The 576,716-nt window shown below is 35.1% G+C and overlaps 1 protein-coding gene and 1 long non-coding RNA gene across 5 annotated transcripts; one reads left to right on the top strand and one right to left on the bottom strand.

Moving 5' to 3' along the window:
- Positions 1 to 215,411: 215,411 nt before the first annotated feature.
- On the top strand, positions 215,412 to 263,272 carry LOC116667153. Of its 3 annotated transcripts, XR_004323934.1 has the most exons (5): positions 215,412 to 215,522; positions 215,626 to 215,714; positions 240,932 to 240,999; positions 244,108 to 244,265; positions 261,498 to 263,272. It is a non-coding gene; the product is annotated as an uncharacterized LOC116667153 (long non-coding RNA). The 3 variants fall into 3 exon arrangements; XR_004323933.1 differs by lacking the exon at positions 244,108 to 244,265; XR_004323935.1 differs by lacking the exons at positions 244,108 to 244,265; positions 261,498 to 263,272 and adding an exon at positions 258,255 to 258,663.
- A 42,238-nt stretch (positions 263,273 to 305,510) lies between these two features.
- Positions 305,511 to 576,318, bottom strand: LOC116667152 (chromo domain-containing protein cec-1-like). Of its 2 annotated transcripts, XM_032491437.1 has the most exons (4): positions 576,272 to 576,318; positions 506,057 to 506,084; positions 498,102 to 498,250; positions 305,511 to 305,699 (listed from the first exon to the last, which is right to left on the bottom strand). In XM_032491437.1, the coding sequence occupies exons 1-4, from the start codon at positions 576,284 to 576,286 to the stop codon at positions 305,637 to 305,639; spliced, it is 255 nt and encodes an 84-aa protein (XP_032347328.1). In that variant the 5' UTR covers positions 576,287 to 576,318; the 3' UTR covers positions 305,511 to 305,636. The 2 variants fall into 2 exon arrangements, with proteins under 2 accessions (XP_032347328.1, XP_032347327.1); XM_032491436.1 differs by lacking the exon at positions 305,511 to 305,699 and having other exon boundaries at positions 497,973 to 498,250.
- Positions 576,319 to 576,716: the final 398 nt, after the last annotated feature.

The raw sequence follows: 576,716 nt of genomic DNA, 5'->3' as shown, positions 1-576,716 counted from the left end.
GCCTCAGTGTACTAACGTATGCTTGTTGGCCATTTAGACGTATTCTTCCATTATTTATTTATAACATTTTAAAAATTGAGTTATAGTCAGATTACAATGTTGTGTCAAATTCCAGTGTAGAGCACAATTTTTCAGTTATACGTGAACATACATATATTCATTGTCACATTCCTTTTTACTGTGAGCTACCACAAGATCTTGTATATATTTCCCTGTGCTATACAGTATAATCTTGTATATCTATTCTACATATGCCTGTCAGTATCTACAAATTTCAAACTCCCAGTCTGTCCCTTCCTACCTCTCTCCCCCTTGGCAACCACAAGTCTGTATTCTATGTCTATGAGTCTGTTTCTGTTTTGTATTTATGTTCTTTTTTTTTTTTTTTTTAGATTCCACATATGAGAGATCTCATATGGTGTTTTTTCTTTCTCTTCCTGGCTTACTTTACTAAGAATGACATTTTCCAGGGACATCCATGTTGTTGCAAATGGCGTTATGTTGTCGGTTTTTATGGCTAAATAGTATTCCATTGTATAAGTATACCACTTCTTCTTTATCCAGTCATCTGTTGATGGACATTTAGGCTGTTTCCATGTCTGGGCTATTGTAAATAGTGCTTCTATGAACATTGGGGTGAAGGTGTCATCCTGAAGTAGGGTTCCTTCTGGATATATGCCCAGGAGCGGGATGACTGGGTCATATGGTAAGTCTTTTCCTAGTCTTTTGAGGAATCTCCATACTGTTTTCCTCAGTAGCTGTACCAACCTGCATTCCCACCAGCAGTGTAGGAGGGTTCCTTTTCCTCCACAGCCTCTCCAGCATTTGTCATTTGTGGACTTTTGAATGATAGCCATTCTGACTGGTGTGATGTGATACCTCATTGTAGTTTTGATTTGCATTTCTCTGATAATTAGTGATATTGAGCATTTTTTCATGTGCCTATTGATCATTTGTATGTCTTCCTTGGACAATTGCTTGTTTAGGTCTTTTGCCCTTTCTTGGATAGGGTTGTTTGTTTCTTTCTTGTTAAGTTGTATGAGCTGCTTATATATTCTGGAGATCAAGCCTTTGTTGGTTTCATTTGCAAAAATTTTCTCCCATTCCGTAGGTTGTTGTTTTGTTTTACTTATGATTTCCTTTGCTGTGCAGAAGCTTTAAGTTTCATTAGGTCCCATTTGTTTATTCTTGGTTTTTTTTCTATTGCTTGAGTAGACTGCCCTAGGAGAACATTTTTGAGATGTATGTCAGATAGTGTGTTACCTATATTTTCTTCTAGGAGGTTTATTGTATCTTGTCTTATGCTTAAGTCTTTGATCCATTTTGAGTTTATTTTTGTGTATGGTGTATGGATCGTTTTGAATATCAAATGCACTCATGGATATAAAAAAAATCATTTGCAAATGCTAATTTCCATTCAGTGTTATGATTCTTGTGATTAGTAGAATAAGTAGGTGACATCTAGGAATATCCCCAAAGATAATTAAATTAAATACTAGTGATTATATAAGCAAAAAAATTTATCAGTTCTAGGTAAGAATGGCTTATAACAGGCTACCTATTTGCAGATATGTAAAGCTTAGAAGTATAAAAATATCGGATTTGATGTCAGGAAATCAAAGTTATTATATCAGTAAACTTGTCAAAATTAATATGACATACAAAAAACCCCAACAGAATTTATGAGACATTTTGCATATGCTGATACTTCTGCTTTGGTGATAAAAGGAACACAACTGCAACAAAATATCAGAACACCTGGAGCAATCAGCTTAATAGTATATCTTCAAAATAGCATCCATCATAATATTTATATCAAAAAACAAAGATGAAAAAACTGTCCAAGAAACCTGTCTAGTATAATTTCTTCCTAATTGTAATACATCTGTCTTATCAGACAAAATAAAAGTTAGATTTACTATCAGTTGGTTTTTCATCTAATTTTTAATATATACTAGGCAGGTTGATGATACAATATTCAAAGGTGGTTTTAACTATTTGTTTTGAGTTGTGTTAATAATAAAACACCCTTTTCTTGCCTCTAGCAAACCCAGAAACAGAATTTACTTCTAACACTCACATAATGTATTTTTAACATTCATTGAAAGCAAGAATTAACATGCTGTGATTGCCTACCTGTCAGGCCTATATAAGTATATTTGTAGTCCATGTGAAAATGCTTATGTATTGAAGTGGTAATTTGTATTGTAGTCATACAAATATAGCTTTTATAGGATAGTGAGGCAGTCTGATGTATAAGAAAGAAGTCTAAACTGAAAAAAAAACAGGACACTGGGTTCTGGTTCTGACTCTTCCTCATTATGTGGGTCAATCCGTGCAAGTCTCTTACCCTCACCAGACTTTTGCTTCTTTATTGGCTAGATGACATGGTTGGAGTTTGGAGTAGACAACTGTTAAAGTTCCTTTTAGTCCAAAAATGTTTTAATTTTATAAGTCATATACCCAGGTGTGCATAAAAAGTAAAAATTTTTTCCCTATGATTCAACTTAAATTCTGTAAAGCGCCTCTTTTGCCTAATACCAGACACAGTAATTTCGGTTTATGTTCACTAGATTTTATCTAGTGGCATTTAAACCCAAGTAGTTAATGATTGTCCCGTCTTTCTCATTCATTGTAGTTTGGGTGGCATCTGAATTGCTATAGTGTCAGTGGGATTACCTGAGCATCTGTTGCTGTCCAGCCATAGTGGCATCTGTTAAAGTGTACATAGTCTCCCATCTGGTTCACAGGCATTATAGCCTTCCACAGTGGTGTCCTCCATGGTATCTGAGTTGGGTGCTTTTTAGTCCAGGTCACTCCCCCATGTAGCTACTATTGTTACAAAGATACTTCCAGATATTTTCTTTCTCTTTGTTTCACTCTCTCCATCTCTCTCTTTGTCCCTTTCTCCTTTTCTCTCTCTCAGCTAACATCTGCAACTTTCTTGGAGGCATAAAAAATAGAAGCTGCTCTCTTACGAAGCCAGATGGGAACATTTGTATGCTGCTTGGACCAGTCTGAGCTTACACATACCTCATGTTCCTATCTTCACCATGGAGAGCCAGTGAAAATTACTGAACCTGGGTTTGGGAAACAGGGTAAAGTCCTCTCCACTCTCAGATCCTCAAACTTGTCTAGTGTTGTATTGCACCCCTGCCCATGGTATAGCTAGATGGATGGGCAGGATGGAGCTCTACTCAGTTTTCATGGTCTGATTTTCTTGCTCGCTCTCTAGCTCTCCTTTTCCTTCTCTTTCTCTTAAGGATGTCCGTCTAATCTCAGAAACGGAGGAGAGTGACTAAACCAAGATCTCATATTCTACAGTATCTATTATTAAACCAGGATCTTGGACCCACAATGTGGAAATGTTTATAACTCAGAAATCCTTCTGTTCTCAAACATGTTACAATGGACATCAGTATTCTATCTTAAAACTCAGTACTGAGCTTTGACTCAGATATTACTCAGTATATTTTTGCAGTAAAAACGTTTTCCTGAGGGCAGATACAGAGGTATAGGCTTTTTACTTCTTAGGACCAGGGATGGCTTTGAATACATCTTTTCACATACTAGTTCGTACTTGAAAATGTTATTCCTTGACATAATTTTTAACATTTTATACCATTGTCTCAATTTTTATAGTAAGGTACTTTTGATAAATGATTCTTTTTTTTAATGCTTACATAATACATAAGGGTAATAGAAACATATTTTGATTTTTTAAGGTATATCAGTATTGCAAAATTCTGAGGTTACTTGGGCATTCTCAAAAAATATTTTCTTTTATTTTTATAGCCCTGAACAGGGGTGGAAATTGTGAAGTTATTTCATTTTCTGTCTGGAAATAGACTACTTTACAGATTCTTTACCATACAAAATTAAATTATTTGGGCCTAAAATTTTACTTTTCAGAAAAAAGTGTTAGTGTTATTAGAAAAATGACAGACTAGGTAGCTCTAAGTTCTTGTAAACCAGCACAGAAATATTGGAAAGCATGCAGAAACTGTCAGAACCAACTTTGTCAGAACTCTGGAAAACAAATTTATTGTAACCAAGCTAATACTGAATTAAGAAAAAGACAACTTAAAAATGGTAAGAAAGTTTTGTCATATTTCTGCTTGCCTTGTTCTGCCCTCTCTCCAGCTTAGTGTTAGTCTTGAAGGTGGCAGCCCCCAAATCTAGTGTGGGACCCTAGTCCCTGATTCTGGAAGGAGCAGAGCAGACCTTGGTTGGAAATTACTGTGTATGTCTGTTCTAACCTATCTGGGCACTACCTGAAGTTCTCTCATAAGACATTTTTCTCTGTTTTACTTAACTTGGAACTCATCCAGGCTGGAAAAGCTGTGGGTATTGCTGGAAAGCATTGTAAGGTGGACAAGTGGCAAGTATCTGCCTGTGGCAGAAGATTATAATTGAGGTATACAATAGACCATTCTAAAGCCAAAGAAGAAAACACTGAGATAGAGTTTCTTAGGGAAATTAGGGTATCTCAAAGCACATGTGTTTACAGAGGAATTTAGAGACATACATGTATGCACAGGAAAAAAATGCATGATCAGAAAACATTTGAGAAGACCTTAAGCTTTCAGACACTACACAGGCTGATCACTATGCAAAGTGTAGGCCTGATTAAGTGTTGAAAGGGCCCAAGCATGGAGGCGGTCTTCAAAGATTTGTTGAGTTTTCTCTATTATTTTCTTTTTCTCTCTTTCCTCCCTCCCTCCCTCACTCCTGCCTCCTGCCTCCCCTCCCATCCTCCCTTTTTTGGCTCTTGTCTTTCAAGGAACTATCTGAAAACATAGCTCACTAGCTGAACACAAGCTAATGCACAGAATCTTCTGTGACCATACAGAGCAAGGGATAAAGTCTCTGCAAAAATAGGGTAACTGTAGCCCTCAATAATCAATAGAACAGAAAACCATGGACAAGAGGGAGAATATGATTTTCAGAATTACGTTATAATACATGTCCAGTTTTCAGGAAAAAAAAAAATCACAAGGCATAAAAAGAGAAAGGGAAGTGTGGCCCATTCAAGGAACAAAATAAATTGACAAACTATCGCTGAGGAAGCCTAGACATTGGATTTACTGGACCAAAACTTTAAAACTTTCTTCTTATAAAAAACTTTTAAAAACTGTGGTGTAATATATATAATATCAAATTTGCTATCTTAACCATTTAAAGTGTACAATTCTGTCGAATTGATTACATTAACATTGTTGTGCAACCATCACCATCATCTTCAAAAGTTTTTCATCACACCAAACAGAAACTCTGTATTTGCTGAACAATAACTCCCCATTCCCACCACACTCTAGCCCTTGGTAGCTGATAGTCTAGTTTTGGTAGCTGTGAACTTGCCTATTCTAGATATTTTCTGTATGTGGAATCACGTATTTGTTGTTTTGTTTTGGCTTATTTGACTTAGCATAACATTTTCAAAGTTTATCTTTATTGTAGCATGCGTTAGAAATTCAGTCCTTTTTGTGGCTGAATATTTCATTGTATGTATATATCTCATTTTTTGTTGTTCATCTCTTGATGGAAACTTGGATTGTTTTCACCTATTGGCTATTGTGAATAATACCGCACTGAACACTGACATACAAGTATTTGAATTCATGTTTTCAGTTCTTTGAGTATATACCTGTGAGTGGAACTGCTGGATGACATTGTAATTCTATGTTTAGCTTTTTGAGGAGCTGCCAGATTGTTCTCCACAGCAGTTATACCGCCTAACATCCTTACCAGCAATGTGTGAGGGTTCCACTTTCTCTACATTAAAAAAAAATTTTTTTTAAAATTTGTGGTCATCTTAGTAGCTGTGAAGTTGTTTGCCATTATGGTTTTGATTTGTATTTTCCTAATGATAAATGATTTTGAGCATCTGTCCATGTGCTAATTGGCTATTTGTATATCATCTTTGGTATAGTGTTTATCTCAGTCCTTTGCCCATTTTAACTGGACATTTTTGACTATTGTTGAATTTAAAACAGTTGTCTTAAATATGCTCCAAGAGCTAAAGAACATGGACAAAGAATTAAATGAAATCAAGAAAATGATCTGTGGACAAAATGATAATAAATAGATCAAAATTATAAAAATGAACTGAACAGTAATTCTGGAAATGAAAAGTAGAATAACAAACAAAAATTCCCTGGAGTGTTTCAGCAGAAGATTTGAGGAGGCAAAAATCAGAATCAGCAAGCCAAATATAGGATGATTGAGATTATCCAGTCAGAGAAGGAAAAAAATAAAAAATGAAAAAAGTTAACAGAGTATAATGGACTTGTGGAATACCATCAAATTGACTGACACACTCATTTGGGAGTCCCAGAGGGAGAAGAGAAGAAGAATTGAGCAAGAAGAATATTTGAAGAAACATGGCCAAAATTTTCCCAAATCTGATGAAGGGCACGAATCAACAAACTGAAAAAATCTGTGACCTCTAAGTAGGATAGCTTCAAAGAGAACCACATCAAGGAACATAATAGTTAAGCTTTTGAATGCCAAAAACAAAGAATCTTGAAAGCAGCAAGAGCAAAGTGATTTACTACGTTCAAAGGATCTTCAATAAGATTAACAGGTGATTTCTCAAAGGAGAGCACGGGGCCAGAAGGCAGTAGGTTGACATAGTAAACATGTATGAAGAAACGAAGATGTCCATTAAAGGTAACAACATAGGAAGATACAGAAAAGCTAGTATTATTGTCTTTTGGTTTGTAATTGTTCTTTTTATTTTCTATTATTTGAAAGAAAAATGCATAAAAATAATTATATATCTATTGTTTGGCACACAATGTATAAAGATGTACATAAATGGTTAAAATGGAAAATTTTATGTTATATGTATTTTTACCACAATAAAAAAATGCAAAACCATGCCACAAACTATGAGAATATACTTTTAGTACATAAATCTAACAAAAACTCATACTTAGAATATATTAAAAACTACTCCTCCATAGTAGGAAGCAAAACAACCTAATTTTTAGAAAATGAGTAGACTTGAATAAATACTTCACAACAGAAGAAAGGTCAGTAAGCACAGGAAAGGTACTCAACATCATTAGTCTTTAGAGAAATTCAAATTAAAACTATAGCTACATACCACTTAATATCCAGTACAACAAATAAAATGAAAAGAATTGAAAATCAAATTTGGTAATGGAGTTTCATTCATTGCTGTTGGGTGTGGAAAAATGAAAAAAAAAAAAAAAACGGCTATGGAGAACATTTTTGGCATTTTCTTATAAAACATATGATTTAGCAACCATAATCTTAAATTTTTAGCCAAGGAAAATAAAAACATACACCACCCACAGAAAAATGAACAAAAATATTCATAGTGGCTATTTATAATACTACAAACTGCAAGTAACACAAATTTTCATCAACATGAGAATGGCTAAGCAAACTGTGATACATTTATATCATAGAATACAATTCAGCCATGAGAAGGAACATGCTGTTGGCATGTACAAGAACACCGATAAACTTCAAAAATATGTTGAACAACAAAGCCAAATGCAAGAGTTCATTAATTATAAGTCAATTTACATGAAATTTAAGCACAAGCATAACTAATCTATGATGAGATTGGAGAGAACATGCCTTGGGTGGAGGCAGATTGAAAAAGAACACAAAGAAAATTTGAGTGATAGAAATGGTTTCTATCTTGATTGTGGTAGTGTACAAAGGTTTTATATGTATATACATACACCCTTGTATATACGATGTTGGATGAATAAATAAGTATCCCCAATCAGTGATGAAATGTGCACAAAATATGCAGTATCTAGGAATTTTAAGTTAAAAATAGGGATAGAAGATTGCTGAAGTGTGTACAATATCTTCGACAGTCCAATGATTTATCTTATTACATATAGGATAATTCATTAATGAGTTAATGTACTACATGAATCCTAGACAAGCATGGTGAAAAATGTGTTAATACCTTGTAAAAGTTAAAACATCAGGCTTTCAAAATTTGTCATCATTAAGTGTAAGTAAATTCCTAATAAATCAAAAGTAGTGAAATGCTGTGTTTCAGACATCCAACTTTGAAAATCACAGGAGAGTGTATACGATGAACTGTGACCATTTTGGGAAAATTGGCCATGGCAGGGATCATAGGTAGTGATTTATTAAAGCCATTACTTTGCTTTAGAAGATCTGTCTTTTAGTCTGATGCTCATAAGAGTAAGACAACTTCATTTTTCTGATAAATCTAGGAACCTGGCTACTGGTAATTTCCTCTTCAGTTTTTCACAGTAAGTGACAGAAACTCTAATTCTGAAAATACAGAGCAAATTAAGCTACATGATTCCAAATAATGGAAATGATACTTGTTTGGAAAGTTAAGTTGATATCAAAATATACATGGGTTAAATAAATATTTGAACACCTGTAAGGTAAGAAGATGCAGAAGAACAGAGACTAGGACAGAAAGAGAAACAAGCAGAGAGAGTAAGTTCAAGGGCATTTTTGCATCTGCTTCTTTAAATTTCCTTTGGAGCAGGAAATACTTAGAAGTGAATGTAACTGTACTAACCATGCCCTGTGTGTGTCCTTTTAGAGCAAGAGTCCTGTCCCCAATGATCCCAAAATGAAAAGAATTAGGTGTTGAGCACCTAAACTGTGATTAGTATTCCAGTGGGATCTCTTTACAGCATACATCAGTACATTTTTATGAAGTGATTTGAGAAATAGACTTTGAAGACAGAGTCTATTTTTGGATTGCCAGAAAATGATGTAGTTTTTCCAGTGCAGAGCCAGTGATGGTGGTGACCTGGGTCCCTCAAGTAAGAACACTGTAAATGTAGCAAGAACTGTCAGCAAACTTACTGTGTGTGTATAGGGAATAAAGATTTTTGTTCTCATGGCTAAAGAGACTTGACCAACCTGGTAGTTCAGTGATTACAGAGCTTGAAAATCATCCTAACAAAAGATACCTAGTCGAAATATGCCCTTTGATGGACATTCTCAGACATCTTGAAAACTCTGTGGGATATAAAGAATCTTATTTAAAAATTACTTAAAATAAGAGCTTCTTAATATAATAATGTTGTCTACAGATTTAGTTTACAGTAAACATTTTGATCTAGAACAATTCCATGTTTCCCAGAAGTGTGTTTCAACTCCAGTATTTTAACTTACTGTATATTTTGTAAAGTTACTTACCTCTAAGCCAAAATTCCTGAATTGCTAAATAGGAAAGAAATAACATCTCATATAGCTATTGTGAGTATTTGGCATAAAATATATACAATCCTCAACACTGTGTCCAGTAGTATGTCAGTTGGTTATTCCTCCTTAACAAATGAAAAATTAAGTAGCTGCAAACAGCAGTCATTTTACTGTAGCTTATGAATCATCAGGTAAGGGTGATCTCAGCTGGATTCACTCATTAATTTGTAGTCTTTGACTGGGGTCTGTTGATTGAGACAGTCTTTACTAAAGTGAGTGGGGACAATTATATTCTACAGTTCCTCATCTTCCAGAAGATATGTTCACATGACAATTGCAAAGGGACAAGAGAGCAAATAGAAACACACAAAGATGACATTCACAGAATGTGCTCTTCATTCAAACTATACCTTTCATATTTTGATCACAATTGGAGTGTTTGCAAAAGCTTGTGGATGTGACAAATGAAACTAAATATTTATGCCTGGTCTCTTTGCTCCCTTATCCCTTCCCAAACAAGCAACAAGTCCACTCTCTTTACCTATGGGCACCAAATTCACATGAACTTACCCATTACCCCTTGTATTTTGGCTATTTTGAATGGTTCAGTTTTGTTCAGTTGTGATAGTTCTGTAGCAATATAGAATATTTCTGAACCTTTTAATTCAAATGAGAACATCATCCAAGTAATTATTGTTTTTGACAGTCTTGGGAGTCATGAATATATGTGCCTTTCTTTATATCCTAAAAGATAATGAAGATGTAAGGCAAAGACCTAAGCCTGAATTTATGTGTCAGGAATTGGTAATGGCTCCATTTTATTCTCTGTGTTCTTCAGTGGTATTTGATTTGAATCTTTTACTATTTGGTAAAAACTTCAGAAAGCAGACTTTATGAAAATAGAATTGGAAGGAGAAAGAGACAAGTTACTTGGCAATAAGGCAAATGATAGAGATCTGAAGTAATTCATTGACCTGACGCATTTTTTTCTATGGAAAGGAAACTTATTTCTGGCAGATTACATAACCCTGCAGAAAATGCAGACCGTGTGTTTGAAATACAAATGAGTTTTCCAAAAATTCATCACTGAGGTTGGGTGAAGACATGCCTCATCAGTATTCAGTGCCTTTATCTTAAGAAGAAAGAGAAGCTCCTCAGGTGGAGAGAAAATAGAAGTTACTTTATCTGACAGTAAAAGCTGCCATCATTTACTTATATCCAGCTCGCATTGACTTCAGTCAACTTCAGCGTCTCACCAGGAAGAACTTGGCTGCAGGATAGAAATGTGAACTTCACCAATAGTATTACAAGGGGATGAAGGCTTTCATAATGAGTTTAATAACTTGGATGCATAAAAATCATTGGATACATCAGAAAGTCTCATAAAATTTCGTTGGCTTGGTGAATTTTATCGCAATTCAAAATGGTGAATTTCTGGAGACATAAAATTTTAATCTAAGCATATTTTCATATAGATGTATGGTTGTTGGAAATCAAAAGTAAATATGAGACCATCACAATACTACATACATGGTTTCCATTTATGGGAAGAGTTGGGGTGTTTTGATCTCCAAATGAAGAATGTGAATTATAATGGATTTGATTATGGAAGTAGCAATACTCTTAAATTTGACTCCCATAGCATCCTTGCTTCTTTTCCTCTCTCTTCTTCCCCGCCCAATTTGTTTAAAAAAAAAAAAAGTGAGTAATAATTGCGATTTTTGAGTGTTTCCTATGAGTCAGGTAATGAGCTATTCAGTTTTACATGCACTGTCATTATTTCTTACTATAGCCACTTCGCAGGGAAAATGCAAGGCAAGAAAGGTTAAGCAACTTTTCAATTCACGTACTTGGAGTGATGGAATATAGGAAATTAAACTCATGTCTGCTTGAAGTGAATAATTTTGATGAATCATTTGGTTGAGACCACTTAAGCCCTTCTCCCTCTTGTATGTGGTATACATATAAAAGCCAATTCTTTTTTACCTGGTACCCAAGTTTACCTAAAAGAGGAGCATCAGCATTACTAGGCATAGCTCCGTAGCTGGACCATCTGTAAGAGTACTAGGTGACTTGAAAAGAACTAGTCCAGCAGCTGGTATGGTGAGAAGCAGACCATGGCCCTTGTCCACTGGGCACCCTCTGATCCCAGGCAGCCTTGACTCCACGTGAGGAGCTGTGCTGCACTGTGGTGTACAGTGAAGCTACAGTATACTATACTGGTCATATTTAGAAGACATTTTCATATTATTACTATTGTGTGTATTTTATTCCTCACTACTAAACATATAGTTGACAATGTTAGGTGCTTTTAAAAGAAATATATAGTCTTTCTAGATATTCTAAAGTGCCTGCTATGCGTTAAAAGTAGAGGTAGTAACATAGCACATTGTGTAAATATCTTTTTATTCAAATTAATATGAAATATTGTCTTTTGGAATTGCAGTGGCTAAACCACCTCTTCATGCAGTCCTTGTGTTTGTGCACTGGTTCTAGGAAGGAGGGAAAAGAAAGACATACAAAGGACTCTATGCCAGTGTAGTTATAGTGAGGCATTGTTAACTGTCATCTTATATATTCTGTGCATTTTATTTTACTTTGTGTAAATAGTGTATTTAATGGATGAATGAGTCCTAGTTTTTTATCTAGTCTTTCTAGATGTCAAAGAGATTGCCAATGAAGAGAAGTAGTAAACTAATGCATTTTGTAAGTTTTGTGTTAAAGTTCATAGGAAAGAGTATCTTCTGAAGAAGACTTGTGGAAGTGAAACTGTTAAAATTATCTCTTATCAAATCAATTATGAAGACCCATGAGTTCTCGTAGGATTTGTCCTGGTTTTCTTAAAGAACTTGGACTCTGGAATTAACCTACTTGAGCTAGAGCCTTGGTTGAACAACTTACTTAAAACTGTCCCAAGTCTCCTGTTTATGCACACATAGACAATATACAGCTGGAAGTAAAGGGCTGGACCTTGGAAGTTTGGGCTGAAAGTACAGGTGGGGATTCCTCAGAAATACAATGGTAGTTAAAGAGTGAATGAGCCCACTGAACTAACGAGAGAAACAAAACAAAACAAAACAAAACCAAAACAGGTCAAGGGTGGAATCGCAAGGAATTCTGCAGACAGGAAGTAAGATAGTAACTGAAAGACCAACTGGACTAGGTAACAAAGATGTCACAGATTTTCTAGATGTGTGCCTGGCCAGTAGAATGAAATGAGCAGAAAGCAGATGGTAGCATTTGGGGAGGAGCAAGGGGGAGGAATTGGAAATATAAATGAAGACCAATATTTTTTAAGAAGTTTAACAAATGGGAGGGAGAAAGGGGCCATTAGCTAAAGAAATCTCACAGTTGAGGGATGCACTTACTTTGTTTTATGCATTTGCGATGAAGAAAGTATGTTTATAGGATAAGGGAGGGAGACTGTGGGGAAGACGAATTTACAGAAGGGACTTGTTTTATCATATAGCTACTATTTAAGGAACTCTTTCTTTTCATTCAGATAGTTCCCCATTCTCCTTTAATACTTTTTTCTTTCTTTCTTCCTGCATTTATGCTTACTCCAATACTTACATTCTATACCTGTCTGTCGATGTGTCCATCTATTTGGACCTTTCCTATTCCCTCTCCTGCTATTTTAGGGATTTTGCAAGATTACTGTGACTATTTTAATTAATCATTTCTGCTGATGTGACATTCTTGACAGGACTGGTGGTTATGGGTAATACTGGTATTTTATGCAGTTTATATTTGTGTAGTTTATTAGGTATAGTCAATGCTTGAACTCAACCCCATGACCTAAGGAGAAAGCTGGGTCCAAGATAGGTGAAGTAAGAGTAGATATGTTTGTATAGTGTTGTGACACTTTAAATAAGTTTTTAAAAGAAAAGTCACAATGCAAGGTATATGCCATTTTCTGCTTCAATTGCATAGGTCAGACAAAGACGAAACTTCACTCATAAACAACCTGAAACAGAGACCTTAAGGTCTGAAATTGTGTGAAAACTCAGTGCTTACTGACTCTCCTTACACTTTCAGATTATCTGTTTGGGAGGAATATGACCCTCTCTAAGGTAGGAAACCTTAAACAATCAGCTGGAACCGAAAGCTCTAAGTGGAAGCCCGTTTTATGAGCGTTACAGAAAGTGATCAGAAAATAATGTTTTTAACATTCTCTTGTCTCTGCAATCGCTGGCTCCTGATGTAGATGAAAGTCAAAATCTGCTTTTTCTCTGGGCCATTGTGCTCCATATTGAGTCCACTAAGTACCTTTTACTGCTCTGCAGCAACAAAGGAATTGAGGGACATTTTCTTAGTGTCAGAAGAGCCAACCCATAACCATCAGAGCCATCAATACACAACCATCAGAGCTTTGGGTGATTACATAGGATCCCTAAGAAAACTTGTTGTTTGGATGCAATTCAGTTTCAACTACAGGATGTGTCTCTTGGTAGCAGGCTTGTGTTAGTCTATAGTAGTGGAATATTTTGTGTTAGCTGCAGGGGCATGCCTGTAACACAAGCAGACAGGCTATTTCTGACAGTAAAAGATTGTTGGAAAACTGTCTTAAATATATTTATTTTTAGTGTTAAGGAAGATGATAAAGACCTGGAATCATGGTCTTGAGAGATGATAAAAACCAAGGTTAGACCACATGCTTTGCATACAAATATACCTAATTTCCAACATGGCTTTTGACTTTTACTTGCTGTGTGACCCAGGGAAAGTTACCTAATCTTCCTATGCTGTAGTTTCCTTACCTACAAATAAGACTATAATACCTATCTCATAGGGCTGTAATGAGGATTATTATCTAATACGCATTAAACTCCTATTACTATTCTTGACTTTTTTGTTACTTCTCCCAAGTTATTCAGGGAAATAAGTGTGTGGGGAAAGGAAAGTGTGGTTTGGTTCAGAGAGCAGGAGATTTAACCCACATGAATTGCTAAGTAAGATAACAAACTTACATGCAAACCAAAAAGATCTTTGATAGTTTTTGCATCTGCTCTTACTTTAGCCTAATTTTACATGGTAACTCGTGGGTGCGCATACCATTATTTTGTATAGGGCTCACTTTAATCATTTAGTTTTGGTTGGGCTAAAGATACCCTGGCCATGACGTCTCTAGGAAGTATTATCACATTAATTTCGTGGACTTGGTACTAAGACATATTTGTCTGAGGAGTAGGAGGAGTATCGCTGTCCTCCCCGAGCTAAATGCTGGAACCAATCAAATTAAATCCTGTAAGCAGCTGAGCTCTTATACCAGAGACCTATTTATTGGTCTTAAAAGTTAATTGCTTCTTGTAAATATGTCAATAACCATGTCCTCCAAAGTGCCAAAAATGAATGGATGAATAAAGCATAGGGATTCACTATAGAGTAGTGCTAAAGGCAATAGAAGGCCACTGGTTGGTGAGATCTGTAGTTGCAATAGATATGTAGTCCACACATACCAATCTGGAGGTGTAATGAACTAGGATTTAGATACCAGAGAAGTGAAAGGAAAGTCAGGAGAGAGCCAGGAAGGGAAAAAAAAATTTGAGCATGAGAAATAGTTAAGATCAACCACAGAGAGCAGGCTATAGGAACTAAGTTAATGGCTGTGAGGGGGCTTCCACCTGGCTTTGCTTGAACTTAAAGGAATCTTGTCCCAAGGGCTGAGCCAGTTGTATAGATCATGCACTAGGAAAGCTGGGTGAGCAATAAATATTTGATTAATATTCTAATTCAACTCAGTCTTCTCGCTGCAGGGAAAAGGGTTTGTTTGTTCCCCAAAGTACAGAGAAGAGGCAAGTACCCTGTTCATACCTTATACCTCCTCCCTTCTGTACTTAGGGGAAAGGAGAGGCTCTGCTTTTGGCACCAGGAATAGTGTATAAACGTATTCTGGATAAAAAACCCCATAAACTTGTCTCCATTTTGACTTCTGATATATTGGCTATGACTTCGTTGATACACAGTGATAACCCCTAAATCCTTAGCTCTTCCAACCCCAATACCTTGGAACTTCAAATATAAATCTTGTTTGCCTAAATTCAACTCACCAAAATCTAGTTTATCAATTGAGTAATTTCTGAATGACGTATTAGCCAGATTTATTTGCTTCTTTCTTTAAACACTTATAAAATCTCTAGAAATTCATGTTGTTTGGTTCTTGAAGCTTTTGAAGATCTCTATATAGGTTAGTTATCTGGCTCTCATTTTATCTTGCTAATAGCCTTTTAAGGTTTGTTGCATTTGTTTTTCTACCATATACCTCATTCCAACTTGGTGAGAGCTGGGGAAGACAAAGGGGATCCCTCATCTGGGGAAAATGATCAAGAGGGGAGTTATTCTGGAAATGGGGCATTTGATAAAGTAGGTATTGGGTGAATTGGGTCTGGAAAATTAGCTTTCAGTGAACTGGCTTGCTCTCTGCAACTTTAGGAACTAAATCTAAAAGGTTGCCTATTGTCTGTCATGGAAGTATTCTTTTTGCTCAAATAAGAATTTCCCGGCAAGAAGAACAAAATCATGCTAGAGGAAAAAACTCAAAAGAACAGGGGGAGTTTTACACTCCTGTGTACAGTCTCCAATTTACAATTAGAGAAGGCTACATTTGCACGAAAAAAGAAATTTCCTGTTAGATTAAAAGAATACAGAACCACATGTGTAAGGAGCCAGCATTATGGAAATCTTGAAGATGACTTAAAGTGACTTATGCTTGGGATTAACAAAGGATTCTGTAAGAGTAACCATGCAAATTCTAGCAAAGATGCTTTCAAAGCTTACTGAAAAACAGGATCTTTTCCATGAAAAGAGATTGTTTTTCTTCTGGTTGCAAAAGACAATCCTGTTGGAGAAATGACAGTGCTGTTATCCAGCAGTACTGAGACTGTCAGAAAGCAGCAGCTGCTTCCAGCAAGAGAGCAATACAGACAAAGTTGATTAGAATTTGGACTGTGAGGACAGCTATAAATGGGCATCCTACTTCCGGAAGGGTGCACTAGCTTTTGTGAATAGTGAACATTCCAAGATGAAGGAGGCATAGAATAGCCTTTTTAATTTTAATTTTTTTTCCACAAGTAAGTTATTAGCACACAAATTAACACTCATTGTTTGCTAATGTAGGCTAATTTCCTTCCTGCTATGTTTATATATATATATATATGTATTTCCCATGACAGTTTGTAAGTGGATATATAAGAATATTTAAATACCACCAAAAATTAGTTCATAAGCTATTGATATTGCTGATATGATTAAGAGACAGCTATGCTCTTAAATTATTGAATAATTTATTGTTGAATGTGACTTAAGAGAAACTGAGTTTGTTGTATAACAAATAATCATTTAATACTTCACGTTTGTCTGTTGTGTCCATCTGAAAGTAAAAAAATATAATTAGACACAAACAATATAAACTAAAACTAACAAGGAGAAAAATTCAATAAGGTAAAGGAGTTTAAAAAATTCCAGGTAGAAATTCTTCATCTTGCCTGACTTAGTAAAGCCTAAGTAGACAGCACAGTCTCATATGAGCATAAGAAAATCTGGCATGGTTATGCAAAACATACTTCAAAGTGAAGGGCTTCGAGAGAACTTTCAGAAAGCAAGGGATTTCTGCTCATATGAAAACCTTCATGAGGGTCTTCAGAAATTCAGCAACCAACTCATTATATCAGCATGAAAGGACAATTTTATTTTATTGTTTTTACTTCAGTAATAAGGCAAATCTAAGACTAAAACCACATGTTTTCTTTCTACTTGGAAAACAGTATTCCACTTTAGATTATCAGGATGAGAATGGCATTGAGTTTTTCCTAAGTCTGGGACCTTGGCTCTTTTACAAGGAGTAGAAACTTTCAGTTCCATTGTTTTTGATGTGGCTTACACACTTAGCTATGCTGACTACATATACTCCTACCAGTTCTTTGAATATCCTTCTCCATTGGTCTTGAGTCTGAGAATATAAGAAGCTTTTTGCTTATTTCATTTAATTTAAACTTGGCATCTTGAAAGAGTATTTCTTCCTAAATATGTATATCTGTACTCTGTTGTCCTTTTGCTGAATTGTTTTACTGTTATTAGTGGACTCCAAGGACTTTTCTCATCTTTTTCGTTTCCATTACTCTTCTCCACAACTTGTATCCCTTTGATGTTTTATATTTATAACTCAGTATCCAGCATTTTGAATTTTAATGGTATATTTATGCTCTGCTTATTTCTCCTATCTCCTGAAGAGTGTCTCTTGAAGAGTTATGGATATGGTCATAAAATCCAATAAAGACAGATTTGTCAAACGGATTTATTTTCCAAACTCTGTCCCTGTTAAATTCATAAAAGAAACCAGATTTCCACAGATATTTGACTACTGTAGTAGAAATGATAAGAAGTGCAAGAGTCATCCAGGCACAGATATTAAAAAGGGCCACGCGAGAAAAGGCTGTCGCTTACACTAAATTTTTCTTTCTCAAAAAATGAGACAAGTTGCCTAAGTAGAAAAATTAATCATAAAGCATGTTAACTCATCAGGCGTGATAATAGTTGAGTTTCATGATAATTAGTTTGGAGAACTAGAAGATATAACTAAATAGACTTGTGAGAAGAACTTACAACTGGGTAAGTTCATTTTATTTTCAGATTCAGTACACAAGGCAAATGCTTTTCTAAAAAAAAGATCCCTACTAAGATTTATTTGGTCATTATTATAAAACCTACATTTTAAAGTCATGGAGCCTCAGCACCATAGTGAGATTTTATATACCACCTGGTAAGTAAATAAATGACCCTGGGCAAAATCTCAAAATAAAGAGTTTGTCCTTAAGTTTCTGTCCCCTTTCCTTGTCGTCATAGTTCCACAAATTCAATGTCTTTTTTTCCTTGTCCCTTGACTGTTTTATATAATAGGGTCACAGTAATAATAGTCAAATTGTATCACTCTGGTTCAGCTGTTACAAGCAAAATTAGCTGGAAATATTAGGCTCAAATTTTTCCTTACTAGTTTAGGGGGTAAGGCTAATATTCAGGCAAGAATATGTATGCTTGCAATCAACTGTGACTATCAGTTTTTTTCCACTTCATATTTTTTATCTTTTCCTTTGATATCTAAGACATATGCATTCATTCTCTGATCACTGTGTTCACTTCCACTGGAGAGCTTATTCCTGTTGTCTGTTTCACTGCCATGTTGGCCCCAAATTCAAACAGCTGTGAGGATTTTCAGTTTATGAAATTGGCTTAGCCATTTCACCATGCTCTTTCTTTTCCTAACCTGTATTTCCATGTACTTTTCTTCTCCCATTCTGAAGACACTCTGAAGGCACAGCTCATTGACAGAGCCCTTCCTCTCACCCCATTCTCCCTAGGACTCTTGTAAGTCGCTTTGGGCTGGGCCAAAAGGTAATCTGAATGACATGTTGGAGTATAAACAGATTTGATTCTTGTCATCAGTGCTTTTACATTTTTCATACACCAGGCCTTCTGCATCTTTTCTTCCTTTACCCTCTGATAGGCCTATTTGGTCTTCTTGAGAGTCTTAGTGGTGCCTTTATCGTCTTACGAATTAGAGGTGAACAACGTGAGGACTAGCTATTAGCCCTAATGTATCTATTTGTTAGTAACAAGATTAAGTTTTATTTGCTTTCTCGTATTCATTCACATAGTAAGACAAGTCTGTGAGCAAGAATCAGGCCTGGGAACATTTGATTTTGCCAGAGATATAAAGCTTAATTCTGTGGTACCTTCATTTTGTAGACATTGTCAATTTACAAGTAAGAATTATTTGCTTATTACTGAAATCTTTCCAGGAGCCTTATCCATACATACATAGAACTGGTACTCACCCTCCACACTATTATCATCCTGTGAAAAACAGGGCTACTTTTCATGAATGTCTGTATTTTCCCATAATGTCCAATACAAATCATGAAATGTCCTTTGGAATTCATGCTTATCTTTTCTTATGACAAACCAAACATAATTCAAATTAGGATGAAACTATTACATTCAGTCTTCATATTTAAAAAACTACTTGGCCATCATGTCTATCAAAATAATCTCAAATTAGGCAATGTTGTTTATCTTCATTTTGCTAATAAGGAAATGATGGGCAGGAAGAGGTTAAGTCGTCTGGACTACAGAAAGTCAATAGCAAAACTTGTACAGAAAATATTACTGACTCCCTGGAAAACTGCTATTTGATTTGTTTTCTTATCTTTTGAGCAGCAAAATCTCCTAATATAAAGAAAAAAATCATTGTATTTTTAGCCTCCTGTTACTTAGTTATATTCTAAAAAATACAGAGGGAAAGAAAAACAATCTTTGTAAAAATACTATGATATGAAGATGATTGAGACATTGTTTAAATAGTTTGTAGGCATTGTGAAGTGGTGCTTCTTTGAGTTTACATAGCAAACCGATCACATTTATTCAGATTCTTGCAGCATCAGCAGAGTCGAATCAGGAACCTATCTCAGGCAGTTGCTGTTTGAATATGTGTAAAATATAATTAATCATCTAAATTCATTATTTAATCAAATAGCACCTACTATGTGCTAAGGTGTTTGGTACTGGGAAAATGTATGCCTAAAAATGCAGTACCAGGAAAAATGTGTACTTAATCCTTTCAAAATTGGGGAAATTAAGAGAGTTTTGAGTGCATCTTGAAAACCAGTTTTGCATAAATATTATTTGCCCCTTTTTGGGTTCCTTTTGATCTTGCTGTTCTCATTTATAAGCTCATCTTCAAATGATTGATTAAAATACTGCCTTCTTCTTTTCTGAACATTGCCCTTTGTACCATGTCAGAAAATATAAGAACCTAGTTTGCTTTTCCAGTGTTTTATATCTCAATTGTCAATTTCCAACTCTTTGATGACTGTTGCTCTGACTTACGATTTCAATTTTCCTCCTTTTATTAGCTTTGTTTCAGATCATCTATTCTATCTCTACTTTTGTTCTTTTTTTTGATGAATATTTCTTTGAAACATCCCTGAGATCAAGGCAATGACACTTGATAGCACAGAGATTGGTAATAAGTCTCTTATTAAAAAATAGGCATTTTTAGAGAATGTTGTTCATAAAACCAATTTTTGTTCCTTAACTGGGATTTTTTTTCAGCTTTTGCGTTAAGTATATTTTAGGAGCCCATGGTACTTCACAGTAAATTATAAGCACTTATATTTATGTATTTTCTTTTTCTGGGGAAAAATACCTTTTAAATGGTTTCTGAAACCCAGGATAAAGAGTGATTATCCTGTGCTCAGATGGGAAAAAAATCTGAATTCCCTTTAACTTATTGAGAGAAAAAATTTAAGATTTCTTAAAAATTAATCAGAGTATGTTGACATTTGACTTCACTAAAATGAGTATCTCTTGTCAGTGTTGCAAGTTTTAAAGGAATAGGCATAATTGATATTACAGTGGGATATATTTTAAAAGGGGCCTAAAAAAAGAATGATTCATGGCAAGATATACTACTTTTCTCATAAATCTCCCAGTAATAATATTTATTGGTAAGATACTTTCTTTGAAAATATGTTAAAATTTATTTGGTGACTTGTTCAAAAGCAAATAGCTAATTTTTACATTCATTGTTAACTAACATTTCTACTTTATGTATATCAACTAAAATTCTTACAATTGTGAATTATATTACAGTTATATTTACAAAAAGAAAATATATTAAATGATTTTTAATGCCATATAAAAATAGCATATAAAAACGTATCTGTATTCCTTTTGTTTAGGGAGTGTTTCTCCTTAAGAATGTGTATCTTTAAGTGTATCTGTGTATTTTTTCAAGGAACCACTATGGTCAAAATATTGAACACTATCAGCATAAATGTGTTATTTACCTTTTATTTGAGTTCTTGTAAGATGAATAAGGTCAGTGTTCCAAATTTATTATGTTCACATTTTTTTTTACTGTCATTGTTCTCCTGATAACTACCAAAAATGGAATTATAATATAAATATTAATATTCAAAGCATGTTCATGAAAGTGGTTTCCTAACTCTTTGGAAGGCTGGAAATCAAACACTCTCTTTCTTAAATTCTTCCTTTCTACATCCCCATCATGAGTTATAACTTGCATTTGAATGAACTGTCACTTCCCTCAAACATCCCTCCCTCTGTTTTCTTGGTGCTTCCCTCATTAGCAGCATGTCTGGTTTCAAAGCTGATGCTGGACTTGTGGGTAAATACTCAGGATTTGGGGAGGGGAGGATTTAGTCCAGGGAGACCAGATATTTGTGCTTTCTCTTGTCAGTTTTAACATTTTTTGACAAGAAACTGACTCTTACTGTTAATTAATTACAACTTTTTCCTTCAAAGTGGAAAGATTCTAAGTTGCTATTTCTTTATGAGGCAATTTTAAGATGTTAATTTTGACAAGTGTTATAAAACTATCGCTTCATAAGAGTCTTTAACATTTCTGGTATCTATTTTGGTAACTTTAAATTGTTACTTAAACTGTATCTTTGGCATATGGAATAGTGAATAATCAGTATAAATACCTACCAGTTTTTGGAAGTAAGAACATGATTTTTCTCAAATAAATGAATCATGTTAGGGTGAATCATACTACAGGTAAAAGGAGTAACTTGGGAAATTACTGATGCTCAAGTAAGTTGCTTTTATCTGGAACTAATTTGGGATTGCTGCCTCAATTACAGAAGATATTAATTGTGCCATATGTGAGCTAGAATGAAGGCATGTGTTAAACTTTATACATGCACATAAATTTGGAGTAAATAAGTATGATTTTAAATGCTTTTCTCTATCAAAATTTTCATCTTCAATTGGCAGAACATTCCTTGAGCAGCTGTTAAGCCACATTTAAAAGCATTGTAAGATATTTAAAGGATTATTATTTTATAATTTATAAACCTTCAAGTGATTCCAGAAATAAATACTGAGATGAGAAAAAAATGTTAAGTTGTACAGTTTATGAACTTAAAGGTCAAGGGACTCAGATGAGCATGGATATTGTTGATGGCTTTTTATTATTCTTACTTGGCTGGAGATGGTTTTCTGAAATACTGAAAGAAAAGAGAAGCTGGATCATGAAGAGCTCAAGTACAGGACTACAAATTTGTTTTTCAAGTGGGTAGTTTCATTCTGTGCAAACTCTCGTTGTTTGAAGTCAAGAAAAACAGTGTATCTTCTACGTCATGTGTTTTTGCTGCAATTGGAGTGTGGCTCTATTACATTTATGTACACTTTAAAGAACAAACCAATGTGGGTTGTTAGAGGTGAACAAACTTCCTTCTTCTCTGCAGTTATAAAATCAGACCTGGAACAAGGACTTTCTGTTTTCTGCTGGGCAGCTTTTCTAATTAGGAGTTGAGATCCTAAAGCCATTTATTGAATTCCACAAAACGAGTTAGAGACAGATTTCCCAGGGGAGGTGTTTTTGCTTCTATTCTTAAGAGTTACAGTACAGCCTAGTGTTTAAGAGCTTGGGCTTTGAAGTAAAAAACTTGTGTTTGAACCCTGACTTTATCACTATGAGCTGTGTGACACTGAATACTTTCACAACACCATGTTCTTTTCACCTGTAAAGTGAGAAAAAAAGAAATGATAATTATAAGGAAAAGGGAAAGGTTAGAATAAATCCTGTGGCACAGGCTTAGAATTGCAGTTACTGGTTCAAGAAACATACATACATAAATTAAATATATATAAATTTGTTCCCTAGCTCTGAAAGGACCTAGAAGTAGTGAAACCTCAGTACCAATAAGTACATCTAGAGTCTAACTTACATTCTACATTCCATTCTCCAGTAAATTTTATTCCCTTCCTCCCATCAGTACCCAAGGTTGCCTGGAGAAATGGCTCGTTTCAGGACTAGGGCATAGAAAGTATAAGATGAACCTGGGCTATTTTGCACTAAAAATAAATAAAACAAAAGTTCAAAAAATGATGAGAGCAACTGAGAAGAGCATAGGAGATAACTTGAAGGGTCTCTCGGTGTGAAACAATTTAAGCACAGAATAAATACTATTGATGATGCTTTATAAACTGTAGAGTAAAATAATAATCTATGAGTCCATATTAATATAAATACATAAATGGGGTGAAGGAAATGCTTTTTCAGAATGTAGAAGGCATAATAATAATAGAAAAGTAACAAATTACTATTGGACAAACACCACAGTAATAACGGTTTCTTAAAAGAATCCATGATGTTACTAAATGCTGTACATGAAAAGATGTACATGCCACATGAAGTAAATACTGAGAAGGAAAGCGTGTGCAAAGGCATGAGGAGGAATTAGCTTGCCTTGGCATGATTGAAGACAAAAGAAGGTTACCGTGGCTGTAGTATCTGAGTCAAGGGGAGAGTGGTATGAAATGGGACGGGAGAGGTAGGCAGGGCTAAACCATGTAATTGAGGAATTAAGAATTTGCTCTAAAAACGTTCGAAATCAAAAAACCTAGAGGATGAAGGGAAAAACACATGACAGTAACTTTAGAACTGAGAAAACAAGGCAAAAACCCTGTTGAGGGGCTAGGATTTTGGCCACAAAGACTCTCCCACATTACTCAGATATCCTTTCTGTTGAAGTGTTTGTCTCCTCCTAGATGGTGGAGAGATGAGCTTGATAAGCCAGCCGAGTCTTTATGCTGAATGCACTGGACAAATGCTTTTCTTAAGGAAGGAAAGCTCTACTTGGTTTCATAAATTCAAATCTAGGGATCCCTTCTTTCCAGTTAAGTCTATCCATGACTAGCATGAGAAATAGAAGGGAAATGCTTAGGCCATTCTATGTACCCTAATTCTCAAGAGAATATTTGGTTCATGGGGGAATGGACTTAAATGCCTTTCAATCAGTGAAGTAAGAATAAGAGAGCTCTTTATTTAATCAAAGAATGAATAATCATATTTGGATTCTTTTGTCAATGGTTCAAATGACAAAAAATTTCTTTTAAATAAGGGGATATTGAATAATGGGTAAGTGTCACTTGAAAATAGTATTTAATTTGCTTCTGTTTTGTTTTCCTGTGCATTTCTGAGTTCATATTTGGACAACCTTGCAATTGTTAAACCCAGACTAAATTTTCACATAAGAAGTAAAGGGATAACATGCTATTTTAAGAGGAGTCCTCTTTTTATGTAACTCAGAGATAAGTGTATGTTCATGTTTCTCTAATAAATGATATGTGTGAAAAGTGACCAGTAATTCAAACTTGATAATGGAATGTACTTCCCTTATTGTCTTTTAATCTTACTAAAGTTGTTTCCCTTAAAATAAGTTTTCATAGCCTGTCTCAGATATGAAGCTTCTAGAATTTAAGTCCTGTGATCTCTGCTAAGCAAAGTAGCACTGGGGAAATGAAAAGAAGCTACAGATAATTAGACTAATGCAGCCCATTTAAAGTGAATATGCCATTTTTCCAAAGCCTCTCTCACTATGGCCAAACCTGATGAGACATGTTGTCTTACTTGTATCAGGAAAAATTGTGAAAGATGTGGAAATGGGCAAATAGGTAACTGTGAGTCTTTTCAGTGTCTTGTCTAGTGTGTCCTGGATTTTCTGATTCTTCAGGGGTCTGCCTTTCATAGTCTTTCACTGAACTAATTAACAACTCTGTATATTTTGATAGTAATGCAAATAATTCTCATCCATTGAAACACAACTGAATTTTGTCTAGTGGGGATGCCATTTAATCCTTGCCTCAAATGCTGCAGAAAAGACCAGTTGTGTATCCATTAGTAAATCCACTGTTCTTTGATTTCTGTGACAGAGGGTTTTATATTTTATTGTTTCCTTATTGATTATGGTCTAAATAAAATCATTGGCAAATGTTTGTATTTGTATGTGAGTCATGACTTTGCATTTTTAAAAATGTATTTTTATAATTCCCCCTTAAAAATGAAACTCAACAATATAATTCCTGTAAAGCAAATAGCTTTTTAAAAAAATTTGTTTGGTACGTATGTGTCTTCCTGGGCCCTGAATGCAGACATTGTTGACTTCTTTTAAATCTTAAATGTTTCAAAAGGTAGTTGAAATATCCCCTAAGAAAGACATAATGTGATTTTTTAAGGCATTATGTTTACAGGATAAATGTTGTAATACTTTATTGTTATGGCAAAAATGATTTCTTCCATATGCTTGTATTTTAGTGTTTTCAGAGCCCACTTATCTGACTGTATGACTGCTGAAAGGACAAGGACCACATAGATCTCTCGTGTTTTCTTCTGAATTACCTTATCTATAAAAGCAAAATGATACAAATGGCAAAGTTGGGTTATGGTCACTGTTTTCTCTCCCTTTTCAGGAATCTTCTTCCTGGAGGCACCTCCCTCCCACGTGCTAGATACTTCACATGTCTCATTGAGGATTTCCTGGCACTGTTCTTTAGAAATAAATCCTATTTGTCAGAAATTAACTTTGGGGTATGTTTGCCTTTCAAAAATTCCTCTATATTATTGCTTCTCAGCCTGCTGTCATGGTTGTAAATATCTTGTGATACTAGTTTCCTTAAGAAGTATATGACCATGAATGCAGCCTGATGTTATCATTTTGGGAGGCCTATACATTTTAATTGGTATTCCTAGAAACTTAAAAGAATAAAGCTCTAATGTGGAATTTCAGGCTAATTGCCAGGCTGAAATGAGTGAAGCAGTTCTCAGAATAGTTTCCAGATTGTGCTACATTAGTGTCAGTTTATTCCATTTGCTTTTGATATTCTTCCTCCTAAATGGCGCATTCTAGTTGTGCTAATGACTAAATCAAATCATGTAACTGTAGCCTTATCAGATTATGAAGGACCAGGATTAGGCAATTTTCACCCAGGGCCACAAACAGCAGGTGGTTCTCTACTTGGTCCCAGTGACTGCTAGCCATACCTCCCGGATTTAAGGAGCTCTCACAATACGAATGACAAGGGGTAATAAATTGCTCTTGTTCTACAAAGCAGGGCAGGGTTTTCTGAGTAAAGTGCATTGTCCTGGAAAGTCTGGTTCTTCTAGAGGGTCCTCATGGTTGACATCCTCCCAATATCTCCAGCTTCTGCAATTGTCACATAGTGTTATTTTGAGTAAGCTAGATCCTTAATAAGAATTTGTAATCTCATTTTCAGGAAATGTAAACTAGAAAGTATGCCAGTCATTACTTGATAAGATCTTCTCTCAACTCTTCTTTTATGAACTAGTTCTTTTCTCCTTTTAGAACTAAAAAAAAAAGTCATAACTGTGAAAGTATAGCCTTAATATTTTTGGAAAACATGACATGGAATTTGTTACTAGTTTGGACTTAAACCAGTAAAGGCTATTTATTTAAGGTATATAATCATTAATTTTTGCACAAGTGTAGAAAAAAATATTAGAATGGAAGACTGAGAGCTGTAAAATCTAGAGGTGCGATTGAATGAGTTCTAAATTTTCTTTGAGTCCAATTTTTCATTTATGTTTCCGTGGTCTTAAATTGTTTCTCCTTCTTTATATTCTCAGTATCTTACTAATAATTTGTATTTTTAACTGTATGCATACCCTTCCAAAGCAGGTCAAATAAGATGTGCTGTTTCCTCACTCTACTTTTGGAATATTCTTATTGACCAAATAATCTAATTAGGGGAAATAGGAGGCCTTAATTTTTAGCTAAGGTTTTTTTTTCCCCCCTTTTGATTAATGCTGGTCTTTCAAACCTAATCCCAAAGTTGTCCTTGTTTACAATTAAACTTTTTTTCCTTTTTATTTGAACCATCATACTCTTGATTTGACTAATTTATTTAGTTTCTGGGTATATTCTGCCCTGACCTTTTATTTTTAAGGAATAGTTAAATGGTTGAAAACTGGAAGAAAAAGAGTGGAGAGATGGAAAACTTATACCAGTCACTAATACCTCAGTGTTCACCTCTTAGCCTACTACTCCGTTTCTGCATCAAATAGTCAACTTATTCACTTGGCTGGTTCTGCTGGTATTCATGGATTCTGTGGATTTTCTCTAGAGTTCTGATTTACGCTAAACAGTAAGTCATTACCCATTTTCGCTGCTTATTTAAACATTCTTGTTGGTGGCAACCTGAGTACACACACGGTCTATATGTTGAGGCTACAGTAGAAATTTCAGCAGGGAAGATGAATATTAGCACCTGAATCAGAACTATGGGTCTTTCTGGCCACTATTCTCTCTGCCAGGAAAGGGTTTGGAAGAGAAGACCTAATGATTCCCTATGATTTTACCTTAAAAGACCAGGAACAAACCCTAAATATCAACCCTTCAGCAGGTATTTAATAAGCAGTGAATACTTACTCATCTTATTTATTCACTAGCTGCATACACACGAGGGGCTCAGTATGGTTTGGTAACTAAGTATATTAGCTCTGGTGTCAAGTTGCCTGGGTCCAAATCCTTTCTCTGCCACCTAAAATCTGTATAACTTGGGTGATTAACTTAAACAGTCTTTGTTCTTTAGAGGTATTATATGCACCGTAGGACGCATGCTTATATTTATAACATCTAGCTCATGGAAGAAGTAAAAAAATACTCACTATTATGCACTAAAGATCATGCTAGTAAATGTGAGGAATCTAAAGTTCCTTTAGAAACTACCCCTACCTCTAGTAGTTTACAGTTAAAATAGGAAACACCAATAATATGTGCAATCTCAACGTGGCCAACAGACTTGTGGTTTACTTCTTGCCCATCTTAAAGTTTGATTCTGCCTTTTGCTGCATCTGTCCTTCCTCTCACCACAAAATAATTTGAAAGGTATTGATAATGTAAATTGTACTAAAGTTTCTTTTAGGAGGTGGAGAATTTTACATGGCACAGTGTAAATTTGCTGTAAATCTGTCCTCTTTCTCAAGTTTCTGTCTTTAGCCATGTAAATGCCAAGTCCTCACTTTCAATATTCTTTTTTTCCAATGCAGTATCTCCAAATTCCCTTTTTATTCCAGAATGATTAGTTTTTGTCTTGCCTGCATACTCTAGTCAACAAAGCAAAATCTTAGAAATTAGCAAATGCTATCACATTACACAAATATGTTCCACAGGGATGTCAGTTCATTCAGTCCAAATACAGCAAGGTATAAAAATGCTATATCAAAGAAAAGAAGTAAGTGCTGTGTGACTTCATAGATGGAAGAGTTTATTTCTGACTAAGGAGGCTGAAGTCCTTCTGGGAGTAAATGACATTTCAGCTGGACTTTGAATATTGAGTATGATTTGGAGATATGGAAATGGATGGGTGGAAGACGGGAATGATAGAAGATAGGGTATCTAAGATTGAAGGAACTGAAAGTGTGTGGGAGCAGAGTGGACTGCTGTGCTGTGTATATAAGGATCAATGTGCAGTTCAACCAAGCACCATATTATGCACTACAAGCTTGCATCACAATGGAGAAATAATGTCTGTTAACTCATTCTGAGAAATGAACACTGGAATATTTCAGAATTGGGAGATTGCCTCTTCCCTACACTTCAGTAAGGGAAGGGACTATTGGATAGCACATGCTTTGCAGTAACTCAGAAAGACAGACCTGAGAAAAAGTTGGCATGCAGTAATTACAAAACTCCTCCCCCTGAAACTTCTCCGCCATCAATGTCAAGGTGAAGGGAAGGGTTAACTATCAGACATACCTCCTTTCCACTAAATTCTTACAAATATCCCTCAAATGACAAGTCATTATTTTAAAATACCACTGTCTCTTCATTTCTGTTTTCACATACGTATTTTGCTTGTGTAGGTTTTTTTGATAGTTGTTGACACTGGGAATAGTGACTAAAGTTTTATGACCATTTTGACCTGGTGGAGCTTCAGGACACCATATGCATGAACAGAAAGCCAGGAGTGACTGACCAGGAGAACATAAGCTGTTGTCTTGGAGAGGCTCTGAGAAGGTACTGGTCTTCCACATGATAAGAAATTGAGGTCCATCCTATCATTCTTATATCTCAAGGTCAAAGAAATCTCAGCAGACACCTGGATTTCAGAAAATGGGCTAGAGGAGTTTGGACTTGATTGAAAGGACTCTTTCAGAGCAAATATTTTGTAACTTCATTTTTTTTTGGGGTGGGGGTCAGTTTGGAACTAGTTGCAGAATTACGTTTAGAAAATTATTTGGAGTCAGATTGCAATGACTTGTTCAGTTTTCCCAATTTCTGGTAACTATGATCAGAGAATCACCCTAGTAACTACCGTACATGTTTGTCATTTTAAAAGCGCCAGGTTCATTTACCCTTGATTTGTAAGACTAAATGGTTAACTTTGGCTTTTGGCTATCTATAAATAGAAGTGATGATTAATTGAAAATCACCAAGATTTTGAGAGCGTAAGTCATTTGTTAAAATTGGGAATAGCTGGATCCAAACATATTCATCTTCCAAAGCAATTAACCACAAAGACATATTTTTCATGTGACCAGAGAAAAATTCAGTTAAGATAACTGTCTGCCATCATAAATAAAAAATAAATATCTCCCATAGCACTATATTCTAATGAAAATGCCAGGAACAAGGGAAATGTTATAGCTAGGTCCTGATCCCAAGCCTTCTCCGAAGAGAGGACTGGGCAAATAGAAAACTTTGTGGAATTGATTGTTGAAATTTATTGTTAGTAATTAGATCACAAAAATTTGAGAAAAGAGTGGATCTAGGGAGTTGTTTAGCCCAATTCTCAAAATTACTGCAATGAGAGGAAGACTAAAACCCAGAGAGGATAATAAAATCAGTACACATTTATTATATACTTGTCTGTGCCAGGCATTGTGCTAAGTGCCTTTCATATTTCATATTTATAGCAACTATGTAAGGTTGCTACAGCTATCCAGTTTTACACTGGAAAAAATTTAGTTTTTAATTTTCCAAAGATTGTACAGCTAGCCAGATTTAAAGGATGAACCTAAATCCAATTTTTCTTTTTTCAAATCTTCCTCACCTATTTTTAGATGAACTATTTTGCCCAAGTACATCTGTGTCCTGACTTCTAGTCTTTTTTCTTATCTTGCTCCACTATTTGAAGATTATTATGCTAAATCATTGACTCAAAATATCAATCTGCTGAACCATCCACTCCATGGATCCTGGAACTGTATGTAAAGAGAAAGTATATGTATGTAAAACTGTATGTAAATAAAAACACGTGAAAGTATTTGACCAGTAGCATGAAAGGAGAAGTTTTAAAGATGAAGTCCTTAATGCATGTGAGTTGCTGTGTGTTAGAGAGTGCATGCATGAATTGTGCCATGTGATGCTCCAATACTTACCACATGTTGTTTTAAAGTATACTTGATTTCCAGTGTGGCCTAGAAAGGGCAGCTGGATAATGTAAATAAATATCTACTTTCTAAAATTTTTATTTTGGCAGATGCTGACTTAGCCCATTATTATTTCAGTTGGAATATTCATGCTTTTATGTAAAATGCTCAACAGCTGTATGCACAGTTTTACACAAAAGCTTTTACTGTTACTGAGTAAATACTTGATATTTACACCCCGAATTGCAATTGATGGTCCTAATGTACCTACAGGGCTGCAATTCACTTTAGGATTTTCTGCTGACTTTATACATTGCAATACTATTATCTGAGTGCTTTATTACTAGCTTCAAAATCCTGAGGCTAAGCTTAGAGCTCTGGAACATTCACTATATGGACATACTTTGTTTCCCCAAATCAGAGAACAAAAATGGCTTCTAAGATACTTAGAAGTTACCATCCAATTATTTGGATATTTGTAGAATCAGAACAGTGTGATAGTCTTATGTATCAAACTTTTTAGGCTATAGTATGCAGTTGATGAAACACTAAATCTGGAAACATGGTTGACAACTACAATCATTTGACGGATTACCCTCCACAATGTGAATGGGCCTCACCCAAACAGTTGAAGGCCTGAGGAACAAAAACTGAGGTTACCTGGAGAAGGAATTTTGTCTCAAGACTGCAGCATTAAATCCAGAGTTTCTAGCTTGCTTGAATCACTTTCTTAAAATAAATCTCTTTAGTATATACAGATATATGTAGGAGATACTGAGTTTGGTTTCAGACCACCACAATGAAGGAAATACTGCAATAAAGTGAGTCACAAATTTTTGGATTTCAAGTGCTTACAAAAGTTTTTTTCCTTCCAGTTTTATTGAAATATATAGCACCATAGAAGTTTAAGGTGTACAGCATAATGATTTGACTTTACATACATCATGAAATGATTATCACAGTAAGTTTAGTGAATATCCATCATCTCATGTAGATATGAAAGTAAAGAAATAAAAAATTTTTTCCTCGTGATGAGGACTCGTAGGATCTACTCTCTTAACTTTCAGATGTGACATACAGTAGTGTTAATTGTATTTATCATGTACATTGTATCCATAGTACTTACTTACCTTAGAACTGTAAGTTTGTACATTTTGACTGCCTTCATCCATACATAGTTGATTTACTACCTTTACTGTATATTTGCCTTTACCAATGAAATTTTTGCTTTTGTAATTTTCATATTTCTAGGTATGGCCTTTTCTTTTTTGTGTGGAGAAGTTCCTTTAACATTTCTTCCAAAGTTGGTTTGGTGGTGCTGAACTCTTTTATCTTTTGCTTGTGTGTAAAACTTTTGATCATTTAATCAAATCTGGATGAAAGCCTTGCTGGGTAGAGTATTCTGGTTGTATGTTTTCCCCTTTTATCGCTCTAGATATGTCATGCCCCTCCCTTTTGGCCTGAAGAGCTTCTGCTGAAAAGTCAGAAAAAGTCAGTTTTCTGCTGAAAACTCTTTACAGGAGTTTACTTGTACATAATGTGTAGCTTTTCCTTGTTGCTTTTAATATTCTCTCTTTAACTTTCCCATTTAAATTATGATGTGTCCTGGTGTGGTCATCTTTGGGTTGATCTTGTTTGGGACACTCTTTGATTCCTGGACCAGGATGTCTATTTCCTTTCCCAGGTTAGGGAAATTTTCAGCTACTATGTCTTCAAATATGTTCTTTGCCCCTTTCCCTCTCTCTTCTCCTCTGGGACCCTTATAATGCATATAGTAGTACACTTGATGTTGGTCCAGAGGTCTCTTAAATTGTCTTCATTTCTTTTTATTCTTTTTTCTCTTCATTTTCTGTGATTTCCACTTCTGTGTCTTCCAGCTCACTGACCCTTCCTCTGTATCATCTAATCTGCAGTTGATTACTTCTACTGTATTTTATATTGCAGTTATATTTTTATCTCTGGTTATTCTCTATGTTTTCTAACTCTTTGTTAAACATTTCTAGCTTCTAACTCTGTTCATCCAGTCTTCTCCTGAGTTTTTGAACATTTTATGATCATTACCTTAGGTTGTTTTTTGGGAAGATTGCTTATTTCCACTTCACTTAGTTCTTCTTCTGGGGTTTTATCTTGTTCATTTGTCTGGAGCTTATTTTCTCTATCACCCTGCAGGCCAACTTTATCCACATGGTAGGAAATATTATATCAAGAGTTCTTGAGCATAATACTTTGTCGCAGCTTTCATTCTCACTGGGTCCTTTTACTCATTTCTAGTCAGTGAAACCTTGGCAGAAGACTTCACTGACTCAACGTCAATTGGATGCTATTCCCAGGACCCTTCTAATATGAGTAGAGGTGGGGCCATGAAGCTTCTTTCAAGTATTATAGACATACAGATGGGACAAAGGGCAATACTTGGCTGACAACACCGGTGAATTCTTGATCCAGGATAAGAATTGATTGATTTAATCTGGATTTGTATATAATAGTTCAAAGATTGACACTTATTTCTTTTGTGAAGTAGAGAAATGGTGCTAATCAAATGACAGCTAATGTGAATCAAGTATGAAATACTCAATTGAGTGAGTAGTTTTAGTTTAATAAGGAAACAAAGGAATTTGGAGTGTTATGTAGGTAGACTGACAATAAACTTGTACATCAAGTATCTTGACACACAGGGCAGGAGTCTTAACTTAGACCTGTGCAGGCAGGTTGATATGATAGAGTTATCAGTGGATTAGGAATCAAAACACTTGCATCAGATTTCTCCTTAAAGTTAAGTAAGTCGGGACCAAATAATATGGCACTTTGTTTGATTTCTTAAAATAAAATAGTTCTATAAAAATTTCCGTCTAGAATATTGATTTGATTACTCCAAATATAAAGATTATCATCCTTAGTTAGAAAAGTTACAAGTGAGCTCTATACAGTTATTCTAACAACAACAACAACAAAAAATTCTCAGATAACACATTCTCCTCAATTGAAGAAATTATGAGTTGAAATACATATTTCAGTCTCATTTTGTTACACTGCTGATTAGGTGAAGAGAGAAGGTATCTTGTTCCTTTTCAACTCTTTTGACCATTTCCTGATCGATCTCTTTTCTTTGGAAGACCTTCCCTTTTCAGAGGTCACTGTGGCTTAACAATTCTCTTTCTACTTTGCCTCCTAAAACATAACCCCTCTTTTCAGCTATACCAAAAGGTAGCCACAGTTTCAAGAATGAAGTCAAATTGAATTCTTCATAAAGGTCAAGACAAATTGAGGGAAATGCTCATTGACTTTGGACTTGCACATGGTATTTTCTTTGCCAGAAATAGCACCTGCCTTCTTCTATGCCTATCAAATTTGTATTCATCTCCCAGGATTTTGGTGAGGCAGTAACTCCTTTCTATAATTTAATTACTTATGGATGCACTGTCTTCCACCTCTGCACTGGGAACTCCTTGAGAATAGAATTTTGTTCATAATGAAATTCTTATCTCCAGTACTAAACCCAGTGTCCTGAACCTAGAGCGTTTACTTCATGTGTTCAGTATTTGTCTCCATCAGAGTAGATGTAGACAGTAGTAAATGTAGACAGAGTAGATGCCCTGAAAAGGCACAGGTACCAACAAAGAGAGTATGGTGATGGTAGTATCATTCTGAATTCTTGGGCTCCATAGGTAAAACCACTTGTAGGTCATGTTGAAGAGTTTGGGCTTGGACTTCGGAAGGCTCTGGGGTAGGTTTTATGCAGGGTATTCCCTTGGAGAGCCAGTCTGGTGCTAGGATCAAGCTAACACTGGTCAAATAAATCTGGCCCAGATTAATATGGTAGAGTTGCATTTGAAGAATTAACAGAGAAAAGCCTTTTGGCAAATGAAAAATTTCATTTGGATTCTCCCTTCTTCCTCTAATTGTAAAGGATTCTGGCTATGGAAAATAGATCTAGAGATTTTTATGTTTTAATATCCGAATTTATGTAAGTAAAATTACTTGCAGCATCCAGGAGTAGAAAATGTCAGAGTAAAGATATTTTAGGAAACATTATAGATCAGCCTGGGAAAACCAAGATCAGTAGACAAGTCTAAAGAACAGGATCACCACCAAAAACAACCGGAAATAAAAATCAAGCATAAAGGAAGCTTGAACCTGGAAGAAGAATGATTATAAAATGACGGGTTACAGGGCGTGTATTGTTGTCAGCAGTAATCTGTGGGAGTGAGCTGGGCTGGGTTAAAGGAATGGAGTCAAGCCTGGGATATGTGGATTAGAGAAAAATGGGACATGAACTTGCGGAAGTCAGTCATAATTTCAACAGCTGACATACACTCTGAAGTGTAATTGGCAGCTATTAGCAGGTGAGGGTGATATTCTATGATTGTAAAACTAAGGAATTAATATGGCTTATATTCCCTAAAGTCATGATACAGAACAGCAAGATCAAAATACTGTAATTTTCTCACTTATAAGATGATCTTAAGGTACAAGAACAGTGCAGTATCATAACATCAAACCGCAGTCAAAATGTAAATCCGCTTGAGGGTGGAATGTGACAAGCTTCAAATGGGTTAACAGTAATAATAATAACAGCAGCATATTCCTTTTTCAATTTCATTCAGCAGCAAAATGGGGGGAAACTGTGATTGACACTGTACATATCAGCGATGAGACCTGTGGGGCCACATACAGTAATTCAGTGACGCTTTACATCTACGTAGGGCCTTTCACATCAATGGTACAAATGAATGCTCAGTGGCAACATCATTATCTCCAGTTTGCAGCGTGTAGGGGCCTGTGTGTATACCTGGGAGAATAGATAGTTTTTATGACTTGCCCTGGCTAGTGACTGCTGCAGTTTATCTGGAGGATGAATTTGTTTCAGCCCTGTAGCTTGTCCTCATGAAACAGGTTCATTTTCTTGCTCCTGAAATTGTTCTTCTCAGTTAACATCCTGAGAGGTCATTAAAACTGGTTCTGGATCCCTCAGCACCTGCATGTGTATATATGTGTGCATACATTACTGTGTGTCTGCATGTGTATATGTATGAAATGGCTTTATCAAGATTATAATATATATACCATACAATTCATTCATTTAAGATATACAATGCTGTGGTTTTTTGAATGTTCACTTATCTGTGAAACTATCAGAATATGGTTACTTTTGAAATTGCCTTCAATTTTTTCAGATTCTAGAGTATGGGAACTGGATATAAATTTCAAAGTGAAAATCACCACCAATAGCAACAACGGTAATCATAGTCTGAGTCTGTCTGGTACTTATTTAAGTATTCAATAAGTATACAAGGTAGGTAATTCAATTTAAGATGAAAAAGGCTTGGGCAAAAAGGTAAAACACTTTGTCTGAGATTGATCAACATTATTGTCAAAGTCAAGGTTTGATCTAATGTCAGATTCCTTATCCTGCTACATCAAGGAATGTACTTACTTTAGGTGATATGATGACTCACTTTGCAGAACTTACTGGTCTAATATTTTCATCGATGTAATGCTTTCTGACTTCATTTATTACTGTGTGTGTGTTTGGTGTGATGTCCAGCTGATCATTTAGTATTTGTTTTGAAGGATAACTTCTCTGCTTCTACTTCCATACATTATCTAAAATGTTTCATTTTATTTAGACTTTATTTCTAAAAACAGACTACCATCTCAAAGTAACAGGAGAGGTGAGATGAAGAAAGATGAGCAGATGAGGGCCCATCTAGGCCAGAGACCTGAAGTATTGGTAGCAGTCTGTGAGTTACGAGAAGCAAGCTTCATACGTCTTGTGTGCCTGGTGAATTCTGTGAAGAGCAGGGAGGGTGGGTGCTCAAGTCTGCTGTCATCACAAAGTTACCATGATAGTGAGGAGCCACGACCACATCATCATGTAACACTATCACATTATCTCTCACTAAGGCTGGAAAAGAAAATTTGTATGCATGTTCTTTAGCATCCATTCCTCTGTACCTATTTGATAATGTGGTCAATACTTTTGTTTGGCTGTTCTGTCTCTGCCTTGCTTCTTCTACTGCAACTTTCACTCCTACAGTTTCCCAGCCTCTACACAATAAATCTCTCTCTGATTGTTAGGCATAAATGGAAGGGACAGCCGCTTAGAACAGGGCCATGCTCTGCTTAAGGACACTCAGGTCATGATGATGGATAACATATTATTTTTAAATGAAATGATAGCTTGTTCCGTTGTTTTGATTTATATTTATTTATAAATATTTGGTTAATTTTCAATTTAATATAATGTGAAAGATATGTACAAGATCTTATGTAATATATCTAGAAGAAGCCAGAGTTTAAAATGTTGAGAAACGCTGACCTTCTGAATACCCTGATCACAAGAGACTGGAGAGGGTTTTGCTCTGCAGGATTTTGGGATGAAAGGAGATGAGTAACGTTTTAATAACTTCCATATCTTTCGCTAGCACTCTTCTGTTCCCTCTTCTTCTGTTTTCTTTCCTTTAGATCTTTTCATTGTTAGGCCATGGAAATAACATTAGCTACTTTGTGCCAGTGATGGCTGTTCAATGCTAAGACCTCTAAAAACAGGAGCATACACTCTTAAAGCCCATATCGTGAGTAGCACATACATAGGAGACTGTGAGGTCCATGTCCATGAAGGTGAAGGATCCATTTGAGAAGATATTTGTCTTCAGGGAAAATGAGATACACTGGCTTGGTCTAAGAAAGATTAGACAGTGCAATAGGGAACCAATAATTTTAAATACAACTGTGTATGCTAAACAGATTATACTTCAGCTCTGCCAATTCCTTAAAAAAAACACTTCTACCAGAGCCATGAAGAAAGGAAAATGTGAATAAAACAAGTTTACCTCACCAAAATCTCTTTTTGGTATTTGGAGCATACGCCAGTACTGTTGGAGCAAAGTACACTGTGAGGCAGATTTCCCTTATTTCAGGGAGAGGACTGCTGGAACTCATTGAAAGGAAGGACAGATAATGGAGGGAGCCCAGTGTTAGGAGCAGGGGAGCAGCCTACTTACCTTGGCTCTGTTACCCAAGAGCCTGAGGACCCAGAGTCAGCCTCAGGAGCGGAAGTGCATCATGGCTGTAAAGATGGCAGAGCACTGTACACTGAGCACAGAGAAGGAGGGATAGAACGTTAAACACATTAGGAGTGATGGATGACAGCCTCCCTACTCCTAGAGTTAAGGAGGCCATGCAGTAGTGTCGGCAGAAGTGGGAAAGTGGGAGAGGACAATGGGGATAGACACATCATAGTTCTCAATCAGTAAAAGACCACACAAAGTATGCTGTGCAGGGAAGTGGGGGCAGTGGCAATAAAGAAAGTTGATTGATTGATTGATTGTTCATTCATTCATTCAGATGAGGAAAATTACAGTTAGTGATTATACTGATAGGAATAAACCAGTCAGGAAGGAAAATCCGTTGATGCTGGAGAGCAAGGTCAGAGGGAATAGGATCTAAGGCACAAGGGTTCAGATTGGTCTTAGGTAGGAGCATCTCTTCCATTATAACTAGAAGGAAGTCAGAGCAACATGGTCATGTGTGTGAGAGGCCCCCAGGGACTTTAGAGGCCTCTTGGGAGGAGAGTCCAGACATAGAAAGTGTAATTTGGCTACTGTTGTGGGACCCTCACTCACCCATTCACTTATTGAAAGGAATTCTGTGCTAGCATTTTACTAGTTGCTGAATACTTTGTATTGGTGAATGAATTAAAAGACTGGAATAGCTTGGCAAATCAGTTTTCACAGAGCAATCATGTTTAAAAATTCTGTAGGTAAATTATTTTTACAATATACTGTTTATTGGAAAATTTAGTTAAACAGGTTTTATTTTGGCTAACATTGCTAAATGGTAAGCCATGGATGAAAAAGAGTAAAACTTGAGAATTACAGAAAATTCATGGAAAAGGCAAGTAGCTTTATTAGAGAGGGACTTTATTGTTTTCAATTTTATGTTTATAATTTTCACATTAATGTTGTAAATATCACTCCTTGAAAGAGAAACATAATAAAGAAATACCTTTTGAAAACTGTGCAAATACAAATTTAAGTGCTAAATGTAGCAGAATCCTTTAGCTGAGTATGGGGTATAGAGTGATAATCAAGGGTCTGCAATAGAAGAAAGTAGCATATATACATATACATATATATATTTAACATCCTCTCCTACTCCACGTGTCTTAATTTCAGTCAACTGTGCTCTTTTTCTTCCCCAGCTTTATTGAGGTATAATTGACAAATAAAATTGTAAGATATTTAAAGTGTACGTTGTACTGATTTGATATACTTATACATTGTGAAAGGATTTCAACCATCTAGTTAATTAACACATCCATTACTTTGTTTGTTTGTTTGTTTATTTATTTATTTATGTGACAACATTTAAGTTCTACTCTCTTAGCAGATTTCTGTTACGTAGTCCAGTGCTATCAGCTACAGTTACCATGTTTTCCATTAGCCCCTCAGACTGTAGTCATCTTATCGGTCTCCTGGGTTGTTGTTGTTGTTGTTGTTAGCTATGTCAGTTTCACCTCAGATGTCGAATTACAACCAACCAAGTAAATAAAACAAATGAACAAAAATACCAACTACATAAGGTGACAAGTGCAAACTTCTAGTTCCTTTATCCCTTCTTTACTAAGAATACTTTTCAGAAGCAAAATACAGCAGTTATTTGTCAGATTTTTTTTCTAAGTTTTTTCCCTTAAAACCACATATAAAGCCAACAGGTCAGGTAGTAGACACTTTTCCTATCTCAAGTTGGCATGAAAAAGTGTGTGTACATGTATGAGTGAGACTGGGGAGCCTGATTCAGGTTGGACTCTCTCCGGGTAATGGTTTTGGTAACTCTGCATGTTTCCCACCATATGTTAGAACCGGTAAAATTAAAAGTTAAGCTCAGTTAAGCTCCCTCTTCCCTGCTAAGTGAAGAAGGCATGTCATTGAGTATATGATTAATTTTCTTCTAAGCAAGTCCTATTCTGAGGGCAAATTTCAGTTTCCTCCCTGAATATCTCTCTGTTATGGTGGTACTGGTGGTGGCTGTACTGATGGCTTCTTGATTTTACTTGAATTTTGGTTTTAATGGCTTTTTGTAAGATTTGCAACTCACTAGCTCAATGCTCTGAGTGCTTTTAGCATGAAGTTGAGTCTGTACAAGTTGCTTCAGATTGTGATTGAATTTTGACCAAGTAAAGAGCTAAGGTTTTCATTAATAAATGTAGAAGATATATTCAAGTAATTTTGACTCCAACTATGTTTTTAAAATTTATTGGGTGTCTGGACTGAATTGCTTTGGCCCCCACATAACTGTTTCTTTATTGAAATATAATTTGCATACCATAAACTTTGCCTGTTTAAAATGGATAGAAAATTTATTGGGTGATTGCTAAACATCTACTGTTATGTGTTATTATAAATGTACCATCAGTATTTTGCCTTTCCTTATTCCTTACTTATACTAGCTTCATGTCACTATGCGATGCAAAAAAATGCTGTGCTGATTATTGTAAGGCACAGTATGATTGAAAAAAGAGATAAGAAGACTAAAATATATTTTAAGAGCTGAATATGTCACTTAAACATCAAGGTAGTCATTCACATTCACCTTTTATTGACCAGGAATCTGAGCTATAGACAGTTTGAGTGAGTTGCCCGAGTCTCATCGTCAGTCGTCAGTAAGCCTGGGATTTAAACTTGGTCTTTCTGATTCTACCTCTGTTTTCTTTAATATATTATGCTTGCATTTAAAAATTGGTTTGTCTATTTGTCCGTCAGTGAATTGTCTGCCAAGAGATTTATATAGTATCTTTATTATGAGATGGAAGTAGACTTCAGAGATATTACCCTAACTTTAATTCCCATATACCAGGTTAGGGTAGAAATAAGATACTTTTTATTCTAATGATCTGATCAATGACTCCATACTTTTAACTTCACTCTGGGAGAACATCCTTTTCTTATTAGGGCTAGACCATCCAGGGTAATAATCCTCCACACTTTCATGACCCCAGTATTTCACTCCTAAGCGCTCTTTTGGTGTAAGTACTCAGGCCTGCCACCTTACAAATATTTGCTTCTAAAATGACCCCTGGCCAATCCTTTAGCCAGATACTTGTTGCTAACAGGTAATCAATAAGCAGGACCCCTTCTACCCACCCTCAAGCCTGTGTCATAGCTTCTCAGAAATTATCTGTGAGAGATAACATTGATGCCACTTAAGTGTCCTTCATAGGAGCAGACTCGAGGGAGGAGAACTGGAGAACTGTTGTGTTGCTGCCGGGTGAAACTGCTCTTGTAAAGAATTAGCATCATACCACTGGAGGCAGTGTCTGGGGTCTGTGGCTTTTGAGAGGGGTGGGAAAGGAAAGGAAGAGCAAAGGTCTTTTTGACCCTGTTAACTTCTGTCGCCTGAGAGGGGTGGGACTGACGAGGCTGAGGAACTGTTGACTTCCTAAAAATTATATACCACTGTATTGTATGAAATTGAATGGGAATGCGATTTTAATTAAGTAAAATTAAGTTTTAAAACACCTAAAAAAGAGTCACACTCAGCTAAGATTGATCCACAACACTGTAGGCATTACATTCCAGATGTCACAGTTCTGGATTTCATAGTCACAGCAATTCAGAGAGCCCTGGGCCTGCCAGCAGTGCCAGGGTGGAGAAGAGAGCTTTGCAGCCCAGCCACACACTGAGCCTGAAACAGACTCCTGGGTCCTGATGCTTCCTCTCTCACGGGGGTGGATGGAGGAGGCGTCACTGTCCTTTCCTGCATAGTGGTCCCATTCTGGGCTATTTTAATCTCTCAGAGAAGTTCTACAGCACTGAACTCTGAGAGAGGAAGTGGTTTGGATGTTATGATTCCTTCTTTTACAGAAGATTTTTTTTTTTAAAGCCAAGTTTCCACTGTTTCTCAAGTAGCAACCAGGAACAAATAACATGCAATACAGGGAAGAGGAGGTCTATGCCACGTTAAAGCCAGTATTTGCTATAGTTGTATATAATGAATTATGTGGCTGTAACAGTCTCTGTACAAATATTAGCATTTACAAATTATAAGAAATTAAGCTTTGTTCACTCTTAAATATACAATTTTATTTTTAGGAAATTATTTAGAAAACAAGAATTAAAAGCCTCACATTTACTGAATTTTGGATTAAATTTTCCCCTATTCTTGGCAACTGGCAATATACCAATAGTTTAGACCATTTCTAGCAATTTGTTGGCCTATAAATACAATCCAGTATTCCATGTATTCAGTGTTTTAGTACTGACTCAGTAATTAGTGAAGCCTTAAAATATGCTGATACTTCATTTTAAACAAACTATAAATTTTTTTTCTTGAGTAATAACTATTTAGAAAGAAATGAGAAAATATAAAATTTTCAGTTGAGAAAAACAGGTAATATATCTTTGGTCAAACTTCTAGAAACATCAAAAATTTGTTTCTAATTAAATGTATCACCATATTGAACTTGCACACCTTTGACAGTACAGTACTGAGAACAGGTTACACTGTGATTATCTGGCATTACATTTTGAAGAGACATTTTATTTTAATATGTTAGGCCTTGGTAATTGGCAATTAATGCTTTTTAAAATGTACTTTAATTTTGTTGGCGTAATAAGTATGGATGGTAAAGGTCAACTGTCTCATCAAGTAAGATCCTTTGAGAACCCAATGCTTGCTGGTTAATAGCAGTAAATAAAACTCTTTTCTATTAAGAAAGAGAATCTTGATTTTATTGGGCTTTAGAATGTAAAGTGATTTTTCCTCTCCTGAAGCAAGCACCAGCGGGTGGATGTGTGGCTCTTTGTTCAGATCTGAGGCTGCTGTGTTATCGCTGTCAGACAGCTGGGAGAGCAGGTAAGATGTCAGTGTCAGGCCTATCAGCTTTATCCTTTGGGAAGAAGTGGCCGCCAGAGCGTTCAATCATGGCCATGTAAAATATTGTGCAGAATGGAATGAGGGATAAAGGTGACTCTTACTAATTCATTGAATGTTGCTATTGGTACCGTTTTAATAAAATACGGAGGCAGAGAGAGTGAGTGCCAGCTACTGCAGAGTGGGTAAACATAGATTACGTTAACAACTTGATGAAGCTGTAAGAGGGATGGTTCAGAGAAGAGTGTTAGAATTTGAGGGGCTAAAAGGTGAACCACTTGTTTATCCATTCACCCATTAAAGGCATTTGGGTGGTTCAGGCATTGGTTCTTTCCTTAAAGTGGCTTCTTTACAATAACTCTAGGTTTCTAACCGTTCATACCTCCTAGATTCCTTACTGATACACTTAGTCAGATCCAGGTCTCTTGCTCTGTATGGCCATTGAGAATTGGAACAGCACTTCCATTTCAGCTATTCTGTTATGGCTGTTGTGCCAGCACATTGGTGGGGAGTGGCCACGTGGACTTGGGGCTTTTTCAAAAACGTACAGGATCCTTCTAAATCCAGTCAAGTGTGCTATTAGACCCAGTGTTTTGGACTGTCCCATACCTATCTGTAAGGCAGAGAGTAAATCTCTCTGCCTGCCTACATGCCTGGAAGTTTAGCCACAGGTTCAGAAGGGACTCTAGAATCTGACCTCATTTTTCCTCTCTTTTCCCTTTCCTCTCTGTAATAAAGAAGAGACATAAGAGGAGAGCTTTGGATTCTCCACCTCTGTATTTCATATTCTCCTTCTTTAGATTCTGGGGATTTAATACACTGTAATAGAATCCTCTAGTCTGTCTCTGTAAAGAGAGGGTATAGTGGAATTAAATGTCTCTCAAGTCTGTTGCCATGATTAGGATTCAAAAGTTTTATACTGGATGTCAGAAAATGAACATTAATTCTCTGTGCATTCTTTGAATAATTCTGTTACTGACCCTATTCTTCACAGATACATGCCTCTTGATCACTGGGGAAAAGATTAAGTACATGGAAATACAAAAGTAAAGCATATTCACGTTTTAAAATATTATTGTAATGTAAACATGTGTATAAAACTTTTGTGTGTTATAAGGACTTTTAGTAGCAATACATTGAGAACAATTTGAAATTCTAATAAATGGAGAAAGGTTGAGCAGTTTTACTACATCTACATTAAGGATTATCACACATCTGTTAAAAAGAATGCGTAGAACTACATGTACAGAAAATGGGCCTGTTGTAGAAAAACTTGTAAAATATTCCATTTAAAATTTTTAAAAAATCCTGCATTGAGTGTATACATGATTTTATATGTTCTTAAAAACATAGAAACACTGTGGAATGAAAAAACACCTCAGCCTGTAAACTTTAGTTACTTGAGAGGTATGGGATTAAAGGAGATGAGGAACACAATTGGCTTTTTTATACCACTGTGTTGTGTAAAATAGAATGGAAATGTGTGTTGCTAATGAAGTGAAAATTAAGTTTTAAAACAAAAAAGACTGGATGGACACTGCTATGGATTGAATTGTGTCCCCTAAAATTAGTATGTTGAAGTCCTAACCCCAAATGTGATGGTATTTGGAGAGAGGCCCTTGGGAGTTAAGTAGGTTTAGGTGAGGTCACCAGGACATCATGATAGGGGTAGTGTCCTTATAAGAAAGAGACCCCAGAGAGCTCTCTGCCAAGATGAGCAGAACACAAGAAGATGGCCATCAGCAAACTAGAAAGAGAGCCCTCACTGGGAAGCTTAACTGGCCAACATCTTGATCTTGGACTTCCCAGCCTCTAGATCTGTGGGAAATAAATTCCTCTTGTTTAAGCCATCCTGTCTGTGGTATTTTGCAGACCAAGCAGACTGAGAAAGATTTTGATACTGAGAAGTGGGGGTGGTGCTGTAACAAATACTTAAAAATGTGGAAGGGACTTTGGATCTGGATAATGAAGAGTTTTCAGGTGAAAGCTAGAAATAGAGAAATTAAGAGTGATTCTGGTGGTAAGATCTCAGACAGAAATGAGAAACATGCTATTGGAAACTGGAGGAAAGGTGATCTTTGTTATAAATTGGCAAAGAACTTGGGTAAATTATATTCATGTTCTAGTGTTTTGTGGAAGGTAGACGTTGTAAGCATTGAAATTGGTTATTTAGCTGAGGCGATTTCTAAGCAAAGTGTTGAAGAAATGACTTGGCTCCTCCTATCTGCTTATAGTGAAATGTGAGAAGAAAGCAGTGAGTTGAAAAAGGAATTTTTAAGCAAAAAGAAACCAGAGTTAAGATTTTGGAAAATATTCAGTCTGTTTATATTGCAAAAAATCAAAAATGTGTCTGGAAGAAAACACTAAGGGACTATCACTTGATAAATAGATTATGGATTATATGAGCAGAAATGTTAGTTTGAACTGAAGAAGACAGTATGAAATGAAGGAAGGCTGTCAGACATCTTAGATACTACAGGACTGGACCGTAGAACTATTTGGTTGTGAATGTTTGCTGTTGTTCAAGACAAAGGAAAAATGACTCAAAAGGCAATTTAGAGATCCCTAGGGCTACCTCCTTAGTTTCTGTGTGTGTGTGTGTGTATGTGTGTGTGTGTGTGTGTGTGTGTGTGTGTTAGGTACTGCCTCAGTTTCAACAGGCCAGGTGGTGGCCACATGGAATGTTGGTGGTGGGGCCACTTGGAGGCCTAGGAACTTGACCCTTGCTTAGCAGACCCCTGGGGATGCAACCCTAGCTTCAGTGGGTCTGGAAGGCAGAGGATAGAACCAAAGAAAGTTATTCTCAAGCCTGAAGATCTAATGGAATTTGTGTTACTAGTTTTTGGACTTGCTTGGGACCTGTCACTTCTTCCTTCTCCCCTGTTTTTCCCTTTGGGAATAAAATGTCTTGTCTTAATGCCTGTTCGACCAGTGCATTTTGGAAGCATGCAACTTGTCCGATTTCACAGATTCACAGCTGGAGAGGAATTTTGCCTCAGGATGAATCATACCCTGAGTCTCACTCATTTTATGTGATTTAGATTTTATTTAGATGAGACTTTGGACTTGAGAGTTGATACCAGAATGAGTTAAAACTTTTGCAGATGTTTGGATGAAATGAGTGTATTTTGCATGGGAGAAGGACATGAATTTTAGGAGGCCAGAGGCAGAATGCAAGGGACTGAATTGTGTTGACAAAATTCATATATTGAAGTCCCAACCCCCAACGTGATGGTATTTGGAGATGAGGCCTTTGGGAGGTAATTTGGTTTAACTGATGTCATGAGGGTGGGGCTGTCATGATGGGGTTAGTGCCTTTATACAGGAGACACCAGAGAGCTTGCTTCCTTCTCTCTCTCTCTATGCCATGTGAGAATGTAATGAGAAGGTGACCACAAGATAGCCAGGAAAACAGCCCTCACCAGGGGACATAATCAGCCAGCACTTTGATCTTATACCTCTCAGACTCCAAATGTAAGAAATAAATTGCTTTTGTTTAAGCCATTCTTTCTGTGGTCTTTTGTCATGGCAGCCTGAGCAAACTAAGACAGGTATACAAAAATATGCTGTATTTTTCTATTAATTATCTGGGGCTTTTGTTGTATTAAAAAAATTAAATTTTTACTTTTATATGTTTTTTAAATGTCCTGCATTGTTAATGAATCATAACACATACCATATTTTATGAACATTTTAAAATAATACATGTAATATGATATTATTTTATTGTCCAAGTTACTCAGGGAGAAGGGTGATAGAGCCTGTTGGTGGCAGTAATGGGGATAAAGATGTGAGAACTCAATCCTGTTTCAATGACTTTCCATCATTGTATGCTTTTTCATAAAAATTTATGTGCTGTCATTCTTCAGTAGTAGAAAATTTGCAGTGATGGTATTTGAAGGCAGCAAGTTCTAAAATATGTATGTAAGATACACAGGTATGAAGTTTAAACAGTACATTTCCATCTGTAAAATAATAACAAACTCTTAGACAAGACCTAGAAATCCAAATGTTTAGAGAGTCTAAATACATAAGAATTACATTTCAAATCAGTGGGAGTTATTGTGTGGCATGGTACGTTTTTTGTATATAGAGGTTTGTTTGTATGTTTATTAGGGTTATGGGTAGAAAGAAATGCAATGGTGCATAAAGTTTTGTCAGCTAAGTAAAAGCAGGACCTAAATTGTTCACCTGTGCTCTCACGTAAGAATATTATTTTTACCTTCTGATTTCTAGAATACGCTATAAATAACCCTCCCATTCTCCCATTCTAAGCTTAATTATGGGACTGCTCTGTATCACTGTTTCTCTTATTTTCCACATCATAACTAATATGTCTATACTTTCATACATAAAAAACTTTGGGAATCAACATTAGCTATCTATTTACCTAAGTGGAAATGAATTCCAAACTGTTCTTTGAGCTAAAAGATAATCAGAAATCAATTAATACTGTCTTAAATGTGAGTATATCCTAAGTCCCTTTCATGGGTATAGTGGAAAGCAATAGTGTCAATTTCTTGGGTGAAAAATGGGCCACTTAAGGAATATGATAAAGAAGCAACAAGAGAAAATAGAGAAGTTGAAATGGTTAGAGGGAAGGTGTCAGTCAGTCTAGTGCAGAGGTCAAGAATAAGGTCTGTGGAGCCAGACTGCCTGAGTGAAGCCTGTTTCTACTGCCTGTATTATGTGCATGACAAAGGGAATTTACTTAATTTTTCTATGTGGGTTTCTTCTTCTGGAAGAAGGAGATAATAATTATAATGCCTACCTCATAAATAATTGAAGACAGCTGTTTAGTTCTGAAAAGCTCTGTAGTACATTGGTTTCTCATAACTTTGGTTCTGAAATTCAGTGGGCAACAAAATTGGACTGGAACTTACAGTTATATTTCTTTCATTTACTGTTCACAGATACTTTATTGCTTTTTTTTTTTGGTGACCGAATTCGATTGCACTGAGAAAATGTGAACAAGTAAACAAGTGTTAACACTCCTACTTCTGCCCCATCCAGTGTGTTACAATCAGTAATACATAACTACCCAAGTGTGATCATTTTAAGTCTTTTGGAAGATGTTTATAAATGGAATATTTAACTGAAATGTTTAACTAAAGAATATGATGTGGGAAATATGACCTATACCTCTTAAGGAAATAGAAAAACAAGTTGTTGAAGTTTCTCAGTGACAATGGTAACCAAGAACTAGTGAAAATAAATGGAAAACTGTATTCTATGAAAAATCAAAACAATATAAAAACAAATATTAGTAGGATTCCAACTGTGTGTTAAAAGAGTGGACTCAGCAACTAGCAAGTGAACCTGGACTTACTGACTGATGTATGGGTCCCAGAATAAGCTTGAATATGCCATAAAGGACTGAATTTTGAACATGAATGTGAATATTCAAAATACTGGCCAGAGAAATTTCAGAAGCTTCATGGTGTAAAGTATCTGAAAATTTGTTGTTTAAAAGTTGCTGCTGATTATAAAGCTGCAGATTTTATTAGCACACTTGCTACAATAATATCTAATAAAAATCTGAACAAATTTATAGAGCCAGTGCAACAGCTTTTATTGGTGTTAGAGTTCTAGAAAAACAGTGGGAGAGATAGTTGAGAGGCAATCAAGAGGTTTTAAGGACATGAAGCAGAGCTGGACTGTTCATAGATATGCTGGTGCTGTTGGCATATACAAGGTAAAGTCAATAGTGAATGGGAAAAAACCCAACGTCTATATATTTAAAAGGTGCATGCAATCTGTCTGAACTTGAGTAACCAAGACATTTTTGGTGGGTTTGGTTACCACTAAGTATTAGTATAAAATCACTGAAGGCAAGCTTCCTTGAGAAAAAATGTAAAATTTTATATTTTCTAAATAATGTTCAGCACATAACCCTTCTGAAATTTTATGGGAAGTAATGTTTTTAGAAATTACTTTTCCCTCATGTGCCTTGTGAACAAAGAATTCTACACTCCTTGAAAAATAACTGTAAATATTTTGGGGGGAAAACAAAAAAAAGGAGTTGCTTATTCCAGTTACCAGAGAATTAGGAACTAAGACTCCCTGAAAGAGTCCAGTCTTAAGGATGGCATTCATTTAGTTGCTAATGCTTGCGAATCTACATTTGTTGATAATGTTGATGAGTTTATATTAACAAATGGTTGACATATTTTTGGATTAAAATAAAGTTGGGAAAAGAAATGCTGTATTTAAAGACTTTGAAGGAATTTTTTTGGTAACTGATAAGAAAAAATATGTTGAACATTTTAACTAAACCAGCAGTTGATGGGCAGAAAGAGTAGATGAGCCAGAGATAAAAAGTTACTTATCACCATAGTGATTGGTCATGAGTCCAGAGAGTGGTGAATTCCTGTATCAGAAGAGATAGCTATTAGAATTGTTCTTAAATCATCAGAACTCCTTTAAGACAAGAGATACTATTTAGAGAAAATATTGTACTCTTAAAATATTTCTATTTCTTGAGAGATCTAGCTGTGTTTGCTTTTTCTTTTATATCCTCAAAATGCTTACAAATCTCCATTTATAGGAGTATATGTTTGTGTATATCTTTCTTGCAAACTAAGATATTTTGGTTTTACAAAAATAAAAGACAGTGTGATGCAGGAAAAATAAATGTGGAGTGAGAGGATGGCCGGGTCCCAGGCCTCAATTGAGTCCCTGGGACATGCCCTGCCAAATGTGGGTCCTTGGCTTTCCGCAGGAAAGTATTCAAGAGTGAGCCACAGTTGAGTAAAGGTAGATTTATTCAGAGAGATGACATACTCCATAGACTATAGTGTGTAGGCTGTTTTAAAAGGCAAAAGAAAGGTCATGAGGCATGGGGGTTGGGTGCTTAGTAAAAGTAGATATACACTACATAGAGTGCAGTCTGTCTCACTTAGAAGGGAGAGCGGCCACAGGGTGCAGGGGTTGTTAGCATATAAACTACTGAGCCCATAAAATCTTACTAGTGGGAGGATTAGTCCGACTACTTTGAGAAAGGGACTGGGATTCCCAGGAACTGGGCCACTGCCCACTTTTTGACCTTTTATGATCAGCCTTAGAACTGTCATGGTGCCTGTGGGAGTGCCATTTATTGTGTTAATATATTACAATGAGCGTATAATGAAGCTCAAGTTCTACTAGAAGTCAGATTTACCACCATCTTGAGCCTCGAGGCCCACTGGGAGTTGAATCTTCCATTTTGGTGTTAATTGCTGTTACTTCTTCAATGGCTGTGTCCTGCCCCCTTCCTTCCTGTCTTAAGTGTAACATTCATTTGGTAGGAAATAGCAAATTTTTATCTTTTATTTATTTTGGGACTATGTATTATTCTTGATTTGCTATATTGACATATTGTTGCTTGTTCCCAAATGTTGTTCTGTTTCATAATATATGACTCATAAAACTTAACCTGGGTCCATGTCTTTGATTCCATTGTCTATGATTTTGTTTCAAGGCCAGATTATAGAAAAGTTATTATTTTTCAACAGGTATATTTATATAAAGAATTAGAATCAGAATAATTAGATTTATAATAAGGTATTTGTTTTCAAATGTTGTATCTAAAGACAAAATTAGAATTAAGATAGATAAATTTGCATAAATAATAGCCAAAGATGTATTATTTTCTATAGACTATGTAATTCACCGTCTTCTCTGTCTTCTGTGAAATACAACCTTTTCTTACAAACTGTATGATTTTTACTTTTTTCTGTATTGTTGGCACTGAGTTCTCAAACTAATCTGGCTTAGTTTGATAAATCATGAATTAGAGATGATCACTGTCAATTAACATATGAGTATCATTATGCAGAAATATATTGCATTTAAATAAATGTTCCATTTTACGTGGTTGACGTAATCCTGTATCTCTACATTTAAAGCTAGACTAAACCATACTTTTAAAGGCTTGTCTTTTTTTCTGCAAAATGAATTGTATTTAAATGCAAATTTGGTTTTACGAAGCTTAGGAAGTAAAATTTTAGACACGTAGAAATTTGAAGAAGATAGTGAAGTGAACTGCTACAAAGAGCAGGAATAATCCTTCAAGTCTTAATTAAAGATAGGATATGTTAGTTGTTCCAAAAGTGTCATACTTATGACAATTTCAGAAATAAGTTAATTGTAATAAAGAAAAAAGAAAGAAAAGGCATGTCATTGTCAAGTTCATGTGAAAGGAAGAAATTAGCTGGTTCAAAGTGAGGGAAATCTGTTAGTGGAAGTTTAAAAAGGTCTCTTTAGTAACTTTATTCATTATTTTACAGATTTCTTTCTGAAGCCTGGAACTCCTGTAAGATAAGATATATAAGATAACTTACTTTTATTTATAAGGCTAAAATGACTTTTTGTTAATAATGTGGACTAAACATATCAGGCATAATATCTGGATTTTCTAAGGGTTATATCAGCCTGTTTATCACTTGTATGAGAAATGCTAGATGTACTCTTAAAAGCAAGTTCATAGTGCCAGTAATTGTAGCCAGCAGGAGTGTGGGATGCAGAGGAAACTTTTTTGTGCGTTTTGTGTTGAGGCTTTTCAAATAAATTTTGCTGAGATCTTGGGATGCTGGTCTAAGAGCAATACTTGGGAAGTTAGTTTACAGCTGTAGAGATAGTGTGAGAACTCTAGAGAAATTTTCCTAACTCTAGAGGTATATGCTTACCCTTCAAAGGAAGATAAGGCTCAGGACTTTGGCGACATCTCTAGGTGAGAAAAGCCAGGGATACTGGTCTTATCAGGTCCTTGGAGGCACTTATTTACTTCCTGGAAGTTTAGAGTGAGATCTCAGGATCTTTTTCATCCAGTCTCCAAAGAGCAAAGGTTTTTCTCACTTCTTCATGAAGAGAAGAGGAGGTAACTGCCTCTTTCTCCTGTAGATAAGTGGATAAAATCCAGTTTTCTCCATTCCTTACTTGTAATATAGACTGAAATTTGTATATGTAGAATATGTGACCTGGCTTTCATTGCATTATTCTTGGGGTGATAACTGGCGTATGGAGAAATAGTTAGTCATTATTTATTTTTAAGTGAAAAATAATAATCTGTCTTTGATTCAGAGCACCTTGAATGCACATTCAAGATAGCATTAGTAAAGGCAAACATTAAAACCCCAACAAAGACAAAGAGCAGATTACAATAAAGTATGTTATAATTAATATCTAGGTCGGGATAGAGTCAGAAAGATTGACATTAAGCTTTTGAAAAGCCATTTTAAAAAACTTTCATATCATATGACTTTATCAGAACATCAGAATATTTATAAATGATATGCATTGCTAATATTTGGTTTATTTACGTATAATTTAAATGGAATCACATTTATAATCTATTATAATAATTAAAGGTAATAAAGTAGATTCTCACTGAAGTGATTTCTCTTTTAGTTCCTATCGTTGTAGTTCGTATTCTGGAGTTGAAATTACACCTTTATAAAGAAAAATTGCAGTATCATTAATCTGATGATGTTTTCAGTTTGTGAAGATTTTTTACTGTAGCAACTGTATTTAGTTTCTTATGACTGTGGGAAAGTTGTGCTTAGCCACCTTTTACTTTTCTTTTATTATTTATTTTTATATATTGTAGATCCTACCAAAATAAAACACTCAACAAAGTAATATATTTAATACTTAACCTTTATTACTTAGCTTCTTGCTGACTTAATTCTTATTAGCAGCTGAAGAAATTGCAATTTGAAGGTCTGACCACCGTGAACTGGACTTTGAAAAAGTGTGTGCTGTTTTCATGAAGTTAGAGAAATCAATTTAAAATGAAATTTTAGAAAGTTCAAACAAGTATTGGTTTAAATGCTACCCCCAAAAAAGGTTTGAGAATATTTTCTTCATTGAACTAGCTGCTATGTAATGGAATTGAACAGGATATTAAAGATCACACAGTTAGACTCCAGTTTCAATTTTCAGTCCTGTGGTAAGAAATCCTGCTAACAAAATATTTAAAATTCATCTAAAATTTATAACTTCAAAGCATTCACATTGACCACAACATGAAGTTACTTAAGAAACATGTCAGTGTACTTCACTGGAAATGAGTGTTTGCATTGAATGAAAAATATTCAAAAGCGATGCATATATATTCACTGACAGTGCTGTCCTATATCTTGTAGCATTTTATATTGCAGGGATATTAATGTATACTTTTGCACTTATGAGAAATAAAATTAGAGCCAACAGCTGGTGCCTCATAATTTCAATTTTCAAGATAGTGATATTGTATGGCACAGGATTTAATCACTGTTCCTGTAATTGAAGCTTTTCCCTTCTGTGTTAACTCTTTCTGGTATAAAAAGGTCTGCAGACTCTGCATTTACTACGGCTTCTGGGAAACATTACAGATTAACAAACAGATCCAATGAAGAGTGTTTGTGTGGAAGATTTACAGGAGCATCTTTGAAATGATTGTATTTCCTGATGTCCTAACTTGGCAATGTGGGAAATGCATGACTTCAGCCACACCATTTCTCTGAGCTTAAGAACATGAGTATTTTTGCCAATGTGGTTGAGACTCTATTCTCAGAAAAGTCCTGTTGGGACTTGTGGTTTAAAATGGTGATTTGAACAGACACATTAATGCCTTTTCCCTCATGAAACACTACTAAAGTGAGAGAAAAGGATTTTTTAAGATGCTTAATTTGACAGAGTATGAGAAGAGAGAACAATGATAGAAATTTGGAAACTCAGAAGATGATGAGTGTAACTGATTTAGCTTGTCCAAGATGAATGCTGGCAATCAGTGAAGTCAAATTGTGAACTTCATAGAATCCCCCAAAGGCCCAGGCATTGGGAGAACTCAGGACCTCTGTAAGGGATAGATGAAAGTAGGGCTAATAACAGAAGGACTGTTTAAGGTCGATTTACAAAGCACTTGGACCCATATCTTCTCACTACTCTGAAAGTTGAATGACTGCCACCTCGTATCCTAGCACAAGTGTAAACAGAAAGTCTCTAGACTGAAGGACAGAAAGTAAAATGGAAGGTAGAGGTTACATACTGAAAATGGTGATAAAGTGAAAGTTTACATAGTGAATATGGAGACCCTATGTCCTAGCTCATTTGATTTCTAGAAAACTGGAAGCAAAGCTTATATCATTCAGATAGGATAATAAGATAATTTTGCATGGAAGTATTTCATCATCCCAAGGAGAAAAGACTTAACAGTACTCAGTAGTGAAATGGGGGTTCCCCAGTGAATCAGAGTACTTCGGAATAGCTCACAATCAATACACCCCACCCATGGACACAGAAACTCTGATCTATTTTTAACTGACTCACTCCTATTAAAGTAGGGAGCCAAAAATTCCCAGACATTTGAAGAAGCCTCAAATATGGAAGGCCAAGAAAACCCTCCCCAAATCACTTTTGAACATAGAACATTTGGGAGTAGAAAATTGAAAGGTGTTGGGGTGGAGGAGAGGGGGAGGGATCAGGGAAGAGAGAGAGAGCACACAAGAGAGAGATGAGAGGTTGAAAAATTGAAAAAAAGAACGAGAAAGAAGAAAACACCTGGCTTGGGTTGGTCTGTGGTAAGGGACAAGAAAAAGCTATCGATCTGATAAAGGCACATCTAATGTTGGATTTCTTGGGCATTGAAGGGCCTTTCATTGATTTATTGGATGATAAGAAGAGTTACCCTTCCTGTACTCATGTACAAGAGTCTGTCATTGGAGAGACATTGCCTTTCCTTTAGCTTTTGAATCGTGTTAACGGGGGACTCAGGTGGTGAGATGGTGAAACCACAGAGACTGTGACATCTGAGTCATCACTGTAGTATCCTGATCTCATAGGGTAGTTGTATAATTTGGTGATCTCTTCTTGTGCCTGACTTCCAGATAGTCTGATAGGTACAAAGCAGTCAGTTTGACTGTACCCATCTTTCGGTTATTGTTGGATGAACACTTTCTATGCTGGTTGTGTATGTATGTACATATGCACACAGAAACACTTGCATGTACAAGTTTTTCAGAAAGAATTTCCTCAGTAGTTAATCACAGCCAAGGAATTCTATTTCAGGTGATCTTATTGCCATAGGTCTCCTATTTTTATAGAATAAATATGGCTGGTTCTTGCGAGTGTCCACTGACCACGTATCTTGAAGACTGGCTGATATGTTCAATGGACTTTCCCTCCTTTAAGGTTGGACGTTGTCCTCTAGACTCTCAGTCCACTTCTAGAAAGCCATGGTGGATGCCTGACAAGATACACATCTTGCCTTGCTAACTCTCATAAAAATGAAGGAAAATGGTGAGAGAGCACACACACACCGAAAGTTCTGGAACTGTGTTTGTCAGGGAAAACTCATGGAGACAGGAGTAGCAGCAGATGTGTGAATATCCTTTTGCTCATTGTCTTCTAGGTCAGTGCCAAGAATTCAGACTGGGTTGGATATCACGTGGCAGAACTCTCTCATATTTTGTCCATGGGATTTTAAGTTACATGATTAGTGAAGCATCAGCCCCTCCTCTGGTGTGATTAGTGACTAAGAAATAATGATAATATGTCATGGAAGAACCTTGGTTTCACCCCTATTGCAACAGATACCTGGTTGCACTCTGTGCTATGGAGTAGATGAAGATGAAAGGTACTACTACAATCAGAGGCACTTCTGGTGATCCTCTAGATGGAATATACACGTTTGGGATGTACCCATTACCTTTGTCCAGTTTTATATGATATTTTATTTCCAGATCCAAACTTTATGCCATGTAAGCACCATACTGACTTTTCTCACTCTGGTATCAGTACAAATGAGTATATTTGAACCACATTAGGAACATCAGGGTGGGTTAATATGATGGTAATAGGGAAACCCCTGGTCGCCATTGAGATGACTCCTCCCGGATGAGACAGAGCCTATGGATACCAAAGAAGAAGAAAACCCTTGTCTAGTAAGAGGGGAACACTAAATTTACTGAAGGCTGGAAGTAGGTACACACTGTCTTAACACTTGGATTTCTCCAGAATTTCTGCTAAGGCCATCCCAAATTCTGTGCTACAATTTTCATGGGTGGTGACTTTCTCTGTTTATGTGTCTCTCATCTGCCAACAAGGGGGAGAGAGAGAATACTTTCAGTATCTGCTAACATACCTACTCTACTCCTGAAACACCCTAGCAAACTTGATCTATATGCCATGTAGTAGTATTGGCAAATGAAAGTGATCGCCAGCAGTGGATCTTAGATCCCAGGGTTTTGGAGAAAGTTGTTTCAGCTCTTTCTTCTTCCAGACCAATAGAGATCATTGGAAGATACCTGGGAGAAATCTTAAAGGTCTTTAAAAGACTTTTCTCAGCCTTCATGCTGCTTCTGTGGATGGCAGCCTTATTAATACTTATTAATACTTTCTGTACTAGATAGTGTGTACCTTTTAGTCTGTCCATAAAAATCATCTTACCCCATTTTTCTCAGGAGAAATCTGTATACTGAGAGTGGTTGTCAGTCACTGCTAACAAACCTTTGATTTCTCTTTTGGCAAATTCAGTTCAAATTCACAGCTCTTAGAGATTGATAACGGAATGTGGTATTTTGCTTAGAGGACCCATTTTGTGATCATGATTGTGGACTGACAGGTTAGAGTTAAAATGCTTAACAATGATTCCCCTAAAGCCTGGCTTCCTAGAAGAGGAATTGGTTGACAAATCTCCATGGAAACTGGCTAAAGTCTAATAATTAATCCTGGTCAACCATAGAACTATAAGTGCCCTAAAAAGGATGACAGTGGTTCACAGGCCTTCAGTATTTCCATAAGGGCTAATTTTGTGCATAGAATGTAGTAAGGAAAGGGGCTATTAGCTACACAGTAAATGTTTGTAATATGAAGGGAACTTGGTTTAAAATTATTTTCCCATTTTACTCACTCTGTTTCACACTAATAAGCAATAAATATTATGGCATTTTAGTGCACTTTAATGTACTTATTATAAAAGCCACAGATTTTAAAATTATTCATCTCATTTTGGCCATGTATGTTAAGTGATGTTCTCCAAGTCCATTCTGTTATTTTTATATTTCCTCTATAGTTTGCAGATGATGGAAACCAATGAATTACCTCTCTGGGATGATTAGGTGACATAAATAGTACTTAAGTTCCTTAGAGAAGGATTGTCATCAGTGTGTTCTGTAATTATTATTTTAGTAATATCTGTTGATTTAAACTAATATAACTTAATTGCTCCCCAAATCTCAGGCAAGAAAATCATTTGAGGAAATATGCATATAAATGAGCTATTTCATGAGAGCAATAAGCATCAATAAGAGTAAGTAATTATATTTAAAGTTTTAAATAGGGGGAAAAGTACACAAATTTTAATAGCATTGGTAGCAGTATAATCACCCATTATCTACAAGAAAAGTAAATTAAGAGATAAGGGAATAGGAAAATAACATAATAAAAAATTAACAGATTAAAACAAACAACCTCCCCCCCCCCCAAATTAAAATTTCTATGCCAGGTCTTTGTTTTAAGACTTGGAAGAAAGAATTCTCTTTCTTTTCCTACTTTCCTCTCCCACCTTGTCCCACGCCCCTCCCCCCACTATTCCTTTCTCCCTTCCTCCTTCTTGCCTTCCTTTCTCTGTAATATGCAGTGATAAACAGACATGTCATTTATTACACGTCAACATGATGAAATCGATTTGAAGATGTTATGGGAAGAAATAGCAAAGTTACCGTCTTTGTTCTGTTGTAATGGCTGAAGAGAAACAAGAAGTTAAAGTAGAACCTTCATCTAGCTACTATAATGACAACTCCCCTACTAAGCTCAGGGATAGTGGATTACACTTTTTCATTTACTTCTCAGGAATTAATTCAGTACCTTGCTCTTGACAAGCTATCAAAAATCATCTTTAATGAGAAAGTATTTATTTCTTAAAAAAAGCATCACAAAAGGATTTTCATTTCCACAGGATATTAATGATTTTCTAAATATAATAAAAAATGGAAAGAAAGTGTGATATAAAAGTTAATGGTGATAGATCCTAAATTTAGGCAGTCCATTAGTAAATCATATAAACTCTCTTGGCATCAAATTTCTTATGTGTGGCACGAAAGAGTAGAGCTAAAGGACTTTGAAAGTGTTTTAGCTTTATGGATTAAAAAAATATTTTGTAAAAGCTGAAAATTTATTTGCTCATTATTGCAATTCCATTTCACTTCTTATTGTATATTTTATTCCAATTATGGAATGTCAACACCTGAGTATTGTGTGACACTCCAGGATAGAAAAAGAAGTAAGACAAACTTTTCCTCATGAGTTTATAATCTAGTTAAAGATATAACAGAATAAATGTGTTACTGTAATAAGATAATATAAGCTCTATGACTGAAGATGCACAACTGAGTGGTTGTCTTCTCACTGAAAGTTTTAACAAAATGCTGTAGACTAGGTGGCTTTTGAAGAACAGAAATTTATTCTTCATGATTCTGGAGGCTGGGAAGTGCAAGATCAAGGTGCCCATAGATTCCCTGTCTGGTGAAGGCCTGCTTCCTGGTTCATAGACAGTCATAGACTTTTTGCTGTATCTTCCCATGGTGGAAGGGGTGAGGAAGCTCTGTAGGGGCCTTTTAATAAGGGCACTGATCCCATTCATGAGAGCTCTGCCCTCATGGCCTAATCACTTCCCAAAGGCCCCACCTTGAAATACCATCACATTTGGTGTTAGGATTTAATATATGCATTTTGGGGGACACAAACATTTTGCCTTTTACACTGGAGAATAGTGGATGAGAGTTAAGAACTAACTTCTGGAAGAGAGATTGAGTGTGCAGAGTCCTGAAAGATTATAGCCTTTCCTCATGGATATGGTAGTAGAGGAATTTCGAGATTTAAGGGTCAGAACATTAAAGAGCAAGCCTATGTAATGTCATGTTACCCTTGTAATAGGGGAACAAAAAAAATTTTGTTCATCCATTTTTTTTCTTTCACTAAGCTAATAATTTTATTGTTTCTTAAAGAAAACACGGCTCTTCAAAGGTAGGAAGGACATTTTCTGGAGGATTTTGTTTGTCATATTAATAGGCTTATATTTTAAATAATGAGGAGCCTTTTTGGGGGAGGGGTGCTTAGGGCAAGGAATATATGGACTGTTGGAGAAGCGGAACTGACACATTTTTCTCCTTATTCTTAAGGGCTGTTTTTTATACTTTAGGCTTACTTACTTAACTGTTTCCTTTGAGGATCTTTTAAAAAAATTTCTGAGAAAAATTGTGACCTACTTAAAGGACAGTTTTACTGTTGAAATGGGTAAGTCACCCTCTCAGCTCTTATATGGCCCCTAATGGTTATTTCTTCCCTAGGGCCATTGACTTGCTAACATGAAGTGTCTTGGTACTGAATGAGCCATGAAGGTAACTAGTGAGCAGTGAAACAATGGAGTGTTCAGACCAACTCTACTCCTTTTCCTTTACTGAGGTATAGTTGACATACAACATTATATTAATTTTGAGATATAGAATATAATGATTCGATATTTGTAAATATTGTGAAATGATCACCACAATGCATAATTACAATTTTTTTCTTGTGATGAGAACTTTTAAGATTTAATCACTTAGCAACTTTCAGATATACAATACAGTATTATTATCTCTAGTCACCAGGTTGTACATTATGTCCCCAAGACTTACGTATTTTATGGCGGAAAGTTTGTACCTTTTGAGCCCCGTCACCCACTTTGCATGTCTCCCATCTCTGGTAACCACCAGTCTGTTTTCTGAGCTTGGGCAGCTCTCACAGCCTCTCTATTCTTCAGGTGAAGAGAGTCTCTAGTGCGTGACTATGGATAGTTTTGAGTCTCCCACTGATGTGAGTGAACAAGGTTGAGATACCCGTGAACAGGAAGAAATGAGTATATGGGTACTCTGAAAGAAATACCAGAGAAATGAAACTTCCTCTTTTTAATGGGTTAATGGAGCTAAAATATTAATCAATTCAACAGCCATTAGTCTTCTTATTACTATATTTGGATTAACAGGATAGTCTAAAGAAATTTTTTTAAATCACAAAAAATGTGAGGAAAACCATCTTATGGCTGAGCTAAAAGAAAATGTCATCTAAATGCTACGTGGAGCAATAATATTCTTAATGGTCAAAACTATTTGTAAAGCTGAAGCTGAGAAAGTAGCTATGGTCAAATACTCTCCTTTCCTTAGTGATTCTATAAATGATAAGTTCGAGATGGCAGATGGGAAAATGAAGTACATTTTAAAGCTGCAGCAGGTATTAGTTAATATCTGGAAGTTATATGTTGAAAACAATGTGATAGCAGTTCTAATATAAATCAGAAGAGTGAGGATTTCATGTTTTATATCAGCCGATTTGGAAATGATTTTGTGGTATTCCTCTTCTTCAGATGTAGTCACTGAGTAGCTATTTGGGAGCATAATTGAATTTGAGCCTTATCCAAATGTCAAAAAGGCTCTAATGGGGAATCCCAGGAGTGTCATGAGAATACAAGCTTCAAAATGAGGACAATGTTACAGTGACTACAGAATTCTTCTGAGCATCAAGTTCTGTCTTCTCCTGCATCTAACAAGTATAGATCAGTCTTCTCATAACATATAGCTAAAAAATTCTTCTAAGTATCTGAGGAAATCTCTTTGGTGGTCCCCTGTTTACATAAAGTGTCCACATTGATGACTTCTGCATTCATTTTCCATCCTAAACCAATACATGTGATTTGCTAGACTGAATTGTTCATCAGAGAAGCACCACAGGATCCACTGTGGAATGGCACATTTACCCTCCTTTCTGTCATCCAGTGAGGTTATGAGTGAACTGGAAACATCCCTGATATTTCTCTTTAAACCACTGTACATGTCATCAAAAATTTAGCTGCATAATTTTGCTAAAATGTTGAACACTGTCTGGATGCTTTTCATTGGGTTGATGTATTTAGTGTCAAGTCTGAAATAGACCATATGAATTATTTAATTAAGAAATTATTAAATGTCAGGGAATCACACACTTCTCTAGACACCTCTCCTCCACCAGATTACATGGACATAAAGGCCTTCCTTGTATTTTGAGTTAAAATTCCAAAGAAAACTACCTTGACTGATCTATGTAGTGTCTGAGGCTAAACAAAATTAAACAACTTGTTTAGAATACATGACTAATTAATCTCAGCCTTAGGAGCATAACCCTTATAACTTTACTTCAGAATCGATGCTCTTGTATTACCAGGTGGTCTCTGAAAGGTCAGATGCCAGTTGTCTTAATCTCTAATTGTAGGACTTACGAAACCCTGACTGCACTGCTGTGCCTTCATAGACTTGTCATCGAGCTTTTATCAGCATTTGTTGTCTTCTTTAAAATCTCTTGTTAGTTAGTGGTTCCATCAATTACTTGATCAGCTTCTCTGACCACCATTGTTTCATCTTCCTTTGGTCCATGTGAGATTTGGGCTGTGTCCAATAATGCATCATCAGATGGATTTAACTGAAAACTGCTTTCACAATCTGCATGATTTATTTAAACACTGTATAGTTTTAAACATATCTGAGGAAAAGAATTAAATTAACCCAGAAAAATGCATCTTTGGTGGGAGTTAGTTTTCAAAGTTTTAGATCTTGCCTATTTTTTTTATTTGGGTTTCTGCAGTTAGGTTTAAATGGGTAGTACTGCAGATTTGCAGGACTCTTCTCTCCTAAGAGACAGACTGTTCTTTGATCTTCCTCTCTTTTATTTTATTTTAAAAGACTAGCATTTGTCTCTACATTTTTAAACACTACAGGAATTCTTCAGATTTTTGAGTAAGTTGTGATCACTGAGTGTACTCTCTACAGCAAGTTTAACAGAAGAGACAAAAATAATACCAGACTTTCCTTATTAGTTCTTTTTCCTCACCTATTAAAAGAAACCCTGCATGCTTATGAGGAATCACTTATGCCCCGTTCTATGTGACTGAATACAATACTTGGTCCTTTCATTGTTGCGCTGATAAAGTTCTGTGGGCTGTAATAAAAAGGACAGAATTTCCAAATAGCTTGAATTTGGTCCTTGTATTTTTTTTAGCTCTGGGTTTTAATCTATTTTAAGTTATTTGTATTGGACTTTGAATAATTTTCAATAGTAGGACTAAAGATGAAATAGCACAAAATGGCCAGTTTATTAGAAGAGATATTTTTAAGAAACTCCTGATGAAAATATTTCGCCACATAGTTAAAAATTCTTCTCAAAACTAATAGCAACAGCTGCATAGAAAAAGAAGTTTGAACTCTTAAACAACTATTGTTTAAAATACTGTACATGTTAAATATAAAGAAAAATGGTTTCTTGGGTATTCTGGACTGAAAATATACATGACTGATCTGATTTCCATTGCAAATCCGTTCCTCATGGAATTAGGAGACAGGGATTCTTGGAAGCAGGTGGACTTCTCCTTGGACACTTTCTTGGAGTTCAGTTGTTTAATTAGGTTTGCTGCAATTCTAAATAGCTGTCCTGAGGGGTGCAGATCATGGGTCTGCACATCAGCAATTGACAGAGTAGTACATCTTCAAATCAGGCAATGAGGGGAAAAAAAATGAGTTAAAACTCTACTTTGAGGAAGCTGGACTTGTTTAGCCAATGGCCACATACATTTTAAAAGCTAGATTAATTCCACTTGCATTGACTTAGCCTGAATTATCTTAACTGTAGATGGCTATGGCTTGGAGAGACCAAGGAAAGAAGATAATCCACTATCAAGCATGAGTTCCATTAGCCTGGTGCTGTGGCAACCGCATTACATGGAGCATCTCACTTAATCTCCCTAACAACTTCATGAGATAAGTACTATTGTTATTCTCATCTCACAGCTAAGGAAACAAAGGTTTTGAAGGGCAAATACTTTTCTCAAGGTAATTAGTGGCACCAGATGTTGAATTATAATTGGATTACACAGTATATTCTGTTAATAACTCTGATGCAACCTCATTTTTAGGGAAGCCTATTTCAGAGCTTAAGTGAATTCCTTTAAGATTCCACAGTTCATTGGCTGGGGGGCTGGAGCTTGTATCCAAGTCAAATCAAAAGAAGTAAAATGAATTTACTGAGAAGTGTTTTCTTAAGATGATCGCATAATATTTAAATGGATCTGAGTAGGGCCAGAGTTCACACCATTGTGTGGAACTGGGCAGACTGCCAGCTCCTCAGTGATCAATTCCTTTGATGGAAATGCTTACAAAATGCCTTTGTTACAGACTGAGAAGCTGTGCCAGTGTGGCCTAGTACACCTGTTCTTCCCCTAGGTGGTGCTGTCTACCTTTAAGAATCATTGCACCTGCCTTCGGGCAGAAATGTTGAAACTCTAAGCTGAGTGTTTAGAGCCACCCTTGACCACCTTTCATACTTTCATCTTTTCCTGCCTCATTTCATCTCTGAAGTACTCTTTGTCTTTCCTTCTAACAAAATGAGATTATAATAAATAAGAATAAAGCTAATTGACATAAGGCTTTGGGGTTGGTAAGTGCTTATGTATTCTTTATAGTGTTTGATCGCTATGCTAACCATCTGAGATAGTTTTATCTCAATGATTTTAAAATCAGTAAATGAAAGCCCTGAGTGCTCAGGTGCCCACAAACCTGCAGTGATAGGGCAGGATTTGAATTCAAGCCTTCTAACCTAAAAACCAGTCTGCTTGCCACACTTCCCTATAAGATGACCGTATATCCTGTTTTGCCGGGGACAGTCATCGTCTATGTTGCCTTGGAATAATTATTATTAGTGTTTGTTTTCATGTTCAAAATGTCAGAACTTGAATGATTAAGTTACATTGCTGGCTAATGAAATCAGTTATAAATCTCTCTCCCCTAGAGGTATCAAAATATAAGCCTTTATCTCTGATTTGGTGGAACTTTTCTTTCTGTGAAGAAATCTCAGGCGTCACTGAATGCCTGAGACGTGTGCTTGTTTTTCTGAAGGTTTGTGAATGTCTACATGACATTTGAACCTAAAGATGGAGACACTGGCATCTTCTGCACTTCTGAGATCCTGCTGGGCCTGGTACCTGCTTCATACTGCTGTGATCTGAGTGCACTTGTGCTACCACGTTAGTCAGGATTCTAGCTGTTCAAGTCACAAACCTTCCCTCAAAGCTTATTTAAACCAGCAAAGGAATTATTCACGTAACTGCGAGGTTCAGAGGAAATGATCTTGTTGGGACACGGCTGGTAACAGAGCTTCAGTGTCTCTCTTTCTCCATTTGTTTCTCTGTATGGGTCTCTCTGTCTTCCTTTCTCCATCTCTTGCCTATGCTTTTCCCCATGTGACCTTCATTTCTCAGAAACAAACCTTCATTGTTGGGGCAAAGAAGTCACCAGCAACTCCAGCCCTACATTTTACCTTTGGCACCAGCTAAAGGTCTGAGGCTGGTTCTCATTGGGTTGACTTGGATTATATGCTTGTTCCTGAACCAGTCATTGCAGTTAAGGGTATGGAATGTTCCAGTGACATGCATGTGGTAGCATGTGCCCATCCACCCCTGGAGCTAGATAGCAGGGTTTGTCAGAGAGAGCATGGATGGAGGTTGAAGAGGAGTGCTTCCCTAAAAGAAGGTAAGAATGAAGAATGGGCAGTGGATGGTGAACAGAACAACATCACAAAACAAAAGAAACACAAGTTGTTTATTATTCTGCTACTTTGCTTAATTAAAAAAAATGAATGAGGTAGAGCTGGTATAATTAGAGGGGCATTATTTCATTATTTTTTTACAAGTGATAAGAGTGAGCCACCATCATAGTCAGTTCAACTCTGGAAAGAAAAAGCTGAGAGATGACAGTGCTTCCTCAAATTTATGGAATACTACTCAGGCCTTCTGGTCTAAAGATCGAACTGCACATGTGGATTAGTTTCCTATTGCTGCTGAAACAAATGATCAGTAACTTAGTAGCTTCAGACAACACAAACTTATTATCTTACAATTCTGAAGGTCAGATACTCAAAACAAGTTTCACAGGGCTAAAATTAAGTGTCAGCAGGGCTGTGTTCCTTCTGAAGATTCCAGGAGAGAAGCTTCCTTGCTTTTTCCAGCTTCTGGAGGTTGCCTATATTTCTTAGCTCATGGCCCCTTCCTTGATCTTCAGAGTGTATTACTCCAACTTCTGTTTCTGTCCTCACATCTTTTCTGACTTTGATCCACTTGCTTCCCTCTTATTAGGACCCTTGTGATTATATTGGCCCTATCTGAATTGCCTAAATAATCCAGGATAATCTCCATATCTCTAGATCCTTAACATCATCACATCTTCAAAGTCCTTTCTGCCATGTAAGGCTACCTTTTCACAATAGGTTCCAGGAATTAGGATGTGGGTGTCTTTGTGGGAGCCATTAGTCTGTCTGCTAGAGAATGCATCTTTGAATTTGATCAGGCTTGGCCTTCTCACTTAGAAATAGTTAAGTTATCACTCTCTGAATCTATGTCCTGAAGCTTTGGGAAATAAACGCTCTGCCTGCTAACCAGGCCAGGTCAGATCTACCAAGTTTAGACACAAGCAGTGGAGGTAAATGCGTGACTGAAACCACTTTAAAGATCATGCCTTTAAGCTTTCTGCCTCACCCTTCTTCTGCCCCTAGATTTGCCCACCTTGCATCACTCATGGAGAATAAATAGTAAATACAGATTAAAAAGAAAAGTGTATTTTAGAGTTTGATCTATTGATGCAAAAGAGTTTGAAAGAATTCTTTATCCTAGAGGCAGTGTTAGATTTGAAGGAAACACGTGACAGCACGAAGAACTCTGTTGTTTGCTTGTGTGCTGGGGAAATTCACAACATACTGGAATCAGCTTGTGGTGAATGAATGACATACGATGCATTCATTTATTCTTATATAAGAAACATTTATCAAGCACTTGTCATGTGCTAGCCACTAAATTATTTACTGCTTTGTAAAGTACCCTTAGTCCCACAAATAGAGTTGTTTTTTTTTAATCTTTGCTGAGGCACCTGTATAGAGAAGAACCAGTTAATATATGACATGTTCTTAATCAACTGAAGTCCCTCAAGGAGCTTTACCAACTTATATATGCCCACATATAAAGTCTGGAGTGGAACCTGAAGAATATTGACTTAAAAAAAATCCTTTCAGGTGATTTTTGACACATAACCACCCTGATTAAAACTAGACATTTTATTTTAAGGCACTCCATTGGAATGGCTCCGAGGTCCTTTGGTCTTTTTCCAGTCCCACATTCCATCACTGTGAATATAAGAGTAAAACTAAAGAGCTACCCGGTGATAATGCAACCAGGGGTTAGGACGCTTTAGGTTGTTTCAGTTCTCAGGGGCGTGGAGGGAATCTTGGCTTTATTGGTCCAAATGCTCAAGAATGTGCAAATGGAGAATAGTAGTTAACACTTTGTTTTCTTAAGGGAACAAATTCAAGGAGTTTATTTCTGTTGTAGTTTTAAATTTGGATGCAGCTTATTTCTTAGCTGCTTTTATAGTTGTGGGCATTTGTATGTCAGGCAGATAGTTACTATGAAAAATTATGAAAATACCACTCTTGACCAGGGGTGTCACGGTAACCTTTTATTAGAATTGAATTCGTCTCCTTTTCTACCTTCTCCTTTCCCCTTCTTTTTATTTCCCTTTCTAGTAACAGAAACCCAACTGAGTCTTGCTTAGGCAAAAAGGGAATATATTGACTTAAGTAACTTGGAAAGGTGGAAGTGGTGCAGTTTTAAGCATCATCAGATATAGGACTCAGAAATGCTCTCTTCCTCTGTCTCTTTCTCTCATCCCTTATTATACGTAGGCCTCTGTATAGTACGGAATTGGTCTTGCCCAGTGAAAAGGCCTGGCCTTCGCCTTTGGTTTCTGGGAAGTAATATCTGGGCCCTTGGAATATTATGTCTGATAGGAATATCTTTGTCTGGGGGCTTTGGATCATATGGGTCATCTTAAAAATGTGATTTAGGATGCGGACTGGCCATGCTAGGATGATCAACAGTGTGAGTTAGGGTAGTCTGCCGATGAGTTATCAGTCTACTTGGAGAGTGAAGTCAGTCACATGGGCAGCCAAGTATGCTCATATCATACAGCCCCAATAAAAACTCGGAGTGCTGAAGCTCAGGTGAGCTTCCCTGGTTGGCATTACACCATGTGTATTATCAAACATCAATGCCGGGAACATAATGAATGCACCCTGACCCCCTGAGGAGAGAACAACAGAAACTCTACATTTGTAACCTTCCTGGACTATGTCCTGTGTGCTTCTTCCCTAGGCTGATAATCTGCATTCTTTTCCTGTACTAAACTGTAACTGAGAATAATAGCTTTCATTGAGTTCTGTGAGTCCTTACTCATGAGGGCGGTTTTGGGAACCTCTAGAACTTGCAGGTGGTGTCAGAAAGTGAGGATATTCTTGTAGAGGACTGTATGCCCTCTAACTTCGGGCAGTTGGCCAACTCTGTACCCCTAAACTTTTTTGTAGCCTTTAACTCCGCTACAGACAGGTTACTCCTATATGAGGAGAGGAAATGGATGCAGATAGCTCCAGAGTTGCATTATCACAGTTAAGTAGTCTCAGAGAAAAGAGAGATACATTTTTTCAGATTCAGTCTGTAGAAATGTGTGGTAAGGGTTCTGAATGACCTTGTTTGAGACATCAGCTCAAACTCTGGAATAACTACCATGGCTAATGAACATGATAATGTGATTAGAAGCCCTACTAGAGTGACACAGGTCTGGTCAGTGTGGGAGGAGCAGTTTCTCAGAAGAGATGCTTGAGTGTGTGTGTGTGTTTAGTGGTAGAAGCAGGGATGGAGTTTGAATAGTTTTGAAGTTGCCTGGATAGAAAAAGGAGATTGAGTGGAACGAAATACCCTGTGTCATTATCACCTTTCCTGAGCACTAAATCTCAAATAAAGTAAGGGTACTCCCAGTAGCCTCCCCCTGCCCAAGGTTAGGATTAAGCAGAGTTTAGCAAAATTAGGTTTTACTGATCTGTGAGATCTTGTCACTGAGAATCTGGAGGGTTCACAGAAAAATATTTGCTTAATTATGAATACACACACACACTCACACACACTACTAAGTGTCAACAGAATATAGTAGCCTAATGCTTTACATAGTAATATTAAGAGTATATTTATCTCGGGGTTTTATTTTTGTTACTATTTTGAATCTATCACCAAAATAGTCCTCAGATATTGTTACTGTTGTCTCTGTTTCTTTATGATGCTGAACATTTATGGTGTAATTTGAGTATATGCAACAGAAGTGGAAAGCCCCTGGGAACTTGTTCTCTTCTTCCCATCCTCTTCCTCCTCTTTTTCCTCCTCTTCTCCATCTTTTTATTCTGCCCTTTTTAATAAGTACTAAGGAATTAGAAATTTTATGATGAATAAAAATAGCTTAATTCACATGGATAGTAGAGCAACTGTTCCTTTTTTTTTTCACTAAGAAATTTGGAAACAAAAAGTGACTTGTGTCATTTTTTTGTGCACTGTTTCACATTTAAAATTTTCTGAAACCAAGAGTATTTTAAAATTTAAGTCAAAGAAAACTTGCTAGCCATTGAGTCTCATTTAAAATAATTTAAAAAAACGAAGAGTATTTAAGGTATCTTTAAATCTTACTTTTAAGGTTGACTCCCGTTATTAGTCTATCTGCATTTGTGAGAAGCTTTAAAAGAACTCACAAATTAGGTTTTTCAAGAGACCTAAAAATGACGTGATTGTTCATGATTAAGCACAAATGATTTGATAGAAAATGTGGGGATTTCTTACGTAGTTAGAAGTTAGTTGAAATGGGAGTGCATCTGGGAATAAAGTGAAATGATCACAGCATGAGAACGTGATTACTGCACTGAAACTTGATTGAATTTTCCGTTGTAGAGACCTTCTGCTGCAAAAGGTTGAAAAAAAGTACTTAACAACACAACATGTTAGGTGAAGCCGTAGTATACCATGGTGCACATTAGGGAGGGTTATTTTCTGAGAGAGGGTAGTTAAGTTTTCTTCTCCAAGTTATTTGCTTCTTTTAAGGAAAATGAATTATTTAAAATCCCTCTATAGTATACTGGGTCATTTCTCTATGAAATTGATAATAGTTATTTCCAGATTCTTATTGAGGCATTCAGACGTTGAGTGATTTTCTCCCTGCTTTGTTTTTCTCATTGTATTTTTTTCCCCCACTAAGCATGGGTCACAGAGATTAAGTTACTGGTTTTTTCTGTTATATTCAAGGTAGAGTCTTATTCTCTAGAAATTTGTTAGCTCAAGTATGTTTGAGTGCTGGTTGCCATAACTAAAGTAAATAGCGTATGTATAATTGGCAGAAAAACATAGTAGCCAAGTTTTCTAAGTCAAGGTCTGAGAGACACATGATATTCCTCTGTAAGTATATGTGTGTGTTTCCGTAAATGTGTTTCTACACAAAAATAAATATATAGGAAAAGTGAAAATTTTACACCAAACAAGTTTTCTAAATACTTGATTATCTGCCCCTGTTTTAAAAGAAACCAACTACTTTGTGTGGCACCCAGTAGGCTGCACAGTCTTTAACCTTTGTTACACCCAGAGAGAAATAAACCTTTATGTGATGTAACTCCATGAAGAAGTCGGCTTACCTGATTTTGCCACATGTGGGCACTAGACTTGATAGTCTCTACAGTGTTGACACTTACTCATGTTAATATTTAAAAGGTGTCTTGGGGTTTTAAGAATATGTAAAATGAGCTTGTGAAAATAATTATGTCCGTCTTCTTTAATGATAATTATATATTATTTAAAACTCAGATTTGTACGTACTGGCACATCAAGGGTATATAATAGATTTTGTCATGTCTCAGTTATTCCTCACTTAAAATTGGACGATAACCATTGTGATTTAGGAAATAATTCCAGACTGAAGTAGATTCATCTTCTGTCTACTGTGAATTCTACATTGTCATGCTCAGTGCTGCTTCTCTTAGGTGTCCATGTCTATCTGCTATTCCATTATTAGAGGTGAAGACTTTGTTTACCCTTGCATAACTTACCTAAGGACATTTACTACAGCAAATTTTTCTTTCAGTACAACTTTTGAAATGAATTTATAAGAAAGATTTTTTTCTATATTCCAATATAATTTTCAAAATTCTGGATGTTTTTTCAGTCAACTTCAGGCGAAAATGTTAACTCTTTATCTGTCTCTGTGCTCTTGCCCAGCTGAGTTTTCTGCCCTTAGCATCCTCTGCCCACAGGGTTGAGGATAGTCCTACTTAAAAATCTCCTTTTGTGGGAAAAAGTCATTTTCTGTTTGAAGTTAGCACTGAAAAATGTTCCACCATAATACTTCCTCTGTATTATTATTAAGCATTTTAGTAGCTACTGCTCATTATAATCTTAAATATTTCAGGCTCAATATCACATAAGATACAAGTTCTGAGGCCTAGTAATTGAGAGGAGTAATATCATCCTTTAATGAAAAAATAGTACTATGAATTTTTCATTGTCCATTGCTGAGCTTTGGCCATACAAATAATTTTCGTAACTGCATTCATAGTAGGGAGACTTCTGGATGAATTATTAAGTGTATTAATTTTCTTAGTCTGCAGTAATAGGCTGGGTAGCTTAAATCACAGGAATTTATTTTCTCACAATTCTGGAGGCTAGAAATCCAAGATCAAGGTGTCTGTGGGGTTGATTTCTTCCTGGGCTTTTCTCCTTGACCTGTAGATGGCATCTTCTCCATTTTTGTTTCTTCACATTATCTTTTTTCTGAACTAATCTGTGTCCAAATTTCCTCTTCTTATATAAGTGACTTATAACCAGTCATTTTGGATTAGAGTTCACCCTAGTTACCTCATTTTAACTTAATTACATCTGTATCTTCAAATATAATCACATTTTGAGATGAGGAGATCTGGAGATTAGGACTTAACATATGAATTTCGGGGGAGATAACAATTCAGCCCATAATACTAAGGTACTCAGAAAATTGACAGGAATAGAGAAACAACTTGATGCATCTGGCAAGAAGGGTGATGATTTCAGGTACTTATTTTTTTGCCCTCATGACGGTTGTCCATACATCTTACACCTTGTACCAGTGGGCAACAATAACATGATAAGAAATCTTGACCAAGAAGAAAAATACAGTGAAGAATGGATATATATTTTTAATGCAAGTGTTTTTTAGGTAGGGAGAGCATGTAATTTATTGTCCTAAGGTGGACACTACTATAGACATTTGGACTCTGGCAACAGGAGGAAACAGGGACTGTCCTAGAAAAACCAGTTGTATCCTCACCCTAATTTCTGGAGGCCTGTGAATCTCCTGAAACAGTCTGAACACTGAGTTTTTATCTTTGCAGGTGTATTTAGGGATCAGTGGAGAACACCCAGAGCTTTATATAACTTTTAAAAGGCATCTGTTTCCAAAGAAAGATTAAGAACTCCTGGTTTGAGCTGTTCTTTGAGTAAGAAATGGAAGAATATTGCAACACAGGGAAAATCACTCAAAAAATATGACTTGGACAGAGAAGATGTGCAAATGATTGCTTTTTGAACATATACGTGAATATATAAATTTTAGAGATATTCTCAATATTTTATCAGTTATTTTTAGATACCCAATTTATCAGTTACTAAAATTTGACCAATTCAATTATGAATGGATTTTTAAAAAAATCTCAGATAGTAAACAAAGCCTGTACTTTTTTGATCCACTAACACCCTGTATAAATTCTAATGATAACAGTGGTTTAGATAATTGGGTCAAGTATTAAATAGAGATAATTCAAATTCCTTCTGTATTCCTTAACTATTTATATAATGTTGGCCAAGCCATTCATTCATTCTAAGCCTCAGTTATTACATCTGTGAAATGCAGAAGGGGTAATAAAGCCTTTCATATGATTATAGTGAAGATTAAATGAGATGATACATAAAAGCTATGCTGATGCTGGTGATAAGACCTTTGTAAGCTCACTAAAATATTAGATCTTAGCACTGTCACTATGAATGTACAACTATGCTGTTGTTCTCTGTAGGTCTTTTGAAGACAGAGGGGCCGTTTCTGTTAGCTAGGGGCCTTCACTGTCTAGTAACTTCCATTGTATCATTTGTCTGAATCTCTGGATATCCATATAATTTATCACATTTTAGAATAAAAATAAAGTTTTAGAATTTTTAATCAAATGGAGCGTTCTGTTACCAACAACTGAATGATAATGTATACTGCTATTTATTTTATTTTATTTTTTTAACATTTTTTATTGATTTATAATCATTTTACAATGTGTCAAATTCCAGTGTTCAGCACAATTTTTCAGTCATTCAAGGACATATACACACTCATTGTCACATTTTTTTCTCTGTGAGTTATCATAACATTTTGTGTGTATTTCCCTGTGCTATACAGTGTAATCTTGTTTATCTATTCTACAATTTTGAAATCCCAGGCTATCCCTTGCCACCCTCCACCCCCCGGTAACCACAAGTCTGTATTCTCTGTCTGTGAGTCTATTTCTGTCCTGTATTTACGCTTTGTTTTTGTTTGTTTGTTTTTGTTTTTTAGATTCCACATATGAGCGATCTCATAGGTATTTTTCTTTCTCTTTCTGGCTTACTTCACTTAGAATGACATTCTCCAGGAGCATCCATGTTGCTGCAAATGGCATTATGTTGTCGGTTTTTATGGCTGAGTAGTATTCCATTGTATAAATATACCACTTCTTCTTTATCCAGTCACCTGTTGATGGACATTTAGGCTGTTTCCATGTTTTGGCTATTGTAAATAGTGCTGCTATGAACATTGGGGTGCAGGTGTCATCCTGAAGTAGATTTCCTTCTGGATACAAGCCCAGGAGTGGGATTCCTGGGTCATAGGATAAGTCTATTCCTAGTCTTTTGAGGAATCTCCACACTGTTTTCCACAGTGGCTGCACCAAACTGCATTCCCACCAGCAGTGTAGGAGGGTTCCCCTTTCTCCACAGCCTCTCCAGCATTTGTCATTTGTGGATTTTTGAATGACGGCCATTCTGACTGGTGTGAGGTGATACCTCATTGTAGTTTTGATTTGCATTTCTCTGATAATTAGTGATATTGAGCATTTTTTCATGTGCTTTTTGATCATTTGTATGTCTTCCTTGGAGAATTGCTTGTTTAGGTCTTCTGCCCATTTTTGGATTGGGTTGTTTATTTTTTTCTTATTGAGTCGTATGAGCTGCTTATATATTCTGGAGATCAAGCCTTTGTCGGTTTCACTTGCAAAAATTTTCTCCCATTCCGTAGGTTTTCTTCTTGTTTTACTTCTGGTTTCCTTTGCTGTGCAGAAGCTTGTAAGTTTCATTAGGTCCCATTTGTTTATTCTTGCTTTTATTTCTTCTAGGAGAAAATTTTTGAGATGTATGTCAGATAATGTTTTGCCTATGTTTTCCTCTAGGAGGTTTATTGTATCTTGTCTTATGTTTAAGTCTTTAATCCATTTTGAGTTGATTTTTGTATATGGTGTAAGGGAGTGTTCTAGCTTCATTGTTTTACATGCTGCTGTCCAGTTTTCCCAACACCATTTGCTGAAGAGACTGTCTTTATTCCAATGTATATTCTTGCCTCCTTTGTCAAAGATGAGCTGACCAAAAGTTTGTGGGTTCATTTCTGGGCTCTCTGTTCTGTTCCAGTGGTCTATATGTCTGTTTTGGTACCAATACCATGCTGTCTTGATGACTGTAGCTCTATAGTATTGTCTGAAGTCTGGGAGAGTTATTCCTCCAGCCTCTTTCTTTCTCTTCAGTAATGCTTTGGCAATTCTAGGTCTTTGATGGTTCCATATGAATTTTATTATGATTTGTTCTAGCTCTGTGAAATATGTCCTGGGTAATTGGATAGGAATTGCATTAAATCTGTAGATTGCCTTGGGCAGTGTGACCATTTTAACAATATTGATTCTTCCAATCCAAGAGCATGGAATATCTTTCCAATTTTTAAAGTCTTCTTTAATTTCCTTCATCAATGGTTTATAGTTTTCTGTGTATAATTCTTTCACCTCCTTGGTTAGATTTATTCCCAGATATTTTATTACTTTGGGTGCTATTTTAAAGGGGATTGTTTCTTTACTTTCTTCTTCTGTTGACTTATCGTTAGTGTAAAGAAATGCAACTGATTTTTGAACGTTAATCTTGTAACCTGCTACCTTGCTGAATTCTTCAATCAGCTCTAGTAGCTTTTGTGTGGACCTTTTAGGGTTTTCTATATATAGTAACATGTCATCAGCATATAATGACACTTTTACCTCTTCTTTTCCAATTTGGATCCCTTTTATTTGTTTCTCTTGCCTGACTGCTGTGGCTAGGACTTCCAGGACTATGTTGAATGGGAGTGGTGCTAGTGGGCATCCTTGTCTTGTCCCAGATTTTAGCGGGAAGCTTTTGAGTTTTTCACCGTTGAGTACTATGCTGGCTGTAGGTTTGTCATATATAGCTTTTATTATGTTGAGATATGTTCCCTCTGTACCCACTTTGGCGAGAGTTTTTATCATAAATGTGTGTTGAATTTTATCAAATGCTTTTTCTGCATCGATTGAGATGATCATGTGGTTTTTGTCCTTTCTCTTGTTGATGTGATGTATTACACTGATTGATTTGCGTATGTTGAACCAGCCTTGTGTCCCTGGGATGAACCTCAGCTTGGTCATGAATGTATAATCTTTTTTATGTGTTGTTGGATTCTATTTGCTAAAATTTTGGTGAGGATTTTGGCGTCTATGTTCATCAGTGATATTGGCCTATAATTCTCTTTTTTTGTAGTGTCTTTGCCTGGTTTTGGTATCAGGGTGATGGTGGCTTCATAGAATGAGTTTGGGAGTAATCCCTCCTTTTCAAATGTCTGGAAGAGTTTGAGAAGGACTGGTATGAGTTCTTCTTTGTATGTTTGGTAGAATTCCCCAGTGAGGCCGTCCGGTCCTGGACTTTTATTTGTAGGGAGGTTTTTAATTGCTATTTCTATTTCCTTTCTAGTGATCGGATTGTTCAAGTGTTCAGATTCTTCTTGATTCAGTCTTGGTGGACAGTATGTTTCCAGAAACTTGTCCATCTCCTCTAGGTTATCCAGTTTGGTTCCATATAGTTTTTCATAATATTCTCGTATGATATTCTGTATTTCTATTTTGTTTGTTGTAATTTCTCCATTTTCCTTTCTTATTTTGCTAATTTGTGCTCTCTCTTTTTTCTTCTTTGTGAGTTTGGCCAGAGGTTTGTCGATTTTATTTACTTTTTCAAAAAACCAGCTTTTGGTTTGGTTGATTTTTTCTATGGTCTTGTTAATCTCTATTGTATTTAATTCCTCTCTGATCTTTATTATTTCCTTCCTTCTGCTGCTTTTTGGGGCTTTTTGTTCTTCTTTTTCTAATTCATTCAGGTGGTGGGTTAAATTGTTTATTTGAGATTGTTCTTCTTTTTTGAGGAAGGCCTGTATCGCTATAAACTTCCCTCTTAGCACTGCCTTTGCTGTGTCCCATAGGTTTTGAGTGGTTGTGCTTTCATTATCATTTGTCTCAAGGTATTTTTTAATTTCAGCTTTGATTTCCTCATTGATCCATTGTTTTTTCAATAACATATTGTTTAATCTCCATGCTTTCCTTTTTTTCTCCTCTGTTTCTCTGTTGTTGATTTCCAGTTTCATGGCATTGTGGTCAGTAAAGATGCTTGAGATAATTTCTATCTTCTTAAAATTGTTGAGGTTTCTTTTGTGCCCAAGTACATGATCGATCCTGGAAAATGTTCCATGTGCACTTGAAAAGAATGTATATCCTATTTTTTGGGGGTGTAATGCTCTGAAAATATCCACCAAATCTAGTTTTTCTATTGTAGTATTTAATTTCTCTGTTGCCTTGTTTATTTTCTGTCTGGAAGATCTGTCTAGTGATGTTAGTGCAGTGTTAAAATCTCCAACTATGATTGTATTCCCATCAATATCCCCCTTTATCTCTGTTAGTACTTCTTGTATGTACCTAGGTGCTCCTATATTGGGTGCATATATATTAACGAGTGTAATATCCTCATCTTGTATCACTCCTTTAATCATTATAAAATGTCCTTCTTTATCTTTCTTTATGGCCTTTGTTTTAAAGTCTATTTTGTCTGAAATGAGTACTGCAACACCTGCTTTTTTGGCTTTTCCATTTGCATGGAATATCCTTTTCCATCCTTTCACTCTCCATCTGTATGTGTCCTTCTCCCTAAAGTGGGTCTCTTGTATGCAGCATATTGAAGGTTCTTGCTTTATTATCCAGTCTGCCACTCTGTGTCTTTTGACTGGAGCATTTAGTCCATTAACATTTACAGTAATTAATGATAGATGTGTGTTTATTGCCATTTTGAACTTATCTTTGCAGTTGAATTGGTATATCCTCTTTGTTCCTTTCTTCTTCCTTTTGTGGTTTGGTAATTTTCCTTTGTATTATCATGGATTTTATTTAATTTTTGTGACTCCTTTGTAAGTTTTTGGCTTGTGGTTACCCTTTTTTTGTAAATCTATCAACCCATTAGTATAACTGTTTTTATTAAACTGATAGTAACATGATCTCAAACCCATCCTACTGTTAAAAAAATTTAAAAAAGAAAGAAAAAGATATTCTATATTTCCCTGCCTCCCTCTCCCACTCTCAGTGATCTGTATGTCTTCTTTTATAATTTCATGTTTACTTTATTTGTAATTCATGAGTTACCACCTTTCCAGTTGTATGTTTCTCATTTTTGTAGCATCCTGCTGCTTTTCTATTTAGAATAGCCCTTTCAATATTTCTTTTAGCATGGGTTTAGTGTTGCTAAACTCCTGCAGCTTTTTTTTTGTCTGTGAAACTCTTTATTTCTCCTTCTATCCTCAAGGATAGCCTTGCTGGATAAAGGGTCCTAGGCTGCATCTTTTTTTCATTCAGGGCTTTGAATATATCTTGCCACTCCCTTCTGGCCTGTAGTGTTTGTGTAGAGAAATCAGCTGAGAGCCTTATGGGGGTTCCCTGGTAACTTACTCTTTGCTTTTCTCTTGCTGCCTTTAGAATGCTTTCTTTATCCTTGACTCTGGCCATCTTGATTATGATATGTCTTGGTGTGGGTCTATTTGGGTTCTTCCTGTTTGGGACCCTCTGAGCTTCCTGTACTTGGATATCTGATTCCTTCTTTAAGTTTGGGAAGTTTTCAGTGATGATTTCTTCAAAAACCTTTTCAATCCCCTTTGATCTTTCTTCTCCTTCTGGGACCCCTATTATGCGAAGATTGGGACGCTTTATATTATCCCATAGGTCCCTTATGCTATTTTCATTATTTTTTATTTGCTTCTCTTGTAGTTCTTCTGAATGGGTGCTTTCTATTGCCCTGTCTTCTAGATCACTAATTCGTTCCTCTGCATTATCTAGTCGGCTTTGCACAGCTAGTAGATCATTCCTCATCTCTGTCAGATGAGTTTACCCATTCTACTTGGCTCTTCTTTATAGCTTCAGTTTCATTTTTGACATATTTTATATCTCTAAACACTATCTCTTTTAATTCCTTCAGCAATTTGATCACTCCTTTTTTGAAATCTTGATCTAGTAGGCTATCGATGTCTATTTCATTGATCTTTCTTTCAGGGGATTTCTCTTGTTCTTTTAATTGGGAAAGGTTTTTCTGCTTCTTCTTCTTGCTCATACCTCTTTGGCACTGTGGTTTATGGAGTATTAGTTGTTTATTTTGGTCCTTAAGGATTTTATCTATCTGATGCCTATTTAGGAATAGAACTTAGGAGAAAAAGAAAAAAAAATGAGAGAGAGAGAAAGAATTTTAAAAGAAGGGAGAAAGAGGATTTGAAAACAGTGTATAATGAATAATAGAAGAGCGAGTTGAAGCAGAGTATTAATCGGGTTGAGACGTCCTTTTGAAACCTTTACAAAAAAAAGGGGGGGAGATGAATAGATGTATTTGAAACCTGTGTCTAATCAGTAACAGGACATCAAAACCCAAGAGAAATAGAAATGAATTAAGAAGTAAAGATTAAGAGAGTAATAGAAAATAGAACAGGCAAAAACAGATTTAAAAAAAAGGGGGCGGTGGGTTTGTCGGTGTTCTCCTGGAGTCTGTGTGCTTTTAATGTGAAGTCTTTCTGTGTTCGTCCTGTCTTGGAAGCTCAGCTTGCTGTTTTCAGAGGCCCTCCGTTGGCGCCCTCTTCTGTGCTGCTCCCAGCACCTGTCGGCAAGCTGATCGCGCCTCCTCCTAACACTGGGTCAGGTGCAGCTCTCCTGCTGTGGGCGGGCGGGTCGCTGCCCCTCCGGATGCCGCAGTCAGATGTTGCAGACTGGCAGGGTAAGAGGGCGGGTCGTGCCCCCTCCCAGCTCCTCGGTCAGGGGCTGTGTTCCTGCCCGAAAGGCGGGGGCCACTCTCGCTCTACCTGCGCCGCAGCTGGTAGCTCCGCTGTTCTGTGCGGCTGCGCGCCCTACCCTGGTCGGCGCTCCGCCCGGGTCGGCGCTCAGCAGGTGGGCTTGGGGAAGACCAAGGGGGCAGCCCTGTCCCTGCTCGGAGCCAAAACCCAGCTCCTTGTTTGTCTTTGTGGAGCAAGTTCTCTGAGGGACCAGGATGGAAGGAGCCTGTCTGCCCCGGGCTGCAGGCCAGTCTCAGTCTGGCGTTTGAGGCTGCTAAGCCCTTCCGTGTGGATGCAGGTTTCGCCCCCGCACCCGCCTGATTGCTCAGCGCGGAGGATATGGCAGCTGTGCCTGAGTCCCCGCCTCTCTTCCCCCGAAAACTTTCCGCGGGTTTTCACAGATGGGAGTGTGCACCCTTCCCCCGAGAGCACATCAACCTTGCTGTTCATGGAGGGCCCAGGTTGTTCTGCCCTGTGCACCCACAGCCACGGCCTGCAGCCCCTTGCGTTCCCCCCGGGGCTGCCTCCATGCAGCCGTCCCCGTCCTCCGCCCGGCTTGTGCAGCTAGGTCCTGCCCGCGGCTGCTGGCCCGTGTCTCAGGCTGGGTGTTGGGGGACGCTCTGTGCCTGTTTAACTTAGTTCCGTTAGTCAAGGGCTGCTCTGTACAGATCCGAGCCTTGGAGGCTCCCCCTCCGTCCCGCTGGCCTCTCAGTTGGAGAGGGGAGACCCAGCGAGCGAGCGCCAGTCCTCCTTTGCCGCTCCCTCCCCGCGGGACCCGTCCCGTGCTGCTTTGCCTTTTGTTCTTTCTTTTTTTTTTCTCCTACTAGATCTCTGGAGTGTTTATCTTTTGAAGAGGGCGATGTTCTGTTGGAGTTCCGCAGGTGCTCTGGTTGGCTGATTGGGTCTGTAGATGTGGGTCTTGGTGTATTTGTGGGAGAGGGTGACCTGCGAGCGTTCTTCTACTCCGCCATCTTCTCCGTCTCTCCAATACATTTTTATAATGAGAAAATTATACACTGTTTTGGAGAATTAGATCTAGGAGTAACTTGAACATTACTCAGTACATCCTTCTACCCAAAGGAAAATTCCCTGCATAGCCTCCATGACAAAGCACTGCTCTGTTTCTGATTATTTCTGTCAGGGAAGAGAAAAACAGAATGCCTCAATGCATTCAGTTTTATTATTGAATGAATGTATGTGTTCAATATTATTCTTAGTGGTTAGCTGAAATCTTCCTCTTTTTATCTTTTCAACCGTTGCTTCTAGTTCTATCCTTTTAAGAAATAAAAATAAATTTAAGATACATACCGTGGCTTGCCACATACTCAGGTGTTGCTTCTGGAGAATGTCATTCTAAGTGAAGTAAGCCAGGAAGAGAAAGAAAAATACCATATGTGATCGCTCATATGTGGAATCTAAAAAAAAAACAAAACACAAAGCATAAATACAAAACAGAAATAGACTCATAGACATACAATACAAGCTTGTGGTTGCCAAGGGGGCGGACGGTGGGAAGGGATAGACTGGGATTTCAAAATTGTATAATAGATAAACAAGATTATACTGTATAGCACAGGGAAATATATACAAGATGTTATGGTAGCTCACGGAGAAAAAATGTGACAATGAATATATATATGTTCATGTATAACTGAAAAATTGTGCTCTACACTGGAATTTGATACAACATTGTAAAATGATTATAAATCAATAAAAAATGTTAAAAAAAAACTAGAAAAAAAAATAAAGATCCCCTTCATCTTTCTCTCAGGCTTCTTTCTTCAGGCTAACTCTGCTATCATCAGTGCAGATGGCTTCCAAATTCCAGAAATTAGAAGTCTTTGCTTGGGAAATATCCACCTTCTTTTGAGTAGAATCTCTCTTCCACCTTATTTTGTCTCTGAGGAAATCATATAACTGATGGAATTTTTTGCATTCTGGGCTGGGGGAAGAGGAGAGCTGAGGGCAAGTTTTCCATGCAATGCATCTTCATGTTTTTAGCCGTAGGTCTCATCTCATTCTCTCTCCCCCTCTCTTTATTTTTGGGGAGATAATTAAGTGTATTTGTTTGTTTATTTAACAGAGGCACTGGAGATTGAACCTAGGGCTTCATGCATGTTAAGCATGTGCTCTACTACTGAGCTATCCGCTCCCCCTGCCCCACTTTCTTTAGCATCTTGCAGTTCTGATCCTGAGGCTTCTGGATTTCTGCCAGATGGATCTCCTCCTTCTGGATTATATCCTCTGCCTTGCAAACTCAGATAGGTTTTTCTCAGGGTCACTTTGCTGGTTAGTATTCTTTGTGGGCTTTTTGTTTTGCTTTGTTCTTTAGAGAAATGTATTCTCCTTCTGCCATCTACTGACGATTTTTTCTCATGCTCTTCTTAGAGGTCTATGCCTTTATGTGCTTTTTATTACCATTTTAGGGGAATTATAGCACAGTGAAAAACACGTATGTTCAATCTTCCATTTTTCACTAACAGCTCAGAGACTGAGAATCTAATATGCTCTGTAGAAGCAGAAAGTAGACAAATTTCTAGAAATTGGATATGGGAGGGTAGTGAACACCACTTGAAATACATGGAATATGTGTTCCAGGAAGATCAGGTAAATCACCTGAGCTTGGGAAGAGACAACTAACATGAGTTATACTTCAGAATGTAGGTTTGCAAAAGATAGCTTATGGAAGAGTGGAGAGTGACTCTAACTTAATATTTTTTGACTCATCCTCTAGGAGCCTGAAAATGTTTTTGTTTTAATAGGGCGATATGATATGAAATCCTAACCAACTTTTTCTAATGACATACATTGTGGTTTTTTGTAGAATGAGTCCACATGTTTGTGTTACTGTTTTTTATTTTGAATGATGCTGAAGTTATTTTATTAAGAAAATCTATACACCCTATAGACTGTAGATAAGAAAGACCTCTAAACTGTTGGAGCCCTCAGGTCCATGATTTAATGCTGGCTGAAATGAGGACATAAATTATCCATTGTATCATGGTTTCCCCAACAAGAAACAAAAAACAGAATTAAAGCTTTGTACTTTGTCAGCTTGTCGCCTGGGTAATGGAGGAGGAGGCTGAGCCTGAATAAATGTGATGGGAGGGATATATTGATTCAGGTTCTTACTGAGATGTGGTTGTAAGAGAAATTTACACAATTAATATTCAGGAAGGTATGAAAGCCAAAAAAGGGCCTCAGATAAAATTAATGGCTTTGAAAGCTCTGACAGCAGAAAAAGCCATTAACCATTATGCTCAAAAGCAAAATAACCACCTGCTGCAACCTTTCTTATTTTGGCATGGCAGAGCAAATGTGCTGAAAAGGGCAAAACCAAAAGGAACTATTTTATTTTGGATAGACATCAAATATCATTATTTGCCAAAACTTAAGATACTCTTGGAAGGGAAGTTTCCTTTCAGAACTTGGAACTAAATCTCTGTGTATTTATATTGTTGAATATTTAACCAAGGAGGTTCTCCTAAGGTGTCACTTGTATACTGAATTTACAATATCCTAGATCACTTGATTACTGGCTTATGCTATGATCTCACACAGTGATTGAGCGTGTATAGTAACCTGCCTTAAAAATTTATACATAGGTAAATAGATTACAAGAAGTTAATGGATATGTGACATAAAGTACATGAACTTAAAGAAAATTGTGAGTTCAGAGGAGGTGGTATTCACTTCTTCAGAAGAGGTGATTTTATTTTTCAGTAGGTTTAGGAAGGGGAGAATGTTACTAAATGAAATTAGTATTTAAGCAAAAAAATCTAAGGAGACAAATATACAAACCCAGGAGTCTTAAGAAGTTCAAAGGAAGTAGGAGCAGAGTGTGTGAATGAAGAAGAACCTCTTATTAAAATATATGAAGGGTTATGGAAACAGCAAAAGAAAATTATTTCATAGTTGAATGAGCCATACTACCTATATGGAGTTTTGTAAAGAATTTATGCACATTCAAAGATTTATTGAATGTGTACAGTTTGGCTAATTCTCAATTTATTGTTTTGAGAATGGACTATGGAAAGAAGGTAGACACTTAAGGTAAACATGAAGAGAAAAACAGTGAGAGCAGAGAGGGAGGGAGGGAGGGAAGGAAGAAGGGAGAGAGAGTGAGTGTGAGAAGCAGACATGAGAGCTTGCAGCAACCAGAAGAGAAAGTTATCTATGTTCCTAACTTTCTGTTTCACCATTGCCATTAATACTTTCAGCCTTGAGGTCCATGAAATTTTTCTATCTCTTCAGTAGTCTCATTCCTTGATTATATTAATTTTTTTCCCCGCTGAAATGCAGAAGAGCAATATTACCAACTTCAGAAAGTTGTTTTTAGGATTACATGAAGTAGTGAATGTGGAATGGAAGCATATTGAACCAGAAAAGTGTACAGTGTTGAATATATATTAATATAAAGGCAGCCTTTTTTGTTGCTTGAAAGTTTTTAGTCAGTAAATCAAATTGTATTTCTTATTTGCCTAGAAGTAAATTACTGTGAAAATTGGCTGATGTTGAAATTGTGTTCATCTCTTTCTCAACTTCGACACCATCCACAGGGTCTATGACACACGGCAGCATTATTGGGTCAAATGGACCTTGTGGATCAAATTTTAGCCTTTAGAATTATTCATCTTTTTTATAGGCAATTATATCTCCCTTCAAAATCACTTGCATGTCAACGTTGACCTGTGCAAATCATAATCAGCATGATAAATGCTCACACATTGTTCACCAGGGGGAGATAAAGAGGTTCATTGAAAACACTGATACACACTTCTTTTTTACTCTCTCAGTATGTTTTATTTTTTTATGCAGTGCAGATTCAAAGGGGAAGGTAAAAAGCAATCTTATGGAGCTACAGAATGGCTCATTTGAAATCCATTCAGCCATGTGATGAGCAGTTATGCTCTAGTGAGCTAGGTAGAAAAGAACCCTTCTCTCAAGTGCTCATACTTTGTTCAGGGAGATAGACTATAAATAAGGAAATAAACAGTTTTGCTAGTACTGATTTCTAAGAAGAAAATAAATCAGAGTGATGAGTGGCAATGGGGAACTGTCTACTTTGGTTAGGATGGTCTAGAACTCAGGGAAGGACTCTGGTGTGGACGGGGTGGAGTCATTTGAACTGAGGACAGAATGATGCAGAAGATGAAGCCACATAAAGGTCTTGTAGAGAGTGCAAAGAGCCAAAGGCAGACGGATATTGGCATATCTGAGTGAAAAAAAGAAGATAAAAGTTCGTTTTTTTCCTAAAGTGCATGTGTCTAGGTAATGGGTTATAATTCAGAAGAAATTTTTAGACTCTTACCAAAGAGGACAAATTCAGTGGAAAATTTAGTAATATTTACAGGTTTAAGATAATACCACTTTTAATTTTTCTGTAGGGTGTGTTATTTAGGTATGTTTCTTGATATGTTTTGCCTTTGTTTTATAGTCACTGTGTGTATTAACATTCTTGGAGAACTGCTTTAAAGGTTATTATAATAATCCTGATCAACTATAAAAGCTACATTATATTCTTTACTGTTGTGGTCCATATCCATGGATAATATCTTCTGGCTATTTATCATCTCCATTTTGAGTAGTCATGAAATTGTTCTGAAAATTAGAAAGAAAGAGCAAAAACACATCACAAGGATAGTTTCCTGAATGTCTGTGTTAAGTAGGTAATTATGTGTTTATGTGTGTGTATATGTAGACACAAGATTTTTTTCTCAAAGGAAACCATGATCTTTATTTTTTTGACTTAAGTAGTCATCTTTTCTGGCCGTAGATTCTACAGTCCTCTTCTTCCAATAGACTCACAGTACTAATGCATACAAATACAGCCTCAAACCACAAGTAATATGTATATAAATATATTTTCTATTTGTATGAGGCACAAAAAAACAAGGAGAAGCACTGGAAGACATTAACAGGGAAAACTAGATGAATGAACTGTCTTTAAATAGTATTGCTTTCCAAATATTCCCTTCTGGTGTGGTCAGCATTAGCTATTTTTTTTTTAAACTTTGTAGTTGAGAAAGTCTCAATTTCTCTCCCTCTCCCTCTCCCTCTCCCTCTCTCTCTCTCTCACACACACACACACACATGCCCAACCTACCCACGAAGGAATATTGGTATTCAGCATACAAAATCACACATTAAAATAGTAGGTAGTTAAGTCCAAACAGATGGCTGCACAGCATTTATATCTTTGATTAAATTTTATTTTGATTTATTAATGGAACTATAAAATTCCTTAATGAAGCATATTCACAAAAAGCCAAAGCAGGGAAGATTATTAGCTGGGCTTATATTACTGAGACCATAAAATTAACAAGTAAACATAGAAAACATAACTGTCAAATTATTTATGGGCTTCTCTTTAGCATAAATATTTTTAAGGTTGCCTATATATATCCAGGTAGATTTGGTAGCAGATGGAGTGAAGCAATCCAATTAGAAAATATAAAAACAGTTCCCAAGGCTCACATCATTTAACAAATGTGTATTAGGGTGTACAGGGCAATGAGGATCACTGTAGGCTGTCACTCAGAGGGAACTGAACTGGGGAGGAATGTGTGGATTTGAAATTTAGCAACAAGTGAAGATTTGGAATAAGGGTTTATAAGACCAAGGTTAAAGCTTATCTAATTACCACTATCTGTAAGAGATAGAACTCCAGAAGTTTGTGAAAATGTTCAAGGAAAAAAAAAAAACAAACAGGAGTTACTAATTTTAAGTACTTTAAAATCCTGGGGTTAGCATGGTATTTATGGCCTGCCAGGTGAGATGAATCAGCACCTCAGTCAGGTGAAGGAAGGGAATTTTGACCTAGCAGTTCCTCGCATGCTTCCTACAAGCAAGGGCTGGACCTACTGTCAAGAGCATAGACACCTGAGGGCCTGAACTGTGTGAAAAGTGAAGGCAATTTCCAAAAGCAGGTGGGCAGCAGAGTGCTAATTTTGAGGAGAGAAAAGATGAGGAAGAGGAGACCTGATGTTACGTACAGGAGGTCCTGACTATGACTAATAGGCCTGTTTCTCTCAGTTCTACTAAAAGAGTGTCTCTGTCACTTCCCTCTCCATCTCCTGTCTTTTTTTAAGAGCAAGATCAACAACTGCTTTCTCTTCATTAACTATCAGAGAAATTGCATTTAAAACAAACCTTTGGAATCCTTTATTCTGCTCTTAAAAAAAGGTTGCAAGTTGCCCCCTATAAATTCTCTCCTATATGTTAGTTAATGGCTGTGTGTTAAACAGAGTGCTTCGAATTTAGGATGGAGAGAACAATCTTTAACATGGTTTTGAAGAAGGTCAGTAATGAAGGCAAAATATTGTAAACTCCATAGAGTGTTCAGAATTAAATCAGTTGCTCTGCTTTATGATCTTAAAATCTGCTTCCTCTCCTCTCAATTCTACTTTTAAGGGCAAAGATGTGCTCTCAAAATGGACAGAAGAGGAAAACATTCTTACCATATTTGATTTTCTGCTCAGTGCAGGCAGATTCCTCTCTTCACTGGTTTGGGCATGATTTATTATATCTGTTGTCTATGTACATCTTTGATATCTTATTTGAGTAAAAGTTTATTGTTGAGAATGGAGCTCATATTTGACTCACATTTGTATCCCTTGCCAAGCACATACAATGTCTTTTAGGTAATTAGTATTGATACATTTTTAAAAAGAGTTTGATTTCCAAGCTGTACTAGCTTGCTTTAACCGCACTGTGGAGCAGCCTGATGATTTATCCTATTACTATGAAAGCTTCAAATTCCATGATGATAGAACACTAAGGTGAGTATTACCAGTTCAGTTCCACAGCGTTGCTAGCACAATGTTGACCAATACAACATATTAGTAGGTAATATTTAATTTAGAAAACTTCCTCTTGGGAATTGCATTGTATTGCTAAAGAGGTATAAGGCATCCAAAATAGTCCCACATTTATTTGGATTATCTAAAATTACGTATTACTTACATTTTTGGAGAAATTTGTGCCAGACATTGTTCAAAGTGTTTTGTATGATTTATACAATATTTAATCATGGTTTAATTATTTTTCTTGTAGAACTTCATGTGTTTACCATATAGATGAGATAATTTTTTTGTTCTTGTTTTGTGTCTTTGTTTCCATTTTCTAAATCTGATGGAAAAAATGAGTACGTTTTAGCAGAATATGAATATTTCTTCCTCATTTTGAGGAAATAGGTGTCATTTAATTTTATACTTTAGTAAAAGTAAATGGCAGAATCTTTAAGCATCTAAAATTAATATAGTATAATAAATATGTTTGGATACATATATACCTAAATACTAAAACTTAAAAAAAAATTTAAATGTTGCAGTAAATATTCATGTTCTGATAACATCCATCAATATGCTTGTGGATCTAAATGGTAGTATTTACTTTGTTTTGAAATGTAATGCTGAATGAATAAATTTACATTGTGACTGTCATTTTCTAAAATGATGTAAGATGTTTAGGAAATTGGTAAAAAAAAAAAAAAAGGATACATTATGCTTGAGAGAATCTTGTCAAAAATTAACTCCTGTGAGAATTCTAGTGATCTTAGGTTGAAATTGACTTAATAATAATAATGTACTTGTTTATTTTCATATGCATTAAATATGTATATTAGCCTGTGAAAATGTATACTATATTTATAATTTAAAAATTGATATGAATATGAAAATTATTTACAACTAAAATGATTTATTCCAATGTAGGAAAACATTTATCTGTGCAATTGAGAGATTTAAAAGTAGAGTGAATGACACATTTTTCATTAGGTTCTAGTCCCTGATCTCGTGTAGAGATTGTTGATAAGCCATAGAAAACCAAATAGATTACAAGTTTTTACATGGTATAAGTCAGTGAAATTATAACAGATTTTATGTTAATATACAAGTGTTTCCAATGGCATTTATTTAGAATTTTTCTTGTAAACAGCACAAACCCATTTTGAAGTAGTTTAATCAAAATAGGAAATCTGTGAGGACCGTGGCATCTCAGTAAACAACATGGGCTTAAATGTGGCTGGGATTTAGTAACAATTATACTCAATGATTTGTCCACCCTTGGGAACCTATTCATATTTCCTCTCCTCCTCGCCATATTTGCTTTCATTTTATCTTAGAATTAGGCCATTTTCATTTGTCAGTACTATGTGACAAAATACATAGTAGCTGATAGATCCCAAGGTTAATATTTCATGTCAGCCATTAGAAACAGAGTAGCTATCTTTTCATCCTTGGGAATGAATTAATTGCTCCAACTGGGCCAGGTACTCACCTCAGACCAATATGTTATTGTCTGAAGTTTGGATCTTATTGAACCATGGTTGTTCCAGCTGCCATATAGCAATGACATGACTGTGGAGGGGGACAGTCCCCAAAGGAAGTAAGAATGTTGGTCAGATAATCTCAAGATTTCCAAAGAAAAGAATCACTTGAAACCTCAGCATACATTCCTTTCTTTTATGTCTGATATGAAACATCACATAATATATTCCCATGTGTTGCAGATTGGGAAGTAGACAGTGAGATGGTGAATATTGCGTAAAAGTTTTAAATAGGGAGTTCCCTTGAGATAAACACATATGGAAGGAAAGAAAGGGATGGAAGCAAGATTGAGCAGAGAGAGAAGTGGTCTGAGTCTCAGTTTCATCCATGGCTTAGCTGACCCTGTGGGGTGCTCTATATTTGTACTGGCATAAGGAGGGTTTTGAGGCTTGGGCTTTTATACCCCTGTATTAATAACTCAGTGGATGTCAGCTGACCTAGGAAAGGAGCATATCCTTGGTCTGGGCAGCTGGCTTTAACTAAGGCAGTTTCTGAATAGGGTCCACAGCTGAAGGCTGACTGCTGGTAGTACCCCCAATACCTGGGAGAATAAGTTGTTCATCTCTGAAGTGGGACCTGAGCAGGGAGCACAGCATACGTTATCTTCTTCCCCTTGTGTTTCTTGGATACATTTTCTCATACCTCTAATATTCCAGGGTGTCTTTTCTCATGGACAAACATAGTAGAGAGATGACAGTGGGATGAATGGTGCCCTCCCTGATGAATATAGAATAGGGGTTGATGGTCATCTTCCTCCTCTGTTGTCAGTTCAAACGTGCTCTGACTCAGCCAGTATCTCTGCTGGCCTCAGTGGCTCAAGTGGTAGTGTGACTTAGACTACCTTGAGATGCTTGAGCCTCTAGTCAACACTCTCTTCTTAAGCTGTGGCTGCTATGCTTGTTATTTACCAACAAAATTGAATATGGGTACCAAGAGGCACCCAAGTGGGTCATTTGTGTTTAAAAATATTTCTCCCTGCTCCAATTACCTATGCTCATGATCTGTAAAATCAACCAAAATGACAACTCTTTACCTGCTGGGTTAGCACAAAGAGCCCAGGTAGCAACCATTTCTTACAGTTTAATGAAACTCTTGCTGTGTATTCTAGTTCTGTGACAGAACCTCCAACAATACGGAGCCCAAATTCTGAGGATAAGAAGCACACATTCTCAAATAGGGATGATGGAAATGACAAAATGAGACCACTCCTCCTTCCACTTGTTGCTTCTCAGACTGATACATTTTTTTTTTATAGGAGAATAACCATATGTAAAAATCTTCATTGAGTGCAAATCATATCCTGGAAGAAGGGACCGTATCCTTACAAGTAATCACTCTGGACTGGTAGACAAGCTGTATGTAGAACAGTTTGTTCCATCAGGTTGGCAGTTTCTGAGTGGTATGATATGTGATATAACCAGTTGATTCTGTTTTCCATAGTGGCTGTGCCAGTTTACATACCGACCAACAATGTACAAGTGTTCCCTTTTCTCCACATCCTTGCCAAATTTGTTATTTGCATTCTTTTTGATGATAGCCATTTTGATAGATGTCAGGTGATATCTCATTGTGGTTTTGATTTGCATTTCTCTGATGATTAGTGATATTGAACATTTTTTCATCTGCCTATTGGCCACCCGTTTGTCTTCTGTGGAAAAAATGACTATTCGAGTTTTCTTCCCATTTTTTTAATTGGATTTTTTTTTTGATGTTGAGTTGTATAAGCTGTTTATATGTTTTGAATATTAATCACTTATTGGTCATATCATTTGCAAATATTTTCTCCCATCCAGTAGGCTGTCTTCATTTTGTCTATGGTTTTCTTTGTTGTGCAAAAGCTTTTAAATTTAGTTAGGTCACATTGGTTTATTTTTGCTTTTCTTTCCTTTGTCTGAGGAGACAGATCCAAAAAAAATGGCTACAATTTATGTCAAAGGGTATTCTGCCTATGTTTTCTTCTAGGAGTTTTATGGTTTCTAGTCTTACGTTTAGGTCATTAACCCATTTTGAGTTTATTTTTGTATATGGTGTTACAGATTGTTTAACATTCTTTTACATGTAGCTGTCTAGTTTTTCCAACACCACTTTTTGAAGAGGCTGTCATTTCTCCATTGTATATTCTTCCCTCCTTTGTTGTAGATTAATTGACTATACATTCATGGGTTTATTTCTGGGCTCTCTTATTATGCTCCATTGATGTAAGCGTCTGTTTTTGTGCCAGTACTATACTGTTTTGATTACTTTAGCTTTGTAGTATAGTCTGCTTCAGGGAGCATAATATCTCCAGCTCTGTTCTTGGCTACTCAAGGTCTTTTGTGTTTCTATACACATTTTACAATTATGTGTTGTAGTTCTGTAAAAAATGCTATTGGTATTTTGATAGGGATTAGATGGAATATGTGGAATGTCTTCAGTAGTATGGCAATTTTAACAATATCCTTTAAGTCCATGAATATGGTGTGTGTCATCTTCATTGTGTTTCATCAGTGTCTTAGAGTTTTCTATCTATATGTATTTTACCTTATTTCTAGGTATTTTTTATGCAATGGTAAATGGAATTTTTTCTTAATATATCTTTCTGATATTTTTGTTGTTAGGATATAGAAATGCAACATATTTCTGTATATTAATTCTGTATCCTGTAAGTTTACTGAATACACTGATGAGTTCTAGTAGTTTCTTGGTGGCTTCTTTAGGATTTTCCATGTATAGTATCATGTTATCTGCAAACAGTGACAGTTTTACTTTTTTCCTTTCCAATTTGGATCCCTTTTATTTCTCTTTCTTGTCTGATTGCGGAGGCTAAGACTTGTAGTACTATGTTGAATAAAAGTGGTGAGAATGGGTATCCTTGTCTTGTTTCTTACCTTAGAGGAAATAATTTCAGCTTTTCACTGTTAAGTATGATGTTAGCTGTGGCTTGGGCTTGTCATATATGACTTTTATTATGTTGAGGTATGTTCCCTCTATACCCACTTTCTAGAGAGTTTCTATGATCAATGGATGTTAAGTTTTATCAAAAGATTTTCCTGCATCTGTTAAGATGATCAGATTATCTTTATTCTTTAGTTTGTTGATGTGGTGTATCACATTGATTTGTGGATATTGTACCATCCTTGCATCTGTGGTATATGATCCCTTTAATGTGTTGTTGGATTCAATTTGTTGAGGATTTTTCTATCTATCTTCGTCACTGATTTTGGCCTGTAATTTTCTTATTTTGTGATATCTGTGTCTGATTTTAGTATCAGGATGATACTGGCCTCAAAGATAAATTTACCTATTTATCAATCTATGTATTATATACAAATATATATCATATACACAAATATATACTATATACACTATGTATTTTGTGTATATATACAAACACACACACACGGATACACACACTGTTGACCATTGAACAGCACAGTTTTGAACTGTACAGGTCCACTTATATATCGATTTTTTTCAACAGTAAATACTGCAGTACTGTATGATCCAAGGTTGGTTGAATCGTAAGATGTAGACCCATGAATACTGAAGAACTGCATGTTTGGAAGAACTGTGGATACAGGGACCAAATATAATTTATATGTGGCTTATCAACTGTGCATAGGGTCTACCCCTAACTCCTGTGTTGTTCAAGGGTCAACTGTACATACATATACATAGTTCAATTTTCTTCTTTTTGAAAGAATGTGTGTGAGATACATGTTTAGCTTCCTGTTACTGCTCTAAGAAATTACCATGACTTTAGTGGTTTAAACACAACACAAACGAATTTGCTTACAGCTCTGAAAGTCAAATATCTGAAATGCGTTTCAGTGTGCTAAAATCAAATTGTTGGCAGGGCTGTGCTCCTTCTGTAGACTCTAGGGCAGACTGTGTTTTTTCTTTCCCTTTTCCACCTTCTGGAGTTCACCTTCATTCTCTGCCTTGTAGATTCTTCCTCTATGTTTGATGCCCTCAAATGATGGCAGAGTCCCTTTGCCATGTCAGGTAACATTCACAGGTTTTTGTCATTAGGATGTGGATATTTGGGGGGGCAACCGTTGTTTTGCCTACCACAGTATTCTTTCAGTGACGATCTGTGAGTGATGCATACTTTCAGTCATTTTCTAAAACTGCTTTTTCCTTAAGTCTTAGCATGTACTCTAGCCCTCTTTATTGACAGTAGTCTTCTGGCAGCACTTCTGGCATCTACTCTGCAGAAGAGTAGTTGGCTGTCTAATTGTTGTCCTTTATTGGAAATCTGCCTTTTCTTTCTAGTTACTTCTAAGGTTTTCCCTTTTCTTTAATATTCAGCATTTTCCCACAATGTGTCTAGGTATAGATCATTTAAATATGTCCTGTTTGGGTCTTTTTGTCGTTTTTTTAAAACTATGGGTTCATGTTTTCAGTTAAAAAATAGTAGTATCCGTTATTTCTTCAAATATAGACTACCACTAATTTTCTCTCTCTTTTTTTTTTTTCCTGGTGCTAATTTTAAACATACATTGTTGCTTTCAACCCTCTCAGGGCTTTGACTTTCTGAAGTATCTTTGAATTTACTAACTTAATTTCCAATTATATTTAATCAGCCATTTAATTCATTCTTTGAATTTTTAATTTTAATAGCTATAGCTAGTCTTTGTTTTTCAAACCAGCATTTTATATTTTAAAAGTTCTGTTTTCATGGTGTCTGTTCCTTCTCTTACCACTTTAACTAGTTTCTCCTTTCTTGTTTTCTTATATATAATCACCATAAGATGGTTTTAATTTTTCAGGTTCTTACAGGTGTTAATTCTATCATTCACTTACTTGGTTTGTCAGTTAACTCTAGTATTAGGCTGGTTTTATATGTAACTTAGGATTTTGTGTCTTCAACATCTTAATTTTTCTTCACACATTGTGCATTGACTCCTTACCATTTCTGCTCTAGCATTTATAACTTCATAGTTCTTAGAAGCACTATGTTTTATGCAAGGTCCCAAATCTATTCCTTTATCTCCTTCAGGCTTGAGGCCACATCTCTCCAAGTTAGGGCTTTAACATTCATTTTTAGTCCTGTTTCATGTTCTGCTCTCTTGGGACATGTCTTTTTTTTTTTTTTAAACATTTTTTATTGATTTATAATCATTTTACAATGTCGTTTCAAATTCCAGTATACAGCACAATTTTTCAGTTATACATGAACATATATATAGTCATTGTCACATTTTTTTCTCTGTGAGCTACCACAAGATCTTCTATATATTTCCCTGTGCTATATAATATAATCTTGTTTATCTATTCTACATTTTGAAATCCCAGTCTGTCCCTTCCCACCTCTCTCCCCCTTGGGAACCACAAGTTTGTATTCTATGTCTATGAGTCTGTTTCTGTTTTGTATTTATGCTTTGTTTGCATGTTTGTTTTTTAGATTCCACATATGAGCGATCTCATATGGTATTTTTCTTTCTCTTTCTGGCTTACTTCACTTAGAATGACATTCTCTGGTAACATCCATGTTGCTGCAAATGGCGTTATGTTGTTGGTTTTTATGGCTGAATACTATTCCATTGTATAAATATACCACTTCTTCTTTGTCCAGTCATCTGTTGATGGACATTGAGGCTGTTTCCATGTCCTGGCTATTGTAAATAGTGCTGCTATGAACATTGGGGTACAGGTGTCATTTTGAAGTAGGATTCCTTCTGGATATATGCCCAGGAGCTGGATTCCTGGGTCAAATGGTAAGTCTATTCCTAGTCTTTTGAGGAATCTCCATACTGTTTTCCACAGTGGCTGCACCAAACTGCATTCCCACCAGCAGTGTAGGAGGGTTCCTTTTTCTCCACAGCCTCTCCAACATTTGTCATTTGTGGATTTTTGAATGATGGCCATTCTGACTGGTGTGAGGTGATACCTCATTGTAGTTTTGATTTGCATTTCTCTGATAATTAGTGATATTGAGCATTTTTTCATGTGCCTATTGATCATTTGTATGTCTTCCTTGGAGAATTGCTTGTTTAGGTCTTCTGCCCATTTTTGGATTGAGTTGTTTGTTTTTTTCTTATTAAGTCATATGAGCTGCTTACATATCCTGGAGATCAAGCCTTTGTCAGTTTCATTTGCAAAAATTTTCTCCCATTCCATAGGTTGTCGTTTTGTTTTACTTCTGGTTTCCTTTGCTGTGCAGAAGCTTGTAAGTTTCATTAGGTCCCATTTGTTTATTCTTGCTTTTATTTCTATTGCTTGAGTAGACTGTTCTAGGAGAACATTCTTGAGATGTATGTCAGATAATATTTTGCCTGTTTTTTATTCTAGGAGGTTTATTGTATCTTGTCTTATGTTTAAGTCTTTAATCCATTTTGAGTTTATTTTTGTGTATGGTGTAAGGGAGTGTTCTAGCTTCATATCTTGCTTTTGGTTGCTGCTTACCATTCTTTCAGTTTTGTTTTGTTTTTGATTTGGGCATATGGAAATTATTTTTGAGCTTACTTCTTTGAGCAGAGTGATATTTTTATTGTTGATAACATATTTCATTGTGTTTTTATTTGCCTTAGCAACAGAATTTTTAAATTCTAACTTATTCTGGCATATTGGTGGGATTGTGTTTCTTTGAGAACTCTCTAATTTGCCAGTATCTCGTTTAGTTTTTCTTTTAAGTATATGTTTTTCTTGCTAATAATAAAAGGCAGTGTGACATAAGGGTGATAACTGTGAAAATATGGTTACCTTGTGACTACTGACAAGAACTCTTACGTATTTTGGATTTATGTGTTGGGGTCGTCATCATAGTGTACTTAAAAACATGACATGTTTTAGAGATTGAATTTTGACTTCAGAAATTTTAAAGCTGTCATTTAACTTAAAATGTTGAGTTGCTAGCTCTGTGAATATGTTATTGATTATTTAATTTTATAATAATAAGGCAAAAATTATCCTAAGTATAATATATAATTGATAAGGAGGAAGCTAAAGATTAGGAAGGGTCTGTTGAAATATTGTGATGTTGTGTAACTTTTTTGCCCATTAAATTTGATTTTAAAATGTTAATGAAATATCTTTCCAATAACCTAGACCAGCTTCCGATTATTTCACACTGCTCAGAAATTTTGATCAGAGGCTTTTATGTCCTCTGGCCTCTTCTCTCTCCATTTGTCCTCAGTCATTAAAACGCTTCTAACTGGGTATTTGACAATGAAACAAAACTGAGTTACATTTCCTGAGTGTCAATCAAAATAACCTGTAGCTAAATTGGTAACTTAATAGTTTTGTAAAATATTAACTCTTAAAGGGAAAGAAAATATTTTTCTGCTGATGAAATTGAGCATGAATAGGAGCTCAATTTTCTCACATACATACAGACATGTGAATTGATATAACACAAAGCACATACAGTTTTGTGAAAGACAACCTCAGAAGTGCTTTTGTCCTTCTCAGTTTGTCTGTTTTAGTTCATAATATTGATGTTAGTTTTCGCCTTATCTCTTCGGGTAATCAATACATTTGAAAGATGTATTTTAACAGAAGTAGTGCCCTTCTGTACAAGCTTCAGCTTGTTATAATTTCCCTTTGATATTCAAGCTGCATACACTTAGCTGCTGAAAGATGAGAGGTGACTACAAGATTAAAAATAACTTGGTAGACATTTTCATTATGTATTGAAGATAATAGTTATTTGTTGCACATTGTTATAAAGTGCTGCTACATATAATTCCCCTTTTTTATTTGTCAAAGTGAAATGTGATGACACAACATTCTTGATTGTGCAACCCTAAAGTCCAGACAAATGTAAATGAAAAAAATGATCAATTTTATAAATTGTTTTTTTTTAACACAGCTGGAGTGGTAGTTTGGGGGGGTGCATATTAAATGTGGATTTCTGGGTCCTAAACTCAGATTCTGATTGAGTGGTTAGGGAGTAATGCCTCAGAATCTTTTTTTTTTTTTTTTAAAGCTTTCCCAACTACACAGCATCAAATATAATGTTTCTAATTCAAGGTTTCTCAAAATTTTGGATTGCTTCAGAATCACTATAAAAATAAAAGAAATAGAGATGAATGGATCCTATAAAAATCTGTTGATCAGAATCTCTGGGCTTAGAATACAGATAGCACTTTTTATTTACAGTATTTACGGATATTTCTCGATGTCCACTAAAGTTTGAGAACCATTTATTTAATAATAATCAATCTAATTTAGCCTCACCAGAGCCTTGATTTCAGCCTACCTAAGGTGATAAAAACTTTCCATCGATGCTTGTTTAATCTGTGTGCCTTTAGTTGGTAGAAAATATGCCTTTATATTATACCAACTTACATCTACATGTATATATTTGTATGTCTGTAGATGTCTATGTTTGCATGTGACAGATTATTATATATAGATTATTGTATATTATTATAGATTATTATATATATGTATAATCTGTCTTTTTTACCTATTAGGACTACATCTACCCCTTATTTAGTAAATCTGAGACATATGAAGGAATTATCTCAGTTAAAATCTTCTTTTTATCATATAGAAATAAGGGTGTTCTCTTTTCTGTAAAGGAATTATGCAGTAATAAAACCTGCTTGTTTGTCTTTTAACTATCGCACAATGATGAAAGAACCTAATGTACCCAGTTTCAGGTATATAGCTTAGGTGTTTTAAAATTCGTTTATTGTTTTGCAGGAAGATTAAACCATTGAATGGTGAACAATCATTTTTATCACTTCTTCCCTTTCCATAAAAATTGTTTAAAGACAGTCTTTTGGCTTTTGGCTGTTAGGCAACTAACATATTTCTAAATAAGTACTCATTTAAGGATAAAAAAATCAGTTTTTGTTGGTTCCAATTGCTATAATAAGAGTTTCAAATTTGTCTTCCGGAATTAAAAAGAAAAAAAGAATAAGGATTGATATTCTTTACCTGGTATATGTGAGAGTTAATTGTCAACTAAAATGTAAAAACCAGTCTTAATTCAAAGGTCTCATAAAAACAGATACTGCACTGAATTTGTCTCATAGGCTATATAGTTTGCCAACCCCTACTATGGAGACGTGAAAAAACCCTGTGGGCCATAGTTTGTGGCGTCTTGAGGTAACCTAAGAAAGATTTTCCACTTGTAAATATTTATTTGTTTTTAAAAAAGGAGGAGGATGAGGAGAGTATATAACAGATAACCTAAATGACTAGCAAAGCCTTAAAATTGTTATTTTCTGGTTCTTTGTAGAAAAAAATTTGCCAAGCCCTGTTCTACAATATATTTTTCTGTTTTTTTGTATGTCAGGTGGGATTTGTCAGGACATTGTGAATGACATGTAGTGTGTTTTGTTGTAGTCCTTTAGAGAAGTGTTGATTATTGTTGTTTCATTAGGCAGTAACATGGTTGGAGTTCAACTGTAAATTATGTGTTTTGGGCAACACCTCAAATATCAATTCAGTGTAATTTAGCTGGATGCTATCCCATGCTCACAAAATTCTTAGTCAGCGAAGGTTTATAGTATTTATGCACAAAATTTGGGGCTCTCTGATTCATTTCTTTCTGGGACTCTCCCTTTACTTTTCAGCCACTGAAGAGTTAATTTAAACACTGACCTTTGTTTTCTTCATACCTGAAAATAAAAGGTGTTCTATCAGGGTTTTAATGACTCTGTGTAGCTGCTGACCCTGTAGCTCTCAGGCAAAACACTGCAAAAACATGGAACATCTATGGTGGTAATCCTTTTTTAAAGTTTTTATACCTCCAGATTTATTGAGATATAACATTGTTTAAGTTTAGGGTATACAGTGTGTTGATTTGATACATTTATAAATTGCAAAATGATTATCATTATACTATTGGCTACCACCTACATCTCATCACGTAATTACCATTTCCTTTTTGTGGTGAGAAAACTTAAAGCTATATTCTCTTAGCAACATTCAAGTATATTATACATTATTATTAGCTTAATCACTATGCTGTACATTGGATCCCCATACTTATTAATCCTATAACTGGAACTTCATACCTTTTGGCCAGTATCTCCCTACTTTCCTCACCACCAACCCCTGGTAACCACAACTCTTTTTTCAGTTTGTCTTGTTAAGATTCCACATATGTTTCATCATACAGTATTTGTGTTGTTTTCTCTGATTTATTTCACTTAGCATAATGCCCTCAAGTTCTGTTCAAGTTGTTGCAAATGGCAGGATTTCTTTCTTTCACATAGCTGAATAATTATTTACGTATAATTCACATCTTCTTTGTCCTTTCATGTGTTGATGATATTGTTTCCATGTCTTGACTGTTAGGAGTAGTGCTATGAGGAACATGGTAGTGTAAATATCTCTCTTCCAGGTCCTGATTTAACTTTCTTTGGCTACATACCCGGTAGTGGGTTTGCTGGATCTTATAGTAGTTCTATTTTTTTAATTTTTGAGGATCCTTCATATTGTTAACCATAATGGTTATACCAACTTGCATCCCCACCAATGGTCCAGGAGGGTTTCCTTTTCTCAACACCATAGCCAACACTTGTTATCTCTTTTGTTAATAGCTATTCTTATTGGTGTGAGGTGGTATCTCATTATGGCTTTGATTTGCATTTCCCTGATGATTAGTGGTGTTGAACACCTTTTCATGTACCTGTTGGTCAAGTGTATGTCTTTGGAAAACTGTCTATTCAATTCCCCTGCCCAAGTTTGTAATTGGATTATTAGAGGTTTTTTTATTTGTTTTTTTTTTTTTTTTGCTTTTCTGATATATGAGTTCTTTACATAATTTGGATATTAACGCCTTATCATATAAATGATTTGTAAGTATTCTTTACCATTCCATAGTTTGCCTTTTGATTTTGTTGATTGTTTCTTTTGCTGTACAGAAGCTTTTTAATTTGATGTAGGTCTACTTCTTTATTTTTGCTTTTGTTGCTTGTGCTTTTGCTGTCATAACAAGGAAATCTCGAGAATATCAAGGAGCTTTCTCCCTATGTTTTCTTCTAGGAGTTGTACAGTTTCAGTTCTTAAATTTAAGTTTTTAATTCATTCATTTTGTGAGTGGTGTGAGATGGAGGTCCAGTTTGGTTCCTGTGCATGTAGTTACTTAATTTTCCTGACACCATATTGAAGAGGTTATCCTTCCCCTATTTAGGGTTCCTGGCTCCCTTGTCAAATGTTAGTTTACCATATTTGTAGGGATTTATTTCTGGGTTCCATTGGAATATTTGGTCTAGGTGTCTATTTTTATGGCAGTATCATACTCTTTTGATCACTATAGCTTTGTAGTATAGTTTGAAATCAAGAAGTGTGATGCCTGCCTCTGGCTTGTTCTTCTTTCTTAGGAGTGCTTTGATAATTTGTGGTCTTTTATGGATCCATACAAATTTTAGAATTTTTTTTCTATTTTTGTGAAAAATACCCTGGGAATTTTGATAGGGATTGTATTGAATCTATAGATGATTTTGGGTAATATGGACGTTTTAACAATATTATTTCTTCTGATCCATGAGAAGGGGATATCTTTCCATTCATTTGGGTCATCTTTGTTTTCTTTCATCATAGTCTTGTAGTTTTCAGTGCACTGGTCTTCACCTTCTTGGTTAGATTTATTCCTAAGTATTTTTATTGGTTTTGATGCTGTTTGAATGGGATGGTTTTCTTTATTTCTTTTTCAGATATTTTGTTGTTCATCCTTTTTTCAAGTTTTGATTCTTCTCCAGAATCTGTCTTTTGTTAGTCCCAGGGCTTTCAGGTAGTGTTTTTTTTTTTTTTTTTAATTATAATTCACAGTTCTTAATAGTTATTATTTTCAGGGTAATTAATCCAGTAGAAGGACTTTGTGCCATATTAGAAGTGGAAAATATTTTAGTTTTTTGATACCCTTTATTCATTTAAATATTCTTTTATCTTGGTTTCTTCATTTTTTGGTCCAGCTTACATATTATTGCTGATATATTATCTTTTAGCTGTGGTGTCTTCTATGGGTGTAGTGTCTTTACTCAACCCAAGATGCAACAGGTTTCATTCCAAGTTAAGAAAGGGTATAGTTGAAAGAAGGTGTATCAGGAATTCACTCTTTCTTTGAAATTATTTGTTTCTAAATGGTTTAAATATTATTCTTGGGGGAGAGATAATTTTACTACCTCAGATGTACGTTTCCGTACCGTAGAAGTGGATATTTCCATGACTCTGATGCATGCTTCATCATTTATGTTCCACTGGACTTAAGGTTTTCAAAAACAATAATTATTCTTATGTATGTCACTCAATATTTAAATTTTTAAAATATAGATTAATTGTGCTACTTTGAAGTTTTCTGTTTTTATATTTTATTATAAATGGAAATGGAGGCTTTAATATGGTTTATACTTGATGTTAGCTTTCAGGCTGACAAAGTTTTTCCTGTGTGCATACTTTAAACAATTAGACTTTGATATCAGATAGATTGGGTCAAAAATCTCAGCTCTGCCTCTTTGTAGCTAAGTAGCTTTGGGCAGTTGATCCCCCAGAGTTTCACTTTCAGTCTTTCAAAAGGTTATTGTGAAAATTGAATGTGTTAAAATATGTTGTGTCTATCACAGTACTTTTTATACAGTAAATTTTAAGGAATGGAGACTTACTTTTTATCAATGTATATTTTATTGAGAATATAAAAGATGGAATTCCTGGTATGTTTGCTCTTAGCATTATCTTCCCAGAAGTCTCCAATAAATACTCCTTTCTTAAAATAAAATGAAAATATGGATCATTTAAAACAAATTCATAATGGCAGAATATTATTTATTCCAGGGCATGAATAAAAGGAATGAAATAATTTTTAGGTCTTAAACAGTTTAAGTTTTCTTGAGGTGACAGCCCAACATACAGAAAAAGGAACGTTTATGCTTATGCAGTGATATTATGTATTCTAAGAAGATATCAAGGGAAAGGTTTAGTTATTAATAAAGACAGTCTGATTAAATACTTGGTACTGAAATTGCAATAGCATCTACTGCTTATAATGTAAAATTGCATTTTCCAGAAGACTTACTACCAGATTTTAGAAGACATGGAATTTACAAAATGTCCCTTTGGAGAGATAGTAAATTACAAAGAGAATTTGACATTTTCTTAATCCATTCCCCAGTCACTGGCTTCCATCTCAACTAGTCATGGAATGTTACTTGGTCAGATTTGTAGGAAGTTAAGCACAAGCTTTTCAAAAAGCCTGTTTACATGTAATAATAATTTTGGTTTGATTATTAAAATGCTTTATAAATCTTTAATAATAAAACATATTACTCAAAACATTTTGTCTGACATTTAATTTTATGGATAAAGGTAAAGCCCAGTAAATTAGACTTTTGGCCTGGTTAAAGCATTTAAAACAATAACATTATCTTCAAAATACCACTTTTTTTCTAGAAAATTTAAGAAAAGCCATTAATGACCTGAATTCTAGGAAAAATATGATAGACTTATATATCGCCTATTGACTAATGAATAGCTGGCAGTTATTATTAGAACCAAAATACCCAAATTTGAAATGTACATGGTGATCGGCCAAAGAGATATATACTGATTGATGACTATTATTGTACCTGTCTTTTCTAGAAGTTTCAAATTAAAATGTTTCTCCATGTTTAAATGTTTATTATTTAGTGATTACTGTATCATAGCATTAATTGTTCTAAATAGTAAAAAGCTATAGTGTCTACAAAGGTTTGTAAAACATAAGTAATTTCCAGTAATTACGAGAATAAAAAAATGGCCTGACTAACCTAGGCAAGAAATTACTTCTACTTATTTGAATGCTGTAGCAATTAAGCCAGGGCAAATCAGCTGTCAGCAGAGGTACTGCTTTCTAGACAAAAGGTACCATGACTTCATGTGCTTGTGGTGGCTAAATAGTGGCCTTTCAAATAAGTTCATGTAAGATGGCAGTGTAGGAAAGACCAGGAGCTCACTTCCTACCATGGGAACACCAAAATTACAGCTATTTACAGAGCGACTAACAATGAGAAAGACCGGAAGACTAGAGGATTTTCTGCAACTAAAGATAAAAAGAAGAAACCATAAGACACATAGGAGGGGTGGAGACACGGTATAGTCAAAACCCACACTGACCCCACAAGTGGGAAGATAATTACAATTGCAGAGGTTCTCCCCAAATAGCGAGGAGTCTGACCCTCATGACGGGCTCTCCAGCCCAGAGGTCCTGTACTTGGAAGACAGGCCCCCAGAGTGTTTGGCTTTGAAGGCCAGTGAGGCTTACTTTTGGAGAGCCAGAGGGCAGTGAAAAATACAGAGTCTACTCTTAAAGGATGCACACAGAATCTCACGTGCTCTGGGATGGACCCAGAGCAGAAGCAGTAATTTGAAAGGAGCATGAGTCAGACCCATCTGCTGATCTTGGAGAGCCTCCCAGAGAGGGAGGAAGCAACTACAGCTTACCCTGAAGACACAGACACTGACAGCAGCCAATTTGGGGAACTTCTTATACTAGGAGGCCTCTAGTGCTGTCAAGCACCATTTTGGAATCCTCCTTCAAATTGATTATCACTAGGACCCAGCCCCTCATGTGAGCTTGTCAGCACCAGTACTGAGATGCCTCAGGCCAAGCCAAGCAACTAATTGGACAGGGACACAGTCCCACCTACCAGCAGGTCTGCTACCATAAGGCGCCAGGAGCTGCCCCAGGACACAGCCCTGTCCACCAGAGAAATCAGGACCCAGTCTCAGATACCAGTTCACTAACATCCCAGGATTCCCAAGTCCCTGCAGCCAGAGACCCCAGGACCTAGCTCCACCTGGCAGTGAGCCAGCACTAGCCCTGACTACTCTTGGCTGCTGACCTAGCTCCAGGAATCCTAGATCCTGCAGCCAGAGACCCTGGGATGTGATTCTGCCTCTGAGTGGGTTGGCACTAGCCCCAGCAGCCAGCCTCACCATTCTGTGCATTCAAATCAGCCCTGTATCACGTGTGACATGTCCCTGCCCACCACTGGGCAGAAAATAGGACCTCCACAGCCCCACAGCTTGTCAGGAGCCTGCCCAACCACTAGCTTGCCAGGACCAGCCCTGGAACCTCCCCCTGGGCCCTAGACACACCCACCAGCAGGCTGACAGTAGGTCTGAGACATTGTGGGCCCCACAGCCAATTGCCCCAGGGTTCAGATCTACTCACCAGCTAACCAGTATCAGCTTTGGGAACCTCGGCACCACAATCATTGACTATAGAATGTGGCCCAGCCTACCAGTGAGTCTGCACTACCCCAGGAACTTCCTGGATTCTGTAGTCAGCCACCTCATGATGTGGCCAAGCCCACCAGTGACTCACAGCCTCCACACAAGTCAGGAACTAGCTACCAACTAGACTGTGGGCCAGCCGCACTTACAAGCCTGCCCACGATGGTCAGCCCATCACAACAGAAGAACCCACCCACCACAACAGAAGGACCCAGCCCACACAGAGGGCACACTTAGAGCTTATAATGCCGGTGACCACAGGGTAGTGCACTGCTGCAGTGCATTGATTGTCTCCTACAAAAGTCCTTTCTGCAAGCTCAGGAAACATAACCAAGTTACCAAATATATAGGAAAAAAATCTCAACAAATTAGGCCAAATAAGGCAACAGAGGACTATGTTCCCAAAAAGGAACAAGATAAAACCCCAGAAGAAGGACTAAGTGAAGTGGAAATAGGAAATCTATCCAATAAAGATTTCAAAGTAATGATCATAAAAATGTTCAAAGACTCAGGAGATGATTAGATGAACAAAATGAGAACTTGGAAGTTTTTAAGATAGAAATTATAAAGGAGACTCAGAGATGGAGTATAAGCATTTTTAAAAACATTTAAATAAAAAACACCCTAGAAAGAATCAACAGTAGATTAGATGATACAGAGGAAGAAAGGGATCAGTGAACTGGGAAAAAGAATAGGAAATCACAGACTCTGAAGAGAAAAGGGAACAAAGAAATGAAGACAGTGTAAGAGACTTCTGGGACAACATCAACCATATTAGAATTCACATTATAGGGGTACCAGAAGGAGAAAAGAGAGAAAAAGGGGCAGAGAACATATAGATGAAAACTTTCCTAACTAGGGAAAGGGAACAAGACATCTAAGTATAGAAAGTACAGAGAACCCCAAGCAAGATCACCACAAAGAAGGTCACACCAAGACATGCTGTAATCAAAATCACAAAAATTAAAGACAAAGAGAGAATCTTAGAGGCAGCAAGGGAAAATCAACAAGCTACATACAAGGGAACTCCCATAAGACAGTCAGCCGACTTTTCAGTAGACACCCTAGAGGCTACAAGTGAGTGGCATGATATATTGAAATTGGTGAAAGGGAAAACCCTACAACTCTACCTGGCAAGGCTTTCATTAAGGTTTGATGGAGCGATCTGAAGTTTTACAGGCAAGCAAAAGCTAGTAGACCAAAAATAGCACCACCAAAAATATTGTGGAGAATCAAAAAACAAAACAAAACAAAACAACTCATGTGGGGACTATATTTTCTCTCTCACATCCTGTCTGTCACAAGTCCTAAAGATGGAGTAGGTATCCTTCTTTATTAAAATTACCTCTTTCCAACAATTTTCTGTCTCCTTCAAAAAGCATGACTACTTTGGAGAATATGCTTCATGTAGTTTAAGGCTAGTTACTACAAATCTCACAATTATACCTCCTTCTTTACTGAAGATTTTTAACCTCTTATTTGATAATCTTTTTTTCCACCTTTTTCCTTTATTATTTATTAGGACTTCGACATCCACATAAATATCCCTCCAGTTCCCTGGACTCTTCCCTCATCTTTCAGTAAAACTTTTTTTCCACTCCACCTCCTTCTCCCTCTTCCATAATCATATCTTAAATGTCATCATTTTCAGTATCTGCCTGAGCTCTGAAATCTCAGCTTCAAACAGTTCCAATCTTCCTATTCACTTAGTTTAGCATCAGCACTAACAAATATGACCTTGTCAAAATCAGATTTATTACTTAATACCAATATCATTGGTCATAATCCTGATGTAACCTATAAAAGGGAGTGATTTGTGTGTTTCTCACAGTGATTCAAATAGGCATTATTTGACAGAGTTTACCAAGTGGAAATCAGATGACTAATTTCGTAGTTTATTTCCCCCATCTGCTCAGAGGCCTCTAATTAAGTACCTTTTCCAGCCATTTCACTTCACAGGGCACCTTGGTTTGGACTTAATATTGGACAAAATATCATTAAATTTTGTTTAAACACCTCCTATAGAGCCTAGAATGGAATGTTTGCTCAGCAATTATTTATTGAATATCTGTTCAGCATTTTTTCACTACCTTAGGATTCATTTCTCTACTGTATTTCTGATAGGAAGTGATGGGATAAATTAAGCTACCACTATCTGATTATTAATTTCAGGTATCAAACTTTTTTTAGTGCAACCCATCTCATGCAGAGAATGAGCCAATTATATTGGAATTTGGCTAGTTGAGAAAAAAATTGGAGAGAGACTTCAGGTGATTTCCAGAAATCTTTTAATAAGATTATATAGATGACTGTCAAGTAACATTCTTAAGTGTAAGAAAAACCTCTGGTAAATAATTTACCTCTGGTAAATAATACAGCTAATTTAATAATTTAATAATTCTCCTGAATTACCTATAAAACAACAAAGAGGTGAAACTACTCTGGGTAAAGCTAACTCAATTGCATACATTTCAAATCATATACATATTCTAGTCACAAGACTTACCACTGCACTGCATGGGGTGGGTATACCTAAGAATAATAGAAGTTAGCTAGCTGAGATAGTTCTTTGAATATGTTTTCCTCTCCATGGGCTAAATAATTATTTTCTTGAAAACAGAATATATTGTATTTGTACAGCAATTGAGGTATACATTCCCTGTGGTTTTTATTAAGCACTAAATGGGAAATACAGTTTTAGTTTGACTCACCAAAAAATTGCTTTACAGACATTAACCAAAGACACTGCATTTCTTTATTTTTATTCTTCTAGGCAGTGAACTTCAGGCAGCACAAAGCAAGATGAATGACAGAGCCATGGAATGTAGCTGAGGTAAGAATTACATAATTGCAATTCACACAGATAGCATTTTCCTGAACTGCCATTACCTCTCACAGTTGATACCCAGCATTTCTGAAATTCTCCTACATTTTTATCTGCTGACGGGCTATGGTCAAATTCAGAGAAACGTTGAGAGTTGAAAAGATATTTTAGAAGTGAATCAGTCTTGCTTTGATTTGCAATTCTACCGTATGAACAATTCAAAAGATTCTCTTTCCCTGTATTTTCTACCACTCAATAGATAAATAAAGGTTAGTTTTGATTAAATTGTCTTAATTACGCAATACTCTTTTTTTTTGAGCTTAGGATAATTTTATTAATAATATTTGCAGGACAGTGAAAACAAATAGATTTGTAGCTGGAATAATTTTAGTAGTAGAATAGTGAAAGAATTGAAGAGGTACAAGTAGAAGGGATTTTCTTTCTGTCTCAAAAACTAAAGTACAGAATGGACATTATACTATAAATTGAGAAATCATGCTATTTCCATTTTGCTTTTTTTGTCTATATTACAACACTAAATAAATTGGTATATGGTCCTCATACCTGCAGGTAAAAAATATGAATTGGTGATAAATAATGCTTCTTTGGACAAACTTAATCATGATTCCTCATTATTTGTTAATTCTGCTGAAACAGTTTTAATTGATTGACGATTCCATTGGAATGATTACCTACTATAACCATTGTCTTGATCAGAAAACTTTTGCACAGTATCAAGCAGATAGAAAAGGTGGTCAAGTTGTAGTTATCTACATCTCAAACTTGCACACTTTTTTTTTCTCATTAGAGACTTGACTAGAAATTCTCAAGTTACAGTGTGTTTTTGCAGCATTTCTCTTTTTCTCATTCCCTGCATTAGTCATCTTTATTCTCCAAACTTCTGCAAACAAGACACTCAGAGTAATTTTCTGAATTTTAAATTAAATTTCAGATAATTTTTCTTAAAATTAAGCAGTTGTTTTGAAGTTTCATCCACTGTTTCAAAAACACCTCTTAGTAAAGTTTTTAGAAACTCAAAAGTCCTTAAGACATATTTGTAATAAACTAAAACAGAACAAGTGCCATATAGGGCTGTCTTAATACTTCAGCTTTCATAAAAGTTATATTAATATGAAGTTCCAAATTTTTTATATTTCCCCCTCAGTATGTTGATTGATCCAAATCATTGTTCAAATGTCAATGCAGAACCTATGGGCAGACAATCACATTAAATTATTTTTATTTTGAGAGCTTTTTGTTAAATCTGATTTTTTAATAGGATTGTAATTACACAATATTCTTTCAAGACACATGACTAATATCAAGGCTTATAGTCAAGATACCTAGGGTAAGAGTCTAGATGTCACTTACATTGACAGGTTGCAACTTCCCTGAGTCACAGATCCTCTGAGAGGGCAGCTGAGCTTTTTGACTACCTGCTGTGTTGTGTGGAGTGATAGAAAAACCACAGGAGAAAAGCCTGGGATGGGAGTAAAACTTTGCTAATTCAGTCCAAACAAACTCCCAGATAAACCACAAATCAAAGGGAAAGAGACACTGAGGCACTGGAACTTTTATGTCCAGAGTTTGGATCTATATCATGTTCTCAAGGTCATTTTCTTTGATCGAGCAAATGTAGCCTTATTAGAAAAATAAGCATTTTATCACTCCCTTAGGATTAACTTCTCTGCTATGTTTTCTGATGGGAAGTGTGTTTCTTATATTTCTGTGGGATTTAGATGTTTCCCAAATTAACTCTCACGTAACACTTTGAGAAAAGCAGGGAAGCTGTTATTTTCCGATAATATAGGTGAGGAAGCTGAAACTCAGAAATGTTAAGTGATTTACCCAATAATTGACACCTGAAAATGACAGAGTCCTGTCTTCTGACGGTTTCATTTCACTCGTTTACTTATCCATTCACTCAATCCATGAATATTTATGTAACACATTGGGTGTTCTAGGTTGTATGTGAAACATTGTGTGGATAACAATGAACAAGGTGGGGGATGCAGACAATAAATCTAATCAGACAAATAAATGCATAATTATAACATGTGACAAATGTAATGAATGACAGAATAATAGGTGAAGAACTTCCTAAATAAGTGACTTTCTGCCAGAAAGTAGAAATATACGACGAGAGGCTGGAACATGTATTCTGGGCTTACAGAACGATGTTTGTGAAGGCTTCTGACCTGATCTTCTCTATTGCAGCTCAATGCCGTAATGAGAATGCTGTGTGTGGAAGGGTGTGTAGGTGGGTCTGTGCCTCTGTTGCAGGCCATGCCTTCTCAGAACTCTGCTGTCTAGCAATATCTTTGGTACAGTTTATCTGTGAATATAGAACGGGATAGGTGGGAAAGGGAGAGAAGAGAAATATATTTGGTACCATTTCTGTTTGTGGTTAGAGAACTTAGTTACCAGGGATTTCCACTCCACTCTGCTAGCCCTGTGGCTTCGGCAAGACCTAGTCACCTAGTGTGAAGAGAAAAGGCCAGTGTCAGCAAAAGTCTACATCTGCTGGGGCTCATATGATTCCTTGCAAAGTGAAAAACTCGACAGATACTCTTAAAGGATGAAAGCAAGGTGATATTCCTGGGGATTTTCCCAAAGAGCTACAATTTCACATGGTTTTCTCAACACCTGTATTCTGCCATCAGGGAGACCTGTAAGAGTTTCTTTAAATCACTGAAAACATGCATAAATTCTTTAAATGTCAATGTCTAACTGCTTGTGTCATTAACATTTAAGTCTGAGGAAACAGAGTATTTTAAGCAAAAATGAAAGAAATGGACACATTTTAAAACTCTTGAAAAGATAGTACCCCAGTCTCCTGCCATTCAAATATGCAAATACTTTCACAGTGGTATTTTTATAATTTTAATTAAGTATAAGAAGGCAAAGTGAAATTCTTAATACCCTTATTGAGATACCATTTACAGACTAAAATTTATAATTCAGTGATTTTTATTAAACTTGTGGGATATGCAGCCATCACCACAATCCCATTTTAGAACATTTCCATCACTCCCTGCAATTCTCTCATGCTCATTTACAGTTAACCCCACTCTTACCCTCAGCACTAGACAGCTACCAGGCTTCTTTTTTTATATTTTTGCCTGAAAAGGAGAAACTTATGAAAATAGTTCTGTAGGTCCTGTGCCTCATTTCCAGCTGTGGCTAAATGACACTCGTCAAGGTTCTGAGTGTAAGAGCATTTTAGGCCTTACCTTTCCGTGTCACTCAGTTACTTGGATTTTTAAAACTCGAGCGGGTGTGGTAGGCAGAATAATACTCCCTCCTCCAAAGACGTTTACGAACTGTAAATGTATTACGTGGCCGGGGGAGTTCAGGTTGGTCATCAGTTGACCTTGAGATCAGAAAATTGTTCTGTATTATCTGGATGTGTCCAGTGATATCATAGGGTTCTTAAAAGTGAAAGACGGAGGCAGGATAGTCAGTGATGTAACATAGAAAAGACTACGACGAGCAATTGCTGGCTCTGAAGATGTTGGGGGATCCCCTATAATCTGGGACAATCAAGGAAGTGGATTCCCCCTAGACCTTCTAGAAGGAACACAGCCCTGCTAACATCTTGATTTTAACCAAGTGAAGCCATTTTCAACTTCTAATCTTGAGAACTGTAAGATAATAAATTCACATTGTTTTAAAGCCACCAAGCTTTTGGTAATTTGTTAAAGCTGGGCAAAGCTGTTAGGGGATGGAGCAGATGCCTCTTTCTCCTCCTGGTGGAATACTGGTTTTTAAACAGACTATTAAATCCAGTGACTTAAAAAAGGGACCTCGCTAATTCAAGAGAAAAGGCTTGGCATTTTCTCTGAGTGCTTTTAAGGTAAAATATCAGAGTTACACATGTTAATGGGCAGTTGCTAACCACAAGAACCTTGAACTAGAGTTGATCCCTCATCTGGAAGTTTCTAGCTCTCTGTCTATTCCCCCTCTTCCTCAGTAAATACACCTTCCTTGTCTGCCCAACAAACATTTACTCATCTTCAAAGCTCAGAGATCCAGGAGACTTTCACAGTGAGTGTTTTAGGAAGGTAGGAAGCTGGACTTCTGGCACTGTGTTGGAAAAGTTTCGCTCTTCTTCACCTGCTCTTTGCTCAAGAAATGGTACTTCAAAGGCTGCATTATAGATCGCTTTCTATTTCTCCCTTAATACTGGATTCAGATAATGGCAGGCACTGTTGGGAGAACAGAGGCATTTGTATTGCCTTCATCTTTATATTACCTGTATATAGCTGTTCAGTGTCTGAACATCAGCAGTTAAACATGAACCAATTTATCTGGAGTAAAAATTATATCTCTTGAAGACTGAAGGAAAACAAGTATGCAAATGCAAAATTAGTTTTCCCAAAGCAATAGAAATACATAAAGTTGCCATCTATCACTGTATATTTTCACTGGAGATTCTGTCCAATTTTGCATTTTAGTCACAAAATCTCCTGAAAAAAATCCATATTGTATCAAAAATGTGCTTTGTAAAAATGCCATAGAAAAATTATTTCACACCTTAATCTGACACATTATACATAGCCATCACCCTTAGCCTTTCCCTGGTTTCTTAAAAATTAAAACAAGATTGAAGGCCTATAGTATTTCTAATCCATAATTATGGATTAGAAAATTATAATTACATGCTTAATAACCTTAATATTTAATTTATTCTTTATTAATAATTGCATATGTTCCTTTTTTTTTATGAGGCAGTAGATTTTTCCATCACTTGTAGTAAATGTTTTTATCCTATTGAAATCAGTGACTGATTTTTTTCAGTAGAAGTAATTAAAAATACCCTGGATAATTTTGCATCTGTAAAAGGCAGCTAGTTCAGTGGGGGATAATCTTTGGAAAATGATACAAGACAAATTCTGATTTTATTGAAAACTGGAGTTTCAGTACAGCTTGTGTGCTGTGTGTGTGTATGTCACTTATTTTACTTGTAAAGAATGCATTATGGGGACTACACCGATAGAAGAGATTGATTTATTATTTTGTACTCTTACCTCTCTAACCTATGAAGTTCTGCTTAATATTTAAAATAAGTGCTTACCACATGGTGAGTCTAGTAGTCAGTGAACCCAGTATTGAAGAGATTTAAATTAGTTTCTTAATAACTCATAGGGAGTCATTCATCTGATTTTCTTACTTAGGCTATGAAGTATTCAGGTTTCTACTCTCCATCTTTACCCAGGGAGACTTAATTTTTTTAATTGAATGATAGTTGATGTACAATGTTGTGTTAGTTTCTGGTATACAGCATAGTGATTAATTTATACACATGTATGTAGTCATTATCATACTCTTTTTCATTACAGGTTATTACAAACCACTGAATATAGTTCCTTGTGCTATACCATAGGACCGTGTTGTTGATCTATTTTTATATAGTAGTTCGTATCTGCTAATTCCAAATTCCCAATTTATCTCTCCCCTCATCCTTTCCCCTTTGGTAACCATAAGTTTGTTTTCTATGCCTGTGAGTCTATTTTTGTTTTGTAAATAAGATCATTTGCGTCAATTTTTTAGATTCCACATATAAGTAATATCATATGGTATTGTTCTTTCTATTTTTGACTTACTTAACTTAGTGTGATAATCTCTAGGTCCATCCATGTTGCTGCAAATGGCATTATTTCATTATTTTTTATGGCTGAGTAGTATTCCATTGTGTGTATCAACTTCTACAACTTCTTTATCCATTCATCTGTTGATGGATATTTAAGTTACTTCCATGTCTTAGCTATTATAAATAGTGCTACTGTCAACCTTGGGGTGCATGTATCTTTTTGAATTAGAGTTTTCCCTGGGTTAATTCCCAGGAGTGGGATTGTTGGATCGTATAGTAAGTCAGTGCTCTCCAGCATTTATCGTTTGTGGACTTTTTAATGATGGCCATTCTGACTGGTGTGAGGTGATACCTCATTGTAGTTTTGATTTGCATTTCTCTGATAATAAGCAATGTTGAGAATTTTTATGTGCCTATTGGCCATTTGTATGTCTTTATTGGAGAAATGTTTGTTTAGATCTTCTGCCCATTTTTGGACTGGGTTGTTTGTTTGTTTTTATTGAGTTGTATGAGCTGGTTATATATTCTAGAAGTTAAACCCTTGTCACTCGCAGTGTTTGCAAATATTTTCTCCCATTCCATAGATTGTTTTTATGTTTTGTTTATGGTTTCCTTTGCTGTGCAAAAACTTACAAATTTAATTAGGTCCTGTTTATTTATTTTTGTTTTTATTTCTATTGCCTGGGTAGACTGACCGAGGAAAACATTGCTACGATATATGTAAGAGAATGTTTTGCCTATGTTGTCTTCTAGGAGACTTATAATGTTCTGTATTATGGTTAAGTCCTTAAGCCATTTTATTTTTGTGTATGGTGTGAAAGAGTGTTCTAATTTCATTTATTTACATGAGGCTGTGCAGCTTTAGCCAGGGAGACATTTTTATCTATCCAGTCCTTCAATGGAAAAAAGACAAGGGTGAAATATTACTGTTCATTCTGATTGTTTATATTTTGTAAAGTTGCATTTAAAGTATTATTTGTGTATAATTAAATGTTTTTATTAAACTATATTGAGGCATAATTTTCATAAATGATTATAACTATGCCATTTGGTGACTTTTGACTAATATAAATAGACATGAAACCACCACCAAAATTGAGATAGAGAACATATTCATCATCTCAGAATATTCTACGATGATTCCTTTACAGTCACCCCCACAGTCACTGCCCTATGTAGTCACTGATCTGCTTTCTGCTATGTAGATTACCTCTACCTAATCTAGAATTTTATAGTAATGAAATCAGTGTATACTCCTTATTCATGTAGTTTTATGTAATAGTGTAAATCAGTTGTTCTTTAAAATTTATAAATATTATTTCATTGCCTGAATATAGTTTGTTGATTCACTGTGGATGAAAATTTGAGCTCCTTTCAACTTGGACCTAATGTAATTACAAATTTGATAAACATTTCTGTAGAAGTTCTTATGTGGGCACATATTTGTATTTGTCTTATGTAAATGCCTAAGAACAGAATGAATGGTTTATATAGTAAGGGACTGTAACTTCATAAAATGTTGAGGAATTATTTCTAGAGAAATTGTACCATTTTACACTCCCACCTACATTGCATGAGAGATCTGGGAGGTTTGTATCACTGAAATGTGGTCTGTCTTTCTAACTCTACCTACTCTAGTGGTTTGTAGTGATATCTTGTGGTTTTAATTCACATATTCTTGATGATTGATATTGTTGAGCTTATTTTTATGTTCCAATGTTTATTTGAATATCTCTTTTCTGAAGTTCCTGCTCTTGTATTAGCAGGTATAAAGTTATGCATAGTTTCTATTTCAACTTTTGTCATTGTAAGTTTTTTTTTCAAGAACTTTGTCAGTTTTATCTAAATTGTTCAATTTACTAATATAAACGTTTTTAATCCCTTTAATATTTTTAGGATATATAATGATTTTTCATCTTTGGTATTATTAATTTATGTTTTTTCTCTTTTATTTTCATGGCTGTTACTTTTAGGAGTTTATCAATTTTATTTGTATTTCTACAGAACCTTCCTTTCATTCTTTCTTTCAACATTTTTTTATTGAGTTATAGTCATTTTACAATGTTGTGTCAAATTCCAGTGTAGAGCACAATTTTTCAGTTATAAATGAACATACATACATTCATTGTCACATTTTTTTTTCACTGTGAGCTACCACAAGATCTTGTATATAGTTCCCTGTGCTGTACAGTATAATCTTGTTTATCTATTCTGCATATACCTGTCAGTATCTGCAAATTTTGAAATCCCAGTTTGTCCCTTCCCGCCCCCTACCCCCTTGGCAACCACAAGTTTATATTCTATGTCTGAGTCTCTACATAACCATTATTTATTTATTTATTTTTCTCTGTGTTGTACTTCATTGATTCATTCTCTTATATTTATTATTTGCTGTCTGCTACTTACCTTGGCTTGATTTGCTCCTTTTTAATTAGGCACATGATGAGAAATCTTAGATTATTATTGACTTTTTTCTTTTCTGTTAAAAGCACTTAATGCAATTAATTTCTCTCTACAGATTGCATCAGCTACATCCCATACATTTTTCTATGTTTATTTTCATTATCTTTAATTTTCTTTCACTTCAAAGTAGGTCCACACTGTTTTCTCTTACTTTCTTCGACTCATGGTATTTGGAGGTGCTGCTCACTTGAAAAATATGTGTTTATTTGTTTTAGGTGTCTTTTCATTTTGATTTATAATTTAACTCCCAAGTGCTCAGAGATGAGACTATATATTAAAAATTCTTTGAAATTTGTTGAGACTTCCTTTATGCCTTGGATTATGACTTACTTTGTACATGGTTCCATTTGAAAGGAGTATGTGTTCAACAATTGTTGGTATAGTGTTCTATAAATATCAGGTCAATTTGATTGTTGGTGGTGGTAAAATATTCTCTATTCTTACTTACCTTTGTCTAATTGTTTCACCCACTCCCAAGAATGTATCACTAAATTTTCCAGTTATGATTGTGGGTGTATTTCTTCCTTTATTTCTGTTAATTTTCACTGTATTATTATTTTTGTACACAGTAAGGATTGTTAGATCTTACTGATAATTTGCTACTTGATTTCACTTTGCAACAATCTTTTTATCTTTTGTAATGTTATTTTTCTTGCATTTCCTTTATTATTAGTGATGTTGACCCATCTTTTTATGTGCCTGTTGGCCATCTGTATGATGTCTTTGGAAAATTATATATTCAGATAATCTGCCCATGTTTAATTGGGTTGTTAGTTTTTTTGATATTGAGTTGGATATTAACCCTTTATCAGATATATCGTTTTCAAGTACCTCGCGTTTTTATGTGGCCTTTTTTTGTTGTTGATAGTTTCCTTCTCTGTGAAAAAGCTTTTTAGTTTGATGTAGTGCTGTTTGTTTATTTTTGCTATTATTCCTTTGCCTGAGGAGACATTTTCAAAAAATACGCTAAGACTGAAGCCGAAGAGCATACTAACTGTTTTCTTACAGACATTTTATGGTTTCAGGTCTTACATTTTAAGTCTTTAATCCATTTTAAAGATGTTTTCTGCCCTTCTTCATGTCTTTCCCATCAGTATTTCCTCTGTAGTAAGTTGTAACTTCGGTGTGCCTGTGGAGGACGTTGAGCTCAGGGTCTTCTTACTCCACCATCTCAGTCACTCCCCTAGCTCAGTGAGTTCTGACAAATATGTACATTCTGGTAACCATCAACAAACAAACATAAGGAAACTTTTGTTACTCCACAGTGTTCTCTTTTTCCTTTTCCCAGTCAATCTTACTTTCTAGTTAAACATAGAGAACCTTCCTAAAATACATAATATCTTGACCTGAAAATTCCAGCAAAGCACAGCTCTAGCTAATGTCAGATAAAGCTCTGTCTCTCATTTGTTATACAGTTCACGCAAGAGCAGTAAGGGCTTTCAGCACTGAATGTTAAACTTCTGGAAGGGTATTTCTTTTTCTTTCTTTTTTTTTTTTTTAATTGAGTTATAGTAATTTTACAGTGTTGAGTCAAATTCCAGTGTAGATAACTGGAAGGGTATTTCTTCTAGATTGTTGCTTTAATGAAACTGCAGTTAGGAAATTAAGTTTATTCTCCCAGGTGGCACTGAAAAATGTAAGAAAAATTTGAAAGATAAAGAAATAATTAACTTTAAACAAATCAGGATCTTATATTGACCCCAACAAAGTTTGAGGCTATTAACACAATGGTCTCAGCCATCTGTGAGATTCATGTGAGAGGGTGCAAATATCTGTGTTTCTACAGATATGTTGAAATTGGTGGTAAAATGGATATGAATGCAGATTTACAGCTACTGAGGGCATGGAAGGCAGTGTTTACTTGTGTGATACAGAAAGTGTCAATGTTATACAATTTCTTTTAATCATGTAAATTAAAAAAAAAAAAGAATCCCTTTCCTCTTTGCAGGGTAAAAATATCACTGAAAACATGCATTGGACACAGGAAGTAGTGTTGGTTAGGAAAAGCCCTCCTTTAGGTCAACAGATGGGAAGTCCATTACAGAGCATGTAGGGTATGGAGAGATCTTCCAGGAAGTCGGTTTCACAGAGAGTGATACGGAGAGAAGTCAGTGTAAGTTCTGCCCCATCATGGAATTGAAACCACAAGGTTTTGAATCCTGAACAAGGACTATATTTTATCAAGATTCTATTGAAGAATGTGGTAGACATGGAGCTGTGCTGCTCAGATCTCCCTTCAGGTACTTTCTACCTACCTGTAAGGACATCTGGTTAGAAGATAGCCTTTATCTGTGAAGTCATGGATTGTTTACCTCAGCTCTGAACAGATGTTATTATCTTGTAAGGGTGAACTAAAGCCAATGACTGACCTAGGTGAGATTTTGCTAATAAGTTCCCCACCGAGCTGCCAGAATTCATCAGGTCTGAATTGTAGCCTAATGGCAACCTCAGCCCAGTCCTCCTTCCTTTCCCTTTCCCTTAACAGGTGTTACTTCCCAATAAACCATTTGCATTTTCCATTTCTGCGCCTGCATCCCAGAGAATCCAACTGCTTAAAGGAGCTAAGAAGAGAAATGATTCTCCCTGAAACCACAGGACGAGGCAAATTCCCCAAGTGCCTTAAGACAAAAACAGAGCATTCTTGTAGTGCAAAAAGTATGCATCAAAAAGTCTAAAATGGGCCTTGAAAACTTGCCCTTGTTATAATTGTACCCACCAGAATCTAGAGTCTAATGATTGGCTCTGTTAGATTCTCTGAAATATTCCAGAATACGATGGGCAAGAGGGAAACCAAGTGTTTGAATACAGTCTCCATGAATAATCCCCAATAAATGCTGTTCAAGTCTTAATGTGTCAGCCTATAGTTATCCTTGTTGGCTCAGCATCAAGTAATTCCTAAGAAAATTTTTTGTGACTTTTATTGTTTTCGATTAAAGTATTCTACCAGGTAGTGTAAGCATTATATCTACCTGTTTCTCTTTATAACTACTAAATTTATATCAATTTCCATATCTGTTTATATATACTCATATTTTTGCTAGGCTTGTTTTGCTGTCAATAATGATTATTATATTATTATGATTATTGTTATAATCTGATTTCTAAATGAGCAGCCTAAATAGAGAGAAATTTATATTCATACATAATACATATACATAAAATCTCTCATTTACAATATAATATAAATGCTTTAGTGGATTTTAAATCCTTGTAGGATTAAACTCTGTCAATATTTGACCGGTAGATAGGTAATGCATTTTGTTTCAAGTGCTCACAAAAGCATTCACAGCCAAAAAATTTAAAAAACAGTGGGGCTTGTGATTATAATTGTGATTATAATTGTGATTATAATTATTTCTATTGTTTCTGTTATTATGCTATTAATAAATTTTAGGCAAAACCGCTTGAACATGGTGTAGTTTATAAGAATGGCAGAGGAACTGATTTCATTCTAAATAACACTGTATGAATTGAGGCCAATTTCAGTGACTGCATGTTTATTTATGTCAGTTCCTGTGATAGTTTTTTAAGGTACAGCATATGTCCATTCAATTCTTCAAATTTCTTTATAGGATAACTTAATAGTATCTCTTATGTACTAATCATTGTGCCAGGCTCAGGTGATTAAAAATACAGATCATCCATTTTTTTTCTGTCTCAACTTGCTGATAAATACTTCATAAATGAGGACAGTGTGAAATAATAAATGTCATAATTAAAGTATAGGACAGAAATTGAAGAGTCAGTATGGGACACATGCAAATGCTATTGTCAGGATGGCAGTAAATGCAACGCAGGATGACAGGTTGTTAGTGGTGCTAGAGAGCAGCTAGCCTAGGCCTGTAAGAGATGATGTTCCAGGAGGGACTTCAGTTGTAAAGTGGGCAACTAAAAAGGTATCTGCTGTGTTTATTGAGATAACTTACAGCTCTGCCACGGAGCTTTGGGGATGAATCAGAAGTGTGTACCTTGAAAAGCTGACATAGGGAAAGTAGGAACATCTTAATTTCTGTAAATATGAAGAATTGTGTAAAATGGAAAGTATAAATAGTATACTCTAGATTGAGATTTCTGAGAGGGCCCACTATGTAGCACTTCCTCACCTGAGTTTGTAACCAAATAAGTGAGAAATCAGATAATTCAGACAGAATTCAAATTATCAGCAGATAATGGAATATATACTTTAATATTTCAGGTTGCTTTTGAGTAGTAAATCCACGAACTAATTACCCTGGTTCATCCAGTCCAATGCAGCTCTGGGTGGGGCAGGCCTCTGATGCCTCTGCTTCTTTTCCTCTTTTTTTTTTTTTAAATAGACTTTACTTTTAAAGAGAAGTTTTAGGTTCCTAACAAAATTGAAAGGAAGGTACAGAGATTTCCCATATACCCCCGTCTCCTTATAAGCATGGCCTCTGCAATTACCAACATCCCCCACTAGAGTCATCTGTTTGTTACAGCTGATGAACATACACTGATACATCGTAATCACCCAAAGACCATAGTTTACATTAGGATTCACTTGATGTTTTATATTCTGTGAGTTTAGACAAATGCATAATGATGTGTATTTCCCATAACTGTATCAAACAGTAGTTTCACTGTCCTAAAAATTCTCTATGCTTTGCCTGTTTATCCTGTAGTAAGGTTAAACATAAACTTACCTTATAACTCAGCAATGTCACTTCTAGGAATCCATCCAAGAAAAATTTAAAAATGTGTCCAAACAATGATGTATATGTTAATACTCATAAACAGCAATATTCATAATAGTCATAAACTAGGGACAACCCGAAGTCCATAAATGATGATTGAATAAGCAAAATACAGACTATTCACTGAACAGTGGAATACTACTCACCAGTCAGTAATCTGCAAATGTATACTACAACAAAGATGATCCTCAAAAACACTTTGCTAGGTAAAAGAGATTTTGTTAGACATTTTTCCATGTGACCCTCAAGTTTATGAATGTCTTGCAAGTGAGACACTGGTTATTCTTTCTTCCAGAGTATTGGAAACAAGATGGATAAAGAAAGAATGCCTAACTTCCATAGGGTATGTTTCCAGAAAATATTATAAGTGATGTGACAATGCAACTAAATAAAGAAGATGAATATGTATTTTGAGCAGGGAGTTAGATGACAGGAGTCTTAAGATCATATAAAAAGCATCAAAATCATGGTGGGGAGAGGTGGTGCAAGTAGTAGCCTTGATCTCAGCTTGGAGAGAGCAAAGGAGGAAGTTGGGAAATAAAGCCAAAGGAAATATTTCCACTGTTGAGCATCCAGGAGAAGTGTTTAGCTGAGTCAATATTGGAGGACTCTTTGGAGAAAGAAAACTAACTCTCTCTCTGGGTCTGAGGTCTGTTTGGCTTGGACTCAGAAACTAGGATCCTCTGGAGGGAATCTAGAGACTGGCCGTAATCTAGCCACACAGAGGCAGCCAGGAGTGAACCCAGGATCTCACCTACTTGGGTCTAGAATTATACAGGGAGCTTGAGTTACACTTCATCGTTTGCCATCTTCATTGTTTCAACTCTTCAGTTCAAAATAATAAAATACTTCTATGTAACAAAATAAAGACAACAAAAATCACAGTAAAAATATAAACAAAAAGTTAAAAGGCAAATGGCAAACTAAGGAACTATTTTCAAGATGCATTGAATGAGTAATTTTCTTATTCTTTTTTTTTTTTAACATTTTTTATTGATTTATAATCATTTTACAATGTTGTGTCAAATTCCAGTGTTCAGCACAATTTTTCAGTCATTCATGGACATGTACACACTCATTGTCACATTTTTTCCTCTGTGAGTTATCATAACATTTTGTGTATATTTCCCTGTGCTATACAGTGTAATCTTGTTTATCTGTTCTACAATTTTGAAATCCCAGTCTATCCCTTCCCACCCTCCACCCCCCTGGTAACCACAAGTCTGTATTCTCTGTCCGTGAGTCTATTTCCGTCCTGTATTTACGCTTTGTTTTTGTTTGTTTGTTTTTGTTTTTGTTTTTTAGATTCCACATATGAGCGATCTCATATGGTATTTTTCTTTCTCTTTCTGGCTTACTTCACTTAGAATGACATTCTCCAGGAGCATCCATGTTGCTGCAAATGGCATTATGTTGTCGGTTTTTATGGCTGAGTAGTATTCCATTGTATAAATATACCACTTCTTCTTTATCCAGTCACCTGTTGATGGACATTTAGGCTGTTTCCATGTTTTGGCTATTGTAAATAGTGCTGCTATGAACTTTGGGGTGCAGGTGTCATCCTGAAGTAGATTTCCTTCTGGATACAAGCCCAGGAGTGGGATTCCTGGGTCATAGGGTAAGTCTATTCCTAGTCTTTTGAGGAATCTCGACACTGTTTTCCACAGTGGCTGCACCAAACTGCATTCCCACCAGCAGTGTAGGAGGGTTCCCCTTTCTCCACAGCCTCTTCAGCATTTGTCATTTGTGGATTTTTGAATGACGGCCATTCTGACTGGTGTGAGGTGATACCTCATTGTAGTTTTGATTTGCATTTCTCTGATAATTAGTGATATTGAGCATTTTTTCATGTGCTTTTTGATCATTTGTATGTCTTCCTTGGAGAATTGCTTGTTTAGGTCTTCTGCCCATTTTTGGATTGGGTTGTTTATTTTTTTCTTATTGAGTCGTATGAGCTGCTTACATATTCTGGAGATCAAGCCTTTGTCGGTTTCACTTGCAAAAATTTTCTCCCATTCCGTAGGTTTTCTTCTTGTTCTATTTCTGGTTTCCTTTGCTGTGCAGAAGCTTGTAAGTTTCATTAGGTCCCATTTGTTTATTCTTGCTTTTATTTCTTCTAGGAGAAAATTTTTGAGATGTATGTCAGATAATGTTTTGCCTATGTTTTCCTCTAGGAGGTTTATTGTATCTTGTCTTATGTTTAAGTCTTTAATCCATTTTGAGTTGATTTTTGTATATGGTGTAAGGGAGAGTTCTAGCTTCATTGTTTTACATGCTGCTGTCCAGTTTTCCCAACACCATTTGCTGAAGAGACTGTCTTTATTCCAATGTATATTCTTGCCTCCTTTGTCAAAGATGAGTTGACCAAAAGTTTGTGGGTTCATTTCTGGGCTCTCTGTTCTGTTCCATTGGTCTATATGTCTGTTTTGGTACCAATACCATGCTGTCTTGATGACTGTAGCTCTATAGTATTGTCTGAAGTCTGGGAGAGTTATTCCTCCAGCCTCTTTCTTTCTCTTCAGTAATGCTTTGGCAATTCTAGGTCTTTGATGGTTCCATATGAATTTTATTATGATTTGTTCTAGTTCTGTGAAATATGTCCTGGGTAATTGGATAGGGATTGCATTAAATCTGTAGATTGCCTTGGGCAGTGTGACCATTTTAACAATATTGATTCTTCCAATCCAAGAGCATGGAATATCTTTCCATTTTTTAAAGTCTTCTTTAATTTCCTTCATCAATGGTTTATAGTTTTCTGTGTATAATTCTTTCACCTCCTTGGTTAGATTTATTCCCAGATATTTTATTACTTTGGGTGCTATTTTAAAGGGGATTGTTTCTTTACTTTCTTCTTCTGTTGACTTATCGTTAGTGTAAAGAAATGCAACTGATTTTTGAACGTTAATCTTGTAACCTGCTACCTTGCTGAATTCTTCAATCAGCTCTAGTAGCTTTTGTGTGGACCTTTTAGGGTTTTCTATATATAGTAACATGTCATCAGCATATAATGACACTTTTACCTCTTCTTTTCCAATTTGGATCCCTTTTATTTGTTTCTCTTGCCTGACTGCTGTGGCTAGGACTTCCAGGACTATGTTGAATAGGAGTGGTGATAGTGGGCATCCTTGTCTTGTCCCAGATTTTAGCGGGAAGCTTTTGAGTTTTTCACCGTTGAGTACTATGCTGGCTGTAGGTTTGTCATATATAGCTTTTATTATGTTGAGATATGTTCCCTCTGTACCCACTTTGGCGAGAGTTTTTATCATAAATGTGTGTGGAATTTTATCAAATGCTTTTTCTGCATCGATTGAGATGATCATGTGGTTTTTGTCCTTTCTCTTGTTGATGTGATGTATTACACTGATTGATTTGCGTATGTTGAACCAGCTTTGTGTCCCTGGGATGAACCTCACTTGGTCATAATGTATAATCGTTTTTGTGTGTTGTTGGATTCTATTTGCTAAAATTTTGGTGAGGATTTTGGCGTCTATGTTCATCAGTGATATTGGCCTATAATTCTCTTTTTTTGTAGTGTCTTTGCCTGGTTTTGGTATCAGGGTGATGGTGGCTTCATAGAATGAGTTTGGGAGTATTCCCTCCTTTTCAATCGTCTGGAAGAGTTTGAGAAGGACTGGTATGAGTTCTTCTTTGTATGTTTGGTAGAATTCCCCAGTGAGGCCGTCCGGTCCTGGACTTTTATTTGTAGGGAGGTTTTTAATTGCTATTTCTATTTCCTTTCTAGTGATCGGATTGTTCACGTGTTCAGATTCTTCTTGATTCAGTCTTGGTGGACAGTATGTTTCCAGAAACTTGTCCATCTCCTCTAGGTTATCCAGTTTGGTTCCATATAGTTTTTCATAATATTCTCGTATGATATTCTGTATTTCTATTTTATTTGTTGTAATTTCTCCATTTTCCTTTCTTATTTTGCTAATTTGTGCTCTCTCTTTTTCTTCTTTGTGAGTTTGGCCAGAGGTTTGTCGATTTTATTTACTTTTTCAAAAAACCAGCTTTTGGTTTGGTTGATTTTTTTCTATGGTCTTGTTAATCTCTATTGTATTTAATTCCTCTCTGATCTTTATTATTTCCTTCCTTCTGCTGCTTTTTGGGGCTTTTTGTTCTTCTTTTTCTAATTCATTCAGGTGGTGGGTTAAATTGTTTATTTGAGATTGTTCTTCTTTTTTGAGGAAGGCCTGTATCGCTATAAACTTCCCTCTTAGCACTGCCTTTGCTGTGTCCCATAGGTTTTGAGTGGTTGTGCTTTCATTATCATTTGTCTCAAGGTATTTTTTAATTTCAGCTTTGATTTCCTCATTGATCCATTGTTTTTTCAATAACATATTGTTTAATCTCCATGCTTTCCTGTTTTTTCTCCTCTGTTTCTCTGTTGTTGATTTCCAGTTTCATGGCATTGTGGTCAGTAAAGATGCTTGAGATAATTTCTATCTTCTTAAAATTGTTGAGGTTTCTTTTGTGCCCAAGTACATGATCGATCCTGGAAAATGTTCCATGTGCACTTGAAAAGAATGTATATCCTATTTTTTGGGGGTGTAATGCTCTGAAAATATCCACCAAATCTAGTTTTTCTATTGTAGTATTTAATTTCTCTGTTGCCTTGTTTATTTTCTGTCTGGAAGATCTGTCTAGTGATGTTAGTGCAGTGTTAAAATCTCCAACTATGATTGTATTCCCATCAATATCCCCCTTTATCTCTGTTAGTACTTCTTGTATGTACCTAGGTGCTCCTATATTGGGTGCATATATATTAACGAGTGTAATATCCTCATTTTGTATCACTCCTTTAATCATTATAAAATGTCATTCTTTATCTTTCTTTATGGCCTTTGTTTTAAAGTCTATTTTGTCTGAAATGAGTACTGCAACACCTGCTTTTTTGGCTTTTCCATTTGCATGGAATATCCTTTTCCATCCTTTCACTCTCCATCTGTATGTGTCCTTCTCCCTAAAGTGGGTCTCTTGTATGCAGCATATTGAAGGTTCTTGCTTTATTATCCAGTCTGCCACTCTGTGTCTTTTGACTGGAGCATTTAGTCCATTAACATTTACAGTAATTAATGATAGATGTGTGTTTATTGCCATTTTGAACTTATCTTTGCAGTTGAATTGGTATATCCTCTTTGTTCCTTTCTTCTTCCTTTTGTGGTTTGGTAATTTTCCTTTGTATTATCATGGATTTTATTTAATTTTTGTGACTCCTTTGTAAATTTTTGGCTTGTGGTTACCCTTTTTTGTAAATCTATCAACCCATTAGTATAACTGTTTTTATTAAACTGATAGTAACATGATCTCAAACCCATCCTACTGTTAAAAAAATTTAAAAAAGAAAGAAAAAAATATTCTATATTTCCCTGCCTCCCTCTCCCACTCTCAGTGATCTGTATGTCTTCTTTTATAATTTCATGTTTACTTTATTTGTAATTCATGAGTTACCACCTTTCCAGTTGTATGTTTCTCATTTTTGTAGCATCCTGCTGCTTTTCTATTTAGAATAGCCCTTTCAATATTTCTTTTAGCATGGGTTTAGTGTTGCTAAACTCCTGCAGCTTTTTTTTGTCTGTGGAACTCTTTATTTCTCCTTCTATCCTCAAGGATAGCCTTGCTGGATAAAGGGTCCTAGGCTCCATCTTTTTTTCATTCAGGGCTTTGAATATATCTTGCCACTCCCTTCTGGCCTGTAGTGTTTGTGTAGAGAAATCAGCTGAGAGCCTTATGGGGGTTCCCTTGTAACTTACTCTTTGCTTTTCTCTTGCTGCCTTTAGAATGCTTTCTTTATCCTTGACTCTGGCCATCTTGATTATGATATGTCTTGGTGTGGGTCTATTTGGGTTCTTCCTGTTTGGGACCCTCTGAGCTTCCTGTACTTGGATATCTGATTCCTTCTTTAAGTTTGGGAAGTTTTCAGTGATGATTTCTTCAAAAACCTTTTCAATCCCCTTTGATCTTTCTTCTCCTTCTGGGACCCCTATTATGCGAAGATTGGGACGCTTTATATTATCCCATAGGTCCCTTATGCTATTTTCATTATTTTTTATTTGCTTCTCTTGTAGTTCTTCTGAATGGGTGCTTTCTATTGCCCTGTCTTCTAGATCACTAATTCATTCCTCTGCATTATCTAGTCGGCTTTGCACAGCTAGTAGATCATTCCTCATCTCTGTCAGTGAGTTTACCCATTCTACTTGGCTCTTCTTTATAGCTTCAGTTTCATTTTTGACATATTTTATATCTCTAAACACTATCTCTTTTAATTCCTTCAGCAATTTGATCACTCCTTTTTTGAAATCTTGATCTAGTAGGCTATCGATGTCTATTTCATTGATCTTTCTTTCAGAGGATTTCTCTTGTTCTTTTAATTGGGAAAGGTTTTTCTGCTTCTTCATCTTGCTCATACCTCTCTGGCACTGTGGTTTATGGAGTATTAGTTGTTTATTTTGGTCCTTAAGGATTTTATCTGTCTAATGCCTATTTAGGAATAGAACTTAGGAAAAAAGAAAAAAAAATAAGAGAGAGAAAGAATTTTAAAAGAAGGGAGAAAGAGGGTTTGAAAACAGTGTATAATGAATAATAGAAGAGCGAGTTGAAGCAGAGTAGTAATCGGGTTGAGACGTCCTTTTAAAACGTTTACAAAAAAGGGGGGGGGGAGATGAATAGATGTATTTGAAACCTGTGTCTAATCAGTAACAGGACATCAAAACCCAAGAGAAATAGAAATGAATTAAGAAGTAAAAATTAAGAGAGTAATAGAAAATAGAACAGGTAAAAACAGATTTAAAAAAGGGGGGGAGGCGGTTTTGTCGGTGTTCTCCTGGAGTCTGTGTGCTTTTAATGTGAAGTCTTTCTGTGTTCGTCCTGTTTTGGAAGCTCAGCTTGCTGTTTTCAGAGGCCCTCCGTTGGCGCCCTCTTCTGTGCTGCTCCCAGCACCTGTCGGCAAGCCGATCGCGCCTCCTCCTAACACTAAGTCAGGTGCAGCTCTCTGCTGTGGGAGTGTGGGTCGCTGCCCCTCCGGATGCCGCAGTCAGATGTTGCAGACTGGCCGGGTAGGAGGGCGGGTCGTGCCCCCTCCCAGCACCTCGGTCAGGGGCTGTGTTCCTGCCCGAAAGGCGGGGGGCCGCTCTTGCTCTACCTGCGCCGCTGCCCGGTAGCTCCGCTGCTCTGTGCGGCTGCGTGCTCTGCCCTGGTCGGCGCTCCGCGGGTGGGCTTGGGGAAGAGCGAGGGACAGCCTTGTCCCTGCTCTGAGCCAGAACCCAGCTCCTTGTTTGTCTTTGTGGAGCAAGTTCTCTGAGGGACCATGATGGAAGGATCCTATCTGCCCCGGGCTTCAGGCCAGTCTCAGTTTGGCCTTTGAGGCTGCTAAGCCCTTCGGTGTGGATGCAGGTTTCGCCCCCGCCCCCGCCTGGGTGCTCAGGGCGGAGGATATGGCGGCTGTGCCTGAGCCCCGCCTCTCTTCCCCCGAAAACTTTCCGCGGGTTTTCAGAGATGGGGGTGTGCACCCTTCCCCCGAGAGCACATCAACCTTGCTGTTTTATGGAGGGCCCAGGTTGTTCTGCCCTGTGCACCCACAGCCACGGCCTGCAGCCCCTTGCGTTCCCCCGGGGCTGCCTCCATGCAGCCCTCCCAGTCCTCCGCCCGGCTTGTGCAGCCTGGCCCTGCCCGCCGATGCCGGCCCTGCGTCTCAGGCTGGGTGTTGGAGGGACGCTCTGTGCCCGTTTAACTTAGTTCTGTTAGTCAAGGGCTGCTCTGTACAGATCCGAGCCTCGGAGGCTCCCCCTCCGTCCCGCTGGCCTCTCAGTTGGAGAGGGGAGACTCAGCGAGCGAGCGCCAGTCCTCCTTTGCCGCTCCCTCCCCGCGGGACCTGTCCCGTGCTGCTTTGCCTTTTGTTATTTCTTTTTTCCTTTTCTCCTACCAGATTTTTGGTGTCTATATCTTTTGAAGAGGGTGATGTTCTGTCGGAGTTCCGCAGGTGCTTTGGTTGGTTGAGTGGGTCTGTAGATGTGGGTCTTGGTGTATTTGTGGGAGAGGGTGACCTGCGAGCCTCCTTCTACTCCGCCATCTTCTCCCATCTCGGAGTATAATTTTCTTTATAAGGAGAAAAATAGAAACATGAAGGAAAATAATAAAATACGTGAAATGGAAGTATATTCATATACATACAAAACTAAAATAAATGGCTAATAATCATATAAAATAATTCTCAACCTAAGTTAGAAAACTATAAAAGTGAAAAGTTACTGTTTTCTCCTGTAAGATGGACAAAGCTGGAAATCTATGAAATTTTATGAAAACAAACACAATTATGGAAGGGTATGAATTTGTGTAAACTTTTGGGAAATAATTTGTAAACATTTATTAAAGTTAAAAATAATGCATATTCTTTAACCCAGTTGGCCCACTTCTATTAAATGTAGCTTACAAAAAACACACAAATGTCGAAACATACGAGTACACAGATATTCTTTGGAACATGTTTATAGTGCAGAATAACTGAAACCAACAGATGATGAAATCATACAAATTCAGAGATATTTATATTTTCTCAGATGGGGAAAATTCCAGGATATTTGGCAATTAAAAAAACAAAATGGCAATAGAACATGTGAAACATAATCCTACCAATTTAAAGAAAGTAAATGATGGAAATGGCTTAAGAAACTTTGTACATTATTTACGTTGGAGAACTGACCTTTTGACACTGGAAATGGACAGGTAGGGAGTGAGTTATGGTTTGACTTTGTTAACTTCATTGCTGATTTTATTACAATGAACATATATCATTTCAATTGTAATAACAGCATTACTATTAATGATAAGGTGCCACAGTATCTGTGCCGTGCTGTGATGAATTCAAGGGAGAAAGTAGAGAAGGCTGGGAGAAAAAGTAGACAAGAGGTGAGTGTCTACTTTCTGAAGTCTCAGTTTTGTTCTGAGCAGTGCTCATGGGCAGAGAACAGTTGTGGCTAGCTGAATAGTGGTCTTACCTGGATCGGCATGAACAAACACAGGCATGGAAGGAGGCTATGGTGTGAATGCCTGTACACTTTTTTTTGTTTTTTCTTGAGCCCCTCTGAGGCAGACCAGACACATTGAGTGATAATGCAATTGATAGAGCTGTTGGAGTGAGTGCTCACCTAAATAGATTGCCCTGTCCACTTGAAATTCTTTAAACATAGGCAGATATTTCCCCAGGGATAGTAAGAGATGGCAAAAAATTAATGATGGAGGCCTACATAAGGAGTTTATCCAAATGGTGAAGTTTACTTCCAACAAATTTAATAGATTTATCATTAACCTTCCACAATTCAAAATGGAGTAACAGGAAAAATTAAGTAGGGAAAGAATATTTTAAGATTCAGGTGAATTTAATTCACCTAATTTTTACATGTTAGATAGGAAGTGTGTATATATTATTACCAAAGTCTAGCACTGAATGTTTATATAACAACAATAGAAAACAAATTTATATAGTGTTTATTATTTGCAGGAATTTTTATAGTGCATTGAGAATGTACAAGGCATCAGATAAACCAAGTTAAAAGCATCAATGTGGACAAAATAAAAAAGACTGATGGTAATAGGCAAGGATGTGAAGCAACTACAGTTCTTAAATCATTTTAGTAAAAGTATAAATTGGTACAACCATTTTGAAAAAATAATTGGCAGTGTCTACTAAAGCCAAGCACACATTCTCTCTATGATCACACAGTCCTGATCATAGGTGCATACTCAGTTGAATGAGCCTGAGAAGAATTCTGTAACAATATTCACAGTAGCATTATTTGTAATGGCCACAGAATGGGAACAATCTGAAAGTTAATCTTAGTAAAATGGATAAACAGTATTTCAGTCAAACGATGGAATGCTATATAGTATTGAAACAAAAATGATGCTACACACTATAAAATGGATGAATCTCATAGACTTAATATGAGCAGAAAAGCTAGGTACAAAATAGTTTATACTGTTACGTTATTTACGTGTAGTTTAAAATATACAAAACTGTGTTTACTACTAAAAATAAGTATCATTGTTACCTTTGGGGAAAAGAAGTGTAATTTAGTGGGAGGGGCTGTAGGAGGATTTTGGGAGTAATAGTAATGACTTTTTGTTGATTACTTGGTGGGTTCACTTCATGAAAATTTTATTAAATACTGAACTCATACATTCTGTATGATTCCATATGAATATTATATTTTAAAAGGTTATAACATTTTATGGAATAATCATATTAGCCTCATAATCTGAGAGTGTCAAGTTATATAATTTATCTAATGTATATCATTTGAAAGGCGTATACCCACATCTGAACAATTTATATACTACATATTCTTTTTCATGAAACTGAAAAAATGATAATGGAAAAAAGTTATCATAAATAAGCAGGAAAAACTATAGTCCAGGCATTCAAGAATTTGGGCGATATATTCAGTAACTAAACATATCCTAAGTAATAGAATATGTGTTAAGTGGAGAAAATTGCAAACATGAATTTATTAAATATTTTCCTTAGATATATTATTTTGCAACCTCTTAAAGGTGTTTTTCAAACAATATATCCATGTAGATCAAGTCAAAGGACTTTGACAGGATTCTCATTGTTGAATTTACTAAGTAGCCAGTGCCTTTATAGCTGGTAACGTGTTTTATCAATTATATAGGTCATTTTCCCTCTTATCAGGAGTGGGTGTAGGGATCAACAATATCTTTTGCTACCTTTTCTGTCTATAGAGTCTCCTTTTTTTTTTTTTAATTGGCAATAGAGATGACATTGGCACAGGAAGATTAAGCAGCACATTTCATCTTCACATCTGAATAATGTCCTTCACTCATATATTTTAGCTCTTTACCCCACAGCAAGAATCCACAAGTACTTTTGCTATTTGTTCTGGCTTCTTGTCTTGATTTTCCTAATGACTTGTTCCTCTATAGAAATGTTTTGACTTAAAATAAATTACTGATTAAGTGAGCAAATCAGTACTCTAGTAGTCTCTTGGGGAAATGAAATACACAGTCAGCCCATTTTGATATGTGGGTTGGAGATGTACTATAGATACGGTATGGGGAATGGTAGAAGGATGGGGAGAAAGAATAAGAGGAGAGTGAGAGAAGGAGAAAAGAGGGAGAGAGAAGGGTAGCATATCGAAAGGACAGCTATAAGCTCTGAAGCTAGGGAGAGCTGTATACATATCTTGCCTCCAGTGTGGTACAACTGTTAATATTTAGGCAATTGTATTTTAAAAACTAAGAGGGAATATGAAGTAGCTGGCAGAAGTTGCAGGTTCTTCATAATAGAAAAGATAGTACTAAGGTACTATTTAAATTGAAAGAAAATACAAAGGCTTTAAAAATTCTTTAAAATTATATTTTAATGATAATTTCATTAATAATACATTAACTAATGTATGTGATTTAGTTCATCTGATTTCCTGTTGTTTTTGAGATGAATTTGTTATGTGGCAGAGATCTAGAAACACAGTTCTTACAATTTCCATTTCTAGAGCAGCCCATCCCACTGGCAGCATGAGGCAAAGATATGAGATCTAGTTTTTAATACTTGGTTATAGCAAAGGCGTTTTCCCCCTGTTTTATTGCAGAAATACTTCTTGTCTCATTAGTTATGTTTATGTGATGCTCCATAAACATCTCAGTCAATCTTGGGTGAATTTGCTCTCAAGACACTCCTGGCTTTCCTAAATATAAGTTGATTTTCTGTTTGAGTGCTAATGTAAGTAACATTTTCAGAGCCTTTTTCCCAAGTGCTACACAATAACTGTTTTAAAATGAATGAGAAATTTTGCTCTTTCCAAGAACAGATGTTTTTATTTTTATTTTCCATTTGTTCGATGATTCTAAGATGATGTTTCCATCTTAATAATGGAAAAATAATGTCCATATCAATTACACGCTTAAAGGAATTCTTTCCCCACTGGTTGTGCCATTTATGCATTAGAGGAAGATTGGTTGAGGAACATAGAACTTTTGTGTTTGATATATGGGGCCATTAGAGCTTGATGAACTACAAACAAATAACATTATTTTTTCTTTTCTAAGTTACATACTTAACTTTTTTAGTACAAATGTGATTATTCTTTAACCTTTGAGATCTTTGAGACAAGATTATTAATACATAAATTTTAACTTTCTGTACTTAAAATAACATAAAATAACTAAAGTACCTAAAAGAGGATTTGGAGGAAAATGGAATTTACAGCCATATTTTTGATGTGGGTTTGAATAATAATAATTTTTGTTAAAAACACACAAACATAGCTTTTCTTTCCAAGTCACTTCCATGAAGTTTATGTAGGGGTGGCAAATTTACACAGTGTGGCCTCTGAAGTCCTATCTTACTGTATCTCCATGAAGCCCAGTATCATGATTTGCTATTTGTTGTCTAGCTCTTTTTTCTTCTTTGTACTATTCCATATTTAAACTAAGATGTCAACTGTATATTTTGAAAGTATATAGGAGGCAATATTTTCACAGGAATTTGTGATAAACAGACCAGAAGATACAGACCAGATCTATTGGTAGTATTATAAGTATTTATACTTAAATATGCTGGTATAAAACTATCAACAAATTAAGTAAAGAGATAGGTAAAATCAGCTTTTGGACCTGTGGTAGGTTATATTCTAAGATGCCCCTCACCCCCAAATTTCTTGCTATTATGCGCAGAACTGTGATCTTTATGTGGAGAAAGGAATTTTGAAGGTGTAATTAAGGTTACCGATAATGAGTTATTTCAAGATTATTCAGGTAGGCCTAATGTAACCATTCAGACTCTTTAAAACTAGTATTTTCTCCATCTGTTAGCAAAAGTCAGAGAGATTCTTAGCACCAGATGAATTCAGTGTGTCATTGCTGGCTCTAAGATGGAGGGGGCCCTGGAGTTATGACCTGGGAGGAACCTCTAGGAGCTGAGTAGAGACAGAGGACAATAGCTGGGGAAAAAAATGGGGACTTGGATCCTAAAACTTCAAGGGACTGAATTCTGCCCCTAAACCTTAATATGCTTGGAAGCAGATTCTTTAATCTACAGCCTGGCTGATTACCTAGATTTTGGTTTTGTGATATTCTTGAGCAAAGAACCTAGTCAAGCCCTGGACATCTGACCTACAGAACTGTGATTGTAGAATGACTTTGTGTTTTTTTGTTTGTTTGTTTGTTTTTGTTTTAGCTGTTTATTTTGAGATAATTGTAAATTCATGTTTATTTGTGAGAAGTAACACAGAGATAGTCCATGTACCCTTTCACCCAGTTTCTCAAAATGGTAACATCTTACAAAGCTATACAGTATCACAACCAGGATCTTGACACTGATGCAGTCTATTGATCTTACTCAGATTTCCCTAGTTTTACTTGTACTCCTGTATCTGCCACCACAGTCAAGTTACAGAATATTTCCATCACCAGGAGCGTGCCTCAGGCTGCTCTTCCTATAACCGTACCCACCTCTCTCCTGCAACCTTCTCCCCCTAACCCTTGGCGACCACAAACATTTTGTCATTGTTCTAGTAAAAAGACTATGTTGAACACTATAGCTATGAGTGGAGCAACCATTTAGATAAATTTTCAGTAGTCAACCATTACCCACCATGATCCATCTCATAATTGCAGGATTCATTGTGGTCAATTAAACAATGATCAGATGGGATCACTAGCCACATATCCTTAAGTCTTTGGGGGCTGTTCTTATGTGCTGTTTCACAAGGGGTGCAGTGTTATTCTTGATTTTCTACGTTTGTTTCAGGGTAGTGAGGGGTAGCAGTTCAAGGGCTTCTACTTGATCTTATTATGATGTATCTTATTCCACAGCTCAGTGAACCCATCTTAGGGTTCTGTCAGCACTTAAGAATATCTAATCTGATTATGCGCTCAGAGATTAGGAAAATAACCACAGGGTGACCCATTGGACTTATTGTAAAAATGAAATGGGCCAGTACTTCATTTATCATATGCCCTTCTCTCTAACATGGGGGTTATTGTGCTGCTTTTCATCACCTAGAGCAGAGTCAGCTCAGATACTGTATCAACAGTCCCTGAATCTCTTTGGCTTTGCCCTTTTCCCATTATAGTTCAAGAGACACCTTTTAATCCATTGTTATTTGAGTCTGAGATCTGAGTCACATCTGGAAGTTGGGCAAGGGCTTTTGCCAGCCTTTTACCCATCTGCATTTCATTATACAAATCAAGCAACATTCTCATTGGATGCCCAATTGTATCACCTCATGTTTTAATACCCATTACAACAGATTGCTACATGTCAGGGCTCCCTAGTTGCCATTTTTGTCTTGTTGCTCATTATAGTAATTGTTTTTTCCTTGCCTCTGATGGTTAATTACTGCCAAATGGCCTCTGCTATACCAGAATCCTATCATTGCCAAATGACACTAGAGAATCAAGTTCTGTAACATAGCCTGTTATCAAGCGTAATTTGTAAATGGCAACTACCACTGAGATTTCATCAATGCCAGTTCCTTTCTTTATTAGTGTATTTGTTATCCCTGTGAGACAATCTGGAACTCATTCCTCTGGAATGTCTGGGAAACAGTGTAGAACTCATATCTGATTTGCCTCAGCCAAGGGGGTGGAAAGCTTGGGTATTTATCCACTAATTCCTATTTGTTTTTGGTTGAGTGTTGGATAGTTGTAGATGTTTAACAATTGGCTCTCTGAACAAATAGTCCTGATTTATAGGATCTGTCATGTGCCCTGGAACCACTCTTACCATGGCCAGTTTCAGACTCCAGCATGACATCACTGAGTGTGGAGTTGGGAAGGGATGTACAGCAGCACACCATTATATGGGATCTCCAACCTACAAATACAAATAAGACATTAAAAATCTCAAAAGCATAGATAATAGTAAATAGTAAGATGATTAGGAAGTGATGAGTTTTGAGCACATTTTACTCTTGTTTTAATATAAATTCTTTAATTTTAAGTTTATATAATTTAATTTTTAATAATGTGTTTAAGAACTAGGTGTAAAATCACTGAGAATTTAACAACCAGCACTTGCACGCTGTTACACATGACACCAACGCCACTACCACTGTTCTTGTACATGACAGCTTCTCAGCACCTGTGTTCTGACCTGCACCAAAAAAAAAAACCAAAAACAAAAAAAAAAACAAAAAACCTAAGCAGCTCCTTTAGTCAGAGGAAGGAGTCATTTAGAGATTTGTAAGCACCTGTGATATGAAACCAGCACTGTGCCTGGGAATGGTAAGTGCCAAGGATCTGCGGGTCATTGAAAGTACCTGCTGTATTACTTGTCCTTAAGAATTCATGAAAACCTGCATGGATAGGATTTAAAACATTTGTTTTATACATAACTGAGAAGGGAGTTCTCATTTATTGTATACCAACAGTGTGTTAAATAGCCTTCATCTTTGCTATACCTATGTGTTGGTTGTTACCCACCATCCAGAAGGCAAGCAGCATTCTCAGGATCTCAGACCGTTAACTAGCTGAACAAAGCATTTAACCTCTGTTTGTCTGACCCTGAATACTGAGCCAGAGTCATGTGTGATTGTTTTAATCACATCACACAAGTAAGATAAAGATTAAATCTTTTTTGAAAATCCTGAGTACCACAAATTAACTAGGGAATAAGAAATAGTATCTTGTCTAGATTTTTTGATGGAAAATCTTTATATCAGAAAATTAGCACAAGTTGGTGACTGATACAATGAAACTGAACATAGCCAGGAATGATTCCCCCTTTCCATCTCAGCATCCTTCCCATCTATCCAGTAAAAAGCAAAGATTCTCCCAGTTGAGTCTTCATGAGATGTCTGCTATATATAGGTAGGTATGAAATGTGGTTTTGAGGAAAAACAGCTCTCTGAAGGAAAAATTAAAATTAAACAAAATCATCTTATTTAAACAACATTGTTTTAAGTAGTTTCTAACCTTGGGAATAAAGAATCCCCAGGGCTTTTCTTTATAAATCACCATCACCTCAGAAAAATGCTGGGTTAACTGATAGGAAGAAATGGTGAAGAGAAACATCTTACAGTTATGATACTGGTTCTGAAGTTGAACAGCTTATATGGAGATCGTTATAATTATCTCCGTTTTCCTTTTTCAAAGTTAATAAAGGCTCTGTTGACTCCAGCATTGCTTTGAGATAACTAGAAATACAGAAAGGCAGTGATGCCCCCCAAAAAGGAAATATAAGGAAGGAAGCCAGAATTTTACAGCTTAGGCCAAGGCTTGGCACATATTTTCCAAAAAGGGCCAGATGGTAAATATTTCATGCTTTGCAGGTCATCAAGTCTCTTGGCAGAGCCCCAAAGTAGCCATAGACAAAGGTAAATGAATGAGTATGAATGCATTGCAATGAACTTTATTTACAAAGAAAAAGGAAGCAGGCTGAATGTGGCCTTCTGGACATAGTTTGCTGACCCCTGATTTATACTGATGAACTGTATTGCTAACTTCTTGATTATTCTCACTTTTTAATGTGAAATAAATATGCTAACAGTGGATTCACAGTTTATTTTTTCCTTTTATTAAATATTGATTTGATGCTCAGTATGTGCTGGGCATTGTTCTAGACAGTGGTGATGCAGTGGTGAATCATAAAAGTCCCTTTCTCAGTGAACTGTTATTTAGTGAAAGTGCCTTAAGCAAATAAATAAAAATATAGAATATTGTCAGGTATTGCTTTAAAAAAACAGAGACGTAGATACAGTGAAAGAGGTTTTAAATTAGATAATTGATTTGGAAAAACACAACTTGATAAGGTGATATTTGAATATAAAGCTGAATAAAATGAGGTGGAATGCCAATTAGATGACTAGAAGTCCCAAGATTAGAGATTGTTGACTGTGTCCATGGTTTCGTGAGAAGTCTATGATGGTTAAAGCAGTAGAAATAAGAAGAGAGAGGAAAAAAAAAGTCTGAAAGGAAGGCAAGGCCCAGATCCCTAAATTGCAGGAAGATGGTTCTTCCCTTTCTCTTCTTGGTTTTCACCTGTACTGATGCAACCATAGCAACTATTCCTGACTTTGATGTGATCTCAGAACAAGGGCCTAGATGATTCTTCTCCTTACTCTTCTTTCTCCTTCTTCCCTAGCCCACCCCTCTGTCCTCTCCCACGATCTTGGTTAAAAAGGCTGGGGCCAGGAATATAATAGTGTTTGAAGTGGTAAGAAATAAGTTCTCACTGGATATAGATGTGGATAAGGCAAACCTGGATATTTAATAGGATGGATGTGGAATGTAAGAGAAAGAGAGGAGTCAAGAGTGAGTCTAATGTTTGACCTGATGAATTGATAGATGGAGTTCTCATGTACTGACTAAGAACAGTGTGAAATGAACACATCTGGGGTAGAGATTAAATTCCCCCCCCCCCTTTTTTTTTTACTTCTCTAGGATGTCAAGGTGACAGTTTGTTTTACAAGCCTGGAGTTTAGAGAAGAGGTCAAGTTGGAAATATAACTTGGGAGCATCAGTCTATAGATGTTATTTAAACCCATGAGAATGCGTAAGATTGCCGAGGGAAAGTGTAGGTGGAAAAAAACTCGTAAGGGCAGGGGAACCTGGGTCACTCCATCACTTGAAAGTAGGGGAGACATGGAGGAATCGGTAAAGTAGAAGAATGAAGAGTGGCTAGCGAGGGAGGCAGTAGCGAGGAGCGTGATACTCTGTAGGCCCTATGAAGAAAATGTTTCAGGGGAGATGGAACAATTGGCAAATCCTACAGAGAGACTATGTAATCAATAACTGAGAGATAAATGCCATATTTTGTAGCGTGAAGATCAAGAGCAGTTTTGGTGGATGTCGGGCCTAATTGCAATATATTCAAGGGAGAAAGAGCAGAGGGGAATAGAATAAAGTATAGGTAACCACTGGAGAAGTTTAATTTAAAAAGGAACAATAATAACAAATAGGACAGAAGTTGGCAGGAGATGTAGAATTAATAGACGGCATATAGTCAAGAAAGTTCTTAAATATGCAGTGAGATGCAAGTGGAAGACATGTCCTTAGAAAGGGCAAAGGCAGGTGCTTAGTGGTAAAAGAAGGGAGGAAAGTGCAGGTGCAGAGGGGTGGAGAGAAGTTGTGGTGAGAGGTAGGGTGTTACCTTTTCAGAGGACTCCTATTCCTTCAATGGACATTTTATCTACTATATATACTTGAATGTGTGTGTGATCTATTTCACAAAGAATAAATCAAGCTTAATTATTGCCCTGGGGCATGGATGTTAACTTTTGAAATTGAAGATTAGGTAGGGGGTGGTAAAAGTTTGAGGAGGGAGAAATTTTGAAGTGGTTGTCTTAGAATAGAAGAATAAATATACTATGGAAAAATAGTAAGAGTGATAGGCATTCCTGAGCGCTCTGAGGTTAGTGTTAGTACACTTAGTAATAAATATCTCAGCTCTATACTCTTTGCAGGTAGAGCTGCAGAATAGGCTGAGAGTTGGATTTAACTTGGTTGTGTTTTTCTCCTAAAGCATAACAAAGTGGGGTGGTAATTTGTTCTGTATAATGCTGAACCTATTAATCTAGCAGGGTTAAGGAGTGATTCAAGAAGATGAGGGAATATGAGAGTGAAAAGGTAGTTTGATCAATGGATGTTAAGTCTTGATGGAGTTGAAGAATTGTTGCAATTGGAGTACTAGAAGGAGTGAGCTGGGAAGATAAAGAGTTTTGTCAGAGGATCGAATATATGAAAATGAAATTGAGGATAGGCTATATTTGTTTATTAGGAAAACACATTCAAGTGTGTTGCAGTAGACTAATATAATTATACATATGTATAAAATATAATAAGCTAGTGTTCATTCATATTTCCTGTTTGCTCTCCAATTCAGCCATATAGGAGGATGCCACTTTCATACTTCTTAAGAAGTGAGACCAGAAGGGTCACTCTCATGTTGAGTGCATTTAAAAACCAGCTTTCCTTTTTCCATTTGTTATGCTCTTCATTCAGGCTGCAGTTGGGGGTCATACTGAAGTGATTCATGAACAACGTAACAAATGAAATAAACACCCATAGTCTCCTGTAACTCATAGCAGATTGTAGCTCTAACTTAAAGATGGGCAGACTTGGTTATAAGGCAAGGTTAAACCTCTTCAAGGTTAAAGCATCCTGGAATATTCAGCAACCACATGGAAGTCAGTTGCCCTGGAGAACTTTGTGGATTCATGGTATTTTACAAAGGTGAGAAATGAACTTTTCTCACATTAAGCTACTGACAGTTTGGTGAACTTTGTTACCATAGCAGAATCTATGGTATCTGGTTTATGGAAGTGAATGACTGAGATAGGTTGAATGACGACAAGATCACCGAAGGACAGGAGGTCAAGGGAGGAAAAGGCAAGGTGTACAAGGGTTGTCTGTATGAAAATTTAAGTCACCACACATTATGACAGGGTTCATTTGAAGAGAACAACAGTGAATCAAGAGTTAAAATTTTCAAGGAATAAGGAGAAATAATTTGGCAGTTTTAAAAGACTTCAAGAAACAAGTGATAATATGTGTGATAGTATGAAGACATGAAATCCAAAGATGAGAGATTTATGGAAAAAAGGGAAACATTCTAGAAGTAGCTATAAAAAGAACTATTGAAATCTGGCTACTTTAAACAATTACACAGGAAGAGCTCTTAAAAAACATCATTACATTTTTCAAATAAGAAATATTTACTGAAACATTTCTCCTTCTCCAGAACTTTAAAGTCTACAAAATTTTTTTTAAATGGACTCTTTCCCCAACACTTTGATCACAGAAATTACATTAAAATATATTAAGAATAGACTTATTCTGGAATCTGCATGTATTAGGAGGTAATGTGGACTTAATTTATAATGCTGTCATATAATTTAGAAGTCATAGACTTTACTAATTTTGTTTCTACTTTCAAAAGTTTTAATTTTTTTAATTTAATTTTTTATTTAAAAATTTTTTTCAAAAATATTTTTATTGAAGTATAGTCAGTTTACAATGTTGTGTCAACTTCTGGTGTATAGCACAATGCTTCAGTCATATAGGAACAGACATATATTTGTTTTCACATTCTTTTTCACCAGAAGTTACTATAAGATATTAAATATAGTTCCCTGTGCTATACAATATAAGCTTGTTTATCTGTTATATATATATATATATATATATATATATATATATATATATATATCTGCAAATCTCGAACTCCCAATTTATCTTTTCCCACCCACTTCCCCCCTTGGTAACCATAAATTTCATTTCTATGTCTGAGTCTGTTTCTGTTTAGTAAATAAGTTCATTTGTCTTTTTTTTTTTTAGATTCCACATATAAGTGATATAATATGGTATTTTCTCGTTCTCTTTCTGGCTTACTTCAATTAAAATGACATTCTCCATGTCCATCCATGTTGCTGCAAATGACATTATTTTATTCTTTTTTAAGGCTGAGTAGTATTCCATTGTATAAATATATCACAGCTTCTTTATCCACTGATCTGTCAATGGACATTTTACATTTTTTTTATTCAAAATTCAGTTCCAGTATTTGCCTCTGCTATTAACAAAGAAATGCAAAGTTTTTCAACTTTTGAAATAATGCATTATGTATGAATTCATTTTATATGAATTTCCATATATTTTATTTTCCTTTTCTAAAACTATGAGTTATATATTTGACTAATTTAACCTTTTGGCTGTTAAACAACAGTATAAATGGTTCAGGCAGTAATGTTTAATATTGTCAGTTTTGTTCTGTTGCTTAATTTGTTGACAAATTTAGGAACATGAAGAGCAATTATGAGTTAATACTAAGAATCTATTTCATAGCTTGGACAATCATTATTGCCATATAATTAAACCTCAGAACAGTATTTTGAAGCATATTTTAATTCACACATTTCAGAGTAAATATTATGCTGGAAAATACTTTACAGTGGACAGAGGGAGGAAGGATCTTTTTGTCTTTAATGGTAATGAGTGGTTAGATTTCCTTTAGACCCCCAAATAACTAACATCCCTTTACTTTGAAGGTAGATATGAAATAAAAGATTCGTTTTTGAAAAACTATGCAAGTTTTACCATATCATTAACAAGTTCACATAATTAAAGAAATTAAAGTGCTCAGTATACAGTAGCATGGATTCTGCATAGAAAGCAGTAAAGGCTAATTAAAGTACTAATATTTTTACTGAAAATAAAAAATTTTTATTGTCAACCTTTTAAATTCCTCTATGTTGTAATATAATTACTTCTGTTTATTTCTATACTTTGTTTTTCGCTATTTCAATTAGCAGAAACATATCTTGTAACTTAAGTTTGATCTTCTTTCTGTTCTTTAAATATGAACAAATAAAGATATTAGTTCTGAAATACTATTTTGGAAACTATCGTAAATTCTAGAACTTGGAAGCACTGTGAATTGTAGAACTGAGAAGATCTGCCATTTATTTTCCTTATAGTTCAAATGTCTATACCGCCCAGATTTTGTTATATCAAGTCCTATAGACTTCACATTTAATTATACCTTTACTATAAACCCACTCCCTCTTATTTTGTCATTTTCAGAAATAAAGGAAACAAAAGTTATAAGAGCTCTCTATTTGATGTTTTAAACCACACCCAAAGACTGAATTTCTTTGATCTAATGTTTGTAGCATATTGTAAAAAAGTTAATTTTTCAAAACTAAGTGATATCCTTCATTTTATCAATTGGAGTAAGGGGATGAAGCATAATAGTTTCCTTAAATACCTATCATCAGGCTTTGCCTAGTTCTCAGCTCTAATAGTGCTTATTTTCTGTGAGCAAGTACTCAGTAGGTACTGTGCGACATGTGCTATCCTTTCGTTTAATCCTTATGACAGTCTTCTGAGGTAAAATGCATTATCATTTATTCTGTTAAGCTGTGACTTAGTGAATTTAAGTAACTTGCTCACGGTCTTCCACAACTAGGATATGTAGATGATACACAATTACGGATCTGTCTGTTTCCAAAGGCTACTTCTTAACCACTGTTCCAAAATATAATATTCAGGTGATTTATGATGCTTTATAAAAATAATCTAGAGGGTCATTGGGTGATGGACCGGAATTTGTATTTTTACAAAGCCATCATAATTCAAGAGGGGAAGATGGCTTGAAAACTAAAATATTTTAACCATGAAATACAATAGAAAAATTTCAGCCTTCCAGACTCTAAAATAAAACTCTTTTTGCTATTTACTGATTGCTGTATTTCAAATAACCAGAAACTCTGTGGGTATTAATTGATCACTATATCCTTTGCAGTCCTTTCACCATCTGTTTCTGTTGTATATTCTGTTCCCTTTCACATCCTTCTCCCTGTATGTATGTCTCTTTTTATTGGCTTCATTAACATTGACTCTCAGGCACTGTCAGTAGAGTGAATAATACATATTAAGGAACCCCATAAGCCAGTTTGAGATTTTATTTCTGATGATAACTCAGGTTGAATCAATTAGCATGGCTTTTGTGAATAATTTATAAACCAAGAATGAATAGGATCATTAATTGGGATGAGTTCCTGTAGGTTTATAAATCATCATCCATGACTGATAGTTATACAAAGAAAGAGCGTTATACTTCACTTGTACATTATCACATAATTCTCTAGCAGTAGTTGAGAGAGGGTAATTGAGTGGCACAGAAACCTATAATGATATAACTTAGGACAGATGCATAGAAAAGAATGTATTTAAGTGTCAGAACATTGCTGAGAAAGTTTATACTGTTCCCCCTCTTTCTTATTCAGGGTATATCAAAACACAGAGAAAGATGTGGAAATTGGGAGAGCATAGCCTTTTGACTAAGAAGTTATTGCCTCTTTCATATTCTCCCAATTCCCATATAAGAAACGTTTCCTGGAAATCTTGGTAAGGTGAATAGAAAAATGAAGGTGGGAAAATATTGACACAAGCAGTTGTCATTCTTATGTAGTTGTGACCACTTTGATTTAGAAATCTTGCTGATAAGTAAATTGGGATAGATTATCTTTCCTCTAGTAAATTACCTTTAAGTGATGCATCAGAGTAGATAAAACTAAAACCAACTAAAAATAAGCAATAATACAATAGGCTGAGTCATGGTCTCCCCAACAGTGTTCACACATAACCCTTGGAACTTGTGAATAGATTACATGGAAAAGGGGATTTTCCAGATGTACCCTTAAATAGGGCAGTTATCTTGCATTATCTAGATGGACCCTATCTGATCACATGACTTAGAACTTCATCTGGCTGGAATCAGAAAAGGAGTGAGAAACTCCAAGCTTAAGAAGGATTTGAAGCGTCTTTGATGGTTCTGAGAGATGCGGGCTATATGTAAGATCTAGAGAGGACTTTAAGAACTCATGGGCCATCATTCAAAAATCCACAAATGACAAATGCCGGAGAGGCTGTGGAGAAAAGGGAACCCTCCTACACTTCTGGTGGGAACGCAGGTTGGTGCAGCCACTGTGGAAAACAGTATGGAGATTGCTCAAAAGTCTAGGAATAGACTTACTATGTGACCCAGGAATCCCCCTCCTGGCGTATATCCAGAAGGAACCCTACTTCAAAAAGACACCTGCACCCCAGTGTTCATAGCAGCACTATTTACAATAGCCAAGATATGGAAACAGCCTAAATGTCCATCAACAGATGACTGGATAAGTAAGTGGTGGTATATTTATACAATGGAATACTATTCAGTCATAAAGACTGACAACAGAATGCCATTTGCAGCAACATGGATGTTACTGGAGAATGTCATTCTAAGTGAAGCAAGCCAGAAAGAGAAAGAAAAATGCCATATGAGATCACTCATATATGGAATCTAAAAAACAAACAAACATAAATACAAAACAGAAACAGACTCATAGACATAGAATACAAACTTGTGGTTCCCAAGGGGGCAAGGGGTGGGAAGGGATAGACTGGGATTTCAAAATGTAGAATAGATAAACAAGATTATACTGTATAGCACAGGGAAATATGTACAAGATCTTATGGTAGCTCACAGAGAAAAAATGTGACAATATATATATATGTTCATGTATAACTGAAAAATTGTGCTCTACACTGGAATTTGATACAACATTGTAAAATGATTATAAATCAATAAAAATGTTTTTAAAAAAATTGCACTGTTCATTTAAAACAAATAATTCCTAATATAAAAAGAATTTTTTTACTAAAAAAAAAAAAAAAAGAACTCATGGTAAACATGAAAAGGAATGAAAACAGACTCTAGAGTAAATATTGGCCCCTGGCTGATAGCCAGTGAGGAAGCAAGGACCTCAGTCCTGTGATTGTAAGGAACTGAATTAGGCTGTTTGCATGGGCTTGGAGTTTGGTTCTTTCCCAGAGTTTCACACATGGAACATAGCCCTGCCAACACTGATTTTAGCCCAGTGAGACCTATATAGGACTTCTAACCTATGGAACTATGAGTTAATAAACAAGTGTCATTTTAAGCTGTGGTAATTTGTTATGGCAACCCTGGAAAACTAATCTAAACAGTGACTTAATATGTTTGTGACTTGAGCAAGTTATTTACCTTTCCTGTGCCTACTGTTCCTCATTTGTAAAATGAACTTAATAAGGGTTTCTAACTCATAGCATTATTATGCTATATGACTCTTAGGTCTGTATACATCATTAAGTCTAGTTACATAGGAAGAGACATTGTCAAAGGAGATGCCAGAGTACAGTAAAATAAAATACATGAAGTGAAAATTCATGCTATATAAAAAGATCATATTTTGTTAAATTGAATTTAGGTAAGAGAGGAAGCTTGCATTTACAGATAGACAGTGGTCACAGTTTATATGAGATACGTATTCTTGATAATCTCTTAATATGTGAAACTAAATTAAATGGACAGTATTTTGTTACCTTGCTAGAGTTGTGCCACAAGGTTATGATTCAGTCATTCAGGATTCTTCCAAAGTATTCAGTTACCCTCTCTTTGGGAGGCATTTAAATTATATAAAAAATAATATAGAAAGTAAATTTTAATAACATTTCAGATTAATATAATTTGATTGGCATTGACTACAGGCATACTGCTCAGATTGTTCTTCCCAAATGGGTTTGTACAGAGCTGGCTTGAGTGTAGGCAGCATTTACTGAATGCATAAACTATGTCACAGTAGTTCTAAGCCTTTGTATCAGGGTGTTAAATTCCACTACATAATGGGAATTTTTATATTTAACGTAGTTCTGGTTAATTAATGATGTATATGAATTACTGCTTAGTTTAACTTCAAGCTCCCATGAATGTGTTATGTAGAAGGCTTGATTAATGCAACCATGAAAATAAGACTTAAAGATGTTATCTTTAGGCAAATTGGCTTAGTCACTTGAAAAAAACTTTAGATTTAAATCTTATTAGTGTTTCATTTTCTACTGATAACCACAGATAAGGATGATAACCTATGGGAATGCCAAACACACACACACACACTCTGATTATGATTCAGTCATTCAGGATTCTTCCAAAGTATTCAGTTACCCTCTCTTTGGAGCTGTTCTTAGAAATAACTCATAAATTCTCTCATGTAACAAAATCATAAAGGAAGGAAAGCACCTAACACTAAATTACCAATGCTCTTTGATGGGTATTCACATAGAATTAAAAAAAAAATCAAAGATATTCTTTTTGCCTCAAAATTTATTTCAGGGACTAACTGTAAAAGAATTGAGATATTTTACCATGATCCTGATCAAAGAGTGACATGTAAGGATGGGCATTGCTCCTTTCCTGAACTTTCTCAGGATGAGCCTTCTCTTGGGATTGAGTTCAGAGGATACAGAAAAATAACAAATGTATATATAACGGAGAAAATGTTACTAGCTTGTAGGTGGGATAGCTCAAGTTCTGTTTATAACCTAAATGTAGGTTGGTTAAGATGCCAGGATTAGTCAAACAACTTGAAGAAATATTTCACTTGATTGGGTTCGGGGCGAAGTCTTACTCTGTAGGGGAACCAGACAGTATGTCCACACTATTCCCTCTAAGTTCTAGAAAAATTAGAATAATGTAAGTTACATACTGCTTTAATTCAGGTGTACTTGAGTGTAAGGTATGCTGAAAGTTACAAAAATATATTGAGGAGGAGGAAGAAATTGAAGAAAAATGAAATAACAAGTAGGTAAGAAATACTAAACCATAGAGTTGTCCTTTACGGTAAGGTCGAAGTCAACCAAAGCTCAGTGACTAAATAGGTGTGAGGAACATGGGCTAGGTTTAGGAAGACAGTTCCACTCATGTATTATAAGTATAATCTATGCTAATGCCAGTAATGATAAAAATAGCAGCTGCTGTTACTCAGGTGTTCAATATATATCAGGCATTATCTTTAATCCAAATCAACCCTATAAAGTAGTTAGTATTGTTGCCAATGAGAGAGAAGAAAAATTACATGCATATTGGTCAGGCAACATTCTTAAGGCCACATATCCAGGAAATTTCATTTTAATTGTTGAAGTATACTAAGGATGGTATCCCTAGGGAAATTAGTTTTGTATTGTCTGATAGATTATCAGACAGCAAAGATAACCAAAACCTGTCATGGTTCCTGATGAGAAGTCCTGATATAGTGGGGAAGTAAAAAAGAAGATATTTATTGTTATTTCTGCCGCAAGTTTGGGGGACCTTAGTAACTAGCTTGATCATAAGAATGAGGCAGAATTCTTGTTTTTTATACCTCCCCAAACTAATTCTTTAGAAGTCTTCCAGCTTCTGTCTGGCCCCTTGGAATGCTCAGTCTTGGAGAAATCAGCCTCCACATAAGGAATCTTACTACTCTACGATATCAGGCTGTGAAGAACCCCAGGCTAACTACGTGGAGAGGCCATGGAGACAGCAAGATGTCTGGTCAGTTTCAACTTGTCTAGACATTCCAAGCCAGGCACCAGGCATGTGAGCCAAGAACTGTTGTGGACATTCTAGACCAGAACAGACATGACAGACATGTGAAGAACTGAGGGAACTAAACAACAGACTAAACTGCAGGTCTGAGACATAAGACACCATTAAGCTGTCTTAGCCATCTGCAGCCATTGAAAGCCACTTAATTTGCAGAGCAGAGATGAGCCATATTTGCCATGCTTTGCCTAAATTCTTGATTGATTAAATTGAGAGCATGATTACGTGATTATTTTATGGCACAAAATTTCATTGTGGTTTGCTTCACAGCCACCAACAACTAGAACAGAATATACACGTATAAGATTGCAGGGCATATGAAGGACCAGAGACTAATTACGCCACAATAGTAGATCTGAAAGATAAAGAATGTATCATGATGTTCATGAAGTGGGTTGGAACTCATGGCAGAAATTCTGTACCAACTGGGGAATTCGATTTCTAAAGGCAGAAACTGAGGTACATATTCAGTTAAATAATTAAATAATGAAAAGAGTAGCCATATTTTGTCCAGAAGTTTGGCAAAACTTCTCAGATTCAGTCTTTGTTTTTCGCAAATAATTTATTCTAGGGCATATAGCTGGCAACTGTGTGAGCCAGGATTCAAACTTGATCCACCTGACCTTATAACAGTTTAAGTTCCATTATGTCTTACGGTTTCTCTTGTAGTAAGTGGCATCAGTAGAGGGCAAAAATCAGTTCTTGACCCTTTAGACACTGTGAGATTAAGGTTTTCTTCAAGTACTTAAGACATCTGCGGCAGCTGCCTCACTTCTTGATAGGTTAAGGACTGTAAAAATAATTGCATCCCTGTTCTAAATTAACTCAGGATCTAGTTTAAGAAGAGTTTGTAAATGGAGGGTATCAGTGGCACAAGCTGCCTGGGGCTATGGAGGGTAAATGCTACTCAGATGGTGTATTGCTTTGAGATGATTGGATTCTTATTTTTCCAGTGAAGATAGCTAAACCCTGGGTTTAAACCTAAATCAAGAAATGTTTGTTTTATGTCTTTCACTTAATTCTATCACATCCACACTGAAATTCTTCCTCAACGGAGACTATGGGTGGTCAGATTTATCTAATGAATAGGATTAATGGACTTCAATTACAGGGTTGTTTCTGGTTTGGCCACTTAATCATGATAACACGCTTTTCAAGATAAAAATTTATTGAGCCTCTGTTTCCTTATCTGTCAAAAGAATTTAAGCATACTGTATCACAAATTAATAGAGCTAATGAATGTAAAACTGGTATCATATTATTATTTTCTTTCTTCTTTCTGTTTCTACTTACTGAATCTTTGGAATCTACTTCCAAAGAATTGAACTCTATATTAAATTCCATTTACTCCTGTAATTATCCCCTGAATGATCAAGTCCTTATTCAGATATTTTTTGAGGATCAAAGAGAGTCTTAGTTTTGAACATAACACTTTACTGATCACATGGTTTTAATCTTGATTTTATTGATTTACTAAAAGAAAAAGTTACAATAGCAACCACCTGTCACATAAGCAAAAAGGTATTGATTATTTTTAACTAGTCACAACGAAATATTATGTAAATCATGTAGAAAATAACATAAGCTTGAATAACCTAAGAAATCATGATTTTTCTTAAAATCCTTATTTTCTCTCCAGCATTGTTTAGTCATTGATGGTCTGGTATATATCCAAGGAAGTAAACCAGTGCTCCAAAGATAAGGGTCATATAAATCTATAGCATTTGTCTAAGTTTTGTGATTTCTGTACTCCTGGAAGGCTACTATTCCAAATGGCATTATGCCACTTATTTGCTGATCATTAGAATCATGGGGTATAGTTATACTTGCAATTGCTGCCAAGTAAAGACAGATCTGAGAGCTAATGCTAAGAGGATGTCAGGCAGCAGGGAATACATGGTATTAAAACCAACATTATACTTTGTACTTATCATCAGGTTACATATTTTGTATTAAAAATTAGAATTAAATTGTCATTTATGGACAGAGTGGTCTAAAAGAATTTTACATCCTTACTTTCAGTTATTTTGAGCTTCTCATAATGCTGTTTTGGCCTCAGAAGCAAGATTGCTTCCTGGTTACAAATATCAAGTATTTAATCAGCAGGCAAGGAGAATGTGCTATCCTAAGCATTTATAATGACAAATGCCAAGTTCTCATTTATAAGTTTATTTGTGTGGAGTAAGCCTTTTGTACAGGCCTGCAGACTGCAACAAAAAACCTTTGCTTTCCTTTTACTCCAGGTAGCCTCATGGATGGTTATGCCATAACATTTAGTATTTTGATTACACATTTTCCAATATTAAATTCCATATTGAAAATGGCATAAGGTAGAGCAAATTATGTTAGCAAATATCTGGATGTTGATTATGGGCCAGACTTTGTTCTAAGCACTTTGCATACATTATCTCATTTACTTCTCATTCAGCCTTATTGTTTATATCTCCATTTTAGATAAGGGAACTGAGATTTAGAGAGTTAATTAACAGGTTCAAAATCAAGCTGCCAATTAGTATAGGTGTCAATATTTCCACTCTTACCTATTTGCTTCTAAAACTCATATTATTAACCACTATCTATACTGCTTTCAGCCTTTCTGTTTAATATAGTCTTGCCAATTATTAGTTGACACATTACTAAGATATCTTTGAATCTATTCCCATATCCTGTGAAAACTACATTTTTAGATCATGTAAGAAAACACTTGCTTACCAGATAACCTTGTTCTGATCAAATTTAAGTACGTTGTATGCTTAAGAGATTTATTTTGAGTACTCATGGCTTTTCCCCACAAAATGTCATTTTATTTGAATTTTTTCTGTATGACATGTGTTTTGGGAGTAAACACATTAAATTACAGATTAACTTTTGGCAGTTGCAACCCTTGAGATTGTCATTCTGAAAATAAGAAATAATTGAATACAGATAATGAAAAAACAGAATAACTCTTTTGTTTTTAACATGTATGTCATGGCTCATTTGAAGGTAAACCTGAAGATCAATACCTTGTTATTATTTGCTATCTATCTGCCGCAAAATTTTAATCGCACTGCAAGACCATTGTGTGACAGGAAGTAGCAGAACTATTAGGAAACTATAGCCACTGCCCGAAGTCCACTGCTACATTTATATATTGTATATTGAAATTCTGCTACATGGTATACTTTGATATAGTAATTAGTGACTAGATGGCTGAAAGTATTAGGGTTTGCAAAAGCATCAGGATGCAGCCCATGAGAATGTCAAAGAGCACTGTGAGGTATTTAAATTAAATATCATTTAATTGATATTGAGAGATTAAATTTAGTTATCTGAAAAATTTGTATTGTATAATAACTTATTACCAAAAATGACTCTGGATAAATGGATAGTACATTTTGAGGGTCCTCATTTATAATATAATGAGTTAAATCTCATTACAGATTAACGTCTAATAAATACAGATACAAAAATCCTCAATAAAATATTAGCAAACTGAATTCAACAATATAAAGAAGACTCATACACCATGATCCCATGATCAAAAGGGATTTTTTCCAGGGAAGCAAGGATGGTTCATTATTCACAAATGAATCAGTGTGATATATCACATTAACAAAAGGAAGGATAAAAATGAGATGATCATATCAATAGATGGAAAAAAAGCACTTGACAAAATTCAACATCCATTCATGATAAAAACGCTGGTCAAAGTTGGTATAGAGGTCACATATCTCAACATAATAAAGGCCACTTATGACAAACCCACAGCTAACATTATATACTCAATGGTAGAAAGTTGAAAGCCTTTTTTCCAAAATCAGAAACAAGACAAGAATGCCCACTCTACTTCTATTTAACACACAGTAGTATTGGAAGTCCTAGTCACAGCAATCAGACAAGAAAAAGAAATCAAAGGCATCTAAATTGAAAGCAAAGAGGTAAAACTGTCACTGTTTGCAGGTGACATGATATAATATATAGAAAACCGTAAACTCTCCAGCAAAAAGCTATTGGAACTAATAAATGAATTCATTGAAGTTGTAGGATACAAGATTAGTACACAGAAATCTGTTACTTTTCTGTACACTAATAATGAACTCTCAGTGAAAGCAAGAAAAAATTTCATTTGAAATGGAATCAAAAAGGATAAAATACTTAAGAATAAACTTATTCAGAAAGGTGAAAGACCTATACTATGAAAATTATGGAACAGTTATGATGGAATTTTAAAATGATCCAAAGAAATGGAGAGATTTCCTGTATTCTTTGATTAGAAGAATTAATATTGTTAAAAAAGCAATACTACCCAAAGCAATCTACAGATTTAATGCAACCTCTATCAAAATACTCATGACATTTTTCACAGAACTAGAGCAAATAATCCTAAAATTTATATGGAACCACAAAAGATCCCTAATTGCCAAAGCAATCTTGGGAAAAAAGAATAAAGCTGGAGATATGACCCTCTGAGACTTCAGACTATACCACAAAGCTACAGTTATCAAAGTAGCATGGTACTGGCACAAAAAAACAGACACAAAGTTCAACAGAACATAATAGGGAGCCCCAAAATAAACCCACACACTTATGGTCAAAATTAGTCAACAACAAAGGAGGCAAGAATATACAATAGAGAAAAAACAATCTCTTCAATAAGCTGTGCTGGGAAATCTGGACAGCCAAATGTAGAAGAATGAGATTAGGATATTTTCTCACATCATACACAAAAGGATACTCAAAATAGATTAAAAAGCTAAATGAATTCCAGGAACCATAAAACTCATAGAAGAGAACATAGGCAGAACACTCTTTGACATAAATCACAGCAGTATTTTTTGGGGGTTGTCTCCTAAGGAAAAGAAACAAAAGCAAGAATAAACAGGGCCTAATTAAACTTAAAAACTTTTGCACAGCAAAGGAAATCATTGACAAAACAAAATTAATCTACTGTAGAAGAAAATACTTGCAGGTGATATGACTGATAAGAGGTTAATATGCAAAATATATAAACAATTCATGCAGCTCAATATCAAAAAAACCCCAAACAATCCAATAAAAAATGGGAAGATGACCTGACCAAAGAAGATATCCAGATGGCTAACAGGCATAGGAAGAACAGTGCTAATCATCAGAGAAATGCAAATGAAAACTACAATGTTATATTGCTTGACACCTGTCAAAATGGCTATCATTAAAAAGACCACAAATAAGAAATGTTGGCGAGGATATGGAGAAAAGCTAACCTTTGTACAGTGTTGATAAGAATGTAAATTGGTTCAGCCACTGTGGAAAACAGTACAGAAGTTCTTCAAGAAACTAAAAATAGAACTACCATACGATTCATCAGTTTCACTCCTGTGTATATATTCAATGAAAATGAAAACACTACTTTAAAAAGATACATGCAGCCTAATGGTCATAGCAGGATTATTCACAATAGCCAAGATATGGAAACAACCTAAGTGTTCATCAACAGATGAGTGGACAAAGAAGACGTGGTGTGTGTGTGTGTGATATTATATTTTGTAAAATAAATTCGACAAAGAAGGACAAATATTGTCTGTTATCACTTATATCTATAATCTTAAAAAACAAAAGAAGACAAAGGCATAAATAAAACAGAAACAGACATATAGAGAACAAAGTAGTGTTACTAACAGGGATAGAGAAGGCGGGGCAAGACAGAGGTATGGCATTAAGAGGTACAAACGACTATGTGTAAAATAAATAAGCTACAAGGATACATTGTAGAGCACAGGGAAATACAGTGAATATTTTCAAATAACTTCAAAAGGAGCATAATCTATAAAAACTTTGAATCACTATAATGTACACTTGAAACTAATGTAATATTTTAAATCAACTATACCTCAATAAAAATTTTTTCATCACTGTCAATGTCAAGTTTTATCACCTTAACATGGGAGAGATTCTGACTTTAAGAAGATTAATTTTTACTGAGTTTAAAATAGGATATCTCATTAGTTACCATTCTCACAACTGGATGACTCTGTTTTGGACTTTCTCTCAGGAAGGACTTGTACCCTCCCTCCCCTAATATCCCAATCTACTGAGCTCTGTTCCTCCTCTGAACAATACTACTTATCTGTTTCTCTCAATTTTCTTTCAATCTGTAAATTCCCAATTTTCCATGCCCTTACAACAACAACAACAAAAATAGTGAAAAGATAGCTAAGACCCAGCACAGAAATGTAAGTTTGCTTTTTGTGTGTGTGTGTGTTGGGGTGGGGGTGGGGGGGGGGCGGCAGCATGAGGCTACCATGGTTTTTCATTTGAAAAGAATTGTGAACTCTTACAAAGCAGGGTTCTCTTTTGACACCTTTCAAAGTCCACCCTGCTCTTTTACCCAGCAAGTTCTTTGCACATAAAAGCTATCAAGTGATTTTGTTGATCTGATACTTTATTAGATTTGTTGTTAATTACAGTCATGTCAGTGAAGCAAAATAATAAGATAATGCTAAAGGCAGGAAAAGAGTGCAGTATCTTCCAGCATATAACTGTTTTTAAATTTTGGAAGTGGATTTTATCTAAATGTATATGTGAGTCAAATTTGACTTTTTCATTTGTTTCCTCCGTTGGTGTTCCTTTGTCTAGTATCATGCGGTGTGCAATACAGCCAATCATGCAGGAGGTTTGAAAACACTATAAAGACAACGTTAACCATAAAACAGAACTACCAAATTTTCTTGCATAGCTTTGAAGCAACAACTCTTCATTTTTACAACCTGCTGATGGTTAGCACTAACAATTACACTTAAGTAGAATAAGTACAATGATTGCCTACAGGGATAACCGAATGTTAGGATGTAGACACAATTTTTTAAACAAAGTAAAAACTACTACTTTCAACAGAAAACTTATGGAGTAGTACAGTACAGTATAGCACAATTTTCTCAACTTCATTAGATATTATTTACCCAGAATATGAAACAAGAAGGCATTTTACACAAACGATATTTTTTTTTTATATTCTAGCAGTGGGTATTATTTTTTATACCGACTGACTGTAAGTCTGAAGATCTTGGAGGTGCTTTAAGAAACTTACAAAGAAGAGGGGAAAAGGTGTGAAATAGATTTAGTTTCATTTGTGACTTAAGTGTATTTATTGAATGTCAACTTTGTGGTAAGAGCAACTTCAGAATAGTGTTTAAACATGAAATATTTATTATCTTCTCTGAACAAGGCAAAATACTAGGATTTTTAGAGCCATAAAGTTAAACCAGATAATTTTATCTTCCAAGTTGCCTTTATTATATCAGAGAGAATAAATGAAATACAGTTCTTTCATATACTTTGCTTTATTAATTGAAATAGTCTTAACTATTTCAAAATAAAATTAACAAGTTGAATGTTGGTAAATTGTTTTTTCTGATGATGAGAAAGATCTTTAAATTATTTTCTTAAAGCAAATTTTAGTCATGTCTCAAGGGAATCAAAATTTTAAATGACTCTTCATTGTTTTCAGAATTATAGACTTCAAAATGCATACTGAAAACATTTTATACCACAGTCACAAACTACTTACTTTTCACCATTATCTCTTGAGGTATCTTCGCTATGTATTCTCCAGGTACATTAGGATTTCACTTTTCTATTCCCTAAATACTTTCTTGCTTTGATGCCTTTGCTTATTCTGTTTCCAGTTCCTAAGATGGCCATGCCCACCAGTAAAATCCAGTCAGTTTCTGGAGTACATTCATGAAGGTTTTATGACCTTACTGTATTTCCTTCCTCAAAATTTTAACAATGTTTTTTTCTTGAAATCTGTCCCAGGGCACTTATTTTGTAAAGTTAAAGCACTTTGTACTTTTTTGCTTGTTTGTCTTTTTAATTGTAGTCATCCTAGTAGGTGTGAAGTGGTGTCTCATCGTGAGTTTGATCTGCATTTCCCTAAAGACTATAAATACAAGAAGAGTCCCTCTTCTCTTCTTTCTGAAGTGTCCAGCTTCTGGCTAAAAACCTGTGTGTGACTTTTCAGGCCTGATCATAGGCAATTACAAGGCTTTGCCTGGATGACCTCATGGGGAGAATCTGCCCACCTCACCTGATGCTTGGTACACAGCCAGTGCATCACAGTCTCTGAAGAGAGTTGGAGTCAAGAATTCAGAACTCCCTAGCCAGCCATGCTGTTAGACATGACTGCATTTTTAACCTAGGCACTTCCATTTGAAGGTCTCTTTACTTGGGAATTTTAGCAGATGACTTCCTCTCCTGTCTCTGCCAAGACCTCCTTATGGGGATTCAGAGGGATCTTGAAGAAAGTCCTCTTCCACTCAGACCCAGGACTCAGAATTTTTCCATATCACCACTCCTCAACTCCAGCCCCTGTCCCGGTGGTTCATAAAATTGCAGGAGCCTTTTTCAGAGCATTTTCACAGTTCTTTACTAGCACAGTTTCCTGGAGGGAAGTAGAACAGTGAGGAGAGTCTACACTTTCTGTTTTAGCCTCTTGCTTATACAATTGCAGTAAATGATTAAAGAGTTGACTGGTTTTTTTTTTTTTTTCATTTTTGTTTATTATCCTAATAGGTTACTCTAATATCTGATAAATCAATACTCTTCAGCTCAGGTGAGCTCTTGACATATTTCACCTTTCTTTTCTTGAGTCTTCAAATATTTGGTAAGTAGCCACTATATGTTAAGTACTTTGTTTGTTCTAAGTGCCTTCAAGGAACAAAGAGTATAGTACTGTGAGAAACACTCAAAGAAATCAAAGTTTGCAGCTTAGGAGAATAAGAGCTGTGACTGACAGTGCAATAGGAGTAAGGAGCAGAATCAGATGAGTCAAAACAATGAACAAAGACAGCATTATTTTTAATAAAATTGAGATGTAAAGAATGAATATGTCCTAGGAGGGTTCTAGGAAAAGTGAGTTCCAGGCATAATAAACAATATAAGCAGAGGTATAGAGTCCTGAAACATCATGACTATCAAAACATCAAACAATTAGTTAAAATAAAGTAAAATAGAGGATTTTCAAGATTGGTGGAAATGAAGCTAGAGAGAATAGTAGAGGAAGGTCATCATTGTCCCTTTACAGTAAACAATAATCTAATTTTTGTATATGGTATGATGTAGGAATCCAAATTCATTTTTTTCTGCACATGGATATCCAGTTGTCACAGCACCATTTGTTGAAAGAACTATTATTTCTGTCGTTGAAGAGTGAGAGAGAGAGAATGAGAATGGAAAGACAGAGAAAGAGAAGGAGGGAAAGTAAGATTGATTGATTTTTGAGGCTGAGAAATTCCATGATCTTCTCTCTGTAAGCAGGAGATCTAGGGAAGCCAGTGGTATAATTCCAGTTTGAATTAAAGGCCTGAGAACTGGGGAAACTGATGATGTAAATCTCAGTCCAAGGGCAGGAGAAGACCAATATCCCAGCTCAGCAAGCAAGCAGGAAGGGAAAGAACCTTCCCTTCCTCTGCTCTTTGTTCCATTCAGACCCTCAGTGGAGTAGATACCTACCCACCTTGGCAAATGCAGTCTACCTTACTGAGTCCACCGGTGCAAATGCTTATCTCATCTGGAAACATCCTCACAGACACACTGATAAATAATGTTTAATCTGGGCCTCCCTGACCTAGTCAAGTTGACATGTAAAAGTAACCACAAGTTCATCCCTTGGCACCCAAATGCATCTCTTTAAACCCCACTTAATCTCCAAATAACAAGATCACAATTTCTCCTTAAATGATATACCTATCCAACATACAGTCAGAAACACGCTAACCCCTTCCCCAGAAGAGGAGGTAAATCCTCAAGTGATGTTTATTCTTTCCTATTTTGATTACTGCTTTGACTCTGCTGTCCATGAAGGTAACTTTGCCCACCTTGCCTTTGGTGGTCGAGTGCAGTTACTTCATCCCTGCCATCTGGGGATCCAGGTACTCCGATTGCATTTAGATTTTTCAGTTGAGTGGCTGTGGTTCCCACTGTAAGGTCTGGCCTATAAAGCAGAGTAATCACAGAGCTCTTCAAGGGTGCTTGTGCTCCTGTCACAAACTTTCTTCTTAAAGTATTGGTGGAAAGTATGTCTTCTGGACCCTCCCACTGTGGATGAGCAGGTCTTAAATAACAATTCCACTCTAACATTCTGTTCTCCTTACACCTTTGAGTCTCTTTTTCTACCTTAAATCAAGGGAGATTGGGCATTTCCACTCACTACAGGCTATCTTTTGATCCATAATTCAGCCAACGAACCAATCAAAACATGTAAGAGCCCTTGCTTACTACCTGAGCTGCAACACTAATTCCAGGATTTCTGCTTCGTGATCCCATATCAGTAGATTTGGCCTGATCCAGCTTTACATTCCTTCCACCATTATGCTACAACCTGAATATTCCTTCCCACACATGTTCCCCAGATTCCTGCTTGTATAAATGAGAAAACTCAAGTAAAATTGTTTAGAGTAGTGTACCTCCTCATGGGTCACACTTTATACCTCACCTTCAGGGACCTGCTGTTTGAGTCTAGTTTACAGGTCTGGAAGCAAAGAGGAGTGGTGGGGCTGGATCTTTAGGAGAATCAGAATTGTCCTGCATGGTTACTACCTCAAGGGATGCCATTTCCTGAGTTATGCAAAAGAAGGATGAGCTCAGGATTCCGATTTGATCTATTCTTATTCCAGAACACATTCTTTTAATTACTGTAAATTTGTGGCAAATTTGAAATTGAGAAATGTGAGTCCTCCAGATTTGTTCTTCTTTTCCAAGGTTTTTTGTTTTGTTTTGTTTTGTTTTGTTTTGTTTTGTTGCTATCCCAGAGTCCCTTGCATTTCTTTGTACAAATTAGGGTCCACTTGCTCATTTCAGCAAAACAAGCAATTGGGAGGATCTGTAGATCAATTTAGGGAGTATTACCATCTTAACACTGTTAAGTCTTTCAGTCCATGAACACTGGTGCCTTTCCGTGTATTTAGGTATTTAATTTCGTTTAACAATATTTTGTACTTTTCAGTGTACAAGTTGTATGTGTCCCTTATTAAATTTATTCAGTATTTTACAGTTAAGTATTCAAAGTATTAAAAACATCTTATCTGTTATGTAGAAAGTTTACTTTTGCAAAAAGACACTATCTAAATTCTAGGGCTAAGATTGGAGACAGGCTAATCACTTAGGCAGTTATTGGAGAAAACCTCTAGGCAAGACATGATGAAGACATGATTAGGTAGTGTGAATGGAGAGAATGCTAACAGTATAATCTTCATTAAAGATGTATAATCTATAGATTTGTTTATTGGTTTGATGAAAGGTGATTAGAAGTAGAGAAAAAATTATAAAAAGGATAAACCGTGAGTTGGAAATCTAGTCTCCTTATTCATGGAGAGAATAAGTTGATTAGAATGAGCAAATGTGAAGAAGAAAAGTATGATTTTTACCATGAGGCATAGTGAATTTAGGGTGCCTGTGGGACACTTGAATAGAGGTGTTTAGGAGAAAGACAAATACATAGATCTGAGCCTAGGTTGTGCCCTGAACAGTACATCACTCCCGAGAGGGCACTGGGAACTGTAATCCAGCCTGTGCTTGTAGTGGCACTGGGCCGCGGCTCCCCACAAGAAGCTTCTTTCCCTAACTTACCCATGTGGAGCTATACTGTTTGAAAATGTTTGTAAAGTTACTGTATGTGGGAGTGGTGAGCATGCTCAGGAGAAAGCCTATGGCTGGAAGTAAATGTGGAAGAAGGACACTGACGGTTGTCATTTTCCTTGGCAGAATCTCTAAAACTGCTGACAGTCACAGGCTTTTGAGCTGCGCAGTTCTGTGTTCACTGACAAGTAGAACATATTAGTCAATCCTTTTGAAACTTAGGCTGCGAAGTACATAAAGTAAGGATAATGAATATTGAACACCCAGTGTTGTGAGAATAAAGAACACAGTACATGTAACACTCTTAACAAAGATCTTGGAGAGTAGTTGAAGCGCAATAAATATAAATGCCATGGTTAAATAACACAGTTATTTAATCAAATACTAATCTAGATGTTGCTGTGGAGGTGTTTTGATAATGTGTGCTTTGGTTTTAATTCCTCAGACTCTAAGGGAATTATCGGCATTGAGCTTTTAGTGAATTTGAAAATGGCTAATTAACCTCCTCAACTTAATATGTGACTATCAGAAATGAGATAGTGAAAAAAATTGTATTGTTCAAGCATTAGGTAAATAAATGTTACTGTGTGCCAACAGTAACATACAATATTTAAAATTCAGTAAAATTGTATTGGAGCACATTTCAAAACATGTAGCAAGTAGTGTATAAAATATGAATAAAAGACTATAGTAGAGAACAGCATATAAAATATATGTATTATACATACTAATGAAAGATAAAAAGCACCATGTTGAACATGTCCCCCACCCTCTTTTGCCTGAAAGTAATAATGTAATGATGCTGTCTGAATAGTTTTTACTGCATGCTTTCCACCCAAAGATTAATTATAATAATGGGAGAGATTTGGAAATGAAAAAAAAATCACATTGATTGTTGAAGATTGAAAAGATGAGAATTTCTGTTTTAATTAATATATATAATAATATCTGTAATAATTTATATATTTCAAATGCCTTTAGACTATAGCTTTTCTCTCACTTTTAAGTCAGGGTACATTAATTATAAAATCAAGTGATGCCACTTAAAATTAATGGCCAAAAAAAACGCATACCAATGTGAAGATTCCACAGCTATATGCTTTCCTGTCCACATCATATATGCTGACTTTCACAATTTTTATCAAGAAACCAACTGCGGAGTACATATACCAATATGCGTAGACATAAACATGTGCATGCATACACATATACATGCATATCATACCTAGGGATGACATCGCCTTATGCCATGCTAGTATAAAAATTAAATGTAGATGGTTGGTTACACAGTGAACTGCATGTGGAAAATTCTAATTTCAGTCTTAACACTTTGAGGAAGAGGGAAAAAAAAAGATGCCAGTCTTAAGGAATGTGACATTGTTTAATACCAGAGTCATTCTAATATGATGTTGAGACAAATTTGATTTTTGTTATATCATGGCCGTTTTATCACTGCTGACCACTTTAGAACTGATAATGATACATATTAGAGCTATCCAGTAATAAGCAAAGTTCTAAAAAGGAAACAAAAGCCTGAGAAGCAAAAGGTTATTATGAGGTAAAATAAGAAGGGAAAATAGCACAAAATGTCAGTTTAATTTTGAAATTTGTATAAAAAGCCATGCAGCTGTGGATGTCCATACAACTTGCCATTTGTGCTTGTATTGATTAATTGCAAGATAAATAAAATGTGAGGATTTAAGAAAAAAAAGGAAAATGCTGTTAACCTTCCGGAGAGTGAACTTTATAGAGCTGTTTCTAAATCTTGCTGAAATTAAAGGACAGAAAGTGTACTCTACACATCTTTTTTTTAAAAAGAGATAATGATTCTAGTCTGACCCAAATCCATTTTATGACTTGTGAGAGAGTTAGCAATGTTTACATGAACCTGTCATCCAAGTGATAAAAAATGATGAGAGTAGAAGGGGTTACTGTACAAAAAAGTAAAAATAATAAATGGGGTACTATTTTCTAAAATGGGACATTCAGGGAATCTCTTTATGAATAATATTAAATGTCTAATTTACATCATTTTATAATGAAAAAAACCAAACATCTCCTTAAAATATATACCCTACACTTCCCAGCTTCTGTCATTATCTTCGTAAAAAAGTACATTTGTCATTATGGACAAGGACCCATAAATACATTTGGGATAAGGAGCACAAACAAAAATTCAAGCAGAAGACCAAAACACAAATCAAAATACTGAAGAAAAATTATATAGGCTGGCCTAAGCAACTGAAAAACATTGGAGGGATATGTTAAGATAGCAGGAAAAACATCTGTGGGGGAGTACAGGGAAGAATGTTTATACTAGGGTCACCCTTATTCAAACAGTAATTAAAAAGTGAGAACCTCCTTGTGGTACATGGTTATGAGTCCTTAGAAGTAAATGTGCTTTTTAGGGGTCAAGCTGATTTTTAGGTGACATATAATCAAACAATTGAAAACAATTGAAAAAAATAAATTATTATGAGATTATGGTCAAAGTGAAGAAAAATAAAAATTTGTTTTAAATTAGGTTAATTTATTCATATTAGATTATGATTTCTAGGGCACTAATTTGAATACATAACTGGTGTTTGCGAAAGAGGTTCATAATGTCACATGCTGAGAGATGTATTATCTATTTTAATGGAGTCAAAGTCTTAGTAAAGCTACTGTCTCTAATATACTTAATAAAAATATATAACAGGTTTAAGTGTAGAAAATACTTTCACACTTAACAGTTGTATAAATTCCATGTAATTCTATATTTCTACTACCTTCTGACCAGAATGCTCATATTGTAAGGGAAAATAATACTGTTTTTGGAGTCCAGGTTCACATATTACCTTATCAGGGAATATTTCCAACATCCTTAGAGAGGGATAATTTATCTTTTGTGTTTCTGCACGTCACATTATATTACCCTCTATTCCAATAATCATCACATAGCATTATATGTGTGTGTGTATATATATATTATATATTTGCTTTCTCTTTTATGAGATTTTATGTTCCATGGAGGAAGATTTTACTAATTTTGCATTCTTATTTTTTGTGCCTGACGTATAATGAAAGCTCAAAAAATGTTCATGAAACAACTAGATGTAGTTCCTGTCCTAACAATTTTGAATTTGAAATAGATTATCACTTAATTGTTCTTTCAGCACTGCTTTGCCTTTCTGCATTTCGTAATTTATGTAGTGCATGAAAAATGCTTACTGCAGTGCCTGCCACAGAGTGAACACTTACTTATTAAATAATCAAACTTGTATTAAGTCTCTGCTTTAGGTAATTCTCCATCCTTCTCCTTTAAACACCCAGATCTTCGTACTCTGATACTGAAATCTGAGCTTTCATTTTACAGATAGCATCCTGATCTCAAAGAATAGATAGGTGACACTAGCATTTGTAAATAGAAATGATGTCCTAGGAATGAAGTTAGTACAAAGTTGTAAAGCTCTCAGTCATTGCAACTCTTATTTCCCACCCTCCCCAAAAACACATCTCCTGGCTTACATGTATTTACAGTGTAATAAGAAAGAAACTTGGAATTTTCTTAATAAATGTAAGCACAAAATGCTAAAATATACAAAACAAAGACAACTTAATTCTCCTGGACCACAGAGAAAAGCATCTTGGAATTAGATTTTAGCAAAGCCTTGAAAGGTAAATAGATAAGTAAATAATGCTTAAGCAAAAAAAAAAAAAAAAAAAAAAGAAGAAAAAAAAGGACAAATTTCATGGATTCGGTAGAAAATCATGATGGAATGTGAATTACCAAATCATGGGGGTGATGGAGGGCAGGGTGTGAGGGATATAAAGCCTCCAGAGTTGAACGGGGCCATATTGCAAGGGTGTTAAATGTTACGTTAAGGAATCTGTTGTTAACAAAGCCTCCGTGAAGAGAGTAAGTAAAGGAAAAAACTGATTTCTAGGGGGAAGAGATGGTTGCATATCTGTTGTAACAGTGTATTGATAATATTACAAGGGCAAGTAATCATGAGTATAGGAAGGAGTAGAGACATCGGAGAACCATATTATGGACTACTGCAAAATTTAGTGAGCACAGTGTAGAAGAAAGACCTCTTTTGCACTTATGACACCATTTGCAATTTCGGGGTACCAAAACACCCTCAGATTAAAAATTCAAAAGTCACTGAAAGCTGTTATACTCATGGTTTGGCTATTACAGGGTAAGAGTTTGGATTAAAATCAGCCAAGGGAAGAAACTTATGGAGCAGAATACAGAAGGTTCCAAGCATGGCGCTTCCAGGTGTCCTGTCCCCATGGAGTCATGGAAAATGTTAACTTCTCCCAGCAACACTGTGTGACAGTACATATGGAGTACCGCCAAGTAGGGAAGCTCATCTGAGCTTTGTTGGCTCCCTTATATAGTCTGATTGACCAGCCTATGTGGCTGATCTCATTCTGTAACCCCTCTGGAGGTTGAGCCAAAACCACAGATCCCCAAACCCCACCGTAGATCACAATGTTAGACTTTCTGCCATGGCTGGAACTCACCCTAAACAAAGACACTTCTAGCAGGGCTTAGAGATTCTGGGAGAAGCTAAGGGTAAAGGCCAGATCTCACTTTTGGAGTAACTTCTTTACTATACAGGTATCAATAAGATGTGGTTTTAATAGTGGATAACTGAATATTTGAATAGTGAAAGGGTAACTGAATAATCCAACAGGATTTTCAGTTCTTAGCATCCATAAAACACTAGATAGTAACCTTTTTAAACCACATTTGAAAACAACTAGAAGGAATGTCTAAGAAATTGTTAAGGTAGAGATAATAAGGTGGGTTTAAAATTTAATGTAGTCCAAAGTTTGCAAAGATTTACCATATTGAGCTATGGTTCTTGTTGGATAGAGAATATGAGTGACAAAATAGGAAAATGAGACCAGTAAGAGACAGAGAGAGAGGAAGAGACAGGAGTAGGGGGTGGAGAAGTGTTGAATATAGTCGCCAATGTAAAACAGAAACTAATTGTCTTACCTGTTTTATGACATGACATATGTTATTAATATTATTCAGACCAATTGTATTGTTAATGATGATAATAGTACAGTCTTCTAATTCATCTATACCTAATAGCAAATAGCACACATTTATTACTCCAGGTGTAAATAGCAGTATCATTTTTCAATCATAAGATCTTCCATCACCTATATTCTTTAGTAATCAAAGGGATATTTAAACAAATATATATTATCACCATTTTAAAAATTTGAGTCCAGTTACCTTAAATGTTACCATACTTAGCTTGCAAGCTTAATTCTTACCTTTGACGTGATGTGACAGTAGTTGAATACATATTGGAAGAAAGAGATACAGCAATATCAAGTGTGTTTATTAAAGCCTGGATAAATTAACAGATAAATATTGCTTTAATATTAAAATAAGTGGATTGGTATAAAAGAAAGAAAATCAGCCATGTTCTTTTAAATTTATTATAAGATACACAATTAATCAAGTACTAACTACTCTTTACTATGTACTTCAGGGCATTAAAAGCTTACTCTGTGGAATATAGAACTATAAGTCACTGAACTTACTTTTAAAGCTTTTAAATTATGAGTAGCAAGTCTCCTTAATAAACATATTGAACAAGAGACAATTAAAGATTGTTTATAAATAAATCACATGATTTATGACCAGATGAGATGCAAACATTATCTACTGCAATCCACTGGAAACCTCATTCCCTCTTCTTCCTAACAGTGTGGAACAGTTTCCTCCACAGTCTCACTGAAGTTGCCCTGGCCCCTCTGATTAAATCTGTAGCCCTCCCCTGTTATAACAAAACTCTCTTGTTGCTCTTCACATGTTACCATACTTAGCTCACAAGCTTAATTCTTACTCACTATCAACCAAATCAATCTTATAATTTGCTAGCATTAAAAAGCCTCTATAAATCTCTGACAAGTAAAATATTTTACTTTATTTCGATGGTCTTATATATTTTAGTCAACTTTGTTGAGATATGGTTTTCTGTTTTAACTGTACAGTTCAGTTGTTCTTGGTAAATGTATGTACTAATGTTATCTTTTCCATGATCGAAATATAGAATATTTTGATTACTGTAAAAAGTTTTTTTCCCAGTCCCTTTGAGGTCAATCTCTGCTCCCAGATCCAGGCCCCAAGCAACTGTTGAATTACTTTCTCTCACTGTAGATTAGTTTTATAATCTCTAGAACTTCATATAAATGGAATCATAGAGTAGATGCTCTTTCATTCTTAGCCTCTTTTACTTTTTAACATTATCAAATGTATTATAGTACATTCTTTTAATTGATGAATGATACTCCTGTATAATGATATTGAAAATTCTGTCAGTTTTTAAAATTTTAAAACTTTTATAGTGGTGTCTATCAATTTTAATTTGCATTTCCCCAACTAAAATGATGCTGAGCATTTTTTCAGATATTTAAATGCCATTTGAATATCTTCTTTCCTAAAATATTTTAAAAAACTTTTGCCCATTTAAAGAATTGGTTGTTTGCCTTATTAATGAGCTATAGTTACTCTTTGTATATTCTATCTAGATACATTCTCTGCCAGATATAAATCTTACAAATATTTTTGCTTGCTCTGCAGCATGCCTTTCATTTTCTTAATGATGTTTTTCAAAGACTTGAAGGGTTTTTAATTCTGGTGAAGCCCAATTCATAATTTTTATTTCTATGGGCCTAAGAAATCTTTGCCTACGCCAAGGTCAGTACGATTTTCTTCTTGAATTTTGTTATTTCAGCTTTTATGTTAATGATCCATGTTGAGTTGATTTTTATTTATCATGTGAGATAAAAACAGAGCTTTATTTTTTTCCATATGAATATACAGTTCTTTCAGCACCAGCATTTTCCTGTATTGCTTCATCAAACCCCAATTCCCAAATTGTGATATGAAAATCATGTAGCTCCTGTACCTGTAAAGGATTGCGTTGTAAGGAAATACGGATCTTTATTAATGGACAGTAGGCATGCCTAACCTTTGCTCTAGAGAGACATTATCTCTATCCTGTATGGCTGTTTTCTATATAAACATCCTTAAAACTACAGTTCAGAAGAAAGTCCTACAGTGTCTTTGCTCACAAAAAAAATACTTAAATGTAAGAGATACAGGAGAATTGTCTTACTTGTCTTCACTTCCTTATTAGTTTCTTGTGCTTTCAGTTTGCTGAGTTTCTTGACCTAAGTTCATATTTTTCACAAAATTTGACAATTTTGGCCATTGTTCCTTTCATTTTTTTTTCCTATTACCTTCTCTTTGGTGGATGGCATATATACATTTGTTGGACGACATAAAGTTTTCCCAAAGCTTACTATTGCTTTGTTAATTTTGTCCATTATTTTTCTATGTCTCATTTTGGATAGTTTGTATTGTAGTATCTTTAAATTCACAAATATTTTCTTCTGCAATGAATTAAAACAAATGATAGGGGAACTGTTCTAGATTAAAAAATATTAAGATACAGTGTTTCATATAATAACTACACTTGGGGGAAATATTTGAAATTTGGATATATACTAGATATTTTATACTAGGGGATTACTGTTGATTTTCTTGGAAGAAATAATAGGATGAAGTTACATAGGATAATGTCCTGATTTTTATGTATGAAAGTTGAATTAGTTTGGAGTAAATTATCTGCAACTTAATCTGCTCACTCAGAGAAAAACAAAAAATAAAATCTTACATTTATAGCTATTTATAGTATAATATTTATAGTACTGAATATAGGCAGACATATACATGTGCACAATACTACATGTTCAGATTTTTCTGCTTCAAAATTATCAAAATTAAAAATTAAAAAATAGAAATAATGTTAAAAATAACTTAGATTCTACCTTACTGGGATACACAAAGTAGTGTATTTCTTGTAGGTTAAACAATGTTGCCTTCAGATATTGAAATTAGGGGGAGCAGCTTTATAAGAAATTTAAAACACTCCTACTAGTAAGCATTTCAGAAGTTGGAAAGATAATAGTGAAGTACAAGGTTTAGAGGTTTCTATTCAGGAAAATCACTTTTATAGACATAACATTGGATGTATGTGTCCCTCAGAATATGATATGAATACATTATCTAAAGTCTACTGCTGAATCAAGGTACTTTTCAGGTCTACATTGATTAGGATTACTGTAAGAAGTAGTGTCTTCATGTATATTATGAATTATATATATATATACACACACACACACACATATACTGTTTCGTGTATTGTTCCTTTTTTCACTGACTCTGCAGTACATTAGTCACCAATTTTTGCCTCCCCCAAAATGTACCTACGGACTTTCCTTACATCCTCTTAACGTTGAGGAAAAATTGCCCATTAACCTACTATACTGTAAAGTGTGAATTATTTTATGCAGCTTTACTTACCGCTAAAATCCTTGAACAAGCATGTCTTACTGGATGCCTGCCAAGATCCTAGGCAAAATTTCACATGGTTTCTTTCTTTTTGATGCCCTCTTTAAATCTTGCAATTTTGTATTTCCTTGAGTTTGGAAAATTTCAGAAATTTTCCCTGGTTTGTTTAAATGAATGAACAGGGTTGTTATTATTATAGCCCTATGTCATTAGAAGAAAAAAATCCTCTGTGCCACGTTTATAAAAGAACTATGTCGTGTGTGTGTATAACACGTTTTAGAAATTGGAAATTTTTTTTTAGAGTCCCCTCTCTCATTTAATCTAGAGAAAATTCTTCTACACAGTAACTACTGATATCGATGAGGATGTGATGAAATAGAAAGTCCAGATTAAAAAAAAAGTTCATAAACTTTGATGAGAGTTATCACTTTAAAAAATATACCCTAATGAAAAAAAATAGCGGTTACATTCTTTGTAAAACATGTTACAATTACAGTATGGCAAGACACTTGGGAAACATAATACAATTTCAGCAATAGCAAGTGATTCACAGAAATTTATTTATAGCCATTAAAGTTTAATATTTTTGCAACTAGCATGAGGTTTTCAAAACTTGTATTGACAAAAAAGGTAATATTTAATATAAAAATGGAATTCAAAATATATGTTTAATAATTCCATGTTTTTCTCATATATGAGCACAAAAAATCTAGAAACTATATTAACTTAAATAATCAGTATCTTTCAGTAAATGGGTTGTAATATATATTTTCTCCTTATTTTTTCTATATTTTTAAGCTATTTCAGAGATTTTGTAAAGTAAAATATTTTTCACATATTTCTTTAGCAAGGGTCATTGAGACTACTGTCCACAGGCCATACCAATTAGTTGTCTGGTTTTGTAAATAGAGTTTTATTGGAACATAGCCACACTCATTTTTTTTTTAATGTATGTCTATAACTTCTTTCATGCTACAGGGGCAGAGTTGAGTGACTACAACATGGAGAACTTAAGGTTGGCCAGCAGAGTTCAAAATATTTACTGTCTGGCCTTTTACAGTAAGAGTTTTCAGTTTCATTAAGTTCACGTTAAAATAAATCAATATTTCTCAAAAATAGTTTCATACACCAGGAAGTGATATAAAAACATGTATTATATATATATATTACTTGATTTATTAGACAAATTCATGAAAGTCTTATTTACTCTTAAAATTGTGACTTCATTTAATTACTGCTTTAAAGCAAAAAATCAAGTGACTTAGAATGAAGAAATATGCTTCGATAGACTCCTTTAGATGAAATTAAAGCTTCAAATGCAGAAGCAGTGTTTTTAAGGCCTTCTTTATCTCCATACTGCATGTCTTTAAAGAGATAACAGAGAACAGCTATAAAAAATGATTCTATCTTGAAAATGGCTAACATGTCAATTATGACCACTGTTAAAGGAACGGAGCTCAGAGCAATGACTGCACTAGCCTCTCTTTCCTTTTTACTGTTGTCTCTGTCTTGTGTTGAGTTCTAAGGTAATAAGAAAACATAACTTATCAACTGTGTAAACTGCAAGGTCTTTGTTATTCACAATATAGTGGTGTTCTTTAAAAAATAAAGCACTTCATAGACAATAGGGAAGAAATCAATACATGTGTCAGTGTACAAAGACCTACAGTAAAAGCTCCCAGTTGAAAAGTGCAGGATTTTATAAGTGCTTTAGGAGTTACTTTTAGTAGAGTGTTGCCTAGACATTACTATTGATTTTGTAAAGAGAGTTGTAGAAGCCCTGATGGTCTGGAATATGTCTCCAATTTTCCTAAATTCATGCTAGATTTCCTTTCTTCTTCTTTCCCCTGTAATTCTAGTTTATTGACTTCCTTCTCCATGCTTAAGGAGAGCTTGATCTTCTTTGACAGAATAAAGGATCAGTGAGAACACCCTAATCACAGGCTACAGTGTTTACTCCAGTTCCCAGATAATTCACACAGGCTATCAGGAGAGAAATTTCTGTGATTCCTCGGGTCAGGCTTCTTTTGCTGTAACAGTGTTGATAGGCAAAGTGGGGACACAAGAATACATAAAACAGCATGGTTAATTTGTTTTTATTTTTTAAATTTTTATTCTTTATTGAAGGGCAGTCAATTACAGTGTGTCAGTCTCTGGTGTACAGTACAATGTCCCAGTCATGCATATACATACATATATTTGTTTTCATATGTTTTCCATTAAAAGTTATTACAAGATATTGAACATAGTTTCCTGTGTTACACAAAAGAAATTTTTAAAATCTGTTTTTATATATAGTGGCTAACATTTGTATATCTCAAACTCCCAAATTCACCCCCTCCTACCCCCTTTCCCTAACCATAAGATTGTTCACTATGTCTGTGAATCTGTTTCTGTTTCGTGAGTTCATACTGTCTTTTTTTTTTTATTAGACTCCACATGTGATATCATACAATATTTTTCTATCTCTTTGTGGCTTACTTCATTTAGAATGACAATCTCTAGGCCCATCCATGTTGCTGCAAAGGACATTATTTTACCTTTTTATGGCTGAATAGTATTCCATTGTATAAAGGACATTTAGGTTGCTTCCATATCTTGGCTATTGTATATAGTGCTGCTGTGAACATTGGGGCACATGTATCTTTTCGCATTGGAGTTCCCTCTGGATGTATACCCATAAGTGGGATTGCTGGATCATATAATAAGTCTATTTTTCGGATTTTGGGGACTCTGTACTGTTTTCCATAATGGCTGCACCAAACTGCATTCCCATCAGCAGTACTGTAGGAGGATTCTCTTTTCTCCACATCCTCTCCATCATTTATTGTTTATGGACATTTGAATGATGGCCATTCTGACTGGTGTGAGGTGATAACTCATTGTAGTTTTGATTTGCATTTCTCTGATAATTAGTGATATTGAACATTTTTTTCTTATGTCTATTGGCCATTCACATGTCTTCATTGGAGAAATGCTTGTTTAGGTCTTCTGCCCATTTTTGGATTGGATTTTTTGGGTTTTTTGCTAAGTTGTATGAGCTGTTTATATAATATGTAAATTAAACCCCTGTCAATCACATCATTTGCAAATGTTTTCTCCCATTCCATAGGTTGTCTTTTTGTTTTGCTTATGGTTTCCTTTGCTGTGCAAAAGCTTATGAGTTTAGTCCCATTTGTTTATTTTTGCTCTTATGTCCATTGCCTGGGTATTTTTGCTCTTATGTCCACTGCTCTAGGAGAACATTTCTAAGATTTATGTTAGAGAATGCTTTGTCTATGTTTTATTCTAGGAGATGTATTGTGTCTTGTCTCATATTTAAGTCTTCAAGCCATTTTGAATTTATTTTTGTGTATAGAGTGAGGAAGTGTTTTAACTTCATTGATTTACATGCTGCTATCCAGTTTTCCCAGCACCACTTGCTGAAGAGACCGTCTTTTCTCCATTGTGTATTCTGGCCTCCTTTGTTGAAGATTAATTGATCATAGGTTTGTGGGTTTATTTCCAGGCTCTCTATTCTGTTCCACTGAACCATATGTGTGTTTTTATGCCAGTACCACACTATTTTGATGACTGTAGCTCTGTAGTATTGCCTGAAGTCTGGGAGGGTTATTCCTCCAGCTTTGTTCTTTTTCTTCAATATTGTCTTGTCAATTCTGGGTCTTCTGTGATTCCATATAAATCTTAGGATTGTTTGTTCTAGTTCTGTAAAAAAAAATATCCTGGGTAATTTGGTAGGGATTGCATTAAATCTGTAGATTGCCTTAGGCAGTATGGCCATTTTAACAATACTGATTCTTACAATCCAAGAGCATGGAATATTTTTCCATTTCCTTGTCTTCTTTAATTTCTTTAATCAGTGTTTTTTAGTTCTCCATGTATAAGTCTTTCACCTCCTTGTCAGATTTATTCCTCAGTATTTTATTGTTTTTGATGCAATTTTAAAAGGGATGGTTTCTTTGCTTTCTATTCCTGTTGATTCATTGTTAGTGTAAAGAAGTGCAACTGATTTTTGTAGGTTAAACTTGTATCCTGCTACCTTGCTGAATTCCTTTATTAGCTCTAGCTGTTTGTTTGTTTTTGGCAGCTTGGTTAATCTGAAATGACTTTTCAAATAAGAATAAGAAATAATATACTTGTATTGTACCCAAGAAGTTCTCATCATGCACAGATGCTCAGTATAATTTCTTTTTCTAACTCCTAGGTCTATCCACTGTGATCCCAGCCTTGGTCCACCTTACCAGTTCCCCTCAAATTCCTGTCCAGATTGTCAATCAGGGTGGAGCTAGCTAGACCACAAGATGATGATCTTTTCTAAATGGATCCACCTGTTACTTAGCACATATAATATCATTAGCATATTTGTGTGTGGTCCCGATAACCTGAACATTGAGACATGGTACTTGTACAGTGTGATCTTTGTCCAGAATATTTTTCAACTTGGCTGGGCTCCTACTGTGACCTTGGTCCATCTCACAATTATGACCAGAAACATATAAATGTAATGTGGTCTTATAGTCTTGATTCTGAAAGTCAGCTTTATAAACATTTCCCCTTTATCTTACTGTTGAGGGCAATGCAACATAAAACTGAGAACAGTTTCACACCCCCATACGTGATTTGTATCCAGAGTTTGGAAGGCTTTTTGTAGACACAAATTATGATGTATAATTATATATGTGTTAGAGGAAAGGAAAACTAATTTTGCCCTTTTCTGAGTTCTTAGCTCAGACTTGTGTAATGAAAGACAGATTAACAAAAGAAAAACAAATGTTTATTAATATGTATATCTCATGTATACATGGGAGACACCCAGAAAGAATGAGTAACTCAAAGATACGGATTTAGAACTCAGAATTAAATGCCAGCTTAATAGGGAAAGGGGAGGAGGGATGTAGGTCTCTTAGGGGAGAGTAAATGGTTTTTAGGAAAGACGAGTGGTCCTCTAAAAGAATAGATTTCTTGTCACAAACAATAGTTTGTCTGGGCGTGGTGTCTTTCTAGGCTTTTACCAAGAGTCAATCTTCCCTGGTTGATGAAACTCCTGGGTAGCGGATCTATGACAATTGAATTCCATTTGGAGAATGTATCTTTTGATAGATAAGAGAAGTTCAGAAAAAAAGCATTTTCTATTTCTCAAGTGCCTACAGCTCAAAATAATGAATATGCCAAAGTAGCATATTTTGTGGTGGCATATTCTCCTGTCCATTAGTCCTATAATGTACACATACATTTTACAACATAATTCTAGTGTTTCATTTTGAATCATTAAGTTCTCTCATTCATATTTATTGGTATCTATCAAGGCAACTTAGGTAAAATTTATATGTATATATATATAGTTCTCTTTTATGATAATTTTCTTGGTGAATTAATTCCATGACTCTCTCCTTCATATTTTTGTGTCAAATCCTAAATGTACCTTCTTACTATCTGCATGTTTTAAACTGTACTAAAAAATCTTTTCTTTGTAACTAGACTCCTTAATCTGAGCCAACATTTATTAACTTCTCCCTCATCACAATATGTGTGTGTCTTATACTGTATGATTTTGGTCAGAATTTTCTAAAGGGATAACAATGATTATTTTAATTAATTAGTGCTGAAGTGTGATGAGGAAATACAATTAAAAGCAAATCTCATGCCAACCAGAAAATCTCTCCACAAATGTATAAGAGAAAGAAAACAGTTTTATTATTGGATGAGAATTAAAGCAGAATGTTCTATGTATCACAACAGTCCAATAAAGAGATAAGGCAGAAAGAAATCTCATCCTTTTATTATAGCTAAGCAGATACAACTCATTACATACATGTTATTAAGATAAACAGTAATCACGCAAGAGGACTAGACACTGTCCCCCACAGTTTATCCTAAATCCATCTAGTATTTGGGGTGACCGTATGTATTAGCCAATTGACTTTATCCAAAGGTAAAATGAACTTATGTCTTTATGACAGGGTGTAGTTTAGAGCAAGGTGCCTCAAAGATGAAGTGTTTACCCTTCCACAGAAACTGGAAGGTTAGGGTACTATCTGTCTGTCTGTCTATCTATCTATGTATTTTTATTTTTTTAACATTTTTTATTGATTTATAATCATTTTACAATGTTGTGTCAAATTCCAGTGTAGACACAATTTTTCAGTTATACATGAAATATATATTCATTGTTACATTCCTATCTCTGTGAGCTACCATAAGATCTTGTATATATTTCCCTGTGCTATACAGTATAATCTTGTTTATCTATTCTACAATTTTGAAATCCCATCTATCCCTTCCCACTCTCCACCTCCTTGGCAACCACAAGTTTGTATTGTATGTCTATGAGTCTATTTCTGTTTTGTATTAAAGCTTTGTTTGTTTGTTTGTTTCTTAGATTCCACATATGAGTGATCTCATGTGATATTTTTCTTTCTCTTTCTGGCTTACTTCACTTAGAATGACATTCTCCAGGAGCATCCATGTTGCTGCAAACAGCGTTATGTTCGGTTTTATGACTGAGTAGTATTCCATTGTATAAATATACCACCTTTTCTTTATCCAGTCATCTGTTGATGGACATTTAGGCTGTTTCCATGTCTTGGTTTTTGTAAATAGTGCTGCTGTGAGCATTGGGGTGCAGGTGTGATTTTAAAGTAGGATTCATTCTGTATATATGCCCAGGAGCGGGATTCCTGGGTTATATGGTAAGTCTATTCCTAGTCTTTTGAGGAATCTCCATACTGTTTTCCACAGTGGCTGCACCAAACTGCATTCCCACCAGCAGTGTAAGAGGGTTCCCTTTCCTCCACAGCCTCTTCAGCATTTGTCATTTGTGGATTTTTGAATGATGGCCATTCTGACTGGTGTGAGGTGATACCTCATTGTAGTTTTGATTTGCATTTCTCTGATAATTAGTGATATTGAGCATTTTTTCATGTGCCTATTGATCATTTGTATGTCTTCCTTGGAGAATTGCTTGTTTAGGTCTTTTGCCCATTTTTGGATTGGGTTGTTTGGTTGTTTCTTATTAAGTCATATGAGCTGCTTATATATTCTGGAGATCAAGCCTTTGTCGGTCTCATTTGCAAAAATTTTCTCCCATTCCGTAGGTTGTCTTTTTGTTTTACTTCTGGTTTCCTTTGCTGTGCAGAAGCTTGTAAGTTTCATTAGTTCCCATTTGTTTATTCTTGCTTTTATTTCTATTGCTTGAGTAGACTGTTCTAGGAGAACATTTTTGAGATGTATGTCAGATAATGTTTTGCCTATGTTTTCCTCTAGGAGGTTTATTGTATCTTGTCTTATGTTTAAGTCTTTAATCCATTTTGAGTTGATTTTTGTATATGGTGTAAGGGAGTGTTCTAGCTTCATTGTTTTACATGCTGCTGTCCAGTTTTCCCAACACCATTTGCTGAAGGACTGTCTTTATTCCAATGTATATTCTTGCCTCCTTTGTCGAAGATTAGTTGGCCAAAAGTTTGTGGGTTCATTTCTGGGCTCTCTATTCTGTTCTATTGTTCTATATGTCTGTTTTGGTACCAATACCATGCTGTCTTGATGACTGTAGCTCTATAGTATTGTCTGAAGTCTGGGAGAGTTATTCCTCCAGCCTCTTTCTTTCTCTTCAGTAATGCTTTGGCAATTCTAGGTCTTTGATTGTTCCATATAAATTTTATTATGATTTGTTCTAGTTCTGTGAAATATGTGGTGGGTAATTTGATAGGGGTTGCATTAAATCTGTAGATTGCCTTGGGCAGTGTGACCATTTTAACAATATTGATTCTTCCAATCCAAGAGCATGGGCTATCTTTCCATTTTTTAAAGTCTTTAATTTCCTTCATCAATGGTTTATAGTTTTCTGTGTATAATTCTTTTACCTCCTTCGTTAGATTTATTCCTAGATATTTTATTACTTTGGGTGCTATTTTAAAGGGGAATGTTTCTCTACTTTCTTTTTCTGTTGATTCATAGTTAGTGTAAAGAAATGCAACTGATTTTTGAACGTTAATTTTGTAACCTGCTACCTTGCTGAATTCTTCAATCAGCTATAGTAGTTTTTGTGTGGACCTTTTAGGATTTTCTATATATAGTAACATGTCATCAGCATATAGTGACACTTTTACCTCTTCTTTTCCAATTTGGATCCCTTTTATTTCTCTCTCTTGCCTGATTGCTGTGGCTAGGACTTCCAAGACTGTGTTGAATAGGAGTGGTGATAGTGGGCATCCTTGTCTTGTCCCAGATTTTAGTGGGAAGCTTTTGAGTTTTTCACCGTTGAGTACTATGCTGGCTGTAGGTTTGTCATATATAGCTTTTATTATGTTGAGATATGTTCCCTCTATACCCACTTTGGTGCGAGGTTTTATCATAAATGGGTGTTGAATTTTTATCAAATGCTTTTTCTGCATCGATTGAGATGATCATGTGGTTTTTGTCCTTTCTCTTGTTGATGTGATGTATTACATTGATTGATTTGCGTATGTTGAACCAGCCTTGTGTCCCTGGGATGAACCCCGCTTGGTCATGATGTATAATCTTTTTTATGTGTTGTTGGATTCTGTTTGCTGATATTTTGGTGAGGATTTTGGCATCTATGTTCATCAGTGATACTGGCCTATAATTCTCATTTTTGATAGTGTCTTTGCCTGGTTTTGGTATCAGGGTGATGGTGGCTTCATAGAATGAGTTTGGGAGTATTCTCTCCTTTTCAATCTTCTGGAAGAGTTTGAGAAGGACTGGTATGAGTTCTTCTTTGTATGTTTGGTAGAATTCACCAGTGAAGCTGTCCGGTCCTGGACTTTTATTTGTAGGGAGGTTTTTTATTGCTATTTCAGTTTCATTTCTAGTGATCAGTTTGTTCAAGTGGTCAGTTTCTTCTTGATTCAGTCTTGGTGGACAGTATGTTTCCAGAAACTTGTCCATCTCCTCTAGGTTATTCAGTTTGTTCCCATATAGTTTTTCATAATGTTCTCATATGATATTCTGTATTTCTATTTTGTTTGTTGTAATTTCTCCATTTTCCTTTCTTATTTTGCTAATTTGTGCTCTCTCTTTTTTCTTCTTTGTGAGTTTGGCCAGAGGTTTGTCGATTTTATTTACTTTTTCAGAAAACCAGCTTTTGGTTTGATTGATTTTTTCTATGGTCTTGTTTATCTCTATTGTATTTATTTCCTCCCTGAACTTTATAATTTCCTTCCTTCTGCTGCCTTTTGGGGTTTTTTGTTCTTCTTTTTCTACTTCTTTTAGTTGGTGGGTTAAATTGTTTATTTGAGATTGTTCTTCTTTTTTGAGGAAGGCCTGTATTGCTGTAAACTTCCCTCTTAGCACTGCCTTTGCTGTGTCCCATAAATTTTGAGTGGTTGTGCTTTCATTTTCATTTGTCTCAAGGTATTTTTTAATTTCAGCTTTGATTTCCTCATTGGCCCATTGGTTTTTTTAATAGCATGTTGTTTTATCTCCATGCTTTCCTTTTTTTCTCCTTTGTTTCTCTGTTGTTGATTTCTAGTTTCATGGCATTGTGGTCACTAAAGATGCTTGAGATAACTTCTGTCTTCTTAAAATTGTTGAGGTTTCTTTTGTGCCCAAGTACATGATCGATCCTGGAAAATGTTCCATGTGCATTGAAAAGAATGTATATCCTATTTTTTGGGGGTGTAATGCTCTGAAAATATCCACCAAAACTAATTTTTCAGTTGTATTATTTAATTTCTCTGTTGCCTTATTTATTTTCTGTCTGGAAGATCTGTCTAGTGATGTTAATGTGGTGTTAAAAATCTCCAACTATGATTGTATTCCCATCAATATCCCCCTTTATCTCTGTTAGTAATTGTTTTATGTATTTAGGTGGTCCTATATTGGGTGCATATATATTAACGAGTGTAATATCCTCATCTTTTATCACTCCTTTAATCATTATAAAATGTCATTCTTTATCTTTCTTTATGGCCTTTGTTTTAAAGTCTATTTTGTCTGAAACGAGTACTGCAACACCTGCTTTTTTGGCTTTTCCATTTGCATGGAATATCCTTTTCCATCCTTTCACTCTCAATCTATATGTGTCCTTCTACCTAAAGTGGGTCTCTTGTATGCAGCATATTGAAGGTTCTTGCTTTATTACCCAGTCTGCCACTCTATGTCTTTTGACTGGAGCATTCAGTCCATTAACATTTACAGTAATTAATGATAGATATGTGTTTACTGCCATTTTGAACTTATCTTTGCAGTTGAATTGGTATATCCTCTTTGTTCCTTTCTTCTTCCTTTTGTGGTTTGGTAATTTTCCTTTGTATTATCATGGATTTTATTTAGTTTTAGTGACTCCCTTGTAAGTTTTGGCTTGTGGTTACCCTTTTTTGTAAGCCTTATTAGCCCATTACTATATCTCGAACCCATCCTACCGAAAACAAAAGATTTAAAAAAGAAAGAAAAAAAAATACTCTATATTTTCTTGCTTCCCTCTCCCACTCTTAATGATTTAGATATCTTCTTTGACACTTTTGTGTTTATTTTATTTGTAATTAATGAGTTATTACCTTTCCAGTTATGAGTTTCTCATTTCTGTAGCATCCTGCTGCTTTTCTATTTAGAGTAGACCTTTCAATGTTTCTTTTAGCATGGGTTTAGTGTTGCTAAACTCTTTTAATTTTTGCTTGTCTGTGAAATTCTTTGTCTCTCCTTCTATCCTAAAGGATAGCCTTCCTGGATAAAGTATCCTAGGCTGCATCTTTTTTTCATTCAGGGCTTTGAATATATCATGGCACTCCCTTCTGGCCTGTAGTGTTTGTGTAGAGAAATCAGCTGAGAGCCTTATAGGGGTTCCCTTGTAAGTCACTCTTTGCTTTTCTCTTGCTGCCTTTAGGATCATTTCTTTATCCTTGACTCTGGCCATCTTTATTATGATATGACTTGGTGTTGGTCTGTTTGGGTTCTTCCTGTTTGGGACCCTTTGAACTTCCTGTACTTGGATATCTGATTCCTTCTTTAAGTTTGGGAAGTTTTCAGTGATGATTTCTTCAAAAGCCTTTTCAATCCCCTTTGATCTTTCTTCTCCTCCTGGGACCCCTATTATGCGAAGAAGATTGGGATGCTTTATATTATCCCTTAGGTCCCTTATGTTGTTTTCATTTTTTTTTTTTTTTTGTTGTTGTTGTTGTTGTTTATCTTGCAGTTGTTCTGATTAGGTGCTTCCCTTTGTCCTGATTTCTAGGTCACTTATTCGTTCCTCTGCATTATCTAGTCTGCTTTGCACAGCCTTTAGATCAGTTGTCATCTCAGCCAATGAGTTTACCAATTCTACTTGGCTCTTCTTTATAGCTTCCATTTCATTTTTGACATATTTTATATCTCTAAACACTACCGCTTTTAGTTCCTTCAGTACATTGATCACTCCTTTTTTGAAATCTTGATCTAGTAGGCTATTGATGTCTTTCATTGATCATTCTTTTAGGGGATTTCTCTTGTTCTTTTCATTGGGAATGGTTTCTCTGCTTCTTAATTTTGCTCATATCTCTCTGGCACTGTGGTTTCTGGAGTATCAGTTATCTATTGTGGTCCTTAAAGAAGTTTATTTATTATGTATCTAATGCCTATGTAGGAACAAAACTTAAAAAAAAAAAAGCGAGATAAAGAGAATTTTCAAAGAAGGGAGGAAAGAAGGTTTGAAAACAGTGTATAATCAATTATAGAAGAGCAATTTGAATCAGACTAGCATTCGAGTTGAGACGTCTTTTTAAAAACCCTTAAAAAAAAGGAAAAAATATTAAAAAATGATACTTGAAACCTATTTATAATCAGTAACAGGAGATCAAAACCAAAAGAAATGAAAATGAAATCAGGTGGATTTTTTAAAAAATAATAATATAACTACTTTAAAAGAAAAATTTAAAAGGAATTAAAACTAGAAGCATATACAGTTGTTTAGAAAGTAGAAATTAAAAAGGTAATAAAAAATAGAACAGATAAAAAAGATATGATAAAAAGAATTTTGAAAGGGGAGGAAAAAAGGTTTGAAAACAGTGTGTAATGAATAATTGAAGAGCAATTTGAAACAGAATAGCAATCGGGTTGAGACGTCTCTTAAAAACCTTTAAAAAAGGAGAAAAGAGAAAAAAATACATTTGAAACCTGTGTATAATCAATAACAGGAGATCAAAACTAAGAAATAAAAATGGCATGACGTGAATTTTTTAAAGTAATATTATTTTAAAAGAAAAATTTTAAAGGGATTAAAACTGGGATGTGTATTGTTTAAAAAGTAAAAATTAAAAAGGTAATACTAAATACAACAGGTAAAAACAGATTTTAAAAAGGGGGAGGGGGTGTTCTCCTGGAGACTCTGTGCTCTTAATGAGAAGTCTTTCTGTCTTCACCCTGTTTCACAAACTCAGCTTGCTGTTTCTAGAGGCCCTCCGTTGGCGCCCTCCTCTGTGCTGCTCCCAGTGCCTACTGGCAAGCAGATCATGCCCCCTGCCAGCACAGCATTCCTACCAGAAAGGCAGGGGGCCACCCGCCCTCTCCGGGCACGGGTCGCTCCGCGCCTCCGTGCCGCTGCGCGCTCCGCCTCAGGGTGGGAGCCATTTGCCATCTCCTGGCGCTGGTAGCCGCGCAGCTCCGCGCCGTGGTGTGCTCGTCCCCTGTGGGCGCTCCGCAGGCGGGCCGCGGGAAGACCGCGGAACAGCCCCGCCCCTGCTCCGTGCCCAAACTCAGCTCCTTGTTTTCCTGGTGGGCGAACTTTTCGAGGCACCAGTGCGGAAGGCTGTAAACAAGTCACTGTCTGGCGTTTGAGGCTGCCGAGCCCCCAGGCGCGGATTCAGGTTTCGCCCCCGCCCCAACCTGGGTGCGAAGTGCAGGAGGATATGGCGGCTGCGCCTGAGCACCACCTGTCCTCCTCGGAAACCTTCCGTGGGTTTTCAGAGATGGAGGTATGCACCCTTCCCCCCAAGGGCACATCAGCCATGCAGTTTTCTGGAGGGCCCAGGTTGTTCTGCCCTGGGCACCCACTCATCCACGTTGCGCAGCCACCTGCAGTCCCCCGGGGCTGCCTCAGTGCAGCCGTCCCCATCCTCCTGCCTGGCTGGGGCAGCCTGTCCTGGCCCCCAGCTGCCGGCTCTGGCTCCGGTCTCAGGCTGGGTGTTGCAGGGACCCTCTGTGCCCGTTTAACTTAGCTCTGTAGGTTAAGGGCTGCTCTGTACAGAGCCAAGCCTCGGAGGCTCCCCCTGCGTCCCGCTGGCCTCTCTGTTGGAGAGGGGGAGACACAGCGAACGAGCACCAGTCCTCCTTTGCCACTTCCTCCGTGTGGGACTGGTGCCGCACTGTTTTGCCTTATTTTTTTCCTTTCTCCTACCAGATTTTTGGTGTCCTTTGTCTTTTGAAGAGGACGATGTTCTGGTGGAGTTCCATAGGTGCTTTAGTTGGCTGAGTGGGTCTGTGGATGTGAGTCTTGGTGTATGTGTGGGAGAGGGTGAGCTAGGAGCGTCCTTCTACTCCGCCATCTTGACCTTGAGCTGTATGTATTTTTATTGAAGTATGGTCAGTTTACAATGTTCTGTCAATTTCTGGTGTACAGCATAATGTTTCAGTCATACGTGAACATATTATTACCATATTAATGGTTACTAGTTGTATTCACCTTGTAAAAGTTCTTTAAAAAGTACATTTTTGATTGTGTAGATTTTCAGTACTTTATCCTTTAGTAATAAAAATGTACTTAAAATTTAGGGCTACCTAACTTGGATTTTCAAAATAAAAAAATACAAGAGTTTTACCACTGTTAGAGTTAAGAGGTTAGGATTAACTTATTACTTCACCTTAGAAAAAGGAAGAGTAATTGGAGGAAACAAGTTCACAGAACCACTTTTCAAAACTATATACTCACATTTTTAATAATTTAAAATAATTTATCTAGAACTGTGTTAATATTTGTGAATGTTAAACTAACTTGTAAGGCCTTGAGGAAATGAAATTAAATGATTTTGGGGGGGAAAATACTGAATTACTGTAATATTTTTCATAGGTAACTCACTTGACAGAATTTTAGTACTGGAACAGATGTTGGGAATGCTTATAAAAGTTAATCGCTTATTTTTTTATTGATATGAAAGCTGTTGTACATAAAGGCAAAGTCACACAAACTGCAATGAGTAACACCCAGACTCAAGTCTTTTTTTAATTGAATTGTAGTCAGTTACAGGTTGTCTATTTCTGGTGTAAAGCATAATGTTTCAGTCATACATATATTCCTTTTTACATTCTTTTTCATTATAGGTTACTACAAGATACTGGATATAGATCCCTGTGCTATATAGAAGACATTTTTAAAATCTATTTTATATATAGTAGTTAATATTTACAAATCTGAAACTCCCAATTTATTCCTTGCCACTCCCATCCCTCCAGTAACCATAAGATTGTTCACTATGTGAGTCTGTTTCTGTTTTGTAGATGAGTTCATTAGTGTCTTCTTTTTTCTTTTTTTAGATTCCACATATGAGTGATATCATGATATTTTTCTTTATGTTTCTTAGTTCACTTAGAGTGATGATCTTCAGGTCCATCCGTGTTGCTCCAGATGGCATTATTTTATTCTTTTTTATGGCTGAGTATTATTCCATTGTATAAATATATCACAATTCCTTTATCCCAGACTGAAGTCTTTATCCCAGACTTGAGTCTTTTAACAGACCCATGCTTTCTCCAGAACCTGGGTATCTATAGCTGAGGTAACTTCCAGGAGTGTTGGAAAATAGTTTCCCTTTCCCTCCAATATTTACATGTCCAAAGGAATAGTAAAGTGATCTTGGCACCCAAATTAAGATACCTCTTTCGTATAATTTTTGCTTCACAGTTATAAGGAAAAGTTATACCAACATGTAGAAACTACATCCTTCCATTAGTCACCAAAATCCATGACAGCATTACCCCCTTTGGTGATTGTGTGACAGCTTTCAGCACCTTAAGTGTGATGTTCAGTTTACATCAATTATTTACAGTCCCTTGAGAATTTTTATAAAGAAAAAATGTGAAGGCACTTGGAAACCTTTTTATACAATCAAGTCTAGGAAGTCTGAGTATAATAATATTGATAATTGCTAATACTAAATTAACAAACAAACAAAACAATATATAGTAGCTAAAAATATAGGAAGATATAGAAAGAACCATTAATAAGACCAGCTAGAACTTACATTTACAGACTTGACTGCCAGAATTGGCTTGAAAAATTATCACTGATGGTACAGCCACTTTAAAAAACAGCTTGACACTTTCTTACAAAAATAAGCATACTCTTACCATGCAATCCACTAATAACACTCCTTACTATTTAACCAGAAGAGTTGAAAAACTTATTTCCACAAAAAACTTACACAGAGAATGACGGAACGTCTAGACAATGGAATTGTATTCAGCGTTATAAAAGAGATGAGCTATCAAGCCTCAAGCTATGAAAAGACATGCGGGAACCTTAAATACATATTAAGTGAAAAAAGTCAGTCTGAAAGGCCATATACTTTATGATTTCAACTACATAACAGTCTAGAAAAGGCAAAACTTTGGAGACAGTAAAAAGATTAATGGTTTCCAGAGGGGTGGGGACTGGGGGATGAGTAGGTGGAGTACAGAGGATTTTTAGGGCAGTGAAAATAGTCTGTGTGATACTCTAATAATGTACACATATCATTATGCATGTGTTCAAACCCATAGAATGTACAATACCAAGAGTGAACTGAAATGGACTTTGGATGGTTATGATGTGTCAGTGAAGGTTCATCAGTTGTAACAAATGTACCACTCTGGTGGGAGATTTAATAATGGTAGAGGCTATGTATGTGTAGGGGTAGGTGGTATATGGGAAATCTCAGTACCTTCCTCTTAGCTGTAAACCTAAAGGTACTGTAAAAAATACCTAATATAAATAAATAAAATTTAATCATTATTGGACTCATATCTTACAGTAAAAATTATTTTGTTTTATGTAATATTTGATCATTAAACTAAGATCCCATAGATAAATTTTAATTTATGTAAATATCATTAGGAAAAATCAGTTCTGAGATTTTTTCTGATTGTGTAATATGGTATAATCGATAACTCTTCAGTCTAAGTTTCATTCTGATTTAGTATATTATTATTGTTAGTTGTTGGCAAATGAATAAAATCAACTTGCTATTTATGTTTTTGTATCTGGGCACAGAAGAGTGATTTAGGTGACACTACCGAAAGTCAAAGGCAAGGGGTGGCTTAAGCCATCATTGATAAGGACATGCAGATGAGTCTGAGCCATGTATTAGTCTGGGTAAACCATAGGAGAAATGACTAACTGTACTGATACATTTCCTCTTAAGATTATTTATTACTACTATTAATTATTTATATGCAGCTGCATGTAGACTATTACAATTTCTGTGTGGAATCTAGGATGTTAAATCCAAAAAGGGCTTTGTAATAGATCTACTTGAACCCTTTCCCTTTGTAAATGAGACAACAGAGACTCAGAATAAAGAAATGACTTGGCTAGACTTACAGAGATTGTGAAAGGCAGAGTTGTCTGCCCAAACCAGGTTACCTGGGTCCCAAAACTCTGTTCTAACCTGTTACTTCTCTTCCAAATTTAGTTCATATTTTCTTCACCAGCCTTAAGTAAAATATCAGAAGCTAAATCACATTATCATTGCCACCTACTGTACAAATGTAGGATAGTCCTTGCACAAGAGCTAAATCTACTTATGTAAAATAACTGCAAATTAGTATATAATTAGTTCATTTAAATGCATCATGGCTGTATTTCTGGGGAAAAAAAGTCTCATATATTGTAAGGGAAATAATTTCATGCTTGTTTTACACTTATTCTCACTGAGTCCTTTCAGATAAACTCTTTTGTTGTTTGACAGAATCCAAACCTAATTATGTTAGTTAATGGATTTTCTGAGTCTGTGTGATGAGAGCAAAGAAAGTGGTGACTAATTTAAGTAGTTTCACTTAGCTTGATGAAAGTAGATAAAAGTGATAAAATGTGGCCAGGACTGTTAAAATTCTCAGTTCTTATTGATTTAAGTGCAAGTTTACAAAGCCCAAGAATGAGGACATGTGCCTCTCTAACTTATCTTTGTAAGTACCTGGTCAAGTGCCTAGCACATAGTAGAGGCTAATCAATTTTGTTTAGCTAATTAATTAGCCCTAGGATATGTTTATTACTAGGTTTGGATGCAAGTACTATTCAGGATGAATAGTTGAGGAGTGGTCAAAATAGTGGAATAGGAAGACCCTGAGCTCATATCCTCCCATGGGCACACCACAATTACTATTTACAGTGGAATTATCAATGAGAATTACACTGAAGAATAGCAGGAAAAAAATCTTCTACTACTAAAAATATAAATAAATAAAGAACTGCAGTGAGACTTTTAGGACGGGTGAAGATGCAGCATAGTCAAGACCTATGCCCTGGATCGGAAACCCACGAACAGGAGAATAATCACAATGGCAGAGGCTCTCTCCAAGAAGCAAGGGGTTCAAGCCCCACATTGGGCTCCGCAGCCTGGGGGTCCTGCTTTGGGAAGGCTAGCCTCCAGAATATTTAGCTTTGAAGGCCAGTAGGGCTTACTTTCAGAAGAGCTAGAGGGCTATAGGAAACAGAAACTCCACTCTTAAAGAACATACACAAAATCTTACATGCTCTCAGACCCTGGAAATTGGCAGTGATTTGAAAGAAGCCTGTGTCAGACCCACTTGATGATCTTGGAGAGTCTCTAGAAAGGCAAGAAGCAACTGGGACTCACCCTGGGGACATAGATGCTAGCAGTCGCCATTCTGGGGAGCTCATTCTACCATGAGGACACTGCTGGAAAGTGCCATTTTGGAATGCTCTCTCTGGCTTATGAGTGCCAGGACCTGGTCCCAAACACCAACTGGCATGCACTAGTACTGGGATGCCCCCATAACAAGCTGCTAGTCAAGTGAAGACACAGCCCACTCACTAGTAGGCCTACTGCCATAGAACCCCTGAGCTCTCAGCCTCACCCACCAGTGAACCAGCACAGAATTTGGGATACCTTGGTCCTGGCTCCACCCAACAGTAGGCTGTCACTAGCCCCAGGAGCTTGCCTCACTCACCAGTGGTGGCCACCAAACCTAGGACCCCCCCAGGGCTCTGGCCCCACTCACCAGCAGGTTGACACCAGCTCCAGGACACCATGGACCCTGTAGGCAAATGTCAGGAAGCTGCCATACCCACCAGCATGCTGACACTAGCTCTGGGACCCCCAGCATAGCAGCCACCACCTCAAGACCCAGCCCTGCAAACCAGTGAACATTGCCAGGACAAGGACTCCTTGGGCCAAGTAGCCAAAGTACCAGGACCCAGTCTTGTTCACCAGTGGCTGGCAACCTCCATACTAGGTGAGGCTTGGCAACCAACTAGACTGGGAGCCAGCCATACCTATCAGCATGCCCACATTATCTTGCTCACCACAACAAAAGGGCTCACACAGCCCACACAGAGAGTACCCCTAGAGCATATTATTTCTGGTGACCAGAGGAGAATGTACTGTTGGGCCCCCTAGGATGTCTCCTTTATAAGGCCACTTCTCTAAGATCAGGGAAATTAACCAACCAACCATATACATAAAAATAAAAACAGATAATTAGGCAAAATGAGACAACAAAGGAACACGTTCCGAACAAAGGAATAAGATAAAACCCCAGAAGAACTAATTAAAATGGAGAAAACCAATTTACCAGGTAAAAAGTTCAAGGTAATGATCATAAAGTTGCTCAGAGAACTCAGGAGAAGAATGGATGAACACAATGAGAAGTTAGAAGTGTCTAACAAGAGTTAGAAAATATAAAGAACCAAATGGAGATGTACAATACAGTAAGTGAAATTAAAAAATGCACTAGAAGGAATCAATAGCATTTTAGGTGATATAGAGGAATGGGTCAATGAACTAGAAACCACAGTACGTGGAAATCACTGAAGCTGAACAGAAAAAAAAAATTTTCATTAAAAAAATGAGGACAGTTTAAGAGACATCTGGGATAATATTAGACATACTAACATTCAATTATAGGGGGTTTCAGATGGAGAAGAGAGAGACAGAAGTGTAGAGAACACATCTGAAGACATAGTAGCTGAAAACTTCCCTAACCTGGGAAAGGAAACACACATCCAGGTCCAGGAAACACAGGGAGTACCAAACAAGATCAACCCAAGGAGGACCACACCAAGACACATTAAGATTAAAGTGGCAAAAATTAAAAGAGAAAATATGTAAACAGCAAGGGAAAAGTAACAAGTTATATACAAGGGAATTCCCATAAGACAGTCAGCCTGCTTTTCAGCAGAAACTCTGTGGGCCATAAGGGAATGGCAGGATATATTTAAAGTGATGAAAGGGAAAAACCTACAACCAAAAGTACTCAATCTGACAAGCTATTGTTTACACTTGAAGGAGAGAGAAAGAGCTTTAGAAACAAGCAACAGCTAAAAGAGTTCAACACCACAAAAATTACCTTACAAGAAATGTTAAAGGGACTCACCTAAGTGGGGGGAAAAAGCCACAACTAGATATATGAAACTATGAAAGGAAAAAATCTTATACGTGAAGACAAACGTACAGTAAAGGTAGTAGATCAATCACTTACAAAGTTAGAAGGAAGATTAAAAGACAAAAGTAGTAAAATCATCTAAATCCACAATAAGTAGTTAAGGGATACATAAAACAAAACTATGTAAAATATAATGTCAAAACTTTAAACATGGCAGGGGTGATAAGAATGCAGTGTTGTTAAAATGCATTTGAACTTAAGAGATCAACAACTTAAAATAATCAGATAGAGATATGTAGATATTACTATATATAAACTTTATGAATACACACACAAGAAAAGAGAAAGGAATCCAGATGTAACACTGAATACAGTCATCAAATCATAGTGGAAGAAAGCAAAAGACGAAATGAACAAAATGAACAAATAAGCATTAGAAACCAGAAACAGTCATAGATACAGAGAACAAACAGGTTGTTGCCAGAGGGGTTGAGGAAGGGAAGAGAGAAATAGATGAGGGAGATTAAGAAGTACATACTTCCAGTTACAAAACAAATGAGTCAGGTATAAATATACAGGGTGGGAATATAGTCAATAATTATGTAATATCTTTGTATGTGACAGATGGTAAATGAGCTTATCATAGGTGATCAAATTGAAATGTACAGAAATATCAAATCACTAGATTGGTACCAGGAGCTCACATAGCATTGTAGGTCAATGATAAGTCAAAAACATACTCAAAGAAAGAGATCAGATTTGTGGTTATCAGAGGCAGGGTGTGGTAGGAGAGTGAATTAGATGAAGGTAGTCGAAAAGTACAAACTTCTAGTTATAAAATAAGTACTAGGGTATATTGTAAAACATGATAAATATAATCAACACTGCTATCTGTTATATATGAAAGTTGTTAAGAGGGTAAATCATAAGAGTTCTTATCACAAGGAAAATTTTTTTCTATTTCTATTATTTTGTATCTGTATGAGATAATGGATGTTCACTAAACTTACTGTGGCAGTCATTTTGAGATGTATGTAAGACATATCATTATGCCTGTATACCTTAACCTTATCCAGTGCTATGTGTCAGTTACATCTCAATAAAACTAGAAGAAAATAAAATTTTATTTATTATATGTATATTCCATTTTCTTATTAAAATATCTTAACTCTTTGGGATGTATTTGATTAATTTTTAATGAGGGTTTTGAATCTCCAAGAGGTTAAGGAGTTTGGTCAGATTCATGATTGAATTACAGATTTACTGGCCAAAATATGGTTGTCAGAAAATATGTTATTTGTTTTCCAGTATATATCAGGCACTTGACATTATTTGTATACTGCTGTGAATAGCTACTTTTTATATTTCAACTTCTGATTGTTCACTGCTGGTATATACAAAATCAGCTGATTTTTTTGTATTAACCTTACACTTTGCAGGCTCACTATGCTCACTTATTGCTACTTCCTGCATTTTCTCCTCCTCCTACTGCTCCTCTTCCTCCTTTTTTCTTATTGTTCTCCTTCTTCTTCTTGTTATTCTCATTCTCTTCCTCATTTTTCTTCTCCTTGATGATGTATCTCTGAGATTTTCTACAAACACGTGATCTGCGAATAACAAGTTTCATTTTTTCCTTTTCAATATGTATACCTTTTATTTCCTTCTCTTGTCTTATTGTGCTAGCCAGGACTTCCAAAACAATGCTGAATAGGAGGTGTGAAAGAGAATATTCTTGCCTTGTTCCTGATCTTAGAAAATATCCAGTTTCTCATGATTGATTACGTTAGTTGAAGGATTTGTAGATATTCTTTATCAAGTAGTGGAAGTTATACTTTGTTCCTAATTTTCTGAGAGTTTTTATTCCTGAGTGGATGTTTAATTTTGTCAAATGCTTTTCACTGTCGATTGATATTACCACATAGTTCTGTTTTTTAGCCTTTGATGTGGTGGATTACATTGATTGTTTTACAGATGCTGAACCAGCCTTGCATACCTGGAATAAATCCCGCTTGATAGGGACGCATACTGTTTTTATACATCGGATTCTTTCTCTAAGATTTTTGCATTTCTCTTCATGAAATACATTAGCTTCAATTCCTCTCATGTCCTTCCTCTGGTCTCCTCTGTTGATTTGGGCTTCCTTAAGTAATTCTCCTCAGAGAGAGCCTGTATCTTGCACCTATTTCAGTTGTCATCAACTATTTTTATAATAATTTTATAATCCTGGTTTTGCAGTGGTAGGGTATGGGAGAAGGGAAGCATTCTGTAACTTTGTGATTAAATGTAAATATTCTGAATGTGATTTTTACATGTGTTACTCTAATGCTTTAGCTTGCTTTTTTCCTGTTTAAATAAAATAAAAAGGTTAGATGCTGTTGGATTGATGAGAATGTCCTTCTCCATTTGAGATAAGATCTGGTAACTTCTTCTCCCCTGGAATGTACGTCTTTTATATAGAGAATGCTCTGGGCATCTTTCACAATACTTTTTTTCCCACTCCAGCTAGAGCTATACAGTGATCTTTCTTGGATCTTCACAGTGATAACCTGGTGGGCTTCCTGAATGTGAAGTTTGTGAAAATATAGGGAACTTCCAGAGTCTGCAATGCCCAGGAGTTCCTCACTCTCCCACTAGTCCACATTCAGCCTCCAGCAGTTCATTGCAATTACCATTTAAGAGTATTTACAAATTTACATTTCTGGTGACTTCTGCTCTAGGTAAGAAGATCTTGGCTGAGATTCCCTAGACTTCTCTATCTTTCCAGGTTTTAGTGTGGCAGTTTGCATTGCAACTTTAGTTTTTTAATGGGCCAAAGAAAAGCTGTGAGATTAAAGAGAGGAACTTGAGGTAACTTATAGGTTTGGGACTTGAGAAACTGGACGAAACTTTTACTGGACTAGGGAAAACTGGAACTGACCCATCAGCAGGGAGAGAAGAACACCAAGTGTGTGTTGTAAACGTGTTAATTTGAGGTATATATTACATATCCATATGAAGATGTTGCGTATGCAGTTAAGTATGTAAGTCGGAAATTCAGAGAAGAGGGTAGAGCTAGAAATAATAATTTAGTACCTTAACTGTAGAGATAGCTTCAGAAAAAGTCAAAGGAGAAAGTCGTCTCTGATGAATATAGAAACAATGTTCAAATAAATTGTGCCTGTCCCTTGATTGAAAAAACAATCTCACTAGGTAGCAAAAAGCATTTAGTGTGCAGGATTCTGTAGTGCAGAACAGATGGGAAATTATAGACTAAAAAGTATAGCTCAATGCTGAGTAAAGGATTTCAGGAGGAATTTTCTTTCCTCTATGAGTGTATGCTATCTAAATTCTTCCACAAAGAACATTCTCTACAGAACATCATTTCCACTCAATTATATTAAAACAGAAGAAAGGGCAAACAGGAAATTGAAATGCATGCACTTTAAAAAAGGCACATAAAGCAGAACAATTTTTAACTTTAAAAGAGCAATTCTCATCTGTGGCACTAATATTTATTCAATAATTTCCATTTTTACCACCTGCAAGACTGAGGTCACCTTATGTGAAAAGATTAGGAAATAAAGGATAATGCAATATTAAGAGACGAAGTATATGTATTGAAACCAGAAGAGGAAGCACAGGGAAATGCAAAAAGGACCTTTAACAGACATTTTTCCTTCTATGCAATTGTTTTTTAATGGAAATCATCCTTTACAAGGGTTCTTTGGTTTGGCCGACATACCTGAACAGTATGTAAAGTAATTCTAAGTTCTAGGAGGTTCAGTTTGCCATCATTTATGACTTGGTTCTTTGATTTTTCTGCCATGTCTGGAATTATCTTGATGCTCTGGACCAGCTACTTTTCTTGCCTATAGAATAATGCTATGTAGTCTATAGTGGGTCCAGGCCAACTTAAGTTAGTTTAAGAATAGAGAAAAGATTCTTTTTGACTATGAGGAGCAGTCATAGGAGATGAAATGTCCAGGATTGGGGGTCTGTGATGAATAAAGGGTCACTGATATGAAGCATTGTGTTATTTTGCTTCACTCTAAATAATCTGAAATGAGGTAAGCCCAGTTTTATGAATATATCGCCTTGTGCTGCCAGCCCTGGTATCCTAACTTGCACAAAGAGCATCAGCCCTGAATACTCACCAGCCCGACTCACCATTTCATCCACATTTCTGCATAACCCCTATAGACTAAATACATAATCAGAGGAGACAAAGGAGAGAATTACAAAGACATGCACTTAGTTTGTCTCTCTCCAGTCCAAATGAATGTCTAAGAGAGTACTTCTTGAGAATACTTAATAACAGATTTATAGGATTCCTAGAGTTTTGGCTCAGGCTACACTCTACAGATCCAGAATCTGTTTTGTTCTTTAGTTTCTACTTTGTGAATTTTTGTCATTAGAAGTTTATCTTTTCTTTCTGGGTTGCTGATGGTAAATTTTTAACTGATTTTACTATTATTTAGTTTTTTTTAAAGATATTAGAAAGTTAGATCTGCAATTTTATATCACTCTGCATGTTGATTCTTTTTTTTTTTTTTTCTTGCCCAATTGTTTGTGAAGATAACCTTTGCTGTAAAACAAATGTTAGAAAATAAAAGACCTTGAAACTGCAATACTGGGAAGTACGGTGTTACAGAAAAAAGTACAGTGGCTTTAGAGTCAACTAGGTTTGAATCTCAGACTTTCCTAAGTAATGACCGTGTGACTTTGGCAAGTAACTGAACCTTTCTGAGCACCGACTTTATCAGAGGGCTTATAAAACAACCGAATGAACTATGGTTATGGCATCTAGCACAATGGTTGAGACATTAAGTTTCAAGAAACTGTGTACATACTATTTAATTACTATGTAAGTACATTACATTTAAGCTTTGCCATCATTCTATCATTGTTTTACCATATGAATAATGAAATGAGATATTCAATTCACTTTAAAGTTTTTTAAATGACTCCAAATTAACACCAAACTAGAAACTGACATCTATTTTAGTAACAATCAGCTTTCTATTCTGCATGAGATACTTTGGCTGCAGTGCCTCACATCGACTCAGCCTCATCTGTAATTACAGCCATAGCTGCAGAGGGCTTGATTTTGGCTAATACAGTAATTATGACTGGTTGATAAACAGTTACCAATCAGTAGAATGTTTTCTCTTCAATCCCCATTATTAAGGAAAATTAATCTAATTCCCTTTTACATAAGAAGGACAACAGTAAACATTTGCTGTCTTGATCCAGGCTGTGTTAACTATCATGATTTCTGTCACAGTATGGTCTACAAGATGATCATTAATTGGCTGTAGTGATTAGGTGGTTAGTCACATGTAGGATAAACACATGGCAGAACTTTGGAGAAGAATACTTCAGTAAGGTTAAAGTCCTGCCTCATCAAAAAAAAGTGTTTAGGGATTCGATTTTTTGAAACATTATCAGGACATTCCCTTAAAGGTAAAGTGCAAGTTGTTGCTCCTTGAGCTGCTACAAAAGAGGAGTGTAACACTTAGTAAGTTTCTTTGAATCAGGGAGGTAATAAACACTGTATTTGGTTATACTACTGAAAACTATTAGATGATACAGAAAGATTAGTTTTGAGTGGGGCCTAGATCAGGTCCAGAATACAGTATAAATTGTTCTGGGAAAAACATATTGCTCAAGATTATCTCAGTTGCTCAATATCTTGTTACAGGTATCCATGTTGACTATAGGAGCTTTGTGGAGTCTTTGCCGTGCCTCAAAAGATTGCAGAGCAAGGCCATGCCATTTGTAACAGAAAACTACTTAACATTTCTAAGGTAGTTCTTTTAGTGAGCTACTGGACCACAGTAACACTCCGAAGTTCTGATCATGTTACATTCAACCAAAGCAGCCTAAATGTTAGGAAACATCAGATACTCTTTAAGACTTAAGGACATGCAGTGACAATATCAATTTTTGTATTGTAGAAATTGTCCATTTTATATTAAGCAGAGCAGATAACATGTTTACAAAGATGCTTACATGAATAGATAGTCCAAACTCTCATACAATCTGCCTTTCTTTTTGCCCTGATGCCTCTCCCTTTTCTACATCAATGTCCTCATAGGGAATTCTCAATGACCAATTAACAGAAGTGGAAAATATCTTGGACCTAGATAATGGATGGGTTTGCCTGGTATGTTGATGTGAGGTAAAAATAGAATCTTGCACAGTATATACCCTCCCAGAAGTCACCCTAAAAGATAGCATGAAGGGGTGGGTCCTTCTCCAGAGAGCATTTCTGTGAGCAGTTTATTTGGTCTTTTGCATTGTGTAAGGTAAAGATATACATGCACTCAGGCAGTGGTGAATGGCTTGACTAGTCAGTCATGAGTGTAAAACTGGCAAGTTTGAAAAATCAATAAGGAAAATCTAGGAAGAGGAACATACATAGACCCACAGAAGGCAGCACAAGCATGTAGATCTTTTATCTCCTGCAAATTCCCACCATACAGCATCCACTATACAGAAGTTACTTAAATAATAAGTGGGCATAATGACAGCCAGCCCATGTCCTCCATTGCTTCTTGTGCAAAAGTCCCATAAATGCAGGGGCTATTATATAACCCTGCCTGGTACAATGCATGGCCCAAATAGCATAAGCACCTTCTCATTAAGAATGATCTAGATAATGCCGTTACTGATTACTCTGTCTGCCAGGGGCAACTACCAGTGATGAGCCTTCAACAGGATACCATAACTCAAGGAGACCAGCTGGCAAGACTAAAAATTTAGTTCCATTGGACTCATTTCACTCTGGAGGCAACAGACATTTCTCTTTTGGTGTTTTCCTTAACTTCTGTACCTCTGCTTGTACTGCTTTCTGAAGGCTTGCAAATTTTATTATTTGCCAACAAGGGATACCATATAACATCTTCCAGACCAAGGGACTCATGGTTAATGAAGTATCACAATAAACAAGTGATCATAGGATCTACCTATTATCCCACATCCTGCGCCATCAGGGAAAAAACTAGCCTAACAGAGCAATATAGTATCTGTTAAGAGGTTTGTTAAACTACTATCTTGGAAATAACACCCACTCTATGGTACACTATAGGTACCAAGCAAGTAGCCAACATATGGGTCTGTTTTCTTAGTATTCAGAACAACACGTAGAACCAAAGGCTTGAAGTTTGGTCCTTCCTAGCATTACTTCCAGAAACCTCCTTAAAAATTTGTGCTTCCTACCTTGTGAATTTACACTCTGCTGGATTAGAGGCTCTGTGTCCCAGCAGGTGATAGATTCTTCCAACAGAAGACAGTGAGATTTTCACTAAACTGGAGTTATGATTACTGCCTGGTTATTATGATGTCTTCATGCCAACAGGTCCCTACCTTTAATTCAGACTAAAGCATACTTTTTATTTAGTATAGTGTCAAAATATATGTCCTCTTGAAAATACTCATGTTTCAAGATGGCTTTTGGATGTTAAATCATATTAAAATATGTTGCAATTTCCATAATCAGACTTTAAATATCCACATACTAAAATAATTTTTTTAAAGTCATCATACACTTAATAAATTATAACTGATCAAACTGGAGTGTGTATTTTCCTTTATTTTATCATTGATAAGAGATAGCACTAGATGTAAGTGGAAAATTTAATTTCACACTACTTGAGACAATTTTTATTTTACTCAGATGGTGTTAGGTAATTATCACTCACATAAGTTCTATGGCGTACCACATTTTGCCAGCAAAATCTTTTGCTGTCCTAACAATCTAAGTTAGTGACTTTCCAACATTCTGACTATAACTCATAGCAGAAAATACATTTTACATCTTTATAACACACACACACGATAAATTTCTTCAAATAGTCCTTACCTTTTCTACTTTGCAACTTGCAGCAGAAATCAGGAATAGACTATGAGATAAAATTCAGCTATCTAGTCAGTGACTTCCTTTCTAGTATTGAATCTTAAACTGTGGAACAAAATGCTCTGCCCTCCCCCTCCTTCTCCCATGAGGAAGAATTCCGTATTAATCAGAAGATATAGGAGAGCCATTCTAGAGACATGATACCTCCATTTCATAAGACATACGTAGATTGTTTATGGAAAAATCAAGTAACTTCCCTCAGAATGTGTTTATTGTATTCGTGGGAGAAAGTGAGCTACGAGCATCCTTCTACTTCGCCATCTTGGTCCCCCTCCCTCTCAGGATGTATTTAATGATATAACTTTTCTAAGCCAATGCTCCCTGTGTTAGGGTTCTTCAGAGAAACAGAACCAATAGGAATTTTCTCATGTGATTATGGAGGATGAGAAGTCCTACAATTTGCCTTTACACTGGAGAACCAGGAAAGCTAGTGGTATAATTCAGTTTGAGTCTGAAGACCTAAGAACTAGGGGAGCTGATGTCTGAGGGCAGGAGTAGATGAATGTCTTAGCTCAAGCAAAGAGAATAAATTCACCCTACCTTCCTCTTTTTGTTATATTCAGGCTGTCAGTGAACTGGGTGATGCCCATCTGCACTGGTGAGAGCAGTTTTCTTTACTCAGTCCACCGATTCAAATGCTAGTCTCTTCCAGATACACCCTCACAGACACACCCAGAAGTAACATTTTACCAGCAACTTGGGCATCATTTAGCTCTGTCACGTTGACACATACCTTCTAGCTTTGATTATAGAAGGGAATGTCCTGTACCACAGTACTTAGGTCTTTCCATGGAAACAATAACAGATAAGCAATTTGGAGTGAGTACTTCGTTTCTCCAAAACTTGTGATACGTGTATCTAGACATCCACACTTACATTCCTCTTAAAGTGATGTGACACAGTGTGGTATCTGTGGCATACAACATAAACAAGTCTTTATCTATGTTCTGCCATGCCTTGTGTAAGAGAAAGCAAATACTCCTTGCATAAAATAAATCTGTGACAGCTATGCAAGGCAGATTTTCCATACGTACTCTTCTGACAATTCATTTGCAAGTCAACAAATGGATTTTGTCTGGTGTTAGATAAAAAGATATGTTTTCCTTCTCTGTTACTTTCCTCCTGTCTCAGATTTCATATTTAATTATACATTTGTTGTGTCTTTTATTTCATTTGAAAGGCAATGGATAAATGCCATAAATCCTAATCAAATTAAAACTATGCTACGGTGTAATTAAAACAAATTGAAAATGGTTGCCTCTAGAAGACATTTTTGTGTTGGGAGCAGTAATAAATAGTCTATTCTGAATATGAACATCCCAAAAGAGATGAATTACAAGTATTTTGAAAAAGCATTCTTTTATTCATAGGGTTCTCATTAATCACCTAGCAAACAATGTCATTGACAATTTAATAAGAATGCTTAACAGATACTTAGGTAGAAATTATTAAATCATTTATATGCTTCTTTTTGTGTGCTCTATGCTAATTTCAAAAGATAGCTGAATGTCTATGAAAAGAATGGCTTTATAAATTAAAGTTCCGGCAGCTACTTTTATTATGAGCCTTTCATCAGTGACCCATTTGTAGTGTACATAGATCAGGCTGGTGTGCTAATTTAATGTCTCTTTTAACTAATTTCAGGGCAAATGAATAATCAAATTCTCTGTTTAGCCACATCTCCCCTGAGGAAGGTGCATGCACATTTCCATTCACTGCTTGAAAATCCCTCTAACCTGCCACTCACAAGTACGTACAAGTATATAATGTAATGTTCTCCCATAGATTTATATCTGCATTTAATTTTCTACCCTGAAATTATTTTTTGCATTTTTATTTTCCCAAATAAAATTTGAGTTCACTGAATACATTTGCCCTTCCTTAATTTTCATGTAGTTATCTATATATTAACTGGCAACTATTATGTATTAGGTAATGAATATATATTGAATAAATTACTCAGGCAGTAAATGTGAAATAACTAAATTATTTTATTTATTTGCTCAATTACAAAATTCACTGAAAGTAACCTAAGAATTACCCCCATAGCAGCTGCCAAAAAACAAAGAATAAAAGAAAAGGGAAAAAATACAAATTTATCAACACTGAATCAGTATTTATTTGTTTTTGTTTTTAATCTAGAGGCATTATCCCAAATAATATGTTGACATGTTACTTAGGTAAGTCCCACCTCTTATTTTGGTTAATTTTACTTATCCTATTTTAAACTATGTGAATAGTTTATATGGTTTTAAAAGATAGCATTATACCACAGTGTGCACTCTGAGAAGTGTCACACTCTTGCCCTGCTCCTTTTTCTCTGTTCCCCCACTTTCCATTGGTCTATCCAGTAGGTAATCAATCTCATTTGTTTCTGATTTATTCTTCCTGTGTATGTATGTATTTTCTCTTCCTGTTCACACGAAAAAGCATTGTATATATATTCCTTTCACATTGCATTTTTCATTTAATAATGTAGCCTGGAAGTCACTCCATGTCAGCTCTTAAAGATCTTCTTCCTTACTTTATGGCAGGACTGTACTCCAAATGTGGATGTACCAAATGTTTTTCAGCTACTCTTCTAATGTTTGAGCATTTAAGGTGTTCACAACAGGTTGAAATGATAAACTTTACTACTATAAATAACAGTGCAAATGTGTTTTATATTATCAAAGTTAGATCTTCATGGGAAATTTCTAGATGTGGGTCAGAATCTAGGCCCATATGTATATTTATTAGATAATGCAAAATGTCCCTTCCATAAGGGTTTTCAAATTTCTCGTACAACCAGGAATGTGCGAGAGTGCTTTTTTCTCTCAGTCTCACCAACAGTTTTAATCATTTTAATTTTTTAACCAATTTTAGAGAATGGGAAGTGATATTTCTGTGTAACTGAAATTTGCATTTTTCTACTTGTGTGACTGAACATCTTTTTCATGTTTACGGTCATATTTATATATTTTTGTGAATTGTCTGTTTACCTTTCTAACCTATTTTTCTATCATGAATCCATTAATTTAAATAAATGTTAACAGTTTTATTGAGCTATAAATCACATATCATACAAATCACCCATTTAAAGTACAACAGAATGGTTTTTAGTATTTCACAGGCTTATGGAACCATCACTACAATCAATTTTAGAACATTTTCATCACCTCTAAAAGAAACTCTTTATTTGTTATCAGTCATTCCCCATTTACTGTCAGTCTCCCATCCCTCACTTTGGTGAGGCTCTAGTTGACCATTAATAAACTTTCTGTTTCTATGGATTTGCCTTTTCTAAATATTTCATATAGTAGGAATTTTACTTATCTTTTGTCACTTATTTCTTCCAGTTAGCATAATGTTTTCAAGGTTTATCTTTGTTGTAGCATTTATCAATACTTTCTTTTTATTGTCATATAATATTCCATTGTATGGCTATACCACATTTTGTTTATCCATTCATCAGCTGATGGATGCTTGAGCTGTTCCCGTATTTTGACTATTATAAACATTCATGCATTAATTTTTGTGTGAATGTTTATTTTCATTTTGGGAGGTATATATCTAGGAATTTAATTGTTAGATCATATGATAATTCTAACTTTTTGAGGAACTGCCAAACTGTTTTTCAAAGTGGCTGCACCATTCTACATTCCCACCAACAGTGTTACGAGGGTTCCAGTTTCTCCATATTCTCACCACCACTTATTATCAATTTTTTTTTATTATAGACATTATATTGGGTATGAATGATATATCTCACTGTGGTTTTATTTGTATTTCTCTGATGTCCAGTGATGTTGAACACCTTTTCACACTGGTCATTTATACATCTTCTTTAGAAAAATGTGTTTTCAGACATTTTTCCCATGTAAAAATTAATAGAATTTATTTTTAGAGCATTTTTGGGTTCACATTACAATTGAGAGGAAGGTAGAGAGACTTCCCATGTATTCCCTGTGTTCACACATGCCAGTGTCCCCTAATCAACATCCCACATCATATTGGCACATTGCTATCATCATTGGACCTACATTGAAACATCATAATCACAGTTAAGTCCACAGTTTACATTAGGGTTCACTTTTGGCAAATGGATAATGACTTGTACCCATGATTATAGTATGATATAGAGTAGTTTCACTGCCCTAAAAATTCTCTGTGCTCTGTCTTTTCATCCCTCCTTCTCTCCTAGCCTCTGATAACCACTGATACTGCACTGTCTCCATAGTTTTGCCTTTTCTAGGTTCTCATATACAGGCATACCTGTTTTATGGCATTTCTGTGTTTTTTACAAATTGAGGGCTTATGGCAGCCCTGCATTGTCATTGATGGTTAGAATTTTTTTAACAACAGCTTTTTGTTTTGTTTATAATTTTTTGTTGTTTTTTCAGTTTTATTGAGATATAATTAACATATAGTGTTATATAAGTTTAAGGTGTACAACATAATGATTTGACTTATATATATCATGAAAATATTATCAAAATAAGTTTAGTGAACATCTCTCATCTTGTATAAATACAAAATTAAAGAAAAAGAAATATATTTCCTTGAGATGAGAACTCTTAGAATTTACCCTCTTAACAACTATTATATATAACATACAGCAGCATTAATTATATTTATCATGTTGTACATTACATCCCCAGTACTTACTTATCTTATAATTGGAACTTTGTGCCTTTTGACTGCCTTCATCCAATTCCCCATCTTACCACCCCCTCCCTTTGGTAACCACAAATCTGATCTCTTTTTCTTTGAGTTTGTTTTTCAAGTATAATTGACCTACAGTACTGTATTAGTTCCTGTTACACAACATAGTGATTTGGTATTTCTGTAAATTTTTAAATTATCACTGTGATAAGTCTAGTTATGTCACCATACAAAGATACTACTTAAGTTATTGACTATATTCCCCACACTGAACATTTCAGATTCATTTATTTTGCAACTGAAAATTTGTATCTCTTAATTTCTCTCAGATATTTCTTTCCTCCCTCCACCCTCCTTCTCTCTGGTAACCACCTGTTTGGTCTCTGTTTCTATAACTCTGTCTCTGTTTTGTAATATTTGTTCATTTGTTTTATTTTTAGATTCCACATACATGAAATCATACAGTATTTGTCTTTCTCTGACTTATTCCACTTAGCAAAATACCCTCTAGTCCATCCATGTTGTTGGAAATGGCAAGATTTCGATCTTTTCTATGGCTAGGAATATGCCAGTGTGTGTGTGTGTGTGTGTGTGTGTGTGTGTGTGTGTGTGTGTGTGTGTGTATAAAATATTTCTAGCCATAAAAGATACATCTTATTTATCCATTCATCTATTGATAGGCCCTTGGGTCAATTCCATGTAAATAATGCTACAGTGAACAAGGAGTGCATATATCTTTCTAACTAGTGTCTTTGTTTTTGTCAAGTAAGTATCCTGGAGTGGAATTGATGGGTCATCTGGTAGTTCTGTTTTTTTATTTTTAGGGGAAAATTATTTGTTTCCTGTAGTGGCTGACCCAAGTTCCATTCCCACCAGTTTCGTACAATAATTCTCTTTTTTTCACATTCTCACCAATACTTGTTAGTTGTGTTTTTTATAATAGCCATCCTGGTAGGTGTGAGTTGATAGATATCTCATTGTGGTTTTGATTTGCATTTCCCTTATGATTAGTGATGCTGAGCATCTTTTCATGAGCCTGCAGTCCGTCTCTATGTCTTCTTTGGAAAAATGTCTACTCAGCACATTCTCTGCCTATTTTTTAATTGAGTTGTTTGTTTTGTTTGATGTCAAGTTGTATGAGTTTTTGATTTATTTTGGATATTAACTCCTCATCAGATGTATCATTTGCAAATGCCTTCACTCATTCAGTAGGTGGCCTTTTTGTTGTATTGATAGTTTCCTTCACTGTGCAAAAGCTTTTTAGTATGATACAGTCTCATTTGCTTATTTTTGTTTTTTTCCCTTGCCTAAGTTATCATATCCCAAAAAAATATTAGTGCGATGGATGTGAAAAAGAGTACTGCCTGTATTTTCTACTAGAAATTTTGTGGTTTCAGGGAATACATATATGTCTTTAATCCATTCTGAATTTAGGTTTATTCATGGTGTACAAGAGTGGTCTTTTGTATGTAGCTATCTAGTTTTCACAGCACAACTATTTAAGAAGTTGTCTTCTTCCTGTTGTATATTCTTACCTCTTTTGTTATAGAGTAATTGCCCATATAAGTGTGGGATCATTTCTAGGCTCTCTGTTTTTTTCATTGATCTATGTGTCTATTTTTGTGCCAGTACCATACTGTTTTTGACTGTAGCTTTGTAGTATAGTTTGAAATCAGGGAAAGTGATAACTCCAGCTTGCTTGCTTGCTTGCGTTATTTATTTATTTACAAGATGGTTTTGGCTGTTGGAAATTTAGAGTTTCCATACAAATTTTAGAATTACTTGTTATAGTTTTTTGAAAAATGCCATTGGCATTTTCATAGGGATTGCATTGAATCTGTAGGTTGCCTTGAATAGTATGGCCATTTTAACAATCTTAATTCTTCCAATCCATGAACACAATATATCTTTCCATCTGCTAATGTTGTATTCAGTTTTTCCCTCAATGTCTTATAGTTTTCTGAATATAGATATTTACCTCCTTAGTTAGACTTATTTCTAGGTATTTTTTGTTTTTGTGATTGAAAATGGATTCTTTTCTTATTTCTCTTTCTGATGGTTGTTAGTGTATAGAAATGCAACAGATTTCTGTATAAAAACTTCGTATCTGCAAATTTACCAAATTCAGTGATAAGCTCTAGTGATTTTTGATGTCTTCTTGAGGATTTTCTGTGTATAATATTATGTCATCTGCCATCAGTGACAGTTTTACTTTTCCCTCTCCAATTTGGATTCCTTTTAATTGCAATGTTATCTTGGTTGTCAGCCTCTTTGGTTGATCCTGTTTGGGACTTTTTGTGCTTCCTGAACTTGGATGTGTGTTTCCTTTCCCAGGTTATGGAAGTTTTCAGCTGTATGTCTTTAAACATGTTCTCTTCCCCTTTCTCTCTCTCTCTCCTCCTTCTGGGACCTTTATTATGCAAATGTTGGTAAGCTTGATGTTGTCCCAGAGGGCTCTTAAACTGTCATTTTTAAAATTACTTTTTCTGTTCAGCTTAAGTTATTTCCATTACTCTGTCTTCCAGCTCCCTGATCCATTCCTCTGTATTATCTAATCTACTTTTGATTTCTTCTAGTGTGTTTTTCATTTCATTTCTTATATTCTTCTCTGTTTTGTTCACCTTTGTATTTTCTAGCTCTTTGTTAAAACTTCTAACTTCACTCTCTGTATCCAGTCTTCTCCTGAAGTCTTTGAACATCTTTATGTCAGTTACCTTGAACTCTTTATCAAGTACATTGTCCATGTCTCCATTTCACTTAGTTCTTCTTCTGGGGTTTTGTCTTGCTTCTTCATTTAGAACTTGTGCCTTTGTTGCCTCATTTTGCCTTGCTGTTTTTATTTCTATGTATTCGGTAGTTTGGTTATATTTTCCAAACTTGGAGAAGTGATCTTTTGTAGGAGATGTCCTATACTTCTCAGCAGCACACTCCCCTCTGGTTACTAGAGCTATATGCTGTAGGGTTCCCCTCTATTTTGCTTTTGGGCCCTCTGTTTTGGTGGGCTGACTACTGTGGGTGGTCTGGTATGCGTGTCTGGTCCCTGGCCCAGTTGGTTGCCAGGCCCTTCCTTGTGTAGAGGCTGCTCACCACTGGTCAGTGGGGCTAGGTTACAAGACTGTTAGCTGCAGGGTCCTGGGCTGTCCTGGGGCTTGGCCTGCCCACTGGTGGAAAGAACTGGTTTCTGGAGTGGGTGGCTGTGGGGCTGGAGTCTTGGATCTAGTGCCAGCCTTTTTATGATCAGGATGAGATCCTGATACCACTGTCTGTGGCTTCCGTTGTGTCCCAAAGCAGGTACTGGCCTGCTGATGGGTGGGGTCAGGGCCTGTTTTGGGGGTCAGGGAGGTGGTGTCCCAGGGCTTGTGGTATTCTGCTGGTGGGTGGCCTGGGTCTTGATACGGCAGATTCTGTGACTGTGCTGGTCCGGAGTCTGGGTCTACCTCCTGGCTGGCAGTGTTGGAGTCCCAGGGATCCTGAGACTGGTGCCAGCCTACTGGTGGGTGGAGCTGTGTCCTATGATGCCTTATTGCAGGGTCCAGAGGTTTACAGAGTTGGTGTTTCAGCCCACCAGTGGGCAGGGTTCAGGTCAGGGGTGGTGTCCTTGGGCTAGTGCCACCTCATTGGTGTGCAGATTTGGGTCCTGGGATCTCCTACTGCAGGTCACTGAGAGTCCTGGTGCTGGTGCTAGTAAACACTGGTGTGTGTGTGGAGGGTGGCAAGTCCTGGGCTCTCTGGTGAACGGGGCTGGATCCAGGGAGGCTGTGGGCTCGGGTGGCCTTAAGACAGTAGACCTGCTGGTGAGTGGGGCTGTGTCTGCCTGGCTAGTTTCTTGGCTTGAGGCATCTCAAGCTGGTGCTGACAGGCTGGTGTGTAGGGCCATGTCCCAGCACAAATAAGCAAGAAAAAGGATTCCAGAATGGCACCTGCCAGTACCAGTGTCCCTGTGGTAGAATGAGCTCCCCAAAATGGCTCCCGCCAGTGTCCTCAGGGCAAGCTCAAGTGCTTCCTGCCTTTCCAGGAGGTTCTCCAAGATTAGCCAGTTGTTCTGACCTAGACTCCCTCCAAATTACTGCTTCTGCCCAGGGTCCCAGTGCATGTGAGATTGTGTGTATGCCCTTTAGGAGTGGATTCTCTATTTTCCAGAGCTTTCTGGTTTTCCTGTAAATAAGCCCTGTTGGCCTTCAAAGCCAAATGTTCTGGGGGTTTGTCTTCCCATTGAGTGCAGGATCCCCAGGCTGGGGAGCCTGATGCGGGGCTCAGATCCCTCACTTCTTGGGAAGAACCTCTGCAGTTGTAATTTAGTTGGATCTATTTTTGATAGTTTTCCAGTTTTTCTCATCAATAGTTTCTCTGAAAATAGTTACAATTTGGGTGTGCCCATGGGAGGAGGTGAGCTCAGGGTCTTCCTGTTTTGTTATCCTGGCCATTCTCTCCAACAGAATATTTTATAATTAAAATATGTTCTTTTTCAAAAAATTTATTAATGCTTTTGCACTCTTAATAGACAGGTATATTAAAAAATAACTTTTATATGCATATGGAAACTAAAAAATTTGTGTGACATACTTTATTGTGATGCTCACTTTGTTGCAGTGGTTGGATCAGAACCCCCAGTATGTTTGAGGTATGCTTTAGTTGAAATCATATAATATGTAGCCTTTTCATTGGCTTCTTTCATTTATTAATGTGCATTAAAGTTTCCTCCATATCTTTTTATGGTTTGATAGCTCATTTCTTCTTAACTTAAATAATATTCCATTGTCTAGATGTTCCATTTTATCTAGTCAACTACCAAAGGACAGATTTTGACAATGGTAAATAAAGCTGCTGTAAATATCCGTGTGCAGGTTTTTATGTTGACATAGGTTTCTCAACTCCTTTGGTTAAATACCAAGGAGCAAAACTGCTGGATTGTATGAGTATGTTTAATTTAGTAAGAAACTGCCAGACTGTCTTCCAAAGTAGCTGTACCGTGTTGCATTTCCACCAGCAATAAAGGAGAGTTCCTGTTGCTCCATATGCTTGACAGCACCTATTAATTTTTAAAGAATAAAATATTTTATTATCCAAATGGATTCCTGTGGATATTTATTTTCTAAAACTGATGATCATTTAGAGTTAATTTGCAAAGTATCTGAAAGAGTAATACGAATAAGGTTAGGTTTGTAGATTTTTCAGAAGTTGTGTGAATTACCCACTGCAATTTGCACTGCTGAGTAGAGTCAGAGAGCACATTATGAGTCAATCTATATTCAAATTTAGAGCTTTCACAAATATGAAATATTCATGTTGCAAACAAATACTCTTTGAGGAGACTAAGCTATTAATACATTATCTCTTTTAGATGGGCAATAAGACTTCATGTTCCAATAATTCTGCATATGAATGAATAGGTATAAATATATTAATGTTAAATTTGAGTGTGTGCATGTTAGAGTTCCAGCTGCATTAAATAAATGAATTTCAGTGTGTGATTAGAAAGTTCAGTTAATCTTTTGAACTATGCTGCATATGCTATCATTCACAGTTTAACCTTTTTATTAGAATCATCTCTAATTATTTATATATCTTTTCCTTGTCTGTTCTCATATTAGTAAAATGATGTGGATTTCTTGTGTTAATCTAAGACACCCTAAGCTAAATTTCTTTTTACTACCTGGAAAAGGCAAAATTGAAATGTGTGTTTTTTGTCTGGAAACTTCTGATCTTTTCCAACATCAGTAAAGATACGTAGATACATTTTCCCCCAAATTGAAGTATGTGAAATAACCAGAGCTATTTACAAAGACAAGTGTGAGAGTTCACTGAAGACTTAAACAAATTGTAAATCCAGAAGGTAAACATACATGTATTTCTCATAATTAGAGAATGGCTAGGCTTGTCCTTCTATAGCAATATAATGAAGGATGCTACTTTTACTTTTGTGAAGGAGGCAGTCTGGTTTTCTGTCCATTGATTCTTACTGATAGCTGAGCTTCAAGGAAAGATCACTGGATTTAAAATTATTAGATTTGATAGACCTGCTACAGAACTGTTCTGTAGTAGCAGTGACAGAATCCTTAAGTTAGAGTCTCTTTTAGTGTTTAAATGTGGTTCTGTGAGCATTCATTTGATTAACTTAATTTCACTATTTAACCACAATTATAGTTGCAGAGGGTGGGATTTAGAATGTAAGACTATATAGGGAAAACAGGCTTACTTAGTTCTTTTTTTTTTTTTTTTTAATTTGTTAGCTGAGAATACTATCACATGTACTCCATAGAGTTTTTGGAAAGATTAATTTATGTAACATTTTTAATAAGACGGGAACATTGGGAAATAAATGGAAGTGATTATTATTGTCATTCTGAATATCAGGATCGTCATTGTAGTTTATATGTTTTAGGCATTGTTCTATAAAGAATTTGGCCTTCATGAAAAAGCAAGATTTCTAAATCAGTAAATATTGTAATGTATTAATATATGTGTAATATATATCCTTTGTATGTAGCCATACCGGTTTTTAGGCTATAGTGTATAATTTTAAGCACATTTTTTGGTGGAATAGAGGCATAGCTATAAATAATGGCTCTAAGTAGAAGAATAGCTCTAAATAAATAATTAAATATTCATTATTTATGGCTCACAGCTTTTGGGTTTTCCCCACAAAAGCCATCACTTTTGTTTTTCGAATTTTAATAATCAAACATCCTCATATAGAATTTAGCTTATGGCGAAGAAAGTTTCTTCCAAATGTGTTCCTTTGGCGTACTTAGGGCAGGCAAATACATTTAAGCTCTTTTAAATCAGAAAACCTCCTCGCTGCCACCAAGCCTGGGCTTTACTATGTGAGGCCGGCAACTTTCTCCATGTGCAGTTCTCTGGGGGCAAGATGGCCTGAGAGGTCTGTTTGATCTGTTAAGCGTGTCTCTTAGGCATCGTCTTTCTAGCACTGTCCACCCCCTTTAAAGAGTTCACTTCCATGAAGTGAAGTAGCTTCTATATAAAAGATGCGTCATGGAGAATATCCAGTACTGTTGTAACTGTCCTCAGAGCTGCTTTCACTTTCTCAGTGTTTACTTTCCCCGGTTTTTGGTAAAGCTCTCCTGTTTTTCACCCCATCTCCCTCTAACCCTTTCATTCTCCAGCCCATTTCAGTTGAGCATCTTCACTAGATACATAAATTGGTGACATTTCTGATTCAGATACTGTCTTGTCTTTATGATGTGTTATCATTATGGACTAATCAGTCATAAGAAACTTTTCCATTGAGCAGACGTTCCGGGAGTAATGGCAGCCCGTGAAGGCTGCCACAAACAGGCATATTTGAGCCCTGCTTTGGGCTTTGGACACTACAAAAGGAGTGGAGGAGATGGCTTCCCTGTTAGACCCATTTGCAGCGTGCTGTCCACCAACTCACCCCTTCCACCTCTTTCATCACATGCAGACATTGTAAAAAGACATTGTGGGAAAAAAAAAAGTTAAAAGTTAAAAATTCTGAATCAAAAAAAATGTTAAAAAGTTAAATGTATGTACATATATCAAATCATTTTGTTGTACACCTAAAACTAAAATGTTATATGTCAATTATATCTCAATTTAGAAGAAATTATGAAACAGTTAAATATAAAAGAAAATGTATTTATTAAGGCCCATGGAAAAATTAGACATCTATGTTACCAGATTTTTTTTTTTTTTTTGCTCAGGTTTAGGGGAAGACTTTTACTATCACAAAAGAATTTTACTATAAACAGTAATAGAAAAGGATTCACAAATTTTAAAGCTACTCTCCTACAGACAGTTTCACACACTTTTAACATATGACCCCCGTATGTTGTCTCATGAGGTATGGGTGTTACTGTGTTCTTGAAAATAAGTATAAACAGTCATATTTAAAATGCATGTGAGAAATTTGAGAAGGCTATTTGTTAATCTTATGATACCTTGGGTTTTTTTTTTTTAGCAAACGATTATCTCAAAATTACATCCAAGAAGAGAAAACTGAGTCTTCAGGTTAATTTTTAAATTTATATTTAAAAATATGATCCCTAACTCAGATCATCCCATGGTTCATGTGTCAGCCAGATGGCTGTGTTCAACTGCTAAGGCTTTATGTTATTTAGTTTTAAAGATACTCAGACTTTGAGATTTTTAAAATAAGGGTTTACATTTAAACCCACGGGTCAGCAGACTATGTTAGGGCCAGAGAGCAAATTCTGTAAACTTTGGAGGCCTTAGATCTCTGTTAGGTCTTCAATCTAACTCTACCAATGTTGCTAGAAGATAGCAAGTTGGCTGTGTTCCAATCACATTTTATTTACAAAAACAGGTGGTGGGCCAGAACTAGCAGGTTGTTATTTGCCTGCCTCTGATTTAAACAGTTCTGCACTTTGTGGAAAGCTGATTTCACTAAGCATTAGGAGAAGTAAAAACTGAGATGACATACCTATGGAGGTAAATTAAAAAATATTTTGGCAAACAAATCAACCTATTCCTATTGCAAATCATTATTTTCACTTTTTACTTAACATTATATAAAAAAAACCAAGTCACATTCATTTAGAAATTTAGCAATCATGAAATAATATAAATTCCTCACTTACAATGCTCAGGATTTGAGTCAGTTAAAGGATGTTGTTCTCACAGCTTCTGCCCAAAGGTTAGGATACAGAATAGTGCTCATTCCTCTCACCTGCTCTAGACCTTAGCACAGAATCCAGTCTGCCCCTCAGGATGCTTTAGGGACAGGGAAACCCTTAACAAAAATTGTGAAGTAACTGAATTTTCAGTTTGATTCTGTCCACTTTTCCTTTCTCTCCTCATCTACCCCTTTTTATTGCACGTGTCTTTCCTCCTGGTACGTGTTCCCATGTGGCAGCAAGACCCCTGCCCTCCGAGACATTCTGCCAGTGCTTGGGAAACATCTTTCTATATTCCTGGTGTCTTAAAACTGTAATTTGCAACACCAATTTGTTTAGGTCAGTTTTCCAACAGGGCAGCTAAGTATGTGATAATCGTTGTGACGTATTTGCATTTTAATAAGGGATTCCTTAAGTTTCAATGTTTGAGGGTATTAGTCTCTGTTCATTGGCTTTTATACTACCATAAAGAGAAGGATCACCAAATGATTCCTTACAAACCACATAATTTTGCTAGTATCCTATTTTATTTACATATTATGACAGTCCTGTTAAGGTGGTTGTTTGAAATCATACCAGTTCCCAAGATTCCCCTAACTACCATTCCAATCCACAGACAGAGAAGGATATAGGATAGTAGTCTGTCTAAAAGCAGTTTATTTATTTATTGAATATTGTACTTTCTGGCCATTTTATAAATGCATAAACTATTGATCATTTGCACGGACTCTGTGAAGGTTCCAGTTTGATTTACTTTATTTTGCAGAAAGGTCTTTCTGTTTTCATTGAGATGTTTCTGAAAGAACGTTTGAATGATGGGGCCATGAAAAGAGGCAAAGGATAGATGCCTTTCTCAGGCCTTCCAGGAAACCTAAAGGGAAACAGCCAGGCACTGACAGCAGGCCTGTGCCACTTAGACTCGCAGCAGAACATTTAGGAAGATAAATATCAGACCAGTAGTTAGAAATTTGAGCAGTTGCCAGTGGAGAGAATGAAATTTCTGCATTTTGTGTGTCTGCATGTATATCAGAAAGACTGGCCCAATATAAGACTTAGAATCTGAGAATATGTTCAGAGATTCCATACAATGATAATGGTAAGTGGCTTTGGACTGGTCCTAAGCATGGATCACTACTCTAGTTACCTCTTGTTAAGGGCTAAACAACACCGTAGTGAGAGAGGATTTGTAGGTGACACCAGTATCTCACTAGAGTTCTAACTCCATGTTATCTAATTCTTAGAATCAGTAAAATCCTTAACCTATGTATGACATTGTGCTGCTCAATTTGCGTATATTGATGGTTCTTAAGTATCCACTGACCACTTAAATTGACATTACTGTGGTTCCTGCTTAAAATGCATATTCTTGCACACCACCAAGACATTAGGCATTCTAATTTAGAATCTGTGCAACTGTAGCCTGTATGAGCTGCATTTAAATATGTGTGCTGGGTGACTGTGCTCACTGAAGTTGGCAAATCACTGACATACCATTTCATTAAATCCTTAGAATCACATTGTGAAGTAAGATGTTATCCTCATTTTATAGATGAAAATTTAAGGTTGAGAGAGATAATATAATTACTGTCATTCCATTAGTGATAACCAGTGCCATATTTGACCAAAGGACTGCCTACAAAAACAACTAAAAACATTGTGACATAATGCATGCTATGCAAATCCTATGATAATTAAATGGAAAATTACAAAAACACCTACTTACTTGAATGGAAAAAATAAAGACCATGAATTTTAAAAGCTCATTTTAAGTTAATTGTTTGCTTTCTGTTCACATTTCACATCAGCATGTTTATATTCTTTATAACTAATCCTTCAGTTGACCTAATGAATTTCAAGTTAAACCTATCCAATCAGGTATAATAAAAGAGATATTCTTCAAGAGGTCCATTCGACAAGGCACTCTTAATTCTCCGACTAAGACACACATTTCTTACACTTAGAAAGCAGGTCAGAGATTGATTTTTCAGTGTATATAAATCCACAGAGAACAAAGCTTTCCATCCACTTCTACCATCCTTAAAATTTATCAGGTAGAAAAGGATGACCAATAATGTTTGGAAAGACATGGAGTTAGTCTTGGAGTCAGCTGCTTAATGCAACTGCCAGAATGCAGTCACAGCTGACAAAACAGTGTTGGTGGAAACAGATGCTTCTTACCTTGATTGGACAGTATGCCAAGGGGCAGCTGCGCTATTCAGCTAAAAACTGAACAAGCTCAAGACTTCCAGTATGTTCACTTTGATACTGGGCAAGTGATACTGGAAAGAAAATCAGTATTCCAGGCAATGCAAATGATATCAGAATAGAAGAGATGCCATTTGTAAACTTGGGTTTAGGCTCCAAAAATACAGTTGAAGGCACTTAACTGGCAATCCTTTGGAGGCTATGGAACAAAGGAATATGTTCATACAAGCATATCTCCACCTCCCCCATCACAGAAGGCAGAGATTTCAAACAAGGGAATAATTTCCTTTGTGCATGGCCCTGTGACTGGTTTACAGATAAATTATTATTATAGAAGACTGAAGTTTTTGAAATATGATTTTTTAACTTCCCTAGCTGACATGAAACAGTAATAATCCTTTTACTTGGCATAAGGAAAATACATGATATTTCCAGTTAAGTTTTTGGCAGTTTTAATTGATAATGATATGGAGTCCAGGTCATTTGGTAAAGAAAGAAATTGCCTAGCAAAGTTATTAAGAAGTGATGAGTTCATTTTTAAAAAACATATAATGTGTTTTCAAAGTCCAGTTTATTATGGATAAGAGGAACGACACTTGGAATGTCTGATGCTAATTTCAGTTTTAATCTATTACATAAGAGTAGATTTATTTAGTCATCTCCATCCATCATTCACCATAATCATGTGCTTCTCAAAACATAATCCCGTTGTGATAAATGTATCTTTACATATTTATGTATGCAGTAAAATATTTTCTGTCATTAACTGCTTTCACTACAAAATAACTCTTGTAATGATGCATAACTAGCGAATCTCTTCCTGTTGTTCAGAGTGTGTTACCTTCTGTAAGGGTGAATAACAACCAGTAATAATGATTGCACTGCCCCGTGTGTTACAGGACATCTGTATGTTTATAGAGCCATCTTTTCCTCTATATTCTTTTACCATCTGGAAGCTAAATAAATGTGGCCCTCTGGGAGCCACATTGGGAGTCTCAGTCTCTTTATAAACACCCACAATTTCAGAAAACAACCAGTCAGAACATAAGATGACACATCACCTATCATTTATAAAACTTGATGAAGACTCATTTAATCTTTGCCCATGAGACTGCAGGCAACAATTTACCAGAACTGACCCACCAATGCCCGTAGGTTGTGGTCCTGACTGCATAGAAGGCAGTATCTTACAAAGCTGGAATGTGGTTTTTGTGGAGGATAACACGGAATGTGATTTTTAACCTTATGATATGCTGGTAAATATGTTTCTACCTCAGTTCAAAAGATAACCAGACCATATTATTATCTCTTGTCTATGAAAAAAAGTTCTATATGCTTTATGAGCCCAGCATATTAATGCAGAAATTCCATCTGGGGTTACATCTAAGGTCCAGGCTGCTTCTTTTTCTTCACTTACTCTTCTAGATGTGGTTGGGCCAGAAACTCTGACCTTATTTTACATGAATGTGTGTCTGTTAGCACTTGTGATCTATAAATTCTAATTTTTTATTTGTGTGCCGTCACAAAATGCCAACTTCTTTGGCGACATTTGAAAAGACTTGTTTTCAGACTGTTTACTGCAAACTGTTTCTTGATTCTACGTAAAATTTTAAATAAGAGGTATTTTAAAAGTTTTATTTATTTTAAAATTTCTTATGACCTATTTAAGGCATATATAAAATAGATGAAAAATATAATAGATATTCAAGTACCTGTCATCTTGGTTAAGAATAAATACACTTGAAGCCTTATTTGTGTTTTACCATGATTTCAATCTCTTTCCTAAAAAAAGGTAACCACTTTTTACACTTTTTTTAAAAATAGGAGTTACTTTATTAGTTAAGCAGAGATAGTAAATAGTTAACAAATTGATGTACAAGATAAAAAGATAGTTTTACGTAACTTGAAAGTCCCAATATTTGCTCTGTGTGAGATTTGGGTATAAGCTGAGACTCAGTTCTTTACGTACTGCATGATTCTTCACATACTATTTGGCTTCTCTAATATTGAAGGGGTTTTTCCCATCAAAAAATCTTATGGGAATGTGGCTGAAGTACTAAGTATTTACAAGTGTGTGGCACATACTTGACACTCAGTAAGTATTTGTCAAGTGAATAAATGAAGACGTTCCAAACTAAGGAGATTATAAGCTTTCCTTAAATCAGAAAATCACTGACATTATAAATAGAAGGTTTTTTGGTTTTTCTTTTCTCCTTTGACATTCTTAGAAGTGGATTTTTCCACTATTAGTGTGGCTTACCACCCTGGTCTCAAGATGACCTCTCAGTTTCCAGCATTACAGAGAGGTCAAAGCCATGAAAGGCAGTATTTTCCCTTCTACATTTTTCTATAAGGAGTAAAGGAACTTCTTAGAATATCTCTTCCTTGTACATGTTTCCCTTACGGTCTCTTTAGCCAGAAACCCATTTATAAACAATCACTATTAAGATGAATTGCATTCTAATATATATTTTAGACTTTTTATTAACTTTTTATTTTGAAATAATTAAAGATTTACAGGAAGTTGCAAGAATACCATCCTTTTGGTAATGTCATATAAGTGGGGTCATATAATACGCGACCTTCTGCTGTTTTTTCCCACTCAGCATAATGCCACTGAGATCATTCCAAGTAGTTGTGTACATCGTTTGTTCCTTTCTACTGCTGAGTCACGTTCTCTGATACTGCGGTTTGCTTAACCATTCACCTACTGAAGGACATTTGAGTTGTTTTCAGTGTTTGACTATTACAGATAACTTTGTGTACCGGTTTTTGTGTGGTTGGGTAATACCAAGTGACAAATGCTTGTTTGGGGTAAGCACGTGGGGAATGCCTGGTGTTGAGAGAGCACCTAGGAAGAAAATTCAGCTTCACCAAGGAGAGTAGAAAGGTAACATCCTAAAGGGAAGAGGATGATTGTTCATAATGACAGGAAGCCCAAAGGATAAGTAATTCACCTCGCACTGAATATTCCGAGTAAGTTGGAACAGGTGATTAGCAGCCTGTAACGGGTGATTTTCTAGCATATTTGGGAAAACGGTCTGACTTTGTTTTGCCTTTTCAGCTTGTATTACAAGGCTGTACATCATTTGTTTCTTTTCCTCCTTAGCAGATAAGGACATCACAAACATAATCAAAGCGGTCCCTGGGGAGGCAGACTTCACACATGCTCTACACCAGCAGGGTTCTTCAAGTAGCTTATAATCCACTTCTATTATATAATTATTTTCTAGATGTTAGCTGGACCTTTTAATAGAGCTCTGATTTTAAGCTTCATTTCATCATCTCCTTATTGCTTTCCTTAATGCTTACATCAAGGAACCTCGATTTACTCCTGCCCTGTGCATGTGGGAATGTTAGGAAGCACAGGTCAGATGCTAAGCATTATTTAAAAGTGTTATTTTGTGTGTGAATGCACAGGCATTAGGAATGAGATAGCAGTAGAGATATTACTCAGTGAAGAGGAATAATTTTTTACATGAATAAAAGCAATGAATTATTAAAATATGTGCAACCAAAATGATCAAATTCGATGGCAATGTTAAATGTTAAAACATTTGTGCTCAGACCATAACATAAAAGACAAAATGAAATATTACTCTGAAAATCTAAGACTATAATGAAAGTTTCTCAACTGAGTGGATTAAAAATACTCGTTTTCCTTAGCTAATTTCCATGCTTAAAATTCCTCATCTTTTAATTTTCTTTATTTTTAAGTTTTTTTTAATTGAAATACAGTTACAATGTGTAAAATTCCTCATCTTAATATAAAAGATGCTTTATGAAGTATGTCATATTTTTAAAATGTCATTTGATTTTTCCATTCAGTTTAATATTAATGTTTTAGTTGAATACTGGGTAGCAGTGTACCTCTTGTGGTGAATATGATTTTGCTATATATATGTAAATGTATATTTGCCAAAAATTTTTATAGATGTAGACATATATATAGCAGGCATCTTTGGTAAACTTCTTTTTCCTTTATCCTCTAGTATCTCATCAATCTTCAAAATCAGATAGTTTTGCCTCATAAATATTCCTCAAGTACATCCATTATTTCCATTTCCATTTACTACACCACCCTTCTACAATCCACACCTTATCTCTTAACCAGAACTAGTGGAAATTTCCAAGCTAATTGCTGATGATGTGAAAAATGACCCTGCTGGCAGGTAGGCTGTGATGGGGGAACTTTAGAATTGAATGTAACCCACAACTTGTAAAACATTACTGTGAGTCACAAAATAGATAAACTGTATGAAACCAGGACATGCAAGACACATTAAACACAAGCTCTATTTAATCCCCATATATTAATGATGAGACCTCAGCCAAGCTAACAGTAATTTGGCATGAGGTCTTGTGTTCTAAAGCTAAGAACGCTGACTGTTCCAGCAAATCACTTAGTTTACAAATTCTGGCGAAGCTCTAACAAAACTATCCTGGGACTAACTGTACCTTCAAAATTCTCTAAATTTGCTTGCTTAACTTTCCCATTAGAGAAGCTCATGGTTCTGCCAGGCTGCTTTCCATCTTGTGGATCTTGTAGAAACAAGCTAATAAAATGAGCTTTACTTTGCCTCCATTGTGTCCCTGGTAGTCTTTCTTTAGTGCTCTTGTACAAGGAGAAATACAACGGAAATTTGACAAGATCCTCTAGGGACCAGAATTAGTGTACACATCTGAGAGGACTTGAGTTTTTATTCCTTGAAGACACTGTGACTGTGACTATGAGGACTGACTGTGGTTAACTGAGCTAAAAATACGAATTAAGGTTAAAAAAATAGTGAACAATTACTGAACACTTGATACATGCCAAACTCTGTCGTAGAAACTTCCCATGTGTGATACCATTTAATCCTCACCCTATGAGGCAGGCACTACAACTAACTCTGTTTTTACTAAAAGACTGAAGCACAGAGAAATTAAGTAACTTGCACAAGGTCATAAATTATTTTGTCTTATATTCTCAAGAAAAACAATTTGCATAATGCTGAGGAGCATGGGATGTACAGTGTCACAGATTATGTCTCGCTCCACCTCTTGGCACAGTAATTGTTATTTATCACAGTGCTCCGTACATGGCAGAGAAACAAACTAAAAGGAGCACATAGCTCTTGTTAAAAAAAGATAGTCATTTTTATGGTCTGAAAACGTTCTGAGACAGTGGAAGTTTGAGGAGTAATAGATGGACAGACACATAGACACATGGGTAGATGGATTAATAATTTAAAGTCATCTTTTTTTCCCCTTTTAGTCTGTGTACAACACATCTAAGTATTTAAGCAAGTATTTTAAAGAATCTGTCCTGGGAAGCACAGAGTATTTGCAAATAGTAAATAATCACTAGCTTTTAATCTTAACCATTGAAGGCCACATGGAGATTTTACATGTTACATGATATAAAATCTGATTTATTTTCTTATTCCCTGTTTTTCCTCTATTTTTCTTTCTCTCCAATCTTTTAAATAATTTTTTTCTTTTATGTGCACTTTTCCATCAATTGCTACTATATTTTTACTTTTTATTAAAGAGTATTGTGGAAAATTGAATTTCATGACTGTTCCTTACTCCTGAATAGATATAAACTAGAGTTTATTTTACGTGTATTTTAAAGTATTTTCAATGATTATTATTAGATTTAGTTGTGTAACATATCGCATCCTTGCTCAAAATCAGAAAAATGGGGTGAAATGTTAATAATTAGCATATCCTTTGCAGACCGTGTTTGTGTCTGTGTTGTAGGCACAGTAATCCAGATACACATTTTCATTTATTTGGCACTGAATGAAAATTATCAATAATTAAGAAATATGAGATTAACAAAAGAGTGTGAACTTTTCCAGTCTGAACTTGAAACATACATAAAAAGAGTATGACCTCTTCTCTTGAATTTGTGTACATCTGACTTGAAGAATTCAGTCCTTTATAGATTCAAGGCTATTGCTTGGGGAGTGCGCCTGCCCACTGCAAAGAGCTAATTTATTTCCCCCCCAAAAAATGGATTTTATTTTTCCTTGTGCATCGTCAGCACATTTTAAAAGTTCCGATGGTACATTTTATAGTGGAAATGTGCAGAAGAATTTAATTTGAGCTCCTAAGTTGATTAGCAGTGCTAGTGGGGGGTTTATTATTACTTTAAAAAATGTATTACTATTTGAAAATAGAAAATATCCAAAACATCAACTTATTTCAGGGGAATGGAGTTGGAGAGAAAGTGGAAAAGAAAGTAGAAAACTGTAATTCAAAGTAATTTTCTTTTTTCCTTTTTTGCATTTTTGAAACATAGAGTGTCTGTAGATGTTTTAGATAAATAGTGGGATTGAATTCAGGTATTAGGTCTCCATAGTTGATAAGTAATTCAGACCATGTTATTGTTAACTTTTTCCTTTATTCTTTTACTAAAGGAACTATAGATACCATCTTGCTTTCTGAGGCTTGAGACGTTTAATTTTAACTTAATTTTTATACCCTAAAATTATTAGGATTCAAATTCAACAACAATAAAAATAAGCCAAGAATATAATTCTCTAAAATATAATGCAAAAGAAAGAAGAAATATATTGTATAATGGAATCAAATTGCCCCTCATTGATGAGGACCAAACATTTGTCTCTACTTCAGGATGATAAATTAACATTACATACCTTTATTCTCAAAATAAAGCAAGAGAATGATTCCTGTTATGGGAACTTGAGACCCAGGAAAACTAAGGAGCTTTATTAGTTCTGTGTTTACAGGCAGCCGAATATGTTGTATGAATTAATGGCTGCTGAAGGACCCTGCTACTTGTAATAGTAATTGCATGATTTTATCAAAGTTTGTAAAGTATACACTTTTAAAGTTATAACTTGAGATTGATGTACTTCCTGTAAAAAGAGCCTTGTTTGTGAGACAATAAGTAGATGTTTACTGGTAGAAGGATTATGAACCCTCACCCATTGATTTAATAAATTATCCAGTTTTCAGGAAGAGACTGTTAAGGTATGGAGAGGTATAAAAAGAAAAACAAAAGTAGGAAAGTCTTACAGATACAGTGAGAAAAATCAGATCAGTGGTTGGCAGGGCGTTCTCAGCACCAAGGACCCAGATTTTGTATGAAACTTCACAAGTATGTGAGTATGCACACTGTTCTCACCAAAATCTCCAAAAGATCTATAAACTCCAAAGGACAAGGAGTCTTGATGCTTTTGTGGCACAAATGAAGAACCTGATGTCCAGAAAGGCCAGGGCCTTGCCCAGGTACCACTGCCCTCTCACCCAGGGCACTTTCCCGTGCACTAGAGCAGCTGTCCACTTCTTCCCACTCGGGAATGAACTCAACACCACTTCAGTTTGATCCTCTCAATCATAGTGAGTTGCCCAGTCTGCAACTTTTATTTTTATTTTTAAACTAGGGATTACCACATTGGCCACACTGATTAACTTCTTCCTACCTGAACTCTGCACTGAGCTTGCCCTTTGAGACAATTACATGTGTAGCAAATCTGTTTTTTGAGTTGCACGTAAGGAAACATTTTTATGAACCATTTGATTTCACTGGTTTCTTGTACTGTGTTTTTATAAGAAGAGCCTTTTATGAGTGTGTCAGCAGCCACCTTGGCCTAATAAATGCCTTTAGTAAGCAGAGTATGAGGTAAATTTTCAGCGTTCATAATCTCATTCAGTAAACAGCACTTTTGAAATTAGGTATTCAAGGAGATTTTAACCTCAAGGTGTTGTTTCTTATTTCATCATTATAACATTCAGGTACAGAATAATTTTGTATTGTTTTTTAAATGATGGGTTATTTTATTCATTTCCAGAAAAAAATTGTACATATATTAATTGCTAGCCACTCTGTAGCTATATTATCTATAAATGTCCATTGAGAGGGAAAGAAAAAGAGCGATTTATTAACAAATGTTATCCAGACAACCATAGTCAGGATGAGTCTTACCAAAATAACATTTGTTAATACAACTCAAAGTGTTTGCTTGTTGAATGATTAACATTGAAAGCTTTGCACTCAGAGCCAATTTCAAATCCTTATCTACTGTTTCACATCTGCTTGGTTGTAACCATGTTACATGTTTTCTCTTAGTCTAAGCTTCTTCATGAGTTAACTCATGAGGTTGTTGGGAGTATTAAGTAAGTCTTTGTAAAGCAGGTTGTATAGTGCCTAAAATAGAAAAACTCACCAAGGTAGTGATTATTATTAATTGCACTTCTACTATTGTTTAATATTTTCCAGGAAGAAGTACTTCTAATTCCTGAAGACCTCCACTACCTTTGGTCCTTTGGTCCTTTGTTCCTTGGTGGAAGAAGTTCAAGGAGTACAAGGTAACTAACTAATCTTTAATGCCAAACATACTAGTAACTTTTTGATATATTTCAGTCTCAGAAAAAGTAGTTTCCTTTCTGATCTGAGATGGTAAGTATTTCATCTGTACACGCTGACTCACACTGAGGAGCTTACTGGGCAAAGTGTGTTCTAGACAATTACTTTTGGTCTGAAAGTGCTTTGAAGTCTTCAACTTTCTCCCTACCTGGGATTTCAGACTTGCTCTTTTAAATATTGAAAAAAGGTACTGCAGTTATCCTTTACCAGCCAACTGAAAATGTGTAAAGTAGATGGTATTTGCTTTGGGATATTTTCTGAATTTTTACTAATTTACATCCTTTCTTGTCCTGTATCTTAGCCCTGACTGACCCTGCTATCAGCTAGATAGCTAATGATTAACACTGTGCTGCCGTATTTCAAGTCCCATTTTAATAATGTCTGGAGTACCAAAGTAAGCACCGTTAATGGTGACACAGGTTTGCCACATAGTTTCATTTTGAGTCCTTGATAAATTGGAAAGATTGTGATACATTTTATATATATATAATAATATATATTCCTGATTAAATACTTAGAACAATATTATAGTAATATTTTATTACTCTATACTTCATATACTATATACATATTTATATTCTATAACTATCCCCATTTTTAGATAATGAAACTGAGTCCAGGAGACATTAAGTAACCCAAATAGAGGCACACAAATGTGTGTTGGTATTCATACCCCAGTTTGTCTCCGCCTCTCTGCAGATGGTTGTAATGAAATGACTAATGGCAGTCATGGAAGAATTGATGGCATGAGTAGTTAGACATGTTAATGGCTCATACTATATAATTTGAAGTATGTTAGAAAGAATCTCTTCCCCCATTGCAGTCTATCTACAGCGTGAACTTACCTTTGATTAGTTGCATATGTATGAATTACATTTCTCAAATATTTTGACTCCCCATTTTTAGATAGGAATATCTTTTGTATGGTAGTTTAGCAGCTATATCTCAAAAGACCCATTTTGATCTGTCTTCTTGTATGTATGTGTGTGTGTGTGTGTATGTATGTATGTATCTATCTATATCTGTGAATGCATACGCACGTGTGTGTGTGTGCGTGCACGCACATTTCAGGTCTGTTTTAACCTAGTATGTATGGCAGGCTGTGGGAATTGGGAGGGATATTTCCATAAAAGTTTTAGCATAAAGAACAGAGTGTTGAGGAAAGGCTTGGAGAACAGGATGGGATCTGTCCTGGTGATTTGTAGACTGGCAGTTCAATAAGAACTTTGCTGACCATTAAGTGTGTTGTTTTCTTTTTTCTGGCTTTAATTTATATATATTTTAAGTTTTACGCATTTTGGGATATAATGCCCAGGGCTTGCAGTGTTGTGCTCCTCAGGAAACAATGCTGTCAGTGAATCCGTCTAAGTTTGTTGGTTGGTTGGTTGATTTTATTCTCCAAGACAAATGATCAGGGCTCAGAAGCCTGCCACTGAGGATTTTTGAGGTTCTCTTTGCACCCAGTTGTGATCATTAGGAAGAGTTGTGCAATGTATATGCTCCCCCCCCTCAAATATGAATACCTGCTAGCCTCAATGGATTAAAATCTTCACATTCTTATTGTGATAAGATTAGGGTGCCCTTCCCACTCCTTCTACACCCCTGGGAGACTTACTACCCTGATGCTGGGGTTCATGGATCCCAGATCCAGAACCTGAAAGGAGAGTTTGGATATTGCTGATAATAGGTGTAAAGGTCAGAGACTGTGGGAGTAGAATTTGTGTATGTGGTTTTTCTCATACTGATGATGAGTTAAAATGGATATGGAATCCCTAGGGTGACCTAGGCAAGCTCTCCTTCGGGCCTTTGGGTACATTTCCTTCCTGCTGTTTGAATTTTTGAGTTGGATTCTAGTCCTGCCTTGCTGTCCCATCAGATTGGTGGAATCTGAAAGCTGAATGAAAGTTTAGGTTAAAATGTTCAAAGAATGTCATTCATTCTATTTGGTTTCTATATCCTAGGGTTATGTCTAGCCTGGACAAATTGAGGTCTCTAGTGTTTAGAAATCTGGCAGTTATTCATTCATTTTTAAAAATCTATCCATTTAAAAACGTTAATTGATATTTCCTTAGGTCAAGACTTACAGCTCCATGACCAAGTAAATCAGGCAGCATTATAAAATATGTATAAAATTGTATAATACTATGCGCATTTAAGTTTTTTGAAATCACCAATACATTTATAACTGAAGTTAAAATATCCAAAAGTAGTTTCCATAAGGAAATCAACTAAAATTTTTTCATATCATTACAGACGAACTTGCTAAAGTCACCGATGATGAATGTTCTTTTTACTGTTAGTCTTGCTATGAATGTTAGTTTGAAAGCAACGTTGCAGGACACAGCTTTGATGTGTGACGTCTCCCAGGATTGTCTGTAGTGCAGCTAGCTGTGAAGTGGGGCCAGTACACTTTCCATGACATTTTCCTATGGGGCAGATTCTTTTCAATATTTCATAAATGACTTATTAGGCATGTAATTCTGAATTCTTTACATCCAGTCCTTTTTTGTTCTGGCCAGATTTACTGCCACTGCACATGGTTACAGTTTCTACAGTAAATATTCCACATTTCAACTGAAGTAGCTTTATTTATTTATTTTTGATTTTTTTTTTTTGAGGTAGCTTTAAAAGATTTTTTTTTCATTTATGGAAAGTAAATATTTTTAGTTTTGTATTCTTAAAGTCCCAACCAGAATGTGATTTAGATTTCAATATATATAGTGTAGAATTTTTCAGTCTACTTTTTACTTATTCAAACTTACATATTCATGCAGTTTAAAGTGTCAAATGGTTCCTGTGCTTTTTTTCCAGCCCACTTCCTGTTGCACAGATGCAAACACTTTTGACTATATTTGCTGATTCTTTTAAGATCTCTGCATCTCTCTAAATAACATGCTTCTATTGCTCTTTCTTGGTTTGTTATTAATAGGATTTATCTGTTGGCTTCCCACTATGGAAAATGAGAATTTTGCTTCTTTCATCTTCCGGCCGCATCACACATGTGCACACTTTTGAGCTCCCATCCTCTTGAAATAATATATCATAATTTTGATTAAGTGAATATTCATGTTTATCATATTATGACTAAATGAAAGCATTCAGAGCTCAGTCATGCACTATGCAAGGGTTGCTTTGTTTTTCCTTCCAGCATTTTTTTCCTTTTGTGATAATAATGGCCTATTTTCATTTACTTAAGTCTTCTTTTTTGTACCTAACACTAATTCAGTGCTCCCCAGTCATACAGTGTACCTTTTAATATTTGCCAGAATTTAAATATTCTACAAATTTTATCTTCTTCAAGAAATCTCTCCCAGAGCGCCCTAAGCAAATCCCACTGACTGAAAGGGTTGAGGGTACTACTTTCTAACTCCAAAATTACTGAAGGGTTCTTCAGTGGGCATCCCGGAAGGTTGCTTGTTGTGTGCCTCCTGCAGTTGGGGGACCCTGTGGACCAGTGCCTGACTCACAAGAGGGGAAGCACAAACGTTCTGTGCCAGAGGACTGTGGGGGCATTAACTGCCCGCCCAGCAGGGGCAGAGCAAGGAAAGCATGTCATGTTGACCAGATGTGGGCCATGCAGGAAACAGGAAATTTAAGCCATCTTTTTCTCCCAGAGGCTATTAAAATCTAAGTGTTAAATATTATGGCTTGTATACTGCGGTATGAAAGGTGTTAGGGGGTTTTGCTTGTTTGTTTTATTGTAATTTAAATGCTCTTTTACTTTGCCTATTTAAAAAAAGGAAGCAAAAGAAGCAGGTCTGAGAGAAATCCCACCCCTTCTCTGCCTGCTTACAGGGCTGTGTTACTATTGGCAGCTCTCCTCCCACGTTCCATAGGAAAGAAAATCTATCCCCTCAGGGCAGTTTGGATCCTCAGAAGTCAGGAGGACTGACCTGGCCTTTTCCCTCCCCTGCCTCATCTCTGTATTTCCACTGAACATGACAAGGCGTAGGTGGGAGACAGCCACTGATTATGTGAGACGGTGTCGTACAAGCACAACAGAGTTCCATTTTATTTCCAAAGGTCATATTAAAGTTTGCTTATTGGAATTTTTCCTTTTCTCTACCATGTCTCTTAAGCTCTCACTGAAAGGGTTCCATCACCTTCCCAGAAAGGTCGCTTCAGTAAGACTTTTTGAAAGTTATACTGCCTAAATTGATCCTCTAATTTTCTAGCCTTTGTTTTCCCAATTTCCAAGCCTGTCTTTGGCTCTTATGTTTTGGGTGACTTGCTCACATTTATCTTTGACTTTTCTATTTATTGTTTCACTTATGCTTTAAATTCCAGTGACTCTTTTTATAGTCTAAATACTTTTGAGCAGATACATTTATGTAAAAAGAATAATTTTAGAAGTTCCGGCTTGAAGAGTCTTGGTTTTAGACATTTTTTAGGTCTTAAAACTTTTCTGTAAATTTAAAATTATTTAGAAGAAAAAGGACATAGAAAGAAATTGCACCTCTTAGAAAATAATGATTTAGAAGAAACTGGGATCTCAAGTAAAAATTTGATTTTTGTGGGGTTTTGCTCTAACAATGAAATTGCTAGAGACTATAAAGAGAGAAAGAGCACTCCTGGTAGGGCTTGCTGGGAATTATAGGTTTTCATACACTTTTTCATTTCACAGTGTGTTTAAAAAAAAAGTAGAGGAGTTTGGAGTTATATAGAATTTCCTTCTGTCACAATCGGTTATGAGAGCTGGAGGTTAATCAAAACTTATTTGACTAAGGCTTGGATTTTCTATTTGAAAGTATATGTGAAGCCCTAGCCTACACTAGTTTCTAGCACAGAGTAGACACAAATAAATGTTTGTTGAAAAAATGAACATTTTATACAAAGTTCTTAGCACAGTATCTTCACTCCTTTAAATAGTAAATAATCGTAGATGCTACTCTTATCATTTTTAAAAGATGAAAAATGTGGTATCTATATACATTGGAATGTTATTCAGGAAACCCTGCCATTTGCAAGAAAATAGATGAAATTGCAGGGCATTATACAAAGTGAAATAGTCCAGACAGATAAATACAAATACCGTATGGTGTTACTTAGATACGACATCTAAAACAGTTGTAGTCATTGAAACAGAGAGTAGAATGGTGATTGCCAGGGCCTGGGGGTTGGGGAAAACAGTGCAGTTGGTCAAAGGGTAAAAAAATTAAAATAAGTAAGTTCTGGGGAATCTAATGCACAGCATGGGGACTATAGTTAATAATACTGTACTGTATACTTAAAATTTACTAAGAGTACAGCTTAACTGTTACCACACACACACACGAGTGGTAAGTATGTGAGATGATGGATGTGTTCATTAGCTTTATTGTGGTAATCATTTCACAATGTATACATATATCAGATCATCACACTGTATATATTAAACATATACAGTTGTATTTGTCAAGTATACATCAAGAAAGCAAGGGGAAGAGATAATGTTGAAATACCCAAAGTGTTAGTAAATAATGCTATATAGTGAGATGTTCAATTGGATTAAAAAATCTGATTTACTGTAGTAAGATATTTGAACCCTAATTGTTTCAATTAGTTAAGAGAATAGAATAGGAAGTAACTCAGCTACAAGTCTCTGTATGGCAATGACCTTGCCTCATTCATTTTTCCCACCTAGAACTTAGGACTGTACCTGAAATACAAAATATTTTTAGATGTTTACTGAGTGAAGAATTGCAGTGTAAAGGTGTGTGTGTATGTGTGTGTGCATACAAATGTGTGCAGTACTACCTACCAAGAAGACAGAGTCTGAGCTTGAGCAAAAGTGTTATAAGCACGTTCAGTTCCCCTTATCTGTAGCCATTATTGAACTGGGAGAGGTGACTATACCATTTAATCATTTTAAGCATCTTTTATTGCCATTATGCCTCCAGAACCCCAAGTCATCAATATTCTTTATTAGCAGTAGATGACCAAAAAGGCATTGGAATCATTTTACTAAGATCTGAATATTCTAAAACAAACAAGAACACTGATAAGATGCTCAAACCCTTCAAAAAATTGCCATGCACCTCATATTTAATTCTTCTTTCTCTTGAATGTTTAATTTGGAGATTATTGATATACAAAGGTTTGCAAATCTCAGACGCTGTTGTTGACAGTATCCTTCTGGCACCTCACGATATTGTCAGCAGCAGCAATGGGCTTGACATGTGTGAGTTGTGATGGCATTAGAGAGCCTGAGACAGGGTTCCAATCATTACCCTGTGTGTCCTGTTGTGTGTACAGGCAGGGGACAAGTCTGAAGCTGATCCCATAGGGTAAGGTTTCAACTGCCATTGTTTTCATTTCCTTCTTTTAAAATTATTCATGTATTTATTTGTTTGCCCTTTCTAAAATATCTCCAGGGCTAGAGAAGGCCCAAAACAATTAAGCTAATGGACAGTCATCTGAGTTTCCATTATTTCACCTGAACTGAATTACTTATAATATTCCTGCTAGGTAATTCACACTGACAGTTGGCTCAGCTCCTTTCACTTGGACAGATCATGCATAAGCTTTTTTGAAAAGACTTGGTTGTGGCTTCAAGGACAGAGTCATCCACCTAGATTGTTTAGAACTAGGGAGAATTATACGTTCAGGAAATGCTGTCGACTTACAAAAGTTCTTCCTGGCACCTTGTGAAATACTTTATTGAAGGCATTTTGGTTTTAGTATAAAATATTCATCCAGGTGAAATCATATCATAGCTTCTCAAATATTCACTTATACGTAAGAACACTGGTAAATCTCAAACCCTCCTCCGTATTGGCAGTTTTTTTGCTTAAACCCATGCAGATTATGAAAACCATGTAAATCCAGAATTTACAATATAATGGGAAGGGGTCTAGCTGTTGCACACTATTTTCTCCTCTGATGAAACTTTTTATATGCAGTTTACCCCTACAATAATATTTTTTCTCAATTCATATTAATATTAAATGAATAAATAGAAAGTCATGTAAAAGTCCTCTTTTAATAAGGAAGAGAGATGCCTAAACATTTTTTTTAATCCCTGGATTTTACTGAGGCAATTCTTCAGAACAAAGTATCTGATATCTTCCCATTTGAAAAGTACTGGTCTTCTTGACTGTCATTTTTCTATCTTTATATAGACATTGGATACTTACAAAATAAATGCAAGCATGGCTCAAATGGAGAAAACACTGTTTATTCAGAAAGCCTGAGTTGGAGAGAGGCTAATATCACTTTTCCAGGCTATCTCCCTGGGTCTAATTTCACAAGCCATCAACACTTTGAAAAGGGAAATCAATTTGATTATCTTTCATATTCTAGAAAGTGGAATGAAGTATTGGTAAATAGTGTCAAGTTGCCTTAGAAAAGACAGATTGGTAAAAGATGGATTCATACTGTTGTTAAAAAAGAAGAGGACCACCCAGAGAGAGAGAGAATTTTATTCTTTCAGTATTTATTAATAATTTAAATTTGTTTTTCTAATTGTCTTTGGAAAACTACTGAGACAGATTTCACAAAGCAATGTGGTAATAAACTCAGATAAATTAAAATATGTACAAAATGTGGAGTGAAATGCATGTAACTAAGCTTAACTATGGAGGGGTAAATAACCATAGAATCAGTGATACTACAATACAGAAGAGAATGCCCTTGGGTACAGTTTCCAAGGCCATAAACTAGACTCTTACATGTATCAATCAAATAAATTGATGCTGGTGGTGGTTATTCAATAGATGATAAGTCAAAATATAATGTCAGATTTAACTTTGCTGAGAGTAGGCACCATGAGAGCCTTATCTGAATTAAGTACTGGCTATCTCTATGTTCCATTCTAACATAAACATTCTTGAAAAATTGTCTAGAATAAAAGGCCAGTTGGTGCCCCTATTCTGAAAATTTGCAGAAATGTTTAAGACCCACAGAGAATTGCCTCAATGTACATGAGATCAAAATTAGCTAGGCAGATTTCATCAAAGTACAGATATTGGGGGTTATTTTGATTGCCTCAGCTTTCCAAGTCCTTTTCTGAATATAGGACCCATTTGTTCACTTTCTTTTGATCTCCACCTTTGAATATCTGGACCTTATCACTGCTCAGATCCCAGGTTAAATGTCAGCTTCAAGGAAGTTACCACCCTATCTGAAATGGTCTACTCATTTCTACTACTCTCTATCATGCCTCCATGTTTATTCCTTTCAAAATACTTCCCACATTCTAAAATACATATATAAACTGACTTTTATTAATATGTACATATAATTATTTTGGATATTTTGAATTAGAGGAGAATACATCAAGATACAACTTAATACAACTTAATAGAAATTTATTTTCCCTTAATAATTTTTCACTTAGCAGCAGTGTTGTTTTTTTTTAACTTTTTTAAATTGAAGTACAGTCAGTTATAATGTGTCTTTCTCTGGTGTACAACACAAGATCCCAGTCATGCATATACATACATGTATTTGTTTTCATTTTTTTCCATTAAAGGTTATTACAAGATATTGAACATAGTTCCATGTGCTATACAAAAGAACCTTTTAAAAAATCTATGTTTATATATAGTGGCTAACATTTGTAAATCTCAAACTTCCAAATTTATCCCCTCCCACCCCCTTTCCCTGGTAAGCGTAAGATTGTTTACTAAGTCTGTGAGCCTGTTTCTGTTTTGTAAATGAGTTCATGGTGTCCCCCCCCCCCTTTTTTTCCCCAGATACCACATATGAGTGATATCATATAGTATCTTTCTTTCTCTTCCTGGCTTCGCTTAGAATGACGATCTCTAGGTCCAACCATGTTGCTGCAAATGGCATTTTATTCTTTTTTATGGCAGAGTAGTATTCCATTGTATAAATATATCAGAACTTCTTTATCTAGTCATCTGTTGATGGACATTTAGGTTGCTTCCATGTGTTGTCTATTGTATATAGTGCTACTGTGAACATTGTGCTGCATGTATCTTTTTGAATTAGAGTTCCCTCCAGATATACCCAGAAGTGGGATTGCTGGATCATAGGGTAAGTCTATTTTTAGTTTTTTGAGAAATTTCCATTTCCATAGTGGTTGCACCAACCTACATTCCCATCAACAGTGTAGGAGGGTTACCTTTTCCCCACACCCTCTCCAGCATTTATCATTCTTGGACTTCTGGATGATGGCCATTCTGACTGGTGTCAGGTGATAGATACCTCATTGTAGTTTTGATTTGCATTTCTCTGATAATTAGTGATACTGAGCATTTTTTCATGTGCCTATTGGCCATTTGTATGTCTTCATTGGAGAATTGCTTGTTTAGGTCTTCTGCCCATTTTTGGATTGGGTTGTTTGTTTTTTGTCATTGATTTGTATGAGTTGCTTATATATTATGGAAATTAAGCCTTTGTCAGTCGCATCATTTGCAAACATTTTCTCCTATTCCATTGGTTGTCATTTTATTTTGCTTATGGTTTCCTTTGCTGTGCAAAAGCTTGAGTTTAAGTAGGTCCCATTTGTTTATTTTTGCTCTTATATCCATTGTTTGAGTAGACTCATTTAGCAGCAGTGTTTTAATGAAAAGTCTGTTAAGCCATTTACCAAAATAAACATGTGTCTATATAATGCAATGCTCTACTGTAATGAAAATGATCAAACTAGAGCTACATTGTAGAAACATGGATAAATCACACAAACATAATGTGAGTCAAAGAAGCCAAAAGAGATCACATTGCATGATTCCACTTACATAAAACTCAATAGGAAAAACTAATTTTGGGTTTAGAAGCCAAGATATTAGTTAACTTTGAAAAGTTGACAGGGGCAGTGAATGAAAGGGGATATGAGGGGGCTTTTGAGAGGCTCTAATAGTCTATTTGAAGACCTGTGTGTTGTTTATACAGGTGTCATTTTGTCTCATCCCACTGAGCTATGCTTATAATTTGTGCTTTTTTTCTATATATCAGTCATTTTAATTTAAAAAATGAAAAAGACAAATTTTTTATTTAAATAAAAGTAGTCATTTAAAAATTTCAGAGTATATATTTGTGATAGTGATAAAAGAGCATTTTGAGAGAAAGTAATTCAGTATTATATTATCATTATAATTATATCCCATCTACATGGGCAAAATATTATACAGTGAATTTAAGAATAGTTTCAATTGGCTTGAACATTTATGTGTAAGTTATTAATTTACCATGTCTTAAAAGTTTCCTATTAGTCAGGTAATATGCTGGGAGTTTTGTAAGTTAACATCAAAGGCATTTAGTTAAAATTAAAGAACAATTTTGCTATAATTTTTACATCTCTTTAGGGGTACGTGGCTATGTGTATTTGGACAGCATGTTTCTTTCTAAAAAAAGATTTTGTTTCTTTTAGTGAAAAATCCTCAGATAAAAACATTCAGCAAAGTTTTTTTTTAGCTATGTAAAGATACTTTCAGACTACAGAATTTCAAACTATCCTACAAAGCCATTACACAAAGATCAAGAACCAATTCAGTAATTAATATATACTCAGGCTTGAGAGAAATAAAAGACCAGAGTGTACTTCCTGTATAAACAGACAGAGCTTATTTTCTTGACTGGCTTAAACCATTAAAATAATATTTCTAAAAAAGTCAGACTTAATATAAAAGTCCAGTGCGTTGCATGATAAAATCAAGACTTTCCCTTCTAAATCTTTTTTTAAGTGTAATAAGGTTTTAGTAAATCACGTCATTAAAATGATCATTTCCGAGGTATTATATCTGTCTCAGTTCTCCTGTAGGTAAGAAAAAATACCACATAAAAACTGGGACAGGCAGAATAATGGTTCCCAAATATGTCCACATTCTAATCCCAAGAACCTATGTATACGGTGCCTCACACGGCAAGGGAGACTTTACAGAGATGATTAAGTAACTTCACAATATCCCGGATTATCTAGTAAGTGAGCCTCATTTTTATTATTTTATATTAATATCTGATGCATTGATATTTGGGTTTTAACCAAAGCCAACATCATATTTGAATATTTTAGTTTCACAAGGAAAGTTTATATACATTAAAAAAATTAAGTACTTTTATATAAACAGGGATTAACTACCAAAATATCTATCAGTTTGAGTGACTTGCACAATTTCTTACATCAATGAATAGGAAATAGCGTTGGCTTCCGTGCCATGTTGCTCTTCTCCCTACGGTGGACAAGACATTTAGAAAAGCACTGGGAAAGCTAGGTTCAAATCCCAGCCCTGTGTGGCCTCAGTCAGTTCCGTAAGCCTGTCTGTTATTTAAACTAGTCATCTGTAATAGAAGGGTTAATAGGCTAAATAACATTTAAGTTTACTTTCAGGTTGAAAAATGTGTACCTGCACCTTTTGTTTATGACATTAGCCATAATTTCAGAGCCATGGTTCTCAACCTGGGTTGACTATCTCCTCAGGAGAAAACTTACTGTCTGGAGATAGGCTTGGTTGTCACAATTGAATGTGTATGTGGGGTGTGTATGTGTGTGTACACGAGCTGCTGGGGGTTGTTACATTAGCACATAGTGGACTGAGTTCAGGGAACTTGCCAAACAAATTGCAATGCACAGGACAGCCCCATACAACAAAGAATTACCCAGCCCCAAATGTCAATTGTGCTGATCTTGAGAAAACAAAGTATTCAGTATTTGTTGCAAAGGGGGAGTTTTTTTTTTTTTTTTTCCTGGTAAAAAGTGACTCAATTCCAAATACACTTGGATTTAATGCAAACTGATGAATCTCTCTCCAGCAACTAGAAGAGTGTTACTTTGAAGTATTTCACTATGCCGTCTTAATCACCTGAAAGTGAATTAGCGTGCAGGGGGAAGAAATCACTGAAGTCTCTGGATATTTTGGAATTCGCCAAGATTCAGGATTCCATGAATAAATTCAGGGCCCAGCGTGAATGTGAATGAATCATGTGACCTCTTATTTACCCCTCAGAATTACTTGCCTGAAATTGTTCATCATTGTTATATTCAGAAATAATACAGGTTAATGACCTCAGTCAGAGTCTATTATGACAAAATTATGATGACAAAGTTGTAATACCAATTTTTTTTGGCATTGTTAAAAAAGTAGCATTGCAGAGGTTCAAGTTTCAGACTGAAGGGGTAACTGAAAATTTAGTTTTACATGATTTAGGAAGATATAGAGTATAAAGGAGAAAGGGATTCAATCTTTTGAATTTCAACTTTAGTCTTCAGTTTCAGTGAATAAACAGATTCTGAGCTAACAAATTAGCTGTTTATAATTGTTTTCCAGTTGAAACTTATTAGCTCAGCATTGCCCTCATTTCACTCTTCTTTTCTGATACACACAGAGAAAACAGAACAAAGCAGGGACCAAAATTTCTGCAAGCAGCAGCAACTTAGATTATTTCCCACAACCCTCTTATTACCTAAGGTAAATTCCATAGGATATATTCCTAATTTTCCCTATAGAAAGTTAACATGTCTAGTTGTAAAAATACCATGGAGCTGAATTCAGATAGCCCATATTCATCTGGGGTCCCATCCAAGGGAGTACTGAAGCTCTTACTCTAAAAGCTCCATGCTCTAAAGCCATTAGTATAGAGACAAGAGTGCCCAGACATGTACTTGAAAAGCGAGATTCCTGCAGGTCTCCAGAGCTCCTACTGAACACACCTACTGAAGGCCCTTTCTGTGACCCACGTAACCATAAGACCTGGCCCTGTCACAGCCCATCGTCACGTGATGAAGCCCTGCATCTTACGAGGGACAGGTGTGATCTCTACAGAGTCATTATCATGTGCAGTCTTAGTTCAAGGCTGGGGATCTGGAATAACTTTTTCAAAGAATGCTGTATCTTGTATATCTTATCTGCTAAGGATTTAGTTCTACACTCAGATTTCTGTTGTAGGGATAGAGTGCAATTCTGAGTACTTGTTCGAAAGTGTAGGAAAGGGATTAGTGCTATTTATGTCTACACTGTCTGAACTGAGAATTTCCCCGATTTGGCGACAACATACTCATTACTTGTGCGTGTGACTTCAGAAAGGATGTGGACACATGAGATTGTGAAACGTTGTGTCATGAAGAAAGTATACAGCCAGTCAGTTATATCAACAGATATAATCCTGGAGAGTACTGAGGGTTACATATGTATCAATAATAATGTCCTTGCAGATGGGAAAAAAGACAAGATTTAGAATCAGAAGACATATGTGATTTCACTCCATTGACTGGGAAATTGAAGTACAGATTGACAGATTCATCTGGTCTTCCCAGCATTCCTTTTATTGTGGAAACTCACCTACTGCGGAATGAGTTGTGTGTGTTTCTGGTGGATATCAGCTTCAGCCTCTCACCCAGGATGTAGGAGTTGTTAGGTAAAATCTAGGCTTGTCACATTGTAGTGCTGCATCGCACTGCCAACAGTGAGTGTTTCAAGGGATGAGAAAATGACTAAGCAGAGTCAGTGGAGGTACTTCAATTATATTGATACATGATCACCAGGAACAAATTCCTTTTATTGGAGGTTTAAACTGGTAGCCACAACTGCTGCTAGTGACCATCTTCAGGCTTTATAAAGCAACCCCAAAATAGCACAAGCAGAGTTTAATGTCATCAGAGAGGGAAACGGGAAAAAGAAAAAACAGATGGCATAATTTGAGCCCCTGGGCCCAGCTGACCATGACATCTCGAAGTTCCATGAGCCCAAATATTTTCCTTTCCCCCTTATTTCAAGAAGGGTATATATTCCTTGACATTAAAAATTAATTTAAAAAAGCCTGAGGCCCTACATATCTTGGCTAACATTAACATTTCTGTCCTCCGTTGCCATGACTGTCCTCAAATGTACTTTTCTCTATCAATGCTGACTGTAATGTCCCTTGACAGCCTCATCACATTCTTCACTCAGGCTCAGGTCACAGGCTGCTCCATCACCTGGACTGCTCTTCCTCCGGGTACCTCCAGATACCTCCACATGCTCTATCTATCCTACAAATCTTTGCTCAAATTCTGGGATTTCCAGCAGGGCTATCCTGACCACTCTAAATAACCTTGCAATTTGCCCCACCTAACACATCCAGGCTCACTTACCCTGTTCTAGGACCTCCTACTTTCTAAAATATCATATAATCTGTATATGTCCATCTGTATTGACTGTTCTCCATACCACCAAGAGCAGACTTAAGACCTACATAGTGGCATTCAACTTTTGTTTTGTTTTTCGCAATTCTGATTCCAGTGGTGAGGATGGTACATACAGTGATCTCAAATATTTGATGACTGAACTAAACAAACCATACAAACATAAAGCTAAGTTTAACTTAGGGTAAGTCACAAATTCTCAGAGCATCAGGACCTACGTTTATAAAACATTAACAGACACCTAGTACCTGCTTTCCTTATCTTACAAGTCTACTATGTATAGCTTGTGTTACTAAGTTTGTGGAAATAGTTGAAAATCTGCAAAATGCTCTATTGACATGAGGGAACAGTTTCAGATATTTTTATAAGTACATATAGAATTAGAACTGCATATAATTGTTTCTTTCATTGTTCCAACTCTTTTTTTCTCATGGAAGAGTATAAAATGGTGTTATAAGCCACTAAGGTGTGAGATAGTTTGTTATATAGCAATAGGTAACCAAAACCAGCTTTTCAGGTATGAAATGATTAAGTTTTTTTTTTTTGTAAAACTACTTATCCACGCTCTGTCTTTGAGTTATTAGCATCTCCTGATGGTGTTACTTTGGTACGTACAGCTGCCATACCCTTATTATGTCCCTCAAGTGTTTTACTCTATTGAGGACTTTTCTGTAACATGACCAGTTAAATTATGCATACATGATTTTTTTCCCCACAGTTAATAGCACCTTTGCATTTTCCAAAGAGGTCAGAACTCTTAAGATGTTCATTATACTAAAAATTTCTAATCTTAGGACTGTTTCAGACTGAGAAGGCAGACTCTATTATGAAGCAGTTTCTCATCTTAAAAAGAAAGAATGGTTCACTGGGGCACATCCTTTCTCTTTAAGATCAGGAAATTAAGGAAAAAAATTATTTAGATCTCCCTCTGCCATTTGAAATAAAGTTTCAGTTGTTCAATCAACTTTGGTTTTTCAGATTTTGAACATTCCAAGCCAATTCTTTAATTATGTTTCAGTTATTTTGAAAAACTACCAATTTTTGTTTACATGAAAACTTGAAAAAGTAGGCTAAGTCTAAATATTTCATTTTTAACATAAAAAGAACAATAGCCAAGGGAATGTCAAAAGCACTCTGGTTCTCAGGTGGAGAACAAAGAAGCAAGTTAATTAATCACACGGTTCTGGTACAGCCACCAGTTACTGATTTATCGATAATTGCTATAATTTTAATTTTGGAACATCAAATGATGCTAAATATGCAGTCGAACCAATCTAGAGGCTATCCTTATATTTTCTTTTTTGAGTACTCTTTTTAAAAGTTATAAGAATTGACATTTTATTCTGATATTATATATTTTTATTAACTGTATACTGACTACACCACAGATGTAGTGATTTATGATTTAAGCCTTGGGTAAAATAATACAAAGACAAAATATCTTAGCATGATTTACTAGTTTCTATTATAATAATCTCCAAGTTTTCTTTGCTGTCTTATATTGCATAAGGGTTACTGGATAAAAGAATCAACAGCTATCATTACCTTCTCCTCATATGCCTCTTTCTAAGCAGACTGCTATACCTGGCAGCAGGGAAAGCATCTTCTCAAGTATATGTGGCTCACATGGTTAAAAGCAGTGCTATGTTGTATGAGAATAAATAAATCCGTAGGTCAGCATTTTATCCAAATAAATGGAAGTAAAATTATTGGCCTAATTCTCAAATAAAATCTATAGCAGAAAGGAAAGAAGGTAGAAAGAACAGAGGAGGAGGAGGGAGTGTGTGGGGAGAGGAACGGAGAGAAGAAGAGAGTGGAAGAGAAGGAGGAGAAGGAAGATGAAGAGAGAGAAGGGAATAGGAGGGCGGAGGCAGAGAGGAAAAGGAGGCAGGGGAAGGGAAGGAGAGAGATGGAGTCAGTACTAAAGGAAGGGAAAGTCTACGAACATCATATAGAAAACTAAACTTATCCTGATTGATCAAACATCTAATCATTTATTTTTAAAAAATGTGTTTGCATGAAACCGCTCAACAGTGTAGCACAACCTGTTTTCTCCAGGCTATTGAAAAGCCCTTCCTTAGTCAGTCTCTGCTGTGCGCTTTGGTTATCATCCTTCTCCAGATCTCACTCTTGAAGTCCAAGCACAGCAGACCTGAAAAAACATCCATGATTGGTGCAAAAGGGACAAAAATTTTAGCCAAAACCAGAAATCATCTTTATAATGCAAGTTCTTGAATATCAACATAGTAATATTTTTGTTTGATAAAACTTTCCCTTATTCAGACTTCCATGAATTTTCCAAAAGATTCCTTCTATTTATGGTCTTACGTCTCTTGCCTTATATTTAGGGGTGTTCATGATTTGCCCAACATCGCTTCTCACATTCTCTTCCAAAAGTATGAAATATTAATAGTGCTGTGTGTGTTTCTGTGTGGGGGGGTGTTCAAGGAGTAAATTTCAGTGTACTATTACTGTATTTTAAAACCAATAATGCCAAAATAGTAGTTGGAGTTTAAGAATATCTCTTTAAGGTAAATAAGCTTTTCTTTTGATTGCTTAATATGAAGACATTTAATAGTTAAATTGAAATAGAACCTAAGGACTTGTCATAATAATTATATAAATAAGACCCAGGGACGTACTACCTGAGAGAAATGCAAGCCAAATGTCCACAAAGCAAAGACGAGAGATTATCACTGTGTCATCCAGATACTGAGGGCACATAAACCATCCTATGTTTTGCCAGTGTCTGCCTGTGGCTTCTGTGTGACTACAAAACTTTTATAATTTAAATATGGATATCATGATGTGAGATAAATGAGTCTAGGACAGTGAAACATGGTCCTTGGGTCTTTTAAATCTTTAAGGGCTAGTAAAGCAGAAGTAACACATTCTCTACATGTTATTTTAAAGTGTAAAAATCAGCCGAATTTTGAAGAATACAAGGTATAGAAATTAACAAAGGAGAGTAATTCATGCCTTGAATTGGAATAATACCGTGCAAGAAGGTACTAAAGGGGAAAAAATTGCTATTCATCATGATCTAAAAGCATACAGTCTCATCTCCCTCTGAACCAGTAGGTTTTATTCTTTCATTATCATTAGAAAAGTGTCTGTGACACTCATGATGATGCCACTTTTACAACAGCAAGAAAATTTATGAGGAATTTTGAAAAAAATGAGAAACCAGTGAAGATAATTTCTCATCATTCTAACAGATGTTGCCTTTGGTGATCCAGTCTCTTTTTTCTTCAGTGGTAACCAGGAAAATAGTTTAAATCAGATCATGATTGGTTAAGGGTTTTACATGTAGGCAAAAGGGAGGTATCAAAACATTTATTTTGAGTGAGTACCGACGTGAAGAGAGGTGAAAAGATAAATGAGAGTAACACGTGACAGCAGTGAGGAGGAAAAGCTGTGGGAGCAGAGAATGACAGCGAAGCAGGGAAAAAGGCGTGGAGGACCTCGTGATTATTGAGATCAGTGACGCAGGTGACTCTCAGGACAGAAGCATCCAAACTTAGGATGAGGGGACAAAATGTGCATTTAGGAGGAGAAGGACACTACTAAGATGACTTCCAACTGCTGGCTTTGGGGACTGAGTAAAATCTACCAGGAAAGGGAATGCAGGCAGAGAAGCAGCTTTGGAGAGATAACATGAGGATTTCAGGTTTAAACAAATTGCAATCAGCATCCCTATGGGACACTCTGAACCCAGGCCACCAGGGAATTGGAATATTTTGCGCAAAGGAGAGACAAGTCAATTAGCATGTTTAATGCCATTTGCCAAAGGTGTGAAGAAATATGTTTTGTAAAAGCAAAAAAAAAAAAAAAAATATTGGCTTGATGATCATTAGGGGGAGCCCCAGCACTTTTAATGCTGCTTTAGTTCATATCTAGACCAGGAATCTTGCCGCAGTTTCTGGAGAAAAAGTTCTTTTACGCACAAAGTTAGCATTTTATAAAAATAGGCTGCACATCCGTGACTCGTGTGTGTCTGCGGTGTTTGTGAGATAGGCTCAAACGTGTCTTTCAAATTGCCAGTTGTGCCTACTTCTTTTCCAGGGGGTATATAATGGCAAGTAAGTGCCTTGACAACATATAATACACTATATTTCTCTCAAAATACCATGGTGTTCTCGATATAAATCAAAGAACAACAAAATAAACTCTAATGTCATCTCTCTAGCTCCTCCTAGGTGAAGGAGAAGCACAGCAGAGTAAAAGACATCTGACCGTTGTCCTGCCGTTAACTTGGCCTAGAACTATGCAGATCTGAGAGCACCATGAACAGTTTACCAATCCCTTATTCATCCTGGTATCCAAGCTACAGCACTGACATGATTTTCTACTTTTTTCAGTCACTAAAATTCTGTATAAGCATGTGCTGTAGTGATGTCAGACATGAGCTTTTTGCAGTGTGTTACTGGTAGGCAAAAGGATCAGACTGCACGTGGGTTACTGCCAGTCCCCAGCAGTACAGCTGAGGCATGCGTGTGCTGCCTCATGTCTCCTACACCATTAATGGTCCCTTTGCTATGCTGGTGATCACATCTAATGAGTAGGACCAAGATCTTGGCCAGTTACCAAACAGTGTGTGTGCTGGAGTCATGGGTGGAAAGTTAGCATGATACAGTGAGTCTGGACACAGTGCGAGGGGACAGCAGAAATCTTAGAGGTTCATGCAGCGTGTAGCAGGATCTACTCAGATCCAAGCTCTGCTTTTCTGATCATCTGTCAGGAAGACAGTCAGAAAGGAGATTCTGAGTAAAGAGAACGTGGAGGAGCCTTTGATTAGTCATTTCAAAGAAGAAAGGGCTGGGGAGAAGTGCATTCCTAGAGTCTGGCAACTTTGCAAGCTCTGTTAAGAGTCAAGCAGCACAGCCAGAGGATGACTGTTGTTCCTATAATGGAAGCCAGCTGCCTTCTGTCAGGTCTTAGAGATACATGTATATTTTTTTACTTGAAAGCGGATGTATTAGTTTGCTAGGGCTGCAGTAACAGACTACCACAGCCCAGGTGGCTTAAACAACAGAAATTTATTTTCTCTTATTCCTGGAGGCTGGCAGTCCAACCTCAAGGTGTCAGCAGTTTGGGGTCTCCTGAGATGTGTCCTTGGCTTGCAGATGGTCACCTTTTTGCTGTGTCTTCATATGGGCTCTTCTCTCTGCACACATATCCCTGGTGTTTCTCACGTGTGTCCAAATTCCTTCTTCTTATAAGGACACCAGTCAGTTTGGACTCGAGCCCAAAGGGCCTCATTAACTCAACGGCCTTATTAACTCAGAGGCAGTGGGGGGTTATGCCTTCAACATACGACTTTTAGGGGGACACAGTGCAGTCCATACCAGTAAACAAGAGTGGCCAGGACACAGCAGAGAAAAGGAAAGCTTACCTCCTTGGCAGACATGGAGGGAGATAGTAGCAAAAGCTTGATGATCCCAAAAGAGCACTGCTCTGAGAAGGTTGTCTGTCATTGTGATTATCAAAATATTTTTCTCATTATAAGTGTTTACATATTTATTTTTAAAATAGAATTACAGGAAGCATAAGAAAGATCATCTTACGTCCCCTTGAAAAACTATTTTTCATTTTGTTTTTAGCAAACATGATTCTTGTATAAATATGATTTGAGCATAAAGACACTGAAGAATGAGGCATCTAGAGAAGGCAGGGGTATTGATGAACCTGGGACAAACAAATTGAGCATGTTTACATCATTATAAAACAAAACTTAACCAAAATTGTATTTTAACATTTTAATTATAGACCATTTGGCTAGTGTATTCTTTAATATATTGACTGTTAAACCAGAAATTTAATAGACTCCCAAGGATCATACAATTTATTAAGCATCATGCTTAGCAATTCTATGGATTTTATTTGTCAGTGTCTTTCTGTATTTGCCACTGGATCAGAAACTAGCATAGGACACTGGGACCACTGAGTTTATTTGTAATTAAACCCAGCAGACTTCATGCGAGTTATTTAACCTCTTTAATCCTGAATTTCAGTAGCCAAAGAGCTTTAATTGTGTAAAAAGTTTTGAAAACACAGTGCTTCACAAGAACATTATTAGTATTTTAACATTTACTTCATTTTTATAAGAACAAGGTCAATTTACCTTATTGTACTTTACCATTAGTTGAAATAATTATTTTTTCATATTCAAGCTGTATGTTGACATTGTCAATTAAACTTAATTTGGGGTGTATGATTCAAGGAATAATACTACTGAGAAACTGTCATAGCATGTAATTCTCAGTACACTCTAATGCCGTGGTTCATCTGAAAATTGCAATTCATGAAATCTCAACTGCATATAGCATCCTGAAATACTAATGGCTTCTAAAGTGTATTCTATTTTGAGTGTTTCAGTATTTGGGAAGAGGGCCAAAATTCTGGTGTTATACTGAGGCAGGTTCCTTATGAACAGGATCTGTAGTACACAGCAAGCTTGTGTTTCATTGAGGCCTAGATAATCACATGCTAGCATTAATTCTTTGTGCATTTCCTCTCTACCTTATTATAAGTGCCAGCCTTTTGTAGATTCCTGCCAGATAACCCAAGTACCAATGACCCGGGCAGAGACTTCATGCTGCCTCCCTTAGGTCACTTTTATCCTGTTCTCTTATTAGCTTTGCAGACAGGTGATAGTGTGAGCAAATTTATCAGCATAGTGCCTGACACGTTGAATGCACAGAACAAATGTGAAGTTATCTCCATTCTGTTAGTAAGGTAATGTGTTCCAGTGATACAAGTTTCTTGTCCAGTTTGTCATAGAACTTTCTTTCATTGCTGTTACAAATTTTAATGCTATTGCTAGTTACTGGGACTGTGAGTAGATGACAGACATTTGAGCCTTAATAAGACTTTTATATTTGTAAAAGTGTAAAGGAAATCTTCCATAGAGTTTCCTTATTTTTTTTAAATTTTAGATACTAATTAAGTGCCTACTACATGTCAGGGATTATGCCAGCCCATGACTATATACTCTGAAAAAAGGAAGAGCAGACTCTACTCTCATAAAGCTTGTAGTCTATAGTGAGTGATAAATAACAACCCGTCAGATTTGAGACACATCTGATACATGGTATAGAGAGAATAAACAGGATGAGGTCTCACCTACAACAGTGTAGTCAACTGCAAAAATGGCCACAATTCTCCTTTCTGTTTCCGCAACCTTGTAAGGTGGTAGCTTCTCTCACCAAAGCCGGAGCTGGAGTCTATTCCTTCTTCCCTTCACTCTAGGCTGCCACGTAATGTGATTTGACCCCTGCACTGTGGTCAATGTGACGCTGCACCTGCGCTGAGCAGGGCCTTAAGAGGCCGAGCATGCTCCCACTCCACCCCTCCTCTGTCTCACAGAGTACCCTGCCTTTTCATTACATGAACAAGTTGGCCTAGGCTTCTAGAATGTGAGAAAGCACATGGATCAGAGGTCAGTCTTCCTAGCTCCTAATGGCACACAGTTGAATGGGCTGAATGAATGATCCAGCCAAAACTGGGAGAACTTTCTTAGCTGAGTCCAGCTAAAATTGTTTACTCAAAGAATCATGAGCTACAGTTACTGTTTTAAAATGTCTCCAGGGTAATTGTTATGAAGTAAATCTAAAAGGGTCATAGAAGAGTGGTTGAAAAAACATTCCAGGCAGAGGGAACTGCACGTGCTAAGCCTTCTGGCTGAATTAGGTTGATGAATCATATGAATTCAAGGTAGGACCATGTGGATGAAAAATACTGAACAAAGAGAACAGGATAAGATGAATTTGGATTTGTAAATAAGAGCCTTATTATGCAAGGCCTTGTAGGTCATGAGCAGAAGGAACTATTAAATACATTTTTTTTAAGCAGAAGGGTAATACAGTTTAATTTATATTTTAGAAAAATTAATGTGGGAAAGGCCAGGTGGGAGATTACAGCAGTCTGGGGAGAGAAGGCAGTAATTTATAATTACCTCTAATTTTTCTTCCTCTTAGTAGATATGGGGATTATCTAGGGTTCCTTCAGATCATCTTTGTGTGTGTGCTTAACTCGTGGTCTGCCTGCTTCTAGAGCTGTGTCTAAACAAGTCCATGATGTCTTGCATATTCTCGTATCTCTAATAACAAGGATGTTGCTGGGAACTGCAGAAACCCTTTGTAAACACAAAATTGTACTTTTTAAATAGCATGAGACTGCTTTCCTTAACTTTAACTTAAAGGAATACTTTAAATTCTTTTCCCCTGACATTTGCTTCATTGTTTCATGGATCTGATATCCAATTTCAATCTAACATTATCAGTATTTCCTCAAAATTTTCCATTCACTTAGTTTTTCTTTAAATGTTAATTCAACGAAAGAAAAAGACTTGAGATACTAATGAAATTTTTTTAAAAGTTTGTTTTAAAATTTCCAGTTGTTTTCTAGTAAATCTGAATTAATACGCTCTTCTATACTTTGATAAAAAAATATAAAAAAGAAACAGTATAGTCAGCTTACAATGTTGTGTTAGACACATTGTTTCTTGACTCACACGAATTAAGTTTTGTTTCATTTGCCCAGTATTTTAACAAGGCTATATATATATATATATATATATATATATATATATACATACACACACACACACACATATCTTATCTTCAACTTTGCCAAATATGGATTGAAGATTGTTACATCTCTTGTTTTGAGCTCCATCTCCTGTTCACTTGACATCTAAAGAAGAGATGATAATGATAGTAGTAACAGCACATTAACTCCTTTCATTGAATTTGCTTTTCAGTGTACTTAGTTGTTTTGTGCTCAAGAGAGATACCATTTTCCTATGAGGTTAAATTAATTGAGACACAGATTAATGATTTACCTATAGTGACACTGTTAGTCAAAGCAAGATTCAAAGTCTTTCTTTCAATCATAGGCTGTTTCTATTGAACCAGAAAGATTTCCCTGGGGGTGAAAAGGCTATTCAAATAACTATCTAGTAAATGTTACTCACCTTTGTGAATTATATCTGCTATAATGGGAGCCTTAAAAATACATAGATCCTATAAGAGAGTGCATAAATAAATGACAAGAGAATATTACATTTTTTTCCAGTGATTTTGAAAAATCCTTTCAAGATTTTTTTTTTCCCAATAAACTGGACACTTAAAGGAGACATGCAAGAGATTTTTATTTCCTATTATTCAAAGCACACAGAAATAACAGGTAAAGGAATCATTCATCTGACTTTAATTTGTTTTCACTTTTAAATCAGTAAGTTCAAAACGGTGAACTAAGATTCATGAGACATGCAGAGATTATGGGGGGAAAAGTGGCTAAAAGTAAAGGGGATTGTAATACATGAGGAAAGGCATTTCTCTATATCACAGTCTTTAACCTGGAGACCCCACTAACATGTTTTATAAAATCTCCAATTAAAAATCTCTTGGCCTTCTTTAAATTTAATCCACTTGTACTTAAGGGCTTTCATAACCTGAGAGAAGAATACCTGACACTAAATTGTGTCCATAGTTTAGGGAAATATGACTATATCCATTTCCTTTCAGTTTTAGTTAACTGTGATTTAAACAGATCTATCTGATTTCAGTGAGGGAAATTATCCATCCAAAAGAATTTTCTCAAATGTATTAACACAGTGAAAAAGTATTTCTCTGAAGCCTGTCTTTGCAACTTAACTATATATTTGGCATTTCTATACAGTATAGCTTTATGTGAGCTTTTCTGTTGTTCAGTGAACATCTCACAAAGTGTTATATTTGGTCTCCCTAGCGAGACTGTAATCTCCTTGATGAAATTGATTATGGCTGGTATCTATTTTCTCCATAGTCCTTAGTAAAGTCTTAGCATTAAGTCACTTAACAAAGCTTATTATTTGTTGCCTGGGAGGCTAAAGATTCATAAAAGTCAAACTGTGTATGTTATTCTTGAAAGATCAAAATTAACAAATAATTTTTAATATTGTGTTTATTACTATGGCCAATCTTGTTTTTGATATACTTTCTCTTGACACAAAGTTAATTTAATTTCATAGAGAAACAGCTCTATTATACCTACACTTGTTACTGAGTATTTTTGTTCTCTTAATATATATGGAGTGCTGGTAAATGAAATAGAAATTGGCTTTCATTAATCCCTTTGTGTGTGTGTTTGGGGGTGGAGGAAGAAAATTATTTAAAGAACCATATATATGAAAAAATATGTGTTTATACATGTATATATTTAAACATACATGTATATAATCATACATATGATTATAAATTATAGTAAGTGCTATAAGTAGAGTTCTAGCCTAGATATGAACAAGGAAGAACCAACTTTAACTAGGGTTGTCAGAGAAAGCTGCTGTTTAATTTGTAGCTGGATGCTACTGACATGATTTGTGCAAGTCCATGCCATGATTAGAGTTGCATATTTCACAATTCTTTCTGCTATCTGTGGAGACACTGGGTTGGTGTAAAGCAAAATTAGAAAATGTAACTATATTTTTAGAAGACATCATAATGACCACTGGAAAAGCCATGCCAACACAAAATGTAGAGGTAAAAGAAGAAAATGGATTCAGAGTATTTTGGAGACCCCAGAGATTCAGGTAACCACCAAATACTTTGATTTTTCTCTCTGGATCTCAATACATTTGAAATTCTTTTAATATTATTAAGTCTGTGGAAAAATACAATAAAATTCACTAAATTGCAGCATTGGTTAAAAACATGTAATGGATTGGTGTATACATGCCAGAAAACTTAGTAAAATGTGTAATTAATAGAGCCAATAATTCAGATAGTTGGACCTTACAAAGTCTAATACTGACAACTGAATTCTAATCTCATCAAGTAGGTACAAAAGCTATTTCAGTTCAGACTCCAACCTCAAACTTTTTGCCTCTCGTTTTCTTTCAGTCTGCTGCATCTTTGTGTTTGTAATAATTGTATCAGAAACATTTTTCTATTTCTGAATATCTGATAAAACTGTTCATGCTAGCCTGTTAAACCTCAAATTCTCTTAAAAGCAACAGAGAAAAATCAAAGCACAGATAATACTTTCACCCCAAACACCAAGTCAGCTTTTTTTTTTATACTCCTTGTCATCTATGTGTGTATCTTTATCCTACAGTGTGCACCAGGAATAAAGGATATCAGCTAGAAGTTATTAACCATGCCATCTGAGATTCCTGCTTAAACGTAAGTGCCAAACCAAATACAGGTAACCACTTTTTATTATGTCATATGACTGATAACAGAATAAGTTCTACTTACATTTCTATTTAAAAACCATAGTAACCCAAGGAGAAAAAGCTAAGAAATCACACAGCTGTGCTCTCCAAATCCCAATAAAGATATTATTTTCTGCATCTCTGTTACATGAATAAATGGGCTGAAGGATTTTGCCTGATTTTAAATAAAGAGCACATTAACCCTAAGAACATATGTGAAATTACAGTCTGAAGAAAAATTTAATTTTTATCTTAAAAAGTTCCCTTTCAAGCTCTCATTCTAGCAATGATGTTGCGTATTGTTGCCCGAGTGGACCCATAGAGTGTCTCTAATATTCTTTTAAAAAAATCTAAGGACCAACTTACAACATAATTTTTTTTAAAGTGAGAGCTTAGATTAGGCATATGGGAATGAAATAACCTCTCAATACAATGGTAAACTAATCTCCGTATTGCAAAATCATTAGTCACGCTGGGCAGCATTTATTACTCTGACTTTGAGATTGAGACATGAATGATCAGTAAGTCACTTGGCTTGCAGAGCCCTCTGCTCATAAAATAAGAAAGTAAATTTTTTTAAAACTCCACTGAAATGGGCAGACAGCCTGCAGATGATTTTGTTTCTTGTAATGCTTATAACATTTGTTACGCAGTGAAGAGTTCAGTGGTAGAAGTATTATATTACTGTTGAAACAGCTTGGAGCACATAATATGTACTTACAGTGTTATGCAGCCTGTCATGGAAGCATTTAGACAATAAAATATCCTTGATTAATGCACTATCCCTTATTCTACCTTTACTATAAAATATTCATAATGTGTCTTGAAGCATATACAAGTTCACTTTATAAAATTCAGATGTGTCCATTTGCTAAATGGTATTTAAAGCCTCTGGGTTAGATTTTTGTGATAATTTTAACTATCCAAATGCAAATTTTTCCTTCCAAGAAAGCTGAGTCTTTGCATTTTTAATTATATCTTAAGGGAAGATATAATATATCCTATAGTAGGGGGTTACACTATAAAGTTTTTAGTTTCTTTAGAGCACAAAGGCTTATAAGAATTATGCCTACTGAACTCACCAGTCATAGCTGGTTGATCCACAGGGGTGATATCTTTGGTAGTCTCTTGCAGAAATCTGTGGAGAGCTTCTCTAAAATTTCTTCATGTAATATAAAGTTGATGGTTTTGACATGAGAGAGACAAACTGAATAGAATCTTACTAGAATCTTACACAAGTTTCAGATTTGTGGTAACTTTTATACAGACCTAGAAAAGACCAAAGGACTAGTGTTGACATTAATTGATAATGTATATAAAACCGAACATTTTATCTTCCTTCCCGCAATAAATGGTGCTATCTGTGGAAAAGATTCCATAGCCCTTTATACGTGAATATCTTCTGTAGAATGGAATAGGCAAAAAAGACTATCACGGTTTGCTAAACTGGGTCATTAGAATCAAGTAATAAACTTGCTTACTTTTGATTTCATAAACCCTGATTCTGATTATTTGCCTTCTTATTCAAACTCTACTTCAGGGAAAGAATGATAACCTATACCATTTTATAATTAACATTTCCCATATTTCATTGATAGCCTATTTGTGTGTGTGTGTGGTTTGTCTATGTCCATTTCTGTCAGTATGTTCACTTTTAAATCATAGATGAATTAGACTTCATAAGAATTTAAAATTTTTGTGCCTCAAAGGCTGTTATCAAGAAAGTGAAAAAACAACAGAATGGGAGGGGTTAATAACCCAGAATAAAGAAATCTTAACTACTCAACAACAAAAATCAAACAGCCCAATTGAAAAATAGGCAAAAGACTTGAATATAATCTCTCCAAGGAAGACATATAACTGGCCAATAAGCATGTGAACAGATGCTCAATATCACTAGTCATTAAGGAAATGCAAATCAAAACCACAATGAAATACGACTTCACACACATTAGGATGACTACTGTCAAAAAAAAGAGAAAACTAAGTTTTGGTGAGAACTCAGGGAACCTGGGACACTAGTGCACTGCTGACATGAATATAAAATGGTGCAGTCACTGTAGAAAACAGTATGATGGCTCATCAGAGAATGAAACATAGAATTACCGTATGATCCAGTGATTCCACTTTTAGGTATGTACTCAAACAAACTGAAAGCAGGAACTCAGATACTTGTACACTAATTCTTAGCAGCATTATTCACAAGAGCCACAACATGGAAACAACCTAAATGTCCACTGACAGATAAACAAAACATGGCATATACAAAAAATATTATTCAGCTTCAAAAGTGAGAAATTCTTATAATACTACAGTATGGAAGGACATTGATAACGTTGTGCTAAATGAAACAAGACAGAAACAAAAGGACAAATATATGATTCAATTTATAAGAGGTACTTAGACTAAGCAAAGTCAAAGACATGAAGCATAATCATAATAGATATTATCAGGGTCTCAACAGAAGGGAGAACAGGAAGTTATTGTCTAATGGGTAGTTTCTGTCTGGGATGATGAAATTTCTGGAAATGGATGGTGGTGATGCCTGCACAATAATGTGAATGTATCTAATTTAGCACTTAAAATGGTTAACATGGTAAATTTTGTTATATATATATTGCCACAATAAAAAGTAAAATTGCATAAGGTCCATTTTATTTTACACTGTACTTTATACTATTTGGCATTGGAAACATCTACCTGTCTTTAAGTTCCACAGGTACGTATTTTGACATTTTATTACACAGTTACACTAGGTTCCTTGATGATCCTCTTTGATTAGTCTTGTTTTTCACCGATTTATACCTTCAGATTATTTCATTTTTATATTAAACTCTAAGGGACAGGTAAACCTGAAAGATTAAAATGTCATAATTCACAAATGTTATGAATTTTACTCAATTTCCCACAATTCTGTACAATATTGCTTCTCTTTTTACTTTTGCTGTAAGTTATACAGATGTATACTGTACGGTATATTTTGCATGCCTTATTTTTGGAGGGAGATTGCCTGAACAAGAACATAATTTAGTATTTTCAATGTATTTTCCCTTTTTATTTCATTAATATTTCACAGAGGAGCAGACAAGATGGTGCAGTAGAAGGGTGCTCTTAGCTCACCCACTCCTATGAATACACCAAGAAATATCCACAGACCCACCCATTAACTCAGAACACCGGCTGAGCTTTGACAGAACATCGCCTTTTCAAAAGACAACATTCCTCACAAATCTGGTAGGGAGAGGGGAAAAAAAAAAAAAAGAAATTAGTGCAGGATCTGTCCTGCTGGGAGGGAATGGCAAAGGAGGAATAGCACTCTTATAATGGGTCTACCCCTCTCCAACAGAGAGGTCAGCAGGGATAGAAGGGGGACCTCCAAGGCTTGATCTGTGTAGAGCAGCCCTTGGCCAACAGAACTAAGTGAAACAGCACAAAGGGTCCCTGTGACACCCAGCCCTAGACTTGAATCTGTGCAGGTAGTCCAAGACTTGGCTGCCCTACCTGGGTGGAGGACTGGGACTTGACTGTGCAGAAGCAACCTCGGGCCTGGAGTGTGCTGTGGCTGGGAGTGTGTACAGAATAGCCTGGGTCCCCCATTAGAAAGAAGGAAGGGAGGGAAAGGGAAAGTGGAGTAAAGAAAAGGGGGAAGAAGAGAAAATGGAGAGAAAGGAAGAAGATAAAGGGGAGAACAGAGAGAAAGGAAGGAAGGGAAGAAAAAGAGAAAGAAAAGAAAGGGAAGGGCAGAAAGAGGAGAAAGAGAGAAGGAAAGAAATAGAAGGGAAGGGGAGAAAGAGAACGGAGAAAAAGAGAAAGGAAGGATAGGGAAAAAGGAGAGGATGGTGGTGTGCAGCTCCCAGGCTGAGATGGGGTTGAAACCTGAATCTGTACCCAGGGGCTCCGCAACTTCATAGGAGGGACTGAAATCTGTTTACAGCCCCGGGCAGTGGGGAGTGTTTTGGTCTGTGGGTGCCTTTGTAGACCTGCACCTCTAAAAAAAATGAACAAGGAGTGGAGTTCTGACACACAGTGGTGGTGAGGGCTGCTGGGTCGTCTTCTGTGAACCTGCCTACCACGTGCAGACACTGTGCTGGGAAAGGTGCTGACCTGGTGGCGCAACCTGCAGGCCTCTGGAAGAAGTAAGCAGAGGTTGCGCAGTAGGGCGAGTACACTGGCGATGGCACTGACCCGGTAGCACAGACGCACAGTCACTGAGGGCTGGGGGCCTCAGTGCAGGTCTTTAAGATGCTCAAGTGTGGTGAGTGCAGGAGCAGCGTTTGGTGCTGGGGATGGAGCTGACCCAGTAGTGCACCATGAACCACGTGTGCGACTGCATTGGTATCTCTGAGGGCAGAAAACCTGGGGAACACCAGAGCAGTGCACTGACATCCCTGTGGCTAAAGCGGCGACAAGGGCAGAAACAACAAACAGTACTTAAAGTGCTCCAACCACGCCTACTACACAGCACAGCTCAGAAATGGGTCTGGAGGCCTCCATTTCAACAAAAGAGGAACAAACCTGGCTCCTCTCAGGGCTGTGGCAACCATACAACAAAAAGGAGGCCCTGCTCAATAGCCAAGGCAGGCTCTAGTCCCTAAAACGCCAGCCACACCCCAAACAAAGGGATAACAGCCAACACACACAGAAGAAAGATGTGGCAACCATCCATACTAAAAACAGATCTCAGGACAAAATTATTAGGGGTGCACAATCTACACTGTCTACATCTTTTTAAAAAAAATCCCTTCAAGTACCACAGTAGCTAACTGATACTTCATAATCCATAGTGCCAGAGAGATACAAGAAAAATGAAGCAGAGGAACTACCCCCAATTTAAAGAACAAAAGAAATCCCCTAAAATAACAATGAAAAAGACCTCAACAGTCTACTGGATCATGACTTCAAAAAGGCAGTGATCAATGCACTGAAGGAACTAAAAGAGACTATGAATAGAGACAGGGAATACTTTAAAATGAATTTGAAACTATTAAGAGCCAATTAAAAACAAAACTCAATGGCTAAGATAAAAGCTACACTAAAGGAGGCAATGCAGAGGAACAAATAAGTAACTTTGGATCCAATTAGAACAACAGACAGGAAAGCAAGTAAGAACCAATGAAAGCAATTTTAAGGGACCTATGGGATAATATAAAACATGCCAACCTACACATAACAGAGGTCCCAGGAGAAAAAAGAGCAAAGGGGGTTGAAAACGTATTTGAAGAAATTATAAACCTAAAGAAGGAAACAGATATCCAAGTTCAGGAAGCACAGAAGGTCCCCAATGAGAGAACCCAAACAGACCTACACCAAGACATATTATAATGAAGATACCCAAGGTTAAAGACAAAGAAATGATTCTAAATGCAGCAAGAGAAAAACAAAGAGTTAGTTACAAGGGAACCTCCATAAGCTTTCAACTGATTTCTCTACACAAACACTGCTGACCAGAAGGGAGTGGCAAGATATATTCAAAGTCCTGAGTGAGAAAAAGCTACAACCTAGGGCCTATCCTTTAAAATAGAAGGAGATATAAAGAATTTCAGACAAGCAAAAACTAAAAGAATTCAGTAGAAATAAACCTATGCTAAAAGAAATATTGAAAAGTCTACTCTAAACAGAAAAGCAGGATGCTATAGAAAGGAGAAAACCATAATTGGAAAGGTGATAACTATAATCAGTTGCTACAGAATAAACATGAAGATGTAAGAGAGGGCATCAAAATCATTAAAGGTGGGAGAGGGGAGCAAGAAAATATATACATATTTTTTTGGTTCTTTTTAGGATGTGTTTGAGCTTGTATGACTCAGTTTAAAGCAAACAGATACAGTAATGGGTCAATATAATTGAAAAACAGGGCAACCACAAATCAATAGCATTCAATAGAGTCACAAAAACCAAAAAGAAACCAAGATAATACAAAAGAAAAAAAGAAACAAAGAGGAAATACCAAATACCAAATACCAAACTGGAACAAAGTTCAAAATGGCAACAACCAAATATCTATCAATAATTACTGGAATGTCAGACTAAATGCTCCAATCAAAAGACAGAGTGACAGACTGCATAATAAAACAAGAACCTACAATATGCTGCATACAAGAGACTCATTTTAAGGAGGACACACATAGATTGAAAGTGAGAAGATGGAAAAGATACTTCATGCAAATAGAAATGACAAGAAAGCAGGAGTAGCAATACTGATTTCAGACAAAATAAACTTTAAAACAAAGGCCATAAAGATAAAGGACACTATATAATGATTAAAGGAACAATACGAGATGAGAATATTACACTTGTTAACATGTATTCATCCAATATAGGAGCACCTAAATACATAAAGCAAATATTAACATGTATAAAGGGAGAAACTGATGGGAACACAATTACAGTAGGAGACTTTAACATCCCATGAACGTCACTGGACAGATCTTCCAGACAGAAAATCAATAAGGCAATGGAGAAACTAAATGACACAATAGAACAGTGGGATTTGGTTGATATTTTTAGGAAATTACATTCCAAAAAAAACCAGAATATACATTCTTGTCGAGTGCACATGGAACATTCTCTAGGAGAGAAAAATAGATCATGTACTCAGGCATAAAAGAAGTCTCAACAAATTTAAGTGGAAATTACTTCAAGCATCTTTTCAGACCACAGTGCCATGAAACTAGAAATCAACCACAGAAAAACAAAGGAGAAAAAAACTACAGTATGGAGATTAAACAACATGCTACTAAAATACCAATGGGTCAATGATGAAATCAAAGAAGAAATTAAAAAATACTTTGAGACAAATGACAATGAAAACACAACCACACAAAATCTATGGGATGCAGCAGAAGTAGTCCTGAGACAGAAGTTCATAGTGGTACAAGCCTTCCCCCAAAAAGAACAACAATCTCAAGTAAGCAACCTAACCTATCACCTAAAGGAATTAGAAAAAGAAAAGCAAACAAAACCTAAAGCTAGGAGAAGGAAGGAAATAATAAAGATCAGGGAGGAAATAAATGAAACAGTGATTTTAAAAGATAGAAAAAAAATCAAACAAACCAAGAACTGGTTGTTGGAAAGAATAAACAAAATTGACAAACCTCTAGCCAGGCTCACCAAGAAGAAAAGAGAAAACACAAATAAAGTAGGAAAATAAAATGGAGAAATTACAACCAATACCACAGAAATACAAAGACAATACTATGAACAACTGGAAACAAATTGGACAACCCAGAAGAAGTGGACAAGTTTCTGGAAACACACATTCCACCAAGACTGAATCAAGAAGAAATAGACCACTTGAATAGACTGATCACTAGAAATGAAATAGAATTAGCATAAAAACCCTCCCTGTAAGCAAAAGTCCAGGACCAGATGGCTTCACTGGGGAATTCTACCAAACATACAAAGAACTCATACAGGTCCTTCTCAAAATCTTCCAAGACTGAGTACTCCCAAACTCATTCTATGAAGCCACCATCACCCTGATATCAAAACCAGACAAAGACACTACCGAAAAAGAAAATTGTAGGCCAATATCACTGATGAACATAGATGCATAAATACTCAACAAAATATTAGCTAACAGAATCTAGCAGCACATTAAAAAGAACATACACCATCGTCAAGTTGGATTCATCCCAGGGACACAAGGATGGTTCAACATATGCAAATGAATGTGATACACCACATCAACAAAACAAAGGACAAAAATTACATGATCATCTCAATAGATGCATAAAAAGCATTTGATAAAATTCAACAACCATTTATGATGAAAACTCTTACAAAACTGTGTATAGAGGGAACATATCTATCTCAATATAATAAAAGCTATTTATGACAAACCCACAGCCAACATACTACTCAATGGTGAAAAACAGTAAGCCTTTCCCCTAAAATCTGGAACAAGACAAGGATGCCCACTCTCATAACTTCTATTCAACATACTTCTGGAAGTCCTAGCCACAGCAGTCAGGCAAGAAAAAGAGATAAAAGGGACCCAAATTGGAAGAGAAGAGGTAAAACTGTCACTATATGTGGATGACATGATTACATATATAGAAAACCCTAAAAGCTCCACCCAAAAACTACTGGAACTGATAAAAGAACTCAGCAAGGTAGCAGAACACTAGATTAACCTACAAAAATCAGTTGCATTTCTTTATACTAACAATGAATCAACCAGAAAAGAAAGTAAAGAAACAATCCCTTCTAAAATCGCATCCCCAAAAATTAAATACTTAGGAATAAATCTGACCAAGAAGGTGAATGAAAGCCTTATACTTGGAGAACTACAAAACACTGATTAAGGAAATTAAAGATGACTGAAGGAAATGGAAAGATACCCCTGCCCTTGAATTGGAAGAATCAATATCGTTAAAATGGCCATACTGCCCAAGGCTATCAACACACTTAATGCGATCCCTAACAAATTACCCAGGACATTTTTCACAGAACTGGAACAAACAATCCTAAAATTTATATGGAATCACAGAAGACCCAGAATTGCAAGGCGATATTGAAGAAAAAGAATGAAGCTGGAGGAATAACCCTTCCAGACTTCAGACAATACTACAGAGTTACAGTCATCAAAACAGCATGTTATTGGCATAAAAACAACATATGGATCAATGGAACAGAACAGTGAGCCTAGAAATAAACCCATAGATCTACGGTCAATTAATCTTCACCAAAGGAGGCATGAGTATACGATGGAGAAAAGATGGTCTCTTCAGCAAGTGGTAGTGGGAAAACTGGATAGCAGCATGTAAATGCACAAAGATAAACTCAAAATGGCTTAAAGAGTTAAATATAAGACAAGACACAATAAATCTCCTAGAAGAAAACATAGGCAAAGCATTCTCTGACATAAATCTTAGCAACATTCTCCTAGGGCAGTCTACCCAGGCAATATAAATAAGAGCAAAAATAAACAAATGGGACTTACTTAAACTTAGAAGCTTTTGCACAGCAAAGGAAACCATAAGCAACCTACAGAATGGGAGAAAATATTTGCAAATTATGTGACTGACAAAGGCTTAATTTCCAGAATATATAAACAGCTCATACAACTTAACAAAAAAGCAAACAACCCAATCCAAAAATGGGCAGAAGACCTAAACAAGCAGTTCTCCAAGGAAGACATACAAATGGCCAACAGGCACATGAAAAAAATGCTCAATATCACTAATTACCAGAGACATACAAATAAAACTACAATGAGGTATCACCTCACACCAGTCAGAATGGCCATCATTCAGAAGTCCACAAATGATAAATGCTAGAGAGGGTGTGGAGAAAAGGGAACCCTCCTACATTGCTGGTGGGAATGTAGTCTGGTGCAGCCATTATGGAAAACAGTATGGAGATTCCTCAAAAGGTTAAAAATAGACTTACCATATGATCCAGCAATCCCACTCCTGAGCATATATCCATAGGGAACTCTAATTTGAAAAGGTACATACTCCCCAGTGCTCACAGCAGCACTGTATACAATAGCCAAGACATGGAAGCAACCTAAATGTCCATCGACAGGTGACTGGATAAAGAAGTTGTGGTTTATTTATGCAATGAAATACTACTCAGTCATAAAACAATAAAATAAGGCCATCTGCAGCAACATGGATGGACCTGGAGATCATCATGCTAAGTGAAATAAGCCAGAAAGAGAAAGAAAAATACCATATGATATCACTCAATGTGGAATCTAAAAGAAAAAAGAGAAATAAAAGAAGACACTAATGAACTCATCTACAAAACAGAAACAGATTCACAGATATAGTAAACAATCTTATGGTTACTAGGGGAACAGGAGTGGAAGGGATAAATTTGGGAGTTTGAGATTTGCAAAGGTAAACCACTATATATATAAATAGATAAAAACAAATTTCTACTGCATAGCACAGGGAACTATATTCAGTATCTTGTAATAACCTTTAATGAAAAATATGAAAACAAATATATGTATGTATATTCATGACTGGGACATTACACTGCACAGAAATTGACACATTGTAACTGACTATATACTTCAGTTTAAAAAGCAGCACATTAGCTTTGAGGAATTGATAAAAAATGTATTTTATAATTACCAACCTAAGGAGCAGTTAGAAAAGTTGTTCTTAGCTCTTACTTACCATCACACACACGCTGAGTAACGGTCACATGAGCAAGCATTCTCCATAGACATTATTAAATTTTGCCACAAATTTTGAATGAATGTCAGTAACGATCATGGACTCTGACCTTCCACATAGATAAGACTAGCTATAATGTCATCCCTTTTTTCTACTGGAGAAGGCAGACTGGAAATAAGAACAAACAATTCACACTTTGGTTTTGCATTATTAACCCATTCTTTTTTGCATGCATCCAAGTTGACAGTAGTGCATTGTGAAACCTGCTAATATAGAGAATGATCACTTGAGAATCTATACACAATCAAGTGTCACAGAATTTTCTATTAATGTCAGAGCAAAGACAATTCCACACCCTTGTGGTTAAATGCAAAGCTACATGTAAAATACATATTAAAATAAATGATGTAATTTTAAAGGTAAAAATCCAGTATTATAACGACCTTTTGTCATTAATAATTAAAAAAAGAAATGCATCTATTCTAGAAGATTGCAATAAGAGAGGATTAGGTAACTTCAAGGCTTTTTAATTAAGCATAAGAGATATTTTAGTTTGTTTGTTGAAAAACAAATAAGCCTCTGGAAATGCAGTCATAAGAGCAAAAAATATTTAAGAAAAAGTAAGTGATAAGTCCCCCCCAGAACAAGGGATGACAGAGACAAATCTATGTTACATTTTGTTTGAGCCACTATTATCTGGTAGCATAAACTACAATGGAGTACATATATCTTTCTCCTCTCATTCAGTTATGGTCTTACGTATCTTTTTATGTTGTCATATTTTCATACAGATGCCTGTCAATAAATGTTTGTATTATTCATTTATCTAATTGGAAAATATTTTTATGAAGTATTCGATCCATTTTATGCTAGACTGTACATTTCAAAGTTATATTAAGAGTAATAATGATATCAAAAATTCAAGTACTTTATATATATAAATTCATATAATCGGCATAAATTATAAAGAACATTTTATTATTTTCCTGATCTTTTAAATTAAACTGCAGCACAGCATGTTTCATTAACTTCTTCAGAGTCACACACAGCTATGAATTAATGGAGCAGGGAATACAAACCTAGCTAGTGTGGCTTTGGAGTCCATATTCAACCACCTTAGAATCTTATTTAGCAGAAAATACATGAACTTGGAAAATGATGAACCTAAAGTACAAGACTTAAATGAAAGTACAAAATAAAGCCCAAGAAAGATGGCAACGGAACATATAAACAAGAGATCTATTCAATAGTAAATTTTTTATTCCTTACCTCAGAAATGCATCAGCAGCTTCTTGGTCTCTGAGGTGCCACCTTCTTTTGTAATTCCACAATTGTATAAAAAGGAAATCTTTCACAGTGTATACATATATCAGATCAATACGACGTGCACTTTAAATGCTTCACAATTTTATATAGCAATTATACCTCAATAAAGCTGAAATTAATATATATATATATATATATATACTGTGATCAATTGGTATTTATTCCTGGGACATAAAATGGTTCAACATAATGTAGGAAAAAAATCATACAATTACTTCAATAGACGCAGAAAAAGCATTTCACGAAATTCAACATCAGTGAGCCTAGTTCAAGAACAACTCTGCTGTTGTGAATTCCCACCCGTAAGAAACAGATACCACTGAGCTGCTCATGATGCTTGGGCTCCTCTCCGCTGTGCATTTCTCATTAAGTGATGGGAACATGCAAAATCTTCTGGACCCTCTTGCAGAACATCTTGAATGTCCTCTTTTGCTCCCTTCTTCCAGGCAAGGTATTGTGTTTCTACCTTACTTAGGCCATTGCTCATCCCAAATTTCTAGAATCTTCTTCACAGCATTTTGGAATCATCCTGTGGGGTCTTTGACAAAGATTTAAATTCTGTGTTGCAAGAGAGTGCTCTCATCTCATTAAATTCTCCCTTAAACAGTATATATGTACCTTCCTCTCTTAATCCAACATACCCCAGACACAGTGCTGTATATGTTTACTAGTTCCTGTAGCTCAAAGAAATGTTCCTAATTATTGACCTGGTGCCCAGGAGGCAAGGGGAAAATCAGTGGGAAGTTTACATAGTGTAGCAGGGAAAGGCTGTCTTTAAGCAAGGGAGGAACCCTGACCCTTAACATGGAAGTCCTGACCCTTAACATGGAGCTCCAGAAGGTGGTTCATGCTTCCTTGTGTCCAGGGAAGTGTAAGGATTTAAAATTCTCAATTTCATCAACCCCAACCCATAGACAAGTGCCCCATTCTTTCCTAATCAGGGTTCTGTTTAGCATAGCAGACATGTGTAAGTTGAGAATTTAACTGTCTCCTGAATTCTGTTACTTTTTATGATAAAATTCTGAGCCCAAACCTCAGCTTTCTCTGCCCATCTGGCACTGGGTATGAGAGCTTTTTTATATACTGTAAAGGAGGCACTGTTGTATTCACACTTAGCTCTTAATTAATGACTTACCACTCCATGCCTTTCACTTGATTTCTCCATCACTTACCCCTATAGCTATCCAATTTCTTTGCCGATAAAATACTATTTTGCTCATAAACCTTGAGTGCCTCATGCCTTCCCCACTAGTTGCTTTTTCCCCCTACTGGTACACTGCAGATGAAATTTTAATAATTATACTGTTACCTGTGCTGGAGATTACCCATGCACCACTACCTAGTGCTGAGGTTAGCAGTAGATTAGCTTCAGCCAGCCAACAGGTGATCCAGCTTAGTGTCAAAATCACATTTTAGCATCTGTTTTCATTGACTACTGCTGGTACAAACTCATAAGGGTTAATTTACATGGAAAGTAAACTCAGAGACAGAGATTTACATACAGGAAATTCATTAGAAAGTGTTCTCAGGATTTACACCTGTGAAGAAAGAGAAGCAAGCAAGACTGAGAAGAGGAGGAGTTTGGTTGAAACTATAGCAATTGCCTCAGCATCTCCATGGGGTGACAGGAAGCTAGGAAGGTCCTTAGAGTCTCATGCTGGGGAATGAACTGGGCTTTCATATCCCTGCATTACCCAGCATTCACCACAACTGAAAACAGCAGCTGATTAGGGAAGAGGACAAAATTTTCATACCAAAATCTTTTTATCTCCCTTTAGGACAAGCACTCTAAATCGTCACACTAAATTTTTAGACGAACATCTCTAAATTTTTTAATATCTAAAACTGTATATTTATTTCTATAAAGTTAAATGCAATACTGACTTAAGGGGAAAGACACCATTGTAAATATTCATTAAAAATAAACATGTATATAGCTAAAATTTCTACAGATCATATATCTAGAAGAAAATATTTCAATGTTTTCTAGTCTTTAACCCAGATTGCTTATAATATTTTTCTTCATAAAAATACAGAAATTAACTTCAGTATCCAATTCTGTTATAAATTACACTTATATAATTATAAATTATCAATAAAAACTACATGGTAAGAATATGAAAAATTAGAGATTTGGAATAGCTCATTAACCACAATTTGTTATTTGGGGAATTATATGAGAGAAAGTATTAACTCAAAAAGAACATAATTGAAAAAAAAAAGGTATATTTACAATGTCTTACATTTATAATGAATATAGGTAATTCTATATTATAAAATTTTTAAAAAATTGTCCTAAGTAAAAGATTTTCCTATAGATAATTTTAGAAATAATATTAAAAAGTTGCTCTAGAAGCTACTGATCTGCTTTAATTTATAGTAACATACTATGCTCAAAATAGAAGAAATTGAGTTTCAGACACAAGGATATTCCATGATACCAAAACGTACTTCTAGAGATAAATTTAAGACAAAATGTTATCCATTCATTTTTGTTTTTAATAACAGCCCATTATATGTTAAATATTTTAGGGGTCATGATTAAGTCAGGATGATTAAAATTTTAAAAATTAATATTTGAAGACTAATCACATTAAATCAAATAAAACAGAATACTTTCTGAAGTAAACCTGATTATACCTGTGGGGCTGTGGGAGATTTCAAATCCCTAAGAATAGTTAATTATAGTTACTACTAATGAAGTATTTTAGATTAGTCTGTATAAAAGGAGGATACAGATAATACCTCTTATGATTTGATCACGGCAGTACCTGTCAAAATACCTTGAGCTCAACATTTCTATTAACGCTAACTGCAAATCTGCTGTGACTTGTCTTGACTGTAACAACTGAGAAATTTTCTTTCTTAGGAGGCTCCATCACATTACTTGCCCTTCACTTGCTGGAAATACACCAGTTATAAGTTTTTAAAATATTCTATATTATTTAGAATAGTTTCTTACTCTGCCACAGTAAGTTGTTTTCATTTTGTCAAAGCAATATTTCATGTGATTTAAAAATTAAAGGGCAAAATACCTGTTCTGAATAGAATGGTCTTCAGTCATACGTCACTGTATAAGAGAATTCAATTTAACCACACAAGCTTAAAACTACTGTCATTTTCACATTATATCATGTCAACTTAAAGTTACCAGACATGCTGGCATTTACCAACACACTAAATTTTAAATGTTATCTCTTGCGGGAACTCACTTTGCTTCAAACTGATATTCCATTCTAGAATTTTTTAAAATAGAGGTCATCAACTTGATCCAAAGTATACTCATATTATTTTTGTTAAGATAGTTACCAAATTGAAATTGAAATATTTGTTTTTGAGTTTGAGGAATTCTGAAGCAATCTGTTGTCCCCTATACATCATCAATTTTGAAAGTGTTACACGAAGTAAAAGATAGAAATAAAACTGCTAAAAAGGTGATATTTGGAAAGATGTCTTTTATCCCACTTCAAAAAAGATAGTCACAAAGATGGTTTCTTGACTCTTTGAAAGTCCCTGTAAAAATCAAAGCAAAGAAGGTTCTGCATTTATCCTAACCATACAAAAAAGAGAAAGAGAACAACCAGTTTCAAAAAGCTTGGAAGGTACACCAAAAACTCCCCGGAGCCTCACTGGGTTCAGCTTGAGGAAACAGGTGGCCAGGTTGGCTTATGTTGAGGAAAAAAACTGTAAAAATACTTACCTTAAAGAAATGATTCACTTTCAGAATGATTTTGAAGGCACAGATATAAAGCCCTTGAGAGGGGAAAGTTAAAACCACCACCACCACCACCAAAGGAGTAAGTAGTTATCCAGCATAAATAAGAATGAGCTGTTTTCATACAATAGAAGTTTTGTAATTTTGTTCTCATCAACCATGTTAGTTATAAATCTGTTTACTACAAGTTCTGTGTACTTTCCCTGGTAGTAGTGGCAACAAAAATGGTAGCAGTAACAGTTTCTTTTAGCATATGCTACTGACCAGGAAACCATTCATCTTTTCAACGATTCATTAATTTTGGTGATATCATCTATATTTTAGAGATAAAGAGGTTTTATGCTTAAATAGATCATCACTTGGTCAAGGGTCAAATTCAAGAAGGGCTTAAGGCCAATTAGAACCTAGACTTGGATACAAAGTCCATGCCTATCCATTTGGTCTCCTCCTTACAAAGTGTTCTCAGTGAGCTTCAGCTTTTACTTAATAATGCAGTCTTTACTGTGAAAATACCTACAGTATTAATTACTCCTGTAATCATATTGAAGGTTAAGTTTATCTCCCTACTAAATGGTCCAAGATTTATTCTTTGAATTCTTATGATTTCCTGCATGCAGCGTGGCTTTTAAAGGCTTTGAAATGTACTGTAAAAGGTAAACTTGGTTATATCAATTTAACCTGGTGTTTTCCAAACCAAATATATATATAAAATACATATATATATAATTAATATACAGAATTACAGAATCTACGTTTTTGCTTAGTTCTTTACTCTCATCTTTGTCTCTTCTGTGAAAACATTCAACTACACATCAAGAGATTTTTTTCCTCATATATTGGCATCACCTATCGCTTAATTCTAAAGCCAAAGGAAGACTCAATATTCAAAGTTTGAGCTTAAGATTATGAGTTATAGTTAGTAAAAAGGCATATTATCATAACAATACATTTTAATTTTATGACTTCCAGTTATATCTGGAGAAGGAGGAGGAAAAAACAGATGCTAAAACTGTTTTAAAGAAAATTACTTTGCAGTTCTCTGGAAACCATAGCTTACAAATTTATTTTGCCTCCAAGACAATTTATGTGACAGATTATCTCTTCTGGGTGGCCATAGAGGCAAAAATAGATTTATTCCACCTGTTAATTACCCTCAGAGCCTCTAAACAGAATTCTGTTTTTTCATTTGTGATCTCCTTAGGCTTTACTTGATTTGCTAACACCCTATATGAACAAGATAATCTAATCAAACAAACAGGATTATAAAGTTACAAAATATAAAATGGAAGGAAACTTACGGACTATTTCATTGAACCTTACAGATTCTTAATGAGTGAATGTGTGTGTATAAAGCTCAGTGAGTTAAACTGGCCATTTAGTCTCCTTAGATTGGACACCCAGCGTCCTGGACACTTGTGCTAAGTCAACATCACTACTGGGAAACACTGAGGCGAACTGGCAAAGTCAAATATAAATCTATTTGAAAAACACATTTTGTTTAAATTTTCCTTGCAAATTTATGAGCATAAAATCAAATGGTATACTAGAAATGAAACTTTCAGAAGTATAAACTATTATATATAGGTTAATTATTCACATTATAAACATTTTATTTTCTGAACTAAAATGGCCTAGTGTAATTGCTGTGGCATATTTAAATTTTTCCAGACTGTCTTTTAATAAGCTGATCAGTGACATTCCATTTAGTAAATCTGGGCGGGTAGATGGTATGATGCAGGGATGTATGTACTATGACAGGCCTTTTTCAACAAGCTCCATCTATGCTACAGGGTAAAATAAAAGTGTCATCTGCTTTTTTATATTTTGTATCACTTCTCTGTTTTGCATCATGTAGAATTTGAGATTTTCACTTTGCATTTGAGGAAATACTTGTCACATTTTTATCTTCTTCTTATATAGCTTTCATGCTAATAAAAGGATTGGCTTTCCTTATCTAGTAAAATATTTTCATGCATAAACTACAGTAACGTGGTTGCCAACTTGGTTTAATGGTTCACATTAAGAATAATCATTTCTTTATGTTCATAGAAATGCTGTCCATAAGCCAGAACATTGCACCTTCTGCCATCAGTATACTGGGTAAACTGAAAGGTCAGAGCCTGGAATAAATTTCAACTCCTGATCAAACAATGAAGAATAAAGAAGGATTAATGTAATAAATTGATTCATTGTTGACAGAATGTTTTTAAGCCCTTTTGAGAGAGACCCTGTCTGCTCTCTTCAAATGTCAAATCAACTAGCCAGCTTCTTGACAATTAAAGGGTACTGCTTACAAAATTGTTAAGAAGGCTATTTGTTTATGGAGCCCTCATGCTTCTTTCAGTCTTCCCCTTCACTCTTCTCGCCCTGCTCCATCACAAGCCTACATGATGCTATATTCCAGCCATCATAATCTAAATGACACAAAGGCCAGGCATTTCATAAAGAACTCAAGAGGACAGGCTCTGATTGTGTATGTGTGTGTGATGAATGAGTATTATAAATTCTTGAGTGCATTTGTGCATATGCTTTTGAAGCAGGGACTCATTCCTCAAGTACTCCTAATTGTTGCCATAACTAATTGTAGGCTCTAGAAATAACATAGAGATTAAATTTTATTTGAAATCCCTTAATTTCTAAATGTCAGTTTCTGTTACGGGCTAAATTGTGTCTCCTTCAGCATCCGCCTCTCCAATTTGTATGTTGAAGTTTTAACCCCCAGTAACTTAGAATGTGACTATATTTTGAGACTGGACTTTTAAAGAGGTAAATAAGGTAGAATGAGGTCATATGGATAATTCCTAATCCGATATGACTGGTGTCCACATAAGAATTGGAGACTAGGACACAGACAATTCACAGACCAAGGGGTGACTATATGAAGACACAGAAAAAGGTCAGCCATCTGCAAGCCAGGGAGAGAGGCCTTAGAAGAAACAAAACCTGCCAATACCTTGATCTCGGATTTGTAGCTTCCAGAACTGTAAGAAAATGAATTTCTATTGTTTAAGCTGCCCAAGCTGTCGTATTTTGTTTTGGCAGCCCTAGCAAACTAATGCAGTCTTTTTCAAAATGTTTTCCTGGTCAAATAAAACATGTCAAAGTGTCACATTTTGCCCAAAGTCTGCTGAAGTTTACCTCTGATTTAATTACTCATTGAGTCATAGTTTACTAAACTAGCTCTGTAACTTGATGTTAAAGCTGCATGCTTTGGCCAATTAGCTCATTATCTCGTTTTAATTAAATGTTTTATTTTAACATAATTGTAGATTCAGCTGCAGATGTCGGAAATAATACAGAGAAATCCTGTCTAGTTTCCTCCAGTGATAACAATAAATGTCACAACAGGATATTGACATTAATATACTCAATATACAGAACACTCTGTTCACCACACTTCCATCCATCATGTTGCCCTTTTACAGCACACCCACTTCCCTCCCACCTTCATTCCCTTCTTAAACACTGAAACCACTAATGTGTTCTGCATTTCTATAATGTTCTCATTTACAGAATGATAGATCAGTGGAATCATACTATGTAACTTTGGGGGATTGGCTTTCACTCAGTATAATTTCCTGGATGATTCATCAAGGTTTTTATGTATAGTGTATTCCTTTATATTGCTGAGTAGTATTTCATGTTATGTATTTTAATTTAACCATTCAGTTTTTGAAGAACTAGTTTATTTCCAGCTTTTATTATGAGTAGAGTTTCTATAAACATTCATATAGATTTTTATGTGACTGTGTCTTCATTTCTCTGCAATAAATGCCAAGGGATGCGATTACTGGGTTGTATATTAGTAACTTATGTAGATATTCAATCTGCCAAACTCTTTTCCCAGAGTGGCTATGCCATTTTATATTCCTGTCAACAATGTGTAAGTGATCTGATTTCTCTACATCCTTGCCAGCATTTTGGTTTTGTCACTATTTTCTGTTCTAGCCATTCTGATAACGTGTGTGGTGGTATCACATTATGGATTGATTCTGCACTTCCCTTTTGTCTAATGATACTGAAGTCTTTTCATGAACTTATTTTCCATCTGTCCATATTCTTTGGTGAAATGTCTTTTCGTATCTTTTGCCTATTTTCCAATTGGGCTGTTTGCTGTTTTTACTACTGAGTTTCCAGAGTTCTTCATATATCATAGATATTAGTCCTTTGTCAGATACGTAGTTTGCAAACATTTTCTCCCACTCTGTAGCTCAGCTTTTCATCTTCTTAAAAAGGTCTTTCATAGAGCAAAAGTTTTTGTTTTTAATTTTTTAAAGTCCAATATATCAATTCTTTTCTTTTTATGTATTGTGCTTTTGATATTAAGTCTAGGAGCTCTTTGCCTAGTCCTTGATCCCAAAGAGTTTCTATGTTTTTTGTCGAAAGTTTTATAGTTTCACATTTTACAGTTAAGTCCTTGATCCATTTTGAGTTAGTTTTTGTTAAAGGTGTAAGATTTAAGTTGAGGTTTATTTGTTTTATTTTATTTATTTATTGCTTGTAGAAGGCAACTGCTTTAGGCGCCATATGGTAAAAAGGCTATCTTTCCTTCATTTGCTCTTGCAACTTTGTCAAAAATTAGTTGGGCATACTTGATGGGCCCAATTCTGAGTTCTCTATTCTGTTTCATTGATCTATCTGTTTATTCTTCTGTCAGTCTGACAAAATCTTGAATTCTGCACTATACAATAAATACTGAAACTCAGTGCTGAAGGCAGATATCCTTACCTTTTTCGTGGTTATAGGAAGAAAACATTCAGTCTTTCATTATGAAGTATGTTAGCTGGAGGTTTTTGTAGATACTATTCCACTATGAAATAGGCTAGAAAAGAGAGAATGAGAGATGGCAGTGGGGAATGACAGATTCACCAGCAAACCCACTTTCCTAGAAGTAGAGGATTTTAATAAATACAGAATATAAATCAGGAAATAGCCACTTCCTTCGTATATAAATCATTATGGAAATAACTATGTTAAAGTAGTTTTATAAATGAGGGAATTGTATTATTTTACCCATACATTAATACATTTTATTATATAGATTTCCTATTATGTATTTTTTTACTTTTATCAATTCAACTGAAAAATTGCAAAATTCACTACATTTAAAATCTGTTGCTTCCTTTGTTTTATATCTAATTATTTTAAGCTAACCAACACTTTACATTATCTATTATGTCTTTTTAACTGGAAATCAATTCTCAAATAGTTCTAAATGCCTTCCTATAACCGTTTTAAAGTAGGTAGAGAGGTATGGCCAAGATGTCACCCTCTTCCATGTCTGCACCACAGGAGCTGCATCAACAGACCCCCTTCTGAGAATAAGAAGACCCTGAGTGCACCTCATCCAATGAACAAACCAAAATTACAGCTACTCATAAAGAAACTACTTATGAGGACAATCTGAAGACTGGCAGAAGGGCTTTCCACAACTAAAGATAAAGAGAAGAAACCACAACAAGACGAGTAGAAGGGGCAGAATTATCAAAACACCTGGGTAGGCAACCTACAAACAGGAGGATAATCACAACTGCAGAGGTTTTTCCCAAAGAATGAAGGGTCCAAGCCTCACACTGGGCTTCCCAGCCAAGGGCTTCTGCACTGGGAAGATGACCCCTCAGAATACCCTCGTTCTGAAGGCCAACAGAGCATTCACGTGGGAGAGCTAGAGGGCTGAAGGAAACACAGACCTCATTCTTAAAGGGTGCTCGCAAAATCTCACACACTCTGACTCCCCAAACAGAGAAGCAGTAATTTGGAAGGAGCCTGATCAGACCCACGTTCTGATTCTGGAGAGCCTCCGAGAGAGGAAACAAGCAACTGGAACTTCCACTGAAGACACAGACACTGGCAGCAGCCATTTTGGGGAGCTCATTCTACCTTCAATACACTGGTGGTGGCAAGTGCCATTTTGCATCCTCCATCCAGCCATTTAGTGTGGGAGACTTACCTGACCACCAACAGGCTGGTACCAGCACCAGGTCTCCCTGGCCCTGTAGCCAGTGTTCTGGGACCCAGCTCCACCCACCAGCAGGAGAGTACCAACCTTGGGCCCCTCAGCCAGCTGCCTCTAGATGAGGCCCCTCTCACCAGCAGGTTCACACCAGCCTGGGCCCCTCGAAGCCCCACAACTGTTTGCCCCAGGACCCAGCCCTGTCATAACAGAAGGGTTCATGCAGCCCATGTAGGAATCACCCACTGATCATATAGCTCTGGTGACCAGCATGCTGCTGGGCCCCAGTCCATCTCCTACATAAGGCTACTTTTTCTAGATTGGAAAATGTAACCAATTTACCTAATACATAAAAACAAAAACAGAGAGTCAGGCAAAATGAGATGACAGAGGAATATGTTTCAAATGAGGGAATGAGATAAAACCCCAGAAGAATTAATTAAAGTGGAGATAAGCAATTACAAGCAATCTACTCAATAGATCAAGGCAAAGATCATAAAGATGTTCAGTGAGCTTGGGAGAATGAATGAACACAGTGAGAAGTTAAACAAAGAGTTAGAAAATATAAAAAAGAACCAAAAAGAAATAAATATAATAACTAAAATTAAAAATACACTAACTAGAAGGAATCAAAAATAGATTAGATGATACAGAGAAACAGAACAATGAACGGATGGCAGAGTAGTGGAAATCAAGCTAAACAGAAAAAATAATTTTAAAAAGAATAGATTTAGGTCATCTTTTATGACTATAATACCTTGAGGCTAGAGCTACAAGAAATAAACCACAAAAAACACAAACACATGGAAGCAAAACAATATGCTACTAAATGATGAATATGTATGTCCTTGAAAAAAATAAAGGGAGAACTAAAAAAAATACCTAGAGACAAATGAAAACAAAAGCATAATAATCCAAAATGTAACAGCAAAATCAGTCCTAAGAGGGAAGTTTATAGTGATAGAAGCTTACCTCTGGAAACAAGAAAGGTATCAAAATTATCTAAGCTTACACCTGAAGGAACTGGAAGAAAAAAGAGTCCCCATTAGTGGATGAATGGACAAAGAATATGTGGTAAATAAATACAATGAGTTATTATTCAGCTATAAAAAAGCATGAATCTTGTCATTTGTGGCAACATGGATAGACCTAGAGAGTATTATGCTAAGTGAAATGAGGCAGAAAAAGACAAATACCTTAAGATATCACTCATATGTGGAATCTAAAAAACAAATAAACATAACAAAATAGAAACAAACTCATAGATACAGAGAATAAACAGGTGTTTGCTAGAGGGAGGGAGGTGGGGGGATGATTGAAATAGTTGAGGGACATTAAAGAAGTACAAACTTCCAGTATGAGACATGGGGATGAAATGTACAGCATGGGGAATATAGTCAGGAATAATGTAGTATCTTTGTATGGTGACAAAAATAGTCAAAAGGTACAAACTTCTAGTTATAGGTAAGTACAAGGGATGTAATTTACAATATGATTAATAAAATTAACACTGCTGTATGTTATATATGAAAACTGTTAAGAGAATAAATCCGAGTTCTCATTACAAGGAAAAATATTTTTTCTTTATTTATGTCTGTATAAAATGACTGATGTTCACTTAACTTACTGTGGTAATCCTTTCATATAATACATAAGTCAAATCATTATGCTGTATACCTTAAACTTATTCAGTGCTATATGTCAATTAAATCTCAATAAACTGGAAGAAAATGAAAGTATAAAATATTTGAAGAATCCAAAATATGTAAACACTATCGTGGCATGACAGTCCTATTAATACATTAGTTAATACATACTTTCTATGCCTAAATTCTCTGAGCAGAGATCTCAGTAAAAGGGAAAATATGAGGTCCATACTTAGTAAAAGGGAAAATACAAGTCAAACTTAATAATGAATATAAAGCTGTCAAATTCTTTGACACAGATTACTTTTATAACATAATAAAATCCTTCAAGAACTTTATATATCAGATGATGATGTGAATCCTCTTCCTTGAGTTCTTTGAATATTATTTTATATAACCTCTAAGTCAATGCTGAACAATAATTTAAGCATCCCATCTACTTCCTGACTAACTTAAAATATTTTACAATGTCAACATCTCGTATAATATTTGGTATTTTCAATTAAACAGTTTTATTATGTGAAACTTTTTCCATTTCACTTGAAATTTTACAGGTAATGACTATAGATCTTTATAAAATATTTCTAATATCTATTATTATAATAATATTTTACATTGTTATTTATGATGTAATTGTTAATGTTGATTAATTTGTTTAATGTTGCATCACTGGAATAAACCAAATTTGGTCATAAATTAGAGTAAATTAAGTTATTACCTAGTACTCTTAGTTTTTTAGTAGCTAATATTTTATTTAGAATTTTTGTGTCTGTACTTAAGTTTATAACTCCTTTCCTAGTAATACATTTATCAATATTGGATAGTCAATTAATTCTGGCTATAGTCTCATTTATATAGCATCAAAACTATGTGTTTTTAGAGAATCTTGTAACATAAGTCTATCTTACTTTCATTTTTTTTAAAACCCTGCACAAGGATACAGAAGATAAAATTATGATAGAAAGTGATCACAGTCATGAAAGATAGAGCTCAAGTGTTTCAAGTAACAGAAAAGGGTAATACTTAGTTTTAACAATGCATGGATCATTCTCATCATGTACATTTGATCCTAAATAAACACTGAGTGCTAATCATTTCTGAGGAAGGGGGTCAGGAAATGAAATAATGACGTGTGAGCACAAGGGGAGATTGTCCTTGGCCTACTTTAAGTTTGAAGTTTATCTGCAGTGTTACTGTATCCCTCTGCCAAATTTCTGTACTCTAATGTACATTCTGATATTAATTACTCAGGGTCAAAACTCACCTAGTTAGAAATAAAGGAAATAGCCAGTCAGCATCTAAATATATCATTCTTGCATGATTTGCTTAAGCCAAAGAGAGACCAAGAGTATTTAATGCCAACTGGAAATGTGCCATGAAGATTCTCAAGTGTTCTAAATCCCAGTGTTAATTAAATTTTAAGTAAGGAAATTGCATTAACTGTTTTAGATTATAAGGCACTGTTCAGTCTAACCTAAGGCAGTAATTTTTTAACTCTGACCCAAGTGACTCATTAGAATTAATAACATTTTAAAAATTGCTTATTTTCTCCCTGCAAGTTCACAGGAATATTGGCTGGATAATTATCTAAATTGTATCAGATGACAGTAGTAAAACAGGGAGAAAAGTTTATTGAGAGATTAGGGAGAAATAATTAACTGCAGATTAGATGAGTTGGATGTACCTTTTTAAAAGATCTCTATGGGGTAAGTTCTCCCAAAATAGACAGGTTATCCCAGATCACGTAAATCCTGGTAAGAGAGCTAGCTGAGTGATATATTCACATTCACCTTTAGTGAAAGAGTATTAAATGGAAGGGTACTTGTTTGGAGTTGACCTATAATATCTTAATAGGAGTTGACCTATAATAGAACAATTTAAAACATAATTTCAGGGGAAAGACAAGATTAAAGCTTATTTATTACATACTCACATATTAAACAACAGTGAATAAATACATTAACCAAAAGAAAAATAATAAATATTTGAAAGGATGCTATCTAAGCAACCAGTCCTAGTTACTGCCTATCCAAGCCTCCAATGCTACACCCATTTTTACCAATATATAACTTGAGCCCATGGAAACATCTCATTCTTATCAGTAATTTTTAAATAAATCAACCAAAATTGGAATAAAACATGGATTATAAACAAACAGGCAAGCATTCAAACAAAGTTAAAGAATTTGCATCCTACAAAACAAAATTAGAAATGTTATTGCCTCAGTCACAAATAAAACTTCTTAGACACTTTAAGTTTGATGAATAACAATAGGTAACTGTCTTTCAAAATAGAAAAAAAAAAAATGCCTCCTGTTTTTCTTTGCCTCTGTGTACAGTCATAAAAAGAAAAAAAAATACAACTGGAAATTTGTACCTCTTACTTCACTTCATCTATTCTAGACTTCTTATGGTGATCATTTTGTAATATATAAAAATATCATTATGTTGTAGACCTGAAGCTAATATAATATTGTAAGTCAGTTACATTTTATTTTTTTAAAAAGCTCAAGATCTCATCGAATCATAGAGATCTCTTTTAACTCAACGATCTAATTAAAAAATGGGTAAAGGATATGAGTAGACATTTCTCCAGAGGAGATACACAAATGGTCAATAAGCACATGAAAAGATGTTCAACATATTTAGCTGTTAGGAAAATGCAAATAAAAACCGCAATGAGATACCATTTTGCACCTAGTAGGATTGCTATACCAAGAAGACAGGTTACAACAAGTGCTAGCAAGGATGTAGAGAAACTGGAACCCTTATACACAGCTGTGGGAATGCAGAATAGCTGCTCTGGGAAGCCGTTTGGCAGTTCGTCAAAATGTTTAGGATAGAGTTATCATATGACCCAGCCATTCTAATATATTTTGAAATTGGTAAGAGTGATGCCTACAGCTTTGTTGTTCTTTCTCAAAATTGCCTTGGCTATTCTGAATCTTTTATGGTTCCATATGCATTTTGAGATTTTCTATTACTATTAAAAAATGCCATTGAAATTTTCATATGGCTAGAACTGGCTCTGTAGATTGCTTTGGGTAGTACAAACATTTTAACAATATTAATTCTTCCAGTTTATGAATATAAGATACCTATTCATTTGTTTCCTTTAATTTCTTTCATCAATGTTTTGTAAATTTCATTACACAGATCATTCACCTCTTTGGCAAAGATTATTTCTAAGTATTTTATTCTTTTGGATGCTATTTTAAATGGGATGTTTTCTTTATTTCCTTTTCAGATGATTTGTTAGGGTACAGAACTGCACATGATTTCTCTACTTTGATTTTGTAACCTGCAACTTTATTGACTCCATTGATTAATTCTAAGCATTTTTTTCCTTTTGTGGACTCTTTCGGGTTTTCTATATATAATATCCTGTCATATATGTCTCTGCATAGAGGCAATTTTACTTCTTTCTTTCCAATTTGTATGACTATTTTTTTCTTGCCTAGTAACTTTGGCTATGACTTCTAGTATGCTGAATAGAACTGGTGAGAGTGGGTATCCTTGTCCTGTTCCTGATCTTACAGGAAAAGCTTTCAGTTTTTCACTGCCGAGTATGTGGGTTTGTCATGCACGGCCTTTATTATGTTGAGGCATATTCCCTCTAAACCCAGTGTGTTGAAAGCTTTTATCATGAAACTGTGCTGAATTTTGTCAAATCCTTTTTCTGCACCTACTGAAATTCTGTGACTCCATCTTTCATTCCTTTAATGTGGTGTTTTCCATCAACTGCTTTGTGTATGTTAAACCATCTTCATATCCTAGGGATACATTTCACTTGATTATAGAGTATGATCCTTTTAATATGCTTTGAATTGAATTTGCTAGTGTTTTATCACATATTTTTGCATCTTTATTTATCAAGGATATTGGTCTGTAATTTTCTTTTTTTTGGAGTGTCTTTGATTGGCTTTTGAGATCAGCGTAATGCTGGCTCCATAAAACAATTTTGAAAGTGTTCCCTCCTGTTCAATTTTTTTGAGAAGAGTCAGAAGAACTGGCATTAATTGGTCTTTAAATGACTGGTAAAAGTTCACTAGTGAAGCTATCTAGTTCTAGCCTTTCCTTTATCGGGCAGTTTTTGATTACTGATTCAGTGTTCTTATTTATTTTTTATCTGTTCAAGTTTGTTTCTTTGTAATTCAATCTTTGTAGGATGTATTTTCCTAATAATTTATCCATCTCCCTAGGTTATTCAATTTCCCCCTTATTGAATGTGTTTGTTGCTATTGTGCTATCTTTGACTTACCATTGCACGTGGAGCGCATGTGGGGAAGAAAAGATGTCTTTTCAGTTATCATGTATTTAGATTGAGAGGAATCATACCTGACAAACTGAACTTGGAGAGTCCCACTAAAAAAAATGAATGTGAATCAGATGCAAGAACTTGGACCTTGAGCCTAATTTTTATACCATAATAGTTACGATGTTAGGAGGTGTTGAAAAGAGGTGTGTGTATTTTGTAATAATTCCTCTCCCTGCAGGCAACTCCTTTCTAATATTTCCCAATAGTTTTGTTTTATCTAACATTAGATAGACATACATAAATGAAATCACACAGTATCTATTCATTTAGGTTCTTAATATTTTAAAGATGGATTTTTGTTGTTGCATGTATCAATAGTTTGCAGTTTTGATGGCTGAATGGAATTCCCCTTTTATGAATATATTATAGTGTGTTTCAACCATTCTCCTCTTGAGACATTTGGTTACAAAGAAGAGAACTCCTGGAACATTCTTTACAAGTCTTTATGTGAACATATGTTTGTATTTGTTTAGTATATACTTAGGAATTGTTGAGACATAGGATAGACATCAGTTTGAATTCATAAAAATGAACAAACCTGTGCTAAGTACTGGTATACGGTACTTATCAAAATAGATTCCATCTCTGCATTGTCCTTGTCCCTACAAAGCTTAAAGCCATGTGAGCAAGATGCAATGTTAAGAGAAATTAAAAATAAATATCTCTGTAAAAATTAAATATTCTGACTTTAAAGACATTTCCTATATTTAGTATGAGTAGATTTAGCAATTTATTAGCATAAACTAGTCTCATATATGACACACATATTCTATATTCTGCTCTGGAATAGTTTTAGAAAATAATCATTTTAATGTCTAAAACAAGGTTTCTCAACTTGGCACTAGTGACATTTTACACTGGATAATTCTCTGTTGTGGGGAGCTGTCCCGTGCATTGTAGATTTAGCTTCTTCCTGCTAGATGTCAGTAGCACTCCCCTCAGTTGTGACATCTAAACTAGTCTCCATACATTGTCAAAGTTCCCTGGGGTGCAAAATTGTCCCCAGTGAGAATCACTTATCTGCAGAATTTTTATAGACTTACAATATATTAAAGGAGATCACGTTCACATTTCTTTAGGGGTTCTTTTAGTCAGCAGAGTAGGCGCCTGAAAGCTGCCTACCAGGAGGTCAGGGTCTAGATCTCTTTCTGAAGACAGAGCCTGAGGATGTATTTGTTCCAACCTCCTTGTTGGCCAAGAATAGTTTTGAGGATTGACACAGGAAGAATTGACTCCACAGTTATCACCTTAATGTGGAATACACCATGATAAGGTCAAGAACTGGGAAGTGAATAGTAGCTCCAGGTGAGAATAGTAAACATTATACTTAATTTAATATTATCTTATTGAAAATTATTTCCTCGTAAAGCAACATATCAAAATTACTTCCAATTAATAAAATAAAAAACAATTTTTTAATTGTAAGAACCAGTAAAGTCTATAAGATAGTAAGAACAGATAATGATAAGTGATATGGCCAATTTTGGTTCTCTGTTAAGGATACCAGCATTTCTATGTGACTTTGATTTATATTTTTCACTTTGTTACCAAGAATCTGGCTTTAAAGTTGAATCAAAATTAACTCATGTTGCTTATAAATGTGTAAGAACTATATTAGTATTCATTTGAATGCATTAATTCAGCATCAACAGAGTGCTTTATAATTGTTACCTATACATTCAAAACTATAACATGGTTCAGATTCCCTGTATGAGAAAAGATTCCCAACTGTATTTTCTTTTTCTTTCTATCCTCTTTATATAAGTGTGGGCTGATAGCAGGTGGCACAATCTTACTATTAGCATTTGGTGACAAGGTAAGAATTGGGAAATTTTAAGGGTTATTGAGTACCATGGGGAAATTTTCATCTTGGTACATGGGCAATTATCATGTAGAACCATTAACTTTAGGGGAGTTGTGTGGATAATCTGGAAACTTTTACACTGGATCAGCACAAAGTTATGGATTACAGGTGTTTAATTGTTGATAGAACTAAAATCAGAGCTGAATTAATTAAAAGATCAAAGAACAAAAACTTACCACTGTTTGCAAAGGCAGAAAGGTCTAGAAAATCAACTTTAGGTTACATTTGGCCCAGATGAAATTATTTTATTAAAAGAACCAGAAGAATCTATCAAACAAATCTTAGCTGTAGGTAATGTATATATCTATAAACTACATTTATGTACATCCTTGGATTGGTTTTACTTATAAGAAATATGGTTATCAAAATCTAACTTAAAGGCTGACTACTATCTACGTTGTTGCATGTTCTTGTTGTATGTTGAGAGAGCTAATGGTCACTGTCCACTAGTTTACCACAAATTTTTCTCTATTGTATGCAGTTAACTAAAGCTGACAAAACACTTTCCATTTTGACTTTTCAAAACCTTATGAATGTCTTTCATTTCTTTCTACCTTGCTTTTCAGATTTCCTGAAGTAAGTGTGATACATTTAAACAAGTATAAAAATTAGATGTATAATTTACCTATCAATCTATTAGTTCCATTCAGAAAGGATTCCATAGAGAGTATTAATAATCATTCATTTATAGTCAAATGTTCCTACTCACTGAGCTTTTTCCTTAAATTTCTGTTTCTCTCCTTGTAAAATACATAGAAGAAACTTAGAAGAAAGGAACATTTGGGATTACTTGACACCTTGAGGAATTAAAGTATATTTAACATTCTCTTTTAAATGAAGGTATACATCATTTTTTCTAAACCTACATGAAAAGAAAAAAAGACTCAAGGCACTTCTGTTGTCATTACCCCTTCCACCTAAGTCTCTTAGAAGAGTTTTATTCTGTGTGCTACAAAAGCTGGATTCAAGTGTTCATCGGAGTGTGTTGACTGTTAGAAAGTAAATTCAAGTTTAAAAGAGTATTACTAACTATCCTTTTTAAGTGTTTTATTTATTATCGACATGTTATTTTCAGATCATAAAATTCACCCTTTTAAAGTGGAAAATTCAGTGGTTTTTAATATATTTAGAAAGTGTGCAACCATCACTACTATCTGGTTGCAGAACATTTTTTATCACTCCTAAAAAAGACCCTATACCCATCAGCAGTCACTCCCAATTTTTCCCTTCCCCAGCTCTTGAAACCACTTACTTTCTATCTCTATGGATTTGCCTATTTTGAGTCCTTGATATAATTTGACTTGTACAATATATACCCTTTGTGTCTGAATTGTTACAACTCTGATGATGTTTTCAGAGTTCATCTATATTGTAGCCTGGATCAGTGCTTCATTTTTTTAATGACCTATTCCATTATATTTACCAATACCAAATTTACCACACCACTGATAGACATTTAGGTTATTTCGACATTTTGGATTTTTCAATAATGATGCTGTGAACATTGTGTAAAAATTTTGTGCGGACCTATGTTTTTCAATTCACTTTTATATACATCTAGGAGAAGGGTTGTTGGGTCATATGTTAACTTGATGTTTAATTTTGGAGAAACTGCTAAACCATTTTTCAAAGTAGATGTACAACCGTACATTCCTGTCAGCAATGTATGAGAGTTCCAATTTCTCCACATCCATGCTAATACTTTTTATTGTCCTTTTTATTATAGCCATCTTACTGGGTGTGAAATGGTTATCTCATTGTGGTTCTGATTTACATTTCCCTAGGAATTAATGATGTTGAACATTTTTTTCTTGTGCTAACTGGCAATTTGTGTATGTTCTCTGGAGAAACGTTTATTAAAAACCTTTGGTCATTTTTCCCATTGCTCATTTTTTTAATTGGGCTATTTGTTGTGTATGGTTGAATTATAAGTGTTTTAAAATATATTCTGGAGTATAGATTCTTATTAGATACATGATTTATAAATATTTTTCCATTCTGTGAATTATTGTTTCACTCTTGATAGGGTTATTTGAAATAAAAGCTTTACTTTTAATGTAATCCAATTAAACTATTTTTTCTCTTGTTGCTTGTACTTAAAGTAGTGTATCTAAGAAATCATTACCTAATCCAAGGTTATAAAGATTTACACAAGTTTTAAGTTTATAGTTTGAGTTAATACATTTAGGTATTAGATCTAATTTTAATTTTGTGAATGCTGTCAGATTAGAGTCCATTTTATTCTTTTCCACATGGATATCCAGTTGTCCCAGAACCATTTGTTGAAAAGACTATTTTTCCCCTAGTTTAACAATTTCTACTCCTTATAATGGTTAATCTCAATTCCCCTGTTTTAAGTTAGCAAATGCATTTTTTTGCTAGCTCAAATATTCTGTTGATCCTCTTTATGAATTTTTTACATTAAGCATTCTATTATACTTTCCAACTCTGTAATTTTTCTTTGTTCTCTTCTATAATTTCTCTCTCTTTACCAGTATCTCTCTTCATCATTCTTATACTTTCCTTGAATTCTTTAAGCAGTTTCTTGTATATCTTTGAAAATACTTAAAGTCGTTGATTTTATAGTTTTTGCCTAATAAGAACAAGTAAGTGTGCATCCTCAGGACCTTTTCTTTGGTTTGCTATTTTTCTTCTACGTGGACTATACTTTCTTGTTTCTTGTTATGTCCCAATTTTTAATGAAGACTTGAAATTTTGTATAATATAATGTAGTAACTCTGGAAAACAGTCTCTCCAGCCTATGATTTGTTGTTGCTTGTTTTATTTGTTGCTATAGCTATTAATTTAGTTTGTTAGTGCCGCCTTTCCTGAACTAATTCTATTAAACATGTATGCTTTGTTGCTTGGGTCTATTGAAGTCTCTATTCAGTTATCTCAGTGGTCAGCTAAGGAATGGACAGATAATTTCTTAGATGTCTGTATGCAACATGTCCTTGCTAAAGAGATCTGTGTGCACGTTGAGACATATCTTCAACACACAGCCAAGCTGAAGAGTCACTGTTCTTATCTAGATTTATCCATTTTTCTTGAATGAATTCTATCTTCCTGGATTTTTGCAAACCTTTAGTTGATTTCCGGTGCTAGTCTACAACTTTGCCTTAGGCTTCAATTTCTGTGTGTTAAAGCCTCAGTTCAGTTAGAGGTGAGAGCTTAGGGCCTTTCACATATTTCTTAACATGCACACAGCTGCCCAGTATGCACTCACCCTTACACGTGTGTGTCACATTCTAATATCACAGAAATATGTTATGTCATGGCTCAAAAATTAAGGAAACTATGTAGATGGGACACAAAAAATGTATATGCCTACTGATTTCCCTCCTGGTTCTTGTCAAAGCACTAGGCTATAAATAAGCAGTGAAAACTTTATGTAGCCTAGAGGGGAGCAGCCAAGATGTCAGAATATAGGCCACTTAGCTCACCCTCTCCCACAAATACACCAGGAGACACATCCACAGACCCACCCTACACCTGCTGAACTTTGACAGAATATCACCTTCTTCAAAAGACAAAATTCCTCACAAATCTAGTAGGAGAAAAGAAAAAGAAGAAAAAGGAAATTAGTGCAGGACCTGTCCCACAGGGAGGGAGTGGCAAAGGAGGAAAAGTGCTCTTACACTGGGACTCCTCCTCTCCAAAAGAGAGGTCAGCAGGGACAGAGGGGGAATCTCCGAGGCTTGGATCTATGTACAGCATCCCTTGGCCAAAAGAACTAACAGAAACAGCCACAAAGGGTCCTGGGATCCCCAGCCCTAGATGCAAGCTGGCAGGGGTGGGCAGGGACTGGCTGCTGGAGGCCGGTGGAGGACTGAGGCTGACGGCACAGAGGCAGCCTCAGGGGACTAGAGGTTGCTGTGCACCGTGGCTGGGAGTGTATGCAGAACAGAAAAGCCTGGGTTCCCCATAGAAAAGAGAAGAAAGGGAAGGGAAGGGGAGGGGAGGGGAGGGGAGGGGAGGGGGGGGAAGGGAAAGGGAAAGGGAAAGGGAAGGGAAGGGAAGGGAAGGGAAGGGAAGGAAGAAAGGGAGAAAGAGAGAAAGGGAGAGGGAGGGAGGGAAGGGAAGGAAAGGAAAGGAAAGGAAACAAGGAAGAAAGAAAGAAACATTGCTGGTGCTCATTGAGGGGAAGGGTGTTAATGCAGCTGGGCTGTAGCCTTTGTCTCCACAGACATCCTGCACCATCACTGGTGCATTCTTGGGAGAAGAGAGGCATAGCTCAGCCACAGCCACCACTGGTGTGCGGCTCCCAGACAGAGGTGGTGTTGAAACCTGAATCCCTACCCAGGGGCTCCATAACTTCATAGGCGGGATTGAAATTTGTTCACAGCCCCAGGCAGAGGGGACCTTCTGCTCCTTGGATGCCTTTGTGGACCAGTGCCATTAAGACAAATGAGCAAGGAGGGGAGTTCTGCATACAGCAGGGGTGAGTGTTGATGCAGTCATTTTCTGCCAGCCTGCCACCTGTGTACAGAAGTTGTATTGGAGACAGTGCTGACCTGTGGCACAACCTGTGGGCCTCTAGGATGACAGAGTGGAGTTCCCACAAAAGGACCAGTATAGGAGAACCCTTTGGTACAGGGGACAGTGCTGACCTGGTAGTACACCATGATCCAGGTGTGCAACCCAGAAGTCACTGGAACTGCACTGGTAGCTCTGAGGGCAGAGAACATGGGGGACACCAGAGCAGTGCACTGACACTCCTGCAGCTAAAGTGGGGCCAAGGGCAGGGCCAACACAGAGTACTTAAAGTGCTCCAACCCTGCGTACTATGCACCGCAGCTCAGAAACGGGTTCAAAAGCCTCCATTCCAACAAAAGGGGAACGGACCCAGCTTCTGCCAGGGCTGTGACAACCGCAGAACAAAAAAGGAGGCCCCCCTCAACAACAAGGGCAGGCTCTGATCACAAGACCAGCTACAACCCCAGTCAAAATGATAATAGCCAATACACAGAAGAAAATCATGGTAACCACCCATACTAAAAACAGACCTCGCTACAAAATTATTAGGGGCACATAGTCTACACAGGAAGCATCCCTCTTAAAAAAAAAAGAAATCCATTCAAGACCACAGTAGATAACTGATACTCCATAATCCATAGAGCCAGAGAGATAAGTAAAATGAAGAAGCAGAGGAACTAATCCCAATTAAAAGAACAAGAGGAACCCCCTGAAAGAACAATCAATGAGATAGACCTCGACAGTCTACTGGGTTATGACTTCAAAAAGGGAGTGATCAATGCACTGAAAGAACTAAAAGAGACTATGAATAGAGAGAGAAAATACTATAAAAAGGAATTGGAAACTATAAAGAGGAGCCAGTTAAAAACAGAAACCTCAATAGCTGAGATAAGGGCCGAGCTAAAGGCAGTCAAAAGCAGAACAGACAATGCAGAGCAACAAATAAGCGACTTAGAAGACAGGATAACAGAAGTCACCCAACTAGAACAGTGGACAGAAAAGTAAGTAAACACCAATGAAAGCAATATAAGGGACCTATTATAAAGAATGCCAACCTATGCATAATAGAGGTCTCAGAAGGAGAAGAGAAAAGAAGATTGAAAAGGTATTTGAAGAAATGATGACTGAAAACTTCACAAACCTAAAGGAGGAAACAGATATCCAAGTACAGGAAGCACAGAGGGTCCCCAACAAGAACCCAAATAGACCTCCACCAAGATGTATTATAATGAAGATGGCCAAGCTTAAAGATAAAGAAATGATTCTATATGCAGCAAGAGAAAAACATAGAGTTAGTTACAAGGGAACCTCCATGAGTCCGTCAGCTGATTTCTCTACACAAACACTGTTGGCCAGAAGAGAGTGGCAAATATCTTGCCAATATTCAAAGTCCTGAATGAGAAAAAGCTGCAACTTTAGATACTCTATCCAGCAAGCCTATCCTTTAGAATAGAAGGAGAGAGAAAGAACTTCATAGACAAGCAAGAACTAAAAGAATCCAGCAATACTAAACCTATACTAAAAGAAATATCAAAAGGTCTACTGTAAATAGAAAAGCAGGATGCTATAAAAAGGAGAAAATAGTCATTGGAAAGGTGATAATACAAGGAGTTGCTAAAGAACAAACATGAAGATGTAAAAGAGGACATCAAAATCATTAAAGGTGGGGCAGTGGAGCAAGAAAATACAGATTATTTTTCTTTCTTTTTTTTTTTTTTTTTTGTTCTTTTTAGGATGTGTTTGAGCTTATAAGACTATCAGTTTAAAGCAAACAGATAATAATGGGTCAATATATGTGAGAATCAGGATAACCACAACTCAAAAGCCTACAATAGAGTGACAAAAAAACAAAAAGAAACCGAGATAATGCAAAAGAAAATTATCAAAACACAAAAAGAAAAAGGAAAAGGAACAAAGAGGAATGCCAAATCACTGGAAAACAAAGTTCAAAACGGCAATAAACACACATCTATTAATAATTACTGTAAACATCAGTGGACATTTATCAAAATGTCTATTTATCCAATTAAGACATAAGAGTGGCAGCTTGAATAATAAAACAAGAACCAATAACATGCTGCCTACAAGAGACCCACTTTAGGGAGAAAGATACACATAGATTGAAAGTAAAGGACGGAAAAACATATTTCATGCAAATAGAAGTGACAAGAAAGCAGGAGTAGCAAAACTGATTTCAGACAAAATAGACTTTAAAACAAAGGCCATAAAGAATGATAAAGAAGCACACTATATAATGATTAAAGGAGCAATACAAGATGAGGATATTATGCTCATTAACATGTATTCACCCAATGTAGGAGCACCTAAATACATGAAGCAAATACTAACAGACATAAGGGAAGAAACTGATGGGAACACATCCACAGTAGACTTTAACACCCTATTAACATCACTGGACAGATCTTCCCGACATAAAATCAGTAGGGCAATGGAGAAACTAAATGACACAATAGAACAGTTGGGTATTTTTAGGTCATTACATCCCCCCAAAATAAAATATACATTGTTTTCAAGGGTGCATAGAACATTCTCTAGGATAAATCATGTTCTCAGGCACAAAAGAAGCCTCAACAAATTTCAGAGGATAGACATTATTCAAACATCTTTTCAGGACCACAATGCCATGATACTAGAAATCAACCACAGAAAAACAAAAGAGAAAAAAACGACAGCATGGAGATTAAACAACATGCTACTAAAAAAACCAATGTGTCAATGATGAAATCAAGGAAGAAATTTAAAAATATTTTGAGACAAACAACAATGAAAACACAACCACATAAAATCTATGGGATGCAGCAGAAGTAGTCATGAGAGAGAAGTTCATAGTGATACAAGCCTTCCTCAAAAAGAACCATCTCAAGTAAACAACCTATCACCTAAAAGAATTAGAAAAAGAAGAGCAAACAAAACCCAAAGTCAGCAGAAGTAAGGAAATAATGAAGATCAGGGAGGAAATAAATGAAACAGATTTTTAAAAAATAGAAAAAAAAAATCAAACAAACCAGAGGTGGTTTTTGGAAAGAGTAAAAAAAAAATTGACAAATCTCTGGCCAGGCTCACCAAGAAAAGAGAGAAAACACAAAATAAGAAAAGAAACAGGAGAAATTACAACCAATACCACAGAAATACAAAATATCATAAGAGAATACTGTGAACAACTATATGGAAACAAATTGGACAATCTAGAAGAAGAAGATAAGTTTCTGGAAACATACAGTACACCAAGACTGAATCAAGAAGAAATAGACCAATCGCTAGAAATGAAACAGAATAAGCAATAAAACCCTTTTCTGCCAACAAAAGTCCAGGACCAGATGGATTCACTGGGGAATTCTACCAAACATACAAAGAAGAACTCATACAGGTCCTTCTCAAACTCTTCCAAAAGATTAAAAAGGACTGAGTACTCCCAAACTCATTCTGTGAAGCCACTGTCACCCTGATATAAAAACTGGACAAAGACACTACCAAAAAAGAAAATTGTATGCCAATATCACTGATGAACACAGATGCATAAATACTCAACAAAATATTAGCTAACAGAATCCAGCAGCACCTAAAAAAGAACATACACCATCGTCAAGCTGGATTCATCCCAGGGACACAAGGATGGTTCAACATACACAAATCAATCAATGTGATACACCACTTGGACAAAAGTCACATGATCATCTCAATAGATGCATAAAAAGCATTTGATAAAATTCAACATCCATTTATGATAAAAACTCTAACCAAAGTGGGTATAGAGAGAACATATCTCAACATAATAAAAGCTATTTATGACAAACCCACAGCCAGCATACTACTCAATGGTGAAAAACTGCAAGCCTTTCCCCTAAAATCTGTAATGAGATAAGGACGCCTACTCTCACCACTTCTATTCAACATACTCCTGGAAGTTCTAGGCACATCAATCAGGCAAGAAGAGATAAAATGGATCCAAATTGAAAGAGAAGAGGTAAAATTGTCACTGTACGTGGATGACATGATTCCATATATAGTAAACCCCAAAAGCTCCACCCCAAAACTACAAGAGCTGATAAAAGAATTCAGCAAGGTACCAGGATACAAGGTTAACCTACAAAAATCAGTTGCATTTCTTTACACTAACAATGAATTAGCAGGAAAAGAAAGTAAAGAAACAATCCCTTTTAAAATCGCATCAAAAAAATTAAAATACTTAGGAATAAATCTGACCAAGAAGGTGAATGAAAGCCTTATACATGGAGAACTACAAAACACTGATTAAGGAAATTAAAGATGACTGAAGGAAATGGAAAGATACCCCTGCCCTTGAATTGGAAGAATCAATATCATTAAAATGGCCACACTGCCCAAGGCAATCAACAGATTTAATGTGATCCCTATCAAACCACCCAGAACATTTTTCACAGAACTGGAACAAAATTTATATGGAATCACAAAAGACCCAGAATTGCCAAAGCAATGTTGAAGAAAAAGAACAAAGCTGGAGGAGTAACCCTTCCAGACGTCAGACAATACTTCAGAACTACAGTCATCAAGAGAGCGTGGTATTGGCATAAAAACAGACATATGGATCAATGGAACAGAATAGAGAGCCCAGAAATAAACCCACAGACCTATGAGCAATTAATCTTCAATAAAGGAGGCAAGAATATACAATGGAGAAAAGACAGTCTCTTCAGCAAGTGGTGTGGGGGAAACTGGACAGCTGCATGTAAATCAATGAAGTCAGAACACTCCCTCACTCTGTTCACAAAAATAAACTCACAATGGTTTGAAGACTTAAATATAAGACAAGACACAAGAAATCTCTTAGAAAAAAACAGGCAAAACATTATTTGACATAAATCTCAGTAATGTTCTCCTAAGTCAATCTACCCAGGCAATAGAAATAAAAGCCAAAATAGAAGTGACCTACTTAAACTTACAAGCTTTTGCACAGCAAAGGAAACCATAAGCAAAACAAAATAACCTATGGAAAGGGAGAAAATATTTTCAAAAGATGAGACTGACAAAACAGCTCATACAACTTAATAAGGAAAAACCAACCCAATAAAAAAATGGCAGAATACCTAAACAAGCAATTGTCACATGAAGACATAAAATGGCCAATAGGCACATGAAAAAATGCTCGATATTGCTAATTATCAGAGAAATGTAAACCAAAACTACAGTGAGGTATCAACTCACACCAGTCAGAATGGCCATCATTCAAAAGTTCACAGAAGATAAATGCTGGAGGGAGTGTCGAGAAAAGGGAATCCTCCTACACTGCAGGTGGTTTGGTCAGGCCATTATGGAAAACAGTTCTTCAAAACACTATAAATAGACTTACCGTATGATCCAGCAATCCCACTCCTGGGTATATATCCAAAGTGAGCTCTAATTCAAAAAGATACATGCACCCCAGTGTTCATAGCGGCACTATTTACAATAGCCAAGACATGGAAGCAACCTAAACATCCATCAACAGGTGACTGGATAAAGAAGTTGTGGTATATTTATACAATGGAATACTACTCTGCCATAAAATTAATAAAATAATGCCACTTGCAGCCACATGGATTGACCTGGAGATCATCATTCTAAGTGAGGTAAGCAAGAAAGAGAAAAATAACATATGATATCCCTCATATGTAGAATCTAAAAAAAAAGTAAAAAGCACACTATGAACTTATCTACAAAACAGAAACAGACTCACAGACATAGTAAACAATCTTATGGTTAACGGGGAAAGGGCATGGCAAGGGATAAATTTTGGAGTTTGAGATTTGCAAATGTTAGCCACTATATATGAAAATAGATGAAAAAAAGTTTCTTCTGTATAGTACAGGGAACTGTATTCAATATCTTGTAATAACCTTTAATGAAAAAGAATATGAAAATGAATATATGTATATATATGCATGAGTGGCACATTATGCTGTACACCAGAAATTGACACATTGGGACTGACTGTACTTCAATAAAAAATAATTTAAAAAAAAAAGTATTTTTTGAAGGCATTAAAAAATTAAATGCACTAAAGACTTGAATAAACGTTTCTCTAAAGAAGACATACAAATGGCCAATAAATCCATGAAAAGCACTCAACATCACTAATCATTGGGGAAATGCCAATCAATACCACAGTAAGTACCATGGACACCCATTAGGAAGGCTATAAAAAAAACCCAGAAAATATTAAGTGTTGACAAAGATGTGGAGAAACTGGAGCTCTTGTGCACTTTGTGGGAATGTAAAATGGTGCAGCCTCTACAGATAATAGTATGGTGTTTCCTAAAAAAAAAAGTTAAACATAGAATTATCATATGATCCAGCAATTCCGTTTCTGGGTGTACACTCAAAAGAATTGAAAGCAGAGTCTCAGAGAGATATTTGTACCCTTGTGTTCATAGGAGCATTATTCACAACAGCCAAGTGTTCTCCAAAAGATGAATGGATAAGTAAAATGTGGTATATACACAGCATATAATGTTACTTAGCCACAAGGAGTGAAGCACTGACATCTGCTGCAATATGAATGAACCCTGAAGACATCTGCTCCGTGAAATAAGCAAGTTACAACCAAAGATAAATATTATATGATTCCACTTATATGAGGTCCCAAGAGCTGTCAGATTCACAGAGACATACAGTAGGATGGAGCTTGCCAGGGGCTGAGATGGGGACGGGGAGTAAGTTTTTAATGGGGAAGGAGGTTCAGTTTGGGAAAGAGAGGGGTTTTGGAGATGGATGGTAATGTTGGTGGCACAAAGTGAATGTTCTTAACATCACTGAATTGTACACTTACAAATTGTTAAGATGGTAAAATTTTTTTGTGTATATATATATATATATATAAGTATATATATATTTTTTAATCAACGTATAGTCAGTTTACAGTGCTGTCAGTTTCTGGTGTACAGCAAAATGCTTCAGTCACACATGAGCATACAGATATTCATCTTAATATTCTTTTTCACCATAAGTTACTACAAGATATCAAATACACACTACACTATACAGCATGAACTTGTTGTTTATCTATTTTATATATATATATGTGTGTGTGTGTGTATCAGTTGTATCTGCAAATGTCTAACTCCCAATTTATCCCCTCCCACCCTGCTCTTCTTGGTAACCACAAGTTTGTTCTCTCTGCCTGTGAGCCTGTTTCTGTTTTGTAGATAAGTTCATAGTGTGCTTTTTACTTTTTTTTTAGATTCCACATATAAGTGATATTGTATGGTATTTTTCTTCCTCTTTCTGGCTTATTTCAATTAGAATGACATTCTCCAGGTCCATCTATGTTGCTGCAAATGGCATTATTGTATTCATTTTTATGATTGAGTAGTATTCCATTGTATAAATATACCACAGCTTCTTTATCCAGTCATCTGTCAATGGACATTTAGGTTGCTCTGATGTCCTGGCTATTGTAAATAGTGCTGCTATGAACACTTGGGTGCATGTATCTTTTTGAATTAAGTTTCCCTCTGGATGTAAGCCCAGGAATGAGACTGCTGGATCATATAGTAAGTCTGGTTTCAGTCTTTTGAGAAATCTCCATAGTGTTTCAGTAATGGCTACACCAAACTACATTCTCACCAGCAGTGCAGGTGGGTTCCCTTTCTCCACACCCTCACCAGTATTTCTTGTTTGTGGATTTCTGAATCATGATGGCCATTCTGACTGTGTGAGGTGATACTTCCTTGTAGTTTTAATTTGCATTTCTCTGATAATTAGTGATAGTGAGCATTTTTCATGTGCCTATTGGCCATTTGTATGTCTTCATGTGACAATTGCGTGTTTAAGTCTTCTGCCCATTTATGGATTGGGTTGGTTTTTTGTTAATAAGTTGTATGAGCTGTTTATATATTCTGGAAATTAAGCCCTTGTAAGTCTCATAAGATGGTAAATTTTATGTTATTTTTTCATCACAATAAATATATACCAAAAAGAAAACATAAAATTCTGTAGCCTAGAAGAGTCACTGTCACAGAGCTAAAAGATGAACAGAAGTCAAGAAGAATTACAGAACTAGATATCAGAGTTCTGAGTTAATTATAGAGTGCTTTGGGCACTCAGTTGAGGCCCCAGAAATGCCATTTAGAACTGAAGACCGTAATTTAGATCATAAGACTAAGGAATCAAAACAAGATAGAACTTCTTGAACAAAGACTATTAACTTGCTAGGAAAATAGGGATGAAGGTAATTAAGCTGCTTGCCAGAATACTGAACACATTTAAATGAAGATAATACAGACATACTACAACTTATCATTCACAATAGCAAGCATACAATAAAAAATGCTAACTATGTAAAGAACCAGAAAAATACAATCAATATTCAAGGAAAAGTAAATTCTGAGATTAACTAAGTGTGGGAATTAACAGACAAATATGTTAAAGTAATTATCATTAATATGTTGAAGAACTGAAGAAATAGCTGAAAATAGTAAGTGAATATAAGGAGGATTTCAGCAGAAAAGGGCAACCATAAAAAAAAGAACCAACTGGAAATTTTAGGACTAAAATTTACAACATCTGAAATGAAAAAAATTCACCAGTTCCTTGGATAAATTGGAGGTCACAGAAGAATGATCCTGTGAACTTATGTATCACTAGAAAGTAACCAATCTGTAGAATAGAGAGGCAAAAATGAACAGAATCATCATAAATGACCTGTTGAACAATATGAAACAGTATAAATACCTGTGTAGTTAGATTTTCAGAAGATTGTAAGGGTCATGAAGAATAACATATTTTCCAGTTTCCGTGAAGAAAAATAAATAAAGCTTCAGATTCATGAAACTCAGCAAACCACAAGCAAGTACAAATACCACTACAATTACTCCTATGATATTCAGCTTTCTGAAAGCCAAAAGGAAAGAAAATCTTAAGTGGCAAACAGATCTAATATTTTTACATAAAAGGGAACAAACAGAAGATTAGATTCTTCATCTAGATCAATGAATGTCAGAACACAATGGAATAATATCTTTAAAGAGTTTTAGGAAAAGAAAAACCTGCCTACCCAGAATGCTAAGTGTTCAGTGAATATCTTCTTTCAAAATAAGAGTGAATTTTAAACATTTACAGATAAACAAAAGCTGAACGCATTGGTTGCCACCACATCTGTATGATAGGAAACAAACAGATGTCCTTCCTGAATAAAAGTAAGAGTGGGCAAGATCAACAGGAAGTAATGAAGTGTATCAGGTATATTAATATGTGGGTAAAGATAAAAAATGTTTTTTCTCTTTACTGCTGCATAGAACAACTTAATATTTAAGTAAACATAATATTTCCTTTTGACCACAATAATATATGCAGAATTAAAATACATGACACCAATAAGACAGAGGACATGAGGCACTAAATGGAATTAGATTCTTGTGAACTTTAGCATTATAAATGAAATGGTACAATATATATTCTAGGTTAGATTGTGCGATAAGTTAAGGTGATCCTGGCACAATCACTACAAGTATTTAAGGTTTCGTTTGAAAAGTCAATAAGAAAATTAATATGTGGTACAAAATATCAATTAATAAAAGGAAAATGGGGGAAGAAGCAAACAAATGAGAAAATGTAAAAAAAAAAGATAGACAAATAGAGCCATATCAATAATTACATTAATTATATAAATTATTATAGTAATGAATTATAAATGATTAAATAAAATAGGAATTTGTGAGTCGATTTTGATATAATAAATAACTAAATACATAAACGAACCATAGAAGAAAGGGAAATCTCTAACTTACAGTAAGATTATAAATAATAAATATAAATGAATGATGGGATTAAATTATCAGTTGATCCTAAGGAATGTATGAAAGTTTGATGTGGAAACAGATTTACATAATCTGAAAGTGACTCCTCACAATTATTAATTTCCTATTTGTTAACTTCCTCTTCTGTGTCTTGATTTTGCTTACATTAAATTCATTAAATGGCCTGTGTATTTGTATGTATATTGTAGCTCAATACAAAACAAAGTAACAATAATCAAAAGATAGGTAATAATTGTTAATGTTGGTCAACGCCATGGAACTTTTTGTGTAGATAATTTTAAATATTTTAAAAACCTTTCATTTTTATAAATTTGGCTTTGAACTGGGCTAATTTCTAAATAAAAAGTAAATTCCACTGGATTTAAAGGCATAAATTATCTTTTATCTCTGAAAACAGTATATTATTTGACATATTTAAGTTGTAAGTATAAAAATAATACCTAATAATGTATTATATATGGTGTAAAAATTTTACTAGAATTACTATTGCTTTCATTATTTATTACTAAAAATCCATGGTTTAATAGTTCATATGTCAAAAAGTTGGTTCCAAGTATACTGTAAAGAACTGTATTTTTGCAGAGCTTATAATTGGTCCCATCTGTTTAGATTTGGCATGTGCAAGTATACTTTGATGTTAGAGTCTATACAAGAAGTATTTTCCATTTATGAAAATCTCCAAGTTTCATATGCTGAAATGTTGAGGACAAGGTTTGCTATAATTAAATACAAGAGTAAAAATATAACATAGTAGAGATTTAAGATTTTATCATTATGGCCCTAAATAGTTAATCTGTTCTGCAATGCAACTTTATTGTAGGCCTGGACTCTTATAAAGGTCATATATTTATGAGCTGCATGAGAATTAAAAAAAAAATAGGGAGAGCTTTTAGATGGCATCAAAAAGCCAAGAGTTATTAGCTGAATTATGTATGCTGTGGATTAGATTATATACGATTATAGGGAACTGTGGTTTCCTATGACTTGCTGAGTTAAACAGAGAAATTTTATAAGGTAACTGACCAACCATGGAGAAATATGACATCAAATATTCAGGCCTTCTTTGCAAATTTTTCCTTCTCAGTGGTGGGATCAAACTTTAAACTCTCTGATTTAATTTTAAAACAGGTATTTACAAATGAGAATTTCACAAGCTAGTGTGTTTGGCAAAGACAGCGAATTCCTATGTGCTTTTCCCCTTTCACAGTATGTCAATCCTATCTCAGTTACTCTGAGAAATAACATCTGGTTCCCTTTGTCCCAGAGATTCTGAAGGGGAACTTCTGTGTATCTGCTTTTTGTTCTGAATGACCCTTGTCAGCGTTTCATCTTGTAGAGAAGCTACTATTAAAGGGAAGGTCCACATTTATTAAAATACTAAATGTAGTTTAAAATAATTCCAAACTGTTTTGTTTAAAGTTGGCTCTAGATCCATCATTTCTAATGAGTCAATATATTTTTTTGATCCATTTTGCATGGTAACTACTCAGGAAACTTCCAAACCTGCCTCTCTCATTATTTATGTGTCTATCCCTTCTTCACTACCTTCTCATTTTAACTTTTAAAAAGGGCATCATGTTGAGAATAACTTTTCACATTTTTAATTGCAATGACAAAGGTTATATTACATTCATTTAAAAATATATTTAAAATTATATTGTTCCTTTTTCTCTTTAATTATAACTTCTCCAAAGAAACCAAGACCTTGATACTGAACATCATCATTATTTGCCTATTAAACTTTAGCTGAGCCAATAATATGTTTATATCACATTATAGAACACAGAACACTTTAATACACAATCTCATTCCTAATAGAATGGTATGTTTAGGTTTTATTAAAATACATCATTACTGCTATTAACTTTATCTCCCTTTACTCACATCAACTTTCTAGTATCTTTTTTATAACCAAAATGTGAATAATAATGTTCTGAAATTGAATGATGAGTTAAATATCCAAACTTATTCTTTGATAAGTGAGATTAACTAAATAACACAAATCCATGTTCTCATGGGGAATTTATATTTTACCCATTCTGGTAATTCTTACTGTTCTGTGGAGAATATAGCAACATCCAGTGGGCCCACTGGACAATACTATGTTTGTATTTGGCAGGTTATCATCAGAAAATTTTATTTCTAGGATTCCTGTGATTGCCTCAACCTCTGGTGTTTTTTAATGGTGGTGAGTATGCAGTACATCATGTTGAGTGTGCTAGGCTGAACACAGATAAACACTAATAACTAAATAAGTTGAAGAAATAAATACAATTTTTCATTCCTTTAACTGGAACACGTTTTCAAACTGTTTTATTGCTGGATGGTCACAGAGGAAAAAGCATTGTCTTTATCATTCATTCAAATCTTTTAAACATTAATTGTCCTGGAAAAAAGTATCTAAAGTAGAATTTTTCTATCTCAAGATAGAATAGGGAGGAAAAGTGTAAATGAATAAAATTCCTTTTATTTAAATGAATAAAAACGAATTTTGTAACAAATACTGATCAAAGGAAAAAGGCTGCTTTCTGGCCATGAAATACAAACTCCTATGCAATCGCTAACCCATCTCTCACAATAATATCTTCACTAATTTACTTGTGTATTTGTTCATTATTTTATGTGTTATTTATACTTATCTACATAAACTTGGATGTTTTTGGATGAAGAGCTGCAGAGACAGGTTAATTCACTTTGACCAGTGCCACAGAAGCGATTACTGCAGATAGGCACTCAGCAAATGGTTTCAGTAAAATGTGGCACTCAGTATTTTAATGTGTTGTTTTCTTTCAGAAGTTCATAGTCACACCATTTAAGGTGATCTGGATTTATTACTTATATACATAGTAAATGCTTGGATTATTATAAAACATTCTGAGCTACCAAGAATAATTTTTTTTATGTAGCAAGTTAGAGTTATCTTTAAAGAAAAATCTCATCAAGATATATATTTAACTCCAAAGAAATATGTAGAGCCATTGTCAAGTTAAAAAGTGGCTTTAAATTGACTATAAAATTAAGTATACTGATTTATTAAACTTGGACCATTTCCATTTTCTTAACTAACAGAGAAACTACAGTCAATTAAAGTTGAAATATTAGGAAGTGACATTAAAACTGAACAGAAGGCAATCACAAGGCAGTGAAGCAGTATCTGTAAAAAGCAAGCTCTGCATTTCAACAGCTGCTGAGCATATAACCGACATATAGCTCCAGATAACATTTAACATTTCAACTGACAAGATACCTCCTAAGGTATGTGTTTCATCTCCCATCTGCTCCCCTTCACCTACAGATAAATATGCACATATACACACACATTCTTATACATAATGCACATGTACTGACTGATACCTGTTAAGAATTGATGAAAAAAGCAAATCCCTGTACTTCCATCCCAGAGTAAAAGGCAGAGCATTACCAGTAACCATGAATTCTCCTGAATGTCCCTCCACATTTTGACCATTTCTTTCCTTCCAGAGGTTAACCACTTATATATTTTGTATTAGTAATTGGTCTGCACATTAAATGTTTTCCTATATTATAATTTATCCCTAAATACTTTGATTAATTTTATCTGCTTTTGATCTTTATATAAGTGGAAACACAGTTTGTGCATTTCTCTGTGACTTGAATTTTTGCTCGAAGTTATGTATTTATCATTCAAAATTGTTACTAAAGCTTTCCTGCAGTATATTGACAAAAGTGCTTAAAACTCATCAGTTTGTTTTCCTTCCTCCTTGACATGGTTTAATAAGATTTGTTAGAGTTGTCTGAAGAATCTGAGTCCTTAAATTCACACATAAATCTCACATCAGCAGAAGGACCAAAAGATATGCCTCAACTGCTTCAGTGTCATCAAGATTCCACTGAACAGGAACAGAGCTCAAAGATGGAGAGAAAAACATTCATGTGTTTCAGCAAAGGTGATGCCTACAGAGAGTTGAGAAGTATTTGCTGTTTCAGTGAATCACATACAATTTACCAAACTTGATGGAGGTGAACAGGCTTTGAAAATATTTGCTTAACTAAACCATGTCCCTTGCATGGCTCCTTGTGGCTTTCTCTTCTGATGCCACTCCTCTTAGGGGCAAAGTTTAGCATCCACATTCAGTCCAATTGTCAGACCTTGGTAGACAGTTTATATAACTGCCTTCTGTGAGTGAAAAATTTGGTTTACTCCACACTGACTTGCCAACCCTTCAAGAACTGTATCAATACAAATGTATAGAGTGCAGACGCTGCCCCTGAAACAGGTGACGTGTGGAGAAACTGAATTTAATTATATCAGATAAATAGCTTTTCAGAAATATGCAGTGGCTAAGAGGTACGTCAGAGGGTGGGCATTACTATCCTAATTTGCATACAATGGCCTTGAGCACAAGAATGCAACAATGCCCAAGCTTGTGTAAAATAAGAGAATGCATGTGAGAAAATAAGTTTTCTCAGTCTATACTCTTCTAATATTCACTCTATCATAGAATCTGAAAAGTTCAAACTCTCATTTTCAGGTGCAGCCTTAATTATAACAGAAACTAAGTTAGAAACTGATTTTTTCTGAGACAGAAGAACACCACTAACACATATTACAGAGATTAGGCCACGATTATTTTTTACAACAACCTTGGAATATGCATGTGGATTTTATCTCATTGTTATAAACAAAACATCCCTGGTTTTTCCCAAATGAGAAAATACCAAAAATGCCAAGGATAGAGAACTGAATTTCACTTGCACTCAAGCACTTGATGAGCTGATTTAACCCAGGACCTCAATTGTAACTTCCTTTATATTGCACATCGGCACAGGCACACATCTGTAGCACGCGCATGCACACACACACACACACACACACACACACACACACACACACACACAAAACTCTTCAGCTGCTCTTTCAGCTCTTGAAACCAGTCCTGAGATGTAACCCTATGCTTCTCATTCAAGACCATACCACTCTAGACATACAAAAAAACCCCAGGAAAATAACCAATACAAAGCCCAATTTTATAGTTATTTTTTAATTTTTATTAACTTTAACCTGTGTACTACCAATGCCTTCTCTTAATCCCTCTGTTATTCTGCAAGAATGAAATGCCTTCATATTGCCCTTTGGCTACTGAAATTTTGCTCAGTATGAGTCCCCTGAGCTTACCTATTCTCCAATGTCATATGCTCCACAGTTACATCTATTTTTCCTTTTTCCACAAAGCTCCTCAATCTCTCCATGTGGATATAAAATGGATGTTAGGAAAGCAGTCTGTTTGGACTGAAGCACTTGAGTAAGGAATTTATGATGTGATACCTCCCCTTTGCCCAATACTCATGTCTCTCCAAACAAATGTATGTTTTAATTCTAATTATTTTAAAATTACAGAAATCACAGGAATAAGACATTTGGAAAAAGACTTCTTTAAAAAGAAGTCTTGGTTTAATGATTTTCAAACATCTTTTTTTTTTAGCTGAAGAATACTTTCTTCAAACAAAACTTACACAGAATCCCAATGTACAGATATTAAAAAAAAAAAAAATTCCTGTTGAACTAATGGCAGGAAGACATAAAGCCAGCCCTCTTAGTTGCTCTCTCACATAGAATAACCCCAGACTCAAAATCTGAGGTTTGCTTTCAGAGTGAACTTTGAAGACCACTGAAGATTCATTCTAACATGTCTCAGCTTTCTCTGAGCCTTAGTTAGAAAGAGAGGCAGACCTTTAGCTACTTGCCTCCACCATATAAGACAAAGTAAGGGCTACAAACACAGTTACGCCATTCTCACTCACCACCAATATCCTATTTATAGTCTAGCCTTCTCTCAGAAAAAGGAATCACAAAAACACCACTACTAATACCCTTTTCCTTCCACTACAAAACCTTTGTCTAAATTCTGATGCCTGGAGAATCCCAATTTAATCAGTGACCCACTACATAAAAAAGACAAGTGCCACAAGTGTAGAGGAAAACCATACTCTTTTAAATGAAATATTCTAAGAATCTAGCTATACCAAGCATAATCAAAAAGTTTGTGAAATGATGGAATGAATAAATTATATTTTAAAGAGATACATTAAATTACTTTAAACTCCTACATTAAAATTATCCTCAATTTAAAAAAAAATTTGTGATATAATGGCTTCATTCATGTCAAATGGCTTTGCTTTATCATTAGTTTCAAATTGGGGAACATAAATCACACAGACATATTTGATCAATAAGGCATTTTCTGGATGACTGGTAAATTTTTATCCACACAAAATTGCCAGATGGCAACAGTATTCTCAACTTGAGAGCTATTTAAATTATACTTTTTTAGCTTTTAAAAGTTTTATAATTTGCCTGCCTTTCAGGAGCTGCTTTGAAAAATGACAAAACAAATTGTTTCTAAGATTCAGATATACTACATATAATTTCTTCAAACTTGATAAAAATCATTACTTGTTAAGCAAATAGTATTTCATCCATTGCTTTCTACTACTTTGTCGCTTTTTAATAAGAATTTTAGAAGTAATTCATTGGAAGGAAAACAAAGAGGCAAAGATTTTCTAAAAAAACTCCAAATATAATAATTCAGCAATTAGAAAGAAAAATGTACAGTTAAAATTTTTTCCATGCTTTAAAAAGATGTCACATATATACCTTCAAATTTGTACAATCAGGAAAATTATTCATCTACTAGAAATCATTTCCTTTCAGACAGTTTTCAGATTGTTGCTGTATCATTTAGTAGCTCCCCTCTGTGCTGCTACTCTGTTGAATGGAGGAAGTTAGATACTGTTAGAGTTAACGGTACCATGACAGTCTTTAATGAACAGAAGCATATTCTAGATTAACATAAACATCTGCTTTTAATTTATAGATATAAAAGAATTTTAAGTAAAACGAACAGCTTTTTAAAAAAGTTATTATAAAATAATGGCTATATTTTCTTGTGTTGTTCAATATAGCCTTATTGCTTGTTTGTAGTTTAATTCCATATCCCTATCTTGCTCCTCCCTCCTTCTCTCTTCCCACTGGTAACCACTAGTTTGTCCTCTATATCCACGAGTCGATTTATTTTACACATTTGGTTATATACATTTGTTTGCTTTATTTTTTAGATTCTACATATAAGTGATGGAATATTTGTCTTTCTCTGACTTACTTCGCTAAGCACAATACTCTCTAGGTCCATCCACGTTGTTGCAGATTTCATTCTTTTTTATAGCTAATATTCCATTGTGTACATATACCATATCTTCTTTATCTATTCATCTGTTGATGGACACTTAGGATGCTTCCATATCTTAGCCATTGTAAATGCTGCTCCTATGAACATTCAGTGCATGTATATTTTTGAACTGGTGTTTTCCTTTTCTTCGGATATATACCCAGGAGTGGAACTGCTGGATCACATAGTAGTTCAATTTTTAAGTTTTTTTTTTCTTTCAATTTTTAGTTTTTTGAGGAACCTCCATACTGTTTTCCACAGTGGCTGCACCAATTTACATTCCCATGAACAAAGTACAAAGGTTCCCTTTTCTCCACATCCTTGCCAAAATTTATTTGTTGTCTTTTTGATGACAGCCATTCTGACAGGTGTGAGGTGATATCTCATTGTGGTTTTTATTTGCATTTCTCTGATAATTAGCAATTTTGAGCACCTTTTCATGTGCCAAATATGATACTTTAAGAGTCTTAGCAATAATAAGTAATACTAATATACACTGAAGTTACTTTGAACAAAGCCTTATTCTAAGATCTTTCCTACATTCTTAGTCATTCAGCTCTCATAGCCTTGTGTTTATTATTATTTCCAAATCAAATAGGTAGTAAAGGCAGAGCAGGAATTTGAACCTACACAATGTGGCTTTGGCATTTCAGCTGAACCACTATACAATACAGCCTCATGTAAAACACATGCTAATCATGTGTGCTCACACTCCACTGGAGTATGATAATGCATCAAGATGCAAGATGATCATAAAGAAGGGATGCTAAAATCAGCCCAGGGTATTTGCCCCTCCACCAGAGACCTTTTTGATCACAATTCTTAATTGCCATTGATTCTCATTTGTTTATCTCCTGCCCAAATAACCCTCCCTTTAAAATCAGACATATATCCAATTTGGATGTTCAACAGCTACGTCAATTTTTACATATCAAAAATTTTAAACCATAATTTATCTACTCCACCTTCTGCAAAGATGCTCCTAGTACAGTCTGTGTCATCTCAGTCAGTACAACCTCTGCCAGTCCAATTGCTCAGGCTAAAACCCTTGTGTGGTGGATAGCTTCGGATGTGGCCTCCATGAATCTCCGCTCCTATTACTCATGCCCTTTTCTTGTGTACTCCCTTTCAGTAGGGCCACTATGAGCTGGACCTAACAGTAATAATAAACAGAATACAGTAAAAGTGATTGGGTAGCACTTCCATGAACAGTTAACTGTGACTTCCATCTTGCCAGCAGGCTGTCTCTTGTTGGCACTGTGTCCCTCTTGCTTGTGCACTCAAATGAAGCAAGCCACCATACCATGCTTTGTGGAGAGGTCCATGCAGCAAGGAACCAAGAGACATCAGGCCAACAGGTTGTGAGGAAATGAATCCTGCCAAGTGAGCTAGTAAGCAGATCCTTTCCAGGTGATCCATGAGATGACTGCAGCCTTCAGAGAGCCCCAGGGCCAGGGGACCCATTCAAGCCATACAGGGATTCCTCACTTACTGAAACTGTGAGATAATTAGTGGTGGTGTTTTAAGCCACTAAATTTACGGTGATTTGTTATTCAGCAGCAGATGACTAACATGCCTGGAGTGATCGTCACACCTCAGTTCCTCTAGCATCTTGTATCTAATCTATCAACAAATATTGATGATTGTTCCTTAAAATGATAGCTAAAATCTGACCCATTCTAAATACCATTCTTATGCAAGCCACTATAGTCTCTTACTACAGTACTGCAACAACCTTTTATCTGGCTTCTACCATTGCCTCCTTGAGACTAGTATCAAATCAACAGCCAAACTGCTGCTTTAAAACCGTAAATCAGGCCTTACGTCAATGACAGCCACATCGTTCTCAGCATCATTGGCCCTGCAGGCAGTTAGGATCCTGCTTGCCTTCTCCATCATCAGATCTCCACTCACTCACTGGCCAAGGCTGAGACCAAGCCCAATATTAGAAATAATAAAATACCCCAAAATGTAAGACAGTCCAAGAAAGAGGTGCTACCTTCTAGAACAGAAGTTAACTGTTGACCCAGAGTTTCTAGTGTTTACCCTGTTGCAACACCATTTAAATCTGCAGTTCTTACTCAAAGCTGTTGAAAGGGGTTATTTGATCTTAGAAAGGGAGTTACCTATGGCAAAGGAGGGAAATCAAAACTTTTAAAGATTCCCAATTTTCTGCATTTAACCCTTGTAGAAAATCAAAAGCACTATACAGCTCTTAAAAGATTTATGCACTGAGTGGCCAGCAGCACTAAGCTTGTGAGACAAGTGAGTAGCATTTATTTCCCAGTTAAAACTAATTACGTTTCAGCAAAACCATCCATTCAAAATCCCAAAGCAAGAGTAGTAACCTTATGGAATAAACCTCCTAATCTGAATTTAGATGATCATGTGAAGAAGACACTTTCAAAATTCAGCTTTCAAGAAAGCAATACTGTAAGACCACAGATGTGTTTACAATCAAAATGCTAGAATTATGATTATGTAATTTGTCCACTCACAGTTGCATAACTTGAATTTTAAGAAACCAAAGCATAAGAAAAAAAGGTGGAGGCATATGTGAAGGAGTATGTGTGTGTGTATATATATATATATATATATATATATATATATATACACATACATACATACATAAATCTATATATATGAAAAAGTTTTTTATAAGAAAAATATAAACAAATTAAAGCTACTGAAAAAGAAAACAAAGAACACTATGGTGCTAAACAAGCTGAAGATCACAAAATGTTCATCTTAAGAACGAGGTGAGGAAACAAAAATGGCATTTCTAAGTACAAAGCGTCAGTGGAGAGTCTTTATTGAATTGACTTGAATTATGAAGTAAAATAGTGACTAAATTATGAATTTTATGACAATGTGTATATGTAATCCATGCACGGGCACACCTTGTTTTATTGTACTTCACTTTACTGTGCTCAGAGATACTGAATTTTGAATATTAATGTTAATTTTTTATTAAATATCACTCACTTTATATAAGGATAGGCTGTCCTCTGCAATACAAGTCTTGCAAACCATGTTCTACACAATGCATGCTTAGGTGATGATGATAATGATGGCACAAAATATCTTATACAGTTCTTGCCATCGATTTTCACAAGAAGACATAAACAACAGATACGTTTATTAACTGTGCGCATGATGATTATTTACTATTCATCACGTGGAAATGGATCATCATAGAGGTTTTTATTCTCATTGTCTTCACATTGAGCAGGCTGAGAAGCAGAGGGCAGAGAAAGGAAGGGTTGTTCTTGATATTGTCTCAGGGGTGGCAGAGGTGGAAAAGGTGGAAGGCGAGATAGGAGAGGCAGGCACACTAGATGTAACTTTATCTAAGTACATCCGTACTGTATTTTACCAACTTTGTTGCTTTTTCAGTTCTCTAAAAATGTTTCCACATGGCATCAATTGTTCTTCCACCACTTGCTTTAGATTCAGTGCCCATATCATAGAAAGGTCCAAGTCGTAAAAGAAATCAAAAACTGTCCTGAACAATCGGAACCCTTCTGCCAGATCATTTAATGTCAATTTGTTTTTTGGCACTGTTTCTTCCTTATCATCTAGCACTGGTTTAGAAGCACTCATCTCCATTAAGTCCTCTGTTAATTCTTCTGGTGTGGTGTCTATTATCTCTTGAATTTTCAAGAATATATCTTGAAACCCTTCACCTCCCCTCTTTTTTGCCTTGAAACCCTTCACCTCCCCTGACTTTCTTGATTTCCTTGCTTTGCTCTGTTGTAAATGCTGTGAAGTTGAGCACAACATCTGGACAACAGTTTTTTACAACAGGAATTTATTGCTTCAGGCTTGATTACTTTTGCAGCTATTTCCATAACAACAATGGCATCTTCAGTGATGTAATGCTTCTAGATTTTCACGATGTCCTCTCCGTCACAGTTCTCTTCCACAGCATTGACAGTCCTTTCCACAGAGTACTCAGTGTCATAAGCCTTAAAGGTTCATGACCCCTTGGATCTAGAGGCTGAATTAGAGACACTGTGTTTAGGGGCAAGTAGATCACTTCAGTACCTTCAGGGTTGAACTCATGGGCTTCTAGGTGGCCAAGGGCATTGTCCAATATCAAAAAATCTTTAAAAGACAGCTCTTTACTGGCATGGTACTTTCTGGCTCCAGGAACAGAGCATCAATGGATCCCATTCACAAAACAAAAAATAAAGGGGGTGGGGATGGTTCTCATTGTCCAGGCCTTCTTGCACAACGAAAAGTCTTGCAGGTGGTGTTCATCTTTTCCCTTCAAGGCTCAGGGGTTAACAGCTTTATATGGAAGGGCAGTCCTGATCATAAACCCATCTGCATTTGCATGGAACAGCAGAGTTAGCCTATCCCTTCCTGACTTAAATCTTGGCGCTAAATTTTCCTCCTTCCTTCCTAAAAAATGTCCTTTGTGGCATTTTGTTTTCCAGAATAAGGCACTTCCATCTGCATTAAAAACATGTTCAGGCAGATATTCTTTCTCAATGATTTTCTTAATAGCATCTGGGAACTCATTTGCTGTGTCTTAGTCAGCAAAAGCTGCTTATCCTGTTACCTTGACATTTATTTAAGCCAAACGTCTTTCCAAAATTATTAAACCACCCTTTGTTAAATTCTCCAGCTTTAGATCCTTCACTATCCTTTTGCTTTAAGTTGCCATATAATGACTTTACTTTTTCTTGAATCAAGTCAGAGTACGTATGCCTTTCCTATAGTAATCCTACATCCACATAAAAGCTAAGCTGAATTTTTCAATGCAAGATAATAAGACATTTCACCAAAAGCATAAGGTTTTCACACCTGCTGGCATAGCTGCAGCAACAGCTTCATGAATTTACTTTTTTTGTAAACTACAATCCTTACACGGGATTCATTTATCTTGAAATGGTGGGCAGCTGCAGCTGTGAATCTCAACCTGCAGTACTTATCAAGCGATTCAACTTTTTCTTGTAACGTCATGCCTTTTCTCTGATTCCTGGGAGTGCTTCTAGTATGGCCAGTGGCACTTTGTATGCGTCCCATGGTATTATTCAAGGTTTATGGTATTGCAATAAACATGATGAAAAGTAAGAACTGCAAGAAACCACTTTTTACACAATTTACTCAAGAGATGGACTTCTCAAGCAGAGAAGATTATCATCACGTGGCGTTTTAAATGGATACTTGCAACACTTGAGCTCACCACACTATCAACAGGAGGTGGCTCCAAAATTATTACAGTAGTACAATATGCACTACAGTAAATTTCATGCATTTATAATACTGCATCTTTACATTTGTTTACATTTCTCTCAACTGTGAATGATGCCATGTATGGTCTATAAGGGTGTGCATAAAGTTTCATAAATTTTAACTTTTCATAATAAGCCTATATATATTTTATGGCAGTAAATGATAAAATAGACTAGTACCTACACATATTTTAGGTACTCATGACATACTTTTTTCTTATTTTTTTGATATTTCTAGGCTATATGGTTCAGCTGAATTTTTTCAAATTGTCACAAATCTCCAAAACATTTTCCAATATTTCTGTTGAAAATAGGTGTATAAGTAGACCCATGCAGTTCAAACCTCTGTTCTTCAAGGATCAACTGTGTATCTTAATTTATATCCCAAAACTGTGAAATATTTAATACTTACTAAACGAATACTATTATAATTGTTTTAAAATATAACGGTATATATATATAGACAATGCAATACATATGTCAATATTATATGCAATATTATTTGTATACTAGATATATACAATTTCATTTTTTTTTCATTCTTTTTTAGGGCTGGGTAAAAATAATGCCATTTACAGCAACATGGATGGGCCAGGAGATTGTCATACTATGTTATCTAAAAAAGTGACACAAATGAACTTAATTTACAAAACAAACACTCACAGACATAAAAAACAAACTTACGGTTACTGGGGGGAAACGGGGTGAGGAGGGGTAAATTGGGAGTTTGAGATTTGCAGGTACTAACTACTATATATAAAATACATAAACAAGGTCCTACTGTATAGCACAGGAAATTACATTCAATACCTTGTAATAGCCTGTAATGAAAAAGAATATAAAAAGAATATATATACATATATATGTATATATATAAATATGTATACACACACACATATGTACAACTGAATCACTATGCTGTACACCAGAAATTAACACAACATTGTAAATCGACTATTCTTAAATTTAAAAAATTCTATTCTGGTATTAGTAAACCAGTTAGTTCACAGTATTGAATATAGGTATTGGTAACTGCAAAGTGCAGTATTAAACTATTTGTCTCAAGCAGTTTTTTAAACATGTAATTGCAATTATTCCCAACTATTTGAATATTACAAGACAGTTTTAAAATTTCTTGCATATTATGCAGTTTGTCTACAGCTGAAGAATAATGATAAAAGATGCCCATCACCTCTCTGGTTATGACCAGTAACTCTGCAGTATGTTCTATACTGTATTTGCTTTCTGAACAGCCAACTGAAATGTGTGCATAAACGTGGCGTTTCCCGTATTCTTCAAAGCCCTCACCATGTTCATGTGTCATCAATAACATTTGCATTATGTTAAAATCCTTACGTAGTTATTCAGTTTCCCAAAAATTAAGCCATAAAGCAGATTTGTGTAAATACTGAGACAAGACCAAAGCCAAGATTTAGTGCATCTCACAACTAATGCTTGAGAATAAAGCAATTAGGAACCAAAAATACAGGAAAGGCTGGCCCACCCAATGTCCTGGATCTGGCGAAGAGAAGGCACTTGCCTTAAAGTAGTGAGTAATGACTCAGATCTCTGGGTGGTGGTCAGCACTACTAGAGGTGAACCACAGCTACCAAAAGGATATGCTACAGACTACACCAGCAAGAAAGAATCCACAGCAAACCTTCTGGTTATACCCACAGGTTAAAGGGCGGTTTCCTTCAATGAGAGAAGGGCCAATAAGTAACTGGGTTACAGATGAGATTATCTGATTTATAAGGTGACTGATACATGGGTTTCTGCATACACTCCTAATGGACATGTGTCACAACTTGGCAATAAAAGATGAAAATACTAGTTTCAAGGCTTCCCTTTTAAAAATTTCTTTTTAATTTTGGTTTATTAATTTAAGTGAATTCAATATTAATTTAAAAATAAAAATAGCAGTTAAAATGGCTACTTGTCATAATCATGCAGGAAAATGGCCTCCAAAAGTATAGATTTCTCATTATCAGAAAAAGGTGAGCACTACTATGATGAAAAGTTTGCTCCCTTGCTTAATTTGGTTGTGACCAAAAGTAATCTGGAATCAAACTCAGGGCACATAAATAATGAATTGTTGAAATTTTTAAACCAACTGAGGCATTTAGATAAGAAAAGATGGCTTATCTTTTAAATACTGTATTCATTTCAGACATATTACTTCACTGATTTTGGGAAGTAAGACATTTATGTGCTTTTATGGGCTTTGTGATAAGACTTTATACAAAAATGTTATAATATAAATTTGCCTTACTATGAGACTGGCTTTTGTATTATTGAAAGAGGACCATAAGTCATAATTACCATTTCTTTCTACATGCCAAGTTTTTCGGCTTATTTTCTTTGAGAACCACAAGTCTACCTGGTTGTTAGCCAAAAAGACCACTAATTCTATCAGAATCAATTGCTGAAGTTAAGTGTGGGTAAATTTAACTTCTCCTGGGTCATTACAATTTTCTCACTTGTTACTATAAATGTTTATTGATTTTTGCTTACTACCCAAATAAATATATTTTCAACGAAGAAAATTTTAAAAACATGGCTATATAAGTAGAAAAAAAAAGACAAAATATGACCTAAATTCTATCATCAGAGATAATACTGAATAAACAGTTTTATAAAACTATATTGATGAATTGCCAAAGCATTTTGTTAAGCAGAGTCAGACACAAGAAGTACCTATTATATTTCAATTTTTATGAATAAGTCAAATCATCTATTATAATGAGAATAATCACAGTGGCTGCATATGCAGATACTGACTGGAATAAGGCACAGGGGAACTTTCTGAAGTGATGGAAATATTCTGTATATTTACAAGATATAGGTTACACAGTTATATGCATCTATAAATCTTATCAAATTTCACACAGGATCTATTCAATTCAATACGTGTGAATTACATTTTAATTAAAAACATGATATTGTTAAGGATTTTCTAGGAGGGCTGAATGATTTACATCATTCTACTTTGTTGTCATGTTAAGCTTTTCTTAAAAAGCTTATCTGAAAATTATACACAGAAAAGCTTTATTGGAATACTGCTAATCTTTGTTTTAAAAGTGAACTTTAGAACCATTAGTCACTTCTTTGGAAGTCGGACACAACAATGTTATTGAAGAGCTGTAAGTGGTCCCACCACCAGCCTGTCTAAACCAGTTATCTTATATTTATTTGAATCTAGCATAATAATTTGATTTATTGCCTTACCACAGTTAATTAGGAGACATGAGCCAATATGAATGAGCCAAATTCACCCAGAGTCAATTGCCATTTAAATATTTCCTAAATATCAATTTAATGTCTAGCAGAGATTATTAATATAAATATCTGACATAGTAAATAGCATTTATAAGTCTTTCACATCTGTTATTTTACTTAACAGCTCAATAGCTGTTGAGCTGATGTGAAAATGGGCAATCAGTGAGGTTAAGGGATTTTTCAAAGAAAACGTGTAGCTATAAAGTATCAGAGTCAAGATTCAAATCTAGCTCTGTTCCTATGCTTAGTGCTCCATCTATACATCAGATCTGACTAGTAGATGAAAACAAGGTTATTTCTTGAAAAATTCATAGAAGAGAAATGAGAAACTCTGCTGCTGCAGGGTTAAGAAAGTTGCCATGTCTTAAATCATAGACTAACAAGATATTTGAAGAAACTTTTAGATGACTCTAATAAAAAGCTTATATAAAAAAAGTTTAAATATCAAAAAAGATAAACACTAACATTTTGAACTTTATTTTTCTCATCTCCTTGCTTATCCAAACGGTTTTTTATAAGAACTACTTATCTTACTGCATCACTTTTTTTCATATCTTGCTAGTTTAAATTAGCTACATATGGTGTACTCATTCTCATCGTATTAACTATTCTACAAACGCATTTGAAGAGCTACATAGCATCTACTGTATGGCTATGCTACAAAAATAATTAACAATGGATTTATACATTTGTAATGTGATGAGGATATGTTAAAAAAAAGTACAATGATGACTCAAATTGCATCTTTGATGCATTTGACCATTTCACTTCTAATTATTGAAAGTCATAAAACTGGTAAAGATTTTAAGTTATCCACCAAAGTCCATTCTCCCCTTCTTTCTAGAAATATAGCTGGGGACCGACTATACTCCCCAATTCCCCTTGCTGCTTCTTTTTTTTTGTTTGTTTTTAAAGGAGGTACTGGGGATTGAACCTAGGACCTCATGTATGCTAAGAATGCCCTCTACCACTGAGCTACACCCATCCTCCCCTTGCTCCAAAGTGTGTAATGTAATCGGAAGAATATGTGCAATTTCTAGGCCTTGACTTTAAAATACTGCATGTGTGCTTTGCTGCATTCATTTCTCCCCAACCACATCCCACATGTGCCTCCATTGAAAGCAAGAATTCACAGAAACCCAGCTTTTACTGAACAGATGACAGTATACCCTAGAATAGCACACTGAATTGAAAGGAATTTGATTCGCTGAATGACTGACTAAAAGATAACTTCCCTATACCATTACAGGAAAACTGTGAGGGACAGAAAATAATATACAGTGGCCCTCGATATCCATGCATTCCACCCTCAGATTCAACCATCTATAGATTATCTAGTATCACTATGTTTACAATCCGTGGTTGATTGAATACAGAGATGAGGAAGCACAGATAATGAGGGCCAACTATGGGACTTGAGCATCCATGGATGTTGAAACCCTCAGCGGGTCCCTGTGGATACAAAGTATAGGTGTATTTGTTCTTTAACAGTAACTTTTTATTTGATCTCTTTGTTACAGTAACAGTTACTCCTAATTCATATTCTACTTGTCCATTGGGGATCTGTCTACAATAAATAGTAACCCCATTTCGCCTTGGTCTATAATTCATTGCATATTGGAACTTCCTCTTCCAAAAGTCCTTAGATCTATGTGCTTCAGGAGCAACTGAATCATAATTTCCATTTCTGAATAATACGGAATAAGCAACATTCCTCTGGCCACAAATGAGGAAGCTTCTCGATGTTATCTGCTTCCACTAGAGTTTACTGACTTTGGCAAAACAAGGCAATACCCACCCTCACCTCAAGAAGAAACTCACCAGGTTAAGAACTAGTCCTGCCACTGATACCAAGTTGCTGTTCATATAATAACAATATAGGTGGTCAAAGAAACCCTGGAAATCAAATTAAGGGCCTTTTTTTCCCCCACAAATACAGAAACTGATATCCAGAGAGGTTAGGAAGCTTGCCAACAGCAAACAGATACAGATGCCATTAAAGAAACAGAACACAAGTCCTGGTTTCTAGTTAAGAATACATCCCACTGCTCCAAAATACAAAAGCATAAAGAAGAATTTTCCAAATTTTCTGACTTTCAATATCCAGCCACATTTTCTTTTTCCTAAATGTTACCCTTCTGTAAAGCCAAATATACCGTAGTGCAGTGCACACAATCCAGTCAGTTCTTCCAGACTGAATGATAAACATTCAGTCACTGAACAATTACTACACCACCACCATGAATTTAGCACTAGTGAGTCAGATACAATTCCTGTCTAAGGAAGCACACATCTGGAGTGCAGGAAATTACAGTACAACATTCTGAGTGTGAAAAGAGGATGCGAGGAAATACAAAATATTTATGGTTTTATATAAGCACAAACCCTAATCCAGTCTTGAAGATTATGAAAGACTTCCTGGAAGGGTTGCCATCAAGTTGATTCCTAAAAAATGTGTAGATGATAGCCATATAAGGACAGAAGAATGGAACCATTACATACAACAGAAGTCTAGGGGAATCCCAGTTTAACACCCATTCCCATCTCCTTCAAATTCATTACCTTCTTACCCTCCCCATATTCTTTTTCTCATATTCCAATTTCTGTTCCAAGTGGTGAGACAATACTAGTCATAACCATGAACAAAATGTAAAATCCCTACAAAACCATAGACTTCAATTTAAATAAAAGTTGTTGTAAATAACATCATTTTGCTGCCAATTTACAATTCTTTACCATCACAATATTCTCTGCAAAACTGAAATATATGATGTTGAAAATATTCAGATTTGCATGCATTGAAGGACCATTAATTTGGAACTTTTCTCTGTGACTCCTTAAAAGATTGATGAAGACTGTAATCATCTGTCTAGATGGAGGAGGTAAATGGGACTGCCGTGGGGTCTCTGGGTCATATAATCATCTGCTTCTCCAATCTCCAGAATTAAACAAGGAACCTTCCTGACTGATAGCACAAGTGCACAGTATTTCACATACCACTGGCCTTCCCCAAAAACCTCTTAATTATAGACGTGGAGGTTTGCTATATTTTATCTGGTGTTTAAATAGCTATGAAAATGATTTATGCTCCATGTTTGATAATAAAATACTTTAAAATATCTGCTAAAATATTACCAATAAAACTTTTAAGACAGTTATAAGTAAGGGAATATGATACTGTATTAAACATATTATCATGGAAAGTATATTTTAAATGAATAGATATAAAATGATGTACAAATTGTCTAATGCGCCAACATAATGAAGTATTCTTTTAAAGGATCTACAGATATACACTGGAAATTCATTAATGATATAATCGTGTGATTATACCAATTCTGAAACATTCTAACCTGATATAACATTATCTTAAATGAAGATTATTAGCAACATGAGATGGAGCAAAATTAAACATTTTCTACCCATTACTGAATAAAAAGCAATTTGTTAATGATACACACCACAGAACCTGTTTTCTGAGAAGATATGGAAAAAATTAATTAAAAGAAAAATATGTATTAGTATTACTGAAAAGTTGTTGAATGAAAAAGTTAAAATTTAAGACAAGAATCAAGTGATCATAATAAGGTAGTTAAGTTTTAAAATAAAAGTTTATACGATACAAAAGCCTCATTAAGAAATCCTTATATTAAAAGCCACAGATGTCATAATATGATCATAAAGATGCAGTTCTTACGAACCAAACATTACCTGTTTTGTGGGAACAGTACACGTTAAGAGCAGGATATTTAAAAGATTTCTTAAGAATTAAAGCCTCCATTTTACAAATAGCAAAAGGGCAATGACGGTGCTGGTTCCATCACTGTTGTAAAATGAAAGCTGTGTTCTAGTGTTCTCAAGAGAAAGTGAATGTTCTCCAGTGTGTTCTACTGTTCCCTCTTCTGCCTCCAACTGATTAACTGTCACATGGTTTGAAAAAATTAGTGGTTACACAGGTGTAAGCAGAGTAAGTTGGAAAAACAACAGTAAGCCAGCCCCTTATATGCTCCATATAACACTTACATAAAACAAAGTTCTTTATCCACTTTTATATGTAATAAGACAAACCAAAGACAAAAAAAAAAAAAAAAGTACAGTTTGAAACGATGGGCTGCATGATGTCTCACCTTGACCGTAATAATTACCTTGATCCAGTCTATCAGAGATGTCTCTCAATTGTTTTAAGTATCAACTACAAGAGTTCAAATCAAACATTAACAAAATGTTCCTTGTATAAAATATATTTATTCCTTCAATCCCACCTCACCTTACTAAGTCTCTCAGTTTTATCTAGTGTTTTAGAGCCAAATGCCAGTCCCATGAACACATCGCCAGTAATTCGAATAACTCCTATTCACCTCCCAAGGAAGTTCCTTATTCACTTTAAGGCAACGGTTCTGCTTCTAGATTCAAATTTTATGAGCTCCAGTAACCAAAAACAAAAAACAAACAAATAAAACAGATATCTTCTAATGACCATATCCTAAAAAAGTTACAACATCCCACCAGAGTGTTACGTACTAAATACCCCTTTCAAAGACACCATTTGAACAAGTAGCCAAGAAACTTGACGACCGGGGTGGAATGCGCATGCACGTACCTTGCTGCCTTGGCATCCAGGCTCCTCCAGATCAGTCTCTGGGTCTGGGCCACGCAGGGACAAACGAGGCACAGGTGGAGACTTCCGGGGGACAAACCAGGCGTCCAGGGTCCTTCTTGCTCCTAAACTGAGTTGCTAATTCCCCTGAAGCCAGATAACAGAAGTCCTGAGCCTTGTCCTCCGCCCAGGCCAGTGCGGGGGAGGCCGCTGATGAGAGACACCTGGGAGACCGGTCTTCCCCGAACACGGCCATAAATGGTCTGACTCAAAAGACCTTCACTGCATCAGGTGAGCAGTCCTGGGAACCACTGGCCCCAGAAGATGGCCTGCTGGGCGTGGGCAACCCACGTCCATGCAGAGCTAGAGGTCCTGGTCCCTGACGTGGGTGAGCGGAGGGAACTTCACGGGCGCGCGCTGTGTGACTGCTTCCAGGCTTCTTGGCATGGGTCCCAGGTCCAGGCGTGTAGGGACAGGCCAGGCCACAGCTAGGGACACACAGCTGTCTGCGTCGAGCACAGCCCAGGACAGAGCTGCTAATTCCCCTGAAGCCAGAATTTGCGGGACTTCGGAAGCCATTACAGGCCTGACCAAGGCTGCAGGAGATGCGGGGACAGCTGGGACTCAAGACTGCAGACAGGCCCCAAGTCCCCCAAGGCCAGCAGGGCTATATGCTGTCTGATGGCTTCCTCCACGCAAACCCCCGCGTCACTGGCGCCCTGCAGGGAACTGCGGCCCAGAAAGACTGCCTGGTGGGTGAGCACAGGCCGGAGCGGACAGCTCGGAGGTCCTAATGACTGAGGCAGAGGCGCTGGAGTGGAAGACGCTGCACATGCGCAAAAGACGCTGACTCGCCCCAAGGCTTCCTGGGATAGATCCCGTGTTCTGGCCGCATGGGAATAAACTGGCCACAGGTGGGGACACACCGGGGTTTTAAGGTCCGTCCGGCCCCTAAACAGAGTTGCTAATTCCCCTTAAAGCCAGATCTCCAGCGAACTCCTTTACCCTGCCTGTCGAGCAGTTCCGGGAGGCCACTGATGACAGACACCTGGGAGACCTACCTCCCACAGAGGGCCTGTGTATCTTCCAGAACAGGGAAGTGGTGGTTCAAATAAGCTTCCTTGTTTCGGAAAAAAAGAAAAGAAAAAGAAAGAAAGAAAGAAAATGAATAAAAAGTAGAAAGGGAAGAAAGAAAAACAAATCACATTCTACAGGCCTTTTGTATCTTTAGTGTATTAAGCTAACCCAGACACCCCTAGATAACACAGATGGATATGGCGTGGGTAACAATAGCCAGAACTACAATTATGATGTACTACGGTTTATTTTAAATTTTTATGGGGGTTGGAAGGGTAATGACCCTAAAGCGAGACATGATTATTGTTTTAATTTAATTATATCAAAACAGCATTAGTGAAGCTGATCAATTTGCCCAATAACATATAGTGAGAAAGAAGAGTTGGTAGTTTACCCCAAGGCCATCTGATGTCAAATCCGATGCTCTCAGCCATCCCATTGATTCAACGTTTATAGAGACTCTCCTGTGTCCCTGACCCTTTGGTAGATACTATAGACACAGTGATGAACAAGACAGATTTCGTGGAGGTGATATTTTGAAGAAATGGTGTAAGTGTCAGGCTAAGACTATGTAACATTTATATAGAAAGGTGATTTAGATTTAGGTAATTTATGTATAAATTATATAAATATTGGTATGTATTCTTAAAACACACGCCAAATTTTTTTTTCCAGAAAATATAAAAGCTAAACAGATTCAGTGGAAAGTGACCAGAAGACCACCCCAGACAAGTTAGTAAGGGAAGGTGTCCCTGAGGAATCTGCATTTTTCACTGAGTCAGGAATGGCAAAGAACCAGTCATCTGAACATCAGAGGAAAGACATCCCATTGCAAAATTCCTAAGGTATCAATGACGTTAGTGTGCCTAAGCAACCAAAATAAGGACAGTATGACCAGAGCACAATATAGCAAGGAGGGAGAAGGGAGGGGCCAGTTTAAGGAGTATGGATTTAATTCTAAATGCAATGGAACGAAGCCATTGATGATTTTAAGCAGTTAAGTGACATTCCAGGTACTGTGTAGATAACATTGAAGGGAGGCAAGCAGGAGACAGCAATTAGGCTAATCTAACAGGGAAATGATGGTAGTTTGGACTAAGGTGGTATAGTAAAATACAATTTTGTTGCAAAATATAATATTGAATAGTATGCAATTAAAACAAATGAATTAGAACTCAAGTGAAAAATGTTATGTTAAAAATAAATTATAGTAAAAGGTGAAAGATTTATACGATCTGAAGAGAAAACAAACTTATTTACAAAACAGAAACAGACTCACAGACATAGAAAACAAACTTATGGTTACCGGGGTGAGAGGGAGTGGGAGGGGATAAATTTTGAGTTTGAGATTTGCAGATACTAATATATATAAAATAGACAAACAACATGTTCATACTGTATAACACAGGGAACTATATTCAATATCTTCTAGTAACTTTTAGTAAAACAGAATATGAAAACAAATATATGTATGTTCATGTATGACTGAAGCATTATGCTGTACACCAGAAATTAACACATTGTAAACTGACTATACCTCAATAAAAATATATGTATACAAAAAAAGGAAATTAACATCTTGCTATCTTTCTATATTATAAAACCCATCTATTTCTGTTTATATGACTATGTACTCTGATATACTAATGTATGTATTTAAATGTATGATGTATATGTGTATATAATAATATGCACAGGTATGTGATGTATGTGTGTATATATAATGCATATTCATAAGCATATTCTAAGCTATTAAGTTGGCAGATGTGTGTGTATGAATACACACACACATATACACACACATGCTCATATGAAGGTCCTGGTTTTCATTTCTTTAACTGATGTCTATTAAATGTCTAAAAAAAGTTACAGGCAAACAGTAAGTACTTAATAAATACACTGTGAGTGAATAAACCAAGTAAGGGGAATGAGACTTTTTGGAAATCCTCAAAGTCATCTTTCACTTTTTCTGGGTATACTTCTGATTTTTTTCTCTTTATTCCGTAAGGAAAGGCCCATGTTATTTGCATAATGAAACAGTAAAGTATAAAAAGAATTAACTTTTAAAACACACATGATGGAAATTATTTATCATACAAAAACAAAAAGAAAATAACCAATGATAACATAAAAAGATATGTTTCAAACACATGTTAATAAAAAGTTGTAAACACTTCACAGAAGTATGCAGATTTTTGTACATAAATGAAAATGTGTTTTTGTTGTATAACGTAATTCATATTGTAAAAGTTTATTCTGGCTCAATCAATCCACAAATTCCATGTGATACTAATTCTGTATTTCACTGGGAATAATAAATATGGGAAATCAGCAAATAAAAATTAAGGATTAATGAAATCAAGTAGCCTTACTTAGAAAAGATTTCATAATATGTTGGTGAATAATAAAAGCGAAACTCTAAATTATGTTTAATATAACACACATTCATGAAATAAGACCAAATATATGTGTGTGTATAAAGGTAGGTATGTATGAATATACATGGAACTGTATTTATCTGTTTAAATATTATGTAAACATGGAGGAAAGTATGAAAGGATAAACACTAGGTTTAATCTGTTTTTTAAATGCAGCTGAGTAATTTGAGAAGAGAAAGTAGTCAATAAGAGAAGAAAAGAAATGTGCACTACAAAAAAGTGACATTGTACATAATAGGCTAATATATATCCATTTAAAAGATCATTTTAAAAAGAAAAACCAATCATTTCATTATTAACAGTCACATATTCTTGATTAAAATCTGGAGAGTTGGTGTGTATTAAATGTTTTAAAATCCAAGCTAAAATTTGCATTTGTGAATTAAGAGGCACACAGAATAAGGGTCACTGTGACATGTTTTATAATAGCAGAGAAATGAGCAATGGAAAATCATTAAGTGAAAAAGAATTCCAAGGCTCAGAATACTTATATATTATAATTCATGTATATAAGGAAAATGTTTATCACCTGTAGGAACAGAATGGGAATGAGTTAGTTGGAAAGAGATATAGTCTTAATTTTCTCAATACGCATGACTAATGCTTAACTTATTTTTAATGATATGTTCATATATTACTTTTGTAAATTTTAAAAGGGAAAATCTTCCATTATGAAAAATAATGGGCTGAGTATTAAGTCTGAAGGCTGGGAAACAAACTTTTTCACTGATATTAACAAACTAAAGCTACATGAATGAACATTTTCTCTTAGGTTCAGTTAAGCTTTTGTATTTTCAAGGGCAAAAAGACATGTTTGAACTAGTTTTTTTTTTTTTTTTTCTGAATTTTTTCTCTTAGAGAACAGGAAGCAAAATTAAATTAAAATGTGCATCTATAAAGCCCTGCCCAGCGATGATCTCAGTAAATGGTGATAAGTCTTTAATCTGACATATAAAGATTTCCTTGAATACCACATACATGGCAGTCAGTTTTCACAGGACTATAATCTCCTGCATCATAGTGCACATATATACCCATTTAATTTACTTGTTATTTGTCTAATTTTAAAATTATCTTCTTTTCTACTTGCTAAATGCTAATCAGCTCTTAGAACCTCACTTTCCTAATTATTCTTGGCTCTCTAAGCCTCTGGTAATTGCTCCCTCCCTTGCAAATTCACACACTCTGTCTTCTATTATAAATAATTGTGCATATTCCAGTCTCCAACACTAGACCCTATCTTCTTCAGGGCAAAGGTTACATCTTACTTATTATTGAATCTCCATCTGCTCCTAGAAAAAGATCTTTACATAGCACATGTTAGAGTAACCTGAGAGTAATTGTGATGTTCTCACTTCACCCACAGCACTGATCTTACAAGATTGGTGATATTAGGAGGTGATTTTCTGAAATTTCTTAGTGCTACATTGTCAGAGACAAAATGAGAGCTGTGATCAGCTTTTACGCACTAATTCAAAGGTTGTTCAAAAATATTTTCCAAATATCTATAATTTGCAAATGTAGTATCAAAAGTGATTAATTGGGAACATATCCTGTAAAAATGTTTTCAGATAAGATTCTGTTAATAGCTTTCACTCTAACTAGATACTAAATTAAAAGTTTTATTTCATCTATACTGCTATGTATCATTTCTCATCTTTATTTTCTGACACCAATTTTTATGGTTACATAACTCTTTTAAATTGTGCTATAGAATTAAAATCCCTACACTTTTTTATTGGATAGGGAAGGAAGATGGAAAAGACAGTGCCTGGAGAATAAAGACTGCAGATCAGTGATAGAATCTTTGGTTTAAGGAGAAGACAAGACCTGGAACAATGGAGTCAAGTTAATGGGAGGAAAGAGGTGTTCCAAGACTTGGGGTGATAAATGAAGACTGTTGCTGGTTTAACATGCAAGTTACATGCCTTGTGAATAACTGAAGATGGTATGTCATACCCTAAAGTGATTCACTAAAAAAAGGAACAGATTGAAATTCATTATGTACCAAGTTTCAGTGATATGGCAAAAGGCATTCAAAAATCTCTTCTCTCATGTCATGAGATATAGCCATACCTCCTTTCTCTAACCAGTTGTCCACAAATGACATTGAGAAACTCAGAATATGCTAATGTGGTCTCGTAGGGAAACCACAGATGGAGATGGAAGTGGTAAAGAGATGTGAATCATTTATTGAAAGAAGAAGCTCAGCTCACAGCTGAAAAAAAAAAATGTGACAATGAATATATGTATGTTCATGTATAATTGAAAAATTGTGCTCTACGCTGGAATTTGACACATTGTAAAATGACTATAACTCAATAAAAAATGTTAAAAAAATTTTTTTAAAAAAGAAAAAAGAAGCTCAAACTCCGTGATGCAGCAATGCTGAATTAGTAACATCATTTTCATATGATATAGACCACCCATATATATCATTTATTACATGAAGGATTAAGGTCTCCATTAACATATATATCAAAGATTACTTATAGTGTGTATATTTTTCTAAAATAAGCCCAACTTGGTGTGATTCACAATTCTACTACTGATTATCAAATACTTAACTATACTTGTGTCTCTTGAACCTCAAAATTGCACTCCATGTATATGTAGATTAGGGATAATAGCAAATGCATACAATGGTAGTGTGAATAAATGAATTTATACAAGAAAGGTAGTTGGCAAAGTAATTGGGATATAAGAATGTTAAATATTAACTATAAAAAGATAGGATGTATTTAATCAAGAAATGAGACTGTTGTGAATTCACTCTTTAATACCTTTAAAATAAATCATGTAATTACAGATTTTGGAAATTAGAGAAATTTAAGGCTAATTTAACATGTGTCTGCTCCCTAAATTTGCAAACGCAAAACATAGAAACAATAAAAAATTATGTAAGGCAATTATAATTGAACGAAATTATTTTTGGTCCCCAAAGAAGGACTTAACTGTTTTATTTTCATAGTTCGATCAAATTTCATCTCTTATGAAGATTTAACTTTCTTTTCTAAGTGAAAAGCATAGACTTCTTTTGCCAAGGAAAATCAGTTCCCTTTATCGTGTACAATACAGGCAATGATTGAAAGGTGATCAGGACAGAGAATATAAGCACTGCGTAGACTTTCACAGTCTCATTTTACATAGCCGGTATTTCTTGTGAAATATGTCACATAATCAATCACTGAACTACACAAATGAAACACAACTTTGGAGTTGAAATATCTATTCTATCATTAAAGAAAAATGTTTCAAGTTTCAATATAGGGCAGTTAAAATTCCCATTAAAGTAATTGCCTAAGAATTCTATGTGGAAATAGTGATATGTGGTCATAAATAATTCTGTAATACCTGAAGTAGTCTTCTTTCTGAAGTGTGATATTTACATACTTCAGCATACATACACTGGAAAGAATGTATTTCAGACTCCATATTATTTCTAGCGGTGAGGTGATAGAACACATTCGACAAACTTTTATCTTTCCCTTTCTAGCTCTTATTTATCACATAGATAGCTTCATTTACAGGAATTGCTCATTTTTTCTCTAAAATAAACCCTACATTAAAGAGAGTCATCTATATACAACACCCAAGATTTTTTCATGTATTTATGAGAACTGTAATTTTACATGGTATATTTGATATTATTCCTAAAAGATGGTTGAAAGAAAGAAGAAGACCCTCTGGGGAAAATGCTCAAGAACAAATAAAATCAAATAGACCACAGATAATTCAATAATGTAAAGGGAAATATTACCAGGTTATTCTATTTAAGGATAGCTGAGGAGAAGAATATAATCATAAAAAAAGTGTGTTTTACTTTAAACTCCTGTCAGCTCCTTTCTTGTGCTAAGACGCCTCTAACCAGATAAATTATCCTTGCCTTCTTCTTTGGTGGCAATATTATGGGATTGTCATCCTAGAAGGAAAAACATCTTTCTATAACTATGCTGGGAGGGATTTGGCAAGACTTTTGAAAAGCAAGTTTGACTTGAAAATATTTGGTCAACTTAAAAACTCAGATATTTGTTTCAGATTTCCCCAGAGTTCAGTATCTTTTCTATAAAGGACAAATTTCTAAGTATAGGACAGACACTCTTATTACAGAGCACTCCCTTCCAGTATGTCTTTCATAATGCAACCATAGGAAACTATATTCTGTATTCTGTGGTAAGCAGTATGTAAACAGTATTTAACTGATAGAAAGCTCAATATTAGTGGCATTTTCTTTGTGTATGAACTAGTTACATTGTCTTCACAGGTGTACATAATTCCACAATAACATAAACAGTACTGTATAAATTATTTGGAACACAACTTGCTAAAACAGAGATAATCCTATTTGTTCTAGGAATCCTTCCAAAATTTTGACAGGCCACTATAAATAGATTTGTAGCTATTATTAAATGACAAACATCTTCCTTATTTCTCATCCTCACTAACTTGACCCTCTTTGACTAACATTTAATAAATGCACAAAGAAAACTGCATGACTTTGAGAAGCTGAACTTTAATAATATTGGATTTTAAGTTCTTCTCTCCTCCTCCAGAAACACTAATGCAGCTGCTGAAGCCTCTATCTAGTAGGCATATTTTAGTGTTATTTCAGCCAGGAAAAATATACTTTAAAAAAGCATCTCTCTGGTGAGCCATTTCTTGTATAAGTAATCATTGCGGTAAGCAAAGTTCTAGAGACCATGAAACAAAATAGGAGATCACTGTATTATTCTATTGAAAAGAAATTAAGTGCTGGAACAGTTTAACGAGGCATCCAATTTAAATTTTTTTTTTTTTGGTACCTACTCCAGAGTTGTGTATTCTAGCTGTATTGCTTTAGTTTAATAAAGAGCAAGTGCTTAATAATTGGATATTTATGTGAAGTGTAAATGTGCATAATGTGCATGTGTGTGTGCGCCTGTGCATTTGTGTGTGTGCTCCTTGATATTTATTCCTTTATACACGGCACCACTCCCAATTTTAAATTTTCCTAAATATATTTTAACTAACACAGTTATGTTAACCTTTTAAAAGCAACATGCCATTAGCAATTTATAAACTTGATGAAGGCAGGTGATTTATCTTCTCTATGGCCTGTAACTATTAGGAGGACAGGGAGAAATACACAGCATAACCTGCTAACATTGAGTGATAATCCTGCTCTCACACAGAAGGCAATAGGTGAAAAGTCAGAGAGGAGGCAATGGTATTGAAAATGCATCTTTGTAATCTATTACACGGTAAACTTTTTTCTCTCGGTTTTGTAATCTTTATTCCCTTCCCCTGCTGCCATTTTCCCCATAAATTAACAAAGCTTTACAACGGAGGGTGGGGTGGAAGATAACACAATATTCATTCTACCTTGTTCCCTGGAAACCTACTAGCAATTGTGGGAGTAAATTTTTATAGTAAGTTAGTGCTTCAAGAAATTCTATGAAATTCCACTTTCTATTTGAGTTAATAAACAAATTTATAATTGTGCAAAGGAAATATCACTGAAGTGAGCCAACATATCGATTTGAAAAATCAATTAAGTAAATTCTTAAATATCTTGAAAATTCATTAATGAGAACTAAGGTATTCTTTATTAAAAAATGTGAAGGAAAATAGAATATCAAACTATGCACTCAACCGACCCAAATTTGGTTGTTTTGTGTTTCTGTTACCTTTTATATGTGAAATATTTGTGTTGGGGTAAAAAAATAATCTTTAAATGAAACTGGCAGAAATTTTATTCTGAATCATTATTGGAGAAAGATATAGAATATATAATATTTAAAGGAGTACTTTTTTGTTATACACGTGTATATATACATATAATACATTTAGGCCACAGTTGTAGACATTCTTTTTAAAAAGAAATGTGAATGTGTTGGAATTGTATGAAAAATTTATAAGGACATGTTTAGATAATGTGTTTAAACTATCTTTCAGCATGTTTCTAATATAGAATTACTTTTTTTTTTTTTTTGCCATAGTCTTTTATTCTGTAACACTAAGGTAAACTTTAGTTTGGCTTTCCTCATGTCATTGCAATTAGCTGCTTTTGAGTAAATCATGATTTTTTGTTTGTGAACTGAAATGTGATATCCTTCTGATTGTAACTGCACCTCTATCAACAGTCCTGATTTATTACTGGGGTCAGGGACATAGTCCCTTCTAAAATTCAAGGACACCACTGACTTCTACCCAACCTCTCGCAGAAATTTTGAAAAGCTTTACTATAACATTGTGCCTTCTTTTATTGCTTTGCTGTTGCTGCCTCTACTGATCGGGAATTTCTTTCCTTGCACACTGCCCCCAACTACTATTTAAAGCCCAGCATTTGTATCATTTCCTGAGAAAGAGTTCCATAATTCCATCCAGTCCTCAGGCTGGCAAAGACTTGTGTACACATCTGTCACTGTATGTTTACATGTTCAATTTCTAAGAATTTTACAATTAACTTCCTTTTCTTTTTCCATCTTTCTATGCCCTTGACATCAGAAACTCCATTTCATCCATCATTTGTGTTGTCTGCATTTAGCATAGTCATAGGCAGAAAGCTTAATGCTTAATTACTATGTATGTGTACATGAATGAAAATGTCTCATATTGCTCTAATTTTCCATGTTCCCACAGCAAACCAATCTCCTTTATGATTGCCTTGCTCTTCCATTGGATTTTTTAATTATATCCATTCAATTCTTTCTCTGGTCTAGGACTTTGCATATCTCTGATAAATTGATTTACCTACAATAAACCAAGGAAATTCATTACGATAATAAACCCTAGTGCACTGTTATCTGACAATTTAATTATCTTACCAGTGGTAATTAAATCCAAATCATTGCTTTTAACATATTTTTGAATTCTTAATGGAAACTGAAATATCATTTTAATAAAGAAGCCTATGTTAAGGGAAAACTGCATGCCACAGTGGAAGGGAGCTGCTGAGAACGCTGCTCAGATCACCAGAAATCTTTTTAATCCCAGGCAGCTATTTAACAGTACAGTGACCCTAAAGAAGTAACCTCTTATTTTATCCAAAGCAAGGCAATTGGATATAATGCTCCCTAGTGGTCCTTCCACTTCAAATATTATATGCAAACAAAGCTGTCCTTTTGTTACTTTTGAAATTTATGAAAGTCCATTTCAACAATTCTATGCTAACCTTTCTAGTATTTAATTTATTCCATTCTCTGCAAAAGCTGATTTTCCCTTTGCTTTCAAGATGCTTTTTATAGCTAGAAAGTTATAAAAATATGATCTTTTATTAAGCTTGACAAATTCAAGCCTGCTTTAACTGGATATTTCTTGGTCTAAGAAGTATAAACATTTCTGTGGGCACTCAAAAACAGTTTCTTAAATCTCAAGAAAGCAACAATAATGGATTAAGTTCAAAGTAGTTTTATCGAGTCATTGCTTTTCCTTTAGGTCTGTGATTGATTAAGTAAGCAATAGCTATGCCATTCCACTGAGTGCGAGTCTTAAATTTAGACCGATGTGAATTCCTATTTTAGAGAGCATGACTATGAAAGTAGAGGGAAAGCAGTTAGGATACAATGACCATATTTCTGCTCACTTGGTGATAGGCAAAATGTGTGAATTTGTTTACAGAATATAAGGCAGAGAACTTGCATTATATACAAACGATGCTAGAGTAGGGTATGGGGCATTTGAGATGAAGAGGATCTTTGAGACACAGTTTCTTCTTTGTCATTACATTTAATAAAGATGAGCCCTTTTGATGTTATGTAAGAATCTATGATTTGTTGAACTTTTGTAAAAAAAGAAGTTGAAATTTTTATGGAACATGACATTTCTTTATTTTTACATGAATAAATTTTTAACTGTGTAGTTATTTGTTCTTTGATTTCCATTTTTTCCAAGATATTAAATCTTATGAGAGCAGGGATTGTGTTTTTCTTAGTTATATTATCAAGCCCAGTAACTGATCCATATGAGAGGTTTAATAGCTTAGTAAACATTAATTGAATTATCATCATATAGTCCACTGATTGCCTATGTTTCCGAATGTTTAATAGTCTTTGTTTTTCTCATTAGTCTCTGAGTTCAGAGGCTATCTAAGGTTGGAGAAGGATAATCTCAGTTTTGCTCACTTCTGGAAAGGTATCTTTCTTAGTGATTTTCATATGATAGAACTACTAAGTATATTATTGGAATTGCAGATATTTTCAACAGAGTCAAGTACTATGCATTTTGTTTAGTTTTCTTTTGTGTTTATTTGATTTTATTTCAGTTAGGAATCACTGATATGTTTGAATGCTCTTTATAAATTTATTTCACCTAACAATTTGATTTTGTTGTGGCTGATGATGTTTCTGCTATGGTTTTGGTTTTAAATAAATTACATAGTAACAAATTATTTTTATGCGGATGTTAGTTATGACAATATTTATTTCATATGCACCCAATAATGGAAGTCAGACTACTTTTTCTGAAAAATAATTATAAATAAATTCAATTATTACAGAAAATCTTGGTTATTATTATAATTGTATCTTATCACTCTGAAGAGCTTATATCCATAGAATGCAAGATAATTTGAGGAGTAAATGTGAGTTCAGGGTAAGAAGTACTTAGCAGAGAAAGTTTTTTGTAATGGAATTCATATTTGACAGTGTCTCTTAGGCAAAGTATGAATAAAATATATAGATGTATATCTACTGAACAACATAACTGCTTTTATAACTATACCATCGATGTTTAATATTTCATAATTCTATGCTTAGGCCAAAAATTATCTCCAGTACTACAGTGACAAAGTCTTTGATATGAACTTAATACTACATCTAACTGATATAAGTACAATTATTTCAGTTAGGCATTATAATTTTTAGAAAATGGCTGGGGAGTGTGGACACTGAAATCTAACTGCATGAACAGTGTTTTCTTCCAGAGAGCTTATACTGTGAAGAGAACAGTATCCAAAAAAATGTAAGGCATCAAGTTATAAAATACTAATATAATTTGTATAGTTGTGATTAACAGAGGCAGTCACTATTATGGGCAGTATAGAAGAAAAAAAGACCATTGTTGGTTCCAGATTTTCAGCCTATAATTCTAACGGCAAGTATTATTTCATGTTGACTTCTTTTTTCCTTCATGTCCTAGGACAAAAATGTTCATGATGTCCAACTAAATGTAATCAGACACCTCATTTGAGAAGAGCACCTGAGTTTGAATCAAGAATTTTGATGAAAACCTGTTTTGGCTACATTTGCTTCAAAGGTTTATTATTATGTAAAACAGAAATATGTATGAGACCACAAAGCAGAGGTCACTTAATGATGGCAAAGAAGGTTAGGGTACACTTATGGAGAAAGTGACTTTTGAGGTGAGTGCTGGAAAAAACTTACTAGTTGAGCAAGTTGAAGGACAGTCCAAGCAAACAGAATTGCATGTAATGTTTTTAAAGGGACTGACTGAGACTACAGTGGAAATGAATATTTATAGGGATAGAGGGATCTTACTTGGATAAACCTGTCTGGAAATTCTTACAAGATAGCTTAAGAAGAGACTTAAACGAAAGAGGCTCATATCCAAGTCTGTTACTCACAGAGGAAAGCTAGACAGTGTAAATGAATTTGATACATAAAGAAGGTGTTTAAGGTCTTAGAAATTCAGATCAAGAACTGGCATGAGGTCAGAAAGAGTAAGATTCACTTATGGAATTAGAGTTTGTTGTAACCAAGTTTTATTACTTATATCACAGGTTATTATCATAACCTTTTAATTTATCTATCTGCCTTCAACTTTGGAACTCACCAATTTGTCATGAACAGAATAAATAGATTTATCTTTCCAACACACACACACACCCACACACCCATACACACAATATACACAAATGTTTGCTTTAATCCTCTGCTTAAAAATCTTTCCCAACTTTTCACTGCATATTGTGTCAAAGTAAAATGTTTTAGCCCTGCATTTGAAAGATTATTTTTTCTGAGTTTCTACAATATCTTACGAATTCACCTATCATGAAAGGAAAGGGGTGCATCACAAGATTTCTCCTTAAAGTTGTAACCTTCCTTGCACTCTAAATCACAAAATTTGTTTTTCATTAATTGGGACTTCAGAAGCCTACTTGTAAGCCCTAAAAGTATATCACCTCACCAGATAGTGCCCACAGTTTTTCTATATCCATATTTTTTATGATTTTAAGAGAACAATCTCTTAGACTTAAATTTGTTGAATAGTACCATCACTTATGCTGTACAATGATTTGATTTGAAATCTGTGGTATAATAATTGAAAGCTCATTTGAAGTACTAAAACTCTCTCTCTATATATATATGTGTGTGTACATATATACACATACATACACACATACACACACACTCACAAGTACTCCCATACTCCTTTTGGGAATTGAAAGTTGAAGAACTCAGATCTGTTTATAAACTAGATGGGAGAATATGTGAGGTGTCTATGGTAATATTTCGTATGATCTGGTTATATTTCCATTTTTTTCATTTATTATTTTTGGCAACCTTCAACCTGGGTCCTGAGATCTTTCTTATTTTGCTTTGTTTCCAGCATTGAACTTGTTTAGTCTTGTAATTTTAAATATCATCACTCCATCAACAATTTTACATTTAGCCCTGATCTCTACTCTGAACTAGAGACTTAGAGAGCAAACAGCTAACTTGACATCTCCACCTTGACAATTCTTAGATATTTTACAGCCAAAGTCACTAAAACAGAATCTATCCCTAGCTCCTTTCATCAGGCTGTTTCCCTCTAGTTTACTCCATGTCAGTAAATTACCAATCATATACCCTATTGCTGATGTCCATTTCCCACATGCCACCCATCAACAGAACTATTAGTTTAATTTCAAAATATATCTCACATCTGTCCATTTCTCTCCATCTCTCCAGCAGCTTTCCTACTATAATCTCTCACCTGGAATATTTACCTCCAAAGGATACTGAATCTGACCACTTCTCACTCTTACCGTACAACAACAGCCTCATGGCTGTATCCTGGTTTCCACTCTTACTTCCACCTAAACTATATTTATTCGGCAGCCTAAGTAACCAGCCCTTCCAATCTCTACCCTCATCCCTTGCATTCTGTTTACTCGGTATGCTCCATTCATTCTAGTTTCTTTCTATTCTTTAAATATACCAAGTTCTTTCCTATTTCAGGTAAATGATGTTCTCCCCATTGATTTTTTAGTTGGCAGAATATTTCTCATTCTTTAGATGTCAACACAAACAGTATCTGCTCTGAAATGCCTCTCCTCACCATCACCTCTAAAGTAGCCCCCTCCTTGCCCTCCCCTGGCCCACTGAGTTTGTATGTCATATTACTGCTCTGAATTTCATCCATTTGCCCCTCCAGATCCACTCTCACTGTTCTCCATCCTGCCTTCTTCTTGGGGAGGCCCACATGTACAGACTATATCAGTAGGTTTCATTGCCCTTTGGATTCTGGTTGGCTTCAGCCTCTGAGGAGCTCTGGCAGGAGGTCAGAGTGAGAAATGAGAGCAAAGCCAGGGAATTTACAGCTCTACCTCCCTCACTGTGAAGTTTCTTTGTGCTGGTTCCTGAATGCTGGACAGCTTCAAACAATCTCTCCCATTGTGGTTTCTAGTAACTTATCCCACTTTTTATCTCTTTAGGCCTAGGGGTGGTAATAACTCACCTAACTCACCCGCTCTTAGCTACAAGTCAGTGTGCCATCTCTTGTTATTCCACTAAGCTCCAATCTTTGTAAATAGTTCTTTCTCGGAAACAAAACGGACGGGCAGGCAAACAAGCAAATTATTTTGTTTGGGTTATTCTAGTGTGGGTCTGCTTATCTAATTTAAGTATGCGCTTGGTTTTTCCGTGGGATTCTGTTACTTTCCTGATTTCCACCACAGCATGATGCAACATGCAACAGTTTTTCATTTATTGGTTTACTATTCACTGTGGCTCTGCTTACTAGAATATAAATTCTATGAGGGCAAGGAACTTTCCTTTTTTGTGTGCATTGCTATTTTTGTCAGCTTCTAGAATAGTGTCTAATATACAGCAGATACCAAATAGATATTTTTAAATAAATGACTGAAGAATCAGAATTAGAACAATTAATATGTTAATATATAGAGAATCTAAATGGAAGAATTAAGGTTAAAATCAAAGCCATTATAACCAACAAGTTATATTTTCTTTGAGCATTTAAGTATGGAGGGATATTCCAATGACTCTAGATTTATAAATTCGAACAGTTGAGGATAACTTGAATAATGTAGGAAACAAAATCAGATGCTTAAATTATTTATGATGCCAAAGAGGCAAATAGTTTAAAAGAAAGTAAATTTTAGCAGCAAATTTCAGTTTTATGCAGATATTTTAGCATCATGTAAGAATGTAATTTAAGCATATGTGATTCCTCACCTAGTCCTCTGTTCTCTGTTACCATACTAGTAGAGGTAATGGGTAACACTCAGCCACTAACTCTTTAATTAAATTGACCATGCCACTTCTGGCAGAACAATCAAATAAACAATAGCTCACATACATAGCTAACTTACTTGAAGTGAGAGTTGCTGCAAACAGTTAAGTGACAAGAAGTGACTCTAAAAAATAGACTTGGTTTGGTGAGAAGATGTACTGAATCTTATTATTTTTAATCTTTTGTGTGTGTGTTACTAGAGCGAAAAGAGTTTTCTGACAAGTGGTATATTTTCTATACGCTGACTGACAGCCTAATCTCCACGGAGAACCTGAGCTTTTCAGTAGATCAAAGCTATGCCTTTCACACTCAGTGGCTGCTGAACCCATGACAGAAAAGTGGCTGACACCAAGAGATAGCACAGGGTGCCAAGACTTCTGCCAGAGTGAGGAAATTAGAGATGAGAGCACAGAACACTGTTATGACAATATTGGAGGCAATTCCTCACTGTCCACCTTCATGGACTAAAATCTTCCTTGTTAAATGAGATGACTGAATTCCCACGTCTGTACTGTATACCCAATCAGTACTGTATATCCAATCAGTGTCCCTTGATTTCAATATAATCATTATATATCTTCATTTAAATATAAAAACAATTAAATAGTGCTTCATATTTTGGAAGAACTGAAAGGATTTATTTTGTTCCTGGACAAACCTGTTCTTATACATGAATATTTATTGGCATGGAAAGATTCTCTTGAAATTTTCTTCATCAAGAAAATAGGCTATAAAGTAAGAAGTAGATTCAATTTGTATAACATATAATATATAATATTATATTATTTTATCTGTATAATATATACATCTTGTATATAACATAAATATAAACTATGAAAGTATGTATTTCTAGGTTATAAGCTTATAGATATTTTCTTTTGTCACTATTTTTGCTCATTTATGTCTAATTTTCCTAGTATAAAATACATACGAATATTCCTAATGCAAAAAATAACCTATACATCATATATTATATAGTAATATGTCACAAGACTTGTATTGTGTTATATTAAATGTATTTTAGATTATATGTAACAAGAAAAAGACTTAATTGTAATTATAACTTTGAAAAGAGCTCATGAATGATATAGGAAAGATTTGTAGTAATCAATAAAATAGTTTCCATCTGGTAAAGTTGAGCAGTAAAGACAACTTTTAACATATAGTCATTTGTTCATCTCTGTATAGAGCCTAGAATTGGGCCAGTCTTGGAAGTATATGTTTGTTAAATAAACAAACTAGGGTAGAATTCACAAATAAGTTGATAGTTTCATAGAATAAAATTACCAAAATTCAGATGAGTTATTTGAACTTTTATGGGGAAAAAGAAAAACTAAGGCATAAACAACTAACAGGCAAACAATAACCTTTAGATACTAGTAAACAATCAGTGTTTGGTGCTTCTGATTTCTTACTAGTGAATTACCTTTAGCAAAATCACACTAATGGTAATGAAGCTAGACCTAGAAACTACCCCTCTATATTTCTAGTCCTATTAGTCTTTCTTTAAATATCTGATAGTTGTCATATCCCAAGTAATGCCCATATAGAAGTGGAAGTTAGGGAATTAATCAAGATAATTGTAGGAAGGTTAAGCATATATAACTACCTAGGGGGAGCCATGGGATTATTGGAATGTAATGGAAATCTCAGAGATTAGGATTCTAATTCCAGATTCAAGTCTGAGTCTGAGACCTGGAAAACCCTTTTCCAAGGTCAGTTTCACAGCATCTGGATAGCAGCTAAAAAATTCAGTCTTCAGCAACATTCCATGTGAAGCTAAAGCCATGCATGTCTTTGATTACATGTGTCATTTCACATTCTTATATGTTAGAATTATCTTATGGAGACTCACCACCATTTCCAAATCTATTCCTAATACATAAATTAAAGGTGAGTTCTATTCAGTTCAACAAACAAGGCCTATTCTGCTTTAGGCTTTCAGCTAGATGATGGGAACACAACGATAAAAAGGATACAGTCTTTGAATTCAAAGCCTTACAAAACAAGAGAATTTTATCATAAGGAATTTGGTAATAGAATGAAGCAGGGGTAGTTACAAAGTGGTATATGTATGATGGTAAGATAGCACCTAACTGTACTTGATAGGTTTAAAAGACATTTGAGCCAAATTTTAAGGAGTGACTTCTTTTCAAAATTCATTGCTATTTTCCTTTTTTAAAGTTTTCATTGAAGTATAGTCAATTTACAGTGTTATGTTAATTTCTGGTGTACAGCATAGAGATTCATTTATATATATATTCCTTTTCATATTCTTTTTCATTATAGGCTATTACAAGGTATTGAATATAGTTCCCTGTGCTATACAGTAGGACCTTGTAGTTTATCTATTTTATGTATAGTAGTTAGCATCTGCAAATCCCAAACTCCCAATTTATCCCTCCCTACCCTCCTTGTAACCATAAGTTTGTTTTCTATGTCTATGAGTTTGTTTCTGTCTTGTAAGTAAGTTCATTTGTGTCCTTTTTTTTTTTTTTTTTGATACCACATATAAGTGATAAATGTGGTATTTTTCTTTTTCTGGCTTGCTTTACTTAGCATGATGATCTCCAGGTCCATCCATGTTGCTGCAAATGGCATTATTTTATTCTTTTTTTAATAGCCATGTAGTATTTAATTGTGTGTATATATATTACAACTTCTTTATCCAGTCATCTGTTGATGGACATTTAGGTTCGCTTCTATGTCTTGGCTATTGTAAATTGTGCTGCTATGAACATTGGGGTGCATGTATCTTTTCAAATTAGAGTTTCCTCCAGATATATGTCAAGGAGTGGGATTGCTGGATCACAGAGTAAGTCTATTTTAAATTTTTTAAGGAATCTCCATACTGTTTTCCACAATGGCTGCACCAAACTATGTTTCCACCAACAGTGTAGGAGGGTTCCCTTTTCTCCATACCCTCTCCAGAATTTATTATTTGTGGACTTTTTAATCATGGCCATTCTGACTGGTAATGAAAAGACAATCTATGGAACGGGGGGATATATTTGCAAACAATGTGACTGACAAGGGCTTAATTGAATAATATAGAATACAAAGAATATACAAACAGCTCATACAACTCAACAAAAAACCAAACAACTCAATAAAAAATGGGCACCAGACCAAAACAAACATTCTCCAAAGAAGATATACAAATAGCCAACAGGCATATGAAAAAATGTTCAATTTTGCTAATTATCAGAGAAATGCAAATCAAAACTACAGTGAGGAGTGACTTTTGAGTAAGCTTTGAACAACAGTCAGGGAATGACTAAAAACATTGGAGAATGGTAGGAAGAAGTGGATTTCACATGTTTTCAAACATGTATTCCCAAAGCCTAATTAACAGCATTCTTTAGAATGTACAGCAAAAGAAAGAAGTGGATTTCACGTTTTCAAACATCTATTCCCAATACCTCATTAGCACCATTCTTTAGAATGTACAGCAAAATATTGCTTACTATCTTCATTTTGGGATCTCCCACAGAACTCTGAGACCACAGGGAAAGTCACGCTTCGGGGCCTATTAAAGGAGTGCTGTGGTTGGTTGGATTTTGCCGCTGTTTATTGGCTCACATTCCTCTGTCAGCAGAGACACTAGGAGAGAGACATGCCAGAGAGGAGAGGCTCTTTCTCTGCCTCTGTAGTCTCAGCTTACAACCACTTTTCTCCTCATTGTAAGCAACGATTGTTTATTGTTTAAACAACTGCTAGTTTAAAGCAAACTTTTAAGACAGTATTTTTTGAACCTAAAAATGGACAGAAACTAGAATAGAGATGCACTTTGCAAGAAAATAAAAGCATCCAATATGATTTTTCAGTGGAATTAAGTTGAAATCTAAAAAAAGGATGAAGGGAACAAGGACATAGCTTTGAAGGGTTTATGTTTTAGTTATTTTTGAATATACATCAGATACAGTAGATAAATATAGATAAAATATATATAAAGAAAGATAAAGAAATTTTCAGTTGCATGTGTGTATATATGTGTCTTTATTCTTCAAAATAATTTTTTAGATATTCATGATCCACAATCAAGTATACTCTGAAGAAAGTAAAATCAGTTACAATTTGAGTAGAATTTCCAAATAGTTTAAAATGGAAATTTAAGCTAACCTTTCTATTTGTCACTTGTAAAAACTGGCAGTGTTTGTATAAACACTGAAATCACCACACTCTTCGAGGAACCCCTTAATAACCTTAGTTTTATTCACCTTGGATTCAAAGATCCTACTAATGAAAATAGCAGAGATATAACCTCTTACATAGGTTTGTGTTCTTGAGTGCCAGCTGGTGACACTATGATGATACATAGCACTAATAATTGATTAAAGTGACTTCTCTCCTCGCCCCAGTGCTTACTGATATGTGACACTTGGCAATATGTTATTAAAGCCCGATTGTACTGATGATGCACTGGGACAGATGTCACTAGAGAGTCCTTCCTTGAGTGATAAATTTCTCCTTCACAGCGTCGTGAAAGTCTAAAGATGCACATTCAAAGCCAGTCTATATGCCTATTTAGGGAGTAAAATCAACTTTAAAAAATCTCAACGTTTCAAGGATTGCAATGGGTGTGTTATGGCTAGAAACCCAGGCCATCCAAACTCATAAACAATGCATTCTGGTAGCACTGTGTATCTATGGAAAGGGGAGCTGTCCTCCTAAGAAAACTTATGGTAAAAGCCATACACACTGAAAGATGGTTTACAAAATGAAGATTTTAAGACCTGGAGATTCATGGAAAAAGTTCATATGAAGTTTAAACGAAAAAAAAAAAAAAAAAGACTCCATTAGACTGTAGAATCACCAAGGACGTAGGAGTGATAAAGCTGATGTCTGTGGTTTTAACTCCTTATATTTAAATGACTGACTATGAACAGCATGAGAGAACAAGTAAGTCTCAGAGTCCTGTCTGGTATCCAAAGATAGGGTGATCGGTAGTATTCGTCTGCACACGGTAAAGAATGGTGCTAGACCTACTTAAGAGGACTTTCCATAAAGCAGACCAAATTGATCATTTAAATAGAGATCTTTATCAGCTTCCCAATTGGGGGGGGTGCTAAGGCTAAATATTTCTGTAAAATAAATAAACAGATTTATAGAATGCGTTCTTTAGCTATTGCTATGTATATGAGAAAAAAATAAAATTTAAGATGATTACCTAAAACTTTTTCTATCTTAAATATCAGAAGTATGCTGAATTTTGAGTTATGCTAACACATAGGAGTAAGGAGTCAAAAAGCCAACAGTTTACTCAGATATATGTTATTTTGCTATCATTTCATGTTTTTAAATCATTTACACTTGAGTAAGTATAGATCAGGAATTCAATTCTATATCAATATCTCCAAAGAAACAAGTCTCTAAAATCACATTTTTGCACATTTGTTCTTTTGTTTCTTATTTTTGAAAGAAACTCCTAAATGACCATTAACTGTAATAATATTTACAGCTGAGAACAATGTTCCTCATCTACTGAATAATCTGCATTTAGTAAATATTCATTAAATAAGGAACAAATCCTCATTTGTGGCATCTAGAATGGAGATTCAGAATAAATAAAATTATAGCAGAAATTCAAATGCATCAAACACTCTAAAACTCACCCTTGTGTTCACTGGCATGTCTAGAACACACTATTTCTTTCTAACTCCTGCACAGCTATACCTACTCCTTCTGTTTATATGCTGAGTTAATTTAGAGATGACAAGTCATCATTGTCAGGACTGACAATGCTTGCCCTTTTTCCCCTTGTGAGCTTCCACTTTCAATTACTTCTTCTTGTGTAGACTGCTCATACAAAAGAAGCCCTGTAGAATGTGATGATCATTTGCAGTTAGCAAGAAATCTAAAAGCTGTCATTTTCCTCTAACTTTGAGAAATTAATCTTGTCTGTCTGTTCTGAGTGTTGTCGCTTCTGATATTTTCAAATATCCACTGACTTCAATCAGAGATTATATATTGTTTTACAAAAGCATTACAACAGAAGAATAGCTTCTAAAATATTGTAACCTGATCAGTTGTCAAGATACATCTACAGACGGAAATCCATTTTAGTGTGATGTTTTTGTGGAAAGCTGTAGCTTTTTCTCAAAATTTATGAATGGCCCCAAATTATAGGTATGGGGATAGGATTTGAGGTGGAGGTATGGAGGCAGAGAGGTAAAAATCAAAATGGAATGAAGAGAAGGAATCAGAGCTAAATATTCTTCCCCTTTGGCTGGCCTTGATAAAATGTGTGGTTTCATGGCACTTAAGAAGCTCTTATAAATACTTAGTAAATAAAGTAATGCCTTTTTTTTAGATAAGTTCTTTGATACTTGAATACTCCTCAACTCTTTCTCAGTGGTATGAAACAGGAACAAGGACTAGGGAAGGGAAGCAAGGTCCCAGTGGAGAGTAGTTTTTATGCAGGCACTCTGGAACGAGAGACAAGTGAGGTTTGAACCCCAGATTCTTTAGTAACCAGCCACTTGATATTTGTCAAGTCTCAAACATTTTGTGATTCAGTTTCTTCATTTGTAAAATAAGGATAAATCTAGCACCAATTTTATAGGTTTCTTATGAATATTTAATAAGATCATTTCTGTAAAGCACAACACACTGCAGGGAACATATTAAGCACTAATTGTGGGTTGCATAGTTCAACTGAACCTTGAAGAACTTTCTCATATATTCCACTTCTCTGAATCAAAGGGCAGGTTGGAACTGAAAGAGGATAATCCTTAGTCTTTCCTCTCTTAGTACAACACCATTTGGTAACCCATCTTCCTCTAGAGGGCGCCAGCAGTGCCCTTTCCCTGGATTTTCCCCTTAAACAGAGGCACCCCTACACTTTTTTTCAGCATGCTTATCAGAAACAGGAACTGTCAGAGGGTCCTACAGCCTGGATCAGAATTTGAAAATGTGAGGAGTTCCCATGTCTCCCATCGTTATAAGCAAACAAAAGAAAACAACTAAAGCAAATTAAGCTGTATACTGCATTTTTGTATAAATCGGGCTTATTTATTCCAGATTTCATTGCATTTAACATTAAAGACGTCAACACTCACCTGGATGCTCCCTTAGAGATACGGATTATAAGTGACTGGAATTTTACCAAAAGATAAGATGAAATAAAGATATAGGCTGAAGATAACACTTACAAATCATGTACCCATTCAATGTCTTCCATCCTGAAGAATGACTAAGTGTGGTTATTACATGACATTAAAACATGTCAATTCAGAACCAAAATGCAAGTTAAAATTAATATAAAGATGTTTATGAGGGTGGGAAGGGATAGACTGGGATTTCAAAATTGTAGAATAGACTACACTGTATAGCACAGGGAAATATACACAAAATGTTATGATAACTCACAGAGAAAAAAATGTGACAATGAGTGTGTATATGTCCATGAATAACTGAAAAATTGTGCTGAACACTGGAATTTGACACAACATTGTAAAATGATTATAAATCAATAAAAAATGTTAAAAAAAAAGATGTTTATTAAAATGCTTCTCTTTCTCATCAACTGTTTTACTTCGTCTAAGAGCAGAGACCATTTATCTTATCTTATGTCAAGTATGGTGACACAATTTAGTTTGACTGTCATCTTAGCTTCTATCTGGGATATCCCTCTGGGATACACTAAGGTGTTTGCTATAATTGCAGTGCAATCCACATTCTTCCTCTACTTCATCTTACTTCCCTCACTTCTTTAAAATGGTTGTCCCTGAAAGCATATTTAAAATAAACTTTTGCACACAAACCTCCATCTCAGAGTCTGTTTCTAGGGACCTAACCTAAAAGACTAAATTACAGAGATTCGGAGAGGGAGGACACCTAGTTTTTGCCTGCAAAGAACTCAGATTCTGGAATTTCCCAGTGCATAGTCACCATTTGTTCATTCACTCAATCTTTCAGTAAAGAGTTTCTAGATGTCCACTGTGTAGACATTTTACTGCTTGAGATCATTTTACTGCTTGAGATCTCTTTCCATACCACCAGACCAGGGAGAACTTAATTCAGACATTTTAAAGTGTTTACTAAATATTTACTGAAAGAACGTTCCTTCGAATTCAGAGAAAATTTCCTATACTCGTAAGTATACCATAAATTATTGTTGATAAGAACTTAATCCTGAGTGACATTGACCACTGTTTTTGAGAAATGCTGACATCTATCCTAAATCAATAAGCCACAGTTTTTTAAAATGTTCAAATCTGTTTCACTTGAGAAAATTCTTTTTTTTTTTTTTTTTTTTTTGGCCAGAGTGAACTGAAGAAATGGCTAGAAAAGAGTAAAGAAAGCTAAACTCTAGTCTTTAGCCCCCTGATTTCTTAGCTGTGTGGAGTTAAAAATGAATGACATCTTTCTGGATCTCAGTTCTTTGCTATACAATGGACAAAGCCTCTAATGACCCAAGCAAAATATGATTTTATTTTTATTAAATAGCACATCAATCATCTTTCAAAAATAGTTTTATGATTTACTTATGCCCACAGTGTACTTTTGCATTAGTAATATTTCAGTGTCAAAAATACTATTAATATTTAAACCCTTTAATAAGTGCATTTCAACTACTTTATGTTTGCGTATTTTGAGCACTTGTCTATTAGGCATTAATCTTTAGAAATATGTAATTGTGCTGGGCAGACTTCATATTTATTAATCAGTTTGCTACCATTCTCCTTTCTGTCATCATGAAGCAGTCTGTTATAAAGTAGTAATAAATATTTATGAATATTGTTCTCTTTCAAAAATAATGGGAAGAGATATCCATTTAATTCAGACTTCATTAGTCCTGAAGGTTTAACTTATTTTTAAGGGAAATTTCTAGCTTTATGGTTAGTAACTGGCACATCCTTAACAGTAGAATTATTTATTGGGGGGATGATTAGATAAAAATGACTTAATAGTCTTAATTCCATATTGTACAATTTATTATATATACATTTGTAGGTTTATATATATACATATATATGTATATATCTCATATTTCTTTGTTTCTTAGGGTAAACTTGTACTTTTTTTTTCTTTCTATCATTAAAATTCCTTCTGTATTCCTGAAACAAAGTGACTAAATTAGTAAAATGGAATCCACATCTTCTTCCCATGTACAATGGTGTTGTTGGTGGAAAAATCTTTTTAATGTTATTTTAAAAAGCCAAAAATGGAACCCACAGCAAGCACTACTGTGGAAATGTAGAATATCAACCTTTATGCAAGGGTTCATTTTATAAACTCCATAGTTTATTGAAAATATTATTTACAAAATATTATTGAAAGTATTATTTACTCAATATTAATATTATTTAATTTAATATAATTTAATAAAATAATATTAATATTATTTATTCAATATTATTGAAAATATTGAGTTTATTGAAAACATTATTTACAAAAGTAGGGAAGGGTGAAGAAAGTGTCTATTTTCCTCTTTAGGCTGTTTATTTCTCATAATTGTGACTTTTGTGGCTTTGCTGAACTGCTAGTGATTTTTATCAGCTTTGAGATAGGAGAGACTTGTAACAAAGAAAAAGCAAGCCTTCAGGGAATAATACCACTTCCTAACCATTAAACTAGTCCCAGCCCTTGACAAAAGATGCTCAGCTATTAGCCAAGACAGCTTCTCTCTAGTTTGTCATCAACATTAATGTGTTTTCCCTTGCTAAGTGAATGTTTCTTCCATCAGATCTCAGACTTCTAGATGATAACGCTAGCTTATGAACTCACCAGAAAATAATTATGGCTGATTAACTGCAAAGAGGACTTATTTCAAAGAAAATATTTTCCAGCTGACAAATGCTCCCAAGGGCTTTTCTTTCAGTATATGGCATTTCAATTTGTGGCTCCATGGTAAAAATAAAGTTCACTACTATCTGTTAACATAGTTGACACCCATAATTTTGCTTTGGTATGTTTATGTAGCCTGTGGATTCATGTCAGCAATAGTTTCTCTCAGAGATCTAAGACTATAAAGGCTCCTGATAATTCTCAGTTATGAAATACCAAGCAATATTTTATACAGCCAAATAATCATGGAGCACTTAGTTCTTAATCTTGTAAAAGAAAACAGAAATGTTTTATAGCTGATGCATTGACGATAGGATAATGAATTGCATTTTCTGACAAGGTTGTAATGCTAAATTAATGCCTCTTTTGAAACACTTCTCTCTCATTCACTTATTTCACTGATTAGTGCGCTATGGGTAAATATGTGTGAGTATTTTTGAAATGCACCTGAGGAGAAGTTATGCATACTCTCAAATAGCGTATCTCCTAAATTTAATGGAACAGAAATAAAGCAGATGGTATCAAAGTGCTGTGGTCAGGTGGATGTGTTAACAGTTGGTTTTAGGGATTAATTTTGACATGATAAACTAAAGAAAAAAGTGAATGGATTACTACTTATTTGAAACAAAGATGTTTAGCTCCAAAATGGGGGGAAGGGGAAATGTCCTGTAAAGAAGATTTAAAGGAAGTTCAGAAGGCAGGAACAAACATTTTTATCATTTCTAGACATAGAAAGAGGATACACTGACCCATTATTGTAGGGATTCCTTTAGAATCACTAAACTGTAACATTTCATAAGGTGTGGGTCCATTCTGATTTTTTAACTTTTGGATTACTCTAAGACTAAAATGGCTGTTGTAAGAATAAGGAGAATCATGAAGAGATTCATGTTCCTTCAAACAATGTAGCCTCACCAGGAAAAAACATTCAATCCAACCTCATCTGACCTCAGTTCCTAATGAGATAAATCAGATTACCCCTGACTGTCTAGTGGAGAAATTGGTGCATCCACATTGGAAGGATAAGACATTATTTGAATTCTCTGCAATTTTTTTCTAAAGCATTCTTATAAAAAATCAAAACACCACAATTTAACAAACATGACTAATCATGGAATTGGATACATGATTTGCCGAGGCTCAATGCAAGATGAAAATGTCGGGCCCACTGTTCAGAGTGACTAAGAATTTTAAGAACTTGCCTCTCACCCACCACTATCACCACTACCAAAGCACATTTTAGTCCAGAGCTTACCTCAGTTAGAATTAAAGAACAAAACTTTTGGTAAGGCTAAAGAAGTCTTAAAGTCTGGATGAACATGAAAACACAGTTGAACTAAGAATTTTAGCAAAAAATACAATTTATTTATCTTATAGATAATTTACTCTGTAGGTAGTACCAACAATGAAGTTGTCTTTATCCTCCCTCCCAATTTTGGGATCAGAATTATGTCAAGGCACATCTAAACTCATCCAAATCACAGTTCCATTTAACAGAAAAATATCTGAGAGTCTTGGCCAAATACCTAGATGAAGAATACAGGACTAGTGGAATCACGTGCATGGGGAAATCAGGAGTGTTAATAAACTAAAACACTAAGAGAAGCATGAGGGCAGACAAGAGAAAGAGGGAACATAGATGAGGAAATCCTTAATGCACATCTGAAGTGGAACCTGTACAGACTAATGGAATTCTTAGAGGAATGTATAAATAACTTCTTAATGTCATTATCTGTACCCATATGCTATGGGTTGAATTGTGTCCCCCAAAAGATATGTTGAAGTCGTAAACCCTACTGCCTCAGAGTGTGACCTCTTTAGGAAATAGGGTCATTAGAGATGTAATTAGTTAAGATGAGGTTATACTGGATTAGGGCAAGCCTTTAATCCAATATGACTGGTGTCTACACAAGGAGAAAACACCATGTAATAACAGAGGCAGAGCTGGAACTGCTAACAACTGCAAGCCAAGGAAAACCAAGGGTTGCTAACAAGTCACCAGAAGCTCCCAAGGAGTAAGAAAGAACTCTCCCCTATAGGTTCTACTGAGAGCATGGCTCTGTTGACACTTTGATTTCTGGCCTCTTACATCTAGAACTATAAAACAATAAATTTCTGCTGTTTTAAACCACGTAGTTTGTGTTATTTGTTATGACAGCCCTCAGAAACTAATACATCATCTATACAATATCTATCTAATATTAAGATTTTTGGGAAGGAACCAGGATGAGGTGATCTTGAATGATGGACTGGTTTTGGTAAAAAGACAAGAATTGACAGATACAAATCAAGATTATTCTGACAGACATAATGTAAGGCAAGGAGACAATCAGAAGCATAACACTTGTACAACACAAGCTCCAAAAATGCCATAGTTTTATGTTTTCAATATAGGAAGATGAAGGAGGGAAAAGAAACTTTATGGGGCACCAACAATGTTCAATGATTATTATGTTATATGCTTTCACATAGATGATCTCATTTAGTCCTTGGAACTGCCCGTCTTTGTAAATATTTTTGCTCCTAAGTTTTAGAAGAATCCCAAAGAGGAGAGCTATACAACTTCAGAGTTTACAAAGCTAATTAAATATAGGACTTAAATCAGTCTGACCAAAGGACTTCATTTATTACAATACCTTATCCTGCCTATTTTTTTAAGTCAATAGCTAAAACAAAGATTGAAATTTTGCTTATTTTTGGTGTTGTTTTGGTTGTAATATTTTGTTTTTATTTCTAGTGTTTTCTAAAATTTATGATTAATGTGATTTACGTAGATATTATTAAAAAGATACGTCTGTAGATGAAAAATGAAGCAAAGTGGATATAACAAGCTGAGTTTCTACACTTTTTCAAGATGGTTATTTTGACAATAAGATTGTTTTCTCAAGCAATTTTATGTTTACTTGGTAAGCACATCATCCAATCTAATACCACTTTTTAAACCTGAAAGGGTAAGAATGTATATCACACTTGATGTCATGCAGAAAAATATTCATTACTTATTGTTAATATACAAAAAGTACTACTTATATGTAAAAAATGTTAAATAGACTTCAGAGAAACATCAGATTTCAAAAAATATTAAACAAATAAATTTAGTAAATTTTGACATAAATGCTTGTTCATCGATTTAAATTATCTAGCTGGTCATATATGATATGAATTTTAAAAATACAATATGATAAATAATAAAATTATAAGCAGTACAAAACAATACAATAATAAATTAGAATTTATCAGAATATACCCAATGTGATACTCTGAAAGGATACATATTAGCCACATCTTTATCAAAGTTGTATTAATAAAGTGGAATTATAGAAGGTATTATAATGTAATATTTATGTGCAACATATTTGATTGGGGGATAAAAACATAGCAAATGACTTTAAGATGATAAATTATTGATTGGAAATAACCAAGGAATAATTGAAATAAATTAACACTTAGGGAAACACATTTTATTTAATCACATAATAACAACAGAAATCTATTCACTTACATAAAAGTTTTTGATCAACAATTATCTTTCAGATTAATCCCACAAACTGTATTGTTAGAACTTTGTTTATATAAATCTAAGTGCTATTCTAATATTCAATGGCCAACTTTGAAAAAAGAAAATTTGTTTAAGAAATAAACTCTCCTTTTATGTAGCTTAGATCCAAATCTTAGATGATGATGGGATAAAAAATCCCCATAAATATTTGGATTTTGAGAATTTTTTACCAGTTAACATTAATGAAGTAGTGTAAATATAAAGAACCAGCAAAAGAGCTGAAGAGCACAATAACTGAAATAAAAAATGCACTAGAAGGAATCAACAATAGATATACTAATAGTAAATGGACTAAATGCTCAAAACAAAATAGAGTATCTGAATGAATACAGAAATAAGATTCATATATACTCTGCCTACAAGAGGCACACTTCAGATCTAAAGACACACACAGACTAAAAACAAGGGAATGGGAAAAGATATTCTGTTAAAATGGAAATGAAAAGAAAGCTGAGGTAGCATTACTTATATCAGACAATGTAGACTTTAAAACAAAGACTGTAACAAGAGACAAAGACATTGCATAATGAAGGGATCAATCCAACAGTAAGATAGGATGACTGTAAATATGTATGCATCCAACATAGGAGCACCTAAATACATAAAGCAAATAATAGCAGACCTAAAGAGAAAAATTGACAGCAAAACAGTAATAGGAGAGGACTTTACAGCCCTATTCACATCAATGGACAGATCATCCAGACAGAAAATCAATAAGGAAACACTGGCTTAAATGACACATTAGGCCAAAAGGACTTAATAGATGTATATAGACTATTCCATCACAAAACAGCAGACTATACATTCTTTTCAAGTGGACATAAAACATTCTCCAGGCTAGATCATATGGTAGACCACAAAACAAATCTCAGTGACTTTTACAACACTGAAATCACATCAAGTATCTTTTTAACCACAACAGTATGCAACTAGAAGTTAACCACATAAAAACAAACAAACAAACAAAAAACCTGCAGAAAGTACCAACATGTGAAGTCTAAGCAACATGCAACTAAACAACCAATGGGTCACTGAAGACATCAAAGAAGAAAACAAAGACATAATGATGCAAAGATCTATGGAACATGACAAAAGTAGCTCTAAGAGGGAAGTTTATAGTGAAAAAAGCCTACCTTGTGAAACAAGAAAAATCTAATAAACAATGTTACCTTAAAGGAACAGAAAATGAAGGAACTAGAAAATGAAGAACAAACAAAACATAAAGTGTGTAGAAGGAAAGAAATCATAAATATCAGAGCAAAAATAAATGAAATAGACTAAAAAAATTAGAAAAGATCAATGAAACTAAGAGCTGGTTTTTTGAAAAGATAAAACTGATAAATCTTTAGTCAGACATATTAAGAAAGAAAAAAAGAAGGCTCAAATAAATAAATCAGAAATGAAAAAAGAGAAGTTACAATCAACACCACAGAAATGCATAAGATAAAAGATTACTATGAACGAATTTTAAAACAAATAAAATGGAGAACCTAGAAGAAATGGACAATTCTTAGTAACACAAATCTCCCAAGACTGTATCAGGAAAAAAAAAAAAAAGAATAGAAAAATGAACAGACCAATTACCATTAATAAAACTGATCTGATATAAAAAAATTCAAAACAAAGAGTCCAGGATCAGATGGCCTCACAACTGAATTCTACCCAATATTCAAAGAAGGGTTAACACCTCTCCTTCTCAAGCTATTCAAATAAATTGCAGAGGAAGGAATGATTCTGATATTCTATGAGGTCAGCATTACCCTCATACCCCCAGACAAAGACATCAAAAAAAAAAAAAAAAGAGAGAGAAAGAAAATTACAAGCCAATATTCCTGATTTAAACGATGCAAACATCTTCAACAAAATATTAACAAACTGAATTCAACAATATTTTTAAAGGATCATACACCATGATTAAGAGATGCAGGATGGTTCAATATCTGTAAATCAATCAATGTGACACACTACATTAACAAATTGAAGAATAAAACAATAGGATAGTCTCAATAAATGTGAAAAAGCTTTTGACAAAATTCAACATCCATTTATGATAAAAATTCAACAAAGTGGGTACAGAGGGAACATACTTCAACATAATAAAGTCCATATATGATAAGCCCATAGCTAACATCACACTAAATGGTAAAAAGCTGAATACATTTCCTCTAAGATCAGGAAAAAGACAAGAATGCCCACTCTTATTTCCTTTATTCAATATAGTATTGGTAATCCTACCCAGAGCAATCAGACAAGAAAAAGAAATAAAAGGAATCTAAAGTGGAAAGGAAGGAGTAAAACTGTCACCGTTTGCAGATGACACAATATTATATATAGAAAACCCTGAAGACTCCATCAAAAACTGTTAGAACTCAAATGAAAAATTGTGTTCTACACTGGAAAATGACACAACATTGTAAACTGACTATAACTCAATAAAATAAAACTAAAAAATTCAGAAACTGTAATAAAGTATAAGAGGGAAAAAACTGGTAGAACTCACAATGAACTCAGTAAAGTTTCCAGATACAAAACTAATGTACAAAATCTGTAGTTTCTATACACTTACAGTGAATTTCTAGAAAGAGAAATTAAGAAAACAGTCCCATTTACAATTGTATCAATAAAGAATAACATACTTATAAACAACTCTAACTAAGGAGGTAAAAGATATGTACTTGGAAAATATAAGATACTGATGAAAAAATTGAAGATGACACAAAGAAATGGAAAGATATACCATACTTATGGATTAGGAGAATTAACACTGTTAAAAAATGACCATACTACCCAAGGCAATCTATAGATTCGATGTAATTCCTATCAGATTACCAATGCCATTATTCACAGAACTGAAATAATTCTTTTTTGATTATTTAAAAACATTGTTATTGAAGTATAGTCAGTTTATAATGTTGTGTCAATTTATGATGTACAGCACAATGTTTCAGTCATACATATACATACATATTCATTTTCATATTCTTTTTCATTACAGTTTACTACAAGATATTGAATATAGTTCCCTGTGCTATACAGAAGAAACTTGTTGTTTATCTATTTTATACATAGTAGTTAGTATCTGCAACCTTGAACTCCCAATTTATCCCTTCCCACCAGTAACCATAAGTTTGTTTTCTATGTCTGTGAGTCTGTTTCCATTTTGTAAGTAAGTTCACTTGTGTCTTTTTTAGGCCCTGAATAGCCAAAGCAGTCTTGAGAAAGAAGAGCAGAGAGCCTAGAAATGAACCCATGCTTATATGGTCATTTAATCTGCCACAAAAGAGGCTAGAAGATAAAATGGGGGGTAGACATCATCTTCAACAAAAGGTGTTGGGAAAACTACCCACAGAAGAATCAAACTGGACTATTTTCTCACATCATGTACAAAAACAAACTAAAAATGGATTAAGGACTTAAATGTAAGTCATGAAACCATAAAAATCCTAGAAGAAAACATTGGTAACACGCTCTTTGACACTGGCCTTAAAAATATTTTTTTGGCTATGTCTCCTCAAGCAAGAGAAAAAAAAAAATAAACAAATGGGACTTTGTGCACTTAGGCATAGTGAAGAAAACTATCAACAAAGCAAAAGGGTCACCCACTGAAAGGGAAAAGATATTTGCAAAGATATATCTCATAAGGAATTATTATCAAAAAAATACAAAGAACTCATATAACTCAACATGAAAAAACAAACCCAATTAAAAAATGGGCAGAGGACCCAGATAGACATTGTTTCAAAGAAAACATACAGAGGGCCAACAGGCACACAAAAGATGCTTAACATCACTAATCATTAGGGAAATGCAACTCAAAACCACAACGAGGTATCACCTCAAATCTGTCAGAATGTCCATCATCAAAAAGACAGAAAATAACAAATGTTGGCAAAGATATGAGGAAAAGGGAATCCTCATACACCGTGGGTTGGAATGTAAACTGGTGCAGCCATTATGGAAAATAGTGTGGAGATTCTTCAAAAAATTAAAAGTAGAACTACCATGTGGTCCAACAATTCCACTTCTGAGTATTTTTCCAAAGAAAATAAAAAGACTAATTTGAAAAGCTAAGTACCGTATGATTTCACTTATATGTAGAATCTAAAAAGCAAAACAAATGAACAAACATAACAAAACAGAAACAAACTTATAGATATAGAGAACACATAGGTGGTTGCTAGAGGGGAGCAGGTGGAAGATACTTAAAACAGGTGGTCAAGGTTGAGGGACAACCTTACAATTACAAAATAAATGCATTATGGGGATAAAATATACAGCTTGGAGAATATAGTCAATTTTATTGTAATTTTTTTTTATGGTAAAAGACAGTAACTTGTCTTATGGTCATCATTTTGTGATGTATCAAAATATTGAATCATTATGTTGTATATCTGGAAATAACATAGTGTTGTAGGTCAATTATAATTCAATTTTTTTAAAAAAAATGTAGACACTGGGAGGAAATACATCTAAATGCTAATGGTAGTTATCTCTTGGGGGTGGGGAGTATGGGTGATTGTTATTTTTTACTTTATGCTTTTGTGTATTTTTAATTGTCTGCAGTGAACATGTATTGCTTGGAAAATTAGAAAAAAAATAATAAATGCCATTAAAATAAAAATATTACTGAAATGAAAACTAATAGAGTTCATTTTAACTTTTGGAATACTCAAGAAAGCTTTTAATGCAACTTATCTATTTGCTAAATGGACAATGGCACTGAAGTATACAATCAGAACACAGAGGCTTGCAATTTAAATTCAAAGAGATCCCTATCTTTGGTCCCTACTACCATGACTATCTTCTGAGCTTATATTTGTACAGGACTTAATGTTTGACAATATGGCTTGATCTAAATTATCACAATTGATATTATGGCAATACATGCAGGCCAGGTGCCAAAATCTCCCTTCTGCAAGTGGGGGACCTCTGTTTACAACACTAGCTGTCTTATCTCATAGAGCATATAAACGATGAACAGTTTAACTCAGGTTTTCTGATTTCTAACAGCATGTATTCCTTCCTTCTGTAAAATATTTTAAATGTAGAAATCAGAAAGCTTTGTGGGTTAAATAAATGACATAAATAGTAAGAATATCCATCCTTTTAACTAAAAAAGTTACTTTGAAAAGCATTGGGTGGACTGGTTAGTACTGTTAAAAGAAATCCACTTGAAAGACGCAGTGACAAATGTGATTCTCAGTGTGTGTTTATGTATATTTGATAATGTTGATTAGGAGAAAGTTTACTCCCTTCCCCTCCTGAGTTCTTGTGCTTGGACTAATAATAAAATTGATGCAAGTCACATTAACAGGAGAAAAAAAAATTAACTCATACGTATGGAGGTCTCATAGAAATGGGATCTAAGAAGTAGCCAAAGCAGGCAGCTTTTACACTTTTTAGACAAAGAAACAATACACTTGTGAGGAACTGACAGGACAAAGAAACTTAGGTTTAGGGTGCTCAATCAGTGAAGAATCTGAACAGAATTTGGATTGGGGTAGCAAATTAAAGAAGTGACAAGTATGCTTATGTAGGCTTCTCAGCATGAATTCCCTATTTCTGGTAATAAGGGTATTCTACCTCCAGATGCCGGGAGCACACCTTTCACGGGAGATTTATCACTTGCATTCAGGGAAGCAGAAAGGAGGGTCAGTGTTTCTCTTACACTGATGGTTTCTTAAGTAACTTTAATTCAATATAATCAATATGCCATTGTGGCATATTTAGGGGTGGCCTGCTCTGAGGCCCAACATTAACAGGATAACTTTCAAATTTATCTCCTCAGTTGAAAACTGCAAGTTCTATAGTTTGAAAACAAAGAGGAAAAAGAAAAAAGTTAAAGAAGTTATAGCAAAATATTTGGTAGAGTATTTTGATTGGTGTCTCTGTAATTGTCATTCTCCTAAAATTCGTGTTTTCATCGTTTTAAGCTAAATATGCACATGATACGTAATCAATCATGGAAGACGCACAAGTTCTAGGAACACTTAACCTCAGGCACACTTGCCTAGCTTTTTAACTTTGGGTCAGAAGGCAACGTATATACAAGGAAACTGATTTCTAGCCAGTCATAAATTCAGGTCTGTCTCTTACAGATAAGGATTTACTTATACACTGCAAGAAATTTCTTTCAATTTTCTTGATTCATAACTGTCTTCCACTCCTGAGGATATTTTCTGCTTTTTCATTATGTATTACACTCTAAAAAGTCAGACCTCTACTTACAGCCACCCCCACCCCCTGGCATGGACCCCTCTCTGCTTATGTTCTTCCTGCTGCTTTGGGAAGATAAAAGATGAAAAATCTGTATCAGACTCTCACAATACTCTTCAAGTTTGCAACCAGTGACAGTCCTCTCTGCCTGCTAGCAAGTGGAGGTATGGCCACAGGGCTTGTCGAAATTGGAGAATGAGCAAAAGCAGCAGCCTTTTCAAAGGATACCACAAATAGCCATTAAGTCAGACTTGGAAGCTATTTCATTGGGGTTTCAATTTAAGATGAATGGTCTGGGTGCCTTTAGAGAGCCAACACTTAGGAGGAGAGTCTTTGCTTTCTAAGACTGGAAATAACTGCTAGGTTTGATTATTGTGACTTAATGTTTATACATCATCAGATGTAATATTGTTGAAGATTTTTTAAATCATTAGGAGGGAACTAAGCACGTAACACAGAATTTCAATTGGAAGATCTCCATCAAACAAATGTATAGCTATTTTAAAATATTTGCTGTTGGCTCTTATCTAAGAGTTATTTCTTTTCTTCTTTTTCCCTGAGATTGTTCTTACTGGCAGAACAGGCTCCCTAGTCTTCATCGTTTTTCTTTATTTTTAAAATTTTCATGCAAGTTCACTAGGGTAATTTTTCTTTTAAAACCCAAATTACAGAGATTCTGGAGCTTTATTTTTACTTTGAAGTGATTTATTAAAGAATCAAAGATTTTTCCCTTCAAGAACATTTTAGTACCATCTGCTACCACCCACTATAAATAATACTTATGGGTAAGTGGGACATTTAGGGGATTTTTCTGCCTTTTTCTAAAAGCTGTTTTAAGAACATAAATTCATTATAAACTTAAGAAAAATTTATATATAATATATATATATATTATATATAAAATTATATATTATATATATATATATATATAAATATATATAAAATTTTATTTTAGGCCACAAAGGAATAAAGCACCATTTTCACTTACTTCCTCATGTATTTTTATATTTGATATATTTCACCTATAGTCCCTATCCAGAATCTAAGATAAATTCCTTTTAAGAGGGCAGATGACACAATTATTACCGTAGAAGGAATCAAACTTTATTCTCTCTCAACTCTAGTATTGAAGTGGGACTGGGTAGTTTAGAAAGAAACATTAAAGGCAATACTCTTCCTTCCCAAAGCTAGGGTCTTGAACTAGAATGTTTTTCTAAGCTGTAGACTCAATCCTAAAATTGGCCTCTCTTTCCATATCAATTATAATAAGCTTACCTTTATCACTATTGTTAAACAAATTATTTCCTTTCTCTCCTCCACTTTTCCCAAGCTCTTTTAAGTCAACCCTTTCAAGCTTTCTCAGACCGCTCTGAGTGTTCAACTGTGAATGAGGTTATAAACATAAAACCAGTAGCTGGAACTCATTCACATTTTCCAGATCAGTGTTTTGCAAATATGGTTTATGTTCTAACTTCAGCAGAAGAAACATCAGAGGTGCTTCTTAAAAAGGAAGATTTCCAGATCCACTAAATAAGCATCTAGCACTTAAAACATGGGAACCTGAATCTTAAGTGCAGACTTCAAGTAACCCTAATACACATAAAGTTTAAGCATAAAGAACATAAATGAAAAGAAAAAAAATTGTTTAGCATTTCACAGTATGTCTTATATGTAATTAATCTTACATCATCATAAGATTATATGCTGATGTCTCTTTGTTCAATTCTATAATGCATTCCAAAAGGAAGTCCTCAGGCATTTGAAACGAATCCAGGACCAACTCATTTTACCTCTGTTGCTTAGATTTGCGAATGTCCTCTCTTAGGGTTGTTTCAGCAAATTAAATATAATAATACCACAAAGGACTTCTGAGGTTCTATTTATATCTCCTGTGTATCAGTGATATTTACAAAAACATATACAGGAACATGCTTAAAAATAGTTGACTATGAACAGATTTATTGTCGACAAAATTAACTGCTAACTCACTCTGTTTTTCTGACAATCAGTAATTAACAGTTAAAGTGTTATCTTTCCTTTCTTTTTTAGAAAATAACTTTGGAAGTTCCACTAATTAAATTTCTTCTCAAACTTGTCAAGAATATTAAAGACATAGGTCAAATGTATGGTAGCTATAATCACTATGCCTGCACTTACCATTTTTAGTTAGGCAGAGTTTTGTTTTTTTTTTTGCATTCGCAAACAGACTGTAATTATTCTTGTCAATTTCAAATGCATTATTCTCTGAGAAACACTGCAGTTTGCCTCTGGACCAAGTTGTCTTTTTAATTCTAACTCAAGATCCTGAAAAAGGACATTCTCTGACTCAGTTTAAACAATATATCTCCAAAGTTTTCTACCCATTTATTTCTATTCTAATCGTATTTGTGTGGGAGTATCATAAGCAGCTCCGTCTTGAGCAGAACTGAATATATGGCTTGCACAATTCTAAGAACCAGCCTCAAGAGAATGGGTTTAACATTATTGCTTATAATAATCTGTATCTTTGTGGGCATTAAAATAATTGTAGCTTTTCTCTACCCGTATATGTAAGTGGGCAACTAAAATTGTCAGCAAAGAGATGCTATAGACCCATGTAAACATCTTCCACTCTTAGAATATGGCATCCCATGTCAGCATTAAGAAGTTACAGAAGATGGATCTTTGCCCCTAATCCCATAGAAATGGAATGTTGTTTCACAGTGGGGAACTAAAAGCAGCTCTTTTGCCCCTTTCCTGTTTGCCCATTTCTGTCCCCCTCTAAGCTTAAAAGAACCTAATTATAGGAATGAGATCACTAAGCAATTGAAACTTACTCCTGACTTATGCTCTCCTGAATGCACACCATGCCTTGTCTAACATGTTGATTCTTTCCCCTAAATAAACAGAAGGATGAAGAATTAAGCACTTAAAGAATGATTAGCTCTCTACCCTCATAAGTCCCCTTAGCAATCCTACAGGCAAATTACCAGGGCAAGATAATATCTGAATAGAGAGTCACTTTGCATGCAATAGAGAATGATGCCTCCTGCTTCCATGACTCACTGAGATTCTTTCCCCCAACCCCACACCCATTTTTCCCTTTAAAAACTGTCATGGCTGAGCAGAATCTTCAGAGATGGTCTCTGGACCATTTCCCCAGATTGCTAGCTTTTCTGATTAAAGCACCTTCCTTTCTACTGACACTTGCCTCTCGAATTACTGGCTTTTGAACAGTAAGCAGCTAAACCTGAGTTCAGTAACAATGTCATTTGTCTTACTTTCTTTTAGAAACTATGCCATTGCATAAGCATCTTTAGATGGCAAAACATCTAGCTGGCAAATGTGTTTGTCTCCACTATTTTGGACAGTTGGATATATGGTGATTTTACTGGTTGTGAAATTTCACAATTGAAATTGCTTTGTTAGTTGTTAAAAAATAACCATTTAGAGGCTTATCAAGTTCAGTTATTGACATAAAAGATTACTTTTTTAAAGCATTAAGTCCATTTTCATGGCAACTGTATAAAATAAAATGCTACAAATTATCTTTTCTTTCTAAGTTTGCCAAACCATTCAGCTTAGAAAGAAACCTGTACATACCTCAGATACTTATTTTCTTCTACTTGTGAGTAATAAAAATATCAATACAATGAATTTAGATGAACATAAGATGGATTGATTTTCAGATCCATTACTTTTCAAGGATAGATTTTTTTTCTGTTACTCATTGGCATCTTTTGATTTCTACTGAAGAAGATACAACTAAAATTATATCAGTATGGTCTAAGAAGAATAATCAAGACTGTTCTGCTGTTTTATTTTCCTGATAAATAATGGCTAAGATGACTCTGTTTAGCATAGTCATTATTCTTCACAAAATAACATCTGAAATTACTCATATTTTTCAAGTTCACCATTTCCTGTACTATTTAGCCTCCAAGATGATTCTAACTGAATAGTAGAAAAGGATAAAGGTGTGGCCTACTGCACCCCAGGTATCGTTTTTACTCAAAATTTTGCAAATTTCAGCTAAACTAATGTGATAGCTCAACAATCTATTAATAGTTTGGTGAAATTATATGCATTAAACATTATTGATTCTAAGCTTCATGATTCTTTCAAGAGTTCCTAACTTTAACATTTCTCTTAGTTTTTAAATATTCAAAATGACTATTTTTTGATGGGAGAAACTAGTTACTTTAAAGGAGTTATAGTTTTGTTGAGGAAAATTGACCACAAAAAAAAAACTTCAGGTAGAATTTTACAGAATTTCTGATGGTTAGCAGCTTATGAAGACTAAAGAAGCCTAATTCTCATGTATAAATTGGGTTATAATATTGGAGACTTCAGTGTAAGTTTAAGCAATAAATACTTAAGAATACAAGGGTTGTTATCCTTTCGAGCTTATCCATAAAATCATCTCATCATCGGTCATGAGGGGCCAAATCTTTCCTGTTTCCTTAAATACTATAACAAATTTCTTTATTTCTTATATAATATTTCTTAAATAATATAACATATTTGGAGAAAGCCAAACTCTGCAATCAATCAATCAGACATTCGAGTTCCTTAATATTTTTTTCTTTTATATTACTTGAAATTTGGCTGTGAGGTGAAGAACTTACACACTAACTTCAAGAACCGATATTTATTAGCTGTTAAAATCAAGGATTTCATAGTCACATAGACCTGATGTTGAATCCCATCTTGTCCCTTTTTGGCTATGAGATTTGAGCAAGTCATGTAATTTCTTTACACTCAATTTTTGCATATGTATCTCAGAAGAGGAAGTAATTTATCTCATTATAGTAAGTTTGCAATAAAAGTAAATATAATTATATCCTTCAAACAGAATTTACTTTTAAATATTTTAACTGATATCTACAATTTGAAAATATATTTTGGAGATGAATGGTCATCACAACTAATCTGCCCAAAGAACACTGGATTTGTATAGAATATACTGTCACATAGATAAAATCTGTTTCCTATTCTGCCTCCTGGGTTAATAGTCAGTTCCCATAAGTACTGAGAAACTCTTCTCCATTTGAAGTTGAAAGAAATCCTCCTCCTCCTGCCCTGAGGCTCTGAGGGAACTCACCTCCCACAGATGGGGCTCTGGAAGTCCTATGATTCACATCTCTCAGAATGCCTCTCAATTCTACAGGAGGTGACAGGGAAGTTAGTGATATAGGAGTGTCAGTGGGTTGCTGATCAACAGGAAAGAGTCATTACAGAAATAAAATCATATGTAAGTAATGAAAATGTGAATATGTAGATTAAAATGTGGTCTCCAAAAGCTGGATAGACTAATACAAGCTTACCCACCAAATATCTGTATATTCTCAGGGAAACTTTTTGTTCCCTTTTGTGTAAACTTTATCATCTACAAAATGGGGATAATAATAGCTATCATATTAGGTTGCTGTGAATATTAAATAAGGTAACACAATCTCAGGTCTTTACTAAAGTGCTTAAGCTATATTGAAGTATAAAATTAGCTCAAGAAAAAAGAACGAGAAGAAGGGGAGGGTCAAAAGAGGGAGGAGGGGAAGGACAGTATTCACTGAGGGAAAAAAACAGAAAGAAATAAAATTAAAGAAAGCAAAAATGGATACAAATTTAGTTTGTAAAAATTAATACTACAGAGAAATGACAAGAATTGGTGAGGATATGGTGAACCGGAACCCTCAAACACTCCCAATGAGAATATAAAAAGTGCAGTGCTGTAGAAGATAATTTGGCAGTTACTCAGTAAGTTAAATGTGGGGATACTATATGGCCCAGCAGTTCCACTAGATATGTACCCAGGAGAGTTAAAAATATATTCACACACAAACTTATACAGAAATGTTCATAGCAGCATTATTCATAATAGCCAAAAGGTGGAAATGATTCAAATATACATTAGTTCATGAGTGGATAAATGAAATGTAGTATATCCATACAATGCAATATCATTCAGCCATAAAACTGACTGACGTACAGTTACATGCTGCAACACTGACAAACTATGAAAGCAGTAAGCTGAGTAAAAGAAGCCAGACGCAAGGGCTGCCTATTTTATGACTCCATTTATACGAAATGGCCAGAGAAGGCAAATCTATGGAGACAGAAAATAAATCAGTGGTTGCCAGGGGCTGGGGAAGGGGAACTGCTAATGGGTGTGAGAGTTATTTTGGGAGGGATGACATTGTTTTGGAATTAGATTGTGGTGATGGTTGCACAAGTTTGTGACTATACTAAAAACCATTGAATTGTACACTTTAAAAAAGATTTTATGGTATATGAATCATATCTATAAAACAATGATTTAGGTAAAGTAAAGCAGAAAAACACAATATGGCAAAGAAATAGTGACTCTGTACACAAAGAATATATAGATTTCAAAATAAATAGTTTTTTTTTTCTACACAGAACTATGATTAAAATGTAATTTTTCCCTCTTGAGAGTACTAAGTTGCTGAGTCACAAAATATGCCTCACTAGCCAGAAGGAGCATAGAAAGAAGCAAAGTAAAATTAATAAAATAAAAACAAAGGAATGAAGTATACTTACTACATTTAAAATGCACTTATTACATACTTAATTTAAGGTTGCTACAATTTTTCATCAAAACACCATCTTTATATGAACATGACTTGCCATAAATATAATGTACTTAGATTTAAATATAGAAATTTATGTTTCAGTTCCAAAATCTATCCTCATGAGCTACTTTAAGAACACAAAGAATAACAGTAGCTACTCTATAATCATACCTCCGTTTTTAAGAGTTCTGCTTCATTCTATTTGAAATAATTAACCTTGCTCTAGCAATAATTGTAACCTGATTTTCCCAGCTTCACATATAGCACCTTTCCAAGTTTCTTTTCTTAAATAACAAACATCCTCCAAGTACACATTTCATGGTTTATTTTATCCTGTATCTCTCCTCATTCAACTGCCTGGGCTTATAAATATCACCATGATTCCCATGAAATACTGGTTTATCGACATGAATGGAACTGCAATTTTTGAAGTAACCAAGGGCTGTAACTTAAAGGAGGATGTCAAGAACATCTAGGATAAGAAAAAAAGATGATTCATAATGCATGAAACTTCACTCATCTCCTTGGCATTTTAGCTTTTACTGACACTAAAAACAGTCCCTTTCAGTAATGATTTTAACAACAAAACCACTCAGAACAACTGATGTGAAATTTGCTAACTTGAATCTCTTAGGTGTTGCCCTGTGCTGACTCTGACATTAAGCTGGAAAGCTCCAGAACAGAGCAATAACCAAAGCCTTTCAGATCTGTTAGATATTTGTACTGGTCAGTGTGGATCCACCATCAACCAAGATTTGACCTTAGGTAACTGAAAACACCAGTTTACCTGATTACCTTTGAAGTTTCTATTATAATTATGGAATAATATGCAAAATGAAGAAAAAGTATGCATATGTTTGCATGTGTATGTGTGTGAATATTGGAAACAGAATTTTCTAGCACATTTCTTCACTGATTCTTGAATTATTTCTGCAAGCAGCAGTCTATTGCTATCTGTATTAATTCTTATTTCATTAGCTTATATGTATCAAAAGTGATTTTATTAACTGTAATCAAATAAATACAAGCTGGATGTAAACAAATAGTGAACCAATCCATCTTCTCTAGCTAGCTTGTTTATAATGAAATTTAACTACAATAAAATACTCTTAAAATAAATTTACAGTTTATTTAAAATTAAACATTGGGGTTATTCTGCCATAAGCAAATGAGAAAAAAATTTTTCTTCTGAAATTAATATTTAAAGAGGATTCAGCAAGTATTAACTCATTAGAAATGCTGGAAAATGTTAAAATTTATGGGTTCTAGGAAACTTTTTCTGAATAGTTCTATAGAGCCTGCCATCACGAAAAAAACTAAAGGCCTACATAATTCCATATGAATTTTCAAAGTATTTGTGCCCAGTATTTTTCTCTCTTACAGTTATTCTTTCAAATTCAGGGCACCAAATACCTATCTAGACTTTGAAATCATCATTGCTCTTCAATGTGAATAATAACCTTTATGTGTCTATCTTTTATTTGCATATCTTATTTATTTCATATATTGACACAATAAGGATTATTTTGTCCTCTCATTTCTCATAGTCTCAAGAACAACTGATCTATCTTGTGACTTTTGATGTGACCAGCCTGTACTCTAATGAAAAGTCAGTATTAAATGCTTATTCTCCATAACACCTTCAGGTACCTGGAGTAACACTCAATAATAGGAATTAAACAATGAAAAAACCAACTCACTTGTGTATTCAGACAACAAAATATCTTTTACATGACAGTTTAAATATACTCAATACTCATTCTCTATTAATTCTGTTATTTCACATGCTAATGAGTATGAAGTACAAATCAGAAGGCTGAACTATCAGTATCTTTGACTCATCCTTTATTAAGCTTTCATGAGTCTTGTTATTAATATTAATGTAGATTGCTGACCAAATAACTTGTATAATTAATCTTTTCAACTGGTCTTTTAGGCTGTATTTGATAAAAGATAACAGTTTCAGAAGGGACAGAATTTTTATTTCTTTTTTTAAAAAGGGAGGGAATACATATTGAGAACATTCAATACTGAAATATTAAAGATAATAGATATCATTCTAAGAGCACAGTGTTCCTAAAAAAGAATGGTTCCAAAATTCTCCATGAATAGAATTATTTTAAGCACTGGTAGCTGACCAAAAAAAAGTGTGGATGAAGCTTCAGACTATATCTGAAATTCTGTCCAACAGGCTACAAATGGCCAAAATTTTTAATATTAATTTATTCTGTGGCATGCAGAGATTGGTGTTGTCAAATGAGCATTCAGAGGTTATTTATGATGACATTAAACAAGCATGCTCTGGGGAGTGTCTCTGATACAATTTCCTCACCTTATTGGTTGCTCATCTCTTCACATAATTGTTCTTTAACCACCGTGAGAATTTACATTCTTTAACAATCTCCCAGTGCATTAGTCCTCTCTTTTATTCACCTCTCTCTTCATCAGACTTAGATTTCTTAGTCCACTGTTTTGACATTAGCTTTTTTGCCCTTTTTGGCATTTTTCCTTTTTGTGTTTGTATTGCAATTCCTCATCCCTGGACCCTGGATCCTGGATGAATGGGATTTGCTTCCCTGTACCACATCAGCCTAAGTAGGACATGTTCAGGTTTTAATTATCTATTTCTTTCCAAAAAGCGCTATTGCCCTCTATCAATGTTTGTCTTTATATTTTGATGTACACATTAATTTTGAAAAACTTCAAACTGACCAAAATGTTATAAAAATGGTATAATATTAACCTTGCATTTTCACCAAGGTTTATCAGTTGTCAACATTGCACTTCCTCCTTCTCCATACACCTATATTCCTGTGTGTGTATATATTTGCTAAAAAAATTGTTAGTTGAAAATATCAAAACATTTATCCTCTAACTACATCTGTAGATAACTCTATAATAAGAGTATAATCCAATATGATCAAAGAATTTTATATTCAGTCAGATTTTTATTTTGGAGAATAAAAAAGAGATGCTATTGTTTAAAAGCATATCCCACAAATACTGTAAATAAAAAGGGCAATTACTAGACAAATAAATGAAAAAGTCTTCCTCCATTATTTGCATATTCATACACTGTACTGAGTTTGTTAATGATGGGGTTTTAGACAAAGATTTTTAAATCATATTTGATTGTAAATAGCTATCTCATCTACTTATTTTTTTCTCATGTGCATTTAATTTTGTTACCCTGTTCAGAATTGTTATACACAGTGGAGTTGACTGCTTTCAGCATTCACTGTTGTATTCTTCACTTCTTTCTGTTACTGGAAGATTTTTATTCCCTCAGCTTTAAATGCCTACTAGACTGTAAATTCTTTGAGAACAGGAGTTTTTGTCTGTTTTGTTGATTACATATTCCTAGTCCTGGAACAATACAAATACATGCGAGTTGCTCAATAATATTTGCTGAACTAATGAATGAATAAAATGTAAATACTTGTTCTCCTTCAGTGATTCCTGCCCAATCTTCATCATTCTATGTGTAAGCTCTACTGAATTTTACTCAGAATTGGTCACTTTCCCCTTTGTTTCACTACTATGCCTTTTGGGTCCCTGGTTTTGATCAATGTTACTAAATATTGCCAGATTTACTAAATTTTGAAAACTTTAAGAATGGAAACTGTAAAAAAGATTACTTAAAGTAAGCCTCTAAAATGGACTAAGTAAAAGTCAATAATTGAAATTACACAAAACAGGTGATACTTTTAAGCAAAAATGTATGTAGTTTGGTTGTTATGTAAATTAAATGATCACAAACTTGGTGTCTGAAACTAACACAGATTTATTACCTTATTGTACTGTAGGTAAGGTATCTGTCACACATCTCAGTTGGCTAAAATGAAGATGTTGGCAGAACTACATTCCTTTCTGGAGACTCTAGGGAAAAATCTATTTTCTTGCCTTTTTCAGCTTCTAAAGGCCAGACATATTCCTTACCTCATGGCCCCTGGCCCTTCCTCTGTGTTTAAAGTTAGCAATGCTGCATCTCTATGACCATTATCCCTCCATCGCATCTCTCTTTGACTCTGAACTCTTTCACTTCCATCATTTTTAAGGACACTTGGGATTATATAGGATTCTCCCAGAATATCTGGGATAATCTATTTTAAGGCAAACTGATTAGAAAGCTTGATTCTACCTGCAATGTTAATTCTCCTTTATCATGTAATATTATATACTCACAGGTTCTGAGAATTAGGAGTGTTTATATATTTATATATATATATATATATATATATATATATACACACACACACACACACACACACACATATATATATGTAAATAAAATATATTTTATAAATAAAATATATATATCCCAAATCATTTTATTTGTTTATCATCAAATATTTAGCATTACTAGCATATTTGATATTTGTGCTCTGTATTACATGACTAATTTTAATTGCTTGTTTAAAGATAAACAGCCCTCAACTAGATTTTACATCAGAATGTTTGAAAACCATTTTCCAAGTTAATTGCTTTAATAGTTGACAGTATTTAAAATGTTTTCTCTGATGATATGAGTTTTAAAAATACATATAATTAAAATAATTTTTTCTTCTAACATAAATTCTAGAAGTCCCTCCTTAGTACTATGCTATCTTTTAAGTTCTGGAAGAAGTTAAATCCATTATCTTGAATTCAGCATACTGAGAGTAAGACTTTGGGGTCTTTAGAGCAAGATAAGGATTCATATTCCATCTCACGTATCATCTAGCTACACAATAGATACAGAATGGTTGAACTGCAATTTGTAGCAAAAAAGTTCAATAGGCAATAACATTTTAATCAGTTCAAATAATAAGAAATAATAATCTTCTGAGATTTTCAGCCACAAGTAGGAGTTCCAGGATTATAAAGAGAACAAACGATTCCAAAAGATGTATTTATATGTGCCTGATTATTGGAGAAGAATGTAGAAATTCATTAGAGACTGAATGTTTTTATACCTCAAATATTGTTATGGAAATGCCAAAGAATATGTACGTTTAAGAAAAAATAGTCATGAATAGTTTTTTAAAATAATGTCTTAAAACTTTTCTTCCCTTCTATAAGATAATGATTTCTATATATTTAACAATACCATGTACAGTGCAGTGTTCTAGGTGAATGAGCATAATGAAAGATAAATAAAACAGTAAATGAATTGAAGACTTTTGAGTTTCATGAGAGGAAAAAAACCCATCAATCTGGGTTCAATCAGAATCCTTCATATATATAAGAAGAGATTTGTTGGCAGGATTAGGCCTTATTCAACTATGGGAGCTGCTGTCTTCATATCTAATCCTGGGGCTTGATGTCCACAGAGCAGGAAAGATGGATGTAAAATAAGGGAGAGTAAGAACAAGACAGAACCCACAGATACGAGCTAGAATTTATGAGTGTGGATTAAAATCTTTATGGGTCTCCGTTGCCTCTGATTTGGAAGTTAGGTGGGTCCTGCAGATACTGCATCTTTCATTTTGGAGTGAAATGCATGCACACACACACCTGGCCCAGGACTCAGAGAAGCTGGAGGAACTAAGAGAAGGTGGGACAGTCGTAGGCCCAGCCATCATCTCAGGACAGTCAGTTAAACAAGCAGGTAGAAACAGTATTTGTGAGTCACAAAATAGTTGCTGCTTCACTCCACCCTCCCAGTCTCCCCTAAGAATCTCATCTGTGGCCCACCTAACCAGAATTATACAGGAAATGGATTTCTGGGAAATACAGTTTACACTAGCCAGCTTCACCATTACAAAGCCACCATAGTAAATAAAGAGAAGAAAACGTATGTGGAATCAGATAGATGGAATTAGAAAATCACTCAAGAAGTAATTGTTTCAGCAAGAACCATAAGTGGATGAAGAACAGTATATATACACAGTGTTAAAAGATACTCTGGAAGGTACTTAAGTACAAAAGAAAACAGTACCCCTGAAATGGAGAAACCTGGTAGAAACACCTTAGCTAAGTCATCAAAGTTAACATCACAAAAATGGGAAACATCGACATCACAAGCATCACATTCATATCATCCTATTTCCTAATGTGATACTTGAGAAAGACAATTTCTGTGGTGTATCTGCCAAAGTACATAACTTGAAACCAACTGCAAAGAAACATCCCAGGAATCCAAATTGAAGGACATTTTACAAAAGCAAACCTGAAGAATTATGTAAGACCTCTGTTCAAAAGTCTTCATTAAACACACGTGTAAATTAAAACTATAACATGAGCAGACAACTGATGTATATATGTATGTATTTCCTTTTTACTTCACCAATCTCATAGTCACAAAAGGAAGATTTGGAATTTCTCCAGGAAGAAATTCATTAACAACATGGGGTGCATATCCAGATGTGCAATCCAGATTTGAAATATCAACAAAGTGCTAATAAATTTTGAGATTTAGAAGAGAGAGAGAATAACAGAGTGGCAGGGATGGATTTTAGCGAACAATATTGTCTCATTGTATATTTCCCACACCTTGTACTCTAAAAATTGTTTTTAAATCAATAACTGATCAATAAGAGAATAACCTCATATGTATAAAAAATTAGTCATATAAATTATTAGAAAGAGCTCAAAACTAAAAATTAAAAAAAGTCACCAAATTGAACAAGAAAGCATAAAGTTTTAGTGGAAAAATATTCACTGGAATTAAATTGGAGATTATTGTAAATAGACGACATTAAAGCAAAAGCAATGTTATCAGAACACCAGCCTCAGATTTTGGCAGTGAAAGGAAAAAGGACAGTTGTGTAGCAGCTACCGGAAGTGGTAGAGCTGAGGTGCAAAACAGGCAAAGAACATGAGGGGAAGAAGGACCAATCACAGCAACCAAATTCCTCTAAATATTGCAGGAAATGTAACTTAAACCAGAGTGAAAGATGCGGCTTTAAGAGGAGGAGGAACACAACTTTTTCTCCCAAGATTAAAAAAACAAACAAACAAAAAAAACTTAATTGTAAATAATGATGATGACGATGATAAACAAAACCAGTAACAATGTTTCTAACATTTTTAGGAATCTTTCTATGTGTTCAGACACCATGCTAAGTGAACATAAATGCCTCAACACAATGAGGCAGGTTATAATATTCACTTCTTATGGAAGAGGAAATGAAGCTTAGACAGATTACATAATTTGCTCAGAGTCACACAAGTAGAAAGTGGGAAGTTCATATTTAGAACCAGTACTTTCATCTACTGCACCGTTGTGTTTCCTATGGTGCTACGTGTCAAGCAGTGTGATAAGAACTTGATACACATGTTTTGAAGTGTCCCTCATTGTCTGCTGGCAACACTACATGAGCCAACCCACTCCTTCACCCTCCAGGGTACAGTCAGAGGAAGCCTTGGAATCCTATTTCCCAGAATCCTTTCCCAGACAGATTTTGGGTTATATTGGGAGGACTGAAGAAAGATGCCATTTATCTCTTTCCACAGCAATGCACAGGGAGAGGACCTAAGCAGGTGTGAAGTATTGAAGAAGCCACCAGTGTTTCTGTGCAAAGCTCTTGTAGCAGCTCTGACCACTGGTAGTGGTTTGCTGTAGTCTGGAAGGCTGCAGGTGACAAATCTAAAAGCTAGAGCTGACCCCTCCGGACCCTTGCTCCTTCAGGTCTTCTGACAATTTGTAAGTACCTATTTCCTTGTATTCCGTCCGTTCTTGCTGGAATTTCTGTTTTCCAGTGCTACCACTGATACTCGTACTGTGAAACCAGTAACTTGTTTCTACCTCAGAAGCCTAAATGTCATATATAGGCCTAAACAAATACACTTTTACTCTAGAGAATTCATACTCAGGATCAAACCTGTACCCGGGAGAGAATGGTAACTACATACTGACCTCTTTACAGACTAGTAAGAATTTACTGCTATTATATGACTCTTATAGTAGGTACAGGTATCTCGAACATTCTGCTAGATAATTATGAAGAATTACTACATTACCGTGTTTTATTTTAGGAAACACTAAATTCTAGTTAATTTTATTTGAGGTTGAGCAGTCAAACTAAAAAAAGATAAAATGCTACCAACAGATAAGAGAAATATATCTTATATTTAGAGTAAAAAAGAAAGAGAATTAATTTCTATAGGAAACTGTCAGTATTATGCTGGTTTTTGTGTTTTATGTCCTTGGTTTTTTATTTTATCTATTTGGCCATATAACTATTTTACTGCTACCTATGTAAATATATCTGATTAAAGTGATAAAAGAGAATCATAGTGTTGTGTATGTTCACTTTTTAAGCAGATGTAGTAGTAAATTTGATAAGAAGTTTAAACTTAATGTCTGCAAAGTTCTTAGGACGATCCTGCTTTTGTTTACTTAGTTGAGCGTGACAGTGTGCAACAGAGAAAGGCTGAGTTGTTGATGGGGAAACGCCAACACACCTAAGAAGATTATTCTCAAAGCCACATATTAAAGCTTCAGGGCCTTTTTATGATCTTTATTTTGCACATGATTGAGTAAAGCTTTAAGACTTAAATTCCCTTTGGTGCCTTAATTGTTAGGGAATAATTTATTTGACAACTCGGCCACACCGCAGCAATGTGGGTAGGCTGCATCTTAGCATATATCTAGGGACGCAGAACTCCAACACACTAGGAATACGTGTTGTAAACTGGAGCAGTTTAACAGAGCATTTAATGATTACTTGGTTGAAAATCTCTATAAAGGGAGCAAAAAATTCACACACCAGGCTGTGATGTTCTTTCTCCTAAAAGTTTAAATGAAGTGATTAAGGGTTCATTTGCTTTTTATGTCTGCCATTTCACCGTTTGAGTTTTATACCCTGACTTTTACAGTGACTGACCCTGGTTCAGAAAACAGGCACTTTTTTATATGCATTTTTTTTTTTTTTTAGAGAAAAGGGAGAAAGTAATGTGCCAAATGTAAATTTTATAGATAAGACAATTAATCTATTAGCTAGAAAAACAGACTGTAGACATGTAATCCGAGGTATCATTTAACAGTTTAACAAATACATACAGTGCTTAACCAACCACAGAAGGACAAAAACTGAGTGATTCTACTTACATGATCATCCTATTAAATAAACTCACAGAAAGAAAAAATTGAATGGTGGTTGCCAGGGGCTAGTGGGAGGGGGAAATAGGGAGTTGCTAATCAATGTATATAAATTTTCAGTTAGACAGGATGAATAAGTTCTCTGTGTACAACATTGTGTCTTTAGGTAATGATACTGTATTGTATACTTAAAAATCTGTTAAGAGGGTAGATCTCATGTTAAGTGTTCTTTCACAACAAACAATATATGTTTAAAATTATATATATATGGCTAATATAAAGGGTTATTTTTTCTTCCAAAAATATTAGAAACTACCCTTCTAGTTGTGTTTAATGTTCAAAGAAAAACTTTGAGTGTCTGAATCAAATGTATGATGTACACCAATGATTTCCAGTCGTCTTTAGAGCAACAAGATATTTTAAAAATAAACCAAAAGTACTTATATAAAGTTATATTTATTCTAATTTTAAATTATTTACTGTTTGTATGAGCTATAGGAAACAAAACAGATAGATAAATCTACAGAAGGATTCTCCCTAAAGTACCTTCATTTGTGTTTCTTTGTTTTAAATCACAAAATTCAGAGTTAAATATCAAATGAAAGTTTCCATGAATTTTTTCTTAATGATTAGAAATCAGATCTCTTACTCAATATGAAAACCAGGTGAGATCCTCTTAAAGACAATGCTCAGCATGAACAGAAAGAACAGGTTGTTGGGGCCCATAATCTTTAATATTTGAAGAGATGGTCAAACATGATCAGAGATTGGGGGGGCCACCCTTCCAAGGGTGAGTCTTAAGAGCATATATGGCAAGTACCTGAAGGCTTTGCCACACCCAGTTCATCCCTTATTAGAGAGCAGAGTCATTTTTACATTCATAGCTCTAACTGCCCCATGATCTAAAATGAGAATTTCTACTGGACATCTATCTCACTAGGCCCTTTAGGGCCAGGAGAGGCCCATCTTCAAACACTGATCCATGTCTTTCATATATTATAAGGGGAAAAAAATGCTGATTAGCACATTTTTTATTGCTCATAGAAGATTCTGCATCTTACAGTGTGAGGGACAAAATAGAGCTATTTTGCCTTAGAGGTCCTTTCATTGGAATAATTCGATTAATATAGTTTTGAGGAATTGATTTCACAGCCTCTACCTGTTAAGCATTAAAATCTTTTGGTTTGTTCTCTTAATATGCTTTCTGGGTTAACAGCTTACATCTTCTCTCCAGAAAAAGTTCTATCTTTAGCATAAGCAGAGAGAATACACTCTCATTTTACTCTGAGTTTTACTGGGTTTCTCATTTTTACGTAAATTTTCAACCATTTCATGAGTTCTCTATGTGTACATTTTAAGTATCTTTGACAGTTTCAACGCTGCCTTCTCCCAAAATTTCCTTGTATCAGCTATCATAGAAAAGCCATTAGTTTCTACTGCCTATGGGCACCACATTTCTCTACTTGGAAGTGAAGATTTGTATGGATTTCAAACTTGAAATGCATTATTTTTAAACTAGTTTCATTTGGACACATTTTCTTCTTAAAATTTTGACAAAAATTTTTATGAATTTTGCAATATTTTCATAGCTTTCTGATTTTCTAATACATGGATATATTTTTCTCTTTTTCTAGATTAAACAACAGATTTTATACTAGCATTTGCTTTGTATTTTCAGATATTCTCATGGTATCTTCAAGTCCCCAAATTTCATCTGAACATAACATTTTTTTAATCCTAAATTTCTTTCTTTTTCTTTTGCTTTTATTATTCATTCCAAACATGGCATTCTAAGAAGTTTGTTTATTCCTTTTGAGAGTTTTAAAGTTATTGTCAATCAGTTATCAACTGGTATCTTCCACATTCTGTCTGGAATTTTCCTAGCTAGATCAGTACATTCATGAGGCACATTTCCTACTTGCACATTTTATAAGAGAAGGCAATCACTGCATAAAATAGTGTTGCTGATTCTCTACTATAACAGTAATGAGGATTCAGTATTCTTTAGCTTCCATAACCTTTTTTTTTTTTTTTTTTTAACTTGCTTTCTCTTATTCCCTCATGAATAGCCTCTTAGGACCTTTATGTCTCTGCAAACATTCTCCCAAGTTCTTCTAGTTTCTCCTGACACCTGAATTCAAATCAATATCATATGTTCAGATACTAAATTATTTTTCAGTTAGTGTATGTTATATACCAAACCAGCCCCAAATTTAGCAGCTTAAAAAAAAAAAGGAACAATCACTTTATTATCATCCATGATTCGTAGGTCAAAAATTTCAAAGGAGATCAGATGGGCAGTTCCAGTCAAAATCTCTCATGTGATTATAGTCAGATAGTGACTGGATATGAAAGGGCAGGGGGCTGGAGCAGCTGGATACTGGCCAGGCCTGTCTCTTTTCTTGTAGTCTCAAGGTCATTCCATACGGTCTCTCCACATTCACTAGTTTGGGCTTCCCTCCAACAGAGCAGCCTCAGGCAGTTGTACTTTCTACATGGTAGCTGGCTTGTCTCAGCGCCATTGTGTCAAGAGAATCAGGCAGTAGGTATATATCAGCTTCAGAAGTCATAGCATCACTTATGCCATACTTTATTGGTTGAGGTAATCACAAAGTCCACCCAGGTACAAGATTAAGGGACATAAACTCAACACTCAATGGGATGAATATCAAGGTTTCACTATATAAGAAGAAAATGTTGAAGGGGATGTATTTTTGAAAACATCTTTGGAAAATTCATTCTGCCAAAGGCTTTAGCCAAATGTAGGAACAGTCTTATTTAATATACTCTTAAATTTACATTAATACAAAATAAAGATGTTCTAAAATGAGTAAGTGTTATGGATGGAATTGTGTCCCTCCAAACTCAGGTATGGAAGTCACATAACCCTCAACGTGACTATATTTGGAGATAGAGTTTTTAAGCAGGTAATTAATATTAAATGAGATCATAAGGGTGGGGTTCTAATGTGAAAAAAGAAAAAGTTTCTCTTTAAGCCATTTGGTCCGTGGTATCTTAATACGGCAGCCTGAGCCAATACAACAAGCAAAGTGCATAATTGTTTTCTAGTTTAGAAGACAGAAACTATGTCTTTTCATGTCACTCTCTTGGAGCTCACAACACATTTTACCAAATATAGTTCTCTGAAGTCCTGCAATAAAGAGCTATGTTCAACTGTATTTAATTCCATTTAACCCAGTGATTCCCAAACTCATCTGTGCACCAAGTAGCCACCCACCCCTTTTTCCTGGTGCTTCTATTGAATCTTGTGGGATAATGTAGTTTTCTGCAGTATGACATTTTAGGAAAAACTGAGGATGGTTCATTTGTATTGGATTTTCTACTTAAAGAAAACGCAATCACTCCTGGAAGACCTCTTTCTTAGTTACTTGGATGATGATAACATCCAAGTGGTGGTCACATTAATTTATATTATTTAGCTTTACCCCAGGACTTTTACATATATTGTGGGAAAGTGAATTAAAGAAATGAATTAGTAAGGAATTAATATATGCTTTTAATCTCTCTTCAAAAGACATTTATTGAATGCCTACTGTCAGCCACACACTGTCCTAAATATGCACTTGATGGTGAAATTAACATCTTCAAGGATTTTATAACTAGAAGACAAAGAGAGATTAAAAAAAAAAAAAAACCTGAAGAGATATACAATACCATATGTTGGGATTTCAGGGTAATGATAATAATTAGAGTAGGCATTTATTGGAAACATACTGTGTTCCAAGTACAGTGCTAATAACTTCAAAGTATATCATCAATTTAAAAGTCAGAACGATCGACCATATGTTAGAGATACTACTGTAATCCTTTCTGCCTAAATTAAGAAGCTCAAGTTCGAAGAAGTCAAGCAATCTGCCTGATAAGTAAGATACTTCTGATAATTAGTACAATGAGGCTGAAGGGAAGATGCTCCAATCTGACTTTTTATAAATGAGCAGGTTTGTGCAGAACAGGACAATGCAGAATAACGCCCTCCTCAGAGAGGAAGAAGCACTGACAGACGGTATCATGAGAGAGTGTAAAGACAATCCGTTTGAAGACTGCGTGTGGTATGGTGTGACTCTCAACATTTCAGCTGGGTAAAGAGATGACCTCAATCATAGCATTCTCACGACTGTTATCTGAGCTACAACAAAAGAAGGAACAAGTACAAAAAAGTCCTCCCTTTGCGGTAAAAATCTATATAAGCCAGTAGTTCTCGAGAGGTGTTGTTTAGCTCCATGAGGGACTTTTTTTTTTTTTTAAGTATTTTAAGTTATTTTGAAGACTCTTAGGTATCACTGGCATTTACTGTGTAGGGACTGGGGATATTAGACAACTGGCAATGTGCAAGATAATCCTACATAAAAAATAATTGTCCTGAATCCAGGGACATTTCAAAGGTTCCCTGGGATATTCATTTAGGGGGAGAACTTGTTTAAAAGTATGTGAAATCTAACTCCATCATATACATAAACAAGATTTCTTTTCTCAGGTTTACTATGTATTAAATTTCTACAATTAAAAGACTTCAGTGTAAATCAATACAGATTGCATTTTAATTTGTTCAAAAACCAGATTCAGAGACAATCCAAATTTAGAAAATCACATCACGAATGGCAACGTTGACTATTTTATGTGGTCAGCAATAGAGTGCATACATCTGCATTTGTGGCTCCTATAGCAGATGTGATTCCACGTATAGAATGAACATTTGACGACTTTGTTATGGCTTCTACAGTTGTATCCATAAATGTGCAAAATTAAATTCATGTTATTTTATTATCAATTAATTTTCTCATTTCTTTTTAGATTGAGTTAAGTCAGCCACTGCAGCTAATTTTAAAAAATATAAATATCAATAATTTAACTATTCTTAATTTCAATTTAGGTTAATAAAGGGGGAGGGGTGTGTGTGTATGAGTGTGTGTGTGTGTGTGTGTGCGCACAAACAGAGAGAGGCAGCATTCGATAGAGTGGAGAACCATAGACATTGTCATAGCATAGGTTAAATATGGAAGACAGAATTTATACATTCTTTTTGCCTCCATGGGGTTGCTACGTATCTATTTAAAAAGTCTCACTTTTCTAAACTTTCTTCCACTTATAGGAGCCAGGTTATACTTCTAGCCGTTAAATTGTAAACAAGAATTAGCTGGGTAAGATTTCTGAAAAAGCTTTTTGACAGGAGATTGCCTTCATTCATATGCTGCTTTTGTATTTCCACTGTATTGTTTGTCTCCTTTCTGCCTGGAATGATACCCAGAGATGTAGCGGAAATATGACAAGTATGATGTAGAAAAACCAAGTGATAATAGTGATGGAGTAGAAAAAGGAGAAGAGATATTGCTTCACAATATTATCATGGAATCACTATATCTACCCATATTTTGATATCTTAAGTGAAATCAATAAGCTCCTTACTTTTTTTAAGTTATTGTTTGGTGGATTTTCTGTTGCTTTTATCTTCATATAGTCTCAAATGATACAGAATTAGGACTTGAAAGTAGAGTACTGCAAGTAATGAAACCTAAAATGTAGAACAGCCATGGCAAAAGAGGACAGGTGGTGAGGACACAGGTATTGTCGTCTAGGATGCTAGTGGCCCTTGTTTTATACCAGCAAAAATTTGGGTCAAACTTCATACACAGTTCCTCATGACACAGACCACATTCTGACTAAGTGTTGGGAAACTAAGAAAAATTCAGAATGTTGACCTGTTTCTGTAACTTTCTGCTGATTTTGAAAAAGAAAATGGTGATGTCAGATCAGAGGTATCTACTCCACTAGCACAGAGAGAAGAAAACTTCATTTGCTAAGGGAAGAAATGTCTCAGGGACTACACATTGACCTATGCCATCATGTATACAAATGTACATAATTTTTAGCTTGCATGGTTGAAAAATGATTGTTTCTAAACATCAAGCGATAGTATCTATAAAAAGGTGTCATATGCGGCAGCCTTAACAGGAGATTACATTGTAGCCAGAAAATTTTTCCATGACATATTTCACTAAGAATTATCTGACAAATCATAGAGGACTAGCACAGATCAGATTAAAAGATTCCATTAGAACCCAGTCTCTGAACTTCCTCAAGGCAGTGCCATTCTTTTAAGGATAGGATCCTGGGGAGAACATAACCACCACTAGTTTAAAACAAGTATCAGGACTGACCACTTTATCTAAACAAAATCTGTAGCAGGTACACAAGAAATTATCCACACACAAAATAAGTTTTCTTGAAGAATCCTTAGAATCACCAATAATCGCTTGTCACTGTTCAAGGAAGTTTAACTTTCAATTAGCAGAGAATCATGATTTAGTGATATTTAGTGACATTGAAATAAAAAATGTCAATGTCCCAAGTAGGCTTTTGTCTAAAAGAGACCACATGACATAATTCTGACCAAAGACATATAACAGGGAGCAAAAAATTGGTGGTGGTGGGGGGGGTGTCTTCACAAATTTTTTTAAGGAGGCTGACACTGACTTTCTTTTTTTTTTTTTTTTTAACTTTCTGCCACTTTGCCTTTAGCTCCTTCTACCCAAAGCACAGGTCTGATGGCTGGAGGAACAGCAGCCTTCTTGTAAACTTGGGGAGATGAGCCCTACAACATCATGGCATAGTGTAACAAAGAAGCCAGGATCCCTGAAGACATTGTGCAGTCACTCTACTATCTCTGGACTGCCCATCTCCTAACTTTCTGTTAAGTGAGAAAAATAAATCCATTACTTGGTTAAGTCAGTATTTGTTGGGTTTCTGATTATTCAGAAACTCATTCTTAACTAATACATAAAAAAAACTAGAAGAAAGAGTTATTCTTTGGATGAATAGCATGCCCAGGCATTCATTCAAGCAGAGTTTACGGAGTGCACACCCATTGACTACACGCCGCTAAGAGGTGACATTAAAACACTGAGCAAGACTCACAGTGTCTGTTAATTGGTAGCTACAATTATCACAGTTTTCTGACAGTCTGACAAAAGTTCCAGTCTACAATAGAAGGTGATAGGACCCATAAGGACACTTTCTATTCAATCATAGGGAAGAAGTGAAATAGGAATAGGTCACGGAAGATTTGACCAGAGAATTGGGCAAGGACAAGATCATAGAAATTGTGTATTCTGCTAAACTGTTTTAGTGATTTTTTTTTATAACATGGGAAGAGTATATGAAATGTTTTGAAAATATTTATGTATTATTAAATCATTTATATGCTTAAATGTTTTGTGAGTCAAGTAAAAACATCCCTGCTCTGTAATTCCTTGTCTCTGAATCTACAAACTCTGTATTATACTGTTACAGACTCTTCTCAAGTCCTCCCTGAGATTCTTGTACACTTTGCTGTTAGTTTATCTATTTGTTTGTCTTCAGTAACCATTTATTTTCATAAGTAAGAAGAGGAGGATTCAAGGTGTTACTTCTAAATCTGGCATGCCAGGCAGACTGAATTTTCTGATAGGTGTCTTTCTAAATCTCTCTTTCTCTACCTGAGTCATGTTGCTCCACTATTTCAGCCCCAAAGAAAAGTAAATTAGATACATATTTTTAGGGGTACAGTAAGAACTATCACTATATAAAGCAAACATTGTGTGTGACAGTAAGAATAATTCCAGCTAACAACTATTTGGAAACATGGCTCTTAATAATAACTGAGTGTACTTAAAAGACTTGTTTGAGGAAAGTAAATATAACAGAATGGGAGAAATTAAACTAAAGCATCATGTTGCAATGTAGAGTAGACAGGTTATATCTATATTCTTTAAAAATTGTTTCAGAAATTAAGGAGAATTTGTCATAGAACAGAGCTCTTGATAGTTATGAACTGATATTTCACTCATCACTTCCAGGGAGTCTGGCATGAATGAATGATAGGTCTGGGAAATCTTTTTTTATTAAATTGAGTAGCAAAAATAAGAAGAGAAAAAACACTTCCAAATGTTTATTAGCTAATCTTTGTGAGATCACCACTAAATATAAATCAATTGATTAAAATGTGTAAAACTTTGGAAGGAAGCACTAATAAATAATAAAAATCAAGAACAGCTATTTCTTGGATACAAATCATTCTATCATATCTAGACAAAATGACAATATGTGTCATCTATTAGCAATGTCTCCATGAATAATTTAGCCTAGTAACAGTCAAGGAATGAGTTCAACCATATATTAGCTAACACATAAGAAATCTGTTCATACAATTTCTAGCCCCTTTCAGATATTCTCCATTGCTTTCCTTCTATACAATAATGTGCGTTCATGAGAGCTTTCACTCTTTATTAGGAAAATCACCCAGAGTTTTGAGGTCTGTTTCAGGTAGATGCTGTTCACTTTGGGTAAGTCAATTTATAACTCATTGTCTTTCTTTCTTCATCTTTATTTCTCAAATTAGAGTTCACTACTTATAAGGATATGAGATAATATTGTAAAAGTATCAAGTCATGGGAGACTCAAATGCTTAATTTTAAACAAATAATTATTACAAATAAAAAAAGTAACAAGTTCTATGACTTTATAAATTAAGTTGCCAAAATACAGAAACAAATGGACTGTTGAGGAAAAATTTCACGTTCTGATCCAAGATTAATTAATAGAGAAAGGGACATTATTTCTTATTCACAGGTTACCCATTACCTATATTAATTTTTAAACATAATTTCTGATTTCCCTCATTACTTTACCTTCTTATTTGGGAATATCAAAGGTTAATTAAAAATAACATCTCAAGATATTTATTTGTCATTTTCAATTACTTCTTGAGCTATTTAATACATTTCTAGATCAGAGGTATCTACCAAGTGCTTCACTTTTAGGTAACTTTTCCTCTCAGCTGGAAGTACCTTTACTACAACAGTCCCTGGGCTCCTATGTCAAAAGGTTATTTGCTGTTACCTGGAACAACTTAAAGAGCCCATGCTAGACACGTTGGTCCATGATTACCTGGAAGGTAACTGAATGATCACTACCCTCTTCTCTTCATCGTACAGCTACAGAACATGGATAAACAGGGAACAGCTGGGAGATGGGAGAACATGCCTGACTCAATGTACCAGAGACCTGAAAGGGCTCGTAGGGCATCACCTGGACCAGTCTCCTAACACTGGACAGATGAATTACCAAAGCTACTATAAAATGGCTGTCTATTGTATGTAAGGTTATATTCTCAACACTTCTGAATGTTCTTGGGATGTATATACATCATTATCAGAAATTCTAAACCTGAGAAGAAACTAAGGTAGTAATTTTGATTTTATTCTAATTTCCAAGCAGCATCTCTGCCAGATAAATACTATCAAATAGATTATAACTGGAGGGATTATATCTTACCTTGCTATCTCAGTGTCTGGCCTATAACAAGCACTTAATAAACCTCTGTTAATGGTGACAGGATGTATCTACTTATGTAAATAAAAGCTGTTGGTGTCACAGGTATATGCAAACCGTGACAGAATTTTCCTCATTTATGTACAAGACATAAATGGAAATCAAATAGTTACCCAGGTAACAAACTCATTTGAATATAGTGAGGTAATCACATCTCCTCAATGCAGTATTTTCCTTCAGTAAATGACTCGTCTTTCTGTTTGGTTTGTTTTAATTGTATTTACTATTTAATTCAAAAGTGAGTAATCACACTGAGAAAGTCACTGGACAAGATAGCCTGAACCACCTGTCTTTGGTCACTTATCAATCATTTTTATCTTATGGTTTTCTGCTGAGTGTGTAAAGGAGAAGGTCAGAATGAAAATTCAGTGAAATTACATAACATGGAAAAGGTCAAAAGTATACAGTCTAATGTTGTCTTTTATAGGACATATGAGGCCTTGAAATTCTAAAGCCTAAATCCTGTGACAAAGCTTGTAAAAGGAATAGAAAACCGGAAAACCATAAGTCAGGCCCTTTGCCACTATCTAGAGCAAGTGATACAGTAACAACTTAATCTGTTTGAGTTGCAAAGCCAAGAATGTCATCTCTAACTCCCAGTTTTATAATCAGGATTGAGTTTAGTTCCTTTTAAATAAAGAATTTTATGTGGGTAAGTTTTCAATAAGCTTGGTAGTGCCTGCATGTTACTGTTTTAAAGGTCACTATTTTAAAAGTAGTCTCTGAGCTTTAATATATTTTAAAATAAATTAAATTTGCCTACAGAACTGTAGCTGATCCTTTATATGAACTACCATCTATAAGCAAAATTTTCTAAGTATCTCATTAATATCTTTTACAGCATTTTCCCCTAGTCACACGTTGCATTTAGTTGTCTTGATCCTGTAGTCACTTCTAAAGTTGAATAAGTAATTTTCAGCCCCATTTGTCTTTATGACACTTTATGTCTTTATGAAGAGTCTGAGCCAGTTTTTCTGTAGAATGCCCTTCAGATTTTGTTTTCTGATGATTAAATTTTGATCATGCATTTTGGGCATTAATATCACATAAGGAACTTCTTATCCTTTTCTTATTGGGAGGCATGTATTATGGATTTATCACATTTTGTTGATATTTAATACATTTACTTGTTTTTGTCCAATCTAAAACCTCATATAAATTGAACCATACAGTATACACAGTTTGGGTCTGGCTTCTTTTATGTATATCTAATAAACATAATGTTAATTAGGTATATTTGCATTGTTGTATGTTTCAATAATTTGCTCTTTTTACGGCTGAGTAATTACCTTCTAAATCAAGGTTGGTATTTTTTTTTTTTCCATAAAAGCCATATAGTAATATCTGAGGTTTTGGTTGCCGTGCACTTGTCTCTATTACATAATCGTCTTTTTTTTTTTTTTAAAGTATAACTCTTGAAAAATATAAAAACAAATTGTAGCACTCAAGCTGTATGAACACAAGCCTCAGGTCAGATTTTTCCAATTGGCTGTAATTGGCCAACCCTTCCCTAACTGAATTTGTGACAATGTCTTTTGTCATTTACTTTTTGATGGATGTTTGATTGTTTTTTTTTTTGAGCTGCTATAAATAAAATTACCATGAAAATTTATGTAGTTTTCCTAAGGATATGTTTTCTTATTGTGGTAACACATACATAACATAAAACCTACCATTCTAACCATTCTAAGTGTACAATTCAGTAGCATTAAGTACATTCACAAAGTTGTGCAACCGTCACCACTATCCATTTCTAGAACTTGTTCATCATACCAATAGCTCTGTATCCATTAAACAACAACACTCCATTCCCCTCTGTGCATATGGTTTTATTTCTCTCTATTGTATAACTATCTAGGTGTGGAATTGCTGGGTTTTAGGGCAGGTATATGTTTAATGTTTTAAGAAATTGCTAAGGAATTCTCCAAAATGACTCCACCTTTATACCTTTCCACAAACAATGCATAGGAGTTATAGTTGCTCCACATTCTCACCAACATTTGCTACCCTCAGTCTCTCCAAATTTTCATCATTCTACTAAACATGCCACCAGTCGTCCTGGGACCTAGATTTCTCTATCTTCACCTGCCGTCCCCAAATGTTCCCCCTACTGGTAAAAGCTGGCTCGTATCTTCCCTATAGAGTCTGAAAAGGGGAGAGAGGATATGAGAGTCAAGCAGTTTCTCATGAGAATCTTATTCAGAAAATGCACCTATCCCACCCCCACTCCCAGTCCACAGCGCAGACTTTGGTTGTGAGGCCACAGGTTGCAGTAAGAGACGTAGGAAACCGTGATTTTTCACTTGGGCAGCCACTTGTGCTTTTATAATCCTGGAATTACTTTATAAAGAAAACAGAGAAGAATGGGTATTTAGAGTTAATTACCATACCCTTTACATGTTTGAAACATGTTACAAGTAAGTTTATTTCATCTCTGCTTTTCCAATGTTAACCCAAGATTTCTAGGTAGAAACAAACTGATGTTGTCTTATTCATTTAGAACCAGAAAGGAATGAATGATTTAATATTTCATACTTTTCTGTGATCCAAGATAATATCATTTTCCTACAAAAGACAGAATGAAAGGAAAGAAGGAAGGAAGAAACAAAGGAAGGAAAGAGAAAAGAAAAGAAAAAAGAAAGAAAAAGAAAAGAAAATTACCCCTGTATACTTATTCTTGAATAATAAAATATTAGTGCTAATGGGGGCTTTCAGCAAGACCCAACTAGGTAATAATCATTTTCTCCGCAATGCTCTCTAATGAGCAATATTATTCTTTTCTTTGGACAGTTTTTGGTAGGTGGAGCTGAATTTCTTATAAGGCAGCCATTCTAATTCCATGCAGCTAAAATTGATAAAATTGACAACAAGTGGATTTAGGGGCCAATATTCACAATCATTTAATATTCATTAGTGTCAAATGAGACTTTTATTAATTTTTTTTAACTTAAGATCAATTTCTCATTTTGGCCTTTTCCAAATAACTTAGAATTTGGTGTGATATAGTTTTTTTTAAAAAACTATCTTGGATTAATATACTTTTAAAATTCATAGAAAAATAGTTATATTCATTATTTTGGTTTAAATGACACTAGTGAATAAACATGTTTACTTTTGATAATACTTGCCTAGGTGTTAGCTTTTCCATAATATATTCTAAACTACAAATTATTATACTATACCCTAGTAAAGTTTAGTGAAAATTCCAATGAAGTAATAATTGCTAAGTGAAAACCAAGTGCATATTTTCCTTTAAAGTAAGTCACCTTTGAATGTTGCCTTAAAGATTTCATATGTCTAGGGTACTATTTGGTCAGTAAATGTATGATTGAAATTCTCCATTTAATACTTTGGAGGATTAAGTGTAGCCTTCAAACTACCTAATCTACAACCAGTATAAATTTTAACCACTTCATTGAGGTCTTGTTGGATTTGAGGTTCTATGTAAATTCTTGATATAAATGCAAAGCTTTTTAACTCTGCAAAATATGCAACCTACTTTGCTGACCTACTTGAGAGACATTAGGAAGTTGATTAAAATAGAACACAGTTCACAGCTTTAGGAAGTCTGTTCTAGAATTTCAGAATTTTCTAGAAAAACATGTGCAGAGCCCACATACCTTCTTTGATGAATTTGTTATATATATTAGTAACCAAAGGTAATCTCTGCAAAGTACGTGTTGATTTAATCATGCATATCACTATCAAAAATAATTTCATTCTATGTTTTATAGTATTTGGTAATTCCAATTATCACAGAAGCTCTAGAAATAATCTTCCAATATTCTCATATCAATTACTTAGTTTTTATTTTAACTTTAAGAATAAATGTATGTTACTATGGATGACAAGCTATAAAAAGACACTTAAATCATTATGCAAATGTAATTTTAAACCACAATGAGATGTGACTAGGCAGTTGTTGAAATGGCTAGAACCAACAACAATAACAAAATAACTGATAATACTAAGTACTCATGTTATGTGGAACAATTAGAATTCTCATACTTTGCTGGTGGGGATGCAAGATGAAACAGCAACTTTAGAAAACAGTTTTGTCAATTTCTTACCACATGAAACATACAATCCAGTAAATTCAACTTCTAGGTATCAAACCAAGAGAAATGAAAATATTTGTTCATACAAAGACTTGTATGAGAATGTTTTGGCAGCTTTATTCACAAAAGCCAAAGACTAGAAATAATAGGAAAGGTGCATGAATAAACAAATGGTGGTACATTTATACAGCAGAAGACTACTCAAAATTTTTAAAAAGCAAGTGGTTATGATACACAACAGATGGATCTCAAAAGCATTTTATATAATAAGTGATAAAAGCCAATAAATTAGATAACAGGTGAAATAGAGAAATATCTAGAAAAATACAGACTATCAAAGCTGATTTAAGAAGAAACAGATAATCTAAATAAACCTACAAGAAAAGAGATTAAAATAATAGTAAAACTTCCCATAAAAAGATCAAATGATTTCACTGGTGAATTCTACCAAATTTTAAAAGAAAAAAATACCAATTCTTTTACAAATTTTTCCAAAATTGAAGAGATAGAAACACTCTAACTTATTCTAGAATGCTAGTATTATCTTGATAGCAAAACTAGACAAAGACATCACACGGAGAAAACTACAGATCAATACCCTTTTGAATACAGACATAAAAATCCTTAACAAAGTAACAGCAAATAGAATCTAGTTATGTATAAACAGAATTATACAATGTAACCAAGTGGGGTTTATCCTAAGTGTGTAAGGTTTGTTCAACATTTAAAGGTAAATTAATGATAATACACCATATTGAAAGAATAAAAAACAAAAATCACATAACCATTTCAATGGATGCTTAACAAGTATTTGATAATGTCCAACACAGACTTTTGATAAAAATACTCAGCAAACTAGGAAGATAAGGGAACTTAATGTATTAGACAAAGGACATCTATGAAAAATCCACAATTAATCTCATATTTAATGATGAAGGGGTGAAATCTTTCCTAAGATGACAAACAAGACAAAGATGTTTACTACTGTCATCTCTCTCTCAATGTTGTTTTGGAGGTTCTAGGAAGGGCAATTAGGCAAGAAAAAGAAATAAAAGGCATCCAGATTGGAAAGGAGTAAAAGTATCTGTATTTGCATATGCCATATATGTAACTATCCTAAAGGCTAATTTAAAAAAAACCATTAGAGCTAATAAACAGGTTCAGCAAGGTTGCAGAATACAAGGTCATAAAAAAAGTAAATACTGGCAAATGCTACAGCATGGATGAACCTTGAAAATATGATGTGTGCGAATGAACCAGACACAAAAGGCCATACATTGTATGATTACATTTACATCAAATGTTCATAAGAGGCAAATACACAGACTCTGAAAGCAGATTAATATCTGCCATGGACTGAGGTGGTGGGCGGGGGGTGGGGGGAGAGGGTAGAGGGATGAGGATGGACTGCTGATGGTTATGGGGTTCATTTTGAGGGTAATAAAAATGTTTTGAATTAGATAGTGGTGATGGTTGCACAACTTTGTGAATATACTAAAAGCAACAGGATTACAAGCTTTTTAAATGTGAATTTTATGGTATGTAAATTATATTTCAATTATAAAAGCAGTTTTAATGATTGACCTTCCTGAGGCAGAATGAGCTCTTGTTCCTTACTGATACTTGGTATCACCTTACTTTTAAATTTTTGCCATTCTTCCAGTTGGAGAAAGTACTTTATTGCAGTTTCATCATGAACTCTTCTAATCATTATGAATTTTTAATTTTATTAGACATTAGTGTCTTCTATTCATAAATATGTTCATTTTTTCCTTCTGAATTACTTTTCTTTGTATTTGAATGTGCAAATATGCATCTGTATTTAAGTTATAATTAATTGCTATTGCTTATAATGTGATGCAAATAACTATTTTTTGTGTTTTTAGTTTGTATGGTATCCTATAACAAAGTAAATAATTTAATTTTAAGCTCTAATAATCAATCTTTCATTATGATTATTCCTTTTTAAATTCTGTTTAGGAAATCTATCTACCACAAAGGTCATGATGTTATTCTTCTATATTCTTTTCCATAAATTTTTAAGTTTTCACTTTCATGTATTTCTTTAATTCATGTATGAATGCTTTTTGTTCACAGTATGATTAAAAATAAAATTTCAGAGTTTGTATATATTTATACTTAGATGTTTCAGTTGAACAGTCTAGCATATCTTTAGAGATCATTGGAGCCCATTTTACCATATATTATGTAAAAATATGAACAATACGGGTCTCCCTCACTCTGAAATTAGTTTTTTTTTTCCTATCCCTGCATTAATACCACAATGACTTAATGTTGTCAACGATTTCTTTTTGTTTGTCAGGATAAGTCCTTTTCTTTTGTTCTTTTTCAAGAAAGGGATGGTTATAAATTTTACAATGAGCATGCCAGTTCCACAAAAGCAATGCTAGGGTTTTGTTTAGAAGAGCATTTGCCACGTTTATCAAGTTTGGAAATAAACATATTTTTATGTTGAGCATTGTAATTCATGGATGTAGTCCTGTATTTATATATGTTTTCTCTATTGTCTTTCTATAAAGATGTATGCTTTTCTTCTCTTCCTTTTGTTAAAATGACTCTATCTATATTATGTATTTCTTGATTATTTCTCAACTTTCAAAATTTATTTTCGGTCTAAAGCAGTGTAATTAAATTTTGTACACTGGTCTTATTTATAGATAACACTACTAAAATCTCTTAATGAAAAAAATCCATTAGAATCTATATAATCAACTGATAATCACAGCTTGATTTATTCCTTTTCATCTCTATACTGTTATTTATTTTTGATTATTTTGGTTAACTTAATTATGCTAGTTAGTAACTCATATAATGTTAAATAATAGTGACCTCTATGTCTTGATTCCTGATTTTAAAATATTTCTGTAATTTTTATGATGCTCTAAAAAATTATTGTTGCTGACATTCATTCATGATAGAACTCTACCAAACTAGCTATAGAAGTCGAAGCAACATTCACATTATAGGAATATGATTTTCTCTAGGGAAACACAAACACTGTTTTGAGGGCAAAAGTTATTGGAACAAAATCATATACACTACAGAATGAGGTTCCGTATCCTTCCATGGAAGGACTTTATTTCATCTGGGTGTTTCAGTATATCAAAATCTCTTAGACTTAAAGATAATATCTAATCAAAGTAACTAAAGTTTATATATGTCTCTTAAGATCCTGCTGTGTGCTAGTTATGATAATATAACAATGCTTACTGTTAGGAATTGAAGAATAAATATGAAGATAGTTTAGTGTGGAGTAAACTTTCTATTAAATAAGTATCCCATCCTCAAATTATTTCCTTTTGAAATTATGTGGCATTGTTTGCAGGATTATATGTCCACCCTGAAAGAGAGAAATTTTTGTTGATGTTTATTTTCCAGGGCTTCACCTTTACTTTCATTCTCCCTGAATTAACTGCTCTAAATATTTTCATGTTCAGTTGATTATTGAATTAGTGAGGTGGAAGGAATCATAATGAAGAGGTCCGGAGAGATCGAGACATGCTCGAGGTTAAACAACTACTTCATACTAAGACTGCTGTATTTTTTATTTTCTCATAATGCTGTTCCTCTTGATGTTATCTATAATAATTTGTTGGAGGATGCTTATGTGGCAGATGTGTAGGAAGATTTTTTAATATATTACCACAATCAGTCTCCACAATAGAGCTATTTATATTTCAACAAAAATTAAATCTATGAGCAGGCATTGAGAGAATTTACACATACATTGGCCACATTCACTCAGCTTGTCAAGGGCACCGCGGTGAGGCGGGGGCCCAGGTAGCCTGAGTGCCGCACTACCACTCTTGCCTGCTCTGCCGTTCTGCCTGCCATGCATGGGTAGTGAACACTTCTGTATTTAATACATATATAAATACCAACTCAGAAGATTTTTAAACAGTTTCCATTGCAATTCATAAGGAGGATATTCATACTGATGGAATAAACAATGTCTGCACTTTGATTTGGGCCCGGGCTGCAGATTAGTGTACAAGACAGTGGATTTCACATTCTCACCACTTTATTCCAGATATGAAAATTTCCGAAAAAGACTATCATTAGCTTTTATTCATAGAGTATTTTTACACATAATGTTTTCAGAGTGCACTGATTTAAGATTAACATATCCATAATCTGCAATGACCGACCTACAGTTCTATCAAGCCTGCCATCTTGAGGAACAGTGGGACTTAGGAAAGGTCCCACTGAGCTCTCCAATAAACTGTTAATACAGTTAACTCCTAGACAGAATGAGAGCCTTGATAAAGATATGCTGAAAATTTTTCCATAAATATTTAAATACCTTTTTCCTCTACTGAATTATCTTTTTTATATTTGACATAGGTGACACATTTACAGTTATATCTCTGCTAGATTAGACTCTCCAGTAAAAGACATTTCATTTATTTTAATGATCATGCTTCCTCTTCTAATCCAATTGCCTTTGCCCAGACCCCTTCCTGACAGCCACCTTCAATGGCAAGTTCTCTCCATGCTTTTATAGCCCTGGCTGAATAATCTCCATCTTTACATTTTTAATGAAACATATTATTAATAACAGATGTATCAAATTACAGCTCAATATACTAGGCATAGATTAGAGAGAGAGAATGGAATATTTATACATTTTACATTTTTTTTATAGAAATTTAACTTCCTTTTTCACTGCTGCACATGATTAGTCCTTAAGCCTTGCTACCTGTGAAATAATAAGAAATACATAGACTGCTCTCTGGTCCTCAGTTCTTGAAACAGAGCTTCTAAAACCCTGGTAAGGGTGCTAAGAGAATCTATTGTTCTAACATTTAGTCTCTGACTCCAGTTCCTGATGCAGAAGTCCTAAAAATATTGTAACTCCCTAAATCGTAAGAGCACAAGGACCATCTTATGTTTTAATACTTGATCTTTGACCCTGGTTCCTGACACAGATCTCTTAAATCTCTTGGAATTTCCTGGGAGATTGTAGTGTCTTTTGTTTTAATGAGATGACTCTTGGTGGGCTCCTGGATGGGGCTGGTCTTCAGAAAGATCAAGCCATGATTAAAAGTTTGGAAATTTGAGCTCCACCCTCCATTCTCCAGAAAGGAGAGAGAGGCTGGAAATGAGAGTAATTATCTATCATGCCTAGATGATGAAGTCTCCATAAAATCCCCAAAGCATGGAGTCCAGAGAGCTTCTCGGTTGGTGAACACATCTACACACCGGGCGAGTGGTGTACCCCAACTCTCTGGGAACAGAAGCCCCAGTGCTTGTGACAACTTCCAGGCCTTGCCCTACCTATCTCTTTATCTGCCTATTCATCTGTGACCCTAGTCATATCCTTTACTATATAATAAACTGGCAAACATAAGTGTTCCCTTGGGTTCAGTAAGCTCTTCCAGCAAATAATCAAATCCAAGTGCGGGAGGTCTTGAGAACCTCCAGTTCATAGTCAAGTTGAACAGAAGTAACCTGAGAACCTACTAATCACAATTGGCATCTTAGGCTCATAAGACTGAGCCCTTAATCTGTGGGTCTGCGTTAACTCCAGTTAACGTTAGAATTGAATTGAATTGTTGGACACTCAGCTGGTGTCACAGGGAATTGTTTGGTATGGGTAAAAAACCCCCACACAGCTGCTGTCAGCAGTGTTGTGAATGTGGTTGTAGTGTAAGGGTAAAGGAGAAACACAGACAGGTGAGTTTTTTCTACACATTACCTTAGTCAGTAAATGCTTACAAAGGATCAAATTTACTATTGTTTACTCGTATGTTGGTTTGTTTTGTTTCTCATCAACCACCAACTCTTCTATCACATTATTTTATTTCATATGCTTAATCATAATAAGGATCCTTAGCTCCTTAATTCATTATTAGCTCTTCTGCAAAATGACCCTGGCAATATTCCCCAATGTCTTTCAGGGTCATGTACGTAACAGGACTTCCAAATAAATATGATATGACAATGAAATTTAACAGTAGAAGGAAAAAATATAGCAAAGCATACATATATTTTTGTCATTTGTATGTTAATTTATCAACCCCCTAAAATGGCTTACAGACAGGAGGTTGACTAGGTCTTTAGTGCCTGTTTTCTTTGTGTTCTTTTCAGTCTTCTTAAGGATTTCTGTACACTTTTCTATATTTCTTAAAGTCTCTCAGAGTCCTTGGGTTGTTTGAAAGATATTAATAATTATTTCTATTACAAATAACATTATTCATACTAATGTCCATTTCTATAGTTACGAAATTTAACGTTAAATGGTATTGTATCTTAATTCACCTTTGTTATATTGCTTTTCTCTGTATAAAGTGACCAATTATACATTGCATTTTCCAATCTCAGTTTCAAAGAATACTTTGCTAATTAAAAAATTTTCAACTGTAAGCAGAATAATATCACACATGCTTCTTAATTTATGTAGAAAATCATATTCAAACTTTTAATTATCTTATTAGCTTATATTATAGAAGTGATCCTAGAATCAAAACACAATGTAGAAGGCAGCAATTTTTAACTCTGGGGATATTTATCAAGTCAATGTGGAAAGTGCCTCTGCATGTAAATTATTGTTATTGTCAAGTAAATTCAAATGATGTGAGCGAAATATAATACAATTAAACTTCTTTTCAGCTGATGAAATACTTTCGTATATCTGTAGGACTCATTTGTGTCCATTCTTTTGCTTTTTGTTATTATTCGCTATCTATCACACTCACAGTCCACACCCAAGGTTAGAAATTATACAAGGCACTTAAATCAGGGTGTGGAAATCTTGGAGAAGCCATCTCAGAATTCTGTTTACCATCCATACTTTGCCCTAAAGTTGAACCCGGAGTCCATGAAATATCTCTAACTTTTTATTTCTTAAGATTTTAGAGCCTTATTAAAGCTGTTTGAGCCAAAATAACTTAAATACATCCATCAATATTGCCCTTTTTAAAAGAAAATGTTAGCAATATCCCAGGGAGCTGTCAGTTGGAAACCTCTCATTCAGAGCCATCCAGACCATCAAGAAGCAATTACAAATTTAGTTTCTAAGTTGTATTTTCTATTATGATATTTTTCCTGCCATATTATTTTAATTGTAATTTATCTCATGGGTCAGATTTTTCTTCTGCCATTGTAGTATTCTTAGTATTCTAGATAAAAATTTGCATTTTATTTAAAATAATGACCAGCCTCAGACCAATTAACTGCCCTGCATAATAAAATGTAGCTTAGTTCCTATACCAAAAACAATAAACATATAAAATAAAGGAAAATTTGATAAAACAATCATACCTAAAGAATTTTTTTTACTATTTTTAATGAAAATATGGTATAGCAGGAATACATTAAGTTAGATTAAATGAGACTAAAACCTAGAGGATCATATAAGCATTATATGAATAAAATATTACTGAAAGTGTTACCTATAAAAATGTTAACCTAAAAAATGATGTTAATGCTACTATTTTACTCATTTGTTACAATTTTATGAAAAGTCCATTATAACCTGGAAACACTACAGTTTGACATTTCATTATTGACAAGCCGAAGCACAGTTTTGGGATATATTGTAGTGTATCTAGAAATAGGAAGAGGAAATATGAGATCAAGTCAATTCTTACACATAAAGTCTGCCTTAAATATCGTGATGAAATAACTACCACCAGGATTTAATAGATATTTATTCTATTCTCAATTAATTCTTCATATGAGAATGTAATCTGTTATTTCTTCCTTCTAGAATGCTATCAGTGCAAGACTTAAATCTGTGTGTGTGTATGTTCAGTATTAAACATAAAGGAAAATGTCAAAATTTTAATCTGTATTATAAATAATACTTAATTACTGATGCTCAAGATTTATTTGAGGTTTTCATAGGAATCCCAGAAAGCTTTGTGGAGCACCAACTTTGTCTGGTACAAAACAGACAAAGTGATAAATTCATAGTCCTCATGTCAGTCTAGTCCTCAGATCTGTCCAGGACATTGTTAGAGACGACAGTAAAACTGAGTTTTATAGTTACATGATAGTCAAATTCCACTCTCACACTCCTTGAGCAAAGGTATTATAGCAGGAGGTGATAAGACCAAGGGCAACACTGTGTCAGTCTTTTTTACTATGAATGCAAAATTTACAATAATCAAATAAAGACCATTAATGGACTTTAAATTCTTATATAATGTTGGGAAATAATATAAACAAAAAAAGATAAACATTAAAAACTGTTTTGCACAGAGTTCAGAGCTGGACTTATTTTTGCATATTTTTAAGATTCCGTGAACAAGGCCAGTTTTGGATTAACAAAAGAATAGTGGTGCTATATCCTTCGTTCCTTGACAATTGGGAAGATTTTGAACTGGCAAATGGGATTCTAATCTTGTTTTTATAACCTAATTATACCATTGATTTCATGCAAGAGTAAGGTGACATCTATCAAATGCTTTACATTTGTTTTATGATTTTGTTTAGTTTTATGATTTTGTTTCAGTACATGGAAACGACTTAAATTGTAATGAAAAAGTTCATATTTGATATTCAAGGAAATGTGTGTGTGTACAATGCAGGGAATTTACATGCAGGAAATCCTCAAGCACATTATTTTGTTGGAAAATCTACCATCATGTTGCATATACACTATCTTTCAATGTGTGATTTTTAATTCATTCCTTGAGCAACCAGGCAGAACATTTTCATTCAGACATGAAAACATGTATGTTGTGTACTGTCATATCAGCACCTTACTTTAACTGCATTTGGACTAAATATCTACATGTATATTTTGATGTTGTGCCTTTTGAACGTGTTTTTGACAATTTCAGTATAAAGGAATCTAGCTAGGCATTTCAAGGTGTTGTTTTCATGAACAAAACCACCAATGGTATGTTGTGGCTAAGCATATCTTCTCAGACATGCACCTCTATGTATTTCTGAGAAGACATTAAGGCAATTGATGCAGACAGGCAAGAAAAGTAGAAGACTGATTTTTTTTCAATGTTATGACTTAGTTTCCAACTACTTTTTCTCCTTTCCTTAAGATTCCTGTGCTGTAACATGAATATTTTGTGACTGCCTCTGTGAAGTCACTATACTAACACAAAACAACTCAGTCAGAAGCACTAAAATGAAGATACACAGAAGGCAATATTTCAACATTTTGAAATATAATAGAGTAGGCTTACTCTAGTCTCAAAGCTCTCTAATTAAGTCTTTTAAATTCTCTCATCTGTTGACCTTCTCCCAGTAGTCTTTCTCCTAGGAACAAAACACCGTACATATTTTCACAAAACACTATGGATTTGTGGTTGTCCAAATATAAATAAGAATATTAAATATATACTCTCCTTTAGCTGAGTCTTCTAGGAATGTTAAAAAATACAGAACTTTTTTTCAGAGTTCTCATGATGATTTAGTAGTGACTTCTAGGTAGAGATTCTTCCATACAATATAAAAGTGATGTATTTCTGGGTATGTCCATGTAGGGAGTTTAAATTCAGTTGACAGCTTTTTAGTTCAAAATGCAACACACCATACAGATCCAGGCTGTAAGTACTAACTCATAACAGCCCCCACCCCTTTATTTCTCCAGACTGCACCCATTAGAGCTGGTGGCGGAAGTGTCTTTGGTGATACTCATTTGAGAATATCTCAAAACACTTTTCTTCACTGTAGATTTTAAAGCATAATTCTTTACAATAAAATGTCCCAATAAATCTTATGAACTCAAGAATGCCATGTATGTAAGACTATATGAACATTTATTTGAATCCCTGGACTGACTGCTTTGTAAGAGCAAAAATTTGTTGTAAGCTTCGTACTACATATTTTATGTTCTTTCATTGTGAGAACGAGTTTTATAATGAAAACAAGTTAAAAGACACCTTTTACCTTGTAGGATGGGAAGAAAAAAGATTAGAGATGTGTTAATGAACTTAAAAAAAAGTTGAGTAAACAACATATGTAATTACTCTGTAAGGACATGCTGCTTAATTAAAACACGGAGTCATTCTATTAGCATACACACCTGCTGCTGCTTAATAGGATTCATTTCTTCCCCAAATAACTGAATTCCTAAACAAGGTTCTCCCTCTAGTTCATCTCTTTGGGAAACTCCATCTCAGTTTTCTGCCTTCCTCTTATTTGTGTTGATACCTCTCATAGTAATTATGACAGAGTATTACAAAATGAGCAAGACTTTAAGATGAAATGTCCCTTAGACTTTATAGTCTTATGTTTCACTCTGGAAGATAGGGAAGTAAAAGTCATTCATTTCCAAAATATTCTAAAGCCTGTCATACCAGGACTGAGGGTGCAGTATTTTCTTTATGAACTCAAAGCACAATCTGTGTCATAGTCAAAACTACAGGAGTATCATTTTTACACATACTGACCCTTCTAGACCATTGACAGCTTCCAATAATTTCAGCTAACATATTATTGGCTGTTCATTGTAATCCAGGAACTGTACTAACCATACTATAAATTAAATTCATTTAATCCTCAGAGTCAGTCTAGGAAGTGTCATCCTTATCCCTGTTATATAGACAAAGAGATTGAGGGACTTGCTTAAGCTCACAGAGCAAGTCTTTCATGGTGTCAGGATACACAATTAGGCAGCCTGACTCTAGACACTACGCTCTTGTTGTCCACTGTGAATTGTCTTGTAGAAGGTGAGTGTGGCTCTCAACTGGCGCATTTATTTTCCAGTAAATAACTGTAAGATTAGCTCTGAAGACTGTCATATAGTCAAGTTTTCTTTCTAAATAAAATTATAGTTAATAGGCACCCATCAAATACATATCATATATTCTTCACTTAGAATAAAAAGATTGATAGGACAAAATCAGACACATTTAAAAATGTCATAAATGTAGTAGGAGCTGTAATAAAGATGTTAATGGAGCACAGAGGATTGTCATTTGATCCAGCTCTGAATTCTAGAGGAAACTTCTGGAGGAGATGGTGTTTTGGATAAATCTTCATATATGAGTAGGCCATTAATGAAGCCATGTACTTAAAAGGGTGGAGGAAATGTGAATGCAATTTCATGATGTATGACTGGCATGGTACAAGCTTGGTGCAAATAAGAAATATAGTTCAAGATGAGAAACAAGGCGAAATGAACCTAGATAAACAGAGTTAGAGCATGGATTATATAACAGAGAATGTTGCTACTCACCAATATTCACATGCTCTTTTACTATTAACTGCTCTTCCAGGCCAAGGCACTTAAGATTCTATTCCTACTCCATCTTTCTCTTTTCCTGCTGTGGCCTTGGCCATGCTAGGGCTGTAGCTTTGTATGCCATGTGATCTATAATGACCTCTTAGACATTGTCCATTTTGTTATTGCCACATTCTCTTCTTAGAGTTGATGAATGTTCCAAGATTTATTTACTAAGTTGGAATTTTAACTCTTCCCCTTACTTTTTCATATATCTGACTTATTTTATCGAATGTTCCCATCTTAGAGGGTTTCCCTGATGACTCTATCTAAAATAGCATCTTTCTCTTACTGTCTATTATTGTAGTCTTTTATTTTCTTCAAAGCAAATCTTGTGATTTAAAATATACTTCTAGGTGTTATTTGTTGCCACTAAAATATAATTTTTAATGAAGTCCAATCATTGCATAGAATAGTCATAATACAAATAAGTTAATCAATATTTTTGAATGACTCAATTAATACATTAAAATTCAAAACAACCCAATGAGAAAGGTACTAATACTACCCATGTTTAATGAATTAAACTAAGGTTTAGAATATTTCTTCTTTTAAACAGATTTACTGAGGTATAATTGATATAAAAAATGAGCATATTTAATATATACAATTTGATGTGTTGGATATGTGCATACACATTTGAAACCATCACCACAATCAAGGTAGATATAACCACCACCTTCAAAAGCATCTTTGTGTCCCTTTTCTTTAACGGTATGAACACTTAACATGGTACCTATCCTCTTAACAATTTTTTAAGTGCACAATACAGCACTGATCATTATCGGCACCATGTTATAGAGCAAATCTCTAGAACTTATTCATCTTGCATGAAGCTTTATAACAATTGAACAACTCCCTATGTCCCTCATCCCTAGCCATGGAAACCACCTTTCTATTTTCTGCTTACACAGATTAATGGATAAAGAAAATATGGTATATAAATACACAGAAATATTATTCAGCCTTAAAAGGGAAGGAAACCCTGTTATTTATAACAACATGGATAAACCTGGAGGACACTATGCCAAGTGAAATAAGCCAGTCACAGAATGACAAATATTTCAAGATTCCACTTACACGAGGTATCTAAAATAGCCAAACTCATGGGATATTTCTATAACCTACTCAAGTTCATAAAGCTAGGGCAAAGGTGTAATTCAACACAGATCCCAAGCATTAATCCAATTGTGTTTGGGATAAAGTCAGCCATCTCCAGTAACTAAGCACTGAAGTGGACTTTAGTAGCTATTTCTAACCTGAGATTACACTTCATCTGGAAATCAATTCTGGAGGTAAGGACTCTGTGCCTACCTAGTTAAGTAAGCTCATGAAATTCAGTACCTATTATTTTGAGTACCAATTTGAGTTAAAAACATGCTTGTGGTAACATCACCTCTCCTCTTGCTGAGCACTGAGTTCTGTGTGACCAATTTATTTCCTTGGTCATTATTAACCTAGGCAGCCTGCATCTGTGGGAAGCTCTGCAGATATACTTGTCATAGTCATGATCCACCATGTGTTACAGTAGCACAGATTGGGAGAAAAGGTATTTTTTCCCACTAAACCTCTAGTGAATGTTATTTCAGGTTGTATATCATGTAACACCACAAAATCTGACAAAGTACATTTAAAAACTGTAACACTGTAATAGTTTAGGTAATTACAAAGACATACTTATCTTTATCCCTATCGAGGGCAGAATTGTCAAATATACCCCAAATATAGCTCCCATTGGCATGTGTGTATAGATACAAGAAAGTAAACTAAGGATGTAAGAGAATAAAGTAATTTTATGAATCTTATATGAAATTATTCATTCTTGGTGAGCCATCCACTTGATTAAATTTCTATTTATTTCTTTACATGTTTATTGGATATATTTCACAGCAGTTTTATAAAAATTTAATGAGGAAATAAATCAGAATAATTGATTTAAAATTTTTCAGTCCAAATTAAGTTTCAAAAATGAGGTGTCCAGATAGGCAGCATTGCTAAAGGATAGCACACTAGACAGAGCCAAGATTCCTGAATTTTATTCTCAATTATAATGGTAATTATCTTTCTAATATTGAACAATTTATGACCATTGTGTGTTCTAGATTTCTCAGGTATAAAATCAATTTATACAAATTTATTGACTTTTTAAGAGTAAGTTAAATCAACATGCTTCTCCCCCTCAGTGTTATTGATGACCACAGATTTCATGGAATCCTCCATTTCCGTGTCTCTATATGGTTACATTTTACACTTGTACTCAATGTAGATCTTGTTGTACTGCATCCTGATTATTTCCTCATCTGTGTTCTTTACTAGAAGGTATATTCCTTAAAAGCTGTGTTGTGTTCAGTAATGTATTGCCTTAGGTTAGTGTCTTGTCTATAGTATTTACTAATGAAATAACAAATTTTCATCTCATATCATGCTACAGTAATTGAGTAGAGTTCTGATGTAAAATGTCAGCCAAGTATAAGGGTGCACATTTTAGTTAGAAAATAAAGTCATTTGTTGCTGTTGTCTTTTTCCTCTTGTTAATAAGTAAAATTGACCTTACTGTTAATTTAAAAAGGTAAAATTGAGCTTACTGACACTATGTCTAACCAATGGTGATCATTGGCCCAGACATATACCAGCCAATGATGTGTAACATTGCTCTAATCACCTCCTATCATCTCCTTTCTGCTTCCATTTATTCACCAGCTACAAAAACAATTTCCTCAAAGTAATAAATTAGGAAAAAAAGTTTTTTTCCTCACGTGCTACTTTCCAAACGTCAAGAAGAGCTTACCTGAAAATATATATTCACAATCATATGAAGCCAATGAAGCAAGCAGAATCAGGCTGCGACGATTTCAGACAACTCAAAAGCACAGGGGCTGTACTGGTTTTCTACTGCTGCTGTAACAAACTTAGTGGCTTAGGTCAACACAAATTTATTGTCTTACAGTTCTGGAGATGAGAAACTTGATATGATTCTCACTGGGCTAGAATCAAGGTGTCAGCATGGTTGTGTTCCTTCCTGGAGACTCGAGGGCAGATCTGTTCTCTCCCTTTCCAGCTTCTAAAGGCTACGCACAATTCTTAGCTAATAGTTCCCTTGCCTCTTCAAAGCCAGCAATCCCCAGTTGAATTTTTTTTCCCTTAACATCCCCCTGACACTGACTCTTCTCCCCATTTATTTCAATTTAATGATCTTTGTGATTATATTGAGTCCACCTAGATAATCCAGGACAATTTCCCTCTTTTAAGGTCACATAATAAGTAACAGTTATTCCACTAATGTTAATTCTCCTTTGCAATGTAACTTAACACATTCACAGGTTCTGGAGATTAGAACATGGACATCTTTGGGAGGCCATTATTCTGCCTACCAAAGAGTTACAAACCACATTTTATTATGGATAGATATTTTGTCATTATTAAAAGAAATATTTTCTGGAATGCCATTTTTTAATGAGCAAATCAGCAGGACTAATTTCATCAGGGAAAGTTATAGAAGACTGTTGAGACTAAAATAATCTTGGCAATTTACTTTAAAGTCAGCTTCCTATAAATATCAAATGTTGAAGACCTGGGTATTCTGAGGGAAGATAACTCAAACATAAGAAGGTAGCTAATTGGTAGAAAATAAAATTCAGAAATTTTAAAACTTAAGAATGTTTCCTAACCACATTTATAACTGGAAGGACCCATTGTATTTAGTAAAGTACATGTCACAAAGTTCAATGATTAGTTTATCATGGAAAAAGGAACTAAAAATCTATATTCTGTTTTTATACATCCAAGGGAGAAAATGTTAAAAATAGCAAAATATAGCATAATTGGAAGACAAAATATACATCAAGATTGCATTTTAAAATATTGCTTTAAAAATATATTTTAATATATATTATATATTTAATATATATTTGTAATATTATATTGTTAATATATTACATTGTTAATATATTTGTATAAATACACATCTCATTAACATATTAAATATAATATTTAATATATAACACATATATTATAATATATTTAAGATGTTCATGTAAAATGATGGTGATAACTAGATTTTTTTTACCTCTGGGGAATGGATATGAAACTTAAGTTAAGGGTATTACAAGCATCGTATAAGAAATTCCAACATATGAATGGATGGTGCTTATTCTAGAATTCATGTCATTGATGATCTTCACCACACACTCAAAAGCATCCTTCTATCTGGGAGTAAAGAGAGCAGATGTATGTGATACAAGTCTTCTGGATAATGTCCTATTGCTGACGCTGCCATGTGTAGAAATCAAGCTGCCTGGCATTCTAGCTGGTGCTGACATAACAAGTAGTAGCAGTCAGACCGGCATCTGCATAACTGCTAACAAGCGTGGTTCTTCAACAGTCAAAAAAAAATGACTAGATTTTTCACCAGTAAGATCTCAAAGATTTTTTTTTTTTGATGAAACTAATCCAGTGGCACAAGATTCCATAACTGGAATCCCTGGAACATGTTTACACTTATAAAATTAAAATAATTTATTACCTCATTTGGAGTTGAAATTAAACGCTAGAAAGATCTAGATGACAGAGTTACACAGACAGAGGCAGAGCCCAGAATTCACACGTGAGTTGGTCCAGAATCTGTGTGCCTTAATGCAAACTATACCAATAATGAAACCTGACAGTGGGACCAAAAAAGGTCCAGGCACCCAGAAGTCAGTAAAGGCTTCTAGGCAAGTTCATAGTAATTTTTACCCCTTGATCTACATTTATCCAATTCAAATTGGCCACCAATATAGATCAACAAGCCCAGCAAATGTACTAATTAAAAACCCATCAAGCTAACAAAACTTTAATTTTGCATTCAGTAGAATAAACTCTTCAGTGTGTCATTCAGGATTTCTGCCATGAAGACAAAATTATCTAAATTCTATAAGCACAAAATCTGTTTCCAGAATGCACATTTTTAATTTGGTCTGAGTACAGCTGTGAATCGGATCAACCTTCAGAAGATCTTCAACATGTTAATGGAGAAATGCTTTCTGACTAGCAGGACATCCAGTATAGAAACAATTTATGTCTTTGCCACAGAAAGTTCTTGCATTCAGCCGCACATGATAGTACTGTTAAAGAATGCCTGATGCTGAAACAATGGTCAACTGAATTTTTGATAGAAACACTTTTCTTAAAAAGAGTCCAAGCTATAGAAGTAATATCTTCTGCTTAATAACTTTTCCAGAATTCTGACGTACTTAGACATTCTCATTCTAAATACAAGTTTGTGTGTTTATTTTCAGTATTTATATTCAAATCCAGCAATTTTTCAGTAACACTTTTTTTTAGTTTTTATCCAAGATCAACGTCAGTATCACACTTTGCTTTTGTTTGTCCTCTTAATATTCTTAATGTGCAACAATTCCATGGCCTGTCATTGTCTTTCAAAGTTACTTTGTAGAATAGTTTCAGTGTGTTTGATAACTCCTGATGAGACTAAGTTAATGCATTTTTAACAGGAATACTATAGAAGTAACCCTATGTTGTTCCTAGTGTATCATATCAAGTGGCACAGGATGTTGGTCTGTTTCATTACTATTGATTCACTTTATCAGTTGGTTAAGATAGTAATCCAGGTCTCTCGGTTGTATAGTTACTATTTTGCCCTTTGTAATTACTAAGTAATTTTTGAGGAGATCCTGTGTATTTATGTAAATATATTAGTGAATAAAAGCTAATCCTCAAGTTTTAGCTCTACTGATGATTCCTGATTGACTTAATTATTAACATGATGGCAAAGTAGTATTTTCTAAGTTTGTTATTCTATTTTTATTAGTTACCATTCTACTATAAGCAAGAGTATTTTCTTTTTAAATTATTTTTAATTAATTTAGTATGTCAATATGGACTCATGATTATAATTTTATTCAATGGGTTGTAATCCATTATTATTATTATTATTATAGATTTTTATGTTAAATTTTTATCAGACTTAGATGGTGGGATGCCTTCCAGTTTACTCCTTTTTACTTCTCTCATGTTGTCAGAATTTTTGACCCACTTCTTAAATTTATGGTTCCACAAAATACTCCTTTTAACCAGAAATCATATTAGAAACCAAGATCTGAGATAAGAAGTATTAATATTGTTAAATTGTCAATACCACACAAAGCCATGTATAGATTCAATGCAATCCTTATGAAAATTCCAATGCCATTTTTCACAGAAATAGGAAAAACAACCCCCAAATTTGTATGGAACCACAGAAGTTTCCAAATAGCCAAAGCCATCTTGACGAAGAACAAAACTGGAGGCATCACACTTCCTGATTTCATACTGTATTACAAAGCTACAGTAATCAAAATTGTATGCTACTCACATAAAAACAGACACATTGACCAACCAAACGGAAATGAGAGCCCAGTAATAAAGCCATGCTTATTTAGTATTTGACAAGGGAGCCAAGAATGGTCAATGGGGAAAGGATAGTTTCTTCAATAAATGGTGTTGGTAAAACTAGATAATCACTTAAAGAAAAATGAAATTGGACCCCTATCTTACACCACTAATAAAAATGGATTTGAAATGGACTAAAGACTTAAGCATAAAACCTGAAAGTTAAACCTCCTTTGACATTGGTCTTGGCATTGATTTTTTGAATATGACACCGAAAGCACAAGAAACAAAAGTAAACAAATGAGACTAGATCAAACTAAAAGGCTTCTGCTTAGCACAAGAAACAATCAACAAAATGAAAAGACAATCTGCAGAATGAGAAAAAATATTTGCAAATCATCTATCTGATAAGGTGTCAATATCCAAAATATGAAAGGAATTCATACAAATATTTGCAAATCATCCGAGAAGGTGTTAACATCCAAAATATATAAGGAATTCATACAACTCAACAGCAAAAAAAAAAAAAAAAAAAAAAAAAATCCAAATAATCCAATTGAAAAACAGGCAAAGGACCTGAATAGCCATTTTTCCTAAGAACTTATACAAGTGGCCAACAGGTTTATTAAGAGGTGCTCAATATTGCTAATCACCAGAGAAATGCAAATCAAACCCACAATGAATTATTACCTCCTATCAGAGTCACTCTTACCAAAAAGACAAGAGATAACAAGAACTGACAATGATGTGGATAAACCCTTGTACTCTATTGATGAAAATGCAAATTAGTACAGACAGTAAGAAAACCACAATAGAGGTTCCTCAAAAAATTGAAAATGAACTACCGTATGATCCAGCAATTCCACATGTGGGTATAGAGATGAAGAGAATGAAATCACTATCTTGAAGAGATATCTGCACCCTCATGTTTGTTACAGCATTAGTTACAATCCTAAGACAGAAAAACAACTTGTGTCCATCAAAGGATGAATGCATAAAGAAGGATGTCACATGTGAGATATAAATATATATGTGTATATATATACACACACACACAATGGAATATTAGCCATAAAAAAGGAGAACCTGTCATTTGTGATTGGCATCTATATGTTGATGAACCTGGAGGGCATTATATTTAGTGAAATAAGTCTGACAGAGAAAGACAAATACTATATGATCTAACTTATATGTGGGATTTAAAAACACAGAATAGCTATAGAGCCATTCAAAAGCCATCGTAAAACCATAAATAGTAATTGATAATTTCTTAACCATTAAAAGGATGTCTTTTCCCTTGGCATCAGCCAACTGGGCTGAATCTTTTGTTAATTTTAGGAACCAAGTGCAACCTTTCTCTTCTCCCTGAGAATGTCCCATTCTCAGACAAGAACACACAGGCTTTTTTTTTCCTGTTAATTTCCTCCATTTGACATCAGTAAAAGTTTTAAGTATCACAAAACTGATTTGGCTGTAAATGTAGAAATGGTACCGAAACAGAATGAAATGAAAAACCCAAGGGACAAACAGAAAACCTTAAATAAACCCTTAAGTTTGGTCTTGGGGTTTTACATATATCAACAACACAGGAGACCACAAACAATGCTATTAAGACAGTATATCGTGCACAAGGTCCCAAGATAATCCTGCCTAACCCCCTTGTTGAGATCCCCCTTGTGGAGATCGCCCTTGTGGAGAGCCTAACAGATACTGTGGCCACACATTGTTACAATAAAATATCTTCCTCTTAGTCATAGGTTCATAGCTGTAATCAGATCACTTATCCAAACTGCACCACAGAAGGCTTTCTTTGGTCATAGTTGAAACATTCCTCATTTTTAGAGACAGAAATTAATAACAAAGCACAAACAGTGCAAACAAATGCTAGCATCCAAAGAAACAAACTAGTTCACAAATCAGGTAAAAGTCCAACAACTCTTTCCTCTCTCTAACAGGGAATCCCACTCAAATACAAAACCAATTGGCTTGTTCTGGAGAAAAGCCGTAAACTGAGAGGAATAAAGTTTCCAGCTGTACACACCAGACTGACTTATCCTACTTCACGGTAGGAAGTAGGATTCCTTCCTACTTGCTTGCTTGATTCCTTGCTCCAACTGCCAAGTGCTAGGGCAGCCAGTGGCGCTTTGGGGAATTGAGAAAGGAAGACCCTCAGGACAAGTGGTCCTGACAGCTTGGCTGTCTAAGTCAGAGTTTGTTACCGAGCTCATGCTCCTAGCCTTGTGACAGGACAATAAATCAAGAGATGGGTGGTTGAGGCAAGGAATGGTGACTTTATTCAGAAACCCAAGAGACCAAGAAGATGGGGGACTAGTCTCCCAAAGAACCATCTTGCCTGAGTTAGAATTCAGGCTTCTTTTATACTAAAAGGGGAGAAGTAAAGTTAAACATTTCCTGGTTCAGGTCAGCTTCTGGAGGGAATGTGTTAATTTCTCCCTTCCTGCAGTCATTCATAGGTGGGCCTGGTCAGGATGTTTCCTGTGAGCTCAACAAAGGCATTTCAGCTCAACACTAATTACCTGGGAGATGGGCCATTATGTATAATTATAAGCTTACAGGCAGCATCCCTGCAGTAATTAACTTATAGCAAAAGCAATAGAATAGAAAGGTTAAAGTAAAAGAAACAGATCCAATATGGAGTCAGATTTGTTCTTTCCTATTACAATAATTGTGTACATTCTTTGTATTTAAACTAAGTGTATACATATGAACATTGTATGTATTAATAACTTCAAGAGCAACTTTTTTTTTTTAAATAAAATCTATAACTACTAGTGAAATGCAACTTTATCACATTAGGGATCACTTGACTAATTGACAGTGAAACTTGGAAAAGAAACTATAAACTAACTAAAAGAAAGGCTTTTTAAAAAGAAGTCTTTCATCCTTCTGGCAGGGTGCTAAGAGAGGCAAGACACATCTGGAAAGGGAGACCACTTTTGCTTTATTGGTTATTTATCGGTCCATTCAAAGTAAATTTTGTCTCCATAAAAATTAGAGTGTCAGCTATATGATCTGTGTCCCTCTCATCTAACTGTAGAGAAAAATGAAATTTTTCTGGGTTATGAGCTTTGGTGTCAATGAAAGCCTGCTGAAAACAATCTTTTCCTTCACAGTTTGCAACAGGGCAGGTGTAGCTACAACTGAGCATTCTGTAGGACACATTTTGGACCCTCTGATGCACTTTATAGATGATGTGTTGCTTTCACAAGAGATCTTATTTTCATACTCCAAACAGCAAGTATTGAGTTCTAGAGGAAGTTCCACAGAGGCCTTGTCAGTCACTCTGTGCTTGAGTCTTCAGACAGAATTTCCTGAATCAAAAAGCAGGTATCTGTCATGCAGTATTTCATTCTACACCCTCAGCAACTTGCAATTTTCATGGTTATTTATATAAGTAGCATGCTGAGCTTAAGCTAATGTGTTTTCCATCCCAAATGGCACAGCTGTTTTCTTCCCCCTGCATTAAGCTCTGAGCAGGTGGTGTTTTCTAATCATTTATGTTCATTCCATCTGCCGTCATAAGCAAGAGAGATCATAGATGGGCTCGGTGTCTCTTGTAGTTAAATGGTGATGAATAGAACAGAGAGAGTCTGCTTTGACCACAGAAGCACCTAATTTGAAAACCATGGCAACAGAAGTGTAGAGGTGGGGCTGGGCCCTGTCCTCTGTCATCGAGAAATAATTCAACATCACTTAGCAGCCATTTGTCTTGGCTCTGGTTATTGTTGAGAAGTGATGAATTGGAGCACAGAATCAGTAGAAGTGGCAGAATATTTTCCTCGGTTAAAAGAAAAAAGTTCGTCAATGAAATTTACAGATATTTAATTTTTAAACATTCATTAGGAAGGTGCAAATAATGATGATAACACTTCACTCTCTCAATGTCTCCATCTGTAGTCAGAGCTTTATGTGTAGACAAAGGTACTGTCTTTCTCATCAAATCATATCAGCTAAAAGTTGCTTTTTTATTCCCTCATTTCCATTTCAAGGAAAATTAGAGAACAAATAGACATCACACTTAATGAAAAGGATACTGAATATCTGAGCTTGTGGGCTTTTTAAAAATGTAATTATGGAGAATATAATCTCACATCAGTTTCAATTTTGACTCCTAATTGTAGGCTGATGTCTATGTACAAAGAAAAATGTGGGTGAAAGTCACTGAATGAAATCAAGCTTGGACAATAAACTCATAAAAATGCAAGAAAGATTATCACCTTCTTGATTTTTATTTTCTGTTTCCTACACTCTGTCATACTAAGTGTGCCATTTGAAGTTGTCTGGTTCCTATTGAACGGGAGCAAAATACACCACCATCAAATATGCCTCTTTGGCATATTGATTGTTTTGAGCTGGTAAGAAACAGCAAACAAAAGTGAAGTTCTGAAAACTGAGTAGAAGTTAGCCTTTTGTAAGAGATATTTGCGTGTATAAGGAAATCTTCATTTGTAAAGGTGTGTCCTTCTCTGTACCTGAAGGATGACTCTACATCTCTAGAAACTGTGTATTAGTGTAGAAAACATTATCCTGACAACCACAGGGCAGAAAAGAAACAGGTTAAGAGTGACTGTATCTTACATCTCTTATATAAACCATGGTCAGTTTAAGATTTTCAATGAAAGGCTAGGTTTCATATTTCAATGAAAGATGATTTTTAAGAGCTTGATCTCAAAGCCGAGCCACTTAAAAAGATGATTAATATTAGACAAGTCAGAACTCAAATTTTTCATCTTAAAAATGGCCTAAAATACCTCATGACTCATAGAATTATTATAAAGGAAGAATGATTTCCTAGTAGAGCTTGTTGTATGATGCCTGGACCACTGTACTTTTTGAATACAAATTGGGTATTAACGTTACCCAGACTACTCTGAATGCTAGAAATTAAAGTACATTTAGGAAGTTAACACATTATTAACAAAGGAAATCTTAAGTGGTTTAAGAAATAATACTTTTTATTTTCTAAACTGGTATTATCTCACATCATTTTGAGTTAAAAAAAATAAAATGTGTACAGAGCAACCTGTACAACTTATTTATTTGCAAATCATACACTAATGCCATTACACTAATACACTTTTCTATACCGACAATAAAATAGTTATTTAAGAATATAATTCTGGGCAAGGAGTTGTGAATAAAATCATTATGTAGTTTTCTTCTAGAAAGCAAAACTCTACTCAAGATGTTTTATTTGATTCAGAGTTAGAGTATTTCTCTTGGTTTCCTAAGAGCTACTGTGGTTAAGGACAAGCAGCAACGCCTGTTGGCTAAGTATTCACTGAGTAGAAGTCTGCATAATCATTGATGTATGGAATTTAGAGACCCTATGAAGGAAACAGAACCATGCTCATAAATGTAGCTTGGTGAATTTTCCTTCTAAACACAACTCATCTTTGAGAAATGTTTCCTCACATCACTGAGTGGACTGAGTTCTTTCTGTTTTAACCACGACTTGATCATTATAATAGCACTTATTTGGATCCCTTCTAGACTGTAAGCTCTTTGAAGGATAAATCTTTTCCTTTTGCTTCCTCAATACCTAGCACAGCATTTGGCAGATGGTAGGTGGTCAAAAAATATGTGATGTTGAATATAATACATATGAACACAAAGACAGCCACTACATTTGTCATGATATGCTGAGGCATGTCAAACTTCCCAGAATTTTGAATGTAATATGTCCAATCATTTTGGTAATTTTAAATGTTTACCTTCATTAGTGGAGGTGGGTAAATAAAACTCTCTAACACAGTTACAATTTCACATTCATTACATCAACAAGGTAAAGCTGATGACCTTACCTTAGAGCATATTTTATGAGTTACAATTAACTTATTTTCTGGAGCTGAACTGAGAGCTAAAAGACAGACAGTTTTCTGTGTGGAAGGGCAGGCACTTTATACCCCAGTGCTCTCATAAACAGTTGTGATGCAACACTGACCATGTTAAGGGTAAGCCTGAGATTAGGCACGAAGCAGTGTTAACAATGAGAATGAGATATTAGGGGAATTAGGTATCAACTGGAAAGCCATTCAGGCTTCACCAAGCGGACAATTTACATAAGAGAATCTTCCTGAAATGCAAATGATGTTTTCTAGCAACCTGAAGGACATGTGAGACCCGATATAAGCAGTTAACTAAGCCATGCTTAATTTATTTTAATTTCTGATAGAATGTACATAAATTTGTAGAGTACAAACCGATGTGTGATAGAGAAAAGAGACCTGAAAATGATGAAAACGAAGTTTATCTTATAGTTCTGAAACAAAGTCTGGATCTTAAACCACCAGATTTTTAGGACAAATGGCCTCATTGTGATTTCTAATATTAACTATAAAATCAAATATATAACATTTCTATGTACTTTTCAAAGTTCAATGATTTATTTTTCCTATTACTACAGGAAAGCAATTATAGATTTAATGAAAAAGATAACATTTTCAAAGGGCAATTGTGGTATCGATAAAGATAATCTAAACATTGTGGATAGCATTTTCATACATGTAATGCTAAGATATTTTACATCTGAAATCAGTAAGTTCCCATCATATATTTCTGTGCACTTATCATCTGCAAGAGATGCTAAGAGAATGGAGTAATGTGAAATAAATAAACTTGTTCTTTCACTGATACAACAATTTCAGAAACTAAACATTATACGTATTCAAATGCTGGAAGGACCTGGGTCAGAAGGAGAGAATTAGGAATGGCATTCTTGCAAAGATTATTTTCAAAGACTAATAAAAGCACAGCACAGGTTAGAGGAGAAAAGAAGGCATCTGAGAATAAAGTCAAGGGCATTTGTAAAGGCAGGAGGAGAGCACAATCAACCAGTTTTATTTGGAGGTCAATGAGTTCCATGGGCTTGCATGAGCCAATTGAGGGATGAAGGTAAAGTGATAATTATGGAATGTAGCTCCTAAAGAGGTTTGGGTAAGAGTCTTTGTGGAATGTTTTTAGATAAATGATTGAAATAAGGAAGTTTTCTGAGGTGACAGTGTCAATAGCTAACTTTCATTGAATGCGTGCTATTAACTGTCTTTCATTCCATTTAATCCTCACAACAAGCACCTAAGGGAGATGCTATTATTATCTCCATTTGTGTAAGAGGAAATGGAGGCAAGAGGAGTTGAATAGCTTGCTCAAACTGCACGTAGTTCACAGTAAGAATTCAAACCCAAGCAGTCTGGTTCCAGGAAGCATTTTCATAACTGTTAAGCATCCTACCTCTCAAGAGAGTTATTCTAGAAGCGTGTTTGATTTTAAGAGGAATCAATCATATCTCAATAAAATAAAAACAACTTAAAGCTAAAAACAAGGCATTTTCAATAAAAACAATATTTGGCAGGAAGAAATGTTATCTTCTTCACCTCCAAAGTTACCAAATCACTACTAGTAAATTGGCATGATGACGGAATATCCATTTATATTTAGAGCCAATGAATTGAAAATAAGCCTTGATTTAGTTTAAGTGAGACAAAAAGTAGAGTGTGTGTGTCACCTAGACATTTTCTTCCAAGTAGTATCTATTCTCTTCCAGCACTTAGATATCTGTAACTTAAACCTAAAAATAGTAACAAAATATAGCCTGTAAAAGGATCATTTTCTAGGAGAAAGCCTGGACGTATGAAAGAGTGAGAATGAGAATATGAGGTTCAAAGGGGAAGAGTGCTCAGGGGAAAAAAACCTTTTGGTTTTTCATGTTTAACAGTTTATATTTTAAGACAGGTAAGATCCTCCTGACGTCTATATGATAAGATACAATTTCAAAGAAGTTCTAGGAAAATAAAGACCTAATTCTCATCATTTACTGTATCACTAGAAGTTTTATATCAAATGGATGAGTGCAGTTTTATACAAGGAGAAATGAAGGTTTAATGTGGTAGAATCTCATTTTCTTTGTGTTTCTTTGTGTTTAGAATTCTGCTTAATTTGGTCTTCTATACCTTTCAAAATAATGTATTTTACTTGTTCTAGTGCCTTTTAGTGATATACTAGCAATATGAAGTTTTTCTCTTCCTGTTTTCATTACTTTATTCCAAGACCATAAGTAACATGTGCTTTTTGTTTGTTTCTATATTGTTACAAAAATTCCTATAAACTTAGCAGCTTAAAACAACACACATTTGTTATCTCACAGTTTTTGCAGGTCAGAAGTGGTCTCAACTGGGTTCTGCCTAATATCTAACAATACTGAAATCAAGGTGTCACCAGGTCTACAATCCTCACTGGAGACTCTGGGTAAGAATCAGCTGCCAAGCTCATTTGATGGTTGGCTAAATCCAGTTCCTTGTAGTTATAGGACTGAGGTCCTCATTTCTTTGTTAGCTATAAGCTGGTGGTTGTTTTTGTTCCTAAACACTAGTTTCACTCTTTTTTAGGCTTTCCATGTGGCCTCCTCCAGCAAAAGTGGGTCAAAGTCATCTCATATTTTGATTCCCTTTGACTTCAGTTTCTGTCAAATCTCTCTGACTAAATGAAGATATTAGGCAAACGCAGCTAGGAATTAGAACTACCTGACAAAAGATCTCTAAGTATATAAGGGAAATTAACCACACTATGAACTTCTTAATCTAATTGTGATTTATAGAACACCATACTAAAAAATGGAAGTATACATACTTTTTTAGCCATATGTGAAATATTCACCAAGATAAAGTGTCAATGAATTTTGAATTTGGGGGGGGATAAAGCTAAAGCAGTGTTCGAAAGAAAATGGAAAACTTTTGATGCTTATACAGAAGGGTAGGAATGTTTAAAATAAAGATATTATTTTCCACTTAATAAAACTACATAAACTTCAATCCCCAAGTAATCAGAAGAAGGATATAATAAAGATTAGATGATAAATTATTAAAATAGAGATAAGAAACAGAGAAAGTTAACAAAGGCAAAATTTATTTCTATTGGTTAGTCAATAAATAAAGGGATATGGCAAAATTTATCAATATTGGAAATAAAAAGTGGGTATCACTTTTATGGTACCGCTTTGAATCTAATTAGAAGAAATACATAAACTTGATTTAAAAATATTATAATTCTCTCAAGATGAAATAGGAAATCTGAATAGCTCTCTCTATATTACAGAAATTTAATTTATAATAAAACTTTTCCACATAGGATCTCCTAGACCAGAAAATTTAACCAGTGAACTCTGTCAACTATATACAGAGGAAATAATAATAATCCTACACAAACTACTTGAGAAAAGAGAAAAGGGAACCCACCTCAAGGGTTTTATGACAGTAGCATAACCCAAGAGCAAAACCATTTTAAAAAAGCTACAGACCAATAAGCCTCATGCAAAAATTCTTAAGGATGCAAAATAGTGTCACCAAAATGCAATTCAAATGCAGCAATGAAAAAAAAGAATGAATGTCTCAAAAATAAGTGGATTTGTCTCAGGAATGCAAGGTTAGTTTAAAATTTTAAAATCAATTAATGAAAGTCTCCATATGAACAGGAAATGGAGAAAAAATGTTATGATCATCTCAATAGATACAAAAAAGACAGAATAAAACAAATCAGCACTGCTCATGAGAAAAGAATCTCTGTAACCACTGAATAGAAGTGAAAAACTTCAATTGGAAAAGAGGCATGTAGGAAAAACCTATAGTTAACATCATGCTTAATGGTGAAATATTAATCAAATTTTTCTCTAAGTGTGAACAGTTTAAGAATATTTGGTCTTATGAGGTATTTAAATTTCACTGGAGAACCTAGCTTGTGAAATAAAGCAAGCATCCCCCACAAAAAAAAAGGCATAAGGAGGAAAAAGAATTGGCTCTATTTTTACATGACATTGTCATTCACAGAAAATTCCAATGAATCCAAAAAATAAAAACCAGAACTACAACTTGAATGTGGCAAGGTTAGAGAATACAAGGTCAAGAGTAGCAGCAACCATTAGAAATTGAAATGTTTAAAAATCCCATTTAAAATAGCAAAGCAACATAAAGCATGGGGACATGTTGAGGAAATCAGATGAGACCTAGAAAGAAATTCACAAGCGCAGTATGGGTTTTTCTTGCTGTAACCTTTTCTTATGTAATACAAGTAACTGCTGGAATCAGATTAAAGGCACCCACGGTCCATTTTGTCCAAGGAGATTCAGAGTTCCATGCTAAACCACACATCAACTGAATGACAGTGTCTCACTCAGTCTTTCTCAGTTTTATAACTCTGAAAGCTAATTTCAAAGTAATCAGAAGGAAAAAGCTTCCATTTCTGTGCTAGTGAATTCTCTGATTTTAACTTACCCAATGGAGCTACTCACCTTTCTTATTCTTTATAAAGGTAACAAACTCTAGTAATTTCGAGCTTGGAATCAGGTTAGAGCCAAAACTCTAGCAAATTAATTTACTCAGAAGATTGGCTCCAAAAATCTTAAGTCTTTCCAAATAAGTTAATCGTCGTTTCACGGTAAATTTCTCTGGTGCTCATTTGATGAGAAGTAATAAATAAATTGAGCTCTGAATCAAATGTGTGATGAGAGAGTGGTATTATGTCTTCTTTGTAATCCATCTGATTAATCATTTAGGTAAACAGCAAAATGATTAGTTAACAGCTCTGAACAGATTAGATAACTTTTAATTTCTGTAGAATATCTGTTTTTATAGTTTAAAAAAATCCCCAATATCTAGAAAATAATGAAAAATATATCAGGTGCTAGTTGTTCTTCCTTTTGACTTTTAAATACATATAAATATATATTCCTTAAAAACTTACATGTATTATAGTCTTATTTAGATATATTACTTAGATCACTGCTTGTATAGAATCAACAGTAAAATATTTAGACAAATAAATTCCAATGCCAAAGGAAATATGTGACAGCACCTATTTAATACAATTACTAACTTAAAATGGAGCTTTCAATGAGAGCTTCATTTTATTCATTTAAAAAATAAAGGAACACTGCCTAGCAGTTGTTAGATACATACAAGAAGAGAGAACTACTGATTAGCTAGCACACAAGGCAAATATTTCTAGGAATGTCTCTTTTTCCTTTCAAATGGGCAAAACTTTTAAATTTATTTTTAAATTTTTTGTATTATAAGTTTCAAGTGTACTGCATTGTAGTTCAACATTTGAATACACTTCAAAGATATCACCACCACGAGTCTAGTTGAGTCCAGTTACCATCCGTTACCATACAGTTGACCCCCTTCACCCATTTTACTCATTCACCCCAACCTGCATTTCCCTCTGGTAACCACCTGTTTTCTGCATCTATCTCTAAGAGGAGAGAGAGATCGAGAGACTGACACACTTACGTATAAAGAATGAGAGCGAGAAGGAAGACCATTTGTTTGGGAAAATACATAAGATTACTAGCTTGAGTTAGTTTTCTACTGCTGTGAAATAAACTACCATAAATTAAGCAGCTTAAAACATTCATTTGTTGTCTCACAGTTTTTATGGGTCCTTTGCTCAGTCTCACAAAGCTACAATTAAAGTACTGGCCAGGGTTGCAGTCTCTCTTGAGGCTTGGTGGGTATCCTCTTCTAAATTCATGTAGGATATTCATCACAGAACTCAGCTCCTTGCAGGTGTAGGACAGAAACTCTCAGCCTTTACAGGCCACCTGACTCTACAGGTAGTTCACAGCATGGCTGTTTGCTTTCTCCCTCATGCCCAGTAGAAGAGTGATCATTCAGTCTCTATTAAAAGGCTTCCCTGATTAGGTCAAGCCAACCCAGCATAAGCTCCTTTTTGATCAATTCATAGTTCACTGATTACAGTTGCAAAAATCCTTCACCTTTGTTTTGTAACCTAATCACAAAAGTGACACCCATCACATCCATGGGTCCTGCCCACAGTCAATTGTGGGAGAGAATTACACAAGGCATATAAAACACAGGTGGGGGAGTCCTGGGACCATCTTAGAATTCTTCTTACAGACTCTTGCCAAATACCAAAAGACAGATCTGTAACCATTAATATTATGTCTCCTGGGGCATATGAGTGATTGAAGGAATTCACATGCAAATCAAAGCAACTTGCCTTTTCCTAAAGTGCTGGTCTCCTGGGTAAACGCTCTGCTCAGATCACATGAAAGTAACTGACCTGGCTTTGACCTACCCCCTTATCTGCTCTCATCACTACCCAGAGTTATTTAATTTTCCTGATTTCCATGTCTTATTTCTCTCTGCCTCTTGCCTACAACAAGCTCCCTTTTAGCCCCCTTTTCTGCTCTTTTCTTATGGTAAAGCGCCCGAACTAAGAAAGCTTCATGTGATGGAGTTTGTGATAGGTAGTGTTCATAGTCAATTAAAACAAACAAAAAAATCCCTGTATCTGTTCTTTCTTTGCCTACTTCCACTATGACACTGGAAAAGCACCTATTTATTTTCCCAGTTGCTTGGGCAGTTAGAACTGGTTATGTGATAAAATTCTGCTCAATGAGAAGTCTGTTGAAAGGCTTTTGGAAAATAATACTCTCTCCTTCGTAAGCAGGAAAGCTCCCCTTCCTCTAAGTTCCACCTCACTGTCCACTCCTGCCTTTCTGCCCCTGATCCTCGATCTGGCATTGTAGATCTCTGTTAACAAGTTGGGACCCTGGGAGGGAGAGCATGAAGACATTTAGTAAAACAAGCATAGAATAATGTATGGATGGACAGGAAAATGGTTATGACAGCCAAACAGAAGCCAAATATTTACACAATTCTTTCAACGGGGGAAGCCCATTTTTAATGGGGGAATTATGTAACAGGGGAGGCCTTTTACCCAGCTTTTATGAAAGAGGTGTTTAGCTCCTTAAACAGAGAGAAACAGGCACTAAAACGATCCTTTCAGCCTTTCAGTTTTAGCACATTGCTTTCTCTTTTCTTGCAGGGAAAATTACACCAAAAAGTTGAGCTGAAGGGTGGTTGGACAAGGCCAGTGCAGTCCAACGTTTTACCAGGAAACACTCCTTGTTCCAATCTATAAGCTCTTGCCCTTGAATGTGGTCCACATAATAGTGCTCCTTCACATTATCAAAGCTTTCTCCCTGAAAAGTTTTGAGACTGATTTTTTTTTCCTATCCAAGCTAGTTTACATCAGATACATCAGTATGTGTCAGAACCTTTAGATTATTAAATTCTTCCCTTGAAACTGTAGGTCCCAGATGAATCACAGCATGTCATTATCTACCTATTGGTTTTCTCAATGATTTATGATAATTAATGAGGTTATTTTCTGGTTAGAGTATAAGAAAATAATTTCGGCAATATCACCTAATGACAAATGTCACATTTTCAAAGTAATTGGCCCACAGAGATAAGCATTTATAAACTTATACTCAATATTTTCCAAGGGTGACATTTAATTGACTAAGAAAATACAAATCATGGCTGCATTTACAGGTGAATTGTCTTCTGAAATGAGGGTTCACATTGCCTGAGACTTAAATGAAATGACAACGGGAGCAGTATAAATCAAGCACTTAAAGTAGAGAAGATACTTACCAATGACGTAATTATTTGTATAAGTGAGTATTTTGAACAGTATCTGATCAAAGGAGGAAGAAACTAGTCAAAATTGCTGAGAAAAAATAAGGGGAGTTCTTGTGATTTAAATTAGAGAGATTGATCCATTAAGTTATCAGGAACATGACAATCCTAATAATAGAAGAGCGGGGTCAAGAAAGGTTACTGGTGTGCTCTGACTTCAGTGAAGTTAGAATACAAAATTACCACATATTTATTTTAAAACATGCACTTATGAATTATTCTCCTTCAAAGATTCTTCCCAAATACTTTTAGACATCCTCTTTGAGAGTAAAAACTAAAGATGGGTTTTGAACCACTATCTTTTTTTCTGGGAGAATTTTTTGAAGTATTTTAGCTTATTCTAACAATGCTTAATGTTTTTAGTACTTAAGGAAGTTATGTGTTAAAACTTATCAGAGAATATTATAAAAAGAAACTTAAGTCTCACATATTTCATCAAGCATTATAAAATGTAGTAATCCAGGAACGATTAATTTGTATGTTTGAACAGTAAACTTAATTTTATCAGTAATTTCTCAAAAATATGAGGAAATCCCTGCCTCTTCTTGCATATGGAAACATCAAGACATTTTCTTTAGAAATTATTTTTTGGAATTTTTAAATAATCAAAAGGGCATAGGTATGGCTTATATTTACTTCTTAAAAGTAAAACTAAGAGGAAAAGTTCACTGAATGCTAAGTACATAAGCTGTTTTGTTTGAAGGAAAGTAGAGAGAAGAAATCAATATATTTGGGCAGTAGCCCCAAAATGTAGTTAACTTCAGACCAACTTAAACTGACTTCAGATCAAGAGAGAGTTGCTAATAATTCTTAGCTGTTTGTCTGTGGGCAAATTTACAAACTTCTAAAAATTTCAGTTACCTTATTTGAGATAAGTAAGAATGATGAGTCTGTTTCACAGTGCCAGTGCAATGGTTAACTGAGCTGTAGGGCTTAGCACAGTGATTGATAGGTGAACACAATTCTAACATGCCTGTATCATCTCATTTAAACTTCACAGAAACTGTACAAAAAAACTCTTAAGAGCACTTTCTGATAAAGAAAATATGTTTCTCCAACAGAGCTATAGATATGCTTTTTTCTTTTTTTTAATTGAAGTATAATTGATGTACAATATTATATTACAAGTGTACAATATAGTGATTTGCAATTTTTAAAGGTTATAATCCATTTACGGTTATTATGAAATACTGGCTATAGTCCTTGTGATGTACAATATATCCATGTAGCTTACTTTATACACAGTAGTTTATACATTTTAATCCCCTACCCCTGTATTGCCCTTTCACCTTTTCCTCTCTGCACTGGTAACCACTAATTTGTTTTCTAAATCTCTGAGTCTGCTTTTTGTTTTATTCACTAATTTATTGTATTTTTACAATTCCACATATAAGTGATATCATACAGTATTTGTCTTTCTCTGCCTGATTTATTTCATTTAGCATAATGCCCTTCAAGTCCAACCATGTTGCTACAAATGGCAAAATTTTATTTTAGGGCTGCGTAGTACTCCAGTGTGTGTGTGTGTGTCTGTGTGTGTGTGTGTGTCTGCACACACGTATGTATATACTACATCTTCATCTGTTGATGGACATTTAGGTTGCTTCCATACCTTGGCAATTGCAAATAATGCTAGTATGAAAATTTGGGTACATATATCTTTTCAAATTAGTTTTTATTTTCTACGATATATACCCAGGAGAATTGCTGGGTCATGTTAGTTCTATTTTTAGTTTTTTGAAAAAGCCTCCATAATGTTTTCCACAGTGGCTGTACCAATTTACATTCCCATCAACAATTATAAGGGCACCCTTTTCTCCACATCCTCACCAACATTTGCTATTTGTGTTCTTTTTGATGATAGCCATTCTGACAGGTGTGAGGTGATATCTCATTGTGGTTTTGATATGCATTTTCCTGATAATTAGCACTGTTGAGCATCTTTTCATATGACAGTTGGCCATTTGCATTTCCTCTTTGGAAAATGTCTATTCAAGTGTTCTGACCATTGTTTGAGTTGTTTGGTTTTTTGATACTGAGCTGTTTATCTGTGTTGGATATTAACCCTTCATTGGTCATATCATTTGCAAATGTTTTCTTTCAATGGGTTATCTTTTCACTTTGTGGATAGTTTCCCTTGCTGTGCAAAAGCTTTTATGTTTCAAAAGTTTAATTTATAGGCTCAACAAGGAGTCTCTCTTCCATATATCTGCCATCCTCTTCCTGGGACTGTCAGACCACCCTGAATATGTAATTTTCTCGGCAACGGCAAAGAGGACAAGAGGGAAAGCATAATGACATAAAAATTTTGCAAGTTTATGAACGCATCAGGCCTGCTAACATTGCATTGGTTTAGGCACACTCCATGGCTAAACCCAAAAGTAAGGGGCAGAGAATACTCTGCACAAGGGGATGGGAGGTGGATATCTCTAAATAATAACTTAATCCACACAGTTGTATTTTGAATTTATATCATCTTCCCCAAAGGAATTGCTCTCCCACGCATTCTAATGGATATCTGAGAGATTTATGCACTGTGTTAATGTGGTAACAAAACTTCCTATGTCAACAGAGAAGAAACATTATCTTAGGTTTCCATACTAGTTCTTTGTAGATTCATGTGATCATCTGAAGATGTCAAGAAATGTTAAGCTCTGTTACTTAAAGGATTATGCCAAAGAAATTAGTCTTTTCAAAACCAACAAACATGTACTATACACCAACTGAATGACAGATTTTTAAAGACTATCTCAATCATCGTAACCATGTGGTCATTATAATTTCCATTGCATGAGTGAGGAAAGTGAGATTTGTCCATATTTTAATGGTTTAATTGACACCATCAGAGCTAAAATCCAGGAATTACTATCCTATGTCTAATGTTCTTTTCCCTTGTACCATTTCACTGCTTCATAAGGACTTATGCCTTACTTTTTATACAACCTTTTTTTATATAATAGCCTCAAATTTTAGTCTTCATAATTCTTTCAGCTTTACTCATTCTTTTGAAAAGGGAGTGTGGCAGATTTACAATGTATTCATTTAGTGAACAAATATTTGTTGAATGTCTATTATGTGATGGACATTATTCTCCTTCAAGATTTGGCAGCAAACAAAAAAAGGTCTCTTCATCAAGGATATTACATTCTAGTGCAGAAGGTAGATTATGTGCAAATAAATGAATAAACAAAAATAGTTCTGTATTTATTTTCTTATTTATGTGTACTATATATTATATAAACATATAGTTTTAGAATGTGTTCAAAAGAGACAGAGAGAGAAAGTTCTATATAATACAGCAAGACAGAAGAAGATAAAGGAGGGTAGAGTCACAGGAGTGCTACTGTAGATAGGCCATTTGTCAGGAAGCTTCTCTCCGAGGATGTGACAACTGAGTATAAGGATGTATCTGGGGGAAAGGCTTTCCAGGTGGAGGAAACAGGAAGTGAGAAAGGCCTGAGATGAAAAGCAGCTTCCTGTGTTTAAGCAGGCGTTGTCAAAGTGAGGCCCTTGAACTAGCAGTGTCACCATCATCTGGGAACCTGTTAGGCAAATCTTTGGGCTCTATCTCAAACCTACTAAATCAGAAACTCTGGAACTGGGGCCCTGCAATCTGTGGCCTAGGCAATCGATCCTAATGTTACCTAATGACTGAGGAGGACTGTGTTCGAAGAACAACAGCAAACAAATAGGATGAAGCATATGGGAGAATGGGACAGTTTTTAGAAATGAAGCCTGGGCTAAATAACAGAGGACTTTACAGAGCTCCTCTAAGGACTTTGGATTTGACAAATCGTAGTGCATTTTCCAACATACTACAATAGCATATCCATTATATAAGGATAACATAAGCATATTCCTAAATGGCTGCACACAAATAGTCTCTCTCTCTATATATATATGCATATATGTATATATTTGGTAAACAGAATGAAATGTTATAACTATGACTATTTGTACAATTTGCAAATAAGTTATGGCTGCTGAATTTATTATAAATACTAATAACAAAAATTCTATATAAAGAGGTGAATTGTAAGGGAAAATTGGCTGTTTCCTGATGTGCATTAAATAGAGTTAACATGTAATATGAAAACTTATGTCATGGATACAAGCACACTGACTGATGGATAAATATTTGTGCATGAGTGTTCAACCCAAGAAAGTAAATGCATGCTTAGATCTGGCAAGGGATTTGTGTATTTTAATAAGCACATTAAACAGATTTAATGAGCATATGAGCCCTGGGGACCTTAGCTTGCAATCAACAACTTTAATTGGAACTTAAATAAATTATCCAGTGCCAAGATAACCGTATCCGTATATGGTTGCACTTGATGGCTGGCTTCAAAAGCAACTAATATTTTTTTCAGTTTCTAAGCCAAAGTTAGTACCTTATAATTTTATAATGAATGTTTATTTCCTAAAGTATGCCATCAATGAGGGTATCTAGGGAAAAAGAGTAAAAAAACACTCAAGACACCCTGAGAATGTGAGTTTGAAATGATTGATCCAAGTTCCATGACAGTAAAATGATCTGGAGTTTTGTTGGTTTTGAATTAAATGCCAGAAATTATGAAAATGTAATATGACATCACTTCAGATCATGTCTGAGTTTCAGCCTCTCATACGTATATTCTTGCAAGCATCGATGTTTCATTCTGCCAAGAGAAGTCATGTCCATTTACACCATACCTATTATCTCCTTTTCAGCAACATACACTACTTTCCAGACAGTTTCCCCTAAACAGGTTTAGTCATCTTTTTTACCATTAGTTGATTTGTATTTACAAAAATCTACTACGGAGATATTTACCAAAAAAAAAAGTATTTAATGCAAATAGTCAATACAGCCGCTCCTCCCATGTATGAATTCTGCATCCAGGGATTAAATTGTGGATGGTTGAAATGCAGTGGTTGAATCTACCATGGGGCAGGACCTGGAATATGGGGGCAGACTGTATGTCTCCATTTTGTATAAAGGACTTGAGCATCTGCAAATTTTGGTAAGAGGAGTGGGGGATCCTGGAAGCAATGATCCCACCCATGGTTATGGGGAGAAAATAATATTTTGCAATATCCATGACCGAATCACTAGTGACAAGGTAACAGTAACTTAACTGCTATACCAGGACTAGGTAAGTCCCTTTTAATAACTACAAACAAACAAAAACAAAACGAAAACACATCTTCCAATGAACGGAAAGGAAATAGAAGCCAGTTTTCATGCATAGGCTAGCAACTATGATTTTTTAAATTTGTACAGGAAAACATTATATTCTGTATCAAGTTTGTTTAAAACAATGTTTCTTAGGAAATAGTTACTCTGCATTTTGTTTTCTAAGTAAACAGTTCCTATTACATAAATATAACTTATTTTGCAAATGTATCACTTCAAATGGGATCCTCAGTCAACCAGAATTTCTTTTTAAGCAAAAGGAAATGAGAAAGGAATAAGGAAGCACATATAGTAATAGAGTAACAAAAGTAATAGCTACAGTGAAATAAAACATAAGAAAACATAGAAAATGCTGAGTAAGGAAGAAGTTGTTAAAAGGGAGACCAAGGAAATCTTAATGAAATGAGAATAATTAGTGGTTCTAAATAATACAAACTTCAATAGGAAAAAAAAAAAAACCTCTCCAATGGACACTTCTTGTGAAAATTTCTAATTCCACCCAATGCTCTGGCACTTTTTCCTACATAGTTTTTACCAATGTTGAGTAGATACAGCCTATCATTCCTCAGGCTCTAGAACTTCCTGATGCCTCACCCACAGGAAGCTTCTTAGCACTGATATATAAGCAACCTGGAAATACAGAGAAGTAATGTCCCATAAAGAAATCTTAAGTCAATAAAGACAACAAGAAACTCACTTTACGTATAAAGATATTTATAGATGAAAAGTAAAATTATGGAGAAAAAGATACCATATTAACACTAATGAAAAGAAGCAGGAGTAGCTATATTAATTTTGCACAGAGTGGACTTCAGACGAAAGAAAGCTATCAGAGATAAAGAGGTTCATCCATATACTAACAAGGGGGGTCATCTTCCAAGAAAACAATTCTTACTGTGTATGCACCTACTATGAAGTGAAGGTCCAATGCTTTCTCTCTCTCATCACTATCTCCAGCTCTGTCTCTGTTTTTATATTTATCTCTGTCTCTATTTTTCCTCTGCCTATAAGCAAGAGGTCAAGTTAACGTCTATTGCAAGTTTTCTTCTGATTCCAGGTGGAAGAATAAAAGTTCCCATTTTGGTTTCACATCTCACCTACATCTCCCAATGCAGTTTTTATCAGAAAAAAGAAAAAATCTTCATTTAAATTTATTAGGCACCTAGCATTTCTTTATAAACCAAACATTTGTTTTCTCATTTGATTTCAGTTCTTTGTATATATACTTTTATTTGTAACAATCTCAAAGGGAATAGAAGAAAGTCCTAAATCTTTAACAAGGTATGATAAATCAAGTATAGTAATTAATATGGACACATGATGACCCATCTGAATTAAATGTATATTTTTTGTGCCTAAAACTATGGTGTATGTTACACATATACTGGATTTTACTTCATCAACTTTGCTATGCTGATAAATGTTTTTCAGAGCCCCCCTCTCAGTATTGTTCCACAGAAGAGCTAGCCACAAGAGGAATTTATACAAGGTTTACAAGAGGACATCAAGCAACAATTATTATTATGTGAAGACCTTTGTGGTCAGACAGTGGAGGATTGATGCAAATATGCCCTGCAGGTTTCAGCTTGCCCTAGCTTGCTTTTCTTCCACATCTACTTCTTTCTGATGGCTTTCCTGACAGACCTACTGAGACAGGAGGAAAGGGCCAGGGCACAACCATTTAAGGACAACTGAGAACAGGATAAACTGGTTAGAACCAAGATGGTGGAAGATTCTTACTTACTTGTGAGTCAAGAACCTATTCTCCGGCAACACTACCACCAGCAATCTGACTGAGGATCCTCAGAGATGTAGAAGCAGTCACTACATGGAGGCAGTGACCTCCCATAAACCTTTCTAAAACCTCCTTCAGGACCCTACCATAGCAGCTAGAAATGCATGGCTCTCAGATTTCCCTGCAAACATCAACTTGTGTCCCACAAAACCTATGGGTTAGTGCTGGTTAGCACCTCTCTTGCTCCTCTTACTTCCTCTTCCAGACCTTTACTTGACCAGCTTCTTCCATAGTTGTTTAAAATCTAATCCTTAAAAAACAATCTCATCCCATTGGCCATGTATCAGTCATAGTAGACAGACATTAAGTTTTAGTGTTTTGAAAGAGCAACAGTTATTTTTGTTTACAAATCTGAAATTTGGACAGATTTCATTGGAATGACTCACCTCTGCTGTACAAAAATATCTAGGCCCTCAAACAGAGTAACTCAAACGTCTGGGGTTTGGAAAAGTTAAGGCCTGGCCATTCACCTCTCTCCTTTCTTCTAATATCAGATCCCTCCATGTGGTGTCTCTAACTGTCAGTCAGTTTTCCAAGAGTGAACATTTTAAGGAAGAGGAAGTAGAAGTCACCAATCTCTTTAAGGCTAAGGCCCAAAAACTAGAACAGCAGCACCCGGCCCTGTTCTGGCAGACACAGCATTTCCAGAGCAGATCCACACTCAGGAGGAAAGACGAAAATGCGAACTCTCAGCGAGGGCAGTGTCTGAACATTTTCGGCCACTTTTCGTAACAGTGGCTCTACTATGACAGAGTTTACAAGAGAGCCCACGAAGAAGCCAAGAATCAAACCAACACTGCATAGAATTGGGAACCCATTTTGAGAAATATGCAGTGTATGCCTGGTAACATGCTGTCTATGTTTACATATGTTCTCATTTCATACAAATCATTGAAATCTACACATCAATATTTTTTAGAAATGAAGATGTTAAGGCTCAAAAAAATTAACTCACTCATAGCCAGTTAGCCAGTGGAAGAGCTGTTCAAATCCAGCCCCATCAGGCAGCAAAACTCTTCTGCATTCAGTCATTCAGCACCAACTTTCCCAGCCTTACTATCTGCCCCTTGGAAGTACATCATTTCCTGAATAACCAGAAAGCTTTATCCTTCATAGAGCAGGGGGATATTTTATATGAATACAGGATATCCTCTGAAAATTAATGTATGTCACTTTTTTCCTTGGAGAAGATTAGGCAGAGGTCATTTGGTCATTTCCTTTGTCTCATACAAAGGTTTTTCCATGCCTTTGGGAAGAGCAGATGCCTGGCTTAATGTCACCCAAACCTTGAGGTCCCAGTTCCTTTCCTATCCTCTTTACATCCACATGAGAGAGTTGGCTTCCCACTTGAGGAAACTGAAGGTCTGTGAATGAGGTACTACTAAAAAGTCACTCAGAACATGAAGTTCAATGAATGTGATACCTCTATCATTTAGTAGTGAAAACTTTATTAACCTCCTAAGCTTTCCTCAGTGAAACCAAAGGGAGATCATGATAGAACTAATTGGATAGCACTGGCGCACCATTCATTTTTATCAGTTCAGATTTTTATTGATTACTTTGAATGTGAGGGTAGAGAGATTAGTTCCCTAATATTTTCTTCATTAATCACTGGTAAGAAGGATATATTACCATGATTGACTTACTCTGATCTCTGGAATGGATATTGGGAAAGATAACTACTGCTATTTCAGTGTACTAAGCTTAATGCACGGTGTCAGTACAAGGTCATTGATCAAAGTCTGAAATGTTATTAAGCAGTAGCTATTATAGAACTGTATCAACAACAATGATGAAATAGCGAGCAAGAGAATCCAATCTTTTTTTTTTTTTAAGAATCGATAAATTGAGTAGGATGGAACTCACTCCTATGCAATTTTGCCACTTTGGCTAAAGATCTATTCCAGTCTCAAATGTTTAAAACAAAAAGAAGACAAGATGGTATTTTAATACTTTAGATAAAACCTGTCAGGAAAATAAACAGTTGAAAAACATTCAACACTCATACATGACACAAATAAATAAATAGTTTAAATTTCCTTTCATCCATTTCTGATTTGCCAAGTAAGATTTTAATTCAAAGCAAACAGCTAGAGAAGAGAAAAATTATTTTTTTCTTGAGTTCTTCACAGAATTAAGTTCCAATTGTGGCTAATTTTAAAGGATTGGTGTTTGCCCTTGAGTGACTAAAATACAGAAGCTACAATATTAAACTGTGTGTAAAAACAGCTTACAACAAATGACTACAAAGGAATTTCTGCCAAATGATCCCTTTGAAACTGGAATCTTTGGAGTTCCCCCACTTGTGTTGCACTTACAAGAAGATACTGTCTGGCCTTGGTCTTTCTTTTCCATGTCCTGGAATTAGTTCTATAAAACGATGACACTTGCAGCAAGAACTGCTAACATTGGGAATAAACCCTATATACTGCACGTCAAGGTAACTTCACATGACTTGTAATTGGAGTTTGGCGAAAAACGAGTTTACTTCATAATTTTTTTTTTCTTAAGTTTTTCAGCATAAAACAACCGTGTACTTTGACATCATTGAATGGCAAACATTAAGTACAGAAGTTTTAAGATAGTTTTGAAAGGCAGGTTTGTTTTTGTTTATTAAGAATGAGGACAAAGGACCTAGTAAATCCCTTTACTTTTAGTGAGTCTGCTTCACTTGGGGAAATTGAGATCCATGAGCTCATAGAAGTTAATCCCTGACCTTGGCCATTTCTGTCGTTAGCTATAACGGTGCTCAGAGTGTGAATTGTTCAGCAAACGCCATTAGTTTTGGGCCCATAGTAATAGCTGGGTGCTTAGAACAATATACAAATCAGTGTTTCACTAATTTTTATATTTGTATGAACACAGATGATATTTAGAAAAATGACAACATAGGGATAATTCTTGGTGACTAAGATCATGTGCTTCAGAGTCAGAAATTAGTATTTAAATTCTTCCTATTTAATGTTACATTTAAAGCTTTGCAATGTTTATGTTGAAAACTATCAAAAGCACTTTTATTTCTTTGTGTTTCTTTAAATATCTATACCATCAAGCTTTTGTTCAAAGAGATAATAAATCAGAGATGACACCTGAAGAGAAGCTTAAACTTCTTTTTCTTTAATGTCTTTAATGTCATTTTGGAGAAAAAGAAGAGACAAAAAATTATTCTGATAATTTAAAACTTAAGTGAAACATATATGAAGTAACACTTATCGTCTCCAAAAAACATGTTTTGTGATTGAAGTAATTCTCTTAAGTTTAAAGTTTAAAGGATATACCTCATATTAACTATAGATGTTTAAGTCTTTGTTTTTTTGTACTAGAATTGCCAAAAAAAGGTCACTGAAGAAATTTGCCATACTTAGGAGAATCAAGTTTATTTTTGTCTATTCTTTTGTCTATTCTGATTAATTAGTGGTAGGTTCATTAACAAACTGAGCCATAAATATTCAGTATCATTAACTTCTCTTATCAGTAGAGAAGAATGCTTTATACAATATAGTCTGAACAACAATGTATTTTAGGTCCAAGCGACTTGTTTCATATTTTCATTAATTAATGCTGAAACCCTGCTTAAGGGATATTCACAATTCTGATATTATGTTACCTTTCCTTGATCAAAGAAAGAAGTTGTATACTTTTTGTTTTCTATTTTCTATAGATAAAAGAAAGACATTTCAAAAACATTCCATTACCCCTTACTAGCTGCATAGGAAAAATCCTTAATCACTCTGAATCTCATGTTGAATAACTATAAGTTGGAAATAACAATAGAATATTCCGCTAGGGTTTGTTGGGTGAATAAGATGAAAGACACTCAGAAATAAAGTGCTTAGAACAGTCTCTGGAACAAAGTAAGCCACAAATAAGGGTTAACAATTATTGCTATTATATTACACGTTACCCTCTTATGTGAAAATTTTCAAAATTTCCACTGATTTTAGTACCATATACAGAAATTCTTCTGAGCAATCTCTTTTTATCACAATGTAGAATGATATTTGCCTGATTACCAGAAATTTTAAGAGCCATGTTGATGTCCAAATCCCCGAAACATATTTGTACAAATCAAGATAAGCTAGGTTATTGTATTTAGCAAAAACAACAACATTTCAATGGTTTAATGAGACAATAATTTATCTCTTGTTCTCACAAAGACCACTGCAAACCCTATACAAGCTGGAAACCATAACTTGTCCCAACATTTCAGGCAGCACTGATGTCATAGTTCTCTTTGGTATTAGCGCTAACTCACACGTCATCTCATTGTTAGCACTTCTTCCCAGCTTCAAGTTCAGTGGCATAATGTTGGTAGCTTGAAATCATAAGTCATTTACACCTCAGATAACAGCAAATGCTACTAGGACTTTTCTTGTTTCAGATAGCTGATTGCTGAACATTTACCAGCACACTTTACATCAACAAGCACTTTCTTGAGCTTCCTTGCAAAGTAAGAACGTGGATATCCACACACTGTCTTTTAACTGCTTCCTAATAGAATTTAAATGATTCAGAGTAAGTAAAGAGGGTTTTGGAGGTACTAGTTTAGACAGAGTGAATAAGGAAGGCCTCTTTGAAAGGGACATATTTAAATAAAGTAAAGAAGCAAGCCATTTGGCCAATGCAAATGCAAAGGCTCTAAGGCATGTTTGAGAAATAGCAAGAAGGCAGCCCGGCTGAAGTAAAGAGAGTTACTTGGAGAGCAGTAAGAGATAAGGTCAGAGAAGTAGCCAAGAGCCAGTTCATGTAGGGCTTTGTATGTCAAACTAAGAAATCTGGACTTCCTTCTAAGTGAAATGAAGATGCACTTGACACAGTGTTGAGAAGGGGAATGACGTTGTGCCCTCAAATTTTGGCAGAGACATTTTTAGCTGTCCTTTTTAAGAATGATGTCTGTGTTTCTGGATTGAGCAATGGGAAGATGGCAGGCATAATTTCCTGAGCAACAGACACTGGAGGAAGAGCAAGGTTTGGAAGACAGAGGTGTAGAGAATTTACAAGCTCAGTTCTCTGTAACTGTCAGATGTGGATTTGAGTATTATACAGAATAGAAAACTAGGTATGTTGATATATTTTATTCATACACATTGGTCTACTTTGGTTTGAGCAATATAGTGTGATGAGAATAGAAACTAGAAAGATGTTGAACATTTATGCAAGGGGAAAGATTAGTATGCAGTATATTTAAGACAATGTTCTACAGTGACCTTCACAGAAAAGGAAAAAGATTGAAACCGGTAAGCAGGGAAACTCAGTGGCTCTGAGGCCATTCAATCAGGAAAACAGACGATTTTACATCTGTCCCTAATAAGTATGCAGAATGTTACTTATTACTTAACCTTGTTAAAGAATGCTTCTACACCTGAGGTCCAGTTTTGGCTCTAACTAGTATTCTTATCCTGATCCTCCTCAAAGAATTTCTTTTTGCGTTAAAAAAATTTATTTTTCAGGTAACATCATCTATTCATTCCATTTCTATGAATTTTAATTATGAAATTAAAAAAAACTTTATCTGAGGACCATTTTAATTATTCATAGTATTAACAGTAAAATATTATTTAGAGTTCCTGTTCATATCTCAGTGTATTATTAGTTCATTCTCCTCCACCAAATCATTAAGTATTTTTAATGCCTTGGTAATCAGACAACTTACTTGATTGTTACAGATTGCCTGCAATTTTCCCAGACACTTCTGGATATATTCTCAGGGTTTGTTTTAGTTTGTTGTGTTTGAATATGGTACACAGATGCATGATTATACTCTATGGTTATTCACTTGAATTGAATACAATGTTGAATGATTATTTCAGCTTTAAGATTTTTCCAAAAGCTGAAGTTATAATTCCCTTTGTGGTGAAGGAGGAGAACACACTGCCTCACTTGCACGTAGCCCAGCCTCTAGTGCTGTGTGCGGGTGGGGCTTGGAGGCTAACGAGGGGGCTGTCTTTCTCAAGAGGCTGTGGCTCTGTCACTCGCCATAGTGGGGAAACTTGTGAGTGTGAGGATCACTTGGACATTGTTGGAGGCTTATGTTAGTTCTTCTGTTTGGATCTTCATTCTTCCTAATTGGTTCTACTACTATCTTTTCTATGATTCTTTCTTTTGAAGTATAAATTAACAGGAATAATGGATATTCGAGTTGCTTTTTTATCGGTAGCCAAAACTATGATCTTCAATCATCCCTTCTTTGTTCATTTGATTTTTAATTTGTACTTTCAAGGTTTTCATTCATGCTATTTGAACTTAATTTATATTGTTCCAAATGAACTATTTCTTCTTACAAAACAATTTACCATTAAATATTAATTGATTCCTTTTATATTAAAACAAAGCAAAATTAGCAATGTTAATCATTAAAATTGTAAAACCCTGAATATTCGTTCTCGTGTTTAACAAACAGGTCTTTTGTTAACATTTCAGTACCCTTTGGTGAACCATTATTACTTATATAATAATTGCATACAGCTTTTATTTGAACATATTAATAATACCATCAGCAAATTTAATGCTGATCTCTACAGGATTAACATGTAGGAAATATATGTAGACCTCTAGGAAATAAATCTAAGAAATAGGTTTTATGAAATCACATGTTACAGGATATTGAGCTTAAAAAGGAAAAAAATGAAATGAAATATTACATCTTGATTATTAAAATATAGATATATTTCCTCTCTAATGAAACAACATTAAGGCAAACTTCTAAATTTTATATTGATTAAGCAGCAAATATTCAGCATGATATCGCATAATATGTTTGTTGTTCACAGCAAATTCTAACTGGTAGAATGTTAGCAATTCTCAGGCACACTAGCGATTAATCTGATTGCTTAGTTTCCAATATGGCAGAGCTCTCAGTTAAACTTATGCACACTCTATTTTACATATTTCTGAAAACTTAGTCTAAAAATAATTCTCATTAATTTTTGTTGTTTCAAAATATTGTTATAGATAATCAATTTTTGGTCATGCAACTATTCTAAGAAGGAAACCAAGGAAAACTTATTTCACCAAAATCTTACTAAATTTAGATAGTATTAGGGTGGAATTTCAGATATATAATTTTCCTATCTTTAAAATAAAGCCTATTGTTATTTATCTTTTGAAAACTTATTTTGAAAATTAATAAATTACGTTGTAATTTTTATTCATATTTTTGAGAGCCCTACACTTAAAACATATTTTTCCAAAGTGGTTCAATGGAATTCTGACACTAATTACCCAAAGTTAGCACAGACTTCACAGGTTGTCACAGTCCACCCTAGACTGCCCTCACTTCAGACATTAGCTACAAGCTCTAAGATTCCCAGACCACCTACACTTCTGACCAATAGGCTACAAATTCAGAGGTTCCCACTACCCCTTCAAGTTGAATAATTCAGTAGAATGATTCACAAAACAAGAAAGTTTACACTTATGATTACAGTTATTATTATGAAAGGTTATTACTTATGATTATGGTTATTATGAGAGTTACAAATTAGAAACAGCCAAATGAAGAGAAACATAGGGTTAGGTATGGAAGGGTACCAAACATGAAGCTTCCATGTCCTGAGTACATGCCATCCTCCTGCTGGGTATACACACATATCACCAATCAGCTCAGCTTACCTGAGCATCAGTATCTAGTTTTTATTGGAATTTTATTACTTAGGCAAGATTGACTGCATCACTGGCCACATGATTAAACTCAATTTTCCAGCCCCTCTCCTCAATCCAGAGTTCAGGCTGATATCACCTGGCTCAATACCCCAACACTTTAATAAGATGGTTGGTCTTTTTCTGACATGGCCAGCCCCCATCCGGAGTCACTTCCTTAACTTAAATCATGTATGGTCCAAGGCAGTCACCATGAATAACAAAACATCCCTATCACTCAGGAAAATCCAAACATCTTGAGAGTACGTCCCAGGAACCAGGGATAGAGGTTAGCTGAATGTTTTATTATACAACAGTGGGATTATACATCTATCCAAAATACTCAGTTTACAGTGCTTTCACTTTTTAAAATATTATCTGCCTTGACAACTACTATCAGATTTCCAAGTGAATGTTAGTTATGCATCATTTGAAATACCGTCCTCTCTATTTTTCCCCATGAGCTCCTCAGCCCATGAGCAATATAGTAGACAGCTTTTTTTTTTTTGAAGTTGCATAACAAAAACTGAATGTCTGCCATGTAGCTACAACCAGGGAATGTAAGGGAGAATTCATAAAAGCCTTGTATGTCTGGTAAAGGTTATTCTATTCTCTGCACACCAGACTTAGTTCTGGTATCTTTGTGGTATCATAAGATTCTGAGTAAACTGCAAATACAACTGAAAAATTATGGTGGTTTTCTACATCTATCTATTGCATATATAGTATATATAGTATATGTATATTCCAACTTCATTAGTTACTTACAAAGTACCAGCCATAGTGTTAAAGTTTTCATATGTAATGTATATATTTCTTGTTAAAAAAACTTAGCAGGAAGTCATATTAAACCTATTAGCAGCTAATAACATTGAAGCTAAAATATTTTCTGTGCAAAATGCAAAAACAACAACAACGTATACACACAGAACACAAAACCTACATACCTAGAAAGTGGCAAATCAAGGATTAGAATTCGAGTTTGTGATTACAAATCTGATCTTTTTGGAATCCCTGTATTAAAAAAAGGAAGGTGCTGCATTTCAAGCAAAAGTGCAAAATAAAAATACTTTCCAAGTTAAAGGTATTTATTTTTCACAGCTTTTACTTTATTTCCCCTCTCTTCTCCAGCTGTAATTTGAATAAGAGTAGAAAATACGGCAGCAGCATAAGAAAAGAAAGGAGTTAAAAGTCACATTTTCTGGATACATTAAGCAACACAAATTCTCTGAATTCTGAATCAGTTTCAGGCTAATTATTAAGCATATCCTTTGAACTAACCACATCTGGGCTAATTAACCAAAGGTAAAACAGTTTTCATAAATGAAGGGCCCAGGATGTAGAAACAGATGTCCCCGACCACTGTGTAGCTCTCCTAGACCACTGGAGTCTGCAGTGGGAGCCCAGCATTGCTGGTGACACTGTCAGACCAGGGCAGGGTTGACCTCGTGGGATAGGGAAATGCTTTTTACTACTTCAGTGCCCTTCTTACTCAGTGCTTCAGTTACTGGCCAGGAATAATTTAACAGAATAATACCTATGGTCCAACATTTAATGAAATGCTTACACCCATCAGACTTTATGCCATGCTCAATATCAGCGATGCCATAGCCTTACCCAGAGAAAAGGACGCAGAGTCTGTGCTCAGGTGAGCTGAACCTTATCTACACCCACAGCTTTACCACTTTACAGAAAGCCTGTATATGCTCATTTCTACCCTCAGCTTTGGTTTAATCTTTGACATGAGTACTTCTGATACTCAGCTTAATTCCAGTACCATAATCACAGAATTATTTCTCTACAGGTGACTTCAGTATATCTGTAGAAAATAACCAGAGAAGAAAATCTCTATGATTTAACTGTTCTAACTTTGCAAATCTCCTGGACAACAGAGTTAATGGCCTTGATTTAGAGCACATTTCTTTGGTTTTAGCTGTACTGAGGCCTTTGGTTGCAAGAGACAGAAATCCTCTCAAATTAGTTTATGTAGAGTTATTATTTATTTGGATGAAAATGACTTGGAATCCAAGAACAAGAAATGCAACTGCATCTGAGAACTGGGAATCTGCTGGAGAGACCGGAAGGCACTGTCCTCATTTCTCATTTATTAGGGCAGTATTGTTTTTCTTTCATCTCTGCCTTCTCTCATATTTTTCAATTCACACCTGCTTCTAGTGGCTCAATAATGTTACTAGCACTAACGCTAAATAATTTTATGTGTGTAGCTTATTATTTGCTTCCTTTTGAGTCAGATATCCATTTTGGTCCAGTCAGCTGTGGCCAAGAGGTGTTAAATCACACAATGCAGACATAGCTTAGAGAGGATGTTTGTGAGTGAACTATCTGTTTTCTAAAGCATCTTTAAAAATTTAATATTGTAAAAAAAAAAAAAAAGGTGACTTCTATACAGTATTACAGACACCATGGAGATTACTTAAGGGCCAATGGGGAATAACAGACAGTACAAGTCACGTGTGCTCCCAGACATTAACTTTTTTAGTCAAAGACATCTACCACTTTTATTTGTTTTGTAAGACTTCCTCATATGTTATTTGAAAGATGATTTCTGACACAAAAAGAAATGAAATAAAATCACCATTCTAAGGAAAGGTGAGGTTTCTTTCTCCTTATCCTGATTCTATCTTGTACATGGTATAAATCATGTTGATAAAACATGCTGATAGATTAAAGTGCACTTGAAAATAATATATTAATAGAAACCTCTTGAGGATAAATTGAAGCCTTAATTACTCAGGAATAAGGAAGTCAATATACTTGCCATTGAAATTTGCCCAGAGAGACACATTTCCCATTATAGATGTTCATGGCCATATTTCATTTCTAGAATTATAAAAGCATATTTTAAATTTAGCAGTATGCAAAAATGCATACATTTAACTGATTACAGAATATTTAAAATGTATTTATTAACACATGGTTACATTCTTTTATACTGCTATAGATATGCATCCACGTATTGCTGAAGTCAAATAAGACTGCAGTGTAAATCTAGTAAGTCCCATGGTATCTCAGTATGAAACAATCTGATTGATTTAGGTATATAATCAGCAGAAATAAATTCAAGAAAGCATAGAAAAGCACATTAAAAATAAACATGGTTACTTTGAGAACAATTTCACTACTGTACTCTCTCCATTACCTGGGATATTGTTGGCTATAGGACAACTACAGAGCACAACCTACAGACAAAATAATGTGTGCATTAGAGAGAAAATATGTGATAGTTCTCCCCACTGATCACAGAACCTAGAATAATGCTATACAGATAAGAGTTACTTAAGAAATAGTCAGCCCTCTATAGCTGTGATTCCACTTCTGCAGATTTAACCAACACTGGATCTGTTCATTCAACATGGACTTTGGTATCCATGAGGGTTCTGGAACCGTCTCCCTCGAATATGGAGGGACAACTCTAGTTCTTGATAAATTGAATAAATATTAAAAATATAAAAAGGTTAGTTTAAGAATTTATTACATCACTTGTCAAATATGTGTTATTACATGATTTAATAAGCTTCAAGAAATTATTCTACATTTCATGATATTGCTTCACTTGGTATACTAAAAAAAAAATGTAGATAGATAGCTAGAGTTTGACGGGGGAAAGAAGTGGGTAAGGCTATAAAAGATAGATAAACAGATGATGGTTGTAAATATTTGTTAGATGTGGATTTGTTTTCACATACACATGCTTGTGTATAGGTATGTAAAAATTTTAAAAAACAATTCTTTCATTTGTATGTACACACATATGATATATATGTGCCTATGTATTTATATACATTATATTATATATTACATATACTAAAAGACATACACTAAAATATTCATAACAGCATTATTCATAATAGCCCAAAATCAGAAAATGCAACACTTTAAAGCAATGAGAATGAATTGCTGATACAGTGCAACAATATGGACAATCCTCAGACATATAATACTAAGCAGAAGGAAAAAAAGCAAAACAAACAAAAATACATACTACACGTTTCCCTCTCTGTAAATGTGAAAAAACAAGCAACACTGACTGATGTCAGCCTCATGACTACATTGGAGACAGTAAATGAAGGGGCAAGAGGGTGAAATTTTGGGTGCTAATAGTGTTCTCTTTCTTAATTTTGTCTGCAATTCCCTGGTTGTGCTCATCTTGTGAAATACAGAGTTGCATTCTTATGATTTGTACACTCTTCTTTGGTGAACTATCTCTTTGTGTCTTTTTTCCATGTTCAATTTGGAATGTTTGCTTTTAGATTATTTAAAGAGTGCTTTATATATTCTACATTGTAGACCTAATACCTGTTTATCTTCTTATTAGTGTCCTTCAAAGAGCAAAATATTTTAATTTTGATAACATTATTTTATCAAAATTAAGTATGATTAGAATTTTCAATTTTTCTTTATATGGACTATGCATTTTGTGTCAAGTCTAAAGATTTTTCTCCTATGCTTTTTTCTAAAAGTTTTATACTTTTTACATTTAAGTCTAAGATTCATTTTGAGTTAAAACTTGTACTGACTGTAACATTTTTTTGCCTGCCAGAGTGCAATGAACCAGCATAATTTGTTGAAAAGATAATCTTGACTCCATTAAGGTGCTTTTGCACAACTGTCAAAAATCTGTTGGGTGTATTTGTATGGGTGTATTTCTGGGTTCTCTGTTCCAGTGATCTTTGGGTTTATCATCTGCCAACACACACAGTCTTAATTAATATAGCTATACAGTAGATCTTGAAATGTGGTAGACTAATTTACCCTCTTCATTCTTCTTTTTCAAAGTTGTTTTTATCAATTCTAGCTCTTTTGTCCTCAATGTACATTTTAGAATAATGTTCTCTATACCTACAATCTTACTGAATTTTGATAGGAATTCCATTTAGCCTGTATATCAACTTAGGGAGAGTTGGCATCTTTACCATACTGAGTCTTCTAATCTATGAACACAGTATACCTCTTTATTTATTTGGACCTTTGATTTTTTTTTCATCATGTTCTGCAGTTTTTAGTATCCAACTCCTGTCCATGTTTTGTTAGATTTACATCTAAGTATTTCAGTACATACCTGTTATAAGGCTATAATAAAAACAGTGAAAATACCCTGTGGTGGCAAGGATGCTGAGTAAGTGGATCATTCACAAATTGCTGGATCATTCATAAATTAAGAAAATGCAAATGCAAATGCAAATACTATATAACCTAGCAATTATATTCCTGGGCATTTATCCTCAAGAAATAAAGATTTATGTTCACACAAAAGCCTGTACATAAGAGTTTATATCAGCTTTATTCATAGTAGTCAAAACGTGGAATCAACCCAGATATCCTTTGACATTAAATAAACTGCAGTAGCTTTCAACTCAGCAGCTAAACATGAAAAAACAAAACAAACTACTTTCATTTGATACATTCAACAAACTATTTTCTGAAATGTTTGCTGAATGAAAAAGCCAATGATACAGCATCAGGTAGTGCATTATTCCATTTTTATAATCTTTTTGAAATAACCAAATTACAGAAATGGAGAAGAGATGAGTGGTTGCTGGGGTTTGGAGGAGGTAACTTGACCTCAGAGCTGGACACAGGCAATCAGAGGATTCTCATCCTCTCTGCTGTCCTTGGAATGTACACTCTGCCTACTGTTCTCACAGTGGGAGCTATTCCAGAGAGACAGCCTTGAGAGAGTAAGGTGTCTTGAGACCATCGGGACTGTGTATGTGACTGGACCTAGTTAAGGCCTCTTTATAAATGTTTAAGATTCTAGCAGGCTGGTGTGAATATCTACTCGTCTTGCAGCTACCCTAGACAAGCCTCGTAAGTCAGCCCTCCTGCTTATCAAACCTGCCACCCACTAATCAGGAGGGATCTGCCTCTTTCTTTGGTCTCTCCCTGTTCTCTATGTTTGCAAACCAACGTAAGAATTAAGGAGGGTCTGAGGGTGGGAGAGAAGAGGGTGTGGCTATAAAAGAACAACATGAGGGATCCTTGAGGTGATGAAAATATTCTGTATCTTGAACATATTAATGCCAATATCCTGGCTGTGATACTGTGCTAGAGTATAGCAAGGTATTATTACTATTGGGAGAAACTGGATAAAGGGTACATAAGATGTCTTTGATTTTTCTTAAAATACCACATGAATTTACATAAAAGTACATTTAAATAAAAAGTTTAAGTAAGCAAAATGTGCCAGGGGGTGGGGGTGGGGGGCACAGAGAAAGAAAAAAAGAAAAAAAAATGAGAGAAGACACCAAAAAATAGAATGTGAATAGAGAGCAAATAAGATGCAAGACCCAAAAGAAGAGTTGTAGGAAGTAACGAATGAGTGTCAGACTGCAAAATCAGCAAAGACAGGGATTATTTCCATGGCATGTACTTTGTGTTAGAAGGCGTAACTCGATAATCAATACCAAGTGTAGACTATAGAAATATTGCTTTAAATTCTGAACAAATGGAGAACATCAAATGCCTCAGAGGGTCAAGTTGTATTTGGACTAAAGAATGACAGACTGAAAATATTATTTTAACAAAATGAGAAGGTGGTTAGTGACATTATCCATTTCAGAAGGGAATAAATAGAAAATGAGGAATAAGAAACTGGGAATCAAACAAAATTCAAAAAAAGTTTGACTGTGAAGAGTAGGATGAAAATAAATTGGCTAAAACGGGGTTTGAAAAGTGTTTTGGATATAAAACATTTTACATGACTTCTCTGTATTAATGCATACTTTTTAATATGGAAAGTAAACTACAACTTGGCCATTTTTAGGTTGAAATTATAAAGATAAGATAGTATTATCTGGTTACCTGATTGCGTCCACTCAACATCCATCATCTCACTATTCATCTAATTAAAAGGTAATGAGAAGACTTACATGCAGACAAGTTGTATAAGATAGTCACAGCCACTCAGCTATTGTGTGGCAACATTAATACCTATTGTAGAATCCAGAATGTATAGGGGGCTCAATAAATATCTGTTAAAGTTAGAAAGAATGAATGGCAGAGAAAAGGACAAGAAAGACGCTAGCAAACAGATCTTTCTTACTGTGAAACCCATGCCTTTCTCCTACGCCACACTTTGTGTTATGACTACAGGTCTTCCTATAGGGAAGTAACATCCTCCCCACGTATTCAATAGCATAGTTCAAAATGAATTTTTTAAAAAACACTTTTTTATAAACTGTATTGGCACCTAAGGTATGCTATTGTGAGGAACAGACATTCTGAAATCATTTTTTATACACAGATTTCCTTATAGCATCACTTAATCTGAAGGTTAAGTTTTATACCATAAGCTTCTATTAATACACACAAGACTGATTGTGTGAACCCTGTCTCCATCCCACAGCTGATCAACTAGAGTGTAGATTTATAGTAGGGTTAACAGCTTTGTGAAAAGAGGGGTGCTTGGATTGCAACAGCTCATCATTACTTGTTAAATATTTTAATGAATATTTGTTGTCTATGATGACTAAAGAAAGATCAAAGATAATCATTTTTATGGTCCTACGTACTATTTTATCTTTATCCATCTTGTATACCTCAGTTACTTTATATCAGCCTATAGCTTACAGTCCTAAAATTATAATTATTTTATAATTAAAATAACTAGGTCATCTCATTTACCTGTCATTACTTGGACATTTTCTAAACTCATAGTCCTTTGGAATTATATTAGTTTTTCAGGTAATTAGATATCTATGGATCCATTTTAGAAGTTTCAAAAACTGTAACTTTTATTTTCTTTTTTTAAATAACATCTCTGAAGCTCAAAGCTTTTAGCTCTCAAATATTTTTTTTAAAGATATTCCAACATAGATGTTGCTCTATTAAGTCTGGGCCTAAGGAACATTTATTTCCCTCAGTTGGTTCTTCTGTCTTTAGTTGGCGATGGTATACAATGTGGTGGCATAAGCCAAACAAGTGTTTGCCTGGCCAGGCAGAGACAGTGGGAAACAGAGGAATTTTCACCAGCCTGGCTAGGTTCCTGCCTGTCTACCTTAGCTAGTTTTTACTATATTTATCTATGATGACAGTTCCCTTCCAGGAACAGGTCCTCTATTTACATTCTTTTAGACAGTTAGGGGGAAGGTCAGCGTTTCATTCTGAGTGTTTTGGGCTTTGATTGTTTTCAGCCTGAAATAATTCACATGCCAAAGAGACATTTTGGGGTGACCAGTTTTGATCCCCTACAACCCCTATACATAGAAGTGTTCCTGCCAGATGAATTGTTGAGAAATGAGCAGACTGCAGGATGCATGGCTTAGAAATGAGAAAAAAAAAACACAAAAAAACTATCTTTGAATGTAAGCTAAGATAGATATTATGTAACAATGTCTACTACAGCATAAGGATTTTATTTTTGAGTTGGTTTAATGGCTGGCCAATTACTTGCTGGTAATATCTCATAAGTGTTTTTTCAATTATTTAGTAAGGAAAATATTTACTGAGGTCTTAATGGCTGAAAGTAATTCCTTGAAAATTTGCCGCTACCTCCTTTACATTTTCTTGGCTGTCAATTGCTGCACAAGTGATGTGGGATATAAGAATTTATTTTTTTAAGCTTCAGAAAAAAAGAACTTACAAACTTACTCTCATTTCACATTACTCAGTGTAACTCATATTTCCTAAGAATTGACAAAATATGTACAATATTCTTGTTTCAAGCTATGTTTCTATTTCATAAGCCATTATCATTCTGAGAACACAAATACATTAGTTGAAAAATGGTACAGACAGAATAAAAGAAGGCAAAGATGTGCAACCTGATGAATTAAATTTGAAAAATCTGCTCATCCGAATTGCTAACCACAAAATTAAATAATTTTGAAACACAATAATAAGAATAAACAATCTGAAAACAGAATCATTACCTAAACTCTTTCTGAAGGCTGATAGTATCGACAATGAGAAAAAGAAGGAATGGAAAGTGTAAAGAAGGAAAAAGGGAAGGAGTGGCTGGAGGAGTACAGAGAAAAGGCAGTGACTTGCATAATGACTTTTACTTCCAGAGGCCAAATCATAGCCAAAACGCCACTGGTAAACTTTCAGTTTTGCCTCAGTCTTAAGAGGTTGGGTTTTTTCCCCTATGTTAGATTTCAGTTCAATCGACCTTTGAGTTTCAACCCAGCTTTTATTTTTAACCTCCCTCTTACCTATACAATCTATTACCCTTTCCAGATTTTTTTTCTACACAAGCAAAAATACTAAAGAATTGAATTTTCTAGGCAGTTTGCTCTATGTGGCTCATCTATTCAGTCTCAAAATTAGCCTCAGGACCGATTACTCTAACATGGAGTAATTCATATTAGATCCTCCTCACATTATAAGCAATTATACAGCTGGAGGACATAAATGACAAAAAATAAAAATTAACTCCTTACAGATATCAAGCAGTGGGTAGCACTGTACTAAAATTATTGGAAGATAGGGTAGTAAACAAAATAAGCTCATTTTATTCTAATTTTTCCCTGAGGACATTTTTCAAATAAGTAGGTACAGTGTATTAGGCAGTAAAGGACAGTTTCAGTAAATGAAAGAGATACAAATTGGAGTTGAGGGATGGTAAGATGGGCAAAGGTGATAGTGGTGTCAGTTATTAAAGTGAGGGTGTCACATAGAAAGATTCCCCAAACTGTGCATGGTTTCCCTTGGGATCTTGCTTAGAGCCTGATCTATAGGCAGAGAGTGAATCTCACAGATGCCTGGGAGGGGAGGCTGAGAGCAAAACAGATTTCAAAGGTAGTATACATAATATGGATCATAATTTCTGACCACAATGCCATTCAACTAAAAATGACAATATCCAGAAAATTTGCAAACACGTGGAAATCAAGCAATACTTTTCTAACTAATCTATAGGTCTGCAATAAACAAGCAAAAAAACACACAGAGAATGAAGTTAAACAATAGTGAAAAAATAACATTTATGGAATGCAGTTAAAGCAGTGTCTAGAAGGAAAAATATTGCTTTGAATGCATAAATAGACACATTTTTAAATGAATAACCCATATTACCACCTCAAAAGCTATGAACAGAACAAATTATTCCCCTAAAAGAGACACCCAAAGGAATTAACAAAGGAATATATATATATAAATCAATAGAGAAAATAATACAACATAAAAAGTTACCTTATTGAAAAGATTAGTAAAACTGATAAATTTCTAGCAAGTCTGATCAATAGAAAAGAGAAATAACCAATATGAAGAAAAAAGAAACTTCACAACATTTCATGAAGATATGATGTGAAAGAAGATCATGAATCATTATAAACCAATAAATTTGACAACATAAAGAAAATGGGTAAGTTCTTTGAAATACACAATTTTACAAAATTGTCATAAAACACAAGGAAGTGTCTGGAGTGGCCTCTATCTATGAAAGAAATTGAATCTAATTACATACTACACAAACTGAACTCCAGCACTAGATGGTTTCATTGCTAAGTTCTATCAAACATTTAATAATGTAATAAAAACATGCTTACTCAAACTCTTAGAAAAGAGAGAAGGAAGAAATATTTTATGAAGCCAACATAGCACTGATATCAAAACCTGCTACAACATTTCAAGAAAACTACAGATCGATATTCTCAGACACTTAGAACTCTCAAATTCAGTATTAGAAGATTAAATCCAGGATGATACAAAACTGATAATACCTTATGACCAAGTGAGTTTTATCTTGCTACTACTACTGAACAGTGAATTTAGTAGTGTTGCAACATTTGTAAAAATCAACTGTTTCTATATATTACTACTAAACAATTGCAAAATGCAATAAGAGATAATACTTTTGGAAGTCACATCATAACATACCAAATCCAAGAAATAAATTTTACAAAGGTTGTGCAAGGATTGATGAGAAAAAAAATTGCTTCCATTTTGACATTATTAAGGCCTATATTTAAATGTCACTTCTTCATTTAAGTCTTCATGGTTTCCCTTTTTTTTATTCTACTTGATAAGCTAATTTACATAATTAGCATATTTATATAGTGTATATAAGTGTGTGTATATATACATATTTATACATAAGATAAGTCAAAGATACTTTAGTTTTTAAGATAGAAATCCAATTCATAATAGTTAAGGAATAGAGGATAAGAAACTGGTATATATAAACAATGAAATACTACTCAGCCATAAAAAAGAGTAAAATAATGCCATTTGCAGAAATATGGATGGATTTGGAGATAGTATTCTAACTGGAGAAAGCCAGAAAGAGAAAGAAAAATACCATATGATATCATTCAGATGTGGAATCTAAAAAAAAAAAGAAAAATACACTATTCAACTTATCTACAAAACAGAAACAGACTCACAGACATAGTAAAAAAAAACTTGTGGTTACCAGGAAGGAAGAGGATGGGAAGGATAAATTGGGAGTTCGAGATTTGCAGATACTAATTTTATATATATAAAATAGATAAACAAATTTCTTCTGTACAGCACAGGGAATCATATTCAGTATATTATAGTAACCTATAATGGAAAAGAATGTGAAAACGAATATATGTGTGTATATGTATGACTGAAACATTATGCTGTACACCGGAAATGGACACATTGTAACTGACTATACTTCAAAACAAAAACAGGAACAGAGGGACTTCATTGACTTATTGTTTCATATAACTGAAAGTCCAGAGATGGGGCTATGTCTATTGTTAAATCTACATGTTTAAACAAGGTCTCACATTCAGTGTAGAGACTGTTTTTCTATCCCTCAGTCTTTTAGCTCTACTTTCCTTGTTGTCTCCCACCAAAGAGAATTTTCTTTCACACATTTTGAAGAATTTCCACTCATTTTCAGAATCTTAATATTCAAAATTCATGGGCAGAATTCCTGGGTTACAGCAATAAGATGACTCAACTTTGAATGCTTTCTATCCTGGTATCTTGGTTTAAGGATCATAAATACAGATAAAGCTCTATCATGTGAAAAATGAGGAAGAGATGCTGTACAGTTATAAAGAGGAGATACTCATTACAGAGTAATTTAAGCATCAGGAGGTCAGTGTCAATGGCTATAACATTTTTACATTTTTTTTCAAGGATTAATCCCCAGTATTTAGCATGGTTCTTGACAGAAGTTATTGGTTGATATTTGCTAAATGATTACAGGTCAATTCCAGATGAATTTGAGTCATTCCTTAGTCATTGTTAAATTGCTTTCCTCACTTTGATTTGTAGATTTTATTATTTTCAACTCCTGTGATATCTGCCCTTTTACACCACACTAACAGAAAAGTATACTGACTGTTTTTCATAGAAAATTATCCAAATCAAGATATATTCTCATTTTTCATCACTGTGGTCTTTAAGTTGTAAATAAGGTTTATAAAATCACAAAGGAGATGGATCACTTAATGCATTAAGAAAATGATTAATACATTCTTACCTTATTCACATACATCAATAGACCTCTTCACTAAAGATTTTCTCTGTAACTCAGGTCTAAAATGTCCTACCCACACTCTACCCTTTCTCCATCTTATTTGTGTTTAGTGAATTAGGTAACACTCTACACCCTTGATTGAACATTTTCTGGATCCCTCATACAGCACTTCCTTATCTCCTGTGGTGCCCACAGCAACTGCATACACCCCTACCAGTAAATGCCCCTGCTGTTGTACACTTTGCATCTCCCTAATGTGAAGAAAATCTACATCAAGATTTAAGGAGTCATTTGTTTTAATTCATCCCAACAACTAAGAGTTCTTCAACGTGTACTACATGTTGGGTATTATGCTAAACAACAGGAATATTAAAGATACATGATCTTCCATCAAGGAAGTTCTTTGGCTACAAGTCACACTGGTTGCTATTTAATACCCAGTATTCCTTGCTCATGGTTTGCTTTCATTTCAGAGTGAAACATTTTAAAATATTGACCCCAAGTTCTTATTTGTTTACCAGGGTTATTCTTTTGATCTTTACTTATTTTCCCCTAGTATAATTTTTGGACTTCCAGACAGTCTTTTATTCAACTAGAAATAAAAAAAAGAAAAGAACCAAGAAGCACCTATTACCTCTGTAGATATATCATCATATTGAAAAGTAATTATATCCTCAGACTTTCATCATGTCACATCAGGATTATTATAAATAATTCTCTAACCAATGCTTTTGTCTAAAGTTTTCCTCATCCAGTCTGTTTCCTATGATGCTTGTCAGAGTAATATTAAAATCTGGCTAAAGCCATGGCCATTTTTCCACTAAAAAGTGCCCAGTTGTTCCTTCCTTCTGGAATGCTGTACCTTTAGTTTCTACTTTAAAAAATTCTAGTTCTTATCCCAACTCCTCTGGGCTCCTTCTCTTATATGTAGCACCAAGACTCTCCCCTCTCTGAGTTCCTGAGACCTGAAAAATCTTTTAGAGCAACTGGTTTGCACATTGCATATGCCCCCACATACTATTGTTTTATTTTACCTGTCATAGATTTTAACTAGGTTGAACGCTTACTGAGATCCACATTGTGAAAAATTTTTCTTACAGTGTTGAGTAGATAAAGACCCCTCCAAAACTGATGCACTCAAGAAAAAGTCAGGGTTATCATTAATAATGATAGAAGTGGCCTAGAAATGACTTAGCATTTTTATGATGTTAAAACACATAGTATCTTGGAATATTTAATTTCATTATCTTTCAGTCTTAGATTTTAAGATGGTACAAAGATGTGTATTTTAATTTTATAAAACATGAGCTCATGCATGTGTAATCATTAGAACAAAGAAAAATTAAATTGTGAAGCCATGGATCAATAAAAACATGAAACAAATTATATCATGGACACTTCAAAACAGCAATAGTATTTTTTAGACAATTGAAATGAATATTTCAAATTAAAGGAAAATAAAAGACTACAGAGGATCATTATTTTCACTTTTACAATATAGCCAATTAGGCAAAATTATCTAATTCATTAAAGAGAATAGTGAATATTAAATTATAGCTTTCACTAAGTCTGTTATGAAGTAATGAGCCTTATATATGTGATATTCTTATTTTTGTAGAATGAAATGAAACATCACATGGAAAGAGGTTAGTACAGTACTTAAGACACTTGCGTTGTGGTAGATTCTGATTTGAATCCCAGCCCGACCTCCTAATACATGTTTGATTATAAGGAAATGGTATGTTCTCAATGATCTTCAATTCTCTCACATAATAGTTTGATATAGTAATATTTATCTACAAAAGCTATCATAAGATTTAAAGTAAGTAGTGCATAGCAAAGTGCTCATAATAGTGCCTGACACATTTCAATAACCCAGAAAATGGGAGCTGTCGATATTTTTAGATACCTTGCAATTTGAAACCTTCTCCTGAAGCACTGATCTCTAACAAAGAGGAGGTCCTCTCAGATTTAGATCTGGGATGCTGCCCAAGCCAGTATTAAAGAGGTAAATGCTGAGAAAGTTTCTGAAATTCAAGAGCAGAATTGATGATTACAGCTATAATCTTAATTATCAAAAAATATTATTAATACCCCATTGATTCGTAGTTATGGGGATAGGGTGTTGACTGAAAGGGGGCATGAGATGAACGATTTCTGAGAGCATTTATAATGGTTCGTTTCTCAATTTGGGGCCTATGACATGGTTTTGATCAGTTCGTGAAAATAAACTGAGCTGTTTATATGTGTTATGTTCACTCTTATGTATGTAATATATGTTAAAATTCATCTACTACTTTTATCACTCATTTAACAAATAATGTATTAATTCTGCAAATACAGTAACATTATTGCTTATTGTGTCATTGAGAAACATGGATTCAATAATAGTTCATTTTTTGATGAGTATTTTTCAAAATTAATATTATATTTACAGTGATTAAGTATACATCAATTGATATTGCAACAATCTACACTTAACACAACATAATGAATATTTTAATTAGAGATTTATGGACACTGTAGAATATTAAATTTCAATGCATATACATAATACGTGTGAGAGAATTATGGTAAGGTAATCAGTACAAGGTCTAAAAGCATTAAAAGATCACATGATCAAAAATCCATTATGATTGAAAACCCACAGAAGTAAGGTCTTCATGAGTTTATAGATACAAATGGTGTATTTGAAAAGCTAGGATTAATTATACCAAAACAAAAAACACTAAAACTTCATAATTTTTAGACTAGGGCCTAATTTTCTATAATAGATTTTCTTTAGATAGGCCAGCTTATCAAGTATGAGTATTTCATTTATTTCCTTTGGTGGTCAAGTACCCTTTGACTTAATTACAGTAAAATAGTTTCTCTCATAAAAACTGTACTTTAATTTGAAGCTGATTCTTCTATTTCTGTGACACTTCAGCTTTGCCCACTCCCCCAGGACTGAACCCCATTAAGGCAGGTTTGGGAGCTTCCTGAAGTGATAAACGTGCACCACACACAGGGAGCTGAAAGCTCTTTTCAACCATACACACCTGGCGTTATTTCCTGGCATTATTTCCTTCTTGGCTACCAAGCACCCCCATCCTGTGCAATACCTGTGATTTTTCCCTACACACTTTTAACTGGGCTATGGTCTTATTATCGTTTTAATATAATAATATAACATCCTAATATATTATCCTAACACATTCCTAACAACAACAAAAACTTCGTCATTTGCTAGACTCTGACTTACTATTTACCTCTTGTGAAAGGGATTCTCTTGAGTGTACACAGAATTATTCATTTTGTGATACAAATTGAAAGCTATTTCTCACAAAAAATGAGATGTCAGCTAATGAAGTTGGTAATGAAATTCGGAACTATCAAGTGTTTATACTTTTTATAATTTGAATTAAATGACTTTGATGATGCTAACATGATTTAGGCATATTTATTCTCAATGTGACATAGTCTTTGCATGATTAGTTTATTTCACCAACTAAGCAGTTCTATTAGAATGTATATAATTCATTCATTATGATTATTATAATTTAGGAAAAATCTGAACTCATAAAAAGGTTTATTTTTAAAACCAAAATGCATCAGTATAACTATATGCCTAATAAGTATCTTGATTGTTTTCCTATATTACTTTGCCTATTTACTTAAGAGGTTACATCATTTATTACTGTAATTGTTTTTTAATGTTTCCATTGATTGATTTAGACTATGAGCTCATTGAGGGACACTTCTGCATCTTATTTTTCTTTACTTTTCCATTATTCTTTCTCTGTGTCTGAGGCTGTTTGATACTCCTTCAAAATTTTCTTAATGAATACATGAATAAATGAATGAATGGAGTATCATATATAAATCTTCCCACAGTCTCTTTTCTGCCTCACACATTGCCTTGGATATCATAAAAGACACAATAGTCAATTATTAATCAATATTGTAATTTCATTTTTAAAAATTTTTTATTGAAGTATAGTCAGTTTACAATGCTGTGTCAATTTCTGGTGTATAATATAATGTTTCAGTTTCACAGACATAGAAAACAAACTTATGCTTACCCAAGGGAAAGGGGGTGGGAAGGGATAAATTGGAAGTTTGAGATTTGCAGATACTAACTACTGTATATAAAGTAGATAAACAATAAGTTTATACTATAATTTCATTTTTAAGAATCAAAGAAAAGGCTGACAGAAAATCAAAGCATCCCAGGACATATGTTATCTCTAATTATTAATAAATTGCAAGACAATTTTAAGCAATTCTCCAGTATGTAATCCTAGCCTTTGAAAGAACAGAAATTGACTTGTTTTATGCATAAATATAGACTGCAGTCTACAAGAAGTATTTTATTCATGAATTCCATGCAACCATGCAATCTGGGAAGGCCTTAACATAGTAGTTTGGAATTACTTATTTTTGATGGGAAAGTGATTGGGACCACATTTGCACATGAATAAAACTGATTTGATAATTGCTAAATCTACCCTGGGTTTTGTAGTAAATAGTTTGAAGAGCAGGGCTCATAGGAACTTAGAGTTCATTTATTTCAAGATTCGAAAACAAGGTCAAGAGAGATAAAGGGGCTTTATGAAGATCAGGGTCTTCTAAAAAAGAGATATTACAGAAGCCTAGTTTTGCTTCCTATTTTCTTTCTACTACATCATTCTTTTCTATTTTATAACAAAATTCCTCCAGTCAACATGTTATCATTTGAAAAAACATTTTTAAACTTTTCTGATGTATAAAATACATAATGAATATAAAATGCACTAATCTGAAGTATACAATGCAAATAATTTCTACATATGCAGATACCTAACTCCCACATACCAAACTGTTGAGTGATTCCAGCACTTATACTTCTTCAAACAAATAAAATACCACCCTGACATAGCGGTGTGGTAAGTGGAACCAAAATTCCAAAAGTGTAAAATGAGAGGATTTCACTAGTTTTTAGAGTTAATGAAATGATGGATGACCTGCATACACAGCTCACTAGCCCAGTGATGGGATGCACTGGTGGCAGCAAACTCTGCCCTGGGAAATACTGCTAATTGGCACCACCTGCTAATCATCATCTATGGTCCCTTAAATATTAATGGGTATAGTTCTGGGTTCTGTGACCGGCTGGATTTCCAGCAGAGTGGCTAAGACTACAAGAGCCTTCCAGTTAGTGGTGCTCTGGGACTCTTCTGGAGAGACTGAGCAAGAAGAAAAGGGAATGAATGTAAAGATCTATCCTCAGTCTCTTTGTTCTCTGTGCTGGAGTTGCCTGCCACTGTCTGCTACTTCACTCCTTCCCTCTAGCTCCTTTCACATCCTTCAATCCCACTGAGACAGTAGAGAAGGGGACAGGGCACAACCATTGAAGGAATGACACAGCAACTGAGGACAGGATAAACTGGTTAGAACCAAGACGGCAGAAGATTCAACTTCCATTAGACCTTGAGTCTAATGGTGCACCCACAGGTGCCATGACAGTTCCTAGGCTGACCATTAAAAAGTCAAAAAGTAGCGGAGAAGAGGGGCTTTTCCTGGAAAGTCCCACCCACTCACCAATATAATTGGAATAATCCTCCTATTCATTAGCATATGAAATTATGGAGCCCATTAAAACTAACAACTCCACACCTTGTGGTTACTCTCTCTTGCCTTCTGAGACAGCCTGCATTCAGTCTATGGAGTGTGTATCTCTTAAGTCGCTCACCCTTCTAAGTGAGACAGACCCCTCTGTCTGTGGAATGTCTCTCTAAATAAACTTGCTTTCACTTTACTTTAAGCCTTGCTCTTGAATTCTTTACTGTGCGAGGCAAGAACCTATTCTCCAGCAACACCACCTGGTAGAACAAGCCCCATTTGAGAAAAGAAGGGCTGGACAGAGGATGGGGCCCTTCTGCTAATTACATTATAACCTGCATAGAGGTAAGGTTATTGCAAGATTTTCATTTTCTACCTCAAAATGCTTAGAAACATGAGAAATTCTGGTTATATCATCAGTCATCTTTAATGAGAATATTTGCTGTATATTTTTCCCTGAAAATGGAGTTTTTTTAGACTTTAAGATTTTGCCAGCCTCCTATTACACACACACACACACACACACACACACAGCACTGTGTGCTCTCTTTCTCTCTGTGTATAAATCTACAGCTCTACCTCTACCTCTCTCCCCTCATTTATGTAACTGCTAGCATGATGGGGCAACTGATGGAAATCAGTTCTTGACTACTAATATTTTTGTCTCTGTCACTGTTATTCCCTCTAGTCTATAGATACTGGCAGCTAACACTAATTCGGGTTGTCTTGTGATACATTCAAGAAGTCAGTCGAATTTAGGCTTTATAAATTCTCATCTCCACAGCATCTTTCTTTTCATGGTTTGGCTTTTAACCCAGAGCTTTCCATCTATAGTAAGCATGCATTTTCATAGGTTTGCAAATACAGTAAACATGGTACCACAAGTTTTGACATACGGCAAGTAGTGACAGCCTGTCTTCTGCCCAAATTTCTTATCTGCCCTGAGGAGCAAGGAAGTAGATTAACAGGGGTCTTTGGCAAATGACTGCCACCTAGTTACCTGTAAAACTCTTATTTAAATGTATGGGATAAATTGGGAGTTCAAGATTTGTAGATACTAATATATATAAAATAGATAAACAACAAGTTTATACTGTATAGCACAGGCAACCATATTCAGTATCTTGTAGCAACTTACGGTGAAAAAGAATGTGAAAATGAATTATATGTCCGTTCCTATAGGACAATATTGTGCTGTACACAAGAAATTGACACATTGTAAACTGACTATACTTCAATAAAAATATATTTAAATATATATATATATGGTGAGATAATTCTCTATCTTCAATTTTGCACTTTTTAGTGACAGAATATACTGATAACAAATCCTTGGTTTTGTTAAGTTTATATTATTGTGACCCTGAAGTAAGAGGATTGTTTTTCAAAACCTGCTTATTGAGATATGTTTTCCAAGTGGACAAAGACATCAAATAAAGCTGATCTTACCTTACTGTATATCTCCCAATCAAAACCTTCTAATCGTGGAAGGACGCAAGGATTAGAATAATCTGAACGAGGTGCAAAGTCTATAAATATCAGGACCATGTGGCAAGGTGGTTAACACACCAGGGATGTATTAAGGTCTGACACAGGGGCTGAGGATACCTGGGAAATAGCACAAGTAGGGAGAGCAAGATAGTACCTGAGGGAGATGGGTCCCACCACAAAGCACACATTTTCAAGAGTTTCAGAAGTTCAGATCTGAAGTTCCAATGTTGCAGAGATGGTTTTCTGCCCTAATGTGATTTATTAAGAATGAGTCACAAATATATTTGTATCTTTACATCTTTCACTTCATGTTCTAAAAAGTGCTGTTGCTTTGTGTATCTCCTTACATATCAACTTAAACACATATTTGAATCATCTCTGGAATAATGAAAATATAAACAATCATCTTGAGTCAAGCAGAGAGTTTTACTGGCTGGATTTCCATTCTCTGTTTACTTTTTTAGCATTTAAAATCATGCAAAAGAATGCAGATAAACTAACAATACCTCCAGTTATTCTAAATGTCAAATGGACCTCAGTTATTGAAATCTGAAGCTGGATTTGTATTGACCTTTTCAAGGAATTTGTGATTTCCCTTCAAGAAAGCACTCATGCGAATTGTACTACCACAGAAGTAGAGGCCACAAACCAATCTGCCTACTGCAGTCCAAATCACTGCCCAGTCAACACGATCATAGTCCATTCAAAGTGTCCGCAAATGCCTTACAGATAAGACATCTGAGATATGGATGGACAGTCTTAAATTCAGAGGTTATATTTTGTACAGAATTGATTAGCAGTTCTCAGCATCCTCATTGACCCAAATAAATTCCTGTCAAAATCCCTGTGTCCATTTTATTCTTGTTATGTGAAAAGACAGCTAAGAATATGCAATGTCTTAAATATATTTATCATGAGTGAAAAAGAGTCCTGCAGTCTGTTTGCTAATTATTGGTATAAGGTACTAAAGATTAAAATCTTCAACCTATCTTTCCAACTCAGCTATTAACTCACTAGTACATAAGCTTGTAGTATGATGAAGTAAAGCCAGAGAGTACAATGGATTAAATATTAATACCTTGCATTTAAGCCTTCAAAATGTGCACACTTGTTATATCCATTTGAGCCTCAGAATAACTCCCAAGAGATGGGAGGGGAACTATATTATTATTACTTTGTCAAAAGGATGTCAATTCTACCCATTCCTGTCAAATGACAAGGTACATAGAACAAGAGACAGGGTTTGGGGTATTTGCCATTCAGAGCCTTAATTTCCTTCTGATATTCAAATTACCAGGCTTTTCAGTCTACTTCTGCACAAATTAAATGTAATGCTTAAGGATTTCAAGTTTAAAAAAAAAAAAAAAGAAAGAAAAACCTTGATGTAAAAAAGGAGGCATTTCAGTCACTAGATATGGGAGAAATAGCCTAGAGCAATTCAGTGGAACCACATACGAAAATAATTTGCTTTTATAGTAAGCACAGAACTGTTTAGTTTTGAAGTAGACTATTCAGTCTCAGGGAAAATAAAGAGGAAGAATTTTCAAAAATTTTATCCCGTAGCTGCCAGTACACTCTAGTTCTGATTGAGTATCTTCTAGACTTGTCCTTAAGATGCCTTCTACCTCCTCAGTTCTTTTGTCATATTATTCAATGAGTCATGTCAATTTTTTTTCAAATATAGATATGGATATAGAACTGATCCAGATATATCTCCATCTTACTTCCACCGTCATCAACCACGGTCAGGGATTTGCCACATTACCCTGAGATGTCTGTCGAAATCCCCAAATTCACCTTCTTGCTACTGTTGGCTCCTTACTGCCGTCTATTCTGCTTTCACTGCCAGACTAACTGTCCTAATATATGGCCTTCAGAGTATCACTGCTCATTCCAAAGAAATCACCTTAATTATTTAGAAGATAAAATAAAAGTGTGTGTTCTTAAAATTTTCCACAATCTGACACCAAACTAACTTTCTTCCTTTATTACCAGACATTGCCTGAAACACCTCCTTTACTTTGGCAGTTTAGTGCACAGGATGTCCCTGTAATGAACAGACGTGTCCTTTGCCTTTCCAAGATGACTTTTCTCATTCAGGCAAATAAACATGGTTGAAACATGGACAGTCCATTTCATAAAGTTCAAGTAGGATCTTCCTCCATCACCACTTGAAAGATGGGCTATAAGTCAGTCTAAACCACAATATCTTATCACTCAGATCACAAACATTAGTCCAGTGATAGAGTCTAAATGTTTAATACATGAAGTTGTATATATGTACAATTGCCTTCTCTCCTGCTACTTAGGCAGAGCCTATCTGAAAATGAAGCTGGTGAATGGAAGGAATTGGATCCCAGAGATGGAAAGAGACAGAGTTCTAATCACATCATTTATGCCCCTGGATTCAGCAATGCCTTAATTCATAGTTGTGTGGGCCAATAAATTTCTTCTTTAAGTTAGGTTGGGTGTTTATCATTTCTCACCAAAATGTTTTAGGTTAGAATTTCTTCCAAACTCATCTTGACATTCATGTACTGTACCTTTATCCATGCTCTTCCCCTTTGCTAGGAAACAGTCCTCCCTTCCCTTTACCAAAACAAACACAAGTTATCCTTGAAGACCCAGATAATCCCTTTGCATTGCAGACAGATTTTCCTGATCATTCCTCGCTCACAGAAACACCTTCACTTTTTGATCTAACAATTTAACTAATTTACTCTTGAAATAATATATATATTAAATAGCTTTATAATTATATAGCATATATCCCCAACTATATTTAAAGCTATTTGATGGAACAGATTTTGTCTTAAACTTTAATTCAACAATATCTAAGATAGTGCCTTGAAATAATATCTATCATTCTTTAAGAGACTAATGGCTACATACACACTCTACAGAAGAAAGATGGTCTTATTTGATTTGTTATTTAGGAACATAAATATTCCTTTTTATTCAAATGGGACCACTCTTTTCTGTATCTTAGGCTTCCATAGTCATTAAAGACTATCAGCTAGAGATAATACGCTGAACACTGGTAATGCGTCACTTCCATACAATTATTTCACAGAATATTATCATAGTTATAAAGTTTTCTTTTCATTATTCATCTCTCAAAGTCATTCAAATTAATAGCTAGCAAGATTTAGTTTGATATGAGCACATTAAAAATAAAAGACAAGTTGTGATAATTATATTCTAAGTATACTGAAAAATGAAACCTTATCTTAGTGGTTGCACTAACTTGTATATATATTCTCTATACAAGTTATAATATGAATACTAATAAAATGAACACTTTCCCATGTTTATTTTGATGCATGTGATAAGTAAAGGAAAATATAAGCTACATTTAATACTTAATATTGTGACTGTTGAACATCTGCCTCATTCAAAGTGTAGTAGAAAAAGTTAGGTTTAAAAGTTCAAAGGAATAACATGGCTTGCTAAAACCATAATTTGAGAAAATTCTTAGGGCCCTAGAATGAGCATGAATGACAGTGTGCCTACTTTATTGGCAAATGGAGTAAAAATGAGGACAAAGGGCAGTCATGAAGACTTTTCAAGCCCCTCTTCAAGTCTCACCAGCTTCCTCCACCATTCTAGTCCAAATTGATAGAAACTCAAAGAAATTACACAATATGATGCTTCAGGAAAAAGTCTCCCAGCTCCCCTTCTAACCAGACTCCCACTCTTCAACTCTTCTTATAGAGAACTTGTTGGGTTGCCACTAATTAGTTGCATAATAGGTACTTGTGGAATTCCATGGTAATGAGGGGATAGAGGAAGTGAAGGAAGAAAGAAATGATGTAAGGAAAAAAAACATTGACGGCAGGAGTATATTATGAAGAAAATATAAAACGCACAGAATCAAATGTGAGAAAATCCTTAACCTTTTTACTTGTCATTTCATCCTGTGGCAGAAATTGTTTATCAAACCTATTTCCTCCTCCTTCTGGGAATACTGAAAGGCTGAATTTCTCAGAATTCCCTGATGTTAGATGTTACCATGTGACTGACTTATAGACAACTAAATATGAGCAGAAGTAATATGTGCCCCTCCAGGCCTGGCTCAGTAAAAAAAAAAAAAAACAAACCACAAAACCCTTAATCACAGTTTCTCACTTTTTTCTCATCATTTTATCTGCATAACACAGATAAGCATGATATACATGAAAGCTACAGGACAAAAGGAATTTGAAAATCCAATAATCTTTTTGCTCTTATAGCTGTCTTTTTAATATTCCTGGTCAAATAAAAGTCTCCCTTCTCTAGGTTAGTATAAAATGGATCTGAAAACAGCATCTGTTAACCTATTATGAAGGGAAAACATCTTAGTTTCCCTAAGATCATAGGAAACAAGCACAAAGACTCATCATTCCCTCTGCCTCCTTGCTCTCTTAGTAAAAGGTGAGTCACTAAAATACTGAATTGAAACTATTGAGTTGAAGTGACAGACTCTTTCTGACATTTACAACTGGCTATATATGATTTCAAAGCAGAAAGTTAATGCTCTGAGAAGCTATGTAGTATATTATTATTTGTAGTAAGCTGCCGTCTTATTTACTGTTTGTCTTATGGATGTGATTTCAGAGCTTCAGTTTTACCTATGAGGACTTGTAACAGAGCCCTGTTACGGAGCACAAGTTCCTGTGCCCAACACACACTGAGGCCAAACAAATGGGAACATTGGGGTTTGGAGCAGAGAAGTTTACTGCAGGGTCAGGCAGGGAGAATGGGTGGCTTGTGCCCCCCCACCAAACCCCTGAACCCCCTGAACAGTTTTAGCCAAGCATCTTTCAAGGTCAGCTGAGGGAGGGATGCCCCAGGGTATGTGGTCAGTTGTGCACAATTCTCTGATTGGTGGATGATGCTCAGTCTTTAGGTGCCAGAAGGTCTGGGACTGTGTGCTCATCATCAAGTAGGTAATTTCTTTCAATTGGTGATGATTTTTAACATCTGAAAAACTCAGGAAATACGCAGGAGATACTATTATCTGGGTACTTCTGAGGGGGAGCTGCAGCAGAGGATATGGGGGAGGGGTCTGGCCCCGGGAAGGCCCCGTAAAGTCCTGCTTGGTTACAGTTCTTTTTTTCTTTTTTCTTTTTTGATACTTCTCAATCTTGAGGAGAACAGGTGCTTGACCAGAAGGGGAGTAATATTTTGGATAGAGAGGTTAATCATAAACTCAGCAGGGGAACTCAGGTTTCAATCTTCAATGCTGTTTCATCCCTCTCCAAATCACTGAGGGAATGGAGGGATGACCACTCTGGTTACTTCCTGCTGAAACAGGGTGTGGTTCTACCTCAATTTAGGGAATGAAAAAGTTGGAAATATTCCTGAGTTTCAAGTCCTGGATCCTAGTCTTGTATGATTCAGATCTCACTCCCTGAGGATTTCAGGAGAAGAAGCCTGAAAACTAGTCTGGACCTGGCACTTTGGGGGAAACTTGTAGGCAGGTAGACAGTTGCCTACTTTTATCTGGGTAGGTTTTAACTTTTGATGTAGTATTAATATTTATATAACAAGAGCTATTGCCAACTATGCATGTCTCCTTTTTTTCTGCTAGCATTTGATCCAAAGTAATTTTATTGTCTATAATTCATTAGTTACAAGAGGTACCCTGAGATCATAAGGTTGCAGCTGCCAGCTACCATCAGACACTGCTTTGAGAATGGCTGGTGGCATCCCAAGTATGACAGAGCTCAGAAAATCTGAGTTGTCAATAATACAGGAATGTGTCTGTTATCACATCCACAGTGACCATCCAGTTTACCTTAAATGCCTGAACCACAGCTATTCCATTTTGACTTTCAAATGCATCCCCTTTCTCAAGACCAAAGCAGACATACAACGCATGTCCAAGAGACCATAAAACAAGCTGCTTTGCTCAGTGAAGCTCAAGGTTAAACCACATTTAAGCCAAAATGACTTCCCCATATTTCAGTATGTGCAGATATTTCCCATCAAATGTCCCCTTATGGTAACAGATCTTTCAGTAGAAATCATTGATGATTGAAATATTCATCCCTGGTGCTGGGTTGGTAGCTCCTGCCCCAGGTTCAGATCATTTGTCTTGGTGCCAGGCCTCCTTTATGTTTGCCTAGTTATCCACATTGGGGGAAAACTAGTCAGATATCATGAACAGGCTCAGAGGTTTGTTAATAGGGAAACACTTTATAGGCCATGCATTTTATCACTTATACCCAATTGTTACATAAGCATCGTACATGTGCTTTTAGCAATAGGCTTAAAGCAGGTGTTGTTTTACAACATGAGTAGTTATACTCTATGATAACCCCATTAGAGAATTCTCTTTCTATCCTAAACATTGCAGGGCAAGAGTGTGGTTCAAAGTAAAACAATAACTTTCAATATTGATAGGGAGACCAACATTTGGTAAATAGTTCAATTTAAAAACATAGATAAAAAGCCAGTAATATTTCACACAAAACCAAAAAACTACAACCGTATTATTCAGTTCACTCATTCCCATGTAACCAATCCTTTCTACCAACAGCTCCATGACATCAGAGTTTTCATTACTTTTCAAATATCCCACCCAGCTCAGCAGCATGATTTAAAACAAACCCGTACTTGTCAAAAATCCCCTCCATGAATCTTCTTGAAGATGACACCGCCTTGCAAAGCATCAACTTAACTGTCTATGAATGACAAAATACTGAAAAAGGCAAGGTCAAAGATCTGATCACAATGTTTTTGACAAAAAAGCTTAATCAAGCTGCTGCAACATACAACATTCCAAGATAACAACTAGAATTATGACTGATAGTGCTATACTGGAACATATCTAAATATCAGAAACTTTTTCTAGAATATCTATATTAGTAACATTTATCTACACAGTATAATCTGAGGAGGTTTATCACTCATTTGACAATGTTTCTCGTGTAATTCCACAAACCAAACAATTTGAGTTAGTTTAATATTTTTTTCTGAGATGACTCAGGGGTCCTCTGAAGCATCCCAGAGTTAGCTTAAGTCAAAAGAACTTTAATTAGAATGTGACAGGAAGTTTGTCGAAAACATCAAGAAATTTCACACAATCTATTATCAGAAGCATTCTAAGTAAACTTGTTATCTTAACAGAGAGAAACCAAATCTAGACCTGCATCAGTCTACTTTCAATAACAAAATTCATCTCTCAATTAAATTCAGTCTAATCTGAGCCCAATCATGCTCAGAACTCCTTTTTAAGGGCTCCCTTTCTACAAACTTTCCACAACTTTTTGTATCCACAGTTAGTCTGTGCCTTACTTTTTTCCCATCCAGAAACAACCAGCTCCAGGACCAAATCACTTTATTTGCCCTTAACAAAATGCAATCCACTCCTCATAACTTTTTTTTTTTTCACTCAGAACATATAATCAACTTTCTTACTGTATACTGAAATGTTTATTATTTTAGTAGTAGTAATTACATTTAAATTAGAATCTTTGACCCTTAAAAATCTTAATTTCCAGTGGAAAATCAAGAAGTAAGCAATCATGAACTGTCTTACATTAGCATTCTGTAGATTGGCAAACAAATACCAATAATAATTTCTAAAACCATGTGCTTTTTATAGAAAATATCTCAGAGCAGAACCAAACATATTCATCAATAGTCCTAAACACCTTTAATTTCCCTGTAAATGGAAGTCAATGTTTGGTAAATAATGTTTCAGTATCTTACCCTGTTTGGGAATGACCCAGCTATTCAACTATTCAATAAACTTCCATCATTTAACTCAATTCAGCACAATCCCAGAGATTTCAGTTTTTCTGCTTGAGTTTAAAAAAAAAACCTCTTTTTTTTCCCCCTGGAGAGCTCAGGTAGATCATTTATTTCTCCAAGGCACAGGAAGAGAAATGCAAATTTCTCCTCTAACTGCTTTTACAAAACCCAACCATCTTGGCCATTATCAGGGATATTTTTTTCTTCAGTTCCCAAATACTTCAGTTTAAAGAAAGTAACAATTATATATATATATATATGTATATTAGTTTCTATTATATATATATTAGAATATCTATATATCATTTGCTCACATTCACATGCCTCACTTTCAGCAAAACCAGGAAAGAGAACAGGATTCGGACACACATGAACATACACCCAAGATAAAACCAAAACAATTGCATAAGGCCCACTTTGGTATAATAGCAGAGCCATTAGGGACCATTGTTGTCCACATCTCACGGAATATTGAGGACACACAATGTTACAATAAAGATATAATTTTCTTTCACTTCAGGGAGCACAGCTGAAGATTTACCAGTTTTGCAAAATAGAAAGACTGTAAGATGGAACAGAGCTCTGAATATTCATAATTATCCATGGCTGGTGTTGTCAAATATCAAGCAAACAAATGAAATAATAATCTCATAATAATAATAATAATGCAAAATAATCTCTCAAGTTCTCAGGTTCCTAGTCCCAGAAAGGAAATGTTGGCAGCCTGAAGTGAGTAGGCCATGGGGCCTAGGCCAAAGTTCACAATAGCTTGCACCTGGTAAGAGGTAAATGCACGCATGCACCAGCAGCATAAACACTATGCATGCGCCAGTTATGTAAGCCTTATGAACAAAGAAGTAAAGGTACGCATGTGCTAGTAGCCTTATGTAAGCAGTAGGAACAAAGAAATGAATAATGCACATGTGCGGGCAGAAAAGGTAAAAGCAGGACAAGTGTGCCAAGCAGGCGGCGCTGTTTTGTTGAACTGAAAGAAAGTGCTGACGGCCGCCGCCCACGCCACCCACTTATACTGCAATAAAATGCTGTTTCACTCCATGTGGGCTCCTCACGCAGTCTGTTTCATGGTATGGCGGCTCCTTGCACATTTTTCCAGTTGGGTAACTCACCTCCTCGAATCCCTCTAAAGCCCCTCTCAGCTGACAGGAAGATTCCCAGTCAATGCTCCATCAGTCCAAAAGGGGAGAACCCCAACCAATGCCCCATCAGAGATGAAGCTGAATGAAAGAGCAACGCTAGAAAGGGAAAATTCCATCCAAAGCTCTGCTGCAGAGGAAGCCTACAAAATAGGGAAGGATACCCTAGTGTCGTCACACGTGAGCCCTATTACCCACCAAAGACATCGCAAGTGGCCACTGCAAGTACTGATACAAATAAACAATGAACATAGTGGAAAAAATTTCACTTCCTCTCCCAGGCAGAGGCTTCAGAGTGGCCTGGCTCCCAACAGAGAATGGACCCAGAATGGCTCCCTATGAGCCCAGAGAAGCTCACTTCCCAGAAGGGAATGACCCCAGTTGGAGCAAGTAGAAATTTCCCATCCTGCACAAGCTGGAGTGGCTCACACCAAAACAATACACACAGAAACACAAACAATAAGCTATGGTTGCACAGACAGATAATCAGAGGTGTGGTCTAAAAATTCCACATCCACTCCCAGACGGAGGCCTCCAAACAGACTGGCACAGTTCTCAAAGAGAATGGACCCAGAGTGGCTCACAATGAGCCCAAAGCAGCTCACTTCCCACAAGGGAACAAACCCAGATAGAAAGGAGAGAAATTCCCAGCCGTGCAAGCTGGAGTGACTCACCCTCAGCCGACACAGAATCTGGACCGTAGCTCTGGACCGCAGTTTCCGGGCTCTACAGAGCCTTGTGCTGTAAGGTGGCTGGAGCCTGTCAGGGAGAGTCCCTCGCAGTTCCCCTGGAGCAAAGTGAGCTCTGGCAGCTGCAGGGGACCCAGGGAAGGGGCTGCCTCTGGCCGGGATCGACCTGCCATGATCTCCTAGACTGGCTTTGCCAAAATTGTTACTGAACCCAAGGTTGTGTGCCCAACACACAGTGAGGCTAAACAAACTGAAATGTCAGGGTTTGGAGCAGAGAAAGTTTTACTGCGGAGCCAGGCAAGCAGAACATACGGCTTGTGCCCAAAACACCCCAGAACTCCCTGAAGGGTTTCAGCTGAACATTTTTAAAGGTCAGCTGAGGGAGGGGCAGGCCCAGGTATAAGATCAGCTGTGCACAATTCTCTGCTTGGTTGATGGTGATTGAGCCTTAAGAGCCAGAAGGTCTGTGGCCACGTGCTCATGATCATCAAAGAGTTAATTTCTCCCATCTGGTGATGGTTTTTAGCAAGAGAAAAACTCAGGAAATATGCATGAGATACTATTATCTGAGTACTTCAGAGAGGAGCTACAGCAGAGGACATGGGAGAGGGTGTCCCAGGAAGACCCCATAGAGTCCTGCTCAGTTACATCCCCATACATAATGCAAGAAATCTGCATCCTATTTTATAGTTTATAACTAGTTTTATCACCGGAAAAATTCATAAGTTTAGTGAAGAATTTTTGGAATTTGTTTATTCACTTATTCATATAGCAAATATCTACTGCACACCTTCTATATGGTAGACCATGTATGGAGCACTCCAGATAAAGCACCGAACTAAAAATAGCCAAGAATCCTATTCTCATAGAATTTATATTCTGGCTTCAAATATGGCTTCTGGAAATGGGCAAGATGTAAATAAACATTCCTGAAAACGAAAGTGTGCACTTTCAGACAACCCTGGGCATTGCTATCCTGAAAGTCATTACAGATTCCCTCCCAAAGGGTCTTTTTTATTTTTTCCTCCAAACAGCCAGTTCTATTAGGGGTAGTGCTAGGATGGGATGGCACTAAAATGGATTATGTTGTACTAAGTCTGAATCTGCATGCATTTGCTCATTTGTAAGCACAGTAGAGGCCCTAGTTTCTGACAAAAGCTGTGCTAGAAGTGATTTAGTTAGTGAAACAGTAATATGTGAGGTTTCTCGAGAGAAAATTTCAGTTCCAAGACTTCAGCTTGTCAAGGGAATAATTCAGTAAGTTTTCCAGAAGGAATGGTGAGTATTGGGTTATCAGACAGGTCAGACATGTGGAAGTCATTGAAGATAGCTTGCACGAGAGGTCTCTCATGCCACACTTGGAGCTATGATGAAGACACAATCTGGTGCATCAGAAATTCCATGGTGCTTGGAATCAGAAGTACCAAGCATAGTCTGAGTACCAAACAGGAAAAAAAAAATCACTGTGATCTGGAGGTCTCTCTGGGAATCATTTTCCACAATTTAAGTATTGTAATAATACTGTAGAACTTAGAGTTTGCAAATCCCATCAACTTCCAATTCCCTTCCTCAAGGTGAAGGCAGTTCAATGTTGTTGCTAATCACATGTAAACTTTGCTGGGGAGGGGAAAATTTCCCCCTCTACCCATCCTGAGTTCCTGCAGCTGGACTATAAAAACTGGCATAAGACAGATTAACGGGGCAAAAGAAACAAATGATAATTTGTGAGCATGGAGTTCTCATAAAACTGGAACCAAAGAAGTGGCCAAAGCAGGCAGCTTTTATACTTTTTAGACAAAGAAACAATACGTTTGTGAGGAATTGACAGGACAAAGAAACTTAGGCTTTGGGTGCTTCATTAGTGAAGAATCTAAATGGAGTTTGGGCTTGGGGTAGGAAATTAAAGACAACAAAGGTTGTTTATATAGGCTCCTGGGTGTGAATTCCCTGTCTCTGGTGATGAGTGTCCTAACTCCACAGTGCATGAAGTACACATTTCACGTGAGAAATTTATTTCCTACTTTCAGAGAGACAGAGGAGGGTCAAAGGGTCCCTCTTGCTTTAACTGTTTCTCAAATAACTTTAATTAAAAGTAATCAAGATGCCATTGTGGCACATATTGGGGCAGCCTGCCTTGGGCCCCAGCAGCTTCTTGACACTGCTTCCTAAGAGGTGACCCATCCTAAAAGATGATTTAATATTTCTAGGTGCCATTTTATTCATCATAAAATGGAGTATGATTCTAGTGTCCTTTTGAAGAATTTTATAAGAATTAAATGAAATAAGCAAGAGAATAGCATGTTTCAAATGCTCAAAAGAGATGCTATTATGATTGTTGAACTTTTGGTGCTCTGAAAAGGGAATTAATGAAAGGTATAGAAAAGTACATTAAAATTTTCAGTCACTCTGTAAATGCCATGCATTAGTATGAAATTTGGTTACAGAAAACCAAAGCTCAAAATTATTGCCAGGTTTGATTCTCTTAGGCAAGCCTACATTACTTCAAACGATTCTAAATTAGTATTCCCTGTTACCTAGGATTTCTCTTATTCTCTAGCTTCTGGGTTCGTAAGACTTCCCTGAATGATTTATTAATTTCAATCTAGTGTTTTTTAAGGTATTTATTATTTCTTTTTGGATTTTCAGGTAATATTAGAGTAGTTTGCCAATTAGAGAAAGTAATGAGTTTCAGTTTGCTGCAAATGAAACTTGAAAGCTTCAGTGATTACAAATGTCTGACTATAATTGCTTTTATTTCTGAGGCTAAGGTAGAAGATTATTGAAGATTAAATTTGCTGAAACTCCCTAACAACAGCCTAATGACTCACAGTGGAGTAAATATGCACTTCTTGAATACAGTTTAAATTTAGTGTTCTTGGAACTGTAGAATTTTGGCTCTGGAAGGGACTTGTAAGGAGCTGTTGAAAAGCCTTTCTTTTACCTTGGTGACCAGAAAGCTGAGGGCAAAGAGGCTGTGTGATATGATATGGGCCACAAATTACTATGAAAAAGCTGAGATGAGAATCAAGATGAGACATCGCCTCACTGCATTACACAAAACAAGAAATTGAATTATACAGAGAAACATTCTATACTGGAGACACTGAAACAAATATAATCCAATCTCAGAAAATGAAGGCTATGAAAGAAAATAGAGGGAAAAACAACAATTTTACAGAGTACAAATAATAGAAATTATTGAGTAATTTACCTATTATAGTTAAGTATATCAATGTTATTATTTATTACATAATTTGTTGTCTTATCCAAGTGTCTTACAACTCACTACCAAAAGTCCATTAGTGAAAACCAAACTAGAGATGTGTAATAGAATTACACTGTCACCATAGTGAAAAAAGGAAGTAACCAAGTCCATCTAGAAATGGGTGAAAATAATAAAATTAATCAAGAGTGCAATAACGTCTTTTCTATGAAGCATGACATACCAACTCATAAGGACAGTTGTATACATACTTATCAAGTCAGCATTTTTAAGAACTCATGAACGAGTGCTGTGTATTCAGAAGTGATCTGTGTCATTTCTTGCCTGAAATGGTTATGAAGCTGATGTGCTTTTCCCCATTCCCTCTCTTTCACCATCTTCTGTGTGAAGACAAAGGCCTCTGAGAGCGTATAGAAGGGCAGAATCCACATGGAAAAGAGTCTGGGTCCCTGAATGGCCAATGAAAATGAGAAATAAATATTCATTTTGTCAGTCCACTTAGAACCTGAGTTTAGCCTATTAAAAAGGCTAGCATGACCTTGAGAGATACACTTTTAAATCTAATGTCACCTATTCTGATATCAGGTGTTATTTTGACATAATGCCATTCTCCAGTTATCAAGAATATTGTATTAAGTACTTGGGCAAGGTCCTGCTCAATACCAAGGTTGAGTTCATTTATTTTGTTTCTCTTATTTACAATCACTCAAAATATTTCTCCACCATACATGCAATCACATTCTTGGTACTGTAGGCTTCTACATACGCAAAGCAATTCACAGACAACAAGAAAACAGCTAAGAAAACTGCTGATTCACAAACCCTGTCCTTTGAGTCCTTCGTTTTTTTAGGCACCAGTTAACTTTCATGTGTTAGAGCCCATGCAAATCTGTGAACCCAAGAGAACGAACCTTTATCCAAGACTGCCAGTGGAAAGCCTCAGGATCCAAGGACATCAGGTTATGATGTCCTGGGCTGGAAATCAGGGGGTTAAACAGAGTATTACATTGAACAATGAAGTACCCTCCACCAGGGGCCATTTACTGTTCTGTTCTTAAATTGTCAGTAGCAAATCATGTGTTTCAACTCAGAACAGAATATCCATTCCTGAAGAAAGTGAGCAGTGCCAAAGGAAACGTCTCCAGATGCTGACATGTGGGTATTTGACAATGAAAAATTCATTATTTACCAATTCAGTCTACATATTTAGGCCATATAAAATATTTTCAAGTAAGTATTTTAGTGCCTCATTCTTAAATATGATTAAGCAGTGCATTATCCTTTAGGAATCTAGAAGAAAACAAAAATAAAGGGAACAAAACATAAGTTCAAAGTATATTATTTATAACCCTCTGAGAGATAATATAAGAAGTCACACCTGTAGCGTGAGAAAATGATGCTATGAAAGGTACAATTAGAAAACAAACAAAAAAGGGAATTTAAAAAATATCAGTTAAATGTAAAATAATAATAAGAAAAATTTCAGAAGATAAATGTTGAAACCTTCCATAAGGAGAAGAAAAGTGAAGAGATACAATAAGAGACAAGAACAGAGCTACCCAACACCTGATGAATAATAACTTTCAAAAGAGAGAAAAGAAAATGGAGAGGTTAAAATTAACAGAGACGCAGCACAAGAAAATACCCCAGAATAAAGGATAAAAAAATGAATTTATGAATTGGACAGAGGGTACTTCCTGCCTTGCATAATAACTAATGGAAAACTACACTGAAGAACTTGATCTCAAGAGAATTAAATCACAGATTACTTAGAATGGAAATTATAATTTCAAAATGGAGAAATTTTTAAAAAGCCAATAATATGAAAAGAAAAATAAAGCAAGAGAACTGCTGTTAGATTTAAGAAAGAGAGAAAGAAATGAAGAAACATAACGACCCAATGCAGAGCATTATTTGGGTACTGGAATTAAAAACAAACAGCCACAAAAAATAAATTGTGGGCACTTTAGGGACAATTAGGGAAATCTGAAAATGGACTCTATATTTGGTAATATTATGAAATCTTTTTTTTTTTTTTACTTTAAATGTGAAAGTGATATTGTGATTATGGATAACAATCCCTGATGCTTATGGGATGCTGTAAACTTACTGAGGAACGTGTCATATATCCGCAACTTACTTTCAAATGGTTTAGAGGAAAAAAAGGAAAAAAGAGTTCTTATATTTAAAGAGGTCAACTGTACACAAAGTAAAAATGACCCCTGGTTAGTTACACCAACAAACACGGAAACCTTTCTCATGTTCACATGAAGTATATATATATAAACATGATAAACCCTAGACTCTACTATCCTTGAATATACTATTCCTGCAAAAAAGAAAAAACACAAAATAAAAGATCCTCGCCTGTTTTGGTCCATATTTTCTCTGTAATATCCTGCATGTTCAGAATTGGTTTCTATGTTTTGCTTTGCTGTTTGTTTTTAACTTGAGTTGATAGAGGACAATTTCTGAAGGAAGGTAAATCTTTAGATTAACATGATTAGATTCCTGGGGCTGCTATAACAAAGTACCACAAACTGGGTGGCTTAGAACGATAATTACCGTCTCACAATTCTGGACGTTAGAAGTCTGAAATCAAGGTGTTGGCAACGTTGCTTTCTCTGAGGCCTCGGAAGAAGAAACTGTTCTAAGCCTCTCTTCTAGTTTCTGGTGATAAACAGCAATCCTTAGCATTCCTTGGCTTGGAAATGTATCATTCCAAATCTTCATCTGCATCACGTGGAGTTCTCCCTGTTTCTCTGTCTTCACATGGTCACCTTCTTTGAGGACACCAGTCATATTGGATTAGGGCCCTGCCTTACTAAATTAATTACTTATGCAACTGCCTTATTTTCAAATAAGATCACATTCTGAGGTGCTGGAGGTTAGAACTTCAGCATATTTTGGGTGGGGGAGACACAATTTAACCCTTAATAGTAACCAGTTTAATTTTTCTGAATAGGCTGACCAGAATACAAAGTTGATAAGAGTACTTTGCTATCTTTGCTTTAAAATCCTAAATATTGATTCACAACTAAAAACATGAGCAGGTGTGAACTTTTGTGCATCAAAATGAATATAGATAAAGATATGGATATAGAAATATATTTTGATATAAATAAATATCAATATAGATTTTGATATAGATAGGTATAGAGAGTAAGAAGGAAGATTGTAGAAAACAGCCCATATTAAGCAAAGTTTTCAAATTAATGGTATATTTCTTCATGACCTAGATTCAGAAATAAAAAGACAACATACACTAGTGACTTTCCTAATAATGAGTCTGTTCCCTTTGTGGCTTACAAAGTTATTTTTAGTGAGAACTGGTGCTTAGTGAAGACTGATAAACCACAAAACAAATTTGATCGCCAATGGCCAAGAATGGAAATCAAAATCAAATGTACATGACCTAAAATTTCCCTGTGTATTCTAACCACCATACAAGTAATTTCCCTCCTCTGAAATCTTGTATTACCCAAAATAGAGCATAGTCTGTCAATTAACTTTGATCATTTCTTTTACCATATTATTAGATCTAGGTTTTGCAACTCCTCCTCAAAGAGGAATCCCAAGGCTTTAGGAGGTCAGACTCAATCCAGGTAATACATGAAGGAGTGAAGTCTGACACATGAGTAGTAAAACAGTGTAGTTCCATCAGCCCAATGATCATCAACCTCCTTTCCTTGAATTCTCCTTCCCCCTTAACCCCCACACCCCCACCAAAATATGAATAAGGGTAAGATCTGCATGCCTATTTCTTTCTAAATTGTTTAACAGAACTCATTATTACTGTTAACCTTGAACAAAGATGGCTCATTTGCTTGTTTGTTCTTTGTTTCTTTATAACGCTTTGATTTCTCCTACCTCCTCAATTCCTGCACTAGAAAAAAGGAATATAACAGTGGAACCAACAACACTGAGAATTTTCTAGCAAATTTAAATTTCAGTGACCTAGAGATTTAGTGGTCTAATACTGTTTTTACCATTTATACCAAAACAAAATTTTCTAAGTTTTCAGTAAACTTACAGATACTGTTACCAGGAAGTAATTCCAGTGTAGCCAAAGAACACATCTATTTCTCATTTACTTCTGACAGTTTCTATAATGTGTTGTGATTGTTTCATTAAATTTTGCAGGTTGTGCTGAATGAATATTTTTAATGTACTTGTGAAAGAGATCTACGTAGTTTCCTCAATCTAAAATTTAACTCATAAATTATTCTTATTTTTGGACGTTATTACCTTGTTCAAGATCTATGGGCACTACAGAGCCTGATGTATTGTCTCACGTTGTTTAAGTGAGATTGTATGAAGACAGACATTGCAGTTTATAGTATTTATCCCAGAACTATCAGAAAGCTACAGCCGACGGCAGGCAGCATTTTGGGAGGAAGGAAGGTTTTATTTGTCAGATTATCATCTACCCTTTCTGAATGAGCTGCAAAGACAGTTTGGTACCCGCAAAGATTTTTGACAACAAAATACTTTAAAATCTCATCAGGTTCTTCACAAAGCCAGAAATGACGTTCCACGTAGGAAGTTTTTGGTTGCAACTATAGTTCATGTAGAGTTATATCGGTGTTCTCTTTTGACCGAGTAAAGAGAAATACCTAATTTATGTAAAGTGTCAATATTAAAAAATGCTTCCTCACAATTAAGTAGCTAGACAAAGTTTTAGAAATGAAGAATGGATTAAAGACCAGGGTGGAATTAAGGATAAGGGTGGAAAGAAGTGGTAGTGGAGTAGAGGGGCAGGGATGGTGTTGTAAAAGGTCAACCTAAGGAATACATATGTTGATGAAATTATCCTTTTACCTTGATTCTGTATCGCGATGGTAGTGGTGGATACATGAACCTACACATAAGAAAATACATATAATTTGATTGTATACATATAATAAAATTGTATCAAAGTAAAGACACACATACAAATGAGTACAATTAAAACTGGGGAAATCCAAATAAGATCAGTGGATTGTATCAATCTCAATATCCTGGTTGTGCTAACTTTTTAGAAACTGTTGCTATTGGGGAAAACTGAGAAAAGAGTATACAGGTTTTCTCTGTATTATTTCTGACATGTGCACATGGATCTATAAATATCTCTACTAAATTTCAATTAAAGTTATATTATTTTTAAAATGTTGTATTAGAGTAAATTAATATATGATCAGTTTTAAGGATTACTGGAATGTAAAAATGTCTAAGTGAAGTTATTTTTGATAATTATACCTAGTTGTTATAATCTTTAGGTCATGGATCAGTAGCAACTTAAATAAATAGATATGGCCATGCCTGCTCTGAGTCATGAATATTTAAATCTATGAAAAAAAAAAAACCCTGTATAAAGTCAAATTTAATCTTTTAAATAATGTTTAAACTAAACATAATTGTTTATTTTTAAAAATAAATTTGATATTCTACTCTTACTAGTGTTTAAGATGAACAAAATGCAAAACTGGGCCTAAATACATCCATCTGCCATAGTTTCTTTCATACTGTCATTATAGACTACAGAAATGCAATAACTCAGCCAATGATAGCTCCTAAGCATTTCTGGAGTCTTCACATTTAAGTTTTATGAAAACACAAAAACTACAGATTTCACTCTCTTTTAACTGGTGGTTGTATTTTATCTTAGCAACCTGGAGAGCTTCTGAACCTTGAGCAATGCTAATCTAGTTCTCTGAAGATTATTTTTTATAGTTATTTATAAAGCTCTTTACTTGGTACAAAAGAGAGCTGTAGCATTTGTATTTGTGGTTCTTAAGAAGGGAGTGATGGGAGGGTAATTGGAAGGTTAATTACAAGGAAGCTTAATCTGTAGGCAACAAGTGTAATTATTGTTTTTCACAAAATTAAAATCTTGTATCTTTGAACTGTGCTCATAAAAGCTTACAAAGCCCTAGAGATTGGGATTGTTGACGTTGTGAGCTCCTCATTTATTTCTAGCCAATATAACTTTGGAATGTTTCCTAGACTAAGACTAGAAAGATTTTATCCTAGTTTCTATTTTTCTTAAAGCTCAAGGCCAGGGATTTTAGCTAGTTATCTCATAAGATCACAGCAGATAGGCCTAAGATGTAAACCCAAGTTCACAGTCCCATTATAAGCTGTTAAATAATTCTGTGTCTCAGGTCAGTCTGTTGGCAACCATTATTAGAGTTGCTGAGTTCAGTACAAGTTCATATTAGAATGTTAATGTTATATAATATGCAATATTAACATTTTCCTCAAGACAGCATTCTTATATTCCTAAATTTCAATCCAGTAGATTGCTAAGCTTTCTCTATCACTAGAAATCCTACAGCTGTATTTATGTGAAGATATTTTTACAAGATTTATCTATCCTAATTTTTTTTCAGGTGAAGGATTGCAAATGACATGTTAGTGCAAATATCTGTGACAAATTATAATCATCCCAATGTGTAACCTATTGTCTGATTTGAAACTAATTATTCTGTCACAGAAATTTCTGTAACCCACATCTTTGGGTTCCTATTATGAGTTCAAAATTTTATATCAAATGCTTGTGCTTTAGACAGCTCAGTTATCATTAAAATGGAAGACTGGTATTTTGAGTTTATAGAGGTCATTGCCATGTGGGAAAAGTAATGCATATTTTGATGAATTTCAGGCACATAATAGAAGAAAAAAATGTTTAAGCTGTCAGAGTTGATTGCTCAGTTTCGGTAGAGCAATAAATATGTGTTGGTCAGATAACAACTTGCGAAATAATAGAGTGATGAGCAGGCATCAAAAAAGCAAACTTTTCAATAAAGTAATTACTTCTAGGGCAATGTGCACCTAAGATGCCTACGTTTCTTTGGCATCAAATTTTCTGGATCACTTTTCTCCTTTTATCTCTAAAGGAAACATCCAATCATGTGTGCTATTTGTCTACAGACAAAAGTACGGTGTTTTTCAATGTGGATTTCCTGTCAGAAGCAGTCTGAGTAAATCTGTGTCTGTTCATTGAAACAAGGGCTGGAGATTGTATAACCTAATTGCAGGAGCATGAAATGACCAGGGAGGAGGAAAAAGAGTCCAAAAGCAAAAGATGGAAACAATAGGAAGATCAGCTGATTTCAAATTTTCACTTTGCTTTATAAGATAAGAATGTTGAGGCTGAAGTATTTACTATAATAGGGTAATAACTTAAAGGAGAATATTTAAAATACTAATGGGTTTTAGTCAATGATTTGACTTATTTATTCAAAAACTGTTTGCTGAACAATTATAAACTCGGCTTAAGGTAAATAGGAGGACATAAAAACAACATGGGTCAAGAATGGTAAGTGCAAGTCATAATAATTGTTCAACTCTTAAGTATAATCCAAGGTAGACTGTGCTTTGGGTTTTGAACAAACTTTAGCTCAACTCATTAGTTTTGGGAATTTGGTTAATTAATTTAATTCTTATTGACATACAATTAATACACAGAAAGTACTAATATTTAAAGTATACAATGTAATAAGTTTTGACAAATGTTAATACCCATGAAACCATCACTACAATCAAGAAAATGAAAATTTCATCACCCCAGAAAGTTTCCTTGGTAATCCCTCCCACCCACCCTTCTTGTCCTCTTGCCACCCACCTTGTGCCCATGCAGCAATATCTGCTTTCTTTCACTAAGGATAAACTTGCATTTTCTACAATTTTATATAAATGCAATCATACAATATGAACTTTTTTCCCCTGACTTCTTTCACTCAGCATAATTTTTTGATATTCATCAACACTGTTCTTTGTAACACTCATCCCTTTTAATTGTATATATATATTACTATTCCATTGTATGTGTATTTTTATGTGTAAACAAATTGTCTTGCTAGTGGCTGACAATAAATATCTTTTTCTCCCCCTTTTTCACACAAACGTTAGATTCTTTTAATCATTTTCCAAGAAGAGTTAACCAGTAGAATAATGTTTGAAATTAGTGCAATCTCCACTGAAAATGAAGAAACTAGAATTTCACGTATACAATAATTCTCTTAAGAGCAATTTGCATGAATCCTTTTAACAGAACCTGATTTCTTCCCAGCTTCTTTATAATAGTCAAACTGAGATACATGCTGTGATTTTATAAGGGTCTATCAAAAGCTTTCCATTCATTTCTTAATTGTTTAAATTGGTTAGTCTTTTTCAGTGGTTGCATGCAAACTCCAGTGGCTCTTGTGGTCAGGAAGGCAATGTAAATAAGCAAAACAAATTGGGAAGTCCACCAATTAAACCTGTAAGTAGTTGTCATGCAAAAATATAGGCCAATGATTTTTCAAGGGAAACTATATTTCAGGTTTTTATGTGAAAACTTCAGCAAGAAATTTAAACACAAAATCACATATGTGTGTACTACAGTTTTATAATTGAAATATATGCACATATATATTATAAATATATATGAAATATATGTACATATATTATAAATATATATACCCCAGTTTAGCTGTTTCATCTGACCTAATCATTGGCCAGTGAATTGTATGCAAATCATGAGGTGCGATGATGCTGTGAACCGTAGGGCTAATATTTATTCAACTCTTGAATACATTTATATTAATCCTCTTTATTTAAGTGATAGCCCTTGAATAATTTTTTATTTTCTGAAAAATTTCATTAATTTATACGCATTTATTTATTTTTTACCTATTCTAAACTCAATTATAATATGTAAGGTTTGCATTATAGTATCAGGATATGAGAAGTTAGCAAGTTTTTAATGAGGAAGGAGAACATCATAGACTCAATCACTGGGATAGTTAAACTTGGAATGCTAAATATGCATAATATTAAATTTATCACAACACTTGTAAACTGACTATACTTCAATAAAATATATATATACAAAAATGAAAAAAACATTTATCCATGTACCCTATCTGTTAGCAAAAGTGATTATTCAGATACCACAATTTTTTGGCAAGGTTTGTATAATAGTTTTAATTCAGAACTTAAATTGAACTATAGCAAATCTTTTTTAAATGTTAATTTTCTTGCCTCCCTGAATTAATAGTTTAAGATTCATCCTCACTAAAGAATATTGTTAACATTCCATCCTATTGGAATAAAATAATAAGCAACTATGAATTATTTATCGTAAAGAATCACAAATTCACTGATGAGGCAACACTACAAAACTAATGCATTCAGAATCTCTACCTGCAAAGGTAGGTCTGAGTCCATACAGAATAAAATTGACTTAGTGAGTAAACTACTTTCCGTGTGACTCAGAGTTATTTTATTAAAATAAATGATCTGTGCACTGAATACTTTCTGTTTGCTTGTACAGATCCACTTTCCAACTTTTTCCACCCTGCTAGAGGCTGACGTGCAATAGGTAACATCTCTCCCCTTTTCACTTTCCTATCGGATTATGCCAATGAAAAAATTCAGGAGACAATCTGAGTGAGAAATCATTAAAAACAAACAAACAAGAAGTCATATAGTTTATAAAATTTTGAATTGTAATCCAAGATTACATATATAGACATAGTAAAGGTGATTGCAGTTATTTAATAGAAAAAATATAAAGATTTATAGTTAGTGCCAATTTTATTGATAATATATGAACAAAATCAAGAGAAATAGATCTCAACATAACTAAAATAATGGAATTAGTAGAGAAGGACCTTAATACAGCTATTATAACATATTTATGTTTGACTTTAAAATAAACTAGTCTTAATAAATGAAATAAAGATTAAAAGTATCAAACAGAATTTTAGCAATTCAAAAGTACAATATCTGCCATAAAAAAATTGATCATCTGAGCAGCAAACTGGAAATGGTAGGAGAAAGGACAGTGGACTTGAAGGCAGATACACAGAAATTACCCAATTTGAAGAATAAAAACAATAACACAAAAACTAAATGCATGGAGACTTGGTGACCGTAGGATAATATCAAGTGACCAAACAGATGCGTAGTTGAAGTTCTTGAATGAGATATACTTTAAATAGAATTACAGATAGGTTGAAAGTACTAGGATATAAAAAGATATATTTTGCAAAATATATGAATAAGAAAGATTATGTGGCCATATTCATATCAGAAAAAGTAGAGCTTATGAAAGGGACAGTTATCGATGGTACAGGGAGGTATTAGTAATAATAAAAGCACAATTTATCAGTAAAACATAACAATTACAGAGTTTCAGTGTATCTGAGGCAAAAGCTAATAGTATTTAAGGGGAAAAAGACAATCAACAATCTTAGTTGAAAACTTTAATACCCCTGTATCAGAAATTGAAAAAAGGTAGGAAAAACATGTAAAGAAATAGGGGAGGAAATAGGCAATCTAAACAACATCAATCACCATATACAAAATGCAACATTCACAACTGCAAGACACACAGTGCTTTCAGGTGTCTACTGCACATTTCCCAGTGCTGACCTTAGGCTGGGCCACCATATTAAGTGTCACGAAATGTCAAAAGACTGAAATCTTACAGAGTAGCAGTTCTAAACACAACAGTATTAAATAAATATCTGTAACAAGATGTCTTAAAAATTTCAAAGTATTATGCAAACATACATCTATAAAACTCATGGGTCAGAAAATTAGAAATAATTTTAGTGAATAATAGTGAAAGCTAAACATATCAAAAGTTACTTTGTACAGGTAAAAGCAAAATGAGGAAAAATTTAATGCTTTTATTAGAAAAAAAGAAGTTTAAAATCAGGGTCAAAACTTCCAAAGAAACTAGGGAAAAAAAACAAAAAACCAATGCAAATTAAACCTAGAGTTACTACAAAGAATGAGGTGATAAAAGTAAGGACAGGGGAAAACAGGAAAACAGTAGGGAAAATTACTCATGCTGAAGTGATCCTTTGAAAGGATTAAGCTGAGAAATACCTAATAAGACTGATCAAGAAAAATGAGAAAAAACCACAATCTTGTACATCAGAAATAAAAGAAGGGACACAACTAGAAATCTTACAGAATAAATGGATCATGAGAGCATGTTATGGACAATTTTTACTCATAAATTTCACCACCTAAATGAAATAGATATAACACATGAAAAACAAGAAACAGAAAATCTGAATAGAGTCTAAGGAAACTGAATTTAATGAAAAGGATTACAATGAAGAATATTTCAGGCCCCTATGGTTTCTCTCTTAGACGTTTAAAAAAATTACCAGTCTTACACAAACTCCTTTGGAAAATATAAAATGGAAAAGAAATAGGACGTGCTGGGACTTGGGTTAGAACTATGGCCTGTGCAGGGAGACAGGCCCATGGAGTGGGAATATTAGACCAAAATGAGTTCTGTGCAGAAGGAGAAAGAGGAGAGGGTGTGTTGTTTCAGCAGGTAAAGTGCCACCTACACTGTATCATTCATTGCTTCATTAGCAATAATATTGGTTTAGTCAGTAATGTAGTACAATCCTCTACACAAAAAGTGTAAAAGGAAGATCGAGGAATATTTAAGGTATTTTTCCAATATGTATTTTCTTACTGCTTCTTTATTTATTAGATTAGATTTCAATTTTTGTGTAATTCAATGTCACTGACATCCAAAGACAGTATACAGGTGTTCTATGTAAGAACGGAATATGGGAAGTTAAAAACTGCAAAACTTTTCATTTCTTCTATGGCAAAATGGCCTCATACTTCTTTGTCTCTACAAATTTGTTCTAAATTTTTCTGCACGGTCAAGTTTCCTATACCTATTAGATTACAGTGGGAGGAACAATGGGAAGTCCTGAATCTACAGAGAACCTTACAGATCAAAGGTCCACAAGTGCTGGTCTGATTTTTATCTCAGGGAATTATAACTTTAATTTTAAAAAAGAATGGAGTTATACTGATGCATTCTCCCACCTTCCATTCTATTCCATATAACACTATTGAGGACGGAGTAAATAAATACACAACAGGAAAATAGTAGTGGGAGATAATGGCAAACAACTCAGGCACAGAGTCAATGGGAAAGTGTTAACTTCCAAGAAAATCAACCACACACATTACATATACAAACATCAAGCTTATGTGTATATGTTTGTATGTGTGGGGAGTACCTAAAAAAAAAAGATCATATAGATTATTTAGAAGATTCCATGTATTAGAATACAATAGGGAACAGAATGAGAAATAAAAAGAACATTGCAGATATCAAAATATGGCATGAAGTATAATTATTAAACATAAGGAAAGGGTACAGAAAAAGAATCTCAACAATGGAACAAAGTAACAGAAACACGTTTTATATGTGAGGATTTAGTGGCATTTTAACTGGCATTTTAAATTTTTAATGAACTTTAGTAACTTATTAACTAGAATGGCCAATTTGACAATAAAACACTAGTCTAAGTCTCACACTAGGATACTTAAGTGCCCTTGAATAGTATAACAGTATAATCTGATAGGCATGTTAAAATTAATATGTACAAAATAGTTTTGATTCCTACCATCTTCTTGAATCTGTTATTTTCCCATTTTGCCCCATCTTAGTAAAACACCTTCCTTTCACTCAACTTTCTTATTTGTTAACTTTATTATAAAGGATAAATATGCTGTCACTTAAAATAACAAGGTTATCTGTACTTTTAGAAAGCTTGTCTGAATTTAGTATTCAGTAGTTCAATAAAATAAATAATATACATCAAAAGATCATCTACTTAAACTTTATACTTAATCAAAGAATACAACTATTGGGGATGACAAACACCACAGTTTAATAATAGTTGTTTCTGATGGGGCAGAGGCTATGTATGTGTGCATCACATCAGTCTGTCTTCCTGAATGCACATGAAAACTCCATTTCTCAGATCCTCTTTTAGTTATACTGAGGCCATGTAACTCAGTGCTGACCAGTGGGATAGGACAGAAATGTTAAGAGAAAGTTTGGCTCTATGCACCTGGCTCTATTATCCAGAAACAACTGGAGATTGCGTGTTGCGTAACTACAGGATGAAGGGCTGCCTGGTCAGTGTAAGACCTTATGCCAATAAAAAGTAAAACTTAATTTTCCTATGACATTGAAGCATAGTGTATCCTGCCCTGATCAATATTTTAGAGAAGTGAGATGATGGGGTAGGGGGTGGGTAGCCACTTTTTAATTTAAATGTTACTAAATCGCATGCAAAAAAATTAGGTACCCATTCTGGAATGTGTACATTTAACTTCCTTCTGGGCATCTGTATGTTAAAGTCTCCAGATATAATATGTGTTTGATTGAACATATCTTCCCTTTAAGCATTTTCTTATGGCGGTATTCCCTGTTTTACACCATTACCATTCACTTAGGGCAGAAAGCTCCAGGCCATCATTCAATTCTCTAACCCACGAAACTTCAATTAACACTTATTATTATTTTTTTTTACCAAATTATCTAGATTCTCCCTCCAGCATTTTTCTTGAGCCTTTCCTTACCTCTACCTTGTATTTGCTGTTTTTGTTTATATCTTGATAGGCTATTGCCTGGACTTACGTAGTAGATTTAAAACTAGCTTCCTTGCTCCCTATGCAAATGTGACATCCATGATTGACGCCGAAGGACTCATGATACAATTGAAATGTAATTACATCTTGTGCTTTCTTAGAAAAAATAATTTATTTGGTATTTTATAGCATGTGCTAAAAAAAAAACTTTATAATCTAATCTCAATCTACATTTCTACAATCACCTTAACTCTAATCACACTTTCTTAGGTGTGCCAATAGGGAAAGACAATCTCATCCTCATAGTACGTAAGACACAGTTGTATCAAGGCACTTACCATATTGTTTGTAATTATTTGCCTGGCTGCCCTCTCACTAAGTGGAAGAAGCAGAGTTTTATCTTTACACTAGCTGCAGTCTGAGGAATGTGTAACTTGTTAGGCACTTAATAATTGTGTGTTGAATTAATTAATGAATTATTCATTCACTCTTCTAAACTGCTTACTGCTCTTGAAAGAAATGAAAGCAATTCCAGGTTTTTCCTAACCTGGTCATATTATAAATAAGCATTATCATATTATGGTAGCTATGTCATATTATTTACCTGGCTTGACTAGATCATTCCATTAGAAGTTTCTCATTTATTCAAGTAAGTATATTGGATATTCAACAGTCCTATACAAGGACATTCAACATCTATGACAATATTTCTTCAAGAATCACATGATTTAAAAAACAAATGACTGTACTTTCTCAGCAAACAATAATCCTGATCTGATGTACTGTCCCATACAGTAAGCCCCTGGCCACCTGTGACTATTTACATTTAAATTAATTAAAATTCAATAAAATTAGAAATACAGTTCCTTGGTCACACTCACTAGCAGTATTTCAAGTACTCAGTAGTCCCATAAGGCTACTAGTTCCTATATTGAACCATGCAGTTATAGAACATTCTCATTATTGCAGGAAGTTCTACTGGGCAACACTGATCTAGGAGGGAAAAAATGCATAAGTATAATGTAAAACTGCTACAGTAAACTGGAAAAACTAAGATTTTACATTTTCCTCTATGCAGTTAAAGAAATGTATCCCATTTTTACTTGTCATCCCTTCACCTCATAACTTTCTTATTTCACAACCTCTTGTGCCATTTCCCTGCCTGTACTTTCTTTGCTTGTCATTATAATCACAACCATGGAAAAGATTAAAGTCTCTTTCTACATACAACTAAAATTTCTGCCTTTCTTGTTCTGTGTAATCTCATGGTAAAGGCCAATTTGAATAATCACTTCCTGACTGCTGCATATCGATGATTATTACATCAAGATCTAACAGAACTCAGAATAAAATTTTTCTTTTGTAAAGGTCACAATTCATTTTATATGTCACTCAGAAGTTTCTTTTCAGATTTTAAAATAAAAGAACTATCCTATTGCATGAAAAGCAGAAATTCAGTAGCTTTAGTGATTGGATGTATATCTTGAGCCACTGGGTGATAGTTTGACTGCCTAACTTCCATGGAAATTTGAGGAGTATCTCTTTCTTATAAATTAAGCAAAAGAAAATCTCATTGTTGTTACTTTTATTTTATTTCTTTAATTGTTAAGAAATTTTTAAAATGAGCATCATCTTCTATTTAGGTGAAAAAAATTACACATACAGACACACACACACACACACACACAATGTCCCAGAAGAGAGCTTCTTTAGAATTATAAAAGACACATTTATTTCAGCTCCTTTTCATTTATAGTCATATTAGAAACAAAAAGATGTAATAAAATGAATGTGGACATGAATGTGACTAAAGAAAGATAGCAACTTTCTCTATATAGAAAATGAAGTTAGATGAAATAAAGTTGGTATCAGATGGTGGTAATTTGGAGAAAAAAAAATTCAGTCAATAATTAACTATTTGCCTAAAAATCTACTTTGTTATTGACTAAACATGTTTAGCCTCTGCTATAAGTTTAGCATGAGAACAAAAAGTTGCATTTTCTAAAATTATGACCAATATAACTTAATGATACCTATTACTAAGTGATTTTATGTAGTCATAAATCAAATATATAACCAGGCCTCTCTCATATATGTAGATGCAAACCAGAATTGAACTATTTGAGAATTATTATATGCCACTTCTATGTTTTAATCTTTACCAAACTGCATCTTTAAAATCTAGTTGCATTTTTCCTGTGTATCCAAATTATCGGAATATAAACTTCATTCAGTACAACTGCAGGATTAAGATTTTCACCACTATGATTTCTCAAATATATCCACAAATTTATCTTGTTTACCCACCGACCCTCTCAGTCAGCCATCTATTTCTTCTGTAATTTATCTGTTATTAACTCAGTACTGGTTTCCTTCAAGTTTCTGCTGTTTTTGATGTAATTTCCCCTACCTGATCGTTTCTTTGGGGACTCAGTAATTCTCTACATTAATATTATTCTAAAGGCCCAACGACTGCTACAAAGGTGTTTATTCTTGAAACCTACAAAACCAAACTCAACTTGAAATCCCTTTACTGGTCTCCATGGTTAGCTCCAGGCCTGCCACCAGGTGGCAGGGACTGACTTCTTACCATGCAGGGAATTTCCTGCATCAGGAACCAGGTCCAAAAGATCCTCTGGCTCCTGAAAACAACTTTCTTCTTCGAGAACAATGAGTTGAAACCTTATGTAGGTAATACCAGTAACGTCTACCAAAGTGGTTACTCCCAGGACCTAAGGGGTTCTCAAAGTGATGTTTCATCCCTTCAGAGTTTCTAATCCTTTATGTGATGTTTCTCATCATGTAAAAATAGATCTAGAACTGATATAATCAAGGCTCCCTGACAGTGAAGGGACATTTTAAGGAGATACATTTGTTACTAAATAAGGTTATTTTGTTTTAAGTAGTGTTTTTGTGTCAGTGATAAAGGCACATTCACAAACTTTGTGAGTTCTCTGGTCTTGCACACCTCCCTCATTATTACTCCCCACACTCTGTGCATGGTGACTTTGGGGTGCTTATCACCCACTCCTTCAGGAGATTTTCTTCCTAAACCACCACAGAACTGGTTCTCACTCCCAAGGTTTCACATTCTTTCTCAGTCCAGTTTTCTAGGTTTTCTCTGATCATTTCTTCAATGTAGGTATGTCAAAATATTAAAATATTAATCCTCTTTTACTTTCACCTTGGACATTTTCTCTTGGGGTCTTTTCCTTACTGGACAACCTTATATGGATAACTTGCATCATGTATGTCTTTACCATTGAATATCCATGTGAGTGCCACACTCCTAATTTAAACTGATTTATGGACCTCTCGCTCACAGTCACTCCAAATTCATTGTGTCTTAAACTAATACCTTTGTGTCTCTTCCTCTACCATCTATTTATGTGGAGGTATTTTGGTTAATATACAACCATACATTTTGTAGCAAAGCCTTTACAATTGAGAATTTCTCTACTGGATACCCTTGTCTCCCTTACCCACCATATTAAATGGCCATAAAAATCTGCCAATTCTATGCTCTAAAATCTCTCATATTACATGTTCTCTTTACATCCATACAATATCTCACATAATTATAGCAATTTGTGTTTTTAATTTGAGATATTATAATTTATTTTTGTTATTGTAATAAAAATAATGCAGCATTTTTAAAACTTAAAAAATAGGGCATTAAGATTAATAGAAGACTTCAAAATAGATGTAAGTGAATAGGGAAATTAAATATTTGAGAAAGATGTTAGTTTAATTAAGCAGAGAAAGGAATTTTTAAAACACAGTATTGTCAAAATTAACTAGATCATTGTCTCATAACCTACAACATATGCATACAGATTTGAATCTTTAATGTAACATAGTACATACACTCAGAATTTGAATCTTAAAAATAAAATATTAAAAGACATTGGAAGAAAAATCAAATAAATATCTGTACAATATTTTGGTGCAGATGTTTTTAAATAAGAAAATAAGCCCCAAATGAAAGAAATACTGAGTATTTGACTATTTAAAAAAGTATTTAGCAAAATATATCATAAATTAAGTTAAAAGATAAATTGCTGCTTAGAGAAATATTTATAAAGAAAATAATAGAAAAAGAATTAATATTCCTAACACAAAGGGAAACAAAAACTAAAATGGGCAGAATTTGCAAACAGCAATTTAGGTAACAAAACTAAATAAGCCATATTTTTCATGTATTACTCAGTACAACTTTCCAAGTTATTCATAATTTCAATGTATTTTAGTGTAGATATGTACAGTGTTATTAGTTTCTGGATCAGTATTTTGCATACCCAAGAATTTAACAAAGATTTTTATCTGCTCATATTTCATTTCTGTTTCATAGTTATTTGCTTTTTACTAATTAATAATTTATAATTTTGAAAAATTTATAATACTTTTAAATTAATGAATATTATATATTTTTCTAGGTCTGTTTAAAAATTAATTTCATCAGCATTAATTAATCTTACTCTTTATTTTATGGAATGTCTTTCATGGAATCAGATGTTATATCTAGACTAAGAGTTTGGGTATATAGACTCCTTTTTGTCTGTTTGCTTTTGTTTTTTTCTTCCTTCCCCTGGGTTAACTTTCTCTATCTAGGCATTTTTTAGAAATTATTTTCACCCACCCCAGTCCAGAACAAGCTCTTGCAAAGCAGTGAGGTTTCCTTGGTTTGTAATCATACTGAGGATGTCATAAATCTTGCCACTAACGAATGGGATGATTGGTTCAATTCCAGAAGAAAAATTTGTGTCTCTGCATCTTCCCAGGCCCATTGCCTGGTATATGCAGATGTTGCAAATAATTCCTAGCAGCAGCTCTTTTCATGAGCAACTTCTGCATTGTACTACTGATCTTAGTTCTAACCCCTTAAAGTGAAACACTTTTATTCTGTGGTAACCCATAGTAGCTAAATGTCCGACTGTCACCATCCATCCTCATTTTTGTTCACTGCTTTGCATTTCTCCTCTGTTCCTAGTTCATCAAATACTGATCTTTACTTTGAAGGTCTTCCATGTCTTTGTGTTTTTTTCTTTTAGTTTCTCTAGTATCACTATTAACTTAAAACATAGGATACATATGAGATAATTTTGCTACACAAACTTCCCTAGAACTCTTCTTTCAGATAGTTTAAAATATTTTAGAAAAATACATCTATGAAAGAAAAAATTAGATTAATAAAATAATCTTGAAAAAAAATGTAAAGGCAAGTTTATTGTATGGTAAAACTAGTTGTTAACACCAGCAATGCTCAGGTGATTTTTTTCATTATAAATTGTGATTTTATTGTGAAATTATCCACTTTAACTAGAAATCCCTTCTAGTCTTAAGGTTTATGTCACAGATTAATAGAAAAATCATTCCATTATGGCTAGCTTCCTTTTCTACTCTGTGCATGAAATGTTTTCATAAAATGAAATGTTTAAGTGTCTGGATTTATCAAGTTGTCATGGAAATATGCTGGTGAGAACCAGCGCCTGCTTGGACTGGGATGTTAGCAGCTCTGAATTCAGCACACTTCTCCCAGACACAGGTTCTGTTCTGTGAGTGCTGCCATTTGTACCAGGATCTTGAAAGACAGTCTTAATTCTGACTGCTCTTTCCTAGATAAAACCTAATTGTCACCTCCATAGATATCAGATTCATATGTATGTATATGCATACATATACACTTATATTTATTTATAGTTTTAATTTTCCTACTCTATTCAATTTAAATTCATGTATAAAATTAAATAAACACACACACACACACACACTGCAGGTTTGGTATTTACTCCTGTAACTTGAACCTGTGATTACCAGACCAGACTACATGCAGCTGTAATCCCACTCATTATATGTTTCTAGTAAATGTTAACCTTTGCATTCTTTATTTTAAATAATTAATTGTGTGCTCTGTATCCTTAGGGCAATTAACAGGCTAACACCTAGTGAAACCTAATTTACATTCTCCCTCTTTCCACTGTTTTTATATTTTTTTGTTTCTGTATTTTTACATTTTTTATCATTTTGTGGGTAATTTTAGACTGTTTTAAAATGATATTACTTTTCTATTGAAATAAGTAGCAAATGACTTGAACATATTGTATTTATAATTTTAATATTTTGAGAAACAAAAAATTACATTATATTCATAAGAACTATAAATGCTTAATCTTTCATGTTTAATAGATGGATTAATTCATTTTCTTCATGTGACTGAACCATATGAAATTCATAAAACAAATACTATGTGATCTTTAAGAGTTCCATTTTAGAACTATTGTGCTTCTGATCAGGTTTGCAATAGCAATTCTTACGTGTGGTGGGACTTCACTGTATTTACAATATCACTTCTGAACAAATTTTATGTTTCACAGAAAGAGCTTAGGGAGAGGGAAAGGAGGAAAGAAAGATATTTTATTAAGTGTCCGTCAATTACCAAATTGGAAGAATAAGAATATGCTACTTCAATGTGTCCATTGCAACGTTTTATTTTCTAGCTCCATCTGCAGTTATTTGGGGCCATAGGATTTGTGCTCACCAATGGAGTTTTTGAAATCTCAGTGTTTCTAACAGCATGGCTCCAAGACAGAAGTAACATCTTCCTATGCTGCCGCTTGGTGGGTGGGTGACAGGTCACTAAAGAGACATTCAGGACTTAACTGATGTGCATTTATCTTTAACTTCTACAATATATAAAATCATTGTTGCTGTCGCTTTAATGTGAAGCTATTGAGATTTTCAGGGTTTGTAGAACAAAGCAATTGGTCACTTTTACAACCTGAATTATGCTCCTTCTTAGAATGCCTAAATAGATCATAGGACTAAATAAGGTTTTATGACATCATTCATAAACCTACTGACTTTTGTGGCAATCACCTAGAAAAAGGAAATTTTTGTCAATCCCTCTGTACTGCCTCTTCTTTAAATATACTTCCTAACTTTGTACATATTCAAAGATGTCAAGTGCCCTGGGTGACTAGACAATGCGTAAAAATGTTTATTTCTATTGGCTTTTAATATTTCTTAAATATTTCCTGGGGTTAAAAAGGAAATAAATAAAAATATATGCTTCTTTTTATAAGATATCAGTGTTCTGCTTAGAGACTGTATTTATAGTGTGTGTGCCAAATCTAACACATCAAACCTTGCTGTATCTTAACACCATATACACAACAACCACTACAGAGAGACAGTCTTAGAATTGCTATCATTGGTCTTTATGGCTAAAGTTTTGGTTAGAATATTTTCACATGCTGACCTCATGATTATGTAAATGATTGCGGTAACTCTAGATCTCAGAAAAGAATTTAGGCCAACTTCCAACTTCTGACTAGAAAAAGCATAAAGCACTTTTCTTCAGCCCAGCAAATTCCTGAGTAGAATACCTACTGCATTCTAATAACAACATTGGCTCAATTTTATAGCTCATCTATTGAACAGTGGATATGAAAAGTGATTGCACAATTTCAAGCATTAAGCTTTCCACATTTAACTTCTCAGTTCAGGATTTTTTTTTTGACAAGTAGGCTTAATAGTTGTCTTTATAAATATGACTCTTCATACTTTCTTTCAGATTGTTCACTATATAAAACTATTCAGTTTTGCTCTATATTAAGGTCACTACAATATCATCAATTAATAAGCATTTAACTTCATTATAATTTAACAAACTATTTTTCATTTAAAAAAATTTAGACTTGCCTTTACATCTTCTTCATCCTTGACAAAGGTATTAAAATTTGTATTCCAGAAGAATGTAAATAATTATACTTATTTCAAGATTAAAATAACTGAACTTATCAGGGGTATATTTATTTGTACAACATTTTTATATTTTTTAATGCCTGTCATATTCCTTTGCTCATAACCAGTAGATATAGTATGTTGAATACTGCTACTTTCTTTTTCAGGTATCTATATTTTGTATATTTTACATATTTAATATGTATAATTCAAATCTCCCTTAGCACATTTTAACTCATGAAAGATATATATAAGCCTTAATTACTTAGATTCTCATTTTCTTCTATAATTTTGCTTCCCATTCTTGGGTCTTCAGTGTTACCAATTTCAAGCACAGGCTTAAGGAAGGAAAGACTATTTTTTTCAATTCTGTTTATACTGACTGACACTATTTAGTTATTTGGTATTTATGCCAAAATCTATTTTATGATGATTATTAAGTCTAGCCAAAATAATGGTAAGATTTTTCTGAATCCTTGCTTCTGACAAGCAGTATTTCTTTCTTATCTGCACATTCTCCTTTTCTTTTTAATTACCTAGAAGTTGGCCTCACTTATTTATAATGTGACTGATTAAATAATCATACTAATGTTAATAGTCTATTAAATTCACATGTATTAGTTCTTATGTACCCAGAGGAAAAAAATAGGGACTTTAAGCTGGAAAGATAACATATTTTTTCACAGGATTAGAACATCAATACCACTTCCATACCTTTATCCTTGACTTCATCTTAACCTAACTTTATATATCTACAGGTCGACGTCAGTCCTTACTTTTTAAGTCTAGTTAAGGCAGTTTACTAGTTAAGTTCTCCAGGCAGCATGTAAAGAATGATTACTTAGGTATGTTTTGATTATGTAGAGATGTATCTTGAATTTTTTGTCTTTATGAGTACCAAAACTGAGACACCCTGACTTTTGAGATCAACTTATTTCTTCTCAATTGGTGAAATCTTGCTTTATCTATACCATAAATGACTAGGGGAATTCTTACTTTTATTTTTTTTAACATTTTTTTGAGTTATAGTCATTTTACAATGTTGTGTCAAATTCCAGTGTAGAGCACAATTTTTCAGTTATACATGAGCATACATATATTCATTGTCACTTTTTTTTCACTGTGAGCTACCACAAGATCTTGTATGTATTTCCCTGTGCTATACAGTATAATCTTTTTTATCTATTCTGCATATGCCTGTCAGTATCTACAAATTTTGAAATCCCAGTCTGTCCCTTCCCACCCTTCACCCCCTTGGCAACTACAAGTTTGTATTCTATGTCTATGAGTCTGTTTCTGTTTTGTATTTATGTTCTTTTTTTTTTTTTTCTAGATTCCACATATGAGCGATCTCATACGGTATTTTTCTTTCTCTTTCTAGCTTACTTCACTTAGAATGACATTCTCCAGGAACATCCATGTTGCTGCAAATGGCATTATGTTCTCAGTTTTTATAGCTGAATAGTATTCCATTTCATAAATATACCACATCTTCTTTATCCAGTCACCTGTTGATGGACATTTAGGCTGTTTCCATGTCTTGGCTATTGTAAATAGTGCTGCTATGAACATTGGGGTGCAAGTGTCATTTTGAAGTAGGGTTCCTTCTGGATACATGCCCAGGAGTGGGATTCCTGGGTCATATGATAAGTCTATTCCTAGTCTTTTGAGGAATCTCCATGCTGTTTTCCACAGTGGCTGCACCAAGTTGGATCCCCACCAGCAGTGTAGGAGGGTTCCCTTTTCTCCACAGCCTCTCCAGCATTTGTCATTTGTGGACTTTTGAATGACGGCCATTGATGATACCTCATCATAGTTTTGATTTGCATTTCTCTGATAATTAGTCATATTGAGCTTTTTTTCATGTGCTTATTGATCATTTGTATGTCTTCCTTGGAGAATTGCTTGTTTAGGTCTTCTGCCCATTTTTGGATTGGGTAGTTTGTTTCTTTCTTACTATGTCGTATGAGCTGCTTATATATTCTGGAGATCAAGCCTTTGTCGGTTTCATGGTTTGCAAAAATTTTCTCCCATTCTGTAGGTGAGGGGAATCCTTACTTTTAACACCTGGCAAAAACAGTAATTTGTTTGGCCCTATCTTCATTCACTTGTGCTCTTTAAACAATGTGTGATCTTTCTTTGCTGTATCAGCTAATATAGGACCTAGCATTTGTGCATTTTAGATTTCTAAATTCTCTCTAGTAATAGGGAACAGACAATGATGGAAATACTATAGTGAACTGGCAGTGATTGAATTAGCATGTTGGGGATTTTCCCTTTTGTTGAGGGAAGCTCTAATTTTTCATTTGCAAATGATGTGAAGCATCCTTGGGCCCTTCCAGTTTTTTCTGGGCACAGCAATCTGACCAGGGCCCTCTACCTTTACTCTCTGCAGGGTTACGTTATATAATATTGTACATCAACTATACTTCAATTAAAAAAGAAACAAAAAAGTAAAATTCATTGTTTCTGGAAGACTGTTGCACAAATCTACAATTAATGCAATCAATGAACAAGTTTAGACAAAATTTTCCTTTCAGAGTTTAATATCTTTAAATGTTCTTGTTACTTGAAATGATTTAAAACGTTTCTGTTATTGAAATGATACCTAAAACTTTGTAAAAGAAGCAGATCCATTTCCTTTCCAGTATTTAATTTTTCATCTTTTTTTTCAAATTTATATTAAAGAATAAACATGAAGATAGTTGCAACAAATCATACACATGCAACTTGTTAAATTTCCAAAAATTTAACACTTTTTAACCTGAACTCAGATTATAAAAAATATTACTAGTGTGCCAAGTGCTCTCTCAGATTCCCTCCCTTTCACAACCCTTCCAAAGATAGCTATCCTAAGCATAAATTTTCTATTATAAATTACTGCTGTTTGCTTTCAAACTTTATATTATACAATATCACAAACTCTTTTAGCTGGCCCACTCTCCTCAAAATTTTATTTGTAAGATTCACCTACAGTGTTGTATGTATTTGCTTTTTCATTCTCACTGTGATATAATGTACACGTCATGAATATCTCATAATTTATCTTTTCTACTTTTGGATTTTTTTCTATTTGGGGCCATTATAAATAGTATTACCATAAACATTCTAGAGTATGTCTTGGTGAATAGGTATGCAATTCAGTGTTAGCAAGCCCTTACTTAATTTACATCTGCTTTTTTTTTTTAAATAGAGGTACTGGGGATTGAATCCAAGACCTTATACATAGTATGTGCTCTACCACTCATCTACAATCGCCCCCCCCCATATTTGCCATTGTAAACATACTTATTTTGGTTGTCAAACTATTACATTAGACTGATTTTCATGGATTTTTTTTCAACATTAGATTTATTCATGAGTTTAGGAGTAAGTGCATTCTTATTTTGATGGGGAAGCTTTAGTTTTAGTTATTTATTCTCTCTCCCATGTAGTGATTTTACAGTTTATAAGGAAGGGGTACATTGCAACAGATCGTAATGTTTGCAGTAATTTTCAGCTAGGCTAAACAGCATATCAAGAGACATAAGTGGGAAAGTGGGCAAATATTTAGGATGAGTAATCTGCCATAGTACTAGTGCATAGGAGATATATGAATAATAAGACTAGAAATATATAGTATTCATAATACTGAGAATCTTAAATTCAAAATGAAAGAGTAAGGGTACGCATTTTACTGGGCATTACTGGAAGTCAGCCAAATCTGGCCTGAAGCTTGTTTTTCTATGCTTATGAGCTAATTCATTTTATATTTTTAAATGGTTGAAAATAATATCAATAGAAGATTGCATGACGTGAAATTTATATTAAATTAAAATTTCAGTGTTCATAAATGTTTATTGGTGCACAGCCATGTTCATTCATTTCTGTGTTGTCTCTGGTTGCTTTTATGCTGCAGTAGCAGAATTGAGCAGATTCCAAAGAGACTGTGCATGGCCCTTAAAGACAGAAATATTTACTGTCTGGCTCTTTACAGGAAAAAAAGTTGCTATGCTTGTGCTAGAACATGTGCAATCATTAAAGATCATTTCCTTGGTTATGGTTCTGTTTTTCACTATGTACTGGGCTAAATCATCTTGGCCTCCCAATTTCCATTTCTTAGCAATAGAATGGGGACATAATTTCCTTAATTTGTCAAGTTGACTACATGTTACTATCTGTTACATGATTGGATGATCTAAAATGCTGAAATCTCAGGGCTAAAAAGTTTTATCATTATATTCTCAGAAGATTGCCTCTGATGGATCCTCAAAGATATGTTTATGATAATACCTGAAGCACCTAGCTGCCACAATTACATTTTGTCATTTGCTATTATCTTAGTATATTGAAAGATCAGCATTTCCCTAATTTGGCACTGTTATCTAGAAGCTGGTTTGATTTTAGAGTTTCATATAGCTCTCTAGAAAGACAAAAGCCAAACCCATTTTTTTCTTACTGTGTCTGTATAGTACTTATCATGCAATAAATTTTTTCCATACGTTTGGTAAAAACTTCTTACTGCCCTCAAGTCTCCATTCTTCTTTCTGTGCACAATAATATAGCCCCCAAGTTTTAGCTGCGTAGAATAAAGACAACATATCTTAGCCTTTTTTTGCAGGTAGATGTGGCCATGTGATTCAGTTGCCAATGGGATGCAACTGGAAGTTCTATGTGCAATTTCTAGGACATATCATTACAGGAGAGGGGTTTCTATAAGTTCATAATTCCTACTACCTGTTAGATAGAATGTGATGTATGGCTACAGCTCCAGCAACTATCTTGGGCCATGTTATACTCTTGGGAATACAACCTATATTGGAACAACAAGAGATATGAGCCTAGATTTCTAATACCATGGTGTATCTTATCAGCTGGGGGATGACTACCTCTAAGATTTGACTGTAATAAAGAAAGAAACTTCTATGTTGTTTAAAGTGCTGTTATTTTGAGTTATTCTGTTAACAGTTTCTAATCTAATTTTGAATAATGCGTCCTATAGATTTTTTTTTAACTGCTAAGCAGACATTTTCTATTTTTCAGAAAGTGCTACCCTAATTATACTATTTTTAATCTAAATATTTTATGTAAGTCTGACTCTGGTTCCTAATCCAGGACGAGAATTTATAACCCTGGCCTGATAAATCAGAACATTCCATCTCTTGGGCCATAGTGATTACTTTATGGATGGTTACAAAATCTAACGGAGAATTATGGTTGAGATTCCTGGGTCTTTTGTAGAATCTTTCGGAGAGAAAGGCTCTCTTTCCTTCATAATTGTTCAACTGTGAGAATGTGAATCTGGACCTAGCTAAAAGCCAAAAGCACAGCAAATGGGAATCATAATAATGAAGTCAACACAGAAAAGAGCTAAAACAGAGATAGAGAAACAAATTGTACCGGCACTTCAGTCCACGGATCTGGATCTAACCAAGCCTGAAACTAAATACTCCCTGACTTCAATTCCTTCCTTGAAGTCATATTTTCCTGTTCTATCCCTTTTTCCACTTTTAAGCTAGTTGGACTTGTCATTTGCAACTGAAAAAAAATTCCCAAGTGATACTTTTCCTATTTACTTAGACATTCATAAAGTTTGTAACATATTTTTATGACAACTTCATGAATTTGTGAGGGTCTGGGTCAATCTTATTAAGTTTTTTACTCCCTAGAGAGCCTACCACTGTATTCTAATGAGAGCAGTTGCTTAACAGAAGTCCGTGGAATTAAACTGATGTAAAATACCAGACATGATTGACTACTATCTGACATCTCATTGATTTAATTCAAACAAGCCAAAATTCCTACAACAAAATGCCTGTTGTCTTCAAAACTCTCAATAAATGATGATTCGGTTACTCAGTATTATTTTGAGAGCTGCTGGTTTGAAATTACCTTCAGAATCAGTGCTGTTTTGGTATTAAACATTTAACTGATAAATTTTTTTCTTTGAAACACGGTATAATTTCTGCAAACAGCCAAAAAGTAATTGGAGTCAGTCCTGCTAATTAATGAAAGGGGCTAAAAGTTATGGGTTAATACTTCTGGAAGTAAGATAGAATAACTTTTATTTAGAGTGCTTATTAGGTTTTTGGCCAAACACTGCATATATAACCACTAATATTTGTTGAGTAGATGTTTTGGCTCTGTCATGGTGCTAAACTTTACATTAATTTTTTTATTTAATCTTTTATATGAACCTACATGAAACACATTATTCTAATTTATATCAAAGTTAATAAATTGCCTGAGGTTATATTACTGAATGCAATTTTGCATGCCCAGAGGCCAAAGAACACCAAAAGGTAGGAGTTTGGAGCAGAGAAAGGTTTGTTGCTGGGCTAGGCCAGAAGAATAGGTGTCTCCTGCCCAAAAAACTTTGAACTCCCTGAAAGGTTTCAGCTAAGCATTTTTTAAGGTCAGCTGAGGGAGGGGCGCCCAAGGGTATGTGGTCAGCTATGCATAATTCTCTGATCCATCTTTAGAACCAGAAGGTCTGGGGGCTATGTGCTCAAGATCATCAAGTAGTTAATCTCTTCCATTTGGTGATGGGTTTTTACCATCTGAAAAACTCAGGAAATATGCATGAGATAATACTATCTAGGTACTTCAGAGAGGAGCTACAGCAGAGTATGAGGGAAGTGTCTCTCCCAGGAAGGCCACATAGGTTCCAGCTCAGTTACAATCCACCCCACAACCCTTTCCTTTGATACTCATCAATCTTGAGAAGAGGTGTTGGACAAGAAGAGGAACAGTGCTTTGGATAGGGAGGTTAATTCTAAACAGCAGAGAAATTTGGTTTCAATCTCCAGTTTTGTTTCATCCTACCCCAAAACTTTCAGGCAATGAGGTGATGGCCACTCTGGCTACTTCCTGCTGAAATAGGGCAGGGCAGTTTGGGGAATGAACAATGAGTTAGAAATACTTCCAAGTTCCAAGTCCTGGATCCAAGTCTTATATGATTAACATCTCATTCCCTGAGGAATCAGAACCCTGAAAACCAGTCTGGACCTGGCACTTTGAGGGAGCCTTGTAGCCAGCTGTCTACTTTTATCTGAGTAGGTTTTAACTTTTGATGTGGTATTAACATATATATGTAATAGGAGCTATTGGCCACAACACATGTCTCCTTATTTTCTGCTAACATCTGATCTAAAGTAATTTTATTATCCAAAAATTTATTAGTTATAAGAGGAGACCTTGAGGTCATAAGGTTGCAGCTGCCATCAGACACTGCCTTGAAAATGGCTGGTGGTGTCCCAAGTATGACACAGCTCAGAAAATTAGAGTTGTCAACAACACAGGAACATGTCTATAATCACATCCACAGGGCCACCCAGTTTACCTTGAATGTCTGAACCATAGCTACTCCACTGTGACTGTCAAATGCATCCCCTTCCTCAAGACCAAAGCAGACATACAATGCAAGTCCAAAAGACCATAAAACAAGTTGCTTTGCTCAGTGAAATTTATGTTAAATCATGTTTAAGCCAGAATGACTTCCCCATACTTCAATATGTGCAGATTTTTCCATCATTTCCCCTTTTCATTGCAAATCTTTCAATAGAAATCATTGATGATTGAAATATTCATCCTGATGCTAGGATGATAGCTCCTGCCCCAGATTTAGAATATGTCCTTCAGTGCTAAGCCTCCTTTATGTTTGCCTAGTTATTCACACTGGGGGAAAACTAATCAAATATTGTAAACAGGCTCAGAGGTATGTTAATAAGGAAACACTTTATAGGCCATATTTTATCATTTATACCAAACTGTTACTCAAGCATTGTACATGTGCTTTTAGTAACAGACTTAAAGCGAGCATTGTTATACATTCTAAGTAGTTATGCTCTGTGACAACTCCATTAAAAGATTCTTTTTCTATCCTAAACATTGGTGGCAATATCGATAGGGAGACAAACATTTAGTACGTAGTTCAATTAAAAAACATACGTCAAAAGCCAGTGATATTTCAGACACAACCAAAAATAATTATGTAGGATTGAGTGAATTGATAAATATGGTTGTAATTAATCCTTTTTACTAAGCTTTATGAAATCAGAGTTTTCATCAGGTTTTTTAAGTATCTTACCCAGCTCAGCAGTATGATTTAAAAGAAACCTGTATTTGTCAGTAAGTCCCTTTTATGAATCTTCTTGAAGATGAAGCAGTTTTCCAAAGCATCAGCTTAACTGTCCATGAGTGACAAGACTCAAAAAGGCAAGGCCAAAGATCCAATTACAATGTTTTTTGACAAAGAAGCTTAATCAAGTTGCTGTGACATACAACATTCCAAGATAACAACTAGGGGTATGACAGATAACATTGTACTAAGACACATCCAAAGTTCAGAAACTCCATTTCTAGGATGTCTGCATTAATAACATTTATCTGTACCATATAATCTGAGGAGGATTATCACTCATTTGACAATGCTTCTCGTATACCTTAACATACCAAATAATCCTAGTTAAATTTTTCTCTGAGATGCCTCAGAGACCCTCTGAAGCATCCCAAAGTTAGCTCAAGTCAAAAGAACTTTAATTGTAATTTGATAGGAAGTTTGTCAAAAATATCAAAGTTTCATATAATCTGTTTTTAAAAGCATTCCATGTAAACGTGCTCTCTTAGCTGAAAGGAACCAAATCTAGTCCTGTAACAGCCTACTTTGAATAACAAAATCCACCTACCCAATGAAGTTCAATCTATTCTCAGTGCAACCACACACAGAACTCCTTTTTTAGGGCTCCCTGTCTACAAATTTCCACAATTTTCTGTATCCATATTAGTCTGCCCCTTCCTTTTTTTCCATCCAGAAACAACCAACATATCATTTTATTCTCCCTTAACAAAATGAAATTCCATTTCTCATACTTCTTTTTTTAACTCAAAACGTATATCCTATTTTCCCACTGTATACAGAAATGTTTCCCCATTTTCAGTGGCTTTCATTACATATTTAAATTATAATCTTCAACTCTTAAAAATCTTAATTTCTAGATAATGTTTCAGTATCCTATTTTATTTGGGAATGACCTAACTATTCAATTATTAATTTAGCACAATTCTAAAATTTCAAGTTACCAAATATCTGGAGAAATCATTTTTAAGTAAATATTCCTAAAACAATTACTTCTAAAGAGTTTACCCAAGAGCTCCTATCTCATTTTCATTTAATTTACTTATAAGATTTATCAAACAACTTTTTTTCTTTCTCTTGACAAATTGCAACAGAAAACATAAACTTATTGATCTTTAGTAAACCTTGGTACCATACATGTTTGTATTGATTATACCAACAAGCTTAAGCTAGCTTTATTATCACATTCAACATAAATATTTCCTAGATCACATGAGCCTCAAATTTGTTCTGTCTGGCTTCTTTTATATTTAAAAGTTTAAGTGCTTACAAATAAATACTCCTAAGTCAATTAAATAGAGCTCACTTTTAAGTCAACTAAATAAGCTTATTTACAAGTAATTGTTTATGTCAGCACAGACAGAACCAGAGATCTCAGTTTTTCCACTGGAGTTTTAAAAAAATCATTTTTTTCCCATGAGAGCCCAGGTAGATCATTTACATCTCAAAGGCACAGGAAGAGAAATGCAAATTCCTTCCCAAACCGCTTTTACAAAACCCAAACACCTTGGCTATTTTCAGAGATTTTTTTTTTTTTTTTTTTTTAGTTACAAAATATCCACTAGACAATAGTATATGTATCATTTGCTCACATTCACATGCCTCACTTTTCAACCAGGGAGAGGGAACAGGATTTGGATTCAGGTACTGAGACACTCACACACAAAAATACACACTCAAGATAAAAGCCAAACAGCAAAAGGCCAACTTTGATATAATTACAGAGCCATTAGGACCCACTGTTCCCCAGATCTCAGGATGTACTGAGCCCACACAATGTTATAATATAAAATATCATTTTCTTTCATTTATGGAGCAGAGCTGAAGATCTCCCAGTTTTGCAAAATATAACCTAGGGGGACTATAAGATGGAACAGAACTCTGATCATCCATACTTAATTATTCAAGGCCGATGTTATCAAATATCAAGCCAACAATTCAGAAGGGTCTCTCAAGGTCACAGTTCCCTAGCCCCAAAAGGGAGATTCCCACCCAGTGTCCCATCAGAGATGAGGCTGAATAAATGACCAAGTCTCCCTTTGGAAGATGAAACCAACGCCATAGGGAAGGATATCCTGTTACTCACCAAAGATGTCTCAACCAGCCAATTCAAGTACTAGCACACAAACACCAAACATGGTCCCACAAACAAAAGATCTTCTGAAAGAGAATGGACCCAGAGTGGCTCCCAGTGAGCCCAGAAAGGCTCACTTCCCAGAAGGGAACGAACCCAGGTAGAGCAGGTAGAATTTCCCATCCTGCGCAAGCCAGAATGGCTAATGCCAAAACAATACACACAGAAATGCAAACAATAAGCTATGGTTGCACAGACAGATAATCAGAGGAGGTGTAGTTTAAAAATTTCACTTTCACTCCCAGACTAAGGCCTCCAAACAGACTGGCCCAGTTCTCAAAAGACGACCATCCCAGAGCTGCTCATTTCCCACAGCGGAATGAACCCAGATAGAGCAAAGAGGAATTCCCAGCCTGTGCAAGCTGGAGTGACTCACCCCTCAGCGACATTGAATGCGGACCATAGCTCCGGACCTTTCTTGGTTCCAAACAGCCTCGTGTTGTGAGGTGCCGGTTCCTGTCAGGGAGTCCCTCCTGGCTTCCCGGGAAGAGAGCTCTGGCAGCTGCTGGGGACCCAGGGAAGGGGCTGCCTCTGGCGAGGTCGACTTGCCACAGGCATAGACTCCTAGACTAGTTTTGCCAAAATTGTTAGCAAATGCAAGTTTATGTGCCTAAAGCACAGGGAGGCCAAACAATACCAAAACGTTGGAGTTTGGAGCAGAGAAAGGTTTCCTGAGGGACAGGCAAGGAGAACGTATGCCTACTGACCAAAACAGCTTGAAAAACCTGAAGGGCTTCAGCTGAACATTTTTAAAGGCTAACTAGGGCATCCCCGGGGATGTGGTCAGCTGTGCACAATTCTCTGATTGGGGGCCATGTGCTCATGATCAACAACTAGTTAATTTCTTCCATTTGGTGATGGTTTTTAGTATCTGAAAAAGTCAGGAAATATGCACGAGATACTATTATCTGGGTACTTCAGAGAGAAGCGACAGTGGAGAATATGGGGGAGGGGTCTGTCCCAGGAAGACCCCATAGGGGCCTGCCCAGTTATATAATCAATAATCAGTGCCCCCATGCCTCTTACTGTCCAATAAAGACAGGTACTTAGGCATATCTGGATGTGCCAAGGAAAATTCTCCCAGAGAGGTATCTATTCTGGTGCTACTTGATATATTATTGAGAGTATGAAAGGAACAGAAAACATCTGTCTCTGCTTGTGACAACAAGCTTTCTGTTTATAAGAAATCGCCTTTCTGCAAAAATGAAGTGTTCAAAGAAAGCCCAGGTGTCAGTAAGTTAGGGAGTTTCCCTACTAGCACTAGGATGGGCTGCTGACCTGTGGCTCTTCAGCAACGTCAGCTCCGTCCTGCTGAGCTAACTCATTGCTGGATGAGGGAATGGGTGAGGGTGGGACACACACCAGGGTCATTTAGCAAATGAATGATGTGACTTTTTCTCAGTAAGTGTATAGCTTCCTGGTGGGACTACTGTATTTGAATATATAGCTATACACTTTGGGGATGGATGGGCTCATTCTTTCATAGTCTTACTTCTGTTGTCACTTCACTATATATAGAACATTGTTAGGTGTGGCCCCAAAAGGTAATGGATTAAGCTTCCTTTTGAAAATGGCCTACCTGACAGAGCCTTGAGCATGTGCTGTCTAGGCCTCTCAATTTCCTGTCTTTTCCAAAGAAAGTCTCCCATGAATTTCAACTGAGAAAACAAGCGAGTATTCCATTGTTATCGTGTGCATTGATGGTGATAATCAACAGCCCAAACATCCCAGGGTAACAAAAAGACATAGGGTTCTCTGATAGCATTACATTTTCCTTATTAGCTTCCTGAAACTAATCCGGATGCTATAACGGAGGCAATGCCATGAGGCTTGATGGATGCACATGCCGTTGTCTGCAAGTAGAGGTTGATGCTGTTGTTTAAAAGGACGTCTTCGCCTGCTGGCAGGAAGCTTTCGTTTTACCTACTTCTTCTCTACCAATGATATCAGTTTCCTGTGGGGACGGTGGTGTGGACACTGTAACTGTGTCAGCTTGTACAAGAAGTGGCTGGAAGTTTTCTGTGATTGCAGCATGTAAAACACAGCTCCGCTGGGGTGCCTTTTATAAAGAAAAGGATGGGCCAAGCTGCTTCTGACTTTTAATGGGGACCACGGGGAATAATACCAGGGCACAATGAGGGCAGGGGTCTAAGAAGCACATAGTTGGGAGGTAAAGGGAGGGAAGTTAGATGTGATCTGCTAACAGGTACAAATTTGGCAAGATATTTAATATCTTCCTGCCTCATTTCTCCGTTTGTATACTTGAAATATAGTAATACTAATGTCACAGAATTCTTGGAGGATTAAATGATTTGAATAAATACTTCTACAATGTTTCTATGTGCATTCATCATATTAGCAATCAACATATGTTAGTTTTAATGATGATGATGATTAAGTGCAGACATGAGAGGATGGGTATTCTGAAGGCAAATTGCCTAGTAGAAATTAGATAATGTTCCTTTTTAATTCTCCTTTAAAATATTGTAGTTATTACTATAACAATACCATTTTATTCACTTTTCTTTCTGTGAAGCCATTAGACAGTCATGCATTATCCTGTTTACAGTTGACGAATGTGGAGCTCACAAAAGAAAATATGACTTCCATTGCTCACAAAAATTGTCAGTGGTGGAGTCAGAATGTTGATCTCAGAGTTCTCTTAACAAAGGTCTCAAGACAATGTGAAACATGGACTTACTGTTTTACACTGAGGGGTGGACTCAGAGGAACTAGAGGAAATACAGTATTCAGTGTGTCCTGGAAAAGGAAAGCAAGGATGAGGCAACAAAATCAGGGTGGCCTTTGGAGCCCAGGAAATGAAGGGACAGGACAAGGCAAGAAGATAGTCCTCAGGCAATTCCTGCTCATCCTTCAAGCCTTAACTGCTGTCATGTCCCTTCTTCTGAGAAGTCTTTCTGATCCTTCAGGCCAAGTTTGGTCACCACCTCCTTTTCACCGCATCCCATGTTCCTCCTTGCAGCACTTATGTGTGTGTTTTTAATCTCCCTAATTGATTTTCAACTTCGAGAAAGCAGGTGTTTTCATAAATATACCCCAAACTGAGAGCTGTTCCTGGCTCACAGTAAGGGCTAAATGCACGTGGTTGCTGAATGAAAAAGCAAGAGGGAGTCAGAGGCTGCCAGAAAGATAGGCTGTGCCAGAGTATCTCTCAGGTACAGAGCTTCTGTGGTCTTTTGTGAGGCTTCCAGATTCAAAAAAAAATCAGCTGACTATAGAGCAAAGAGTCCATAAGAGGTATTTAGTTCCCCAAAGAACTGCAATTGTCATGGATGGCCAGAAGGTTAGGGGAAGTGGCAGATTTCTTTTATCACTTAAAAAAATACCATCCAGGTCTTCAGAATTCAGGCCAGAAGACTGATAACAATGGTCAGAAGTTTGAAAATACAGGTTAACCCCCATTTCCTACAAGTTGAGAAGCAGGAAATGTTTAGAAGAGCTCAGCCTGCAGGCCACAGAGCAGAGCAGGGAGAAATTATTTCAGGGAAAAGCTTTTGGGGCTGGACAAGAAGCATCATGTGCCAGACCAGCACTTCTGCGGGAAGGACCAACTCTTCCCTGATGATGAAGCAAATCCTTTGAAGGCTCTAGAGCGCCTCTTCTCAGTTAACACAGAAACACTCAGTGGCCTGCCCTGCTTACCCTTCAAGCACAAATGAAGGTTTGTTGGTTATCTTTCACCCACAGCATAGATCAGATTGGGAGAAGTCATATTCTTTACGAAGCTTTCCCAGAACAACACTGTCCACAACTCACCCAACTTTTCTCCTTTACTAAATCTCGCTCTCACTTCTTTCGTATACTACTACATCTTCTTTACTTGACGTTGTTTTTATGTTTGTTAAATCAATTTATACAGTTTCATTTGATCTTTGTTTGTACTGTTGTGTAACTTGTCTTACGTTCTTTGAAGTGTCCCTTTTGTTATATTTACTATTTGATGTTATATTTCAAGTTTCTTAGGGGCACTTTAGTTTTGCCTCTCCTCCCCTGCTTCTTCAAAACCTCTTTAGATTTGAACGTAGTTTTTGTGTATTGGAAACATGCTAGAAATATATATTAAATAAGGAATTTAGTGCTTTCTATCATCTGTGTCAATGATCTCCCATCTCTTTCTTGTAAGAGCTCACATAGGGAATGTTATAGATGTAAATGGAGGTAGGTAAATGGAAGAGGCTCCTTGCATCCAGAGGTTACCAGCTTGGGGTTCTGGGTACATGGGCTCCATCTAGCTGTCCTAAATGCTGAGGGTATACATATTTCATTATATCATGTACAGCATCCTTCCTGCCTCTGCACATGTTTGGAAAACTGTGATTTATGTAAACTGTCAAAGAAAAAACGTGCTGAACTGAGTTGAACAGACACAGATGGCTTTTTTCCAAGACTGGTGCGGTAGGGGAGAGAGATTGAATTCAACTCCACTGAAACAGAAGGTAGGAGAGCTTTTAAGCACTGCTGTAAGCCAGTGGAAAAGTATTGGAGGATTGCTGGGAGGCTGGTTGATGTGATTCAGCCTTCTATCTTTGTTAATCAGTCCTTAGGACCCCACCCTCCCACATTATCAATGAGATGGCTACTAGGTCTTTGAGAAAGTCATTTCTGGGTTGTAAAATTGGCAAGAGACTGTGGGAGAAGAACTACATCTGAAAAGGAGCAGAGAAAGAATTTACAATGGTAAGTTTTCTAAAGTAAAAGCCCTAAGAAAGGGAGATCGGGGGTAGTAGTCAGGAAGAACCTGTCTAAAGTATAATCAAGCTGAGGGAAGGTTGGTTAAAATCATCTCGGTAAAAACCCAATTTAGCAGAGCTCCTATGGGCAAATTGTGTTCTTGCTCTGGGTGTACCCTGACATAAGATCTGGCTTGATACAAAAATCAAATGGATTCAAATTCCTCTCAAACTAACAAGAACCAAATAATTTACTGATTATTTATAAACAAGGAATTAGATGGTAAAGACACAACAACCAATTAATCAAATTTGCCATTTTCATTTCTGTCTTTGTCCTGGCCCTTGTGCTCCAAACTTCTTTTTCCCTCCCCATCATAGGCTATCAGAAGTCCTTACGTTTTCGGGGACAATTAATTTTTCCTTCAACACATGAATAATTCCTTCAACAAAACAGAAGTCCTTTAATTAGCTGGACAGTCACCACCTATTACTATACAAACATGAACCTTGGTGGTGGTGGGGGTGGGTAGGGTTTTCTCATCCCAGTTCATCTATAGATGAGATTCTTGGCTTTCTTCTATTCTTGGTGCCATGTTTTATAAGGTTCACTTGGATAAGACCCTGTATTTATTACTTTATTTGTCCCCTGGACATACAAATAAATGTTAACTGGTATCCATCTTTTGTTCATGTAGGATGACTGATTTAAGAACTATATTAATATTTGGATAGGCTGAAAGTTAGGATACTGTTACTAATTTTGTGACATGAATTAGTCACTTGTCCTCTATGGCGGTCAGTTTTATGTGTCAACTTGATTAGGTTATAATCTCCAGTAACTCAAACAGTAATCTTGGAGTTGCTGCGAAGGTATTTTGTAAATATGATTAATGTTCATAATCAATCATGAGTGAAGGGGTTGATCCTAGATAATACGGCCAGGCCTGATTCAGTTAGTTAAAAAGCCTTAAAGGCAGAATTGTGGTTTCCTGGAAGAAGTTCTATGTGTAGGGTATATAGCCTGAGTTCAGGCCTGCTCTTTCTGATGCCTGCAGTGTATTCATTTCTAGAGCTGCTGTAATACATTATTGCAAATCCACTTACTTAAAACTGTAAAAATTTATCATCTCACAAATTTGGAAGCCAGAAATCAGAAATAAAGACTTTGGTAGGGCCATGCTCCCTCCAAAGACTCTAGGGGAGGGTCCTTCTTTGACTTTTCTGTATTTTGATGGTTCCAGGTATTTTTTGGCTAGGAGTTGCCTCTGATCTCTGCCTCCAGCTTCTCATGGCCATCTACTCTTCTCTCTGTGTGTCCCTCCTCTGTGCATCTCTTATGTGGACATTTGTCATTGGGTTTAGGATAAAACTGGATAATCCAGGATGATCTCATCTCTAGATCCTCAATTAATTACATCTACAAAGTCTTTCCAAATGAGATCTCATTCACAAGTGCTGGGGGTTAGGACTTCATTTTCTTTTTTGGGGAATCACAATTCAACCCATTATAGATATAGATATAAATGTAGATATAGATAGAGGTGTATATCTGTTTATCTATCTCCTACTGGTTCTCTCACTGAACCCTGACTGACACCCCTCCCTGGGTCTTGTTTCCTCATCTATATAATCATGGAATGGGTGGAAAGAAAGGTAATCATCAAGGTCTGCATTAAAAAAATAAATTAAAAAATACTTTGTAGTTAAAGCTTCCCAATTCTTTAATTGTTGCTTTAAAAGAATCCTATGACAAGTGCAGAGTGGAATATCACTGGTAATAGTGAGGATGTTGATTATTTTTTTCCCTTCAATAATTAACAAGGCAGAGTCTCTTTGCACACGATACTACACCATTGGTCACAACAGAATTTCTAGAATTTACAGAATATAAGTTTCCCCCTTACTTTGTGTGCTTTTCTACCCAAATCATGCAGAGGAAGTATGAATAGAGAATAAGTCTTCCTTGTCACTTCAGTCAAATATTGGTATTTTTTCTAGAGAGAGAGATTTAACAACGATCAGAACCTATTTAGAAAATTTCCCTTCTCAACACTTTAATAAGAAAATCACAAGTTAGTAAAATGTCCCTCCCTCTTGATGTCACTAAATATTCCTGATGGAATCCAATCTTTTTTTTTAAATTAAAAGAATATTGAAGAAGCATGTTTCCTGTCTCATGAAGGCATCTAGCAATAAATTATTCATGCTAAAATGGAAAACACTCAGAAGAATCAATTTTTGATGCAAGAAAATAATTTTGCAACTTGGTGAATGAATATGACTTTCAAATGTTTAAAATTAGTCAAAAATTGACCCTAGGGGGCCAAACCAGAGACTGGTAGTAAAGTAGTGAAGTTCCATCCATATGGTCAAATCAATATCCTTGCAGGGGACAACACATTTTCTTTTCCAGTTAATGTGCTTCCTTCCCCTCACATGTATGTAAAATGAGTATTTCCAGATGTTAATTAAATCATTCCTTAGTTGAAACATGCCTTACCAAGAATATCAGTGGTTTTAATGGGAGGTATATAGAGAAATGGCAAGATCATGTCTTTTTGTGATCCTAAATAGGTATCATTTATATTTACATATGTAGATGTATATAAGTATATGTATATGTGTGTTTTTGTATATTATCTTTTAGAGTAAGAATTCTTTAAAATTTTCACCCTAGGTGAGGGTGAAGAATACATAACTATTCTTAGTCAAAAGAAATGTGGAAAAACCCAGTTACAATACATCATTAATGCAAAGCATTTTCTAGAGGGCCAGCATGTAATATGATACAAAATTCAAAGCCACTGTCCATGTCATTAATTAAGATGAACGGAATCAATGCAAATTAGAGGGGCATTTGAGTAAAGGAATATTTATGGGGAAATTGGGTTTTATAAGTTTCTTTTAGATGCCTGCTTATATTCCAAGTTTCCTATTAGGCCTATTTTTTTAAAAGGTAGGAATGGATGATAATTTGTACATGAAAACACAAGTCTAAGAATATTACAGTCAAATTTTCTGTGAGTACATGGACATTCAAAAAAATGAAACTACAGATTTTAGAACTGTGTCGTACTCTGGGCTAATCTTTACCAGTCCCAAACCATGTTAGTGCAGGTCAGTTAATTTTACTCTGTGTCAGGTCATATATCCTTTTAGATGAGCCTTGTCATTCAGTGAGAATAGAAATGGAAGAGACCATCTACCAGGGCTGTAGAAACTGTTTCAATTGTGTGTCTGTATTGTCATCTACTAAAGAGAATAGATTATGTAATGAAGCAATGATGTTAGCTTCTTAAATAATTTTTTTCCAAAAAATTTTTAAATACTTGAACACTATTTTTTCTAAAAAAAAAAAAATCCTTCCCTGAATGTGTTTGACAATGCTCTTGATGGTCTCAGTAAATTTCTATTTTCCATAGCTGAAAAAAAAAGTAAGCCACTTACCACGTGTAATATCATCAGTTTCAATTTGGCAAAATCAAACTTGATGATAGTTGATTTTATGTAGTTAACTGCTGGTAAAAGTTAGTTTCTTTTAAACACAGTGAGGTTCTTAATTGGTTCCATGCTTTGGTATCATTGTGTTTCTCTGTATGAAATTCTTTCTTTTTCCCTCATTGTTACCATGGGAATATACTCTGAAATTCTCGATGGGGAGGAAGGTATTAAAAAACAGGCCGATCAGTTTTGGAAGGTGCACTTACTTCTCCATTACTATTTTACCTAGTTCTATTTAAAAAGTGATTGTGTTTAAACAGAAAAAAGAAACCCTGAAAAGTTTTTAAAAGTGACCAAAAAACTATCTTCCTATTTATATCTGCAAAGTAAGTGAAGTTTGCATAAAGGAGACCAGTATGAAAGAGGAGTTTGAATGTTTTTTTAACAATCATTTTGGAAGAGCTGGCATTGATTTTTTTTGGTACAATAATCTCATACAAAATCCACACTGAAGCACGTTGGGAAAAATGGCATGTGTAGAATATGTTCTCTGCAGGGTAAATGTACCCAGACTCAAAATTATTTTTTAAAAAGTTAGGATACAGGACAGAGGAAACGTGTGTGAGAGTGTGTGTGTGTGTGTGTGTGTGTGTGTGTGTGTGTGTGTGTTAAAAAAGAAGGCAATGGAAAGGGTAGAGAAAGAGAAAGAAAGCAAAGGGATTGAGTTAGGAGAGCTAGCTCCAAAGGCCTCACAGACAGGTATAAATTAAAATGCAGAATTAACTTTGTTGCAAATAAAGCCAGATTGGACTGTGTGACTGGGTCTGTGCAGCATATGCTTCCCTACCCAGCCAACTGGAGGATTGCAGCCTGCTCATTTTATGGTACAGGAGAAATTCTTCATTTTTGTTATAAGTTTAAATATTGTGAATTTATGGCTTTGTTGTTGTTTTTCCTATTGGGTTGAGAATAAACGGATCAATGGGGGCAGGCCACAAAGTTGTGAAAGGTGGCACAATGACCACTGTGCTGCTGTAGGCAGGTCCTCTCTCATCTCTGTCTTGCTTCCCTCAGCTAAGGAATAAACATAATACATGATAGTGAGGATTAAATGAATCATATATATTAAAAGTTTAAATGAGCTTTTCACATAGTAATCGATAAATAAGTGTTGACAGTTTATGTTCATTTATAAACTACCAGGGGTTTATGAAGAGTGTCTGGTTCACTGAGTTCAGAATACCATTTGTTTTACAAATTTGATAGTTTGATGGTTAAACAATTGCAATTATTGATTCTTTTCTTGATAATTAGTGAGGCTGAGCCAGAAGTACTCTTATTCATTTTGTATCCCTAGTCCTTGGCATGGTACTCTGTACAAACTAAATGTTTGTTGAGTTATTAAATCATTGAAGCTTGAGGGTGGGTAGGAAAGGAAGTACTATTTGTGACTTATTGGGCCCCAAAAGGTGGAGGCAATAGGGCAGTCTGGCCATTGTTACTTGATTCCTTGAACCATGATGTTTGCGTTTGATGTATACTATGAACTGAACCATGTCACTTCAACGTTCATATGTTGCAGCCCTAAACCCCAGTATGATTGTATTTGGGAGGTAATTAAAGTTAAGTAAGATCATAAGGATGAAATCCCAATCCATTTGGCTTAAGTGGCCTTACAATTTCTGTGTCTATTTGTGTGCTTATGTGTGTGTACACTGAGGAAAGGCCATGTGAGGACACAGTGAGAAGGCACTGTCTGCCAGCCAGGAAGAGAGGTTCCTCACCAGGAACCCAATCACCCAACACCTTGATCTTGGATTTACCAGTCTTCAGAATTATGAGAAATAAATTTCTGTTGTTCAAGCCACTCAAACTATGGTGTTTTGTTACATCAGTCAAAGCTGACTAATACAATGTATTTGTAAAACAATCAGGCTGTGAGTGGTGCCTTAGGGTCTGAATTGGATCTGTATCTTTAGGTGCAGTTTCCACCCTAGAATTCTGGATCTGGTCCCAGCATTGCCACTTCCTGGTTCTGTGACACTGAGCAAGTAATTTCTTGTCTCTAGCCTTTATTTTCCTATCTAGAGAATGAAAGGTTTGACTGAGTTTTCATCTAAGAAAAATAAGTGCATAGAATCTTAGTAATGGGAAGCCCAGTGTTGACAAAATGGTTAAAACATTTTCTGATTTGACATATAAAGATTTACAGGGTATTGACACAATCTTAAAACTTAATATACATACCTCAATAAATAGAGATAAGAACTAATTGGCATTTATGTCTTTAACTGTTATTAGTTTAAACCATCCATTTCAAAAATATTTAAATCAGGAATCATTAGGAGCATCTCAAAACATGATCTTAAAACTGCCTCACTTACTTTTAAAGAGTAATAGTTGTCAAAATATATATAAAGTTTTTATATGTTCCTATATTTATTTATTTATTTTTATGTGTTCAAAAGCATACATTAAATTTTTGTTTAAAATACACTTAGAGGCTGACACATTTTCTCATTGGTCTCTCGACTATTTCAAGCATTGTTGAATTGGATTATGGCTATAGAAAGTAAAAACTGAATTCTGCCTGAGTGACAGTGGCTACTTCACTCTTGAGCTGACAAATTTTGTGTTGGCTTTGATCAGTGCATGATAGAGTGCTCTTGTTAACATTTGGTGGGTGGCCAGGAGAGCAATTTTTCCCTGACAGAAATAATGTGCTCTCTTAATTAAATAATCATCCCTACACACAAAAAATGAACAATATAACATCAAAAAAGATATCAACTCTGCCATCCACAGGGAACTTTCTTCTACATTATGGATGGCTTGGCCCTCATGCTTTCTTGACGCCTGTCATTTCATTTCAGAAATGGAGTAGAACCTCCTTAGGGTTTTAATGACTAGGTCATCAATGGTGAACGTTAGTTAGAAGAAAAATCCAGATTTAAAAACCTGACAACATTTTTGGTGCTGAAACTCTTGATAAGTTTTCAGGCCCAAAAAGAGTGACATGGAATGATGAGCTTTCCTCTTACAATTGTGGAGATATACATGTTTCATTGCCTATCATATAAAATTTTATAGCACTTTTATTGGAATATAATTAACATGCCATAAAATTCACCCATTTAACTCTTCTCAGTCAATGGTTTTTTAGAATAGTCATAGATATGGGGAAATGTAACCACAGTCAAATTTAAGGATATTTTCATCACCAAACAAATCCTGTACCATTGAGCTATCACTACCCTATAGACCATTCCTTATTCCAGCCCTACAAAGCATCAATCTATTATCTGCCTCTATAGATTTGCCCATTCTAGACATTTCACAGAGACGCAATCATACATAATATGTTGCCTTTTATGACTGGTTTCTGTCACTTAGCATAACCTTTTCAAGGTTCTGGGTAATTAACAGCCAGAATCTAATCACTTGCCATTCAACTTTGACTGTGTCTCAAACTTACCTATGTGGCTTTATTTATACAATGGAATACTACTCAGCAATAAAAAATAAGAAAATAATGCCATTTGCAGCAACATGGATAGGCCTGGAGATAGTCATTCTAAGTGAAGTAAGCCAGGAAGAGAAAGAATAATACCATATGATATCACTCATATGTGGAATCTTAAAAAAAAAAAAAAGGAAAGAAGAGAAAAAAGAGGACACTAATAAACTAATCTACAAAATAGAAACAGACTCGCAGACATAGTAAATAATCAATCTTAAGGTTACCGGGGGGAAAAGAAGAGGGAAGGGACAAATTTGGGAGTTTGAGATTTGCAAATGTTAACCACTATACATAAAAATAGATTAAAAAAACTATTTTTTTCTGTATAGCAGAGGGAACTATATTAAATATCTTGTAATAATATTTAATGAAAAATAATATGAAAATGAATATATGTATATATATGCATGACTGGAACATTAGGCTGTACACCAGAAATAGACACATTGTAACTGACTATAGTTCAATTTAAACAAAAAGAAAAAAAAAGTTTCCTTCTTAAAGAAAAAAAAAAGAAAAAGAAATAAAGATGCCTAGGTCTAGCCTAGATACAGTGGGTAAGATATAGTTAAGTCAGAATCCCTGGAGGTGGATAACAGACGCATGGGCCTCTGTCACCCGAGGGAGGCTGAAGAGGGATTAGAGGAGGTGACTTGCCCAACTGGAAAATTGTGCAAGGAGCCAACATGCCATGTCACTAACAGACTGCACGAGGAGCTGACATGGAGCCAAACAGCACTTTATTGCGGTACAAGCGGGTGGCGCTCACGGTGGGTGGTGGTGCTCAGCACTTTTTTCTAGTTGAACAAGATGGTGCACCTGCATGGCACACTTGTCCTGCTTTTATCTATTCTGCTCACACATGCACATTATTCATTTCTTTGTTCACACTGCTTACATAATGCTACTAGCGCATGCATGGTGTTTACACTACTGGCTCATATGTACATTTACTTCTTACCAGGTACAAGCTGTATGAACTTTGGCCTGGGCCCATGGCCTATTCACTTAAGGGTGGGCCCCAGGGCCTACTCACTTAAGGCTGCCGACAGCCTCTTCAATTTGAAAAAAAACAAAAAACAAAAAACCCCACAGAATTCTATCCTTGGAGTAACATTGTAACTTCTTAAGCTAAATCTTAGCTTAAGTAGGCAAAGTCTTCAGAATCGGCCTCACATGTGCTAACACCCTACAGCCTGCCATTTCAGAAACTCTGACAGAACCCAGGATTTTCCAAATTCTTTGCCTCCTTCACCTTAACAGGACTTCTGAGAATCTCCTCACTGGTCACTTTTCTGGGCCAAAATCTCGTAAGGTTACATGGAATGTAATCCACTAACAGCCTTTAGCTTCTTAATTCTCAGGTAGTTTACCACATCATCAAAAGCCATCAGTCAAGCACTAAGATTGAAACACTGAGGAGAACTTGGGAAGTTAAGTGCTCTTGGGAGAGACACGCTTGAGTATGGTGTGGCACAGATATTCACAGATTATCCAGAGAAAGCTGAGAGGCTGTGAGAATGGTAGAAATTTTACTAAAAAGCAAAAAGCCTTTGATTAGGGGGAGCAACCCCCAAAGCAGACTTTCATTATTTTGCCTTGGGCTGGCCAAGGTCATTGCTTAGTATGAAAGAGGCCAATATAATAATATTTTTTTTCCCAAAGGCAGAGATGGAGAGGCTGAAATTCAGTGATGGAGGATGAGGCCAGGTGTTCTCTGTGTGTAGGTTTTGGAGTTTGACAGAATTGCTGCTGAGCTGAGGCTGTTTATCCCTCACACAGAAATGGTGGGTTAAAAGGTGTAAAGTTCTATCAATCAGCTAAATTTGTGTGAACCCAGTCTGCTTGATTGCTGTTTTTCCCCACTCTGGGTTGATCTCTTATTTTCGTGTTATATAGGCATAGATTGAATTATCAGTCAATTTAAGACAATTATGTCCAACAACAAGTCAGTTCAATGGAAAAAAAAATCAACTGAAATTGTCATTTGGTGATGAGAAGTACAAAAGCTCTCCAATTAAATGTAACTTTAAGTACATGTGTTGTCATTTCATAGCCAGACAGAGCTTGCTGGCCTCAACTATTGAAAAATACCCAGATAGAGCAAAGTTTTCTATTGTGGGGAGAAACCTCTCTTCTATTAGCTCTGAGTTAGCTATCAACCCCCTGCTTTTTCATTAAATTTCACTAGAAACTTTATAAAAAATCTCTAGTAATGCTTTTTTTATTATACCCTAGGAAAGCACTAACTAAAATCACATCTTGCTAGTGACATTTTGTATTCTCTGGTTGTCCATCTGTTAATCAATCTCTAAAATACATCATTTGAAAAAAGTCTTGTTTGACTTTCCAATGTTTACCATGATTTTCATCTAATTCCTGATGAATCATTAACACACTTCAGCACAATAAAAATAAGAATAAGATGTATGAGTAAATCCTTCAACCAAGGCAGATCAGCGATTGAAAGTTATCTAAAACAAAACAAAACTAAGCTAAACTAAACTAAACGAAAAATAAAAACCAACTTACATTTTCCCAAATCAGATTTTCCAGTACAGGTCTTTATGGAGAGTACAATTATTTCTTAGGACAAATGTCATAAGTATTGCCATGGGGCAAAAATATCCTCTTGAAGCTTAGCTCAGGAATAGAGTTCTGGCAACATGTAATTTTTTTTACATTGAATTATTTTACTTCTTATACTGAAAAGAAATGAATCAGGGTTTCTGCTATTTGCTTTGGAAAGAAAACATCACTCAAATGCTCATTGGATGGCAAAGGAATAACAGCATGCTGATTTGAAAGACCAGCTTCCTTTAATTTGATCAGGCTTAGCTCTGTGCTTGTTGGAGTAGAACAGGTAGAACATAATAACTAAAAGTCTAAAATCACCACAGGGTTAGCAGTCATTGGTTAATATAGTAGTATGCATGGAATGAGATTTTATATATATATATGTGTATATATATGTGTGTAAGTATTCATATATAAAACATATTATATATTTTCTCATATATATAATTAAAATCAAACCTTTATATTATTCAAGGAAAAATATTTCTCCTGTTTTTGTGGGATTACATAATAATTAATTGGATAAAGAATTTTGCTTTGCTTTGAGTCTTCACAATCAGACTCTTTGACTAATCAAAAGTTGCTTTCAAAGATTAAGTGAAATGCTAAGTTTGTTTTAAAAAAAAGAAAAGTTGAAGTATTTGCATTTTGTTTCTATGGTTTTGCCTGATAAATGTGAACAGTCTTTACCTGGTTTACCAATACATTAATTTACTTAATTTGACATCAAAATGCCAATGGAGGGCCCTGAATGCCATATAAATGCCTCGTTTACCATGAATTATCCAGATAATTGCATCTGTTGTTTATCTTTTTAGGGCTGTAGTGATCAGGCTAACAGGTACTTTGCAAAAGAGAAAGATACTTTTGATGGGAACTAGAAAAGCTGATGATAAATAGATCTTTTTCTCTTCAGTCTCCATTAAATCATAACACAAATATGTTTTGAGAATCAATCTGTGATTTGTTTTTGAAGTGAAACCAGGGTGCTTTTTTCTCATCTTTTAAATTGTTAATTACATTAAGCATTTATAAATTGGGCTTCTCTGTGTCAAATTTCTCCTACAGAATGTTTTTCTACATTTTGTCTCCTACAAAGTGTTTTAAAATTACTACTCATTCCTGATTTTTAAAAGTTTAGGTATTTCTTATAAAACTTCATATTTCTGGCTTCTCTTGAAAAGTTTGAATATTTGGGAAACTGGCCCTGCTTGTTTGCATAAAAACAATTGATTGAAGCTGAGGAGCTGCCAGATTTAGACATGGGATGGTTTCACTGTTCATCGTTTTTCAGTAATCTCTTCACTTCCCTTTCCTCTACCTCTTGAAGTGAAATTGAGAATTTCTATTTTCCTGCAGCTGAAGAGAAACAAGTAAAAAGAGGGTATTTATAGATATGTTATTTTTCTCCTTTGAACAAACCCAAATCCAAGGAGGATGGTTCAGTTCATAGTGGACTCTTCCTTCCTGAGGGTGAGGGAGGGAGTGAGGTCAGGAGAACATCAGAGAAGTCCTGATCCTACCTTTGGGGTGACTGGCTTAACTCCTCTGTCTGCACTAGAGCCTTTAAGGATGGGCAATTTGGTCCCTCACTGCTTTTGTGAATACCTCTGATGTTCCTGAAGTCTTTTTGAGACTAAACTTAAGGCCATATCACAATGAAAGCAAGAAGTTAATCTATTTCTTATTTTTCACTTGAATTTTGTTCAACTATTTTTATTTTGAAAAAACATAGTGTAAAATTAAAGAGTGCAGGTCCTGCGTTCAGACTGACTGGAGTTATTAGGCAGGATTTATTAGTAGTTTCCTCTGCTGACCCTGAAAACGATGCTTGGTCTTTCTGGGCATCAGCCTCCTTCTCTGTAAAATAATGGTGTCTGCCATAGTGTACAGAGAAGAATACAATTCAGAGTCTAGATGATAGTGCTCAGTACAGAGGGTGGCACAGAGTAAGAGCTCAGTTAAGTCTGAAGGTTCTTCACTTTCCCAATCCCACCTCCAAGCCAACTTACCAAAGTATCATATATATTCTACATGCATCAGAAAATAGTAGAGTCTAAATACAAATTACAACTAAAAGGGTAGATATTGGTCTACTTATTGATCACTTACTATGTGTTAGCCACTTTTGTGCATTATTTTATTAAATCCTTACAGTAACACTATGTATTAGTCAGGGTTCTCCAGAGAAACAGAACCAATGTTTATATATATATATATATAAACAGGTTTTTTATATATATATGTATATATATATATAAAATCTCTTGAGAGAGAGAGAAAGACAGAGAGAGAGAGAATGAGAGAGAGATTGAGAAAGAGGAAGAAATTTACTTTACAGAATTGGCTCACAGTATCGTGGAGGCTTGGAAAGTTAAGAATCTGCAAGGTAAACTGGCAGCCTAGAGACCCAGGGAAGAGTTGTAGTTGAGTCCAAAGACAGTTTCCTGGAAAAATTCCCTCCTCTTCCTGGTAAGTCAGTCTTTTTCTATTAAGGCTTTCAACTGATTCAGTGAGGCCCACCCACATTATAGAGTGTACTCTGCTTTGCACAAGGTCTACTGATTTAAATGTTAATTATCTAAAAAGTACCGTCACAGAAAAATCTAAAATGTTAAACCAAATATCTGGGTACTATGGCCTAGCCAAGTTGACACATAAAACTAATCATCACACACTATGAAGTATGTATGCAGTTTCATTATTCCAGTATTAAAGTAGGTAGATTAAGACTCAGAAAGTTTAAGTTGTCAATCTAGAAGGCTGACAGAAAAATATTGAATCTATGATTTCACCCTAGATCTGTTTCTTACTTTTTTTTTTTTTTGGAGCCCATGTTCCTAACCATTTGATGATAAGTGATTTATGTATTATGATATATGATCAATAATCATTTTATGATATATAATTTATATGATATAGCATACCTTAAGTTTGCACAGTATGACTCCCATTATTAACTCAATACCTATTTCCTTACAGAAATTAAATTCATAATGTAAGGACTCTCCTATCATTTTGTTAGTACATAAAAATTAGAATCTCTAATTCAGTATGAAACCAACACCCTTTCTCCATTTTTTCCTAGTTGACACAGTCCTAGGCAGCAGTGATTAGCTGGATATCTGGTTTGCTTCTTCACTAGCTATAGTCTGAGCTGTCATTCCATGAAGTTAAAAGTTGTTCCTTTAACACCAGCAAACACCTCTTAAATTGGATTCACCCAATTCTAACTCTCCTTATTTTTCCCAGAAGATAAACAGAATATACATATAAGACTTGGAGCACCAATTACTCCTGCTGCAGCAACCAACAATCTTAATACCAGTTGCCTAATTGAACAGTGTTCCTCCAACAAAAGCAGTAGTCTCGTAATACAACAAACATTTTAATCTTGAGAAATGTCATTGCATGAACCATAGATCAAAAGAGAGATTTATCTGGGAGAAAATTAAACATAAAAGAAACAAGGTAGAGCAAAGGACAAAAAACAAAACAGCTTTGTCAATGTTTGGTTCAATCTGAGCCAGTTTTCGAAAGTGTAGAATCTGCGACTTTAAACTCACATGATGTTAATCTCTCATTATGAATTTAGTTGCAACAAAATCATTCTCATATCCTGAAAATGGGGAATCCATGCCGAATACCATTTGTTTCCTTTCTATAAGTGGCAAATAAAATGTACTGTATTTTTGCAAGATTTTAACATTTGATATAGAGGCTCTGCTAATCATTAGACTTCCTGAGGATGCTGTCTTTCTCTTACTGTTCGTATTTTACATGAAACCTCCACTCTTTCCATCTCTTCTTTGCCCCTCTACATTCCTGATACTTCAGTGTTGAATTATCTGGGGACCCTGTCTAGGGATATCACTTTTTCTTGTAGCAAAGTGCTGTTCGTTTGTAGCTAGCATAGCTTCAGAATAAATTCATTGCCATCTCTGAAATGTTATGCCTCAGTAGGAGTCTACTTGATATTTGATCTTGATATTCACTTCTCCTCTGGAATTACTTAAATCTACTAATTATTTCTGCCAGTAAAAACGAGCCCCTCAACAAATTTCTACTAAATAATCTACTTTATTTTCCCATTTCTTCTAATCTGAACATGCTCTTAGTATTTTCCTCGATTTCATCAGATCTTAAGTCTCATTATCTTATCCATGAAACCATACTTGTCGACTCCGAGTTTAAAAAAAAAAAGTGAGAAGGACCTCCAAAAGGGAGAAAACTCCAGAACTGCTCTCATTTAATTAGCTTCTAGGGAGAAAGTACATTTGAAAAGAGACTATGCCCACATCTCTTCTTTAATAATCTTTTTAAAAATCCACCATTGAGGCTTTTGTCCAGTAACCTAACCAACTGATAGCAACATTCTTCAGTTTTTACTGTACAATAGAAGGGAGGGAGACAGAGAAAAGCCGTAGGTTTTCTAAACTCTTTCACTGGATGATATAGTAGTTGAGTTCATAAATTACTGCAAATCCAGTGCTTTTTCTTAGGAAAAATCCTGGGCTTTTTCTTTTTCCATATGAGAGCTCAGTCACATACCTTATCAACTGCCATAAAATAGTTTATTTTCCAAGCTGAGCATTTCCATCCTCATCATTCAGAAAAAAAATCTCTTCCTTCTAAAAGTAAGCTGAATCGTGCCACTGCTGATATCATAGATAGAAATCTTTTGTAGGTAAGTGTAGGTTTAAGCGCACACATTCTAGGTTCAAATTCTGGCATTGCTAATTATGAGCTTTGGGGGCCATCCGATGCACCACTTGGGTTTCCTTCAGAAGCACCAGCTGAGGCCATGCTCCCCTCAAGCTGTTTCCAGTCAGTGGCCAAGCATGGCAAGGACTCTGGTGTCTGACTACTGCCTGAAGCTAGACCACGCTCATGAATGGGTTTGGCACAGTGTCACCCCATCAACCTGGTCAAGACTTCCTTGGAACTGCCATGAAGTCTGAAACTCTTTCAACTCAATCTTCATGTACTTTCTCCTTTCACAGGGGTCGTGCCTGTGTACTGGTTCAAAGGATCTCCTGCCTGATCTTGCTCCCTTCTCCTTCATCCTTCACAGGCGTTTTCCCTCAATAAATCTTTTGAACATCTGATTCCATCCTCTGATTATTCAAGAAACCAAACCAACACACTAGCTATGTAAACTTCTTCAAGTTAATTTACCTCTCATTTTTCAACGAAGAAATGATGATAATAATTTGATGATAATAAATGACCTCTCTAAACTTTTGAGTATTAAATGTGAAAATAAAAGTAATGCTATAGTGAGAACAGAACGAATACAAAATCTTACCTTAACAACCACCACTCTAACCAACTTCTCTTCTTCCTCCTCCTTATTCTCCTCCTTCTCCTCATCCTCCTCTTCTTTTTCCTCTTTCTCCCCCTTTTCTTCCTTCTTTTTCTTTTTCTTCTTCTTCGCTCTCTTTATCATCATTAGCTCTGGAGAATACAAAGTAGTGAGAAACAGTGGAGTTTCAAATAATACAATATGGGGAAGAAAGGAGACTGCTTGGGAAACAGCACTAACTTAAGCTTAATGGTGAAAATAACAGGTAATGATAAATACCACTTATTAACTATTTATGATATCTCAAATAAGAGTGAGCTACATAAAAAGAATCAACATAATTTAATTCCCACAAGAACCTATGATATAAGTATTGTTATCTTCATTTTAGGAGGCAGAGACTAAAAATCAGAGAAGTTCCTTATGATCACGCAGCTGTGAAATGATGAGATATGAATCCATGTTTTACTGATTATAATGCTCTGCTTTAACCACATATATATGCCTAATTATGGAGGAGAAAAGTAGACCAAAGAGCAAATGGAGAAGAAAGACAAAAAACATCAGAGAACAGAAGAAGGAAGGAGAAAAAACGTAGGAATTTACTACAGGGTAACACAAAATAAACCGTCAGGGATAGGGGAAGGTAGGAGACATAGACTGTTTTGTGGCCGAGATTGTTTTGGCTGGGTGATCTCCTCAGTTCTTTGTTTTATACCGAAGTGAATTCTTAATGAGTGCTTGTGAAACAATTCTTAAACTTCAAAGGAAATTATTAGGACACCTGAATGGCAAGAGATGGTAAACTGGTACCACCTTCCTTTCTCTTCCCAGCCCTACAGATTATTGTTTGCTACCTGGAATGGTTCTGAAGGAGAGTGAGATGTATGACTATGACACCAAAATGATCTCTTTACCAAACATTATGGACAACAGAAAGGGCTACAAAAGGGACAAATTCAACCTGATAGATGTCAGAATGCAGGAGCAGAAACACTTCCAACCTAGGAAGCTGACTGTCTAGTAAAAGCCAACAACCTCCAAACACACCTTTGTTTAGGATGCTTCACTATGTAGAGGAGAGTGCCAGAATCTGCTTTTGAAAATAAGATTTTTTTAACATGAAGTGTCTGCTGTTACTGATACTGTGTTGTGCATTTTCTACATAGATTGTTTCATGGTATCTACATCAGTGGCTTTTAAGGTTTTTTCAATGCAGGAAGTCTTATACTGAAGACCAGGCTATAAATCCTGTAAAAGTATGAGTTGCTCCTGTTTTCCCTACCCTCCTTGCATGATCTTTGAGTTGTTAGTAAGAATCTCTGGGATTTTGCATATTATGGTTGGAAACTACTGTCCTTGTTCATGCCATCACAGAAGCTATGGATGACTGGGTGATTAATGGTTTAAGAGATCATAAATTCCATGCAACATATTTGAATATGAACCCAGGGTTTCAAACTCTAAACCAGAGGGAGAACATTGAGACTTTCAGACTTCAAAGGAATTGGGAAGAACATGGGAGAGTAATAATTGGCCAGGTAAGGAATCAAGCTTCCTGAGTTAGGGAAACCATTCTTAGAGCCATTTCCTATAGCACAGACAGCAATGTTTTACTGTATATGTTGCAATGTCTACATTTACATAGGTACTGCCATAAAAATAGATTGTTTCTGACCTTTAATCATGGCTAGGGAGATTTCTAGAGTAACCCAACTGGCGAAGTGTTTCACAATCCTCGTTTAATTTCTCCTGCTGTCATTCATAACTGGCATCTCTGATAGTATATGACTTTGTTGGGACCTGGACCGGCCCTTATAGAAATTACTGTTCATCAAATGAGGACAGGGTGATAAATGACAGAGGTTAACCATCCATATCTGAAGTGTTTTTTCTGCTTCTTCTTATATTGGTGTGACTATTTATTTTTATATCTTTTCCCCCAACTTGATTGTGAACCCCCAGAGGGTAGGAGCTTCATCTTTATTTGTCACTATTTACTTATCTGTCATCTGCTTCGCTCCCACACCCCCAATCTAGAATATAAATTCCATGAAGGCGAGAACAGCTTTGACTTCATATTCTTATTCCCCAGCAACTAGTATGTACTGGGCACATAGTAGGTATGCACATGCCTTCTGAGAAATGATTAAGGCACTGTCTCTGGAGGTGTTTTTTATATTTCTAATACTAAGTTAGAAAATCTATTGCAGAAGGTACATTTATAATTTAGTTTATTCTTTTTTTGTTTACTCTTTTGTAAGGCTACTTTCTTTGGCTCTAAAAATATTTTCTGATGCATTTCATTTTTAACTGCACACGTATGAAACTAAACTTGATCAACTTCCCCTTGTATTACTCTAGGTTGTGTGCTCCTTCCATGTTTAATTCATGATGATGTTTTGCAGGCTGTTATCAGCTAAGAGCTGAAATCTAAAGTACCTGGATCAAAAATCCCTTAAAGAATATTATGATAGACTAGCAGTGACCATGATTTTCATGTACTGTGAAAGCAATTTTGTAACATCTCTATGCAGGTTTTCTGATGTTATCTCCATATTTGGATGAGATTTAAAAATCGAATTACTTCTCTTTTTCCTCCTCTTCACTGCTACAATCCTCTGAATTTCTTTGCAAGAGACACTAATCCCATTTTAATGGAGGCCATGCATCAAAGTTTTTAATGGCCTGCCCATCACTGAAGGAGCCTTTGATACTTTTGATAAAGGTAAGATGCAAATGCATAATCCAAATCTCAGTGGAATTTTCCACTTAGCATCCAGAGCATCTGCTGTCTTATTTCTTTGCTTTCCTGAATTTATTCTTAGATTTTAAAAAATATAAACAAATAAACTATGAATCCTATTTTATCTCAATGTCTTACTAGCAGAAACAGAGGTACACACTCTACTCCTTTCATCGAAATTTCACTCAGTTTACTATTTTATGAGAAAGTTACAATTTTTCTAATTGCTTTCACCCTAAGGGCTTTATTACCACAGTACGTTTGGGTGAAGAGTGCCTTCTGCTTGCTAGTTAATCGCCTAAGAATTGTTTGTACCTCCTCTAATAAGAGTAGCAAGGAACATAGTTAAATGAGCTTGTGCTTACTGATAGAGTTTAGGGCTTAGGAGGTAAGACAAACATTTCAGGTATCAAATAGATGCTTAGAAATGGAGATGTCATTCATTAGTGTGTTAATCAGTATATAAACAGCTTTATTATTGCATGAGCCTCTGGATGAATCAGCAATTTCACTTACTATAAGATACTGCTTTATTGATGTTAAATACAGAAGATCAGTTGCAAATAGGATTGTGCTTTAGGCTAGAGTTCTGTCAGTTTGTCTGGATGAGGATTTAATGCAACTATATATCGTTCTTGTGAATGACATTTATTAATGCTGTTTAAGAGTTGCCATAATGTGGATCAACTCCAGGCTTTCTGAAAAATGGTTAAAACGGCATCAGATTGAGAATTATTGATAAGTTTGTAAATATCTTTTCTTGAAATTTTCATTTATTCCATTTTCCAGGAGATAAAGCAGTAGCCCTAACAGATCTAAAGTCACTTTCTTGAGATTTCTAATAAAATAGATTATCTTTTTTCTTCTTCTTCTCCTTCTCCTCCTTCTCCCCTCCCCCTTCTCCTCCTTTTTTTTTTTTTTTTTTTTTTTTGTATTTTGAGTGGGGACAGGGGCAACCATTTACCCTGGGAAACAGAATAATAGAGGCAGCAGAGAGCTGTTCATAGTTTCAATGTTAATATTCACGTTCACTCTTGGAACAATTGTTCCAGTGAAACTCCTCGAGAAAAGCTTTCAAAGAGAAAACATGTTTAGTTTTCACCAAACAATTCAATCTTTATGATAATCCCTGGTCCTATGTATTAGTTGGAGATGAAAAAGCTACTTGAGTGACAGGGTTATTGAAAATTAGTTGGTACATATTAACAAGCATTTCTTTGGTAGAAAGCAGAACACATATTATAGTAAATTTGACTTTTTGAGCTTTCAGTTTGAAATGTATTAAAAATGGCATTTAAAAAATTATGATTAGAAAATAAATTAGTTTTATTCTAATTTTCCTATAAAAGGCTTCAGATTAATTTCCCTTCCTCAGAGAGGCCCTCTTTCACCCTTTCATCAAAACCATAATACCCATTTTCTTCATAGCATTTATTTATCTTAATTACTTGTGCATTTGTTCCCTGGTTTATGTGCTGTTTTCTCCCCACAGTCAGAGGTATAAGATCCAAGGCAGCAGGGACCCTTCAGTGTGGTTCACCTTCTGACAGTTCCTTGGGGCTTCATGTGACACCTTACCCTGGAAGGTGTTCAGTTAACATGAATGAATGAGTGAATGATTTGGAAAGCATCAAACCAATTGCAAAGTGCTACCTAATTGCCCAAGATGCAATGGTTAGATCTATGGCTGAATGTCAGAGCCCATCATAGTCCTGGAGATGTCCAGCTGTTGGGTGGTGGCAGTATCTCAGCTCTCTCTACTGAAAGGACACCGTGTACAGCTGTATATGTATTGCCAAAATCATCTAGAAAAGATCTTAGCATTTTACTTTACTTTTATAATGTCTATGGATTTCATAATGAATAACTTTTTCTGCTGGCAAGAACTGGTGATAGTAACAAACCTGTAAGGAAGACATTAAGTAGCCCTGTAGACTCTAACTAGCATTTCACCTCTCTGGACCTCAGTATTCTCATATACAAAATGAGGCTGTAGCTAACCAGATTCCTAAGGTTCCTTCCAGCTGTAATACCATATGATTCTATACTTGAAATTTGATAACTTTTGTTTTATCTCCTATACACTTCCATACCTTGCAAAGGACTAGATAAACAGATAGAAATGAAAAGATCAGCAATATAAGTTAAGCTTATTTTATTCATTTATATATATTATATACATAAAATTAAGACATATATATATAAAAAAACATATATATATAAAACATAAGCTCCTGATCGATGTAGAGAAGAAAACAATTGGGTTGGTACATATAAGAGAAAGGACAGATCATCATCCTATTACTTGTTGAAGCTATTTTATCCCAAAAACTGTCAGTGAGGAAAATGAATGAATGAAAATAAAACCTATTTGTGCCAAGAGCTGAACACTATTATAGTGATTAACTAAACGATTCTTTTCCCAGATGGTGATTTATTGTCTAGTAGACTGTTAGATTGCTTTAAAAAGTAAACAAAGAAACAACAATAACAACATAACTTGAAAACTCCCTTTCAAGTATTTTTGACTTAGAAATTTAACTTATTTATATTTTAGGCAAATAGTTTAATGAAAGTCTGTTTTTTCGTTGGTGCTTGGAATAAAATCAGATAAATCAGAGACTTAGCAGAGGTATTTCTTCTGCTTGATCAAAATAGCAATTTACTATAATGATATGTATTTTCTGTGAACATTCAGAAAATAGAGATCATCAAGAAAAATATAAATAAAATAAAATGTTATCCAGACACAAATAACATTTCAATGTGAACTCTTTGGGATATATATATATATATATATATGCATACATACATGATTCCTAATTATATATATATATATATATATAATTCCTAATTACATATTCCTAATTATATATACATATAATTCCTAATTATATACATATAATTCCTAATTATAATCATTGAATTATATTCCTAATGTAAAGTAAAGTAAAGTAATATAAAGGGTAATGGAATTTCTCATTGTCCCCAAATTACTTAAATGTAATAAACCCATGAGTAAATTTTGACTTTCCCGGTTAGATAAGGAAATGAGAGCAGGATAGGACCTTGGTCTTCACATGTATAAACTGTTGGAGACTACTGAAGCATAGGTTCACCTGGATGCCTCAGAGGATTGCTTTCCTTAACTTTATAGAGCAAGATCTACAACCTGAACATTATAATCTCCCCCTTAGAGCTGTGAATGAACATTGAATGTAGGCTTGACGTGGAGTTCATTTTACTGGCTTTCTTTTGAGATCTGTGTATTATCTAGAGTACTGTCTCATGTTAAGTAAGGCAATTGTTTATTCCTCCAAATTATAGTTCTATTGACTTCTTTGAATTGCAAATTTAGGTTTCTATATGAAGAATAGAAGAAATGTGTTTACCTAAAAACTATTTATTTAGAGGCATTTATTCATTTAGAAGATATACGATCTTTTCTAACCTTTAATTAGTCAGAAAGGGATTACTGATTTAGATGTATTAGTGAAATGTGAAATATTTTCTGTTACCTGTTTGTGCAATTTAACAGGTCTTTCTAAGGTGTTTTCTGCTGCCTTAAAAACAACATTTTAATAGTCTAACATTTTAATAACTTCAATGCATGTTTTCTTTGTGCAGAGAATTATTTAATTCTCACCATAACTCTTATGAGTTAGGTTATATTATTCCCAGTATACAAACGAGGACACTGAAACACAGGAGGTTAAATATCATTTCCAGTGTTATACTGTAAATGGGATCTTAACCAAGTGTGACCCTACAACCCGTGCTTTCTTACTCCAAAGTACAACCTCCCAAATCATGGCATAATCTGGGTTGTAGAATTAGCCCCAGTGGAAGAAGGAGACAATAACTCATCCAAAGGGAAAGAAAAACATATGTCAAGGCAGAATGGTATAAGAGCAAGTTAGAAGCAATGCTGCATTATTCAAGAAACTCAGTGTTTGGTATGCCTATGACATCAGGTAGAGATGAAGGATGCAGTGAGGTGGGCATGGGTGTGAGGGATTAGGATGGAGGTCCTTATATGTCATGGGAAGCAACTAGGTCTAAGGGATAGATATTTTATATGTTTACTGAATTGTTTATCCACTACAGCTATAATACACTGAGTGTGGTAAATTCAATATTCTACAATGGTGTGCTTTTCTTTGTATGGCTTAGCTTTTATGCTTCTATTGATGCTGTATTTTTGATAGCTTATGATTTATGGAATTTTCCTTTAATTATAATTAAATGTCCTTTTTACCAGCTTTGTCACTTTCTCCTTTAATTTTATTTTCTCTTAGAACTTCAAGGTGGGAGTGGGAGTTTTAGGAGTTCTGGAGAAGAAGACAGCTTAGTTGGTGCTCTGGACAGTCCTAATTGGTACACCTGACCTCTGCTTTCCCTTATATAATTATGTTAATATGCCTATTACTGTGTCCTATTACTGAGAAGGTTAGATGAGGTTTTGAATCATTTTATGTCCAGGTAGCAATACAATTAGAAATTAATACAGAAAACAAGTTTAAAATTTAAATAATCTCTCTCTCTCATTGGGGGTAAAAACAAAAGACAGAATATATAGAAATAAAAACAAAGTACATCATAATCCAAATCCAAGAGTCATGTCAAAAGCTGTACAGAGAGAAAATCTGTTTAAACATGTTGTTAAAAAAGAAAGAAAAAAAACCTTAAACATTCAATTAAAGTAGATGAATAAAAAAATAGAAGATTTCAGTTTTGATATGAATTGACTGTAAGAAACTATATACTTAATCATTTATTTTTATAAGGTGTGGATATATTTAGTCAAGGATATATGATTTAAAAGGCTCGAGGTGGTCACACAAAATAGGAACAGAATCATCTCAGCACATTATTTTTTCTTTGTCTCTGGTTTGCCTATAAGGCATGAGGATTTTGAAGGCATTATCTATACACACAGGATTCTACAAGTGTTGAGAGAAAAAAACTGAAATTCTTTTTGTTTATATGCAGGCTCTATACTAGAATGTTCTTATACAATAATGTCCAGACATCCCTAAATAATAGCCTGCCTCCACCTCTCCAATGTCTTAGCAAGTTCAGATTCCAACAAGAAAGAGAAAAAAAAAAAGCAATAAAAATACTGATGATTTAAAAAACAGAAAAAAAGATACATAATTTTAAAAGCTACTCTTTTTAATGAACCACTAAAATATACATATCACTGACTTACCTATCCAAAGGTATAAAAAGCCCAAAACCTGAAAGGAAAAAGAAGAAATAACAATAAACACCAAGATAATTAAATGGCAATATGTAAATAACTTTGATAGTATGGATAAAATACGTACTTTTTAAGAAAATATAAATAATCATAATTATATCTGCAATTGATAACCATGAAAAAAATTTAGAAATTTATCAAGACCTACTCTTCATACCCTGAAACAAAACAACAACAAAATCCACACACATAATTAAACAAATAAATACAATAGAATGAGACAGCTTCCTAAAAAAACCTTCATACTTTACTATTTACTCTTTTTAAAAGGAAAAAAGCCTTACATGGTTTTCAAATACCAATTACGCCATTTACTAGAAAACTTCTCTTTGGGCCTTTATATTGAACTTGGAGATGTCTATCGATAAACTAGAATGTCTAGTTATTCTTTCTTGTTTGAGATTTTTGCATGTTGCTGTCAACAAGCATTGACTGAAACATTTTTCCTTTAGGCAGCACATTTTCCCTTTGGACTTTCCTTCCCCTAAAGGTTTATAAGCAGAATTATCCAATTTTCTCTTTTTCATCATAAAAATAATGAAACTGTCCTTTTTCAAGTTCCTTTACCTGCTCAACATTTTTCATAATTCAGCTAAGAAGTAGCCTTATGGCATAAAGAAACAGATATTCCAACTTTCTCCTTGAGTAGAATAGAGAATAATTATTGTTAACTTGGAGTACAAGAAAAACAAGGGGAAAAGGAACACTTATTAAGCCACTTTGAACAATTATAAGTTATGAGTGAAGTTACCTCTAAGTTCATCAAAAACTACAGTGATTTTAAATCATATGATGAATATATGATGTTTTATACTCTTATATGCAAATGCATGTATGTGCAGGCACAAGCGTTTCTGAGTATAAAGGCTGAACTCTCATGATAACATTGATGCTGACACAGCTTATCCTTAATAGCCTCTCTAATCTTTTTCTGCTCTCTTCCCAGGGTTATTGTTCTTTTTAGATGACTTCTCTGTCTGCTCAGGGTCTTCCGAAAACAGTGAAGAATTACAATAATAATGATGGCCTCTAACCAAAGCCTTTTTGGGTACAAAAGATAAAAGCCCACTGTAGCTGGACCGAATAAAGAGGAGTGGGTTTGAGGTAAGACTGTAAAGAGCTCAGTGAACAAAGTATATGTAGGTAGATTTCATACAAACTAGCTGAATCTTTAGTTAAACTATTGGCTGTCAAAGCAGATAGTTTTCCTATGTCTCTCTCGCTCTTTCTAGAACTCTAGTCTCTTACTTCTGCTCCATTTTCTTCATGTGAAGATTGGCCTCTTCTACTTAGTTATCCAAATGTACCAGATTCATGGAGATCTCAGTTAGAGATCTTGGCTTTAGCACCTTCCAATCAATGAGTACAGTTGAGGTATAGTCAATGTTTTTCTTAAGAAAGATATTTCCTTGGTTGCTGGATAGACAATGGATTGCCTGGTTTAGGGTCAAATGGGTACTACGGGACAAATCAGCCTTGTCCAGGGTACGAGATCCTCTGGTTATGTTACACTGTGACTTTCAGTCTGATAAAACAAGGGTATGTGGAAGTATCAGGACTATGACTGGCAAAGAAGTTGGTGCTTTTAAGATAAATGTTTTGATAGCCCTAAGTTGCCAATATTATTTTATATATGAAGTTAGTGTATACTCTAAGAGAAATGGTAATAATGTCTTTAGGGTTTCTGTCTGCCTTCCTTACACCTTTAAACCAACTTGATTCATTTCCTGGTTTCAGTTCCTTTTATTATCATTAAAATCAACTGCCTACAACCCTCTTCCCTTGGCCCCCAGCCCTAGTCACATTCTGTTTTCATCTTCTGACTCCTGATCCTTATATTTGTCTTATCAACATCATTGTAGTTGGCTGGGAGGCTGATATTAGTCCCTGAGGCTGGACCCTCAGCTCTCTCTAAGAACTAACTCCCCTTCTAGGTGCCTCAGGAAAGAACTAGCCTTAGCTCACTCCTGCAACCAAAATTCTAGAACTAGCTACTAGACAAGAGTCTTGGACCTTTCAAGGTGTTGTTTGGACATTTAGCTGTCTTGTGTGATGTTTCAGTTTCTTTCTAAGAAGCGTTAATAAAAGTTTTTTCTGGCTAAAGAAGTTTCTTATAACTTTGTTGATGATGTCTAAGAGCTAGGAAATACTGTGCTCAGATTTATTTTCTGGCATATATAAGTGAAAACCAAATCAGCATTTAGACAGGTATGAAGTAAATGGGACCATTAAGGTGAAAAATCTAGGTCAGGAAAATAATCTAGTTAGAAGGTCATCTTAAGAGAAGGACATTTTTTTCAGGTTAATGACATCACTTGCAAATAAAAATTTCTCATGTTAATATTTTGGATATTTTATCTTGGCTAACTTTGACGCCTGTATGAGACTCTTATTTGAGATGCAGAGAAATCACTCACTTCAAGAATATTTGCAGGCTTCTTGATAAATTTATCATTGGTCTTTCCATCCAAGGACGGTTTAATAATAAATTAGAGTCTTTTAATAGCAATAGCAAAGCACCGAAGTTCTTCCTCTCCTGCATGAGATCTATGCCCTGACCCAGGATATTGTATCATATCCTAATCCCAGCATGCTGAGCAGTCCCTTCTCGGTTTGCACAGAAGCCTGAATGCATCACTTTATCAGCCTTCAGAGTCAGAATTATGAGCTGAATAGCTTAAGAAAATTTCAGCATTCAGTTATCCTGCATAAAATGACTTAAACTGGATTTAGAGGATAAAATTTTGGTTCTAATGTGAGCAATGGAGATGTATTTTATAGCCTTCCCCCCTTACAAGTGCACAAGAAACTTTGCTAAATGTGTTTAATATGATCACTAACACTGGTGTGCTATGATTGGTTGTGACGTGTCTTAAGTGTCTTATTACAAACAAGAGTTAAAATAGTAAAGTTTAGAAATGATATATTTTTATAATAGAGTGACATAAATGCTAACATTTTAATAATCTCACTTGTACTTGTTGCATTCAGATAACCTCTCGTGTAAAAGAGAAGAAAAGTTTGGGGTTAGAATTAATGGGTCAGAGAATTTGCAGATACTAACTCCTATATATAAAGTAGATAAACAGCAAGATCTTACTGTATAGGACAGAGCACTATATTCAATACTTTACAATAGCCTATAATGAAAAAGAATATGAAAAGGAATATATATGTATACATGTATAACTGATTCATATATACATATAACTGAATCACTATGCTGTACACCAGAAATTAACACAGCATTGTAAACTGACTATACTTCAACAAAAAATTAAAAAATAAATTAATGGGTCAGAAATTAAGTCTGGCCGTACGTACTTTTCTCCTGGAGTTAAGTTATACATCCAACTATGTGTCTTGGAGGAAAGGTGTAAGTGCTGCACGAGCTGATCATCTCCAGAACTGAAATGCCTAGTTTCTAAGAAGACATCTACAATCTGACTCTTGAAAACCTGTGTAGTCTCCACTTCAGGGGCTACTAAAAACAAATACATAACAACAAAATGTTTGTAAGTCCCTATGAAAATTTTAAAACACTTGTAAACCTGTAGAAAAAAAATCAATCCTATGTTTCCTCTTGGGTAGGTGGATGGGAAGATCTTTTCATAGAAAAGAGAGTAAGTAAATCAATCAATCAATTAAAATGAAAAATTGAGAATTTCTTATTCTGTTTTTGCCCCTTATCTGATGTTTTCTTATTGGCTGTTGAACTTGACAGGATTAAAATCACTCACTATAAATCTCTTATTAATATAAAATGAGTTAGATTGTTTCTAAAATGTCATTAATCAGTTATCATGTTCTCATTCATTTCTTTCTGTGATCAGAGGACACAGAGAACAGCTGGTTACATTTTAGTTACAAGATAAATCATGGTGTATGATCCATATTTTCAGCTCTGGTTTTCTCCAACACTCCCCAGCACCTTAAGATATTTGGAAAAAAATCACCTAATTTTTTCATTGCTTTCAGTGACAATATTCACCAAAATGCAATGCATGCCAGTATTTATTTTTGCAACAAATTAATTGGAGTTATAATAGAAAACAAAAAACCTGGAATTAAAAAAATTATTAGGGATCATCATGTTAGATGTAATGATCACATTTTCCAATCTTTATTGGCTTAGATTAATACACATGTAAAAAGCCTGGGGATCTAATAGTTGGAAACTAACTCCTTGTTTAAAACATACACACGTACACATATACACAGAATTGAGATAAAAGATTCATGGAGATATATTTATCTATACATACTATGCTGTGTTTTCTTTTGTATTTCATTAACTAATGTTTTTTATAACACACTAAATTGATTTAACAACATATTAATGGATGTGGATGCAACAACCTTCAGTCTGCAAAAGCTAGACTAGAAAGGGAGGCTGATATATGTATGAATACTTACAAAGTAACACTATGTATGCTAATACAGAAATGTACAAAGTGCAACTAGAAAGAGAAGGAAGTATTTTTATTTTGGGTGGAAATGTGAAGAAGATACGACGTAAAAGGTAACGTGCTGACTCTTAGTATGTAAATAGGAATCAAGAATGGGTTAGGGGTGAGAATGTGGAAAGATGAAGAATGAGGAAAGAACAAGTCTGTAGAGAGAAGATGATACCTGAGCAGCATCTTGAAGTCTGAACAAGAGCTCTCCCCAAATTCAGTGGCTCTAAATTATAAAAAGTCACATATATCATGCTGAGGAGCTTGGCCTTCATTTTTTAACAAATGGAAAGATATAGGACATACATATTATTTATGACTGTGGGCTTTGGGGTCAGACTGCCTGAAATCCTGGCCTCACTACCAGTATCTTTGCCACCTGAAGCAAATTACTTCCCCTTTCTGTGCCTCAGTTTTCTCACAGGTAAATGGGGCCGATAATGGGGCTTACCTTACAGAGTTGTGAAAATCAAATGAGTTGATACATTTAAAATTTTGTTTTGACCCATAAAAGCCAAAACATGTATTAGTTGATCTTCATTTTATTATTATAGGAGGATGTTATGTAAAGAAGTGAAAGAAGGTGAGAAATGATTGCTGGCTGGTTTGTAAGGTCTGTAGATCAGGAGTCAGCAAACTGAGGTCTGGGGGCAAATCTGGCAGTGACCTGTTTTCTTGGCATCTGCCAGCAAAGAATAATTTTAATATATTTCTAAGGGTTGTAACAAAGAAGAAGAATATGCAGCACAAACTACATGGCCAATAAAGCCTGAAATATTTACTAACTTGTCATTTCCAAATAAGTTTGGAGTAAGTTCCAAATAACTCTCTATAACAGATGAATCTACATGTACCCAAAGTGAGTGGGTGAAAATGATTACACAAAATAAGGACAAATACTTCCCAAATCCCCAAACCTCCAAAATGTTTCTTCTTTTTCCTGACTTAGAGGTAAAATGGAAGTTGTGGTTTGCTGCCCAGATTCCCATTCCAGACTGAGACTCTTATTCCCCAGAAATAGTGAGAATCGACTGTTGGTGGCTCATGGTTGGATTCCTCTCTGGGAACAGCAAAAGGTAGCAGCCTTAGCCAAGGTGAATCCCCTTCAGAGCAGCAGGAGTCCAATGAGTGGTTAAAATAGGGGAACAAAGTCTGGTAGTTGATCCCAATTGGGGAAATTCTAAAGGATAATCTAAGTTCCACAGCTCCTCTCGAGAACTTGATTGCAACTATATCACAATTCAGTCTCTCCCTTTGCCCAATCTGTTTCCCTCATTTCCCACAATTTTGTTCTTGAGAACCTTCCGCTTAAAAATGCCTACATGTTTATCCTAAAGAGTATGTCTCCTGAGGAATCCAAATTAAAACTGTGGGTGTCAATAGTGGTCCGAGGAAGCAGATTCTAAAATGGAGCTGGATTGAGAATAACACTGATGAAAGTAGATGTAATGTGATAGTCATGGCTTGCTGTTTACATGGCTTATAAATTTTCTTGGTGTTGAACTAGGATGGAATAGCTGCATAAGAGAAGCTACTAGTTGGTGCAATATCACAGATGTTTGAAAGGGTTGGGAAAATTGAGACCATGCATGGACCCAAAAACATGGGTTTCCAATGACCGAGGCTAATCTTACTACAGCTGCTGAACATCCAACACTAAGTTCCAGTACGGCATCTCCCGTGAGAAGGCCAGTAAGTTACTGCGAGGCAAGCTAATTACATTAGACATTTTCTACCCTGCAAAGGGCAGCCACATATTCTGAGTATAAGTTTTCCTTTTATCTTCAGACTCTCAGTCAATACCATTATCTGATGGTTTATAGTATTTTAAATCAACCCATGACTCCATATCAAATCAGGGCAAGGAACCCATTTTAAAGAAACAAAAATGCAGCTGAGTGTGCTATTTGATACCACACCTCCCAAAAGCTGTTCACTTGATGCGGTAATGGAATAGCCTTGTGAAGCTTTAGCTGAGGTGACAATTTGGAAATGACTCCATTCAAGGATGGGGGAACCATGCTCTGAGACTGAAAAACATCCTCAAAGACTCCAAACATATGTTGTTGTAACTCAGCAGGTAGGATACCTGGGCCCCAGAGCTAAGGGTGAAAGTAGGAGTGACCTTGCTTGTCATTGCTTCTAGTGACCCATTGAGAAATCGGTGCTTCCAAAATCTGCAAGTCCAGACTGTATTTATCTAGAGATGTGAGTACCCAGAGAAAGACTTCTTCCACAAGGGTACATAACAAGTGTTTCATTTAATTTGAAGCCCTGCTATCCCGCTATCACTTTGAACTACTTGTGCCAAGAGACCAGAAAGCAAGGAAATGAGTCACCATCCTGCCAGGAGTTGCTAATCCTGTTCACATTGTGCATTTTGCACAATAAGGACAGGGAAAACATGTTTGGCACACAAGGGACTTAGAGTGCTTCTTGGTATGTTCTTGCCCAATTTTGATGAAACACGGACAAGTGTAGCAGCCAGTTTGAGAATACTGTGGTGACTATGGGGCTGAGATCTCTCAGGGATGTGTGGTAGACAGAATTATGATGAGTATTCACCCTAAAGCTTGTGAATGTGAATATGATGGAATACTACCATTCCCAACAGCCTTATGGTGTAAAAGAAACTTGTGATGTAATTAAGCTTTTGAACCAATTGAATTTAAGATAGAGATTATTCTGGACTACCTAGTTGGATCCACTGTAATCACATGAATCCTTAAAAGTAGAAAAGAAAAGAAGGAGGTAAGAATTTGTCACCCCAGGTGGTGCAAGTGAGACAGCACGCATTTGAATGCAGACCCTGCCGGTTCTGAGATCTTGGGCTTATCACTAAAACATTCTGAACATATTTCCTCATCTGCAAAGTACAAAATATAAAATCTGCAAAAAGATTTCTATAAGAAATAAACATAATTCATGAAATGGGGCATACACAAGATACTCAACAAATATTCATTTCCTTCCCTCCTCTAATTTATTGAATGCTAGTACAAGCAAAAAAACTATGATAGAAAATAGAGGGAATACATAAAATGTATAAGGTTCTACATTTTAAGAAATCTAAAATCTAATTAAGGATAGATGTGTTATATATTATATAATATTTATGGCAGATATGGCATTTCAGAATAGTCATCTAGGCCTTTGCAAAATTTTATCTCTATTTGAAATTAATACTGGTATTAGATCCAATATTACAATCTTCTACTAAGTCATTTTTATTATCATGCCTTTGCTTCCCGTGTTTGGTTTCCTCAGTACCAAATTGATGAACTGTAAAGTGTGCACCCTCTCTCCTTAGCATTGCATCCACAGCCCTCACTGCAGTTGCACTGTGTGTAATGAATTGTTCCAGGTAGGAATGTTTGTCTTCTCAGCATGTTGTTCTCTCTCTGCACCTGCTCCTCTGTAACACTTCACTCCCAAACACAGATAATTTCCCTCTATGGCGACTGTTTCGAGAATGAGCCAAACACAGAGCCAGCCAAATGAACCCTTTCGAGATGAATAGGAAACCAAAAGAGGTTGGAAAGGGAACCATCCAAGGATCCAGAATCAGTCTGACCCAAATCGGAGAGCTGCCAACAGAGGACGAGGGGAACTGCCTCCCCAAGGTCACTGAACATGCTCTGGCAGCAGTGCCCGCGGGAGCGAGGGAACACCAGGTCCTCCTCCCACAGATAATTACGTGCTGCTGATGTCTCACTGTGAACATGGCAGAACCTGTGTTGTAATTCTTAGGAGCTTTCATTTCTGAATTCTCAGGAGTCCTTGGAGCTGTGGGTCTGACCCAGGCATTAACATTAAAGCTGTAGTGGAGACTCTACATGTGGCTTTGATTTCTGCTTGCTACAGGCACCCTTGTAGATCACTGTCATGAGGACTGACTGCAATTCTTTTGTGTGGCTCTGGCTCCAAAAAAAATGTCAACATCCAGGCACAAAAACCAAAGTTAGAACACACAACAGGCATCACCAAGATTTTGCAGACATCTCCCTTAGCAGAGAGAACGTGACTCAACATCTAATTATTGTAAATAGACCAAGGTGACCACTGTCTGTCTTGCTCTCCAGCAAAGAGAGATATTTCTATTTTAGCAATGGACTTCTATAGCTAATAACTACTATAGGGTTAACTTGTTAGTGATTTTTGACGTTGGGAAAGATAGGTAATTAAGGGAGCTATTTTTACAATCTTCTTTTTAAAGAGAGTTATTTCTGAGTAATCCTTTAAAATTTTTCAAGTGCTTCTGTAAACTAAACTTCCAATTAAAAAAAAAAAGCAAAACAAAAAGAAGTTTCAGAATTGCCATCAGTTCTTATGTAATATAACACCCATGTGCAGTTAGTCAAGGATATTGGCTAATACATTCTCTGGTTTGGATACAAATTAGGAGAGTAAGACAAAAATATTTCAAGGTCATTATTTTCGAAAAATAGCATTTGTTTTATTGTGAAATTTGCATATGTTTACTACAAAATGCAGACAAGAAGTAAGAAAAAAAAAAGCCAGCTATAATCCCAGCATCCAGAGATAACAATGTATTCTGAAATGTGACTTGAAGGCAGGGACCATACAGTGGTCTTGTGCTTTGCATAAGTCAAGTCAGAGATTCTCAAACTTCATCGACTATTACATTGACCCTTGAACTAAAACACAATCAGCAACCAAACCTACAAACTTACTAAGTCACGTTTTCCAAGTGACTGTCCCTGTCCTTGCTGTCTGTATTTTCAGAAAACTGCATAGGTGATTCTGGTACATAGTCATGGTTGAAAATAACTGGATTACATATTAAACATGATTTTCAAATGATGATAAATAAATAAAATGAAAAGATAATGCATCAAAAGAAATCAGAGTACATAAACATGTGATTTCTTTTTCTCAACAGCAGAATGTGCTTATATCCTTTAAAGCCTTAAATCAGTAGCAGAGAACTCTAGTACACACATTGCTGCTTTGTGGTAGGAGAGCTCCAGCCTTAATATTCTTGAAACTGTTTCATGTACCTCTGACTAACTCCTGACCCCAAGGTTTAAGCATCGGGTACCTGTGTTTTGGCTATGGACTCACACCTCCCCATTAACTGGTGACATGCTGGCTGGTATATTCATCTCTTAGTTTTCAAACTCCTGACTCCACTTCCTGGTTTCAGTATCTCTTTTGTATTACTTTTTCTTTGGAAACACTTACAACTCATTGGTTTTTTGTTTGTTCGTTTTGTTTTTTAGGATCATGGGTGGATGGGGTTATAGTTTCTCTCTGGTTTTGGTTGAGTTTTTCATTTTCTTCCTCTTAGAAATTCCTCCCTCCTGCCCTGGCCTGGTGGACCAGCTATGCTAACCATCTTGGGCTAAACTAACCAAAGGCGAACACTCTTGCCCACGAGGTGCCTTGGAACTCAGGTTCTAGGCCATAAAGACAACTCAGTACACGTATCCTATTTAAGATAGGTCTTCTTTCATTCTTCCTCAAGATACAGTGCATAGGCTTCTTGAACTGAAGGATATCCCTTTATTCATTTATTAGCCAAATACTGATTAAGCATTTACTGTGTCCCACATACTACCTGGGGCCTGGGAGCTATACTGGCCAATAAAACATACAGTATCTTTTCACACACGAGACCTACAATCTTGTGAGGTCCTATAGAAAAGAAACCGACAAGTAGGTAACATGTCAGAAGGTGATGGTGCTAGGAGGAACAATAAAGCTGATTACGAAGATGTGATGAGGTGGCCATTTTATATAGGGTATTTATGAAAAGGCCTTTCTGAGGAGTTGGGTCGCTGTTGTTAGCAGGATGTGCAGACATATAAATGGATAAGGAAAAGCTAGGTGTATACCTGGAGCACAGTGCCAGCAAAAGGGGTAGATGCGGAGGCCAGTGAGATTTTGGGGAAGTGAATTTAATTAGAGCTTTGTAGGCTAGAGTCAGGACTACAGAATTTACTCTTGGTGACTGGGAAGCAGTTGGAAGGTTTTGAACATAAGAGCAACATTATCTGACATATATTTTTTTAAAGCAAGACACTGGCTGATAAGAGTAGAAAGGCCTGTGGAGAGGTCAGGGTGGAGGTTATGCCAAACATTTAAGTAAAGGTTAACGGGCACTTGGATGGGAACTGTGAGAGTGGAGGTGGTGATAAAATGTCAGGTCTTGAAGGCATAATTTTCCAGATGAAGGGTTTGTCTTAATTAAAAAAGGTTACTCCACAATTTCTTTATCACACAGCTAAAAAATATTGAACCAATTCTCCTTAGGACATGGAATGAGGAAATTCAGTCTTCCAGTTTGCATAATTTGGAGAGTGTAAAACAAAGTTTTCTGGCATCTACGTGCATTTTCTTTTATTTGGAGATATTGGTGAATTATTATTTGAGAATTTGGAATATGAGTAAGCACATATTCTTATTAGACTTTTCCTGGGAGCCAGAGGTGTACCATGACTATATTCCTCATCAGGCTGATCATCTCTTGATGTTCAAGTTTAAAATGTGTCTCACAGTCTGTCCTGGCCTTGGGTGCCTGGGCCTCTGAAGATACAACTTACTCTATAGTTTGGAAACCATCACTGAGGATCCCATTTTAGAATTCACACACATACCTGCTACCCGAGTACTTTACCTAGAGGCCTATTCAAGAGAAATCACATTGCTGATTCTGTTGTTGTTCTGTTGAGATTTTGGCAAGGCATATTTCACATTTTTGGAAGCACAGATCATCTGGCCAGGTGAATAATTTCCTTTCCAGTAAGTAAATAGTGCCCTGTTTGAAACATAGAAGTCCTATCTATGCCTTTTAAATGAGAGTGATTTGAGATCCCCATAGGCTGGGATTATGTTTCAGTCATCACTTTATCCTTTTCCGGCACCAATAAAATGTATTTTGAGTAAATGAATGTGTTCCTGCCTTGTTTGTCTGTAAAGGGGACTTTGGATAGCAACCCTTGGATATGAGTCTAGGACTGCTGCAAATTCCCTGGCACTAGAGAATTCTATGATGTAAAAAGAGATATTTTTTTTGGCTCCTTAACAAAACTCAGGGATTTATAAGACTAGATATAATTGCTTCCAACTATGTTGGTAATGTAACATGTGTTGCACATAAAATGTCTTATTTAAACCCGAAATACTCATTGCTATTTCATAGGACAGTGCTCAGAAATGTACTTCAGAGCAGAGGCAGCCAATATACATTGTGTTTACTTTGATCTGTGATGTCTATGTATCATTTTGTTTTGACCTCCCAGTGCATGTTTACAGCAGAAAAACTGAGATCCTTAGAGGAGCTTCATGGATCTTAAATAGAAGTTTTGTTTGTTTGTTTGTTTTCTTGAGAGGAGACTTGGGAATTCAGAAATGTAGAAGAAATAACAGCAGGTGGTTAGTGTTGAGATAAATTCAAAGGGATAAAGGAAGAAATTAGTAGAACAAGGCAAAAATAATGAAACAAGAGCATTTGTATTCAGCCTATGTTCTGGATATCCTCTCTCTGTTTCTCAGCAGACTCCATGGTACCCATTTAGTTCCCTTGGTACCCAGGAAGATCATTTTCCCTCATTTTTCTAGTGATCCTTGTTCTCAGGAAATAGTAAAATAACTCCATGCTAGAGTAGCAATAATCTGCTTTCTCTCCAAAAACATTTCCATGTTAATGGGAGAGAAACTAAAGATAGATGAAGGAATAAATTGCTCCATATGGTTTCAAGAAAACAGTGAAGTGGGTGGAGGAGGTATTTTAGGATACATGAAAAGAGACCTACCCAGGCATTCCTGAAATGATACACCATGAACAACCTCCTCGAAGCCAACAGCTACTTTCCAGAATGCCACTTGACTCTGAAGAGTTGGAAGCAATTCAGATTTGTTCATGGGGTTTTCCCTAACCTGCACTGTGAAGATTATCCAACATAGTTGCTGCCTCTGAATTCAAGTACTTTCATAAGGTAGCAACAATTGAGTTTGGTCAATGTTTGGCAGTATAAGTTGAAACAATTACTTCTTAATTAGCTCAATTGACTTTTTCACTCCGGGGCTTCCTTCATCTTCCTTTAGCTCCTATGGTACTTTATAATTATTACACTCTATGAAGCACGTCATACTTCAATTAGCCTCATTTTTTGTGTTGCTTAATATATTAAACTTTTGTGCCTTTGTGGATAGGGGCCATGTTATTGTCATCTCTGTATCCCCAGGGTTGGTACACACTGGTATATAGGAGTTGCTCTACAAATGTTTGAAGAAGTATATGAATGAGGCCCTCCCATGTGTGAGGCACTAATATGGGGCAAAAAGGTGATAAAAATAGCCAATACTCTTTTAGTGCATATATGAAGGCATCTTTGGTTAAGCATGACACATCAAAGGATATACTCACAAAGCAATTTATTTTTATCTCCTAGAGACTTTTAAAATCCTCTCTGTTGAGCTATTTCTTCCTCTGGTCCATTAAATTCTAGTCACTCAAAAAGAAGATGATATTCTCTAGTCTGTAAAGGAAATGTTGTGCTTGTGTTATAGTCATATTTGGAACTTTTTTCCTTCCATTTGGAAGCTTCTTCTCAGGCCTGCTATAGGGAGTGGGAGTGGGGGCTTGAGTGGAGCTGCAGAAGCTGGGAGTCTCTTTGGAGGCCTGTGTGTGCAGCTAAGGGGTGTCTCAGTAAAGGCATCTTGGAAAAGGTGCTAAGGTCTCAAATATTAATCCCAATCCTGTTCACTTATGAAATATATTTTCTTTTGAGGCTAAGAAAAGTGTTTATTCCCTGTTAATTTAGATACTAAATGGTGGTTATTAGGGTGTAAGCAATCAGTGTGCCATCCTGAGAGTGTTTCGTGGGGCTAAACTTTTTATTATTGTTGTTGTTGTACTTTTTATTATTATTTGGAGTGACTTCCATGGCTTTCAGGGTGACAGAAATTGATAGAGGCACGTGGGGTTCAGGTTCAGCTGAAGCCTCTGTGGGGGTCAGCTCTGTAGTGCCCCTTCTTCAGGAAAAACTATATGACACAAAGTCAAAAGGGAGAAGCTGCTCCAACACTTTCTGAGGTCAGCACTGCCGTGAGTACATCAAACACCTGCCGTGCACCTTCCTTGGGCCCTGCATCCACTTCACAGAGACATTAGGAACCCTGACTCTCCTGCCTCAGAGCTGTTGTCTTTGTGCCCAGTGGTGTTTTATGCTCACATCTCCCTTGTGGGGACTTTAGCCAAGGGGAATGTGGGAGCTTTGCACGCTGACTCCCTCTCTATGGAAAAGGCAGGACTGGGTGGGAAGCCCACCAGCTGTACTATACAGAAAGTGTGCCTGTCACAGGTAGACCTCCAGCCTTTCAGGACTTCCCTGCTTTCATCATCCCCTCTCTGGGTTAGTGAGGCAGTGACAACCTATAATTCATGCTAGAAAAATTTAGTTGCAATGAAAACTGCCATTTCCTCTCAATGTCTGTTTGTGGCACTTTTTAGGAGCTTTTATATTGGATAGGTTGAGTAATATTCACTCACCACAGCAATGCAGAGCACAGTTTGGATGGGAGTCACAGTGCTTTGGTTGTGCCCTCACCAAGGGAATCTGGAAATTAGCAGTTACCAAGTCTTCTAGGCATATCTCTTTGGTCTTCATTACTTTCTTTTGTAGGGGCAAGCATGGCTCAGAAAGTTTCCTCTGGGTATTTCCCTTTATTCGTATTTCATACGAGATGGACTTCTAGATCCACCACTAACTTGTGGTGGGATCTTGTGCTGTTGCCTTGCTATAGTCTCAGTTTTTTAATCTGTAAAATTGGTGATAGCAATAGTACCAAAATCATAAGTTTGTTGAAAGGATTAAATGAGATAAAGAATTCAACGTACTAAACCAGAGCCTGGCAGGGTAAATTGTAAAAATTATGATTATGACTGTAATTATGCTCAACAAGTTTAATTCTGTTCTGTTTCAAAGATATTGTCCACTCATAATTTCAAAGAGTGCTTAAAACACAATCCTTGTTTTTAAAAGCAAATACATATAAATAAGGTGCATTGTTCACATATGTATGTGCATAAAGAATGAAAAGATATAGGCCAACCTGTTAGTATTGTGGGAATACAGGTGTTCTTATTTTCCTTATTTTGGCTTAACTTAAGTTTACTAATATTTCTAAAGTTACTCATTGAAATAATTTCAGTAATAAAGTAAATGATTTATTTAATTTTAATTATTTAATTTTTTTTAGGTAGAGAGTTTCAGAGAGCAGTTTCCCCAGTCAAGGGCTGTTCTAATCTGGTCAGTGTTTTCTGTTAGCCTGAGCACTGCCAAGGATTCCACGATGAGACACTGTGTCAACAAGGTAATAAAAAATATAGTGGGGGGAAAATACAGTGAACCTATTGGCTGACTTCGTGCGGAAAAATCAATATACTCTTGGTGATAGTCTATTCACTGTTGAACTAGATGTGGCTTTATTTTCTAAATACTCATAAGTGGCTTCCAACTTCAAATCTGATCTGACTTCAGAATTGGAATGAAGCCTATTCTTCTCCCTGATGCTTCTCTCCCTCCAGATCTCTGAATCCTGTAATTAGTGATCCTCTGCAATTTGCAGGGTTTGATAAATTTATTTGCCTACAAGATGGAGGACAAATCATTCTTATTTACACTCTTATCTTTCTTAGCATGATAATATGCATGTAGAAAGATTTGAATAAAATTTAGATTAAAGAAAAAACAAACTACTCTTTCATATATCTGTGTAAATTAGTTCATCAAGTTTCTTCCAGAAAGCAGATTTTGATGGAGGAAAGTTGGAGGGAACTTGGAGAGTTTGGCTCTGAGTATGTGTGTGCATAATGGAAGACAGGAATGGGAAGAAAGTGCAAAGGAAAGATGTGTGACAGAGGATGGCATAGACTGCGTGGGGGTTGGGGGGGTGGGGAGGAGGTGTGGGGTGATTGTGAAGCTTCTGCAAAACTCAGAGGAGTCCTCTCTAGCCCTCTGAGTATTGTGGTTGTTTATTGGTGGCAAGCAATAGATAATGATTCTCTTAATTAAAGTGGTAAATGGGGACTTGTTGGAAATGAGGTGGGCTTATAGAAGCGAAGGAAAAATTAAAGAGGGTTCAGAGTCAGAGAAGGCAGGGGACAGTATGATCCCTAAGTTGGTGAAAACTAGTCAGCAGTCTCAACAGTGACAAGCCTCTGTGATGAATTTGATCATTTTGGTTTGCACTCTTGGTGTCTCTATTCAAGATTCAAAATCCAGCAAGAATGTGACATTGGCCTAGATCCTGTGCCCATCCACTGCAGGGGGAAGACAGAGAGTTTGGTTACTGCTTCTCCAGAGAGTATGCAAGGGAGAAGGGTTTACCCCTTACTCTAGTAAAATTTGAGTTTTATTTTTGAAGGGAAAATGGTTATTCTATGGCAAAACAACCAGTAACAGTGACACCATTTTAATTTTTTTCTCTTCAACCACGTGACTTGTTTTTCTCATTTGAAAATAGGCATAGCAATACCTGTCCCTCTGTAAGACCTGATTTGGTCTGAGGTCAAGAAAGAAAGGGTTTTTGCAGAGAAGTGTTATTTAGGAAGCAATAAAGCTAGAGATCACAGCCTGCAAAACAAATAAGATAAAATAAGAATGATCACTGTTCTCCCCAGAGTTTAGGATCTGAAATAAGGTGAACATTTATCTATCCAATCTGGTAAATAAGAGAACAATCTCTAAGGATCCAGTATTTACATCTTACTAGCTTGTCCTCCATCTAGCAGGTTAAAATAGATAAGATAAATGAAGTCAGAATCTTAATTCCTTGCTCAGAACGACTTGCTGCTCATCCTGAGGCCGTGGCTATTGTCTGTCTGTCTCTCTCTCTGTATAGATAGACAGACAGATAGATAGATAGATAGATACTTTTTCTCTTAAATATATTGGGGAACATTTATCTAATTTTAAACTGACAAGGGAGGAAATATCTAGACAATATTTCAAAAGAGTTACTAACTTGTAGAAACTATGTTCCTATGCCTCTTTTCTATCACTGAAGGGGACCATGATGATTGAATGTCTACCCTGATATCTTTCAAAGGAGCTCCCTCAGAAGGAGTGATACAAATGTGGAAGAACTGACATTTTCTAGGTTGTTATGAAACATGTTTTTTTTTTAAGGAAGAGAATCCTGGGTGGAAGGGTCTCTGAGAAGTCACAGTTGAACTCAGGGATCAAGAGACAGCAGCTTTGTAATCTTCCTGAAAGTTATTCTGGTTTTGATAGCAGTGTGTGGTGTTTGGCTCTTTTAAAGAAAGAAAAAAAATAGTTATTTTTTATTGAGTATTTTCTGTAACTTGCTTTGTGCTCCCAACAATGCACTGCTCAGATTTTTTCATGTCAATTGAATAGCATTTCATATTTGGAAATGCTATAATTTGTTTTGTGATTCTAGCTCTGATGGACAGTGTGTTTCTGAGTATTCATTATAATAATAATCAGGAAATGAATTTTCATCTATTCACCTCCTTGTGCACATGCATAAATAACTCTAAGGGTAAATGTGTGTAAAACACAGAATTCTTAATCAACCTCAAATTTATGTTAATGAGTGGATAGCCAATTTTCTCAACAGTATTCCTAAGATGTTCATCTTCTTTCCACTGAACTGAAGCTCAATCATATAGTAAAATCAGAAACGTAGCTATACATAACCACATTCATCTAAACTGTCTAGCATGTTCCATAGTTCTATTTAACTAACTTTATTCCAATATAATTTTTTTTGCATTATTATAATTTATCATATCATAATTTGAAAATTATCTTGTATACACTTTTATGAGAAACGTTGTCAAGATTTTAATTGGATTTGCATTTTTAGATAAATTTGAGAACTGCCATCTTTCTAATACTGTCTTTACATTAAAAATATTTCCATTTATTCAAAGCCTCTTTTACATCCTTAAGTATATATTACAGTGATTGTAATTCATTTTACATGTTCATTGCTAATATAGAAATGCTATTGATTTCTGTGTGTTGATCTTGTAACTGTCATTTTGCTGAACTCACTTATTAATTCTATAAGTGTTTTTGTTGACTACTTGGGATTTTCTACATAGGCAATCATTTCATCTGCAAATAGAGACAATATTATTTTTCCCTTTTATCTGCATGCCTTTTATTTTTTTCTTGCCTTGCTGTAGTGGCTAGCACATCCAACAGTAAGTTGAATAAGATTGGTGAAAGAAGTCCTTGCCATAGTCCTAGTCTTACAGAGAAAACATTGTCTTTCAGGGTTATTTATGTTACTTGTAGTGTTTTTTAGATGCTCTTTGTCAAGTTGAGGAGGTCTTCTATTCCTCATTTGCTGAGAGTTTTTATTATGAATGAGTGTTGGGTTTTGCCAAAAGTTTTTTCTGCATCAGTTGATATGATGACATGATTTTTCTCTTTTAGCCTGTTGAGTTGGTAAAGCACATTGTTTAGTTTTCAAATGTTGTATCAGCCTTGCATATATGAAATAAATCCCACTTGGCCATGGTGCATAATTCCTTTCATATATTACTGGATTAAATTTAGTGATACTTTGTTAAGAACTTTTGTGTCTAAATTCATGAGAAATGTTGGCGGGGGTGTGTGTTTTATATTAGCTTCTCATCATTAAATAAGAGGAATGGGGAGGGCTTTTCTGCAGAGCTGATTTTCAAGCTAACACCCGAATAATGAGAAAGGCTGACAGAAAATTTGAGGAAGACCAGTCTAGACAGAGGGAGCATCAAGGGCAAAGGCTGTGAGGGCAGGAATGAATCTGGAGTGTTTGAGGGAAAAAAAGGAAGGTCACTGTGAATGGAGTACCGTGACTGAGGGAGGCTAATACAAGAGAAAAGTCAAAGAGGCAGAAACGGGACAACTCATATAGGGTCTTGCAGGATAGCTAGCTCAGAGTTTGCTTCCTTGCTTCCTTTCCTCCTTCCCTCTTTTTTAATTTAAAATGCAAAATGAAGATTTTAGAGACTGTAAGAAGATGAATGAAATGATCTGATATAGTTTAAAAACATTCTTTAGGTAGTTATAAGAATAGAAGACAGGAAGCAAGCAGGAAAACAAGTTGGAGGATGCTATAGTGTTTAGGAAGGACTATGGTAGAGTACATGTACCTTGTCACTTTCATGTTACAGTTGAAGAGTAAGAAGCAAAATTAGTTCCCAGATCTTAGTATCCAAATACCATCCTCTATCAAAGGAAATCAAATCTCACTGAAGAAATGTCTGAGCATTTCAAGTATAAGGTGAACTTGGAATATCTTGTGGTAGAAATTAAGAACATGGTCAAAATGTGATAGGAACATATCAGAAAGATGCCGTCTTGAAATGGTTCACACTGGCCAAATCTAGCACAATTTGAGCATCAAAACAAATAATGACAGTATCACAATACACAACACTGAATAAAGCAGAAATACACAGGTCCATTGTGAATGTAATAAAATAATAAGTAAACAGATATGGAAAAAGGAAATATCTTTAGAGTAGAATGCTAACCAATAAGCCACATATGCCTGAGACGCTTAATACCCATTCATCCATTCATTGACAGCAAACTTGTGTGTTACCAGTGGATAACTCAGTGGAACAAGGCTTTCACAGAACTAATTTTCTCACTGTTATGAAGTGTTAGCAGGAAAATTGCATAACAATAAATTTTAACTTTTCTTTCTCTTTCCACTTTTTCTTGATGTGGTGGGGGAGTGGGAGAGAGATAGATTCATTCTGTAAGAAGTGATGTCCCACACAAAACTTTTCGATCACTAAAGTTTTCTAATAAACTGCAATAAATCACAATGATTATCAGCTATGTTAAGTTTTTTGTAAAAATATCATCTATTTGGATCAGTTCCTTTATGGCCTTTCCAAGTAAGTTAATTATCAATATAAAATTGTTTCTAATCAAGCAGAAATTAGGCTTCCAATATTGAATATATTGACAAAAATCAACTAAGATAATCTAATTTTCCTGATGTACTTTTGTGCTTTTAATGATTATAAGAAATAACTTGTTATGTCAAGGCTGCAGTTGATGAGGCAAATATTTTGTAATAAGTTTTTATTATTATGGATTATTTTGTATTATAATGTAATTTGTTTCATTGCATCTTGGCATATACATGAAATTAATTTTCTTAGCAATTTCTCAAGGATGACTGTGCTGGTACTACTGTAAGAGTTTCTAATGTGTCATTTACTGTAATTGTTCTAGTAATTAATTTATAAATGTTTATTTTCAAAGACTTCCCCATTTAACAAGTAATAGCATATATGTTCTATCCAAGCAAAGGGTGGTGATAATAATGATAAATTGATAACCAAATAATTCCTTCTAATTTAAGGTTTCTCTTTCAGTGATTATATTAGGTGTATCAGAAATAACCATTTACTGGAAGCACATTAGTATAGGATGTCATTCATAACTGCAGCTGAATTTTAATTGAGTTCTGCAGAATTCCGTAAGTGAAGTAACTTGCTAAAACATAGCACTTATCTTTTCTATATCACTACTGACTTTCCCATTTTTTACAATAAACCTTTCCCAAACTTTTGCATTTAGGAAAAATTATTTGCAAAATTACTCTGAACTATTTAGAATCTTTATTATACCACTCAATTTTTTTTTACACTGTAGAACTTGTTCCTCTAATGCCATCATTTAAGAAAGGTATTTTAGGAGGGATGTAAGTTTTATGTATGTATACAACAAGTATACAAGTATGACAAGTATCATTTTCTCTTCTTTGTTTTCACTGTCCTGTACTGCTAGCAAAATAAGCAAGTTGATAAATCAAAAGATGTGGACAAAGAGTTATAAAACTTATTGAAATGACTTATTTATTAATAAGCTAGACCAGGAACCTAACTGCTTATTATTGTATTTAAATACATTTACTACCTCAAGGTCAAATCCTCATTGCAAGTGAGATTGAAATATTTTTGGGAGTACAGGAAAATAGTGCTATAATAGCAGTTTTCAAATGTATTAGAGTAGATTATTTACATAAAGAAATTGTTAAACTGCTGATTTAGGAGAGATTCAGTAGATCTGAGACCTTCATTTTATGTGTATGTACAAAACAAATGGGTTGGACTAAATGTTCTCTTGGCCTCTTTTAAATCAAACATTCTATAAGTATTTGCATTTCCAATTTTGAAATGTATGTTTCTTATTAAATTCTCAAATCATTTTGCTTAAGCCTGGAAGGAATTATCTACTTGATGACTGCAGTTTGATAAAGTCAACTCAAAATAGCGAACTTTATGGCAAACCTGTTAAGATCAAGGAATAATAAAGAGATGTCCTTATGAATAAGGTCAATAATATTACTGCATCAGAATTACTGGACCTGAACAAGATCTTAGATGGCATACAGAAAACCTTGCTGGTCTTGGAGGGCTGACTTGTGTTATCTCAGGAGGTGGTCTCTATAGCTTGGTCTCTTATGTCTTTTGAACCAGCGACCACCTTTCACATATTTGTGATTGAAACACCAGGTGCTACCTCTGAACACTTGGAATCCAACTAAAAAATCTGTCCAATTAAAATTAAAAGAAAATCAAAAAGGCTTGTTTACCTGGGGTGGTTATTATTGAATCTACTAGATAGTACGCTAACCCAAACTTGACATGAAATGAAAAAATCCAGACACATACAACAGTTCTTATGTATGTGTGTCCTTTAATTGTGAACAGACTTTTGAGAATTCAGAGCAATGATCAGGCTAATAGTAACTCAGGGGACTAAATACTGCCCATAAACACAACATCGTCTACCTTCTCTAGTTTCTAATTTTCAGTGAAGTGTAGTTTGAAAGCATGATGGGGAAGAAGAAAGGAGGTATTTCTCCCCCTTTCTCTAATCGCCTCTGCAGATTACTCACCACCAGCACTGGACTCCACAGTCAGAGGTTCCCTAGCCCTACTTTCATTTTCTCCTTGCCTTTTTTTGCAAGACCCAGCTCTGCTGCTTTAACTTAGAACTTGGGTCCATCTTTGTGATTTAAAAACTCAGTATATCTGAAGTCTGTTTCTCTTTTTGCATGGTAACTGATCTTTGGGTCTTTAGAAACCCAGAGATTTACTATTACTGCCAAGAATACAGAATATAAAAACCAATCATAAATGTGGAAAGATATTGAGAAACTTTATTTCCTCATTTTTGTACATAAGATATACAAAGTGCTGTGGATGTTATGTTCAGGGATACTTGGTTAAAGAAAAATTGTGAGACTTTCTTCTGTTCCACAGAGGGGAAGTAGGGGGAAGGTGGAGAGAAATATTGGTCAGAAACCAGAATTTTCACAGAAGAATAATAATGTAGTGATTAGGTTGGAAAGGCCCCGTCTCCTGCTGCTCCTGGCTTAATAACCTCAGGAGGACCTGTCTCTGACATTCAGCCACTACATATCAAGTAGTCTCATGGAACATCTCTCCTAGAACATCATACATGGCTTGGAGTAAAATATCAGGAGAAGCTAGAGAGGCCTCAGTTGTTGACCCTGCCATAGTAATAAGGAAACTGAAGGGATGTTCCAGTAAGAATCTTGTTCATAGACCAGGTTCTAGCTACAGAGCAACATTTTGCAGTCAATAATTTACCTCCAGGAAATTAATTAAAAGCTGTCCTGATATTTAGAGGATGTTTTATAGAATGCTCAGGAGAATTTCAGAAAAGCACAATTTAGTAAAATGTATTTTTCTTCAAGGGTATATTCTATTCTTATTACCAAAGGCTTAAATTCAACATTTAACATCCAATTTTCAAGGTGGTAACTATACTTATCATTTTTTAGATCATTTTTTAGAGTTTTTTTTGTATTGCTTGTTGATCTGTTGATTTTTTTTAAAATTAATTAGTTAATTACTTTTAGTTACTTATTTTTATTTTGGGGGGAAGTAATTAGGTTATTGATTTATTTATTTTAATGGAGGTACTGGGGATTGAACACAGGATCTTGTGCATGCTACGTCTGTGCTCTACCATTAAGGTATACCTTCCCCCTCTTCATTTTGTAATGTATAACAATATCAAATCACTATGTTGTACACCTGAAACTAATATAGTATTGTAAGTCAATTATACTTTAGTAAAAGTATGTTAACAATAGCAAAGAAAACATTCTACTTTCAGAGTTGTTTTGTATTGAAAAAAGGAAACATAAAAAGCTCTATTTATCAGAAAAATCAATTTGATTGATACACAACTACTGCTCTCTGCATGCACTTGGGGCAACATATATTTTGTCTTGTTATTCAAGGAGATTTATAAGAGTTCTATTTCTCCTTTATTCATACAAAAAGGCTGGCTAAAGGCATAGATTTCAAGTCCAATAAACCTGACTTAAATCCTTAGTTGGCTACTTACTAGTTGAGTGATTTCAAGCCAATTAGCTCTTTCGGGATTCATTTGCAGATGGGAATTCCATTCCCACTTGTAGATGGGAATAATGAGAGTATCCATTTCATAAAGTTTTAAGAATTAAATGAAATAATGTTGTAAGTAAATATTAACTACCATTATTATTATTAGTTTGGGTCAGTGCCCATTAAGTGTTGGAGGTAAGATTCAAACTCAGGCAGGCTGGTTTGATAGCTCATCTCATAATCACTGCATTATTCTATATATAAGATATATAAGAGATGTTCAGAAAGGAGAATGGCCAAGATGAAAGAGGAAGATGCTTTTGCTCACTGAGGTATCAAAGATCATCTTAGAGACAGAAACACTTAGTTTCCTAAAATGTTCATTAAAACATCAAAACTTTGCATAAAAATTTACTTGTAAGGAGTGTTAGTCAGCCTTTAGATAGACTGTCCAGCCAAGTTAAAAATATAAGAACTTAAAGAAAAAAATTCATAAGTTGCCAAGGTCACCAAGTCTTCTGTTTAAAATAGGAAACAGTGACAGCCACATGAGAATCACATTCACAAAGGTAATAACAAATCTGTCTAGACATCAGCAGAGACAGAATCAGGGCTTGTTTCTACGGAAGTCCAGGTTTATGGGACATATTTAAGGTTTTGTTACTTTGGAACCAAAAATAGGGTGATCCATTATTTTTTTTTTTTTTGGTAAAGTTATTTGCTATTGTTTTTGATTACCCCATTGCTTCTTTGTTTTATATGAGGATGAAAACATTTTTATTCTATTTCTTTTGAATTTATTTGCATATATATTTATTTATCACTGGTAGATGTCATGCTTATGTTGCTTGAAGCAGGCCAAATTATTAAGTTTTCCTTTTTCTACAGCAGATTCTACAGTGCCTTGGAGTAAGACAGTATGTGAAAGCAGGGTAATTTTGTGTGGTTTTAAATGTAATTTTAAAATTCTGAGCACCCAGTATGTCATGCAGCTCCACAGCAGTTTCATAATTATTTATGAAATTTCTCATTATTTAATAAAACAACATAAATAGTTTGTAAATATTATTCATTCCTAGTCTGTATCATGGGTGGCTATTAGTGGTATTTATGCTCATGCCAAATCATCTTATTTTAATATATTCATTTAATTATTTCTGACTTGATTGTTTATCCCAAGAGCACATTAAAAATACTACTGATTTGAAGTGGTGGCCTTCTGTGACTCTCATCTTTCACCTCTCATTGTTTACAGCTAGCATTGTAAATCATCTGTAATTTCTCACTTTAGTCTGTATTTCATTACAAGAAGTTGGCTTAGGACGGAGTCTCTGATTTTGGATTCACCCTGCTGAGCATGGTTTGTTCATGTCAATTCTAAATCAAGGTCAACCTCAGCACAAAATTGAAAAGGCTGCTTACAGCTAAGAGAGTTGCAATAATTGCTGTTGGTTGTCTTTGGTGCCCAAAGCTATTAATTATTAGGAGAAAATGATGTGATTTTATTAGCAGTAACATTTTATAACACTAATATTCTTGTCTCAGTGCAGTAAATAAAATGCCTTTAAGCACATTTGTGAGTAGAAGCTTCAAACCAAGTTAATGACAGAGTATATATGAGATGTCCCAGGGAATTTATTCTTGCCATAGAAGAAGAACCAGACATGATTTTTTTAAAAAAAGAGATACATTATATTATTTTCCTAAAAGGATAATGGAGACTATTCTTACCTGAAATGATGTCTCTTGTACAAGAGGATCTCAGTTCAGCTTAACAGACAAGGCTAGAAACAAGCAGTTATTACTCCCATCTCCAACTTGCCATTTTAGTTGTCTTCCTAAAAATAACATCTGAATCTGTCTTCTTGGTAGTTGGACTAAATGACTTGTAGACATGAGTGCAGCAAAACTAGCTCAAATAATGCTCAACCACTTAGGTTTATCCTTGGCCTCACCCCCCACAAAAAACAGAGAACATTAGACTGGATTTTCCAATCCTGTTCTCATTTCTCCCCTCAACATAGTGCATAGGCACTGTGACAAAGGTAAATGGGAAAAAGAAGAATGAGGAGAGGAGACTGACATTTACATATCATAAAACTATTTCTATCAGTGCCCAACAATACAGAAAGAAGGAGTTTACAGAGACATGTAAACAACTGACAGTTGACCAGGGACCTGATATTATGGCCTCCTGAAGCAAAGTCAGTATCTGCCTTCACCCAAAGTATTACCAGAATTATACATGCTGTATTTAAGCCACTGTGAACTTCTCCAGATACTGAGACAGACAAAATGCCCTGGACAATTAAGAAGATTTTATTCAGGCTATTGCAATTATGAGAATGCTCATTAATGAAGAACATCTCAAAGAAAAGGAAAGGCAGGTTTTATAGACTCAAGTAAACAAGGGAGTCATCCATGAGTCTTATGAGAGTCATGAGGATTGGAGGGGATGGTGTTTTCTTGGAACATGTAAGACAGGATAGCCCTCTAAAGTTGGTATTTCACAGAACACAAAAAGATGGAGGCATTTAAGAAAACAAAAGGATGACAGGGTTTCATAAGCCATCCTGTTTTCTGGGAGTACAAGGCTCAGGTAAAGTTCAACATTATCAGGATCTTAATTCTTTAGATCAAGAGTATTTCAACATTAGGCAAGCCACTTAACCTAAGTCTCTGTAAAATGAGAATATATCAGAAGTGGAGTCATAAGGTTTATAAGAAGATTAAGTGATAACAGTTTTTTTTAAATTGAAGTATAATTAATTTACAATGTTGTGTTAGTTTCTGGTTTACAGCATAGTGATTCGGTTATACATATATATATATATATTCTTTTTCATTATAGGTTATTACAAAATAATAAATATAGTTCTCTGTGCTATATAGTAGGTCCTTGTTGGTTATCTGTCTTATATATAGCAGTGTGTATATGTTAATTCCAAATTCCTAATTTATCCCCCTCCTTTCCCCTTTGGTAACCATAAGTTTGTTTTCTATGTCTGTGAGTCTATTTCTGTTTTATAAAGAAGTTCATTTGTATCATTTTTTTTTTAGATTCCACCTGCTAAGCTCAGTATATGATATAAAGAAGCAGCCAATAATGGTAGGTAGCTATTTATGTAAGATACTTCTCTCCTGGTTAATATTCTGCCCAAAGCCATATCTCTGAGTAAGTAGAGCAACAGTGCATGGCAAAATTGCACTAATTCATATTAATAGGAATGCTTAAACTGAATCAATAAAAAAAAGAACGATTTATAGATTATTTTAAAAGAAGCATACATTTGCAACTTCTGAATTTAGGCATTATCTGGAGCTCTGCAAACAATGTATTTAATAGAGTCTTTGTTCTAAAAGTATACAAGAACAGTTGTTAATTAGCTTTTCAAAACACTGATTAGATGGTAACACTTATTCCTTACTGGAGACTCTGAATAGAGCAGCTCCCCAGAAGGTGATAAGTCTTCACTTAAATAAATTAAAAACAGAAGAGGACCAGATCAAGTTGGTGGAACAGAAGGACACTGAGCTCACCTCCTCTCATGGGCCCCCCAAAATTACAACTACTTGCAGAGCAACTATCTATGAGAACAACCTGAAGGCAAACAGAAAAGATTTCCCACAGCTAAAGATATAATGAAGGAGACACAATGAGATGGTAGGAAGGGTGTCGATGTGTTCTAGTCATGACTAACACCCCAGGTCAGTGGCCCACTAAAAAAGGAACCTCACAACCACAGAGGTTCTCCCCAAGGACTGGGGCATTCAAACTCCACATCAAGCTCCCTAGCCTGCGGGTCCTGCACCAGGAATAGGAGTCCCCAGAATGTCTGGCTTTGAAAATCGGAGGGCCTTATGTTCAGGGAGAGCCAGAGGACTAGAGGAAACAGAGACTCTGCTTTTAAAGGGTGTGCAAAAAATCTCACGTACTTCGAGTCCTAGCACAGCGGCAGTAGTTTGAAAGGCTCTAGGTCACTTGCTGATCTTGGAATTAGGTTTCAGGAGAGGCAAATGTCAGGTAGAACTCCCTGTGGGACAGACATACTGGTGGCAGGTATTTTGGGGATCTGGTCCTATCACCAAAACAGTGGCACTGGAAAGCATCATTCTGGAAACCTCCCTTTAGCTTATTAGCACCAGGGGCTTATCCTGCCCACCAGCAACCTGAGCAGAAGTGCACTGCTGGGCAATACAGCCAGCCACTGGGGGAGCCTGCTCCACCCACCAGCTGGCTCACAGCACTTGTACACTGCCAGGCATCACAACCAGTCACACCAAGAGCCTGCCTTGCCCACCAGCTCACCTGCAGTAATCTCACACACAGGGCAGGGCTTTGCAGCCAGCTGAGGGAGTGACCAGCTCCAACCATTTGTGTGCCCACAGTAGTTGGCCTCGCCACAATAATCATGAGATTAACAATCACAAAAACTAGAAGAAATAATCTAAAGAAAAATACCAAGGAATAAATATATTTAAATTATTTAAGGGATAAAAATAAATTGATAAATACAAACAAAGAACAAAACACTATAAAAAGATGAAGAAAAAGAACAGAAAGGAGGAAAAAAGAGAAGGAAATGAAAAAAAAGGAAATTAAAACTCTTTTGGAATTCTAGAAATAAAAATAAATCATTTAAATAAAAAATAATCCTGAGCATCTTTACATAACACATACACAACAGCACTCTGAAAATTGGAGAGATGGCAGGGAAATAAATTTTTTCTCAGATGGACAGCTGAAGGGATTCACTGTCAGGAAACCTGTCCTGCAAGAAATATTTTTTAAGTTCATAAAGAAGTAAAATGATATAGATCAGAAACTTAAATCTCTATAAAGAAAAGTAGACCATCAGAGAAGGAATAAATGAAAGTAAAGTATCATGTTTTATATTTTGTAATTTATATAAAGTAATATAAATAATATAAAATATAATATAAATAATATAATGTTATAAAGTAATATTACTAACAATGTTATTTGATGATTGTAGCCTATGGATAAGTGAAACAAATACCATCTTATGACCAATGTCATAAAAGCAAGGAGAAAGGAATAGAAAATACTGTTATTAGATCCATATATTACAAGTAAAGTAATATAGTATTACTTAATGTGAACTTAGATTAGTTATAAGTGTATATTGCCAACTTTATGGCAAACACTAAACAAAATTTCAAAAGACATATAATTGGTATGATCACACAGAAGATAAATGGGAATCATGTAAAAGTTTCAATTAAAAGCAGAGGAAGCAGAAAAAGAGAAAGAAAGAAAAAAAAGAAACAATATGTGCCGTGAATAAAAATGTTACAAACACAGTAGTTACTAATTCAATTATACCAATAATCACTTAAAGGTGAATGACCTAAATATACCACTTAAAAGATTGAAATCATCAAAGAAAACAAAAATAAGGCCCAACTATGTGTTGCCTACAAGAAACCCAATTTAAATATAAAGACATGGTAGATTAAAAGTACAGAATGGAGAAAAATAACAGTACTCAATATTAACACTACTCAAAAGAAAGCTGGAATAGCCATATTAATTTCAATCAGGCTTCAGAACAGAAAAATTATCAAAAATGACGAGGGACACTATATAGTGATGAAAGGCCCTTTTCTTCAAGGAGACATAACTGTCCTTAACATGTATATAATTAACAACAAAACATCAAAATGCGTAAGGTAGAAACTGTTAGAACTGAAAGAAAAAAATAGATAAATCCACTATTATATCTGGATACTTCAATACATTCTTTCAGTCACTGATACACCAAACAGTCTGAAAATCAGTATGATTAGAATTGACCTGAATATTAATCAATTTGATTTAATTGACAATTACATAATAATCTATCTACCAACAACAGTATAAATACTCCTCTCAAGCTTACAAGGGACACTGGCAAAAATAGAACACATTCTTGGCTCTTTAAATATACATTAACAGATTTAAAAACATAGGAATCACTCAGAATATGTCTTGGATTATAATAAAATTAAACAAAAGATCAACAACAGCTGGAAAACACTTTGACATTGGGAGTTTAAACAGAATACTTCTAAATAATTGATAGAGCAATAGAGAAGAGATCAAAAATTTTTTTGAACTTAATGACAATAAAAATACAATTTATCAAAATTTGTGGGATGCAATAAAGCTATATTCAGAGGGAAGTTTATAGTTTTAAATGCATATATTGGAAAAGGTGAAAGACATAAAATCAGTCTAATACTAACAATCTATTTCCCTTAGAAAACTAGGAAAAGAAGAACAATTTAAGCATAAATCCAACATAAGAAAAAAGTAATATAAATTAGACAAGAAATCAATGAAATTGAAAACAAAACAAAACAAAAAAACAGAGGAAATCAACCAAACCAAAAGCTGCATCTTTGAAAAGATAGATAAAATTAATAATATAATTAATTAGCCTCTAATCAGGCTAGACAAAAAGAAAAATTGAGAGAGAGAAGACACAGATTATGCAATTTTTAAAACTTATCACAATGTTCATTGATGGATAAAAGTATATAAAGTCAGAGCATGAACATGACTTGGTAAATTAAGTAGACAATTTTAATACTGTAAGAAGAAGGAATAATACAAATCCTCACCATTTGTATTGCTCCCACAAAAACTACTTCAAGAGCATTTACCATTTTTTAAAGCTGATCGTTTTTGTGCAAGAAACCATGTTTCTTTTAAAAGGACTTGTGCACCCGCCCAGGCTCAAGGATATTAAAATCTTGCACATAAAGCCCATTACCAGAGATTGAAATACAGATAATATTATTGAAATTTGGAGTGTTTACCATTGCTTACCTCACAGGCATTAAAAAGATAATAAAAGGAATACTATAAACAACTCTACGCACACAAATGTTACAAATTAGATGCAAAGGACCAACTCCTTGAAAGACACAGACTAAAAAACTCACACAAGGAGAAATCAGTAATCTGAATAGGTTTGTATCTATTAAAGACATTTAACCAATAATTAATAATCTTATAAAACAGAAAGCACCAGGTTCAGATGATTTCAATGAGAGATTTTACCAAAGATTTAAGGAAGCAATGCTACCAATTCTCCACAATCTCTTCAGTTAAAAAAGGAGCAGAGGGACTATTTCCTAATTCATTCTACGAGGCCAGCATTTCCTAAATAGCAAAACAAACTAACTAAAATTTTTTTTTAAAAAAGAAAAACTGTAGGTGTGTATCTCTCATGACCATAGATATACTAGTTCTTAACAAAATATTACTATTTTGAATCCAGCAATGTATATCAAAATCAGACATCATAATCAAGTGAGATTTATTCCAGGTATGCTAGTCTTCTTGGACATTCAAAAATAAATCATTGTAAATCACCACATCAACACACTAAACGATGAAAAAGATGAAAAAATTCAGAGTAAGAAATGCACTTGTCAGAGTTGATTTTCATAGGTTGGACATATTAAAATGCTTTACTAAATTTAGATTTGATGTATTTTCCAATAATGAAAAAATTCAAGTTTTCCAATTACCCTTTCTGGGTAACAGAGAACCCCCAGTGCTACTCATCTCCTTGGTGGTGAGAGATGTGAGGCCTTATAGGTTATCAGTGTAGTCTTATTAGACAGAAAACATTCGGTTTTCTGAGACGTTCTTTTTGTTAAGAACAGAGCTCACTTACTCTAAAACTAACACTGTTTTGTCATATAAGCAACAGCAGCAGGGAAGAGTAAGTTTAATTTTTGCACAAGCAATTTTGTGCAGTTGTCACTAATATCAAGGAAGTAAACACTGGGCTTAATGCTGTCCTGGTTTCTAAATAAAGAGATGTCAGACTGTACCTTTGGAGAATAGAAATTTGCCTTTTTTCTTTTTTTTTAATCACTGAAAGGATGGCAAGAGAAAGAACTGACTCCTTCCCCTTGAAATCTTGCAGCATAAGTTATTTGCCATTCAAAATGTGCACAGAAATGGGAGTCTCTTGTAACAAGAGGAACATGAAGAGAAAAACTAAAGTTTTCTTTTTCCCTTTTACTACATCATAGCAGTTGGAAGTCATTATTACGCTTGTCATTGCACTTGGGTAGGGTGTGCCAACTGTTTACGATGCGATCCTGTACAAAGAGGCAGAAACTTTTCTTTCTGGCATTTCTGGGAGAATTTGAAGGAAAGGAAAAAGAAAATGGGAAAAAAAATGAGAGTAGTTTTCCTCACCAATCTTGAGCATGGTCTCTTTCTTGTCTCACTTGAGTTATCTTGACTGCACAATTACTATGTATAATAAAATGACTATATGCCACGTTCTCTTTTTGCTTCAGTTTCTTTATCTCTAGTGAATAGCTACAGTTCCATTCATGAAAATCTTTTTATGTTTTGGAAGAAAATAGATAGCAAAATTCAGAGATTCATACAATCCAAGAGTTGGAAGGGGCTCTAAGATTTAGTCCATTTTGGACACTGAAATATAAGTTCCTTCCTATCCATTTACAGGAACTTAAGAGTAGAGCATATGTGATTTGTAAACAAAGGAGCATTAGGCAGGGAATTTGCAAATGCTCCTGTTCTTCTTCCTAGTTGCATATGTGCAGTCTATCCTCTGGAAACAGGCCACACTGAATTTTGTGTCTTCTTCAAGTTAAAAAATTGTTAAAGATTTCTCTAACAATTAGGGTCTTTGAACAATTAAATCAGCTGGCAGCCTCCAGGTGGCTGGAAATATTAATTAAAACAGAAATTATGTAGGAGATTCTGGCACGATAGAGCAGACTAGCTTCCAAGGTCCATTCATTTACTATGAGTCTATGGTTTCTTCTACCTAATTTTATCCATCCCCTTTCCTAGTTATATTATAGTATGGGCCATTACTAATGCTGTAATAGCATTTTTAATGTAATTCATGTAAATTAAATTTTGTGCAAAATTCTAAAACATTGCATATGACAAAAATTTTAGCTTGCCCTTTGGGCATCTGTGAAAATACTAATTACAAAGGCAACAAACATGTCCATGGCTTGATATATGAAAAGATGGTGTGTAATTGAATTATTCATAAGAATACCAGGTAGAACATGAGAGGCAGCTTTTATTAAGGGAAGGAAGTCAGTACCAATACCAATGATCAGAACACCATCTTTTGCTAATTTTCAGGTCTAGGCCACCAGACCTTATTTCTTAATATTTAGAGGAGATTCCTTGTGAATGATCTCCAGCATCACAGCTGTGGTTCAGCATCATGACCCCCACTAACACAGAAGAGTCATTGCATCTTCCCTAATCTATTACATCTATGGCCTATTTTCTTTGAGTTTTTAAATGAATATGAAATGACATTCCCAAGAAAGCGAATCCAGCATTACTGGATGTTGACTGTACTTACTACTGTGACTTTTGTAAAACTTATTCGTGTTTCAGAGTCAAGTAAAATAAACTGAATCTGCTTTTTGAAACAAGTCATGGCTGTCAGCTGGATTCACAAAGACTTTGTGTGACACTGAAGCGAATCTCTGTGCCTGGGAATATGGATCACTGGGTTCATTAAATATCATTTAGTAGAGATAGTTTCCACTAATTTCCATTCTCTGTTCTTCACATTTGGGAGGACCTTAAAAGGATTCAAGATGCACAACACTGTGTTACTTACTGGTAAAGGCAGAACTCTTTTGAAAAGAAATAAGGATTGTTCTGATGACAGGCATGTATATTTTAGGCTAAAGTTGATTACGATATGAATATATTGGGGATACAAGTATATTGGGAAAGTATGACAATGATTATGTGATAGACATAGGTGAAGGGGTTACCTCTAAAGACCTCTAAATGTAAATGAAATAACATTTACTAGATTGGTAACACTGGGCCAACCATTTATTTAATCTCTTAATTAATAAAGTGCAGATGATAATTTCACCTATCTCCTACAGTTGCTGATAAGACTAAATGAGAAAACATGCACAAGTTATGTAACAAATTACCTGGAAGGCAGTAAGAGCTTAATAAACATTAGCCTTTATTGTTGTAATTATTGTTGTGACAAATTATACAGAACAGGGAATTTGCAAAGCAATGTGGTGGTAGGAATAGTACCATATTGCAAAACAGCAGGCCTGGAATCTAAACTTTGTTCTATGGCTAAAAAAGCTGTCAGCAAATCGCTTAATGTATTTGAGCTTTGTACATTTTCTTGTTTCTTTGTTTTGTTTCTTTCCTATTATTTTGTTTTGTTTTCTTGCAGTCCTTTTTTGTTTTTTCTTGCATTGCTTTCTTTTTGCCTATGTTACAGAGATACAGGCTAATGAATCTGTCTCCGTCTCCTTCTCCTAAATGCTCTTAAATAAAAAGTTGTAAAGGTCTATATGAATACATATAGCATATATATATATGTGTGTGTGTGCATATATATATATATGAAAGCCATCATATTGATTGCAAAATAAACTTGCATGTGCCTTACTGACTCTGACGATTGAAAATTTATACATTAGCATATCCTGAAGTGAATAGGATACAAGAGCATAATTTAATCAAGGAATTTAGAATAGAAGTTCCCAAATAGGTGCAATTTTTCCCACAAGTGACATTCGGCACTATCTGGACACATTTTTGATTGTCAGGATTGAGGGTGAGTAAAGGTGTTATACCACTGGTTTTCAGTAAGTATAGGCCACAGATGCTACTCATCCTCCTATGATGCACAGGCAGGGCAGCCCCAAATAACAGTACACTATCTAGCCCCAGAGAGCAATAGTGCCAGTATTGTGAAACCCTGATTTAAAGCATCATTTAATAAAAGCAACTCCACAGACTTCTGTTGAGGGCCAACTGTGTTCCGGGCACTGGAGTGGGATAAAATAGCCTTTGTCTTCAAGGAGCTCAGTGCCTCTGAGCGTTAAGTCATCTTCTATCATTTCTTTGTAATCATATAATTGCCTTTAGTAGTAAACCAGTATTAGTCTTAACTCTACGAGAAGTATGAAAGGATGAAGGTCACAGACCTTTGGCTTCTCTATTGGATTGATAAGATACCAGCTGAGTGGGTGCAATAGTCTTATATTCATACCCATGTATGGTCCACATAGTTTGGAAGAAAATAAAAGAAAAATAAATGAAATAAACATGTAAGAAATATAATACCTATTCATAACATAAGTTCATTTCATCTCTGCAAACATACTTGAAAATGACTAAGGAATAAAGTCAGAGACAAGAGAGAATTTTTTTGGCATATACCAGAGCACTTAACTAAAATTCTTAGTTAAGAACTAAGAATATTTTTTATTCTTAGTAGAAGTAACTTTTCACAAAACCTGTTTTTGTGAAACTGTCAGTATAAGTGTCATGGAAAAGAAAAGGGCACAGGAGGTAAGTTGAAATTAAACTCGTAATAACTGTCTGTCTCACAGGTTGTCAGGGGGGTAATTGTGATTCACACTCACAAAGTGGAAGGTGGCAGTGTACAGAGAGACTGAAACTCCTTACAAAATACCAGATAGGGATGGCAGAAATAATCACGTCAGATGCTCGGTTAGGAACCTGATGTTCTATTAGGAGAGAAACTGTTAGAGCAGAGGCTGCAAGGAATGGTGATGATTTAATAGAGGATTTAAAAGCAAAGGAGTAGTATGCTTTGATCTCTTTAATTTACTCTTAAGAAAATATTTTATTGCCATAAGAATATTTAACATTAGATCTATTCTCTCAACAAATTTTTAAGTGGACCGTACAGTCTTGTTGACTACAGGTACACTGTTGTACAGCAGACCTCCAGAGCTTGGGCCTCATGCCTAACTGAAACTTTATGCCCATTGATGAGTAACTCACCGGTTCCCTTTCTCCTCAAGGCCCTGGCAACTTGATCTCTCGAATTTAAATTGATCACAGTAATGGTGTTTGGGTGGGGAAAAAGCTGAAAGCTTTCAAATAACTCAAATTTCTATCTATAAAATTTTATCTTTAAATGCTTTTGGCCATATTGGAGCATAGGGGACCATATTTACAGCCCCACTTTATACAATAGAAAACTGGGAAGAAATATGTAAAGCATTGGTTTTCAGACATTGAACAATGGGAAGTGCAGGACCTTGATCCTTGAGTCAAGTGGAACAAAAGTAGGTGAGGTGATACTTACTTCAGCGTAAGCCCTGAGGGCAATTTCCAGGCCACAGCAGAGAGAGGAAGAATACAAGCAGAACCTTATTGGAACATTACATTGAAGAGACAGATTAAAGTTGAAGAGGAAAGCCAAAATGACTGAGCTTTATGAAGCAGAGTGTAAGAGAGGAAGGGGCTGCATAGAGGGAGTGCTCTGGAGATCTGCAGGGGTCCCCTTGAGTCAGGAGACTCCAACCTGGATAATGTAGCAGCAGAATGCAACAGGCTAAACAACTCCTGGAGCTCATGCAGGGGTGGAATGTGTTTGCATTCTCACCAGCCAGAGTAGAAAGACATCAGGAAGAGTCCTCAGAACAATGCTACCTGAATATTGTGGCTATGTTAGCTACTGAAAGGCTACTCTGCATCTGTCCTAATAAAGCTTAAAAGTGAGCCTGGAAAAGATACAACCAATTTCAAGTAATTTAATACATAACAGAACAAAATCTAATATTATTTAAAGAAATATATCAAAATCCACATAACCACATAAAATTCACAATGTCAGGCATCTACTAAAATTTGCCAGACATTCAAAGAAGCAGGGATGTTTAACTTATGACAAGGAGGATAACTGATCAATATAAAAAGACCCAGAAGTGATAGGAGGTGTGGAATTAGTAAACAAAGACATTAAAAAGTTTTTTAAAACACACTCCCTATGTTGAAGAAGATACAGGAAAAGTTTAAGTTGATGAGGAGAAAACTAAAGACAACAAAAAGAATGAAATAGAATATCTAGATTTATCTGAATAAAATAATATTAAAAACTCTGATAAAATAAACAGGAGATTAGACATTTGAGAAAAATGGATACGTGAACTGGAAGGTATAGTAATAGAAACTATCCAAAATGAGATTCAGACAGAAGAAGAAAAAAAAAAAGACCACAGGTGATCTGCGGAATAATATTGAGGAGGACAGTATTAAGCAGTCAAGCTTTCGTGTAACTGGAGTCCTAGGAGAAGAGGAAAAGGAAAAATGTTTGAAGAATTAATAGCTAAGAAATTTTTCAAATTTGATGAAAACTGTAAACCCAGAGATCCAAGAGGCTCAATAAACCATGACAAAAATACAAAGAAAATTATCTCAAGTCACATAATCAAATTGGTGAATACCAGTGATAAAGAGAATATTAAAAGTGCCAGAGGGAAAAAGGTTTCATACAGAACAACAAGAATGATTGCAAACTTCCCATCAAAAACTTTGCAGGCCAGAGACATTATACTATATGAAAGAAGCAAGGCACAAAATGTTACTTACAATATGACTCTGAAAAATATACAGACAAGAAAGTTTCAGAGATCAAAATTGATAAGTGATTACCAGGGGTCAGGAAGAGGGGACAGAAAATGACTTCAAAGGGGCATTAGGGAACTTTTTGATGTAACTGAAATCAGTGGAAGCCACATGATTGAACACATTTGTCAAAACTTACAGAATTATATAATTAAACTTAGAGAATTTATTGTATGTAATTAAGCTTCGGTAAAGCTGCTTAACAACAGCAAAAACAATTTAAAAAGTAGCCTATAGTAAGTTCTTTGGCAAAGCACTTGTGTGACACAAATCTTTTTTTATGATAATTAAGCTTCTCTATAAAATCAGATATTTTCTCATTTGGCCCTTAATTTATCTGCTGATTTTTGGTTAGTGATCATAGTCCAGGAAGAAATTTTAGTGTCAGTGGGTAAAGGAGGTTTTCAAGCTCTTGAAATGTTGCAAAGTGTGAGAGATTCTCTTACGATATGAAATATCCTCAGATGCTTGAATTTAGTGGTATTCAAATTGGAGATTAATATTTTTGTCACTAACTTATTGCTGGACTTAGTTGATTGAATGTTTAGAATGAAAACGTTAGTTTCTTATCATTTTTCTTTCTTTTCTCATCAAGTTTTTCTATCTCTGATGCAGAGCAGGTCAGAAAGATTTGCCCACTGGATGGCCTAGAGGTGTGTATCCATTTGGTGGTAGGATCAAGGTACTTATTAGTTATTGACCTGCCGATGCCGTTAGTCTTTGTGTACAATCTCACAATGAACATGAAATGTAGTGGATGTCCATTCCATGGCTTGGTCCCCAACAATTCCGTGTTTTTGAACTGGGTCTTACCTGCGCCCTGGCTATACTCTTATGGCTCTGATAAGCCAGAAAAAATGGTTTGTACCAACCTGGGCCACAGTTGGCCCAATGTGATGGCCTACTACTTAGACACTTAACAATCAGACTGTCATTCAGTTTATGTTTAAATGGGCTACTATGAAAGCTTAATGTACTATTCTACATCCTATAGATAAATAGATAAATAGTTGGATGATTTAATGGCATTTAAATGAAAGGTGAGAAAAAAATAGCCAAAAGTGAGGAAGTTTTCCGTATTTTTGAGAATAGCCTAAAAATGTGCTATGCACAATTTGTGAGATTTCACAAATATTAGAATCATGGAGTCTAACTTTTCTGGTATAACTTCCATCTAGTGCCAAAATATCTTTATAGTAGGCAATCTTTAGTGAAAATAAAATCCATTCCACTATTAAGTTGGTTGACTACTGTTCCCAGACTTAGTGAAGTTACATGTAAACTTGTAGAATTTTATTCAGTAGAATGCAAATCATATCTGTCCAGTAGACTGGATCATTCCATATTTGTATGTAACCCAGCAATCCTAGCATTCTTTTATTAAATTGCCTAAAAGTACCTTGCTCCTCAAATGCTCTTTTAATCAATTTTAACATCTTACTTGTATCCTCGTTGATAGGTTAAATTAAGTCTTTTTCATGTGTTTATTTTGGATCTGTTAAGACCTTGAAAATTACATTTTATATCATGTTTCATGTTATTCCATAGCTCAGAAACTCTTCATTTCTTATATTAACATTGACTAATTTCTCCTCTGTGGCAGACACTGTACCAGACACTAGTTCCACTGTCAAGATTGTCACAATCTGGTCAGAAAGTTCATAATGCCATGTGGCAGGATCTCTATTGAATTACTCCAGGTAGTGCACATGAGTCTGACTGGAGTATTGAAATCAAGAGAGCTGCAAAGAAGAAGCAGTATTTAATCTAAGCTTGGAAATTTGAGAAGAATTTAACCAACAAGGCAAGGGAGGGAAGTGGACAATGGGGAAGAGGACATTCTAGGTAGAAAAAAGTAGCAGTAAAGGAAGGACAGCATAGAAGAGTTTGGCACATTCATTTAATCAAGAATTGCAAGGTTGCCAGAGTAGAATGGTACATAAAATGGGAAGTGGCTGCAGTGACACTATAAACAAAGGCTAGCTATAGTTTGTGAAGAACATTTTAGTTCTTGCTAAGGAATCTAGCATTATATTTTTGGCAATAGGGATCTAATTTTAAAGCATCTTTCTTCATGGTTATCTGTATTTTGGACACTCTGTGCCAGACTGGAGAATTTATTGAAGGAAAAATATACTATATTTATGAAGATCAAAAAAATGTTTCTTGAAAGAATCCAAGACAGAATTGATTAAGCTCCACATCAGAAACACTGTAAAAGAGATGGAGTAATTTTCAGATTCATTAGGGAGATAGACTCAACAGGACTTGATGAGGTGTGAGTCAGAAGGATGAGTTAATGAAGCCTTTATTGCTTGGGTAATAAACTGGGTAGATGGTCTGGTGTGGCAGTTACGCAATAAAGGGAAGACAGAATTAAGAACAACCTGGTGAAAGAAGTGAGTTTAAACATTTTAAAAGAAATAAAATACTGCCAGATTATGAGGTTAGGGAAAACATGTGCCCCTCCCCCAAGATATCTAAAGGAAATTGGGTTTAACTTAACATAAAAATGGCATTAAGCTCACCATATACTTTGGAGCTGGGCAGATTAGGGCTAGAATTCTGGATGGATTCTGAAATGAAACTTATTATATAGCATTTCTGGACATTAGATTCCTCATCTGTAAATAGGGGGTAAAAACCCCTACTTTCTATAATGTTGTTATGAGTTAATGACTTTAAAGAAACTAACATAGAGCCTGGCAGTTAGTGGACCCTCAGCAAATGAGAATATGGGAGGTGAAAGTTCCCTTACTCTCCTAAGAATAGTTTCAGTTTTATATATATATAAACATATATATATATATATATTCAGGTATAGTTGATTTACAATGTTGTGTTAATTTCTGGTGTACAGCATAGTGATTCAGTTATACATACATATTACTTTTCATATCCTTTTTCATATAGGTTATTGCAAGGTATGAATATAGTTCCCTGTGCTATACAGTAGGATCTTGTTGTTTACCTATTTTATATACAGTAGCTAGCATCTGCAAATCCTGAACTCCCAACTTATCCCTCCCCATGCCCCTTTCCCCCTAGTAACCATAGGTTTGTTTTCTATGTCTGTGAATCTGTCTCTGTTTTGTAAATAAGTTTATTAATGCTACTTCTTGTTTAGACCATATTAAATGAGCATTTGCTCAATTTCAATTTTTGCATCTGTATTCATTCTTTCAGCGACTCAAACTTTTCACAAATATTTTTGAGTCTAAGGGCCAGACACTACTCTAGGTACTGAGGGTGCAGCTGGGTCTCTACCCCGACAGAGCTTTATAGTCCAGTTGGATACCATGAAGGGAATCCCTCCACTAATAAGACCAGAACAAATAAATGAGAGAATTATAGCTTATTTATCTTCTCAAATAATAATCTGTATAGTAAGTAGGTATTGTCAGTGGGAAATAACTGAATAGAGCTGTTGCTGTATTTTAAAAATTCCTGCTCTATAATGGAAACCTGAGGGAATAAAGGGGGCAATTTACATGTACTTAAGGTTTTACCTCAGGCATGGTGACAGTTAAGGAGGATCATTACACAGAGGCTGAAGTGAGATGGTCAGAGCAAGCACAAATGCCACAAAATGTTTCAGAAAAGTAGATAACAAGTGTGTAGCAAACCAAATTTAAACTTTAGTTTTCTATTACTCTCTTATGTATTATCACGCAGTTCCCAACCCTTGCAATGCTAAGTCCTAAAATTAATGTCTTGTTACCAAAAGTTTAAATTTAGAAAGGAAGGTGGGTTCTTGGGTGAGAACTCCAAGACTTTTGTAACTTCAACAAGCTATTTTTCGACCTGCACTGGGAGAACATCAAAGTTCAGAGGACTCATGAGAATGAGATGACTCCCATGTCTTTTCTTGCTTATAATGCAATGCTCCATTTATCTAAGTTTGTTATAGATGGACTTTATTTAATTTGAAATTGATTGAACAATATTTGAGTTCACATTTGAACTTGGAGATTTCACTTTTAAAAAAAACCCAGATTTCTAGTTTTTCTTGAAAAATCTAGGAATCTGGCAACCCTGAACCTGAATTTCTACATGTCAGCTGAGTAGCTGCCTGTTGAGATGTAGCCTGTGTTCCCTCATGCAGTCTACTTCCTCATTATAATGTATCAGCTGTGTAAGCATTTGATTTTGAGAACATCTAGTCCACAGAGGTGAATGGATGCCCTGCTGTGACTGTCAGTTGGTACTTGGTATAGTTTAACTTCCCTTTGTGCCTGTGATCACATTTTTCAGACTCCCTTATCAACTAGGTTGTAGATACTTTTTGAATTTCAGATACAACACAGTCATAGGAGACTCAGAAGAGGAGCACAAGGGAAGAAACAGTGGTGGACAGGGAAAGATTTTTTTTTTCCAAAATTTCTTTTAGAGGTATGATTCAGAAATAAACAAATGCTCATATTTTCAGTGTTACAGATTAATGAGTTTTAACAAATTCATACACTAATGCCACACTTAACCCTACTAAAATATAGAAAGTTCCATCACCACAGAATATTGTAGTATAAGTCATTTTATGAACATATGTTTTCAATTTCTTTGGGTACATGCATAGAAGTAAAATTTCTGTATTAGAAGGGATATATATTTAACAATTTAAGAAAAGATCAAGCTGTCTTTCAGTTATACCATTTTATACCCTCACCAACAATAAATACATGGCAGTCCCAGTTACCACACTTTCTAATCAACATTTGGTACTAGATTTTTAAAATCTTAGCCAATCTAATGGGTGTGTTTTAATATTATATTATGATCTTAATTTTATTTCCCCACTTGATTAATGATGTAGAATTTTTTTCATGTATTTACTTCTATTTCTCTTCTTGTTGAATTGTCTATGGAACACTTTTACCTACTTTTAAAACTGGATTGTTTGTATTTTTGTTATTCATGCTTAAGATCTCTTTATGTATTCTGAATACATGTCATTCCTTATATCTCTGTAGGCACATGATGAGTCATATGTCATGTCTATATACATCAATGACAATATCAATATTGATATAAAGATATAGAAACATCTGTATAAAATATAACTCCCATCCTGTGGATTGCCTATTCATTTTAATAGTGTCTTTCAATGAGCAGACATTTTTAATTTTGATAAAGTCTACTACTATATTTTTTTATTATGGTTTGTGTTTTCTGTGTCTTGTATAAGAAATTCTTGCTTACCAACTAGCTAGAATCAAAAATTAACAAAGCATTGATGAACCCTGTATTGTCCAATTACCCAATACTTTCCTTCTTCTTGCCACCAAAATTAAAATACTATTTTGAATTTTGTCTTAATCATTCTCTTAGTTTTCATTAATATTTTATTGCATACATATAAATAAAACTTTTCTATTCTGAATATTTGTGATGTGAACTAAATTATATCTTACTATACATAAACTTTTGTGACTTTCTTTTTACTCTCAACATTATATTTTTAGGATTCATTTATGTTCATATGTGAAGCATTAGTTTATTACTTTTTATGGGGAAACATGGTATTCAATTCTATGACTATACCACACTTAGTTTTTTTATCAGTGGACATTTTATCCACTTTACCTCTAATATAAAAATTGCAGAGGGTGGGAAGGGATAGACGGGATTTCAAAATTGTAGAATACATAAACAAGATTATACTGTATAGCACAGGGAAATAAATACAAGATCTTATGGTAGCTCACAGAGAAAAAAATGTGACAATGAATATATATATGTTCATGTATAGCTGAAAAATTGTGCTCTACACTGGAATTTGACACAATATTGTAAAATGATTATAAATCAATAAAAAATGTTAAAAAAATTGCTACTATAAACATTTTTGTACAAGTTTTCTGGAACATACATGCCAGAATTTCTCTAGAGTATATAGGTAAAAGTTGAATTACTGAGTTCGTAAGGTATACACAACTTGGCTTTATAAAATAAATCATTTACCACAGTAGCTGTACTGATTTATATTCTCACCAATAATTCTAACAGTCTCTGTTACTGCATATCCTCATTGGCTCTTGGTGTGGTCTGCTTTTAATTTTTGCCATTTACCTCACCTACTAGTAACTGCTGAGGGCTTACTGCATTTCAAGAACTTTATATCTGCTTTACAAATGTTATTCCTTAATCCTCATAACAAATCTGGGATGCTAAGGACAATTATCTTAATTTAACCACATTAAATCTGATGTTCTGGAAAATTAAATATGTAAATATGTCCAAGTTAGTGATAGCAAGAATTTTCATACTATGTCTTGTTTACTGTGTTCAACACTGTACACGCCTGGTTCCATTCTAGTCCCCATATGACTCCTGAGGTACAATCTAGGTGTCAGCAGGGCTGTATTCTCTGTGAGGCTCTCGGGATTAACCTGTTCCCTTGCCTGTTCCAACCCCTACGGCCATCTATATTCCTTGTCTCATGGCTCCCTTCTTCCGTCTTTAAAGCCAACGACAAGGTAATTCTTTCTTATGCTGCCAACTCTATGACTCTCTTTTCTGACTTGTCCTTCCATTTTTATAAACCTTCGCATTTACACTGGACCCACTCAGAGAATCCAGGATCATCTACCTGGTCAGCTGATTAGCAACATTAATTCCATCTGTAACTCCTTTGCCATGTAACAGCATATTCACAGGTTCTAGGGATTAGGACACGGACATCTTTGAAGGGTCATTGCTCTGCTTACCACAGTGAGAGACCAGAATTTAAGGCCCAGTTTGTATGATGGCTAGATGTCCTTATAACTCTAAATCTCAGGCTCATATAGCTGGTGAACCCTGGCTGCATATAAAAATATGTTAGAGGGAAGAGTCTAGTGGTACAGTATGGGAGGGTTTCTTTAGGGCCTTTCAGGCAAGATCAGGGCCATTTCCTACATTGTGCTCCTTAAATCACTAAAGATCCATGAGTTGGAATTAAAAACAAAAGGTTCCTTGGGTAAATATTTTTGTTAAACAGTTGGGGGGTGGTGGAGAATGCTGCATAATGTATTTACTCCTTTCCTTGGGTTAGCAACGCACATTAGCGTATTAATAACCCCAGGATGCCTAGCAGTAAAGGAGTCTATTTAGCTTTCTTGTTTCCACAACTAATTGGATATGGAACCCTTACTTCTGAAATGTTGCCTCTTGGCTCTTGGCTCGCTTTTAGTGGAACATCTGAGGAATCACACGCTATGGAATATTGTTTCAGCATATTGTTGTGACATTAATTGAATTTTGGTTGTCAGACAATACCCAGAATATTGTGATATCCTGACCAGAGTGGTTTAAGTGAAACAGGGTCATCTCATTTATAAAACTTTCAAAATCAGAGAAGGCCTTTTTCAAGTAAAATTTTAAGATAGAAAGTCTTCACAATGAGATGCCCTTACCTAGGCTGAATGTAGAGCTCAAAGGAACTTGAATATTCAGCTAGAGAATATGATATTTTCCAAATAAGCACTGCGATGGCCAATGTCTTTCCTCTGTTTCTTTGAGGCAGAAAATGCATCTTTTCTTTTTTAAGTTTTTCTGAACTATCAAGTTCAGATCTTCCATACTGTAAATGCTCAAGAAAGTTGTTTTTTTGTGGGGAGACAAATGTTTTGAATATAATCTATATGAAGATACGGGACAAAAATGTAAGAAAAGAATTAGAGAAGCACGATAAGGGTGTAGATCTTCAGAACTGTACCTGTAGAAATGCCTAGATTTTTTCTTCAGTGATTTTCTATACTAACAATTTATGCATTGTGAAAAATTTGGAAAATTCAGAAAAGTGCAAAAGGAAAGTGAAAAATGACCAGATGCAGATATTATTATCACTTCAGTGCATTTCCTTCTAAATTTGTAGAGGAAAAAGTAAAAAGCAGACAAACAAACAAACAAAACCAAGATCAAAATCAAAAACAATAGTGCTGTTTGTGGCTTTTTATTACTTAATTTATATTATGGTCATTAATTTGTTCATTAAAAACCCTTGGCAAACATCATTTTAGGACTAAAATATATTCTCCTTTGTATTTTATGAATACAACATTATTTTATCTTAATTTAAGTTTGCAAATTAAAGAAAATCACATGCATTATGGGCAAGAACTTACCATTTGGTATAGAAAATCCCAAAGTATGAGTAGATGCAATATAAAAAGAAATAGTAATTTGTGAACACAGAAACACAGAGGGTAAATGCTTTGTTTGAGAGCCCATCAACCTGTATCAGAACTGAAAAGGGAACAAGATCCTCCACATCTGTTTTGGATGCTCACACACCCCATCCTAGTCCTTTAAGTAGATTTTCTGCAAGCAACTGTTAATTGGGAATTATTGATCTGAGGGTTGATACAGCCCACAACAAAGGATCATAACTGAGAATGTTTCTGCTGAAAGGGAGAGAGTTACTGGAGTGTTGCTATCCCTGCTTTATGCCCTCAGAAACTTCAAAGGGCTGAGACAGGGCAGTCACCCCAGTTTCTCATAGTGTGAAATGAAGTGGGCAAAACTGGGCCCGTAGCAATTACCACTCCTAATTGCTGTGAAATGCTCAAAGCACTTTTCTATAGACTTTTCACAGCCTGATCAACAACTGAAAACTATTCATTTAGTTTATAAATGAAACAAAGGAAGATGGGCATCCCCATTCCTGAAGTAATCAGCACAGAGCGCTTGCAGGAGGGTTATGGAATCCACCTGACAATGTAACAGAATAGGAGACGCTGTTGATCAACAGTCAGAGAGACCAATTCTGACCACAACGATGCAATTCTTTTCCTTCATGGGTCATCCTGCATCTCTCCTTCTTTTTAAACTAAGTAGAGTCCTACAAGACGCAGTTTGGGAAGCCAGAAAAACCCAAAGAGGAATAATTCCTTTATTTTTGTAGCAATTTAACTGTGTTCTTTGTTTCTTTTTAGAAGGAAATTTAAAAATGTATAATTAAGTTCCTCATATATGTAGGAATCTTTCTTCCATAGTGATTTTTAAAGGAAAAATTATTCTACCTTTATTAAAATTGGAGGGATACTGAATTATTTCTCCATTGACCAGGATGATAAAATCATGGTTCACAAAATTCTATGACTGGGAGAACAAAAGGAAAGCATTTGCTTTCAAATGAAATAAAATTCATATTTATGAATCCCAATTTTTATGTTAATTTGCATCAGCTTATATGAAACCAATTTACAGCTACTCACTCCACACAAACTCCACAGTAAGTTGGTGAAAAGTAAAATCAGGTTTTAAGAACTTACTCAAGCACCACATACTTGATTTCCATTTTTTTCTTAAAGGGATTTCTTAAAGATTGTAGTCAACTACATTGGTCATCACACTGATTTAGGAGATAATTTTCTTCAACCTTTCTTCGTTTAGCAAGCCGCTAAGTAATTTTGTGTCCTTAGTGACCAGTATTGCTAGATACTTCAAAAGAGATTACCTTATTTATCATAATAATGTGTAAGTCTCTGTGAAACTATGCATTTTTCATATTATCTTATTTTTGCTAGCAAGAAAACTAAGGTTCTGAAGCTCAAAGTTCTGATTATGTGCTTGACCTGATTTAAACTCTTATTGTGGGGATTTTTGTCTGTCGAATCCGACTACTAAAAGCAAGAAGGAGAGGAAAAAGGGGGATACATAAATCAACAATTCTACACTCCTTTAAGACAAAATCTGGAAATGGTAAGAGGAGAAAAGAGTGTCTTTTTTCACCATTTATGGTGAAGTATCTCCCTCCCCCCTACTCAATCCCATTAATAGATTTATTTTTAAACTTTCTTTTCTAATATAGGTGGATTCCTGGTTCTTGATGAGCACTTTTAACAGAGTGCTTTCTGCCTCCAGAAAATCAGCTCAGACTTTTCTGAAGGCTTTTTGGCCAGTTCTAGACACAAGTGTAAGAACTTGGCAGAAATGTAGACTGTGGGGAATTAAGTGCAGTAACATTCTTGAAGGAAGGTTATTTTGAGTGCAGAAGTGGAAGCTTAAGTCAAAGTTTTCCTAAATTCAGAGATAAAATACTCTCTGGGATGTCACAGATTTCAGTTACTCTCTTCTGACTTCTACCATCATCTCTAACATGATGGTGGGCCTTGAACTTTGTGGATGGTGTACCAATCGAAGAGTAAATTCAAGAGTCTATAAGTAATGAGTCTATGAGCAATGTCCTTTTATTTTGAGTCTACCCATGTGTATTGTCCAATTTGAGGTGATTAAATGGTTGTGCGCCTCTGCGGTAAAGCAATGAATCAACACAACCTCATGATTGTCATGCTTTCGTCACTACCATCATCATAACTACTGTCATCACTATCATCAACAATAACAACCTCCATAACAAAATGTTGCTCTACTTTAAGTAATAATTCATGGTTTTACTTATTACCTCATTTAATACTAATCATTCAACCAGTAGGTCTCACTATATTCATACACATGAGGACACTGAAGTACATAGAAGTTAAGCAACTGACTTAAGGCCACATATCTAGTATTAATAGTTAATTTAAAAAAAGTTGAAATCTGGTCTGTATAACTATAATGACTATACTATTTCTGCTGTGCCTTCTCCCTCCAAGTCAAATTAGATAAAAATGTTCCACTTCTATTGTTCTTTTAAAGCCTGACTGCCTTTCAGGAAAGATGCTTGAATATATCCTATCCATAACCTCTTGAAGTACGCTGTTAATTCTGAGCTAATCCCACCTTGAAAGCACATTGGATGAAGGACATAAGAGGATACAGCTCTTTGAAAATATGTTTCTTAGATAGCAACAGCATTAAGGACATCCCAAAGGAATTATAATTAGATTGTTTTCCCTTTTACTTAATGCTGTTAAATATGTAAATAATGCTGACCTTATAAAGCATTTTGGAGGGTAATTAGAGACATGTTCTTGTTTAAACCATATTCAATAAACACATTTTAGTGGAAAGCATGTGCATCTTTTCCTTGCATGTAAAGCACTAATATATTTTGGTTTGCTAAGTAAATATACATTTTAATGTGTGTTTTAACTTGGAAAATTCATATTATTTGCAGGCTTTGATTTTTGTTGTTAGGCATTGAAAGATTTATTTATTTATTTATTTTTTTGTAAAACAAGCTCAGCAATTTTGGGAAAAAAAATAGCTTAAATTGCAGTTTAGGCTGAAAAAAGAAGCCAATTACACAGACAGGGTTTTGTTTTGTTTTTGTCTTTTTTTTTGGTAAACCTATAAAAACATGAAGGGACTATTATTTCTAAGGTAAATAATTACTCCAGAAGATGGTAAGTCTATAATCTTGGGAAAACATTGTATGCATAGTATGGGGGAAATGGCATTAAACCAACAGTCAGCTCCTGTTCTCCCCTGAATTCAGTACTTGTGACTTTGGACAAGTCACTTAATCTGTCTGAGACTCCTGCTCCTCATCCAAATAACAAATGTATGATCCTAGAGTTTCTAAGGTCTCTTTTAACTGAATGATGAAAAGGGTGTTTTGAGTTTAGCATTTGTGTTAATAAAAATATTTATTTTCTAAGTAATTTAGATTGTCTTTAAGAATATGAAAGAAAATTAAATAATCTCTCAAAGAAATAAAATCTTGTTCATATGTCAAATTCTTCATTGACATATTATCTATGTTATATATGTTCATGTTTCCATACCCTATATAAACAGGAAAACTAAAAAGGTAATAATTGCTTAAAGAACATTGGCTTTATTGGTATAAAACAGATAAGATCATAAAGGCTAATTTCCAGACAACTAATGTGGACTTTTTCAGTCTTAGACACCTAGAAATAGATATTATTGTTCATAATTTTTAACTGAAGAAAAACAGGGTCAAGGAGGTTAACTGAACCAAAGACATAGCTGGTAAGTGGCAGAGTTGGGCTACAAACCCAAGTCTCCTTGTTCTTATTACTTCCACATCACCATATAGTTCCCTATAGAGAGAGAATATGACCTCATTGAAAGACAAAGTAAGCACCCAATATATGAAAGCACAAAGCTAAAGTCACTGTTTATGTAAGTGAGGAAGACATGCTACTGGGATAGTCTTGTGTAGCAAAGCGAGTTGCTAAAATTGTATAAGATTTTTGGGAAGAGTTGATTTTGGAATTATGTTGGTTACAGAGACAAGAGGGCATAGACATTAGTTGTTGAAACCTGTTTTGTGTTGATTTTAGAGAAGGGATGGGTTGACATCAGCTTTAGAAGAATGATCACTGAAAGAAATCCACAGCCTGTCCACTGACCTTCAAAGTGTCAAGCTTTGTTTATGGAAGCTAATTGTCACTGATCAGTCAGGCTTAAAATGTTTTGATGTTAAAAAGCAAACAACAACAACAAAAAACAAACAAAAACAAACAAATCTTGATTGTTATAGGCACCATGGCTATAGAACTGCAATAGATTGAGTAAATAGGTTTAAAACCATTTATAGTGTTTCCTTGTTACCACAAGTATCAGCAGTTTCACAACTGCCTATCAGTTTGGTCATTCATTGGAAGGACTCACACAACTCAACATAAAGCTATAGTTATGGCTAAGATTCAGTATAGTAATGGCTATAGTCCAGCAACAGCAGGAAAAAAGAAATACAAAGGTGAAGGCTAGAAAAGTAGAACAAAATCTTTCTTGACCTTTCTCTATAGGATCACACAGACACATTTTTCTTACAGCTATGAACTGCAGGGATGTATATGAGATGTCATTGCCCAGAATGTCCTGTTTGAATCTTGGCATCTAACTATCTTAAAGGGAGCTGGTTACATATTTACCACCTGACCAGCCATGGTGCAATCCAAACCAGTTACTATGTGCCCATCATGAATCTCTAGGTTTACTTTAAACATGTTGACAGCTTAATTCATCTTTATCCACTGCTTCAAGTGTATTGAATGGCATCAATACCATTGCAACTGTGAAAAAATCCCAATAGTTTAGTTCTCAGAGTCTGACGGAGAGTTGTCATCATGGCTACAGAGATAAGCAAGAATCACGTGAAACGGACTTGCCATTATCATTACCTTTCATCACATCATAACCATATAAATGCTAGTCTTTTATATGTCTTTTACAGATTTTTAAAAATTTCTCAATATTTACCCTTCCATATGGACGACAGATATCTTAGGAATGTGTGTGTAAGAGGTTATAGGAATAACTCCTTAGGTATTATTTACAAGGTCTTTCAAGTATGGCTCCTAAAGCAGGGAATTTATTATAGCACTTAAGTCTTTACTCTGTCATCAGACTGCCTTGCTTTGAGTCCTGGCTGTATGCCTCACTAGCTCTTTGATCTTGTACAAGTTGCTTACCTCTCTGTGCCTCCATTTGCCCATATGTACTGAGAATAACAGCAGTATCTACTTCATTAGGTTTGTATAAGCATTAAATAAATTCATGCATACATGCTCCTTAGCAAAGAGTTTGGCACATAATAAAGAATTGGAAAATAATAACTTTCAATAACAATAATTATAATAATTAGTATTATTATTACTATTATATTCATGATCACATTTGTTTTCAGAGTCAACCCATAATTAGACATGTCATGTGTTATCATCTTAATTTACAGATGGGAGAAACTGAGATTCAAAAAATTCCAAAAAGTTTCCTTCACAGGTAACCATTTTGATAGATTTTAGACTTATGACTTGTTTCTCCTCAATTAAGAAGAAATACTTAAAATCTGAGAACAGACACAAATATCAAATAGTTTTGAGTAAAATAAACAAAGTTAATATCTTGACGCAAATCTCAAAACTTTGTGGCAGTATTTGGATTTGTGTGCTACCAGGGCTAATTGTTTGAGGTAGGGGACTAAACCCTCCAGAGTCTCATCTCAGGAAAACATGGTTAGGCACCAGGGAATCACGAAGCATTACTAGGTATAACTTCCTAATGCACAGGTCCTTATTTTGGGGCTCACGGATAGATCTCCTGAGATGTTATATGGATTTGGTGAAAGGTCCCATAGCTTCATTAGCTTTAAAAATGGCTCTAGAGTTTCCCAAAGCTAAGAACAATTGATTTAGGATATGAGCTTTATTGTAGTTTGCATAAAACATTTATCTCTGTGGCAAGGTGTGGTAGCTAATCTCATGATTATCAACCCTGTCATACTCTTTGGTATCAGATAAAAGAATCAGAATATTATAGTTAGAAAGATCCACTGACATTACCTTAACAAAATCTATGATGTAAAAGAATAAACTAGGACCTTGAAAGTACAGCAAAGCCTTCTTAGTGAGTATTATCATTAATTAAAAAAAAATCAAATTAGCTAATCATAGCTTCATTTAAAGTGCATTCACCATACAGAAAATAGCTCTGACTTAAATCTTTGTTTAATCACGTCGTAAAGTCTATTCATGTCATGGGATGGTTGATATTTCAGTTCAGTGGATTCTTTAAAGCTAAATTGTGAGTGTGCCAGTTTGTACCCTAGAGCTACTGTGATAGGAATAAAAGTAATATCAGCTTCTTTATACTGATTATTTGTGACTTTGAACATTTTTATTATATTTGAAAACTGTCATATTTTTTCTCCTTAAAATATTTGATTTTGAAAAGTTTTCACATTTTGAAAATTTCTAAGGCATTTTCTCCCAGAGATAAAAGTTTCCAAGTATAATAATGGCCAGTATTAGTAAATGATTTTAAAATAAAGAATATTGTTATTAGTAAATATTTTCAGGCACATATTAATACAATGTGAAATGTAACTCAAAATTTGCATCAATCATATATTTTATCTTGTACTGAGTTCTTAACAAAATCTCAAACGTTGTTCTAGGTGACTGGTAGATGACATTTGTAATCCATGCCAAACCTTCCAAAGTAACTATTATTATTTCTCCTGTATAGATAACTATGTTTAAGCAACTTGTCCCAAGATGCATAGATTCTAAGTGACAGCTGGAATTTTAACCCAGATATCTACCTATTCTTCCCCAATATCCTACACATTTTTTCCTTATGTTATTGTTTATCTAAAAGAATGGTGATGTTTCTAATTTGTAGAGATTCTGATGCTGGAACTTATAAAACAGAGAAGAGATTATCCTAATTTTCATAATCTCTTTGAGATAATTTGTCTTTTCAAATGCAGATTTAATGAATTTATTAAAATGATTTAATAATCTTAGTAACAAGCCATGATAACAAAATAGGGAAAAACTTTCAAAAAATAATTTATGACACTATCAATCACTTTGGCAATTATAGAAATTTGCATAAACAAAAATAAACTAAAATAGAATATTTAGACTATAAAAGTTATTCTTCTTATAAGATAGGGTATATTAGAGAGAGATATAAAAATCAGATTAACCTAAGAGACATATGGACTAAGCCCTCATTTATAACTGGTCCTATGCTTTGTACCATAGGTAAATGGGATAAACTAAGCACCCTGGAAACCAAATAAAAGAAAATAAATATGTGGTTATTAGCCTAATACAAAAATTTGTTCAAAATACTGGAACTGATAGTTGGGTGAGGATGAGATCTTATAATTGAATATAAATTCCTTCTAGGTGGAAGGCATTACATTTTCATGCAACAAATGTTTAACGAAGAACCTACCAAATGTCAGGTGTTATGCAAGACTATGAGATACACAGTAGTGAGCAAACGGGAAGGAAATGCTTTCCACGCCCTTATGGAGCACACTTCCAGGTGGGGAGACCGACAGCTGGATAACCAGTTACATGTGTTGATAGAGAATGCTTTGGGTGCTAAGGGAAGACATAGGAGGATACAGGGTCCATGTTGGGCAAATCAGGGAAAACTTTATTGCAGTGGTAGCATCTAAACTGAAAACGAAAGATGAGAGGGTCAACTAAGTGAAAAGGGTTAGAGTGTGTGTAAAGGAAAATTCCATGGTAAAAAGGACCTTCCAGGTAGCAGGAATTGTGTAGATAAGGCCAACAACAAAAACTAACAAACAAATCTGTCATCTTGTCATAGTCAGGAGGTGCCAAAGTCCACCATCTTATGACTGGATGGTCATAAGGCCTTTGCAGCCCATTTTCACCCTTATTTTGGAAGCTATGTTATAGGCACAAAAACATAGTGAGTCATTGTACAATGAACTATGAACACACATACTAAGATATTCCTTATTCATAGTCCTTCTTCTACTGTAAAACTAAACAGGACAAATACTATCTCCCTTCCCCTTGGTGATGCCATACATCATCCATTAGACCAAGTCCCAGGCAACATGGCTGCAGTGCACTAAGATCTCACTCATACAGGTGTGCACTTATCCTTTACATGACCAGTGAACAGTTTATCCATTTGGTGGCAGCCAAAAAGAAATAGTGCTTTTTAAAAAAAATACATCTTGAATATAAGTGGCAAGAGATTGATTTCATGCCTCTAGGCATTTTTGTAACATCTTAGATTAGTACAGGAACACAGTAACTTGGTAACTAAGGTTTTCAAAAATTCGGTTTTCAAAAAATCAAAGCTATTTTCATCCAGAATACATTGATCCTTTGGCAGGATCCCCAAGGTAAACATTATGTGCAGTGTGTGCTGATTTTCATTCATGCCAAACTATTCCTGAAGAGTTATCTTCCATTTTCTTCACACACCTGCACATTTGAGTTACTGGGACAGGACATCAGTGATTATCTGCTTTATTATTTTATTATACTTTGGCTTTTATAAGGAACCTTTTTTGACATATAGAACTTCATCATTTCATTTGAAAATACTTTCTAAAATCCTGAATAAATGTTTTTCTCTCTGAAACACTAGCAAAGGGAGGGATGCAGATGCATACTTGCTGCAAGGGCACTGACAGTTGATGCAATCACCTGCGATCTCTCTACTTCTCTTTAGGAGGAGAAAGAGGGGAGAAGTGAAGCCAGAGGTGTGAGAAATGGCAGATATGTTTCTCCTCATCATTCAGTCTTGGTGTGAGCTTGTACTGGGAAAGCCGAACACGCTGAAACTTAGACCTTATCTGAATTTCAGTCTTCATTCAGTCGTTGTTTCTGTAAGCTCCACAGCACTGCCTTTATGCCTTTAGCATGACACTTACATATTTAGAACACTTGTATTTTATCTGCTCGACTGGAAAAGGTATTCTTTGTTAGCAGAGACCGCATCTTCTCCCACCCTCCCACAATTTCTGACACAAATTGGACTCGTAATATACAATTTGGGACTGAATGTTTGCTAGACAAGTAGAGATTCCAAATCTCAGTTTAGCCTTCTATGTTGTGTGTTGGTGGACAGACTGCTTAAACTGCTGATCCTCAATTTAAATAAAAAATTCAAAAGGAGGATAAACTGTTTTGTAGTGTTGTTGTGATCATTAGACATAATATATGCATTATGTTTAGTGTTTTACAACTGTGTTTCTTACACAGGGCAAGCATCTAATAAATTTTGATTGAATAAAAGAAAGAAAACAGGGTATTATTACCTCTTAAAAGAGCCTTGGGTTTGAGAACTACTTGTATTTCTGAAATGTAACAATAGTAGCTTTAACTGACTAATAAATAAAGTTTTTCAATAGGAAGTTTATTCCCATGTAGGTCAAGACCATGAAGAAAGTCTTCTAAAAGTCACAAAGCCTCAATTATGGCCCACTTTGTCCTCAGATTTCTCTTAATATGCTCACAGTAAGTCACCACTAAAGGTCATTAAAAAGGGCTGGGGAGGCCAGACAGAAAGAAAACAGGAAAGGGTGAGAGTTCCCATGACAAGTGAAGGATATGTTATGGCCTTGTCCTTAAGGAAAAAATATTTCCTGGTCACTTTTTAGGCCTAGTCCTCTGAGGGGTTTCTAGTTGTCTCCTCAAGGCTAACATAGCTAATAAAGAGATATGACAAAGATCTTGAAAGTAGAAACTAAAAAGTGAGGTCAAAAAACAGATCAAAGAAGGCTCCAAAGAGAAGGAAGATACACAAAAAATGGATTATGAAGAAATCATGGCATTCTCAGGATTTTAGACCATTTGACCACAAACTAAAAAGTTCCCCCTTTAGCACTGTGTCTTGACTGTGTCTCTGGCTTTGGCCTTGGACTTCCCCAGATATATGAATTTAACCACAAATGAATTTTCCAGAAAAAATGCACCTTTAAATTATCTCAACATACCTGTCAATCAGAGAATAAGTGGGTACAAGTGGGTATGTTTTTATTTCACTGAGCAAATGAGTAACAATTGTTGATATCAGCTGCCAGCTATGAGTTCCTGAGTATAAGTATTTCCTCCGTTCTTTCATGTCAATGTTAATAGAAATTAATGATCTAAGTGTCTTGTGCTGAGGGACTGTGCTAACATCTATAGGTATGATGACTATTATTCTTCAGTTTGTGTGCATGTGTGTGTGTGTGTGTTTTGACTATTCAAGCTAAAACCAATCTGCCAGCCATCAGAATCAAAGTGATTCAATATAATGTTGGGTGTACAGGTTTAATGCTATTCTTATCAAAATCCCAGCAAGACTTTTTTTTTAGATATACACAAGATTATTCCAAAATTAATATGAAAAAGACAATGATATAGAATACCTAAACAATTTTTTGAAAGAAGAATAAGGTGGAAGGAATAAGTCTGCCTGATTTCAGGACTTATATTTTATAACTACAGTGATCAAGACTGTGATATTGACAGAGGAAAAAAAAAATTCATCAATAGAACAGAACATAGAGCCCAGAAATAAACCCTCAAAAATATGCTCAACTCATTTTTGATAATGGTAAGGGAGGAACTGTAATCTTTTCAACAAAAAGTGCTGGAAAAATTGGACATCCATAGGTGGAAAATTAAACCTCAAATTAAGTTTCAAATCTCATACAAAAGTTAATTCAAAATGAAATATTGACTTAAAACACAAAATCATGAAACTAAAAATTAGAAAAATAAATAAAACTTTAGTTTCCAGGGCCAAGTAAAGACTTTTTAGCCAATACCTGATCCATTAAGGAAATATTCATAAATTGGAATCTAACAAAATTTAAAACTTTTACTCTGAAGAACACTGTTAAGAACTAAAAAAGATTAGCTAAAGACTGGGTGAATCATATATTTGAATATATGCAAATCATATATTCAACTAAAAAACTCATATCTAGACTACGTAAAGAACTCTAAAAACTCAACAGTAAAAAATTTTAAAATTCAATTAGAAAATGGGTAAAATACATGAATAGACATTTTATCCAAAAGGACATATAGTTGGAAAATAAACACCTGAAAACATATCAAGCATCATTAGCCAGTAGGGAATGCAAATTTAAACCAAAATTAGCTATCACAACACACCTATTATAATGACTAAAGTAAAATCTAGTGACAATACCAAATGCTGATATGGATGAGTAAAACTGGATCACTTATGTTTTCCTGGTAGAAATGTAAACTGGTACAGCCATTCTGGAAAACAGCTTGCTTGTGTCCTAACTATTTAAACATGTAACTACCATATGACACAGCAATTATACTCGTGGGCATTTAACCCTGAGAAATGAAAACTTACATTCACCCCAAGTCCCATACAGGGATATTCACAGCAGCTTTATTTGTCATAATATCCAACATGGGAACAACCCAGAAATCTTTCAATGGGTGAGTGGTTAAACAAACCTGGCATACCCATACCAGGGAAAAGTATTCAGTAATAAATAGGAACAAACTGTGATACATACAATTATCTGGATGAATCTCTAGAGATTTATGCTGAGTGAATAGTCAGTCCCCAAAGGTTACATATTGTATGATTCCATTTATATAACATTCCTGAAATGACAAAATTATGGAAATGGAAAAAGTATTATTGCTTGCCAAAGGTAAGAAGGGATTGGGTGTGGGAGGGAAGTGGGTGTGTTACAAAAAAATAATCTGAGAATGCCTGCTGCAGTGAGTATGTCCAGTATATTTTCTGTACCAATGTTAATATCCTGTTTATCATATTGCGAGAGAGTTTTGCAAAAGTTAGCATAGGGGGAACCTGGGTAAAGGATACATAGGTTGTACTGTATTATTTCTTACAACTACATGCATATACAGAATTATTTCAAAATTAAAAAAATTAATTTATTAAAAATGAAATTTTGGAGAGGCAGATTCATCTCAATTTTAAAAAAAATTTATGTAAAAGATAAATGACAGCCTAATCTATAATTGTGATCTCTTATTGGAGGTGCTGAGTGATCAACTCAATGGTAGGATGGAGGGGAACTGTGAGATGAGTAAAATGTTACACAACGGAAATTTTGGCTTTTACAATAACTGAGGCCTTACGACGGCACAGTGTCCCTATTGGTTAGTGCCAAATCCCAGCAGTAGAGTTTCATTTCTTTTAAGCCATTTGGATCATTTTACAATTTCCCACAGGCATATGAAATAATTGACACCAAAACCACATCAAAACAACATTAAATATTTTATAGTTCAAGTTTCTTAAATTCTATGGCTATATTCCAAAAGTGCATGAATTTTCAGAAGCAAAGAGAAGAGTAGAAACATCAATAAACATAAAAACTCTACTGGATGTGTCTTTATAAACTAAACACCTGGATAATAAGGTCAAGGATACTTTCATGCCTTTGTAATCCAGGGATGCAAGTGGGGATACTGTAACACAGATATTCTCTAAGATTAATTACCATAGACCTCAGAGGATCTGCAAATAAATGGGGCAAGTGTGAAGGACATAGTGAAAGTAAACTTAAGAACAAGAAGATAGAAACTTCAAGGAGAACTAGGGCTGTGGTGAGAAAAATCATTGTCACTATTTCATACATCTTGGTGGTGACAAAAATACTGTAGGAATCTTACAACTTAAATTGTGATTTCATTGGACCTCTAATTATATTCATTTTTAAAATAAATTTTTATTGAAGTACAGTCAGTTTACAATGTTGTGTCAGTTTCTGGTGTACAGCACAATACTTCAGTCATATAGGAACATACATATATTCATTTTCATATTCTTTTTAACCATAAGTTACTACAAGATATTGAATATAGTTCCCTGTGCTATACAGTAAAAACTTGTTGTTTATCTATTTTATATATAGTAGTATCTGCAAATCTCGAACTCCCAAATTATATTCATTTAAAAATGGTTTACTTACATTCCTGTTGGATTGAATCCTAGCAACTTTATGGATACACTGTTGGTAGAAGCACTCCACTACAGGCCCTGAGACATGTTCCTGCTGACTATACGAGAATGCAGGACCCAGACCACTTTTTAGCCAAGACATTTCTCAGAATTGTACTTGCAGCAAACAACCTTAAGGAATGTGATAACGCCTTCCTCCACACAAAGAGCAGCCTTTTTTACACTTCCTATAAAGGAGTCTTTCAATCTGTGTTTCCCAGATATGGTACATCCATACCATGAATAGTACTTGGCAATAAAAGGGAATGAACTATGATACATGCAACCCATTGCATGTGCACTATCTGCTTTGCATCACTCCTGCAGGACTTAAGGATCAATGGGAATCAATGCAAATTTTATGCTTGTGCCTGTTGCTATGGTTGCCTTGGTCTCTAACCCAGGGATCTCATGTCTTCTACCAGCACCTGTAAACCTGTTTAAGCTAGTTTGTTACCTTGTAAGTAAGGTAAAATAGAATCTCAGACTGTGAGATGTATTTTTTTCTGAGAGTTATGAAACTATCTGATTCCCTAATTTAAATGATACATAGTACTGAAAATGTATCCCTTTGTTTAGGACTCAATTTATTTATATTTCATTAAAAGGCTATAAAGGAAAACAACATTTTTATTTGTTTTTTGTGTTTTTTTGGGGGGGTAATTAGGTTTATTTATTTACTTATTTATTTAATTTTTTTAAGTGGAGGTACTGGGGATTGAACCCAGGACCTTGTGCATGATAAGCATTCACTCTACTGCTAAGCTATACACTCCCCTGAGATTTTTAAATGTTTAGGAATAAGGAGCAAGTATTCTGTAATAGTCCTCCCCTTGACTCATTTAATGGAATTTACAGAGCATTCATATGTTACAAAATACACTTCTCCATTCAACTTTAAAAAAGAACCATTTGATTTTTTAAATCCTATGCTTAAAATTAAAATAACATGACAAAATGTCAGTAAGGCTTTATGATGTATATTTAATAAGATGGCTGTCTTAGAAATGCTTAAAATTCTGTTTTCTCTAGCCATAATAAGGATTTTACATGTTTTTAAAAATTTTTATTTATGCCATAATGACTTGGCATTGTCTCAGTAAATGGTGTAATAATGATGACACATACAGGAGGAATTTATACTAATTTTGAACATAAGCGCAATAGGACTACATCTACTTCCAAAGTCACTGAAATATGAGTGTTCCATAGGTGACAAGTGTTTTATTGGTATCCTATGATTTGTAGGATATTCATTTAACAGGGAACCAGGAAAACAACCCCCTTTGATACTACCAATGCATTCCATCTCTTCTCTTAACATCTTCACCCAGCTCCTATTTTCTCTCCCCTGGACTATTTTAATTGCTTCCTGTGTGTGTTCTACCTTCATCCTCAGTCTCCCTGCAAGGTATTCTCTACACAGTAGCCAGAGTTTCATTTTCCTTATTAAAAGCACCAAGGATTTCCTACTGAACTTAGAATTAAATCCAAACTTCTTGCTCCGGCCTCTGTCTTCTCCCTCCTTACCCTACTATGCTCCAGCCACACTGTCCTACTTCTGGTCTCTTGTTCAGACCAAAGTCATACTTCACACTGGAATTCTTTACTCCTGGTTTTCAGATGATCGGCTCCTCATCTGTCCCAGCTCTGCTTACAGTGCCCATTTCATAGAGAGGACTTCCCTGACTTACTTATTACAACCTTCTTATTACATTTCCCTACCTTTTTCTCCACACAAAATTGATTGTTTTATTGTATTTCCCTTATTTCCAAGTATGTATATATTTATTAATTTATAGTCCACTTCTCAAGTATGATCCCAGGAATCCGATTCTAGTTTCTCTTGTTCATCACTTATTTCACAGCTGCTAGAAAAGGGTCAGTCACATAGTAAATGCTTCATAATATTGAACAAATGAGTAAAAAGGTAAATACCTATGGGTATTAGCTCTGGTATCAGGGAAACCAGAATCAAATCCCCAGCTCTCCGTTTTACAAGCTACGTGACATTGGGCTAGTTGCTCAACCTCACTAAACCGTTGTTTTGTCACTAGAAGAGTAGAGAGAACAACAATTCCTACCTTATAGATGTGTATGAAAAAAATACAGTAAATGCAAACTGCTGAACCCGCTGCTTCAAAAAGAAAAATTTCTCAACAAATCGTAGCAGTCATTTAATTACTAGTACCCACATCCTAGATAGCTCCTTTTTTTTTAGAGTTTCCAAGCTAGCTTCACACATGAAAGGAACTGCTGGCGAGTTGAACTTTAGGATTACATTAGGAGATGCCGTTACTCATATCATGGGATGTGGGCAGCATCCTACTTCAAATCGGATTCAGAGAGATATTTTATAAAGTTAAAATATTAAAACATTTTGCTTAGAATTCTTCCAGTCTGTTCTGTCATTTTGGCTTTGCAAATAAACAATATGGGGAGAAGGACTTTTTGATCCTAAATTATCCAGAGGCCCTGCCTCATCCTGAGATATTCGAAGACTCCTATTTATACCAAAGCATTTTGCAAACAACAGCTATCACTGGGACTGCTTGAAATATGAGAATTTATCAGGACAATCTAAAACAATTTTTCAGGGCATAAAAAGAACAAAAGAAGAAATGTTATTCAACTGTTTTATTCATTCACAGCTTTTATTCTTAGAGGGCTTAGAATAAAAGGGGACATTGGAAGATTTGAAAGTTTTCTAAGTTATTAGATCTCCTTCTAATTAATAAGTTTTTTCATTACTGTTAATGTTATTCTATAGTATCTATTATTAAAATTATTATGTGAAGTGGTGACATGTTGAAAATGGCGTAAGTTTTGAAACAATGGAGACACTGGATAGATAACAAAAAGAGACATTTTAGAAGGCAGGGTTGATTTCCAGATGAATTTGGAATGATGTTGATACCTACATCTCCTGCTCAAGTGGGCAAAAAAAGTTAACACTCAATCTTTAACATCAACGTAGAGCTAGTAGATTAACTCAGCCATGAAACCTACCTATCACTATGAATCAATAAATTCTCAATAGTATTTAAGCTATTTTGAAATTATTTTCTGGTTTTTTACTATTTAAAAACATAAAAACTGACGCTCTGAAGTAGGAGCTTGTCAGGTGGAGAAGAGAGAATAGTATGCATTGAGAAAAGGAATTCTAAGAGGGGCTGGACTGTCTTGGGAATGGTGATAAGTACTGAGCCCACAGGAGAAGAGCTGAGGGGGGATGGAATGCTGGAATATGAAGTCTAAAAAGTGGCCTGCGTCAAGATTATTGCTTAAAATTACCTAATCGATCCTTTACACGAGCAACTCAGGAATTGTTTTTGTCAGGGCAGGTGAGTTTGGCCATAAAACAACATATAGACAAACCCTACTAAAACAAAATCTGTTGAAATTTTTATAATAAAAGTACCATGACCTTATGTCAAGTCTTCATTGTTTATTTATCTAGGTAATTTATCATCACCTAGAAGATTATAAATGCTCATTCTCTCCAACAATCTCTTTTCAATCTCTCCCCACTAACCCTTACAGCTGTCAGATAGATTTATTAAAAACAACAACAAAAACACTTCTTTGATTATGTCACTTGCAGTCGAATCACTTTCAGTGACTTCTCAATTCCTTCTAAATAAATTTCAGAAAATTGTAATTGATATTCAATCTTTTCTGGGCTCAATATCTACATCCATGTTTTCATTCACACTCTAGAGTATCGCTCCAAAATTTTCTGCCCCTTTGACATTATTTATTATTATCTTCCCGGAATGTACTTCTTTTCTCCCTTCATTTGTTTCTGTGAATGTTATATCCAACTTCATGGCCTATTTGAAATGTCACATCTTTTATTTTCTCATATCTCTTCCTCAGTTGGATTCTATGTTTCCCTCCTTTGTTCTGTCTTAGACTTACTGGTGAATTTTTAATAGCATTTAATTTCACTTTATATATTCACTTGTCTTATTTTCCCTCCTAAATTATAAGCTAACATAATTAACCCTGACAAGATTCATATCTTAATCATTCTAAGGAACATATTGAATTATTTATTGTAAATGCTCAATACATATTTGACTACTAACTGATTAAATAAATGAATATGTGACTTTCACCCATCTGTACATTCTAGATATTTAAAAATCTTGAGGAATAGTTCATGACCTGCTTTTAGAATTGCAAAGTAACTAGAAAGTTCTCATAAGAAGAGAAATTGATATCCAGCCACATGAGCTAATGTTCTGCATCCTTTTGACATATTATTTTCAGATATAAGGTGATTTACACTTTCTTCTTGAGTGGGCAGAGCCAAGTCAGCCTGAAAGATATACTGCAGCCTGATACATAAGCAGGAGAGAAGGGGCTAGATTGATGAGTTTGTGCAATATGCGAGAACTAGTATGAAAACACAGAGATTTCTTAATAAAATGAAACATCTCATCAATAATCAGGAAATGAAGAGTCAAAATACAGTTCCATTAAATTCAAATGTTGTGCTTGATTATACTGAAGTACAATGAAAGATATTGAAGCAAACATTTATTCAAAAGACATTTAAGAATCCTCTATATTTTTCCAACTTGTTCCTGGTACAAGGGATGCAGGAATGAATATGGGATTCTTTTCTTTGAAAATCTCACAGACTATTTGGGATAACACATGTAAAACCAGGTAAATTCAAGTGTGAAAACTTGATACATTAAACAATATGTGTATACATCCAGGGGACACAAGAAAACCACCGTAGTTAATCTTGAGAGATGACAAACAGTGACAATATAAAAACTACCTGATTTCTTAGTGATTGCTCATTTTGGATGAAATATAGATTACCATATGTAAAGTTAGACATGTGTCACTTTTAAAAACTTGTATAAATCATAAATAGGTAAATAAGGATATTATGCACTTCTGACTATTCACTTCCTTAATTCAAATAGTAAAATTTTAAGAAAAATGACTGAGTAAGGACCCAGAGAAACTATAAGAAATACTAATAAGATATTAGAGAATATATTAGACTATGAAACCAAGAAAAATTCTCTGAAAACTATGGCAAAGAAAAATGAAGTAGAAAACAAAGTAGAAGAGTAAAACTTTGTAGATACACATTCATCAAAAATGTCAATGAAAGTGCAAGAACCCAATATAGGAAAAGTGAGTTACAGCTATAAGTGCAGCAAAGGATTTGAATGTGTTTCTCACACTGTGAGTACCTCTCATTTCATCTGGTCAAATATATTCTTTATATGTAACAGATGTTGTTTTTTCCTACAATCAGTTTTTTCATTAATCATTAATAAGTCAAACGAATTGATTGTCTGTTTCAAAGGTGTCATGTTGGTCAGATGTAATGTAGATTGCAATGAAGAGTTTGTATATTAGATATTAGATCACAGTGCTATTAATATTTTTTAAATAAATAAATCATTAACAATTCATTAATAACAATCAGGGTAATTTAGAACACCATATTACTCATAGCATAAATAAAAATAGAGTTTTTAATCCAATAAAATATACTTATAATTAATTAATGATGCAGATTATTGATTTTAAATTAATATATAGAAAATTCACCTGATAAAATCATGATAGTAAATTGAGTGATGTTTCTAAAATTAGTTATGTCCTTTTAGAGCTGCATGGAATGAAAAAAGAACTGGTCTTGATTTATGTGCCATTATTTTAGAGAAGATGGAAATTTGGAGTATATCTTTTTTTTTCACTAAAATGAGTAAAAATTGTCCTTTAATTTCTGTTTAAAATTAAATGAACGACTTTAAGTTCTGGTTCACTGCTTCATAATATAGAATTCACAACGATTGACTAGTTATAGTTCCTCTCGGACAGATAAGCCTGTCTAATTTTATGATTTAGATTATCTGTAGTGGCTATACACATCAGCATGAGGTAGCCTTATTCCATGTATTAATGACTCTAAACTCTTAAAAGGGCTTACTAGGGCTATGTAAACCCAAAACAGGTCACCAACAAGGTTCTGCCAAACTGTCACTCAGACACTTCATTTAATAACATGCTTCCAAAATCACCTCAGCAATAGGAAGAAACAGGGTAAGTCTTGTTCTGTCTCTCAAAGCTACTGTCCACAAATGACAGTCTCTAACTTGGGGGAAAAAGTCACATGACTATATTTAACTTCAAAGAGGTCAGGGAAGAACAAATCTACCAAATACTAAAATATATTTATGAGGTTTTTTTTTTTTTCAGCATTAGTGAGATATAGTTGAAATATAATATTGTATAACTTTAAGTGTTCAATGTGTTGATACATATTCATTGCAAAATTATCACCATATGTTAGCTAACACCTATATCACATCACATCACATAATTACCATTTCTTTTCCATGGTGAGAACTTTGAAGATCTACCCTCTTAGCAACTTTCAAGTACATAATATAGTATTATTAACTATAATCACCACGCTGTACATTAGATCCCCAGAACTTATTTATCTTATAACTGGAAGTCTGTACTCTTGGCCAACATCTCTCCTTTTCTCGGCTCTCCATTCCCTGGTAACCACCATTCTAGGCTCTGTTTTTATGAGTTCTGCTTTTTTAGAGTCCACATAAGTGATACCATGCAGTATTTGTCTTTCTCCCTCTGACTTATTTCACTTATAATGCCCTCAAGGTCCATTCATTTTGTTGCAAAGGGCAGAATTTCCTTCTTTCATATATATATATAAATATATATATATATATAAAATATATATATAAAATATATACATATATATATATCTCACATCTTCTTTATCCACTCATCTGTTAACTGATATTTAAGCTGTTTCCATATTTTGACTACTATGAGTAATGTTGCAATGAACATGGGAGTGCAGGTATCTCTGACATTTTGTTTTCATTTCTTTGGATATATGCCCAGAATGGGATTGCTGAATCATATGGCAGTTCTAGTTTTAATTTTTTGAGGAAACTCCAGACTGTTTTCATAGTAGCTGTACCAATTTATATTCCCACCAACAGTGAACAAGGGTTCTCTTTTCTCTACATCCTCGCTAACACTTGCTATTCTTGTCTTTTTCATGATAGCCATTCTAACAGGTATGAGGTCATATATCTCATTGTGATTTTGATTTGCATTTCTCTGATGATTAGTGATGTCGAGCACCTTTTCCTGTATCTGTTGTACCTGGTGGCCATTTGTGTGTCTTCTTTGGAAAAATATCTACTCAGATCCTCTGCCCATTTAAAAAATATAATTATTTTGTTTTGTTTTGTTTTGTTTTGGTATGAGTTCTTTATATATTCTGTATATTAACTGCTGATCATATAAATGATTTGCAAATATTTTTCCCATTCTGTAGGTTGCTTTTTCATTTTGCTGTTGGTTTCTTTTGCTACACAGAAGCTTTTTAGTTTGATGTACTCCCACTTATTTATTTCTGCTTTTGTTGCCTTTGCTTTTGGTGTTAAATCCAATAAATCATTGTCAAGACTGATGTCAGGAGCTTATCTACTATGCTTTATTCTAGGAATTGAGTTAATTTTAAAATACGTCTTCTTTGTCTTGTTGGGACTCATCATTGTAACAACTCATTATTGTCCCTTAATAATCAGAGATGCTGTCATATTAGAAATGTCATTCTGAGTCAGTGACATCACCAAGCTCCTTCTTAAAAGTTAGAAAGAGAGCAGGGTGATCACAGGAAGACCATATGTAACAAATATGCTTCAGAAAAGATTACTCAGCAGAACATAAGCTAGTTCTGAGATTAGTGAATGAATCAGATGAGGTGCCTGAATTGGCTAGTCAACCAAATTTGAGCCAGGCACTTAGGCTTAGGAAAGTATTAAGTTTAGCAAAGAAAGAATTGACACTGGGTAAGCAGAATAAACAAACTGGCCAGGGGCACCATGTAGTTGTTAAGAGTAGGAATGTAAGCAGGGACTCTAACCAGGATAGACCAAAAAAAGACAGTTGATAGAAAGGACAGATATTGGAACTACATAATTACCTGGTTAAGCACAACATCCTACATAAGGTTGCCAAATAAAATCCAGGATGCTCAGTTAAATTTAAATTTTAAATGAACAATGAATAATTTTTAAAATGATACGTATGTCTCAAAAATTGCATGAGACATACTTATATTAAAAACATATTAATTTGTTACACAAAATTGAAATTTAATTGGGCATCTTAATATTTTTATTTGCTAAATCTGACAACTCTAATCACACATGAAGTTAAAATAAAACTATATAGTTCATAGCAGGATAAGTTCTGCAGTTAATGTTCATTGGATTAATTTTTTTAAATGGGTGCTCAGAATTTTTTTATTGAGTGCCTAAATTCTGGAATGTTTGTCCTAATCTTTTCACAGTTTAGACAATTAGGAAACTTTCTTGGGTCTGAATATAAATAGAGTTCTTCAAACTTGATCATTAAGGATGGTATTCATTTAGACTTTAGTCACTAGGTGAAAATAAGAGTCTGGTGAGGCTAGAGAGGAATAAGTAAATTTATCTAACAGAAGCAATTTTTTTTAATATTAAATTGCAACATTTGAATTTGATAGTTAAAATAATTGAGAGCAATCTTTGATAGACTGGGTCAAAGTGCTTATTATACAGTACAGATTATACTACATAGTATACTTTTTTTATCTTTAGTTTTTGTTTGTTTGTTTGTTTTTATATGCCACTACACAAAAACCATACATAAGGTGGTTTTTTGTTTTGTAATTTTTAAACAAATAGTGAATCTGTTAAATTTCTTAATAACAATGTGCATTGATCAAATTGTGGTACTCAGAGAAAAGCTCAATCCAGTGGAAAATATCAAGTGACAGAATCCTTTAACATTTTAATATCTGTGGAAACATCACAATCTTTTTTTACTTGTTTTTTTGTGTGTAAAAAAGAAACTTTTATTTTAAAAAACATTTTTATTTTTAAACTCATGATTTCTCATAAAACAAAATATTCTGCTCAGAGAACTGTTCTAATATCATTATATTAGCTATAATGTTGTAAAGTATAAACCATTTTAAATGTAATATTTGTATTTTGCAAATTAATTTTAAAATTAAATTACCTAAATATAATCACTTGCACTTATCTCTTTTTATATATTAATCAAAATAGGAATTTTCCCCAATACTAATTCTTTTATAAAAATCAATTTTCTTCTTTCTTCAGAGTATTTTTCCTTTGGATTTCATTTATAATGACTACAATTTTATATAATAATAGGAAGAAAATATGCAGAGGTTTTTCATAATTTATACCTAATAACTGTTGATTTACATTTTTCTGTCACATTAAAATATATTAAAAATCTAATATTCCAAAGAGTTTGTCTTTTGTGTCCTTTCAATATCATATTTATAGATCTTTGAAAAGAGGACACACCTTATATGTTGTATATTACCACCTTATGTATTTTATACATGCATACATTTTCAAACAGACTTTATTTAATGGTTCTTTATAAAATGATTTTAAAGGTTTATGGTATTATTTCAAGGCATATGAAATAAGCAACTGTGTTATTTCATCACAAAACCTAAAACAAAAGTCATTTTTATCATTGTTTAAACATTTGATAAATGCAACAGACCTGAACACCTATTTTTAAGAGTATTTTTGGGAAAAGGCCAGCAGTATTAGAGGTAATTTGCTCCTGTGCTGTCAATCAGGAACCATCCTTGTTTAAATCCAGAGACTGCAAAAATAGTGATTACCTGACCTAGAGACCACACTAAAGGCCCATTTACTTTCTCGAGACTTTAAACACACAAATTTAGACAAATGATTTAATATCCCATCCATCTTTAAGAAGCCATCAAAAGCACTTTCAGAACCATTCTCCTTCATCTATGAAAAGCCGATATATTTAAACATATACTTCACTTTTGTAGACAATGGTGATGTTATGGCAAAAGAGATATAAATTGATTGTAAAATGAAGGGTTTTTTCCTAGCTTATTTTGAATGAAGTCAGTAAGAAGAAATAGAATTTTACTTTTCCATTATTCTGGTAAGTACCATTTTACTGCTTATAATTGAATTAGGAGAAAGAACATAAGGCGACAGTAAAACAAATAATACACCTGAAAGAGGTGAACGCACCAGGAACTCTCCCAAATTTCCAGTATATTGCTGTTAACAGCCTTTTCTATCCTCCTTCCTCCTTCACCTGGATATTTCCTTATTTTTTAAGACTCAGTGTTGACATTACTTCATCCAGGAAGTTTCCTAAAACTTTTAAGATTGGAGAGGGTCTATCACTATGACAATCATAATGCCTTGGTTTTTCACTCTATTACATATGACACATTATATTGATCACACCATATTATAATTGCCTGTCAACAAAGGTCAGCCTTTTCTCTTCAATGTCTCTTGCATAAACAGCACAGTGCTTATTTTACTGCAGCCATGTAATAATATTGGAAAAAAATGAATGATTATAAATCAGTCTTGCAGAATTCAATTGACTACCTGGACTGTCAAACATAGTTTTAAAAAAATTCTGAATTGGAAATTAGTAAAATAGTCCTTAAAAAGAAGTTACAATGGGGGAAGAATACAATTTCAGAGACCATTATGAATTCTAGGTCACAGTAGTTGGAAGTGAATTTCTGCCTCTTTTGTGCTCTTGCATATATTAGGTCAGCGGTGAGTTTATTCTACTAAGTTTCATGGTAGCTAAGCTTAATCCTGTGCAGTACTGAACAAATCTTGTGACAACTCAGGACAAGTTTTGCTTTTATTAAAAAAAAAAAGAGAGATTTTTCTTGTAAATTTCCTGGTTTCTTTTGTGCACCAAAGTTACATGATTATGAAAAAAAAAAGTATCTTGGTTGACAGGGCAGATAACTAAGCAGAAACTTAAAATATTGCCCTGAGAAATGTACAATTATATACGTAGGGAGTGTATTGGTTAGGAAAAGGCTGCTGTAACTGAAGGATCCAATAAAGTATAGCATAAAGAACAAAAACATGTATTTCTATCTTCCACAACAATCCTGAAGTGAATGGTATATGTCCATGGATGCAGTTCTATTCAACTGGGTCATTCAGGAAACTAGGATTCTTTATAAGAGATCGGCCTACCTGGGGCAATTTGTTTCATCCATATGCTCAATGCTGGGTTGCTACAATGTCTGCTTTCCAGACTGAGGAGAAAAGGAACAAATAAGGAGAGCTATGTGCTACCTACCACGCACAATTCTATTGTGTCGAGCTCCCCAGCTATGACTTCAGGAAAAAAAAGGAGAACAGATTTTGGAGGATGACTAAAAATTTCTACCATTGAAAGGGAAAACATATTAGCTCTTTCAGTAATAAGGAGAGAAATAACCAAATAGATTCAGGATGCACTTTACCTGGATTATTATTATACCCCTTTGACCCACTCATCATCATGCTACATATACATAATTTCACTGTTTAATACATCATACTTATATAACAGATTAGTTTTGAAAAACATTTAATGAATTAGAAATATGATAGAAATAGATGGCTAATTTTAGAAAAGGTTATGAAATTTAAAATAATCCATTTATTATTTTATAAAAAAATCATATATGTAATAACTGGAAAGATATGCCCCAAATGTTAATACTGATTGATTTTGGTGTTGAGATTATGAGCGCCATTTAGTTCTTTTGGTTGTTGTTTGTTTTTGTTTTTGTTTCAGTAACAGTATTTCCTAAATTGTCTATCATAAACATTAATTTATTTGTGATATAATTAAAAAACAACACCTATCTATATGAAGAAAAGATAGACAGGGATTCTGTAAACACCACAGGAGAAACTAAGTTTAAGTACATTTAATTTCAACTACCATTTGTCTAAACTAGTAAATTTTGTGGTCAGAAGTGTCCAGACATGCTTATGGCATCTTATAAGAATTTGTAAAAACCTAGATAAAAACAGTATTAGTAATGACTTCTGGAGCTACCTCACTGATATGTGCTGTTATTATTAAAGCAAACACTTACTGTAACACAGTCCCATAAAGAATCTTATCACAAAGCCCATAACAGCACATAAATGTTTTATTCTACAAAAGCATTGAAACAAAATGTTGAAACTATTGTGAAATTCAAAATACAAGCCGTTATTTCTCGTCTAAATGGCTTAGTTGGTTAAATATTTTAATCATCCATTTTTTTTTATCTGTATGAGGCTTGAATTCTTGTTTGTGATCAGCACCAAGTTAAACAAGGAAGTAACCATTTCATTGCCGGACATTTTAATATTCTCCATATTATTGTTATAAATAGCCTTTTAAATTATCCTGGTCTAGTTATTTTTCTTTCCTATGCCAAAATGAAAAGATTGTAACAAATGTTATTTGTCATTAGTATCAATATTCTGCTTTTTTAATTGCAAAATTATGATCATATGCCCATAAACAGTTAAGTACAGCAATTAATTTCAGGCAATTTATAACTTAAGTAAAGTAAACTCCATTTGTTTGCTGCCCTCTTCTCTCGCTGGAGGAGGAAACCACTTTCTCTAGCCTACAGATAAAACCAGAAAGTTTGTTTATACATTACTTCTTGACAACGTATTCCCTGAAAGTCTATCTAGTGTGTCAAGTGCTCCAGCAATCTCTAAGCAACAACGTAACTGCTAGGTTTACTTATCACACTTTTGTGAATTGAAGTGAGAAGGAAACAATGCACTTTTAGATAATTTATTACTCACCAACACAGCAGGCATCCTGAACTTCGCACTGGTTCTCCATGCTCCCCAAGTCCTGTGGAGTTGATACGGAGGCAGGTGAATGCTGAGCACACAGTGGATTTGTGTCTGAGCTGAGGAACACTAAGCATAGGAGATCACCAGTCTTATGAGTTGCCCTCAAAGCTGCCTAATATTTGTCCTTGAAGAAGATACTATTTTATTGTTCTGGTCAGGAAATAAATCTGATCTCTGACCCAAAGTGAGAAGCTCTATCTTTCCAGGCCATTGGCTATAAAAATATCCTCAAAAAGATAGTATAAGATGGCTAGAAGAGTTACAATTATTTCTCAACAGTGTACATGCTGTTGTAGGTTTAGCCATGGATCACCCCCTACCAGGATTGGCCTCTGGGAGATACCAATATAGGTAGTCCAAATAATACAACAATGCCAGGAGAAGACGGAGA

Source organism: Camelus ferus, chromosome 11, assembly GCF_009834535.1.
Source record: "Camelus ferus isolate YT-003-E chromosome 11, BCGSAC_Cfer_1.0, whole genome shotgun sequence".
In the NCBI taxonomy this organism is placed as follows: Eukaryota; Metazoa; Chordata; class Mammalia; order Artiodactyla; family Camelidae; genus Camelus; species Camelus ferus.
This window is presented reverse-complemented; position numbering and strand designations above follow the sequence as displayed.

Excerpts from the sequence above, each read along its gene's own strand:
- LOC116667152 (XM_032491436.1), bottom strand. Across the intron at positions 498,251-506,056 it reads CTTTTTATACCTTTGGATAG|AGCTAATGATGATAAAGAGA; the intron begins GTAAGTCAGTGA and ends TGTATTCTCCAG.